Below are 576716 nucleotides of genomic sequence, written 5' to 3'. Positions count from 1 at the left end.
AATTGGAAAGCGTGAGTTATAATGAGGCTGACATATTAGCTGAGGTTCTCATATCAGGCAATGATATATTTTTTTAAAATCACAAGGCCCTCCTTAACCGTGATTTCTATTTGAAATTGGTCTGTACTTTCATCCTCATTTCTGGACTAAATGAAATACAAGGCATGTTAATTGCTTCCCACTGCCTCTGATTCCGAACGTTCTCTTGGATTAGGCCAGAAGTAAAAAAAAGTGCATTGGTTTCCGTGCGCCCTGCGCTGGTGGTATCTTAAGGTTGCCAACACTCCAGGATTGTCCTGGAGTCGCCAGGAATTAAAGATCAATCTCCTGAACACCGCTGCGAGCAGTCAGAGAGAAAAGTCATAGGTGCAGTAAAAAAAAGTGTATGTTTTTTCATTTTCTTTGAACACTTTCATTTTATTAGTTATAAAAATATTGGATATGGGAAAAAGGCTGTTTGACTAACAGTCAAGAATCATCCTATCGGTAACGAAAGGCCTCTTCACTTTCCAGTTGCCGTGGGAAGGCAGCGTGCATCGAGGATGGACGTGTCCGGTGACCAGTGGTGGGAATGTGGGGGCAGGGAGGTCAGGTGATGAAACCTCTTGGAATGCCCTCTAACCAAAGTTGGCAACCCTATGGTATCTCGTGGAGTCATAGAACGATACAGCACAGGAGGAGGCCACTTGGCCCATCGTGCCAGCTCTTTGAAAGAGCTATCCAATTAGTCCCTTTCCTCTGCTCTTTCCCCATAGCCCTGCAAATTTTTCCCCTTCAAGTATTTATCCACTTTTTGAAAGCTACTATTGAATCTGCTTCCACCGCCCTTTCAGGCAGTGCATTCCAGATCATAACAACTTGCTGCGTAAAAAAAGACGTTTCCTCTTGTCACCTCTGGTTCTTTTGCCATGAATTATACCTGCAGTGTAAAGTTGGGTATTTACGCACCATCACAGTACTGTTTTTTTTTGCAGTTTTCACATAACGCCTACGGGCTATCATACCTGCATTGGGATTTTTTTTTTGCATTTACAAAACAGTGCCATTCTTTTCTCTCTTTTTGGCGAGGCCCAACTTCTGCTGCAGAGAGTCTGAGAATAACCAGCTGAGCTCATTAGTGGATTAGGTGCTGTGATGAATCTGTGTGCTTTGTATGAGTTCTCTCTCCACAGCCTGATAGTGTTCCTTCTGGAGAGCAATTACATCTGATTGACATGTTTTGATGAGCCGCCTCCCCCAGACTCCCTTTCACAAACTAGGCCTAGATCAAGGACAGCAGCCTTTCTTCTGCCATTAACCAAACAAAACAAAACGATCTTTTAAAAAAAAAATTAACTACCTTTTAAAACATAACTCGAAACGATTAAATGATAAAATATGGATGAGGAGGAACACAATGGAGACTTCACTTTGATAATAGTTTGTGGAGGCTCGGTGCTACCGGTAAGAATGCAGTTTTTAAATATTCAGGCTGGAAACACTAATAGGACTTTTGTGTCAATCACTGGCATCTTTTTTTTTAAACGAAATTTCAAGGTCAGTATGTGTCCCTGGAAACCCTGTCGAAGATAAGTGGTGAGGTTTGCCTGATCTGTTTAGCTGTTTCAACTACGTGAGTGCAAAAGCAGTCGGTCTATAGAAGTTCATCATCCACTAGGTGTTGCTGCATTTGTTAGCCCCCCCTCCTCCTGCCCCCACCTCTCTTATACAATACTATTAATATGCATTTTAATGCCTAGTGCATCATCTGTCGACGCGTCGACAACGCAAGACACGAGGAACTGAAAAGGGTCCAGATGTTTGGGGGTCTACAACTGTTGTTGACCATAAATGAGCAACAAAATATCCTGGGTTTATTGCTGGCTACGAGAGTTAAGATAAGTTTCTCAAAGTGAATTAAAGGCTGAGGATTGTTTCTTTTTAAACCAAAGTTACAACAGTGGTTTGAATTTTATTTTCAGCCATTGAGAAATTACTGTAATCTCATGTTTATAAACCAAACTGGTTCAACAACCAGAAATACGAGGGCATGGTTCGTCAATACAATTCATGTCCAGAGCTGCATAACCAGCTGAAGAAAAGGCTGCATTTATAGGTTAGATTTAGTTTTTGATTTTATTGATTGAAGATTTATTCACTTTGAGAATGGGATACTGAGAAGAAACATCCATTTATAGAATAAACTATTGCTTCAGGTTTTTGTTTAGTAAATGCAATGTCATATCCAGTCTAGCCCTGATAATTCAAAGTCATTTTCTCACGAAAAATTTTGGATTATCTAATATTTTGAATGTAACAATAAGAATTACATAGCAAAGTGGGAATTTAATGCTAAAAAATTATAATTATCAGATCATTTGAATGAAGTAACTTTGCATTAAGAGGAAAGCAAAATACTGCAGATGCTGGAACATGAAAGGTCTTCAACCTGAAATGTTAACTCTGTTTCTTTCTTCACAGATGCTGCCTCACTTGCTGAGCTTTTCCAGCATTTTCTGTTTTTATTTGAATTAAGAGGAGTCCCAAATCTTGTCGGTGAAATTACTTTCACCTACCTGAGTCAGTACATCCACGCAGTCCTGTTAAGTGCAAAGAAAAGGTTTTACTACTTTGTGCAATGTATTTAATATTATATTCAGAAGTGGTGATACAGACTTTTCAGTCTGTGTTGAGTTAGCTAACCTCAGTCAGGCTGGTACTAAAGATGCTACATATGGTATCAGTGCCTCTGGGTAAGGGAGGGAGAAATCAGCCAGAGTTCCCACTTCTGATACCTATCCAGTGACCCCTGCTGGAAGGTGCATGTGTACGTTAGGCAAGGACAGGATTGGGGGTTCCATACATACGATCTAATGGCCTTGCCAGTAATCACCGTTTAGATTCACATATGAAGAACGGGCACTTGGTGATTGGCACTCGTTTCCTGGCACGAACCAGTGCTATCAGGAGAGAAGGAGGGCAAAATTGCCCTCCAAAAAATCCTAGCCTTATTAGCAATGTAGTGATGCAATGTATTTCAAATCCACCAGGTGGGGCTTATCACCGCTTCTGGTGAAGTGACATGTACTGCAGAGTGCAACCCATTTATTGTCAGATTTTCAATTCCCAGACTAAAGCAATGAAAAAAGCAGAGCTTCACTCTACCATGATGTGGCTATCCTAAGAGAAACATTCGCGACAAGGCACTTTACAATAAACCCACAGCAAAGCAAACTGGTTGACTTTTGGCTCTGAATGGTGTTCTCATTTTCCAGAGATTGTGATCACATTGGCCATTTAGAGGAATCATAGAATCATACAGCACAGAAGGCATTCAGCCCATCGTGCCTGTGCCAGCTCTCTGGAAGAAGCTGGGAATGTTTCTTTCAAATCAAATTAATATTTTTTTTAGATTGAATAATGCTCTACAATAGTAAACATTCAACAATACGGAGCTCAAGGGAGCTACCTGTGTATTCGCACTGGGTGAATGTGGTGAATATGAATGTGGGGAGGCTTACGTTTTATAACGAAATGATGGTGAACTGTGCCATCAAAATTGGGAAGGGGCAACATGGTTAAAAAGTGGATGAATTATGCTGTAATGGAAAAGTAGTTAGGAACTAACCCCTCCCCTTGGGTCAAGGAATGTGAGGGAATGATCAGGATCATGGTCCCTATGATGAGCGATGTTGGTCCCTGTGAGGAGAGATGTTGGTCCCAGAGAGGAGGGATGTTGGTCCCAGAGAGGAGGGATGTTGGTCCCAGAGAGGAGGGATGTTGGTCCCAGAGAGGAGGGATGTTGGTCCCAGAGAGGAGGGATGTTGGTCCCAGAGAGGAGGGATGTTGGTCCCAGAGAGGAGGGATGTTGGTCCCAGAGAGGAGGGATGTTGGTCCCAGAGAGGAGGGATGTTGGTCCCAGTGAGGAGGGATGTTGGCCCCAGTGAGGAGCAATGTTGGTTGTTACACAAGATGTGGTTGGGGGTAATATATTAGCATGGATATGGGATTGGATGGACAGAAAACAGAGTAGGAATAAATGGGTCATTTTCAGATTGGCAGGCTGTAACTAGTGGGGTGCCACAAGAATCAGTGCTTGGGCCTCAGCTATTTACAATCTAAATGACATAGATGAAGGGACCGAGAGTAATGTATCCAAGTTTGCTGACATTGCAAAGCTAGATGGGAAAGTAAACTGTGAGGAGGACACAAAGAGTCTGCAAAGGGATATAGACAGATTGTGAGTGGATGAGAAGATGGCAGATGGAGTATAATGTGGGGAAATGTGAGGTTATTCACTTTGGTAGGAAGAATAGAAAAACAGAATATTTTTAAATGGTGAGAAACTATTAAAGGTTGCTGTTCAGAGAGATTTGGGTGTCCTTGTACATGAAACACAAAGTTACCATGCAGGTACATCAAGCAATTAGGAAGGCAAATGGTATTTTGGCCTTTATTGCAAGGGGGTTGGAGTACAAGAGTAAGAAAGTCTTACTACAATTGTACAGGGTTTTAGTGAGACCTCTCCTGGAGGACTGTGTACAGTTTTGGTCTCCTTATCTAAGGAAGGATATACTTGCTTTAGAGGGGGTGTATTGAAGGTTCACTAGATTGATTCCTGGGATGAGAGGGTTGTCCTATGAGGAGAGGTTGAGTAGAATGGACTATATTCTCTGGAGTTTAGAAGAATGAGAGGTGATCTCATTGAAACGTGTAAGATTCTGAGAGGGCTTGACAGGGTAAATGCTGAGAGGCTGTTTCCCCTGGCTGGAGAGTCTAGAACTAGGGGGCATAGTCTTAGGATAAGGGGTCGGCCGTTTGAGACTGAGATGAGGAGAAATTTCTTCACGCAGAGGGTTGTGACTCTTTGGAATTCTCTACCCTGCAGGGCTGTGAATGCTCAGTTGTTGAACATATTCAAGGCTGAGATCGATAGATTCTTAGACTCTAAGAATCAAGGGATATGGCAGGAAAGTGAAGTTGAGGTCAAAGGTCAGCCATGACCTTATAGAATGGTGGAGCAGGCTTGAGGGGCCATGTGGCCTACTGCTGCTCCTATTTCTTATGTTCTTATGGTCCCTGTGAGGGGGGACGCCGGTCCCTGTGAGGGGGGACGCCGGTCCCTGTGAGGGGGGACGCCGGTCCCTGTGAGGGGGGACGCCGGTCCCTGTGAGGGGGGACGCCGGTCCCTGTGAGGGGGGACGCCGGTCCCTGTGAGGGGGGACGCCGGTCCCTGTGAGGGGGGACGCCGGTCCCTGTGAGGGGGGACGCCGGTCCCATTCTGAGATGCAGCACAGGACTTGCTTTTTTTCCTACCTATGTTCACTCTTTCTTAGTTGTTTTAATTGATTAGTTACAAAAGGAGAGGCAGGGTTATAGTCAGAGACCTTGGGAGTATTGTTGGCAGGCTTTATGATGACGATGTTTTACGAGTCGTACTGGATATCAGCCTGTGAACTGGGGACACTTTCATCTGGCTGGGTCACTTGTAAGAGTTCAGTAAATGTAGACTTGCATATGAGTACATGGCCCATGAAAACTCAATGAATAGTCAGATCTGCCAGCTTACTTGTGTAGTGCTGCTTTTCATTTGTAAATTGTTTCCTCGCACACCTTGGAGGTCTCAAGGTAATCAATAAAATGTGAACACTAAATAATAGCCGGGATTAATTGTTAGAAAGAGCCAGCTTTCAAGGGTCTTTTCCTGTTTCCTTGATGTGTTGCTACATGCAGTGACAGTAGAATGTACACATGCATGAAAATTGTGTATTGATAAAGAGCGAGAGATTGACGATAATCAGCGACATTGTCTGATCAAAAATAAACAAAGATATTTTGGAAAGAATTGGGATTGAGGGAGGTATAATAAAAGGTACATTTGTCCTATTTGTTCTGTTCATTATCAAGCCCCATCCCTGCAAAATCATAGAAGCTAATTAGCTGAGTGCTTTTCATAATTGAACATTGACGTAACTGCTTAATTTTGAAATGTATCTCTCCAATAGGGATTTATATTCTAGAGCCAGCAGAGTAGACCATCGCTAATGCCCTGTACTATGCAGTATCAGGTAGTAAAAAGACAGTGGGTGTGTTATATATTACTTGGCGTCAAGTTATTTCTCTTTTCTTGATGTTAAAATGCATGCTTGTGTCCTTTGCCTGAGTTCTTCTTTGCCCTGGACACCAGTCCCAAAGTCCTCGTCAATACAGAGCAGTTATTTGTGGAATACAACAGCTCATTTTCTGAGTGAATAAAATCATTGATAACCATGATTGATGTAATTATGATACGAGTGGGTTATTGAGATCTTGCTTCTAGTAGGACAGGCTCTATTTCACATTACTAATCATTATGACATCGTCTACTGTCTTAAGAATTTATATTAACTGTTCACAGTAATGCACAATCTCTGATGTAACAGGCATTGTTTAACATTGGATGTTTGTTGTTTCTTTGCCTCTCGGCTGCACTGGGGCTCAGACACCTGGGTATTCATGAAGTAGTTGCTAGAGACCAGCGTTTGAAATCCAAGGTTAGTGCGTGAGGAGCCCCTCCCCCGCCCCAACATCACTAGGAGCTTGTTACATGTTTCCCAGTGGACCATCAGAAATCAGGACTGCCATTAGACCACAAAGTAACACGAATGCGTATGTGACATAGACAGCAGAACTAGCTATTGCCCCACTAACGAACCCCAGCCAACGAACTTTCTTAACCACGAGCAGCTAAATATGTCTTTGACGGCCTGGAGGACCCCTCACCAACGCTATTTAAAGGGATCATGCAGGTGTTGCAGGTTAGTGGCTGGATTACTGCTACAGGCCACTGGGACAATTGTACGTGTTTGTTGAAGCTTCCCACACTTGGATAGAGTTGCTATAATATAAAGAGTGGTTAGGCAGGTCCTGCATTACTGTTGGTGTTATTTACAACAGTGTGCTGAACAAGATTCCTGGCAGCCATGGGTGGCCTGCTAGGGCTCCCGCTGGGCATAGAACACGACTGGGAGCACGCAGAGAGGTCACAGAGAGCAGATCAAGCTACGAAGAGAGGGAGGAGGAGGAGGAGGAGGAGGCCTTATCCCATCAGGGCCTTCAGGGAACAATACTCTTAACTCAACATGAGCGAAGATCAGTGCATCCGATGGCTGCGGTTCACCAAAGAGGTCATGATGGAGATATGTCAACTCCTGCAGCCCCAAATGCAGCCTCAGAGCAGGGCAAGGATAGCATTGCCTGTGGCTGTCAAGGTAACCGTGGCGCTGAACTTTTACGGCTCTGGATCCTTTCAGGCCTCTGCTGGTGATATGTGCAACACCTCACAGCTTGCAGAGCACTGCTGCATAAGGGAGGTCACGAAGGCACTGTACGAGCTATGCAACAGGTTCATCACATTCCCTCTTGACAGAGAGAAGCAGAATGAGCGAGCACGAGGGTTTGCTGGCATTGCAGGCTTCCCCATGGCGCAGGGTGCCATTGACTGCACTCATATAGCCATGCGTGCTCCACATTTCAATCTTTATGAACAGAAAGGGGTTCCACTCCCTCAATGTGCAGCTGGTGTGCGACCACAGGCAGCGCATCATGCAGGTCAATGCCCGCTACCCTGGCAGCAGTCCAATGTCCCAACTATCTTTGCATTGGCTGGCTACTGGGTGACAAGGGCTTTCCCCTCATGAGGTGGCTCATGACTCCGGTCAGGCGCGCAAGCACACGTGCAGAGTAGGCATACAAGGAGAGCCATGCGGCCACACGGAACATCGTCGAGCACACTGTCGGCCTCCTAAAGCAACACTTCCACTGCCTGGACCATTCTGGTGGAGCCCTGCAGTACTCCACTGAGCGGGCATCAAGATTTGTCATTGTATGCTGCACAACCTCGTCACTATGAGGGAACAGCCCTTGCCACCGCCTATCCACCAAGACCCTGAGCCGGAGGCAGAGGAAGAGGAGACAGAGGAGGAAGTGGAGGAAGACACAGGGAGGCAACAAGGTGCACAGGCCCTGTCTGCCAGGGCTCTGCGTGCTCACCTTTTAATGAGCGATATCACTAACCTCAACGACACCTCCCAAGTCAACAACAGTCCTACACTCCCCACCTATCCCCTCCCATATGACTCACATTACACATTGCCTCCTCCCGCAGCGCATCTCATAAATAAAAACCACCACCAACTGCGACTTCAAATCCAAATTTTTAACCTAACACATTAACTGTAGTAGCAAACAGTAGACTATTCACCCTTGTGAATTCCCTCAGTGCCTGTCATTCGTGTGCCTTTGCCTATCCTAGTGCTCCTACGAGGTGCATCCCCAGTGGCTGGAGCATGGGTGGTGGAAAGTTACTGGCCGTCAATTGAGGAGAGTGCAGATGGCCTTGGAGGATGACCCAAAGCAGCTCTGGGCCGGGAGGGCCCAGCTTCAGACTGCACCCATTCGGTGTGGGCTGCAGCAGTCTGGTCTGGCTGGCTGACAGGCAACAGCAAGGGCACTGGAGGAGCGGCAGGGATAGGAGCAGGAACGTTGACATCCTGAAAGAGGACAGTGGGTTCGACTGCCATGGCGCCACTGTAACTCGCACTGGGCGGCGCCTCAGCAATCCTGGTGATCAGCTGGAGAATGGATTGCTGGAGTGCTGTAATGCTCTGGAAGCCCCATTCCACAGTGGTACCCAAAGCCACAATAGCAGCAGTCTGCGCTTCCAAAGCATCAGTCTGAGCTTGAGCTGAAGCATGCAGACCTTTGATGGCATCAGTTTGTGCTGCAATGGAAGCCGTGACATCGGTCATCAGACGCTGTCTCGTGGTGGGTTCCACAGTTGTGCTGATGGAGGTGACCACCCGTTCCATGTGGGTAAGGATGGGCTCCAAGCTCTGCGCAAAGCCCTGTGCCAAGTTTGAGGTGGACTCCTCCATGCCCTTTGACACTGTGCACAGGCTTTCTGGCAGGCTTTCCAGTGCACCAAGCATTTAGTGGTGTACGGCCAGCATCCATCTTCTGTAGCCTAATCCATCGAAGTCATCATCTGACTCCTCGGCAACTGAACCATTGTGCGACCTCGCCCTCTGGTGAGCTGGCACCTGTGGTATCTGTTCCCTCTGCCCCGGCTCCTGCACACTTGTGCCCGGTGTCTCACCACATGCAAATTCCTCCTCTATCCTAGCCTCTAAAGGACGTGCAGTGTCAGTCTCTGAGCTGGTGGATGTGGGTTTCAGATCAAGTGACGGTGCGGCTTTGTTATCAGTGTCCTCCCCCTCCTCCTCCTCCACCTCGGACGGTGCCGGCTCCAGTTCTTGGGTATTTGCAATGACAAAGGGAGATGGGTTGAGTTGTGGAGTGGGGATAGGAGTGAGTAAGACATGCGTGCTGACACCATCTGCAGCAAGTGCGTCAGAAAAGATTGTGGGATGAGCTAAGATGTGGGAAATGAGAAGGAGGATAAGGTATGAGAGACCCCCATCGTCGGGACCTCCAGCGCTGCCAGTGGCCACGGCCGCAGCGACGGCCCCCCAATGATGCGCTGCAGGGTCTCCTCTAGGGGGGTGAGGACGTGTAGGTGTGCCTGTCCTCCCTCGGGTCTTTCGCTCTGCCGGCTGTTACACGCCACCTTCTCCTGCAAGACAAAGGGAAGTGTGTCAGTGAGTGTCCTGCAATGTGTTTGGGTAATGTGCCTGTCATGGTCGAATAGCTGCCAGTGTGTGTGTGAGCTGTGAGGGGTGGGTGTGTGGATTGCAAGTGTGTCACTATGTGAGGGTTAGATGCAGCATCTAAAGTCAGCATTGCACAGGACGGGCAGCGTTTGTTGGTGGGTGGGTGACGGGAGGGTCATGAGTGGAGCAGTGGTGTGTCACTCGACACTTGCTTTCACTCAACTTGACCACTCGTGTCAAATCATTGAACTTTATCCGCCACTGTACCCACGTGCGCGGTGCTACACTCCTGCCATTCACCTCCAAGGCCACTTTCTCCCACTGCCTCTGCAGCTGGTGTCTGGAGCGTCTCCTGCCACCCTGCAGGTACAGGATGGCTCTACGTTCCTGCACTCTCTCCCCTAAGGCCTCCAGTGCGCTGTCGGAGAACCTCGGGGCACGCTTTCTTGCCGCTCCTGTCATTCCACCTGCCGTCCTGCACTGCTTTCATTGATAGTGCACCTTCCCTTTAAGAGGTGCAGGCTGCCTTTACCTAGTGCTGGTCACGCCCCATATCGGGCCTCCTGCTGGTGGGTTCAGCCACTCAATGGCGCGGGTAATGCTGGCTGCACATGGGAATCATGGCAAAGAGGATGCAGCATGAATCTCGCGTGCTATCTGCATGGGTAACACCAGGCGCGGGTTAGTCACACACCGTGACCCTCGCGCTCGGTATTGGGCCTTATCCAATTTAACCCCTCCCCCCCACCCCCGTTTCTGTGCCAATGCTTTTTTTTTTGCCAGCTGTCAGACCAACCTAGAGGCCTCATCTGATTTTTCTTCCCCTATGCACAGGGTGCCTAGCTGTAGTCTGGAACCTACTTGCAGTGCGCAGCTGAAATGAGGAACTCCACAAAGTGCGCCCCTGAATGTCCACTGCATTGCCACATCGAACCCTTTTTAAATAGGACCAGGGGCTGCTGAACCCCAAATAGTCTGATTCGAATAGGATCAAAATAGGCCAATTTAGACTTCTGTTCTAAATTTGATTTTCTGTTTATTTCTAATGTATCCCTCACTAATAAGCAAAGCAGTGAACACCACCATCTGCCTGCTCTGTGCTCCGTGCTATAACTTGCTTTATATGTGCCTTCCAGCAACATTGTTATAAAGAGGGTCTATTCTGCAAGTGTTTTTCAGCAGTACAATGTTGCAGAGTAGGTAAATTATTAATAGCTGCAATGATGTCAGGTAACACACCTTAGGGAATGTGGCCTTAATGCTTTTTAATAGGTGCCTACTTTATGGGTCATATCGTACCAGTTCTGTTCCCTTATTTGGACATAAAGTTACTGTATCAGTACCTCCCACAATTGAGCACATTTATTATTTGAAATAAATCACCTACCAACATGGTAGCTACAACATACTGTGAATATAATCATTACCTACATTTGAGAAAGGTGCTGACTTATGCCCAGTTCACACTATATACAGCAGAACAGTGATATTGCAACAATAACGGACTTAATTCATAACAGTTAAACACCTAAAGCAAGGTTAAGGGTGTACTTACACTACAACTGCAGTATTGGAGTGAAGCAAAACTGTTTTGCACTGATGCTTTAGTTACAGCATAAATGCAGCCTGAATCCAGAATCAGAGCCCCGGAGCAAAGCATAGAGAGAGTCCTCAGATGAGCAGTCAGTTTGAGGTATAATATCCGATTTACGCTACCCAAATTTAGCATTGATGTGAAGTCTAAACTCTTTTCGGACTGATACTAAACTTGTAGTGTAATTGTATCCTAAGTCAACAACAGCAATGGCAAAAGATCATATATAACTCAGACCAGAGATATTATAAAAGAGCTTGGATTTATATAGCACCTTTCATAACCTCAGGACGTCCCAAAGCACTTTACTGCCATTGAAGTATAGTTACTGTTGTAATATGGGAAACATGGCAACACAATTTGTGCACAGCAAGGTCCCACAAACAGCATTGCGATAATGTCCAGATAATCTGTTTTTTGTGATATTCATTGAGGGATAAATATTGGCCAGAACATCAGGGAGAACTTCCCTATTCTTCTTCAGATAGTACCATGGGATCTTTCATGCCCACCTAAGAGGGCAGTCAGGGCCTTCGTTTAAGGTCTCATCTGAAAGAAGGCAGCTCTGACAGCATAGCCTCAGCACTGCATTGGAGTGTCAGCGTAGATTTTGTTATAAGTCTCTGGAGTGGGACTTGAACCCACAGCCTTCTGACTCAGAGGCGAGAATGCTACTGACTGAACCAAGACTAAGACTTATGGAGGAAGTCTCACCAAGGAGCAAGCTGGGGAGAAACACAGAAAATATATTCAGCCTCAATATTGGCACTGGTAGTTGGGACCAGCGCAACAAGACGTGGAATTTACACAAGGTATGATTTTCGGAGCAAGAGAGACTGAGAGCTCGGGGAAGAAAAGAGGACATTGTGCATGTGGGAGGATAAAATTGGCAACCATTAAATGGGGCGTGGACCTATCCCCTCCTTGAGCACGATAATTCGAATATGGAGGCAATATGCAATTAATATTTGTCTGACGGATAAATAGGGAGGGATTTTCAACTGCTAGCTGCCCATTTCTCACCTGAAATTCAGGTGACCAGCAGAAGAAAATCTGGTCGGGACCCGATGAACCTATTTGCCCACCTGAATCACTTATCAGATAGGCCTTTAAATAGGTGCCCAGCACTTCCATCCAAAACAGGTACGAGGCTGTTAAGTATGCAAATCGGGTCCTACGATTTCAATCTTCGTGAAGAAATGGGCAGAGCATGCTTGGCACGTGCTAGTTCCATTTTCTCCATGCATTGAAAGGCCTAACCGACGTTCTTTAATTGGCCCGCTGTAGGCCTCTCCAAAAAGGTACTTCATGGGGTTTTTTAAAAAAGATTTTTGTGAGGCCCAGGAGGAGCAGGAGTGCTCCTCCAGACGCAACAAAAATCTTCCGGCCCATTGATAGCCCGTTCTCTCCCCTCCTCCTCCTGCCATTGGCCCTCCCTCCCAACGGACCATACCTGCCAGCTGGCTGCGGGCTACGGCTGGCCGATTTTCCGCTGCAGGAAAGTGGCGATCTGCAACAGAACGCCCATTTGGTGCTCGCAGCTCACCGGGAAAACGTCAACGAGGCCTGAATCTGAAAACGGTTGGAGCCTCCCGACTGCCGCATTGGGCAGACACGGTAAGTGCATCACCGATATTTTGCTCGTTTGGCACCCAAGTAAAAAATCTCCCCCATAGATAGAAAGAAAGCAGAAAGAGCTTGTGTTTATACAACATCTTACCATGTCTATCAAAAAATGTTTCACATACAATGAATTGTTTTTTCAAGTGTTGGCATTGTTGCTATGCAGGGGAAAATGACATCCATTTTGTACACTACAGGGAGGGCATCTTATTTTCATGGGCACATTGTCAATGCCCACCTGTCCCACTATATAAATGCAAGTCTTTCTTTTCTTTATGAGTTCTTCTTCCGAGAAAAGGGCAACTGTGAAATAGGAACAGGGGATGATGCCTCCTGTTGGATCTTCACCCATGAGTGTGCGTCTACTGGAGAGGTCCAGTCTAAATACATGCACAAATGTACAACCCAAAAATGGTACCAGCAGTTGGGGAGTGCTGCCTTACATCCAAACAATTTTTTTTTTATTCGTTCATGGGATGTGGGTGAAGCTGGTGAGGCCAGCATTTATTGCCCATCCCTAATTGCCCTTGAGAAGGTGGTGGTGAGCCGCCTTCTTGAATCGCTGCAGTCCGTGTGGTGAAGGTTCTCCCACAGTGCTGTTAGGAAGGGAGTGCCAGGATTTTGACCCAGCGACGATGAAGGAACGGCGATATATTTCCAAGTCGGGATGGTGTGTGATTTGGAGGGGAACGTGCATGCGATTTTGTTCCCATGTGCCTGCTGCCCTTGTCCTGCTAGGTGGTAGAGGTCGTGGGTTTGGAAGGTGCTATCGAAGAAGCCTTGGCGAGTTGCTGCAGTGCATCCTGTGGATGGTACACACTGCAGACACTGTGTGCCGGTGGTGAAGGGAGTGAATGTTTAGGGTGGTGGATGGGGTGCCAATCAAGCAGGCTGCTTTGTCCTGGATGGTGTCGAGCTTCTTGAGTGTTGTTGGAGCTGCACTCATCAGGCAAGTGGAGGGTATTCCATCACACTCCTGACTTGTGCCTTGTAGATGGTGGAAAGGCTTTGGGGAGTCAGGAGGTCAGTCACTCACCGCAGAATACCCAGCCTCCGACCTGCTCTTGTAGCCACAGTATTTATATGGCTGGTCCAGTTAAGTTTCTGGTCAATGGTGACCCCCAGGATGTTGATGGTGGGGTTTTCGGCAATGGTAATGCCGTTGAATGTCAAGGGGAGGTGGTTAGACTCTCTCTTGTTGGAGATGGTCATTGCCTGGCACTTATCTGGCGAATTTTACTTGCCGCTTATGAGCCTAACCAAGCCTGGATGTTGTCCATGTCTTGCTGCATGCGGGCTCAGACTGCTTCATTATTTGAGGGGTTGCGAGTGGAACTGAACACTGTGCAATCATCAGCGAACATCCCCATTTCTGGCCTAATGATGGAGGGAAGGTCATTGATGAAGCAGCTGAAGATGGTTGGGCCTAGGCTCATTGCAACAACTTAAGTCTGATCGATGGACCATTATCGCCCCATGTGAAAGTAGCATCTTATGGTCCCATTAGCCTGAAGAGAACACAGTCCACAGGGTGTGTCAGAGGTAGAATACGCAAGTAGTCCCAGATAGCAACCGGAGATAATTGCCTGCTGGTTTACACAGGCCAGAATAAACCAGTTAAATCCCAAAGTCATCCAACAAGACTTGCTTCAGCTAACCATGGACGCTGCATTACTTAACCTGAACACATACAGTACACATGATGCTCATAGAAACACATACACAAGCAAAACAAGATCAATGATTCATCATTTTAAAGTTTTTTTTAATATTGGCTTGACTCATTTAGAAGACAGCTGGTTGTTAAATTATGTGATGTAAACTGAACATTACTGCACGTATGAGAAATTTCTTGTCGGCATCAACGCCATGGACACCCATAGTGTGGGAAGTGTAAAATAAGAATACCATTAACACATTGCACGAAGGTTGGGACTGAAGTCTTGTTTCACCTGTGCCCAATCTGCATTAAACATAATTAAGTGTACTTAAGTGTTGGGTTTCAATACCATTTACAGGATATGTTGGGGTTTAGGGAGACGACGTTTTCAAATCCCTGAGGCATGTAGAAGGCCATTAATGTAATTGATATCTATATAAAATGAGTTAAATTTGACATGATTAAAATAGACAATACATTTTTGTAAGATCAAGCATTAACTGCTGGCTGTGCCCTGATCTCCATTAAGGTAGATGCATCAGCTCCCTTAGATCCTGATATAATAGCTTCTACAGAAAAATAGTTGTTTTTCTTTTCTTTGTTCATTTAGATGTTTATAGTACTCTTGACAATTTTCATTTTTATTACTCTGCCATCTCTAGAATTGTAAACAATTTTACAACACCAAGTTATAGTCCAGCAATTTTATTTTAAATTCACAAGCTTTCGGAGGCTTCCTCCTTCCTCAGGTGAACGAAATGAAATCCTCGAAATGAAATCGCATTTATAATTCACAGAACAATGCTTGGTGAGTACAGACAGTTTTTTCAACTGCCCGTTGCCAAGGCAATCAGTGTGCAGACAGACAGGTGTTACCTGCAAGGTCTCAGAATATACAAATCATCAAAAAAAACAACAAACAAAAAAAAAACAGAGATAGAGAGGTAGAAACATAGAAAAGACAGCAACTGACCCGTTATATTAAAAACAGATAACATTTGTTCGTTGGTGGGGTAACGTGTAGCGTGACATGAACCCAAGATCCCGGTTGAGGCCGTCCTCATGGGTGCGGAACTTGGCTATCAATTTCTGCTCGACGATTTTGCGTTGTCGTGTGTCTCGAAGGCCGCCTTGGAGTACGCTTACCCGAAGGTCGGTGGATGAATGTCCATGACTGCTGAAGTGTTCCCCGACTGGGAGGGAACCCTCCTGTTTGGCGATTGTTGCGCGGTGTCCGTTCATCCGTTGTCGCAGCGTCTGCATGGTCTCGCCAATGTACCTTGCTCTAGGGCATCCTTTCCTGCAACGTATGAGGTAGACAACGTTGGCCGAGTCACAGGAGTATGAACCATGCACCTGGTGGGTGGTGTCCTCTCGTGTGATGGTGGTATCTGTGTCGATGATCTGGCATGTCTTGCAGAGGTTACCGTGGCAGGGTTGTGTGGTGTCGTGGACGCTGTTCTCCTGAAAGCTGGGTAATTTGCTGCGAACGTTGGTCTGTTTGAGGTTGGGTGGCTGTTTAAAGGCGAGTAGTGGAGGTGTGGGGATGGCCATAGCGAGGTGTTCGTCGTCATTGATGACATGTTGAAGGCTGCGGAGAACATGGCGTAGTTTCTCCGCTCCAGGGAAGTACTGGACGACAAAGGGTACTCTGTTGGTTGCGTCCCGTGTTAGTCTCCTGAGGAGGTCTATGCGATTTTTTGCTGTGGCCCGTCGGAACTGTCGATCGATGAGTCGAGCGTCATATCCCGTTCTTACTAGGGCATCTTTCATCTACAGACGCTGAAAGACGCCCTAGTAAGAACAGGATATGACGCTCGACTCATCGATCGACAGTTCCGACGGGCCACAGCAAAAAATCGCATCGACCTCCTCAGGAGACCAACACGGGACGCAACCAACAGAGTACCCTTTGTCGTCCAGTACTTCCCTGGAGCGGAGAAACTACGCCATGTTCTCCGCAGCCTTCAACATGTCATCAATGACGACGAACACCTCGCTATGGCCATCCCCACACCTCCACTACTCGCCTTTAAACAGCCACCCAACCTCAAACAGACCATCGTTCGCAGCAAATTACCTAGCTTTCAAGAGAACAGCGTTCACGACACCACACAACCCTGCCACGGTAACCTCTGCAAGACATGCCAGATCATCGACACAGATACCACCATCACACGAGAGGACACCACCCACCAGGTGCATGGTTCATACTCCTGTGACTCGGCCAACGTTGTCTACCTCATACGTTGCAGGAAAGGATGCCCCAGAGCATGGTACATTGGCGAGACCATGCAGACGCTGCGACAACGGATGAACGGACACCGTGCATCAATCGCCAAACAGGAGGGTTCCCTCCCAGTCGGGGAACACTTCAGCAGTCATGGACATTCATCCACCGACCTTCGGGTAAGCGTACTCCAAGGCGGCCTTCGAGACACACGACAACGCAAAATCGTCGAGCAGAAATTGATAGCCAAGTTCCGCACCCATGAGGACGGCCTCAACCGGGATCTTGGGTTCATGTCACGTTACACGTTACCCCACCAGCGAACAAATGTTATCTGTTTTTAATATAACGGGTCAGTTGCTGTCTTTTCTATGTTTCTACCTCTCTATCTCTTTTTTTTTTGTTTGTTGTTTTTTTTGATGATTTGTATATTCTGAGACCTGGCAGGTAACACCTGTCTGTCTGCACACTGATTGCCTTGGCAATGGGCAGTTGAAAAAACTGTCTGTACTCACCAAGCATTGTTCTGTGAATTATAAATGCGATTTCATTTCGAGGATTTCATTTCGTTCACCTGAGGAAGGAGGAAGCCTCCGAAAGCTTGTGAATTTAAAATAAAATTGCTGGACTATAACTTGGTGTTGTAAAATTGTTTACAATTGTCAACCCCAGTCCATCACCGGCATCTCCACATCATCTCTAGAATAGCTAAGGAGTGCTCTCCTTCTGACCTGCTGCCCTCCCACCAGCAAATGTTCTTACACCATAACTTTCGAAGGGTGACCGAAGCTTTTCAAAAAGTCTGATGCCTGTTGCTAAGGGGCGGTCTCATTTCATTTAAAAGCTAAGCTCTGTATAAATGAAGACACGGGCCATTTCACTTTATCGTTCCTGCGTGCAAGTAGCAAGGAATGGCCCCTGGTGTGTTTATTCGCAACAAAAACACTCGACAAAGGTGGCACAACGAACAAGACGCACTGCCTCAGAAAGGGATGGCATTGGACTAAGAGATTTCACGGGCAAGGGAACAGAAAGCGACCGCCATTTACAAAACCCAAGATAGAAGCTGAAAGCAATGCAGAGAAAAAGAGATTGGAATTGCCAAGTGGTTCACTGTAGCAAACGGATAACTGATGTGATGAGATTGTTTGCCCTCCGATTATATTATTGATTTATAATGCTGCAAGATGGACTATTGAAAGCAAAATGGGAATGCTTTTGTTGCAGCAGCACATCAATTCAAGAGTTACAGGATAGAAAGCGAGTTAAGAAAGAATGAATAAACGCGGACACCTGAGTAAAATTGGACACCTGGGGGAACAAAATGTGAATGGAAGGAAACAAAGAGCAGAATAGCCCAAGAGGCAGAAAAGTCCAGAGCAGAATGCAAGAAGATGTGAAATGGTTTTAAAGAGACAAAAGAGTTTGGATGGATACAAAAGCAAAAAGAATTGCAAGGAAAGAAATAGAAAAGCTCTTTACAAATGTGCGAGTGTTCGCTGGGAGACAAGTGGAAATTTCGGCGAAAGAGAAATCTGAGAAGATGCTTCAGAACCCCTTTTCTTCTTAGTGTTAAGTGACTTGCTAACTTTTGGTAAATTAAAGGCACTATATAAATGCAAGCTGTTATTAGGGAGTGTAAGAGGTGAAGCTTTTTCAAAGGTTGCAAGCTTATGACACAACAAACGACTGATGAGTTGGACATTATCAGAGAATGATGCAGCACAGAAGGGAGCCATTCGGCCCATCGTTATGATTATAAAATTATTATTATTATAGTTATGATGACAAAAGGTAATGGCAGCATTCAAAAATTTAAAAAACAAACAATTTAATCACATTATGGTAGACATATTAATGGCTGGTTGCGCAAATGTGCATTTGATCTTGAAGATAATTTTTTAAAATTCAGAAACACTCCCTCAATGATTTGGTGTTTAATTAAAAAATATATATATTTCTGCTTGGGATGTAGATGATATTGACAAGGCAAAATGTATTGCCCATCTCTAGTTGCTATGCAGAATTTTGAGTTAACCACATAGCATGGGACTGGAGACATGTGTAGGCCAGAGCAGGCAGTAGTGACAGGTTCCCTTCCCTGAAGGGCAGGAGTGAACCAGCATGGGTTCTCTGACAGATCTCAAGAGGCCAGAGATAACCAGACTTTCTTGACTTTAATTTCATAACTTTAATTTCATAACTTGTCATGGGTGGGATTTTGATCTCATGACATCTGGATTACTAGTCTAGTAACAGAACCAATAGGTTGCCATATTGAGCATGCTGTGCACTCCATTTAGATACCAAGATGGATAAAGAGCAATAAGCCCCAGGTTCGAGCTCCAGTCTGTACTGAGCTGGCTGATCTCAGTCAGGGTGGTAATTGTGGCAACTACACAATTGACCTTAGTGCCCGGGCTAGAGAATCGGAAAAAAAACTGCAGCCAGGTTTCCTGCTCCTGATTACTATCCAGTGACCTCCGCTGGAAAATTCTGCCTGTAAGGGCGTTGCATGAGGACAGGATCACGATGCACTCCATGGTCGAATGGCTCGCTGACGAGGCTCGGGCACAACAAGCAGCCACTTGGAAAAGGAAAACCAGGTAGACGCTGGAATCCACGAGCTGTATTTCGGGCTTGAGAAAAGTGTTTCCAGGAAATGAGGAGGGGAAGAGAGAAAATAAAATGACAATTCCAAAAAAAAAAACACGTTTCAAAAGAAACTTCCCAGCAGCTGCAGGCCTCGCTGTTGCTGAATGGGGCCCTCCCATGCCACATTTTGCAAAAAAAAACTGCATAAAACGATAGACAAAATACTTCAGAATCATCTTTCAGGTGCCTTGTTAGGGCACTAACTGTGAAATTCAGAGAAGGCCAGCACAGATGGCTGTGGTAGAAGTTAGGATTTAGACAGCAAAACTGTCGGGCTGGGCCTGTCCGCTCATGCAGACACCAGCCCGCGATCTTCTGCCCGTTCATTTTAACGGACAGCGAGCGTAGGAGCGGACAGGCCTGGTCTAATCGTCCAGGTGTGGAGAAGTAGGAGCAAAGACATCTGCCAAGAAAAGTACTGGAATGAGATCTTGACAGGGAAGAAGAAAGGTCTGAGAAAGACATGAGAGTGATACAAGATGTGAAGGGGGATGAGTGGGGAGGCAGCAGCTGGAGTACTTCATTGGGAAGGAAGTTGGGAGTGCTTGACCATCAGATACAGCAGCTGTAGTCCATTGAACAAACTCCATGTTTTTGTATCTGACATGAGCAAAGTCTGATTCAGGACTCTGGCGATAAGCTGCCGACAGCCGGAAAGGGAGAATTTGTCGAAGGAACTGAGGTTAGAGGTTAGGAGTGAGGGAGACCTGCAGGAATCGTTCGGTACAGACTGCGCTTGAATGACACGTTTTGAACTGGTTCTAACCTTTGCCCTGTGTCTTTATTTATTGCAGCAGCATACGTACCGCCAACAGCTGTCAGTGATTCTGTTAAAGTAGCACGCAGGAACTTGATGGGAGCACGTTATCCAGTGAGCTAAAAATAGCACATGGAGGAATTTTAACTCCACTCACAGTGATCTGCATTCTCGCAAGAATGAACCTGTTAATTAAAAAGCATTAAAATCAGCTACCTAAGGCAAAGAATAACATTTACCCCACAGCTAATAACACCTGGATTAGACCTGTCTGTCAGAGGACTTTAAATACACCTCAGAGCTTAGTTTTGTGAAATTATGAATATCCGTAATATAACAAGCAAAAAAACAAAATGAAAATAATTAGTAGCAGGCATTAGGGCAGGGCATCCAACTTGTTGAAGCAGTGAGCTGGATCTGTGAGTCACAACCAGTGAGTGGGCTGTACCTGATTAAATTGCTTCTGAGTCCAGAAAAACTCATGGCAAAACACCACCTTCAACTCTCAATTGGCATTTCTTGGAATCCTCAAACGATGTCTTTCCCATCACCTTCACTTCTCTCTTCCCCCTTCCTCCTTCCTTCACTCCTGTCCCACTTTCCCTCCCTCCTTCACTTCTGTATCTTGCTTCATGTCTGTCTCTCTCACTCTCTTCCATTTCTGTTTCTCTCTTCCTCCCAAATTGCTCCTGTACTTCTTTTTCCCATTTAGTGGCAGCAGCATCAGGACTCAGATGGGTGGATACGTGCAGTAGTATTGGGACTCAGATGGATGGATACATGCAGTAGTATTGGGAATCAGATGGGTAGATACATGATTGGGACTCAGATGGGTGGATACATGATTGGGACTCGGATGGGTGGATACATGATTGGGATTCAGATGGGTGGATACATAATTGGGATTCAGATGGGTGGATACATGATTGGGACTCAGATGGGTGGATACATGATTGGGACTCGGATGGGTGGATACATGATTGGGACTCAGATGGGTGGATACATAATTGGGATTCAGATGGGTGGATACATGATTGGGATTCAGATGGGTGGATACATGATTGGGATTCAGATGGGTGGATACATAATTGGGATTCAGATGGGTGGATACATGATTGGGACTCAGATGGGTGGATACATAATTGGGATTCAGATGGGTGGATACATGATTGGGATTCAGATGGGTGGATACATGCAGTAATTTTGGGACTCGGGCAACAGTGTGAGATGGAGACAGCAGCATCAAGTTCAGGCGAGGGTTTAGAGGCAGCATCATCAGTGGTCACTTCCTCCACGGCTTGGTGGGCAGCGATACTGGATACATTATGTGGTTGGGGAGGGGTAGTCTGAGAGTCTCCTGGTTGATGGCCTCCAGCGGGGAATAGGGGCATTCAGTCTTTTGGGGTAAGGCAGGGGTGCTGTCGTGCTTAGATGGAGCAGCTCTGTGACAGCCTTTAACTGTTTTACATTTAAAACCAGGGCTGATGGAAAACACTTATTTCTCTCACCGACTTCCCTGGTCTGGGCAGCAGTGGAGACCCAATGGCCTCAATTTTAACCCCACCCTCCACAGGTGGAAAAGGGTCGGGTGGGGGGGTTAAAATATCAGAATCGAGCGACCTGGCCCCAACCCGGCCTCAACCCGGCCCCAAGTCGAGCACAACCTAGTCCAAACCTGGCTCCAACCCTTTCAAAAGGCGTTTGATAAAGTGCCGCATAATAGGCTTGTCATCAAGATTGAAGCCCATGGAATAAAAGGGGCAGTAGCAGCATAGATACAGAATTGGTTAAGTGATAGGAAACAGAGAGTAGTGGTGAACGGTTGTTTTTCGGACTGGAGGGAGGTGTACAGTGGTGTTCCCCAGGGGTTGGTGCTGGGACCACTTCTTTTCTTGATATATATTAATGACTTGGACTTGGTTGTACAGGGCACAATTTCCAAATTTGCAGATGACACAATACTTGGAAGTGTAGTGAACAATGAGGAGGATAGTGATAGACTTCAAGAGGATATAGACAGGCTAGTGGCATGGGCAGACATGTGGCAGATGAAATTTAACACAGCAAAATGCGAGATGATACCTTTCGGTAGGATGAATGAGGAGAGGCAATACAAACTAAAGGGCACAATTCTAAAAGGGATACAGAAACAGAGAGATCTGGGAATATATGTACACAAATCGTTGAAGGTGGCAGGGCAGGTTGAGAAAGCGGTTAAAAAAGCATATGGGATCCTGGGCTTTATAAATCGAGGCATAGAATACAAAAGCTAGGAAGTCATGCTGAATCTTTATCAAACACTGGTTCGGCCACAACTGGGGTATTGTGTCCAGTTCTGGGAACCGCACTTTAGGAAAGATGTGAAGGCCTTAGCAAGAGTGCAGAAGAGATTTACCAGAATGATCCCAGGGATGAGGGACTTTAGTTACGTGGATAGACTGGAAAAGCTGGGGTTGTTCTCCTTGGAACAGAGAAGGTTGAGAGGAGATTTGATAGAGGTATTCAAAATCATGAAGGGTCTAGACAGGGTAGATAGAGAGAAACTGTTCCCATTGGTGGAAGGGTCACGAACCAGAGGACATAGATTTAAGGGGATTGGTAAAAGAACCAAAGGTGACATGAGGAAAAACTTTTTTACACAGCTAGTGGTTAGGATCTGGAATGCACTGCCCGAGGGGGTGGTGGAGGCAGATTCAATCATGGCCTTCAAAAGAGAACTGGATAAACACTTGAAAGGAAAAAATTTGCAGGGCTACAGGGTTAATGCTGGGGATTGGAACTAGCTGGGTTTCTCTTGCATAGAGCCGGCACGGACTCAATGGGTCGAATGGCCTCCTTCCGTGCAGTAACCTTTCTATAATTCTATGATCCTGTGAACCCAACCCCAACCCGGCACCATTCCCACTCCTTTAAACTTTAACATACAGAAATCAAGCCATTGACGAGGCTCACACAAAAGGCAGGCGGGGGCCGAATAGATATTCCAAAGTCATGGCCTGAAACCATCATCGGCGCGTGACTTAAATTTAACTAGAAGTGAGGAGGGAGGAGGAGCTGCTGGCTGCCCGGCAGCTGGTCTGAGGCGGGAGCAGCCGATTCCTGAAGGCAAGTGCTAAAGATCTGTTCTTTTAATACACCTTGTGGGCCACGAGGAGCAGGAGTGCTCCCCCCAGGCCTCACAAGGAAGTCTTCGGCCTCTCCCAGCTCTGATCTCTGTCCAGAACCTTCTGCTCCTCCCTAAACACCACCCACACCCCAACCTCGATCTCCAGCCTCCCCCCCACCTCAACCACAAGCCCCCCCCCCCAATCTCCAGCCTCCCCCCTCTCGATCACAAACATCCCACCCTCCTGATCGTGAATCTCCCCCATCTCGATCACAAACCTCCCCCCTCCCAATCACGAGCCTCCCACCTCCAGATCACAAGCCTCCCCCCCCCCGATCGCGAGCCTCACCCCCAATCACAAACCTCCCCCCCCCCGATCACAAACCTCCCCCACCCCACTCACAAACCTCCCCCACCCCAATCACAAACCTCCCCCACCCCGATCACAAACCTCCCCCCCCCCGATCACAAACCTCCCCCATCCCGATCACAAACCTCCCCCACCCCGATCACAAACCTCCCCCACCCCGATCACAAACCTCCCCCACCCCGATCACAAACCTCCCCCACCCCGATCACAAACCTCCCCCCCCGATCACAAACCTCCCCCACCCCAATCACAAACCTCCCCCACCCCGATCACAAACCTCCCCCCCCCGATCACAAACCTCCCCCACCCCGATCACAAACCTCCCCCCACCCCGATCACAAACCTCCCCCACCCCGATCACAAACCTCCCCCACCCCGATCACAAACCTCCCCCACCCCGATCACAAACCTCCCCCCCCGATCACAAACCTCCCCCACCCCGATCACAAACCTCGCCCCCCCCGATCACAAACCTCCCCCCCCCGATCACAAACCTCCCCCACCCCGATCACAAACCTCCCCCACCCCGATCACAAACCTCCCCCCCCGATCACAAACCTCCCCCACCCCGATCACAAACCTCCCCCCCCCGATCACAAACCTCCCCCCCCCCGATCACAAACCTCCCCCCCAATCACAAACCTCCCCCCCCCCGATCACAAACCTCCCCCCCCCCGATCACAAACCTCCCCCCCGAATCACAAACCTCCCCCCCCCCGATCACAAACCTCCCCCACCCCGATCACAAACCTCCCCCACCCCGATCACAAACCTCCCCCTCCCACTCACAAACATCCCCCCCTCCCGATCGCGAATCTCCCTCCCGATCTCCAGCCTCCCCCCACCATCACGAGCCTCCCCCATCGACAGCGAACCTCCCTCCCTCCCAATCTCCAGCCTTCCTCCTGATCACGAACTTCCCCCCCATCCTGGATCACGAGCCTCTCCCCACTCCGATCTCTAGCCTCCCCCACTGCCGATCGTGAACCTCCCCCCCCCCACCCAATCGCGAGCCTCTCCCCACCCGATCTCTAGCCTCCCCCACTGCCGATTGTGAGTCTCCCCCCCCCCCCCCCTCCCCGATCGTGTCCTGGAGCTGATGTTCCCGTTCCAAGTGCCGGGCGGGAGGTGGCCCAACAATATTCTAATGGGTCTCTGCCATTAAAAGATCGGCATGTCCCTACAGCCAAGCCGGGTTCTTTGCCTGATCACAGCCTCTCCCTGCACTCCCCCCCCAACCCCCCGACTCCCTGTTAACATCAGGGCCGTTGTTTCACGAGCTGCCACTGGATTTACCAGCTCCATTTCTGTCCACCTCTTACTGGAGCACGGTGGCGGGTGGAAATGTAAATGGGCAACTAGCTGGGTGGTTTAATGGAAATGAAAGTCGGCGGATTCTGTAACAGGCAGGCGATCTGTTCCGCCCAAGTGGCGAAGGTGAAAATGACCCTCGTAGTGTGGTACACGTGCTTAAGATCTTACCTTTATTTCAGCACAATTCTTAACACGGTTCTCAGGTCACCCCGAAGCATTTCACGTGTGTTGAAAATTTATGTGTAAATATTTTTTTTATTCGTTCATGGGATGTGGGCGTCGCTGGCAAGGCCGGCATTTATTGCCCATCCCTAATTGCCCTGGAGAAGGTGGTGGTGAGCCGCCTTCTTGAACCGCTGCAGTCCGTGTGGTGAAGGTTCTCCCACAGTGCTGTTAGGAAGGGAGTTCCAGGATTTTGACCCAGCGACGATTAAGGAACGGCAATATATTTCCAAGATATATTAGAGCCTTTGAAGCTCTGCTGTGTGATATTGGGTACAGAAGCTTAATGTACTTATACGAAATTCCCATATCCGCTGTTTTAATTGGGGTGTTAACCCATTTAAAATAAATAGGTTAAGGCAGGCAAAGGAATTTCACACGATTACGTTAAGCATCTGTGCACTAATATTCACACCTGGATTTACAAGGCCTAGATTATTGGTAATTTTGCCACAGAAACAACTCCATTTGCTTGTAGTAATATTTAAATTAATATTTTGTTCCATGTAAAGATAGTTTCACATTCTCTCTTTCTCTACAACCTCTGCTGCTGCTTAATAACGAGACATTTCATTAAAGAAAAACAAAAATGTTTGTTTCAACATTTGTGGTAAAAAAGAACAGTATCGCGTTTGAATCTCACTTTGCATAAGAGCAACAGGAAGAATGTGGCCTCATTGTTAAACTGCACTGAATACAACACAATAAAACAGAGGCATTATTCCGTTTCCATTATTTCCTTCTGAAATTAAGGCCACCAGATAAAGAGAAACTTAACTGGCAGCATCTCAATTATATGCAAATGATCCTTATTACGAGGCATTTAATAGCTTCTAATGTAAAAGCCACTTTTATGTAATCTTTTCTATTCAGTAAGATCTTGCCACATGCTAAACAGTGCTGAGAATGAAACTTATTTCAACAACAACAGATATTGTTAGCAATTACAAGAATTTAAGGGCAAGTTCACATTTCAAGTAAACTGGGGTTGATAGCCACTTACACTGAATGTTATCTATTGAAAAGGATCTTAAAATGTAATACTTCACATTGTTCCAACCATCTAAAGATCCATACGCTGCTAGGATTCATAATTATATGCAAATGAGCTTGGGAAACATTCCAAAATAATTTGAATATTTTTTCTCCCTTCTCATTATCTTTATTTCTCCCACAGTAATTTTCTCTTCTCCCATCCCCTCAACTCACATCAACTTTCATCAGCTCTCCTCCCCTCTCCTCCTCTCTCCCCTCCCCTCCCCTCAACTCTTATCAGCTCTTCTCTCCTCTCCGCTCCTCTTCTCCCCTTCCTTGCCCTCCCCTCCTCCTCAACTCTCCAACTCTCCTCTCCTCCTCTCTCCTCTCTCCACTCCCCTCCCCTCAACTCTCATCAGCTCTTCTTTTCTCTCCGCTCCTCTCCTCTCCTCCCCTGTCCTCCCTCCTCTCTCCTCAACTCTCCTCTCCTCCTCAACTATCCTCTACACCTCTCCTCTCTACTGTCTCCCCTCCTCTCCCCTCTCCTCAACTCTCCTCTCTTCCTCAACTGTCCTCTCCTCCTCAATGCGCCTCTCCTCTTCAACTCTCCTCTCCTCCTCAACTCTTCTCTCCTCTTCAACTCTCCTCTCCTCCGCTCTCCTCTCCTCGCCACTCAACTCTCATCAACTCTCATCACCTCTCTTCCCCTCCCCTCCCCTCTCCTCAACTCTCCTCTCCTCTCCTCTCACCTCTCTCCCCTTCCCTTCCTCTCCTCCTATCCACTCCACTCCTAATGTCATAGACTCTTTGCTAGGATATAGCTCTCTGGACATCAGCTGCCTTTGGTGCCTTGCCCAAGTGGCCATTATTCATATGCGTGAGCCTTGATAGTGGGCTTTTGGACTGTGGGGATTGTCACCGCGAGTCCGATCCTGTCCTGCTGTCCTGTGTTCAATGCAGTAGCTGGCTGAGAATCCAATGAGGTTGCAATTCAAACTTGTAACCCTCTAAGTTAAGAGCAGAGTTGCCACCATGTCAAAAAAGTTGGGGGGAGGGACATCTGGGGCAATTCCAAGATTTGAAACGGGTGGAAGAGGGGGTCCTAACACACGTCAAGAATGTTTGGAGGGGACATGACACCCCTTATCCTCTCCCCATCATGGTTGTATTATGGTTGATAATCCAGTTCTCTACAGTCTACCAACCATTATTAATAGGATTAAAACAAAATGCTAGCAATACCCGGCAAGTCTGTCAACATCTGTAAAGAGCGACGACGGGTTAATGCTTTGGACTGAAGACGGATCAATCGCCCACAATGTTAAACTGCATTCTCCCTTCTTCAGACACTGACAGGCCTCCTGTGCGTTTTACACTTTTCCAGCATCTACACTTTTACTTTTTCTTTATAATTAATGGAACCAAAGTTATAGCAATGAGATCCAGGAGGGGATAAGAAAGGGTGCATTTTCAATTTAATTTTGAGGAGATGAATTTTTATGTAACAGGAAATGGAACATTCTGTATTTGTTTTACCCAGTGCCAGCTTTAAGCACTCCCGGAGAGGCAGAACATGGGCAAGATGTGGGATGAAGCTTCATTAATTCTGCCCCAATCTTGTGCAACTTTAGAAGAGGTGTAAAATCCTGCAAATCAAATGGCTAATTGCAAAAAAAATTGCTTAATAAAACAAATTTGTATCCCTTCGATAAGCCAGTGGGTAAAGGCACTTGCTGATGTAACATTAAGTCATATAGATGACTCGGTTTAATTTTCCATCTGTGCTGAGTTACTTGACCTCAGCTGGAACAGTAGAGGCACATTGGCTTCAGCATCACTTGGACAAGGGGAGGGGAAACATTCAGCCAGAGCTCCCCACTCCTAATCACCATCCAGTAAGCTCTGTTTGAAAGTGCGTGCGTGTGAAAGTTGGAGTGAGAACAGGTTCAGGCACGGACATGAAGCCTTCAACAATCAAACATCACGTCGATATTGTTTAGGCTGACGTATGGAAGAATCAACCCGCTTGAACACAATGCTGTCAATGTCCAGACAGCACTGATCCATAGAATTACATGACATGTACAGCTCAGAAACAGGCCATTCGGCCCAACAGGTCCATGCCGGTGTTTATGCACCACACGAGCCTCCTCCCTCCCTACTTCATCTAACCCTATCAGCATGTCCTTCTATTCCTTTCTTCCTCATGTGTTTAACTAGCTTCCCCTTAAATGCATCTATGCTACTTGCCTCAACTACTCCTTGTGGTAGCGAGTTCCACATTCTAACCACTCCCTGGGTAAAGAAGTTTCTCCTGAATTTCCTATTGGATTTATTGATGACTATCTTATATTTATGGCCCCTAGTTCTGGTCTCCCCCACAAGTAGAAACATCTTTTCTACATCTACCCTGTCAAACGCTTTCATAATCTTTAAGACCTTTATCTGGTCACCCCTCGGTCTTCTCTTTTCTAGTGAAAAAAGCCCCAGACTGTTCAATCTTTCCTGATGGGTATAACCTCTCAACTCTGGTATCATTCGATTAAATCTTTTTTGCACCTTCTCCAGTGCCTCTATATCCTTTTAATAATATGGAGACCAGAACTGTTCACAGTACTCCAAGTGTGGTCTAACCAAGGTTCCATACAAGTTTATCTTAATATCCGGCGAGGGCCTGCAACTTTCAGGAAGCGGAGGGGAGAATATTGGGCCCCATAAAAAAAAAGAAACATGTTTAAAAAGATCAGAGAAAGTTCTGAGAATTAGGAGCCTCTGTCGGAAACAAATTGAGACTTAGTCAACATTTACTTAAATCAGGACTCCTTAAATCAGATTTACATATAAATGGATCGCTGTGCAGTTTTGTTTTGCAACTCTCACTTTCTGAAAATGTTGCTTGAATTTAAATGCACGGTATGTTCCTACAGCAAAGGTAGGTCTGTCATGATTAGTAATTTATTATAAAGTCAACTATTTGACCCCACCTCAGGCTGAATACTTGATTATTCGACTCATTAATAAAATGGACTCACACAAAGTGAGTGTTTTCTGCATGCCATTTCACTTTTACTGCTTGGCTTCCCCGGCTGCTGCTCCAGCTCACTCCTCCCTACTGTTTGCGCGCAACTTTTACTGCACCATTAGGCACACATCCAGGCTGTGCATATGGAATTACTTCATCATGTAAACACATACACACAGCGTGAATAATTGACTCTGGAAAATCAGACTTAACTACCATTGCAGTTCTTGACCGGTTGAGTGTTTGGTGACTGCACTAGTTTAAGTTTGCCAGTAATATTGCTTGACTGACTCAGTGCTTCCCCTTCAGTGGTAGATATGAAGAGGTAGATGGACCAGCTTTTATCCGGGACACGTGCGCTTGGCATGCGGTGCTTGGTCAACATAACCTTTGACCCCCCCCTCACCCCCCGCAGTCAGTGCCAAAAGAGCACTTGGCCAGGTGATATCACTTATAGAACCTATGACCTTGCTAAGCAGCTGGCACCATGCACTTAGAGAGAGGGCAGGTAGACAAATCTGTGGTGGATCAGAGGTGCTTGAGTTGAGCTTCTGACCCCATATCGTCTCCATCGCCAAGACCGCCTACTTCCACCTTCGTAACGTCGCTCGTCTCCACCCCTGCCTCAGCTCATCTGATGCTGAAACCTTTTCCATGCCTTTGTCACCTCCACACTCCACTATTCCAATGATCTCCTGGCCGACCTCCCACCCACCAACCTTAGTGAACTTGAGCTCATTCAAAACTCTGCAGCTCATATAGCAACTCGCACCAAGTCCCGTTCACCCATCACCCCTGTGCTCGCTGATCTACATTGGCTCCCGGTCAGGCAATGCCTCGATTTTAAAATTCTCATCCTTGTGTTCCAATCCCTCCATGGCCTCGCCCCTCCCCATCTCTGTAACCTCCTCCAGCCCTGTAACCCTTTGAGATCTCTATGCTCCTCCAATACTGGCCTTCTGCGCATCCCCGATTTTCATCGCTCCAACATTGGCGGCCGTGCCTTCAGCTGCAGAGACCCTAAATTCTGGAATTCCCTCCCGAAACCTCTCCGCCTCTCTACCTCTCTCTCCTCCTTTAAGTCGCTCCTTAAAACTCACCTCTTTGACCAAGCTTTTGATCACCTGTCCTAACACCTCTTTATGTGGCTCGGTGTCAAATGTTGTTTAATTACGTTTCTGTGAAGTGGCTTGGGCCGTTTTACGAGTTAAGGTGCTATATAAATGCGAGTTGTTGTTGTTGATGTTAATTGACCGAGGATGTTGATGACGACTTTGCCATAGAAGAAATATTCTGGGGAATGAAAGTGTATTTTACGGTTTGAACGGACTTGGACCAATTTCCCAAACAGCAAGAAGACTGAGTGCTATATATGGCTCGCATGTACGGCACGCCACTGGGAAAGTAGGAATTAGCATACAAATATGATGTCCTTACCCACAAAAAGTGAAAATTAGACATAATGGGCTCTATTTTAGCACCCGCGATCGGGTGCGTTCCTGGCGGGGGGGCTATGAAAATCGGGGATTCCCAGGGCGTGTCGGGAGCCCGGCTCCAACCCGCCCACTTCCGGGTTTCCCACAGACGCGCTGACATGCGCGCGTATCCCTCGCATGTGGGACTCCTGCCGGGGTGCCACTTAAGGTATTTATTTTGGTATTTCAGGTCGTTTATAGACCTGATTAACGTGATATTTTAGGAGGGTTGGGATTTTACAAACAACTGGGACTGTTTCCCGTACTGGGGGAAACACTCCCAGTTCAAATGGACGTGTTGCAGCCATCAGCCTGTGGCAGCTGCAAAGGTCCATTTGACAGGTGGGGGGGAGACCCTCACTCATTGCAGGAGGCCACTCTGTCACCTTGGACAAAGTTTGGCCTCCACCACCCTCCTCCTAACAACAAAATTCACCAACTTGCACACTTACCCCGGTGTCCAGACACATGTTCCTACCTTGTGGACCCCCTCAGATTTACATCTTCCGGATGGGGGCCGCCGTAGCTGCAGTCATGACCTCCTCGGAGGGCGAACAGCATCACCAGCCTCACCAGCCACGCCGTCCACCTCTGACACGTGGAGCTCCACAACAGAGTGCTGTGATACATCCATCTGCACAGCAGGAGGGAGGGCAACCGCAGAGAGAGGTGTGTCGCAGAGGGCACTACCCTCGCCACAGGGTCCACAGACTGAGGCTCAGCTTCCTGGACCTCTCTGAGCAGCAGTGCACACGGAGGCTCAGAGTCACTCGACATGTAGTCGTGGACATCTGCAGCCTCCTTCATGCCGAGCTGCTCCCGGCTGGCCCGAGCACCATCTTCTTACCTGTCGCTATCAAAGTCACCACTGCCCTCAACAACTTCTCCTCCGGATCCTTCCAGGGTGCCACCGGGGACATCGCCGACGTCTCTCAGTCGTCTGCACAAAAGAGCCCTGCAAATACACCTCCACCCACTCTGCAGTGACACAATGGGTGGCATCAGGTGTGGGTCTTCATTGTGATCCTCAGGAAAGGGCATTATTGCACAAACCAGACAAGATTCGCAAAGACGTGACAGTAGTGGTGCCAAAATAATATGTAATGTGAGTTGATCAGAAATCAAATATAAGTAAAAACCATGACAAACCCTCAAACACCCTTGTGCATCCCCTTCATGCTCACGACACGTTTGTCTTACGCTGCCTACTGCACATATGTGATGCATGCCCTGTGGCTGCAGCACAGGTGGTGGCAGGTTGAGTGAGGCTGACCGTGAAAGAGATGCACGAAAGGGTGAGTATGAGATAGAGCCATGAGATTGTATGAGGATTGGGTTGAGTGGTAGTGGCGGGATGAGTACTGGCGAGGTGAGTAAGTGCAGGTAAAATGAGGATGCGGTTTGAGTGGGTGTGAGGGGTGATGTGACAGAGTAGTGTTGGCAGTGCAGAAGGAGATGTGGGGTGGGGGCAGTGATGTGGCAGACAGAGTGTAGGGGAATGAGTAAGTGTACTCACTTTGGCTGACCTACTTAGGTCATTGCAGCGCCTCCTGCACTGTATGCAGGTGGGCAATATGTTGGTGGTGCAGGTGACCTCCTCTGCCACCTCGAGCCAGGCCTTCTTGGTGGCAGAGGCAGGCCGCTTCCTCCCGCCCACCAGGGGAAAGATCTCTGTCCTCCGCCTCCTCCTCACCCCATCCAATAATACCTGGAGTGAGGCATCATTAAACCTGGGAGCAGCCTTCCCCCTGGGCTGCTCCATGTTGTAATTTTTCCTATTTGTTGCAGCATGTCAGTGGAGGACTGCCCCTTTAAATAGAGCTCCTCCAGCTGACAGGCCTTACTGCGCATGCGCAGTCCGCCCGCCATGCAGCTTAGCAGCGGGGAACCCGGAACAAGAGGTAAGTGGATCCAATCAGCCTGCGATTGCGCGCGGGGCAGACTGATTTCATCGGGCGCGTTACCCACGCGCCCAATGGCCCCCCCGCTGCGAACCCACCGCCCTGGTAATATCGGGCCCGATGTTTTTGATTGTGCAATATAGAAACATAGAAACATAGAAAATAGGAGCAGGAGTAGACAATTCGGCCCTTCGAGCCTGCTCTGCCTTTCAGTATGATCATGGCTGATCCTCTATCTCAATATCATATTCCCACTCTCTCCCCATACCCCTTAATGCCTTTGTGTCTAGAAATCTATCTAGCACCTTCTTAAATATATTCAGTGTCTTGGCCTCCACAGCCTTCTGTGGTAGAGAATTCCACAGGTTCACCACCCTCTGAGTGAAGAAATTTCTCCTCATCTCAGTCCTAAATGTCCCACCCCGTACCCTGAGACTGTGACAACCTCGTTCTGGACCCCCCCAGCCCAGGGGAAACATCCTCCCTGCATCCAGTCTGCCCATCTCTCCTCATATGACAGTCCTGCCATCCCAGGGATCAGTCTGGTGAACCGTCGCTGCACTCCCTCTATGGCAAGTATATCCTTTCTTAGGTGAGGAGATCAAAACTACACACAATACTCCAGGTGTGGTCTCACCAAGGCCCTGTATAACTGCTGTAAGGCATCCTTGCTCCAATACTCAAATCCTCTTGCAATGAAGGCCAACATACCATTTGCCTTCCTAACTGCTTGCTGCATCTGCATGTTTGCTTTCAGTGACTGATGTACAAGGACACCCAGGTCCCTTTGTACATCAACATTCCCCAATCTATCATCATTTAAATAATACTCTGCCTTTCTGTTTTTCCTTCCGAAGTGGATAACTTCACATTTATCCACATTACACTGCGTCTGCCATGTATTTGCCCACTCACTCAACTTGTCTAAATCACCTTGAAGCCTCTTTGCATCCTCCTCATAACTCACGATCCTACCTAGTTTTGTGTCATCAGCAAACTTGGAGATATTACATTTGGTTCCCTCATCCAAATCATTGATATATATTGTGAATAGCTGGGGCCCAAGCACTGATCCCTGCGGTACCCCACTAGTCACTGCCTGCCACCCCGAAAAAGACCCATTTATTCCTACTCTCTGTTTCCTGTCTGTTAACCAATTTTCAATCCATGCCAGTATATTACCAGCAATCCCATGTTCATTAATTTTGCACACTAACCTCTTATGTGGGGCTTTATCAAAAGCCTTCTGAAAATCCAAATAAACCACATTCACTGGTTCTCCCTTATCAATTCTACCAGTTACATCTTCAAAAAACTCCAGTAGGTTTGTCAAACATGATTTCCCTTTCATAAATCCATGTTGACTTTGTCTAATCCTGTTGATATTTTCTAAGCGTCCTGTTATCACATCCTTTAAAATAGACTCTAGCATTTTCCCTACTATTGATTTTAGGCTAACCGGTTTGTAGTTCCCTGTTTTCGCTCTCCCTCCTTCTTTAAATAGTGGGGTTACATTTGCCACCCTCCGATATGCAGGAACTGTTCCATAATCTACAGAATTTTGGAAGATGACAACTAATGCATCCACTATTTCCATGGCTACCTCTTTTAGTACTCTGAGATGCAAATTATCAGGTCCTGGGGATTTATCGGTTTTCAGTCCCATCAATTTCTCCAGCATTTTTTTTTACTAATACTAATTTCCTTTAATTCCTCCTTCTCACTAGTCCCTTGGTTCCCTAGCATTTCTGGGAAGTTATTGGTGTCCTCTTCCGTGAAGACAGGACCAAAGTATTTGTTTAATTGCTCTGCCATTTCCCTGTTCCCCATTATAAATTCTCTCCTGTAAGTCAGAAACTGAAATATAATTCTTCACAAATACCTTCACAAATGAAAAAGACCAGAAGCAAAACAGCCTAACAAATTTATATTGCAATTGCTGATATAATGGCTTTATGTCCATTTAATCCCTCAGATACTTAGAACTTGGATCTAAGTATCTTGGATTAAAAGAGTGAAGCTCATCACTCTACTCTCACCTTACTATCTAACTGTATTTTGAATATCCCTATTGCTTTAATATCTACTGGCCTGCCAGACAGATCACAAGATCATTTTAGATAAGAAGACCATTTCACCCATCTTAGTTTATCCATCCAGAAAGACCATAAAGTTGCCCCCACCCCCATTATTGTTATTCCAAAGAATTGTCACTCTTTGAGTAAAGAAGTTCTTCCTGACATATCTCTTTTAAATTTACTTTTCATTAATTGTTGGCATCCATTCCTCTTATTTCTCTATAAAGCTCCTTGGGACATCATGTACATTAAAGGTGCCATAGAAATGCTACTTGTTATTGTTTTTGTCGTACTGGTAATAGTAGTAATAATAGTAGTAGTAGTTGTAGTTGTAGTGTTTACACTACAATTTAGAACCAGTACCCCAGTTACTGCTTTTTGCAGGCAGTTCCATTCCGCTTTGCGATGGAATCAGGATCTGGACTTACACTACAACTTTAGCATCAGTGCAAAGTGACCATTGTAGTGTAAGTGCAACCTAAATTAATGTCCTCCGAACTTACTTTCAAACAGTATTCTGGGCTAACCTTATCTACACTATTTAATATTGATATGCTTGAATGAGGGCCCCCCTTAACTGCTTTCCTTCTAGACATTAGAGCTCATAGCTCATTCCTGTTACACTTAGACTCAGTCTCATTGCTCTTCCCTGGAATTCTCTCCAAAGCTTCCATGATTTCTTTGTGATGTCCAGAGCTGCACAGAGTCCACTCGGTGGCCTGATCAGTGCATTGTAAAGCCATAGTTCATAGGACAATGTTTGGCCTCTTCTTCTTTGAACGGCAAGTGTCATGGCAGAAATGGCTGATTATTGATGTGTAATGATGTGCACACAAACATATTAACAATTGTGACCCAATCACTGTAAATTTACCCAGTATTAATTAAGAATTGAAATAATGTGATTGAATATGTGTCCATATATGTATATTTTCTTTTGCGGGTAAGAAATCCTTCACTTTTCTTCCCAGTCCCTTGCTCTCCCCGAGCAAGTCACCAGCTGCAGCTGTGAGAAGGGTCAGGTGGCCTGCTTCCAGACCACTGCAAATGGTTCCTGTGGACTGAGTACAGTCCCCACCACTTAAAACGTCCATGTTTAAAACGGGCAGTTGCTTATATCGGCCAAAAAGCACGAACCAGTACGATTTGCATTAGCGCCAATTTCAAAGTTGCTGGTTATTTTGTAGTGTTCCATTTATTTTGGGCAGGTACAGCTGTGCTCACTAGGTCGCACCTCGTTAAGGTGCACTTAAAGCATGTGCAAAAAAAGGTAAATAAAACCTTGTTAATGTTCAATTTCCTTTAGTGTACTTAAACCCTTCTAATCCCTTCTAAGTGGTGGTGGTGGTGGGGCAGTGGAGTGAGTGAGTGAGTGAGTGATGCAGTTTATACGAAGCACTGCAGTTTAAATGAAGCCACAGGTCAGAGTAGAGCTGGAAATAACTGGGCAAAGGATCACTACTCAGAAGGAGCATTCTTACATAGAATTTACAGCACAGAAACAGGCCATTTGGCCCAACTGGTTTATGCCGGTGTTTGTGCTCCACATGAGCCTCCTCCCACCCTACTTCATCTAACCCTATCAGTATATCCTTCTATTCCTTTCTCCCTTATGTACATATCTAGCTTCCCCTTAAGTGCATCTATGCTATTCACCTCAACTACTCCATGTGGTGGCATGTTCCACATTCTCACCATTCTCCGAGCAAAGAAGTTTCTCCTGAATTTCCTTTTGGATTTATTAGTGACTACCTTATATTTATGACTCCTTGAATTCCCCACAAGTGGAAACATCTTCTCCACCCCAACCTATCAACCCCCTTCATAATTTTAAAAACCTCTATTAGGTTGTTATTCAGTAGAGTAGTGGAATAGCGCTACCACGTTATAGTGGCCGTCACGTTTAGCGGGCAAATCGCATTTGCACATGAGTGCGGTGTGGTGATGATTCTCCTGCTCACATCTCAGATGTACCTAAGGGCAGGACTTTGACCTCTGTTGGGGCCTAACAACAACAACAACAACAACTCACAGTTATAAAGCGTCTGGAAATCAGACCTATGGAAAAGATGGTTATGGAATTATTTGATGGAGATGGGGACCATCTCCTGTGAGTTTTCAAACTCCAGTAAGTATTTTATCTTAAAGGTATATGCACATCTTGAAGTTGTCACCAGTTTTGCTTTGCAAGTTACTCAATTTGTTATATAAACCTATGATGTGAAAAATGTAACTCAATGGGCTCGATTTTAGGGTCGGGTTACCTGCGGGTTTCCAGCGGGGGGGCCCCGAAAATCCCGATCTCCGATCACGTGACCGGATTCAGACGAAATCCCGGCCACTTCCGGGTACCGCGCTGACGTGCGGGGCTGCGCGCGCAAGCCCCGCTGGTGGGAATCCCGCAGGCAATTAAAGCCAGCGGGGTTCCACTTGAGAGCACTTAACTTGCTCGTTGTGGTCAGTTAATGAGCTGAAGCAGCTGTCAAAAGAGGAAGTGTGGGATTTTACGGTCAAAGCAGTCAGTTTCCCACACTGGGGGAAACAGGACCCTTCAAACCAGGCGTGTTGCAGCCAGCAGCCTGTGCCAGGTGCCAAGGTGCGCTCCACGGGGGAGCGCCCTCACCCACGCAGGAGGCCACCGCGTCACATAGGGCAACCCCTGCCCTCCACCAACCCCCGCCAAGCCAGAGGACAGACCGACACGAAACCGCAGCCCCAGTCCGAGGACCCACCCACCTACCCTGCACAACCCCTCACACCAACACCTGCCAGATGGGTGGTGCGTTGACATCGTCGGAGGACGAACAGGATGACCAGCCCCAGCAGCCTCACAGTCCACGCCGTCCGCCTCGGAGAGGTGGGGCCCCCCAACACGGTGCTGCGGCACACCCACCTGCACAGCAGGAGGGAGGGCAACCGCAGAGAGAGATGCGTCGCAGGAGGCACTACCCTCCGCACAGGGTGTACAGAGCGAGGCTCAGCTTCATGGACCTCTCCGAGGAGCAGTGCATACGGAGGCTCAGAGTCAATCGCCAGGTAGTCGCCGACATCTGCAGCCTCCTTAACGACGAGCTGCTCCCTGATGGACCAAGCAGCATCTTCTTACCTGTCGCCGTCAAAGTCACCACTGCCCTCAACTTCTTCGCATCCGGTTCCTTCCAGGGTGCCACCGGGGACATCACCGGGGTCTGTCAGTCCTCTGCACACAAGTGCATAAGGCAGGTCACCGATGGGTTGTTCCGCAGGGCCTCCCACTACATCAACTTCGCCATGGACGAGCGCAGCCAGATGGAGAGGGCGGTTGGATTCCATGCCATGGCCGGCTTCCCACGGGTGCAGGGTGTAATCGACTGCACCCACATCGCAATACGGGCACCTCCGCATGAGCCAGGGCTGTTCATCAACAGGAAGGGGTATCACTCCATGAACGCCCAGCTCATCTGTGACCACCGCCAGAGATTCCTACACGTGTGCGCCAGATACCCCGGCAGCTGCCACGATGCCTTCGTCCTCAGGGAGTCCGCCGTCCCGCCCATCCTGCAGGCACCCAACGCCGGCAACGGCTGGCTCCTCGGCGACAAGGGGTATCCCCTCCACACGTGGCTCATGACACCTCTGAGGAACCCCATCACCGAGCCGGAGCGTCGGTACAATGACAGCCACACTGCTACCAGGTCTACAATTGAGCAGACCATAGGGCTTCTCAAGATGCGCTTCAGGTGCCTTGATCGTTCTGGGGGAGCGCTCCAATACACACCATTCAGAGTGGGACGAATCATAGTTGTCTGCTGTGCCCTGCACAACATGGCCCAACAGAGAGGGGTGCCGCTGGAGGAGGCCCCATCCACACCCGCCACCCACATTGAGGAAGGCGAGGGCGAGGAGGAGGAGGAGGAGGAGGAGGAGGAGGAGGAGGCGGAGGCGGAGGAGGAGGAGGAGGACGCGCCCGAGGATGTTGGACGACCCATGCGACTCACCGGGATGGTCGCCGTGCCAGGGACGCACTCATACGTCAACGGTTCTCCTAGAGTCAGACACTGCGAGGCGCTCGCATCTCCTCACCTGCACATGCGAGCGGCCATACCAGCCCCCTCCACTGAAGAGTGCTGCCAGTAATCCTGCACCCACAGCAGTGTGCCCAATGGGTGGCAGCAGGTGTTCGCCGTCATGATGGCCTCCACGGAACGCAACTACTGCACAAGCCGCGGAAGAATGGACGAGAGGTGGCAGGAGTGGTGAGAATAGACTATTTAATATGTGGAATGTGACATCATTTAAGAAACAAAGTACAAAATAATAAACACCCTGGTGTATTCCCTTTGTGATTATAAGGCCTTTGGAATTCTTCTCCGGGAACCCCTACGTGGTGCTACCCCTGTGGCTCCAGCAGAGGTAGTGGCAGGTTGCTCATCTTCTTGCCTTGACCGGGTAGATGCTTTTGGCGGACGGCCCCTGGGTTTCGGTGCCCGTGAGGGCACCTCCACAGACTGCTCCTCCTGCACCGGGGCAGGGGCAGACTCGGCCACCTGGAGAGGAGGCACCATTGCGGGTGCTGGTTGAGAGGTGGGCGACGGGTGGGACGTGGGGACGCCTTGAGAGGCGTCCCCGCTTCCATGTCCCCGGTCACCATCATCCCTCTCTTGGCCTCGGCCCACATCACCCCTTCCACCCTGCTGGACGGCAGTTTGGATGGCATGTGTGAGGCCTTGCAAGGCCACCCCTAGTGTATCCCTCAGCCTGTTGGTGGCGTCGGAATGTTGCTCACCCTGAATCCGTACAGACGTTGTGAGGGCCTGCAAGGACTCGAAGTGGAGCTGTGCGTGACGCTCGAGGGAGGCCAGCCTGTCCTCCACCGCAGACAGTCCCGCACCTACCTGCGACACTGTGTCGTCGGTACCCTCCTGTGCCTGCGCCACCAATGCCCACATGCAGGAGGTGGACTCCTCCATCGCCTGCGCTATTGTGGACAATGCGCGCGGCACCTCTGCCAGCACCTCAGCAATTAGCTGGTGGCCCTCGACGACTCTCCTTTTCTCTGGTGGCCCCCTGGGTTCAGCATCTGGGTCCGGCTGAGCAGAGCCTGGAGATGAGTGCTCCCTCCGTCGCGGACCCTCCGCGGCTGCCCCTGCCACCAGGGTCTGCTCATGCTCACTCGTGCGCAGTGACTCACCAAGTGCTACCCCAACTAGTTGGCGAGGGGGACCCACCGAGGTGCGTGTCTCTGCGCTGGTGGATGGTTGGCTCTGATGTGACGATGCACCCTCAGAGACCGCCATGTCCTCTGAGGAATCGCCCTCCATGCTCGCTTGATCCAAAGACGCACCTGCAAGAGAACAGAGGGCACTTTGAGGCATGTGGACCAACTTGACAGTGCGCCTGATGGCAGGTGATGATACGGTCACTCGCGATCATGGGTGTTGAGTGTCAGCTTTCCCTTACCGCCCATTTCGGCAGCGACACACTCGCCATCGGCCACCGACAGGCAATGTCGCGTGCGGGCGAGGTCGAGCGCCTCCACCTCTGCGTCGGTGAGCTCCACCACTTGCGGCGGCCCACCTCCGGTGCGTGCCCTTTCGCGGTTGTTCTTGCTCCTCTTCTCCTGTGAAGGCAAAACACAGATGTGTGAGTGGGTGCGTCTTGCATCGTGAGACGCATCGAGCATCGGTGTGGTTGGGTTGAGCGTGGCGCGGAACGGATGGGAGGAAGTGTGGGCCACGTGCCCATCCCATTGCATGGGGATTGGGGTGTGTGGTAGTGTTCGGGTGGGGTCAGGGACGGTGGGTACTTGCGTGCACGGCGAGGATGGTGAATGAGTGGCTGTGAGGATTGCTGATGGAGCGCAGTGGTGGCTGTGCAGGAGGGGGTTGTGATCTGCTTGGCGTGATGGTGGGGACGGGATGTGGGAGGGTGCGTTGGTGTACTCACCTTGCCAGACCTAGTCAGGTCATTGAAGCGCTTGCGGCACTGCTCCCAAGTCCTTGGGGTGTTGCCCCTGCTGCTCACCTCCGCCGCCACCTCTGCCCATGCCTTCCTGGTTGCGGCGGCAGGGAACTTGCGCCCATCCTCAGGGAAGAGTGTTTCCCTCCTCCTCCTCACGCCCTCCAGCATCAGCTGCAGTGCCAGATCTGAAAAACGGGGCGCAGCCTTTCCCCTTGGTTGAGCCATTCTCCCAGACCTCTTGCTTGCAGCAGGAGGGGCTTTGGGAGACTGCCCCTTTAACTGGAGCTCCTACATCGCGTCGACGGTACTGCGCATGCGCAGCCGGCCGGCACGCAGCTGGGGAGCGCAGAACCCGGAAGCAGGCCTTAATGGGTCCAATTATCCCGCGATCGCGTGGGGGACGCGAACAATTACCCGTCCGCGTTTTCGACGCTCCCGGAGGACCACCCGCTGGGAACCCGCAGGCCTGCTAAATTCGAGCCCAATGTTACACCCCTTTGTTCAAGTCATAGTATCACTTTAAAGTTTCACAAATGATAGATGACTGTCTAATAATGCTTTATAGTCCCCGGTACAGCAAGTATCCCCAGAGTTCACAGTCATGCTGATAGTTGTCATTAGTAATCAACACAGTTGATGCAGAGTTCACAGTTATGTGCTGAGAGATCTTATTTCAATTCTAGCCATGATGTGGAGATGCCGGTGATGGACTGGGGTTGACAATTGTAAACAATTTTACAACACCAAGTTATAGTCCAGCAATTTTATTTTAAATTCACAAGCTTTCGGAGGCTTCCTCCTTCGTCAGGTGAACGTTGTTGTTTTTTCCAACAACGTTCACCTGAGGAAGGAGGAAGCCTCCGAAAGCTTGTGAATTTAAAATAAAATTGCTGGACTATAACTTGGTGTTGTAAAATTGTTTACAATTATTTCAATTCCACACAGATGACGCTTGAATGCCTGAGGCACCAAAAGGAGACACCTACCTACAAAGCCACCATGCCAATGTCCCAGGAGCAAGAGTAAGGAGTCTTACAACACCAGGTTATAGTCCAACAGCTTTATTTAAAATCACAAGCTTTCGGAGGCTTGTGATTTTAAATAAAGCTGTTGGACTATAACCTGGTGTTGTAAGACTCCTTACATTTGTCCACCCCGTCCATCACCGGCATCCCCACACCAGGAGCAAGAGGAGGAGAAGACATTTTGATTATCACTGCAAAGAAAGAATTTGCTTTTATATTGCGCCTTTCAAAACCTCAGGACGTCCCAAAACTCTTTACAATCAATGAAGTACTTTTGAAGTGTGGTCATTGTTTCAATTTTGGGAAACGTGGCAGCCAATTTGCACACAGCAAGGCCCCATAAACAGAAATTAGATAATGACCAGATAATCTGTTTTAACAATGTTGGTTGAGGGATAAATATTGGCCAGAATTCCCATCTCTTATTTGAATAGCGCCATGGGATCTTTTATGTCCACCTGAGGGGGCAGACAGAGCCTTAGTTTAATGTCCCTTCCGAAGGACAACACCTCCAACAGTGCAGCACTCCCTCAGTACTGCACTGGAATGTCAGCCTAGATTATGGTCTCAAGAGTGGGGCTTGAACCCACAACCTTCTGACTCAGAGGCAAGAGTGCAAACACTGAGCCAGGGCTCAAACTTCAACACTCAAGGACTGGGTCACAGCAGTAGAAACTGGACACGGCTCAAAAGGAGGACGAATCAGTCACTGATGTAACCCGAAAAGTACCAAATCAGCTGCAGCAGGCAAGGGTGACCTTTCAACACCCCCAGAAGCTCAGTATTATTATGCAGCCAGACTGTTCTCAGCTAGCTGGTAGCACCCTAATATGTATATCATTGTGCAAACGAGCCATTTCACTGCTCTGCCTGCTGACGCAAGTCATCCATCCCCAGGCACCCTCTTACAGCCGCCTCAGGGATGTGGATTTCCTCAGAGACGTTGGAAGGTCAAGAAGCAGGGAATGCTGAGACAACCTTGACTATCACTCCCTGATGTGGCAGTCTGATACTAACTCTGTGGAGGATTCTAGCAACGATCCCTTTAACTGGGATCCAACCCCAAGCAACGTAAAGCGGTTAACTTGTCCTCGGTGAAGCTTCTCACCATTTCATTTCAGTTTTTTTAATATATATAAAAATGGTCCTTTTTCAATTTATTTTGTCTAATACATTGTCATTTTCACCACTCCGTACACCTGTTACATTTTTATTACCATAGGATAATAAGTCCCTTTTTTGAAAGTTCAATAATTCAGTTCTGACACACCAGACTATGAAGCTCGTTGCTCGGCAGTAGTTTTGCTTTCGTTTGAGATGTACCAGGGGCAGACTGACTCCGTTTCTGTGCATTACCTGCTGCCCAGTGAATTAGCAGATCGTGTTCTGATGGGTCCAGTAGCAAACCAGTTACTGGGCATTGTCCCTTTAAGGGCTCCAAGCGACATTGTCAAAAATGACTAACCCCGTGCCAACGCTTCTCATTATTGCAAATTTTCTTTCAGGAGTTGTCTGCTGCGAATAAAAAACATAATTGGAATTTCCTGTCAGTTGAAGCCAAGTTATTCCCAAGGTTTATAAGTGGTATGCTTGCCAAGGTCACACAAAAAAAAACCTTACAAACAGATCACAAATCTATTGAAATGAAAGGAGCTGTACTGATTTTATTTTCATCTGCTACTCCAGTCACACTGGCCACCAATGAGTCTCGCTACAAATTTGTGAGACTAGATGGAGGTGCTTTTGTGTCAGAGGGCACCTGACAGCCAACCTGTGGTTCCCCCAGCATCAACTCTGCTTGTAAATAGAAAGGAGCCCACCTTCATTGTCTCAAGGACAGTGGAGACCAAAGCTTTTGTGGTGCTTGTGAGCCACCCAGCCGTCCTCCATTGCAGCAATGGGGATTGTAGGCCTCTCGTCTGCTAACTAGGAGCGGCAAAGCCAGGTAAAATAAACTGAGCGGTAACAACACATAGAGGCTCTGAGTCTTTGAGCCTCACTCCCCTCCTGGGACCGCTTAGCATATGTAAAAGTGCTTCAAAGAAGGAGTTTCTTCCTCCTGCTGCTCCTCGGTGTAGCTGGTGCTGTCCATTGGACTTCAATATGGTTCTGCTTCTGGTGCAGAGAAGGGTGATGTGGCTGACCCCTGGTGTCAGTGGGCTGAGTTATTAGGGAAGGTTAGAAAAACTTGGACTCCTCAGCTGGAAGGGCGACGAGTGAGAGGGGACCTTATAGAGGTATTTAAGACACTAAGTGGGATAATAAAGATTCATCTTGAGGTCTAGTTCAAAATAAACCACAACTGTAGGACAAAGTACAGATCTGATGTTGTCTGCCCTCTCAGGTGGATGTGAAAGATACCATGGCACTATTTGAAAAAGAGCAGGAGTGTTCACCCTGGTGTCCTGGCCAATATTTATCCCTCAGCCAACATCACTTATCAACAGATTTTCTGGTCATTATCTCATTGCTCTTTGTAGGACCTTGCTGTGTGCAAATTGGCTTCCATGTTTGCTACATTGCATGACTGCACTACAAAAGTACTTCATTGGCTGTGAAGTGCTTTGGGACATCCTGAGTTCGTGAAAGGCGATATATAAATGCAAGTTCTTTCTTTTCACTTCTTCACACAAAGAGTGATTAATATCCAGAATGGTCTTCTGTGTAGGGTGGTGAGAGCAAAAGCTCTGGAGTCATTCAAGATGAAGTTGAATGATGTGATGGGGAGTTCGCAAGTTTTTGTGGAAATATGAACCGGAATGGGCCGAATGGCCTTTCTCTTCTCCACTTATCTTCACAATCTTTGTGGAATGGTGAATGTTAACACCTTACTGAGCAAAAACTACTGAGCAAAAAGATGAACTGTCACATAACATTTTTTTTATTCATTCATGGGATGTGGGCGTCGCTGGTAAGGCCAGCATTTATTGGCCAACCCTAATTGCCCTTGAGAAGGTGGTGGTGAGCCGCCTTCTTGAACCGCTGAAGTCCGTGCAGTGAAGGTTCTCCCACAGTGCTGTTAGGTAGGGAGTTCCAGGATTTTGACCCAGTCGGGTCCAGGTCGGGATGGTGTGTGACTTGGAGGGGAACGTGCAGGTGGTGTTGTTCCCATGTGCCTGCTGCTCTTGTCCTTCTAGGTGGTAGAGGTTGTGGGTTTGGAAAGTGCTGTTGAAGAAGCCGCGTCGAGTTGCTGCAGTGCATCCTGTGGATGGTACACACTGCAGCCACAGTGCGCCGGTGGTGAAGGGAGTGAATGTTTCAGGTGGTGGATGTGGCGCCAATCAAGCGGGCTGCTTTGTCCTGGATGGTGTCGAGCTTCTTGAGTGTTGTTAGAGCTGCACTCATCCAGGCAAGTGGAGACTATTCCATCACACTCCTGACTTACATTTTCCCTAATAGTGCAGGCTTTAATTTAGGTTAGATAGGCCAGAGGCCTTATTTTTAGTTGCCCAATTAGGGTATTCTTCACCATGCCTCTTGTAACAGGCTCTTTAAGAGTTTACTGTGTTTCTGGAACTCATCCTAGTTGATGCTATTAGCTCAGTTAAAACTGTGACAGTGCCCTCACAGGCGCCCAATAATCTTCTCCATTACCTTTATCACCAGTTCTTTGAAACAGATTTCATAAATATTCATGAATCCCGCCACAGGTTGAAGGCTGTTAATAAGATTATTGTTAATGACTTGACAAACTGCCATTCTGCATATCTCATCTGGTTACACTTTAAACCCCATAAGGTAACAGGCAATTTCTGTTTGCAACAGGAACTGTGGCCAGGTTTTAAAGTACACCATATCCCCATCTCTTATGCTATTTTCAAGGCAATCACCATATATGGTGCCCCAAGTCATTAGCTTACATGTGTATTGTTTTTGTAGCCTCTCTGCAAATCCTAACCTACCGTCTTAACCCTTTTGACTCCAGCTTTCAGTGTCTAATAATCTAAACCTATATTGAAACCCTTATCAATGTTAAACACCACTTAAAAGATTATTAATAAGCAATACAACAGATCTCGTGCATTTTCACTTCCCTTAAAATCTTCATTTTTAATATATTATCTCCTTGTATTTTCAACAACAACTTGCATTTATATAGCGCCTTTAACGTAGCAAGGCGCTTCACAGGAGCGTTAACAAACAAAAATTTGACACTGTGCCATATAAGGAGATATTAGGACAGGTGACCAAAAGCTTGGTCAAAGAGGTAGGTTTAGGGAGGGAATTCCAGAGCTTAGAGCCTAGGCAGCTGACAGCACAGCCACTAATGGTGGTGCGCTAAAAATCAGGGATGCACAAGAGGCCAGAATTGGAGGAGTGCAGAGATCTCAAAGGGTTGTAGGGCTCGTTAGAAAGATTCTCATCTTTGTAATGAGCCATTTTCATGCGCAGATACATTTTACTGTAATGCACTTCTGTCACTTCAGGCAAACTACATGTTAGGAACCCCAAACATGCACCTGTATGCAAAATTGTTCACATTTAATTGTCATCGTGTTCATGAATTATTACACATCAATTCTCTTAATATAATACATAAAGTATTGTTAAAATGATACAGACAATTCAAGAGTCCCATTTATATTTGCTGAATTGGCTAACACTTTTTGAGTATTACATATTTCTACATAAGGCTGTAGTTCTTGGTGTTTGGCCCGGGCAGATCATGCCCAGGAGTATTCCACAATTGTCTGATGAGGATCAAAGATGACAATGTGACCAAAATGTTTGCCAAACCTCAGTAACTGGCAATCCAGAAATAAAATGTCATACAGTGTTTTCCACCGCAACTGGAAAAAGTTTCACCCTGAGGAATATTCCTTCCTGCTGGAGTGGCAGCCATTTTAAAATGAAGCCTTATTCTGGTTGCTTCCTATTTGTTGTCACCTTTCGTTGGCTAATGAGGTTGGAAGCAGCTCTGGGAGAGCTTTGTGGTATTGTGTTGTACCCGCTAAGTCTCCAGTTTTAAAACCTAGTCTCTTGTTGTGAACATCAGGTAACTATATCTCCAGGTGGAACAAATAAAAAATGAATAGGGATAGAATGATGAAAGAAACATGATGGAAACAAGCCAAAAAAAAGACTAAAGAAAACCAAAGAAACACCAAAAGGAAAGTAAAATAGATTACATACAGACACCCACTCTCATTACAAGGTTCACGATTATAACACTAAGGGGTCTATTTTATATTCTTTGTGATACACACAGCACGGTTGGCTTTCAAGGAATATATTATGTGCGTGTAAAACTTTCTAAAGCCTCTTTTCTTCTTGTACATGCTTGGTGTCAAGGAAGTATCACAAGACACTACACATCTCCAAAAAATAAACGACCAAGTTACTCATTGTTGAACGGCGACAGGTATTACGATGTGGTCACTCCAGGGTTACAGAAGAACATTTTATACCAGCTTGTGAGCCACATGAGAGTGACCTCTGATACTCCTATTGACTGTTACTGCGGTTTTATTATTCACTGAGCAACACTGCTTCATGTAACTGCTGAGACAGTGAGAGGGATGCAGAACTATCACTGGGAAGTGCTGAGAGATATACCCGAGAGCTAGACTGGTGACAGATTTAAATCCTCGTATCAATATGCTATTGTTTAAAATGTGTACCTCAGATGAAAGATATTGCCTTTTAGAATGGCACTGTGTTTTAACAGTGATGAGGCACGGGTCAGGGGCAACGTAACATCATGTGACATCGGCAAATCCTCCACTCAGCGCATATTATTGAAGCTGATAAATCATAGCACTCAGAGCTGTGTCGGCCGACTGTGTGTTGAAGTAACTGTGAATGATGAAAATCTGAAACTAAAAAAGGGAAAATTCTGGAAATATGCAGCAGGCCTGTTGGCAGCTGAAAGTTCTGATGAAGGATCTTTGTTCAAAATGTTACCCTGTCTTTTCTCTTTTCAGATGCTGATGGGCCTGCTGTGTATTTCCAGCATTTTCTCTTATTTGTTTATGTTGAACACTCGGCTGCCTATTGTATCGGCGATGATGTGGAGATGCCGGTGATGGACTGGGGTTGACAATTGTAAACAATTTTACAACACCAAGTTATAGTCCAACAAATTTATTTAAAATTCCACAAGCTTTCGGAGGCTTCCTCCTTCCTCAGGTGAATGGTGTGGAAATGAAATTTTCGAATCCTTCGCATTTGAAAATCACAGAACAATGCCTGGTGATTACTGCCCGTTGCCAAGGCAATCACAGTGAGCAGACAGAAAGGTGTCACCTAAAAGGCGACCGAATATACAAACCCCCCCAAAAAAAGAGAGAGAGAGAAGGAAGACAGTCAATGACCCGTTATATTAAAAACAGATAACATTTGTTCGCTGGTGGGGTTACGTGTAGTGTGACATGAACCCAAGATCCCGGTTGAGGCCGTCCTCATGGGTGCGGAACTTGGCTATCAATTTCTGCTCGACGATTTTGCGTTGTCGTGTGTCTCGAAGGCCGCCTTGGAGTACGCTTACCCGAAGATCGGTGGCTGAATGTCCTTGACTGCTGAAGTGTTCCCCGACTGGGAGGGAACCCTCCTGTTTGGCGATTGTTGCACGGTATCCGTTCATCAGTTGTCGCAGTGTCTGCATGGTCTCGCCAATGTACCATGCTCCGGGGCATCCTTTCCTGCAACGTATGAGGTAGACAACGTTGGCCGAGTCACAGGAGTATGAACCATGCACCTGGTGGGTGGTGTCCTCTCGTGTGATGGTGGTATCTGTGTCGATGATCTGGCATGTCTTGCAAGACACACGACAACGCAAAATCGTCGAGCAGAAATTGATAGCCAAGTTCCGCACCCATGAGGACGGCCTCAACCGGGATCTTGGGTTCATGTCACGCGACACGTAAGCCCACCAGTGAACAAAAGCTATCTGTTTTTAATATAACGGGTCATTTGCTGGCTTTCTCTGCCTTCCGAATGTTTCTGCCTCTCTCTCTCTGTTTTTTTCTCCTGTTTGTTTTTTTTGTTGTTGAATGTATATTCGGGGGTTCTGTAGGTAACACCTCTCTGTCTGAACACGGTGATTGCCTTGGCAACAGGCAGTTGCAAAGAATGTCTGTAATCACCATGTATTGTTCTGTGATTTATAAATGCGTAGGCTTCGAGGAGTTCCTGACATTTACCTGAGGAAGGAGGAAGCCTCCGAAAGCTTGTAAATCTCAAATAAAATCGTTGGACTATAACTTGGTGTTGTAAAATTGTTTACAATTGTCAACCCCAGTCCATCACCGGCATCTCCACATACATCCTATGTGACTGTGACCATGGTAAACTATCCCTCCTCATCCTTCTTGACCTGCCTGTAGCCTTTGACATGGTTGACCACACCATCCTCCTCCAATGCCTCTCCTCCGTCGTCCAGCTGGGTGGGACTGGGCTCACCTGGTTCCGTTTTTAACTGTCCAGTCGCAGCCAGAGAATCACCTGCAATGGCTTCTCTTCCCACTCCTGCACCGTTATCTCTGGAGTCCCCCAAGAATCTATCCTTGGCCCCCTCCTATTTCTCATCTAAATGCTGCCCCTCGGCGACATCACCCGAAAACACGACGTCAGGTTCCACATTTACCCTGACGACACCCAGCTCCACCTCACCACCACCTCTCTCGAACCCTTCATTGTCTCTGATTTGTCACACTGCTTGTCCAACATCCAGTACTGGATGAGCAAAAATTTCCTCCAACTAAATACTGGGAAGACCGAAGCCATTGTCTTTGGTTCCTGCTGCAAATTCCGTTCCCTAGCCACTGACTCCATCCCTCTCCTTGGCCACTGTCTGAGGCTGAACCAGACTGTTCGCAATGTTGGCGTCCTATTTGACCCTGAGATGTGCTTCTGACCACATATCCGCTCTATCACCAAGTCCGCCTACTACCACCTCCGTAACATCGCACGTCTCTGCCCCTGCCTCAGCTCATCTGCTGCTGAAATCCATGGGCTCGATTTTCAAATGGTGGTGGGATGGCAGCGGGGGTGGGGGGGGGGGGGGGGTGGGGAAATGGGCGTACGGGTAACCCGACTAATAAAATCTTACCATTTCCCACACGATCGCAAGTTAATTGGTGGCCCTGAACGTGGCTTCCGGGTTTACCGTCCGAAAGCTGTGCAGTGGGCGGATTGCACACCCGCATGACAGGCTGTCAGCTGGAGCGGCTCTATTTAAAGGGCCATTGCTCCAAAGGCTTTTGCTGCAGCAAAGACCAAAAAGGCACAATGGAGCAGCACGGGGGCAAGGATGCTCCGAGATTTAATGATGCCTCACTGCAACAGCTACTGGCTGGGGTGAGGAGGAGGAGGGAAGTGTTTTACCCCGCGGACGGAAGGAAGTGCCCTACCTCTGCCACCAAGAAGGCCTGGCTCGAGGTGGCAGAGGAGGTCACCAGCAGTAGAAACATCTCCCGCACCTGGGTTCAGTGCAGGAAGCGTTTCAATGATCTAACTAGGTCAGGAAAAGTGAGTACATTTATTGATTCCCCTGCATTCCGTGTTTCACATCACCGCCCCCACCCCTCCTCACACCCACTTAAGGCTCATCCTCAACTTACCTGCACTTCCTGAGCACTTCCTCACCTCCCCATTAGTCACCCCACCACTACCACTCATCCCAATCCTCATCCAATGTGATGGCTCTGTCTCATACTCACCCTCTAATACACCTCTTTCACAGTCAGCCTCACCCAAAGTAATGCATTCATCGGCTGACCACTTCACCATCACTCACTCACACGTCTGTTCTTTGTCCCCTTCTAGAAGAGAGCGCAAAATGCACGCGAGAGGGCGAGGACTGGAGGGGGGGCCACAACAAATAGTGATCCTCACAGACACGGAGCAGGAGGTGCTGGAGATCAGCCGCACCCTCGAGTGCCTGTCCGTCGGGGACGCTGAGACTGAAACCCCACAAATGTCTGGTGACACAACTTTAACATTCATCACACACAATATGAATTGATCTTAACAATGCTTGCCATGTTGAACACCTCAGTATGCTCATCGCAACATGACGCATCTATGATGATGCTTAATATTGCCTTCTGTTCTCTTACAGGCCCTTCAACGACCGCAGCGACGGCAGAGGGCAATTCCTCAGAGGAGCTCCCGGCATCCGAGGGTGCACCGTCACATCATAGCGAGCCATCCACCAGCACAGATACTCCCACCTCGATGGGTCCTAGTCCTCAGCCAGTTGGGTTGACACCTGGTGAGTCACCACACACAAGTGAGCACGAGAGACACTGGTGGCAGGGGCAGCTGTAGAGAGTCCGTGTCGGTGGGCGCACTCCTCTCCAGGATCTGCTCAGCTGGACACAGATGCTGAACTCCGGGGGCCATCCTTTAAAAGGAGAATGATCGAGGGACAGCAGCACATTTGTGAGGTACTGGAACAGGTGCCACGTTCACTCCACAACAGCGGTGAGGATGGAGGAGTCCATCTCCTGCATTAATGGAATGGCGGCACAGGTATGTGTGGGAATGTCTGCGATGGAGGGAAGACTAGCCTCCATCGAGCTTCAAGCTCACAGATGAGTCCATTCAGTCCCTGACAACAGTCGTTCAGACTCAGGGTGGACAACATTCTGCCGCCTTAAACAGGCAGACAGATACAGTGGCACTGGCCTTACAAGGCTTCACACATGTCCTCCAAACTGTTGTCCAGCAGAGTGGTAGGAGTGATGTGGGCCTGGCCCAGGGGAGGGATGATGGTGAAAGGGGACATGGAAGTGGGGGCGCCACTCAAAGTGCCCCCACGTCTCACCCGTTGCCGCCCTCTCAAACAGTACCCGCAATGCTGCCTCCTCTCCAGGTGGCCGAGTCTGCCCCTGCACAGATGCAGGTGGAGCAACCTTTGGAGGGGCCCTCACAGGCTCCAAAACCCGGAGGGCATAGGCCGAAAGCATCTAAGCAGTAGGTGAATGAACATGAGCAACAGGCCACTACCTCTGCTACAGCCACAGGGGATGCACCACGTAGAAGCTGTAGGAAGAGTAAGGCTAAGGATTTGTGAGCACGAAGGGTATGCACAAGGGTATCTGACAGACTGTCATGTTTTTCATTCATATTTGGTTTTTCTTAAAGTCACATTAAATGTTTTCATTCTCAGCACTACTGCCACGTCTTGCCCATTCTTGACTGGCTTTTGTGATAGGCCCTTTAATGAGCTTCACCGTGAACTGAGCCACTTGATGCCACCCATTGGGTCACTCTACAATGGGTGGACGTGTAGTTACAGGACAGTTTTGTGCAGGGAGGGGGTGGAGGGGGTGCTGGTGTGGGCGCTGCTCTTTCCAGGTGGACTGAGGACTGGTCTGTTCACACTTTCTAATGTTAGGAGAACCGTTCACATATGAGTGACTCTCTGGCCTCACGAGCTGCCAGGTGAGCCGCTGCTCTGCCCATGGGATCGTCCTCCTCCTCCTCTTCCTTCGGCTCCTCCTCCTCCTCATTGTGGATGGCAGATGTGGATGGGGCCTCCTCAAACGGCGTCCCTCTCTGTTGTACCATGTTGTGCAGGACACAACACACGACTATAATGCGTCCCACTCTGTCTGGGGCGTATTGAAGTGCTCCCCAGAATGATCGAGGCTCCGAAATCGCATCTTGAGCAACCCTATGGCATGCTCAATTGTAAACCTGATGTGACTGTCGTTGTTTCGAGGCTGTTGCTCGGTGATGGGATTCCTCAGAGGCGTCACCTGTGCAGGGGGTATCCCTTGTCCCCGAGGAGCCAGCCCTTAAGGGTGTTCGGTACGTGGAAGAGCCCCGGGATGTTGGATTCCCCCAGAATGAAGGAATCGTGGCAGCTGCCAGGGAATCTGGCGCACACGTGAAGGAATCTTTTGCGGATGTCACAAACAAGCTGAGCGTTGATGGAGTGTTACTCCTTTCTGTTGAAGAACTGTCCTGGTTCGTGTGGAGGTGCTCGGATTGCTATATGCATGCAATCAATTGCACCCTGTATCCGTGGGAAGCCAGCCACAGAGTGGAATCCCTCAGCACCTCTCTGACTGGCTGAGGTTGTCCATGGGGAAGTTGACATATTGCGAGGCCCTCCGGTACAAGCCATCGCGAACTGCCTTATGCACTTGTGTGGAGACGACTGAGCGACCCCGGCGATGTCCCCGGCACCCTGGAATGATCCGGAAGAGACGAAGTTGAGGGCAGTGGTGACTTTGACGGTGATGGGTAATGAGAAGCTGCTCAGCCCAGCCGGGAGCAGCTCGGCAGGAAGGAGGCTGCAGATGTCTGGGACTACCTGGCGACTCATTCTCAGCCTCCGTATGCACTGGTCCTCAGAGAGGCCCAGGAAGATGAGCCTTGGTCTGTAGACCCTGTTGCGAGGGTAGTGCCTCCTGCGACGTCTCTTTCTCTGTTGTTTCCTCTGTGCTCTTGTACAGGTCCCTGTGGCGCAGCACTGTGTTGTGGAGCTGCAAGTGGCGGAAGTGCACTCCGTGCCTGGCGAGGATGGTGATGTTGCTCGTCCTCGGATGTAGTGGTGAATGCAGCCATCGCGCCCCCCAGCCTGATGCTGTCAGTTTGAGGGGGTCCAAAAAGTTGGTAAATGTGTCAACAGAAGAATTCTGAGTGGAAACTAAGAATTTTCAGTGTAAACACAAAGACCTCCCAGCCAAAGTTTGTCTGAAAGAACAGAGTGCCCTGCTGCAATAACTCACCTTTTATCCCCATCTGTCAAACAAACATTTCAATGTCCAACTGGGGGCTGGCTGAAACACGTCTCCTAAAACATGGAGTGTTTCCCACAGCACGGGAAACACACTGAGACTGAATGAAAATCGGTCCCCTGCCTCAATCACCATGAAATTAACTACTTCAAATCTTAAACTATCTAAATAACTGTGTTAACTATCATCCCGCCGGCTTTAATTGCCGGTGGGACTTCCGCATTCATGAGGTGGGCGAGCACACAGACACGTCTGTGGAGAACCCAGAAGCCGGCGGGTTGGAGCCGGGTTCCTCAGCCGCTCGGGGTTTCCCCGATTTTCAGAGCCCCCCCGCTCCCAACACACCCGCACTTGAGCTTGAAAATCGAGCCCCATGCCTTTGTTACCTCTAGATTATTCCAACGCTCTCCTGGCCGGCCTCCCATCTTCCACCCTCCATAAACTTGAGCTCATCCAAAACTCTGTTGCCCTTATCCTAACTCGCACCGATCTCGCATCACCCCTGTGCTCGCTGACCTACGTTGGCTCCCGGTCTGGGAACGCCTCAATTTTAAAATTCTCATCCTTGTTTTCAAATCTCTTCATGGCCTTGCCTCTCCCTATCTCTGTAACCTCCTCCAGTCCTACAATCCTCCGAGGTCTCTGCACTCCTCCAATTCTTGCCCCTTGCACATACCCAATTTTAATTGCTCCACCATTAGCGGCTGTGCCTTCAGCTGCCTAGAATCATAGAATCATAGAATCATAGAAGTTACAACATGGAAACAGGCCCTTCGGCCCAACATGTCCATGTCGCCCAGTTTATACCACTAAGCTAGTCCCAATTGCCTGCACTTGGCCCATATCCCTCTATACCCATCTTACCCATGTAACTGTCCAAATGCTTTTTAAAAGACAAAATTGTACCCGCCTCTACTACTGCCTCTGGCAGCTCGTTCCAGACACTCACCACCCTTTCAGTGAAAAAATTGCCCCTCTGGACCCTTTTGTATCTCTCCCCTCTCACCTTAAATCTATGCCCCCTCATTATAGACTCCCCTACCTTTGGGAAAAGATTTTGACTATCTACCTTATCTATGCCCCTCATTATTTTATAGACTTCTATAAGATCACCCCTTAACCTCCTACTCTCCAGGGAAAAAAGTCCCAGTCTGTCTAACCTCTCCCTGTAAGTCAAACCATCAAGTCCCGGTAGCATCCTAGTAAATCTTTTCTGCACTCTTTCTAGTTTAATAATATCCTTTCTATAATAGGGTGACCAGAACTGTACACAGTATTCCAAGTGTGGCCTCACCAATGCCCTGTACAACTTCAACAAGACATCCCAACTCCTGCATTCAATGTTCTGACCAATGAAACCAAGCATGCCGAATGCCTTCTTCACCACCCTATCCACCTGTGACTCCACTTTCAAGGAGCTATGAACCTGTACTCCCAGATCTCTTTGTTCTATAACTCTCCCCAACGCCCTACCATTAACGGAGTAGGTCCTGGCCCGATTCGATCTACCAAAATGCATCACCTCACATTTATCTAAATTAAACTCCATCTGCCATTCATCGGCCCACTGGCTCAATTTATCAAGATCCCGTTGCAATCCCAGATAACCTTCTTCACTGTCCACAATGCCACCAATCTTGGTGTCATCTGCAAACTTACTAACCATGCCTCCTAAATTCTCATCCAAATCATTAATATAAATAACAAATAACAGCGGACCCAGCACCGATCCCTGAGGCACACCGCTGGACACAGGCATCCAGTTTGAAAAACAACCCTCTACAACCACCCTCTGTCTTCTGTCGTCAAGCCAATTTTGTATCCAATTGGCTACCTCACCTTGGATCCCATGAGATTTAACCTTATGTAACAACCTACCATGCGGTACCTTGTCAAAGGCTTTGCTGAAGTCCATGTAGACCACGTCTACTGCACAGCCCTCATCTATCTTCTTGGTTACCCCTTCAAAAAACTCAATCAAATTCGTGAGACATGATTTTCCTCTCACAAAACCATGCTGACTGTTCCTAATCAGTCCCTGCCTCTCCAAATGCCTGTAGATCCTGTCCCTCAGAATACCCTCTAACAACTTACCCACTACAGATGTCAGGCTCACCGGTCTGTAGTTCCTAGGCTTTTCCCTGCCGCCCTTCTTAAACAAAGGCACAACATTTGCTACCCTCCAATCTTCAGGCACCTCACCTGTAGCGGTGGATGATTCAAATATCTCTGCTAGGGGACCCGCAATTTCCTCCCTAACCTCCCATAACGTCCTGGGATACATTTCATCAGGTCCCGGAGATTTATCTACCTTGATGCGTGTTAAGACTTCCAGCACCTCCCTCTCTGTAATATGTACACTCCTCAAGACATCACTATTTATTTCCCCAAGTTCCCTAACATCCATGCCTTTCTCAACCGTAAATACCGATGTGAAATATTCATTCAGGATCTCACCCATCTCTTGTGGTTCCGCACATAGATGACCTTGTTGATCCTTAAGATCCTTCAGCTGCCTAGGCCCTATGCTTTGGAATTCCGTCCCTAAGCCTCTCCACTGCTCTACCTCTCTCTCCTCTTTTATGATGCTCCTTAAAACCTACCTCTTTGACCATCTGTCCTGATATCTCCTTACGTGGCTTGGTGTCAAAATTTTGTTTGATAATCTCTCCTGAGAAGCGCCTTGGGGAGTTTTACTATGTTAAAGGTGCTATATAAATGCAATTAGTAGTAGTAGTAGTAGTAGTAGTAGTAGTAGTAGTTGTTGTTGTTGTTGTTGTTGTTGCCCATACTTAACAAAAATCTATCGATCGCAGTCTTGAAAGCTCCAACTGTCCCAGCATCTACAGCCTTTTGGGGGAGAGAATTCCAGATATCTATTACCCTTTCTGAATGACCTAGCTCTAATTTTAAGATTATGTCCCCTTGTTCTTGACTCCCCCACCAGAGGAAATAGTTTCTCCGGACCTGGTCTATCAAATGCTTTTAACATTTTAAATACCTCAATCAGATCATCCCTCAATCTTCTAAAGCTAAGTTTATGCAACCTGTCCTCATAATTTAACTCTCTAAGCCCCGGTATCATTCTGTGTTCATAAGCATCAGCTTCCCATCTAAATACAAATATTGAAGAATAAGTTTACAAAGCTCACAAACAGTCCAATGGGCATCTCTTAAGTTGTGGCTGCACAGTAGGCAATAACTATATTGCACCCGGTGCAAACATGAAGTGGTGTGCATCGACCTCCTCAAGAGGGTCTCATATCATTTGTCTTAATGTACTTTGGAGTCAGATTGAGACCTGACTCCTGGGTTATACTGACACTTTTGCACTGATGCATACCTAAAACCACTTCTTAGCAAGACAAAAAGGTGGCAGTATGACTTTACAAGGATGATATCAGAATTGAGAGGGTACATATATCAGGAAAGACTGAACAGGCTGGGGATCTTTTCTCAAAAAAGAGAAGGCTGAGGGGTGACCTGATAGAGGTCTTTAAGATTATGAAGGGGTTCGATAGGTTAGATGTAGAGAAGATTTTTCCACTTATGGGGGAGTCCAAAACTCTAGGCCTTAAATATAAGATAGTCACTAATAAATCCAATAAGGAATTCAAGAGAAACAACTTCATCCAGAGATTGGTTAGAATGTGGAACTTGGAGTAGTTGGGGCGAATAGCATAGATACATTTAAGGAGAAACTAGATAAGTAAATATGCGAGGAAGTGCTGATAGGGTGAGATGAAGTAGGGTGGGAGGAGGCCCGTGTGGAGCATAAACACCGGCATAAACCAGTTGGGCCGAATGGCCTGTTTCTGTGCTATAAATTCTATGTAATTCTATGTAAGTACCTGTATATCTAATGTTCAGTCCCTTCCCACTGCAGAATGAAATAGTCGGTGGGCAGTTATCTCCCTTGGAGCAAAGAAAGCTAAGCGGAAAGTATAATATAAATATTTTAAACTGAGTGACGAATTGATAAAATGGAAGTTAATTAGGTCGCCATACTGGACATATAGTCACAATAGCAAGATATGGAAGAAAAGATCAAACAAGAAATTGAGGGAGTCACTCTTCTGCCACCGGGAAACAGAATTAACTGCAGAGAATGTGTGAGGAATAGGCTGATAGAGGGCTCATTTCATTAGGAAGGTTGTGAGGAATAAGAGCATTATAATAGGATTAGGAAAGTTTGAAAGCAAAGAGGTTTGCTTGAAAGCAAACAAATCAAAATTACTAAGATGGAATACAGGTCAAAAATTAAATAGAAATATATGACCATGACCGCAAACCAGGCTGGATCACAGAGGGACAGCTCGATAGAAATAATGCCCTTTTCTTGCTCAAATTCCTATAATTCAAATCTTTGATGAAAAATGTGTAGCCCTTATGACTTGTTTTGTGGGATCCTAAAATATATCCTACGTATACAGTACGGCCATTAAATCTGGTTACAGCATTGCAAGCGGATTTTGCGTCCGTATCAATCACAACAACTTGCATTTATATAGCGCCTTTAATGTAGTAAAACATCCCAAGGCACTTCACAGGAGCATTATCAAACAAAAATTTGACACTGAGCCACATAATAGGACAGGTAAGGTAGGTTTTAAGGAGCTTCTTAAAGGAGGAGAGCGAGGTAGAGAGGCGGAGAGGTTTAGGGAGGGAATTTCAGAGCTTAGACCCTAGGCAGCTGAAGGCACGGCCTCCAATGGTGGAGCGATGAAAATCAGGGATGCTCAAGAGGCAAGAATTGGAGGAGTACAGAGATCTCGGAGGGTTGTAGGGCTGGAGGACGTTACAGAGTTAGGGAGGAGCGAGGCCATGGAGAGATTTGAAAACAAGGATGAGAATTTTAAAATCGAGGCGATGCTGGACCGTGAGCCAATGTAGGTCAGTAAGCACAGGGGTGATGGCTGATCGGGACATGGTGCGAGTCGGGATACAGGCAGCAGAGTTTTGGACGAGCGTAAGTTTACGGAGGGTGCAAGGTGGGAAGTTGGCCTCCTGCCAACATTTAGGGTAGATTCACTGATCCTGTACTCCTGGTGGGCACACTCTAAGGGAATAAGGGGTTTTCATAGGGTTACAACACTGTAGTGCTCATCCTCTGTCACGAGCTCCCTCTGAGCATAGCGCACTGTTGGGACCACGGGATTGGAAATCCTTTGATGAATACTTTGAAGAGGAAAAAAAAACATTCATAGGACAGGGCAACAGCAGGGAAATTGGATTAGAGTGGAATGCTCTGACTTAGAGCTCACACAGGCACGGGCACAGGCACAACAGACTGGCTGGCATCTTCTTGAACTGAAATTTCAGCAATTTATTTCAGAAAAATTTAAGGCTTCTGCTGGAGCCCATTGGCCTCAGCTTCCACTATAACATCTGTGAGAGGAGCTGCTGAGGCCAGCTGATAGTTAAAAGATAGTTAGATATGAAAGTCAGAGCAAATTTAAGAGAATATCACAATTACACATTCCTTATGTGCAAATGTTTCATGCTTATCAAGGTGAGGGATGTTAGTGCTGTGGAATGGAACACTATGCATTTTGGACATCCAATGTCAGCATGAAGCACTCCCAGGTATTGTATTGTGAAATGCACCACTTATATAGAAATATTATTAACTGTATTGGATGAGAACCTACACAATTGTTTTTTTTCTATGTAAAACAAAGCCTATCCAAGAAAGCAAGGAATCTTACAACACCAGGTTATAGTCCAACAATTTTATTTTAAAATCACAAGCTTTCGGAGATTATCCCCTTCGTCAGGTGACGAAGGGGATAATCTCCGAAAGCTTGTGATTTTAAAATAAAATTGTTGGACTATAACCTGGTGTTGTAAGATTCCTTACATTTGTCCATCCCAGTCCATCACCGGCATCTCCACATCATATCCAAGAAAGCGTCACCGTTATATTTAATTTTTAATGTCCTTTTTGTTATCTAGACAGCAGTTTATATATTGGACATGAATGGCTGATTAATGATCCATACACATGGAGCCACAGTTAAGTTGATGTGCTGGCAAAAAATAGAGGCTTTTTATGAAATAGCATTTTAATTTTTTAAACAGATCTTCCATCGTTGGCTCGTTCTAACTGGATTAGCTGTCGGATCTGTTGTGACGAAGCAGCTGTTAAGAGGACTCCACTTACTCAGTCACCTTATTTTCGGACGTATCCCATGTGCAGTGCAATTTCCCAAATTGTCTTGATTTCAATGCCCATTTGAAATCGTGCAATGCTTAATGAACGACAATGACCACCAGCTCTCATCTATTGGATCGTCCCCCTGTAGCTTGGTCCTTGCTCAGCAGATGGAGACATTTTGCAGTCCAGCACGCACGTCTGTCCGATTAACATGCTCAGCTTTTTCTTTAATATCGCTGGTTTTAAAAAGCATTCATTTGCCATCTCTGCACTTTTAACTTTGCAATACATATGCTGTAGCTCGCTGTTCTATTTTATTAGAGCTAATATTTATTTACTGCTTGTCTCACGATGGCTTTCGAATAAAAATTTCACACACAATTGATTTCTAACAGCAGTATCATGCTTCAGTTCCAGTCAAACAGCCTTAATCTGGGAGCTGCTGAAGCTGCAGGCACATTGTATACCGGTATTTTAATGCAATAAAGTTGTACTGGAACAGACATGGACACATAGTTGTATTTTCGTTTACTGCAAGAATGGATATGATGAAGGAAGATTCCTCAAAAGTAAAACCCAACCAGATTGGAAACAGAAAACAATTGCTGCTGTACACAGACATAGGCAAAATCCGACAGTAACCAACAACAATAACTTGGATTCATATAGCGACTTTAACGTGGTAAAACGTCCCAAGGCGTCCCAACCGGGTTGATCAAGGCAAAATCCTAATCTTGACTACATAGCAGCTGTTCCTTGGAGCGAAGAAGCGTTAGGAGATTTTTCCTCATGTAAAAATAATAGTGTAGTACTGTGTAACATTAATAATAAAGTAAAAAAGAAAAGAAAGACTTGCACTCATATAGTGCCTTTCACGACCTCACGACCTCAGGATGTCCTAAAATACTTTATAGCCAATGAAGTACTTTTTGAAGGGTAGTCACTGTTGTAATGTAGGAAAAGCAGCAGCCAAATCGCACACAGCAAGGTCCCTCAAACAGCAATGTGATAATGACCAGATAATCTGTTTTAGTGGTGTTGGTTGAGGGAAAAATATTTGCCAGGACACCGGAGAGAACTTCCCTGCTCTTCTTCAAAATTATGTCCACCTGAGAGGGCAGATGGTGCCTCGGTTTAATATTTCATCCAAAAGACGGCATCTCCGACAGTGCAGCATTCCCTCAGTACTGTACTGGAAGGGTCAGCCTAGATTTTATGCTCAAGCCTCTGGAATGGGACTTCAACCTACAGCCTTCTGACTCACAGGCGATAGTGCTACCAACTGAGCCACAGATGACACTAAGTACTATTGTAACCCCTCACTAAAAAGCAAACAAAGTAACTCGCAAGAAAAGGATTGCAGTGACACATTCTTCCAGGACAGCTTTCCTGCCTGAAACACACTGAATAAGTCACATTCCCTTTTTTAATACATGGGATACTTATCAGTGTTTTGGAAAGCGCACACCACAATTCTGTCTGTTTATAATTAGGGACCCTGGTTAATGGTAATCCAGTGAGTCAACTTGCATTTTTATTACCAGGGTTTTCGGATTCACATTCCACAACTCCATCAACTTCTCAGTGAAAACGTGCAAAGCCAGTGGCCTTACTATGAGACGCTCATTGCCCACTTTGTTCTTGCTGCCAAGCCTTATACCCTTTGTCATTGTTTTTGAGTAGTCATCTTGAAAATAACATCGGGCAGGTGAACGATTGTTTCACGGCCTAAGACAATCGGGTAAAATATTTCCTATTGTATTGGACGAGAAAATAAATTATTGTATGAAACGAGTGCTCAGCTGACAGGGGCACAGAGGATTCAGTTATTGAGGGAAAAGACTGTATCACACTTTCCTCTGGCTTTTTCAACGATTTGAAAATGCTAATTTGGGAGGCTATCTGCATCTATCACCCTTAACATAAAAGCTTTAGCATCACATAAAAAAACCATATTTATTTTGTTATCTGCTCGTACATTTAATACAGATAATTAACTTGCCAATGGCCTTGAAATATAAATGAAACTACAATTATTCTAATTAGCTATGCAGAACCTCTCATTTGTATCTTATTATCCCTACACTGCATAAACATATAAAATTTTTCACGAGCCCCCTTATTTGCTGTGTCCTCGGAAAAGCAGATTATGCTTATTTTTCATCTGGACACCGGGACATCAAGCCAGGTGTTTGGCAGCAACAGAGTGTTCAGGTGTAACTGCAGTGGTGCCGGTACATTACTAACAGCGTGGATGAAGGATGAGCCATGTAGAGTCCTGGGACTGAGGTGCCTCTAGGCCCATCCCTTCGAGATGCCCTGCTGCTGAGACAGGTGTTGCAGGTGACCTGGAATGAAGAATCTCGTTGCAATGTCGAATTCACTGTACAATTTTTTAAAAACTTGAAATTTGAAAACTTTCTCGTGCCTGTTTGAAGGCTTCAGAATGAAAGAGAAACATAATTTCACGGCAAAATCCATTTTTTGCAGTTTATATCCTTTCTCCCTTTTCTTTACATGTTGTGTTGCCCTTCAGAAGAGCGAGTCGTAAGAAATTTACTTAGGGCAGTAGTACTGAAGATAACTCGTTTGGGTCACAGAAGAAATCTTTTTAGTCTCTGATAGTGTGTCAATTTTTGTCTGATTTACACGCCTGTCAAGCGCCTTGGGACGTTCTACTACGTTAAAGACGCTATATAAATGCAAGTTGTTGTTGTTGTTGTTGCAGTGCAAAATTGCCATTATTCCCGATTGACGATGTAGAATTGACATTTTGTGAAGAGTTGGGTCTTTTCACATGCAGCGGATTACTTTGATGTGCAGTTGTTACGTAGACAAGGCTTTACGGAACAGCAGCGAGATGAATGGGTGAGAACATAAGAACATAAGAAATGGGTTCTGTGACAGTTTGGGATTGAGGGAGGAATGCTGGCCAGGACAATGGGAGAACTCCTTGCTCTTCTTGAATAGTACCTTGGGATCCTTAGCATCAGCTTCATCATGGCGGACAGGGCCTTGATTTAATGTGTCATCTGAAGGGTGGAGCTTCTGACAAAGCAGCGCCCTCTCCATCCTGCACCGGACAGTCAGACCTAGAGTGGTGTTTGACTCAGAGACTCCTACCAATTGAGCCAAGCTGACACTTCAAGTTATTATACACTGCTAACACATTTCATTAGAATATTTAAAAAAATAAAATCTGAGTTTGTCAAGGATTCTAAATATTATTGTGAAATAATCCATGCAGGTGTTGCAAGAAGTTAACTGGTCAATATAATGTAAAGATTATGTAAGATATTGGGTCCAATAAAGTTGCCAAAAGTCATTATATACTTGTTTGTTGCCTTTGATAGTCTTATTTTCTAGCCAATTATTTTCTTGGTGTCAGCTATGGTTCAGTTGGTAGCACTCTCGCCTCTGAGTCTGGAAGGTTGTGGGTTCATAGCCCTACTCTAGAGACTTGAGCACAAAATCTAGTCTGACACTTCAGTGCAGTCTTTCTGATGAGATGTTAAACTGAAGTCCTGTCCGCCCTCTCAGGTGGATGTAAAAGATCCCATGGCACTACTTGGAAGAAAAGAGCAGCAGAGTTCTCCCCTGTGTCCTGGCCAATGTTTACCCCTCAACCAACCTCACTAAAAAAAAAACAGATTATCTGGTTATTATCACCTCGTTGTTTGTGGGAGCTTGCTGTGTGGTTCCCACATTACAACAGTGGCTACACTTCAAAAGTACTCCATTAGTTGTGAAGCGTTTGGGAAGTCCTGAGGTTGTGAAAGGCGCGATAAAAATGCAAGTCTTTCTTCAATTCTCTATTTTAAAAACTCCAGTATTGTTGCATCCACCTTCAGACAGTGACAAACAGCTTCTCTGTCGCTCAGTCTTTCTCTGAAGGTGACTGCAGCCTTCAGAATTAGTGAGTCTCTTGGCAGCCTTTGGGGGGTGAAGATGTACTTTCACTCAGTGAAGAAGACAATGACCATTTCTAAGATACGTGGCAAAGATTTGATTATTTTTCTGTTCTTCGATACAGTAAAAGGAATCCTATAACTTTCAGTTAGTAACCTTTTTCTATTACGCTGTCAGGTTTCCTGTGGCATCGCTCAAGCTGAAGTCGGATGAAACACTGTTTTATAACGCCAGGAGCACTGTACCATGTGACAGAATATACTGAGGGTAATTTTGACTTTGTGCGACAGTGCAAAACGGGGATAGTGAATCGACAGCCTGTTTTACATATCTCCCGATTTTTATTTCTACTTCAATGGAAATATAAATCGGGAGAGATGTAAAAGGGGCTGTCGATTCGCAATCACCCATTTTACACTGTCGCACAAAGTCAAAATTACCCCCATTATTTTACTGCTGAGATGGACCTGCGTTTATCCTTCAAAATAATTCAATATATGTGAAGTATTTGGGGATGTTTCTGCCAGGCGTGATAAAGCTCAATATAAATGTGAGGGAAGTTTGCAGTTTGGCAGATGTTTGTCAATCCTCAGTGCCAGGTCAGAAGAAACCAGCATGAAATGACTGCCTTTTTTTCTCCACTTTTGACAATTTGAAGGGTGACGAACGCACGCTAAATGCAAGACTGTTATTAGGCCGGATCTTAGAATCATAGAATCATAGAAAGGTTACAGCACGAAAGGAGGCCATTCGGTCTATCGAGTCCATGCCAGCTCTATGCAAGAGCAATCCAGCTCGTCCCACTCCCCCAACTTATCCCCATAGCCCTGCAAATTTTTTTCCTTTCAAGTACTTATCCAGTTCCCTTTTGAAAGCCACGATTAAATTTGCCTCCATCACCGGGCAGTGCATTCCAGATCCTGACCACTTGCTGCGTAAAAAAGTTTTTCCTCATGACACCTTTGGTTCTTTCGCCAATCACCTTAAATCTATGACCTCTGGTTCTTGACTCTTCCACGAATGGAAACTGTTTCTCTGTAGCTATACACCTTCATTATTTTAAATACCTCCATCAAATCTCCTCTCAACCTTCTCCGTTCAAAGGAGAACAACCCCAGCTTCCCCAGTCTATCCACGAAGTCCCTCATCCCTGGAATCATTCTAGTAAATCATTTCTGCACCCTCTCTAAGGCCTTCACATCTTTCCTAAAGTGCGGCACCCAGAACTGGACACAATACTCCAGTTGTGGTCGAACCAATGTTTTATGAAGGTTCATCATGACGTCCTTGCTTTTGTACTCTATGCCTCTATTTATAAAGCCCAGGATCCCGTTTGCTTTTTTAACCACTTTCTCAACCTGCCCTGCCACTTTCAACGATTTGTGCACATATACACCCAGATCTCTCTGTTCCTGTACCCCTTTTAGAATTGTGCCCTCTAGTTTATATTGCCTTTCCTCATTCTTCCTACCGAAATGTATCACTTCGCATTTCTCTGCTGGAATAATAATGGTGTGTTAAGGACGCACGCCGTTATTAATGCGTAAATTGGCCAGCAAGTTCAGGGGATTACGAGATACGCCGTGAGTTGCGAACCTTCAGAACTTGCTGGTCGACGTACGTCGCTCCACCATCTGCTTCACACAAACGGATCTCGCCCTTAGCCTCCCCATTATTTTGACGAACTTGCTGGATCTGCACATTAATTGCCCATTAAACTTGCCACAGAAAGTTAAGTCTGGTAATTAAGAATGTAAGTGCCCTTTTAACAATGTGATAATTGCTAATGCAATGCCAATCAACCCCTCTGGCCCAGAAAGGGAACAATTTAAATGGTTAATCTCATTCCTACATGTAGTCAATTGTTGTTAAAGATTCTAAAAATGTTAAATTTTTAATTTTTTTTCTTACTTTTCCTTTCTGTCTCTCTTTTTTCTCTCTCCTAATCCAATCTTTCCCTCTCTTTATGTCTCTTCCTGTACCTGATTTGACTCTAATTCACCTTCCTTTTCAGTCGTTCCTCTGTTTCTTTCTCAATCCTTAAACCTCATCGGCTAAGGAGGTACACTGTTGGTCCTGCCATTCACTGAGGTCCTAGATGCCCCATTGCCCTCACCGCACACCAGCTCGCACATCCAGCAAGTTACGCCGCAAAAAAAATTTCGAGCTGAAGGGTGCAGAAAAAATTTAACTAATGGCGTGTGTCATGAGATCCAGCCCATAATATTAAAGCCGCATGTATAGATTTGCAACTCAGCGCAAAGCTGCCTTTCCATCAACCATCAGTAAAGTTTAAGGTGAAATCTATGCATTGACCAAGGTTAATATGCTCAATGGCAGTAGTGCCAGGGCCTGATAATTCTTACCATTAGATGGAGGAAAATTACAAATAGTACAGATGTATCTGGGTGTGCTACATTAGAGCTTTTGGCGTGTTACCCAAAAGAGAGGCTTAGTGCAGTCAGACACCAATTACCTTTTAAAGAATGTAAACTATCACTGATTCTGTTTCTTTACAGAGGTCACTGCAATAGAGCAACATCTCATCTAGCTTAAAGAAAGCAGCACTGAAGAGTAAATCACCTGCCACAAGGATTCCATCAACTCTCAATTATCCGACGCCTTTGATAGTGCATGTGAACAAAATCCACTCAAGTCATTTCTAAAAAGGTACACGGGTCTTCGTTGCACAGAGCAAGCTTACCATTTCTTAAGGATAAATATAAGTAGATTGTATGCTGTGGGAGCTCAAAAAGCTTTATGCTAATCAGCTGGGTTAAGCTCTGGCAGCAAAGTGGAAACATTCAGCATGCCACTGGCAAGAGTGCACTGCTCTGGAGTCTGGAAGATAAAGTACATAGGAACCTTATCTGTTAGTCTAATTTATTCAGTGTCACTGCCATATCATAACCTTGTGTTTGATTTTCTTATTAACTAATAACATCAAGAACAAACTAATACTGCTACATACCCTAGTAGTTTTGCCTTGTAGAAGTCTTTATTGTTATGTATGCAACTAAATTGAAATATCTTTCGCTTGAAATATTGACTTTAATTTCTTATTTGAAAAATTCATGAAGCCTTTTGATGTTAAATCCATACTCAATTTAGCCGAATGCCATTAAAATATGCAATAAGCCTCGGTACAGAAAGCGTTATTGTCTGTGTTTCTGCAGGAGAATTACATTTTATGACTATAGAGTCAGTACCTTTTCTCAATCTGTGCATAAGGAAAGAAAAGGAGAGGGAGCCCATTAGAGACGAAATGAAAAGTGGTATTGATTAGACTCTCATTTCCCCACTCTTTGCTTCATTTCCTAAATGCATGGAAATAAGGACTATGCCAGGAAGAGAGTAACAATAAGCTATAATGAATGGAACAATCTTCAGAAAATTAGTGTAAGCTTACGTGATGATACACAGATGTTGCTCTTGGTAACTGTCATAGCTTTGTTTTTTTCATTTCCATTTAGGAAATGCTCTGCTTATCAAGCAATAGCATTAGAGGCTATAGAAGCTCCAGCAAATGCAATTAATAATGAACTGATAAAAGGAACTGCAAGAATTATACATTTACTCCCTGTGTGTGAATGCTATTTTCATCAATGACAGATATTTTACACAGGCTCAAAATCACTAAATGTAGCAATTTAGATTGGAGAAATAACATTTCACTATTACTTGTGGGACTATTCCTGGATCATAATCAGGCTTTTCCTGTATGCTATGCATTTTTTTCCAGTACTGTACATCTTGGTTAATTTTTTCTCCATGCTTTCCTGTATACACATGAGTGAGAACACGTGGAAAAATTAATAAGAGTGATGAAATTGTTTCCATACTTCTCTTGGTGGTTTCTCATTCATGTATGCTCAAGAATATTTTGATCCCTGATTATAACATTTAAAATTTACCGTGCTATCTTTGTTCACCTCGCTTTGGTTTGCCGTCTTTTCCCTTCTCTGCTTTCACTTCTGTTTCTCTTTCTGCTCTGTGCAACTCTCTTCACTCCATTCTCACATCCCCTCTTCCCAAAGCAATGAACCGACAGATAGACAGTCACCAGCCAGCCAGCTCAGTACAGTGCGAGCCTCAGACCTGGCCCATTTGCGTGTGGGAGGTCAGAAAGAAAGACTAAGTGACACAACAGGAATGGCTGACAAGTTTTCTTGGCAAGCTTATGCAATTCTGACAGAAAACATCCTCTGTGTGCTATGTGTAGTGAAGTCATAAATGCGTTGATGAAGAATGTGCTCACAATTTCACTTCAGATAGCTTGCAGACAAGATCTTCCCCAAAACCCTGTTTCTTATTTTCTCATGGAATCTTATTGGCTATTTTAGAATTTTGGGCAGGAAAATGACATAATGCAAACTTCATTAATTGGCAGGGTGCGATGTTTTGCTGCTATAGAATCATAGAACCATACAGCACAGAAGGAGGCCATTCGGCCAATCATGCCTGTGCTGGCTCTTTGAACGAGCTATCTAATTAGTTCCACTCCTCTGCTCTTTCCCACAGCTCTGAAAATTTTTCCTTTACAAGTATATATCCAATTCCCTTTTGAAAGTTACTATTGGATTTGATTCCACCAGCCTTTCAGGCACTGCATGCCAAATCACAACAACTCTCTGTGTCAAAAAATTCTCCTCATCTCCACTCTCGTTCTTTTGCTAATTATCTTAAATCCGTTTCCTCTGATTTCTGACTCTCCTGCCTGTGGAAACAGTTTCACCTTATTTACTCTATCAAAACCCTTCATGACTTTGAACATCTCTATCAAATCTCCCCTTAACCTTCTCTGCTCTAAGGAGAACAATCCTTATATCATTCTGGTAAATCTCCTCTGCACCCTCTCCAGGCCTTGACATCCTTCCTAAAGTGTGATGCCCAGAATTGGACACAATACTCCAGCTGAGGCCCAACCAATGTGGCACACAATTTCTCATTAAAAACACAAGTTCACACAGATAGGGGATTGCTGTACGTGGCTTTGTGTGTGTAGCTGCCTATTTTTAAATGCACAACGTGCCATATTACAGTTAAACTATTTCTACTCGTGTTCTGCTTCAATATATGAGTGAAATGTAAGCCGATGGAGTATACAGATCAACTTATTTAAGGTCCATGAATGCCCTGGTTATTTCACTCACGCAAAGTGTCTACATAACTTGTTCAAGACTCTATCAAAAAGCAATAGGTGATGTAACTCAGAAACTTCTTGTCTATCTGGAGGCTTCTTTATTCCTGGTTCCCAAAAACTCCCGGTGGCAAAAATCCAACTTGTTTCCGGTATAAAATAGGTGGCGAGATCGGAACGGGAGTCCAAAGAGGTCTGCGAGAGGACCCAGCCTAATTGAGCCTTGGGCCTCATTTGAATTAATCCGGCGAGGGACACCGGATTAGGGCCTTAGGTGTTCCAACTGGTTCCGATGCTGATCCGGCTGGCAGGTAGGTTCTTGGGGGTGGGTGGGTGGTAAAGCAGGGTGGGGACATGGGGGGGGGCCAAGCCCGGGCTGACAGCCACCCGCATTATTTTTGTGGAGTCAGGAGGAGCACACCTGCTCCTCCGGGCTCCACAGAAATTAAACTTTGAAAAAGTTTTCTTACCTTTTTTTGAGCGGCCTCTGGCGGCTCCTTTAAGGTCCTCTGGTTGGGCCCCTCAAGACCTGGAGAAACTGGGAGGAGCATGCAGGCCACAAGCTCCGTCCATTTGCTGACCAATTTCGATCGGAGTCCTACAACATGCATTAGGACTCCGATTTGCATATGCAAGATGCCTAACGCCTGATTTAGGCGGGCACCCTGCACACCTAGAAGTCTCCGGCTTCCAATTTGGAAATTTCCTGGGGAGATCGCCACATGGAATTGGTCCCCCCAACGTTGATTTAACGCCCAAAATACAGGCGCAACGATGTTGAATTTCTCCCCCACAGTCTCAACAATATTAGAAAACTGGCTCAATTAAATCTATGCTATCCAGCAAGGCAAAGAAGTTTGTTTTAACATTCTCTGCGAATCAACGGAAAGGTGAACAGGGGCAACGTTCTGTGCTATCCAATACTGTGTTAGACAGCTCATGACCATGCACCCTACTGTATGTTAAGGCAATGGGCAGGACTCTGCCATAATATTCTGTGCTATCTGGCACAGTGATAAAAAGCTGCATCAAATCCTATTCTGAATAATCACACTGTACGGTAGTAATAGCTAGGAACTGATAGTTTGAGATTAGCTTTTTGGCTTTAGTCACAGATGGAACATTGGTCTCTAATCAGTGCTATTCCAAACCTTTGCCTTCTATACATTTTACTGGTTCAATTATAAATGTGACAGGAACTTTGAAAGATAGTTTACAATATCTAAGAAGTGCTTGAGTGAACATCATTTGATTTAGACGTCTGTAGCATTGCTTCAATCTTCTTTTGCTCCAGTTTTAACCCACCAGTAGTTAAGTGACCTATGTTTTGTACTTCCATAAGCTGCAAATGAGGTTTCTTCTTACTTAACTACAGCCTTCTCTCACATGCTTTCTCAAGCAGGCTACAAATATTCTTGTCATGGTCTACTGTGGCGCTCTATCATCAGCTCCTTCTCCGTAAACAAAAATGCCATCTCCGAAGACTTTTACTCTCAGAAAACACTCAAGAGTTTTTAGGTTCCTTCCTTCAGCCTCTCCACCTCTCCACCTCTCTCCTAAGACGCTCCTTAAAACCTACCTCTTTGACCAAGCATTTGGTCACCTGTTCCAAATATTTTCTTATATGGCTCGGTGTCAACTTTTGTTTGATAACGCTCATGTGAAGTGCCTTGGAATGTTTTACTATGTTAAAGGCGCTATATAAATGCAAGCTGTTGTTGCTGTTGGTGTGTTTATACTGCAACTTCAGCATTGTTGCAAAGCCAGTTCCACTTTGCAGTGATACTAACGTTGTAACACAAATCTGGAGTGGGGACCTGACCTAACTTCGGGAGGAAGTGTTGTGTAAACCCTGTCCCCTTCTTTGTGTCCAGTTTTTCTCCCCTTCTTTCTCCTTCTTGTGTCCATTTTTGTCTGATTGCGCTTCTGTGAAGCACCTTGGGACATTTTCCTATGTTAAAGGTGCTATATAAATGCAAGTTGTTGTTGACATAGTCTAGTGCCAGAACCATTAAACTTATATTTTTTCATTCCTATGTGATACCTTTAGCTAGTTTATAATTCAATCACCTTTGCTTATTACATAGAATGACATAGAATTTACAGCACAGAAACAGGCCATTCGGTTTAACAGGTCGATACTGGTGTTTATGCTCCATACTTCTTCGGTTCCAATGGTGAGTATCTAATTAGGAGTGGCATTATTCAGGTAATGAGAATCCTAACATGTATTTAACTTATTAGCAGTTTGGAGCACTTCTGACACCATGCAATGATGTCTCCTATTTACAACGTTCTTGGCTTTTTTATTTCTGCTTCACAAAACACTAATCCAATTGTGTACTTAATTAAGATATGTAGCGAATTCCTGAAATCCAACAGCCACACAGAATGTGAAGACGTACACAATGTGCGTCTATTCTAATTTGTGCAATATGGAAATATTATTTGAATTAACTGCAGTCAAATCTCATCATCACTGACTCAGGACTTTCAAATTCATTCTTCTTACTGGGAGTTTGAACTCTTTGCGGATTGTAATGGAACTTTTGTAGGAACAATAAAAAGGTTTGTTGTGGGAGCTTTATGATGGCCTTTTTATACAAGAACTGTAACTTTGTGTAAGGTAGTAAACAGTATGGAAAAGATAAATCTGTGACACTGCTTCAAATGAAACCGTGACAGTTGGGCAAAGGGGATACAGGCTTAGATTAGCAAAAAACGAAAGGACTGATGGCAGGATTTTCTTCACACAAGAAGCAGGTAGATTAGTGGAGGTAAAAGGCTTGAAATCTTCTAAGAAACAGTTGGATGTGATGGGGGATCTGGGCGGATGAACTAAAATGGATGGAATGGCTTTCCGCATAGAATCATAAGAATCTTATATCACAGAAAGAAGCCATTCGGCCACTCTTTGAAAGAGCCAGCTCTTTGAAAGAGCTTTCCAATTAGTCCCGCTCCTTTGCTCTTTCCCCATAATCCTGCAAATTTATCCCCTTCAAATATTTATCCAATTCCCTTTTGAAAGTTATTATTGATTCTACTTCCACCACCCTTTCAGGCAGCGCATTCCAGGTCATAACAAGTCACTGCGTAAAAAAATTTCCCCTCATCGCGCCTCTGTGTGTCTTTTACCAATTATCTTATATCTGTGTCCGAGCAAAGGATATTTTCTCATTTTTTTCGTTATTCACCATTTATTTAATTTTTATAATTAGAATAACTATATTTCAGTACATACAGTGTGCTCAGGACCAACAATAAAGAGAGGAGAGGCAAGAGGAACTGCCTTGGATATCAAAGCAGCATTTGAGAGTGGCACCAAAGATTCTTAGCAAAATTGAGATCAATAGAGAGGTCAAAGAGAAATATTGAGTGGAGTCATAAAGACAGATAGTCAAGGTTGGTGGATGCCAAGTCTTGGACTTCATTACTCAAGAAGGTATTCTCTCTTGGCCTAGCCATCTTCAGCTGGTTCATCAAAGGCATTCCCTCCATCATAACGTCCCAAGTGAAGCTGTTCACTGACGATTCCACTGTGTTCAGTTCCAATTACAACTCCTCCGATAATGAAGCAGCCCATGCCAGCCTACACAGGTCTTAGACAACATCCGAGCTTGGGCTGAAAAGTGGCAGGTAACATTCATGCCACCTAAGTGCCAGGCAATGACTATCTCCAATAAGAAAAAGCCCAACTGCTTCCCCCTGACCTTCAGTGACACCAAAATCGACCAAAGCTAACCTGGACCAGCGATATAAATACCACGGCTACAAGAGCAGGGAAGAGACTGGGCATTCTGTGATGAGTGGCTGATTGACTGACCTCTCAAAGCCTCTTAACCATCTACAAGGCTCAAGTCAGGATTGTGATGGAATATTCACCACTGATTGGATGGTGAGGCTGCAACAACACTCAAGAAGCTTGACACCATCCAGGACTGAGCAGTTCACTTGATTGAGTGCCCCTGCCATTGCCCCTCCGTCACCAGAGCTCTGTGGCTGCAGTATGTACAATCTACATATGCACAGGAGCAACACATCAACGTCACTTTGACAGCATCTCCCTTCCCTGTAACCTCTGCTGCTGAGAAGGACAAGAGCAGCAATGGAACACCATCACCTCCAAGTTCCACTCCAAGTCACAGATCATTCTGACCTGGACAAATATCACTGTTCCTTCATCGTCGCTCTGGTTCCATATCCTGGAATTTCCTAACTAACACAATTGTGGGAGTACCAGCACCACAAGGACTGCAGCAGTTCAAGAAGGTCATCACCACCTTTTCTTGGTAACTGAGGTTGAGCAATAATTATGGCCTTGCCAGTATTGCCCACATACTGAGAACAAATAAAAATAAAATCAGCATTCCAACATGTCATAATGCTCAGTCTCAAAGTACTCCCACCTTATACCCTCCATGATCAACCTTTTCCTGAAATGTCATAACTGTGATAAGGCACTCAATATATTGTCAGAACAGCACTTAAGTTCCATGCCAAAATATCTTCTCTGACTTAGACATCTCAGTTTATTAAGTAATATTTCTTCTCACAGACATTACACTTGGCATTTGTTTTTAAAGCTTGTCGGTGTAAGAATTGCACTTGATATTATCTCAAAGACTTTACGCAGAAAATTTACCAAGGAAACAACTATGCTCCTGGCTCCCATCACATTTTTCTACCTACCAGCACCAGAATTCTTCCAGAGTGCTTGAAGCATGAGAACATAGGAACATAGGAATTGCTAGATGAAAAAAGACCAAAGTCCATCTAGTTCAACTTTTACCATCCTGGTAGTTGCATGAGCAAATATGAACATGACAGGTAAGCTCAAATACAAGTAATGGTTCACTATGGTATTTGCCAATGATAATGGTCTGAAAGCAGCTTGAATATGTATTTTCACACTGATGTGAAAGTTTTGTATTTCGTTTTAGGTGGTAGCCGAGGCTCAGTGGTACCACTCTTGCCTCTGAGTCAGAAGGTTGTGGGTTCAAGCCTCACTCTAGAGACTTAAGCACAACATCTAGGCTGACACTCCAGTGCAGTACTGAGTGAATGCACTGTTGAAAGTGGCGTCTTTCAGATGAGAGTTTAAACCGAGGCCCCGCCTGCCCTCTCAGGTGCATGCAAAAGATCCCATGACACTATTTCAAAGAAGAATAGGGGAGTTTTCCCCAGTATCCTGGCCAATATTTATCCCTCAACCAACATCACTAAAAAAAACAGATTATCTGGTCTTTATCACATTGTTATTTATGGGACATTCCTGTGCATAAATTGGCTGTCACGTTTCTTACATTGAAACAGTGACTATACTTCTTTGGCTGTAAAGCTCTTTGGGAAGTCTTGAGGTCATGGAAGGTGCTATATAAATGCAAGTCTTTCATTCTTTTCTTTTTATTTAGCAAGTTAATGATGTAAGATTGTATTAGCAGAGACCATTCTATTTGGACCCAATTCCACTAGCTACACGCTGCGCAGGGAGTTTAGACACAATGGTTTGTCAGTACTGTTGGTGCATTTAATTTCCTTTAAGCAAAAGAATTACAGGGTTGGAATGGATTCAGTTTTTACATAATCAAAAGGATGATTTCTTTTTACAAGTAATGATGAAAAAATCAACACTACTCATTACATTCAGGGGTTCAATGTCATGAACGATCGTTTTATATTACAGTGGTAGTCAATTATTCTTGAATAATTTTTAATCTTGCAATTATGTCATTGCCTAAAATGGTGTAAAATGATAGGAAACTGAAAAAAAAGGAATAAATGAAATCTGTAATCAATGTAGCGTTACATCTTACTGACTGGAGAGGACAATAGAAAAACCTTTTGTTATTTTAGACTGAAAGTTAATTTCAATTTTGCCATTTGGAGAAGTTCACATGCAGGCTTTTATTACTATAGAAGAGGTTTTTATTTCTTGCAGTGACTGCAGAAACAGGAGTTAAAAAGCAGCTCCCACAGGAAGTGCGCATATCTAATGGAGTGGAAATTATTTTACTAATTATTCTACAAGAAAAGGTATGGTTATTAAGCTACGCCACTCCACAATAACCACAAGGAATGGGGAGTCAAAACGATATTCTTAAACAGTTCTAGATTTCCACTTGAAATATTTGTGCCTACTCATTTTCAGTCATATGAAGGAATTCAGAAATGCACAGAAAATATATATGCTAAGATATTATCGTTGAAATTATTGTTTGCAATATTAGTGTGTAAATACTTAATATGTTCATGCGGTATTCCTATGCCTGCTATTTTAATGGAGCATTAACCCGCCTCTGCAAAAATAGTGGGCAAAGGAACATTTTGCAAACATACTAAGAACTCAAGCATCAATGTCGCAAGCATTTATTTTTGGGCGACTGAAACAATGCCACATATATTTTGAAATATGTTTTAGATGCATCTAAAAATATGTATTAGATATATTTTCCAACTATATTCACAATATGGCATATTTCATCTCAAAATATAATTCACATACTTTAAATATACAAATATATATTTTAAGAGTGTAACTTAAGATATCAGCTTAGTGCAGTTGGTAGCATCCAGGCTTGAGTTAGAAGGTAATGGGTTCTAAGCCCCATCCCAGGACTTGATCACATAACCTTGACTGACACTTCACTACAGTACTGAGAGAGTGCTACATTGTCAGAGGCGTAATGTGAGACTAAGGACCTGACTGGTAGTTCAGGTATCTCTAAAAACAAATTCCATGGCACTTTTCGAAGAAGGGCAGGCGTTCTTTTTGTGTCCTGGCCAGCATTCCTCCCCCAACCAATATCAGATTAACCAATACCTATATATCATGTTCTGTATGTGGGACTTTGTTGCAAATTGGCTGCCACATTTGCCGAAAGAGCAACAGTCATTGCTCTTCAAAAGCAATCAACTGATTGTGAATTGCTTTGAGACGTCCTGAGGATGAAATATGTTGCTATATAAATGCAAATTCTTTCTTTGTTTAAGATACAGCAGGTTATTTTGACAGGGTACAAATTGAGCCTGATTTTATAGTACTGGAACGGGGCAGATCCCATTATGCCTAGTTTTAGCATTTGAAATGAGCCACAACATTAACTACAATGAAGTGAAAGAGTCACATATACCGTACAATCTGAGTTACACACACCATTTTGTGCCTCAGGGACAATATGGCAGAGTGCATACATTTCTGCCATATCACTGAGCAACCCATCAACAGCTAAACCGCCAAGATAAAGCTCTGTGAAATTTCTCTCTGATTGCTGAGGATAATCAAGCAGGACTCCAGAATATTAATGCAACCTTAGGACCAGTTGCATTCCATAAGGTGCCCATCATGGTCCCAGCAGCACCATCTTGTTCCATACTGTACTTATCACCTCTCTCTATTTGTTTCGTCTTCAAACCCATTCTTTAACAAATAGTTATCCAGCACTTAATCAACCAGAGTTAATCAACATAATATTAATATCTATCCCACACATCTGCTACTCTATGAGGGAAAAATATTTCTTTTAATCACTAGTCTTGATTGAGGCTTGCTAATTCTCACCCATCTTAGAATAGAGAAAGTTAAGGAGAGATTTAATAGAGGTGTTCAAGATCATGAACGGTTTTGATAGAGTAAATAAGGAGAAACTGTTTCCAGTGGCAGAAGGGTCGGTAACCAGAGGACGCAGATTTAAAGTGATCGGCAAAAGAACCAGAGGCGACATGAGGAAACATTTTTTTACGCAGCGAGTTGTAATGATCTGGAATATGCTTGAAAGGGTGGTGGAAGCAGATTCAATAGTAACTTTCAAAAGGGAATTAGATAATTACTCGAAGGGAAAGAATTTACAGGGTTATGGGAACAAGCAGGGGAATGAGACTAATTGGAAAGCTCTTTCAAAGAGCCGGCATAGGCACGATGGGCCGAATGGCCTCCTCCTGTGCTGTACCTACAATGATCTTATATATCGTCTAGTTCTCCAATTGAAGTCCAAGTTAAATCGCTTTGCTTACATTCCTGAAAACCAAGGAAGGCAATTTTTGTCTTCAAATGTAAAACAGTTCTAATTTGGTTTGCACTGCTTCAAGAGCTGCCTGAGTCCCAAGTACTAATTAGAGTGCTCATACCTCATTAGTATAATTATTCACAACACCAAGTGCAAACTCAGGTGGGTCTAGGGATGACGACACTGGTAGGAGAAGAAAACGGTAGGTAAGTCAAATTTAAAGGGACGGGGACAATTAAAAGGGAACGTCGCAAGGAGTGGGATCAAAGTTCAGAAAGGTTCTGGGGAGCATTAAAAGGCATCTGGACCATGAGCAACCTTTACCAAGGCTGCAGAGGCCTGGGATTAAGAAGTGGCAGGCCAGGGTGAAGGGAAAAGGGACCCTGTAGGCACAGGCATGAGCTACAGACAAATGACGGTGCAGCCCAGCATTTGGCCTCCTCTTTGACAGCTGCTAAGGTTGAACTGGTATTACACGAGATGCTCATGAGGAGGGCTTTCCTTTGTGCCACTTTACAGCATTATGCCGTAGTTCAGCACGGCAGCCTACCTGCAAGAAAGTGCAGCCAAGTTATTGTCTCTTTTCATATGCAAGCTCTGTGCTGCATGGTAGCCACTGGTCTCCTTTCAGCAGATAGCGGAGCCTGGCATCTTTCATAAGAACATAAGAACATATGAAATAGGAGCAGGAGTAGGCCATATGGCCCCTCGAGCCTGCTCTGCCATTCAATCTGATTATGGCTGATCTTCGACCTCAACTCCACTTTCCTGCCCAATCCCCATATCCCTTGATACCCGTAGAGTCTAAAAATCTATCGATCTCAGACTTGAATACATTCAAAGACTCAGCATCCACAGCTCTCTGGGGTAGAGAATTCCAAAGATTCACAACCCTCTGCCTGAAGGAATTCCTCCTCATCTCAGTCTTGAATGGCCGACCCCTTATCCTGCAACTATGACCCCCTAGTTCTAGACTCTCTAGCCAGGGGAAACAATCTCTCAGCATCTAGCCTGTGAAGCCCCCTCATAATCTTATATGTTTCAATGAGATCACCTCTCATTCTTCTAAACTCCAGAGACTAAAGGCCCATTCTACTCAACCTCTCTTCAAAGGACAACCCTCTCATCCCAGGAATTAATCTAGTGAACCTTCGTTGCACCGCCTCCAAGGCAAGTATAGATAAGGAGACCCAAACTGTATGCAGTACTCCAGGTGAGGTCTCACTAAAACCCTGTACAACTGTAGTAAGACTTCCTTACTCTTGTACTCCAACCCCCTTGCAATAAAGGCCAACATGCCATTTGCTTTCCTAATTGCAAGCTGTACCTGCATGCTAACTTTCTGTGTTTCGTGTACAAGGACACCCAAGTCTCTCCGAACACCAACGTTTAATAGTTTCTCATTATTTAAAAAATATTCTGTTTTTCTATTCTTCCTACCAAAGTGAATAACCTCTCATTTCCCCACATTATACTCCATCTATCACCTTCTTGCCCACTCACCTAATCTGTCTATATCCCTTTGCAGACTCTTTGGGCCCGATATTAGGAGGGAGGCAGGTTGCCAGCGGGGGTTCGACTGGGCGCGTGGGTAACGGGCCCAGTGAAATCGATGTGCTCCGCATGCGATTGCAGCCTAATTGAAGGTACTTGAAGGGCACTGCTCACCCGCATCACAGGCTGACAGCAGGAGGAGCCCTATTATAAGGGGCAGTCCTCCACTGCTCCTCCTGCAGCAAAGAACCATATTGGCAGCATGGAGCAGGCCAGAGGCAAGGCTGCTCCAAGGTTTTCGGTCTCCTCACTCCAGGTGCTGCTCGATGGGGTCAGGAGGAGGAGGGAAACGTTTTTCCCATCTGACGGGAGGAAGTGGCCTCCCTCTGCCACTAAGAAGGCCTGGCTTGAGGTGGCAGAGGAGGTCAGCAGCAGCAGCAATGTCGTCCAGTGCAGGAAATGCTTTAATAATCTAACCAGGTCAAGCCAAAGTGAGCATACTTACGCATTCTTTTTTTTTTATTCGTTCGTGGGATGTGGGTGTCACTGGCGAGGCCGGCATTTATTGCCCATCCCTAATTGCCGTTGAGAAGGTGGTGGTGAGCCGCCTTCTTGAACCGCTGCAGTCTGTGTGGTGAAGGTTCTCCCACAGTGCTGTTAGGAAGTGAGTTCCAGGATTTTGATCCAACAACGGCGATATATTTCTAAGTCGGGATGGTGTGTGACTTGGAGGGGAACGTGCAGGTGTTGTTGTTCCCATGTGCCTGCTGCCCTTGTCCTTCTAGGTGGTAGAGGTTGCAGGTTTGGGAGGTGCTGTCGAAGAAGCCTTGGCGAGTTGCTGCAGTGCTTCCTGTGGATGGTACACACTGCAGCCACAGTGCGCTGATGGTGAAGGGAGTGAATGTTTAGGGTGGTGGATGGGGTGCCAATCAATTGGGCTGCTTTGTCCTGGATGGTGTCGAGCTTCTTGAGTGTTGTTGGAGCTGCACTCATCCAGGCAAGTGAAGAGTATTCCATCACACTCCTGAATTGTGCCTTGTAGATGGTGGAAAGACTTTGGGAAGTCAGGAGGTGAGTTACTCGCTGCAGAATACCCAGCCTCCGTCCTGCTCTTGTAGCCACAGTATTTATGTGGCTGGTCCAGTTAAGTTTCTGGTCAATGGTGACCCCCAGGATGTTGGTTGTGGGGGTTTCGGCGATGGTAATGCCGTTGAATGTTAAGGGGAGGTTAGACTCTCTCTTGTTGGAGATGGTCATTGCCTGGCACTTGTCTGGCGCGAATGTTACTTGCCACTTATCAGCCCAAGCCTGGATGTTGTCCAGGTCTTGCTGCATGCGGGCACGGACTGCTTCATTATCTGAGAGGTTGCGAATGGAACTGAACACTGTGCAATCATCAGCGAACATCTCACACTCCCACACTCTCCCACACTCCGTCTTCCACATCACCTCCACCACCACACAACTCCTTCTGCACTGCCACCACAACGCACTCGCATCACTCCTCACATCCACTCAACTATCATCCTCACCGTGCCTGCACTTACTCACCACCCCAGTTCCCATTCGAACACTACCACGCAACCCAATCCTCATACAATCTCATGGCTATGTCTCATACGCATCCTCCCATGCATCTCCCTCACGCTCACCCCCACCCACACCAATGCATGTAGCGGATCACCATGCAACCATCACTCAATCACGCCTCTCTGTGTTTTGCCTTGATGGGAGAAAAGATGCCAGAATGCCCGGGAGAGGGCAAGGACCGGAGGGGGCCCGCCACACCAGGTGGTCCTAACGGACACGGAGCAGCAGGCAATAGAAATAAGCCGCACGCTGGAGTGCCTGTCCGTGGCGGATGCCGAGATTAGGAGCGCACAAACGGCTGGTGACAGAAATCTAACACTCAGCACTCATGATAGCGAATGATCTTAACATCACTTGGCATCTGCAGCACCTCAACATCTGTCCACATGCTTAATATTGCTTTCTGTTCTCTTGCAGGGCCATCTGTGACCGCCGTGACTGCGGAGGGCGATTCCTCAGAGGACCTGCCGGCATTGTCACATCTGAGCCAGCCATCCACCAGCGCAGATACACACACCTTGGTGGGTCCCCGTCCTCACTTAGTTGGACTTGCACATGGTGAGTCACCACACACCTGTGAGCACGAGCAGACCCTGGTGGCAGGGGCAGCCGTGGAGAGTCCGTGTTGGTGGGAGCACTCTTCTCCAGGCTCTGCTCAGCTGGACCCAGATGCTGAACCCTGGGGGCCAGCCATGAAAAGGAGAGTCATCGAGGGGCAGCAGCTCTTTGCCGAGGTACTGGAACAGTTGCCACGTGCACTCTCCACAATCGCGCAGAGGATGGAGGAGTCCAGCTCCTGCATGAGTGGAATACTGTCACTGGGATGTGAAGGCATCTCTGAGATAGTGTTGCGGGTAGGTGCAGGAACGTCTGCGATGGAGGAGCTCCAAACACGGCTCAACAATGAGTCCGTTCAGGCCCTGACAACGGCCGTTCGGATTCAGGGTGAGCAACATTCTGCCGACTTAAACAGGCTGACAGATATGTTACAACTGGCCTTCCAAGGCTTCACACAAGTCCTCCAAACTGTCGTCTAGCAGGGTGGAAGGAGTGACGTGGGCCTGGCCCAGGAGAGGGATGATGGCGAAAGGGGACTTGGAAGTGGGGACGCCACCTGATGCCCCCCTCTCAACCAGTACCCGCAATGCTGCCTCCTCTCCAGGTGGCTGAGTCTGCCCCTGCACAGGTGCAGGTGGAGCAGTCTTTGGAGTGGCCCTCACGGGCACCGAAACCCAGAGGGCGTCCGCGCAAAGCATCTCATCGGTCAGGGCATGGACAAGAACAACCTGCCACTACCTCTGCTGAAGCCACAGGGGTAGCACCACGTAGGGGTTCCCGTAAACGTAAGGCAAAGGTTTTGTGAGCACAAAGGGGATGCACAAGGGTGAACGACGGAATGTCATATTTTTGATTTAGTTTTGTTTATTTTGCCAACCACATTAAATTTTGTTATCACCACTACTGCCATGTCTTTGCAAATCTTGTCTGGTTTGTGCAATAATTCCCTTTCCTGAGGATCACCATAAAGACCCACACCTGATGCCACCCATTGTGTCACTGAAGAGTGGGTGTAGGTGTATTTGCAGGGCTCTTTTGTGCAGGCGACTGAGAGATGTCGGCGATGTCCCCGGTGGCATCCTGGAAGGATCCGGAGGAGAAGTTGTTGAAGGCAGAGGTGACTTTGACAGCGACACGTAAGAAGATGGTGCTTGGGCCAGCCGGGAGCAGCTCGGCATCAAGGAGGCTGCAGATGTCCACAACTACATGTCGAGTGACTCTGAGCCTTCGTGTGCACTGCTGCTTAGAGAGGTCCAGGACGCTGAGCCTCGGTCTGTGGACCCTGTGGCGAGGATAGTGCCCTCTGCGATACATCTCTCTCTGCGGTTGCCCTCCCTCCTGCTGTGCAGGTGGATGTGTCACAGCACTCTGTTGTGGAGCTCCACGTGTCAGAAGTGGACGGCGTGAAAAGCGTGGCCGGTGATGCTGTTTGTCCTCCGATGAGGTCATGACTGCAGCTATGGCGGCCCCCATCTGGAAGATGTACGTTTGAGGGGGTCCGCAAGGTAGGTAAATGTGTCTGGACACCGGAGTTGAGGTTCCAAGTTTGTGCATTTTAGTGTTAGGAGGAGGGTGGTGGAGGTCAAACTTTGTCCAAAGTGACAAAGTGGCCTCCTGCAATGAGTGAGGGTTTTCCCCCCCCCCACCTGTCAAATGGACCTTTGCAGCTCCCACTGGCTGGTGGCTGCAACACGTCTTTTTCAACTGGGAGTGTTTCCCCCGGTACGGGAAACACGCTCTGTTGACGTGAAAATCCCACACCTCCTAAAATATCCTCCCAATCAGGTCTGCAAACGACCTGAACTATCTAATTAATTGGTTTAAGTGGGATCCCGGCGGCTTTAATTGCTGGCGGGAGTCCCACATGCGGGGGCTGCGCGCGCATCTAAGCGCGTCACTGGGGAACCCGGAAGTTGGCGGGTTGGAGCCAAGCTCCGGACCCGCCTCGGGAATCGCCAATTTTAGCAGCCCCCCCGCCACGAACACACCTGCTCGGACATCCGAAAATCGACCCCTTTGTGTCCTCCCAACAGCTTACTTTCCCACCTAGCTTTGTATCATCAGCAAACTTGGATACGTTACACTCAGTCCCCTCATCTAAGTCATTGATATAAATTGTAAATAGCTGAGGCCCAAGCACTGATCATTGTGGCACTCCATTAGTTACAGCCTGCCAACCTGAGAATGACCCGTTTATCCCTACTCTCTGTTTTCTGTCCTTTAACCAATCCTCTATCCATGCTAATATATTACCCCCAACCCCATGAGCCCTTAACTTTTGTAACAACCTTTAATGCAAATTTGTTAAAAGAAGTTGAAAGTGGCCTTCCACACACTGTTGCTTGAACTTTTTTTCTTTTAATCGATGTGCCAATGTAGACAGTCACTGGGCTTTTGGAGCAAGGCATTAACTGGAGATAAGGCACTTCACTGCAGAGAGGGAGGAAACATTGTCAAGCAAATCACCTCAGCTTACTCATCTGGTGGTAAAAAGTAAATGCTGGAAACTGGAAATAAAAACAGAAAATGCTGGAAATTCTTCTTCTTTGGCAGTCCCTCAGGGTCGAGGATGACTTGCTTCCACTCCGGGAGGGTGGGTTCTGCGGTGGCTGAATAGTCCAATCCTGGAGCCTCAGACTCTGCCACAGGTGGGGCAGGTAGTGTTTAATAAGGCGGGTGGGTGAGACGCTCTGGATTCTGCGCGCTCTTACCGCTGCTTATGCTTGGCCTCCACGTGCTTCACACGGTGACGCTCGAGGTGATTGGCGCCTTCGCGGATGCTTCTTCTCCAGTTTGGGCGTTCCAGGGCAAACGATTCCCACGTGTTGGTGGGGATGTTGCATTTTTTTAGGGAGGCTTTGAGAGTGTCCTTATAGCGTTTCCTGTGCCCTCCTAGTGATCGCCTGCCATTGCGGAGCTTGGAGCAGAGCACTTGTTTAGGGAATCTTGTGTCGGGCATGCGGACAATGTGGCCCGCCCATCGCAGCTGGTTGAGCGTGACCAGTGCCTCGATACTGGGGATGTTAGCCTGGGAGACAACGCTCATGTTGGTACGCGTATCCTGCCAGTGGATTTACAGGATTTTGCGGAGGAAACGTTGGTGATATCACTCCAGGGATTTGAGGTGTTTGCTGTACATTGTCCATGTTTCTGATGCGTACAGGAGGGCGGGGACCACAGCTACCCTGTGGACCATGAGCTTGGTACTGGATTTGAGGTCTCGATTTTCGGAAACTCTGTTCCTCAGGTGTCCGAAGGGTACACTGGTGCATTGGAGTCGATGTTGAATTTCATCGTCGATGTCTGCTCGTGCCGAGAGGAGGCTCCCGAGGTATGGAAAATGATCCACGCTATCCAGAGGCTCACCGTGGATTTTGATGGTCGGGGGGCAGTGTTGTGTGGCAGGAGCGGGCTGGGAGAGGACCATTGTTTTCCAGATGTTTAGCCTGAGGCCCATTCTCTCATACGCCTCGGTGAATGCATCAACGATGGTTTGTAGCTCGGCCTCTGAGTGTGCGCACACGTAGGCGTCGTCTGCGTACTGCAGCTCGATGACAGAAGTTGGGGTGGTCTTGGTTCTGGCCTGGAGGCGTCGAAGGTTGAACAGTTTCCCGCTTGTCCTGTCGGTTAGCTCCAATCTGGCGGGGGGCTTCATGGTGATGGGGTGGAGTGTTGCAGCGAGGAAGATGGGGAAGAGCGTTGGTGTGATGACACAGCCCTGCTTGACCCCAGTTTGCACTCGTATTGGGTCTGTGGTGGATCCGTTGGTGAGGATCACGGCTTGCATGTCATCATGGAGCAGGCGGAGAAGGGTGACGAATTTCTGCGGGCAGCTGAATTTGAGGAGGATGCTCCACAATCCCTCACGGTCGAAGGCCTTTGCGAGATCGAAGAAGGCCATGTACAGAGGTTGGTGCTACCCCCTGCACTTTTCCTTCACTTGTCACTAAAGATCATGTCCATTGTGCCTCTTGACGGGCGGAAGCCGCATTGAGACTCAGGGAGGAGCTCTTCGGCCACTGGAAGGAGGTGATTGAGGAGGATTCTCGCGATGACCTTTCCCGTGGTGGACAGTAGGGAAATCCCTTTGTAATTTCCGCAGTCGGACCTATCTCCTTTCTTGAAGATGGTCACAATTACGGCATCTCTGAGATCTCCCGGCATGCTCTCTTCTTTCCAGACAAGGGTGATAAGGTCATGTATTCGTGTCAATAAACTTTTATGTAGCACCTTATCGAAAGACTTTTGAAAATCCAAACATACTACATTCACTGTTGGTGGTTTCCCTCTGCTGATCTGGATTCTGAAAAGGCAGGTTACTACAGTCAGTCACAGGTGGTCTTGTCAGACCCCATAGCAATGATTGCTGGCACCTTGGCAGGTGTGGTCAAACAGGCAATGCTGACTCCTGATCAGCCTGGCATGCCTTTTTTTTTATTCGTTCATGTGATGTGGGCATCGCTGGCAAGGCCAGCATTTATTGCCCATCTCTAATTTTTTTTTATTCGTTCATGGAATGTGGGTGTCGCTGGCGAGGCCAGCATTTATTGCCCATCCCTAATTGCCCTTGAGAAGGTGGTGGTGAGCCGCCTTCTTGAACCGCTGCAGTCCGTATGGTGAAGATTCTCCCACAGTGCTGTTAGGAAGGGAGTTCCAGGATTTTGACCCAGCGACGATGAAGGAACGGCGATATATTTCCAAGTCGGGATGGTGTGTGACTTGGAGGGGAACGTGCAGGTGGTGTTGTTCCCATGTGCCTGCTGCTCTTGTCCTTCTAGGGGATAGAGGTTGTGGGTTTGGGAGGTGCTGTCGAAGAAGCCTTGGCGAGTTGCTGCAGTGCATCCTGTGGATGGTACACACTGCAGCCACGGTGCGCGGTGGTGAAGGAAGTGAATGTTTAGGGTGGTGGATGGGGTGCCAATCAACCGAGCTGCTTTGTCCTGGATGGTGTCGAGCTTCTTGAGTGTTATTGGAGCTGCATTCATCTAGGCAAGTGGAGAAAACTCCATCACACTCCTGATATGTGCCTTGTAGATGGTGGAAAGGCTTTGGGGAGTCAGGAGGTGAGTCACTCGCCACAGAATACCCAGCCTCTGCCTTGCTCTTGCAGCCACAGCATTTATGTGGCTGGTCCAGTTAAGTTTCTGGTCAATGGTGACCCCCAGGATGTTGATGGTGGGGGATTTGGCGACTGTCAAGCCATTGAATGTCAAGGGGAGGTGGTTAGACTTTCTCTTGTTGGAGATGGTCATTGCTTGGCACTTGTCTGGCATGAATGTTACTTGCCACTTATGAGCCCAATCCTGGATGTTGTCCAGGCCTTGCTGCATGCAGGCACGGACTGCTTCATTATCTGAGGGGTTGCGAATGGAACTGAACACCGTGCAATCATCAGCGAACATCCCCATTTCTGACCTTATGATGGAGGGAAGGTCATTGGTGAAGCAGCTGAAGATGGTTGGGCCTAGGACACTGCCCTGAGCAACTCCTGCAGCGATGTCCTGGGGCTGAGATGATTGGCCTCCAACAACCACTGTCGTCTTCCTTTGTGCTAGGTATGACTCCAGCCACTGGAGAGTTTGCCACCTGATTCCCATTGACTTCAATTTTACTAGGGCTCCTTGGTGCCACACTCGGTCAAATGCTGCCTTGATGTCAAGGGCAGTCACTCTCACCTCACCTCTGGAGTCTTTTGTCCATGTTTGGACTAAGGCTGTAATGAGGTCTGGAGCCGAGTGGTTCTGGCGGAACACAAACTGAGCATCGGTGAGAACGTTATTGGTGAGTAAGTGCCGCTTGATAGCACTGTTGACGACACCTTCCATCACTTTGCTGATGATTGAGAGTAATTGGCTGGATTGGATTTGTCCTGCTTTTTGTGGACAGGACATACCTGGGCAATTTTGGGTAGATGCCAATGTTGTAGCTGTACTGGAACAGTTTGGCTAGTAGCGCGGCTAGTTCTGGAGCACAAGTCTTCAGCACTACAGCCGGGAGGTTGTCGGGGCCCATAGCCTTTGCTGTATCCAATGCGCTCAGCCATTTCTTGACTTCACGTGGAGTGAATCAAATTTGCTGAAGACTGGCTTCTGTGATGGTGGGGATATCGGGAGGAGGCTGAGATGGATCATCCACTCGGCACTTCTGGCTGAAGATGGTTGCAAACGCTTCAGCCTTGTCTTTTGCACTCACGTGCTGGACTCCGCCATCATTGAGGATGCGGATGTTTACAGACCCTCCTCCTCCCATTTATTGTTTAATTGTCCACCACCATTCACGACTTGATGTGGCAGGACTGCAGAGTTTTGATCTAATCCGTTGGTTGTGGAATCGCTTAGCTCTGTCTATAGCATGTTGCTTCCGCTGTTTAGCATGCATGTAGTCCTGAGTTGTAGCTTCACCAGGTTGGCACCTCATTTTTAGGTACGCCTGGTGCTGCTCCTGGCATGCTCGTCTCCACTCCTCATTGAACCAGGGTTGATCCCCGGCTTGTTGGTAATGGTAATGTCCTCATTCATGCAATGCCATGTAATGTAGGACATGCTATGATTGGAATGCTTCAGAAGAACTTTCTAGCATAACAACAACAGCTTGCAGTTATATAGCGCCTTTAACGTAGTAAAATGTCCCAAGGTGCTTCATGGGAGTGTTATCAAACAAAAATGGACCACTGAGCCACATGAGACATTAGGACAGGTGGCCAAAAGCTTGGTCAAAGAGGTAGTTTTTAAGGAGCGTCTTAAAGGTGGAGAGAGAGGTAGAGAGGCGGAGAGGTTTAGAGAGGGAATTCTAGAACTTAGGGCCTGGGCAGCTGAAGGCACGGCCTCCAATGGTGGAGCGATTCAAACCGGGGATGCACAAGAGGCCAGAATTGGAGGAATGCAGAGATCTGGGGGGGTTGTAGGGCTGGAGGAGGTTACAGAGATAGGGAGGGGCGAGGCCGTGGAGAGATTTGAAAACAAGGATGAGAATTTTAAAATTGAGGCGTTGCCAAACCGGGAGCCAATGTAGGTCAGTAACCACTGGGGTGATGGGTGAACGGGACTTGGTGCGAGTTAGGATACAGGCAGCAGAGTTTTGGATGAGCTCAAGTTTATGGAGGGTGGAAGACGGGAAGCTGGCCAGGAGAGCATTGGAATAGTCAAGTCTAGAGGTATCAAAGGCGTGGCTGAGGGTTTGAGCAGCTGATGAGTTGAGGCGGGGCGGAGACGGGTGATGTTGCAGAGGTGGAAGTAGGCAGTCCTGGTGTGGAACCTGACGTTATGTTTTTGGATGGTGTCACCAAGGAGCAGCATGTAAATGAGGAATAGGAGGGGGCCAAGGATGGAAAGGTATTCACATCTTATTATGATGCCATCAGGGATGTCTACTGGTGTGGCCATTATGGGAAAGAGGAGCCTCCAACAACAGCTTCTGCTAAAGTGATGTATGCTGCCTTTCTGCTGGTCTTGGGCTCCCTCATTCTTTTCTATTGAATTAGATTTAGTCCTTTGGGTCTCTCTTTGTCCCAAGCGCTGCAGTTACTGGTCTCAGATCTGTATCTGAGAAGTGCAATGTGCAACTGGCAGATTGGAGTCATACTGCCATCTGTGGAACTGACAGGCTGCACTTAGGTCATCCATGGAGGAGCTCTCCACATGCCCACGTGCAGAGTGTGGGTGGGAGCCTCCATCCTCTCTTAACATTAAAGACAAAGTTTTTAATGTTCCCAGATGATCCAGTGGACCACGTGGGCACTTTTAAAATATGGTTTTGTGGTGAGGAGTTATACTGCAGATGGGGCAAGCTCAAACCAATGCATAATGGCCTCCCTGGCAGGAAGTCTCACATCGCTCGGCATTAGTGCACTCAGGAGTCCAATTGGGAACGCATTGGATCAATGCATAACTGCAGTATTACAGCCCTAAGTCCCAAAGTGCCTGTCCTGCTCTTCTCTGAACTCTCTTCAATCCATCAATATCCTTTTAAAGGTCATGTGTACAAAACTGCACACAATCGGCGAAGAATTGTTTTGGCCGCTGAATGTGGCACGTTCACAAAGATTTCCTCCAGTTTGTGGATCTACCAAAACCATAAATGGATTCAAAAAGAATGGGTTTACCATTTCATGGTCATAAGCGAATGGAAGAAATCTTGATGTGTGCATTCATAATGGTGCCACACAACGTAACCAGAGCAATTCTTGGACACATATCCCATATGTGATCTTAATGGTGAGTTGTACAGGGTTAAAGTAACCTGTTTCCTCTTATAATCAAACAGCCCCTAGATATACCCCAGTCGTTGATGAGCCTGCTGTGAACAGTTACCTACCTACTGGACAGTTTCAGTGACTGATTAGTAATCAACCCCCCCAATCCTTTCCTGCCGTGTAATTTTAGCAATGAAATGGAACTTGCCAGAGATAAGCAAAGAAAAGATACTCCCTGGCAGTGTACGAAATGTTTTCTCTAGATGCGGAGATTAATTTAGCAGATATTTCTGAATACATTTATAAATTATTTAGTAAAGGGTCAATCCTGATATATTTAGAAATATATATTATACTTAATTTCCTCTTCATGTGGGACCCATTTCAATACAGACCCTAATATTTTATACTTCAAGAAAATTGCATTTAAAAATATCATTCTTGTACAAAAGCAAAAGCAATTTTAAATCTCATCAAAAGAACATTTTGCTTTTTATTTCATTTTAAATTTTACGAAAATGCATTTTAAGATAACACATTTTCATTTTTCAATATTGCCTTCTTCTCTTTCATTCCCTTACATTTCCCTCAACTCCCAGCAGGCAGCCTCCTAAAGCTGGGAGGATGGGTTGTTACTGCCCATTCCACGACTGCCTTCCATCCTGCTCCATGAATAGCTGACAGGAGGTGGCAAAAGCTGACTCTTCCGGCTTTTTGTAGCCCCTGAGAGGTGCGTCAAGTAACACGGAGGCACTCCATCTCGTGGCTCTACTGAGAACTGAAGGAAGGTGCTGGAGATAGATAGCACTGGGACTCAAAAGTCATGGACCAGTCAGTTGTAAATAGGCACTCAACTATTTATATTTACCAACGCATCCCAGATATTACAGTATCAAACATGCACACTTAGCACATTGGCTTTTCTAACATGAACAGAATTTAGAGATAAATAACTCAGCGGGTAGCACTCTTGCTTTTGAGTCAGAAGGTTGTGGGTTCAAGCCCCACTCCAGAGACTTGAGCACAAAATCTAGGCCCACACTCCAATGCAGGACTGTGAGAGTCCTGCACTGTCGGAGGTGCCATCTTTCGATGAGACGTTAAACTGAGGCTATGCCTGCCCTCTCAGGTGGATGTGAAAGATCCCATGACACTATTGGAAGAAGAGCAGGGGAGTTCTCCTGGTGTCCTGGCCAATATTTATCCCTCAACCAAAGCAAATTATCTGGTCATTATCACGTTGCTGTTTATGGGACCTTGCTGTGCGCAAATCGGCTGCTCCGTTTCCTACATTACAACAGTGACTACACTTCAAAAGTACGTCATTGGCTGTAAAGCGCTTTGGGATGTCGTGAAAGGCGCGATATAAACACAAGTCAGTCTTCCTTTCTTTTTCCTTGCTCTTTCCCCAATTCCTGGTCCTGATAGTGGAAAGGAGACTTACTTCAATGGCCTAGAAATTCAGGTGCATCCATTTTTGACCGTGTTGGGAGCACAGAGTACAATCCCTGTGCCTGAATGATGAAGCCTGAGGCACCACCATTATTGGGCCTCTGGCCTCCTTTCCATGGAGCCGATCGGCTGCATCGAGTAAGGCACACCAATATGGCGCACTTCTGTCTCCTAATGAGCGGGTGCATCCTGCCCGCCATATTGGAGGCCAACGCTGCATGGCCGAATTTCTAAGCTCACGTCTCTCCCTCTGTCGCTTTTAACTGATTGCCAGGAGAGGCACAGTCGTGGATCAGATTTTGCAATACTTTACCATCTCCACCTTTGAGTAATTGTTAATGATCATTAGAGAGCGTCTCCACCCATTGGCTCCCAGCAGCAGCATAGATTTTACTGGACAGTATTGCTGAGCATTCTGGTTTGGTAGCAGGTTCCAGTTTATATCACAAGAAAATACAACTCTTCTTACTGCTCACTGAATTGATTGTTGTATGGGCTAAGGTTGCTCTGAGCTCGTTGTATGTTCTGAGAAGATAAAAAGTTATTTTCGAAAATAATTTAGTGAGAATATATTAATAAACACCCTCGAACATGCACATGCGTACACATACACAACCACTCCCATGCACACATATCAACATATACATCTCATTAGATGTATACATAAATGGACACATTCTTAAGACGAAGCTTGATAAGTACATGAGGGAGAAAGGAATAGAAGGTTATGCTGTTAGGCTGACATTAAAAAGCGTGGGAGGAGGCTCGTGTGGAGCATCAACACTGGCACAGTTGGGCCGAATGGCCTGTTTCTGTGCTGTAAATTCAATGCAATTCTATGTAATTCTTCCACCTTTCATCCCTCACCTCCACGGCTGCTAATTTCCTCCTCCAGCCAGCTGATCAGGTGGTCAGATCTCAGTTTATGCTGTGGATTCCAGTACTGCTCTTCATCCATAAATCAGTCGACACAAGGCACGTGTCCACTTATTATATGCGTATTGTATCATTTACTCCACCATACTGAACTACTCAAGAACTGAGAAAACTTCTTGCACACAATTTAATGAGCTAAAGCCTTGGCTACCTCTGGGATTTGAACTGTAACTGCAGAAGTCTCAAATTAATATGTGAACCACTGTGTTACAAGGCCCACGGATCTGTATAGTCAAATAAAATTCATCATCTGATATACATTTAGAGCTATTGTTCCTCCCCATTTCCAAAGCTGATTAAATGTTGAGGCAAAGAATGTTGTTTCAAAACAATTTTCACAATAGAATTCTGAGTGGCACATTCTAGTCAGATGGGAGATAGATAAGAACAGTGCAATGAGCCCATTTCACAGTCGAATCTGGTTCACTACGATAAATTTCACATCCTCTGAACTTTCACTGTATTATGAACTAGCTAATTGTGCATTACGGACTGAAAACATGATGAGCTTAAGAGAGCAATAGATGGAACGAGCCATAGATTAATTGTTGAAGCCTCGTTTGCGGGAACCCGTGAATGTCCATTTGCCATAGCAACAGGTGGAATGGAGGCAGGCACAGCGATGCCAGCTCTTCGCAGAATGGGGATCAGTGTTGCTGGCCCAGCTGTTGAGTCTGTTCAATTGGTCACCAACAGGATGAGGAACATTGGTTCTTGCTGTCTGCTGTACACTACACATGTTCGTCCACAAAATGGTTATTTACAGCTCTTCACTAAGGAGCTAAACAAAGACAATCAAAAAAGAACTATGATAAAGGAGGAACTTTACAGCTTTCCAATTAACTATTTTTAAAAAATCACCGCCAGCTACTAAATACATTGCTCGTGAGTTATCAGGTCAGTCCACTCATGTAAATATTCTTCATATTTCACCGCCCTATTGTCTAATATTCATAAATCATCATCTTGTCAGCAACAAGGAGAAGGCGGCTTTTCTTTATCCTTGAAATATTTATTGATAGAGAATGAATAAATAAAGGAATAATCAAATTCATTTCTTATTGAGATGACACATGAAATTATTAATGAAAAGTGGAATCCTCCTCCCCAACATTACTAATGGTACATTTAGTCCAGAGGGCCCCTTCGCAGCAATAAATCTTTCACTGCCTTATTGAGAATTAGAAGGTCTTCGAGAATGGCTGCTTGTAGAATACACTTACACCCAGTGCTCGTTCAAGTATGAACCTGAGTTATACTGCCACCTTCGCATTGCTGCGGAGCAGCTTTGACATCGCAGTGTCAGATGCATAACCTGCATTTGGGTGCCGGTCTGACTCAGCAGGGGAGCAACAATATTGCGTGGGTTTTTCCCGTAAGATTTGCGCTAGTTGTACGCCAGAACCTCCGTGATCATGTGCGTTGCTCCTTAGTTACGACTGCTGAAACCCCATTCAGTTCATTAACATAGCTCTGTCCTCATGCAAAAGATCACGCAGTGTGAGTTTCCTGCGTTTATGCCAGTTCTGAGTAGGTGTAAATTTACACCTAAAATTTTGGGTGTAACCCCACTCAAAATCATTTCTCGTGTATTTTTTTAGCAATTTAAACATTTTTTTTAACTGAGACTTGCACTGTAGTTTGTGTAAGGCTGATTTTAATTCTCCCCAATTGGTGGGAAAGGAGCAGGAGAGCAGTTAAAATGTTAATGCTCCATTTCCCATTCTGATCCCGTTGGTCTTAAGGTGAGGGTTCCTGCTGGACTCCGTTGGAAGCCTGATTAATAAATGCAAATCTGGGCCATGCGATGTAGATGGGATCCCGATGGTATTTTAACCCACTCCTGATCAGACGCCCGACAAGGCAGCCCCGCCAGGTACAGCCATCAGGAAGACAGCGAGGCCCTTTGAAGTAACGGCCTCACAAGGAAAGTCCTGGCCTGCTGCTCTGGGCTCCCAGCCCCTACCCCATCTGTGGGAACCTCACAACATGCCCCCTGACCTCGCTGCCAGCAGCCACCTTGGTCCTCCCCGCCAACCAGCTGCCTCTTTTCGCCAGAAGTGGCTGACCAGCGACCTTCAAATGAGGCCTGCCTCTGACTCAAAGCTCCGGTGAGGGATTGTGGCCCACTCTTCATGTTCCTGCTGAGGGTTAAAATCGGCCCTATGTCTTTGAATGCTTTTTTATGGCATCAGAATCATTTACGTTAAACAGAGAAGAGCTTCCACAATTACACTTTCTTAAAACGTGCTGTGCTTAGTGTGAATAATGATGGTTTGATGGCTTTAAACTTTAATTTACATAATATCAATAAGATACAGAGGGTTTTAAGGAAGGAAGATGATGTATGTTCCGCCCTTTCCTCGAGCCCCGATTGTTTACGCCGATTTCTGCTTATTTAATGCCGTTTTTATCCGGCGTACGCTAATGAGATTCTAAGGAAATTTATGAGTAAGTTGCCATCGGCAAAATCGGCATAGAAACCTGCATAGATTTCAGAGCGAATCGGATTGAGGAAATTGTGGCCCACTATTCACGAGTTAATTTGCATATTCTATACGTGGCCTGGTTGCAGCTTTGGCCAGTCACTGGATCTGGGCACACAATGGAGAATGTCCTGAGGCGGTGGGAGAGGGGATTAACAGATCATCCTCTGGTTCTCCATTTTGTGGGGAAAAAGATAGCAAAGCTCCCAATTATTTCTTAAATAATTCCAGAGTTTTCACTTCCACAACCCACCAAGTGTTGATCAGTCTTTATGTAAAAAGGAATTACCTAACATCAGTCCTAAATTTGCCCTTTACTAGTTTGAACCTGTGTCCTGCTGTCATGGTTTTGTTTGAAATAGTGTTCTGAATCTACCTTTTTTTATATACCAGTTTTGACCTTTGAGTGTTAGCCTTGGCTCAGTGGTACCACTCCCGCCTCTGAGTCAGAAGGTTGTGGGTTCAAGCCCCACTCCAGAGACTTAAGTTCATAATCGAAGGCTGACGCTTCATTGACGTACTGTGGGAGTGCTGCACTGTCAGAGGTGGTGTCTTTCAGAAGAGATGTTAAACCAAGGCCCTGTCTGCCAACTTGGGTGGATATGCAAGATCCCAACACACTATTCAAAGAAGAGCAGAGGATTTATCCTGACCAACATTTATCCCTCAGCCACACTGCTATCTGGTCATATGTCTCATTGCTGATTGTAGGACCTTGCTGTGTGCAAATTAGCTGCTGTGTTTTCTCTACATTACAGTACTGACTACATTTCAAAAGTACTTCAATGGCTGTGAAGTGCTTTGGGACATCCTGAGGATGTGAAAGGTGCAATATAAATGCAAGTTTTTTTCACTATTCTTTTACTTTTTATGTGTTTATAAAATCCCTTACTGTTTTCTGTTTTGTTATTTGCATGTCTTTCTTTATACCTTAGGCACAGGTTGGTAAAAGCCATGACTTAGGGACCCCCCAAGTGTGCAGAGCAGTATTGATGGAGTTTAACCAGCTAAAGCCACACAGCATATCAGCACAGAGCTCTAGTAAGCTTTCTGATTCCTGGTCCAGCCAGTACCAACCTATCCAACAGTGCCTACACTTCAAACTGTACTTCATTGGCTGTAAAGCGCTTTGGGACGTCCTGAGGTTGTGAAAGGCGCTATATAAATGCACGTTCTTTCTTTCTTATTTATGACCTCTATAAGGTCCCTCTCAATCACCTCCTTTCAAGCTGAAAGGCAACGTTTCTCCAGACATTCCTTGTGACCAGGTCCTCTGCGTTAGGGATCAGTTTTGTGGCTGTACTCTTAGCTTCCTCCAGAGGTTAAATGTCCCCCTTGTGTATTGGTGAGTGGAACTGGACACAGTTCTGGTCACCAAATCATTCCCTGAAGGAACTTATAAAAGATTGGACACTAGTCACACCATCAAATTCTTATTTCTCATCAAAAATATATATTTTTTTAATTAAAAGTTTTCCACTTACATCATTCCACCTCAGTAAAATCTGGTCATAAGTCAGATATAGCACCTTGGCCACATCATCATATTACATCCATTTATTCATAGCTATAAATATTTGATAATTGCAGCACATTTTCCCCTAATGCTCCAGAAGTAGTACACAGTTACCATCATCAAATAGACAATTAAGCACTCAGCCGCAAAGACCCACCAAGCAGGTACGTCCTTTGGTCTGACTCATATGGTGTCTCCCGATTAGGATTCTCTGGTTACGTCCCATTAGGTCTTGGTCCACTGGCCTGTTTTTGTAACTCAGTAAACTAACTTTGAGTGTCTTTCAGAGAAGGTTCCACATACTGTATACTCATCAGCCTGTCCTGCATCTAAAACGCAGATCATTTTAGCTTTGCTCTGTCTAATATTAGCATCAATTCAATACACTAGGAGGAATTTAATTCTTTCAGCCCTGTAATTTCATCCTCCCACCCAATAATTGCTCAAACAATACACACTTTCTGTGTTTGGTAAATCACACCCCTCCAATGTTTTTCTCAAGGTCCTTAATAGGAAGTGTATTGGTTCGTTTACACTTGCCACCTTTCCTGCTCTTCTAAGACTTTGCTCCAGTAGCTCAGAACAATTGGAAAACAAGGAAATGGCAGAGGAATTGAACAGATATTTTGTATCTGTCTTCACAGTAGAAGACACTAATAATATACCAATAATAGTAGAAAATCAAGGGGCAAAGGGAAAGGAGGAACTGAAAAACAATCACTATCACTAGAGAAAAAGTACCAGGTAAACTAATGGGTCTAAAGGCTGACAAGTCCCCTGGACCTGATGGCTTGCATTCGAGGGTCTTAAAGGAAGTGGCTACAGAGATAGTGGATGCATTGGTTGTAATCTTCCAGAATTCACTAGATTCTGGAAAGGTCCCAGCGGATTGGAAAACCGCAAACATAACACCCCTATTCAAGAAGGGAGTGAGACAGAAAGCAGGTAACTATCGACCAGTTAGCCTAACATCTGTCATTGGGAAAATGCTAGAATCCATTATTAAGGAAGTAGTAGCAGGACATTTGGAGACTCATAATACAATCAAGGAGAGTCAACATGGTTTTATGAAGGGAAATCATGTCTGACAAATTTATTAGAGTTCTCTGAGGAAGTAACGGGCAGGGTGGATAAAGGGGAACCAATGGATGCAGTATATTTGGATTTCCAAAAGGCATTTGATAAGGTCCACATAAAAGATTACTGCACAAGATAAGTGCTCATGGTGTTGGGGGTAATATACTGGCATGGATAGAGGATTGGCTAACTAACAGAAAACAAAGAGTCGGGATAAAAGGGTCATTTTCAAAATGGCAATCTGTAACTAGTGGGGTGCCGCAGGGCTCAGTGCTGGGGCCTCAACTATTTACAATATAAATCAATGACTTGGATGAAGGAACAGAGTGTCTTGTGGCCAAATTTGCTGATGATACAAAGATAGGTGGAAAAGCAAGTTGTGATGAGGACACAAAGTGTCTGCAAAGGGATATTGACAGGTTCAGCGAATGGGCAAAATTTGGCAGATGGAATATAATGTGGGAAAATGTGAAGTCATCCACTTTGGGAGGAAAAATAAAAAAGCGAAATATTACTTGAATGGAGAAATACTACAAACTGCTGCGGTACAGAGGGATCTGGGTGTCCTCATACATGAAACACAAAAAGTCAACATACAGGTGCAGCAGGTAATCCAGAAGGCAAACGGAATATTGGCCTTTATTTCTAGGGGGATGGAGTATTAAAGCAGGGAAGTCATGCTACAACTGTACAGGGTGCTGATGAGACCACACCTGGAGTACTGAGTACAGTCTGGTGCCCTTATTTAAGGAAGGACATACTTGCATTGGAGGCAGTTCAGAGAAGGTTCACTAGGTTGATTCCAGGTATGGAAGGGTTGTCTTATGAGGAAAGATTGAACGGGTTGGGTCTATACTCATTGGAGTTTAGAAGAATGAGAGGAGATCTTAGTGAAACATACAAGATTCTGAGGGGACTCGATAGGGTAGATGTTCTTAGGATGTTACCCCTCATGGGGGAATCTAAAACTAGGGGGCATAGTCTCAGAATAAGTGGTCGCCCGTTTAAGACGGAAATGAGGAGGAATTTCTTCTCCCAGAGGGTCGTGAATCTTTGGAATTCTTTACCCCAAAAAGCTGTGGAGGCTGAGTCATTGAATACATTCAAGGCTGAATTAGACAAATTAGGCAAGGGAGTCAAAGGATATGGGGAAAGGGCGGGAAAGTGGAATTGAGGTAAAAATCAGATCATTAAATGGTGGAGCAGGCTCGAGGAGCCGAATGGCCTACTCTTGCTCCTATCTCTTATGGTCTTATGGTCTTATAACTGGCCCTGAAGCAAAAGTACAGTCTGCCCCTGGTGTATGACCTCTCTAGTAGTTATTGGTAGGTACAATCTACACCCAAAATAGCTGCTCAAGGTTCTAATCAGATCTGTGTTTAATTTTTAGTAGCATAAGGCTGCAATTATACTGTAGCTACCAATCTTAGATCAGAATTCCAGCCGGTAGTATCTTGTTTATACTCCTGGCTATGAATCTGATTCTCCGATGCGTGAGAGAGTTCTTTGGATGCATATATAAAGTTCTCAGAGGGCTTGACAGAGTAGATGCTGAGAGGCTGTTTCCCCTGGCTGGAGAGTCTAGAACCAGGGGTCATAGTCTCAAGATAAGGGGTTGGCCATTTATCATAGAATCATAGAAGTTACAACATGGAAACAGGCCCTTCGGCCCAACATGTCCATGTCGCCCAGTTTATACCACTAAGCTAGTCCCAATTTCCTGCACTTGGCCCATATGCCTCTATACCCATCTTACCCATGTAACTGTCCAAATGCTTTTTAAAAGACAAAATTGTACCCGCCTCTACTACTGCCTCTGGCAGCTCGTTCCAGACACTCACCACCCTTTGAGTGAAAATTCTTCACTCAGGGGGCTGTGAATCTTTGGAATTCTCTACCCCAGAGGGCTGTGGATGCTCAGTCGTTGAGTATATTCAAAACTAAGATCGATAGATTTTTGGACGCTAAGGGAATCAAGGGATACGGGGATAGGGCTGGAAAGTGGAGTTGAGGTAGACGATCAGCCATGATCTTATTGAATGGCGGAGCAGGCTCGAGGGGCCATATGGCCTACTCCTGCTCCTATTTCTCATGTTCTTATGTTTAAACACGTGCGCAGAGCTCTGCTCCCAGATGGTGAACTTCAAATGCTTTAAGAGCATGTGCAAGACATTCTAAACTCTCAATACATTAAAAGAAAGACTTGCATTTATATGGCGCCTTTCACAATCTCAGGATATCCCAAAGCGCTTTACAGCCAATGAAGTACTTTTGAAGTGTAGTCACTGTTGTAATGTAGGAAACGCAGGGGCCAAATTGCACACAGCAAGGTCGCACAAACAGCAATTTGATAATGACCGGATAATCTGTTTTTAGGTGTTGATTGAGGGATAAATATTGGCCAAGACACCGGGGAGAACTCCACTGCTCTTCTTCGAAATAGTGCTGTGGGATCTTTTGCGTCCACCTGAGAGGCCTCATCTAAAAGATGGCACCTCCGACAATGCAGTACTCCCACAGCATGGCACTGGAGTGTCAGCCTAGATTTTATGCCCAAGTCCCTGGAGTGGGTATTGAATCTACAACCTTAAAAGCATTCTGTGTAAGTTCAGAAAGTGTTCAAGGTTCTATTGAGCTTCCCAAGCACTAAAATTGGGTTAAACTTAGTTAAACTAGGTTCAACACCACACTGAAATTATGCTTCATTCTCTGTTGAGTGGAACCTGTGTGAGACAGCTGTGTTCTGTGCAATTACAAGTGCAAATATCAGGGAGGTTGCATGAGCATATTTATGATGCTGACTGTACGGTCCTTCTACATGGATGAAAGAGAATGTCTGAATAGCTTTCTTCTTCTGTATTTTGTGATCTTGTTACTAGAGATTGCAGCATCTTGGATTATAAAGAAACTTCTTTTCCCAAGTGCATCCCATATTGAAGGTCGCAAGATACGAAGCCAACACCAGAGAGGTAACTTTTCGCTGTGTGCTTTCATACACGCGTGCTTTCAGGATCATGAATGTGAACATGGAGCTTGCTTTATATTTGCATTCACGATTGCACAACCCCAACCGCTGATAAGCTAATTTGCCTTTTTTTGTGTGTGGAGTCTGGCTGTAGTTTTGGCTATTGACTAAATCTTGGACTAGTTAAATGGGCAACAATGGTCTTTTCTGCAGCTGCACAACAACAACAACAACAACAACAACAATGACGACGTTCATTTATAGGAATATTCCTATGTTCCTATGTAACGTAAGATGGCCTATTTGAGCAAGTAATGCAGCATGTCCAGTTTGCTGTGTACACAATGCAGGATCTCCTGTCCACGCATACAATGTAGGATCTCCTGTTTGTACACACAATGCAGGATATCCAGAGTGGTTAACCCATCGTTCTCCAGTTCTACATTTTGAAAATAATAACATCAGGAGCGAATCAAGGTTATCAAGGTCTTGATTCAGACAGAAATGTTTTTGACAAAAAAAATGTGGTGGAAGTATTTGGCTTCATCTCCACTGTAGCCCGTTCTGATTTCCACAAAAGCTATAGGGGGGGCGATAGGTGGAATTGTATGCATCAAGCACACCTGACCACTTTAACTGGTATATAATGCATTGTTTTTGTGTGTACAAGAACTTGCATTTATATAGCGACTTTAATGCAGAAAAACATCCCAAAACACTAATGTTCTTTAGGGAAGGAAGCCTGTCGTCCTTACCCAGTCTGGTTTCGATGTGACTCCAGTCCCACACCAAAATGGTTGACTCCCAACTGCCCTCTGGAGTGGCCTAACAAGCCACTCAAGGACAACTAGGGATGGATCTTGCCAGCGATGCCCAAATCCCGAGAATGAATAATTAAAAAAAAACTTTACAGGGTCATGATCACACAAAAGTGGACACCGAGCCAAAGAAGGAGTTATTAGGAGGGGGAGACCAAAAGCTTGGTCAAAGAGGTGGGTTTTATGGAGGATCTTAAAAGAGGAGACAGGGGTGGAGAGTTGAAGAGGTTTAGGGAGCTAATTCCAGAGCAAGTAAGAATGGAAACAAGCAAGGACCACTCAGCTGGATAATGGAGGAGAGGCATTGGAGGATGGCGTGGGCGATTATGTTAAAGGCCACAGATAGGTCGAGGGAGGAATAGTGCAACACCTTCACAGTAACGGAGGATGTCATTTGAAACTTTGCTCAGGAGCATTTCAGTGCTGTGGCAGGGATCGAAACCTGATTAGGAAGATTCAAACATGGAGTTGTGGGAAAGATGGGCACAGATTTGGGAGGTGACAACACATTTAATGACTTTGCCAAGGAAAGGGAGGTTGGAGGTGGGATGGTAGTTTGCAAGGATAGAGGGGTCGTAAGTGGATTTTTGAGGAGGGACTTAGGCTACCGACAATTTTCTGCCACCACTGAAAATGAAAATCTACCCTTGTATGTTTAACGCAGTCACAGAGTGTATAACAAGAGAGCATAGCCTTAAAGTTAGAAGAGGAGGAATGAAAAGACAGTTTATTTTGAATTACTTTACGTAGAGGCTGGTGAATGTATGGAAATGGTTTGCCCTGGGAGATAGTAGGGGCTGATTGTATCAGCAAATTCAAGAGAGAGTTTGATAAGTACCTGGAGTAAAATTTAATAGAGGGACGTGAGAGGTAATGTGGAGATATGATATTTATTCCTGTACATTCCTATATGAAATATATATCTCTACCAATAGTCATAGGGCATGTATTGGTTTAATAATTAGCAGAATGGCCTGTCTTTCTTTACAAGTAATCATAAGGTTTGTTCGATGACATAAGGTATGTATTTGTTTGTGCTATTATGTTTGATCTTTGCATTTGACAAATGCCTTCTTTCTTCCTCAAAAGTCCACGTACGACCCCTCTGTCCTTGCAAACTACAATCCCGTCTCCAACCTCCCTTTCCTTGCCAAAGTCATTAAATGCGTTGTCACCTCACAAATGCCATTTCCCACACTTCTGCCCTTACCCCTTCCCCTTCCTCACCTTCTCCTCACCAGCCTCCACATTTAACGTATCATCCTCTGCCATTTCCGCCACCTCCAGCGCGACACCACCACCAAACACATTTCCCCCTCCCCTCCCCTTTCAACATTCCAAAGGGACCGTTCCCTCCGCGACACCCTGGTCCACTCTGCCATCACCCCCAACACTCACTCTCCTTCCCACGGCACCTTCCCGTATGAGCACAGGAGATAAAACACCTGCCCATTCACCTCCTCCCTTCCAGGGCCCCAAATACTTCTTCCAGGTGAATCAGAGAATTACTTGTACTTCTTTCAATTTCGTATACTGTATTCGCTGCTCACGATGCGGTCTCCTCTACATCGGGCAGACCAAACGCAGATTGGGTGATCGCTTTGCTGAACACCCCCGCTCAGTCCGCAAGCGTGACCCTGAGCTTCCGGTCGCTTGCCATTTTAATTCTCTGTCCTACTCCCACTCTGTCCTCGGCCTCTTACACTGTTCCAATGAAGCTCAAGGAACAGCACCTCATCTTTCGATTGGGCACTTTACAACCTTCTGGACTCAACAATGATTTCAATAACTTCAGATCATAACCACTGCTCCCATTTTTTCGGACAGCAGGGACTGGTAATGGTTCTGCTGTTGCCATTTGCAGCTCCTCTAGACCCATCTTTTGTTTCTTTACTTGTCCCATTACCACCCTCCTTGCCTTGCACCATCATCCCTTTTGTCACTTAATCACTCCTGCCCTCCGCCCTATGACAGACCTTCCCTTTTGTTCTTTCCTCCCCCTTTTCCTGGCTCTGTACTTGCTGAGAAATTGTTCAATCTTTCACTTCTTCCAGTTCTGACAAAGCGTCATCGACCTGAAACGTTAATTCTGTTTGTTTCTCCACAGACTTGCTGAGTATTCCCAGCATTTTCTGTTTTTATTTCAGATTCCCAGCATCCACAGTATTTTGCTTTTCATGCCTTCCTTCTTTTTTTTTTGATTAGCAAACAAGGTATAAAGATAATTGAACAAGGCTCTACTAGCCAGCACAGAAAAATGCATTCTCCCTCAGGTCACATGCCTCTCAGTTTGTCTGTTCACAAAATTCATGCATATGTAATGGCTTAGATAAAAATAAATGTTAGCATTTGTGGAAGAGTGCTTAAACTACTCTTTGAGAAAAGGGAAATAATGGCTTTCTCTGGACTACTAATAATTCTAATGGTCCATTTGCAGGTGATGAAAGGCCAGAGGATAAGGTATTAAATAGTCTATTAAGCAGGTGGCTCAAAGAAAGGAGAAGCCCAGTAGCCTACAATGGGGCTAAGCCAATTAGAGATCTATGGTTGATTGCACTAAGATGTCTGAAAGCTGTGAGGTCTTTTGCTCAAGTTCTTACTCATCATTGCCATGGTGATGGACTTGGGAAAAAAACGTTGCTGGAGTTGATAGAGTTTGAATAGTAACTTAGCAGGATAGGCCGCTTAATATTAGGCTGGAGTTTGAAAAATCTCCCCCTCTATCCCTTAAGACTTAGTCAGAGCTGACTGCTAAATGTTACCAGGTGTTAAGAAAATGATGATACAAAAATAGGAAGCATTAGTGAAACTTCTCTGCATCCTCTCCATGGCCTTGACATCTAACTTTCTTTCTAATCTACTAACGTGTCTATGTCCTCCTGAAGTCACTTACAGTCCTTTTCACAGTAAACCATGCTTCCTGTTTTTGTATCATCTAAAAATTTTGCTTTTGTGTCCCTATATCACCCCCAGTCCAGATCATGTATATTGAGAAGAGCAATGGTCCCAATAGTGACCCCTGGAGGACACCACTGTTTACATCTGCAAACATCCCCATCCTCAATGATGGTGGAGTCCAGCACGTGAGTGCAAAAGATAAGGCTGAAGCGTTTGCAACCATCTTCAGCCAGAAGTGCCAAGTGGATTATCCATCTTGGCCTCCTCCCGATATCCCCACCATCATAGAAGCCAGTCTTCAGTCAATTCGATTCACTCCACCTGATTTCAAGAAATGGCTGAGTGCACTGGATACAGCAAAGGCTATGGGCCCCGACAACCTCCCGGCTGTAGTGTTGAAGACTTGTGCTCCAGAACTAGCTGCACCTCTAGCCATGCTGTTCCAGTACAGCTACAACACTGGCATCTACCCGACAATGTGGAAAATTGCCCAGGTATGTCCTGTCCACAAAAAGCAGGACAAATCCAATCCAGCCAATTACCGCCCCATCAGCCTACTCTCAATCATCAGCAAAGTGATGGAAGGTGTCGTCGACAGTGCTATCAAGCGGCACTTACCAATAACCTGCTCACCGATGCTCAGTTTGGGTTCTGCCAGGACCACTCGGCTCCAGACCTCATTACAGCCTTGGTCCAAACATGGACAAAAGAGCTGAATTCCAGAGGTGAGGTGAGAGTGACTGCCCTTGACATCAAGGTAGCATTTGACTGAGTGTGGCACCAAGGAGCCCTAGTAAAATTGAAGTCAATGGGAATCAGGGGGAAACTCTCCAGTAGCACAAAGGAAGATGGTAGTGGTTGTTGGAGGCCAATCATCTCAGCCCCAGGACATTGCTGCAGGAGTTCCTCAGGGCAGTGTCCTAGGCCCAACCATCTTGAGCTGCTTCATCAATGACCTTCCCTCCATCATAAGGTCAGAAATGGGGATGTTCGCTGATGATTGCACAGTGTTCGGTTCCATTCGCAACCCCTCAAATAATGAAGCAGTCCGAGCCCGCATGCAGCAAGACCTGGACAACATCCAGGCTTGGGCTGATAAGTGGCAAGTAACATTCGCACCAGACAAGTGCCAGGCAATGACCATCTCCAACAAGAGAGCGTCTAACCACCTCCCCTTGACATTCAACGGCATTACCATCGCCGAATCCCCCACCATTAACATCCTGGGAGTCACCATTGACCAGAAATTTTACTGGACCAGCCATATAAATACTGTGGCTACAAGAGCAGGTCAGAGGCTGGGTATTCTGCGGCGAGTGACTCACCTCCTGACTCCCCAAAGTCTTTCCACCATCTACAAGGCACAAGTCAGGAGTGTGATGGAATACTCTCCACTTGCCTGGATGAGTGCAGCTCCAACAACACTCAAGAAGCTCGACACCATCCAGGACAAAGCAGCCCGCTTGATCGGCACCCCATCCACCACCCTAAACATTCACTCCCTTCACCACCGGCGCACTATGGCTGCAGTGTGTACCATCCACAGGATGCACTGCAGCAACTCGCCAAGGCTTCTTCGACAGCACCTCCCAAACCCGCGACCTCTACCACCTAGAAGGACAAGAGCAGCAGGTACATGGGAACAACACCACCTGCACGTTCCCCTCCAAGTCACACACCATCCCGACTTGGAAATATATCGCCGTTCCTTCATCGTCGCTGGGTCAAAATCCTGGAGCTCCCTTCCTAACAGCACTGTGGGAGAATCTTCACCACACCGACTGCAGCGGTTCAAGAAGGCGGCTCACCACCACCTTCTCAAGGGCAATTAGGGATGGGCAATAAATGCCTGCCTCGCCAGCGATGCCCACATCCCATGAACGAATAAAAAAAAACATCATTCCAGTCTGAAAAAAATGCATTAACCACTCCTCTCTGCTTTTGGTCCTTTAACCTTCTACTAATATCATGCATCTTAACTTTATCAACAAGCCTCCCATGCCTTATCGAATGCCTTTTGATAATCTATTTTCACAACATTCATTGTATTTCCTTTATCAATGCACTCTGCTATCTCTGCAAGAAACTCTATTAAATTTATCAGATGTGATTTGCCTTTTATATAAAAATGGTGGCTGTCCTTAACTCATATGTGTTTTCCTGGGGGAATATTAATTGTATTCCATATATTCTTCTAGAAGCTTACCTATTACTGATGTTAGGCTGACTGGTTTATAGTTAGCAGTTTTTATTTTTTTGTTATTGAGATGTGGGCTACATTTATTGCCATCTTTAGTTGCCCTGAGAAGGTAGTGGAAGACCACCTTCTTGTACTTCTAAAGTCCTTGTGGTTTATCCCTTTACATCGAGTTACATCGAAACTCCTGCACTAAAACAAGCCATACCACCCAACTGGTCTATGTTGGCGTTTATGCTCCACACGAGCCTCCTCCCTCCCTACTTCATCTAACCCTATCAGGATACCCTTTTATTCCTTTCTCCCTCATGTGCTTATCTAGCTTCCCATTAAATGCATCTATGCTATTTGCCTCAACTACTCCTTCTGGTAGCGCGTTCCACATTCTTATCACTCTTTAGGTAAAGAAGTTTCTCCTGAATTCCCTATTGGGTTTATTAGTGACTATTTTATATTTATGACTCCCTCACAAATGGAAACATTTTCTCTACGTCTACCCTATCAATGCCTATCATTATCTTAAAGACCTCTATTAAGTCACCCCTCAGCCTTCTCTTTTCTAGAGAAAAGAGCCCCAGCTGGTTCAGCCTTCCCTGATAAGTATATCATCTCAGTTCTGATATCATCCTTGTGAACCTTTTTTGCACCCTCTCCAATGCCTCTATATCCTTTCTATAACATGGAGACCAGAACTGTGCCCAATACATCAAGTGTGGTCTAACCAAGGTTTCTATGTACAATACCTTGCACTTTTCTACATTAAATTTCACCTGTCATTTTTCTGCTGACTCCAATCCACACTGTAATTTCTAAGCTGCCTCCTCTGATTCCACTGATTCTCCTAGTTTGGTCTCAGCTGAAAATTTTTACCAATTTGCATTGAGTTTCTGAGTCCAAGTTATTGATGTAAATTGGAGATAGCGGTGGTCCCAATATCGATCTGTGGAGCAGCCTGCTTAGTACTTCTTAACTATAGATAGGGAAGTCATACTGAAAAACTTGGTGGAGCTCAAAGCATACCTCTCTGGTGGCATGCGTCCTAGAATTTTGAGAGAAGTCAGTGAGGCTCAGACCACAACATTACTCTTCTAACAAGTACCCATTTTTCCTACTGTTCGATCAATTTCTTATCAACTTCTAAGATTCTCCCTGAATCCCCATAGTTTGACTAATAGTCTAATTGCTCCATTCTTTTACAAGAATGTTGCCAGGGCTTGAAAATTGCAGCAACGAGGAGAGATTGGATAGGCTGGGGTTGTTTTCCTTGGAGCAGAAGCGGCTGAGGGGAGACTTGATTGAGGTGTTCAAAATTATGAGGGGCCGAGATAGAGTCAACAGGAAGTACCTGTTTCCCCTAGCGGAGAGTTCAAGAACTCGAGGACATAGATTTAAGCTGATTGGCGGAAGGATTAGAGGGAACATGAGGAAAAACTTTTTTACCCAGAGGATGGTGGGTGTATGGAATTCGCTGCCCAAATTGGTGGGAGAGGCAAGGACCCTCAACTCTTTTAAAAAGTACCTGGACCTGCTGTAAGTACCTGCACCTAAACTGCTGTAAGCTGCAGGGCTACGGACCGGGTGCTGGAAAGTGGGATTAGAATGGGCACCTGGTTGTTCTTTGAGCCGGCACGGACACGATGGGCCGAACGGCCCCCTTCTATGCTGTATCTTTTCTATGGTTCTATCTCCTCCTCTAGTATCCTTTCATTCCCATTATCACACTCTTCTGTGAAAATTGAAGCAAAGTTCCCATTTAGTATCTCCACCATTCCTTCATCCTCCATAAGAAAATTTCCTTTTTTTAAATTTCTAATTGGTCCTATCCTTTCTTCAAGTGTCAACCTTGGCTCAGTGGTAGCACTCTTGCATCTGAGTCAGATGATTGTGAGTTCAAGCCTAAAGAATTGAGTGCATAATCTACGGCTGACACTTCAGTGCAGTACAGAGGGAGTGCTGCACTATCAGAGGTGCCGTCTTTCAGATGAGATGTTAAACGAAGGCCCAATCTGCCCTCTTAGGTGGATGTAACAGATCCCATGATCCCAACAGCGCCCTGGCAAACATTCATCCCCCAATCAATACTGAGAAAGCAGGTTATCTGGCCATTTATCCCATTGTTGTTTGTAGCATCTTGCTGTATATAAATTCACTGCCATGTTTCCCTACATTACAATAGTGACTACATTTCAAAGGTACTTCATTGTTGTGAAGCACTTTGGGACATTCTGAGTATGTGAAAGATGCTATATAAATGCAAGTTCTTTCTTTTAACTATTATTTTACTTTTTATGTGTTTATAAAATCCCATACTATTTTCCTTTATATTATTTGCCAGTCTTTCTTCATACCTTAGGCACAAGTTGGTAACAGCCAAGACTTAGGGCCCCCCAAGTGTGCAGAGGTGTATTGCTGGGGTTTAACCAGCTAAAACCACACAACTTACCAGCACAGAGCACCAGTAAGCTTTCTGTTGCTAGTCCAGCAAGTACCAACCTACCCATTAAGTTTGCAGGGTTAACTGGGATGAGGTGAGTAAAAGTCCCAGCCCAACTACCCCGAGAGATCCCATTAATGAGCCAGACTTGCTGGTCAGCCATTAGCAGTGCCCTGGGTTATTTCAGACCTGGTTTCCAGCTTCAGACCAGTTATCGGATTACCGAGCCTACCATCACAAGGTGCATTGTCTTCTCGACCTGTTACCTTGCCCACGCCCCAGCTGGCCATTAGGCAACCGACAAACACGGGGTTGAGTCCTCGTCTGGTGGATGGAAAGCACCAGAAGCTCCTCACCAGCAGTATGTTCAGCAGCCTCACCCTATAATGTATGAGTGCATGGACACCATGCTACAGATCATAGCATGGGCACACATCACACCCCATTGAAGGGGTTCTGTTAATTGGAGGTGTGGAATTGCAGCAGCAGCTTCCTGCCTCTCTACAACCGAGTAATGGTAGACACCAAACCCTGGATATTTGAGCATTTATTCTCATACCCTGAGGGCTATGCGTGTATATAAACTTCTAATAGATGCTCATATCCCTGCATCAGAGTCCAACATTCCACCTGAATTTGATGGGGTAGATTTTCAATGGAAGTGAATATCAGGCGGTTTCCATAATGTGCGGCAGATCCGCAACATCAGTTTTATGCACAGCGGCAAGTTGAAAATCTACTCTGATATCTTTTTTATTCTGCAACCCAGACAAAAGGCCAATGTCCATGCTGGTCGGTTGAAAAGAAGAGAAGATGAGATCAAATAGTCATTACTAGAGGCCAAACTTCAGTTTCAAGAGACAAAATGTTGGAAACACAGCGCAGGTGTATCTGAACATAGAAAGGGGCAGGTTAATGTTTTAGGTGGAGACCCTTTGTTAGAGATGATATAAGAATTCAAGAGAGCCCCTAAACCCTGCCCTTCCGCTTCTCAGAAGCTCGAGGACCTGCTGTGTATTTCCAAGCATTTTCCGTTTTTATTTCAGACTTCTAGCATTTGTAGTTTTTCTTTTTACCTCAAGGTTTTAAAACCTGGAGGTTGTTGGATGATGCGAAGATTGAGGGAGCGAAGGAGATCTATAAGTTTGAGATCCTAGACAAGGATGAATTAGAGCAGGAGATGGTGCGATAAGTCTTGATTTCAATGAAGTGAGTATGTAGAAGGGAGGAAGTGCTTGATAGAATATTTGCAGCTTTTGAGGAACAAGTGGGGAAAGTTCAGAAGACTAATGCCCATACTGACAGGCAAGAGCATTTGCAATGTGATGAGAGAGAGAGGTTGGAGGATAGATGTGAGAAAAGATCACCTATCAGATCACAAGCTTGTATCTGGGCACCACGCTTTAGAAAGGATATATTGGTCACGGAAGGAGTGCAGCGCAGATTCACTAGAATGTTACCAGGGCTCCAAGAGTTAGATTATGAGGAGAAAGTGCATAATCTAGGCTTGTAGTCCCAGGAATATAGAAGGTTAGGGGGGTGATTTGATTGAGGCTTTTAGAATTTTGAAAGGGATTGATTGGGTAGATAGAGAGAAACTTTTTCCGCTGGTGGGGGAGTTTAGCACAAGGGGACACAACCTTCAGATCAGAGCCAGGCCATCTGGAGAGAAGTTAGAAAACACTTCTTCTCGCAAAGGGTGGTAGAAGCGTGGAACTCTCTCTCACAAAGAGCAGTAAACCCTAGCTCAATTAGTAATTTTATACCTGAGATCGATGGATTTTTGCTAGCCAAGGGTATTAAGGGATTATGGAGCCAAGGTGGGTATATGGAGTTAGGATGCAGATCAGCCATGATCTCATTGAATGGCGGAACACGCTCGAGGGGCTGAATGGCCCACTCCTGCTCCTATATTCCTATCCAGTCCAGGTAGGGTTGCCAACCCTAGTTGAACGTATTCCTGGAGGTTTCATCACATGTCCTCCAACCACCCCGCCCCCACGCTCCCGCCATAGGTCACCCGACACGCCCACCCTCGCGCCGCATGGTCTTCCTGCGCCAATTGGACAATGAACAGACCCTTCATTACCCGATTGGATGATTCTTGACTGTCAGTCAGCCTTTTCCCTATCGCCAGTATTTTTATAAGTAATAATCGAAGGTGTTCAGAGAAAATGAAAAAAAAAAACAATTTTCAATGATTTTTCTCCAGGGTTGCTCGCAGCAGTATCCAAGAGATTAATCTTTAATTCCTGGAGACTCCAGGACAATCATGGAGAGTTGGCAACAGTCCAGGAGTGTGAACTAGTAATGAAAGGGAGTCAGGATTCGCCCTGAGTCATGCTGCAGGCTGTGTAAACCCCTGCTACCTGCAGCCTTTAGTTGTCTGGATGCGGTGTCTCAGTCTTATTCTGTTTTTGACCTTTTACCACTTAACAAATCCTTTCTGATGCATGCTCTTGTAGCCTTCTTGCTCATGTCTCATTTATGCACAAACCCGACACGACATTTCGAAATTATGGGTGAAAATCATTAAGGAAAGTGAACTATCTCTAATTTATAGATAACCCCAAATTTTTCCCTTATCTATTGAAAAGTCCATCTCATTTTGAGCATTCAGAAAAAAGGCCATGAATGATTCAATGATTCATATCTTGTTAGTACATGAGTCAATATATTTTTATCATCCTCTTTTATTTTGTGGCTGAAATTAATGTAATAAATACAGCATATTATATTTCTCAATAAACACTGCAAAGCATATTAATAAAGGGTTGTCATCAAAACGAACTATTAACATTTTCTTCCCATTATCTTAAAAAGATTGTTGATTAGAACGTGCGCCTGGGTGCTATTTGACTCTATTAACGTCCCTCTCTGATTGCACTAATTGCCCGCTTGATTTTCGTCGTTTCTGCTTCGTGCCTGCATCAGCTGTCAGTTCCACAGCTTGATGGCTCAATTATGTTAGCAAGCAACTTATTCGGAACGTGAGCATGACTCCCACACTTGGGCGGCTAAAGAAGCACTTCACCAGAACAAATGCTCTCAGAACTCCGGAGTATTTGCTCCTAGGACATTTAGAATGATGAGTATTTGCAAATTGGGAGTCGTTGTGTACATACACATGAAAATGCATCTTACATACAGTTTTAGATTTAATAAGCATGAGTCCAGATGAATAGGTTCATGACAGTTATGAATGAAGGCCTGGCTACATTAAGGCAATGAGGGAGCAAACAGCAGGTCTGAAGCTAGGTTTGAATAAATCATCGCCAAACACATAGTGGCTTCACAACTGGTTCAGGCATGAACCCTGTAAACATGTGACCCCAGTTGCTGAGCAACCAGATCGTAGCCATTCTAAAGAATATTTAAACAATTTTTGCTGCAGTAAGTTTATTGGAGTTCAATGAACTGAGACTTTACTGAAGTGGCTTTTTCATTAAGGACAGTTTGCTTTGTATGTAACATCTATATCCTGTAAAAAGGAAGGTCTTGGTTAAAATAGCAAAGGAATGGAATTAGTACCAAAAATGGTGTCCAATAACTGCCAGCAGCTACCAGAAGAGTTTTGGCCTATGCATTATTGACTTGAATTCCGTTTCGTACCTCCATTAAAATCAAAGATTTCTTTCTGTTCTGTAAATTCTAATTTTAATGGCAACACAAGTCTGAAGTAACATATATGAAAAGGAAGGGTCTAAGTTGCCACACTTATTCCCTGTAGAAGTGACCCTGCTGAAAACATTGCAAAAACTCAACTCCCCATCCGAGGAGAGCTGCATTCGGCACAAAAGTTCCTTTGTTTCGATCATAAAAAAACTACTGTGGCAGATGAATGGGGCAAATGTTTAGAGGCAAAAAGTCTGAAATTTCTACTGAGCTAATTAGACTTTTAAATCAAATATCCTAGAAATCATTATCAGTTCAGGAAAGTAATATTAGCATTTTCAAAAACTGGCCTTGTGTCACGATGCACAACAAGCTATTTAATAGACAGCTGCAGCTTAATAAAGTTAACGGACCTTTGCTGTAACCCTCCTGCAGAGTGAGCTGACGGTTTGCCATGATTTTTTTTTTTGCCTTATCCTCAGAAACAGATCAGTCTCCTGTCTCTTTATTAACCGTGGCTCTGGCTTCACATATTAAAAAAAAAATCAGCTTAGAATCAGTAATAACTGAGCAGCGGCTCGAAGAGCCTAAGAATTTGTCTGTTCTACGCTGAACGGTGTTTGCTAAGAGGCCAGACACTTAAAAAAGCTTAGCGTGAGTTGAGATAAATGACTCTTCGTCTGACTCTAAAAGGATTGTGAAGAGCAAGATGCTATAAAGAAAGACAAACTTCCATTTATATAGCGGCTCTCATGACCTCAGGATGTCCCAAAGCGCTTTACAGCCAATGAAGCACATTTGAAGTGTAGTCACTGTTGTAATGTAGGGAAATGCGGCAGCCAATTTGTAATTTTAAGGGACATGTAGGTGAAGCGTGTGTCACATATGGACCCCGCCCATGTGTCCAAGCGTCGAGCAGCCTAACCAGCGGTCCTTAAAGGGCCCCTGCCAAAACAGCACCAAAAACTTATTCCAAGTTATGTCTTTGTAAAGCCGAAGTCCTCTTGACTCCACAAAAATATCGTGAGCCAGGCTCACCTCCTCCACTTCGGCTCCCCCACAGGACCTACCAGAGGGTCGGTGCGGATTCTGAGTCGCCCAATATTGCGCCGGCCCAAAACCGGCAAACTGCATTAAGACGCCTGTTTGGGAACTAAGACCCGGGCCTCAAAATGACTCTGGCCTCCTACCAGCAGGATCGGCGGGCAGCGGCCTCCGCAGGTCAGTTGGCCGAAAGTTAAAGTCCACCCCAGTGTTTTCAGTGATGTTGGTCCTCCTGGTTGTCTTCCTGTGGCACGGGATGTATGTCATTCATTCCTTTAGAGGGAGTGAAGACAATGTTACAGGCCTGTGACTGTCATGGAGACTTCCATCTTATAAGGTCAATCATGCCATGATGATTAGAGGTGAAGGGGCCTTTAAATTAATTGTCCTTGAAGCCTTTTGTGGCAGGAAAAGTGAGTAGAGAGAATGGTTTTGAGCGAAAAAGGATTCTTGAGTGTTTGGAGAGGTTGCCCTCTGCAGAAGTGAATTTCCCTAATATCCAGTAAGAGTTTGATAGGTAAGGTGGTGAGTGAAGCTGTATAAATGGTAAAGGATGCGTACGGCACCAGAGCTGTAACTTACCTTGGCCACCCCTATGAGATCATGAACTCTCTTTCTGCATTGTGTGGCAGTTCTTGGGATGGTGGAACTTACACTGACTGTCTCTGCCACCTGCCCTCCAGAAAGCCTGCCTCACTCTCTTATGGGGCTTCCTGCACTCATTGCCCATCAGACGTTCCTCCCTGACACTTACTTCTGCCAGCAGCACATCCAGAAACCCACCAGAAACCAGCCCATTCCTAATGTTGACTAGCCCGAAGCTGGGGCTTCTTCTGCCATCTTGCTGAAAAGTAATGTCGCCCTTTAACTGACAGCACCAGAACTGCATTTTTTCCCCTCCCAGCGGCAGTAAGCCAATCCAGGGTGGTTTTCTAGTCTCCAAATCACCAGGCATGGCTAATGAACGGTTGGAGAGGAAGCTGCAGAGGGTTAGTGGCAATTTTGCATTGGTGGGCATTAGGACCACACGGTTGCAAACTCACCAACAGGAGGCGAAGCCTAAGCCTTAATGTCCCAAAACGCTGTTTTGAAGAAGAGCAGGCAGTTCTCCTGATATCCTCCTGAAGAAAGAATATTCTTCTTTCAATCAACACCACCAAAAAACAGATTAATTGGCCATTCACCACATTGATGTTCTTAAGATCTTCTTGTGCTCAAAATGGTTGTCGCATTAGCCAACGTAACAACAGTCACTGCATGTCAAAGTAATTCATTGTATGTGATCTGGAAAGATGTGTGCAGTTGCAATGACACGTTCCCCGGTCTAGGTTTCTTCCAGGTAGGCAGTATTTAATCAATCTGAAGCTGTGACAGTACAAAAGACAAATGTAAATATGTATGTGATGAAAATTGTACTTTATTACAAACTGCTGACGAATCATAAGAACATAAGAACATTAGAAATAGGAGCAGGAGTAGGCCATACGGCCCCTCGAGCCTGCTCCGCCATTCAATCAGATCATGGCTGATCTTTGACCTCAACTCCATTTTCCCGCCTGATCCCCATATCCCTTGATTCCCCTAGAGTCCAAAAATCTATCCATCTCAGCCTTGAATATATTCAATGACTCAGCATCCACGGCCCTCTGGGGTAGAGAATTCCAAAGATTCACAACCCTCTGCACAAAGAAATTCCTCCTCATCTCAGTCTTGAATGGCTGACCCCGTATCCTGCGATTATGCCTCCTAGTTCCAGACTCTCTAGCCAGGGGAAACAATCTCTCAGCATCTAGCCTGTGAAGCCCCCTCATAATCTTATATGTTTCAATGAGATTACCTCTCATTCTTCTAAACTCCAGAGAGTATAGGCCCATTCTACTCAACCTCTCTTCATAGGATAACCCTCTCATCTCAGAAATTAATCTAGTGAACCTTCATTGCACTGCCTATAAGGCAAGTATATCCTTCCTTAGATAAGGAGGTCAAAACTGTACATAGTACTCCAGGTGAGGTCTCACCATAGCCCTGTACAACTACAGTAAGACTTCCTTACTCTTGTACTCCAACCCCCTTGCAACAAAGGCCAACATGCCATTTGCTTTCCTAATTGTCTGCTGTACCTGCATGCTAACTTTTAGTGTTTCTTGTATGAGGACACCCAAGTCTCTTTGAACATCAACATTTAGTAGTTTCTCACATTATACTCCATCTGCCACCTTCTTGCCCACTCACTTAATCTGTCCATATCCTTTTGCAGACTCTTTGCATCCTCCACACAGCTTACTTTCCCACCTAGCTTTGTATCGTCAGCAAACTTGGATACATTACACTTGGTCCCTTCATCTAAGTCATTAATATAGATTGTAAATAGCTGGAGCGCAAGCACTGTTCCTTGAAGCACCCCATTAGTTACAGCCTGCCGACCTGAGAATGACCCCTTTATCCCTACTTTCTGTTTTCTGTCCTTTAACCAATCCTCTATCCATGCTAATATATTACCCCCAACCCCATGAGCCCTTATCATTTGTAACAACCTTTTACGTGGCACCTTATTGAATGCCTCTTGAAAATCCAAATATATTTCATCCACTGATTCCCCTGCTAGTTACATCCTCAAAAAACTCTAATAAATTTGTCAAACATGATTTCCCTTTCATAAAACCGTGTTGACTCTGCCTAATCATATTACGATTTTCTAAGTGCCCTGTAACCACTTCCTTAATAATGGATTCCAGCATTTTCCCGATGACCGATGTTAGGCTAACTGGCCTGTAGTTCCCTGTTTTCTCTCTCCATCCCTTCTTGAATAGCGGGGTAACATTTGATACCTTCCAATCCACTGGGATCGTTCCTGAATCTAGAGAATTTTGGAAGATCATAACCAATGCATCCACTATTTCTGCAGCCACCTTGTTTAGAACACTCGGATGTAAGCCATCAGGTCCAGGGGATTTGTCGGCTTTTAGTCCTATTAATTTGTCCAGTGCTTTTTCTCTAGTAATAATAATTATTTTAAATTCCTCACTCTCATTAGCCCCTTGGTTCCCCATTATTTCTGTTATCCTTTTTGTGTCTTCTTTTCTGTGAAGACAGATACAAAATATTTGTTTAAAGCATCTGCCATTTCCTTATTCCCCATTATAATTTCTCCTGTCTCAGCCTCTAAGGCACGGACATTTTCATTTGCTACTCTCTTCTTTTTTACATATTTGTAGAAGCTCTTACAATCTGTTTTCATATTTCTTGCTAGTTTACTTTCATATTCTATTTTCTCCCTTTTTATCAATTTTTTGGTCATCCTTTGTTGGTTTCTAAAACTCTCCCACTCCCCAGGCTTATTACTCTTCTTGGCAACATTATAGGCCTCTTCTTTCAATCTAATACTCTCCTTAACTTTTTTAGTTAGCCATGGGTGGATCACTTTTCCCGTGGAGTTTATATTTCTCAATGGAATGTATACTTGTTGAGAATATTGAAATATTTCTTTAAATGTTTGCCATTGCTTTTCAACTGTCAAACCCTTTAATTTAATTTCCCGATTTACCTTTGACAACTCGCCCCTCATACCTATGGATATGGGTCAGCTAAATGCTGCCAAATGCTGACTCCTTGAGGCTGCTGTGTCTTCTGCCACCCTGAAGTTCATTTCCTCATTGATAGAGCTTCTGTTGGACCCAATGTGAAAGCTTGTCACGAAAAGAGGTTTATAAGAGAGTTACATAGAATTTACAGCACAGAAACAGGCCATTCAGCCCAACAGGCCCACACCGGTGTTTATGCTGCACACGAGCCTCCTCCCTCCCCTCTTAATCTAACCCTATCAGGATACCTTTCTATTTCTTTCTCCCTCATGTATTGATCTAGCTTCCCCTTAAATGCATCTATTCTATTCACCTCAACTACCCTTTGTGGTAGCGAGTTCCACATTCTAACCACTCTCTGGGTTTGCAACAATGAGGTTTTAATATGTTTATAAATATAATATATGAGCTGACGTCCCATGGTGTCGCTCAGGGAGAGAATAGTGGAAGCTGGTCCTGACCAGAAGGAGTGGGAAAATCTTGGGCTGAGTGACCCATGGACAATATAGCAATAAGGGACACCAATGACCCACACATACACACATAAAGCTCTCATGGATGGGTACTGAGCTCACACATGTGCAGAACTTGAGAAATATCAGGAGCAAAGATGGAGGTGAAGACTAGATTCTGGGATGGAGCAAAACTCAAGCCCCAGGGAAAAGTTAGGTGTCTGGAAGACAAAACTTATTGGCTGGATTTCCAACAATTATATGGGCAATTTTATGATAACTTTAAATATTTTTGCAAATCATTTAACTTTTTATTGTTTTATCAATTAAACATTTTACTTATTTATAATTGGCTGTCTGAGGAAACAATATAGTGGCTGAAAGAAATCGGAAAAAAAGTGATTTGATTGGTTCATTTTGCTGCAGTCGCTGATTTGGTCGCTTTGAAAAACTTTTGAGCAGGTTAATTGTTTGATCCTGTGTGGTTTGTGATTGGCGGTTTTTCCTACATGCCTATATTTGAGCGAATCAGCATGGTCGACTTAACAGATTGTTTATATTTGAGCCAATCAAAGGCAATGGTGATGATAGTTTAATGGTTCTATTAGTGGTCTAGCAACCCAAAGGCCATGGGTTCAAATCCCACAATGTTAACTTGTTACTTACTATCAAGAAAAAGGACCATAAAAACCCAATTAGTTTATTAATCAGGGAAGGGATTCTGGCCTACATATGACACCAGTCCACACTCCTTGGTTGACTCTTAATGTCTTCAGGGCAATTGGGAATAAGCAATGTTGTTCACATTCTGAGAACTTAGTGTCCTGTGACGTTTCAAATGCTATGTACATTTTCCATGCGTCCCAGTCACTTTTTAATTGTATGGACAACAACAACACATCCTCTGGATAAAATCGTGATGTAATGCTTTATGGAACCTTATCAGCTTTCCCCATCCAACTGCACCAAGCCGCATGGGACGTTTTTAACATTTGTAATGTGAGGTGCTTTGTGATATTGATCAGTCTGATCTCGTCAGACTTCTTTGTATTGCAACAATCCGTGTACCTGACAAAATAATAGAAAGTTTCATTGTCCATTATTCTCCAAATTGCTGCAGCGTATTTTTAATTCCTGTATTTTGTGAAGACGTGATTGATAAGGCTAGGGTTTTCATACCACCCATGTGGCTTTAAAATTGATGGTTTATTTCCAGGGCTTTATTCTTCCATCTCCATTATTATTCACTCACAATCACATCACAATTGCTCAAACAGCTGCTTCAGCAGCAGGTGACCACAGCTAAGAATACTGTACAAGCAGCCCCAACTCCACACCTGTAACTCTGCTCAGAAACACACACTTTCGACCAGAAAAATGCTGACTTGTTAAAAAAGAACGTTTTCTTTGAACAATCTTTGCGAATACAGGCGGCATTATCGAGAAACAGACTACTAATGTTGACAACATTTTGGCTTGTTCTTTGTGAGATTTGGAATTAATTCTTTCCATTACATGGAATTACATCGAGTCAACAGCACAGAAACAGGCCATTTGGCCCAACTGTTCTGTGCCAGCATTTATGCTCTACATAAGCCTCCTTTCACCCCTCTTTGTCTAACCCTATCAGCATACCATAAGTTACCATCTACCATTGTCGAGTGGTTTATTTACACGAGAGGATTTCTTAAGCTGACACTGTGCAAACAAACCTCATACCCTTTGGCAGAAGCTTTTAACCTGCTCTCCCTCCTACCTTTTTTAAATGCTATCTCACCCTGACCATCTCCTGGCCGCATACGCCTCAGAGTAGCTTACTTCTCTCTGCATGTCCTCAGGATCTCCCAAAGCACTTTACAGCCAATGAATTACTTTTTGAAGTGTCATCACTCTTGTTTTGTAGGAAACGCAACAGCCAATTTACTCACAGCAAGATGCCACAAACAGCAATGACATGAATGACCAGTTAATCTAGTTTGTTGAAGGATAAATGTTGGCCAGGACACCAAGAGAAGGCCCTGCTCTTCAAATAGTGCCATGGGATCTTTTACATCCACCAGAGAGAGCAGTGAGAGCCTCGGTTTAACATCTCATCTGAAAGAAAGAAACAAGAAAGATGGGAATTTTAAAGTAAGAGAGAGAGAGGATTGAGCTGGGCAGACCTGGAAGGTAGAGGGAGCAACATCTCCGCAAACTGCATGTAGCCAGTCCAGGGGATAAATACCTAATTGCCGCCTGTAGGGTTGCCAACCCTCACCGGATTTACCCTGGAGTCTCCTAGAACGGGTGATCGATCTCCAGGGCCCTGTTGCTGGCCACCCGGGAGAAAAGTACTTCCGTGTTCTGCTTCCGATGGCCCGAAATGTCAGTTTCCGTTCCGCGCCTACGGGATCGCCGCATCCTACCTTCCTCCGTGGAGCTGGAGATGCCGTTTATCACCAGGTTGACCGATTCCCCGCTGGAATATCTCTTGCGGCTGGTCCCGCCCACCCTCCCCCACTCCCGCCGCTCTTAAATTCCCCGGAGAGTTGGCTAGCAGTCACAGGAGTAGAGTGGGACTAGCCACGGGGAAATTCTTGACGTGAGCCGGCAGGAATAGGGGGACCTGTACCTGGTAAAGGAGCCATGCGATGAGGAGAATGCCGTCTCCAGCTCCGAGGAGTCCAGTGACGCTGAATTTGCAAGATAAATATTAGATTTAGATAGGGTGAGATGAAATAGGGTGGAGGCTCGTGTGGAGCATAAACACCAACACAGACCAGTTGGGCCAAATGGCCTGTTTCTTTGCTGTAAATTCTATGTAATTCTCAGGTTTGCTGACAGAACCACATCTGACTTCATCGCTTGATGGTTATCTGGTCAGGTCACGTGCTAAATATTTATGGCATTTCACATCTTCCGATTGTACATCCCCCGAATACATGTAACATATGAGTTAACTTGCCTGAAAATGATATTCTTGTACGCTGTGCCTCCTGCATCAGAAGGCTGCTTTGGTGTATGTCAGATGTCACACACCCATTGTTCTGCCGTAACTAAGGGCCTCCTCACCTGTGTATTCAGGATGTGGAGATGCCGGTGATGGACTGGGGTTGACAATTGTAAACAATTTTACAACACCAAGTTATAGTCCAGCAATTTTATTTTAAATTCACAAGCTTTCGGAGGCTGCCTCCTTCCTCAGGTGAACGATGTGGAAATCGTTCACCTGAGGAAGGAGGAAGCCTCCGAAAGCTTGTGAATTTAAAATAAAATTGCTGGACTATAACTTGGTGTTGTAAAATTGTTTACAACTGTGTATTCAGCACAGTGTAACGCAACCCCTGGTGCCTTTATTTATGAGAGTCAGAAATTGAAAAAATGTAGCATGTGTACATTGTGTAAACTAGCAGACAGTCGGGGAATAATTGTTCGACCGGTTTGGGGTCCTATATTGGGGTTTGGATAGGTGAAACAAATAGCTTCACATAGATGCATTTAAGGGGAATCTAGGTAAGTACATGAGGGAGAAGGGACTAGAGAATATGCTGATAGGGTGAGGTGAAGTAAGATGGGAGGAGGCTCGTCTGGAGCATAAACACCGGCATGGACCAGTTGGGCCGAATGGCCTGTTTCTGTGCTGTAAATTCTATGTAATAAAGTTAATTGGGGGAACTGCACACACATCTGTAAACTCACACCAGATCATCCGCAATTCTGTAACAATAATGACAGTTTTAGGGCACCATAATCTTTTTTTAAATATAAACTTAGAAATATAACCCCCCCACCCTTAACAGAATAATTCCATTTGAGTGACTGCCATCAGTCTGATATGCTGTTTGACCGTGATGTTTAACGATGGCTGTCCCAGGGATGTATCATACTGTATGAGTACAGGTTGCAGGGCATTAACTGGTGTCCTGCAGCAACTGGAAGCAGGGAGAGGCCTTGTCAGATCGTGTCTCAGTATCATTAAAAGGCCAGGCTCCTGCGTGGTGGCTTTGGGGTATCCACAGTCAGGCCCACAGGACTTGGCTCGAGTCTTCAGCACGGGCTAACAGACGCGTGTACCCACTCACCCGTAGAAGGTTTTTGGATGTAAACATTTTCGAGGAATTTACGATTTATTGCAGATGAAGTTTTTCTTGTCAATGTGGATAAATGTGCTAACTGCAGGAGCTTTACAGCCACTGGGCCACAGCTGTCAGTCCTTGGGAACTTACTGTCACTCCAACTCTACTCTGTCATCCTTCAACCCAGTTTAAATTAACAGGTAATTTGTAAATGTCACTTCAACTTAGGTCAGTGATTTTGTTTTTATCCCACCAATGCAAAGCTATAGACTAATTTTTCTTGTCCAGTTTTAATAAGATTTTCATTATAAATAGAATTATGTTCTGAAAATAAATTAAAGTAAGTGAAGCACTGAGCTGGCAGTAGCATTGCACATTCTTGGAATTTAAAGAACCTACACATCAGAGAAGATTAATAAAAACACTTCAAAGGCCAAATTCTATTTTATTGGAAGACAGCCTACAGTGAATATTTAATTTGAGTGTTCACATTTATTTTGTGAAACTAATAACTGAGCTTTGCATTGAAATTTAATTTTAATATCTGAATTAATTTATAAAACAAAGCTGTTTAATTCGGCAAGAGAGGGGTGTTACTAGCCAAGCAATTTACTCATTTACTCTCAGTTTTTAAAACCAAATGTGTTACTAAATTATTTTTATGTGCGACTGAGCAAAGCTAATGAATCTGACAATTGTGAGCAATATCTCTTTGTGATCTGAACTTCAGCACAGCTTTTATCATCTTCTATAAGGGGCCTTTGTGCTTACTGCCGATAATACGCACAGCTCACTACCTTGATATGTTTATATTTCAGGATGCAGTTAAGAGCAAAAGGAAAATATGCTGGGAAAATGCTAGAGACAATCAGCAGCCCTGCCAGCTCATGAGAAAAAGTCTCAGGCCCAGGACGAGGGCAAACCACGGAGAGGGTGCCGCTCTGGCTGCCTGCCTCTCTTCCGCGGTCGTGTCTGCGGATGGGCGGCCCTGGTGAGGGAGCCCGCGGTGCCCACCGTGTATGCCTGGGGCCTTCCGCGACCGGTGGGCACCCTTCATTGTGGAATCGATAGATATAATAAAATACTGATTTAGTTTAAGTCTCCGTTAGTTTGATCAGATCCAGTGAGATTAGTTTTAGCAGCATCCTCTTAAAGGAGGTACTCGTGGTACTGGTTCTTTGCCCAGTGACACCTTTAGTGGACTGATTAAAAAAGGCATCTGCAAAAAAGGAAAAGATGGGTCAGTGTTTCAGGTGTTTCAGGTGTACATCACTGGCAAGAGTTCTGGTGAAGGGGCAGAACCCAAAAATGGGATGGGCTGGGCCATCGGCTTCTCTAAAGCTTCCGTCACTAAGCTACTTGCAAGACATTGCTAAACACTGTTGTAAATAACGATGTTTTTTAAAGGAAGAAAGAACTTGTAGGCAAACGTGGCCGCCAATTTGCACACAGCAAGTCCTCACAAACAGCAATGAGATAATGACCAGTTAATCTGTTTTTTGGAGATGTTGATTGAGGGATAAATGTTAGCCAGGACACCGGCAGAACTTCGCCGCTATTCTTCGTAATAGTTCCACGGGATGCTTTACATCCACCTGAAGAGGCAGACGGGGCCTCGGTTTAATGTTTAATTCGAAAGAGAGCACCTCCAACAATGCAGCGTTCCCCCATTACTGCACTGAAGTGTCAACCTAGAATATGTGGTCAAGTCCTGGAGTTGGTCTTGAACCCACGACCCTCTGACTCAAAAGCGAGGTATCAGGAATATTGATCTCGTTTCTTTTTAAGGTAGTAAAAGAGCAATTAGTACTTTAAGGAACTTAAAAGCGGTTCCACTTTGAGGCTGAGAATGAGGCTATAGTATTTTTCTTGGGGGCAGGAGGCTGGTGTCCAGCAATGACTTTCTCAGCAATTAGTAGGGAACTGTGTTTTAGTTAAGTAAAACGCTTAGTGTTCTTATAATGTAATTGTTGACGTACAGTTGGCATTTATAACCTAACTGCTTTACACAACAAACACAGTACTGGGAAAGCATTCATGGATAACTTCTCGGGGGAAACATGAACACGTCAAGGCTTACCGTCTTCATTCTCTCTCACCCCTGCCCCTATCAGATCCCAGAACCTTCTGAATGCTACCACATACCAGAACTCCCATTAGGCCCCATTCCCTTCAATCCTCCTAGAAATCAAGACTATTCCTTGTTCATCCCAGATCCTTGCATCCCCTCTTCCCAGGACTTCTGCACTGCATAACCAACTTCCATTCTCCCATATCCTGTGACCCACCCCTCCAGCAATGGTCCCAGACTACAGACGCCCCCATCCAACACTCACGTACCACTTTGTCTGCTGCTCCCTAACCCCATCATCAAACTCCATTGCTCCCACCACTTGGTTCACCACTCCCAGATTCACCAGAATGATACTGGAGCTAAAAGGGTTAAATTATGAGGACAGGTTACATTGATTAAGCTTGTATTCCCTTGAGTATAGAAGATTAAGGGGTGATCTAATTGAGGTGCTTAGGCTGATTAAAGAATTTGATAGGGTAGATAAAGAGAAACTATTTCCTCTGGTGGGTACATTAGAGTGAGGCCATTCAGGGGTGATGTCAGGAAGAACTTCTTCACACACAAAGGGTAGTGGAAATCTGGAACTCTCTTCCCTCAAAAAGCTGTTCAGGCTAGGTCAATTGAAATTTTCAAAACTGAGATTGATAGATTTTTGTTAGGCAAAGGTGTTAAGATTTATGGAACCAAGACGGATAGATGGAATTAAGATACAGATCAGCCATGATCTAATCGAATGGTGGAACAGGCTCGAGTGGTTGAACGGCTTACTCCTGTTCCTATGTTCCCAGCGCTCCTGGCTCTGGCAACTTCCTTCCCATTTTACCAGACCTACTAGACATCCCAGTATTCCCACTTCCAGGAATCCCTCTACTCAGTACTCCCACACTCTGCCACCCTCATTCCAGTGCATCCTCACCCCAAGACCACTTCCCCCACCACTGTCATACCTCAGCACTATCCTCCCACCAGCTCCACACTCCCGACATATCGCTCCCAATACTCCAAACCCTGGAATCCTCCCCCACAGTACTCCAAGACTCTTAGAACCTAACACACCTTCTGCTCCTTCCACACATGACCAGTCCCCTCACACTACTCCTGAACCACCCTCCTGACGCCTTATGATCTCCCTGCACTCTCGCATTGTGACAGCTACGTGCTTCCCACCTATGTGCAACCTGGACCATCTTTCCTACTATCTTCTTATTTATGTTGCACTTCAATAGATGCTAAAATTGAGCACTTAGATAAACAAACATACAACAACAATCAAGGTCACTGATTTACAATTTTGTGTTTTTGCAACTGTAAAAAGGAGAAGGTGAATGCAAGAGGTGGAAGGTGTAAATTATCCTAACTGTAAGAATCATTGTTCGGAAAGTTTCAGCTTTTCCCACATTTACACCTAGCTTACAGCCAGTTCCAACTTGTTTTAATTTTAATTTCATTGTCCATGGCACTGCTGCAGCTTGAGAAAGTGGAGGTTGAGCCCGGGATGTCACATGGGGAGAATGATCCAATCAGATGTGTTAGGATAAATTTGCTGATGATTAGGAGTGACACAGCCGTGTTACACGAAAGTCTTACAGGAAGTTTGTGACAGTCCAGATATATCACATATTCACATGTAGATAAATGCCTGAATTTCTGACGTGGATTTGTGGTAGGTAACGTTCTCTGTCACGTGCATGAAATTAGAACATTATTCTTATACAGTCCTGCACTTAGCTTGCATCCGTCACATTCCAGGTGTCACACTTTCTTGCAGATGCAAAACAATCTTGGAAAAACAGAGAGAAAAAGCCATTCTGTGACCTGGAGCCTGAAATTTGCAAGCCTCTACAACTGTTCTCTGATTGACTTCAGCTGTTTAGAAGTAGCAGCAATTACCTGGCTTTGTCTATTTAAACTAGTGGACTTAAAGGTACAGGTTAGGTTAACTGTTAAACATCACAACCATCCTTCAGACCTGAGACTAATGTAAGCAAAATCACAGGGTATTTACTAGGTACTTTTTTTTAAAAAAAAGCTCTTTGATCATATCTATGAAACGATGAGTTGGGTACCATGATAGCTTAGTGAGTTTATCCAGTCAAAAACTGAATCATACAGACCAGAAATGTCTGTGTTCCATCTCCAGTCTGTGATGTACTAGCTGATTTTAACTGGGTCAGCATTAGGGGGTGCTGCAATTAGCTTCAGCACTGCTAAAATCAGCTAGACTGCACTGCTGATTGCTATCCAGCAATGTCTACTGGAAATGCATTTGTACAAATGTTAAGTGAATACAGGATTAGGCTTTTGTTGCTGAATAGTTTGCTAAAACTCATTGTGGAAGCTCACACGTGTACATTTTGGGGAGCTCAGTTTACTGAGCAGCGAACTTGGGTTCAGATGGCCCTGGATTCACACAGCCTTTCAGCCTTGCAAGTTGGATAAAATGACTATCGTGAATATCTTAAGGAAAATGAGGAGACCCTGCAGTGCTTACTGCTATCTACTAGCTGGTAATGGAAGCTTGATCAGGGCTGCAACTTGTAGGCATTTTGTCTCTAATGGAGACCAACCTCAATACATAATATATCGCTCTCACATGAGTAATGGCCAGTTGGGTAAAGTGCCAATGGTGACTGAAGGAAAGTTACCTGAGTGAGGAGTCAACAGTTTCAGGAGAGGAGAGGAGAGCAGAAAATTTGTGAGAATAGGGAATTTTAAAAAAATGTTCTAGCGAACAATATATTGCCTTAAAATAGTCTAACTTTGAAATAATGGCCCCTCCTGCCAGAGTCCTTAGACTTCAACATCATACCAATATGATATCTTTCTTCTGTCAAACCTTTGCCAAGATATCCAGGAGGTCAAAGTATTGACAATGTTTCAGCAAATAATACGTTCCATTCGACTGCAGCATACGGCACCAAGGACCCCGAGGAAAACTGAAGTCATGCGGGTCAAAGGGAAAACCCTCCAGTGGCTGGAGTCATATGTGATGTAAAGGAGATGGTTGTGGTTGTCGGAGGCCATTCATCACGGCCCCAGGATATCAAAAAGGAGTTCTTCAGGGAAGTGTCTTCGGCCCAGTCATCTTCAGCTGCTTCCTCGATGACATTTCCTCTACCATAAAGTCAGGAGTGAGGCTGTTCGTTCACAATGCCACAGCCCCATTCATAACTCTGATAATGAAGCAGCCTACAACAGGACATGGATAACATCCAGGCTTAGGCTGACGTGGCAGGTAGCATTCGTTCTAGCTACATCTACGTACTAGGTAATGGCCATCTCGAAGGAGAGAAAGCCCTGCCACTTCCCTTCAATCTTCAATGGCGCCAGCATTGCTAAGTCCCCAACTACCATTAACATCTTCAGGTTGACTTTTGTAGAAGCTGAACTGGACAAGGCTTATCAACACTATGGCGACAAGGGCAGGTAGAGACTGGGTACTCTGTGATGAGCAGCTGACCGCCTGACTCCATCAAAGCATTTGCACCACCTACAGAGCTCAAGTCAGGAGTGTGGTAGAATACTAATCACCTCTTGGATGGCTGCAGCTGCAACAACGTTCTAGAAGCTTGACTACATCCAGGACTATGCAGTCCGCTTGATTGGTGTCACTGCCACTGGGCTCAATATTCAGCCCCTCCATCAGCACATTATGACTGCAGTATACATGACGCACTGCATTAACTCATGAAAGTTACTTCAACAGCACCTCTCTACCCTGCGACCTCAACCACCAAGGACAAGAGTAGCAACGTCATGGGAACACCATCACCTCCATGTTCCTCTCCAAGTTATGCACCACCCTGATTTGGACATATATCATAGTTCCTTCATCATCACTGGGCCAATATCCTGGAATTCTCTACCTAATACCATTGTAGGAGCAACACGCCCACCAGGACTGCAGTGGTTCAAGGGGAAGGCCCACCAGTGCCTTCTCAGGGCAACTTCTCAGGGAATCAAGGGATATGGGGATTGGGCAGGATCAGGTTGAGATCAGCCAAGATCTGATTGAATGGCGGAACAGGCTCAAGGGGCCATATGGCCTACTCCTGCTCCTATTTCTTGTGTTCTTTTAACAAAGGATGGGCAGTAAATGTGGCAGTGCCAATGTCACTACATGACGAGAATGAATGAAAGAATATTTTTGTTCTGTACATAGTGTAACCTAATTGCAGTCCATGACAGACTATTACGAAGTGCATGTATGTAGTACAGCACTGTCCTTCCTATTTTCCTTCCCTTTGAAAAGGAAGCACTCTAATGCTCTATAGCAGCTAAAGTGAAATGAAACATTTCACTCTATGTCCATAGCCAGATAAGTCAATGAGGGCTCAAGTCAAGCTTGAGTTAAGTGTCTATGTATTAAAAATATATGAGCAAAAGACAAACTAAGAGGTGGTACAGATGTAGGGCCAAAAGTGACATACTTTTGTCAGTCACTCTGGCATGTGCACCCAAATTCAGTTTTAAATGTTTGCTTTTTAAAAGTCAGCTAAATTTAGCAGAGAACAGATTGAGAAAGCTCTATTCATCTGGTGCGAGCAAACAGCTATTGCCATTATCTCAACGTGGTAGAAATATGAAAATCTCTTCCAATGTTGCAAGCCGTCAACTGTGTCCTTCTTGATCATTTTGTCTTTTAGATTTGCAAAAAGGAGGAAGATTTCCTCTGGTCTAAACCATATGCTTCTAACAGGAAGATTTCCGACTATCACTACTTCTGGCAGAATCCTCCGCATATGATGCTCGTACGATTCAAGCTAGAAATAGCATTTTAAAAAATTTGTTCATGGGATGTGGCGTCACTGGCAAGGCCAGCATTTATTGCCCATCCCTAATTGCCCTTGTGAAGGTGGCGGTGAGCCGCCTTCTTGAACCGCTGCAGTCCGTGTGGTGAAGATTCTCCCACAGTGCTGTTAGGAAGGGAGTTCCAGGATTTTGACCCAGCGACGATGAAGGAACGGCGATATATTTCCAAGTCGGGATGGTGTGTGACTTGGTGGGGAACGTGCAGGTGGTGGTGTTCCCATGTGCCTGCTGCTCTTGTCCTTCTAGGTGAGAGAGGTCGCGGGTTTGGGAGGAGCTGTCGAAGAAGCCTTGGCGAGTTGCTGCATTGCATCCTATAGATGGTACACACTGCAGCCACTGTGCGCCAGTGGTGAAGGGAGTGAATGTTTAGGGTGGATTGGGCGCCTATCAAGCGGGCTGCTTTGTCCTGGATGGTGTCGAGCTTCTTGAATGTATGAAATCTTACTGAAATGTCATAAAAAGCCAACTGGTTCACTAATGTCCATCAGGGTTAGCACCTGCCACTCCTTAACTGGCCAGGCCTACACGTGACTTCAGTCCCACACTTTGTGGTTGACTCTTAAAGCCCTCGGGGCAACTAAGGATGGAGAATAAATACTAGGCCCAACTTTCAACTTCAGGGGGGGGGTATAAAATGGATGGTGGTGGGTTGGCCATCTGCTGTACACCTGGCCTGTTTGACTTCAATGGAAAGGGAATTCTGGCAGGGTGTATAATGGGCACCCGATCTGCTATCGCCCGTTTTCCACCCCCCGCCAAAGTTGAAACTCCACCCACGATATTGCCCACATCCCAAGAAGAAATAACGGAAACACAGGAGCAATAGGAACACGAGTAGGCCATTCAGCCCCTCAAGCCTGCTCCGCCGTTCAATTCGATCATAGCCGATCCGTACCTCGACTCCATTTTCCCACATTCAGGAAGAGCTATGTAAAATCATCAAATAGGATTACCCTGGACCAGGGACATGGGAAAATTGCCGTTGGGTTTTTATGGCAGGATCTGCCGAAACGTACCATATTGTGAAAATTAACGGCCCTGCAAACGTTGTCCTGCTCCAGTTCCCCAAATTCACCCCTCACCACTGCTTCTCCGAGGGATCAAAATCCACCCCCCTCCACAGTATGCAGCAGAATTCAATCCCCCAGGACAGCTGCGGCATCAGGTAGGAGTCAGGAGCAGCAGGAAGGGAAACACGTAAAGATGTCAAAATTTACAAAGTTATAGGCTAATTTCTGTCCTCCGAATAGATTGCAAAATTGTCGCTCTTGCTAATCATTGAGCTTTTTTATCATTCGTTCATGGGATGTGGGCGTCGCTGGCGAGGCCGGCATTTATTGCCCATCCCTAATTGCCCTTGAGAAGGTGGTGGTGAGCCGCCTTCTTGAACCGCTGCAGTCCGTGTGGTGAAGGTTCTCCCACAGTGCTGTTAGGTAGGGAGTTCCAGGATTTTGACCCAGCGACGATGAAGGAACGACGATATATTTCCAAGTCGGGATGGTGTGTGACTTGGAGGGGAACGTGCAGGTGGTGGTGTTCCCATGTACCTGCTGCTCTTTTCCTTCTAGGTGGTAGAGGTTGCGGGTTTGGGAGGTGCTGTCGAAGAAGCCTTGGCGAGTTGCTGCAGTGCATCCTGTGAATGGTACACACTGCAGCCATAGTGCGCTGGTGGTGAAGAGAGTGAATGTTTAGGGTGGTGGATGGGGTGCCAATCAAGCGGGCTGCTTTGTCCTGGATGGTGTCGAGCATCTTGAGTGTTGTTGGAGCTGCACTCATCCGAGCAAGTGGAGAGTATTCCATCACACTCCTGACTTGTGCCTTGTAGATGGTGGAAAGGCTTTGGGGAGTCAGGAGGTGAGTCACTTGCCGCAGAATACCCAGCCTCTGACCTGCTCTTGTAGCCCCAGTATTTATGTGGCTGGTCCAGTTAAGTTTCTGGTCAATGGTGACCCCCAGGATGTTGATGGTGGGGGATTCGGTGATGGTAATGCCGTTGAATGTCAAGGGGAGGTGGTTAGATTCTCTCTTGTTGGAGATGGTCATTGCCTGGCACTTGTCTGGCACGAATGTTACTTGCTACTTATCAGCCCAAGCCTGGATGTTGTCCAGGTCTTGCTGCATGCGGGCACGGACTGCTTCATTATCTGAGGGGTTGCGAATGGAACTGAACACTGTGCAATCATCAGCGAACATCTCCATTTCTGACCTTATGATGGAGGGAAGGTCATTGATGAAGCAGCTGAAGATGGTTTTGCCTAGGACACTGCCCTGAGGAACTCCTGCAGCAATGTCCTGGGGCTGAGATGATTGGCCTCCCACAACCATCTTCCTCTGTGCTAGGTATGACTCCAGCCACTGGAGAGTTTTCCCCCTGATTCCCATTGACTTCAATTTTACTAGGGCTTCTTGGTTCCACACTCGGTCAAATGCTGCCTTGATGTCAAGGGCAGTCACTCTCACCTCACCTCTGGAATTCAGCTCTTTTGTCCATGTTTGGACCAAGGCTGTAATGAGGTCTGGAGCCGAGTGGTCCTGGCGGAACCCAAACTGAGCATCGGTGAGCAGGTTATTGGTGAGTAAGTGCCGCGTGATAGCACTGTCGACGACACCTTCCATCACTTTGCTGATGATTGAGAGTAGACTGCACCAATTGGACCCCGAGTTAGTATGGAAAGCTCATGGGTCTAACATATATCATCTTGGGAATGCCACAGTAGGAGCATCTCTTTATACAGCGAAGGCTTTTGTCTGGATGGAATGAAAATACCTTACATGTACTCTCTAACTCCATCATTGAATTGCTATCAGCCCTTCATGGCCAACTTTTTAACAAGCATTGTTACTTTTTCTTTCTTTGTACAAGTAATCAGCATGAGGTGGCCACTCTCCCCATCAATACTTGTACTGACCTTGGAACTGCAAGCAGAAGCAATTCAAACCGACAGAATATCAAAGAGTTTTCTGTGGGTAATCAGAAAACTAGGATGATGCTTAAACGCTTGCAAAATAAAATCTGTGTTAGTCCTTCAATTTCTAGGCTAATGTAGACTCCATTGCCTAGAAATGAGTTCAGGCCACTTTTGAAGTGCCAAATGGGTGCTGGGAACCAACCCTGGGTCCGAAGTTGTTCGCTTGAGGATTATGACAAATTGATTCTCGGGCCTCATTTCCAATATGTCGGCACCTGTTGTGTCTCCACAGGCAGCTCACCGGACTGAAGAATCCAATTTTACTGGCAGTGGCCCTCAGGTCAGTCCTGGGAGGGCAGGGGTGAGGTGGATGGGTGGGGATGGGTGGGGAGGACAGGACAGGGTGGGGGGGGTGAGGACTGGGGAGGAGGCCTATGACGCTCAATAGCAAATGCAAGGGGCCTACAGCCTGTAAAACTGGCTCAATGAAGTCTAATTTCTAGGCCTTTGTCTAGACTCAGTATATAATATAATCGAACAAAAGCTGAAATTGTAGCACTTTATAATAGGTTGTGGAACTGACAAATGGCCCCCATTACCTCTGTCAGTATGGTGGGATGAGGGAGTGTGCCAAAATGGCAGCCAGGTGCTGAATGAGTTGCATACCAATCATGATCCATCTAATAATCTTATATTTAAAAAGAAAGAAAAAAACAAGCTTATTTTGCTGATGCATGCTATCTATTTAATCTGATTTATACTCAAGGGTAGTGTAGTGGTTATGTTCCTGGACTAGTAATCCAGAGGCCTGCAGTATTAATCCATAGAATGTCAATTCAAATCCCACCATGGCAGTTTGAGAATTTGAAATTAGTTTTAAAAATCTGTAAATAAGTATCATTAAGTGAGTATGAAGCTTCTGGATTGTTGTAAAAATCCAACTGGCTCACTCTTAACTGCCCTCTGAAGTTGCCTAGCAAACCATTCAGTTGTATCAAATTGCTATGTAGGGCAACAAGGGTGGGCAATAAATGTTGGCCTTGCCAGCGACCCCAACATCCTGAGAATAAATTTTAGAAATTGTTTGCCATTCACAACACTCTCCAAGATAGTGGCTTTGAAATAAGTAGTTTAAAAAAGATAGTAAAAACTGTGGGGACAAACATTTGTTTTAAAATATGTTTAGCAGATAGATAGCGTAAATGAGCTGACCTCTGCTTACTGTACGGTGAGAGGGATGGGATAGTTTCTTCATTCAGTGATGTCACTCACAAAATGGCAGCCTCCAGCACGAAGCAATGGATTGTTGGAGGAGGCAGAAAAAAGATTGGTTTTGTGTTAAAAAATTTCTGTGGACTTCAGTCGACACTTAGGATAGCAGAATGTTGCAGGTAAGCTCCAGCGATAATTTGAGTGTTTTTTTCTTTAAGAGTCTCCTTTTAATACCATCAATAATTTGGTCCCTGTGTTTATTTTAGTGAGACAGATGCCCAGAAATAGGTTTATCAGCACTTACAGTGCCTAAGGATAGAGTGGGATTGAACTCCCGGATCTATGAATCATAACGAAACCATATGGCATTCTTGGGACAGCAAATGATGCACTGGCTACTCTCAAACTGCACCACATGTCCATGGATTGCTGATGCAGGAACAAAAAAATGCTTTGGTTGGATATTATAACACTGAACAGCTATTATCGATATATTTGGGAAGAAAATGAAAACCGTGTCGGTTTCAGTGGGCTGGCAAAATTTCTGACAAATGGAAAAATTGATGAATATTAACCTCCATCTGTCAACAAGAGCATTGGCATATGATAATCCTTTCATCAACATTGAGCAAAGAACATTTTGTTTCAAGCCTTGGAAGCCTAAAGTAATTATAATTGTAAAAGATCTCTTGTGTTGGAGGACCTTAAATCATTCCAAACAATTGCGTGCAAGAACGAAATTATTCAATACAGATTCTTTTCAAGTATATCCAGTTATAACAAGCAATAGGGGGCTACTTTGAAGAACAGGAGAGTCTGAAACTATTTTCTAGCAGCTAATCCTAAAGTGTTCTATGAGTTAACAAAAAATTGAGAAAAATACTTTGATGTCCAATTAACTTTGGCAGTAAGTACTCATGGGTAGAATAATTCAGTTTAATACAATCTCCAGGGCCGAATGGATATCAGCTACACTAGATATTATGGAATAGTCAAAGACAATACTACACTCGGAAGTGTAAACTGGAACCAGGCCCACTGATTCATTTATGGTACAATGTTCAAGCCTGAGGAATCTATGGGAATTTTCTGCAGACAGATGTGTACTTAGATACTTTGGGCTTTGACCTCTGAGACCATCAGATTTAATTACTTGCCAGGTTGCAGCCAAAGTTCCAGTTCTGCTTACAGTAAACAGGCTTAGTGGACCATGATCTTTAATGTTGTATTGGTATCTGGATCTGATCCCCACCATTGTAGATGGAGGATATCGAAGCATTGGAGAGGGTGCAAAGGAGATTTACTGGAATGGTACCAGGGATGAGGGGTTTCGGTTACATGGAGAGAATAGAAAAGCTGGGATTGTTCTCCTTAAATTAGAGGCGGTTAAGGGGAAATTTAATTGAGGTGTTCAAAATCATGAATGTAAATATACATCTCACAGAATCATACAGCAGAAGGAGGCTATTTGGCCCATCCTGCCTGTGCCGGCTCTTTGAAAGAGCTATCCAATTAGTCCGACTCCCCTGCTCTTTCCTCAAAGCCCTGTAATTTTTTCCTTTTCAAGTATTTATCCAATTCCCTTTTGATAGTTACTATTGAATTTGCTTCCACCACCCTTTCAGGCAGTGTATTCCAGATCATAACAACTCGCTGCATAAAACAAATTCTCCTCATCTCCCTTCTGTTTCTTTCGCCAACTATCTTCAATCTGTATCCTTTGGTTACAGGCCCTTCTGCCAGTGGAAACAGTTTCTCCTTATTTACTTCAGGATTTTAAACACCTTAATTAAATCTCCCCTTAGCCTTCTCTACTCCAAGGAGAACAATCCCAGCATTTATAGTCTCTCCATGTAACTGAAACCCCTCATCCCTTGCACCATTCTAGTAAATCTCCTTTGCACCCTCTCCCAGGCTTAGATATCCAACATCTACAATGGTGCGGATCAGATCCAGATACAAATGCACCATTAAGGATCAGCAAACTATAAGATATATAGATCATTTGCACAAATTCACATCCGAACAAAAATGCCTCTCTACACATGCACATGACAATGGCAGGACATTTTTATAAGAGACTAGGAAGATCAGAGCTGAAATTGTCCAATTTAGCTCCCTCAGATTAGAAATGGGTACCCATCACCTCTGCTGTCTTCTGTCTTGTCAGTGGTGAGCTGTACCAAGGTTTGGTTTATTCAGAACTTGATGTCCGACAAGTAGTGACATGAAAGGGTAACAGCCTTTGGGATGGAAATTCCCAAACAGGAAGCCCGAGGCTGGCCCTGAAATTGGGCTTTGGGCCTCATTAATATTTTTTTACCAGCTGCCGAAGATACCCGAGAGGAACAAGCCCAGCATCTGCTCTGCTCACCTTCTCCAATTTCAGCAAGGGGGCCTCCTTTACGTTTCTAAGGGGCCTAATGCCAGTTTTAGGTGGTCGCCAATATTGGGTCAGACGTACTTTGGGTGTGGGACATTGGTCCCTGAAATTGGCCTTTGTTGTGCCTGTTTTATGTCAGAACTAGGTCCAATTTCTGCCCCTTCAGTCAAGGTTGGTGGTAGACAGGTAGAATTGAATGTCTACAGTGTACATATGGAAATAACCCCATCTCAACAGATGATGTCACCAGGGGGCAGCATATAGATTAGGAACAGGATAACTCATCCTGTGGTAAGCAAGTCTCTACTTGATGCTAGAAGCTCAGCTCACAAACACAATCAGGTCAATCTTCAGAGTTCCAGGCCGAATGAAAAAGCACTAGATTTCAGCCAATAAAAGGCAAGTATTTTTCAATATGGCTTCCACCTTGAAATGGAGGATTGAACTGGAAAGCACTGGATTGGCAATAAGTTCTATTTAAAACTGATTTCCTTTTAATAGAATATAGATAGACTAGGTTATATTAGATAAAAATGAAGTAAACACAAATTAAAAAGCACCAGGTTCTGTAAGCTGAAAAGGTTGAAAATAAAATGGCCGCTGCAGTTAGCCTGGAATTTTTCTGGACCAGCTGACAATTAAAGGGTTAAGAAGGAGCTTCTAGACATGCAGATTTCTAAAGTAATGCAAACTATTGTAAAATGCTTGAAATATGGAAGGAGATAAGCAGATTCTCATAGTGTCACATCAATAGATCAAGTGACACCATAAAGCAGTGTCCTCTATTTTTTGGGGTGAAATAAAACGACAAAGGACTCTCAAGAGTTCGTTTTTTACAATTGAAAACATTGTAAAAGTTTATAAATAGAACATATCACGGACAGCGGTACAATATGATAAATGTCTCCACTCATGAGGCCAACCATCTCATTATCTGGTCAACCTCACTAGAGATATTTATCAAATCTCACTGTTGGTCATGAAATATTGTCTATTAATCATCACATGATGTGTTTTATTAGTACATATTCTTCTGTAACCTTAAGATGTAAGCATCCAGATTAGGACAGGGTAATTTATTTTGCTGATTTAAAAAAAAATCTGAATGATGAAAACTGTTTTTAAAAAAAAATCTGACACATTAATTACCGATCACTCCAGTTAAAAGCAAATCCCTTCACTCCTTGTTGCAGCCACCATTGTGACGACCTAATTTTTGCAGTCAACATCCAATATGTCCGTGTGATCTCCTGGACTGGTTTTGATCGCCTGAGGCTTTTGGGGCGGGGGGGGTTGGAGAGGAATTTTCCAGTGTATTTTTCCCCTTATTGCTTCTGGGTTTTTTCTCTGTTTTTTGCCTCTCCCACGAGATTACATGGCTGTGAGAAGAGATGGGGGTGTGTGGTGTTGGCAGGGGGGAGGGTTGGGAAAAGAGGAGTGGGGGAAGAGAGGGAGTGTTTAATCATGATGCTCTGTCCATCATGGTGAGGGGAAGCCTTGATGGACCAGCTGGTCTTTTCCTGCCCGTCAATTTTGTATGTTCGAAGGTATAGCCATAATCAATGCTCCCATCCAGCATGGTCTCTGAAATGGTGTATAAGACTATCATTATTAGTTAGCTTTCACAAAACTCATTAACAATGTACGATGCGCATGACTCACAGGTGACAAAAAAAGCACCTTGCATTGAACACAGGAAACCATCCCAAAGTACTTCACTGAGCGGCAATCATAGAAATGGATGTCCAGCCAAAGAAGGAGATATTAGAAGGGCTGGTTGGGCAAAGAGTTGGATTTTTAGGAGGGTTTTAAAGGAAGGGAGGGAGATGGAGAGGTGGAGGGGTTTAGGGGGGAGTTCAAGAACATGGGGCTTAGGCAGCTGAAGGTACAGATGGCAATAATGGGGTGAAGGGACGGGGGGAATACACAAAAGACCGGAATCAGAGGAACAGAGAGTTCTGGGGGTGGGGGAGGAGTAGATCTGAAGGAGGCTACAGAGAGAGGAAGTGGTGAGGCCACAAAGGGATTTAAACATAAGGCTGAGAATTTTAAATTTGAGATGTTGGGGGATTGGGAGTCAATGTAGGTCAGCAAGACAGGGGCCGATGGGACTTGGTGTGGGATAGGATATGGCCAGTAGAGATTTGGATGAGATGAAGTTTAGAGTGTGGAGGCCTGTAAACTTCAGGCCAGCCAAGAGAACAATGAAATAGTTGAGCATTTATTTTATTCGTTCATGGGATGTGGGTGTTGCTGGCAAGGCCAGCATTTATTGCCCATCCCGAATTGCCCTTGAGAAGGTGGTGGTGAGCTGCTTTCTTGAACCGCTGCAGTCCGTGTGGTGAAGGTTCTCCCACAGTGCTGTTAGGTAGGGAGTTCCAGGATTTTGACCCAGCAACGATGAAGGAACGGCGATATATTTCCAAGTCGGGATGGTGTGTGACTTGGAGGGGAACGTGCAGGTAGTGGTGTTCCCATGTACCTGCTGCTTTTGTCCTTCCAGGTGGTAGAGGTCGTGGGTTTGGGAGGTGCTGTCGAAGAAGCCTTGGTGAGTTGCTGCAGTGCATCCTGTGGATGGTACACACTGCAGCCACAGTGCGCCGGTGGTGAAGGGAGTGAATGTTTAGGGTGGTGGATGGGGTGCCAATCAAGCGGACTGCTTTGTCCTGGATGGTGTCGAGCTTCTTGAATGTTGTTGGAGCTGCACTCATCCAGGCAAGTGGAGAGTATTCCATCACACTCCTGACTTGTGCCCTGTAGATGGTGGAAAGGCTTTGGGGAGTCAGGAGGTGAGTCACTTGCCGCAGAATACCCAGCCTCTGACCTGCTCTTGTCGCCACAGTATTTCTATGGCTGGTGCAGTTAAGTTTCTGGTCAATGGTGACCCCCAGGATGTTGATGGTGGGGGATTTGGTGATCGTAATGCCGTTGAATGTCAAGGGGAGGTGGTTAGACTCTCTCTTGTTGGAGATGGTCATTGCCTGACACTTGTCTGGTGCGAATGTTACTTGCCACTTATCAGCCAAGCCTGGATGTTGTCCAGGTCTTGCTGCATGCGGGCTCAGACTGCTTCATCATTTGAAGGGTTGCGAATGGAACTGAACACTGTGCAATCATCAGCGAACATCCCCATTTCTGACCTTATGATGGAGAGAAGGTCATTGATGAAGCAGCTGGAGATGGTTGGGCCTAGGACACTGCCCTTGAGGAATTCCTCCAGCAGCGTCCTGGGGCTGAGATGATTGGCCTCCAACAACCACTACCATCTTCCTTTGTGCTAGGTATGACTCCGGCCACTGGAGAGTTTTCCCCCTGATTCCCATTGACTTCAATTTTACTCGGCTCCTTGGTGCCACACTCGGTCAAATGCTGCCTTGATGTCAAGGGCAGTCACGCTCACCTCACCTCTGGAATTCAGCTCTTTTGTCCATGTTTGGACCAAGGCTGTAATGAGGTCTGGAGCCAAGTGGTCCTGGCGGAACCCAAACTGAGTATCGCTGAGCAGGTTATTGGTGAGTAAGTGCCGCTTGATAGCACTGTTGACGACACCTTCCATCACTTTGCTGATGATTGAGAATAGACTGATGGGGCGGTAATTGGCCGGATTGGATTTGTCCTGCTGTTAGCGTAAAATTTGGGCTGTTGGGTGAAAGGCAACAATGAAGTGACTATTGTGTGCATGGCGGCGGTCATTACCCTAAAACCACACCGAAATGCGCTTTGTGCAGACCAGACTAACCTTAATTAAAAGCTTAAACATAACACTTGACTACTAACAAAATGGACACTACTAAACAAAATGGATTCTGTGACTGTGGGAAAGACAGTTAAAAGTGCTGAGTTTGTATATTCCAAAACTGACTTACAGTCTGGGAATACAAAAGACATTTCACAACGAACTGATGGGATATGTGCATTCCGTCCTTCATTACCCCAATATTCTGTACTTGTTACACCTCTCGTCCCTGGGTTTCGGGTGCCATCACCAGTATTACTAGTACCAACCCTAGGAGCCCTCCTCCGTCAGGTTTACACTCCACTTGAGTGGGGTACACTCGCACCATTGCCCTGAATTGGCAAGGGGTGATGTTCTTGTTTGGTAACAGCCGGTTGGAGGTACCACCTCCATCATGCCCACAGGTCAGGCTCACCCTCAGTTTGTTGATTCGTTATTCATAAGGGTACTTCCCCTGCCTGTATCTGGGCTAGGTTCTCTCGTGTCTGTTCCACAATCCAGTTACCATATGTACTGCAGATGTCATTAGCAGCCGCCTGCTAAGATACGTTATATTCCTCTTTTATTAATTTATTAATGGTTCGGGCATGTGTTTCTAGCACTGTAGCTATCCTGTGCAAGTGTATGATCAGTATTTGATCCTCAGACAATTCCTTATCTGTATTTTCATTTATTTTTAAATATTTCTTTAATGCGAGACCCTAAATCTCTGACCTTTTGATCTAATGTTGCCAAATCAATGTTACTGTCCGATTAACAGTTTTTATCAGTTCGTTGTGAAATGTCTTTTGTATTCCCAGACTGTAAGTCAGTTTTGGAATATACAAACTCAGCACTTTTAACTGTCTTTCCCACAGTCACAGAATCCATTTTGTTTAGTAGTGTCCATTTTGTTAGTAGTCAAGTGTTATGTTTAAGCTTTTAATTAAGGTTAGTCTGGTCTGCACAAAGCGCATTTCAGTGTGGTTTTAGGGTAATGACCGCCGCCATGCACACAATAGTCACTTCATCGTTGCCTTTCACCCAACAGCCCAAATTTTACGCTAACACTGCTTTTTGTGGACAGAACATACCTGGGCAATTTTCCACATTGTCGGGTAGATGCCAGTGTTGTAGCTGTACTGGAACAGTTTGGCTAGAGGCGCAGCTAGTTCTGGAGCACAAGTCTTCAGCACTACAGCCGGGATGTTGTCGGGGCTCATAACCTTTGCTTTATCCAGTGCACTCAGCAGTTTCTTGATATCACGTGGAGTGAATCGAATTGGCTGAAGACTGGCTTCTGTGATGGTGGGGATATCGGGAGGAGGCCGAGATGGATCATGCACTCGGCACTTCTGGCTGAAGATGGTTGCAAACGCTTCAGCCTTGTCTTTTGCACTCACGTGCTGGACTCCTCCATCATTGAGGATGGGGATGTTTACAGAGCCGCCTCCTCCCGTTAGTTGTTTAATTGTCCACCAACATTCACGACTGGATGTGGCAGGACTGCAGAGCTTTGATCTGATCCGTTGGTTGTGGAATCGCTTAGCTCTGTCTATAGCATGTTGCTTCCGCTGTTTAGCATGCATGTAGTCCTGAGTTGTAGCTTCACCAGGTTGGCACCTCATTTTTAGGTACGCCTGGTGCTGCTCCTGGCATGCTCTTCTACACTCCTCATTGAACCAGGGTTGATCCCCTGGCTTGATGGTAATGGTAGAGTGAGGAAAATGCTGGGCCATGAGGTTACAGATTGTGCTGGAATACAATTCTGCTGCTGCTGATGGCCCACAGCGCCTCTTGGATGCCCAGTTTTAAGCTGCTAGATCTGTTCTGAATCTATCCCATTTAGCACGGTGATAGTGCCACACAACATGTTGGATGGTGTCCTTAGTGCGAAGATGGGACTTCGTCTCCACGAGGACTGTGCGGTGGTCATTCCTACCAATACTATCATGGACAGATGCATCTGCGACAGGTAGACTGGTGATGATGAGGTCAAGTAATTTTTTTCCCTCATGTTGGTTCGCTCACCAACTGCCGCAGGCCCAGTCTGGCAGCTATATCCTTCAGGACTCGGCCAGCTCGGTCAGTAGTGGTGCTACCGAGCCACTCTTGGTGATGGACATTGAAGTCCCCCACCCAGAGTACATTCTGTGCCCTTGCTACCCTCAGTGCTTCCTCCAAGTGGTGCTCAATATGGAGGAGGACTGATTCATCAGCTGAGGGAGGACGGTAGGTGGTAATCAGCAGGAGGTTTCCTTGCCCAAGTTTGACCTGATGCCATGAGATTTCATGGGGGCCGGAGTCAATGTTGAGGACTCCCAGGGCCACTCCCTCCTGACTGTATATCACTGTACCGCCACCTCTGGTGGGTCTGTCCTGCCGGTGGGACAGGACATACCCAGGGATGGTGATGGAAGAGTTTGGGACGTTGGCTGAAAGGTATGATTCTGTGAGTATGGTCATGTCAGGCTGTTGCTTGACTAGTCTGTGGGACAGCTCTCCCAATTTTTGCGCAAGTCCCCAGATGTTAGTGAGGAGGACTTTGCAGGGTCGACTGGGCTTGGTTTGCCTTTGTCGTGTCCGGTGCCTTGTGGTCCGTCTGGTTTTATTCTTATTATGACTCCATCCAGGACAAAGCCGCCCGCTTGATTGGCACCCCATCCACCACCCTAAACATTCACTCCCTTCACCACCGGCACACAGTGGCTGCAGTGTGTACCATCCACAGGATGCACTGCAGCAACTCGCCAAGGCTTCTTCGACAGCACCTCCCAAACCCGCGACCTCTACCACCTAGAAGGACAAGAGCAGCAGGTACATGGGAACAACACCACCTGCACGTTCCCCTCCAAGTCACACACCATCCCGACTTCGAAATATATCGTCATTCCTTCGTTGTTGCTGGGTCAAAATCCTGGAACTCCCTTCCTAACAGCACTGTGGGAGAACCTTCACCACACAGACTGCAGGGGTTCAAGAAGGCGGCTCACCACCACCTTCTCAAGGGCAATTAGGGGTGGGCAATAAATGCAAGCCTCGCCAGCGACTCCCACATCCCATGAACGAATATAAAAATGTATCTTTGTGTCTGTGTCTAGCTCTGTCTCTCTGTTTCTGCGCCTATCTGTCTCTATCTCTATCTCTCTCACACACACATATAAGATAATGTAAACATTCTAAGTACTAGAACAAAATATGGGTGGTAATTTTAGCTTTGAAAATTCAATTTGTTTTGTCTTTAGCTGTAAAAGCAAATTAAATGAGATAAGACACTGTGTATGTCTCTCTGTCTGGCATGTTTTAGTATGTTTACATTTTCTGACTGTAAACATAAAAGGTGATAATCAGGTAAGATAATTATAAGCTGTTTGCTTCAAATTTCAACTGTTTGTTTTTTGAAAAATTCATTCAATTATGATGAGGCAAATGCATTAGCTCTCTTTGAGCTTAATGCACTCTCAAAAGTTTGAAGACCACAAAAAATCTACAACAGATATGTAATTAGTAGTTTTTTTTTCTAACTCACAATCACATGCACATGCACACACACCCAGCCTCTTTGTTTTTAATAAAAAGCCCTTCATATAAATTTTACCTAAATAAAAATTTTGAAATTTGTCCTCAAATAATTTTGAAAAAACCTTTTGAGCAGAAACTGTGGTAGAATATTTTAACAGTATAGCTGACTGATTCATCTCGAGAATTTGGGTACATTGCACATGCACAGACTGCACAATCCAAATTTAGCTCAGAGAGTCACCTCTCTGGGCAAAAGGTGTCACATCCAAGACCAGGCTTTGGGGAGAGGCTGAGGTCTTCAAATGAAAACTTTAATGAAGTCATTAAAAGACACACATGACAATTCAACAGATAAATTTAATTATGTTGTTGTAAAATCTGTATTTTTTTATTTTGTTCAAACCTATATTTTGGATGTTAGTAATTTCAGTTATTGAGAAATAATGGTGGATTAATAAAAATCAGAAAGCATTTTGAGCTGTATGTGGCCAGATTTTGCAATTAGACTGATGAGTTTACATAAGCAAAACCCATAATAAATGTGGACATAGAAATTTATAATGAAAAAAGGTTGACACAAAAAGTGTTACAAAACATGACGATGGGAAGTTAAATTGTGAAGACATAAGATTTTTAATATAGTGCAGATAGGACTTTTCATCTGGAAAAGCATTGACTTTGAGGAGATTTGATTTATGTTTTTAAAATAATGAAAGGATTAAATTCGGTCCACGTGGATAGGATACTTGAGGTCAATAGATTCGGGAGAATCCGAGGAGTATAAGTTACGTATGAATCGAACCAGGTTGGATGTTAGCAGGTACTTCTTTCACAGAGAGTATGGAAAAAGTTGCCAGCTGGTGCAGCTAGTGTGGATTTGCTGTGAACATTGATAAGTGAGCCGGACGAGTTCCTGAATGTGGCCGACATGACCACATATGGAAAGCAGGTCTGGCTTTGAGCGATGTCTCTGTGGTCTGCTGGAAATTGTTTGATCACTTTCAGGGGTTGGAGAGTTTTTCTGTCCTAAAGTGGCTGAGGATTTTGTTATTTTTTTCCCCCTCTACCAGGAGACTGGTTGGGGTGGAAGGATGGCAGGGGGGAGGCGGTTGCGGTTAGTGTGGAAGGGGGGTCATGGTTTGCATAAGTTGGTGGGGTATGGGTGAGCAGGCAGATGAGATCATGCACCATGACAGTTTGGGATTGGCTTGATGGACCAGCTGGTCTTTCTCTGTCCGTTGTTTTTGTATGTTAAAGACTTGTACAATAAGAAAAATAGATCACAGACAAAAACTGATTTTGGGTCATGATATTCTGCTCACATGAAAAAAAGAAAATCTGAATGACACTGGCTTTTGCTGCAGAATGATGTGTACCAAAACCACGTGACAGGAAGCAACGGGATATAAATTGCATTGTGAATCAAACACGTGCAATGAAGGGAAATCATCCATAAATGAACACGAGCAAAAAGGTCTCAGTTTTCCTTCCCCTTTAAGAGATAGTATAGGACTTGTACCAGACGTGATTATAGCATTTCCATTAAATATTTTTCACATTCCATTCAGATAATATCATCACAGAATTTACAGCACGGAAACAGAACATTCGACCCAACTGGTCTATGTCGGCATTTATGCTCCACACGAGTCTCCTCCCACCCTACTTCACCTCATCCAATCATCACATCCTTTTATTCCTTTCTTCCTCTTGTACTTATCTAGCTTCTCTTAAATGCATCTATGCAATTTGCCTCAACTACTCCATGTGGTAGCATGTTCCACTCTCAGTGTGAAGAAGTTTCTCCTGAATTCCTTATTGGATTTACTAATGACTATCTTGTATTTATGATCCCTAGTTTTGGACTCCCTCACAAGTGGAAACATCTGCTCTACATCTACCCTTTCAAACCCCTTCACAATTTTAAAGACCTCCTATTAGGTCACCTCTCAGTCTTCTCTTTACTAGAGGAATGAGCCCTAGCTTGTTCAGTCTTTCCTGATAGTTATAACCTCTCTGTTCTGGTATCATATTATAATTATTGGCGCTATTTTTCTTTGAAGAGAATGTCAAATTTATAAACATTCTAAACCACCATGACACTGCCTCCACCTCCACTTCATCGGCATCTCCATTAAACACAGAATTTAAACATCTCTTTACCTAATTAGCTTTTAATGTTTGGTATAAACAGAATACTTTATGAAGTCCTGTGGGATATGCTTTAGATTCCATGAGTGGACTGAACCTAGTATAGCACAAGTAATAACTCCCAAGCAAGTTGTGGTCAGTGCCAAGAGTGAGATACAAATCATATTATATGTATCTTCATAATTTATCTATTAATTATATTCTATTTGCACAGAATGAAACCGAACATGAGTGAAAATTCTGATCCGGTTGCGTATCCTTGGTTACAAGGATATATCATGGACCTATCTGCAAATATCATATTATAAATTAAATATATCTGATTTAAATCATTGCCCATTTCAGTATGTAAGCCCGTGCAGCTGCACCAGAAAATTCTTTGGGCAGTCCCAGTTTAACTGGTGCAGCTGTGCCACATTTAGAACCAGGCCCTTGGGAAAGGAAAAAAACTGACATTGTCTGCCTTGCCCAGCAACAACACATCTGTTGGCTGATTGTAAGGCTGCATTATGGGTAAGTTAGTAGCTCGGGCCATATTGTGCTCTTGACTTTAAAAAAATCTGTACGCGAGAAAGCAAGCTTTTTAAAACATGGTGGAGAATTGGAAGCAATTTAATTAACAAAGTGGATAGAATATAAATGGGGACTGACTGTTGATGAATTGTAAGGTTGTAATTAATTTTAGCTTTCTGATATTATAAGGCACAAAAATGTAGCTCAAGTGGTTTTATGCACATCATCTGAACCATGAGGTAAGTTACTGCCATATAATCACTTTATACCAGAGATGTCCAAACTGCTGCCCATGGACCGGGTCCTAATAATCTGTCCCTCAAAGCCCAGCCAACCCAATCCTATTCCTGCTTATATTTCTGGTTTATGCTGTCTGAATTTTTTGGACCAGGAGGTTTTGAAAGGGCTGTTATCACAATGTTACCTTATTGGTGGATAAATCCTAAGCCAGACAACAGATTTGTTAGCATCACCAACAGATTGGCGGCCGTGCCTTCACCTGCCTAGGCCCTAAGCTCTGGAATTTCCTCCCTAAACCTCTCCGCCTCTCCTCCTTTTAGACGCTCCATAAAACCTACCCCGTCCTAATATTTCTTTATGTGGCTCAGTGTCGAATTTTATTTGATAACGCTCCTGTGAAGCACTTTGGGACGTTTTACTACGTTATAAATGCAAGTTGTTGTTGACATACATTCAAATCAATGGAACTTAAATGCGATATGTGGTCACCGAAGTTCTGTCTTGCACACCTATGTAGTGCAGACACACACCTGCTTTCTATTCGCTATCATTTGTTTCTAAAATACACAATTGTTTAAACAATACAACATCAAAGGCAGGTCATCTGTAGCACTTCACACATGAGATCAATCATCCGGGTGTGCTCTTCTCCTTCTTGGAACAGGTTTATCTATGCCCTTGCTGTTTAAGGTGGAATGACATATGGAAGGTGTGACCTGTGATCCTAGTTCCACCTTGAGTTTTTTGGCATTTGGTTGGTTGAAAAAACTGGCTTTTGGAGCAATTTTTTTCAACATGGCACCAGTTTCCAAAATGGACAAAAGGAGCAGGGAGCAATGAAAGGAAAAGGTAAGTAAACTTCAAGAACATAGAACATAAAACTTAAGTAATGTAGAATAGAGCATACTAGTTAGAAAAAGAGTAAAATCGAAGTAGAACAGACCCAGAAGAGGGAAACAAAAAGGGGGTGAGCACAACTAAACTTAACATTGTATTTTAGTGTTTAAGTTAATATTACAGTAATAAAGTTAATCCTAACATTCGAGTAGCTTTATTACTGAATTATCCATGTTTCAACATCACAGTGAGTGAGCTGAGAAGGTACGAAACCATTTGGTTCAGGGAGTCAGAAGTTTCTATTGACCTGAAAGCAAGGCTACATGAGGCCCATAAATGTAGTACTGGATTAGCACTGGCAGAAGCTACAATGCCATCACTGGAGGGTAATATCCTCACAAGTTCACAGGAAGGTACTTTCAGAGAATTATTTTGTAAAACTGTAAGAGAATTAAGGCATTTCTTTTCTGGGTGGCAATTTTCTACTTGGTTTTTGAGAGGGTTTTATTAATTGGCAATAGGTATCAGTTGGTAGACGTCTTCTGCCACTGGTAATTAACAATGGCAGTAATTTCTTATCATTGAAGTGCAGAACATTCCGGCCTATTGAAACCCAGCTTAATAGTTGCTTTTCTGGCTTATGCACTAGCTGGGATGGTCGTATATGGATATCCTAATCTGGGGATACTATGAATAGCAGAAAACAGTTCTGATAATAACTAGAATCATAGAATCTCACAGCACAGGAGGCCATTCGATCCATCGTGCCCATGTCAGCTCTTTGAAAGAGCTATCCAATTAGTCCTAAACCCCTACTCTTTCCCCATAAGCCCTGCAAATTTTTCCTTTTTGTAAGTTACTATTGAATCTGCTTCCACCACTCTTTCAGGCAGTGCCTTCCAGATCATAACAACTCGCTGCCTAAAATAATTTCTCCTCACCTCCCCTCTGGTTCTTTTGCCAATTATTTTAAATCTGTGTCCTCTGGTTATTGATCTATCTGCCAGTGGAAACATTTTTTCCTTATTTACTCTATTGAAACCCTTCATTATTTTGAACACCTCTATTAAATCTCCCCTTAACCTTCTCTGCTCTAAGGAGAACAAAAAAGAAAGAAAAGACTTGCATTTAAATACGCCTTTCACGACCTCAGGATATCGCAACGCGCTTTGCAGCCAATGAAGTACTTTGAAGTGTTGTAATGTAGGAAACGCAGCAACCAATTTGCGCACAGCAAGATCCCACAAACAGCAATATGATAATGACCAGATAATCTGTTTTAATGATGTTGGTTGAGGGATAAATATAGGCCAGGACACTGGGGAGAACTCCCCTGCTCTTCTTCGAAATAGTGCTATGGGATCTTTTACATCCACCAGAGAGTTCAACACCTCATTCAAAAGACGGCACCTCCGACAGTGCAGCACTCCCTCAGTACTGCGCTGGAGTGCCAGCCTAGATTTTGTGCTCAAGTCCCTGAAGTAGGACTTAAACCCACAGCCTTCTGACTCAGAGGCAAGAGTGCTACCCACTGAGCCACGGCTGACAATCCCAACTATGGTGAATTTATTGGTGTAAAATTCAGGCCCAAGGTTTTAGTGAACAATATCGTGACATAAAACTTCAGAGGAAGAATATGGTGCAGTGCACAGTATGTTAGGGCACAGCTCTTTCATTGTGACATTTGGGTTTGAATTCAGCCTTGACACACAGCATGAAGGACATGAATGACCTCCCTTATGATGGCTTTTATGAGTAAGGTCACAGGGGAATGGCATTGTGATCTGCCTCAATCTACAACACAGAGCTAGCCTGAATCAAACACTAATTGGATAAACCCCACTTCTGTGAGTCTACTGAAGTAGTGGTTGTGAAGAATGGAAATGTTACTGAGACAACAGAGAGTACTCTTTTGGAGCTGGCACTGAAACTCTGTGTTGGACGTGACCTGTACCGTATCAGACTTATACTCCTGGATGCTGTAACTAGGTACAATTTGGAAAAAGAAATAGTTCTAGTTGCTGACAATGTCATCCCACACCTTGATAGGAACACAAAGACAGTTATTAAAATTAATAATAAGAGAGACCTACATGATCCACTTTGTCAAATCAAAGTCTTCCATCCTAGTTAGGGTTTTTTTGGCATTCTCAGTAGGACACTCACAACACCACTGCACTTATTGCCTTTTTTGTTTCCCCAGGTACCATATGTGGATGCAAAATTGATTCTCAGGGGACACCAGGAACTGTAATCCAGCTGCATGTCCTCCTGATTAAGGGTAGGTTCATACTTTGTCAACATGTTGAACTTTTATCTGGTCAGGCCACTTTATTAGTCAAATAAATTAAATCCCCATGGTCGAATTTGATAGTAAAGGTTCCTAAAATGGGCCTCTGACTGAAGATTGCAGTTATTCAGATTTCTGGGACACATTCGTTCTTGATTCTCTTCTTTCTTGGTTTCTTACAAAATATTCTGTTTGGCGAAGTGTCTTAATAGCAGTTTAATCTTGCTTCAGTGAAAGCTGCAAAAATGTCTGGACTTAATGAAAGTACTCTATTATTGCCGTCAAGACTAATGCTGGGTTCAGAAGGTTTTCTCCTTTTCTTTAACCAACATTTATGTTGGTTGTAATGTCGTTACATGTTTTCTACAGGTACAATGTTTGTATCTCTGCATCGTACTTTGGAACTGAGCCCAAAGAAGCACAGTCACAGTTCTTGTAATTTGAAGATTTCAACTATTCCACTGGTGCATCTTTCCATTTTATGATTTTTTGCTAATGTTTCTCTGTAGTGGATTAACCAAATGGAACATCCTTTGACCGACCAGCAATTGAACAACTTTATGTTGCCTTATTCTGACCCAATGAATGAATGATAGGAATTGTCCAGTTATAATATGATAGGGTAGATTAAGAGAAACTATTTCCTTTGGTGGGGGATTCCAGAACAAGTGCGACTAACCGTAAAATTAGAGCTAGGCCAGAAAGGAGTGATGTCAGGAAGCACTTCTTCTCGCAAAGGGTAGTGGAAATCTGGAACTCTCTCCCCAACAAAGCTGTTGAGGCTGGGGGTCAAATGAAAATTTAAAAACTGAGATTGCTAGATTTTTGTTAGGTAAGGGAATTAAGGGATATGGAACCAAGGCGGGTAAATGAAGTTAAGATACAGATCAGCTGTGGTCGAATTGAATGGCAGAGCAGGGTGAAGGGACTGAATGGACTCCTGTTCCTATAATCATACAATTATTTCCACGGCATTTGACCCAAAAAGATCTTGAATATAGTTCCAAAAGGATGGGTTGGGGTTTATGCAGGAGAAGGCACAGGATCTCAAATTCATGCAATTATATGTAAAAGGTTGCGATTTAACCTTCAGTAATTAATATTATCAGGTGAGAATCTCCTTTAATCATTATCAAGAAGAGATATTTCTGACCAGGACACAGCTGCTCTTTGTAAAAGCAGAACTCGCGTATGAAGTACTTCAGCTGCTTTTTAAGCATCGTGTGTGAATTCATAACTTCACGTTGAGGATTTTTTTTGCCATGTGACCGGATCATTTTTGTGACTCAAATTTTTGCCATATATTTTCTGTTTTAGTTTGATTTGGAAATGTTAGCTTTGCAGGGTTGGAAAGGACCTGTATCATTTATGTTCAGGCACGAAATATGATAAAATCATAGGGATGGGCAATAAATGCTGGTCTTTCCAGCGACGCCCACATCCCATGAATGAATTTTTAAAAAATCACTTGTCTCTGATCCCAATCATGAGACAGGCATGACAAATCTATTATGACAATTTATACCCAGTAGAAATACTGCCAGAAAGCCCAATGGGATTATTGCTGTTGAGTTTACTGGGGGGCAGTCTTCCACCACTCTCCCTAGTAGTCAGTGCCTGTGCGAAGTGCTCAGAGACTTGGAAAAAATGTATAATAATGGTGCATTGCCAACACTGATGATATATTGGAGAAAAAGAAGACAAGAAAAGGAGAAATTTGCAGGGCTATGGGGAAAGAGTAGGGGAGTGGGACTAATTGGATAGCTCTTTCAAAGAGCTGACAGATACAATGGGCCAAATGGCTTCCTTCTGTGCTGTATGATTCTATGATATTGATTTTACACTATTGTTTTTAACATGCACGATTCATGGGGGTTAAAAGGGGTCCATGGCGATTGCGTGGGAGAGAGAGAAAACTTGTGTGACTCTCTTCCTTATATTCCAACACCAACAAAAAAAACTTGCATTTATATAGTACCTTTAACGTAGTAAAACGTCACAAGGCGTTTCACAGGAGCGCTATTAAACAAAATATGACACCAAGCCACGTAAGGAGGTATTAGAACAGGTGACCAAAAGCTTAGTTGAAGAGGTAGGTTTTAAGAAACGCCCTAAAGGAGAGGAGAGAGGAGAGAGGTGGAGAGGCAGAGAGGTTTAGGGAGGGAATTCAAGAGCTAAAACAAATATTCGCATGTACTAAAACAATGGCATAAAATCAATAATGGCTAAAATATTGAGAGTGAGCACAGTGCTGATAATATCAAAGGGCCGTTAAGATGCTCCATCTGCAACTTTCTGACGTGCACAACTCAGGTTTTGAATAATTACCATTTATGGGTTCATTTCCTCTGGCCGCAGCTTTCAAAAGTGTATCGCAAGTGTGCCAGAAATAGCGCGCTTGCAATCTTTTGTGAAATAGACTGATTCGCCCACGTGAACTGGACCTGTGATGGAATGTTTAGAAGGATCCTTGAAAGCCAGGCTCAATTTTGCACAATAAATACTGTTTGGGCAGTCGCTTTGTGAAATGTGTTACGTGTTTGACAACGCAATCTTAAAACAAAATTCTGTCACTTGGGGTAAGTCCAAGGTCCTGCTGCAAATTAGTCTTTAGGGATGAGTTGGGTTTTGTGAACTACCCAGTGGTTAAGATGAAATTTGAACTCTACATTACAAGTAGGTTAGAAATCTAGATTAGAAATGTGAAATATATTTGTTAAAAATATAAACAGGACCAATGATTCTGCAAATCAATTTTTAAGAAACAATTCTGAATTGTAAGATTTTTTTTGCCTTTTAAGTTTAAATGCTCCAGGAACCGAAGGTTTGTGTTTGGTGTTTTTAAGGGCTGTGTTTTGAGCTGATCCTGAAGTTGCTGTAGCTGTGATGATCTCATTTGAAAATAAGTTGCTAAGTAAAATGGTCAAAAAACAAATTCTGGTTGCCCACACAGATCCTCAGTAGCAAACAGAAAAGTCTCTCCCACCAAGAATAGCTGTATGCTGCTGACTCAATGGGCCCAATAATAACTCGGAGCCAGGGAGAGAGTGGGTGGGAGCAGAGGATTCGTGGACAGGAGACCCAGAAATAAGGGTTTCCCACAGGCCCTGCCGAATTTAATGGCAAGACCTGTTTTAAATGATCTCAACAGGTTTCCCACCCGACGACCAGCCAGATTCACAGGCAGGCTGTCTGTCGGGCTGGAAAGCAACCGGGGAGGGGAGCAGACGGTAGGTAAGTCCGAAGTGGGGGGGGGGGGGGTGGAAATCGAACATTGCGGGAGGAATGGGGAGATCGGACATCGCGGGGGGAGGGGGGGCGGACATCGCGGGGGGAGGGGGGGCGGACATCGCGGGGGGAGGGGGGGCGGACATCGCGGGGGGAGGGGGGGCGGACATCGCGGGGGGAGGGGGGGCGGACATCGCGGGGGGAGGGGGGCGGACATCGCGGGGGGGGGGGCGGACATTGCGGGGGCAGGGGGGGAGGACATCGCAGGAGGGGAGGGGGTCGGACATCGCGGGAGTGGAGGGGGGTTCGGACATCGCGGGGGGGTGGTTCGGACATCGCGGGAGGGGAGTGGGGTTTGGACATCGCGGGGGGAGGGGAAAGGGGGTTGAACATCGTGGGGGAGGGGAGATCGGACATTGTGGGGAAAAGGGAGATCGGACATTGCCTGGGGGAATCAGACATCGCGGGGGGGGGGGGGGGGGGCAGTGGTGAGGGGGATTGAATATCGCGGTGGGGGGGGGTGTGTGGGGATCAGCCGATCGCGGGGTGTTTAAGAGGTTAGCTTGGTGGGCGGGGCGGAGGAAGCACTCCTGCTCCTCTTGGCCCACAAGCAGTGCTGTAAAGGCACTTACCTGATGGATCCGGCCAAAAGATGTGATTGCACTAGAGAGGGTATGGAGGAGATTTACGAAGATGCTGCCAGGATTGGAGAATTTTAGCTATGAGGAAAGATTGGATAGGCTGGGGTTGTTATCTTTGGAACAGAGGAGGCTGAGGGGTGAATTAATTGAGGTGTACAAAATTATGAGGGGCCTAGATAGAGTGGACAGGAAGGACCTAGTTCCCTTAGCAGAGAGGTCAATAACCAGGGGGCATAGATTTAAATGTCAGGAGTCACACAACACCAGGTTATAGTCCAACAGCTTTATTTGTTATATATATATATATATATAGATGCTGACTATATATGCTGTGCCTTTATGTAACTCTTCACTTCACCTGACGAAGGAGCAAAGCTCCGAAAGCTTGTGATTTCAAATAAAGCTGTTGGACTATAACCTGGTGCTGGGCGACTCCTTACATTTGTCCACCGCAGTCCATCACTGGCATCTCCACCTTATAGATTTAAAGTGATTGATAGAAGGATTAGGGGGGAGCTGAGGAAAATCTTTTTCACCGCGGGTGGTGGGGGTGTGGAACTCACTGCCTGGAAGGGTGATAGAGGCAGAAACCCTCAACTCATTTCAAAAGTACCTGGTTGTGCACCTGAAGTGCTGTAATCTACAGGGCTACAGACCAAGTGTTGGAAAGTGGGATTGGGCTGGATGGCTCATTTTTGGCCAATGCGGACACAATCAGTCGAATGGCCTCCTTCTGAGCCGTATATTTTCTATGATTCTCACCTCCCTTCATCTGTTGGGTTTCCCAAGGCCTGGGAAACCCAGCCTACAGAAGTTGAAAATAAAACTTTACTTAAAATGGAGGCACGCCATATTTTAGTGACTGACCCGCCTCCTCAGAGTGGATTGGTTGCCCGTTCCACCTCCACTAAAACCAGAAGTGGGTGGGTTGGGGTCGGGTTTCCTGTTTTTTTTTCATATATCACCCCCCCAGCTGCCTCCTCCCCCATCTGTCCTTTGGGAGCGGCGGTTAAAATTACCCCATTAGGTGCTATCTTTGGTCTTTGATCTCCACTATGTGCCAGTACATAATTAATGCCTTGTTTCAGAATACCTGGTTTAACTGAGCAGCACCTTTTTAAAGTTGAGGTATTGCTTTGTGCTGGATAGTTACACGAATTGGCATTAAATCTGTATAAATATAAAAGTAAAAGCATATTGTTGGCTGAAATTCTACATTTATTTCATCCATACCATTTTCCATTTAAAAAACCATTTAAAATTTTATTGCAGTAATTTATTTATGAACAGCTCTGCTCCTGACTTATCCAAAGTATACACAGACCATCTGTTACCCATTTTGAATCTATGAATCAACCTAAATTGGTAAAGTGACTGTTGGAAAACAGATATAGTATTGTAGTTCATAAAAAAAATGCATCTTCTTTTCCCAACTTCAGTACGAGCTTCTTTTAATGGTTTCCACATAAATATAGCTTTAGAACAGCTTTAAAACAACACAATACGCAATCCCAAGTGACAGCTTGCATAGAAACACTCGGGTAGATTTTTGACTTTACCTACCAGGCATTAGGCAGCGCCTGGGTGGAGTTTAGAGAGGAGAGTTGGTCAGGGTGGATCGCATTAATTCCAATTAATGGATAGAAAATTCATCAGGTTCCATAAGGGGCAAGCAAACCTTCCCACCACATTTTCCTTTCTGCACTGCACTCAATCGGTAAAGACAAAAATCTACCCCACTTTGTACATACTAAGAACAGGGGTCCACACGAGTTGAAATGATATACTGTAAATGGCCATTTGTTCTCTTCGGTCTTATGTTAAGCAGAATTTTGGACATTCGTGTCAGTGTAAGTAAACACATTGGGGTAAATTTTAACCCCCAAAAATGGAGAGGGTGCGGAGTAAAAATCCTTCGTTTTTCAGAGTGGGACTGCATCCTGGCTCCAACACGCCCACTTCTGGGCTTAACCCAGACAGGTTTGTCTGCTTGTGGAGAGCAGACATCAGAAAGTCCCGCCCCCACTTAAAGCCGGCAGGCCGATACTTAAAAGGGCAATGGACCTCATTGAGATTCTTGAAGTACTTAATATTTGGTGTATTGGGATAATACCTGTTCGGATTTCCCATCGCTTCCCATTCACGCCAGGTGAAAGCAGGTGGGAAGGTGAGGTGAGTGCCTTTATTGCACTGCTTGTGGGCCTGGAGGAGCAGGAGTGCTTCATCCTGGCCCAACAAACTCACCTGGTCGATAGGATCACTGCGATCGGCCGAGCCCCTCCCCCCCCCCCCCCATCCCATCGTGGACCCCCATTTATCTCCGACTCTTCACCCGACCTCCAGCGGCCCTTACTCTTCTTCCCGGCCCCCTCGATCTCTACCCCAGCCGTCCAAACTCCTCCCCGGCCCCCCCCACACGATCTACTCCCAGGCCTATGATCCCTCCCTCTGTCCGGTTCCTGGCAGCGGCCTGCTGCAAGAGGCCTTCCTGCCCAACAGCCAGCCAGCCTGTCAATCAGGCTGGCTGCCGGTCATGAAACCCGGAAGTACAATTGATTGGTGATTGTGACCCGCCCACTTACCTTCCGGGGCTTTCCCCCTCCGCTCCCTTCCCGGCTCGCAGTTAAAATTTACCCTATTGATTTAGCCTTCAGCACTGCGTTATCAGGTCAGGAGTGAATCACTTGTTGCGTTCAGTCCCCAATCACCTTGGTTTTAAAATTCTTATTCCTATCTCTGTAACCTCCTCCAGCCCTACAATCCTTCAAGAACTCTGTGTTCCTCCAATTCTTGCATCTTGTGCATCCCCCACTTCCTTCACCCCACCATTAGTGGCTGTGCCTTCAGCTATCTAGGTTCTGGAATTCCCTCCCTAAACCTCTCCGCCTGTCTACCTCTCTCTGCCCCTTTTAAGATGCTCCTTAAAACCTACCGCTTTGACCAAGCTTTTAGTCACCTGTCCTAATATCTCCTTATGTGGCTCGGTGTCAATTTTTTGTCTGATAACGCTCCTGTGAAACGCCTTGGGATGTTTTATTACGTTAAGAGCACTATAGAAATGCAAGTTGTTGATTATCAGTAGGAGATATTTGGGAGGAGGACACAATTTATTCACTGCCTAGGAACACAAAGCATTTACAGAAATTCATCAGTTATATTTGCAAATGATTTTTGTGGCCTTCAGAACTACACATTGGGGTTTTCATTCCTGCTGAAATAACAGTTGGTGTAACTTCTAACTTTTTCTAGGGCTATAATTAATTCCATTGTTGGATATTGGAAGAACGAGTAGCTAGAGTGTTTCTAAAGAGGTTAGCACAGTGGAGGGCTGATTCCCCGATAGTACCCATGCATTCTGTTCCTGCGCATTGCACAACTGGTCAAGCAAACCCAAGTGCCAGAATCTCTCTGCTCCAAACTGGGAGATCCAAAAGTTTTGAGTTTTTTGGAGGTCATGCGAGGAGCATCTGCGGACCTTAATTTAATTCAATCGTAATTAAGTAGGTTTCTCAATGAGTTCAGCAAGAGTTTCTGGCCCCTTCACTCCTGGAGTGCTGCTTGTCCATATAAAACAGGCACTTCTAGGATTCTAAGTTTATCCTTTGCGAACTTGAATTCATAAAGTGACTTTCAGATTTCTCCTGCGTTTGAACTTAGTTTATTGTTTCCATACTGCAGTTTCAACACTATTATTTCTGCAGTACATTTTTCTATTTTTTTAAAGTAAGTTTTGCATCCCAGGACTTCTTTGGCAGGTGCTTCTAATGGAGCTAGGGTGGGTAAATGGGGTTAAGGTACACATCGGCCATGATCTAATTGAATGGCACAGCATGCTCGAGGGGCTGAATGGCCTACTCCTGTTTCCTATGTTCTAAGCCACCGCAGGTGACATTGGCCAGATTAGACACTGATGCATCACTCAGGTGATAAAAACCACGTTCACCATAGAAAGGGGTCAACAGCAGGAGAGGGTGTGAAACACTCTTACCAGGTGGTAGGTTTCCCTAAAGTGCTCTTTGACAGCACACATATAGCCATCAAGGCCCCCTAATAACAAACCCCACGGCATATATGAATAGGAAGGACTGTCATTCCATCAGCAAATAGATGGTGTTGAATTGCAGGAACAGAATAATGCAGGTGAATGTGCAATTCCCCAGCAGCATCCATGATGCCTTCATTTTACATCAGTTTATCCTACGTTATTTCAAGGGGCAGGCAGACTGGACAGCCGGTATCTAGAGAAGCAGAGCTATCCCTAGAGTCCTGGCTATTAACTCCAGTGAGGTACCCCCCCCCCCACCCACCACCCTGACTCAGCAACAGATGCTGAAAGATAATATAAATGCAGCTCATGTCTTCACCCAAATTCTGGTGGAACATACAATTGACATATTGAGATTCCACGACCTGGATAGACCAGGCGAGGTCCTGCTCTGGAGCCCAGGAAATGTGTCAAAGCGCTCAGTGTCTGCCGCATCCTGCATAAATCTGCAATGCAGAAATGGGTAAACCCTCCAGCCAGAGGACCATGAGGGTCAGCTTGTGGCCTTGGCAGAGGAGGAGGATGAATAAGAGGAGGAGGATGATAAAGGGGAGGAAGCCAAATGGAGTAAGGCTGATCTGCAGCCAGGAAACCATGTGCATTAATCATTGCTTGACCAGATTTTCACCTAAAATCTGTAATTATGGCCCTACATGAACACTTCTACTGTCCTCTTCATAACATACTGGTCCCATGAGCAACTTACTCTGCCTAATTGTCACTGCCTCGACTTATAATGCCGATCTACATTGTTTCACTTTGACAGTCAAGTGGTCTGCATTGGTTTTAACATTGTACTGTAGGTGGAAATTCTCAGGAGATTGGTTTCACCCCTACAGTATTCAGAGGCTGTAATCCTGACCATTAGCACTAGGAGTGCCATTAAGAGGAGAGAGGGACCTGTTCCATTGTATCAGCAACTGGACTAGGAATGGGATTGATCAGGCGGGAGGCAAATGGATGATGGTACAAGAGGTGGGGGATGGAAGGGAGTGAAAGAGGAGGAATGGACGGCAGTGAAAGAGAAGGAATGAATGGCAGTGGAAAAGGGAGGAGGGGATGGCTGTAAAGGAGCAGTGGGGAAAGGGACCGGTGTAGATGGCAGTGAAAGGGGAGAATAGACTACAGTGAAAGTGGGGGAAGTGGATGATAATGAAAGGTGGGGATGGTTGGCAGTGAATGGGAGGGAATGGATGGCAGGGAAAGGGGTGGTTTGAGTGGCAGTACAACTGGGAAATGCATGATAGCAAAGAGGCAGGGAAGGGGGCAAAACCTGAGAGTAGCATGGTGTGAGTCAAGAACTTGACTTTGCTTGGTTTCAGTGCCATCTTATAAAGAGCTAACATAAGATGCGCTTCTATGCAGCAGGACTGTTCTTGCCATGTTTTTTTCCCCCCCTTGAAGATAGAGTAGTCCATCTATAATGGCTCAGCCAAGAACTGGTGAAGCTCGTTAAATGGGAGTATGTCATTTGAAAAATCAGCAGATGCTGGAATTGAAATCACGACCCTAAGGTTAATAAATAACCGTTTCCAGTTCGATGATCATTCCTCTATTTATCTACTGTTTAATTTTTTTTTTAAGAAACAATGTTTTTGATCAATTTCTTTTAGTGTTCATTAAGGCAAAAACGTTTGTGTTCAGGAATGGAATCCTGGCCTATTTCAAACATCCAGTGTCAGCATCAAGCGCTCCCAGGTCAGGAGTAGCATGGTTAGCTGCAGTGTAATCTCACTGTAGTCTTCCCCAACAATGTGCCTTTAGCCCAACCTCAAGAGTAATCCCCTGTGCTCTAATGTCCACACTAAACATGGCTGTCTGAATGAAACTTCCAGTGTCGTGCCATACTGGAGCCACTGGGAAATGGGTTTAGACTGCCCAATATAATTTCATGTAGGACCGCTCTCTCAAAAAGGATAGTGTGCTAAACCACTGCACAGACCAATCCCTCCTACCCTACTTCTCCATACTATTAACTTTCTGCCCCTTGCATTCTTTTATCTCGCTGTGACTTCCCACACCTTCCCTAAAACCTCCCCCATTAATGAGCATGGGTGCGTTAGAAAGGTAAGGTTGACCTATTACGACAGAACACACGTATTGAACTCGACAAGGATGATTTTGTCTCTTGGTTCATTGTTACCTAATTAGTTTTTTTAATTAGCTAAGGCTAAAGTTTGGCCCATTGGTGTTTGTGGCCTTTAGTTAGGTAATACAATATGACACTCAGAGCTCTAGTTAATTTTTGATAGCTTAGGATGTTTGCACATGATAGAAAGCTGGTTTGACATTAGCTTCCGACAGACTTCAGTTATTGCAAGGACTGCTGTTCGTGCCTGTGTCAGAATAAGCTTCGCTCTATAGCTGTCCATGCGCACATGACCTTTTTGCCCTGGTGTGGTGTCTTCAGCCCCTAATTAGTATCTAAACTGCAGCCCGCTATCAGCAGTATCTGCAGCATCTCCTACCTGATTTAGCTGAGTCTGTATATATTCTGTTCATTAGTTTCTGCGCTCGGTTGTGTTCCAATGCGTATACTTGAGTATCAAATAAATTACATAGAATAGAATTTAGAGCACAGAAACAGGCCATTCGGCCCAACAGATGTATGCCGGTATTTATGCTCCACCCGAGCCTCCTCCCACTCACCTCACTCTATCGACATATCCTTCTATTCCTTTCTCCCTCATGTACCTTTCTGGTTTCTCCTTAAATGCATCTATGCTATTTGCCTCAACTACTCCTTGTGGTAGCGAGTCCCACATTCTCACCGCACTCTGAGTAAAAAGTTTCTCCTGAATTCCTTATTGGAATGAACAACTCTGAGGCCAAAGATAGTTTGTGTGGCTACTGCTCGCAGTCTATGTTCACTTTCCCCTTTCAATACACACTTTGATCTTTTGTGGATTGGTCTTGGTTATATAAGAACGTAAGAAATAGGAGCAAGAGTAGGCCATACGGCCCTTCGAGCCTGCTCTGCCATTCAATAAGATCATGGCTAATCTTCGACCTCAACTCCACTGTCCTGCCCGATCCCAGGTTCTGAGATAGAAACTTTTCTCAGCTTTTCTTTGGCTCAGAAATGATGTTGTGTGAAGTGTGCACCACAACAAACAAAGGCTCAATTTTCATCCCTTCTGCCCGAGGGAAAGCTGGCAGGAGCAGGCCGAACGTGGTGGGACAATGGCCTCCTGCCCTGTTGCTGCCATCACTGTGGCTGCTGCTGTATTCACTGGGCTCTACCGCTGGGCGGCTGGAGTGTCCCCACTCCCTGGAGTCAGGTGGTAGTAGGGTTGCCAACCCTCCAGGATTGTCCTGGAGTTTCCAGGAATTAAAGATCAATCTCCTGGACATTGCTGTGGGCAACACAGGACAAAAATCATTGGGACATTAAACAAATTGTGCGCTTTTTAAATATTCTTTGCCTGTGTTTGTTTATTAGTTACAAAAATATTGGAGATTGGGAAAAAAAGATGTTTTACTGACCGTCCAATAGGGTTATGAAGAGTCTGCTTGCTTTCCAATTGGTGTGGGAAGGAGGTGGGCCACAAAGATGGACGTGTCGGGCGTCCAATGGTGGGAGCGTTGGGGTGCGGGGAGGGGCAGTTGGAGGTGGCAGGTAGTGTGATAAAACCTCCAGGAATACGTCCAGCCAGAGTTGGCGACCCTAGGTGGAAGGCCCGTTTAAAATGGAAGTCGGGATGCAATGCCATTAATAGGACTCCAGCTGCCATCTTTGGACAGAGCTGGGCGGAGCGCGAGCCGTGCATGCTCCAATTGGTGGCAGGTGGTGATGCAGCTGAAGAAGATCCCACTGGTGAGATCCTCTTCACTTCTGTGGGGTGGGGAAGAGGGCTCTCCTCCAGGCTCCACAAACGTAGAAACATAGAAAATAGGAGCAAGAGTAGGCCATTCAGCCCTTCGGGCCTGCTCTGCCATTCAAAATGATCATGGCTGATCGTTTAACTCAGTACCCTGTTCCCGCCTTTTTCCCCATATCCCTTGATCCCTTTAGCATTAAGCACAAATCCAGGCTGGGATTCTGTTGCTCCGGCATCCTCCCCCAAGAACCTCCGACCGGGCTGCCTGATATTGTGGCAGCCCAGAGCCGGCTGTTTGCCCCAGAGGTGCTCCGTATCCAGTTGAGACGCATTGCTCCAATGAAAGTGAGGCCTGGTCCTCAAAATGGGCCGGGCCTCCTGACAGCACTGTTGGGCAGCGGCTGGTACATTATGTCAGCCAGACGCCCGGATACTGCTCTGAGGGATAACCCACCTTTATATCTTTCAGATAAACTGAAAAACTTAATACTTAGATATTGCAAACATAAAATGGTCTGGCAGGTCCTCAAGGGGGTTAATTATGGCCTCTTTGCTCAATTCTGTACCTTCGTCTGGTTGAGGAGTATTTTGAACCTCAGTTGATTGCGTTGAAATATTTAATAATGTACAATTATGTTTTCCCCTTGGCATTCCTTTTTTATTGCTTTTACACTGTTCTGCCCAGAAATGTAAAAGGATCAAAAATGGCGGCATCTAATCAGCGGGCCTGAGAATTTAGAAATTCAAAATGGATATTTATGGTGATGATGTCTCTCAATGCCTTTTTAATGAAAGAGCCATGTGCAGTCTTCAACAAACATGAATACACATAGGTATTGGCCTATTTATCAGACAAGTGCACTAATCACCTCATGCAATGCAACATTTGTTCATCTGCTGAATTAAGCTATCCAATGATAACTCAACGGTGGCCAAGCTGACCACTGAACAGCCCACATGAGCACGAATACATTAGAATAGTCTCAAACAAGCAGACTTGTATTAAACTGCCAGTTTCTAATCAGCACAGTTAACTAGCTTTCATCAATCTTTCATTGGGATGCAGTTTGTTAGCAGCTCGCACAGAGTGCTAATGTTAACAAGACCACTTAACAAACATGACCAGTTAATCAATGAGAATTTAACACAACCAAAAGAAAGATTAGTTGTCAGGCATAGCTGTCGTTATTACAATAAATGTAACTTGGTTAAAAATTAAAAGGTATCCATTAGCGCTGTCATTATAGATTATCTTCCTCATTCTGGTTATTGCTTTTAAATAAAGCACAATTTCTAAAAGGCTTTCAAGATTTGTAATAAAAAGTACATTATTGCATTTTTACTAATCCATCTTCCAACCCGAGGTCTGTAGATTCATCAGCATGCTGAAGAGTAAATTCTACATGTCAGAAGAACTTATGCTAAACTTAGTCATACATACACTAAAAATGGACTATTTATAGCTGGAGAAAATACAGCTAATAAGTAAATGCAATGCACAATTTCTACTTTCCAAAATGTCAGTTCATATTGAACCTTCATTCCAGATATCCTACAATTACTTTGTCAACGGAACTAGGAGTAGTGATGGATGATGCATCAGTTCATGAAACCAAACTTTCTGCGAGTTACTTAAGCTGAAACTAAGTGCTTTTACATTCAAGGGCTTATTGATAACAGTGGGTTTATATTTATCACCCTGTCACTTTAGTTGACTGTATCAGCCTCCTCACTCCCAGAATATGGACACTAATGGAGGTGTGTCCCTATTGCTCTAAAGAGGTCATGAATTAATTCAGCTAACACTTCCATGGAGCAACTGCAAGCCTACAAACCATGTTTTCAGCATTTTATCAAAAAAAAAGCTACCAGCAACTGTTATTAGGCTGTAAGAATTCAGTCTCTGATTGGCTTCCACAACTCAGTGGCCCTTTCGACCCCCAGCTCACAGCTCTCGCCTCAAACTAATATACTGCTGCCATCTTGCAGTCTTGCAGTTAGTTAGTGGAGTTGTATTAGACTCAGAAAAGTCTGTGTTGTGATTGCAGGACTTTGGTTATGAGAAATTCTGTCCAAGATCAATAATACTCTTCCTGCTTTAATAATAGTTTGATATGATTTGTCACAGGCTGGTCCGTAGAACCTTTCACTTTTTATTGTCTCGCTTGCAGCAGGCTACCACTTCCTTCAGATACGAGTTCAGTTAGGGGAAGTCTTTTCAAAGCCATCTTTTGTATGGCTTCATTATTGCTCAAACTCTTAGGCCCGGGGTTTCTGCTTCGGGCGCAATCGACGTTTGAGCGCAACTTCTGCCCGAAAATTGTGCTGGCGCATTTTACGCTGAGTTACGCCGAGTTTCTGCTAAAATGCATTAACATAATCACAAATTTTGCAATAAAAATATATCCATTGGTGTATTTAAAAAAATGTATTTAAGAGTGGTAACATGGTGCAGCTTTATTAACATAGCTGAAAATGGGTTCATGACTAAAAATAAGCATTTTTAAAATGGTGTCCAGTCCTCTGCCTCTGAGTAACCTGATTTAAAATCACTGATAATGACTCAAAAAAAACTATACTGAAGCATTTACTACTTTCATTGGTGTACACTAGTCAGTTTCTTGGTAAATTAATATTTTGTGAGAGGAAAATCATGTCTCACGAATTTGATTGAGTTTTTTGAAGGGGTAACCAAGAAGGTCGATTAGGGCTGTGCAGTAGACGTGGTCTACATGGACTTTAGCAAAGCCTTTGACAAGGTACCGCATGGTAGGTTGTTACATAAAGTTAAATCTCACGGGATCCAAGGTGAGGTAGCCAATTGGATACAAAATTGGATTGATGACAGAAGACAGAGGGTGGTTGTAGAGGGTTGTTTTTCAAACTGGAGGCCTGTGACCAGCGGTGTGCCTCAGGGATCGGTGCTGGGTCCGCTGTTATTTGTTATTTATATTAATGATTTGGATGAGAATTTAGGAGGCATGGTTAGTAAGTTTGCAGATGACACCAAGACTGGTGGCATTGTGGACAGTGAAGAAGGTTATCTAGGATTGCAACGGGATCTTGATAAATTGGGCCAGTGGGCCGATGAATGGCAGATGGAGCTTAATTTAGATAAATGTGAGGTGATGCATTTTGGTGGATTGAATTGGGCCAGGACCTACTCCGTTAATGGTAAGGCGTTGGGGAGAGTTATAGAACAAAGAGATCTAGGAGTACAGGTTCATAGCTCCTTGAAAGTGGAGTCACAGGTGGATAGGGTGGTGAAGAAGGCATTCAGCATGCTTGGTTTCATTGGTCAGAACATTGAATACAGGAGTTGGGATGTCTTGTTGAAGTTGTACAAGACATTAGTAAGGCCACACTTGGAATACTGTGTACAGTTCTGGTCACCCTATTATAGAAAGGATATTATTAAACTGGAAAGAGTGCAGAAAAGATTTACTAGGATGCTACCGGGACTTGATAGTTTGACTTATAGGGAGAGGTTGGATAGACTGAGACTTTTTTCCCTGGAGAGTAGGAGGTTTCGGGGTGATCTTATAGAAGTCTATAAAATAATGAGGGACATAGATAAGGTAGACAGTCAAAATCTTTTCCCAAAGGTAGGGGAGTCTATAACGAGGGGACATAGATTTAAGGTGAGAGGGGAGAGATACAAAAGGGTCCAGAGGGGCAATTTTTTCACTCAGAGTGGTGAGTGTCTGGAACGAGCTGCCAGAGGCAGTAGTAGAGGCGGGTACAATTTTGTCTTTTAAAAAGAGGGATATGGGCCAAGTGCAGGCAATTGGGACTAGCTTATTGGTATAAACTGGGCGACATGGACATGTTGGGCCGAAGGGCCTGTTTCCATGTTGTAAACTTCTATGATTCTATTCTATGAAAAACCTTTAAACCGTGCCTGCTAGTGCCTTTGTGCTTAAGCAAACGAGCTTAATTTAAAAACCCTCCGTGAACAGCCGCAGGCTGGCACAATCAACGGAAACTCATCATCCTTGTTGTTTTGAGTGGGGGGAACGTGGTCAGTTGTGGGGGCATGACCAATTGTGGGGGCGTGGCCAATTGTGGGCAGGGCTGACTTCAGTGCGATTTTTTTTTTAAGCCAGCGCAAAACATCGCGGAAATTCGAACAACACTGCAAATTACGGCCAGCGTATTTCGAAATTGCGCGATGTGTTGGGCTGATTCGGCCGGATTGTGCTGAAAAAGCCAGCGTAGTCCAGCGGAAATTCTGGGCCATAGTCTTGATCGTATTTTCCAAAGGGCGCACTGTCATGTTCTTGCATAGATGTTTAACTCTGCTATGTAAATGGGTGGAGGTAAACACTGGATGGCTGGAGGCTACTTTCTACAGCACTAACATCGGTTTATGGATGCTCAGGAGATTTTGACGGGTGCTCGGGCTGTCAGCTGAGATTTCCAAAATCCTTTTGTTATCCCTGTGAAAGGTTTCCAACATTGCCAAGAGCACATTAACCGATCAGTTACCTCATAGTTATTTGTGGGACCTCACTGTATGCAGATGGCTGCCATGTTTCTCTACATCACAAGAGTCACTGCAATTTGTTATAGATGAAGCATTTTGACATTTTTCTGAGGGTCAGGTTATAAACACAAATCTTTGTTTCTTTTAAGATTACAGTTTAAAGACGATAAACTGCCATGTTCCAACTTGATATTATTTCATTTCACTTCAGAGAAAAAGAGCAATATAACATTTATGTCTGTGGTATTACTAAACTATGTGGGTTTCCTTAATCCTTAACTAAAACTAATATCATCATAATCGTTGTCATTATTTTCATAGGGTGCCTTGTAGTTTTGCACCATTATCAAATATCATCTTCAGTGTATTTTGGTTCTGGATTTATGAAATCATTCTCAGAATATAGCAGCCAGATGTTTGTATAGCTCTAATGTGACCCAAGCTGAGGTGTGGGATGAATTTACCACCACCGCTCTCTGCGACGTACAAGCTCGACAGGGTAGATGCTGAGAGGTTGTTTCCCCTGGCTGGAGAGTCTAGAACTCGGGGGCATAGTCTCAGGATAAGAGGCTGGCCATTTAATACTGAGATGAGAAGGACTTCTCCACCCCAGAGAGCTATGGGTGCTGAATCGTTGAATATGTTCAAGGCTGAGATTGATAGATTTTTTGGACTCTAGGGGAATTAAGGGATATGGGGATCGGGTGGGAAAGTGGAGTTGAGGTTGAAGATCAGCCATGATCTTATTGAATGGCAGAGCAGGCTTGAGGGACCATGTGGCCTACTCCTGTTCCTATTTCTTATGTCCTTGTGCTTGAGCCTCAACATGGTGGTTTGTAGTTCTTGCAGTGTAAGTTATTTAAAAGGGATAAGACTTGCTGTAATCTTTCACATAGAGTCATAGAGCACAGGAGGCCATTTGACCCATCGAAAGAGCTATCCAATTAGTCCCACTCCTCTGCTCTTTCCCCATAGCCCTGAAAATGTTTCCTTTTTAAGTATGTATCCACTTCGCTTTTGAAAGTTATTATTGAATCTGCTTCCATCACCCCTTTCAGGCAGTGCATTCCAGATCATAACAACTCGCTAAGTAAAAAAAAAAATTCTCCTCATCTTCCACATGGCCTTTTTGCCAATTATCTTAAATCTGTGTCCTCTGGTTACCGACTTTCTTGCCAGTTGAAACAGTTTCTCCCTATCTACTCCATCAAAACCCCTCATATTTTTCGCAATACTACCATGTTCCAAGTGCCTGAAGTGGGCTTTTATTTGGTGAGCTTTGACATAATGAGGTTTTACAGAGCATTTGAAATGCAAGTTTCGTAAACATAGTCACTAATAAATCCAATAGGGAATTCAGGAGAAACTTCTTTGCCCAGAGAGTGGTTAGAATGTGGAACTCGCTACAACAAGAAGTAGTTGAGGCGACTAACATGGATGCATTTAAGGGGAAGCTATATAAACACAGGAGGGAGAAAGGAATAGAAGGATATGCCGATAGAGTTAGATGAAGTAAGGAGGGAGGAGGCTCGTGTGGAGCATAAACACTGAATGGCCTATTTCTGTGCTGGACATTCTATGTAATACATCTGAGCAAAATAAAATGGTGATATTCTGATAGCACTAGAAATCAGTTCAGCTGGGTGATATGAATTTGAGAAGAGTGAGCCTGCAATCGGATGAAATCAGCATAAAGTGTAGATTATGTAGGAAATCGGAATTGAGTCTTAAGAGAAAGAAAGGGCACTTTGATCCATCAGAAGCTCCGTCATGGATTTTACCGAACCCTATTCCATAGCCTGAGAGAGGTCAACAACCACACTGAACCTCCAACAACAACATATATAACACTCCTCGCATGCAAGAAGATGTCTTGAAGTGCTTTCCATTGAGGAGGAAAACAATGGTGGGCACTAAGCACGATGGAGGACAGTAAACCAGAGATGGTTCAGATGGGCGGACTAAAGACATGGTAGTAGACCAAGGTATTGAGGACATTTTCAAAACCAGTCGAGTAAAAGTGGCAGGGCAAGGAGAACTAGGCAGAGGACTGGAGTGAGGTGACTGAACAAATGGCCATCAATCGTGGAGCTGGAAACAAGGGAGAGCTTGGTGCTGGAGGAGTATCAGCGTGCGGAGAGATAAGGCTGAAAAACATCACTGAAGGCAGGATGGGACCAGGCCATGGAGATATTTAAAAGTGAGTCTGAGAATTTTGAAGATATTGGTGCACTGGGAGAGAGGGGAGCAAGGAAGTGATGGAAGTGCGGGACTTTGTCCGGTTGAGGCCGTAGGCTGTGACATTTTAGGATGAATTTAAAATTCTTAAGGGTTGAGGTCAGCTAGGAGCGCTTTAGCGAAGTCGAGACTTAAGGTGATGAAAGCGTGTCTAGGGTTTCAGTGGTGTGGCGAGAGCTTGGGGCAGAGGTGAGTTTTATTGCAGAGGCGGAAGAAAGTCTTGGTAGTAGGGAGGAAGCGAGGCAGGAAGCGGAGCTTGGGGTGAAGCGGTACACCAAGTTTGTGTACTTTCTAACTCAACCTGTATATTCATCTGAAACTCCAGAATAATAAAACCATATGAACTACACCCACAATGTTGATCAATCGCAATGCATAGATGACTCATCCATGGAACCAGCAAAAAGAAAGTAAAGAAAGACTTGCTTTTATGTTGCGCCTTTCATGACCTCAGGACATCCCAAAATGGCTTTACAGCCAATAAAGTACTTTTTGAAGTGTAGTCACTATTGCAATGTAGCAAATGCAGCAGCCAATTTGCGCACACCAAGGTTCCACAAACAACAATGTGATAATGACCAGATACTTTGATTTTTTTTTTAGTGATGTTGGTTGAGGGATAAATATTGGCCAGGACATTGGGAGAACTCCCCTGCTCTTCTTCGAATAGTGCCATGGAATCTTTTACATCCACCTGAGAGGGCAGACAGAGTCTCAATTTAATGTCTCATCAAAAGATGGTACCTCCGACAGTGCAGCACTCCCCCAGTACTGCACTGAATTGTTGAAGTGCAGATCAGGAATGATTATGTTTCACAGAATGTGAGAGCGCCTGTGCATAGTTGCCATTATAACCAACAAGTCCATTCTCAAACGTATCCCACTCCTTTCAAAGGACATAATCTACATAGAAATAAATACTTTCAGTGTGAATCTATACCACGTATTTTGCGGGGAAAACATTCTTCTGTTCCCCAGTCTTGCTGTAAGTTTGCTAATTTTATACTTGCTGTCCCTGTATCTATGGAACTCCTAAGAACATCAACCACTCCATCGCCTATTTCCTGGCTTGGGGGGGTTCAAGGGTGTATCCCTTAGGAGTAAACTGAACCAGATCCATTTAAAATCAAGTAATAGATGCTGTCCTGCAACGTGTGTTTGGTTTTTTTTTTCAGTTTCTAGAGATTTTCATCTTCTAGAAATTTCTGTCATCTAGACACTGGAAACATGTCGATAAAAATAAGCCTCAATGCCGATATTTATCCATCTCCCAGACATGCACTACTCCTGAAACGGTTTGACCCTTGAACTGACCAGTCCCACACTTCCTGTCAAGTCAGCCTTGTAGAGACTTAGGTTGCTTCATCCTGTTCTACAAATGGGATCAGATTGATCAAATTTGCAATGGTGTAATTCTTCAAATGTGGCTGCCCTGCTGTTGCAAAGGGAGAGGAGATGGACAGTACACGGCTTCAGGTATTAGGGACGTATGGATAGAAATATTTTAACAAAGGGACTGTTTGGAACTGAAAACCCTTGGGGAGTTCCGCCACCTCTAGAAATATAGGAACAAAGGACCAGGAGTAGGCCATTCAGCCCCTCGAGCCTGTTCCACCATTAAATTAGATCTGTATCTTAACTCCATCTACCCACCTTGGTTCCATAACCATTAATACCCTTGCCTAACAAAACTCCATCAATCTATCAATGCCATTTCTGGAAATTCCCGGTTTGCCTGGTAAGGGAGCGGAACATCCGCCCACTCCTTGCGTACCAAATATTGTCGGGCAGGGGCTTCCTCCATTGGGAATTCCCACTAGCCTCACTCAGTCAGGACCTGGCGTATCTCTGGAGCCCGAGACACCAAGTAAGTTGAGGTGTATTGGCCTTCACATGAATGAAAATGGGTCCCAGTGAGGGCGAGGGTGGGGTTCAGGTCAGGGAATTGGTCTGGACCCCCCAACCCTCCACCGCCCACCCCAACGAAAAGTTAGGTTCGTTGCATATTTTTCTTGATTGGCATCCTTTTGATTGGCCAAGTGGGACACGGGCTGGGGGAGGGGGAGGGGCTGGGCTACCCCATCCCCAATGGCAGGTGAGTGCCAGATTTTCCGCCAACTTGAGACACTTGTGCTGGCTGCCCTATAGAAAATTAGCTGGGCTTGCACTGACCTGTAACGGCTAGGATGGGGTCCCAAGGAATTTTGGCCCCCCTTTATGTTATCTAGAGGTTATATTGGTGTAAGTAATAATACAAAAACCTAACAGGAGCATCGTGCAACGTTGTTGCCTTTGTATCCATTTCGGAAATGGCTATGACTGGGCCATATCTGTTACAAGTATTCAAACTGTTTTCTATTATTAGAACTTTCTTGTCAGAGAAGCTAAAGGATTACAACGTAATGGAGCAACGTTGGGAGTGCAATTAGCATTAGCGCTGGCTTGGTGCTAAATGCTCTATCCACTTTGTCCTTGAGTGGAAGTTTGTTATTTTATAGTTGTTTGCCATGATGGCGAGCTGCACCATATTAATATTTAAATAAGCACATATTGCGACTCTCACTGAAGCTAAAAGATCCACTAGCACTTAGGGAAGCAATGGATACGTAGATTGTCGGTGAGTCCAAAGAAAATTCTCTTTTTTTTTCCCTGTTATACCCTTGATTACAAAAAAACACAATTGCCTGTTTGCGTCATGTCTACAGCACTAGAAAGACTGGTCTTATTGTACCATTCACCTGAGAATTTTATTCTGATGACTTAAAAAAAGCTGGTAACAATGACTGACTGCTGGAGAAAGAAAAGTGTCCAAACTTTCATCTCGAGTACCAAAAGGATGGCGGAACCACTCAAACCGCTGATTTCACTAAGTTATTTCTTGACATGAAATATTTATTGTGTCACTGTGTAAAAATATCAACCACCTGTAATGAACAGCAAAAACTTGCATTAAGGTAGCACCTTTAACGTAGTAAATCGTCCCAAGGCACTTCACAGGAGTTTTATCAGATAAAATTTGACACCAAACCACATAAAGAGATACTTGGTCAAAGAGATAGGCTTTAAGGAGCGACTTAAAGGAGGAGAGAGAGGTAGAGAGCCAGAGAGGTTTAGGGAGGGAATTCCAGAGCTTAGGGCCCAGGCTACTGAAGGCAAAGCCACCAATGGTGGAGTGAAGGAAATTGGGGATGCACAAGAGGCAAGAGTTGGAGGAACGCAGAGATCCTGGAGGGTTACAGGGCTGGAGGAGGTTACAGCGATAGGGAGGGGCGAGGCCATGGAGGGATTTGAACACAAGGATGAGAATTTTGAAACCGAAGCCTTGCCGGACCGGGAGCCAATGTAGGTTAGCGAGCACAGGGGTGATGGGTGAACGGGACTCTGTGCAAGTTAGGATACGGGCAGTTTTGGATGAGCTCAAGTTTACAGAGGATGGTAGGTGGGAGGCCGGCCAGATACAAGAACATGTCAAGAACTGCTAAGAATACCAACCTGCTCAGTTAAATTAAACCGTGGCAAGGCCTGCAAGGCAATCATGGTCCACGGGCAGACAGACAGGTCAAATGATTGGTCAACATTCCTGAGGTCAGCAGAGTGATTCCAAAATAACAATCGTGGTTCCCTGGAAGCAGTAACAATAAAAACTTTCAATAAATGCATGAGTAAAAGGAATTAAATGTACATAATAATTCTGTACAAATTGAAATAATAGAAAGCAGCAAACAAAAACCTATGGGATTAGACGGGAGGTGATTTGTGAGGTGGTGAGGGTACTGTGACAGATAAGTGCTGGTGGTGCTCATTCAGTTGCTAGAAGAGCCCACTTAGCACTGAACTGTCAGCCGAGTCTTCTCATCAGCTGCGATATGCTTCTACCTCCAACTATCCTCTCTTTACACACCACGCCTTTGTTACCCCTCATGCTTCTGATGCTAGTGCCTGACGCCCCTCCTCCTGATGGCTTCGTTTCCTGACCTCAGCTTCCCACCCCTCACCCACACCCCCTCCGCAGCTGAGATTGTTTTCTTCCACTTCCGCCGCCTTGCCTGCTACCTCTCTCCCTCTACTGCTCAAACTGGTAAATTGGTCACTTCGAGACTCTATCTTTTTTTTGATGTTTCCCCAGCCTCAGCCCTCCACAAGCTTCAACTCATCTAAAATGCTGCAATCCGTGTCCTCATTCACATTAATCCCTGCACTCCCACCTCCCATCCTCTCTGAATTGACTCAGAAATTCACATCCTCACCTTCATGGCCATACCCCACCTTGTGATCTCTTCCAGTCTTACTTCCCTGCTTCTCACCTTTAACGCTGGACTTCTGCTTGTCCCCCGTTGTCCTTCAGTCCCCCATGGTAGCCCCTCATTCAGCCACTGAAGCTCCTGCCCTCTGAAACCCCCTGATGAGTTCTCTCGGCCTTACCACCACCTTCCCTGGTCTTCCTGCTTGTGAGGAGCATGGCAGAAGTTGTTTCTGTTGTTGTTGTCTTTCCCATGCCTCTATTGTCATTCAAATTTTCTGTCCACACCATGAAGTTTGGAACTCTCTTCTGCAACGGCAGTTCATGCGAGCCCAATTGTTAATTTTAAATCTGAGATTGATAGATTTTTGTTAACCAAAGGTATTAAGGGATATGGGGCTATGGTGGCTATATGGAGTTAGGCCACGGATCAGCCATGATCTCATTGAATGGCGGAACAGGCTCGAGGGGCTGAATGGCCTACTCCTGTTCCAATGGTCCCTGAGGCCCCTGCCTGTCTCTCTCTCTCCAAGTTTGTTTTGGAGTCCTTCTCCCATCCTCTCTTTCCCAATAAACCTTGGAGGCTCCCCTTCTCTCCTCATGTCTTTTGTGGGTTCAGTGCAAGTGTTCTGTATTTTTATTTTTCTGGAGTGTTCCGACAAATTTGTTATGCATTCATTTTTTGGGGCGGGTCCTCATTTCTTTATTGCATGAGTGTAGAAGGTATCTTGCGTTGTGTCTGCTAAATGATTAAACAGTTGGATAGAATGCAATTTGCATTTATGCCGCATTTGTCACTGTGCCTTTAAGTAAATTATGTAATATAATGTAATCATAAAATCAAACATTGCTTAAGTGTTGTAAATCTCCTCTCTGACTGCATTTTAATCAAAGATAATGAATCCCAATGGTTCTATAAATCACAAAGGTTTCATATGCAGCAGAACATATATTACAGATTTTGAGACTAAGCATTTGTCTAACAGAGAGGACATATTGGGGATAATGTGCTGCCCCAATGACTCAGTGGCTAAATGCACCATCCAGTGTGGTACAGACTAGGAAAGTCCCAGGTTAGATACCTAGTCTGTGCTGAGTTAACTAATCTCAATCAGCATGCCAGTCGAGGCACTACAATGAGCCACAGTGTCCCAGTAATTTTCTCCATTACCATTTTTTAAAACTTGTGTTAAATCCACTAAGTTCCTCCCCTTGACTTATTTGGCAGCAGAATAATATTATTTAATAATTACACAGTACAATGCTGCTGTCCTTATAAAACCGCGTGACATCTGACTTAGCGTAAACGATGTCATGGGATATCTTCCAGACATTACATGTTTTAGGTCAAAGGTGCTGCAGGTTGTCAGGATGTAAAGATCTTTTATTTTGAGCTTTCACACGCCCGTACACAATTGGGATATATCTCTTTGGGAACTTCTCTTTAACAGTTGCATTTTCTTCCTCTCCTTTTAGGATGACTAATCTTGCTATGTGTTGTACAGTAGACCTTCTTTGTACGGGTGTCTTTGGGAGCCATAAAGAATGGGTTGTCTATTAATGAGGGATATATGAAAGAGCAGAGGTTGTGTTATATCACAGAGCCTTGTAGGGAACTACATAATTCATTGTATAGCTTCTCAGATTTCTGGGGTAGGATTATTGCTGCAGGAATTAAATTAATTAAAATAAAAAATCTGGAATTAAAATACCAGTATCAGTAATGGTGACCATGAAAACTACTGGATTGTCGTAAAAACCCATCTGGTTCACTAATGTCCTTTAGGGAAGGAAACCTGCCGTCCTGGCCCGGTCTGGCCTATATGTGACTCCAGACCCACAGCAATGTGGTTTATTCTTAATTGCCCTCTGAAATGGCATCAGGTCAAACATGGGCAAGGAAACCTCCTGCTGATTACCACCTACCGTCCTCCCTCAGCTGATGAATCAGTCCTCCTCCATGTTGAGCACCACTTGGAGGAAGCACTGAGGGTAGCAAGGGCACAAAACGCACTCTGGGTGGGGGACTTCAATGTCCATCACCAAGAGTGGCTCGGTAGCACCACTACTGATCGAGCTGGCCGAGTCCTGAAGGACATAGCTGCCAGACTGGGCCTGCGGCAGGTGGTGAGCGAACCAACACGAGGGAAAAACTTACTTGACCTCGTCCTCACCAATCTGCCTGTCGCAAATGCATCTGTCCATGACAGTATTGGTAGGAGTGACCACCGCACAGTCCTCGTGGAGATGAAGTCCTGTCTTGGCACTGAGGACACCATCCAACGTGTTGTGTGGCACTATCACCGTGCTAAATGGGATAGATTCAGAACAGATCTAGCAGCACAAAACTGGGCATCCATGAGGCATTGTGGGCCATCAGCAGCAGCAGAATTGTATTCCAGCACAATCTGTAACCTCATGGCCTGGCATATTCCTCACTCTATCATTACCAACAAGCTAGGAGAACAACCCTGGTTCAATGAGGAGTGTAGAAGAGCATGCCAGGAGCAGCACCAGGTGTACCTAAAAATGAGGTGCTAACCTGGTGAAGCTACAACTCAGGACTACATGCATGCTAAACAGCGGAAGCAACATGTTTTAGACAGAGGTAAGTGATTCCACAACCAACGGATCAGATCAAAGTTCTTCAGTCCTGCCACATATAGTCGTGAATGTTGGTGGACAATTAAACAACTAACGGGAGGAGGAGGCTCTGCAAACATCTCCATCCTCAATGATGGCGGAGTCCAGCACGTGAGTGCAAAAGACAAGGCTGAAGCGTTTGCAACCATCTTCAGCCAGAAGTGACGAGTGGATGATCCATCTCGGCCTCCTCCCGATATCCCCACCATCACAGAAGCCAGTCTTTAGCCAATTCGATTCACTCCACGTGATATCAAGAAACGGCTGAGTGCACTGGATACAGCAAAGGCTATGGGCCCCGACAACATCCCAGCTGTAGTGCTGAAGTCTTGTGCTCCAGAACTAGCTGCGTTTCCAGCCAAGCTGTTCCAGTACAGCTACAACACTGGCATCTACCCGACAATGTGGAAAATTGCCCAGGTATGTCCTGTCCACAAAAAGCAGGACAAATCCAATCCGGCCAATTACCGCCCCATCAGCCTACTCTCAATCATCAGCAAAGTGATGGAAGGTGTCATCGACAGTGCTATCAAGCGGCACTTACTCACCAATAACCTGCTCACCGATGCTCAGTTTGGGTTCCGTCAGGACCACTTGGCTCCAGACCTCATTACAGCCTTGGTCCAAACATGGACAAAAGAGCTGAATTCCAGAGGTGAGGTGAGAGTGACTGCCCTTGACATCAAGGCAGCATTTGACCGAGTGTAGCACCAAGGAGCCCTCGTAAAATTGAAGTCAATGCGAATCAGGGGGAAAACTCTCCAGTGGCTGGAGTCATACCTTGCGCAAAGGAAGATGGTAGTGGCTGTTGGAGGCCAATCATCTCAGCCCCAGGACATTGCTGCAGGAGTTCCTCAAGGCAGTGTCCTCGGCCCAACCATCTTCAGCTGCTTCATCAATGACCTTCCCTCCATCATAAGGTCAGAAATGGGGATGTTCGCTGATGATTGCACAGTTTTCAGTTCCATTCGCAACCCCTCAAATAATGAAACAGTCCGAGCCCGCATGCAGCAAGACCTGGATAACATCCAGGCTTGGGCTGATAAGTGGCAAGTAACATTCGCGCCAGGCAAGTGCCAGGCAATGACCATCTCCAACAAGAGAGAGTCTAACCACCACCCCATGACATTCAACGGCATTACCATTGCCGAATCCCCCGCCATCAACATCCTGGGGGTCACCATTGACCAGAAACTTAACTGGACCAGCCATATAAATACTGTAGCTACGAGAGCAGGTCAGAGGCTGGGTATTCTGCGGCGAGTGACTCACCTCCTGACTCCCCAAAGCCTTTCCACCATCTACAAGGCACAAGTCAGGAGTCTGATGGAATACTCTCCACTTGCCTGGATGAGTGCAGCTCCAACAACACTCAAGAAGCTCGTCACCATCCAAGATAAAGCAGCCCGCTTGATTGGCACCCCATCCACCACCCTAAACATTCACTCCCTTCACCACCGGCGCACCGTGGCTGCAGTGTGTACCATCCACAGGATGCACTGCAGCAACTCGCCAAGGCTTCTTCGACAGCACCTCCCAAACCCGCGACCTCTTCCACCTAGAAGGACAAGAGCAGCAGGTACATGGGAACAACACCACCTGCACGTTCCCCTCCAAGTCACACACCATCCCGACTTGGAAATATATCGCCGTTCCTTCATCGTCGCTGGGTCAAAATCCTGGAACTCCCATCCTAACAGCACTGTGGGAGAACCGTCACCACACGGACTGCAGCGGTTCAAGAAGGCGGCTCACCACCACCTTCTCGAGGGCAATTAGGGATGGGCAATAAATGCCGGCCTTGCCAGCAACGCCCACATCCCATGAACGAATAAAATAAAAGTTCCTCAGGGCAGTGTCCTAGGCCCAACCATCTTCAGCTACTTCATCAATGATCTTCCCTCCATCAGAAGATCAGAAATGACGATTGCGCAGTGTTCAGTTCCATTCGCATGCCCTCAGATAATGAAGCATTCTGTGCCTGCATGCAGCAAGACCTGGACAACATCCAGGCTTGGGCCAATAAGCGGCAAGTAACATTTGCGCCAGACAAGTGCTAGGCAATGACCATCTCCAACAAGAGAGAGAACTAGCTGCGCCTCTAGCCAAGCTGTTCCAGTACAGCTACAACACTGGCATCTACCCGACAATGTGGAAAATTGCCCAGGTATGTCCTGTCCACAAAAAGCAGGACAAATCCAATCCGGCCAATTACTGCCCCATCAGTCTACTCTCAATCATCAGCAAAGTGATGGAAGGTGTCATCGACAGTGCTATCAAGCGGCACTTACTCACCAATAACCTGCTCACCGATGCTCAGTTTGGGTTCCGTCAGGACCACTTGGCTCCAGACCTCATTACAGCCTTGGTCCAAACATGGACAAAAGAGCTGAATTCCAGAGGTGAGGTGAGAGTGACTGCCCTTGACATCAAGGCAGCATTTGACCGAGTGTGGCACCAAGGAGCCCTAGTAAAATTGAAGTCAATGGGAATCAGGGGGAAAACTCTCCAGTGGCTGGAGTCATACCTAGCACAAAGGAAGATGGTAGTGTTTGTTGGAGGCCAATCATCCCAGCCCCAGGACATTGCTGCAGGAGTTCCTCAGGGCAGTGTCCTGGGCCCAACCATCTTCAGCTGCTTCATCAATGACCTTCCCTCCATCATAAGGTCAGAAATGGGGATGTTCACTGATGACTGCACAGTGTTCAGTTCCATTCGCAACCCCTCAAATAATGAAGCAGTCCGAGCCCGCATGCAGCAAGACCTGGACAACATCCAGGCTTGGGCTCATAAGTGGCAAGTAACATTCGTGCCAGATAAGTGCCAGGCAATGACGATCTCCAACAAGAGAGAATCTAACCACCTCCCCCTGACATTCAATGGCATTACCATCACCGAATAACCCACCATCAACATCCTGGGGGTCACCATTGACCAGAAACTTAACTGGACCAGCCATATAAATACTGTGGCTACGAGAGCAGGTCAGAGGCTGGGTATTCTGCGGCGAGTGACTCACCTCCTGACTCCCCAAAGCCTTTCCACCATCTACAAGGCACAAGTCAGGAGTGTGATGGAATACTCTCCACTTGCTTGGATGAGTGCAGCTCCAACAACACTCAAGAAGCTCATCACCATCCAAGATAAAGCAGCCCGCTTGATTGGCACCCCATCCACCACACTAAACATTCACTCCCTTCACCACCGGCGCACTGTTGCTGCAGTGTGTACCATCCACAGGATGCACTGCAGCAACTCGCCAAGGCTTCTTCGACAGCACCTCCCAAACCCGCGACCTCTACCACCTAAAAGGACAAGAGCAGCAGGCACATGGGAACAACACCACCTGCACGTTCCCCTACAAGTCACACACCATCCCGACTTGGAAATATATCGCCGTTCCTTCATCGTCGCTGGGTCAAAATCCTGGAACTCCCTTCCGAACAGCACTGTGGGAGAACCGTCACCACACGGACTGCAGCGGTTCAAGAAGGCGGCTCCCCACCACCTTCTTGAGGGCAATTAGGGATGGGCAATAAATGCTGGCCTCGCCAGCGACGCCCACATCCCGTGAACAAATAAAAAAAAAACGCCTCCCCTTGACATTCAATGGCATTACCATCACTAAATCCCCCACCATCAACATCCTGGGGGTCACCACTGACCAGAAACTTAACTGAACCAGCCACATAAATACTGGGGCTACAAGAGCAGGTCAGAGGCTGGGTATTCTGTGGCGAGTGACTCACCTCCTGACTCCCCAAAACCGTTCCACCATCTACAAGGCACAAGTCAGGAGTGTGATGGAATACTCTCCACTTGCCTGGATGAGTGCATCTCCAACAACACTCAAGAAGCTCGACACCATCCAGGACAAAGCAGCCCGCTTGATTGGCACCCCATCCACCACCCTAAACATTCACTCCCTTCACCACCGGCGCACTATGGCTGCAGTGTGTACCATCTACAGGATGCACTGCAGCAACTCGCCAAGGCTTCTTCGACAGCACCTTTCAAACCACGACCTCTCTCACCCAGAAGGACAAGAGCAGCAGACACATGGGAACAACACCACCTGCACGTTCCCCTCCAAGTGACACACCATCCTGACTTGGAAATATATCGCCATTCTTTCATCGTCGCTGGGTCAAAATCCTGGAACTCCCTACCTAACAGCACTGTGGGAGAACCTTCACCACACGGACTGCAGCGGTTCAAGAAGGTGGCTCATCACCACCTTCTCAAGTGCAATTAGGGATAGGCAAAAATTATATGCTACATATATAAAAATACATTTCTTTAGATATGGAAAGGTTAGTTCCACAATCGCAAGGTTCCACCCGGTGAAGTAGCGTTCAAAAGAAGGGCGGGTTAGAAATAGGAGTTCAACATTGTTGCACCAAATGTGCATCCTGCTTTCTTGTGAATGTGACTCCCTGCTGGGAATGTAAGATCGTAATGGCCTTAGTATGCATTTCAGTATATGTATGAAATACAATCCACGTGATGTTACTGTATGGCATCGTAACATCACATGGATCACAGGTTTCATTATAAAATGCCACTATATCATGCAGGTACCTGAGGGCATCAGGGATTAAATTTGCTAATGATGCTTCATTCTGTTCTGTCAGTTGCCACCTCTTTTTTTTCTCTTTGAGGATGTTTAAATGCAATTAAAGCAATCTGAAGCCATCTTTGTATTTTAGCATTTTTCGTGAATTTTATGCACCTAAGTTATTGCTGGTCAATGTAACTTTCCAGTTTCAGGCACCCATTGTCAGCATCAAGTGCTCATGGACCAGATATAATGGTTAGATGTGGAGTCGAGCCCTCTTTACTCTGTCCCATTAGTGTACCTCAGCTCCAAACACAGAAGAGTATTACACCACTGTGACATTTTCCTACTATCCCATACCTGCCATCTTGTTGCTTATCTGAATGAGATTGTCAATTCCATACCAATGGGAGGACCATCCTCCTGGTTCCACAAAAAACCTTTCAACCAACTGCTCGCCACCCCTCCATCCCACCCCCACCCCCACCCCCCAAGGAAACAATTTCCAGCTCGGCTCTACGGTGGCGACAGAATTCCTGCCCCCTTCCCCCAATCCGCGAGTTGCGCTCTGAAAGCTCGCCGGGATTATGGAAATGAGGCCCGGTGCTCAAAATGGCTCAGGCCTCTCTGCAGGGCCTCTGGGCGGGCAGTGTAAGCACTTCTTCTGCCCCACTCCACCCAAAGTCCTCCCAAGGTGAAAATCTACTAGAGTTTACAATGATGTAGATTGGAGTGGATGCCATTGAAATTGCCAGTTCAGCATATATGGGTAATTTCCTATATTGTCACTCTGACTACACATTAAAAGTAATTAATTGGCTGTAAAGTGCTATGGGACGTCCTGAGGTCATGAACGGCGCTATAGAAATGCAAGTCTATTCTTTTTCATCTCTTACTTATACATCCAGTCATTTTGAGAACTGAAGTAGATGCAGCTGCTATCTCAGTTGTGCATAAAGTTCACCAGATGCTGAGCAGATTATAAGTGATTGATGGTAAATGAAACTTAGATGATCATGCATTTCAAGAACATGCATTATAAACTGCAGCACTTGGAAAAGAAAATGGGTGAAGATCATAACAGAGCTGTAGACAGTGAGAAGAAATGTTTATCGAGTACATGCAAGGAAAGATGGGACACAAATTAAATCAGTACTGTATTTTGTGGTGAATTTCTGCCGAATGTCCCTGGTAGAGAAGATTAGGGGGCCAGTTTTTTTTTGTCCTTACCTCTTCCCTGACTTTGGAACAGCTGCAGCATCACCAAAGTGTGCTGTGGCTGTCGAGACTGAGCTGTGCTCAATATTGGTGGACCACTTGCACTCCTAGCATGGGTCTGCTCCCCAGCGCTGGGAAACTACGGCTGGGAAATAGAGGGGGCCTGCCTACCATCCTCGGAGCCTCCTGGCTGCTGTCGGAGCACAGCAGTCACAAGGTGTCCAGGCCCAAAGGTCACCCTGAAATTAGAAAAAAAAGGACACGTACATTCAGGCCTGTCTTCCCCTTGCTGCTGGGCCTGCTCAGAACCTCTGTCCTGATGAGGCTCCCGCTTCAAACCCCACCACCAACTTTGTGCAGTGCCCCTGGGCCGTACACTTGAGGAAGGAAGGTCAGAAATGCCTCTTCCATCTCATTTACATGAGTCGGTTGGGCCTGTATCTAACGCACCTGCGCCACCCCTAAGGGGAAACCCTGGAAATCCCAGGACAACACACAGGGGGTTGGAGGCCCAGCAAAAATAAGCCCCTTTTCCCTAATTTTTGTGCCCGGAGAATTGGCGTTCCTCAGGTTCAACGGTTAAGAAAATTGGCCCCTAAATTTTCCCACCTGCATTTGGTTTTTCATGTGAATCTCTCACAAATATCATCTAATTTGAACTTCAAGGACAACAAATGATCATAACTTCATGTACACAATTATTTACATCAGCCCAGACATAAGAGGCACAATCCTCTACTAATATCGTTCACTGTTGCCAAATTCTGTTTGTCTTAGGAAAACAATAATATGGATTTTTTTCCCTCAAGGACACTCTTTCTTCATCCTGAGGTAGTTAAGAGGGAAAGTCTGAGTGAATAGGGATCAGCCTTCCCAGCTAACATGGGCCCAAGCGGGCCAACCTTCCTCCTTCCACCATCACCATCAAAAACAGATTAACTGGTCATTCATCTCATTGCCATTTCTGGCAACTTGCTGCATGTAAAATTACATCTACTCTTGACTGCATAATAACGGTCATTGTAATTCAAAACAATTCATTGTATTTGAAGTGCTTCACGAAGATTTCAGAGAGAGATGGGGTGGGAATTTCCACAGAGCTACTCCTGCTCCAAAGCTGTAACTTTTAAAAATTTGTTCATGGGATGTGGGAGTCGCTGGCGAGGCTGGCATTTATTGCCCATCCCTACTTTTCCTTGAGAAGGTGGCGGTGAGCCGCCTTCTTGAACCACTGCAGTCCGTGTGGTGAAGCTTCTCCCACAGTGCTGTTAGGTAGGGAGTTCCAGGATTTTGACCCAGCGACGATGAAGGAGCGGCGATATATTTCCAAGTCGGGATGGTGTGTGACTTGGAGGGGAACGTGCAGGTGCAGGTTTTCCCAAGTGACTGCTGCCCTTGTCTTTCTAGGTGGTAGAGGTCGTGGGTTTGGAGGTGCTGTTGAAGAAGCCTTGGTGAGTTGCTGCATCTTGTAGATGGTACACACTGCAGCCACGGTGCGCTGGTGGTGGAGGGAGTGAATGTTTAAGATGGTGGATGGGGTGCCAATCAAGCAGGCTGCTTTGTCCTGGATGGTGTCGAGCTTCTTGAGTGTTGTTGGAGCTGCACTCATCCGAGCAAGTGGAGAGTATTCCATCACACTCCTGACTTGTGCCTTGTAGATGGTGGAAAGGCTTTAGGGAGTCAGGAGGTGAATCACTCACTGCACAATTCCCAGCCACTGACCTGCTCTTGTAGCCACAGTATTTATGTGGCTGGTCCAGTTAAGTTTCTGGTCAATGGTGACCCCCAGGATGTTGATGGTGGGGGATTCGGCAATGGTAATGCAGTTGAATGTCAAGGGAAGGTGGTTAGACTCTCTCTCTTGTTGGAGATGGTCATTGCCTGGCAATTGCCTGGCGCGAATGTTATTTGCCACTTATCAGCCCAATCCTAGATGTTGTCCAGGTCTTGCTGCATGCGAGCTCGGACTGCTTCATTATCTGAGGAATTGCAAATGGAGCTGAGCAATTATCAGCGATCATCCCTATTTCTGACCTTATGGTGGAGGGAAGGCCATTGATGAAGCAGCTGAAGATGGTTGGACCTAGGACACTGCCTTGAGGAACTCCTGCAGCGATGTCCGGGGACTGAGATGATTGGCCTCCAAAAACCACTACCATGACTCCAGCCACTGGAGAGTTTTCTCCCTAATTCCTATTGACTTCAATTTTACTAGGGCTCCTTGGTGCCACACTTGGTCAAGTTTTGCCTTGATGTCAAGGGCAGTCACTCTCACCTCACCTCTGGAATTCAGCTCTTTTGTTCATGTTTGGACCAAGGCTGTCATGAGGTCTGGAGCCGAGTGGTCTTGGCGGAACCCAAACTGAGCATCGGTGAGCAGGTTATTGGTGAGTAAGTGCCGCTTGATAGCACTGTTGACGACACCTTCCATCACTTTGCTGATGATTGAGAGTAGACTGATGGGGCAGTAATTGACTGGATTGGATTTGTCCTGCTTTTTGTGGACAGGACATACCTGGGCAATTTTCCACATTGTTGAGTAGATGCCAGTGTTGTAGCTGTACTGGAACAGCTGCCGGAAGTGCGATGGAAACCCTGTTTACGTGTAAGCAGGGTTTCCGCTACACTTCTGACGAAGTTACAGCAATGGAGCAGGAGCAGTTCCAAGGAAATTTCCAGCCATGATAAGGCGCTATATATATGCAAGTCTCTTTTGCTCACTTACTTGGTTGCTCGTTATACATCTTACTTCCATAAAGTTGTTATTATTACACAGATCTGCATGTCCTTCCCTTCTCTATCCCGACACTCAGGTCAGTACTACATTTAAACCGCATTTTCTGCATCCTTTACTGATTTAAAAAGAAAGAAAGACTTGCATTTATATAGCGTCTTTCATGACCTCGGGACGTCCCAAAGCACTTTACAACCAATGAAGTATATCCAGAAGGAACCACTTTTAATGGGAAAACTGCCCACTATGGAATTAGTTGACACTGTGGGAAGAAGGAAATTATTTCCAAATCAAAAACTGCAGGGTAACAAGCTGAATTTCTTCATTGCAGAACTGGCACGTGGGAGGAGGCGGGGGGGGGGGGGGGGAACGGGGGGGTATACTGGGGGGATGGGCTGGCATGTGGAGCGACAGTAAAGTAGTGTGTTGGTAAATGAGCTATTTAAATGTATAATTAACAGGATTTGCCTTCTCTGCTAGTAACTCTACTAAATCTTTATTTGAAATTCAGAAACTATTACATGTTTATGTGTAAGCTCAATATTTTATGTTGTTCCATTTTGTAATGTAACAGTGAGCAATTTATAATAATTTGTGTGCAGGCAGCTATTTTGCAGGAGTATTGCTTAAAGGGCTAGACTTGTGTTTTTAAACCAAATAAAACTCCTTTAGGTTGCCTTCACTATAACTGTAGCATTTTTAAAATGAAATTGTTCTCGGGTCATGGGCGACCCTGACCAGGCTGCTTGTATTGTCCACCCCTCGTTACCCTGAGGAGGTAGTGGTGGGCCTTCTCCTTGAACCACTGCGGTCTTTGTGGCGATGGTGCTCCCACAATGGGGTTAGGTAGGCAATTCCAGGATACTGACCCAGTGACAGTGAAGGTACAATAATATATGTCCGGGTCAGAATGGTGTGTGACTTGGAGGGGAACTTGGAGGTGATTGAGTTCCCACCACATTTCTGCTCTTGTCCTTCTCAGTGGCAGAGGTCGCAGGGGAGAGAGGTGCTGTCAAAAGTAACCTTGGTGAGTTGCTGCATCCTGTAGATCGTACTTCCAGTGCGCAAGCGCTGGAGAGGGGTGGATATTGAATCAAGTGACAGCGGCACCGATCAAGTGAACTTCTTTGTCCTGGATGGTGTTGAGCTTTGTTAGCGGATTTCTCCTGTTACTGTCACAACTATGGGTTGTTAATCCATCAACAATAACTTTTGCTTGATTCTAGCCTGAGTGGTTATAAAATAGCAAGTTTAATAGATTGATTTACAACAGAGTTGCACTACAGCTGTCTTCAACATTACATTCAACAGTATTATAGTTATAATACAACTGCCTACAGGTTACATTAATGACAAGCAATAAATACAACCTGATGAACTTCCAACCGAACCCTCTTGAGAGCTCTAATTTTTGGGAGCGAGCGCGCCCTATCTTTATAATATTTGGCTGCGTTGTTCTGTATGTAAGCACCACTGGTTTTATCTCTTGTTTGTAAACCATCCTACTGTGCTGACTCTCCAAAAACCACCAAAGATTGTTTAATGTCATAGTGTTTACGTAGCCTTTCACCGTTATCAGGTCTTGGTATGTTTGTACCAGGTTAGGACACCCTGTCTCGTGAATCTTACTGTTTTTCACTATTCTAATGCCTCAGCACTCTTCCAATGCCCGCTTGGGTTTTCTGTAAGTTATTTTTCTTAGAGATGAGGACCTTTGTCCTCCGATTTTCTAAGCTTGTTTTAAACAAGCTTCTAGAATGTTGTTGCGGATGCACCCATCCAGGAAAGCAGTGAGTATTCCAAAACGCTCCTGCTTTGAAATCTTGTAGATGGTGGAGAGGCTTGGTAGGGGTCAGGATGTGAGCCACAGAGTACCCAGCCTCTGCCCTTGCTCTTGCAGCTATGATGCTGATATGGCTGGTCCAGTTCAGCTGCTTCTGGTCAATGATGATCCGATATGATGTTGATGATGTGGAACTCAACAAAGATGGTGCCATTGAAGGTCAAGGGGAGATGGCTGGGCTCTTTCCTATTCGAGATGGTCATTATCTGGCACTTGTGTGGCACGAATGTTACCTTGTTGCAATTTGGTTTCGCTTCACACTGTAGCTTTAGTGTAAATGCAGCCTAAATCAGTAGTCAGGAGGACGGAGTCTCACTCCACTTCACTTCAGAATCAGTTTGGGTCTTAAATAAAGATTTACAATACACAAGTATAGTGTTGGTAAGAAGTGAAAATTGCTTTGCCCTGATGCTAAACTTGTAGTGTAAATGCACCCTTAATGTAAAGAAAACCTATATAAGGGGTTCTTGGAATTCTGATCTTGCTTTATGCAATAGAAAAGCTCCATAAACAGCAAGCAGCCCGTGTCTCACCTGACGCAGGATGCTGAAACTGGATCCAGAAAACACAAAAGCATTCCCGTTCAATCATACAGCACCTTGACAAACCATCGCCTTTATGAACACAAAAAGGTCAGCAAAAATGTCAATGTAATTAAAAAAATTAATATCAGGATTTTTGATAACGATGCACTGTATAGAATTTAGAAACATCAATGTAATGATTTAAATTACAGCTGTAGCTCTTATGAGAAAATCCACATTTACCTCAAACTCACCTTAAATGCCTGTGGATATATTAGTGAAAAGTGAACCCCGTGTTCCTATTGGAAATGTTCAACTTTAACTTGAGCATCCTCAGTTCTGCAAAGAAAGAGTGGATCATTAAAGTAATCTTCGATTCAACAAAATGACACAAAGAGCAGTAGCCAGTAAATTTGCCACTTCTGGGCTCTCAGGGCAAGCCGCAATAGGTGATTGCATACCCCTGAAGCCATCCTTATGATGAAAAATCACAGACTGGAGATGTGCACTTCCACGATGTACGTCCAGAGTGCATGTCTTGAGAGCTGGAGTATTGTGTTCAATTCTGGGCACCACACTTTAGGAAGGATGTCAAGGCCTTAGGTGCAGAAGAGATTTACTCGAATGGCACCACGGATGAGGGACTTCAGTTATGTGGAGAGACTGGAGAAGCTGGGGTTGTTCTCCTTATAACAGAAAAGGTTAAGGAGAGATTTGATAGAGGTGTTCAAAATCATGAACAGTTTTGATAGAGTAAATAAGGAGAAACTGTTTCCAGTGGCAGAAAGGTCAGTAACCAGAGGACACAGATTTAAGGTGATCGGCAAAAGAGCCAGAGGCGACACGAGGAAAGATTTTTTTAGGCAGCGAATTACTATGATCTGGAATACATTACTTGAAAGGGTGGTGGAAGCAGATTCAATAGTAACTTTCAAAAGGGAATTAGATAAATTCTTAAAGGGAAAAAATTTGTAGGGCTACGGGGAAACAGCAGGGGAATGGGACTAATTGGATAGCTCTTTCAAAGCGGAGGCACGATGGGCCGAATGGCCTCCTCCTGTGCTGTACCTACTTTGATGTGATACTATGATAAGTGGAGCGTTTACCCTAGAAGTTTAAAGTGACATTATTGGGTGGTAGTGGTGCTGTTCTGGGTTTGTGAACGGAGAAATCTTCAATGTTATAACCAGTGATTGTTCTGCTCATTACTTTTTTGAAATATTTTGAGTCTTGCCAGTGTAAAAGGCTCAATGGGTGGCAGGCTGGCCAAAGATCATAGAATCATAGAAAGGTTACAGCACGGAAGGAGGCCATTCAGCCCATCGAGTCCGTGTCGGCTCTATGCAAGAGCAATCCAGCTAGTCCCACTCCCCCGCCCTTTCTCCATGGCCCTGCAAATTTTTTCCTTTCAAGTACTTATCCAGTTCCCTTTTGAAAGCCATGATTGAATCTGCCTCCACCACCCCCTTGGGCAGTGCATTCCAGATTCTGACTGCTCGCTGTATAAAAGTTTTTCCTCATATCACCTTTGGTTCTTTTGCCAATCACCTTAAATCTATGTCCTCTGTCTTTGGGAACCCTTCTGCCAATGGGAACAGTTTCTCTCTATCTACTCTGTCTAGACCCTTCATGATTTTAAATACCTCTATCAAATCTCCTCGCAACCATCTCTGTTCCAAGGATAACAACCCCAGCTTCTCCGGTCTATCCACGTAACTAAAGTCTCTCATCCCCGGAATCATTCTAGTAAATAATTTCTGCACCCTTTCTAAGGCCTTCACATCTTTCCTGAAGTGCAGTGCCCAGAACTGGACACAACAGTCTAGTTGTGGTCGCACCAGTGTTTTATAAAGGTTCATCATGACTTCCATACTTTTGTACTCTATGGCCCCGATTTTAGCTTGGAGGCGGGATGGCAGCTGGGGGGTGATTGGGAGCGTGGGTAACCTGCCCAATAAAAATTGTCCATTTTGTACGTGATTGCGAGTCAATTGGAGCCACTTAACATGGCTTCCGGATTTGCCGTCCGAAAGCTTCCAACCACATATCCGCTCCATCGCAAAGTCCGCCTACTTCCACCTCCGTAACATCGCACGTCTCTGCCCCTGCCTCAGCTCATCTGCTCCTGAAATCCATGGGCTCGATTTTGAAATGGTGGCGGGTTGGCAATGGGGAGGGTCAATGGGCACGCGGGTAACCCGACTAATAAAATCTTACCGTTTCTCACGCGATCGCAAGTTAATTGGTGGCCCTTAACGTGACTTCTGGGTCTACCGTCCGAAAGCTGCGCAGTGGGTGGACTGCGCACCCGCATCACAGGCTGTCAGCTGGAGGAGTCTATTTAAAGGGGCAGTCCTCCAATGGCTGATCCCAGAGTAAACTCCCACAAACCACAATGGAGCAGCACAGGGGCAAGGCTGCTCCAAGATTCAGCGATGCCTCACTCCAGGTGCTACTGGAAGGGGTGAGGAGGAGGTGGGATGTGTTGTACCCAGCAGACGGGAGGAAGTGGCCTGCCTCTGCCACCAAGAAGGCCTGGCTCGAGGTGGCAGAGGAGGTCACCAGCAGCAGCAACATCTCCCACACACGGATCCGGTGCAGGAAGCGCTTCAGTGACCTAACGAGGTCAGTCAAAGTGAGTACACTTACTCATTTTCCTACATTCCATCTTCCACATCACTGCACCCACCCCCCAACTCGTTCTGCGCTGCCAACACTACTCTATCACATCACTCCCCGCACCCACTTAAGGCTCATCCTCAACTTAACTGCACTCCCTCACCACTTCCTCACCTCCCCATTCATCACCCCACCACTACCACTCAACCCAATCCTTATACAATGTCATGGCTCTGTCTCATACTCACCCTCTGATGCATCTCTTTTACGGTCAGCCGCACCCAAACCAATGCATTCAGCGGTTGGCCACGTCACCATCCCTCACTCACGCATTTGTACTTTCTCCCCATATAGGAGAAGAGAGCCCAGAATGCATGGGAGAGGGCGAGGACTGGAGGGGGGCCGCAACAAATCGTCGTTCCCACTGACGCAGAGCAGGAGGAGCTGGAGCTCAGCCGAAACCTTGAGTGCCTGTCCATCGGGGACGCCAAGACTGGCACCCAACAAACGTCGAGGGACATAACTTTAACATTCAGTACGCACAATATGAATTGATGTTAACATGCCTTGCCATCTTCAGCTCATCGCAACACATCTGTGATCATGCTTAATATTGCCTTCTGTTCTCTTACAGGGTCTTCAGCGACCACTGTGACGGCAGAGGACGATTCCTCAGAGGACCTGCCGGCCTCTGAAGGTGCACCATCACAACTGAGCGAACCATCCACCAGCGCAGATACTCAAACCTCGGTGTGTCCTAGTCCTCAGTTAGTTGCGTTGGCACCTGGTGAGATACCACACACATGTGAGTACGAGCAGACACTGGTGGCAGGGGCAGCTGTGGAGAGTCCGCATCGGTGGGAGCACTCCTCTCCAGGCTCTGCTCAGCTGGACGCAGATGCTGAACCCTGGGGGCCATCCTTTAAAAGGAGAATGATCGAGGGACAGTAGCACATTTGCGAGGTGCTGGAACAGGTGCGACGCGCACTCTCCACAATAGCGCAGAGGATGGAGGAGTCCAAATCCTGCATGAGTGGAATGGGGGCACAGGTATGGGAGGGCATCTCTGAGATTGTGTCACAGGGATGTGAGCAAATCTCTGAGATACTGTCATGGGTAAATGCGGGAATGTCTGCGATGGAGAGAAGGCTAGCCTCCATTGAGCTTCAAGCACGGCTCACAAATAAGTCCATTCAGGCCCTGACAACGGCCGTTCGGACTCACAGTGAACAACATTCTGCCATCTTAAACAGGCAGGCATATACACTAGCACTGGCCTTACAAGGCTTCACACATGTCCTCCAAACTGTTGCCAGCAGATTGGTAGGAGTGATGTGAGCCTGGCCCAGGGGAGGGATGATAGCAATAGGGGACATGGAAGTGGGGACATCATTCAAAGTGCTCCCACATCTCACCCGTTGCCACCCTCTCAACTAGCACCCGCAATGCTGCCTTCTCTCCAGGTGGCCGAGTCTGCCCCTGCACAGGTGCAGGTGGAGCAGTCTTTGGAGGGGCCCTCACGGGCACCAAAACCCAGAGGGCATAAACCCAAAGCATCTAATCGGTCAGGGCATGAACAAGAGCAACCTGCCACTACCTCTGCTGCAGCCACAGGGGATGCACCATGTAGGAGTATTCTGAAGAGAAAGGCGAAGGTTTTGTAAGCACGAAGGGGATGCACAAGGGTGTTTGATGGTTGGTCATGTTTTTTATTTATATTTGATTTTTGTTAAACTCACATTAAATATTATTATAGTCCCCACTACTGCCACGTCTTTGCCATGCTTGACTGGCTTCTGTAATAAGGTCCTTTCACGAGGTTCAACATGAACGGCGACACTTGATGCCAACCATTGGGTCACACTACAGTGGGCGTATGTGTAATCGCAGGCCTGATTTGTGCCGGGAGGGGTGGGGGGGTGGGGTTGCTGGTGTGGGCGCTGCTCTATCCAGGTGATGTGAGGACTGGACTCTTCACACTGTCTGATGATAGGAGAACCTTTCACATATGAGTGACTCCCTGGCCTCATGAGAAGCCAGGTGAGCCGTTGCTCCTGCTCCTGCTCCTCCTCCTCCTCCTCCGCCTCCTCTGCTTCCTCCTCCTCTGGCTCCTCCTCCTCAATATGGGTGGCAGATGTGGATGGGGCCTCCTTAAGCGGCACCCCTCTCTGTTGTGCCATGCCCACTACTATAATGCGTCCCACTCTGACTGGTGCGCATTGAAGCACTCTCCCAGAACAATCAAGGCACCTGAATTGCATCTTGAACAGCCCTATAGCATGCTCAATTGTAGACCTGGTAGCGATGTGGCTGTCGTTATATCGACGCTGTTGCTCGGTGATGGGGTTTCTCAGAGGTGTCATGAGCCATGTGTGCAGGGGGTATCCCTTGTCCCCGAGGAGCCAGCCCATAAGGGTGTTTGGTGCGTGTAAGAGGGGTGGGAGGTTGGATTCCCGGAGGATGAAGGAATACGAACATAGGAACAGGAGTAGGCCATTCAGCCCCTCATGCCTGCTCCGCCATTTGATAAGATCATGGCTGATCTGTGATCTAGCTCCATATACCTGCCTTTGGCCCATATCCCTTAATACCTTTGGTTGCCAAAAAGCTATCTATCTCAGATTTAAATTTAGCAATTGAGCTAGTATCAATTGCCGTTTGCGGAAGAGAGTTCCAAACTTCTACCACCCTTTGTGTGTAGAAATGTTTTCTAATCTCACTCCTGAAAGGTCTGACTCTAATTTTTAGACTGTGCCCCCTACTCCTAGAATCCCCAACCAGCGGAAATAGTTTCTCTCTATCCACCCTATCTGTTCCCCTTAATATCTTATAAACTTCAATCAGATCACCCCTTAACCTTCTAAACTCTAGAGAATACAACCCCAATTTGTGTAATCTCTCCTCGTAACTTAACCCTTGAAGTCCGGGTATCATTCTAGTAAACCTACGGTGCACTCCCTCCATGGCCACTATGTCCTTCCGAAGGTGCGGAGCCCAGAACTGCTCACAGTACTCCAGGTGCGGTCTAACCAGGGTTTTGTATAGCTGCAGCATAACTTCTGCTCCCTTGTACTCTAGTCCTCTAGATATAAAGGCCAGCATTCCATTAGCTTTATTGATTATTTTCTGCACCTGTTCATGACACTAAATCATGGCAGCTGCCAGGGAATCTGGCGCATACACGTGAAGGAATCTTTTGCGATGGTCACAAATGAGCTGAGCGTTGATGGAGTGATATCCCTTCCTGTTGATGAACAGTCCTGGCTCGTGTGGAGGTGCTCGTATTGCTATATGGGTGCAATTGATTGCACCCTGCACCCGTGGGAAGTCAGCCACAGAATGGAATCCCACTGCCCTCTCCATCTGGCTGAGGTAATCCATGGGGAAGTTAACGTAGTGCGAGGCCCTGTGAAACAAGCCATCGGTGACCTGTCTTATGCACTTGTGTGCAGACGATTGAGAGACCCCAGCGATGTCCCCGGTGGCACCCTGGAATGATCTAAAGGCAAAGAAGTTAAGGGCAGTGGTGACTTTGACAGCGACAGGTAAGGAGATGCTGCTCAGCCCAGCCGAGAGCAGCTCGGCATGAAGGAGGCTGCAGATGTCTGCGACTACTTGGTGACTGACTCTGAGCCTCCATATGCACTACTCCTCAGAGAGGTCCAGAAGCTGAGCCTCGGTTTGTAGTCCCTGTGGAGAGGGTAGTGCCTCCTGCGACGTCACTCTCTCTGTTATTTCCCTCTGTGCTCTTGTACAGGTGCCTGTGGCGCAGCACTGTGTTGTGTAGCTCCACATGGCGGAGGTGATGTTGCTCGTCCTCGGATGTAGCGGTGAATGCAGCCATGGCGCCCCCCCATCCTGACGGTGTGAGTTTGAGGGGGTCCGCAAAATAGTTAAATATGTTTGAACAGCAGAATTTTGATTGGAAAGTAAGAATTTTCGGTGCAAACACAAAGACCTTGCAGCCTGAAATAACACTGTGCCCTGCTGCAATAAGTGACCTTTTCTCCCCACTTTTCAAATAAGCATTTGAATCTCCCACTCGCTGATGGTCGAAACACGTCTGTTCCAACATTGAGTGTTTCCCACAGCACGGGAAACACACTGAGGATGCTTCAAAATCACACCCCTGCCAAAATGTGGAGAAAATGAAATACTTCAAATACTTAAACTACCTCAACACCTATGTAAATGATTATCCCGCCAGCTTTAATTGCCGGTGGGATTTCCGCATTCGGGAGGCGCGCGCGCACACAGACACGTCAATGGGGAACTCGGAAGTCTGCGGGTTGGAGCCGGGCTCCGAACCCGAAAGAGATTTCCCCGATTTTCACAGCCCCTCCCCCTGCCCCCAACGCACCCGCTGGAAAATCGAGCCCTATGCCTCTATATATAAAGCCCAGGATCCCATATGCTTTTCTAACCACTTTCTCAACCTGCCCTGCCACCTTCAATGATTTGTGCATATAAACCCCCACATCCCTCTGTTCCTGTACCCCTTTAGAGTTGTGCCCTCTAGTTTATATTGCCTCTCCTCGTTCTTCCTACCGAAATGTATCACTTCGCATGTTTCTGCGTTAAATTTCATCTGCCACGTGTCTGCCTATGCCACCAGCCTGTCTATATCCTCTTGAAGTCTATCACTATCTTCCTCACTGTTCACTACACTTCTAAGTTTTGTGTCATCTACATATTTTGAAATTGTGCCCTGTACACCCAAGTCCAAGTCATTAATCAAGAAAAGCAGTGGTCCCAGCACTGACCCCGGGGAACACCACTGTACACCTCCCTCCAGTCCGAAAAACAACCGTTTACCACTACTCTCTGTTTCCGGTCCCTTAGCCAATTCTGTATCCATATTGCTACTGCCCCCTTTATTCCATGCACCACAATCTTGATGATAAGCCTACCATGCAGCATTTTATCAATGCCTTTTGAAAGTCCATATACACCACATCAACTGCATTGCCCTCATCTACCCTCTCTGTTACCTCATCAAAAAACTCTATCAGGTTAGTTAAACACGATTTGCCTTTAACAAATCCGTACTGGCTTTCCCTAATCAATCCACCCTCGTCCAAGTGACTGTTAATTCTGTCCCGGATTATCGTTTCTAAAAGTTTCCCCACCACTGAGGTTAAACTGACTGGCCTGTAGATGCTGGGTTTAACCTTACGCCCATTTTTGAACAAGGGTGTAACATTTGCAATTCTCCAGCCCTCTGGCACCACCCCCGTATCTACGGATGTTTGGAGGATTATGACCAGTACCTCCGCAATTTCTACCTGGATCTCTTGTCCTGGTGCAGAAGTTGCTCTCTGAGTTTTCAAAGTCAAGAAAGCTGCGTGAGAATGTTCAAAATAACGTAAACCTGAACAACCTGTTCAAACAACAAGGTTTGTGCTGCAGAAAACAGGGATTGGGGAATCGGGCCTAGAGTTTCAAACACTATTAGATTGAGTAATGCCTCTAAACTAGCACCATGGTGATGTTATCAGCGGTCACTGGATTATTCCAATCTCCCCTTCCCGAGAGACAGAGATAAACAAGAGAATGCTAAAGCAAATCATAATTCTGTAATGGTTTGAGTATTAAGAGGGTTCCTGATGGTGACAGTAGCTTTGTAATTAAAACACTTGGCTATCATCCATGCCTTGGCAGAGACAGCCAGGACCCACCGAGACAGCTGCACCTCCCTCTAATCTTGACTTCACCATTCCATCTCCCCAAATGCAATGGCATCTGGAATGGATCCAGCCGTGACCTCATCATGGAACTCATTGAATATCACTTTCCCACTACAGCAAATTGTTTCTATGGTTCCGAGCCAAAAAAAATGAAAACATTCGAACTTTAATTTCTTCAAAAAAAAAGTGTTATTAATAGGATAGTTATGGGGTTGTTCAATGTGATTAGATATTATCTGGTTAGCCCCTCTGATGGAAATCAGTAAAAACACATCCAATATAAACATAGGAACAGGAGTAGGACATCGAGCCTGTTCCGCCATTCAGTGAGATCATGGCTGGTCTGTGACCTAACTCCATATACCTGCCGTAGCCCCATATCCCTTAATACCTCTGGTTAAAAATCTATCAGTCTCAGATTTAAAATTAACAATCGAGCTAGCATCAACTGCCGTTTGCGGAAGAGAGTTCCAAACTTCTACCACCCTTCGCGTGTAGAAGTATTTCCTAACTTCACTCCTGAAAGTCCTGGCTCTAATTTTTAGGCTGTGTCCCCTAATCCTAGACTTCCCGACCAGCAGAAGTAGTTTCTCCCTATCTACCCTATCAGTTAGCCTTAATATCGTGAAAATCTTAATAAAGAAGAGTGAACAAATTACAAACACAGAGCTGTAGAGCAGGGCTGCACACCAAAGTGTTCAGAACAAACTTGGTGAGATCATGTTGTCAGGATAGAGTGAACTTGTGACATAATGCAAGAGCCTAAAATTACTGTCGACAAAATTAGCGGAAAAACATTTAATCTATTAGTATAATATGACTTTGCTATTTGCAGGCGGAAACATATTTCCACAGTGAAGTAGGATTATATAGCTCCAGTTGATTGATCGGCTAGACCACACTTAGAATATTGTTTCCAGTTTTGGATGCCTCATTTTAGGAACAATGTCAAGGCTATAGAAAGGGTACAGAAGAGATTTACGGGGACGACAACAGGGAGAGAGGGTTTATTTATGAGGTGAAACGTGAGAAACTGGGATAAGAACAGAAAATGCTAGAAACACTCAGCAGGTGGAGAGATAAATCGAGTTAACGTTCCAGGTCCATGATCTTTCATCATCGAACAGTGGTTAAGATCTAAAGTTGCTGAACTCAATGTTGAGTCCGGAAGGCTGGAAAGTGCCTAGTAGTAAGATGGTGAGGTGCTGTTCCTCAAGCTTGCGTTGAGCTTCATTGGAACAATATAAGAGGCTGAGGACAGAGAGGTCAGAATGGGAGTGGGATGGAGAATTAAAGTGGCTGCACCAGAGCCACTGGGAGGGGAGGAGGTGTGGGCTGGTGCTTGGGGTGGGGATCCCCTATCGGTACACAGCCAGCAGCGTGGTCCACCCCCCTGGGATTTATCCGCCTTTCTTCCACCACGGCAAACCTCTCCTTGCTTCCCTTCCCCCTCTGCTATTCCACCTTAACCATTTACACCTCCTCTTGACCCATCTTTTGTTTCTGCACGTATCCCATTATCACCCGCATTTTGCCTTGCGCCATCATCCCTTTTGTCGTTTAATCCCTCCTCCCCTCCACCCTATCACAGATCTTTCCCTCTTGTTCTTTTCCTGCCCACGTTTTCCCTGGCTCTGTATTTGCTTAAAAACTGTTCATCTCTAACATCCTACAGTTCTGATGAAAGGCCTTCTGCTCCTAAATGAGCCAACAGGCATGTTTGAAAGTAAGAGCCTGTTGGCATTATTTACCTTGGGCAGTCTTAGGGCCTTTACTAGGCCCATAATGGAACCCACACCTGCTTTCAGCCTAGGGAGAGCACAATGGGCAGAACTCCCCCATACACCCCCCGCACCAAATCAGTTCCAGGATGTTGGCGGGGGGGTGGTTTGTGCGAGTACACTAAAGCCTCACCCATGCCACGCCCTCCCCCACCCCACCAGAATTTGGACTTCTTTTTACATGAGGTAGAAACCTAGCGGAAATGGATTTCAATGCTAATTGTGACCACACACGTTCTGCTTGCTCCTCACCCTCTCTGACCCACAGAAATTTGGGCCCTGAGAATAAAATAGTAGATAGAGGAATATCACATAAACAAATAATCATTCTAATTTTGTCAACAGTAATTTCTAGGCTAACATTCTAGTTTACCAGCCTGCCTTAAACTTAAAAGAGGAAGGGAGAAAATAGTTTAGATTTTAGCTACTTTACACAGAGGGTGGTGACTGTAAGGATCAGATTGTTAAGGGAGGGAGTTGGGGCTAACTCTCTATTTATGGAACAGACTGCCAAGGTGGGCAGTGGGGGGCTAATTCTATGAGCAAATTCAAGAGAGAATTGGATAACTACCTGGAGATAGAGTGGTAGGATGGATATTGTGGGCTATGATCTTTTCTGGACACTGGGGCTAGCCAGATTCTTTTCTGATCCTGTAGAGTCCTGTCTTTGGAACATAGGATCAGGAGTAGGCCATTCAGGCCCTCGAGCCTGTTCCGCCATTCAGTGAGATCATGGCTTATCTGTATCTTAACTCCATCCACCCGCCTTGGCTCCACGTCCCTTAATACCCTTGGCTAGCAAAAATCTATCTATCTCAGATTTTAAATTATTAACTGAGCTAGCACCTACTGCTTTTTAGTGGGAGAGAGTTCCACCAACAAGGTGCATTGTTAGCCATTTTGGTTTCGTGTTTCGCAAGCATGAAGCCAAATTGGGGATTAAAGTTTCTACCCACAGATTGGCCCAGATTTGCCGGAGCAGGGCATCTCGCGGCGTGCCCTCTTGGTTAGGCTTTACCCTCACCCCTCAGCTCGAACATTTTTTTGCCCTGTAAGTTGCTGGAAGTGCATCTGTCTATCTCCTTAACCAATGAGATTTAAGGATTGAGAAAGACCCAGAGGAACGATGGAGAAGGGAATAGTGTGAATTAGCGTGAAATCAGGTACAGAGAGGAATAAAGAGAGTGAAAGAAAGATTGGATTAAGAGAGAGAAAAAAAAGAGACAGAAAGGAAAAGTAAGAAAAAAATTTTAAAATGTATAATTTGAAATTTTTAAAAACCTCTAAGAAGAATTTACTACCTGCAGGAATGAGACTCAACAATTGCTCCCTTTCTGGACCGGAGAGGTCGATTGGCATTGCATTAACAATTATCACGTCATTAAAAGGGTACTTACACTGTTAAGTACGAGTCCCAACTTTCTGTGACGAGTTTAATTCGAGGTTAATGTGCAAATGCAGCAAGTTTTCATGAGGCTAATGGTGAAACGGCACAAATCGACCAGCAACCTGTGACAATTCATGGGGCATCTCTTCCTCACCACAAGTTGCTGGTCGATTTACACATTAGTAACGGTGAGCACCATGCAGCGTTATTTTGTCAGCAAATTCATGAAAGCATTAACCTCTGTTAAAATAGTGGACACTGGAACTGCATAAGAATGTGATGATACCACATACTTCAACCTAGAAATTCTTCTTAGACTTTTACAGACGTAACTTAATTGTTCACCAGCCAAAGGAAAAGAAGATGGAAGATGAGGGTTGATCTTTGTTTAGAAGTGAGGGTTATGGTACTTAAGCAGACCCTTATGGTACAAAGATAACAAGCAAATGGTTAAAAGAAACTCAACAATAACATTCAGTGTAATAAGGAGGGCTGAAAGGATGCAGCTGCAGTCCATGTCGTGCACAGCCTGTACTTCTTGTTATTGCATGCACAGCAGGTTTCTGCTTCTGAAAATTATCCATTACAATTGTATCAATATTTTTATATTTTGTGAGACAGGATGTGGAGATGCCATCAGAAAATTAGATTTCACTCTGACATTAGGGGCTCCGGTCAACAATCCAATTCCATGTTTTTCTATTGAGACACAAAGATTTGATATAATTTTGGTCAGAAAACATTTTAAAATTAAACAATTGAATTTATAGCTGGTCTCGCGGAGCACTTAGCTTAAAAGAATACACTCCCAAATCAAAGCTTTTCAATCATCTTAAATATTATTTTGATGTTATGTGCCTTAAGTATAGAACCCTCTTGAATTTTATTGAACATTTGACTGACTCATAGGTGGTGCATAAAGGTATTATATTTATATTTTTACAATATTTGGATTGTGAGTGGCATCTGGCTGACAGGACTTAGAAAGATATACGATATGAAGTGAATCCCACAGCAGTCGTGAACAAGATCGTTCGTATTTATCAAGATGTATTAGGCTGATCTATTTTTCAAAATAATGGATGCTACACAAAGAAGCAAAGAAGAGTACAATGTCCATAATAATAGATGGATAATGGTTTCAGTCCTTAGCTCATGACTCATTGACGGTAAAGAGAATTATCTTCTTGTAAGTCTCCCATCCTGAAAGGCACAGACCAGTTAAAAGTTTTCCATTTTCAAGATTTGGAGATGGTCCGTAGACGCCAATAGGCCGAGAGGGTGAAAAATTGAGGATTTAGCTTCAGGTTCATTTTTCATTCAAAGTCCACTTTAATTATTTTTAATTAACTTTAATCCAACTCTTCCCCAACTGCAAGGTTTGCATCCCTCAACATTTTGTGAGTTGTAAGCAGCTATCTTGTAACACAATGATAATTGTGCATCCAATTGTTTCTTTGCAGTGCTACCACCTTTTTGATAGGCGGGCTAATTAAAGATGCCCTAAGCCAATAAGAGTGTAGCTTTGTTTAAGTATATCTATATTTTTTTAAATCAGCAGGAAACTGAATGGGGATTTTACCCAAATACTTTCCACTTACTCACAGCACTGGAATATTGGATGGAGATTAGCATATGACATGACAGATTACATTAAGTCATGTGATTCTAGTACTTTATGATGGCAGAATAACATGAGCTTCTTACCAATGGCACACCATGACATGCAAATTACAGTCCCTGTTATTTAAAATTACGAACTGACATGGCAGTCTGCTATGATTATTTGTCACGTTACAGGCTTTATAGTCATCAAATAGGATATTCTCATGAAAGGTTAGTAAGAGCTATCTGTCTGCTCTTGCGTGGCCTTTCTAAGGTTTAGGAAATCGTGAAAAGAAGGTTCCCTTGACCCAAGGACGAATGCGTTTTAACATCTCAAAGTGCACACAATGAGGAACATGTATTGAGGGCGAAATTGGGCTGTGTAGCACCTGTTTTGTAGGCGCTACGTGGACACCTAAACCCCGAAAATGGCGTCTGAGATGTGTGCGCACACTTCCGACATGACAAAAAGAAAAGTGGCCCAACCATGGCTAACAAAAGTAATTAAGGATAGTATTAGATCCAAAGAGGAGTTATATAAAGTTGCTAGAAGAAGTAGCAAGCCTGAGGATTAGGAACAGTTTAGAATTCAGCAAAAAAGGACCAAGAGGTTGATTAAGAGGGGAAAAATAGAGTATGAGAGTAAACTTGCAAGGAACGTAAAAGTGGACTGTAAAAGCTTCTACAAGTATGTAAAAAGAAAAAGATTAGTGAAGACAAATATAGGTCCCTTACAGTCAGAAACGGGAGAATTTATAATGGGGAACAAGGAAATGACAGAGCAATTAAACAAATACTTTGGTTCTGTCTTCACGGAAGAAAACACAAATAACTTCCCAGAAATGCTAGGGAACCAAGGGTCTAGTGAGAAGGAGGAATTAAAGGAAATTAGTATTAGTAAAAATATAGTGCTGGAGAAATTAATGGGACTGAAAGCTGATAAATCCTCAGGGCCCGATAATCTGCATCCCAGAGTACTAAAAGAGGTAGCCATGGAAATAGTGGATGCATTAGTTGTCATCTTACAAAATTCTATAGATTATGGAACAGTTCCTGCAGATTGGAGGATGGCAAATGTAACCCCACTATTTAAAAAAGGAGGGAGAGAGAAAACAGGGAACTACAGACTGGTTAACCTAACATCAGTACCAGGGAAAATGCTAGAGTCTATAATAAAGGATGTGATAACAGGACATTTAGAAAATATCAACGGGATTAGACAAAGTCAACATGGATTTATGAAAGGGAAATCATGTTTGACAAACCTACTGGAGTTTTTTGAGGATGTAACTGATAGAATAGATAGGGGAGAACCAGTGGATGTGGTTTATTTGGATTTTCAGAAGGCCTTTGATAAAGTCCCACATAAGAGGTTAGTGTGCACAATTAAAGCACATGGGATTGGGGGTAATATACTGGCATGGATTGAAAATTGGTTAACAGACAGGAAACAGAGAGTAGGAATAAATGAGTCTTTTTCAGGGTGGCTGGCAGTGACTAGTGGGGTACCGCAGGGATCAGTGCTTGGGCCCCAGCTATTCACAATATATATCAATGATTTGGATGAGGGAACCAAATGTAATATTTCCAAGTTTGCTGACGACACAACTAGGTAGCATCGTGAGTTATGAGGAGAATGCAAAGAGGCTTCAAGGCGATTTAGACAAGTTGAGTGAGTGGGCAAATACATGGCAGACGCAGTGTAATGTGGATAAATGTGAAGTTTTCCACTTCGGAAGGAAAAACAGAAAGGCAGAGTATTATTTAAATGATGATAGATTGGGGAATATTGATGTACAAAGGGACCTGGGTGGCCTTGTACACCAGTCACTGAAAGCAAATATGCAGGTGCACCAAGCAGTTAGGAAGGCAAATGGTATGTTGGCCTTCATTGCAAGAGGATTTGAGTACAGGAGCAAGGATGTCTTACTGCAGTTATATAGGGCCTTGATGAGACCACACCGGGAGTATTGTGTGCAGTTTTGGTCTCCTTATCTAAGAAAGCATGTACTTGCCATAGAGGGAGTGCAGCGAAGGTTCACCAGACTGATTCCTGGGATGTGGGACTGTCTTATGAGGAGAGATTGGGTCGACTCTGCTTGTATTCACTCGAGTTTAGAAGAATGAGAGGGGATCTCATTGTAACATATAAAATTCTGACAGGGCTAGACAGACTGGATGCAGGGAAGATGTTTCCCCTAGCTGGGGGGGTCCAGAACGAGGGGTCACAATCTCAGGATATGGGGTAGGACATTTAGGACTGAGATCAGGAGAAATTTCTTCACTCAGAGGGTGGTGAACCTGTGGAATTCTCTACCGCAGAAGGCTGTGGAGGCCAAGTTACTGAATATATTTAAGAAGGAGCTAGATAGATTTCTAGACACAAAAGGCATCAAGGGGTATGGGGAGAGCGCGGGAATATGGTATTGAGATAGAGGATCAGCCATGATCATATTGAATGGCGGAGCAGGCTCGAAGGGCCGAATGGCCTATTCCTGCTCCTATTTTCTATGTAATTGCGCAGGACGCCATCTTGGTAAAGGGGTTTGCACATGCGCACCTAACGAATGCCGGCAGCATTTAGAGTCAGGAGATTATGATGATAATCAACGTGCAATGCTAATTTAAAGGGACCGCTGCTATTTTGGAACACAATGCTACTGCCATCATAACGTCTTAACCTCGCACAGCTGAACAGGTCTTAAATGGCATGAAGAGCCCTGCACCAGCACTGTTTAAAGGGGTCATGCAGGAGTTACAGGTTAGTTGCTGGATTATTTATTCTGGTCGCTGGTGCAATTGTACGTGTTTTTGGAAGTTTCCTTTTGTTGGATCAAGTTTCAATAATCTACAGAGAGTGGGCTGCCTCGATAACAGGCAACACAGCAAGGGCACTGGCGGTGTGACAAGGGTGGGAGCAGGAATGCTGTCATCCTGAAAGAGGACAGCAGGTTCATGTTCCATGGAGCCACTACCACTTCCTCCTGTTTTGTGCCACCTTCTCCTGCAAGAAAGAGAGAAGTGCGTCAGTGAGTGTCCTGCAAGATGTTTGGGTGATGTGGCTCTCATGGTTGAATAGCTGCCAGTGTGTGTGACCTGTGAATTGTGGGTATGCAGCTTGCAACAGTGGCAATGTGTGAGGGTGAGATGAAGCATCTGATTTGAAGAGTGTTTTTTAATTCATTTATGGAATGTGGGTGACGCTGGCGAGGCCGGCATTTATTGCCCGTCCCTAATTGCCCTTGAGAAGGTGGTGATGAGCCGCCTTCTTGAACCGCTGCAGTCCGTGAAGTGAAGGTTCTCCCATAGTGCTGTTAGGTAGGGAGTTCCAGAATTTTGACCCAGCGACGATGAAGGAACGGTGATATATTTCCAAGTAGGATGGTGTGTGACTTGGAGGGGAACGTGCATGTGGTGATGATCCCATGTACCTGCTACCCTTGTCCTTCTAGGTGGTAGAGGTCACGGGTTTGTGAGGTGCTGCCGAAGAAGCCTTGGTGAGTTGCTGCAGTGCATCCTGTGGATGGTACACACTGCAGCCACGGTGTGCCGGTGGTGGAGGGAGTGAATGTTTAAGGTGGTGGATTAAGTTGCATACTGATTGAAAGAGCTTGTTGTAGGTGGGTGATGGGGGGTATAGTGCGTGGAGCAATGGATGAGGCTAATGGTGCAGTTGGTAGGATGTGCCACTTGACAATTGAACTCACTCACCTTGACCACTCGTGTCAAATCATTGAATTTCTTCCTGCGCTGCATCCATGTTCTTTGCCCTATGCACCTGGCATTGACCTCGTCCGCCATTTCCTTCCACTGTCTCTTCAGCATATGCCTGGAGGGCCTCTTGCCCCCCCTGTGGATATAGGATGCTCTCCTTCTGCCCCACCTCTCTTGACCCCTCCACTGCCTCTTTGTTGTCAACTTGCTTGTCTGACATCCAGCCTTGGATGAGCTGAAATTTTCTTCAGTTGAACATTGGGAAGACTGAAGCCATCATCTTCAATCATACAGTCCTGACCCTCGCCACCAATTTTATCCCCTCCCTGGCCACTGTCTCGGGTTGAAGCCGACTGCTCACAACTTCAGTGCCCTATTTGACCCTGAGCTAAACTTCTGACCCCATATCTCCTCCATCGCAAAGACCATCTACTTCCACCTCCATAATATCACCCGTATCCACCATTGCCTCAGCCCATCTGTTGGTGAAACCCTCATCCATGCCCTTATCACCTCTTGACTTGACTATTCCAATGCTCCTCTGGCCAGCCTCCCACCCGCCATACATTTCAGCTCATCTAAAATTCTGCTGCTCGTATCCTAATCTGCACCAAGTCCTGTTCACCCATCACCCCTGTGCTTGCTGATCTACATTGGCTTCCGGTCCTCTAGTGTCTCCAATTTAAAGGTCTCATCCCTGTGTTCAAATCTCTCCATGGATTCACTATCCCTGTAACCTCCTCCTACAACTCTCCGAGAACTCTGCGCTCTTCTGATTCTGTCCTCTTATGCATCCCCCATTCCTTTCACCTCATCATTGGCAGCTGTGTCTTCAACTGTCTGGGTCGTAAGCTCTGTGGTGGTGGTGGTTTATGTTAGTTTGTTGCTAATTTTGTTAATTCAATGTATTATCATTAAATCAATGTGTTTGGTAGCAACATTAGTAGAACAAGCAAATCATAGGTCGTTAAAAAGGAATTTTGCAACTGCTGAGGAGGACTTTCTCAGACCCTCAGTTCAAAACCTATATTGCTGAATACGCAGAAGCATGGAAAACAAGTTCCCCCTTTCTCATACTCCCTCGGTTAGAAGGGGACGCTCAGGGAGACAAGAAAGGGAGAAAAATGGAGGAGAACGGGATAATAAAAAAAAAACTAATGTCATCTCATTGGTGACGTTCATGCTGGATCTATCTTGGAGGCAGCAACTGTTGGCAGTTTACAAGTTTGTATCCCTGGAGGCTCCCTCTTCTCCTGAGCATTCATACTGTTGGATGAATTGATGCAGGCACCATCTGTCTATGTGCTGTGTGAAGACAATATGAGGGCCAGCAGCGGATATGAATGGACTGATTTCACCAAGTCACATTCAGGAAAATTATATCAGTGATTAGACTGGGTTCCAGTCATAAAACAAAAAGATTTGCATTTATATGACGCCTTTCACGAACTCAGAATGCCTCAAAGCCCTTCACAGCCAATGAAGTACTTTTGCAGTGTAGTCAATGTTGTATGATAAAAAACACGGCAGCCATTTTGCGCAGTGCAAGGTCCCACAAACAGCAACGTGATAATGACCAGATCATCTGTTTTAGTGATGTTGACTGAGAGATAAATGTTGGCCAGGGAACCCGGGAGAACTCAACTGCTTTTCTTCCAAATAGTGCCATGGGGCCTTTTATATCCACCTGAGAGGGCAGATGGGGCCTCAGTTTAACGTCTCATCCGAAAGACGGCACCTCCGACAGTGCAGCGTTCCCTCAGTACTGCACTGGAGTTTCAGCCTGGATAAGGTTGATTCAGTGCACATTCTTAATTTGCATTCCAGAATACTAAAAAAGGTAGCCATGGAAATAGTAGATGCATTAATCTTTCAAAGATCTCTAGATTCAGGAACTGTCCCTCTAGATTGGAAAATTGCACATGTCACTTCGCTTTTTAAGAAAGGAGAGAGAGGGATACCAGGGAATTATAGACCAGTTAACCTAACATCTGTTGTGGGGAAATTGCTGGAGTCTATAATTAAGGATAGGGTGACTGAACACCTCAAAAATTTTCAGTTAATCAGAGAGAGTTAGCATGGATTTGTGAAAGGTAGGTCGTGCCTGACAAACCTGATTGAATTTTTTGAAGAGGTGACTGAAGTAGTGGACAGGGGAATGTCAATGGATGTTATTTATATGGACTTCCAGAAGGCATTTGATAAGGTCCCACATAAGAGACTGTTAGCTAAGATAGAAGCCCATGGAATCGAGGGAAAAGTATGGGCTTGGTTAGGAAGTTGGCTGAGCGAAAGGCGACAGAGAGTTGGGATAATGGATAGGTACTCACATTGACAGGATGTGACTAGTGGAGTCCCGCAGGGATCTGTCTTGGGGCCTCAATTATTCACAATATTTATTAACGACTTAGATGAAGGCATAGAAAGTCTCATATCTAAGTTTGCCGATGACACAAAGATTGGTGGCATTGTAAGCAGTGTAGATGAAAAGATAAAATTACAAAGGGATATTGATAGATTAGGTGAATGGGCAAAACTGTGGCAAATGGAATTCAATGTAGACAAATGTGAGGTCATCCACTTTGGATCAAAAAAGGATAGAACAGGGTACTTTCTAAATGATAAAAAGTTAAAAACAGTGGATGTCCAAAGGGACTTAGGGGTTCAGGTTCATAGATCATTGAAGTGTCATGAACAGGTGCAGAAAATAATCAATAAGGCTAATGGAATGCTGGCCTTTATATCTAGAGGACTGGAGTACAAGGGGGCAGAAGTTATGCTGCAGCTATACAAAACCCTGGTTAGACCACACCTGGAGCACTGTGAGCAGTTCTGGGCACCGTACCTTCGGAAGGACATATTGGCCTTGGAGGGAGTGCAGCATAGGTTTACTAGAATGATATCCGGACTTCAAAGGTTAGGTTACGAGGAGAGATTACACAAATTGGGGTTGTATTCTCTGGAGTTTAGAAGGTTAAGGGGTGATCTGAACAAAGTTTATAAGATATTAAGGGGAACGGATAGGGTGGATAGAGAGAAACTATTTCAGCTGGTTGGGGATTCTAGGAGTAGGGGGCACAGTCTAAAAATTAGAGCCAGACCTTTCAGGAGTGAGATTAGAAAACATTTCTACACACAAAGGGTGGTAGAAGTTTGGAACTCTCTTCCGCAAATGGCAATTGATACTAGCTCAATTGCTAAATTTAAATCTGAGATGGATAGTTTTTTGGCAACCAAAGGTATTAAGGGATATGGGCCAAAGGCAGGTATATGGAGTTCGATCACAGATCCGCCATGATCTTATCAAATGGCGGAGCAGGCACGAGGGGCTGAATGGCCTACTCCTGTTTCTATGTTCCTATGTTCCATTGGTTGTCATCTTCCAAAATTCTATAGATTTTGGAACAAGTTCCTGCAGATTGGAGGGTGGCAAATGTATCCCCATTATTTAAAAAAGGAGGGAGAGAAAACAGGGAACTACAGACCAGTTAGCCTAACATCAGTAGTAGGGAAAATGCTCGAGTCTATTATAAAGGATGTGATAACAGGACACTTAGAAAATATCAACAGGATTAGACAAAGTCAACATGGATTTATGAACGGGAAATCGTGTTTGACAAACCTACTGGGGTTTTTTGAGGATGTAACTGGTGGAATAGATAAGGGAGAACCAGTGGATGTGGTGTATTTGGATTTTCAGAAGGCCTTTGATAAAGTCCCACACGAGAGGTTAGTGTGCAAAATTAAAGCACATGGGATTGGGGGTAATATACTGGCATGGATTGAAAATTGGTTAAAAACAGGAAACAGAGAATAGGAATAGATGGGTCTTTTTTGGGGTGGCAGGCAGTGACTAGTGGGGTACCGTAGGGATCATTGCTTGGGCCCCAGCTATTCACAATATTTATCCATGATTTGGATGAGGGAACCAAATGTAATTATTTCCAAGTTTGCTGACGACACAAAATGAATGGGATCGTGAGTTGTGAGGAGGATGCAAAGAGGCTTCAAGGCGATTTAGACAAGTTGAGTGAGTGGGCAAATACATGGCAGATGCTGTATAATGTGGATAAATGTGAAGTTATCCACTTTGGAAGGAAAAACAGAAAGGCAGAGTATTATTTAAATGGTGATAGATTGGGAAATGTTGATGTACAAAGGGACCTGGGTGTCCTTGTACACCAGTCACTGAAGGCAAAAATGCAGGTGCAGCAAGCAGTTAGGAAGGCAAATGCTATGTTGGCCTTCATTGGAAGAGGATTTGAGTACAGGAGCAAGGATGTCTTACTGCAGTTATACAGGGTCTTGATGAGTCCACACCTGGAGTATTGAGAAAGGATATACTTGCCATATAGAGACTGATTCCTGGGATGGCAGGACTGTTGTATAGGGAGAGATTGGGTCGACTAGGCCTGTATTCACTAGAATTTAGAAGAATGAGAGGGGATCTCATTGAAACGTATAAAATTCTGACAGGGCTAGACAGACTGGATGCAGGGAGGATGTTTCCCCTGGCTGGGGGGTCCAGAATGAGGGGTCACAGTCTCAGGATACAGGGTAGGACATTTAGGACTAAGATGAGGAGAAATTTCTTCACTCAGAGGGTGGTGAACCTGTGGAATTCCCAACCACAGAAGGCAGTGGAGGCCAAGTCACTGAATATATTTAAGAAGGAGCCAGATAGCTTTCTGGACACAAAAGCCATCAAGGGGTATGGGGAGAGAGCAGGAATATGATATTGAGATAGAGGATCAGCCATGATCATATTGAATGGCGAAGCAGGCTCGAAGGGCTGAATGGCCTACTCCTGCTCCTATTTTCTATGTTTCTATGTTTGGTAAACTCCGAAGAGGATCTCATCAGGTCAGCCCCTTTAACCAGGTGGAAATGCCATGGCCTGATTCTAGGAAAAGGAAAAATTAGCCAGTGTTAGCGCCCAGGGTTACTATATATCGACCCCCATGCTGGAGGAGTGGGTTGGTGTGAGTGCCCAGTGAGAATACGAGTGGCTTCTACAACCCAAATAACCTGCCACACTCACTCTCAAGGCTCACAGATAAATAATGTCCACTTGGAGATGAACCGAAAGGCAACTGCTTGCTAATGAAAAGTAGACCAGTGAGGGTCTCAACACCTTCAGAAGAGAGGAGAAAAAATAAATTAGAGAGACTCAAAGGAATGATTGTGCCAAACTGACCTGTTAACTGGATGTAGCGATTTGACCATTAACAACTTGTAAAACTAAGCCATATATAAAAAATAAACCTATCATAATCACAAAAAGTCAAGGATTTCTCTTTTGTCCTCTGCCAGGCTTTCCACTTGTGGTCAGCTTTGGCACCGCGAAGTGCAGCTGCACATTGCGATCCAGCTGCAGACTGAGTGCAGCTCGGTGGCGGTGAGGGACAGATATTAAAAGGCTCACAACCAAACCCGGGCCTATGAAACGGGCATTTGTGAAGAGTGGCAGTCCTGGGTGAATTAAAGGCGCACTACCTTAAAATAGAGTCGATTTAAATGGACTAAAGGTTATGCACTGTAAATTTTCAAAGTTTACATTTAGCTCTGTATGCATTTTCGAATTTACCGCAAATATGTGATTGCTATCACGTTAACTACCAGCGTCTGGCAAAATTAATTTTGCCTAAAAATGGAGGCAACATTGACTTGTATAAATTATCATTTGTACTAATATTTCCCAGTGTGCACGATGTATATCTTTGGAGGTTTCCTCAGGAAGTGGGAGGATTTATTAAGTAGTGCAATTTTTCTAGTTAACTGGTGCAAGAAAGAAAGAATTTGCATTTATAAAGCACTTTATTATATCTCCCAGAAACATCCCAAAGTACTTTGCATAAAATGAATCGCATTGACCATTTTACTATTACCGTTTTGTACACAGCAAGATCTCATAATGAGATGACAAGCTCGTCCATTTGTATTTGGCCGCATCGGATGAGAGAGGTAATGTGGCCAAGGACATTGGGAGAACTCCCTGCATTCCTTCAAATCTTGCCAAGGGAATTTTTACCATCCACTGGAATAGAGAGCATGATTTTTAGCTGGCGCTGGGAAGAGAGCGGGGGGAGGGGGTAGATTTTCGCGCAGGAATCCCAAAAGTAAAGTTGATGGGTCGGAATCTGCGATCGCGACCTAATTGAATGATAAAAATTTTACTTCCGGGTTTTGCACCCGGCAGCCAGCCAGATTGACAGGAGATCGAGGAGAGATCAGTGTCCTCGGGGATTGGATGGGGGGTGGGGGTGGGGGTGGGGGGAGGTCAGGGAGAGATGAGTGTCCTCGGGGATTGGATGGGTGGTGGGGGGGGAGGTCAGGGAGAGATAGTGTCCTCGGGGATTGGATGGGGGGGGGGAGGTCAGGGAGAGATCAGTGTCCTCGGGGATTGGATGGGGGGGGGGAGGTCAGGGAGAGATCAGTGTCCTCGGGGATTGGATGGGGTGGGGGAGAGGGTCAGAGAGAGATCAGTGTCCTCGGGGATTGGATGGTGGGGGGGAGAGGGTCAGGGAGAGATCAGTGTCCTCGGGGATTGGATGGGGCGGGGGGGGGTGGTCGGGGAGAGATCAGTGTCCTCGAGGATTGGATGAGGGAGGTCTGGGAGAGATCAGTGTCCTCGGGGATTGGATGGGGTGGGGGGGGGGGTCAGGGAGAGATCAGTGTCCTCGGGGATTGGATGGGGGGGGGAGGTCAGGGAGAGATCAGTGTCCTCGAGGATTGGATGGGGTGGGGGGGGGGGGGTCAGGGAGAGATCAGTGTCCTCGGGGATTGGATGGGGCGGGGGGGGGTCAGGGAGAGATCAGTGTCCTCGGGGATTGGATGGGGCGGGGGGGGGGAGGTCAGGGAGAGATCAGTGTCCTCGAGGATTGGATGAGGGAGGTCTGGGAGTGATCAGTGTCCTCGGGGATTGGATGGAGTGGGGGGGAGGTCAGGGAGAGATCAGTGTCCTCGGGGATTGGATGGGGTGGGGGGGAGGTCAGGGAGAGATCAGTGTCCTCGGGGATTGGATGGGGTGGGGGAGAGGTCAGGGAGAGATCAGTGTCCTCGGGGATTGGATGGGGTGGGGGAGAGGTCAGGGAGAGATCAGTGTCCTCGGGGATTGGATGGGGTGGGGGAGAGGTCAGGGAGAGATCAGTGTCCTCGGGGATTGGATGAGGGAGGTCAGGGAGGGATCAGTGTCCTCGGGGATTGATGGGGTGGGGCTGGGGTCAGGGAGAGAGCAGTGTCCTCGAGGATTGGATGGAGTGGGGGGGGGGTCAGGGAGAGATCAGTGTCCTCGAGGGTTGGATGGGGGGGGTCGGGGAGGGATCAATGTCCTCGAGGGTTGGATGAGGGAGGTCGGAGAGAGATCAGTGTCCTCGAGGGTTGGATGAGGGAGGTCAGGGAGAGATCAGTGTTCTCGAGGGTTGGATGAGGGAGGTCGGGGAGGGATCAATGTCCTCGAGGGTTGGATGAGGGAGGTCGGAGAGAGATCAGTGTCCTCGAGGGTTGGATGAGGGAGGTCAGGGAGAGATCAGTGTCCTCGAGGGTTGGATGAGGGAGGTCAGGGAGTGATCAGTGTCCTCGAGGGTTGGATGAGGGAGGTCGGAGAGATCAGTGTCCTCGAGGATTGGATGAGGGAGGTCAGGGAGAGATCAGTGTCCTCGAGGGTTGGATGAGGGAGGTCGGAGAGATCAGTGTCCTCGAGGATTGGATGAGGGAGGTCAGGGAGAGATCAGTGTCCTCGAGGGTTGGATGAGGGAGGTCGGAGAGATCAGTGTTCTCGAGGATTGGATGAGGGAGGTCGGAGAGAGATCAGTGTTCTCGAGGGTTGGATGAGGGAGGTCGGAGAGATCAGTGTTCTCGAGGATTGGATGAGGGAGGTCGGAGAGATCAGTGTCCTCGAGGGTTGGATGAGGGAGGTCGGAGAGATCAGTGTCCTCGAGGATTGGATGAGGGAGGTCAGGGAGAGATCAGTGTCCTCGAGGGTTGGATGAGGGAGGTCGGAGAGATCAGTGTCCTCGAGGATTGGATGAGGGAGGTCAGGGAGAGATCAGTGTCCTCGAGGGTTGGATGAGGGAGGTCGGAGAGATCAGTGTTCTCGAGGATTGGATGAGGGAGGTCGGAGAGAGATCAGTGTTCTCGAGGGTTGGATGAGGGAGGTCAGGGAGAGATCAGTGTCCTCGAGGGTTGGATGAGGGAGGTCGGAGAGATCAGTGTTCTCGAGGATTGGATGAGGGAGGTCAGGGAGAGATCAGTGTCCTCGAGGGTTGGATGAGGGAGGTCAGGGAGTGATCAGTGTCCTCGAGGGTTGGATGAGGGAGGTCGGAGAGAGATCAGTGTCCTCGAGGGTTGGATGAGGGAGGTCGGAGAGAGATCAGTGTTCTCGAGGATTGGATGGGGGAGGGTGGTCGGGGAGAGATTAATGTCCTCGGGGGTCGGACGGGGGAGAGGGGGGTGCAATCGCGGCAGGTGAGGTGAGAAATCATCAATCGGGGTGGTGGCTTGGACATCGGGGGCGGGGGGGGTGTGTCAGCCAATCATGGGGTGGGGGGAGGTGGGTGGTTGGCCGATGGCGGGGATCCGATCGCGGCAGGTAAGCTCGTTGGGCCGGGGGAAGCACACCTGCTCCTCCTGGCCCACAAGCAGTGCAATAAAGGCACTGACCTGATGAACCAGCTTATCTCACCTTCTTTTACCTGGCCAGATTCACGAGCCCCGGGAAAGCTGTCCTTGAGGCCTTAAATTTAAAATTCAGTTAAAATCAATTAAAGCAACGCTACTTAAGGTCTCTTAACTAGAGACAAGGGCAGCAGGTACATGGGAACAACACCACCTGCACGTTCCCCTCCAAGTCACACACCATCCCGACTTGGAAATATATCGCCGTTCCTTCATCGTCGCTGGGTCAAAATCCTGGAACTCCCTTCCTAACAGCACTGTGGGAGAACCGTCACCACACGGACTGCAGCGGTTCAAGAAGGCGGCTCACCACCACCTTCTCAAGGGCAATTAGGGATGGGCAATAAATGCTGGCCTTGCCAGAGACGCGCTCATCCCATGAATGAATAAAAAAAACGACATTAATTGCCCACTAAATACTGGCCCACTGGCACTAATTGGGGACGCAATCTCGGTGATTCAGTTCCGCGCATGCATCCAAATGCGCCCACGTTAAATCCAGAAGTGGGCGCGTTGGAGCCGGGTTGCGGTGGTGACCCAAAAAGCTATTATTTTTACCTCCCATCTGACTCCATCCCACCCGTCTTTGGGGGTTAAAATTCCCCCCAGAGTCTCAGTATAATATCTCAGTCAAAGGATGGCGCCTCTCACTAAAGTCTCAGTCTCAATCAGGCCCTCAAGACCTGGAGTTGGTTTTTAAGCCACAGTCTACAGCCCTAGTGACTAGAAGTGAACCAAGCTGACACCCGTATATATATATAAAGGTATAGTTCCTTTATGCATATTGGAAAAATGTTATCACTAATGTTAAGTAAAGACCTTAGATACTGAATGCAGTCTATACACGGGGAATAAACAAAGAGGGTTGATATTATCTGTCATAATTTCTGGTCACCAAGCCAGCACTTGTGAGTTTATGGACCATGTCACAATGGTTTATTGGTTAAATCAATCAACTATTATAATCTAGTTACATCACATATTACTGTAGCTTTACAGTTTAAATTATTTTACAGTCTGTACACTTTCAATGTTTGTCTTAGGCTGAATTAAAAGGAAAGTTTTGTCACAGTGATAGACCAAATAATGGAATAATATCATCGCTGTATCTGTTATGCAGCTGTCTGTGACTGAGCACATCTTCTGGCAGTTTACCAGTTGCTACAAGAATTGAATGTTGAGGACCACATATATTGGAGTCTAGTAATTATGATGTTCTGTGATTATCTTGGAGTACTCTGAGTAATGGGCAATTAATATTATCAGAGAAACAGATGTCGATGTGCTTTGTAATACTAACAGCAGGCACAAGCAGACTTTGCTACGTGGCCCCTCCTTCCAATGTAAACACTCTCAAATGGTCCCAAAAGAATAGATTTTCTCAATGTTATTCGCCCTCTCTGTTTGTCATTATTGAGAATTAATTAGCATTTTTGCATTGCCTGCTCCCTCATTGTACCGTTGCAGAACATTATTAATGTGCAGGCTATGTCGCAACATCTTGCAATTGCACAGAACTGTCTGACGAAATGCCTCCAGTTGCTGTAGTTTGATGGCATATGGCTCAGGTCCAACAGTGGTTATGTAGGATTTACCTCATCAAACTGCCATGAATAGAACATTCAAAACTAGGTAGGCATAATGAAGTCTGACTGTATTGAGAATTAAAATTGGGTGTTACACTAAGCTAATCGACCTATGAGAATAGCAAATATGAATGTCTGGCCTGTGTGGCAGTGGACCAAGAAACCCATAGAGATCATCTTGTTCTACTATGTGTTTGGAGATACATTTCCCTCCTTTGGCAGTGGTGCAACGAAATGCAGTGCTATTATAGTGTCTTAATATATACCGAAAAAGTGTTGATTAGATACAGAGTTAAGTGTGGCTTCAATAAATTGTTTTAAAAGCCACATGTACTGTATTACCATCAGGCTCTTATTTAGTGCCTGCCAATGCAGAAGGTGACATTGGATCAGGCCAAGGATTGGTCGAGTAAGTGGTGTTGAGTTTTTGTACAAGGTTAGTTGGCAGTCTCTGTCTCTCTTACGTTACACATTCAACAATCAGAAACCAAAAAAGAGGTTTTTTTAGCTTTTCACTGGTGGGGTGCAATGCTGAAAAGTAGTTCCAGCTCTAGGCTAATGAGGATCATAAAACAACTGGTCATAAACCGCTGCTGGAATGATCCATGCGTGTGGTATGAAGATGGAAAGTCCGGACATTTTTCCAGAAAAAACATTATATTGATTCAGATTTTGGCAGTAAATGTTTGGTCTTGTAAATCTTCCGGAATCACAAAGGCAGAGTATATGTTGTTGCTCGATTAACGCATATTTCCACGGTGATACAATAGTAGTAATTTGTAACATTAGACTCAAAGACTTTTAACAATATCTACATTTACATTGACAGTTCAGAACTTTAGAATCTGTATAAAGTTTAACTACTCTTTAATGTTCTTCATTGACATGTTTGATTTCAGCAGCAAAACCTTCACTACCAAAGTACAGATTGGTACTGACTGAACATTGCCGAAGCTCAGGGGTTCTATGAATCACAAATGATTGCACAAAGGAACCCTCTGTCAATGCCTCTTCCTACCATGCATTTTCCCTTTCCTATGGCTTCTTCGTGTTCAGTATCGATGAAAATCCATAATTAATTGGCTGGAGGTCCATTTGGTCAGTCTTCCTACCCACCCCGCCCCCCAAACACAAAGACATGTGCACACACACGCACACCTCCGCCACCACCAAGTGCTCCGTCTAGTGGTCCAAATGGGAACTGGTATCACTCACCCAAAAGAGGGCAACCGAGTTCAATTGTGCTGGCATTCAGACTCGGGGCTCTCGGTTGGTAATCCAGTGCTCGGATAGCACTAGAACTGTCGGACAGTCTCCAAAACAATAAGCTCCGGAGGAAAAGTATGAAGAGGAACTGAAAGAAAAACCACTGACTCCCTGCACAGGGAGAATTATAATGAAAAAAAAAACAAAGGCTTACAGAGGCAATGTGTATAGACTCAGGAGTTAAACTTCTCTTGTAATATTGACACAAAGTCTACTGAGCTACAATCTTTCATTTAGTTAAACGGCAGTTCAAAGGTTTCTTTAGCCATTTTAATATTAAGAAAAAAATCTATGACCATTTACCCTAGATAAATTATGGCTAAGTGAGTGCCACAGAACCCATTAGATTCTTGCTTTTAAGGTGGATCAGGTCCAAACAGACAATAAAAGGCTTTTATTTGGATCATCTTAGATTACAGAAACTGAGACAGAGTTGAAGTGATGACAAGGTCAAAAAATATATAAGAGAAAAATTAGAAGTTACATACCACAGTGAGCACTTAAAAAACTAACCTGGCACATCAAACATCATAAAGCACATTCCTAGTGTATTAACTTCAGCACTCAAAAAAGAGGGAAGCATGAATAATTCCGTGCATTGGATGAAAAACAATTCAGGCTTAAGGTGTTTAGTTAGCCTGTCTTTTACATTACTTTTCCACTTGATCTAAATAAAAACAAACGACGTTCTTTTTCCAATTGCGTTGAATAATTACTGGTTAGGAAGGCTTATTTGACAAAATGTTCATGAATCACTTCCCACATCCTTCAAACGTAATGTCTTGCGGCAGGTTTCAAATTTCATTCTCGGCTGATATAGCAAACATTTAGACGTTCTAAAAGAGCCTTTTGAAATCAAGAGCACGGGGCTATTTTTTATTATTTTTTAATGCTACAATATTGCTTTGTGTGATGTTTTGCTGCTAATCCTGATTCGCATCCTTGTTTGCATTGTATTGGACCCCTTTTTTTACCTTGCCTCTACACTGTCACTGTATGTGTGTTTGCAATGCTGTTGGCACACAGTGGGTGAGCACTTAAATTAATCTGTGCTGAGGTAAATTGTGCCACAGCGCGAGTCTAGATCCAGTTTTGAGGTGCTTATTAGCTTGATCAGGTGGCTATAATAAGTTCATGTTTTTGTGGTGTTGATGAAGCGCAAAGCTTATAAAATGCAGCTGCACAGGAAACAACAAGCAGGAATGTGGCATGGAACTTAAACTATAATTGATACTACACAAAGGCGACACTAATCCACAGCAACTAAGCTGAGTTCATTGCACAAAAATTCTCATTAATGCAGGGATTTAAAATTAATATCCATTTGTGAGCCTGTGCTCAAATGATTGATTTACAATTTTCATATTTAAAACATCTTGAAAACTTATTTTTCCTTCAGAAATAAAGTACATGCTTTTATTTTGTGAACTTACTGCCCAGTTTCGTGACGCTACTCACAGAGGAGGGGTACTGTGTGGCACGTTGGGATCAATGCCCTGTGTCAAGACATTGATATCAGCTTCTGCGGTTTGGCTGGATCTGAACCTTGTGGGATTTGCATGGGGTCCTTTCTGAAAGTTGTTAGATGGCAGCTCCATTCTGACTTTCTCTTGGGGGGTGTGGGGTGGGGCAAGGGGAGATACAGGTCCCTATGGGAGGAGCCTGTGTGGTGCTGGCTCCTAAAAATGGGCTCTAGGCAGAGTCCATGCATCCTTTACAATGGGCATATGTCCCACAGATGTTTTCACCCAAATGATCAGCCGTCACAGGAGGAGAATACATTATCTTGCAGCTGGCTGTGACAGATGCACTGGCCTGCGTGTTGCAAAAGGGTTTGCTCACTAAACCCAGCAGACACAGGCTGAAGAGATCTATAATGCCTGCCATCTTCTCTGTGACCTTCCAGATTGCTGCCCAGAATAAACGGCCAGGACCAGGACATGTTTAGCAGTGTACCCGTTGCGGCTGCAGGCCATCCAGGATTCATCCCCCATTGATGGCTGGAACTTGTGGGCCAATTGTGAGGTAAGGTACACTCTATGCTTTATCTTGGCCCTCACACATTCTTCTACAGATGGTAGTTTGTGAGAGTCTGCTTCCATACTTCTCTCCATTCCTTCCCTGATATGTAACAGCCTAGGTCTCTTCCCAGGCCTCTTTCAGGCTTTCTGAGTTGTCTTTTAATCTGGAAGCAAACTTGGTACAGAGTAAAGAAGGAAAGATGAAACTTTTGTATAGAATCATAGAATAGAATCATAGAATGATACAGCAAAGAGGGAGGCGACTCGGCCCATTGTGCCTTTGAAAGAGCTATACAATTAGTCCAACTCCCTTGCTCTTTCCCCATTGCCCTGCAAAATTTTCCCCTTCAAGTGTTTATCCAATTTGCTTTTGAAAGTTATTATTGAATCTGCTTCCACCGCCTTTTCAGGCAGCTCAGTGATAGGAAAGATAATGGAATCCTTACCCAAAGATGTAATCAAAAAACAACTAGAAACGGAAAATTTAATAAAGAATAGTCAGTGCGGATTTCAAAAGGGAAGGTCATGCTTGACCAACCTTATTGAATTCTTTGAAGATGTATCAGAAAGGGTAGAAAAGGGTAATGTAGCAGATGTAATATATTTTGATTTTCAAAAGGCCTTCGATAAGGTACTGCATAGCAGACTCATAATTAAGGTCAGAGCATGTGGAGTCAGGGAACAAGTAGCAAAATAGATAGCAAGTTGGCTACAAAACAGAAAACAGAGAGTAGGGGTTAAAGATAGTTACTCAGACTGACAAAAGGTGGGAAGTGGTGTTCCACGAGGATCAGTGCTGGGACCATTGCTGTTCACCACTTACATAAATGATTTGGACTCAGGAATCGGAAGGACAATTTCAAAATTTGCAAATGACTCCAAATTGTGGGGTGTAGTTAATACCGAGGAGGACTGCGACAAAATACAGGAAGACGTTAATAAACTTGCAGAATGGGTGTGTAATTGGCAAATGAATTTCAATATAGACAAGTGTGAGGTATTACATTTTGGTAGGAAGAATAAGGGGGCCACATACTGCCTGGATAATAAGAATCTAAATGGGGTAGAGGAGCAGAGGGATTTGGGGGTACAGATTCACAAATCATTAAAAGTAGAGACGCAGGTTAATAAGGTCATAAAAATAGCAAACCAAGTACTGGGATTCATTTCTAGAGGGATAGAACTGAAAAACAGAAGTTATGTTAAACTTGTACAGAATCTTGGTTAGACCACACGGAGTACTGTGCACAGTTCTGGTCTCCATATGATAAAAAGAATATGGAGGCACTGGAGAAGGTGCAAAAAAGATTCATAGAATCATAGAATCATAGAAGTTACAACATGGAAACAGGCCCTTCAGCCCAACATGTCCATGTCGCCCAGTGTATACCACTAAGCTAGTCCCAATTGCCTGCACTTGGCCCATATCCCTCTATACCCATCTTACCCATGTAACTGTCCAAATGTTTTTTAAAAGATAAAATTGTACCCGCCTCTACTACTGCCTCTGGCAGCTCGTTCCAGACACTCACCACCCTTTGAGTGAAAAAATTGCCCCTCTGGACCCTTTTGTATCTCTCCCCTCTCACCTTAAATCTGTGCCCCCTCGTTATAGACCCCCCTACCTTTGGGAAAAGATTTTGACTATCTACCTTATCTATGCCCCTCATTATTTTATAGACTTCTATAAGATCACCCCTTAACCTCCTACTCTCCAGGGAAAAAAGTCCCAGTCTGTCTAACCTCTCCCTATAAGTCAAACCATCAAGTCCCGGTAGCATCCTAGTAAATCTTTTCTGCACTCTTTCTAGTTTAATAATATCCTTTCTATAATAGGGTGACCAGAACTGTACACAGTATTCCAAGTGTGGCCGTACTAATGTCTTGTACAACTTCAACAAGACATCCCAACTCCTGTATTCAATGTTCTGACCAATGAAACCAAGCATGCCGAATGCCTTCTTCACCACCCTATCCACCTGTGACTCCACTTTCAAGGAGCTATGAACCTGTACTCCTAGATCTCTTTGTTCTATAACTCTCCCCAACGCCCTACCATTAACGGAGTAGGTCCTGGCCCGATTCAATCTACCAAAATGCATCACCTCACATTTATCTAAATTAAACTCCATCTGCCATTCATCGGCCCACTGGCCCAATTTATCAAGATCCCGTTGCAATCCTAGATAACCTTCTTCACTGTCCACAATGCTACCAATCTTGGCGTCATCTGCAAACTTACTAACCATGCCTCCTAAATTCTCATCCAAATCATTAATATAAATAACAAATAACAGCGGACCCAGCACCTATCCCTGAGGCACACCGCTGGACACAGGCCTCCAGTTTGAAAAACAACCCTCTAAAACCACCCTCTGTCTTCTGTCGTCAATCCAATTTTGTATCCAATTGGCTACCTCACCTTGGATCCCGTGAGATTTAACCTTATGTAACAACCTACCATGCGGTACCTTGTCAAAGGCTTTGCTGAAGTCCATGTAGACCACGTCTACTGCACAGCCCTCATCTATCTTCTTGGTTACCCCTTCAAAAAACTCAATCAAATTCGTGAGACATGATTTTCCTCTCACAAAACCATGCTGACTGTTCCTAATCAGTCCCTGCCTCTCCAAATGCCTGTAGATTCTGTCCCTCAGAATACCCTCTAACAACTTACCCACTACAGATGTCAGGCTCACTGGTCTGTAGTTCCCAGGCTTTTCCCTGCCGCCCTTCTTAAACAAAGGCACAACATTTGCTACCCTCCAATCGTCAGGCACCTCACCAGTAGCTGTCGATGATTCAAATATCTCTGCTAGGGGACCCGCAATTTCCTCCCTAACCTCCCATAACGTCCTGGGATACATTTCATCAGGTCCCGGAGATTTATCTACCTTGATGCGCGTTAAAACTTCCAGCACCTCCCTCTCTGTAATATGTACACTCCTCAAGACATCAATATTTATTTCCCCAAGTTCCCTAACATCCATGCCTTTCTCAACCGTAAATACCGATGTGAAATATTCATTCAGGATCTCACCCATCTCTTGTGGTTCCGCACATAGATGACCTTGTTGATCCTTAAGAGGCCCTACTCTCTCCCTAGTTACTCTTTTGCCCTTTATGTATTTGTAGAAGCTCTTTGGATTCTCCTTTGCCTTATCTGCCAAAGCAATCTCATGTCCCCTTTTTGCCCTCCTGATTTCTCTCTTAACTCTACTCCGGCAATCTCTATACTCTTCAAGGGATCCACTTGATCCCAGCTGCCTATGCATGTCATATGCCTCCTTCTTCTTTTTGACTAGGGCCTCAATCTCCCGAGTCATCCAAGGTTCCCTACTTCTACCAGCCTTGCCCTTCACTTTATAAGGAATGTGCTTACCCTGAACCCTGGTTAACACACTTTAGAAAGCCTCCCACTTACCAGACATCCCTTTGCCTGCCAACAGACTCTCCCAATCAACTTCTGAAAGTTCCTGTCTAATACCATCAAAATTGGCCTTTCCCCAATTTAGAATTTTAACTTTTGGGCCAGACCTATCATTCTCCATAGCTATCTTAAAACTAATGGAATTATGATCACTGGTCCCAAAGTGATCCCTCACTAACACTTCTGTCACCTGCCCTTCCTTATTTCCCAAGAGGAGGTCAAGTTTTGCCCCCTCTCTAGTCGGGCCATCCACATACTGAATGAGAAATTCCTCCTGAATACACTCAACAAATTTATCTCCATCCAAGCCCCTAATGCTATGGCTGTCCCAGTCAATGTTGGAAAAGTTAAAGTCCCCTACTATTACCACCCTATTTTTCTTGCAGCTGTCTGTAATCTCCTTACATATTTGCTCCTCAATTTCCCGTTGACTATTTGGGGGTCTGTAGTACAATCCTATCAAAGTGATCTCTCCCTTCTTATTTTTCAGTTCTACCCATATAGACTCAGTGGGCGAACCCTCGGATATATCCCCTCTCACTACTGCCGTGATGTTCTCCCTAATCAAGAACGCAACTCCTCCTCCTCTCTTACCTCCTGCTCTATCTTTCCTATAGCATCTGTACCCTGGAACATTGAGCTGCCAGTCCTGCCCCTCCCTTAGCCATGTTTCAGTAATAGCTATAACATCCCAGTCCCATGTACCCATCCATGCCCTGAGTTCATCTGCCTTGCCCATCAGACTTCTTGCATTGAAATAAATGCAGTTTAATCTAGACTTCCCTTGGTCTTTGCCCTGCTTTCTCAGACCATCTGTCCGGTCATGTTCTGTACACTCTCCCTTGCTGCCTTTTGTTTCTGTCACCACTTTACTTCCCACTGACTTCCTGCATCGGTTCCCATCCCCCTGCCACATTAGTTTAAACCCTCCCCAACAGCACTAGCAAACACTCCCCCTAGGACATTGGTTCCAGTCCTGCCCAGATGCAGACCGTCCAATTTGTACTGGTCCCACCTCCCCCAGAACCGGTTCCAATGGCCCAGGAATTTGAATCCCTCCCTCTTGCACCATCTCTCAAGCCACATATTCATCCTAGCTATCCTGTCATTCCTACTCTGACTAGCCCGTGGCACTGGTAGCAATCCAGAGATTACTACCTTTGAGGTCCTACTCTTTAGTTTGACTCCTAACTCCCTAAATTCAGCTTGTAGGACCTCATCCTGTTTTTTACCTATATCGTTGGTGCCTATATGCACCACGACAACTGGCTGTTCACCCTCCCCCTCCAGAATGTCCTGCAGCCGCTCCGAGACTTCCCTGACCCTTGCACCAGGGAGGCAACATACCATCCTGGAGTCTCGGTTGCGTCCGCAGAAACGCCTGTCTATTCCCCTTACAATCGAGTCCCCTATCACTATAGCTCTGCCACTCTTTTTCCTGCCCTCCTGTGCAGCAGAGCCAGCCACGGTGCCATGAACCTGGCCACTGCCACCTTCCCCTGGAAGCCATCTCCACCAACAGTATCCAAAACGGTATACCTGTTTTGGAGGGAGATGACCGCAGGGGACCCCTGCACTGCCTTCCTACTCTTCCTCTGTCTGTTGGTCACCCATTCACTATCTCCCTCAGTAATTTTTATCTGTGGTGTGACCAACTCACTGAACGTGCTATCCACGACTTTCTCAGCATCGCAGATGCTCCAAAGTGAGTCCATCCGCAGCTCCAGAGCCGTCAAGCGGTCAAACAGTAGCTGCAGCTGGACACACTTCCCGCAGGTGAAGGAATCAGGGACACAGGAAGGATCCCTGAATTCCCACCTCCCACAAGAGGAACATGACACGGCTCTGGGATCTCCTGCCATGACTTAACCCTTAAGTTAGCTTAACAACAACTACAATGTCAAGAGAAAAAAAAAAGGAAAGAAAAACTACTTACCACTCCCTTTAAGGAGTTTACTCCTTTAAATTATTCTTAATTTAGAGAATGTTAACTACACTAGGGACCTTGATTCACTAAAAAAATGCTACTTGCTATAAGACCTGCAGACCTTACCTTTCTTTTTACTTTAGTTACTGTAGATAAGTAGAAATACTCACCTGAACCTACTCACCAATCAGGTGCCTCCCCTGTGTCGCGTCCCTTTCTGATTCCTGACGTCACTTCGAACTCGGTCGCAGCTCCCTCTGAAATCCCGCCTTTTTATGCGATGCTCCCTCTGCTCCGATCCGCTCCCCTCAGCTGTTCTCAGCGCTCTGAAATCCCGCCTTTTTATGCGATGCTCCCTCTGCTCCGATCCACTCCTCTCAGCTGTTCTCAGCGCTCTGAAATCCCGCCTTTTTATGGGATGCTCCCTCTGCTCCGATCCACTCCTCTCAGCTTACGAGGATGATTCCAGAACTGAGAGGTTATACCTATCAGGAACAATTGAACAGGCTGGGGCTCTTTTCTCTAGAAAGGAGAAGACAGAGGGATGACCTGATAGAGGCCTTTAAGATTATGAAAGGGTTTGATCGGGTAGACGCAGAGAAGAAGTTTCCACTTGCAAGGGAGACCAGAACTAGGGGCCATAAATATAAGACAGTCACTAATAAATCCAATAGGGAATTCAGGGGAAACCTCTTTACCCAGAGAGTGGTTAAAATATGGAACTCGCTACCACAAGGAGTAGTTGAGGCGAATAGCATAGATGCATTTAAGGGGAAGCTAGATAAACACGAGGGAGAAAGGAACAGAAGGATATGCTGAAATAGGGAGGGAGGAGGCTCGTGTGGAGCATAAACACATGGATCTGTTAGGCATGGACCTGTTGGGCTGAATGGCCTGTTTCTGTGCTGTACATTCTATGTAGATCATAACATAGAAACATAGAAACATAGAAAATAGGAGCAAGAGTAGGCCATTCGGCCCTTCAGGCCTGCTCCGCCATTCAAAATGATCATGGCTGATCGTCTAACTCAGTACCCTGTTCCCGCTTTTTCCCCATATCCCTTGATCCCTTTAGCATTAAGAAATATATCTATCTCCTTCTTGAATACATCGAATGACTTGTCCTCCACTGCCTTCTGTGGTAGAGAATTCCACAGGTTCACCACCCTCTGAGTGAAGACATTTCTCCTCATCTCGGTTCTAAATGGCATACCCCATATCCTGAGACTGTGACCCCTGGTTCTGGACTCCCCAGCCATCGGGAACATCCTCCCTGCATCTAGTCTGTCTAGTCCTGTTAGAATTTTATATGTTTCAATGAGATCACCTCTCATTCTTCTAAACTCTAGTGAATATAGGCCTAGTCGACCCAATCTCTCCTCACACGTCAGTCCTGCCATCCCAGGAATCAGTCTGGTAAACCTTTGTTGCACTCCCTCCATGGCAAGGACATCCTTCCTCAGATAAGGAGACCAAAACTGCACACAATACTCCAGATGTGGTCTCACCAAGACCCTGTATAACTGCAGTAAGACATCCCTGCTCCTGTACTCAAATCCTCTTGCAATGAACGCCAACATACCATTCGCCTTCCTCACTGCTTGCTGCACCTGAATGCTCGCTTTCAGCGACTGGTGTATGAGGACACCCAAGTCTCGTTGCACCTCCCCTTTTCCCAATCTATCACCATTCAGATAATAATCTGCCTTTCTGTTTTTACAACCAAAGTGGATAACCTCACATTTATCCACGTTATACTGCATCTGCCATGTTCTTGCCCACTCACCCAACTTGTCTAAATCACATTGGAGCCTCTTTGCATCCTCCTCACAGCTCACATTCCACCCCAGCTTTGTGTTGTCTGCAAACTGGGAAATCTTACATTCAGTTCCCTCATCCAAATCATTGATATACATTGTGACTAGCTGGGGCCCAAGCACTGATCCCTGCGGTACCCCACTAGTCACTGCCTGCCACCCGGAAAATGACCCGTTTATTCCTACTCTCTGTTTCCTGTCTGTTAACCAATTCTCAATCCATGCCAGTATATTCCCCCCAATCCCATGTGCTTTAATTTTGCACACTAACCTCTTGTGTGGGACCTTATCAAAAGCCTTCTGAAAATCCAAATACACCACATCCACTGGTTCTCCCCTATCTATTCTACTAGTTACATCCTCAATAAACTCCAGTGGATTTGTTAAGCATGATTTCCCTTTCATAAACCCATGCTAACTTTGTCCAATCCCGTTAATGCCCTCCAAGTGTTCTGTTATCACATCCTTTATAATAGACTCTAGCATTTTCCCCACTTCTGATGTTAGGCTAACTGGCCTGTAATTCCCTGTTTTTTCTCTCCCTCCTTTTTTAAATAGTGGGGTTACATTTGCCACCCTCCAATCTGTAGGAACTGTTCCAGAGTCTATAGAATTTTGGAAGATGATCACCAACGCATCCACTATTTCCAGGGCCACTTCCTTTAGTACTCTGGGATGTAGATTATCAGGCCCTGGGGATTTGTCAGCCTTTAGCCCCATTAATTTCCCTAGCACTATTTTCTTACTAATACTGGTTTCCTTCAGTTCCTCCCTCTCACTAGGCCCTTGGTTCCCTAACATTTCTGGCAGGTTATTTGTGTCCTCCTTTGTGAAGACAGAACCAAAGTATGTGTTTAATTGTTCTGCCATTTCTTTGTTCCCCATTATAATTTCCCCCATTTCTGACTATGAGGGACCTACATTTGTCTTCACTAATTTTTTTCTCTTGACATATTTATAGAAGCTTTTACAGTCAGTTTTTATATTCCCTGCTAGTTTACTCTCATACTCTATTTTTCCCCTCTTAATCAATCTCTTTGTCCTCCTTTGATGAATTCTGAACTGTTCCCAATCCTCAGGCTTGCCGCTTTTTCTGGCAATTTTATATGTCTCCTCTTTGGATTTAATACTATCCCTAATTTCTTTCATAAGCCACGGTTGAGCCAACTTTCCTGTTTTATTTTTGCGCCAGACAGGAATGAATAATTGTTGTAATTCCTGCGCACGTTCTTTAAATATTAGCCATTGTCTATCCACCAATCTATCATAGCCAACTCACACCTCATATTTTCGTAATTTCCTTTATTTAGATTCAGAACCCTAGTTTCAGATTCAACTACTTCACTCTCCATCTTAATGAGGAATTCTATCATGTTATGGTCGCTCTTCCCAAAGGGACCCCGCGCAACAAGATTGTTAATTAATCCTTTCTTATTGCACAATACCCAGTCTAGGATCGCCTGTTCTCTAGTTGGTTCCTCAACGTATTCGCCTGGAAAACCATCACGTACACACTCCAGGAATTCCTCCCCCACAGTATTATTGCTAATTTGGTTCGACCAATCTATATGCATATTGAAATCACCCATGATTATATTTGTACCCTTCTTGCATGCGTCTCTAATTTCCTGTTTAATGCCCTCCCCTACATCTCCACGACTGTTTGGGGGCCTATAGACAACCCCCAACGTTTTCTGCCCCTTGGTGTTTCTTAGCTCCACCCATACAGATTCCACATCGTGATTTTCCAAGCCAATATCCTTCCTCACTATTGCATTGATTTCCCCCTTTACCAACAATGCTACCCCACCTCCTTTCCCTTTTTGCCTGTCCTTCCTAAATATTGAATATCCCTGGATGTTCAGTTCCCATCCTTGGTCCCCCTGCAGCCATGTCTCTGTAATCGCAACTATATCATAACCGTTAATATCTATCTGTGCTGTAAATTCTCTAGCTTATTGCGAATGCTCTGCGCATTAAGACACAATGCCTTTAGGCTTGTCTTTTTAAGATTGCTAGTCATCTTAGTTTTATTTTGCACTATGGCCCTATTTGTTTTTCACCCTTGTTTTCTCTGCCTTCCACTATTGCTTCTTCCCTTTCTGTCTTTTGTTTCTATCTTTGTTTCCTCCTCCTCTCTCTCCCTGCTCAGGTTCCCATCCCCCTGCCATTCTAGTTTAAACCTTCCCCAACAGCACAAGCAAACACCCCCGCGAGGTCATTGGTCCCGGTCCTGCTCGGGTGTAACCCGTCCCGCTTGTACAGGTCCCACTTTCCCCAGAACCGGTCCCAATGTCCCAGGAATCTAAATCCCTCCCTCCTACATCATCCCTACATTCATCTGGTCTATTCTCCTGTTCCTATACTCACTAGCACGTGGCACTGGTAGTAATCCTGAGATCACTACCTTTGAGGCCCTGCTTTTTAATTTATCTCCTAACTCCTTAAATTCACCTTGCAGAACATCATCCCTTTTTTTACCTATGTTGTTGGTACCAATATGGACCACGACTACTGGCTGTTCACCCTCCCCCTCCAGAATGCCCTGCAGCCACTCCGTGACATCCTTGACCCTAGCACCAGGGAGGCAACATACCATCCTGGAGTCACGTTTGCGGCCGCAGAAACGCCTATCTGTTCCCCTTACAATTGAATCCCCTATCACTATAGCCCTGCCACTCTTATTTTCCCTCCTGTGCAGCAGAGCCACCCGTGGTGCCCCGAACTTGGTTCTTGCTGCTTTCCCCTGATAAGCCATCTCCTCCAACAGTATCCAAAGCGGTATATCTGTTTTGAGAGGGAGATGGCCCCAGGGGACTCCTGTTCTACCTGCCTAGTCCTTTTACCCTGCCTGGTGGCCATCCATTTCCTTTCTGCCTGTGTAATCTTTACCTGCGGTGTGACCACCTCACTGAACGTGCTATCCACGATAGTCTCAGCATCACAAATGCTCCACAGTGAATCCACCCGCAGCTCCAGCTCCAAAATGCTGTTAGTCAGTAGCTGCAGCTGGACACACTTCCTGCACACGTAGTCGCCAGGGACACTGGTAGTGTCCATGACTTCCCACGTAGTACAGGAGGAGAATATCACGGGTGCGATCTCTGCTGCCATGACTTGCCTTATGTTAAGCTCGTTAGTTACTCCCTTTAAGGAGATTACGTCTTTAAATTACTCTTAATTTAGAGAATGTTAACTACACCAGGGACCTTGATTCACTAAAAAACACTACTTGCTATAAGAGCTGCAGACCTTACCTTTCTTTTTACTTTAGTTACTGTAGAATAGTAGAAATACTCACCTGAACCTACTTACCAATCAGGTGCCTCCCCTTTCTGATTCCTGACGTCATTTCGAACTCCGTCGCAGCTCCATCTGCTCCGATCCGCTCCTCTCAGCTGTTTTCGGTGCTCCGAAATCCCGCCTTTTTATGGGACGCTCCCTCTGCTCTGATCCGCTCCTCTCAGCTGTTTTCGGTGCTCCGAAATCCCGCCTTTTTATGGGACGCTCCCTCTGCTCTGCTCCGCCCCTCTCAGCTGTTTTCGGTGCTCCTAACAACTCACTATATAAAAAGATTCTCCTCATCTCGCCTTTGGTTCTTCTGCCAATTACCTTAAATCTGTGTCCTTTGGTTACCGACCCTTGTGCCACTGGAAACAGTTTCTCCTTATTTTTCTATCAAAACCCTTCATGATTTTGAACACCTCTATCAAATCTCCCCTTAAGAGAGGCAAAGAGAGAATATGAGAATAGACTGGCAGCAAACATAAAAGGGAATCCAAAAGTCTTCTATCGACATATAAACAGTAAACGGTAGTAAGAGGAGGGGTGGGGACGATTAGGGACTAAAAAGGAGATCTACTCATGGAGGCAGAGGGTATGGCCGAGGTACTAAATGAGTATTTAGTATGAGTATTGCATCTGTCTTTACCAAGGAAGAAGATGCTGCCAGAGTCTTAGTTAAGGAAGATGTAGTTGAGCTACTGGATGGGCTAATAATTGATAAAGAGGAGGTATTAGAAAGGCTAGCTGTACTTAAAGTAGGTAAGTCACCCGGTCTGGATGGGATGCATCCTAGGTTGCTGAGGGAAGTAAGGGTGGAAATTACAGAGGTATTGGCCATAATCTACCAAACATCCTTAGATACAGGGGTGGTGCAAATGTTACACCCTTGTACAAAAAAGGGTGTAAGGATAAACCCAGCAACTACAGACCAGTCAGTTTAACCTCATTGGTGGGGAAACTTCTGGAAATGATAATCCAGGACAGAATTAGCAGTTACTTGGACAAATGTGATCAGGGAAATCCAGCATGGATTTGTTAAAGGCAAATCGTGTTTAACTAATTGATAGAGGTAACAGAGAGGGTCGATGAGGGCAATGCAGTTGATGTGGTGTATATGGACTTTCAAAAGGCATCAAGATTGAAGCCCATGGAATAAAGGGGGGCAGTAGCAGCATGGATACAAAATTGGCAAGTAACAGGAAGCAGAGAGTAGTGGTGAATGGTTGTTTTTCAGATTGGAGGGAGGTGTACAGTAGTGCTCCCCAGGGGTCGGTACTAGGACCACTGCTTTTCTTGATATATATTAATGACTTGGACTTGGGTATACAGGGCACAATTTCCAAATTTGCAGATGACACAAAACTTGGAAGTGTAATTAACAGTGAGGAGGATAGTGATAGATTTCAAGAGAATATAGATAGGCTGTTGGAATGGGCAGATGAAATTTAAAACAGAAAAATGCAAAGTGATACATTTCGGTAGGAAGAACGAGGAGAGGCGATATAAATTAGAGGGCACAATTCTAAAAGGGGTACAGGAACAGAGAGATCTGGGGTTATATGTGCACAAATCACATATACAAATCGTTGAAAGTGGCAGGGCAGGTTGAGAAAGCAGTTAAAAAGCATATGGGATCCTGGGCTTTATAAATAGAGGCATAGAGTACAAAAGCAAGGACGTCATGATGAACCTTTATGAAACACTGGTTCGACCACAACTGGAGTATTGTGTCCAGTTCTGGGCACCGCACTTTAGGAAGGATGTGAAGGCCTCAGAGAGGGTGCAGAAAAGATTTAGAGTCATAGAGTCATAGAGTTATACAGCACGGATAGAGGCCCTTCGGCCCATCGTGTCCGCGCCGGCCATCAAGCCCAGTCTACTCTAATCCCATATTCCAGCATTTGGTCCGTAGCCTTGTATGCTATGGCATTTCAAGTGCTCATCCAAATGCTTCTTGAATGTTGTGAGGGTTCCTGCCTCCACAACCCTTTCAGGCAGTGAGTTCCAGACTCCAACCACCCTCTGGGTGAAAAAGTTCTTTCTCAAATCCCCTCTAAACCTCCCGCCTTGAATCTATGTCCCCTTGTTATAGAACCCTCAACGAAGGGAAAAAGCTCCTTAGTATCCATCCTATCTGTGCCCCTCATAATTTTGTACACCTCAATCATGTCCCCCCTCAGCCTCCTCTGCTCCAAGGAAAACAAACCCAATCTTCCCAGTCTCTCTTCATAGCTGAAGCGCTCCAGCCCTGGTAACATCCTGGTGAATCTCCTCTGCACCCTCTCCAAAGCGATCACATCCTTCCTGTAGTGTGGCGACCAGAACTGCACACAGTACTCCAGCTGTGGCCTAACCAGTGTTTTATACAGCTCCATCATAACCTCCTTGCTCTTATATTCTATGCCTCGGCTAATAAAGGCAAGTATCCCATATGCCTTCTTTACCACCTTATCTACCTGTTCCGCCGCCTTCAGGGATCTGTGAACTTGCACACCAAGATCCCTCTGACCCTCTGTCTTGCCTAGGGTCCTCCCATTCATTGTGTATTCCCTTGCCTTGTTAGTCCCTCCAAAGTGCATCACCTCGGACTTTTCCGGGTTAAATTCCATTTGCCACTGTTCCGCCCATCTGACCAACCCATCTATATCGTCCTGCAGACTGAGGCTATCCTCCTCGCTATAATGATTTACTATAATGATTCCAGGGATGAGGGACTTTAGTTACTTGGATAGACTGGAGAAGCTGGGGTTGTTCTTCTTGTAACAGAGAAGATTGAGAGGAGATTTGATAGAGGTATTCAAAATCATGAAGGGTCCAGACAGAATAGGTGGAGAGAAACTGTTCGCATTGGCGGAAGGATTGAGAACCAGAGGGCATAGATTTAAGGTGATTGACAGAAGAACCAAAGGCGATATGAGGAAAAACTTTTTTACGCAGCAAGTGGTTAGGATCTGGAATACACTGCCTGGGGGGGGGGGGGGTGGGGGGGTGGGGGGGGGTGCGGGTTGGGGGTTGGTGGAGGCAGATTCAATTGTGGCTTTCAAAAGGGAACTGGATAAGTACTTGAAAGGAAAAAATTTGCAGGACTACTGGGAAAGGGCGGGGAGTGGGACTAACTGGATTGCTCTTGCAAAGAGCTGAATGGCCTCCTTCCATGCTGTAACCTTTCTATGATTCTATGGTTCTATTAACCTTCTCTGCTCTAAGGAGAACAACCCCAGTTTCTAAGTCTTTCACCATTCATTTTAAAAAGTTTTATAGGCTGTGAAATCCGTGGGGGTCCTCCTGGACTCCAACATTAACGCTGGTAGACCAGTGGAACCACCAGAAAAGAGTTTTTATTCATTTATGCCATTTTCTTGGGATGGGGGTGGTGGTGTTGCCCCGATCTCCTGCTGGGAGGCTGAGCACGAGCCTAAGTGGTGACTGTGGGTGGTCTGGTGAACTGCAGTGCACTGGTTCTCACTGGAGACCACCGATTCCTTCTCCATCATCTGTAAAGGGAGCAGAAGGTATGACTGCATTCGCACACTTTGGCAATTCTCCACTGTCTTTGAAAGTAATGATGTGGGAAATTGTTGTTCTCCATCTGAGAGCATTGACCTGTTCAGATTACTCGTTCTGTAAATCAGGAAAGGGTAGCGTGCATTTGGAACATACTATATGGCGTGAATCTCCCTGCCACCTCCCAAAAAGGAGCAACTTCCACTGACTTCGTGTGAATGTAGGCCAGCAAAGGTTTTTCAAAGGTTGTCATTACATTACTGTTCGCCTGGTATCACTCCAGACCCTGGTACCCTTGTATACTGCATTAGGGTTTTTTTTATCTCTGAAAGTAACACAGGTTTGACATTATTGGCAAGGTCAGTTCAATAACTTCACACTACTGCAGTTGGCTTTCCTGTACAGCTGTGGCATTCCCATTGCAAATGCTATGAGACACATGTTTAAAAAGTCACCGCCTTCATTCTTACATCTTTGCACAGCTATCTTTGTTTGTATCAGTAAATGGATAAATATTACTTCCAATGACAATACATGCAATACCTTAAGCTAGCACCGTGAAATACATAGATAGTAACCAGTATTGGCGTCAGCCTAGGCTCGGTGGTAGCACGCTCACCTCCGAGTCATGAGGTCGGGATTTAAGCCCCAATCTGCTGGAATTTCAAATTTGTCTTCTTTTGAAGAGTATGACGTTTTGCACAGGGCCATAAATGCACAGTTTAAAGCACAGAGTTTCAAACACGGGTATTGGAATCCTGGGGTATCACAAAGGGACTTTAGAAGGACCACAAAGGGAATCTAAAGCCTTTGCAAGGCAGTCAGATATACACCCATCAGATTTCTGTGTTTGTTGACTTCCTAAGCATTTTATCTCCGTTGCTGCAAACCAATGTAAAAAACACAGTTTCTGCAGTACTCACACTGTTTTTCTTTGAGTAGCTCGCACCTAAAAGATAGAACCGGCCTCTGGGAGTGTGTCAATATTTGTAGGGAGTCCCCAGGAGTGTATCGATATTTGAGGGGATCCCCGGGAGTGTATTGATATTTGTTGGGATCCCCGGGAGTGTATTGATATCTGCAGAGGTCCCCGGGAGAGTATTGATATCTGCAGAGGTCCCCGGGAGAGTATTGATATCTGCAGAGGTCCCCGGGAGTGTATTGATATCTGCAGAGGTCCCCGGGAGAGTATTGTTATTTGCAGAGGTCCCCGGGAGAGTATTGATATTTGCAGAGGTCCCCGGGAGAGTATTGTTATTTGCAGAGGTCCCCGGGAGAGTATTGTTATTTGCAGAGGTCCCCGGGAGAGTATTGATCTTTGCAGAGGTCCCCGGGAGAGTATTGTTATTTGCAGAGGTCCCCGGGAGAGTATTGTTATTTGCAGAGGTCCCCGGGAGAGTATTGATATCTGCAGAGGTCCCCGGGAGAGTATTGATATCTGCAGAGGTCCCCGGGAGAGTATTGTTATTTGCAGAGGTCCCCGGGAGAGTATTGTTATTTGCAGAGGTCCCCGGGAGAGTATTGTTATTTGCAGAGGTCCCCGGGAGAGTATTGTTATTTGCAGAGGTCCCCGGGAGAGTATTGTTATTTGCAGAGGTCCCCGGGAGAGTATTGTTATTTGCAGAGGTCCCCGGGAGAGTACTGATCTTTGCAGAGGTCCCCGGGAGAGTATTGCTACTTGAATTACCCTTTGTGTGAAGAAGTGCTTCCTGACATCACCCCTGAACGGCCTAGCTCCAATTTTAAGGTTATGCCCCCTTGTTCTGGACTCCCCCACCAGAGGGAATAGCTTCTCTCTATCTACCATATCAAATCCTTTAATAATCTTAAATACCTCAATTAGATCACCCCTTAATCTTCTAGACCCTGGCATTGTGTTGATATTCACAACTGGTATCACACCCAGCAAAGTTTGAAAACCACTGGTCTAAAGAAATATGCAGATGACAAAAATGTGAGGAAGAGAAAAAGAATTCAATAAGATTCAGGTAGGAAATTGTTAAACCTGTGGCAGGAATACAATTCCCGAACATTTTCCATCCTCAGCTCTTTATTGATCTGTTCCGTAATTTCCTAAATTATTGTCAGTTCACTTGTTTTTATTTTTGTTGCTTTAAAGTGTATCTTTTCATGCTGTCAAATATACAGCGTCTCCTTGAAAACGATCATTTATTTTTGTAACCCTTTTTATCTGCATCGCGAACGGTTTCCTTTTAAGAAACCTTTAAGACTGGTTAACAAATATTCAGTGACAACCTTTAAAAGCATCATCTACCGGTGCTGAGCTGCAGGTGGGACTCCCTGCCGGAGGAGTTCAGGCCCTTTGCCTGGATCACCACGCACCTCCTATACCTGGGAGTCGACCGTAGCCCTGCCAAGGAAGCCTAGCCAGTGAATTGGCAAGAGCTGGAGGCCAAAGTCACCGCTCACCTAGGGCGCTGGACAGGACTACTCCGAGTGCCGTCCTATAGGGGTTGAGCACTGGTCATAAACCAGCTGGTAGCCACAATGTCATGGTGCCGATTGGTCACTTTGATCCCTCCCCCTTAGTTTGTTGCCAAGATTCGTAGGAAGCTCGTCAGCTTCTTCTGGCAAATCTGCAATTTTCCACATTCAGGCCCTGCAGAGATACCAGTACGTCAAGGATCCTCCTAGATGGTGACGTATTTCTTCGGCCAGCTGGTCTGAATTACGACACGCAGCTCCCGTTGGTGAAGTTGCCGGGCATCCGTGCGTCCTTGCAGGATCTGCCTCTCTTTTACCAGGATCTGATCAGGGTCGGGAATATGGTTGCCTCCAGCCGGAGTTCTCCACCGTCAAGGGCAGCGACTATACAACGGGAGCCGCTGCTCTGGAATCTGCACCTCCGCGTAGTCGGCTTCAGCGACACGTGGCTGGCGGAGAGGAGAGCCCTGGCTGGCAAAGGTAACCAGCGTCAGGGATGTCCTGGATGGAGAAGCGGGCTGGATGTCGCCAGGGATGTCTTGGTGCTATGTCCGGCCCACGTTCAAAGCCGTCCAGGCGCTAAAAGTCGCACTCGTCCCTGACTCCACCAGGTGTGTCGAGGAGGCTCAAGCACGTGGAGCGATCCTGTCCGAGTTGACCTCCGTTCAGACGGAATTTCACATTGGCGCCAGGCCCCGAAACCTCTTTCGGGAGCCTGCATCTCACAACTTGAGGCATCTCTCAGAAATTCCCTGCGTGCCATTTCACTCTGCGCAGAGGGATTTGCTGTATGGGCTCTTCCTGCTCACTCTCCACTTCATCACCCTTGTCTTCCTGTCCGCACACGCCTTGCCATCTTGCCGTCCGGCGGAGGCGGGGATTCCAATGGAGGGCTCTCTACGTGGGAGTCCTCTCCTGCACCATTGGGGATCTGGGGTGGAGAGTGTTGCACGGAGCGGTCCCGTCAAACCACTTTTTAAGCCTCTTCACGGACTCCCAGGCCGCCTGTACCTTTTGTGGTCTGGATGAGACCGTGTTTCATGTGTACGTGGAGTGTGAGAGGTTGCAGCCTCCGTTCCATTATTTGAAGGGGCTGTTCCTCAATTTCTGGCTACACTTCAGTCCCACGCTCCTGATCTTTGGCCAACTGGTGCGGGTGGGGTCAAGTTGGAGGACCTCCTCGTGGGTCTGCTCCTGGGCTTAGCCGAGGTGGCCATCCACAGGTCCAGGTTGGACACGGCCTGTGGGGTAGTCGCTCTGGCTGTCTGCCTCTCTCCCACGGCTTTCTCCGCTCCTGGGTGGCCCTGGAAAAGGAACGCGCCATGTCTGCTAGTACGCTTGAGGCTTTCCACAACGAGTGGGCACTATAGGGACTGGAGTGCGTGGTCGATAGCGAGAATAATATTATTATTTAATTTGATAAGTTTCCTTTTCCTTTTGTATGATTTGGGTGTTAATTGTTTATGCCACCTCTAAAAAGGGGCCACTTTTGTTTATTGAGGTTGATGACACTGGGGCAACAACCCAGTGTCTCCTTATGGGTTAATTCAAAGAGACCTGTGCTGAATACAAGTGCAGCTTGCACTAAGCTTGTGCTGTGCAACTCGAATGAGCAGGTAACAATCTTGAGTGGTGTAGACAGTCCAGTTTCCATGGGATAGAGTGGACAATAAGGGAAAAAAATACACTGGAAAATTCCACTCCGACCACCCCCCCTCCCCAGCGCCCCCGCCCCCCCCCGCCCTTCAGGTGATCGAAACCAGTCCAGGAGATCACATGGACCAAGAGTTATCTATAAAGACACTTAACTTCGATATGAAGCAATCCCTGTCCCATTCAAGAACCGGTCCAGCTCCCTATTGAAGGCATACAGAGACTCAGCACCCACCACACCAGCCAGCAATGTAATGGGGCATTTAACCTCCATTCCAACTCATCCAAGAGGTATTTAATGAATTGAGATCAGGGTGCTTTTGGCACAACTTTTCAGACGCTCATACTTTTCACTGTATTGGCCGGTGATCTGGGATCATTATAATCCACCTATGTAAATGTTGTGAGACACATCTGTCACACTTAATAGACAAACATCTGCATGACATTTGAAAGTAAATGATAAAAGAAGGGACAGAAGGCCAATCATTTGCAATCCACAGAGAAAGGCCTCCAGCAATGGAAAATGGCTTTTAATTGACCTCGGGAGTCAAACGTTAAAAATAAAAGGGGCCAGGCATTTTCCTCAGGCCTCTAACTGACCTCAAAATCTGTCTATAATGAAATTAGCTTTTAATTGACCTCAGGAATGCACAACAATTAAGGCTATGAAACCAGGTTACACACTGGCACACTTAAGCAGTAGAATAATACAATGGGGATGATATTTGCCTTGCGTGTCAGTGCAAGATGTGTGACAATGAATGGGCAGCTGGATTTACACTCTGCCCAATATTATTTTTCATTGAAGTCATGGAAAAGAATATCTGGTGTAGTGTAAAGTGGGCTGCTGATGTGCCGTCGCCCGTTTTTGCATTACCGCTCCATTGTGTGTTAACAATGTTCCTATCCTTACAAAGCAGCAAATCCTCCAACCTACCATGAGCAACACCTCTAGTAGTCAAATATGATACTTGCATCTCTTACATTGAAACATCCCCGCACTTTTTTTTCCACACAATTGGTGATGTTCTGAAGCGCAGTGACTATTATGCAGGCACTAAAATCGTGGGACGATTACTTCACCGTCCCATGTGTCCTCATGGATCAGACGGTGATGGGAGAGTGTACAGATTCCTTCCAATGTATGCTTGGTGTCCATGTGTGGCCTGTTGACGTTTTATAGATTGTTTTTATGGATTTTATGGGACGGTCGCTTTAGTTGGAAGAGTGCTAGACTTTCACACTGGTGACCGAGTTCCCAAAACTCCTGGGGCCTACTCCGCTGGTGTGTAAGTGTGATAGAACTAAGCCCCAGCCCAACCAAGCCCCAAGCCATAGACCCCACCCCAATATCATAGTATCGTAGTAGGTACAGCACAGGAGGAGGCCATTCAGCCCATCGTGCCTGTGCCGGCTCTTTGAAAGAGCTATCCAATTACTCCCATTCCCCTGTGCTTTCCCCACAGCCCTATAAATTTTTTGCCTTCAAGTATTTATCCAATTCCCTTTTCAAAGTTACTATTGAATCTGCTTCCCCCACCCTTTCAGGCAGTGCATTCCAGATCATTACATCTCACTGCGTAAAAAAATTCTTTTCCTCATGTTGCCTCTGACTCTTTTGCCGATCACCTTAAATCTGTGTCCTCTGGTTACCGACTCTTCTGCAACTGGGAACAGTTTCCCCTTATTTACTCTATCAAAACCATTCATGATTTTGAACCTTCTCTATTCTAAGGAGAACCTAGGGATAAGGTCATTTACATGGCCGTATTACGAATGCAAAGGCGCTTCAGTGATGTCTGCCCCAGTCCTTCTGCTAGAAGGCAGAGCTACCCAAAGCAGCTACATTAGGGGGGGATACCCAGACCCACCCTGGGGATGAAGACAAAACCAACTAAAAGTGCCTTCACCTCCAAGGGGAGCCATCCACCTCCCCCGGATTGATTACTTTTCCCTCAGCAGCTTCAGGGCCCTTTATTGTAATTGTAAAATTTATTTGCAGATGTCCAATTCCAGCTGAGCTTTATTGCTGCTGTAAGAGCCATCAGTGCAGTGTTACGGGCTATTTCCACAGCATTTTAACAACAGGTGGGAGGATCTGCAGGATGAATGGGAGCCGTAAATGAAGAAGAGGACATTATTCGTAGAGTACCCTATTCAGACCAAAGTGCGCACAGGCCGAGGATACACTACCTTACCTGAGGAGCAGTGTATGTTTAAAGTCCAGCTAACTAGAGAGGCAATTACTCTGATATGTTGTGCAGCTGAAAATAGCCATTCATTTCTACCTTGCAAGCTCTTTCCAGCTACCTGGAGGAGACGACAGTGACACTGTTCAAGGCACCATGTCCGTCTGTACTCAAGAGGTGACAGATGCATCGTTCTGAAAGGCTGACAGGTTCATCCATTTTTAGTCAGAGTTAGCCACACAGCAACGTTTTATGCCACTGATCTTTCCCAGAGTTCTGGGTGTGGTAGTCCATACCCCTACAGAAACACACCTGCCATCAGTTAATTCAGTGACACATACCAAAAAGAAGAAGAAAGGAAGACTTGCATTTATATAGCGCCTTTCGTGACCTCAGGACGTCTCAAAGCATTTCACAGCCAATTAAGTATTTTTGAAGCGTAATCACTGTTGTAAAGTAGAAAACTACAAGGACTTCCATTCCCTCAACTGGTGGATGACTAGAACATTTTCTGACGTGACTGCCCATGGCTATTTTATCTGCAGGTCCTTGTGTGTCTGATTTATTTGAATTGGATAATCATTGCAGGGCTGGCTTTTGGGGGCAATGTGTGGGTGACCTGAAACCATAAAGCTTGACTTCTTTACACCAGCTGAGTATTTATGCAGCCAAGCACATAATTGCATGATATATGTGCATAACTCCATCGTTTGGTTTGCAGATGCAGTGGCCTAGAAATTCGGTTGCGCAGCACCCGTTTCTTGGGTGACAAATGGCCTTCTAAGCCTCCAACATGGCGGACAGGAAGTGCCCGCTCATTACGAACTGGAAGTGCGCCGCCCGCAATATTGGTAAAGGCCAAAAAATCAAGGTGCATTGCCCACACCTGAAACAGACATTGTGCTCTTTGCATGTGCAGATAAGGGGCCTAATGCCAGTTGAGGCCCCCACTGCAAAATCAGCTTGCCCTAAGACAGGCTGCACTCAGGAAAACCAGGTCCAGATGCGGCCTTACAGATGTTCCTTAAAGGGACCATCTGTTAGGCCACAAACAACAAGGTAAGATTTTAAAATATGCTTACGTGAATCTAGAGCCGGGAGGAGCAAGAATGTATCTGGCACCTACTAACTTTACTTCTGAAATGAATTAATATATTTAGGACTTGCTTTGGGGATACCCAAGTCCCTCCCAGTCAACTTTCTCACACCACACTCTGCAGTATCCTCCGTTGTAAAGTTTCCGGACTTTTCTAAAATGTTTCGTATAAGGATATTTGCTCACCTAACAGTCCTTGAAGTTCATAAGTAATTCATTCTGTGAAGCACTTTAAGATAATACATGAATGCAAGTATTATTTGTTTAAGTACCTTTACTCTGTAGCATTGTTTATATTGAGATACTTCCAACTTCAACTGGTACTGCTTTGTGTCATCATGTCCAATCTGTTTAAAAGAGGGACCTTACTGTATTACAACAAAAGTAAAGATTTATAGGAAGCAGAAATATGATGTACAAATATTACATTTGTTATAGTGAGTGCAGTAACATCGGCCGACCCAAGACCCTTGAGGGCACGAGCTCTGTGTTTAGATGGAACAAACAGTCAATCCCAGAAAAGTCTCTATTAATTTATGACACAATCTGGACATTATGGACCTTGCATAATAAGAATCATTTGAGCCAATCCTGACAAGTTGTTACTAATTATAATAATTTAATGATATACATTGGAGCGGTTAAGTTTATGAGGCAATAAATGGCTCCCACTCATTATATAAATTATGAGGTCGCAGCCCAACCAGTTTTGCCAAGTGAATACGGAAAATCCAATACATATATCTGCATAGCTTCAGAAGAAAGAACTTTTTGGGAGGCTTTTTGTTTTTCCTTATTTTTGTAAACTTGTTCCATTTTTTTTGAATTGCCATTTTGTTTCTAAAGATCTCCCGAGCTCTACCTTATTCCAACTTGTCCAGAATTCTGCAGCTTGTAGATTGTCCTGCACCAAGCCCTATGGTCCTATTTCTCTTGTTGGTGTTGGCCAACACTTATTCCTGAAGCGTATTGACTTTAAGATCCTTGGGGTAGAAATTGGTATGTGTTTTGCCCATTGTTTGGGTTTAAAATGGGCCCAAACGAGTTTCCACCCCCTTGTGTTCATTATCAGATCTCCTCATGAACTCGCTGCACCCTATCTCAGTAATCTTCTCCAAATCTATATTCCTGCAAACACCCTCTTCTCTTCTGACTCTGGTTTACTATCTAGCTCCCCCCACTCTGCTCCATCATTGGTGGTAGACCCTTCAGCTACCCTGTGCCTGCATTCTCAAATTCTGTTCCTAGGCTATTCCACATCGCTATCTTTTTCCGATCTTCACCAGCCTCCTGAAAAACCCATTGAGTAAACCTGTGGTCCTTGGGCAGGTGAAGGAGGAAAATTGGGTCGGGAGCCTTCTGACCACACTTAAAATCATAAAGATCAGTAAGAAATAAGAAAGAACTTGCATTTATATAGCGCCTCTCACGCCCTCAGGATGTCCCAAAGAGTTTCACTGCCAAAGAGGTTTTTTTTTATTATTCATTCATGGGATGTGGGCATCGCTGGCGAGGCCAGCATTTATTGCCCATCCCTCACTGCCCTTGAGAAGGTGGTGGTGAGCTGCCTTCTTGAACCGCTGCAGTCCGTGTGGTGAAGGTTCTCCCACAGTGCTGTTAGGAAGGGAGTTCCAGGATTTTGACCCAGTGACGTTGAACGAACAGCAATATATTTCCAAGTCGGGATGGTGTGTGACTTGGAGGGGAACTTGCAGATGGTGTTGTTCCCATGTGCCTGCTGCTTTTGTCCTTCTAGGTGGTAGAGGTCGCGGGTTTGGGAGGTGCTGTCGAAGAAGCCTTGGCGAGTTGCTGCAGTGCATCCTGTGGATGGTACACACTGCAGCCACAGTGCGCCGGTGGTGAAGGGAGTGAATGTTTAGGGTGGTGGATGGGGTGCCAATCAAGCGTGCTGCTTTGCCCTGGATGGTGTTGAGCTTCTTGAGTGTTGTTGGAGCTGCACTCATCCAGGCAAGTGGAGAGTATTCCATCACACTCCTGACTTGTGCCTTGTAGATGATGGAAAGGCTTTGGGGAGTCAGGAGGTGAGTCACTCGCTGCAGAATACCCAGCCTCTGAACTGCTTTTATAGCCACAGTATTTATATGGCTGGTCCAGTTAAGTTTCTGGTCAATGGTGACCCCCAAGATGTTGATGGTGGGGGATTCAGTGATGATAATGCCGTTGAATGTCAAGGGGAGGGGGTTAGACTCTCTTTTGTTGGAGATGATCATTGCCTGACACTTGTCTGGCACGAATGTTACTTGCCACTTATCAGCCCAAGCCTGGATGTTGTCCAGGTCTTGCTGCATGCGGGCACAGACTGCTTCATTATCTGAGGAGTTGCGATTGGAACTGAACACTGTGCAATCATCAACGAATATCCCCATTTCTGACCTTATGATGGAGGAAAGTTCATTGATGAAGCAGCTGAAGATGGTTGGGCCTAGGACACTGCCCTGAGGAACTCCTGCAGCAATGTCCTGGGGCTGAGATGGCCTCCAACAACCACTGCCATCTTCCTTTGTGCTAGGTATGACTCCAGCCACTGGAGAGTTTTCCCCTCGATTCCCATTGACTTCAATTTTACTAGGGCTCCTTGGTGCCACATTCGTTCAAATGCTGCCTTGATGTCAAGGGCAGTCACTCTCACCTCACCTCTGAAATTCAGCTCTTTTGTCCATGTTTGGACCAAGGCTGTAATGAGGTCTGGAGCCGAGTGGTCCTGGCAGAACCCAAACTGAGCATCGGTGAGCAGGTTATTGGTGAGTAAGTGCTGCTTGATAGCACTGTTGACGACACCTTCCATCACTTAGCTGATGATTGAGTCCTTTTGAAGTGCAGTCATTGTTGTAAATAAGGGAAGCGTGGCAGTCAATATACACACAGCATTGGTCCCACGAACAATAATGAGATAAATGATCCGATAAACTATTGCTGGTAGCTTTGGTTGAGGGATAAATGTTGGCCAGGAGACCAGAGAACTCCCTTACCTTTCTTCAATAGGTGCCATGGGATCTTTTACGTCAACTGCAGGGGCAGACAGGGCCTTGGTTTAATGTCTTATTTGAAAGATGGCACCTCTGACAGCGCACCATTCCCTTAGTATTGCACTGAACTGTCAGCTTAGATTATGTGCCCAAGTCTCCGGACAGTTAAGGGATACCATTCAACCCACTTGTCTTATACTCCACAGTTATCCACTATGGAGGTGGAGGATGATCATAGAATCATAGAAGTTTACAACATGGAAACAGGCCCTTCGGCCCAACATGTCCATGTCGCCCAGTTTATACCACTAAGCTAGTCCCAATTGCCTGCACTTGGCCCATATCCCTCTATACCCATATAGAGGGATGATGGTTCTAGAATACTGCGAATGCTTGATGCTAGACCAGGAGGGATCGGAACTCTACCCCACCAAATGGCTCCGACACTGGACACACACCTCTGCAGCAGACTACCAATAACTGGATAGTTCCCCCGATAGCAACGGCAGGTAATTAAACAGCACACCAGCGCACGCCTTCTGGCCACTGGTGGCAGCCATTTACCTGCGCTGATTGCGGGAAGCTGATGGCAGGGTTCATGTAAAATGGGAGCACACACATGAAGTCCTGTCCAGTATCCACTGCTGGCATAGGTTCAAAACTGATAGCAGGCAGTGACACAAAAATATATTTTGAATTGAACCCAATGAATATAAGGGGAGGTATTGTGCAATGATACCTCCATGGCCACTCAGAGAATTAATTAACCACTGAACTTTTGCTCAGAACATAGAAAAAAAATTATGTAACATAGAAATATGTGGGGCAATTTTAACCTAACCTGCCCGTCCGGAAACTGACAAGATTGGGTGCAATGCTGGTTTTACACTCCGGCCGATTTGAAGACAATGAAGAGTAATATTGGGCGGGCTGTATATCCAGATTTCACCCGATCTCGTGTGTTTCCCACCCAGCAAGTTAGGGTAAAATTGCCCCCATGGCTTTTTTTTATTATCTACTGTGTTTGGAAAGTCAGGAGACGTCACGTTACAGGAAACGTGCATTTTACTTCAGTGTAAAATAATACTTGTTAGCAATGACATACAGACTAAGGAAGGTCACTTGCTTGGTGCTTGTGTGAGTATTAATTAGTGTTCAGCTACCTGTTTCATTGTCAAGTTCTTATTGATGTACTGAAAAGAAAAGAAAGGATGAACGGTTCCTCATGCAGAAGGACTTAGGAACAATAAAATCCATCATGTGGTTTTCTACAACTTATCCCATCTTCCGGCACAGATTAAAGCATCTGCAAAAAAAATTACGGTCATAGATTTCAAACCAAGCAGAATCTTATAGCCCCATGCCACATCTCGCACCCTCTGCTCTACTGAACACAGCCTACTGCTTCTGCCACCCACCACTCCATCATCGCCAGTACAGCTTCAGGCCCATTCTCTTCCAGATTTCACGATGTCAGCTGTGGCTCAGTTGGAAGCACTCTTGCTGTTGAGTCAGAAGATTGTGGATTCAAGTCCCACTCCAGAGACTTGAGCATATAATCTAGGCTGACACTTCAGTGCAGTACTGAGGGAGTGCTACACTGTCGGAGGTGCCATCTTTCAGATGAGACATTAGACCAAGGTCCCATCTACCCTCTCAGGTGGGTGTAAAAGATCCCATTGCACTATTCAAAGAAGAGCACGTAAGTTCTCCCTGGTGTTCTGGCCAATATTTATCCCTCAACCAACACCTAAAACAGATTATCTGGTCATTACCTCATTGCTGTTTATGGGACCTTGCTGTGCACAAATTTGCTGCTACGTTTCCTACATTACAACACTGACTACACTTGGAGAAAGTACTTCATTGGCTGTAAAGCACTTTGGGATGTCCTGAGGTCGTGAAAGGCGCTATATAAATACAAGTCTTTCCTTTTTCCTAAACTCTTACACTTTGGCACATTTCTCTCCACTTTCAAAAGCCTCTTCAAAAGGTACCTATTTGTTGGCACCTTCAATCATCTTCCGTAACTCTTCTCCTAACTCCTGCTCGACGTCTAATCTCCCTTTTGTGAAGTACTTGGGATGTTTCACTCCATTAAAGACACCATGGATGGTAGAAGATATGATTGTGCTGATCTGATATTTCACATACCAAAATAAGGATGGTGCTCTATGAACTCAGTACCTGCCATGCATCATATGGCCTCACCTATAACTATGAAGAGCAGCCAAGTGTTGTGTCACAACTAGAGCAGTTAAACTCTGATGTTCACCACTTTTGATATCTGGCTTACCACAGTAAAACAGGCCAGGTTACTTAGGAAAAGATTGTTGGTTAGTCAAAAGAGTAAAACCCCAGCGAGATCATGTTTACAGTTCAAAGATGATAAATTGAACATTTTAGAGAATTATGGTCATTGCATCTAATGGTATTAACATTACAATGTGGAATGTACACTCAGTGTTGTGCACAAGGATCACAGTGTGACTTTGAGAACAAGTAAAGACAGACCATGATAGTGACTGAGTAACTACTACTTTGTAGGCCCGGAGCTGTTTCCTGGCACATGTCTCTTCACTAAAACAAAAGCAAAATACTGCAGATGCTGGAGATCTGAAATAAAAACAGAAAATGCTAGAAATACTCAGCAAGTCAGGCAGCATCTGTCGAGAAAGAAACAGAGTTAACGTTTCAGGTTGATGATCGTTTATCAGAATAATAAAGATTGGATGTTGGAATCATAGAATCATAGAATGTTGGTTTGAAGATAAAATGGATCACGAAACCCTTACAATCCAGCTTCATTCTGCACTACAAAACAGGTGTCAAAAGGATTTGGGATCAAATTACATTCTTATATAAGCATCCACATCAAATCTACAGTGCCACTTTTCTGGGCCATTTATGTTCTTGTGCTAAAATAAAAGCGCATTATTTGGGTGTGAATCTGCACAATTATTTCATCACAATCCTTTTTTCTCTGTTAAAACATATTTGAATTTTATTGCAGTAATCTATGTGCCGAGAGTCGTGCTTCTAAATGCTCCCGAGTACAGAGGGATCACTGGTTGGCTGACTTTGAATTTATGAAATTGACTCGAAATTGACAAGTAGATAATTGGAAAAAAGGATATTGCAGTTGAAGAGAAAGGAAGATTTACAAACAAGAGTGGGTGGTATACTGCAGAAACATGTCCTCATAGCCTATAAAAGGAGTCCTAATAAATGTAGTACTAATGTAGTAGTAAATGTTATAATACAGAGCACTTTAAAATGGATAAAGTATAACAAAATTATTCATAAAAGGAAATGGGGAGAGATGTCATGCTGAGTGGCTACATGCAGTTATATGGAGCACTAACAAGGTTATCATTGAAAGCTGAGTGCTGCTGCTCACTTATAGCTCTTTTACTTACTACGTTTATACGCAGGCTGAAAAATTGATGTTTAAATTGTTGATTTTTCCCAAGAGCAATATCCCCCTGCGTGTAAACTGAGCAAGTCAGCTTTTCCAACGGTTAATCCATGAAAGGCATTCGTCGGGAAACATCAGCGTTCCTTGTGATGTAAAATATGCAGTTAAACAGGCTGTCAATCAAGGAAGTCTCACTTCTAAACTGTGGAAGTTTTGAGAGATTGCTATTCACAATAAATGGAACCAAAAATCTATAAGGCTATTAACTATCAGTCTCCTTAATCAGAAAATCATTGACTGGAGCCAACTGTGCCCCTGCAGGTAGGTACGATCAGCTTGGTTGCTTCTATTTACTGACTTCCCAATTAATACAATAGAATTGGATTTTTTTCTGTGTTGGATTGAAATTTTAAAAATTAATTTGGCCATATTGCAGTATGTTCAAAATACAGCAAAATAAGCTATTAAAATTATTATTCATCTGGATTCATAATTTGTTTTCTTTCCTGCTCCAGTTAGCTACCTGCCCCAAAGTGATAAGCCTCCGTCATGGATTTCCTGAAGGGTGTCTCATGGGTCTTTTGCTGAGGTTTGAAGTTGGGGGGGGGGGGATGACCCAAAGATGATAAATTAAACATGTTAGGAAGCAACATAAAGGAATGTAGGGTGACACCACGGTGATACGAGCTCTTATGAGCTGCACTGTTGGAGGTGCAGTCTTTCGGCAGAGACATTAAACCGAGGACCTGTCTGCACTCTCAGGTTGACATAAAAGATCCCTTGGCACTATTTCAAAGAAGACCAGGGGGGTTCTGCCCGGTGTCCTGGCCAATATTTCTCCCTCAACCGACATCACTAAAACAGATTATCTGGTCATTTTCACATTGCTGTTTGTGGGATCTTGCGGTGTCCAACTTGGCTGCTGCGTTTCCTTCATTACAACAGTAACTACACTTCAAAAAGTACTTAATTGGCTGTAAAGCACTTTGAGACATCCTGAGGTCATGAATAGTGCTATATAAATGCAAGTCTTTCTTTCTTAGGTTAAACAAAGAGAAGATATTCCTCAGGTGGCTGTAGTTAGGCATCCCCAACAGCAACCAATACAGATGGATCAGCTGAGGTCAGAGCAGCCCAGCACTGTAGTGCCCAGAAAGTCATGGGTCCAACCTCCAAGGTCTCTTGACAGTTGAACTCACTGGGCCAATTTTCTTAGTCCTTGGCCAAGCTACTAGATGTCAAATGCCTCATCTCAGAAACATGAGCATGCGAGGGGAAAGCTGACATTGAGCTTATTTATGAAAGTGAAACCCATCAACTAAAGTTGTAAAGTATCCTCCTTAAATGTGTAGCATGAATAATGTTTTAATCACAAAATGTCAACGAATCTCAAAACATCACCTAATGATAGCAAATGTACACAAAAACCCTTGTGTCTTAATTCAACTGCAAAGCAGCTGAAATCCATAGCATTGACCCCTGAAGCCATCAGGTGCATGTCCACACTTTATCCAAGTCACTTCGTGGGTCTTCATTCTTCATGAAATTCTTTACTACCTGTAAAAAGTAGACTGATTACTCACAGGGTAGATATTAAAAACATCAACAGTATGATAAAGAGAAATGTCATTGCTTGATGTTAGCTATCAATCAGACTACTGTGGTCCATCATTATCAAGTGATTTTTTGAAACAAGAACATTTATCTTCTGGTGATTCTTGCCCTGATTATATTGAGTCCAAATGCAGATGATGCTGGCTCTATCCTGGTTCCACCCAAAGCTACTCCCACACTTTGTGAACAATTATACTGCCTATGTCCTGTGATGTTGCTGGAAATGCTTGGATTGCCATAGCATTGCCATGACATAATAATTCGTCTTAATAATGCAATTGAGACTCTGGGAGAGTTTGAAGTTTAGAGACAGTGAAGATAGAGGAAAACGTGAACTATTCTCTAAACTTCCAGCTGTCCCAGGGTTTCAACTACATTTATTAAAATTGATGTTAACAATCCCACAACGCATTATAGGAACATAGTAACAGGAGTAGGCCATTCAGCCCCTCGAGCCCGCTCCACCATTTGATAAGATCATGGCTGATCTGTGATCTAACTCCATATACCTGCCTTTGGCCCATATCCCTTAATACCTTTGGTTGCCAAAAAGCTATCTATCTCAGATTTAAAATTAGCAATTGAGCTGGTATCAATTGCCGTTTGCGGAAGAGAGTTCCAAACTTCTACCACCCTTTGTGTGCAGAAATGTTTTCTAATCTCACTCCTGAAAGGTCTGGCTCTAATTTTTAGACTGTGCCCCCTACTCCTAGAATCCCCAACCAGCGGAAATAGTTTCTCTCTATCCACCCTATCTGTTCCCCTTAATATCTTATAAACTTTGATCTGATCACCCCTTAACCTTCTAAACTCCAGAGAATACAACCCCAATTTGTGTAATCTCTCCTCGTAACTTAGCCCTTGAAGTCCGGGTATCGTTCTAGTAAACCTACGCTGCACTCCCTCCAAGGCCAATATGTGCTTCCGAAGGTACGGTGCCCAGAACTGCTCATAGTACTCCAGGTACAGTCTAACCAGGGTTTTGTATAGCTGCAGCATAACTTCTGCCCCCTTGTACTCTAGTCCTCTAGATATAAAGGCCAGCATTCCATTAGCCTTATTGATTATTTTATGCACCTGTTCATGACACTTCAATGATCTATGTACCTGAACCCCTAAGTCCCTTTGGACATCCACTGTTTTCAACTTTTTACCATTTAGAAAGTACCCTGTTCTGTCCTTTTTTGGTCCAAAGTGATGACCTCACATTTGTCTACATTGAATTCCATTTGCCACAGTTTTGCCCATTCACCTAATCTATCAATATCCCTTTGTAATTTTATGTTTTCATCTACACTGCTTACAATGCCACCAATCTTTGTGTCATCAGCAAACTTAGATATGAGACTTTCTATGCCTTCATCTAAGTCGTTAATAAATATTGTGAATAATTGAGGCCCCAAGACAGATCCCTGCAGGACTCCACTAGTCACATCCTGCCAATGTGGGTACCTTCCCATTATCCCAACTCTCTGTCGCCTTTCGCTCAGCCAACTTCCTAACCAAGCCCATACTTTTCCCTCGATTCCATGGGCTTCTATCTTAGCTAACAGTCTCTTATGTAGGATTTTATCAAATGCCTTCTGGAAATCCATATAAATAACATCCATTGACATTCCCCTGACCACTACTTTAGTCACCTCTTCAAAAAATTCAATAAGGTTTGTCAGGCATAACCTACCTTTCACAAATCCATGCTGGCTCTCTCCGATTAACTGAAAAATTTCGAGGTGTTTAGTCACCCTATCCTTAATTACAGGCTCCAGCATTTTCCCCACAAAAGATGTTAGGCTAACTGGTCTATAATTCCCTGGTTTCCCTCTCTCTCCTTTCTTAAAAAGCGGAGTGACATGTGCAATTTTCCAATCTAGAGGGACGGTTCCTGAATCTGGAGAACTTTGAAAGATTATAGTTAGGGCATCCGCAATGTGCTCACCTCCTTCCTTTAAAACCCTGGGATGGAAATCATCTGGTCCTGGGGATTTGTCACTCTTTAGTGCTATTATTTTCTTCATTACTGTTGTTTTACTTATGTTAATTTTATTCAGTCCCTGTCCCCGATTCAATATTAGTTTTCTTGGGATTTCCGGCATGCTATTCTCTTTTTCTACTTTAAATACTGACGCAAAGTAATTATTCAACATGTCCGCCATTTCCCCATTGTCAATGACAATATCCCCACTTTCAGTTTTTAAGGGGCCAACACTGCTCCTGTCCACTTATAGAGCACAAACCAGTATGAACAAGTTGGCTAGCAAAACCCCAATTGGTAATAAACCACCAAGGAATCAAGGGTTCCATTTATACTATAATTTTTGGGTTACATTTGCACCAACACTAAATTTGCAATCTAAATGTGGAGTTAGGCCCAAAGTGGACTCTGAAGAAAAATGGAGTGAGTTTCCCAGGTAGGGGGTTATCTCTGCTTGGATTTGACAGTACAAGGAGTATAACTCCAGCACAGAGAGTGTAACTCCAATGCAGGGAGTATGCATCCAGCGCAGGGAGTGTGCATCCAGTGCAGAGAGTGTACATCGAGTGCAGGGAGTTTAATTCCAGCGCAGAGAGCGTACATCAAGTGCAGGGAGTGTAACTCCAGTGCAGAGAGAATAACGACAGTACAGGGTGCGTAACTCAAGTGCATGGAGCGTACATCCAGCGCAGGGAGTGCAACACCAGTGCAGGGAGCATACATCCCGCGCAGGGAGTGCAATACTAATGCAGGGAGCGTACATCCAGCGCAGGGAGTGCAACACCAGTGCAGGGAGCATACATCCAGTGCAGGGAGTGCAATACTAATGCAGGGAGCATACATCCAGTGCAGGGAGTGCAATACTAATGCAGGGAGCGTACATCCAGTGCAGGGAGTGCAATACTAATGCAGGGAGCGTACATCCAGCGCAGGGAGTGCAACACCAGTGCAGGGAGCATACATCCAGTGCAGGGAGTGCAATACCAGTGCAGGGAGCATACATCCAGTGCAGGGAGTGCAATACTAATGCAGGGAGCATACATCCAGTGCAGGGAGTGCAATACTAATGCAGGGAGCGTACATCCAGTGCAGGGAGTGCGATACTAATGCAGGGAGCGTACATCCAGCGCAGAGAGTGCAACACCAGTGCAGGGAGCATACATCCAGCGCAGGGAGTGCAACACCAGTGCAGGGAGCATACATCCAGTGCAGGGAGTGCGATACTAATGCAGGGAGCGTACATCCAGTGCAGGGAGTGCGATACTAATGCAGGGAGCATACATCCAGTGCAGGGAGTGCAACACCAGTGCAGGGAGTGTACATCAAGTGCAGAGAATGTAACTCCATGCAGGGAGTTTAACTCAAGCACAGGGAGCGTACATCCAGAGCTGGGAGTGTAACTCCAGTGCAGTGTTAAACCAGACTCAAAAGGTGCCCAATAGGTCCCTTGTGATTTCTGGATACTTTTAAAAATAATTTAGAGTTCATTTTAAAAGTCTCGAAAGTGTGGGCACTCCCACCCGGGTTACAAATTGGATAGCCAGGTGGTGAAGGATAGAATACTAGAGCCTAGTCATCAGTTGCTTCCAATCCTTTATTCACAGAGCTCCACATTACACCCACACACACCCGAGATCAGCTCTCTTATAAATGAATTCAAGAGAGTTCCCAATTCTTATGCACCACCTGAATACAATTAACACTAATTGATGTAAAACACATGGATACAATTAACAACCCACACTCTCTGAACATTAAAATTTTAACTGCTGAGAGAAGAATTCTTTATACACACATAATCGTGCCTGCACAGAGCTCTCTCATGGGAAGATTTGGGGTTTGCCTACATAACAACAGCGACTGTACTTTGAAAATAATTCATTGTCTGTAAAGTGCTCGAGGACATCCTGAGGATGTGAAAGGCGCTCATGATTACTGCGAATGTAAGTTACAGGCCTGACTCACAAGGCGAGTTCATCGTATAACCCAGTTCTCTCCTATACATACAACATACCAGCCGCTGGGCTGTCTTCCTTGTGCTAAAAGTGATGCTTTACTAATTTATTAACCAAAATCATTTTGAAAAAAGATCACTGTAGCTCTTATTGAAAATCTGAAGCAATAACAGATCACGTTGGAGACACTCAGCAGGTCAGGCGCAATTCTGTTGACGTTTCAGGTATAAACCCTTCCTCAGAACTAAATTTGGCCAAACTTAGGTGGTTTCCACCTACGTACAAACATTAACATTTGGGCTACTCGCATGCATGCAAGTGTCCAATCTCTATTTCTTAGAATAGATAGAAATTCAGTAAAGGTCTGTAACATTCTGTCTTCTCAGATCAGAATTAATAACAAAGTAAATGTTCAGATATCTTTCACGTCAATGGGAACTTAGGAAAATGGTCTTCAAAATAGTGACAGGCACAGTTGTAGTAAACAAACTGTTTAACTTGGATAACAAATATAGGACTAGAGGACATAAAGTTAGAAAAAGCTTCTCCCCCCCCCCCACCCCACCCAACAGGATGCAAGACATATTCACAGAAAGGTAACCATTTTGTGGTCAACTGACAACTTTAGAAAGAAGCTGGATCAATATCTGTTGAGAGGGGGATTGAAGATTGTTGGATTTTAATAGCACTGTTTAGTTTCTTAAGGGATGTATGGCAAGGAACTTAGTGTTCCCAAGGATGGGTGAAACTAGAACTAGGGGGCATAATCTTAGAATAAGGGGCTGCTCTTTCAAAACTGAGATGAGGAGAAACTTCTTCACTCAGAGGGTAGTAGGTCTGTGGAATTTGCTGCCACAGGAAGCTGTGGAAGTTACATCATTAAATAAATTTAAAACAGAAATAGACAGTTTCCTAGAAGTAAAGGGAATTAGGGGTTACAGGGAACGGGCAGGAAATTGGACATGAATTTAGATTTGAGGTTAGGATCAGATCAGCCATGATCTTATTGAATGGCGGAGCAGGCTCGAGGGGCCGATTGGCCTACTCCTGCTCCTATTTCTTATGTTCTTATGTTAAGTTAGGAGATCCATAATAGAATAATCATACATGGACTCTGAATGGAGCAGGCTTGGCGGGCTGACTCCAAGTGTTCTTATGGTCTTTGTTTTTGATGCAGCATTTCTCAGCGGAGGTCCCCAACGCCCTATCTCAGAGAAAGTTCCTTCATATTCACTATTAAAATGAGTAAGTAAACGTTTCTTCTGCACATGGAACTTCTGTCATAGGATCTGGGCACTCGATAAACTTATTCTCTGGGAATTTCCTCAGCTGCTGTATCCTTGTTAGAAGATCAACAGAAACCCCCGACTTACGCATAAATGAGGTTTCCACTGATCTTCAGCTGAAGTTACGAAGGCCGATCAGGAATTCCTGAGGAATTTTTTTATTTACTCCTCCCATTTGTTAAAAAAAGCATACGTGATCCTTGGCTTTATAAACAGAGGCATAGAGTACAAAAACAAGGAAGTTATGATAAACCTTTATAAATCACTGGTTATGCCTCAGCTGGAGTACTCTGTCCAATTCTGGGCACCACACTTCGGGAAGGATGTCAGTGCCTTGGAGAGTGTGCAAAAGAGATTTACTCGAATGGTGCCAGGGATGAGGGACTTCAGTTATGTGGAGAGACTGGAGCAGCTGGGATTGTTCTTCTTAGAGCGGAGAAGGTTAAGGGGGGATTTGATAGAGGTGTTCTAAATTATGAGGGGTTTTGATAAAGTAGATAGGGAGAAACCATTTCCACTGGCAGGAGGGTCGGTAACCAAAGGACGCAGATTTAAAATAATTGGCAAAAAACCCAGCGGGGAAATGTGGAGATTTTTTTTTACGCGGCGTGTGGTTGTGATCTGGAATCCGTTACCTGAAAAGGTAGTAGAAGCAGATTCAATAGTAACTTTCAAAAGGGAATTAGATGTATACTTAAAAAGGAGAAATTTGCAGGGCTACGGGCAAAAGAGCAGGGGAATGGGACTAATTGGATAGCTCTTTCAAAGAGCCGGCACTGACACGATGGGCCGAATGGCCTCATTTTGTGCTGTATGATTCTATGATTTATAATCTGCATTCCCCGATCTTTTTAATTCATCGAGTTATGTGTATTTGCTGCTGTAATCAAGGCCTCCTTGTAGAATCATGTGGTACAGCTAATAACGGCTAATATGCAGTGAAGCTGCTGACCATCATTTGGGAAATGGCAGAAGGGAGTTGGTTGACCATGTATTAACTGGGGTCGGGGGGGTGGAGGCAGGGGTATTAAGAGGAAGGGTTTAAATTGGAGCCTGACTCTGTGCTGGGTCCTATGCTGTTTATTATTTTAATCAATGATCTTGAGGAGTGTATTAAAAGTGTTAATACTAAATTTGCAGACGATAGGAAAATGTATGCAAGAGTTGGCAATAGGGAGAAGATTAGTAGGTTGCAAGCTGATTTAGATAAGTTAAGTGAATAGGCATGAATAGCAGATGTCATTTAAGTGCTGTGTTGTGCACATGGGATCAAGCAACTCAAAGTACATCTATTCCATGCATGGCTGCCCTTTAAAAGTAAACGGAGCAGGAAAGGGTCTTGGGACTAGTCACTGATCAATCACTGAGAGCTCACACCAAATGTGACGGGAATCAGAAGTACAATTTCAAAATTTGCAGACGACACCAAACCGGGGGGTATAGTTAATACCGAGGAGGACTGCGACAAGGTACTAGCAGATATTAATAAACTTGCAGAATGGGCAAATGAATTTCAATATAGATAAGTGTGAGGTATTACATGTTGGTAGGAAGAATAAGGGGGCCATGTAGAGCTTGCATAATAAGAGTCTAAATGGGGTAGAGGAGCAGAGGGATCTGGGGGTACAGATGCACAAATCACTAAAACTAACGATGCAGGTTAACAAGGCCATAAAAAAAGCAAACCAAGCATTGGGGTTAATTTCTATAGGGATTGAATTGAAAAGCAGAGAAGTTATGTTAAACTTGTATAGAACCTTGGTTGGACCATACCTGTGAACAGTTCTGTTCTCCATATTATAAAACGGATATGGAGGCACTGGAGAAAATGCAAAAAAATTTACTAGGATGATACCAACTGAGAGGTTATACCTATTATACCTATCAGGAACGATTGAACAGGATCCGGCTCTTTTCTCTAGAAAAGAGAAGACTGAGGGGCGACCTAAAAGAGGTCTTTAAGATTATGAAAGGGTTTGATAGGGTAGACATAGAGAAGAAGTTTCCACTTGCGGGGGAGACCAGAACTAGGGGCCATAAATATAAGATAGTCACTAATAAATCCAATAGGGAATGCAGGAGAAACCTTTTTACCCAGAGAATGGTTGGAATGTGGAACTCGCTACCACAAGGAGTAGTTGAGGCGAATAGCATAGATGCATTTAAGGGGAAGCTAGATAAACACATAAGGAAGAAAGGAATAGAAGAATCTATTTGGTTAGAATTAAGGAACAATAGAGGAACTATTACACTACTGGGTGTATACTATCGGCCACCAAATAGTGGGAAGGAGATAGAGGAGCAAATTTGCAGGCAAATTACAGAAAGATGCATGAACTGTAGAGAAGTGATAATGGGGGACTTCAATTATCCCAATATCGACTGGGACAGTAATAGTGTAAAGGGCATAGAGGGGGAGGAATTCCTGAAATGTATACAAGAAAACGTTCTTGATCAGAGTGATTCCAGCCCAACGAGGAAGGAAGCAGTGCTGGATCTAGTTCTAGGAAATGAAGTGGGGCAAATGGAGTATGTTTCAGTGGGGGAACCTTTGTGGAACAGTGATCATAATAACATTAGGTTTAAAATAGTTATGGAAAAGATCAAGGAACAATCAAGCGTAAAAATACTTAACTGGAGGAGGGCTGATTTCCATGAGTTAAAAAGGGATCTTGCCCAGGTGGATTGGAACATAAGAATATAAGAAAAACATAAGAAATCGGAGCAGGAGTAGACCATACGGCCCCTCAAGCCCGTTCTGCCATTCAATCAGATCATGGCTGATCTTCGACCTGAACTCCACTTTCCCGCCCGATCCCCATATCCCTTGATTCCCCAGAGCCCAAAAATCTATCAATTTCAGCCTTGAATATACTCACCGACTCAGCATCCACAGCCCTCTGGGGTAGAGAATTCCAAAGATTCACAACCCTCTGAGTGAAGAAATTCCTCCTCATCTCAGTCTTAAATGGCCGACCACTTATCCTGTGACCATGTTCCCTAGTTCTAGAATCTCTAGCCAGGGGAAACAATCTCTCAGCATCTATCCTGTCAAACCCCCTCATAATCTTATATGTTTCATCAAAAATCAGGAATCAAAAATTGGTAGGCAAAACCTTAGCAGAGAGGTCAATAACCAGGGGGCATAGATTTAAAGTAATTGGTAGAAGGATTAGAGGGGAGCTGAGGAAAACTTTTTTCACCCAGAGGGTGGTGGGGGTCTGGAACTCACTGCCTGAAAGGGTTGTAGAGGCAGAAACCCTCATTACATTTAAAAAGTACTTGGATATGCACTTGAAGTGCCATAACCTGCAAGGATACAGACCAAGTGCTGGAAAGCGGGATTAGGCTGGGTAGCTCTACTTCGACCGATGGGCTGAATGGCCTCCTTCTGTGCCGTAAATTTTCTATGTTTCTATATTTCTAAAACAGTAATTGAACAATGGGAGGCCTTCAAGGAGGAGATGGTTCGGGTACAGAGTGGACACATTCTCATGGGGGGGGACAAAAGGGCATCCAAAGCTAGAGCTCCTTGGATGACTAAAGGCATAGAGATTAAAATTAAACAGAAAAAGGAGGCTTATGACAAATGTCAGGTTCATAATACAATAGAGAACCAGGCTGAATACAGAAAGTATAGAGGAGATCTAAAAAAAGGAATAAGAGGGGCAAAAAGAGAGTATGAGAATAGATTAGTGGCTAACATAAAAGGGAACCCGAAAGTCTTTTATAAACATATAAATAGTAAAAGGTAGTCAAAGGAAGGGTGGGACCAATTAGGGACAAAAAAGGAGATCTTCTTGTGGAGGCAGAGGGCTTGGCTGAGGCACTAAATGAATACTTCGCATTGGTCTTCACTAGAGAAGAGGATACTGCCAACGTAGCAATAAAGGAGGAGGTAGTAGTGATATTGGATAGGATAAAAATAAAGTTACTTAAAAAGTTGCCAGTACTCAAAGTAGAAAAGTCACCCGGTCCAGATGGGATGCATCCTAGGTTACTGAGGGAAGTAAGGATGGAAATTGCAGAGGCTCTGGGCACAATCTTCCAATCCTCCTTAGATATGGGGACGGTGCTGGAGGATTGGAGGATTGCAAATATTACACTCCTGTTGAAAAAAGGAGAGAGGGATAAACCCGACAATTACAGGCCAGTCAACATAACATCGGTGGTAGGGAAACTTTTAGAGACAATAATCCGGGTCAAAATTAATTGGTATCGGAAAAGTACGGGCTAATAAATGAAAGTCAGCACGGATTTATTAAAGGAAAACCAAGTTTGACTAAATTGATTGAGTCGTCTGATGATGTAGTGGAGAGGGTTGATGAGGGTAGTGCGTTGATCTTGTGTATGTGGACTTTCAAAATGCATTTGATAAAGTACCACATAATAGACTTGTAAACAAAATTAAAGCCCATGGGATTAAAGGGACAGTGACAGCATGATACAAAATTGGCTGAGGGACAGAAAGCAGAGTAGTGGTGAATGGTTGTTTTTCAGACTTGAGGGAAGTATACAGTGGTGTTCCCCAGGGATCGGTATTAGGACCACTGCTCTCTTTGATATATATTAATGACCTGGATTTGGGTATAGAGGGTATAATTTCAAAGTTTGCAGATGACATGAAACTCAGAAATGTAGCAAACAATGTGGAGGCTGGTAACAGACTTCAGGAGGATATAGACAGACTGGTGAAATGGGCAGATACATGGCAGATGCAATTTAACGCAGTGAAGGGTGAAGTGATATATTTTGGTAGGAAGAATGAGGAGAGGCAATATAAACTAAATTGTACCATTTTAAAGGGTGTGTAGGAACAGAGAGACCGGGGGCGTATGTACATAAATCTTTAAAGGTGCCAGGACAAGTTGAGAAGGCTGTTAAAAAAGCATATGGGATCCTGGGCTTTATTAATAGAGGTATAGAGTACAAAAGCTAGGAGGTTATGCTAAACCTTTATAAAACACTGGTTAGGCCCCACCTGGAGTATTATGTCCAATTCTGGGCACTACACTTTAGGAAGGACGTCAAGGCCTTAGGGAGGGTGCAGAAAAGATTTACTAGAATGGTACCAGGGGTGAGGGACTTCAGTTATGTGGAGAGACTGGAGAAGCTGGGGTTGTTCCTCTTAGAACAGAGAAGGCTAAGGGGAGATTTGATAGAGATGTTCAAAATCATGAAGGGTTTTGATAGAATAAAAAAGGAGAAACTGTTTCCAGCGGCAGAAGAGTTGGTAACCAGAGGACACAGATTTACGGTGATTGGCAAAAAGAGCCAGAGGCGACATGAGGAAACATTTCTTTACGTAGCCAGTTGTTATGATCTGGAATGCACTGCCTGAAAGGGTGGTGGAAGCAGATTTAATAATTATTTTCAAAAGGGAATTTGATAAATACTTGAAGGGAAAAAAATTTCAGGGCTATGAGGTAAAAGCAGGAGAGTGGGTCTAATTGGATGGGTCTACCAAAGAGTTGGCACAGGCACGATGGGCTGAATGTGCTGTATCATACTGTGATACTACTACTATGATACTAGGCTGACAATCCATTTTGATATTCAGTGCTGTTATGTTGGAGGTGCTGTCATTCTGTTGAGATGTTAAACTGAAGTTTTGTCTGTCTATTCAGGTGAACATTCAAGATCCTACAGAGAGTTCTCTTTCCTCGTGTCCTGGCCAACATTCTTCTCCCAACCAACCCCATCAAAAACAGATTAACTGGCTATTCATCTCATTGCTCTTTGTGAGATCTTGCTGTGTTGCAAAATGGCTGCTTTGTTTGCCTACATAACAACAATCACTGAATTTCAAAGTGATTTAATTTTCTGAAGCACTTTGACATGAATCTGAGAGACATGTTAAGGTGTTACGCATATATACACAACTTTCTTTTTTCTTTCTAGTGAAGCATCATGGTCTCTCTGGAGTTAGCTTAAAGACTTATAAAGTCAAGGAGGAATTTTGCAAAGTTTTTCCTGAAATTGGCCAAAGTTTTTTTTCCTCTGTCCCTCGGGAGTTGGCATTGTTAAGAGTGTGGTAGGATTATGAATGAGATTGCACCATCTAAGTGGATAGGACAAGCATTGTGTCCAGACACTGTCAAACAGCTCTATGTATCGAGCATGGTGTTGATTGCACAATCTTATTAAGCCATGTTGTCCTAGCTTACTCCCTCTGAGGGTAATTTTGACTTTGTATGATAGTGCAAAATGGGTGATAGCGTATCTGCAGCCCGTTTTACATCTCTCCCGATTTTTATTTCTGTTGAAATCAATCTAAATTTTACACTATCGCACAAAGTCAAAATTACCCCCCCCCCCACCAACTCCATGTGCTTAGCTGGCCAGTTTCAATCACATAGTTGACTGCGTCTAACACAAAACTTGGAACAGAGTATACTATAATTGATGGAATGGGTGCATCTACTATAAAACATAGAATGGAATGTTTTTCAATTATACAGACAAAGAAACAATATGATAGAATCACACATATGACACAGGTAAGCACACAGGTAGAATTTTTGATTTCCGTCATGAGATTGTATAGTGTGGCTGTCAGGAAAAGACAAATCTTGCATTTATTTGGTGCATTTTACGTCCTCAAGATGTCCCAACATACTTTACAGCCAACTAATTACTTTTGACAGTGAAGTCACTGTTGTTATTTGGCAAATGCAGCAGTCAATTTACGCACAGCAAGGTCCCACAAACAGGAGATGAGCTAAATGCCCATTTAATTTGGTTTGCTGGTGTTGGTTGAGTGATGAATGCTGGCTAGGACTCCCTACGCTTCTTTGAATAATGCCAGGGGATCTTTTACATTGAGGACCTTGGTTCAAAGTCACAACCACTCATCCAAAAGATGTCAGCTCTGACAATGCAGCACTCCCTTAGTTCTGCAATCTAAAGAGGTAATCTAGCTCATGTCCTGGAGTGAGGCTTGAACTCAGGATCTTCTGGGAGTACTGTACTACCAACTGAGTCAAGCTGACAGTTCAAGGTATGAATATAGTAGTCAAAATGAATATGTTACAAAAAATGTGACAAAAAATGATAGAAGTTAAAGTACAGCTGGACAATTAACTATCAAGGGAATTGAAAAGCTTGATCAAATTAATATTCTGTAACTTTTTTCTTCTCATAGTATTTAAATCTATCTTTCAACACAACATAATGACAAGTAAATCTCTGACTATAGGGTTGTACACTGTCTGTACAAGTGTGCAACAATTGATGGATATTTTACTTTATTCAACACAATAAAGTTCTGGCTGGTTCAACCATTTTGTAGAGGCTGTTTGGCTTGGCCCATATGTAGGCCACTGGAGCACTTAGTGCATTAGACCAGATGCATCCTATTTAGTGATTCAAAGCTGAAGGAGCTTTGAACAATGAGTTGTGCTGTGGGTGGGAACTGATGTATTATACAATAACATCTCAAAAATCTGTTTGATCCAGCAGACAATTGGGTGTGAGCATGGGACGTGCATTATTTGCACAGGACGGGGAGAAAAGCTGAAGCTTGCAGATAACCTTCATTGTCATGTCAATTGGTTTGTCAAACTTGAAGCAATAGCTTGATTGAACGCTGCTTTTGATAATACACATTTACAAAGGGGGCGGGGCAGAATTAACATAATTGTTCCATTTATTTCGGATACAATAGGCTAGTTTTATGAAGGAAAATGTTAACCATAGGAATGAGTAGATTCAGCGTAAAGTATCTGCTATTTATGTGATCTATTTCCTTGTTTCACAATGATCTTTCTTTAGTGAGAAATACTTAGCTAAAGGATTTCTCCATAGAGTTTTCCGTTGAGAGACATTTCAATCAAGTGAAAGTAAAAGAGACATGCTCTGCTGATGCCAGACTGGAAGGTCCTCAAGGAGCATGTTCACTGGCTGTCATTGACTTCAGCATAGTCGGGCTCTTTGTAAAACTATTGGGAGCTGCTGTTCAACTCAGTCCATATCAAACATTACCACGGTCACTGCAATATAGTGCATTTCTATATACTATGCCCCATTTGCAAGTCATCTGCTTTATCCCTGTCATTTTATCCCTTTCCTATTAATGTTTTCTCTTCTGAGACAACTTGATATCATCTATAAACACGGACATTTACATTTTTTTCAACGTAATTTATATATATTCTGAGCAGAGGCCCCATGACTGATTCCTGGGCACTCTGTTGGTCACAGCAGCCCAATTAGAACCACTCCCATTGCTCACTGGCCTTTTATTTCCTATTATTTAGCTAGTTATCCAATTTACTGCTTCTTCCTATGTCCCAAGAGTTTTCCCTTTCAGTCACAAGTCTCTTACCAAATATCTTCTGAATGTCAACTTTCTAACACCCACCCCACATCAACAGCATCTACCAATCTTTTACATAATTAAAGGATTCCAGTAAATCTGTTAAGTGTAACTTACCTTTCATGAACTTGTTTTTGTTTGGAGTTAGTACCTTTATGTTTGTTAAAGGCCCTTGTGATAATCCTTTTACTGCCATAGATGTTAAGCTAATAAGAGTATGATTTGCAGAATCATGAATCTGACCTTTAAAACAGACTGCAACCCCACATTAACAGCCCCGGTTCTTGGCTGGGGCAGAGATCACATCACATAGAAGGTAAGTAAATGAACAGTTAGCGTACTCATGGTTAATGTGATCTCCGGGACTGATTTCAATTGCCTGAAGGAGTCGGAGAGGAGGATTTTTCTCCCTATTGGCCCTGTTATTTTTTTTCTGTTTCTTTGGCCATCCTGGGAGATTACATGGCTCTGTGTGTGCAGTTGGGAGTTGGGGGGGAGGGTTGGGGAGGGGGGAGGAAGTGTCTAGCCAGGCCTCATGTGTGTGGGGCAGGCTTGATGGACCAGCTGGTCTTTTCCTGCCCGTCATTTTCATATATTCTTAGCTAAAATCTTTTGGCATCACCATTGTGTTCTTATATACGGGATTGCATACCCAGGTTTAACAACCCCCAAATTAGGGTATTGTTCACTGGAGATAACATGAGGAGCCACCCACATTCTCCTGTCCCCTCCACAAGGCAGAGAATTGCACACCTGCATTTCAATGCGTGGAGGCTGAAACTGCAGATTTATTTAGAGGTTAAATAATAAAAACAATAATATTTAAATCAATTCATATGGAGTTAAAGTAACATTTTTAGAACATATTTCAGTCAGAGTCTGTAAGCGACAAGAACTTTGTATGATATAGTCAAGTTTGTCTCTTGCTAGTCCTTTGAGGTAAGTACATGGATGATACAAACCAATGGGCCCTGATTTTAACTTGGGATGATCGGCAAGCACGGGGCCGGAGGGGCGAATCATCAAGTTCACCCCGGTTTGTTGACGTGAGGCCTGGGCCATTTTAACTCCCAGGCCTCATTTAAATTCACCAGACCTGACTCCCACCCACACCCGGTGCCAATGATGTCAAGCAGCGGGCGGGAGTTGGGTAAGTGTGGCAGAAGGCCAGCGGGGGACCCACGGGAGCAGTCCCCAGCAGTGTAGTATGTTGAAATCGTGGTCGGGGAGGGTGGGGAAGTCCAGGATCCTAGGTTTTCTTGTAGGGCCCGGAGCAGCACTCCTGTTCCTGCTGGCCCACAAGGAAACAGTTCAAAACTAAAATTCAGCGACCTTTTTTGGTCCTCCTCTGTGGCTGCTCTTCCTTCGCGCCCCGAGCACCTGGCGAGGCTGGCACCAGGAGCCAAAAGCGGCTGCTCGCTGTTAAAATGTCATTGGGGTCTCAATTACGTCATCAGAGCCCAACTTTTGAATGTCAACGAGGCTCTCCTTGGCCGCCCAAACCGCGCCACCCAAAATGGTGACAGGTATGAAGAATACCAAATGAGGTGAGTAACTCACTGCTGGGATTTTAACCCCACGCCCTTCCTATTCTCGTTGGGCAGGGGGAGGAGGTTGAAATTGTGGCTATGGAGTTTGGATTTCAAGCCTTCAGGAGAAGCAAAAAGAAGAGTTAAGGGAACAGAAGCAGGAAAGAAAAAGAGACAGAACCAGAGGGGGAGAGCCAGAGAAAGAAACAGTAACACGAGGAGAGCAGAAACAGGTAAAAGCGATACCGTATTCTATGACTTACCTTGTGGAATTCCATTGAGAATGTGTATCGATCAGCCATGGCACTATACATGGGGACTCAAGGCCAAGTGTAGTCTTCTGATGATGTAGAGTTAGAGGACAGGGGATACTTGGACCAGGATGTGAAGATGTAATTCAGTCCCCATTTTAAAGTCATATATTTTGTCTTTATTTTTACATAATACTTTTATTTTCTATTACTATTTATAGTTAAAACAGTGCCACCACTGGCAGGAAGATGTTGTTACAGTGTGACAAGTTTACATAGGCAGTTCCCATTGTAAATGTGGATGTGGGAATTTATAATGGACAATCCTGACAGGAAGTGTGCACAGACGTAAGATTATTATTAAAAAAAATGTCTGCAGACACTTCCTGGTTGCACCACTTGACTTCCTGTCTTCATGTTTACATCATACTTTTTTGTCAGCTTTTTCCATTCTAAAATTCGATGGGTTTTGCCCATGTAAACTTGTCAGGTGGCTGTGGAGCAGATATCTGAGCTTTCTGTGCTAGCTCAGCCACCATCTCCGTCATTCTAGGCTTTATTCTTTTCTCTCCCACACCTCGCTGTTTGAGTCGAGTATCACAGGCTCTGCTGGGGGTCGCACAATGCCTCTTCTGCCCCCTATGGCTACCATTTGCTGTCCATTCTAGCCTGCTGCAGCCGTCCACTGGGGTTACCAATACATCCTTCATTGACTGTTCCTCTCATCCCTGAATCCTGCCCACATCTACGGGCCACACTCCCTCCCCCAAAAAGCTGTTGAAGCTGGGGGCGGGGGGGTCAATTGAAAATTTCAAAACTGAGATTGATAGATTTTTGTTAGGCAAGGGTATTAAGTGTTATGGAGCCAAGGTGGGTAGATGGAGTTAAGATACAGATCACCCATGATCTAATTGAAAGGCGGAAGATGTTTGAGGGGCTGAATGGCCTACTCCTATGTTCCTATGTTCCACGGCCCCTCTTGGTCAATTACTGGCCACACTTGCCATCCCGGTTCCTGTTTCTCGGTCACTTCCACGGCTTCATGGTCCATTGTGACACAAGAGATTTGCATAAGGCCTATCCCATCCAGTCAACCTACTCATCCACCCATTCCCCTCACCTCCACCAGTCATGCAGTCACCTGGAACAATCAAAGACCCAGAGAAAAAAAAAACTGTGGGACAATTTAAGGGAAAAAAAACACTCTGGGAAATTCTTCTCCACCACTGAAGGTGATCAAGCAAGCTCCAGGAGTATTCCAGATATCCCTCACTAGCCTTCTCCAACTGAAGATGGCCATCATTCTCACAAACCCATTCACCTCCCTATTGAAGGTTTGTGGTGAATCCACACTTACCACACATTTTCATGAGGTTCTTGACTCTCTGTGAAAAGAAATATCTCACATTTGAAGCTTATTTAATATGCTGCAGAGTGCTGGGGGAAGATATTTCCAATTTGATTCCCTGCGCAAACACAAGTACATTTGTGTTGCATTTGCACTAGGAATCGCACACGAGCACCAATTAAGAGAAAAATTCTGCCCTGTTCGGTCCCCAAGAAGAATTTAATTAATCAAGCGAACTCCCTTACTGATTTGAACTGTCAGCGGGAAAAAAAATTAATAATTGACTGGTCTTTGGAGCTTAATCAATGTACCTTTTTTTTCTTGAATGTGGATCGTGTGCACAGTGAACTGTGTGGAAAAATTGCTGTAAGTAAAGCCTAATATTGTAGAAGTAATTAAAAAGCAACAGGGTGATGCTGTAATGAGAATGTTATATTTACAGGTTAATTAACCAACAAAATCTGATCAAAAAAAAACATAACATGATTTATAGGAAGTATATGAGCTGGAAATGAAAAGCATTGTCTGTGATTGGTTTGATTTTAATTTACAATGCTTGTAATTATTTATTCAGGTTTCATAATATGAGTGTGTTTCCTTCAAACACTGTATTCATTTTCTCTTTTAGAAACATATTTCATGATCATAGTGATTGTATTAACAATAACTATAATGAATGCAGCGTAGATTGTCAACAACAATTTGTATTTCCATAGAGCTTCTCACGCGTACGAAAACACCTCAAAGCACTTTACATTAAGGGGGACAAAACAATGGATGTCACGAGGTAGAAAGAGACCCAGGTTGTGAAACCAAAGACACATTTGAAGTGAAGGGTTTTGAGGCAGGGGAATGGGGGCAGGAAGTTCCAGAGGGCAAGAGCATGGCGATTGAACAAGCGGCCACCAATGGTGGAGCAGAGGGAGTGGCGGACAAGGAGCAGCTTAATGTTAGACTAGCAGAGGGCGCATGTGGGGCTGTAAGGCAGGAGGAGCTCACTAAGGTAGAGGGAAGCCATGGAGGAATTTGAAATGGAGGATGAGAACTTTGAAGTCAACTGACTGGGCGTGGGGAGCTAGTGAAGGTTGGATTCGACCTTGATTGTTGATAGCATTAATTTCATGGTCCCTAAAATGTTGTACATTGTAGTATAAGAACCTAAGGAATAGGAGCAGGAGTAGGCCTTACGGCCCCTCGAGCCTGCTCCGCCATTTGATCAGATCATGGCTTATCTTCTACCTCAACTCCACTTTCCTGCCCTATCCCCATATCCTTGGATTCCCTTAATGTCCTAATATCCATCGATCTCAGTCTTGAACACACTCAACGACTGAGCATCCACAGCCCTCTGCGGTAGAGAATTCCAAAGATTCATAACCCTCTGAGTATAAACTGCTGTGTTCATTGTCTTTCATTGGTGCTAACTTATTGGTAGTTGACCACACAACAAAAGAAAGTTCCATGCAATTTTGTTCATCACAACTATAATGAGGGTCAGCTGACTTAGTTGGCAGCACTCTTGCCTCTGAGAAGGTGCCACACCCCAAGGTTCAAGCACATAAGCTAGGCTAACACTGCAATGCAGTACTGAAGGAGTGCTGTATTGTTGGAGGTGACATCCTTTCAATGAGACACTAATCCGCGGCCCTGTCTGCCTTTTCCAGTTGCTCAGGTGAATGTTAAAGATCCTGCGGCACTATTTAAAGAAGAGGAAGGAGATCTCCTGGTGTTCTGGTCAACATTCCTCTGTCAACCAGCACCACCAAAAACAGATTAACTGGTCTTTCATGTCATTGCTGGTTGTAGAATCTTGCTGTGCACAAAATAACTGCTGCATTTGCTTACATAACAGTTCACCTTACTTTAAAATAATTAACTGTATGCTTGCAGATGTTTCTGAAAGCTGTGATATGGCGTTGTATAACTGCATCTTTTTTTGTGCTTTACCAAAAACAATCTGGCCCTGAAAACTCACAGCTCGTGATCCCAGCGGTTAAGCTGGGATTGAGCACAGCAGCACAGAGCTTGGAAGTTATCACCTGCAGGCCCCTATAATCAGGAAATTCCAGACAGCAGTCAATCACTTTCCCGGACGTAGCCAGGAATACCAGGTTGTGTCAGGATGACAGGAGCTGATGCTTCCATTAACCCCTTTTTTCTAGTTTCTAAACTTTATGCCTTTTTCTCTTTGGGAGGAGATGTAATAAATGCTATCAGATATAATGGGAACAAAACACAGTCCCATGGAAGATGCTAAGGAAAATTTGCAGACTGCTTTTATTGCAGAGGGAACCAAATACACACAATGGGTGGCATCGTTCAGGGGCATCATAAACCGGATTCTGCTGGGTCCGTGGGCAATGGTACCTCAATGGCATGAGGCCGGCAGGTCCATACGCCACAATGGATGCTTCTCTGGCACCCGTTTGCACATTCTGTCATCTAGCACCTAGACACCATCAGTGAGAGTGCATAACCGTGTACTTGCCTCTTTCTGAGACATTCCACCAGATCCTTGCCTCTTCTCCTTAATATTAACATTTGTAATTTGTTTCGAATCAGTATAATCAGGCGGTGGGCTTCTGACGCATAAAACCTTCCTCTGATAGAGTCACAGTACAAAGAAATTTGTGCTATCACTAACTGCACTTCAGTGACGAATGCTGCAGAAATACGTGATTTCATTTAAAGGCAGCTGAACAAGCTGCTCCAACATGCATTTATTTATGACTTAAACGGTGAGCACAGAACACATTTCGACAAAAGAAAAATGGCTCGGAACTCGTCCTTTATGAGTCTTCTGAAAGAAAACGAAGTTTGTAAAAGTCAAAGGTTTTGACCTTCGAAGATGTGAGCTGGTTCCCAGCTCTGTGCAGTGTCTGAAACCGATCCCTTCAGGCCACAGGCCCACATGCTGCAGCCAGCATTAGTATAATGAAAGCTGTTTAAAATCTCGGGCTTAGAACACTCACAGGTGGGAGTTTATGATAGCCCTAAATTATGCCACCTATTGTGGCTGTTTGGTTCCCCCTGCAAAAAGGACGTCAAAGAATTTCCTTATCATCCTCCGTGCGTCTACGTTTTGTTCCGACAATATCCGACAGCATTTTATCAAATCTCCTTCTGAAAAGAAAAAGAAAGGTGGAAAGTTTAGTAACGAGAAAAGAAAAAAACTTTATTTCCCCAAGGGGTTAAATAAAGGCTTCGGCCTCTGCGTGTTCCTGACACAACCTGCTACTCCTGTCCACCTCTGGGAATGTGGTTGACTGCGGCCTGGAATCTCCTGATTACAGGTGCCCACGGGCGATAGCTTGCTACTTCTGCTGGTAAGGATCATTACCTGATATTATTAGGACATTAAAGGCAATCAATAGTTTTTAATTTTTTTTTGGTGACACAATTCCCTCAGCAGAATTATAGCAACGTATTCACGGGGCTGCAATAATGAGTGTATTGACTTCAGTCTTGCATAAATCACTGAACACAGTATCTTGTTAGAACAAACCATACAGATATGCTGACCTGAATATGCACTCATTTAAAATGTGCTGAACTGGCCCATAATCCTTTCAGTATTAAAACTCCATTATAGCTTCTGGTGCATGCAAGTTTGGCTTTATCACACGTTGTGCAACTGTAAAAGGAATTTCTTTTCTTTCGCGGTGCAATTATACTTTGAATTACAAGTCAAAATTAGAATGAAGTACAAGACACTTTTGGACTTGCGTTCCTTCAGTACCTCAATACAGACGGCTGCGTTATTCAGAATAATGTAGAAATTCTATCAGAGACTTCAAAGGGTAATGCTAGGTCATGCTACAATAATAGTGCCTGTGTAGTGATTTGCTTTACATACTGGTTATAGGGAGAAGGTAATGTGTACATTGCTGTAATACCACAGATTCAGAACACGCATTTCTACAGGTTTACATTCTATTTCCAATCTTTCCGTCGTTTCATCTGTCCCCTATTATTTTAAAAATGAATTTTCTGCAAAATGCCACATCGTTATTTTAAATACAATCAACATAAAAAAGAAATCAATTAAAATACAATCACTTGTGAACTTTTTCATCTCCCTCGGCTGTTTTAATTTAAAAGGTTCTGCTCTTACAAGGTCACTGACTTTAAATTTAATTTCTTTTTTTTTCACAGCTGTGTTATCAAGCACACAGCAGGGAATAATTATCTTACAACATCATTAGAGACTGCAAAGAACCACCCATCCAGAATGATGAAAACCACGGCAAATGCCTTTAAATACACCTAATATATAGCCCCATTTAGACTGGAGCAAGTCTGATAAAGTGTACAGCAAAGATCACGATCTGAGCAGCTCCATTTAAAACAACACTCACTCACCGCCACACAGTTTGGATAAGACGCTGAATACAGTGCAGTGAAATGTACCAAAGTGTATAATGTTTTCATCATGGCAGCTACCTGGTTTCCAAGCACCAGCAGCACAGATGGGATAGGTCTACTGGTACTGAATTGATAGAGGCAACCCCAGCACAGATGGGATAGGTCTACTGGTACTGAATTGGTAGTGGCAACCCCAGCACAGATGGGATAGGTCTACTGGTGCTGAATTGATAGAGGCAACCCCAGCACAGATGGGATAGGTCTACTGGTGCTGAATTGATAGAGGCAACCCCAGCACAGATGGGATAGGTCTACTGGTGCTGAATTGGTAGTGGCAACCCCAGCAGAGATGAGATAGGTCTACTGGTGCTGAATTGGTAGTGGCAACCCCAGCACAGATGGGATAGGTCTACTGGTGCTGAATTGGTAGTGGCAACCCCAGCAGAGATGAGATAGGTCTACTGGTGCTGAATTGGTAGTGGCAACCCCAGCACAGATGGGATAGGTCTACTGGTGCTGAATTGGTAGTGGCAACCCCAGCAGAGATGAGATAGGTCTACTGGTGCTGAATTGGTAGTGGCAACCCCAGCACAGATGGGATAGGTCTACTGGTGCTGAATTGGTAGTGGCAACCCCAGCACAGATGGGATAGGTCTACTGGTGCTGAATTGGTAGTGGCAACCCCAGCACAGATGGGATAGGTCTACTGGTACTGAATGGGTAGAGACAACCCCAGCACAGATGGGATAGGTCTACTGGTGCTGAATTGGTAGTGGCAACCCCAGCAGAGATGAGATAGGTCTACTGGTGCTGAATTGGTAGTGGCAACCCCAGCAGAGATGAGATAGGTCTACTGGTGCTGAATTGGTAGTGGCAACCCCAGCACAGATGGGATAGGTCTACTGGTGTTGAATGGCTAGAGTAATGGCAACACCAGCACTGGTGCAATGTAATTTTTATATTTGCCAGCTTTCTGAATCCTGTGGCCATTGTGTCTGATTGTTATATTGTGGCAGGTCTCTGATTTATTTCAGCACATGCCTACTAATCCCTGGCAATAAAAGATTAACAATTGATTCTTCAATTCAAGGTGGCATGGGTGAAAATGAATGTTTATATGAAAACTGTTGTGGCAAGCATAAAACTTACGTGGTAAAATTGAATATTGAGAACCTGAATAATTAGAGGTCCCGTCTGCCCTGTCAGGTGGGCATAAAAGATCCCATGGCACTATTTGAAGAAGAGCAGGGGTGTTCTCCCCGGTGTCCTGGCCAATATTTATCCCTCAACCAACATCACTAAAAAACAGATTATTTGGTCATTGTCTCATTGCTGTTTGTGGAGCCTTGCTGAGCGCAAATTGGCTGCTGCGTTTCCCTGCATCACGACACTTCAAAAGTACTTTATTGGCTGGAATGCGCTTTGGGATGTCCAGAGGTCGTGAAAGGCTCTATGTAAACGTAAGTTCTTTCTTATCATGGCAGAATGAATACAACTTCAAAAAGCATTGATGACATGGGAGTAAAGTTGTCTTCATTGAAATAAAGGCTGTTAAAATTGAGAGGCTGTCAGGTGGAGGCGGCAAACTGCTTTTTGGAGGAAACACCTTCCATTTGGAAAATTTGCCAGAAGCTGCAGAAAGCTCAGTTCTTTGCACCTTTTGACAATAGGCACTGACGCAACTGTTGGGTGTGTGGAAAATTCCCAAGGATATTAAATTTGATTAGGTTCGCTGAATCACTCCCAAATTTAAATTGAATCTTCCTTGCGTAGCAATAATGAGATTGCTCTGCTTTTAAGGTAGAGAGGCCATGGTGAGGGTAGCAAGGAAAGCAGGGGCCTTGGTTATTTCAAAATGCAAAAAAACTCTGGGCGAATCTGTTTTGAGCTGCAAAAAGCAAAGAGGTGGCTTGACCCAACTCAGGAATCACCTGAGAGTGGAAACAAAAATAAAGGCCTCATTTGACTCTGATTTGCAAACATTACTGAGGCCCCTGCTTATTTCTGGTGTGGACTCTGGTTGCTTGGATCGATATCTGCCTGAAAATCAGAACGGGCAGACAACCAGCGGTAAGTGAGCGGGTCAATCCGTCACATGATCTTGGCCCGCCCACCGCCCCGTTTATAGACATAAATGGAGCAGTAGCAAGACGAAAATCGCCCCTGTTATTTCTCTTTGGTAAAATTTATGAAAACCACCTATTATTCCCAACTATTTCTCCCTGAGCTCTGCACTGCCGAAGCTGGGCTTCCAAATTTTGCCTCTGACAGGTTGAGATTCAGTCAGACAGGTCCCTGTAAATAAACGAAGAAACAGAACAGCCTTTAATGACAAGGCCGACATTAGATTGACGGAAGATCGGACTTCTGAAATGGTGCATACTTTGTGAGAGCTCCTTCTTGAATTATTATATATTCATAGAACCATAGAAAAATTACGGCACAGAAGGAGGCCATTCGGCCCATCGTGTCCGCGCCAGCTGAGAAACGAGTTACCCAACCTAATCCCACTTTCCCGCATTTGGTCCGTAGCCCTGCAGGTCACGGCTCTTCAGGTGCACATCCAGGTATTTTTTTTAATGAGTTGAGGGTTTCTGCCTCAACCACCCTCTCAGGCAGTGAGTTCCAGACCCCCACCACCCCCTGGTTGAAAAATTTTTTTCCTCATTTCCGCTCTAATCCTTCTATCAATCACTTTAAATCTATGCCCCCTGGTTATCGACCGCTCCGCTAAGGGAAATAGGTCCTCACTATCCACTCTATCTAGGCCTCTCATAATTTTGTACACCTCAATCAAATGACCCCTCAGCCTCCCCTGTTCCAAGGAAAACAACCCCAGCCTATCCAATCTGCCATACTGTGGGAGAAAAAATAGTAGGAAGGGGCGCGATAATTTAAAAAAATTGACTGCCTTTATAACGCTGCAGAAATCTTTTCTTCAGTTTGCATGCACTCAAATAGGAGCTTAGTGGAACCAGGTAGAGCTTGACATTTTGCACATAAATGCACATGCCAACCAAAAAAAAAAATGAACAGGTAGGAGCGATAATGAGATTTCCCTGCTTTTAAGGTAGAGGGGCCACGATGAGGGCAGCAAGCAAAGCAGGGCCTCGGTTTTTTAAAAGTTCGGGGTGAATCCAGGTTGCTTGCAAACAGGATTGCGAGATTGCAGCTCATATATTTCAAATTGCTTGCTACTATGCCAACTTGTATCAGCGGGAATTAGCAAGTTAACTGACTGTGGTCGTGTGAGGAGACCATGGGATCGTCCCAGAATACAAGTTCTGGTTACGGGTGGGTGGGCTTTGGCTATGATTTTAAAAAATCGTCATATTCCCTGACCCCAAAGTTAACCTTATTAGGGATCTCGCCAGGACTGAATATGTCTCCAAATAGGATTAGGTTCATTGATTTTCTAGTTTGTTTTGGCGAAACAATTTATCGCTTAAACCTGGAAAAGCCAGCAATAACAGTCATTTCCGGGTGGTGAATGAACATATCAAAAGAGAGTCTGTTAGAGTGCGGATTGTACAGGCACTACCCTGATGGAGAATACTTGGTTGCATCCCAGGGCCTTTCACCTCTTGGAGCAGCTTCAAACGCAATCTTGACTGATAAGATGAAAGTTTCCATCTACATAGGAACAGGAGTAGGCCATTCAGCCCCTCGGACCAGTTCTGCCATTTGATTAGATCATGGCTTATCTGTAACTTAACTCCATTTACCTGCCTTGGTTCCATATCCCTTAATACACTTGCCGAACAAAAATCTATCGATCTCAGTTTTGAAATTTTCAATTGACCTAGCCTCAGCTGCTTTTTGGGAGAGGGATTTCCACTATCCTTTATGTAAAGAAGTGATTCCTCACATCACCCCTAAATGGCCCAGTTCTAATTTTAAGGTTATGCCTCCTTGTTCTGGATGAATTCTTATTTGGGCAACAGGCCATGCCCTGTCCATTTGACCTGATGCTGTTTTTCTCACATTCTTTAACTTATTACACTCTTGTTTTTCATCACTCCTGTTGTATTTTCATCAGTAATTTTCTTATTTTTACCTATTTTTTTTTCTGAACCTGAAGTAATTGTATTGGGCCATAATTTGCCGTGGCAGGGCATCTAACAGTGCCTGCCACTAGTTAGACTTGCCCTTGCAAGTTTAGGTTTTTAATTTTTTTGTGTAGCAAGTTGCTGAAAGTGCGAGCTGATAACGTGCAGCGAGGGAAACAGGGCATCTGGGACTGGAGAGAACAGGGCAAGCAACAGGGTATCTTCATAACCAACCAGATTGATGGATTGTGAAATTAGGAACATAGGAACATAGGAACAGGAGTAGGCCATTCAGCCCCTCGTGCCTGCTCCGCCATTTGATAAGATCATGGCTGATCTGTGATCTAACTCCATATACCTGCCTTTGGCCCATATCCCTTAATACCTTTGGTTGCCAAAAAGCTATCTATCTCGGATTTAAATTTAGCAATTGAGCTAGTATCAATTGCCGTTTGCAGAAGAGAGTTCCAAATTTCTACACCCTTTGTGTGTAGAAATGTTTTCTAATCTCGCTCTTGAAAGGTCTGGCTCTAATTTTTAGACTGTGGCCCCTACTCCTAGAATCCCCAACCAACGGAAATTAACAGCGCAAGGACTGAGAAGGAAGTGTAAGTTAGAATTCAATGTCAAATTGGGTAAAGAATGATAAATAGAGAGGGAAAGAAAGATTGGATTAAGAGAGAGAGAAAAAAGAGACAGAAAGGAAAAGTTAAAAAAAAAATTAATTTTACAATTTTTGAATCTCCAACATTAATTAAATCTGAAGGAATGAAACTCCAGACTTGTAATAGTTAATTTTCAGTGCCAGAGAGGTTGATTGGCAGTCATTAACACTTATCACATCATTAAAAGGATACTTAGGCTGAAATGGACAAGACTTAAATTTCTGTCGCGAGTTAGTTTGTATCTCCCGCACAAATACAGGAACTTCACACTGTTCAATGCGTTTCAATGATGAGTCAGACAGCGAGATGGCGTTTTCGTGAAGCTAACGGCAGAACGGTGCAACTCGGATATTTTTGGATATTTGAGCTTAACCACACATCTGCCCCTCGCCTGAAGTTGCTGTAACATTTGCGCATAAATAACGGTGAGCACATTAACCTCACCGTTATTTTGACAGCAAATTCTGGCCCAATATCTTTAACACTATTTACGATCTGGACTTTGCACTCATCCCAGCAGAAGAGCATCTCTGCTACTCTTCTGGGTGTGAAATGATATTTCAGCAATCTCAACCCAATTCTTGTAGCTATGGCCCCACCACATAAAATTGCTTCTATCCCAGCGTTAATTGGTAATCCCAACTCATGAACCACAGGGATGAAAAATGTAATACTGGGTAATGGTGGTGGGGAAACACTTCTGAGGTTGGGGATCCTTTGAAGAGTCCTTTGAGTTGTATGATTCTTGGAATTACCGAGGAGACCAACTGGTCTAATTGTTCTTAGTTCTTTCAGCTCCAACTCAAAAAGAAGCTTCTTGACATTTTATTTGGTTGCTACGTGCATTTATATAGTATCCCTCTTTCATTGTTGTGCATCCAGGTGTTTCTACAAGAGATATTTATGTTTGTGATAGACCTCTGTATGATATATAGTAGAAAGATACCATTTATATATGTGCAAGTTACATAGATATTTAAAATCTTTGATAGTTTGATATTTAAAATACCGTATGTATTCTGCTGTTGGTTTTCTATGTGTACGCTGAACATGCATTATTACATTATGTAAAATTCAATCATACTTAAATTGCAAACCAACATGAAACAATTACCAATGGACAATGGACAGCACCAAGGCGTAGAGCAGTGGTTGGACAGCACAGACATTCCAGTCTCCATCATCAACACAAGATGGAGCACCGTACTACTAAGAGGTAATCCATCTGGAGACCCAGTTTAGAATAGTGAAATTCAGGCCAGTCTGAATGTCATTTGGGTGCCAGATTTGAACTGGGGCCCTCAGAATATACCAGCCAACCTTCTGCTAGAATCACCGGGGTCGATTTTCAATTTGCAGCCTGGACGTAAAACCGACCTTATGGAACGGTCGTCCATTGTAGAAACCACCGGATTTTCTCTATTGTTTCTAATGGAAAAAAAATCGGGTGGCCAATCCACAACACCAGTTTTATGCCCAATGACTGGGCAGCAAGTTGAAAATCTTCCCCATAGTATCAAAGAAGACAGCCATTCAGCCCATCGTGCCTGTACCAGTCTTAGGTCTACATCGGAGCCACTCATTGGAATCTTATTTTCCTGCTTTTAATATTTTTCTTCTCTCTTAGCTGTTGTGATTGGTTTGACTTCAATATCCAATTGTAATTTTGCATTCCGTATTATAATAATCCTTTCTGTGTCTTCTCCCTTTATGTTTCCAGTGCTAGTCCTCAACTGATACTGGTTCACTGACCAGTAGAAATAATCTTTCACTATTTACCCTCTCAAACCATTTCATAATTTGGTCTATTCTTGTCTCATCATGTTGTTGTGGAAAATCACCACTCGGAGTCAGACTTAAAGATTCAACATGCAGTTCATTGAACAAAGCTTTGGGAGAAGTGCTTGGCACTCCGCAGTGCTCGCAGTCAACTTCTCAATTTTAAAATGGCCGCTGAGCTTCTTTTATACATTCCAAAGAGTCGACAAGTACAGACATGTAGCAGTTATTACATCATCAGCCTTGGTTAGTTACACATTAGCCAATTATTCCCCCTAGCAACAATTGACCTCCAATCACATTCCTTTAAAAACGACCGTTATCAAGACCATCTGGTCTTTGTCTGTTCCTTAGTTTTTATACAATAACAGGATGTTGCTCAAGGTTAGTTCGTTGTGCTATGCCTAAGTCAGCACATTTTAATGTCTTTCCACAGAGTCCATTTTGTTCCACAGAGTCCACTTTGTTCCAGGTAACCATCTTACTTTTACTCCAACAATGTATTTTTCCTAGTGGTACAGTGAGTTGGGGAGATCAATCCATGTCCTTTGGTGATCTACAAAGTGTAGTATGCTTCTCTTTTACATTCAGGGTCATATCATGGTTTTAGTATTACAGTGAAATTGGTCTTGGGCAGTAGTGCAAAGTGGGCAACAGAGAATTGGCAGCCTGCTTTACACCCCTCCTGATTAGGAAAGGAATTGGGCGGAGTGTAAAAACAAGCTGCCGATTCACTATCACCCATTTTGTACTACAGTCCAAGACCAATTTCACCCTCAGTGTGTTAAAAACCTGAACGTTCATTGGTGCTGTTTAGTTTGCACTTTAATTTCCCTTACTGTAGCCTCCGACTGGGCCTTTGATATTGCCCTCCATACCGTGTGGTCTCTCTCTCTTTCAGCAACAAGCGCAGTTGTTGGTTATTAACTTTTCACCTCACTGCCATTCCATAATACTCAATTATTAGCTTGTATACAGCAGCTTTGACCCAATGTGTTGCCAACTAACATGGTGAGTGAAACAGATTTTGGGAAGATCAACTCTGTTGAACTTTCCTGCAAATACAAAGTTCTGCAAACATGTAATCAATTTCTTATCTGTATGAATATTTTTCACTTCACAGCCAATGAATGATTTTTGAATTGTACTATTGTTATGCAGGCAATTTGTGCACAACAAAATCCAGTGAACAGAATTAAATTGAATGATTAGTTCATCTGTTTTTGATGGTGTTGGTTATGGGAGGAATGTTGGCCAGGACACTAGGGGGGAGGAACACTTGCTCTTCTTTGAATAGTGTCATGGATCTTCCTGAACAAGCAGACAGGAACTTGGTTTAATATCTCATCTGAGAGGCAGCACCTCCAACAATGCAGCACTCCCTCAGTGCTCCCCTGAAGTGTAGCCATGTTCTAACATATTCATTCAATTTTACATTCTCAAATGAATCTCACTGTAAGTGTAAAATGGTCAATTATATTTCAGTATTACTTCTCTACACATCCTCCTTCTAAAAACGCATACACCGCTTATCTTGGAGTTCCTAGCTTCCTGTAATAACAGAACTCATTTCCTGGTTTGTCTTTAATGCTATCGGGAGATGCATATGTTTACATTTGTCATGCTAATGAATCAAGTGCGATGGAAGTGTCCGATACTGTAATCAACAGGAAGAAAATAAGCTTGTCAGAGCTGGGGGAAACACTCATTCCCTAACCTGCTCGCACGTCTTCATTGTTACAATCCCCCTGTGTGTCTTTGTCAGCCGCCATCAGGGTTATTTCCCTGTCTTACTGGCATGACTAGCAACAATGAAGAGTTTATCTTGAAACATTGCACCATAGTTTGCTGGTTGATGTTTGTTTTCATTCCCGAGTGCCCGTTGCTGAAATTATCCGGTGAAGTGGCGAACCTGGGCACCCCTGATGACTCAAGGGAGTTCACCCAGTGGGTGGCTGAGCCAGTCTGAGTTAGCTGATGAGTCACCCGGGGAAGAAATGGGAGCGATACGATTCACTTCAGCGCTCCCGAGACAGAGACGAAAAAAAATACAGCCAGCATTCCCGCTCCCGATGGCTGTGCAGTGACCCCCCCGCTGGAAGTGCACGTGAGTGGGTGGTGGTGGAGGACAGGATAGAACTCGGCTTTGATTTCCCCCCCCCCCCACACCCCTTCCTGTGGTTGAATAGCGAGGCTAACACTCACTCTCAAGGTGCACACATGAATAATGATACTTGAACAAGGTAGCATTTATTTTAAATGTTTAATACTTATAGAATCATAGAATCTTACAGCGCAGAAGGGGGCCATTCGACCCGTTGTGCCTGTGCTGGCTCTTTGAAAGAGCTATCCAATTTAGTCCCACTCCACAGCTTTTTCCCCATAACCCTGCAAATGAGTCCTCTTCGAGTACATGTCCATTTGCCTTTTGAAAGTTTCTATGGAATCTGATTCCACCGCCCTTTCAGGTATTGCTTTCCAGATCTTAACAACCCTGTGTGAAAAAAAATTCTCCTCATTTCCCCTCTTGTTCTTTTGCTAATTATTTTAAATCTATGACCTCTGATCACCGACCCAGTTGCCAGAGGAAACTGTTTCTCCCTATTTGCTCTATCAAGACCCTTCATTATTTTGAATACCTCTATCAGGTCTCCCCTCAACCTTCTCTGCTGTAAGGAGAATAATCCCAGATCCTCCAATCTCTCCACATAACTGAAGTCCCTCATCTCTGGTGTAATCCTGGAAACCTCCTCTGTACCCTTTCCAAGACCTTGACATCCTTCCTAAAGTGCAATGCCCAGAATTGAACACAATACTCCAGCTGAGGCTCAACTAGTGATCTGTAAAGGTTTAGCATGACTTCCTTGTTTTTGTATTCAATGCCCCTATTTAAAAAGCCAAGTATCCCATACACTTTCTAAACTGCCTTTTCAACTTGCCCTGCCATCTTCAAAGATTTGTGAATATGTGACTACTTCTATTAAAATAGAGGACAAAATAATGCCATATAAACATGCATACCCTAATATTGCAAACAGTAATTGATAGGCTTAGATCTTTAGGGCAAATCCTTCGTTTTGAGGCCTATAAAGTGTGTAGGTGTAAGGTCTTACTGCCTGTCGAAATGAGCTAGGGCCTCCATCCTGGGTAATTTCCCATTTACCATTGACACAACATTGATGGAGGAACAGAGAGCTCAGCAGCAAAATCTAGGCCAGGGTCATTTAAGATATAAAATAAATTCAGGCAGAACCCTTTGGAAGCCATTGTTTGACACAGTTGGAGTCCCGTTGTGTAGAGGGCATGGATCCTGACATTTATGAGGCACTGTCTGCAATGAAAATTAGAATTAAATCATTTTGGAACTGCTAGATGCAGTTTCAAGCACAGGACCAGTGTCCTATTACCCTCCTGTGGGCACACCTTGGAAAAGGCTATACTTGTTGTCAGACCAGCAGAAGATGGGGCAATGGTCAAAATTTCCACCCCTTGGCTTGACAGAAAGAAAGACTTGCATTTATATAGCACCTTAGTACGTCCCAAAGCACTTTATAGCCAATTAAGTATTTTTTTGAAGTATAGTCACTGTTGTAATGTAGGAAACACGGCAGCCAATTAGCATACAGCAAGGTCCCACAAACTGCAACGTGATAACGTCACAATTGTCTGTTTTTAATTATGTTAGTTGAGGGATAAATATTGACCAGGCCACCGAGGAAAACTCCCCTGCTCTTCGTCGAAATAGTGCAATGGGATCTTTTACGTCCACCTGAGAGGTTTAATGTCTCATCCGAAAGACGGCGCCTCCGACAGTGCAGCACTCCCTCAATAGTGCATTGGAATGCCAGCCTGGATTCTGTGCTCAGATCTCTGGATGGGGACCTGAACCTACAACCTTCTGACTCAGAGGTAAGAGTGCTACCACTGCAGCCAAGGCTGACACCTAAATCTTAAAAAGGATATCCCAAACAATTAGAAAGTCTTCCTTTAATGCCATATCTAAAAGCTTACACATTGTGTTTGTGCTTTGATAGTTGATGTACATTATACATGTCAATGAATGAGAACACCCCTGGGAAATTAACACTTTGAAGGGAATTTTTTTAACAATGCAAATAAATTGCCGTAACATTTTTAAAAATGAAATTTATATCATACCAAAATAAATCACAGCAGATGTGCAACCAGTTAAAACATATGAAGCTGCCCTTTGGCAGCAGAACCAGAGTCCCAAAACTCTACGCATTCATAATTCAAAACAGGATTGCAAGTCAGAACTTAACTATTGATACCTGCCCTACAATGTTGCAAGTGCAGACTTGTATTTTGAGCAATTCGACATCTCTGTGTTACATGCTAGAGCTCTTTTCTCTAGAAAAGAGAAGGCTGAGAGGTGACCTATTTGAGGTCTTAAAGATAATGAAAGGGTTTGATAGGGTAGATGTAGAGAAAATGTTTCCATTTGTGAGGGAGACAAGAACTAGGGGCCATAAACATAAGACAGTCACTAATAAATCCAATCGGGAATTCAGGAGAATCTTCTTTACCCGGAGAGTGATGAGATCATGAAACTCGCTACTACAAGGAGTAATTGAGGCGAATAGAATAGATGCATTTAAGGGAAAGCTCGATAAACACATGAGGGAGAAAGGAATAGAAGGTTATGCCGATAGGGTTTAGATGAAGAGGGGTGGGAGGAAGCCTGTATGCAGTATAAACACAGGCATTGGCCTGTTGGGCAGAACGGCCTGTCTCTGTGCTGTACATTCTATGTAATACTAGTGTCTCACTACAACAGTAAAATGATACCAAGGAAGAGAGGTTGTAATTATGAAAGAAGGTTTGAAAATTTGGACTTTCTTTTTTACTGGAACAGAGAAAATTAAGGTGGGGTGGCTGGACGGAGGGGGGAACGGTGGTGGGGGTGGGGGGGGGCAGGGGATTTAATAGATTTTTCAAAATTATGAAAGGATTTGAGAGGATGAATAGTGAAAGATTGTTTTCGCTGATTGGTGAATTAGTGACAAGGGGAAATAAACTCAGAGTTATCACTAGAAGAACAAAGTGGGAAATTAGAGGATTTTTTTTACACAGAAGGTTATTAGAACATGGAATGCATTATGACTAGTGACTATTGAGGCAGAGAGTATAACGTAATTTAAAATGGAATTGGATAAGTATGTGAAAAAGGAAGAATATAACAGGATACGGTGAAAGAGCAGGGAAATGAGACTGGAATAAATAGCTCCAATTGAAGAGCTAACGTCGACACAGGCACGATGGGCTGAAAGGCCTCCTTCTGCACTGCAAATTCTATAACGATTCTATGGACAGTCTCTGATATAGTCAGACCTGTATCTTCCTATGGGATGGCAATGAATTTGAGGAACAGTGGATCCTAATCAGACCAGACTGCGATACGTCCTGGCACATTCTCTCATATCTAGTCATGTCTCTAAGCTGCTCCTACCTGCCCTGAGGCTGCTGCCACTTCCATCTTCTGGGTCTATGTTTACTTCTCAAAACCACCACCCCACCTCCCCCCATACAAATGCAATCAGTATCAAAAATCATCAACAGCTCCTTCATCAGCAACTCCTCTAGCACTGTTTGATTTTTACACCTCCTGCTCATCCACCAGTGCTGGTCCATTGATACGTGAAATTCTCGTAAACCAACTCAAGATATTTTTAAACTAAAAGTAGCCTCACTACTTTGTTCCAAGTAAGAACCTTACATTTGCATCAAGTAGCCCCGTGCTTTTCGAAACACTTACTCCTTGAACTACATGTATGTGTACTGTTTTATTGAACTAAGAAAAGACCAAATACATCAAGCATCCAGCTTATCCTCAATTAAGCAAGATTCTTCAATGTGTAAGTATGCCCATTATTACTATTCAATTGTATACCTTAAAGATTTTAACTCCATTTTCAACAGGCGATCTACTCTTAATTTGTTTCATTCAGATTATCTGTTATTTGGAAATGAAATTGCCCAAAAATCCTTCCTGTGCTGTTTTATTCAAATTGCTTAATTTTTTTCAAGCAAACAGTGACTTTAAGTTGATAGCATTTGACAAAAACACTGTTGGTTATAAGTCCTTCTTTGCTAACTGTGGTTGCACCCCATGTGACAAAACTTTGGTGGATTCGGTGAAAACACCATTGTCCTTCTCTCCAACTTGAAAGGGTTCCTTAATGCCTCAGTGACCAGAACTGAACAGGTATTCAAGATGTATCCTGACCAAAACATTAGAGAGCTTTAGCACAATGGCCTTATACTCTGCTGATTTGGCAGTATGTAAGGAGTCACACAACACCAGGTTATAGTCCAACAGCTTTATTTGAAATCACAAGCTTTCGGAGCTTTGCTCCTTCGTCAGGTAAAGTCGATTTGGCAATATACAGTGAAACCTGTAAATTAGTCACACCTAAGGGACTTGCATCAGGTGTCCTTTATTTGCAGATGTCCCTGTTTTCAAAATGGTCATTGTATGTACAGTAAATTATTTGGGACTGTCAATGAGCGTACCTTATTTGCAGGTGTCCCATTTTTGGAGGTATCCCTTTGTACAGGTTTCACTGTAGATCATCATTCTGTTTAGTTTATTACTGTTCCTCTGCGATATTGAACATAGTCAATGTTGAGACTGCTATCGTCCCCAAATTTCTTTCAGCTTCTCCCCTATCTAGTTCAACGTTGTCCGCCAAGTATGTTCCCCATTTTTTTCTTCCAATGTGTAAGACCTGCACTTATATCTGTATTAAATTTAATCTGCTATAGGGCTGCCCACTTGCAAATTTTATCTGGGTCCTTCTGTAGTTCCTTGGGTACTATCCATCCTCTGATTTGGTGTCCTCTGTTAATTTGATCAATTAACATTGTGTTTCTGAACCCAGGTTGTTTATGTGGATCCCCAATATATAGGGGCCCAGAACCAATCCCTGGGGTACTCTAGTCAGTGGTTTTGCACAGACTGACATCAGTCCCCTAACTAGTACCCACAACTTCCTCTCTTTCAGTCAATTCCTTATCCAACTCCAACTTTGTGTCGGATAAACAGGTGCAGCATCCTTTCATGCGGTGTCTCTATTTTCCATGTACTGGTATCTATTTTTTTTTGATCACTATGTTTTTATTCTTTTCAGGCTGTCTTATTCTTTTACAAAAATGACAACCAATTGCCCTGAAACAATCCACTTTACACATTCCCACAGATAGGCCCAATTTCCGCTCAACAAACAATCACCCCCATGGCGCTAAGTTTCCGCCTTATAAACAGGACAATTGGATTCCACAGTCCTGTGGTTAGCCCTAAATAGGCCAGCGGACGAACAATCAGCCCCCTGTAGGTCGTCATCAACAGGTAATTAAAGAGCTACAGTTTAACAATCGACACAAGTATATACATTATCCCTGGCCCACTTCAAGCAATCACCCCTAACGTGTTATTTAAAAACAAAGATTACGGAAACCAAGTTTTATTCCTGGTTTAAATCCATTAAGAATGAATTACAGATTGGGCTGAGGAATAAATAGATGGATTTTAATATGAATAAATGTAAAGTAATTAGTATTGAAACAGTAAAAGTATGAAACATACACAATAAAAGGATGTCCATTCGCAAAGGTTGAGAAGGAAAAGGATTTGGCGTGATTTAGCATTCACTCAAAGTAACAAGTCAATAAAGTTGGGGGAGGGGGCGGGGACAGTGAAGACAATGGCTTCAGTCTTTGCCATGCTTAACTGGAGGAAATTGTGGCTCATCCAGGGCTGACTGTTGGACAAGCACGCTGACAACACAGAGGCAATGGAGGGGTCGAGAGAGGCGGCGGAGAGGTAAAGCTGGGTATCGTCAGGCCCCTTGATGTGGAGGTGGTGGGGAGGAAACGACTGGAAGGTCCACACATGCCCCTCCATACTGGAATTTAAAGGGGCACTGCCGTGGTCTCGGCAGAATCCCAGAGGAACTGGCTTCTGCTCCAAACTCCTGCCTCCCCCGTGGGGAAATCTTCTTTTCCACCCTCTCTGAGCAAAAGTAACTATTGCTGATTAACTCCTCTAAAAACAAACTCAAAAATTACCCAGTTAGAAACAGGATTAAAAGTTATAAGGGGCTAACACTGAGCTAACCTGCCTGGAGACAGGCAAGATCGGGTCAGCTGCCCGTCTTACACCCCGCCTGATAGTCCATTGCCAGATAAGGGTAATATTAGATGTACTTGCTCAAATACTCAATGGAATGGAAGACATCATTGAGAGTTGCTTGAAAACATTTAAGAAGAAGGAAAGAAGAAGGACTTGCATTTATATAGCACCTTTCATGATCTTAGGATGACCAAAAGTGCTTTACAGCCAATGAAGTAATTTTGAAGTGCAGTCACTGTTGTCATGTAGGAAACGCGGCAACCAACTTCCCACAGCAAGGTCCCACAAACAGAAATGAGACCATGACCAGATAATCTGTTTCTTTAGTGATGTTGGTTGAAGGATAAATATTGACCAGGACACCGGGGAGAACTCCCCTGCTCTTCTTCAAATAGCGCCGTGGGATCTTTTACGTTCACCTGAGAGGGCAGATGGGGCTTTGGTTTTAACGTCTCACCCGAAAGACCGCACCTCCCACAGTGCAGCACTCTCTCAGTACCGCACTGGGAGTGTTTTCTGAAGTCTCTGGAGTGGGACTAGAACTCACAACCTTCCGACTCCAAGGCGACAGTGCTACCTCTGACATCTTAAGAATCAAGGAAACATTTTACAAAACTTTCCTCTAAAAGATTGAGTAAGCTGGGTGAAATCCCTGATGTTGCATCATGTTTGTGAAAGGATGAACAATTAGGTTTCAGTATTCAAATAAGAGAATTGCCTCATTACAGAAAGGCCCTGTAAGAAAAACTTGATTTTTTAGTCAGTGGAGCTGAGGCAGAAATCTCCTTAATATCAGGACTCACTCCCTAATGTTAATGAAAAAATAAAGAAGGGAAACCCACTTTACATTCACACTCACTCCTTAAGTCAACGGAGGAAAAAATACCCTCTACCCCACTACTCCAGGGAGAGTGATCCAGATGGCAGAACATACCAAAAAATAATCTTCATCACTTTTAATCCTCAATTTGAGCTGGAAGATAGATCTTGGAACTGAATCTGATAAACTAGAAATGGATTAGAATATAGGCACTTAATGGACAATATATCAGAGCTGTGCGGGAGAGGGACAATCTTCCACTTCTATAATAAATATGAAGGTTGACATTTTAAAGCAATTAAACACATGAAAGTACTGATGAACATACATCGCTTCAAATTGGTCTTATCAGATTGCCCTTCTTTAATATTTAGCAAGATAGCAATGTAATACTAGACTGCTAGACTTTATTGGGTGCATTATGCGACTGATGACAGGAAACTGCGTGAGAAACATTTCAAAGCAGCATAGGAATGCCCAGGGGAATATTGTTTTCAGCGACGGGCTGGCCCAGGATCTGAAAACCCTGTTTATCCTCTAAAACTGCTTGTAAGTAGCAGCATGGAAACAAACATTAAGAGTCGAGCCCCCCAGACCTGACATCACAAAGATCTACTCCAGTTGATCTCATGACTGTGTAGCCTGCTGTCCCCAGGAGCCCCTAACCTCATGGGTCTGTGTTGCTGTGGGAATGTGTGACCTAGAAGATTCAGCCTACACCCCTGTTCATCCCCAGAGAGTGGCACTATCACAATCTACTGTACTGATGTCAACACAGGCAAGTGTGTAAAATCTGCAGCATCAGACCAAGACAATGTAAGAAACTAAATCAGTCAAACCGAGAACTGCAATAAAGGATTCCAGCAAACTAACCAGAAAACAAAAAAAGAAGCTGGTGTAGTTGTCCCTTGATTAGTATGGATTTTTTAAAATTCCTTCATGGGATGTGGATGTCGCTGGCAAGGCCGGCATTTATTGCCCATCCCTAATTGCCCTTGAGAAGGTGGTGGTGAGCTGCCTTCTTGAACCGCTGCAGTCCGTGTGGTGAAGGTTCTCCCACAGTGCTGTTAGGTAGGGAGTTCCAGGATTTTGACCCAACGACGATGATTTCCTTGTCCAGATGATGCAGCTACTTTTGAGGTTTAGAGTTGTATAATTCTTACATGATCTCAGTTTTCAGATCATTGAATCTCGAGTTTTGTTCTTCAGGTGCATTTCATGTATTTAGAAATGTGACACTGCCATTCCAAAATCTGCAACTGTGCTCGGCTGAAATGACCACAGATTCTACAGCAGTATTTGAAGAAAAGCAGAGGGGTAGAATGGGGTTCTCCTGATCTCCTTCGGGGAAAGATCAGTGGAAATTCCACCCTGGAGTTTTTCTTGTGTCCTGGCCAACGTTCCTCCTTTAACTAGCACTATGGAAAACAGATAAACTAATCATACTGTTACTACATCAACACCAACAGTTTGCATTTATATACCACACAGACTGCCACAGTTCAAGAAGAAGGCCCACCACCACCTTCTCAAAGGCAACTAGGGATGGGCGATGAACACCAACCTTGCCAGTGATGCCCACATGCCAAAAATAAATGTTTAAAATATAGTGTCTTTAATGTAATAAAATGATCCAAACAACTTACAGAGGCGAAAACAGGTGCAGAGCATTGGGCCAGGAAGATTATGTGTTGGAAAGGGATCACTTAAAGGTACACTATTTCTTTTTCCCTGCCGTGAGGGAAGAAAAATAAAGGACATATGCCAGGGAGATCAGATGGAATCAGAGCTAAACTGCCTGCATCGACCATTATGCCAACAACCACATCTATAGCCCCAGGCATGGCTAACTGGCAATGATGGAAGAGAACTGCCTCCACCAGCTCATGTTGCACAGGAAGCCAGTTGCAGACCTGTGCCATTTGCTGCAAGAAGTCCTGTAGTCAGTTTCAACATAGGGATGGCACTGCCAGCGGCAGTCAAGGTCAGCTCTGCCCTCAACTTTAATGCCTCTGCCTCTTTCCAGGCTAGCTTAGAGAACATCTACAGTGCCAACCAATTTGCTTATACAAGATATATCAAACAGATGTCACATTATTAAGCAGGACTAACACTTTCTCTTTACCCATTGAATAACAATAGCAGCATGATAAAGCTGCCCAAATTCATCACACAGCTGGACTTCCTAAAGTATAGGGGACTAATGGTGGCACAATTTAGATCATCTGGGCAGCAATTCCTTGCTGCTCCCTTGGCAGCCCCATTTGCTTCTCCTCACTTGTACCCATTGACTTACCCAGTGCTTTCTCCTCAAGTTCATGATCTGCATCCTCCAGTATGTTCGTATGAGTGACACAGGATGCTGTGAGGTGCCAGCTTGCTAGGGGCCACTGGCAGTGCTGGATGGCTGCTATTCTGGGACAACGAAAACAGCAGAGGAAAGTTTAAACAGAATAAAGGCTGTATGCCAGGGAGATCACATGGGACCAGAGCTAAACCTTTAACCGAAGGTTACCTTGCAATATACTGCATGGGATGATTTTGTGGTTATGTGCATGTGAATAAGTGAGTAGGGGGACAAGGTGTTGCAAGAGCAGGACAGTAGTAGTCCCGAGCTTGCAGGAGGCCTCCAACTTCACCTTTCCTACTACCTTGATGCTGTCGTGGCCAAGGATGTCTAGGGTGGTCTTCTTAAAGGGAGTCAAGGGTTGGAAATTTTGGAACTTCCAGTTTAGGTGTGTTCTCTTTTATTACGTGCCATCTTGTCTTGCGAGCAGAGAAGTAGTTTTGACATTTGCAAGTTCAAGGAGCACATACTTAAACTTGTATGGGGTGACACATATGTACCCAAGGTGCAGCCCATCCAAAGGGTCAGTAACTGAACATGCACCATGCAACTTGGGTTTGTTGGAATGATTTGCTGTGTGAAGCCCTTTTGAGTTTTCAGTGTGATGATAACAACAACTTGTATTTATATAAGAACATAAGAAATAGAAGCAGGAGTAGCCCAAACAGCTCCCGAGCCTGCTCCACCTTTCAATAAGATCATGGCTGATCTTATCCCTCAACTCCACTTTCTCGTCCTATCCCCATATCCCTTAATGTCCAAAAATCTATTGATCTTAGTTTTGAATATACTCAACAAATAAGTATCCATTGCCCTCTGGGGTAGAGAATTCCAAAGATTCACAACCCCCTGAGACTGAAATGTTTCCTCACCTCAGTTCTAAATGGCGACCTCTTATCCTGAGATTATGACCCCTCGTTCTAGATTCTCCTGCCAAGGGAAGCAGCCTCTCAGCATCTACCCCACCTTTAATGCCTTTAACATAGTAAAACGTCCCAAGGCATTTCACTGGAGCATTATCAGACCTTGGCACCTTTCATTAGATCTGCCATCTCTGCATTGGATAAATACTTGAAAGGAAAAAATTTGCAGGGCTACGGGGAAAGGACGAGGGAGTGAGACTAGCTGGATTGCTCTTGCATAGAGCCGGCACGGACTCGATGGGCTGAATGGCCTCCTTCCGTGCTGTAACCTTTCTACGATTCTACGATTTACAACCAGATTCTCCAAGTGTTGCAGGGAGCAATCACCTTGTCATCTATCTTGTGCCAGACATTTCAGAGGACTCTTCTCTGGGGTGAATGCTCTTGAGTTTCAGTGAGAATAACCTTTCCTTACCTTGCTGCGTACAGCGGCACCTCAAAGGCACTAAGCACAAATGTGCAGTAATAGTGTGCAGCTTCAATCCCCCTTCCCTTCTGTTCATTTCAAACGGAAGTCTTTGAAATAGCTGCAGCAGTGCTTTAAAAGTATCTGTTCAGGGTGTGCGAGCTCCCATAGGCAGTCTGCTGTACAGGAGGGATAAAAAAAAAATCATTCAAGTCATGAGCTTTGCCAGGAAGAGCTGTGCATTCAAAGTCGACAATATCTCCTCCAACACGTTGACCTTGCCATAATCACGCACAACCAGAATATATCTTTTTTCTTTTTTTCTACTCTGAAGTACTAGTCAATCCAAACTGGGTCAACAATGATACTTCTGAGAAGATCAGAACTGATCCACTTTAGATCCATTCAGATTAGAGAATAGCTTTGGGGCTCATCCTTAAGGCTTAGTTTTCCTTTAGGTAATTTTATTATTTGAGAATTCAATGGAAAGTTATTTGATGCTTGAAGGTTCTCTTGTTGATGTAGCTGCTTATTAAAGTCTACTGAACTTAATGAAACCATTCTGGATTGATATCAAAGAATGTGGCTGAACATCATATGGAGATAATAGGCCACAAGACAAATATATTCAGTCAGAAGCAACAAAGAACCAAAGGCAATAGTGTGCAGAGATAAGACATGTGCATGGACATGAGAGAGCAAGACAAAATCTAGCAGAAGTGAAAGAGCACACCAAACTGATACAGAAACGCAGTGGAAAAGAAGGACATTTGTAAACAGATGGCAATCGAGCCCATCCTGACTGGAATGTTTCTTCTTCACAAGGCCTAAAATTTAAAAAATGAGAAATTATAGCACAGAAGGAGGCCATTCGACCTATTGTGCCTGTGCTAGTGCTTCAACTCGATCTATCTACTCTAATCCCATTTCCCTGACCTTTCCCCATATTCTTTCTTGTTCTTCCTTTGAAAACACATATCCAATTCCTTTGCCATCCTTGGTTTTAATTTTTAATGTGCATCCACTTGCTATAGAACACTACCTTTAGCATGGAAATGATTTGTAATATCTCTAGGTGACTTTTAGACACTTATGTGCCACTCAGTTTAGTGCAGACTTTATTAAAGTGTTCAAGAAATGTTGACTCATGAGAGCTGCATCATATTAATAAATACAAGAGAGGAATTTAATCATATAAGTATCTTGCCAACTTTAGACGCCTTTCAAGTTTAGTTCTCGTTCTATCAGCTCCACCTGGGCCTGGGAAGGACCTCAAGGTGCTTGTAATATAGCTTTGGAACAAAACAAATTCAACTGACATAAAAAGGGCTCAAAGGTTATGAATGAATGTTACACATTAAGACAGATGATACTTTCGATTTTGTGACAAGCCAGTCATTTAATCTCAGTGATTCGCTTTGGAATCCTGAATCAAAGTCCTAGAATTCCTAACTTATCTATGTATGAGTTGGTCATAGAAACATAGGAACAAGAGTAGGCCATTCAGCCCCTCGAGGCCCTCTCCTTTTATTAAAATGAAGTTAGTTTGAAAGATATTGGACGTCTTTTCATTTTTGATAATATTATTAAGTATGGATATAGAATATTGGTTCAGTTAAGATATCAAAAGAATATAATTTCAACAACCAAGCCTATATTGCAGTACAGTAGATTTTCTTTAGTAATCAAAGTGATTTATGTTGGTTGGTATTATTTAAAACCATTTAAATGTCCCTGTTATAATCTTGAGTATTTTATCAAACTATTTCTCTCTCAATAGTTTTACATCATTTCCTATATGTGAATGTTGCCTACCTTTCCAGAGATGTGAGACTTGTAAGATTAACACTAACCCTATTGCAGTAACTGCATACTGAACTCCATTTCATGATTGTGCTGTGGTTAGATAACCAAGGAGTTCAAGGATTTCAAGTCAGGATTCTAAACAGAATCAAAATTAAGAGGGGTTTTGATAGAGTAGATAGGGAGAAACTGTTTCCACTGGCAGGAAGGCCAGCAACAAAAGGATAGTGATTTAAGATAATTGGCAAAAAAATCGAGGGGGGAATGAGGAGAAGTTTTTTTAAAAGGTGGTGGGAGCAGATTCAATAGTAACTTTCAAAAGGGAATTGGATAAATACTTGCAAAGGGGAAATTTGCAGGGCTATGGGGAAAGAGCAGGGGAGTGGGACTAATTGGATAGCTCTTTAAAAGAGCTGGCACAGACACGACGGGCTGAATGACCTCCTTCTGTGCTGTATGAGTCTATAAATGCTGAAATGGAATGCGTTGTTTGACACAATGTAAAATATCATGTTATGCTGCTACTCTATTCAATTAGGTGCAATATTAAGCTCAGATCAGCGATTGCACGGCTTTATTTATTTATTTATGATTGCACAGAACAATAACAGTTTGCATTTATATAGCGCCTTTAACATAGAAAAACGTCCCAAGGTGCTTCACAGGAGCGTAATAAGATAAAATTTGACTGAGCCACATAAAGAGATATGAGGACAGGAGACACAAAGCTTGGTCAAAGAGGTAGGTTTTAAGGGGCGACGTAAAGGAGGAGAGAGAGGTAGAAAGGTGAAGAGGTAATTCTAGAGCTTAGAGCCTAGGCAGCTGAAGGCACGGCCGCCAACGGTGGAGCAAAGGAAATCGAGGATACACATAGGCCAGAATTGGAGGAGTGCAGAGATCTCGGAGGGTTGTATGGCTAGAGGAGGTTAGAGATAGGGAGGGGCGAGGCCATGGAGGGATTTGAAAACATGGATAAGATTTTTAAAATCGAGGTGTTGCTGGACCAGAAACTAATGTAGGTCAGCGAGCACAGGGGTGATGGGCGAACGGGACTTGGTGCGAGTTAGGATACGGGTGGCAGAGTTTTAGATAAGCTCAAGTTTAGGAGGGTGGGAGGCCGGCCAGGAGAACATTGGCATAGTCATGTCTGGAGGTAACAAAGGCATGGATGAGGGTTTCAGCAGCAGATGAGCTGAGGCAGGGGCAGAGACGGACCATGTTACGGAGGTGGAATTAGGTGGTCTTGGTGATGGAGAGGATATAGGAAGCTCAGCTCAGGGTCAAATAAGACACCAAATTTGTGAACAGTCTGGTTCAGCCTCAGACAGTTGCCAAAGAGAGGGATGGAGTTGGTGGCTAGTGGACGGAGTTTGTGGCGGGGACCGAGGACAATGGCTTCGGTCTTCGCAATATTTAATTGGAGGAAATTTCTGCTCATCCAATACAGAAATATGAAGCAAAAAACTTTTGGTAAATAGTATCAACAATATTAAATGAAAAGTACAATGAGCAAAGTCGGCAATGGGTTACTTATCTTTTTTGAGAGAAGAATCTTTGGATCAGCAATATCCGCTGACTTTGTTCCTTTGGCGTCTCAGCATCGATTGGAATTAAATCGTGATATACCTAATGTAAGCCTCACATCGCAGAGTCCTTTTACTTGACCGAACCTCAGAACTCATAAATAAATTGAAGAACTGCAGCAAGATACTGTTCTTAAATACTAAATGGGCCAGAAATCGCTCCGAGCAGTGAGGCAACGGTCACCGCTGCTCCTGCGAATGGAATTAACAAAATGACTTACTGCGGGCTCTGTGGTATCGAATTGCTTGGATTTGAACTTTAAAAAAATAGTGCGTTATCAACCCAGCCTCTTGGCAGGGTGAGTTGCTGCACGGCTGGAAAAGTCTGTGAGAGGAGAAGACACGCCCACAAAATCTGTCAGGAAGAGAAGTCATGCCCACACATCCAGCCTGCCTTGCTCAAACAGGCAAGCAGACTTCATTCATTGAAAGTTAGTATTCTGAATGTAATTGTAAATAAAAAATTTAATTTTTTTTATATAAAAAGCCAAAGAAATAATTGAATTAAATTAAAGAGACAGAAGGGGAAAGTAAAAGAAAAAACATTTAAATATTTTAATTTAATTTTTTTTAATGTCCAAAAACTATTAAAATAAGGAGTAATGAGATTTTTAAATGTTAATTTTTAGTTGTTTCCAGCCATTAAGACTAACCACGCTGTTAAAATTTAGTTTAGACCTGTGTTTTTAAGCGTACCTGTTTGGTGGTGTAATTAGTTACTTTCCAGCCAGGCAGATGAGCAAGTTGGCACTTTTTCAATGATTTCTCTGATTGCAGCGTGCGAGGTCCCTTTAATTCGAAGCTGTCATATCACCGGCAAACCAGTAGGAGCAAGTTCCAGATTTCTGTGTTTCACTGCCCATGTGCAAACGCCGGAACTTGCTCCTTCGTCTCGCCCCTAACAACGGAGAGCGCTGTTGAGCTCCTCCGTTATTTCGGGAGCGATTTCTGCCCAATGTTCTTTTGAAGTCCAGCTTCCAGCCAAACTTAATGAGGATAAAATTCATAGAGACAAAAAGATCCATTTGACATTTTGACATATCTTGATCCAAACAGCAGTAAGAGATCAGTATCTGTGAGAGGCAGAACACTACTCCATTAAAACCAATTATGTATCTACCAAGCTTTTGCTTTATATATATATATATATATATATGTTCAGACATAGACAATAGATAAACCATTGTCTTGTTCAGGATATAGGAACAATCTCCTGTTTACATCTGTGCGACCGTTAGCACTTTAAATCGACATGCTAATCTTGTAGGAACAAAAGACCTTATTTTTAAATTCTTGAATGGCAACACGACCTTTATTTTTAACTGACAAAAGCAAATCCACACATTTAAAACAAATCTGTTAAGTGTCATTCATTTTCAATAAGTATGGTTCAAAAAGTATGCTGTCTTGAGCACTATCAGTTCAAGTAGATGAGCTGAATACCACATTACCTAACAACACAGTGAGAGTACCTTCTCCACACAGACTGCAGCGATTCAAGAAGTCCCACTACCACCTTCTCAAGGGCAATAAATGCTGGCCTCACTAGTAAAGCCCATATCTCAAGAATGAATTAAATATATATATATATATATATATAGACACACTTTAAGTTCAGAAATACAATAAATTTAATACCAAATTACCATTTCCTCTGAATTCTTTTTATGTTTATAGACAGGAGTATTCCAGTAAAAATTGCTCACTGGAGCTCTGCCAATGGCTCAGTGTGTAAATACTGCGTGACGGCCAGGCCCTACAATTGGCCTCAGTATTCTCCAATGGGGGAGAGGAACGGTACGCCATGGCTCGTGGTGCTGAATCTCCTGGAAAGTGCGTGTGCGTGGATGTCGAGATCAGCTGTGAAGCACTCCATAATTGAATAGCCTTCTGGCACTTACTGTCCGAGCCACAGATGAGGCATGTTGGATGAGTGTGCTTGAGGGAGGGGGCCCTGGTACCTGCAGGGCTTTATCTGCATGAGTTGTGGCCTTCAGAAGAGGATGGGGAGAAAAACTGGAAGAAGAAAACGCTTCTTATTTTAATGACTGCGTTTCAATATTTTGCAGAGTGTCTATTGACACCACCGTGTCACCCAATGATTTGGAGGCGGAGTGGGACTTACGGCAGGACTCACAGCAAACAATTTATTTTACAGCAAACAGAGCCTATTTAAACAGCACACTACAGCAAACAGTCTACAGAGTTTATTTAAAAAGAATCTCTACGAACTACAGCAAACAGAACTCACGGCCGAAGCTACAGCAACTTCTCCCGATAAAAGCAAAATGCAATGAGTGGAGGTTAGTTATATAAATCAAAATATGTGCGTAAAATCAATCCCAGTCACTTACAGCAGTGCGGTCTCCAGGCGTGATTGACGGGGGAATTACCCAATCATCTCCATTCTGGCCGGGAATAGCGGCGTCATTATATGCAGCCAATATTTTGTGTCAGTAATATTTGCATTCCTTAGCGCAAGAGCAACTTGCAGTTGTATTGCATTGGTCCCTATAACGACATTAATTAATCCCGCAGTCAGAGGATATTGACTATTTTCGCTTTTTCTTTCTCTCAGGAACTGTTGCGAACAATGTCTTGCAACCTCCTCAGTGGCATCTGACTACATTGGGCAGCTCATTACCGTTGCTCAATGTCAGACAGCTGATTGTCCTTTTGAGCTTGAACCTTGTCCGATGATGTTAGTCGCCTTGATGTTATTTAAATGTGGAGCCTGCAGAGAAGGTGGAGCTTCTGTTGCCTATTTTAAATGAACCAATAAGGGTGACGCTGGGTTGCCCCAGTGTCACTGACAGATAGGTAACAGCATGAGTGCCCCCTTCAAACTGAGGAGGCACCACTAATATAATTAAACATAAAATCTGATTGACTATTTTTGTTTAGCACTCACCCATGTCATGTGAAATTCAACACATTTATCCTTAGAGTGTAAAGTGCAATAAGTATATTAGTTTATCCTATTAGGAGTCAGCTGTGGATCAGTGGGTAGCATTCTTGCCACTGAGTTAGAAGGTCGTGGGTTCAGGTCCTACTCCAGAGACCTGAGCTCATGATCCAGGCTGACATTTTAATACAGTACTGAGGGAGTGCTGCACTGGCAGAGGTACCGTCCTTCTGATTAGACGTTAAACCTAGGCCTCATCTGCCCTCTCAGGTGGACATAAAAGATCCCATGACACTATTCGAAGAAGAACAGGGGAGTTCTCCCTGTGTCTTGGCCAACATTTATCCCTTGACTGGCATCACTAAAACAGATTATCTGGTCATTATCACATTGCTCTTTGTGGGACCTTGCTGTGTGCAAATTGGCAGCGCTGTTTCCTACATTACAACAATGACTACACTTCAAAAAGTACTTCATTGGTTGTAAAGTGTTTTGGGACATCCTGAGGTTGTGAAAGGTACTATATAAATGCAAATTTTTCTTTCATTCATTACAAAATAATTCAAACAATCCAATCTGTACAAGGGCTGATTCTGTGATTCCGGGGAAAATGCCCTGAGATAATGTTGCGTAAGTGCACTCATGATGCTAGTGTGGTTAGTTCACCTCCAGTGACCTTCAGTATATTCCCTGATGTATGGGAAATGTTACGGCTGCAAATGTACAGGGAATAGGGGATGCAGCAACTCTTAGAGGGCTGGAACTCTTAAAGGGCAGCTACTGCTTGCTAGCGTAACTCACTGTCCCGCCTGACTCTTGCAAATTAAATTGAGTCTTGGCAAGGGCCGGGTGCCAGAACCGACCCACTGAAGGAGCACTTAGAAAGAGCATGGGATTAGGTACAAGATGACATGCACCCTACACTCTCACCAAGGATAAGGCTGGGGTAGTAAACATTGCGGCACAGACACAGTGTCATATCTTCTTTGTAATGTCTTGTGTAAATATCGAGGCAGATTTTCTGAGACCCAGCACCACCAATGGGGCCTCGCACACAGGAGGCAGCTTATTGTGGTTGTACTGTCTGTGATTTTCCAATAAGGAACATAGGAACAGGAATGGCCCATTCAGCCCCTCGAGCCTGTTCCGCCATTCAATGAGATCATGGCAGACATGTATCCTAACTCCATTGGCTCCATATCCCTTGATACCCTTGGCTAGCAAAAATCTATTGATCTCAGATTTTAAATTATTAATTCAGCTCGCATCTACTGCTTTTTGTGGGAGAGAGTCCCACACTTCTACCACCCTTTGTGTGAAGAAGTGTTTCCTATTTTCTCTCCTGAATGGCCTGGCTCTGATTTTGAGGTTATGTCCCTTTGTTCTAGACTCCCCCAGCAGTGGAAAAACTTTCTCTCTATCTACCCTATCAATTCCTTTCAAAATCCTAAAAACCTCAATCAAATCACCCCTTAACCTTCTATATTCCAGGGTATACAAGCCTAGTTTATAAAATCTCTCGTCATATTTTAATCCTTGGAGCCCCACTCTATGCAAAGTCCCACCAGTGATGCGATGTCTTGGAAAATGTACCTTAGTGCCAGAAGGGATGTATTAATGTTACTGGTGGTGGGAAACGGGCAGTAATGATAGGAGAGGCAGTAGTGATTAAGCAGAGTATGTTTCTCATGGAGCCAGTAAATTAGAATTGCTTGTACAAGGCCACAAGTACAGATTTTAGGTGAAAATTCTGTCAATGAATGATTGATGATCCAATCTGTCAGTTTGCAATCTCACCGTTTTGGCCTCCTCATCTTTGTCCTGCTTCTCCCCTGCCAAGGCAGCAGGCCTGCACTCCATGGTGCTCTAGCTGGAGGGTTTCCTGCCTTTGTATTGAAGAATTACACAGGGTACAACAGACGCTGATGATTTTAGAAACCTGCTCAGCCCTCTGCAGCATTGCCCCATCTGCTCCGTCCCTGCAGTGGAATGTCTGCCTCAACATGCCAATTGTATGTTCCACCAGAATTTGGGTGGAGACATGAGCAGCAATGTATTTCCTTTCAGCCTCTGTACAGGGTCGGGGGGGGGGGGGGGCGGGGGTCCTCTTTGGAGTTAATAGCCAAGGCTCCAGGGGTAGACCTCATTCCCTCTCAGTCAGCTGTCCAGTCTGGCAGGGTAGACTGCTGCAAAATGAAGGCATTGTGGCTGCTGCCGGGGCATTATTCTGTTCCTGTGATCCAACACCATCTATTTATTGATGGAATGAAAGCCCTTCCTATTCATACATGCCATGGGGTTTTTATTAGGGGCCTTGAAGGCTACATATGCACTATCAATGAGCGCCCTGCTCTTTAGGGAAACCTGGTAAAATTGCTTCGCCCTCTCCTGTAGTTGGCTCCTTTCCATGGGGAAATGGACTGAAGTGTTTCCCTGACAAACACGGTTTTTGTCACCTGCTTGATGCATCAGTGGACTGAACTCTGTCTGATCTGGCCCAGGACACCAGTGGTGGCTTAGAAGGAGCTAATTACATAAAGATTCAATGGTGCGGTGACCTGTGCCATAGCTTGTCTTGCAGGTCGAGCTCCATCAGATGGTATAACTTGGTGGCAGCTTGTCTTGTAAAGTGTAGACGGCAAAGGCAGGTCTCCTCAAAAATGGCCAAGGCAGATGTGTTTGGATCTGAATATATGTGCCCTGGGACAAATCCAAGTGAGTGGCAGATACCTGATGTGCCAGCATATCTACCTATCTTCCTTCTATCTGAACCTCTCTTCCTCTTCTTCCAAGTCTGCAATATATCACTGGAAGGCAGAATGGAATGTCCATGCTGAGCAGTGTGGCTTAGCAACAACAGTGCTGTGGCCCAGACCTGTGGCAAAGGAGTCCTCTGATGCAAAAAGGATAGCAGGAAACAACAGAAGAAAGTACTGCTGAAACATTAATGTCCAAACTGCAGAATGAAATGTCAAACAACGCAAAAGAAATCCAGTAGCTTTAAGCAACCAGTTTCTCAAGCACACATCAAGGAAGCACAGAAGTGCCTGGGGTGAAGAAGGCAGAAATATCATAAGGGGGGATTTTAACTTCCGAGCGGTCGACCAGTGGAACGGGCAGTGCGGCCGTCCAATATTTGCGGTGGTTGTAGGCTCGGAACGGGCGTCCTGCCTCAGCTCGCCGACTCTGGGCCGGCGGAATATTGGACGGCTTGGAGCCACACCCGGCGGTAGAGAGGTCGATCCGGTGTGGGGGGGTCGTGATCGTGGAGGGTGGGAGTCCCAGGTCTGGTCTGCCCAGGGCAGCAGAGGACCACATTATTCCTGTGGAGGCTGGAGGAGCAATCCTACTCCTCCTGGCCCCACGGAAATAATTTTAACTCTTACCTTTTCGGGGCCTCTCCCTGTAGCCCACCAGGTTTTACTGAGCGTTAATGGGGCAATATAAATGCAAGTTGTTGTTGTTGTTACTGCTGGTGTTCAAATCCGGCCTGAAATATAAGAAGGATTACTGTGGAACACAGGTGCAAGTGGTTCCATATTATAAATGGTGTCTTGAAAATATGTATCATGGAATTCTGGTAAAACCGGTTAGTTTATTTCAGTCACAGAATACTGTAAGTAATTCTATCCCTGATTACTGTGCTTTTCAGGTGAAAAATCCGATGTGCAATTGTTTGTATATAGGGCGTTATATAAGACTCTCTACACAGGAAATGATTCATGTGCTAGGAGGTAATGCCATGTTACATCACTTGCTTATGTTTGTACTTGGGGCTCAGAAAGGACAGTGGGGTCGACGTTGAGTGCCCTCGCTTGGCAATAACTTGCCCGGTAATGGCCTCAAAATGGGATTGGAAGCCTTACCACCCTCATTAATGCCGGCGATTCAGCCGGCTCCATTTTGAAAGGGGCCTATCGCCGGGTGTCCAAAACGCCCGGCTGATTCAGGCGCTAGGCCCCTTTCAAGTCGTAGCCTGTGCAGCGCACGGGCGATGGAACCAACGAGGTCCACCGAAGGTAATTGTTGAATTTTTTTTGTGGGCCCCCCCCCAAGAATAATCTGGGCCACTGTCACCCCCGGACCCTCACCCTCCACGATCACAACCCTCCCCCACACCAACCCCCGCAACTTACCTTGCTGACAGCAGCAGCGGCCCGATTTCCAGACTTCAATCTGGCGAGCTGCATCGGGATGCCGGATTGGCGCTCTGAAGCTCGCCTGACAAATCTGAACGAGGCCGCAGCGTTAATATGACGGGAGATGGAATGGCCGGCTGGTGCCTCTTCCAGACAACATAAAATCTCATTACAGTTAGCCCAGGGTAAATGTAGACCAGTGGAAAAACAGAGGGATTTGCTGGAAGTCACGAGGTTGAAAACACAGTGGAGCTACACTGGTAAATATGCCATAGAGTCTGTTTAAGATTGGGCTATCTGGTATAGGCCCAGTTCTGTCTTTACAGGCCTCCTCAATCAAATTTGATATAATTTGTTACATTTAACAGGTACACATTTTATACGAAAACTCCTTGTAACCGTCATTTGTTACGTTGAATGAAGAACTACCTGTTCAAAAATGATTGATTCAACTGTAATTTCCAATGATTTCCCAAACTAAATGCTAAACAAAAATCATTTAAATATCTCTCGCTAATGCTTCTAAAAAGCATAGCATGTTGCGCTTCAGTGAGGCACTTTAAATGCCAGCTGGTCTCATTCTGAGCAATATATTGCAGTATAGTGTCACATTGTCTAGTGAACATAAACAGACTCACAATTAATTACAGCAAATGTTAATATTACAAAAACGAGAACAAAGCAGCTCATCCTAATCAGGCCGCACTGTTGCTTCTTCCATCGTATTCTGTTACATTCACTCAGGTCCCACTGCTGACATTCCCATTCCAATTCTTAAAGTGAATACCTCCAATTTTTTTTTAAGAACATAAGAAATAGGAGCAGGAGTAGGCCATACGGCCCCTCGAGCCTGCTCCGCCATTCAATAAGATCATGGCTGATCTTCGATCTCAACTCCACTTTCCCGCCCAATCCCCATATCCCTTGATTCCCTTAGAGTCCAAAAATCTATTGATTTCAGCCTTGAATATACTCAATGACTGAGCATCCACAGCCCTCTGGGGTAGAGAATTCCAAAGATTCACAAACCTCTGAGTGAAAAAATTCTTCCTCATTTCAGTCCTAAATGGCCGACCCCTTATCCTGAGACTATGCCCCATAGTTCTAGACTCTCCAGCCAGGGGAAACAGCCTCTCATCATCGACTCTGTCAAGCCCTCTAAGAATTTTATAAGTTTCAATGAGGTCACCTCTCATTCTTTGAAAATATGTCCATTTTACTCAATCTCTCCTCATAGGAATACCCCCTCATCCCAGGAATCAATCTAGTGAATCTTCGTTGCACCGCCTCTAAGGCAAGTATATCCTTCCTTAGATAATTGTAAACAATTTTACAACACCAAGTTATAGTCCAGCAATTTTATTTTAAATTCACAAGCTTTCGGAGACTTCCTCCTTCCTCAGGTAAACATTTACCTGAGGAAGGAGGAAGTCTCCGAAAGCTTGTGAATTTAAAATAAAATTGCTGGACTATAACTTGGTGTTGTAAAATTGTTTACAATTGTCAACCCCAGTCCATCACCGGCATCTCCACATCATGACTTCCTTAGATAAGGAGACCAAAACTGTACACAGTACTCCAGGTGAGGTCTTACCAAAGCCCTGTACAATTGTAGCAAGACTTCCTTACTCTTGTACTCCAACGCCCTTGCAATAAAGGACAACATACCATTTGCCTTCCTAATTGCCTAACTTTCTGTGTTTCATTTATAAGGACACCCAAAACTGTCTGAACAGCAACATTTGATAGTTATTCACCATTTTAAAAATATTCTGTTTTTCTATTTTTCCTACCAAAGTGAATAACCTCACATTTCCCCACATTATACTCCATCTGCCACCTTCTTGCCCACTCACTTAACCTGTCTATATCCCTTTGCAGACTCTTTGGCCCCAATTTTCAAATGAAATTGTGGGTGTGTTGGGGGTGGGGGGGCTGCGAAAATCGGGAAAATCCCGAGCAGGTGAGGAAGCCGGCCCCAACACGCTGACTTCTGGGTCTCCCAAAGACGTGCCTGTGTGTGCACGTGCTTCCTAAATGTGAAAGTCCTGCTGGCAATTAAAGCCGGTGCGATGATAGTTAAAGAACCAAATGTACCTCATTGAGGTACTTAAGATACTTTATTTCTGACATAGTAGATAATTAAAAATGATTTTAAACTTACCTGGGAGGCTGTCCCATGGCTTCCGAAGGGCCGGATCCGGCAAAAATGAAGTAAATAAATGAAATAAAAAAACATTGCTCAAAGTTAAAAAACAAAATAAACTTAACCTTTCCACCAAAGTCACCTGCACCCCCCTGCTCTGATGTCTGATACCCCCTCTCCGATGTCCCTCTCAACTCCCGATGTCTCACTCTCCGATGTCCCTCTCAGCCCCTGATGTCTCCCTCTCTGATCTCCCCCTCTCCCCCCGATCTCCCTTCTCCCCCCACCCCCGTCCTCCCCCTCTCACCCCCTCTCCCCCACCGATCTTTCCCTCTCACCCCCCAATCTTCAGCACCCTCCACTCTCTGATCCACGCTGCATGACGTCTCTCTCTCTCTCTCTCTCTCTTTTTCTCTCCCCTTCTCTCCCCCTCACCTCGGTGTCACAGTTCCTGTCGGCAGTCAGCCTGTCAATCAGGCCGGCTGCCGGGCACGAAACCTGGAAACAACTTTAATCACCATCAATTACATCGCGATCGCATCGGAAAAGGTAAGTTTTTTTTAATTCGGGTTTGCCACGCTGCTAACCCGCCATCATTTCAAAATTGAGCCCTTTGTGTCCTCCTCACAGTTTACTTTCCCACCTAGCTTTGTATCATCAGCAAACTTGGATACGTTACACTCGGTCCCCTCATCTAAGTCATTGATATTGATTGTAAATAGCTGAGGCCCAAGCACTGATCCTTGCAGCACTCCACTAGTTACGACCTGCCAACCCGAAAATGACCCATTTATTCCTACTCTGTTTTCTATCCATTAACTAACCCTCTATCCATGCTAATATATTACCCCAACCCCATGAGCCCATTCCTTGTGCAACAATCTTTTCTATGGTACCTTATCGAATGCCTTTTGAAAATTCAAATATACGACATCCACTGGTTCCCCTTTATCTACCCTGCTAGTTAAATCCTCAAAAAACTAATAGTTTTGTCAATTACGATTTACCTTTCATAAAACCATGTTGACTCTGCCTAATCATATTATGATTTTCTATGTGCCCTGTTACCAGTTCCTTAATAATGGATCCCAGCATTTTCCTGATGACTAATGTCAGGCTAACTGATATAAGTAATTCCCTATTTCTCTCTCTCTCCTTCCTTTACCGTACCATGGGTACGGTAGCATAGTGGTTATGTTACTGCACTAGTAATCCAGAGTCATGAGTTCAAATCCCGCCACGGCAGCTGGGGAATTTAAATTCAATTAATTAAAATAAAAATCTGGAATTAAAATACCAGGATCAGTAATGGTGCCATCAAACTACCGGATTGTTGTAGGAAACCTGCTGTCTTTACCTGGTCTGGCCTATATGTGACTCCAGACCCACAGCAATGTGGTTGATTCTTAATTGCCCTCTGAAATGGCCTTGCAAGCCACTCAGTTGTAAAATCTCACTTAAAAAAAGTCATAATAAGAATAAAACCGGACGGACCACCGGACACGACAAAGGCAAACCAAGCCCAGTCGACCCTGCAAAGTCCTCCTCACTAACATCTGGGGACTTGTGCCAAAATTGGGAGAGCTGACCCACAGGCTAGTCAAGCAACAGCCTGACATAGCCATACTCACAGAATCATACCTTTCAGCCAACGTCCCAAACTCTTCCATCACCATCCCTGGGTATGTCCTGTCCCACCGGCAGGACAGGCCCACCAGAGGTGGCGGTACAGTGATATACAGTCAGGAGGGAGTGGCCCTGGGAGTCCTCAACATTGACTCTGGACCCCATGAAATCTCATGGCATCAGGTTCAAACTTGGGCAAGGAAACCTCCTGCTGATTACCACCTACCATCCTCCCTCAGGTGATGAATCAGTCCTCCTCCATGTTGAGCAGCACTTGGAGGAACCTCTGAGGGTAGCAAGGGCACAAAATGTACTGTGGGTGGGGGACTTCAATGTCCATCACCAAGAGTGGCTCGGTAGCACCACTACTGACCGAGCTGGCCGAGTCCTGAAGGACATAGCTGCTAGACTGGGCCTGCGGCAGGTGGTGAGCGAACCAACACGAGGGAAAAACTTACTTGACCTCGTCCTCACCAATCTACCTGTCGCAAATGCATCTGTCCATGACAGTATTGTTAGGAGTGACCACTGCACAATCCTTGTGGAGATGAAGTCTCATCTTCGCACTGAGGACACCATCCAACATGTTGTGTGGCACTACCACCGTGCTAAATGGGATAGATTCAGAACAGATCTAGCAGCTCAAAACTGGGCATCCATGAGGCGCTGTGGGCCATCAGCAGCAGCAGAATTGTATTCCAGCACAATCTGTAACCTCATGGCCCAGCATATTCCTCACTCTACCATTACCAACAAGCCAGGGGATCAACCCTGGTTCAATGAGGAGTGTAGGAGAGCATGCCAGGAGCAGCATCAGGCGTATCTAGAAATGAGGTGCCAACCTGGTGAAGCTGCAACTCAGGACTACATGTATGCTAAACAGCGGAAGCAACATGCTATAGACAGAGCTAAGCGATTCCACAACCAACGGATCAGATCAAAGCTCTGCAGTCCTGCCACATCCAGTTGTGAATGGTGGTGGACAATTAAACAACTAACGGGAGGAGGAGGCTCTGTAAACATCCCCATCCTCAATGATGGAGGAGTCCAGCACATGAGTGCAAAAGACAAGGCTGAAGCGTTTGCAACCATCTTCAGCCAGAAGTGACGAGTGGATGATCCATCTCGGCCTCCTCCCGATATCCCCACCATCACAGAAGCCAGTCTTTAGCCAATTCAATTCACTCCACGTGATATCAAGAAATGGCTGAGTGCACTGGATATAGCAAAGGCTATGGGCCCCGACAACATCCCAGCTGTAGCGCTGAAGTCTTGTGCTCCAGAACTAGCTGTGCCTCGAGCCAAGCTGTTCCAGTACGGCTACAACACTGACATCTACCCGACAATGTGGAAAATTGCCCAGGTATGTCCTGTCCACAAAAAGCAGGACAAATCCAATCCGGCCAATTTCCGCCCCATCAGTCTACTCTCAATCATCAGCAAAGTGATGGAAGGTGTCGTCGACAGTGCTATCAAGCGGCACTTACTCACCAATAACCTGCTCACCGATGCTCAGTTTGGGTTCCGCCAGGACCACTCAGCTCCAGACCTCATTACAGCCTTGGTCCAAACATGGACAAAAGAGCTGAATTCCAGAGGTGAGGTGAGAGTGACTGCTCTTGACATCAAGGCAGCATTTGAGTGAGTGTGGCACCAAGGAGCCCTAGTAAAGTTGAAGTCAATGGGAATCAGTGGGCAATCTCTCCAGTGGCTGGAGTCATACCTAGCACAAAGGAAGATGGTCGTGGTTGTTGGAGGCCAATCATCTCAGCCCCAGGGCATTGCTGCAGGAGTTCCTCAAGGCAGTGTCCTAGGCCCAACCATCTTCAGCTGCTTGATCAATGACCTTCCCGCCATCATAAGGTCAGAAATGGGGATGTTCGCTGATGATTGCACAGTGTTCAGTTCCATTCGCAAACCCTCATATAATGAAGCAGTCCGAGCCCGCATGCAGCAAGAACTGGACAACATCCAGGCTTGGGCTGATAAGTGGCAAGTAACATTTGCACCAGACAAGTGCCAGGCAATGACCATCTCCAACAAGAGAGAGACTAACCACCTCCCCTTGACATTCAATGGCATTACCATCGCTGAATCCCCCATCATCAACATCCTGGGGGTCACCATTGACCAGAATTATAATAGACATTTTAAGCACAGTTATTTAAAAAAAGATAAGTTTGGAATTAAGTCACAATGATAAAGCGCTGGTGCTCCCATCCGTTTCTGAAATGTCCTTCATTATGGACCAGCCATATAAATACTGTGGCTACAAGAGCAGGTCAGGGGCTGGGTATTCTTTGACGAGTGACTCATCTGCTGACTCCCCAAAGCCTTTCCACCATCTACAAGGCACAAGTCAGGAGTCTGATGGAATACTCTCCACTTGCTTGGATGAGTGCAGCTCCAACAACACTCAAGAAGCTCGACACCATCCAGGATAAAGCAGCCCGCTTGATTGCCACCCCATCCACCACCCTAAACATTTACTCCCTTCACCACCGGCGCACTGTGGCTGCAGTGTGTACCATCCACAGGATGCACTGCAGCAACTTGCCAAGGCTTCTTCGACAGCACCTCCCAAACCCGCGACCTCTACCACCTAGAAGGACAAGAGCAGCAGGCACATTGGAACAACACCACCTGCACGTTCCCCTCCAAGTCACACACCATCCCGTCTTGGAAATATATCGCCATTCCTTCATCGTTGCTGGGTCAAAATCCTGGAACTCTCTTCCTAACAGCATTGTGGGAGAACCGTCACCACACGGACTGCAGCGGTTCAAGAAGGCGGCTCACCACCGCCTTCTCAAGGGCAATTAGGGATGGGCAATAAATGCCGGCCTCGCCAGCGACGCCCACATCACCATGAACGAATAAAAAAAAAGAATAGCTATGTTACATTTGCTACCTTCCAATCCACTGGGACCGTTCTGGAATCTAGAGAATTTTGGAAGATCACAACCAATGCATCCACTATTTCTGCAGCCACCTCATATAGAACCTTAGGATGTAGGCCATCAGGTCCAGGGGATTTGTTGGCTTTTAGTCCCATTAATTTCTCCAGTACTTTTTCTTTACTAATATTAACAACTTTAAATCCCTCGCTCTCATTAGACCATTGGTTCCCCATTATTTCTGGTATGCTTTTTGTGTCTTCTACTGTGAAGACAGATACAAAATATTTCTCCTGTCTCAGCCTCTAAGGGACCCACATTTACTTTCGCTAATCTCTTCCTTTTTACACATTTGTAGAAGGTCTTACAATCTGTTTTTATATTGCTTGCTAGTTTACTCTCATATTTTATTTTCTCCCTCTTTATCAATTTTTTGGTCATCCTTTACTGGTTTCTAAAACTCTCCCAATCCTCAGGCTCCTGGGCAACATTATAAGCCTGTTCTTTTAGTCTAATACAATCCTTAACTTCTTTAGTTTGCCACGGATGGATCAATTGTTCCGTGGAGTTTTTATTTCTCAATGGAGTGTATATTCGTTGAGAATTATGAAATATTTCTTTAAATGTTTGCCATTGCTTATCTACCGTCATAGCTTTTAAACTAATTTCCCGATCAACCTTAGCTTACTCACCCCTCATACCTATGTAATTGGCTTTATTTAAGTTTAAAACTCTATTTTTGGACGTAAGTACGCCACTCTCAAACTCTCTGTGAAATTCAATCATATTATGATCACTCTTCGTCCTATGGATTCCTTACTATGAGATTACTAATTAACCCTGTCTCATTACATAAGACAAGATCTAAAATAGCCTGTTCCCTTATTGGTTCCATGGTGTATTGTTCCAGGAAACTGTTTCGACTGCATTCCATGAACTCGTCCTCCAAACTACCTTTGCTAATTTGAATTGTCCAGTCTATATGAAGATTAAATTCCCCCACTATTATTGCATTATGTTTGTTACAAGCTCCTATTATTTCTTGATTAATACTCTATCCAACGGTATAACTACTGTTAGGGAGCCTATAAACTATCTCCACCAATGTTTTCTGCCCCTTGTTATTTCTTATCTCCACCCATACTGATTCTACTTCCTGATCTTCTGAGCCAAGATCCCTTCTTACTACTGTCCTTATGTCATCTTTAATGCTTACTGGGCATTCTAATGCAATGCGGCGGTGTTACGATATTGTGACCATTAACAAGAACAGGAACGCTCAAAGGTAGCTTTCTTCAGCAAATACAGATCAGTATAATTAATGTCAATCGTGTCAAAGTCATGAACACCAGAGTGAACGAGACAGTCTCCAACATCTCAATCACAATCACCTGCTGCTAACTTCTCACCAAACGCTGGTGATGACGTGCTGTACAAAGTCCCCATTTGAAAGGCAATTGGCGACTAAATCGCTGCAGGCAGATATCGACAGGACTGGATAAATGGTATGTTATCCTCCGCCCTGGGAAGACCAAGTCAATAAGTGTCGAGAAAGATTGATCGTGACCTCCACCAACTAAGGATTGCCAACACTCTTCAATTACAAACATTCAGCACCTTGGCTTGGTGATCACATCTGAACTACACTAGGGGGGGAAATATGGCAAAGCTGCCTGTAAAGGTCAGTAGAAGGTTTGCCCCTGTGTGCTACTGTCAGTAATGTAAACCTTGCACGAATCTTATAACCACCCAACAATGGAAAGTTGTAGCCCTGTTTAGTCGTGCATAATAGAAGCAGAGCAGGGAGTTCTCCCGTTGTCCTGGCTAATAGTCAATCAGCATCATCATTAATAAAACAATTAGTACGTCATACATCCCATTTGCTGTTTGTGGGGCATTTCTGTGAACAAACAGGCTAAGAAACAAAAGTGACTGTCAATCATTGATGGTGAAGCATTCTTGAGTATCTTAAGGATGTGGTAATGTCCTGTGTAAATGCGAGTTCTTTCTTTCAGTTCCACAATCGTGCAGGTGAGTGGACTTGTTGAGGGTGACAAAGTCCACCCACTACATCACTGGAGAGACCAGGCCAGATTTTCAGTACTCCACTAAATTATGACTGGATTCAGGCCACAAAATTGTTAGGATTTAAGCCAGAATTGGAAAAGCTGGTCATTTCTCAGCACTTTGAATGAACTTAAAAGGTTGGCACCAATGTCAGTGGTGAGGATTCACAAACTGCTTTTCCTGTCATTGGAACTCACCCAGACTCTGCTCTCCAGTGGAACACTGTCCCTTGTGTGCAGAAGTTCAAATGCAGTGTTGAATATCCTCTTCTGACCCAGGGTTGCTGGACCGTGTGTTATGCTATGGGAAATCTGAGTCTCCCCTGTTTGATTTCTCCAAGTCTTCTCTGCTCTCAACAACTACCTAGGGTGGAATTCATGAGACACCTGTCCTTTTTTACAGTTGTCTCCCCTTCCACTTTGTTCTTCTGGCACCTGACATAGGTGCCCTTTTGTATACTGTTGTGTAAAAAAAACCACCATTGATTCCTGATGACTTTCTCGCCTTTCCCTATGACAAAGAAAAAATAGACTTGTGTTTATGTAGCACCTTATCAATTCTCTCAGGAATGCCCCAAAGTGTTTCATAGATAAAGGGGTAGATATGGAATCTTGTTGCGCCCATTTCACGGGTATACAACGGGTGCGATGAGGGCCAATTTTGGGGACCAAAGTCCCACGTTCAAAGGACACTGGAAAAACATCTGACCCAAAATTCCGTCTTGCTGGAGCTGGGAGCCTCCCCAAAGTGGCCATTATTTATGTATGAAACTTTTACAACGAGATTCAAGCAGGCAATTCAACCCCGGGATGGGTGGGTGGGGAGGGGTGGGGTTCAGATCACAGCCGAGCCGGATCCTGTCCCTGTCCAATGATCGCGCTCATGAGCTGCCAGCAGGAATTGTCCAAATTCTTGACATCTAAAGCCAAGTTCAAAGCCAGATGTCAAAGAAAGTCAAATTCCCATTTCTAAGCATCATTTAGATATTTAAGCATATGTGTTAAGAATCCAAGAGAACCAGATGATCACAATGCTTTGTTGTGCATTAGAGTGATGCATTAGTAAAGCCTATGTACAGTACCCCTGTGTGCCTGGTATATAGTACACCTCTCAGTCTGTCCCCACTGAATACAGTGGTATTAGGAAGTGCTGAGTAAGTGCGCATGAAAAATCTCACGTTCTGGTCTGCTCCTAATCATACTTTCTTACTCAGTTGACTACGCTCCTACATAATTGGAGGGACTCTCACAAGACAGACTAGGGGCCAATTTTAACCCCAAACCGGTTTCGGACAAGCTGTGCGGTGAAGGAGGAGGGGGATGTGCGAAACGCACTCTCTGGCCTAACTTTCAGGCCTGGGGTATTTATCTCTTGGGCCTCATCCACATGCCGCCGGTCAGCTGCCCGCCTGAAATGGGTGGAAAGTGGCAGCTGGCTGATGGATAGAATTATAGAATGATACAGCATAGAAGAAGGTCATTCAGCCCATCGTGCCTGTGCCAGCTCTTTGAAAGAGCTAGCCAATTAGTCACGTGAGAGAAAGTTTGGGTGGCCAGAGGCCGTCGACCAGAAGTAAAAAAAGACTCACCAGTAAGTAGGTAAGTCGTGAGGAGGGGTTTTCGGGAGGGTCTCGCAAGAGGGAAGGGGGCGAGTCCGGGGCATAGGAGGCCATGACTTTCCCTGTGGAACCTGGAGGTGAATTCCTGCTCCTCCTGGCCCCGCAAAGGAATGTTTTTGCACTTAAAAACTTAACCTTGGAGAGCCTCTTTTTTTTTATTCGTTCATGGGATGTGGGTGTCGCTGGCGAGACCAGCATTTATTGCCCATCCCTAATTGCCCTTGAGAAGGTGGTGGTGAGCCGCCTTCTTGAACCGCTGCAGTCCGTGTGGTGAAGGTTCTCCCACAGTGCTGTTAGGAAGGGAGTTCCAGGATTTTGACCCAGCGACGATGAAGGAACGACGATATATTTCCAAGTCGGGATGGTGTGTGACTTGGAGGGGAATGTGCAGGTGGTGTTGTTCCCATGTGCCTGCTGCTCTTGTCCTTCTAGGTGGTAGAGGTGGTGGGTTTGGGAGGTGCTGTCGAAGAAGCCTTGGCGAGTTGCTGCAGCGCATCCTGTGGATGGTACACACTGCAGCCACAGTGCACCGGTGGTGAAGGGAGTGAATGTTTAGGGTGGTGGATGGGGTGCCAATCAAGCGGGCTGCTTTATCTTGGATGATGTTGAGCTTCTTGAGTGTTGTTGGAGCTGCACTCATCCAGGCAAGTGGAGAGTATTCCATCACACTCCTGACTCACATGGTGGAAAGGCTTTGGGGAGTCAGGAGGCGAGTTACTCGCCGCAGAATACCCAGCCTCTGACCTGCTCTCGTAGCCACAGTATTTATATGGCTGGTCCAGTTACGTTTCTGATCAATGGTGACCCCCAGGATGTTGATGGTGGGGGATTCGGCGATGGTAATGGCGTTGAATATCAAGGGGAGGTGGTTAGACTCTCTTTTGTTGGAGATGGTCATTGCCTGGCACTTGTCTGGTGCAAATGTTACTTGCCACTTATCAGCCCAAGCCTGGATGTTGTCCAGGTCTTGCTGCATGCGGACATGGACTGCTTCATTATCTGAGGGGTTGCAAATGGAACTGAACACTATGCAATCATCAGTGAACATCCCCATTTCTGACCTTATGATGGAGGGAAGGTCATTGATGAAGCAGCTGAAGATGGTTGGGCCTAGGACACTGCCCTGAGGAACTCCTGCAGCAATGTCCTGGGGCTGAGATGATTGGCCTGCAACAACCAATACCATCTTCCTTTGTGCTAGGTATGACTCCAGCCACTGGAGAGTTTTCCCCCTGATTCCCATTGACTTCAATTTTACTAGAGCTGCTTGGTGCTACACTCAGTCAAATGCTGCCTTGATGTCAAGGGCAGTCACTCTCACCTCACCTCTGGAATTCAGCTCTTCTGTCCATGTTTGGACCAAGGCTGTAATGAGGTTTGGAGCCGAGTGGTCCTGGCGGAACCCAAACTGAGCATCGGTGAGCAGGTTATTGGTGAGTAAGTGCCGCTTGATAGCACTGTCGACGACACCTTCCATCACTTTGCTGATGATTGAGAGTAGGCTGATGGGGCGGTAATTGGCCGGATTGGATTTGTCCTGCTTTTTGTGGACAGGACATACCTGGGCAATTTTCCACATTGTCGGGTAGATGCCAGTGTCGTAGCTGCACTGGAACAGTACACAGTTCTTCTGTGTGCAGACCAGCTCCAGACCTGCTTCAACCTGGCACAGCGACATCCCCACTCAGGCCCCAGTTAAAATGCAATCAGGGTCCGTTTGAGGTAATAAGATCGCAAGGTGCCTGCTGTGGGCGGCCGCCTCGTCCACCTGCAGAGCTCTTCTTGGTTAAAATGGGAAATGGCGCGAATGGGCCGAGTGGGTAAGTAACCTACTAGTTTCTGTCTGCCGTACCCGCCCGGTTTCTGCTGAGAAGGTAGGGTTAAAATCCACCCCTGTGTCTCACACAGCAATGCCTCCAGCCTGGGGGTGGAATGGTCTATGTTTTCATACACCAAAAAAAATTGCCAGTTTCATCATCAAAGGACCAATTTGCTTCAATACTTCACAGGTAACATCAAATAGCAGCAACAACTTTGTGTGCGTATCATACTTGGGGGGAATTCAGCTGATTGAAGGACCCAGCCCACAGTGTGTCCCTCCAGTTTCCCCGGCCTATCCCGAATTTCATAGTACTGTACAGGTATGCATATGCTGTTGCTTAATTACAAACTGACTCCTGTACACTTCGGCCCCTTTGATCTTCCTAATGAAATGCAAGTTGCTGATGGCACGGCGGCTGTTCGAAAACATGTAGAAACTGTAAGAAAATGCCCTCCTCTTTGGAACGAGCCAGAAGTACACTGTTGACACGTACACTGTTTCATGCTCGAGCTTTCCGCTTCTGTGAGTAATCAATGAAAATTCAGATTACAATAACAAAGGTGAACTAATAATAAACATTGTTCAGTGAGACTAAGCTTAAAAAAAAGTGCTATTTCATGATTTTCCTCCTTTCACTCCTCTTCTGAAGGCAGTGAGGTAGATCTTGACGTTGTGGCGATAATGTAAAACGGGCTTGTCGATTCGCTCTCACCCGCTTTTATACTATTGCACTAAGGCACGATCTACCCCAATGATCTTTGCCGGCACTGGCAGCTTTCCTGCGCCTCGTCCGAGTGACCATTCTTCACGTGTGAGCCTTGAAGTTAGACGCCAAAGTTAAATGCGGAGGTTATTTCACTTTGGGATTATCACAGCTGAGCTCAAATCCCTCGTCCGCTGGGTTCCACATGGTCGTTGGTCGTGGGAAAACTGACTGATTTTTTTCCCCCTTGTTGGCCTAGAGACCCAAGGCCAACGGTGGTATCCTGGCTGAAAATGGCTAATTCAGCATAGACCAGGGTTTGGATCTGTGATCTTCAAGGCCACAATGCACTGTGCACTTAGCAACTGAAGCATTCTTCTGTTCTTTTGAAGAGTAAAGGCTAGACGTTACTGTCGGTGATGTTCTTATAGGAACAGGGGTAGGTCATTCAGCCCCTCGAGCCTACTCCGCCATTCCTATTTGCATATTAAAAGGGGGATAACGCCCGAGACAGGCGGGCGCTTTGGGCGCCCAGCGGTAGGCTACTCTCCAAGTCTTGCCAGCCTCTTCATCAGTGTTAACGAGGCAGTAAGGCTACTGAACCCATTTTGAGGCTGTTATTATCCTGTTTACGCCAAGCGATAGAAGTGAAAATTGCCCCCACTTTATCTAAGGGAGAGAAAGGGAGAGAGAGAGAAAGAAAGACAGACTTCTCTGTGCCCTGCCTTAACAACAACAATTTGCATTTATATAGCGCCTTTGATGTAACATAACTTCCCAAGGCGCTTCACAGAAGTGCTAGCAAACAAAAAACGACAACAAGCCAAAGAAGGAGACATTAGGATGGGTGAATAAAAGCTTGGTCAAAGAGGCAGGTTTTAAGGAGCGTTTTAAAGGAGGAGGGAGAGATAGAGAGGTGGAGAGGCAGAGAGGTTTAGGGAGGGAATTCTAGAGTTTAGGGAGAGTTGACTGGAGAGGTTCAAACAGGAAGTTGCGGGAAAGATGGGCATGGATTTTGGAGGAGACAACACGTTCAAGGACTTGGGAGAGGAAAGGGAGGTTGGAGATGGGACGATAGTTTACAAGGACGGAGGGGTCAAGGGTGGGCTTTTTGAGGAGGAAGGTGATGATGACAGGTTTGAAAGTGAGGGAGGCAGTACCCGAGGAGAGGGAACCGTTAACAATATCAGTTCACCGATGCTCAGTTTGGGTTCCGCCAGGACCACTCGGCTCCAGACCTCATTACAGCCTTGGTCCAATCATGGACAAAAGAGCTGAATTCCAGAGGTGAGGTGAGAGTGACTGCCCTTGACATCAAGGCAGCATTTGACCGAGTGTGGCACCAAGGAGCCCGAGTAAAATTGAAGTCAATGGGAATCTGGGAGAAAACTCTCCAGTGGCTGGAGTCATACCTAGCACAAAGGAAGATGGTAGTGGTTGTTGGAGGCCAATCATCTCAGCCCCAGGACATTGCTGCAGGAGTTCCTCAGGGCAGTGTCCTAGGCCCAACCATCTTCAGCTGCTTCATCAATGACCTTCCCTCCATCATAAGGTCAGAAATGGGGATGTTCGCTGATGATTGCACAGTGTTCAGTTCCATTCGCAACCCCTCAAATAATGAAGCAGTCCGAGCCCGCATGCAGCAAGACCTGGACAACATCCAGGCTTGGGCTTATAAGTGGCAAGTAACATTCACGCCAGATAAGTGCCAGGCAGTGACCATCTCCAACAAGAGAGAGTCTAACCCCCGCCCCTTGACATTCAACGGCATTACCATCGCCGAATCCCCCACCATCAATATCCTGGGGGTCACCATTGACCAGAAACTTAACTGGACCAGCCATATAAATACTGTGGCTACGAGAGCAGGTCAGAGGCTGGGTATTCTGCGGCGAGTGACTCACCTCCTGACTCCCCAAAGCCTTTCCAAAATCTACAAGGCACAAGTCAGGAGTGTGATGGAATACTCTCCACTTGCTTGGATGAGTGCAGCTCCAACAACACTCAAGAAGCTCGACACCATCCAAGATAAAGCAGCACCGCTTGATTGGCACCCCATCCACCACCCTAAACATTCACTCCCTTCACCACCGGTGCACTGTGGCTGCAGTGTGTACCATCCACAGGATGCGCTGCAGCAACTCGCCAAGGCTTCTTCGACAGCACCTCCCAAACCCGCGACCTCTACCACCTAGAAGGACAAGAGCAGCAGGTACATGGGAACAACACCACCTGCACGTTCCCCTCCAAGTCACACACCATCCCAACTTGGAAATATATCACTGTTCCTTCATTGTCGCTGGGTCAAAATCCTGGAACTCCCTTCCTAACAGCACTGTGGGAGAACAGTCACCACATGGACTGCAGCGGTTCAAGAAGGCGGCTCACCACCACCTTCTCGAGGGCAATTAGGGATGGGCAATAAATGCTGGCCTCGCCAGCGACGCCCACATCCCGTGAACGAATAAAAAAAAAACATGGGGGCCAGGAAGGGTAGTTGAATAGTCAGCAGTTTCGTGGGAATAGGGTTGAGAGAGCTTGAGGTGGGTCTATTGAATAAGATGAGCTCAGAGAGGGCATGAGGGGAGATAGGAGAGAAAGATGTGAGTTCAGGGTTAGGACATGGGGGAAACCTTGGGGGAAGCTCGGCTTGGTGAGCAAGGGGAGGGGAAGGATGAGGCAAGTGCAGCTGAATGGATGGTATCAATCTTAGTGACAAAGAAGTCTATGAGCTCCTCGTACTTGTTGGAGATGACGATGGAAGGGGCGCGGAGGCCGGTTTAAGGAGATGGCTGGTCGTGGATAAAAGAAGCCGGGGGATTATTTTGCTTTCCGGGACGATCCTGGAGTAGTGAGCAGTTTTGGTAGAGAAGAGCAGGGCCCGATAGTGCTTGATGCGGTCCAGCCAGATCTGGCGATGAATGGCTAAAACAGTTGTTCGCCATATACAGTAAAGTCTGCATCCCGAGGATGGGGGCCGTACCAGGGAGTGATCAGGATGGGGGAGAGTGAGGGTTTTACTGGGAGAAGAGCATCAAAGGCGGAGGTGAAAGAGTGAGTGAGCTGATCAACAGCTGCAGAAGTATCGTGGCTAACAGAGGACCATAGGGGTTTGAAAGTGTCATTATAAGTAACTTGGAGGGGGTGTTTTTTCCAGGGGTAGATGCAGAAGGAAGTGGAGTTTGAAGGGGGAAGGAGGATATGAGTTGTGAGGGATACAAGGAAGTGGTCAGTGATGGCTGTGATTGAGATAATGGGAATAGAGAGTTTAATCTAAGTCTACGAGATCTGGGTTCAGTCCACCTCGTTGTCAATCAACGTTACTACCTTTTGAAGTGGGAGTACGAGGCTCCCAAACATTTATTTTCGGCTCTGCAAATGTAGCGGAACAATGATTGATCTTTCAGGAGCTATTTTTTCAAATATGACGTGAAATACTTCAATTTGAAAATAATCACCTTACCTTTTAACATTGCTTTTAATACTGATGAACATGCCAAAGCAGCCTGTTAACCAGCCTGGTTTCAGACTACTGTACTTGCTTATGCTTGAGATAAAAATAGTGAAATATTGCATTATATTTTAAGAAATTCATTTCAGGCACACTGGGAGAAATCTAATTTGGTACAGGTGCCCGGGTATAACATCACCAAATGGAATATCTAGCCGTAAATCTTTAATGTTGGGGCCCAGAATTAAACAGTTCTACTGTGGAGTGAAGCCTTAGATTGAAAACAGTCTAGATTTGTGGCTGTTTATAGTTGGATCCTGAATTACCTGATGTTAGGGCCTCAAGTGACCATTCGCAGGAGAACTCAGTCTGTTGTTAAGGAACAAATGTTAGTGAGGGTGCCTAGTATCAGCACGGTCAGAGTGTGGGAGAAGTGGACCATAGAATACTAGCTGGATGTATATTTTCTGTGATGGGGTTAATGGTTAATGGGGGCACATGTATGGCAGAGGAGATAATATTTTGGTCAAAAGTTTGGATTGAGTGTGATGATATATTGAATTAGGACTGGTATTCGGGCTTTTAGAATATTATAGCATTTCATGTAACATTAATCTCGAGATAAAGGAAATGTTTGGGTTAAAATCAGAATGAAATCCTTAAGTTATTAGCTCCTACTGACAGATCAATAACCTTTTACATGTCAGTCTGTCTGTTGAGGTGAGGGTTTGCCCTCTTTACACCTATGGATACTGCCAAGCATTTCAAGGTCAACTCTCTCATATTGCACAGGCCTTATTTCCACTATTTTCCACTTTCCCAGTGTTATTGCTACCCTTGGCTCCCATTCCTGCCGTGTTTCACCATGGCTCAGGGATGCTATGTTCATTTTTTAAAAATTCATTCATGGGATGTGGGCGTCGGTGGCGAGGCCAGCATTTATTGCCCATTCCCAATTGCCCTTGAGAAGGTGGTGGTGAGCCGCCTTCTTGAACTGCTACAGTCCAACTGGTGAAGGTTCTCCCACAGTGCTGTTAGGAAGGGAGTTCCAGGATTTTGACCCAGTGACGATGAAGGAACGGCGATATATTTCCAAGTCGGGATGGTGTGTGACTTGGAGGGGAACTTGCAGGTGGTGTTGTTCCCATGTACCTGCTGCCCTTGTCCTTCTAGGTGGTAGAGGTCACGGGTTTCGGAGATGCTGTCGAAGAAGCCTTGGCGAGGTGCTGCAGTACTTCTTGTAGATAGTACACACTACAGCCACGGTGCGCCGGTGGTGAAGGGAGTGAATGTTTAAGGTGGTGGATGGGGTGCCAATCAAGCGGGCTACTTTATCCTGGATGGTGTTGAACTTCTTGAGTGTTGTTGAAGCTGCACTCATTCAGGCAAGTGGAGAGTATTCCATCACCATTCCCCGTTTGCCGCACACCTGGAAATATTTCCTCTGCGAACTGTTGTATCGTGAAATCGTAAGCCTCTTTACAAGCAGAAGCCCCGATTTTAACCTGGAGCGCGAGTGCGTGGGGCAGGACAGGAGGGACGAGCTCACGACAGCCCCAGCGTGAGGCCAGAGCCATTTTAACTCCGGGCCTCATTTAAATGCCAGAAATGGGAGTCACCACCCGAAGACGGAAGGAGTGATACAATGGCCAATGGGGAGGGAGTAGGAAATTCCACGGCTGCAGTCTGGACAAAACAAAATGGTCCTCGCAAAGCTAAGTGACATGAGGGTCCAAGAAGGGAAAGTGAAAGCTCGGGACAGGGGAGGTCCAAGGATTCCTTTTGGAGCCCGGACGAGCACTCGAGCTCCTCCTGGCCCACAAGGAAATCTTACAAAAAATGTTAAAAATAACTTACCTAAACCTCGCATGGCCTTGGATCTTATCTGTCTGCAGCTCTCCCTGGCGTCTCCAGGACTGGTCTTCGCAGTCATCATCCCAAGGTAAAATTGCATCTGAATGACATCATTGGCATTTCAATGTTAATGAGGCCCCTGTGCTCCCGAAAACCCAGGAGTTAAAATGGCAGGGGGCACGAACGCAGCGGAAACACAGTGTGCAGCGCCCGGCCACCATTCGAGCCCCCACTTGCACTGCTCCCGCCAGGCCGGCAGGGGTGAAATCAGGGCTACCATTACGATACACATTGCACGCAGAGGAATCTTTCCCCATGTGTCAGTAGTGTCTTCCTTGCACACTGGATATCTCTCAGTTGTGAACAGCTAAGGCAGTATCAAGAAGGAACTTTTGACATGCCTCCAGGTACCATATTACCACATGGTACGTACAGAGGACAGAGTAGAGAAGGGATAGAGGAGAAGAAACCATAGGATGACAGGAATGGTTTCAAGCAGATGGATACAAAGGGCAGGAGTGAGTGACCAGGACCTGGAAGAACCAGAGCAAAGCAGGGAGAGGGTAAAACTTTTTAAATCAGCTTCTTTAAAGAGCCGCACAAACACAATTTAAATTCAGGAAAGCAAACATTTAGTGTGGACTATCACATTTAGGGCAGTGATACTTCCACAAGTGTTTGCTTTCCTGAATCTAAATTGTACTTGCTTGTGATTTTCAAACAGTCTGATAGCAATGAATTATCTTTTCTTTGGTTCTTAATCTTGCTCCTTCAGGCCATGGTCAGTGGTAAGTGTTGACGGCATATTGCGTTAACAGACTGGAGGGGCTTTCACTTGGCACCTTTTCGTAGAATCATAGAATCACACAACACAGAAGGAGGCCATTCGGCCCATCATGCCTGTGCCAGCTCTTTGAAAGAGCTATCCAATTAGCTCCACTCCCCCTGCTCTTTCCCCGTAGCCCTGCAATTTTTTCCCCTTCAAGTATATATCCAATTCCTTTTTGAAAGTTATTATTGAATCTGCTTCCACCACCCTTTCAGGCAGTGCATTCCAGATCATAATAACTGGCTGCGTAAAAAAAATATTCTCATCTCCCTTCTGGTTCTTTTGCCAGTGACCTTAAATCTGGGTCATGCAGTTACCGGCCCTCCTGCAAGCGGAAACAGTTTCTCCCTATCTACTCTATCAAAACCCCTCATCATTTTGAAGACAATTTGAATATAATTTTGAACTCCACCCTGTTACACTGAGGTCCATTCAACGATCCCTCCCCCCCTCACTTTTACACAGAGAGGGGAGCTAATATCTGTAGGCCTGGTGGGATCTCCTTTTAATTCGGAGACTCAGAGAGTGAACGTACGGGACCAGCTCGCTTTTTTTTGTAGAACTAAAACAGGCTCCTTCATCCCGATGGCAGAATTATAGATTTTCATTTCCATTTAACCCTGACACCATCGGAACTCCTTCATCCCTACGGAGTGCAGCCAACAAACAAAAGCAAACTTATCAAGCCCTTGTACGACGACACCACTGATGGTAATTTCCACCCTTAAGTGACACTAGCCCGAAGGATACACTGCACAACTCAAAACGGTTGAAACAAAGCGGGTGAAATTCCTCTTGTCGGTGATTTTACTGAAAAGTTCAGCTTGAGTACAGCATGGAATTTCCTGCCTTGCACTCAGACTGGCTTGTTTACAAGAATGATTCCACAGAAAGAATTTCTCCCCCAGCGTGTGCACACATGCATTTGGAATAAAACACACATACTTTGAGAATCAACCCCTCGGTGTGTGCTGGCCATGACTAATATCCGGTGTTATACAACAGCCAAACGTCATTTAATGGAATTGGACTTTTTTTCGCCAGCATAATGTATTCATGGAAGTAGCAGCAGTGATTCAGAATCAAGCTATTACTCTTAACAGTAATAGAGATGGTTAAAGCTATTACAGGAGTTGTGTGGAATAAAAATTCCACACTCACCTTATCATCACCTGTTTACCTGGCCTTATCTCACTCCAACTGCCTTCATCAGCTTATTTTAATTGCCCTCCTCGATGACTTCCCATGCTTCAGTTAAATAAACTTCAATTGATCTGGACCTCTGCACCTGCACAAAGTCCTACTTACGTTTCATTCCAATCCTTGCATTGGCTCTTTGTTCCTTAGTGCCAGCCTTGGCTCAGTTCATTCTCGCCTCTAAGTCAGAAGATTGTGGATTCAAGTCCCACTCCAGAGACTTGAGCACAAAATCTAGGCTGACAATCCAGTGCAGTACCGAGGGAGTGCTGCACTGTCGGAGGTGCTATCCTTCAAATGAGATGTTAAACCGAGGCCCTGTCTGCCCTCTCAGCTGGACGTAAAAGATCCCCTAGTACTATTTTGAAGAAGAGAAGGGGAGTTCTCCCTGGTGTCCCAGCCAATATTTATCCCTCAATCAACATCAGTGAAACAGATTATCTGGTCATTATGTCATTGCTGTTTGTGGGAACTTGCTGTGCACAAACTGGCTGCCACGTTTCCTACATTATAACAGTGATTACACTTCAAAAGTACTTCATTGCTTCTAAAGCACTTTAGGATGTCCTGAGGTCATGAAAGATGCTATATAAAGACAAGTCTTTCTTCTTTTTTTCTTGATGTGGAGTTGCCGGTGATGGACTGGGGTGGACAAATGTAAGGAATCTTACAACACCAGGTTATAGTCCAACAGTTTTATTTGAAAATCACAAGCTTTTGGAGGCTTTCTCCTTCGTCAGGTGAGTGTGGAATTCCTTGAAGGTTACCGCATATATAGTCAGAGAACAATGCCTGGTGATTACAGATAATCTTTCCAACTGCTCATTGTCAAGGCAATCAGACAGAGAGACATTACATACAGGACTACTGAATATATAAACGGTCCGAACCCAAAGACAGAGAGAGAGAGAGAGAGAAACATCCGAAAGGAAGAGAAAGAGAGAGAATGACCAGTTGTATTAAAAACAGATAACTCTTTTTTCGCTGGTGGGGTTACGTGTAGCGTTTTTTTCTTCGCACTTCAATTTCACTTTAAATGCATGTCCTTGCCTACGGATCTCACCACAGCCCCTCCTCTCTCTTCTTTTGCACCTTCCTCCAGCCCTACACTGTGCCCACACCCCCTGTTCTTCTAACTCTGGTCCACTGCATATCCCACCCCCTCACCCTTCTGCTCCAGGTACCTCGCCCCCACATCTCCTCAACTTCCTATGCTTTGCTCCATTTCCCTCTGACTCCAAAAGCCTCCACGAAACCTGCTTCTTCAACTGGTTTCGGTGACCTCCACTAACCTGCCCCCAACTCAAGCTTAGGTTTGACCCCCCTTCCCCCACTGCCACCCCCACGACTGTGAAGCGTTTGGGACATTTTGCAATATCAATGCAGGTTAGCGTTGTTGCTGAGGAATCTTTTCTTTCCCAAGGGTCCCGTGATTGCTGATTCCTTCTCCCACCCATAGCAACCATCCTTGCTTCACTTCGACAATCCGGGGTAAAAATCTCCTTGCCGAGTGTCCAGCAGAACCAGTCAGAGAAGGGTCAGGACTCAGGTGCGTCAAGCCTCCACTTTAGTTGAGGAATCTCGGCCTTGTAAGGGGCCCTGGGGCAGCGTATCTCCGCATAAAGTGCCATAATGTGCCCTCTCTCGACCACTACCACTGACCCCATTGAAGTGGGGTCGTGGGGAGGTCTCGTGATCTAAATACTTTCGACAGCTAGGAGTAGATCACCCTTTCCATGCCGAAGAGGATGGAAAGTTCATCCAAAGATTCCCCGCTCTGAAATAAATTGGTAGGTATCCCCGTGGCCTGCTTACAGAGGAGTCTGTTCTAAAAACCTTTAAAAAATTCATGACCAGATCTTCAGGGGTCCAGGCATTAAAGCTAAGGCTGCACCCCCCAGGTGGGCCACACAACAGCCAGTGGATCAGCCAGTATGCCTGGACTGACTGGGCATCCCTGCACCGACCCTAAAACCAGGCCCCAAGGAAGGCCCGGGGTGTGTGAACTCTGGCGTTCTGAGCCCCTGGTCCTGTTCCTGACCCCCGCCCCACCTCCCACTTATACCGATATCATTGTAAGGGGCAGGAGGAAGTTTCACGTCGCAGAACCATCACTAAAATTTGTTCAAGGCGGCGGCTCACCACCACCTTCTCGAGGGCAATTAGGGATGGGCAATAAATGCCGGCCTCGCCAGCGACGCCCACATCCCATGAACGAATTAAAAAAAACCACAAGGCCTGGACCAGGCATATTGCCAAAGATATGATAGGAATCCTCCAGAATGGCCATGGTTTTTCATGCACTGAGCGCATTGTCCTTTGAATAAGATCAGCGAGTTTGACGTTTAAAGGAAGGTTTAAAACCATCCTCCCAATTCTCAGTTAATCTTTAACAACCTTGAAGTCTTGTATAAAATCCCATAGATCACAGTTAAAAATGGATTCTGCAGACTTATTTCAGTGAATATACCTTTAAACCAAACTGACAGTTGGATTTTGTCTTTTGGTTCTTTCTTCAATTCATAGATTCCTGGCAATTTATGATTTGAAGCTTTGGGAAATCACAGTGCAGTTTGTAGGTTAGCCATCACCCATTCATCCACGCAGATATGACAGAATCTGAGTTCTTGTAGACTTGCCAACTAACACAAACTTTCTTCTTGTTTGAGGTGATGGGAACCCTCCTGAATAGTGGCCTGGGCCACTGCTCATTGTCCTAGGCCATTGTGCTCCTTGGGTCCAATAGGAATGATTCAAACTACTACCATTTTTTGTGCCAGTCAATCAGTCTGGGGTGGGGGGAGGGGGGTGGTGAGGGAGGAAGAGGAAGAAGTCAGAAAAAATGGCCGATTTCGTACTTCTAGCTGAGACTCTCGTGTGCAAGTAACAAGAAATCACAGGCACGTGGTGCTGTCTGTGCCTTTCTGTCCATTAGTTTTAATATGAGCTTAATTCATTTTAAAATGGATGGAAAACCAAGGACAGGGTGGTCTGGACAGCCGGTGAGACTCTCGGTCGACATCTCAAACTTGAAAAATCAGCCCAAAGAAATTTTTCACAGAATTATAAAAGTATATGCAATTTCAAAATTTGCAGATGACACAAAACTTGGAAGTGTGGTAAACATTGAGGAGGATAGTGATAGACTTCAAGAGGATATAGACAGGCTGGTGGGATGGGCAGACACATGGCAGATGAAGTTTAACGCAGAGAAGTGCGAAGTGATACGTTTTGGCAGGGAGAATGAGGAGAGGCAATATAAACTAAATGGTACAATTCTAAAGGGAGTGCAGGAACAGAGAGACCAGGGGATATATGTGCACAAATCTTTGAAGGTGACAGGACAGGTTGAGAAAGTGGTTAAAAATGCATATGGGATCCTGGACTTTATAAAGTATATAGAGTACAAAAGCAAGGAAGTTATATTGAACCTTTATAAAACACTGGTTTGGCCACAACTGGAGTATTGTGTCCAATTCTGGGCACTGTACTTTAGGAAGGATGTGAAGGCCTTGGAGAGGGTGCAGAAAAGATTTACTAGAATGGTTCCAGGGATGAGGGACTTCAGTTATGTGGATAGACTGGAAAAGCTGGGTTTGGTCTCCTTAGAACAGGGAAGGTAGAGGGGAGATTTGATTGACGTGTTCAAAATCATGAAGGGTTTAGATAAAGTAAATAAAGAGAAACTGTTCCCATTGGCAGAAGGGCCAAGAATCAGAGGACACAGATTTAAGGTGATTGGCAAAAGAATCAAAGGCAACATGAAGAAAAACTTTTTTACACAGCGAGTAGTTATGATCTGGAATGCGCTGCCTGAAAGGGTGATGGAAGCAGATTCAATCATGGCTTTCAAAAAGGAATTGGATAAATACTTGAAATGAAGAAATTTGCAGGACTATGGGAAAGAGCGAGGGAATGGGACTAACTGGATTGCTCTTACAAAGAGCCGGCACAGGCTCGATGGGCCCAATGGCCTCCTTCTGCGCTTTAACCATTCTATGATTCTATGATTTTGCGTAGTTTTAGTTTCAGGCCCGATTGTGTCAAGGCCATCCTTTCATACAATTGCAAGCGTAGCCCTTGCTCTTGCTTGCTTTAGGCTGCGTAGGTGCACTACGTGATGCGGTACTGAGCAACACAAACCAGGAAGGGCCCAGGCTGACTCCCTGATCCTGTGATGAGTTAACTGACCTCAGCTCGGTTGACAATAGCGGCAGTAACATTGGCTTGGATTTACCTAGACTTGGGAGGAGGAAGAAAGGACTTGCATTCATATGGTGCCTTTCATGACCTCAGAACATCCCAAAGCGTTTTACAGCCAACGAAGCGCACTGCGATGTTGGTTAAGGGATAAATATTGGTCATCATGGAACGTGTCGCTGTCGCTCTGCTCTGCACAAGTACGGGGTTTTTCCAGCCCAACAGACAAGAAGAGGTCACAAAATCCAACCAGTAAGAAGGAGCGTTATAATCAGACAATGTAGTATTCAATGTAGAGTTCCAGTGTTTTTAGCGGTGTGCAAAGTACCATATTTTACTCTCCCATATTAGCAGTGGTGACAGGATTTCTGTTTGCAACACTATGGAGGGACAGGATCAGGCAAATTACCATGAATACAATGCAGCAAATACTGGCAGTGTTACTGGTAATTATGTTTTGTTATTCTATACTACATTGGCCGCAGCCCAGTGGCTGTGAAAAATAACCTTGCAGGTGGTACAGCAGACAGCTGTGCAGTCCATATCTCAAACAAGAAGCTGAAGGTTTTATAAAACAATGTGCCGAGTCCTGTCTCCAGCAGTGCAAGAGTTGTGAAAAGTCTGTGCGTGTACATGTACCAATCGACCAACTCACACACAATGGAGCAACTGATTTGCCCCCTTTTGACCCCCCCCGCCACTTCTTGTGTTCAGTTACTAAAATGGTTTGAAGAGGTTACACGGTAAATACTCCTGTGAACTTTCAAATGAATATTGCATGGATTTTATGTTGGGTTTCAAAGTATCCTAATTGATCATAAAACCTGCGTATTTGTAATTCTTTATTAAAATTGACTGGGGTAGATCTCGACTTTGGCCGATAGTGTAAAACAAGTGGTAGTGAGTTGGCAATCCATTTTATATCTCTCGCGACTGGAAATAAAAATCAGGAGAGATATAAAACGGACTGCCAACTCGTTTTGCACTATCGCACAAAATCAAGGACTACCTCACTTTCTACTACTTACACTAGGTTCAAGACAGGGAAAATGGCTACTTTATCTCCTGGTCCCATGTGTTGTTATTCATCCTGGAAAACTGCCAAAGAATATTTAAAGTTAATGGTGGAGTTCATCTTTCTGTTCTTAAAATCCACTTCGTGCTGTCATGGAGTTTGTCTTCTTTTTCTTTTTGAATTGATAGCACTCGCCCCTCTGAGTCAGATCGTTGTTAGTTTGAACCTCACAGCAGGACTTGAACGCACAATCTGATCTGGCACTCGCATGCAATACTGAGGGAGTGCTGCATTGTCAGAGGTGCCATCCTTGAGAAGAGGTATGGCCCCATATAACAGCACTGCTGCTTCAGGTGGACGTTAAAGATATTTGAAAAGCAGGCAGCTGTCCCAATGTCCTGGCTAACATTCCTCCCTCAAGACCACCAAAAACAGCCTAACTGGTCATTCATCTCATTGCAGTTTATGGGATCTTCTTGTGTACAAATGGCTGCCATGCTTGCTCACATAATAACTATCATTGCGCTTCAAAAGTGAATTCATTCTATTTGAAGCACTTTGAGACACTTCTGAGAGACATGATCAAGCACGGCATAAATGCAAATCGTTCCTTTCCTCCTTTACTCCAGTTTTCTCCCCTCGCCCTTTCCATTTTAAAGGGGCAGTTCCTGCTGGAGCTAAGGTTCCAGAGCTAGCAGTGAGTGGGCGCGGACTTTTCAACAGTAGGTTCTGTCACACCTGAGGTGGATACTTTCCCCTCGGGTGTGCACTATCCAACAGGGGTCACTGCACGACAATCAGGAGGACGGGGCCTGGGGTCACATTTTTTGCTTTCATAGTTCAATTGTACAGATCCCCAAACCATGGCCAACTAAGAATCAGCTGACTCAGTGCAGACCAGTAATCCAACGTAGAACCTTCCTGGCCTGTGGAACATATGAGATATCCCAAACCATTGAGGTAACTGGAATTACAGGCTTAAGAACTATTATCAGTGTTGCTCTTAGCACGAACACACAACAGTATTAAATTCTTGCCAAAAATGCCACTCCTGGGAATGTCTTTTATTTCCACCAGAGAGGCCAGCTGTAACTCCCAAACAATTTATTTCTCTTTCCCTTTTTCTTTCTCTTTTTTCATACTTTTCTTTAATTTTGTTTTATTCCTCCCTTTTGTTTACTTTCATTATGCTGTCAACGTTTTGATTAGAAATGATAGATTGCAATGACTGGTCCAGTGCTTCAGTTAATATTTCCATTTACCTAATTGAATAGCTAACAAAGTAGGACCATTTTTTTAATAAAATCAAATGACAGTTTTTAATCAACGTACAACTCAGCGGTACTCGGCTGTTTAATGACTGCTTGTTTCGGATCGACATCCAGTTGCTGAAAAGGTGTTGATCTCCCCTCTTGAATTAATGGAGGTTCTCACTGACAGAATCAGTGGATGACACGAGAGGACTCCCATTGTCAGCCCACCTTGTGAGTATGGCACACTGCTGCTGAGGTTGATTTCTCCTCAGCAATTTGATTTTAAAGGAACCAGTTACTTCACCCTGGCATAAATTACACATACCATGAAACCTGGAGCCCAGGTCATTCTTCCATTTTTGTGGCTTGCTAATCAGGAGAAGTGAACTTATTTTTTTTTTATTCGTTCATGGGATGTGGGCGTCGCTGGCGAGGCCGGCATTTATTGCCCATCCCTAATTGCCCTCGAGAAGGTGGTGGTGAGCCGCCTTCTTGAACCGCTGCAGTCCGGGTGGTGAAGGTTCTCCCACAGCGTTGTTAGGAAGGGAGTTCCAGGATTTTGACCCAGCGACGATGAAGGAACAGCGATATATTTCCAAGTTGGGATGGTGTGTGACTTGGAGGGGAACGTGCAGGTGGTGTTGTTCCCATGTACCTGCTGCCCTTGTCCTTCTAGGTGGTAGAGGTCGCGGGTTTGGGAGGTGCTGTCGAAGAAGCCTTGGCGAGTTGCTGCAGTGCATCCTGTGGATGGTACACACTGCAGCCACATTGCGCCAGTGGTGAAGGGAGTGAATGTTTAGGGTGGTGGATGGAGTGCCAATCAAGTGGGCTGCTTTGTCCTGGATGGTGTCGAGCTTCTTGAGTGTTGTTATGCACTCGTGTCAGCAGTTGTTCCCACCTGATATTCATCAGGAAGGACCTTGTTTTGGTCTTTCAGCTGCTGTGGTATTTGAAGAACCAATCAGGGATCCCATTCCTATTTGCTTTCAAACAACTTCTGTTGCAAAGCCTGTGTTTGTGTGTGTGTGTGTGTGTGTGTGCGTGTGTTTGTGTGTGTGTTTGTGTGTGTGTGTGTGTATGCGTGTGTTTGTGTGTATGCATGTGTGTGTGTGTTTGCGTGTGTGTGTGTGTGGATATCAGATGAAGCCCAGCTGCGATATTCCCTCATGATCAAATCGCATCCCGGGGGCTCTCAATCAAGGCTCACAGTCTATGATTCACGTCATTGGCAAAACTCCGAACGGCAGCCTGCATCTGTGAAGCTGGACTTGATCACTCCAATGCTTCCCTGGCTGGCCTCCCATCCTCAACTCCCCATAAATCTCGGCTCATGCAAAACTCTGCTGCCTGTACCGTATCCCACAACAAGTTCCGCTCGCCCATTAATCTCTTTCTTGTTGACCTACACTTGCTCCTGGTCCCCCAACACCTCAGATTTAAAATTCGTATTGTTGTGTTTAAATCCCTCCATGACCACATCCCTCCCTATCTCTGTAACCCCTTGTACCTGCCACATTGAACATCCTATTCCTCAGACTCCAGCCTATTGTCTATCACTCCTCTCTTCGTCTCAACTTTGGCAGCTGCCTAGATCTCACTCTCTGGAACTCCCTCCCTAAAGCTTCCCATCTCTTCCCCTCCTTCTCCTAAGACCTTTCTAAAAACCTATTTCTTTGGCCAAGTTTTTGATCACCCTTTCTAATTTATCCTTGTTGACTCAGCACTCATTTTTCCTCACAGCTCTGTGAAGTGCCTTGGGATATTTCTTCACATTAAATGCAAGTTGTAATACCTCAGCATGACTCAACACCTTCAGGAGACTAGGGGTGGGGTGGAATTGGAGAGAGAGGAGAGGAATGTCTGAGAAGGGCCAAATCATTAGCCCTACTTTATTGCCATTACTTACAGAGAGGTAAGTTTTCAAGCCAGTCCTTTACCTGATATGGAAGATACAGGAAAGTAGTACAATGACAACAGCAACAGTGACAGCTTGCATTTATATAGTGACTTTAACATCGAAAAATGTCCCATGGTGCTTCACAGAGGTGTAATCAGACAAAAATGGATGGTCAAAGAGGTGGATTTTAAGTCGAGCCTTAAAGGAGAAGAGGGAGGTGGAGAGGCGGAAAGGTTTAGAGAGGGTATTCCAGATCTTTGGGCATAGATGGCTGAATGTATGGCACAAATAGTGGGGCAAAGGGAGGGGAGATGCACAAGAGGCTAGAGCCAGAGGAACAGAGAGTTCGGTGAGGGTTGTAGGCATGTAGATGAGGAAGAGGAGGGGGACAAGGACAAATCCTTGGAGCACTCCAGAGGTAACAGTGTAGGGGCAAGAAGAGAAGCCATTGCTGGAGAGAATCTGGCTACAATCGGATAGGTAAGATTGGAACTAAGCGAGCTGAACAACAGAGGAAAGATGTTGGAGGAGGAAGGTGTGGTCGACCATTGCAGGGAGGTCGAAGAGGACGAGAAGAGATAAAGCTGCACAGTCCCAGTCACAAAGGATGTCACTTGTGACTTTCATTAGGGTCGTTTCAGTGCTGTGGCAGGAATTCAAACCTGATTGGACAAATTCAATTGCGGAGTTGTGGGAAAGATAGACAGAAATTTGAGAGGCGACAAAACATTCAAGAACTTTGTAGATGAAAGGAAGAGTGGTGGTGGGGTGGTAGTTTACAAGGACAGAGGTGACAAGGGTGGGTTCTACAGGAGTGTGGTGATGATGGTGGTTTTGAAAACAAGTCGAAGAGAGAATCGTTCACAATGTATGGGGGCCAGGAAGAGTAGTTGGGCAGTCAGCAGTTTAGTGGGAATGGGGTTCAAGGGAGCAGGAGGTGGGTATCAGGGACAAGATGAGCTCAGAGAGGACATGAGGGGAGATGTAGAAAACTAGAGAAAGAGGTGGGTTCAGGCTAGGGCACTTGCTGTTGGAGCTGAGGGTGAAGGGGGCGGAGGAGACGGTAGTGGAGAAAAGAAGCCAGGGGCTTGTCTTTGTTCTCCAAACTGTAAAAATAGTACAGATTGTAAGGGAGACACAAGCAGTCAAGAAAGACATAGCTCAGTACTGAGCCCTTTCTGGGTCTCATTAGGGATCACAAATATACAACATTTTAACTGTTATAAAGTAGTCTTGCACAAATGGATTCACGAGAAAGAATAAAGGTTGACAAGGCTCTTGCCAAACAATGCAGAGAAATTTATGCCATCAGCACTCAAAGCGTTAACCAGACCAAACCAATTAGTTGTAATTAGTCAAGTAAAACCGCAGAAGGTCACAGCAACCTTTTGTTTAAATTATGGAAAATTTGCCCTTAATGAAAGATAATGAGCAGAACTTTTTTTAAGTAGTCGCACTACTGTAGCTCTTAGGAGCGTTATGCTCACAGTTTCAAGTGAGTTAAGTAACATTTAATGAGTGTTGATGCCAGAAAATAAGGCTCAATTTGCCCAGATTTTGTGAAGGTTGGAAAGTTCCATTGCTCGCAGTTAATTTAAAATAATAATCGACACCGGAGCTCAGCTGCAGAAAATAGCTGAAAACATTCTCCGTGTCACCATGAGGGGTGTGCGATCCTTTCAACATTGCAGACAAGATTCTCCTCTTTTATCGAAAAATGTCCGTGATTAATGTCCTGCTAATGAAATCATGTTTCAAAATTGTGGCACCACCAAAAAAAAACGGAATTACTGATCATTCATCTCATTGCTGTTCGGGCGATCTTGTTTGCAAAAAATGACAGCCAATTATTAACAGTCACTTGCTCTTCAAAATGATTTACGCAAAGTACTTTTTGAGATTTCTCCCTTTGTAACATTTTCCTCTGGTCAGAAGAAAATGACAATGGTAGGAGAAGTCAAGAGAGATATTACAACAGGTAATATACAAAGAATGGAGATGCTAGACAAACTAGCCAAGCTAAAGGATCCAGATGGATTGTGCCTGCGGATACTCAAAGAAAATAGGGAGGAGATAGCAGAGGCACCACAATCCATATAGAAAAAGTCAATAGAAAAAGGAATAATGCCAGACGACTGGTGGACAGCAAACATAATTCCTATCTTCAAATAAGGAGATAGAACTAATCCAGGGAACTGTAGACCAGTTAGCTTAATGTTAGTGGTAGGAAAGATACTAGAATCTTTGCTAAAAGATGAGATAATAAAACATCTAGAGATGGAGAATATAATTTAAAAAAATAGTTAGCATGGATTTCTAAAAGGAAGATCATGTTTAACCAATCACATTAAGTTCTTTGAAGTAGTAACAGACAGAATGGACAAGGGCAATGCAGTGGATGCAGTATACATGGACACACAGAGACTGGTGAGAATGTGTAACTCTGCAATATGGAGTGGTTGTAGCAGATAGCATTGACACATTTAAGGGGAGGCTTGATGCATACATGAGGGGGAAGTGAATAGAGAGACACGGGGCAGGTTGGAAGAGGCAATTAGAATGGGAAGAGTCTCATGTGGAGTATAAACACTGCCATAGTCCAGTTGTGCTACTTGGCCTGTTTCTGTTCTGTAGATTCTATATAATTCCATGTTTTGGTTGCATATGATGATGTATTTAGGCTGCTTATACAATACAGTACTGAGGGAGTGGTGTCCTTCAGGTGAATCATTCAACCAAGGTTTTGCATGCCTGTTCAAGTGGGCGTGACAAAGATCCCATGACATGATTCAGAGACGAGCAGGAAGTTTCCCGGTGCCCTGGTCAACATTCTGCCCTCAACCAGCAATGGCAAAAATGGATTAACTGGCCATTCATCTGATTGCTCTTTGTGGGATCTTGCTGTGTGCAAAATGGCTGCTGTAATTGTCTGTATAACGAGAGTCACTTCAAAAGTAAATTCATTGTATTGAAGCATTCCAACACATTCCTGAGTGATGTGATCAAGTGCTGTATCAATGCAAGATTGTTCTTTCTTTAGTGGGTCATTAATTATGTAAAAAGAAAATGGCATTCTCCTGTTTTTCATTCAGAAAGAAATTGCCCCCAGCATCTTATTTGTTCCCAAGAATAGAATGTCCTGAGTAGGACGTGTGTGGGTTTTTTTCTCAAAGCTTTCTCTTCTAATTAAGAAATGTAATTAATTAGATCTTCCCACAGATCTTTTCCCAGCTGTTATCCAAGGAGAAACATTACAAAATGTGAGCTCAGATTGCACAAAGTTAATTTAAAGCCTGCCGGGGAGTTTGTCAAAATGTACCTCCTAAATATGGTTTAGGTTGCAAATGGAGGAAAAGCCTATGAAAATGAGTGCTTTTGGTCCAGGATAATCCCACTTAAACTTAAACTAAATAAACTTTCTGCTTTTTAATATCCTCTAAAACTATTAATGTAAACACCGAAATTGATAATCCCAACTCCCAAACTGTTGCAAAAAGAACCAGATGCAAATTGAGATCCATTTGCTGCACGCGTGACGTCACATTTTCATTATTTATTTTTCCCCAAAAGCCACTTGCTTTATAAGCACCGTGCCCTTCCCTTGTTTATAATGTCACAGGCAATGATTTCCAGATGTTCGATTCTACCATGGTTTGACACAGAGTAAAAGCCAAAGGAACGGATAACAATTTAAAACAAAAAAACCCAACAGCAGCAAAACAAGTAAACAAACCAGCATGGGTCTTTCTTCTACAGGACAGCTGTTTGAATTTTCAATCTGTCAGGCACTCCTGTAGACGGCTCAAATGGGCCCTGATTGAGAAGCACATATTTTAAAACTACAGAATATCCTGTTTTCTTCACCCTGATCAGCTGATTGGTCAGGCACATTCAAACTTCCTGTCAAAACAAATGAGCGTCTCAGATGGGGCTTTCATTCTTTTTTTTTCTATTGATAAGTGTCTACAGTCATTTTTCCTTTCAGTTTTCAGTGACGGTGTTAACGTTGTTTATAGCTGAAGCTGCTGGAACTCATCCCCACCCCTCCTTAGTTTAAAAGCACTGAGCTGCTTTCCTGGAGTCGTGCCTAGTGTTCTGCTTCTAGGGTGGGATCTGGCACAGGTCAGTTTACAGCAGGAAAAAAAACAGAACATTCCTCTGCCTTTTGATTCACGTCAAGCACTCAAGAGACTGAGAAGGAAAGTGTCAAGGGTTAAAGAATGGAGAAGAGGAACGGAACACAGAACACCACTGGTAGCAGCACTGAGCCATCAGCCACAATTCCAGGTAATACAGGATTGTTAAAGCTCAGTATACTTACCGCTCTGTTTTACTGTCAACAAGTCGCTTGTTTAAATATTCGAAATGTGAAGTACTGGTTCCTTGACAGCTCAGGAAGTTTAACTAATGAACAGCACAAGCCATACAGACCAGAGAAGATCTTAGGTTTGATTCCTGGTTGGTGCTGAATTGGCGGCTAAAGCGGCAATGGGAACCACTACAACGCCCCTGGGTTAGGGAGGAGAAAGTCAGCTGCTAATTGCTACCCAGCAATCCTGCTTGAAGCTTCTATGTGTAGAAAGCCCCTCAAAGTCAAGACTGCGTTGTCATTGCAGTTGAATAGCCTGCCAGCGCTCACTGCGAATGGCACTTTGGTGAGGTACCTAAGCTCTGGAATTCCCTCCCTAAACCTCTTCACCTCTCGACCTCTCTTTCCTCCTTTTAACAGCTCCTTAAAACCTACCTCTTTGACCAAGCTTTTGGTCGCCTGTCCTAGTGGCTCTTTATGTGGCTCGGTGTCAATTATCTTGTTTGATTATGCTCCTGTGAAGCGCCTTGGGATGTTTTACAACTTTAAAGGTGCTATATAAATGCAATGATGTGGAGATGCCGGTGATGGACTGGGGTTGACAATTGTAAACAATTTTACAACACCAAGTTATAGTCAACAATTTTATTTGAAATTCACAAGCTTTCGGAGGCTTCCTCCTTCCTCAGGTGAATGTTGAACACTTGAGGGAGAAAGGAATAGAAGGTTATGTTGATAGGTTGATGTGAAGTAGGTTGGGAGGAGGCTCGTGTGTAGCATAAACACCGGCATAGACCAGTTGGGCCGAATGGCCTGTTTCTTTGCTGGACACTCTATGTAGTTCTGTGTAATGTGCAGAATATCCCAGTAAACTGAATAATGAGAGAAGTTTTTATAGATTAAAAAATGAAGAGTGGAAAAGAATCTTTTGAAATGAGAGGGGGATGGAAAGTTCTGCAACTAACTCATTGACACATTTCAACGTGATTTACATCATCACATTCTGTACTTGCCAATATGGTAACTTGAGGAACATTCACCTGAGGAAGGAGGAAGCCTCCGAAAGCTTGTGAATTTCAAATAAAATCGTTGGACTATAACTTGGTGTTGTAAAATTGTTTACAAATATAAATGCAAGTTATTGTTGTTGTTGTACCAGAGGTAAATGACACCTGGTGAACTGTACTTCAACAAAGAGTTAACTGGGAGAGGGGAGGGGGTAGTGAAAATTGGCAAGAAAAGGAAATGGAAAAAAAACTTTTGAAGGAAGGTTTTATCTGTAGCTTTTCACTGACTTCTTTAGACATGTTGAGTCATGGCTAGCATAGAATGACGCAGCAGATTTGCACAATAACATGCTAACTCAGTGTGAAAGGCAATTTCAGAAAATCAAGTCTATCTTCTGTGAGAGGTAATTAAAAGCTTAAACTGTTATCAATCGGCAGAGTGAAAATGAATGGGGTTCTTTCACAGCTAATGTACCCACAGAACATTTAAGGAAACAATCTTTGTCAATGATTATTGGCAAGTACAGAATGTGATGATGTAAATCACGTTGAAATGTGTCAATGAGTTAGTTGCAGAACTTTCCATCCCCCTCTCATTTCAAAAGATTCTTTTCCACTCTTCATTTTTTAATCTATAAAAACTTCTCTCATTATTCAGCTTACTGGGATATTCTGTACATTACACAGAACTACATAGAGTGTCCAGCAAAGAAACAGGCCATTCGGCCCAACTGGTCTATGCCGGTGTTTATGCTACACACGAGCCTCCTCCCAACCTACTTCACCTCAACCTATCAACATAACCTTCTATTCCTTTCTCCCTCATGTGTTTATCTAGCTTCCCCTTAAATGCATCTATACGATTCACCTCAACTACTCCTTGTGGTAGCAAGTTCCATATTCTAACCACTCTCCAGGTAAAGAAGTTTCTCCTGAATTCCCTATTGGAATTATTAGTGACTATCTTATATTTATGGTCCCTAGTTCTGGTCTCCCCTGCAAGTGGCAACATCTTCTCTACGTCTATCTTATCAAACCCTTTTGTAATCTTAAAGACCTCCATCTGGTCACCCCTCAGTCTTTTTTATGGAGAAAACACCCCCAGCCTGTTCAGTCTTTCCTGATAGCTATAACATCTCAGTTCTGGTATCATCCTTGTAAATCTTGTAATTAAGCTGAATAATGTAGGGTTTGTAACATGCCATAGCTTCTGGGGACCCAAAGGAATCCCTGAATCCTCAGTGAATCTGGCTACATTCCTGACACTAGGCTGGCTCTTCACCTGCATAAAACTTTCCTCAGGCCTGAAGCTCTCCATTTGCATGTGATGATGTAAGCAGCCTGCTTACACAACACAGTACTGAGGGAGTGCTGCATCATCGGAAGTGCCATTCTTCAAATGACCCAATCAACCAAGGTCTTGCATGCCTGTTCTGGTAGGTGTTATTAAAGATCCCATGACGCTCTTCCGAGAAGAGCAGGGTGCCCTTGAGCAACACCTGCCAAGTTAGATTAACTGGTCATTAAAGGTGTCAGCCGCCGCGGCTCAGTTGGTAGCACTCACGCCTGTTGAGTTCAGTTGGTTGCGGGTTCAAGTCCCACTCCAGAGACGTGAACACTAAATCCAGGCTGACACTCCAGTGCAGTACTGAGGAAATGCTGCACTCTCAGAGGCACTGTCTTTTTGGATGAGACGTTAAACCAAGGTCCCGTCTGCCCTCTCAGGTGGACATAAAAGACCCCACGGCACTACTTCGAAGATGTACAGGGGAGTTCTCCCCGGTGTCCGGGCCAATATTTATCCCTCCATCAACACCTGATCTGGTCATTTATCTCATTATTATTTGTGGGGCCTTGCTGTGCACAAATTGGCTCCGCTTCAAAACTACACTTCAAAAGTAATTCATTGGCTGTAAAGCACTTTGTGATGCCCTGAGGTCGTGAAAGGTGCTATATAAATGCAAATTCTTTCTTTTATTCATCTGATTGCTGTTTGTGGGATCTTGCTGTGTGCAAAATGGCTGCTATGTTTGTTTCTAATAACAAGAGCCACTTCAAAAGTAAATTTATTACATTGAAGTTCTTTGAGATATTCCTGAGGGATGTGATAAGGTGCTATATAAATTCAAGATGGTCTTTTTGCAATGAAGGACTGATAAGAGTTGCCAGAGGTGTAATATTACATCAATAATAACAGCTTGTGCATTTTCTTTTAGCACCTTTTAAGGCAGTGAAACATCCCAAGGCGCTTCAGGGAGGTGTAAGGAAAAACGAATGCCAAGCCAAAAGAGATTACAGAGCTAAGGAGAGGCGAGGCCGTGCCGGGAGTTAAACATAAGGTTGAGAATTTTAAATTTGAGGTGTTGGGGGAATCAGAAGCCAATGTGAAGACTGACATGATGGATGAGCATATCTTAATGTGATACCACCCCTTCCTGTCAGATGGGAGGCCTCAGAATCTCCCCCCCCCCCAGCCCCCCCCAATCATCCCAGGTAACACAAGACTCATTGGGGTCGATTTTGGTATTTTGGGCAACTGACTGGCGGAGAACACTGGTCACCCACCTGTTCCGGTGACAAAGATGCCTCCCCCCACCCCACCCCTGCAATTTTGAGGCCTCGGCCTCAATTAAAATATTGCAGGTGAGCTGTGGGGCGCCAAACAGGCTCGCCGGATTGAGACCGCGAGGTCGCCAGCAAGGTAAGTCATGGGATGGGATCGCGAGTTCGAAGGGTAGGGGGTCCCGGGGGGCGTCAGTGGCCCAGATTATTTTTGCGGGCTTCCTGCTCCTCCGGGGCCCACAAAGACCTTTGGTGGGCCCTTTTGGTTCCGTCGCCTGTGGCACGGATCAGAGTTTGCATGGCGCAGGGTCCGACCACGTCCAATTAAAAATGGCAATCAGGATCCCATTTATGTCATAGGACCCCGATTTCCATATTAAAAGGGGCCTATCACTTGAAACAGGCAGGCACTTTGGACACCTGGCGATAGGCCCCTTTCAAAATGGAGCCGGCCGCATCGCCAGCGTTAACGGGGACGGTGAGGAGGCTTCCGACCCCATTTTGAGGCCGTTATCACACCAGTCATTGCCAGGCGAGGGCACTCAACATCGACCCCACTCTATTTACCCACATGCTTTACTTTCATCAAGAAGTAGCTTGATTACCGATAACATGAAATCATGTCAGAGCAGTGGGAGGCATTCAAGGGGAAGGCTCAAGGGGTGCAGAGTAAACATGTTCCCACTAAGTAAAAGGGTGGGACTGCCAAATCTAGAGCCCCCTGGATGTCAAGGAGCATACAGGGTAAGATAAGGCAGAAAAGGAAAGTTTATGTCAGACATCGAGAACTCAATACTACAGAAAGCCTAGAGGAGTATAAAAAGTGCAGGGATGAAATTAAAAAGCAAAGAGAGGGCATGAAAAAATATTGGCAAGTAAAATCAAGGAAAACCCAAAGATGTTTTATAAATACATTAAGAGCAATACATTAAGAATAAGAAAAGAGTAGAGCCTATTAGAGACCAAAAAGGTAACATATGTGTTGAGGCGGAAGATGTTGGTATGGTTCTTAATGAATACTTTGCGTCTGTCTTCACAAAAGAGGGGGATGATGCAGACATTGTAGGTGAGGAGGAGGAGTGTGAAATATTGGATGAGATAAACTTAGTGAGAGAGGAAGTATTAAGGGGATTAGCATCTTTGAAAGTAGATAAATCACCAGGGCCGGATGAAATGTATCCCAGGCTGTTAAAAGAAGCAAGGGAGGAAATAGCAGAGGCTCTGACCAATATTTTCCAAACCTTACTGGATACAGGCATGGTGCCGAAGGATTGGAGGACTGCTAACATAGTACCATTGTTTAAAAAGGGAGCAAGGAATAGACCGAGTAATTACAGGCCAGTCAGTCAGTGGGCAAATTATTGGAATCAATTCTGAGGGACAGGATAAGCCGTGACTTAAAAAGACACAGCGTAATCAAGGACAGTCAGCATGGATTTGTTAACTTGATTGAATTTTTTGAGGCGGTAACAAGGAGGGTCGATAAGGGTAGTGCATTTGATGTAGTCTACATGGATTTTAGCAAGGCTGTTGACAAGGCCCCACAGGGCAGACTGGTCAAAAAAGTACAAGCCCATGGGATCCAAGGGAGAGTGGCAAGTTGGATCCAAAATTGGCTCAGTGGCAGGAAGCAAAGGGTAATGGTTGACAGGTGTTTTTGTGACTGGAAGGCTCTTTCCAGTGGGGTTCCACAGGGCTCAGTGCTAGGTCCCTTGCTTTTTGTGATATATATTAATGATTAGGAAGGCAAATGGAATCTTGTCACTTATTGCAAGGGGAACGGAATATAAAAGTAGAGATGTTTTGTTTCAGTTGTACAGGGCATTGGTGAGACCTCATCTAGAATACTGTGTGCAGTTTTGGTCCCCTTATTTAAGAAAGGACATAATTGCTTTGGAGGCGGTTCAGAGAAGGTTCACTCGATTGATTCCTGGGATGAGGGGATTATCTTATGAGGAAAGGTTGGACAAGTTGGGCCTGTATACACTAGAGTTTAGAAGACTGAGAGATGATCTTATTGAAACATGCTGAGAGGATGTTTCCCCTTGTGGGAGAGACTAGAACTAGGGGCCACCGTTTAAAAATAAGGGGTCTCCCAATTAAGATGAAGATGAGGAGAACTTTTTTCTCTCAGCAGGTCATGAGTCCGTGGAACTCCCTTCCCCAGAGAGCGGTGGAGGCAGGGTCATTGAATATTTTTAAGGCTGAGTTAGATAGATTCCTAATAAACAAGGGAGTCAAAGGTTATAGTAGGTATACGGGAAAGTAGGGTTGAGGTCACAATCAGATCAGCCATGATCTTGTCAAATGGCAGAGCAGGCTCGAGTGACCTACTCCTGCTCTTAATTCGTATGTTCATATTTGGACTTAAATGTAGAGGGCATGATTAAAAAGTTTGCAGATGATACAAAAATTGGCCGTGTGGTTGATAGTGAGGAGGAAAGCTGTAGACTGCAGGAAGGTATCAATGGACTGGTCAGGTGGGCAGGAAAGTGGCAAATGGAATTCAATCCGGAGTAGTGTGAGGTAATGCATTTGGGGAGGGCAAACAAGGCAAGGGAATACATAATAAATGGGAGGATACTGAAAGGTGTAGAGGAAGGGAGGGACCTTGGAGTGCAAGTCCATAGATCCCTGAAGGTAGCAGGACAGGTAGATAAGGTGGTTAAGAAGGCATATGGAATACTTTCCTTTATTAGCTGAGGCATAGAATATAAAAGCAGGGAGGTTATGCTGGAACTGTATAAAACACTGGTTAGGCCACAGCTTGAGTACTGTGTACAGTTCTGATCACCACATTACAGGTAGGATGTAATTGCACTCGAGAGAGTACAGAGGAGATCTACCAGGACTGGAGAATTTTAGCTATGAGGAAAGAGTGGATAGGCTGGGGTTGTTCTCTTTGGAACAGAGGAGGCTGAGGGGAGATTTAATTGAGGCGTACAAAATTGTGAGGGGCCTAGATAGAGCAGATAGCAAGGACCTATTTCCCTTAGCAGAGAGGTCAATAATCAGGAGGCATAGATTTAAAGTGATTGGTAGAAGGATTAGAGGGGAGCTGAGGAAAGATTTTTTCACCCAGAGGGTGGTGGGGGTCTGGAACTCACTGCCTGAAAGGGTGGTAGAGGCAAAAATGTTCAACTCATTTTAAAAAGTACCTGGATGTGCACCTGAAGTGCCGTGACCTACAAGGCTACAAACCAAGTACTGGAAAGTGGGATTAGGCTGGCCGGCGGGGACACAATGGGCCGAATGGCCTCCTTCTGTGCCGTAAATTTTTTATGATTCCGTGAAATGTTTTGAAGAAGGGCCTTATCTATGGCTGAGCCCTTCCAAATTGCCGAGTCATGTTTACAGGGAGTGACGCAGCAGATTAGCAAAAGCTTATTTTTAACTCTGCATGAAGGACAAGATGATTATTGCCAAAGGTTAAATTGTTATTAATTAACACTTAAACTTAACTGATTTATTCTTGTAGATTATGGGGCTGGTGGGGAATGAAATCAGCTCGGGTTCCTGCTCCTGTGGGCCATCCAACATCCCCGGCTGGTGCTTGCACACGTGGATGTTGTGTGAGAGCTTCACACGGATGTCGCCTGCTGTCAAATAGCCTGCCAATGCTCAAGGCCTATATTTTATGCGAGGAACGGCCACAATTGCTTGAGGTACAGGAGTGCATCAGATGCGTGTAGATCTGTATTAGGGCAAGGATTCAGTGACTTCAGGAGAGGACGAGGGGAATGGGAGACAATTGGCAGAAAAAAGGATAGGAAACAAAATCAAGTATATATTTCACTGCGCCGTATCTGGACAATTGGGCGATGAGTTTTTTTTTTAAAAAGGCATTTACAGGGCACAATAATTAGCAAGCAGAGGATATGATCAATTGAGTTACATTGAAATACATCATTGGTCAACTTGCATGCAATGTTATTATGGCAATATACATCTCTTCTGCTTTTTCTCCCGCCTAAAGCAATATAAAAAGGTGTATCAAAAAGTCTTCATGAAGAAAGCGCCATTTCAGAGAATAACAATCATCTCTTACAAGCCAAAATCATAGACTCATAGAAAGGCTACAGCACGGAAGGAGGCGATTCGGCCCATCGAGTCCGCGCTGGCTCTACGCAAGAACAATCCAGCTAGTCCCACTCCCCCACCCTTTCCCCATAGCCCTGAAAATTATTTCCTTTCAAGTACTTATCCAGTTTCCTTTTGAAGGCCACGATTAAATCTGCCTCCACAACTCTCTTGAGCAGTGCATTCCAGTCCAAATCACTCGCTGCGTAAAAAAGTTTTTCCTCATGTCACCTTTGTTTCTTTTGCCAATCACTTTAAATCTATGCCCTCTGGCTCTTGACCCTTCCGCCAATGGGAAAGTTTCTCTCTATCTACTCTGTTTAGACCCTTCATGATTTTGAATACCTCTATCAAATCTCCCTGCAACCTTCTCTGTTCCAAGGAGAATAACCCCAGCTTCTCCAGTTTATCCACATAAGTAAAGACCCTCATCCCTGGAATCATTCTGGTAAATCTCTTCTGCACCCTCTCTAAGGCCTTCACATCTTTCCTAAAGTGCGGTACCTAGAACTGGACACAATACTCCAGCTGTGGCCAGACCAGTGTTTTATAAAGGTTCATCATGACTCCCTTACTTTTGTACTCTATGCCTCTATTTATAAAGCCCAGGATCCCGTATGCTTTTTTAACCGTTTTCTCAACCTGCCCTGCCACCTTCAACGATTTGTGCACATACATCCCCCGATCTCTCTGTTCCTGTACCCCTTTTAGAATTGTGCCCTTTAGTTTATATTGCCTCTCCTAATTTTTCCTACCGAAATGCATCGCCTCGCATTTTCCTGTGTCAATTTTCATCTGCCACGTGTCCGCCCATGCCACCAGTCTGTCTATATCCTCTTTAAGTCTATCACTATCCTCCTCAATGTTCACTACACATCCAAGTTTTGTGTCATCTGCAAATTTTGAAATTGTGCCCAGAAACCCAGTTTTTGTAAACATTCTGAAAAGCTGATATCAGGGAAGTGCTGCCTTGTCAGAGATTCTGTCATTCTGATGAGACATTAAACGGAAGGCCCATCTGTCCATTCTGGTGGTTCAAGCAGTCCTTGTAAGATCCATAACGCCATTCAAAGAACAGCAAGGAGTTCTCCCGGTGTCCTGGCCAATACTCCTCCTCAATCAACACCATCCAAAAATAACAGATTAAATGGCCATCCATCTCATTGCTGTTTGTGGGACCCTGTGTTCAGAATGACTACCGAGCGTGCCCACATCACAGTCACTGCACTTCAAAGTAATTCATTGGGTGTCAATGCATTGAGATATGTGATGAGGTGCTATACAAGTTCTTTTTTCTTCTTTAGTGAAGATTGGCAATATAACTTCACGCACGTGAAGCTGAGGTACCGGTGGCGTACTCCACTTATCCACATTGCCAGCACTCTCGTAAAGACTTGGATTTTCCAGATTGTTCTACGCATGAGGCTGTGCCAAACTTCCAGGTCAACAATAGGGCATCGGGTGCCATTTAAGCTGGCCAATACATTTTATTTTGTCTCTTGCGCATCCCCAATTTCCTTCGCCCCCACCATCGGCGGCCGTGCCTTCAGCTGTCTAGGCCCTAAACTCTGAAATTCCCTCCCCAAACCTCTCCGCCTCTCCACCTCTCTCTCTTTTTCTGTAAAACGCTCCTTAAAACCTACCTCTTTCACTAATATCTCTTTTATGTGGCTCGGTGTCAAATTATGTCTGATTACAATCCTGTGAAGCGCCTTGGGATGTTTTACTATATGGAAGACGGTATGTAAATACTAGTTGTTGTTGTTGTCTCAGCTGGCTGATACCAGAGTAGCTGAGCCACTAGCTTCTGGTCCAAGTGGTTGTGTAGGCCAGTGCTCAAATCCACTAGGCCACGTGGTTGACATATTTCCACAAGTAATCTTTATCCACAGTCTCCAATTGAAGGCTGGTAGTACGAGAGGGGCCTTTTACTTAACCACTGTAAACAGACAACTGTATTTCCATTTTGCCGCAATGGAAGTGGATTTTTGGCCCACTCCTTATCCCAGCCCATTTCTCGGAGTCAGGGTCATTTCCAAGTTGAGGGCATGTGCCAGGGCCATTGATGGGCACCTGCCTCAGGTGCCGCACCACAGGTTGACTGGCAGTACCAGCTGGAGATTTTTTTAAAAATTAAAAACTTAAGTTTTCAAAATTCCCACTTTGATTAAGGCTATTTGATAAGTTGCTTTAATCAAAGTGGCCGTTTAAACACCTTAACATGTCTCTCAAGATGTCCCAAAGCGTTTCACATACGATGAATTATTTTGAAATGCAGTCACTGTTGTTCAGTGAGAAAACATGGCACCCATTTCGTGCACAGCAGGCTCCCACAAACAGCAATCAGTTAAATGACCATTTTTTCTGTACTTGATGGTGTTCGTTGGATTTGGCCAGAGTCCCCATCAACAGATTAATTAAAAAGAGCATTTGATCAGGATAACAGCAGCTGTGAGAAAAACGGGACAAGGCAGGATGGCCACATCAATGAGAAGGGGACGGGGCAGAATGCCAGTCTGTGAGAGGGGGGATGGGGCAGAATGCCAGTCTGTGAGAGGGGGGACGGGGCAGAACACCAGTTTGTGAAGGGGGGATGGGGCAGAACACCAGTTTGTGAAGGGGGGATGGGGCAGAATGCCAGTCTGTGAGAGGGGGGATGGGGCAGAATGCCAGTCTGTGAGAGGGGGGATGGGGCAGAACGCCAGTCTGTGAGAGGGGGGACAGGGCAGAACACCAGTTTGTGAAGGGGGGACAGGGCAGAATGCCAGTCTGTGAGAGGGGGGACGGGGCAGAATGCCAGTCTGTGAGAGGGGGGATGGGGCAGAACGCCAGTCTGTGAGAGGGGGGATGGGGCAGAACACCAGTTTGTGAAGGGGGGACAGGGCAGAATGCCAGTCTGTGAGAGGGGGGATGGGGCAGAATGCCAGTCTGTGAGAGGGGGGATGGGGCAGAACGCCAGTCTGTGAGAGGGGGGACAGGGCAGAATGCCAGTCTGTGAGAGGGGGGACGGGGTAGATTGCCAGTCTGTGAGAGGGGGGATGGGGTAGAATGCCAATCTGTGAGAGGGGGGACGGGGCAGAATGCCAGTCTGTGAGAGGGGGGATGGGGCAGAACGCCAGTCTGTGAGAGAGGGGATGGGGCAGAACACCAGTTTGTGAAGGGGGGACAGGGCAGAATGCCAGTCTGTGAGAGGGGGGACGGGGCAGAATGCCAGTCTGTGAGAGGGGGGATGGGGCAGAACGCCAGTCTGTGAGAGGGGGGATGGGGCAGAACACCAGTTTGTGAAGGGGGGACAGGGCAGAATGCCAGTCTGTGAGAGGGGGGACAGGGCAGAATGCCAGTCTGTGAGAGGGGGGATGGGGCAGAACGCCAGTCTGTGAGAGGGGGGATGGGGCAGAACACCAGTTTGTGAAGGGGGGACAGGGCAGAATGCCAGTCTGTGAGAGGGGGGATGGGGCAGAATGCCAGTCTGTGAGAGGGGGGACGGGGCAGAACGCCAGTCTGTGAGAGGGGGACAGGGCAGAATGCCAGTCTGTGAGAGGGGGGACAGGGCAGAATGCCAATCTGTGAGAGGGGGGACAGGGCAGAATGCCAGTCTGTGAGAGTGGGGACGGGGCAGAACGCCAGTCTGTGAGAGAGGGGATGGGGCAGAATGCCAGACTGTGAGAGGGGGGATGGAGCAGAATGCCAGTCTGTGAGAGGGGGGACGGGGCAGAATGCCAGTCTGTGAGAGGGGGGATGGGGCAGAATGCCAGTCTGTGAGAGGGGGGATGGGGCAGAATGCCAGTCTGTGAGAGGGGGGACAGGGCAGAATGCCAGTCTGTGAGAGAGGGGATGGGGCAGAATGCCAGTCTGTGAGAGGGGGACGGGCAGAATGCCAGTCTGTGAGAGGGGGGACAGGGCAGAATGCCAGTCTGTGAGAGGGGGGACAGGGCAGAATGCCAGTCTGTGAGAGGGGGGACAGGGCAGAATGCCAGTCTGTGAGAGGGGGGACAGGGCAGAATGCCAGTCTGTGAGAGGGGGGACAGGGCAGAATGCCAGTCTGTGAGAGGGGGGACAGGGCAGAACGCCAGTCTATGAGAGGGGGGATGGGGCAGAACACCAGTTTGTGAAGGGGGGACAGGGCAGAATGCCAGTCTGTGAGAGGGGGGATGGGGCAGAATGCCAGTCTGTGAGAGGGGGGATGGGGCAGAACGCCAGCCTGTGAGAGGGGGGATGGGGCAGAACGCCAGTCTGTGAGAGGGGGACAGGGCAGAATGCCAGTCTGTGAGAGGTGGGACGGGGCAGAATGCCAATCTGTGAGAGGGGGGACGGGGCAGAACGCCAGTCTGTGAGAGGGGGGACGGGGCAGAACGCCAGTCTGTGAGAGGGGGGACGGGGCAGAACGCCAGTCTGTGAGAGGGGGGACGGGGCAGAACGCCAGTCTGTGAGAGGGGGGACGGGGCAGAACGCCAGTCTGTGAGAGGGGGGACGGGGCAGAACGCCAGTCTGTGAGAGGGGGGACGGGGCAGAACGCCAGTCTGTGAGAGGGGGGACGGGGTAGATTGCCAGTCTGTGAGAGAGAGGGCTGAATGAAGGAGTCTGTGGGGCGGGAGTCTGTGGGGAATAGGAGTAGGGCAGGATGAGGGAGTCTGTGGGGAATAGGAGTAGGGCAGGATGAGGGAGTCTGTGGGGAATAGGAGTAGGGCAGGATGAGGGAGTCTGTGGGGAATAGGAGTAGAGCAGGATGAGGGAGTCTGTGGGGAATAGGAGTAGAGCAGGATGAGGGAGTCTGTGGGGAATAGGAGTAGAGCAGGATGAGGGAGTCTGTGGGGAATAGGAGTAGAGCAGGATGAGGGAGTCTGTGGGGAATAGGAGTAGGGCAGCTTTAACTTTTCTGCCACTGGGTCCTTCCAAGTACCGGATATTGTTTAATGTACACATCTGGTCAACAATGCTGAGGCATACTTAAATAGGAAGAGATATGTGCCCAGAAATTATTGTTGGTACAGTCCCCACCATTTACATCGTCCCCGCTTATCCAGGATAGCTGCTTATATCGGGCAAATGGCGCTGACCATTTGCCATCGCTATAGGCGTCAATTACAAAGGCGCCGTTTAAACCGTATTGAGCGCATCTACGTTTCGGGCATTTAAACCACACAAGCGCATAAGTGAAGGCGTGCTTTTAAATGTTATTCCTAATGTGAAAATTGCGAGTACTATTGGCTGCTTAAGGAGAAATAGTTGGTTCTTAAAGAACTAACAATGTTTCACGGTGCAACGTTGTAGAAATGGGTGTTCCTATAGTGCTCACGGTCATCTTTCAGTAAGTTCACATTTGTCGGTCTTTCTTCCAATATGGACTCCAGTGCCCGTTTAACTTATTAATACCGTTGGCTTCCGTGGGGTTCGCATCACTATTTTTGCAAGTCTGTTACAGCACTATTGTTTTGCGGAAAGAGGCTTCACTAAGAACCATACTTGTCTCGGTGTAGTAACTTGGGACTACATTGGCCATGTTATACCATCCACCGAGGATAACAGGCAAATCATGTTCACACGAACGCTCCCGCCATACAGGGTGGGGACTGTAATATTAGTAGACAAACATCTTTACATAGCTCTTCATCATATTTCTTAGAAACATCCTATGGAATGAATTATATCGTGCAGTCACTGCTATTATTTGGATAAATGCAGACGCCATTTGGCAATGAGCAAGGAGATGAATGACGAGTCTATTTTTTCGTTGGTGGGGGAAGAAATGCTGGCCGGAACACCGGAAGAACTTGCTGCTCTTCAAATAATGCCATGGGGATCAGTAACATCCACCTTAACTATCGGAACAGGGACACAGGGCCTCGGTTTAACATCTCATCCAAGGTCTAGCCGTTGGAAAGTGCACAAGACTAGCTCATGTGGCTTATATGCTGATTTTCCCAGCCAGCCTCCATCTTACACTCTCCCTGGTGGCCTGGCTGATATCCAGAGCTTGGCATGTGGTGAACTTCCTTCAAACAGCCCAGCACATTAGAGCACCCATGTGCTGCACCATTGGTCCATTCTTTGTGAATTGTTTAACTTAGCTGTCATTATCCAGTGAACTTTATACCCAGCCAATGCATCCCTGAAAAATCATTAACTTCTGGCACCTTTTTTAAAAAAAATGATAACTTTGGAATGGTTTAATTACTGAGTGGGCTATATCAAGTGCAATGATGTACACCTCTCTAGGATAACCAGGCTGTTCTCTAACTGAACGATGTACTCAACAAATTCATGCCTTGGCACTCTGCCTTGCACTTTCTTCAGCCTACAGACCTTTGTGCATTCGAAGGAGCTTCCAGCAGTCCCACTACACTTCACAGACCTCACACACTGCGCCGAGGTTGACAGATATGCTTTTTTTCAGCCATTTTAAAGATGTACTACATATGACATAATGTTTCGAGGTTAAGGCAGTCATGTAACTCAAGTAATTGCAGGGGATTTTGGCTGCTCTGTGCTGTATTCTAAAGGAATTTCCAGCTGGGCACATGAGTACTATGGAATGGAATGCTTACATCACTGGTGGAGCTTGATCCTGTTTTTAAAGTCAGTCTTTCTCCGCACTCCCGAGTGATACCGTGGACTTTTTAAAAGATTGTTGTACCGTGGAATTTTAAAAAAATTATTGTCTCGTTTTCATATTTTTGTTTGTTAACATAATCTGTAAACCTGCAAATAGTCCATCAAAGTGGAATTAGATCAAAGCATTGCAGTAATTCCCCTGAATTTGTAATAGCGCAAATGGCTTTTTTTTTCATTCCTGCTCACTTTTCTCCCCACTGTCACAGCCTTGCAAACCTGTAGTGCTCTTATCTGGCCCGGGCGATGGATGAGCGCGTTCGCAGAAGGAGTGCTTTGCTCCTGTGAGATTCATTGAGCAGAGGCTGTGTATTCATAGAACTGGGAGAACCCCCACTGAATGGAGTTAGTGTGGAATAATGCAGTCAGGTGGTGAACTTGAGCAGGAAGGCCGAAGTGTTCGTCTTCATCTATTTCTCACTCCCATTGCTGTTCTTTCATAACCAAAGGTAACATCTGCATAAAACCCAGGATTACTACGGCATCAGTATTTTGAAGTGATATCATTCCGTAATCCTGTGCTCACAATGGGGACCCACTTTCACATGGAGCAAGTTCAGAGAACGGGGGCAATAATATTCCAGCCCTATTTCCAATCCAATCCGATCCCTTGAAAAGCAGCTTCCCTGCTGGGAGTGCAAAATCACCATATTAGTCCTATAATCAACCTTAGTAATCGATTAAGAAATAACTTGCATTTATATAGCACCTTTCAAGACCACAGGTCATCCCAAAGTGCTTCACAGCCAATTTTAGAAATTTTAAGTATTTTGTAAATTTCAGCCTCCAAAGTAATGACTGGTTTTCTTTCTCTTTTTTTTAAAGATTGTTTTGCATTTGCAACAAAGTATGACACTCTGAAGTGTGATATCTGGAGTGAGACAGACACACGAGACTTTTTTATCTGTTTACGTGCATTTTTCCTTTGTAAACAAGGTAATAGAAGAGATCATGGAGGTCATTAGAGGGGTTGAATTGGGGGAACTGTGCAACCAATTTGTGCACAGCAAGCTCCCACAAACAGTGAAGAGATAAATGACCAGATAATCGGTTTTTACTAATGTTGTTTGAGGGATAAATATTGGCCAGAACACCAGGAGAACTCTGCTGCCCTTCTTCAATTAGCCCTGGGATCTTTTCCATCCACCTGAGAGGGCAGGCTGTACGTCAGTTTAACATCTCATCCGAAAGATGGCACCTCCGACAGGACAGCACTCCCTCAGTACTGCACTGGAGTGTCAGCCTGAATTACATGTTCGAGTCCTGGAGTGGGACTTGAACCCATGACCTTCTGACTCAGAGACGAGAGTCAGTCACACAGTGTGGGACTAAAGACATGCGTAGGCCAAAATGGGTATGGGTGGCAAGTTTCCTTTCCTAGTAGACCATCCAATAGATTTCATGGTCATTTTTCTGGTGCCTGCCTACAGATTATCAGATTTATTGAATTCATTTTCACAACTTGCCATGGTGGAATTTAAACCCCAATAGTCCAATATCATAAGCACTACACTACCAAATCGATACCAAGCTCACTAAACCCAGCTAACTAAATCTGCTTGTGAAGTCATGAGATCAATCAGAGGTTAATTGTAACTGCTTGTAAATTTCAGCCTCCAAGGTAATGACTGGTTTTCTTTCTCTTTTTTTAAAGATTGTTTTGCATTTACAACAAAGTATGAAACTCTGAAGTGTGATATCTGGAGTGAGACAGACACACACTAGGCACGAGATTTTTAAAATCTGTATACGTGCCTTTTTCCTTTGTAAACAAGATAATAGAAGAGATCGTGGAGGTCATTCGAGGGGTTGAAAATAGAATACAAATTTTGGATATCACAAATTAAATACGGGGTAATGGATAGTATGAGGGAGGGCCTTTTTGCTGATTTTCACTCTTTTTACCCTTCCTTTTCTCTCCTAACGATGTTGACTCCTCCTACAATATGGTTCTTTGGGTCAGAGGCAGCTTCTGGTACCTTGGCCAATTGACCATTCTTTATGTATGAGCCCAGAGCATGAATGTCGGTTAGCTATTTGACTACAGGATGCAACACAGACAAGTTCATTTCACGTGCACTTTCCAGCATGGGTCACTGGATACAATCAGAAATGGGAGCCCTGGTTGATAGCCCAGGGATACTGAAGCCAGTTATAGTACCTCTACCATCACATTGGCTAAGATCAGCTAACTTAAATAGACCAAGAAGATTTGCCCTCCTGCTCTATATGGCTCAGTTACATACTGACTTCACCAATTGAGCCACTGAGGTTGGGGGCTGACTTATGAGGGAAGTTAATAGTGCAGAGGTTAACAATAGTATGTGAGAAGTTAGAGAAAAAATAGTCCTTAGGGACAGGAGTAGGCCATTCGGTCCCTCGAGCCTGTTCCGCCATTTAATTAGATCATGGCTGATCTGTACCTCAACTCCATTTACCCACCTTTGCTCCCTATCCCTTGATGCTAGAGGGACCAAGATGAACAATTGTATGAAGGATATAACTAATGGAATAGGGAGGATCTGGGAAAGGTTTGGGAAAAGTTTGTGGAGGACATGAGAGATAACGACAAAACCTTCAAGACTTTGAGCTGTCTAGTGTCTCTTTAAACTATTTCAAATACCAGCTATAACTTCCAAAACTCCCTCGATTCAGGGATTGTCTCCTTAGGTTGGAAAATTTCCAATATCACTACTATTTAAAAAGGGTAAGAGAGATAAACTCGGAAATTATAGGCTTATTAGTTTAACGTCTGTTGTGGGGAAGTTCTTAGAATCTGTTATTGGAGACAGTGTGGCTGAGCACCTGGACTAACACGAACTGATCAGAGAGAGCCAGCATGGATTTGTAAAGGTTAAGTCATGTCTAACGAACCTAATGTGGTAGATAAGGGAATTCTATGGATGTTATTTATATGGACTTCCAGAAGGCATTCAATAAGGTTCCACACAAAAGACTGTCAACAAAACTGAGAGCACATGGAATTGGAGGCAACCTACTGACATGAGTAGGGAATTGGTTAGGAGATAGGAAACAGAGAGTAGGGATAATGGTTATGTACTCCAATTGGCTGGATATGACTAGTGTGTCCCCCGGAGATTTGTACTGGGGCCTTAACGTTTCACTATATTTATAAATGATTTGCAAGAAGAAATAGTGAATCATTAGTTAAATGCCGGCCTCGCCAGCAACGCCCACATCCCATGAACGAATAAAAAAAAATCCAAGTTTGCTGATGACACCAAGTTAGGTGGCACAGTAAATAGTGCAGATGGGAGCAGAAAGTTGCAAAGGGACATTGGTAGATCAAGTGAGTGGGCAAAACTATGGCAAATGGAGTACAATGTGGGGATGTGTGAGGTCATTCACTTTGGACCTAAGAAAGATAGATCAGAGTATTTTCTAAATGGTGAGAAGCTAGGAACTGTGGAGCAGCAGAGAGATTTAGGGGTCCATGTACATAAATCACTAAAAGCTAGTGGACAGGTACAAAAAATAATTTAAAAGGCTAATGGATTGTTGGGCTTTATCTCAAGGGACCTGGAATACAAAGGGGTGGAAGTTATGCTGCAGTTGAATAACACTGTGGTTAGACCGTATAAGAACATAAAAAATAGGAGCAGGCCCCTCAAGCCTGCTCTGCCATTCAATAAGATCATGGCTGATCGTCTACCTCAACTCCACTTTCCCACCCTTTCCCCATATCCCTTGATTCCCTTAGTGCCCAAAAATCTGTCGATCTCAGTCTTGAATATACTCAACAACTGAGCATCCACAGCCCTCTGGGGTAGAGAATTCCAAAGATTCAAGTATCTAGAGTAATGCATTCAGTTCTGAACACCGCACCGTAGGAAGGATATATTGGCCTCGGAGAGGGTGCAACGCAGATTCACCAGAATGATACCAGGGCTAAAAGGGTTAAATTATGAGGACAGGTTGCATAAACTAAGTTTGTATTCCCTTGAGTATTGAAGATTAAGGGATTATGTAATTGAGGTGTTTAAGATTATTAAAGGAGTTGATAGGGTAGATAGAGAGAAACTATTTCCTCTGGTGGGGGAGTCCAGAACAAGGGGGCATCACCTTTATAATTAGAGCTAGGCCGTTCAGGGGTGCTGTCAGGAAGCACTTCTTCACTCAAAGGGTAGTGGAAATCTGGAACTCTCTCCCCCAAAAAGCTGTTGAGGCTGGGGGTCAATTGAAAATTTCAAAGCTGAGATTGATAGATGTTTGTTAGGCAAGGGTATTAAGGGATATGGAACCAAGGCAGTTAAATGGAATTAATATACAGATCAGGCGTGATCTAATTGAATGGCGGAACAGGCTCGAGGGGCTGAATGGCCTACTCCTGTTGCTATGTTCCTATAATAGGCAAATTCAGTAGTCCAGTATTGAATGTATGTTTAGCCTGTTGGAGGGTGTGTTTGAATGCCTTGATTGCTCTGGTGGTGCCATGTAGTATGAGCCAGTCAAAGCTTATAGGTCCATTGTAGTGTGTAGCATGCTGCATGATCTCACTATTCAAAGGAGTGTTCCACCTTAACACCACAGAGGAAAATATCTCTAATCTGGTTATGGCAAGAAGGAAAGAGTTAGTGAAGATTGGCAAGAAAAATTTGGATTATGTAATCTCTTTGCATATTCACTTCAGTTGACTATTTTTCCATTAACAATGTCACTCTTCAGGCAACCAAACTTTCATCCTAATTCTATAGTTGTAACCTCACAGTACATCGCTGACAACCAGCTTCTAATATAAAATATGTATTTCTGGACTTACATAAAATAACCTCAACCTGTGGCTCAGATGTTGCATTGGGCCCCAGTTTACCTGTTCTGTACTTCAGAGGGGGCCTTTTAAAATCCAATGGCAGTAGTTGAAGAAGAGCAGGGAGTTCTCCCAGCGTTCTAGCCAGCATATGTAATTCATCCCTCAAACAGCAAGACCAAAAAATATAGATTAAATGGTTACTCACTGCTGTTTGAGGGATCTTACTGTGTGCAAAATGGCTGCTGCTTTCACCTACAGAACAACAGCAACTGCACTTAGAAGTAATTCATTGTGCGCAAACTGCTTCGGGAGATTTCGGATAACGTACTATATAATTGCAAGTTCTTTCTTCGATTACAGCTCCCACAAAGGATTAGTATGTAAATACACCACATGCTGTGGTATTGAGCCACACAGGCCATAAGGTCCCAGGTTCATTTCCCACTCTGTGCTGAGGTAGCTGATCTCAGCCAGGGCTACATTAAGGGAGCAGACAAAAATCACTTAGGATTCCTGCCCCCGATTGCTATCAAATGACCTCTGCAGGAATGATGTGTGTGTGGGTGGGTGGGGAGGTGGGGATGGAGATGGTCGGAATGGGATCATAAGAACATAAGAGCATAAGAAATAGGAGCGTGAGTAGGCCATACGGCCCCTCGATCCTGCTCCGCCATTCAATAAGATCATGGCTGATCTTCGATCTCAACTCCACTTTCCTGCCCGATCCTCATATCCCTTGATTCTCCTAGAGTGCAAAAATCTATCGATCTCAGCTTAGAACATATTCAAACATTCAGCACTCTGGGGTAGAGAATTCCAAAGATTCATGACCCTCTGAGTGAAGAAATTCCTCCTCATCTCAGTCCTAAATGGCCAACCCCTTATCCAGAGACTATGCCCCCTAGTTCTAGACTCTCTAGCCAGGGGAAACAGCCTCTCAGCATCTTCCCTGTCAGGCCCCTTCAGAACCTTGTATGTTTCAATGGGATCATGCTGGCTGTGGGCTGTGATCCCCTCTATAGTTGAACACTTAAGCCAAAAAGTTCAGTTTGGTGTCAAGGTTGAATTCTGGTGGATCTCTGGATCGAGCACCAGAAATTGAGGTAAGACCTGGCTTCGACAAGAGTCCAGCCCATGTTTTCCCTCCTGCTATTTTAGGGGGAGGGGTTTATGGACAAATCTTTGTCTGCCACTTCCCTCACACCAAAGAGAGGTGCCCACAGGCCTTTTACGCCATCGATATGCCTCAATCGAACTCACTGCAACGGAGAGTGCTGGTGTGAGTCCCACTGAGGCTTGCAAGACAACCCCAAACCTTTATATGGGATAGGCAATCGATCCCAGGGGAGATAGATTATCTTCCTGAAGAAGCCTGTTTGCTCCATTGGGAGTGAAGAACAGCAGAGAAGACATTTCTTCAGGGCTTCTTTTACACTGGCGCCACTCCGACATTCTGCCAGTGGTTTGGGGGGTGGGCGCCACTGAGTCACGACCCTCGCAGGTGTGATGTGTTCCCAACCCCCCACAAGCCATGCATTTGGGATGGGGTCTCCAGCCTGGGTCTAGGGTGGGTGGAGGTCCGCTGTGGCACCCTGGTGCCAGCAGAGCAAACATCGCCCACCCCCTCCCCCCGTAATTTTGGGGCTTCACTCTCTAGGATCATACCTGAAGGATAGCTACTTGAACAAAGTATCAGAAGGCTGGTAGCCCTCATGGAACGATGCCCCAGCAAGAGTCAGTACCGAAAGGAGAAGATTACACTGGATTTTAATCACATTACCTTGAATGCAGCGTAAAATTAATTATAAAATAAGAGGTGATCAATATACATTTCTTTTCAAACCACATATTGAAGACCAGTCTTTTACTCAATCGATACGTCGTCTGAAATTAAATACACAAAGGTATAGATTCACACGGCTCAGAAGGAGGCCATTCGGACCATTGTGTCTGTGCCGGCTCTTTGAAAGAGCTATCCAATTAGTCCCACGCCCCCCACTCTTTCCCTACAAATTTCTCTTTTTCAAGTACACATCCAATTCCCTTTTGAAAATTTACTATTGAATTTGCTTCCACTACCCTTTCATGCAGTGCATTCCAGATCATAACAACTCGTTGCGTTAAAAAAATTCTCCTCATCTCCCCCCTGGCTTTTTAGCCAATTATCTTAAAAATGTATCCTCTGGTTACCAACCCACCTGCCAGTGGAAACAGTTTCTCTCAACTACTCTCTCAAAATCCCTTTTCAAAGAGTTATGGCAAAAATGTTTATTTACAAACGCATCCATTGCTAAGCACAAACTCCTCTGTGACAGGTAACTTCATGTGTTGATATGCATTTGATTGGTGCCAATGGTGCCACCCCTGTGCTGTTGGCAGTGCTTGTTATTGAAGTGCATTGTGGCATCCCAGATGGTCCTGGCTCATTCTCCGGAGAGAAGAATCATTGTGTTATTGATATCAAGTTACTGTGTCAAGTAATGAATGACATGTGTATCCTGTACTGTATTCACTTTGTGTTAAAAGTTCACAACAGTGTAATTTTGATACGTGTCTTAATTGATATGTTCGTCAACTTGACATAGTCTAAAGCTGTGTTTAATAATACGTGGATGATGTGGAGGAGCAGTGATTATTGTAAGTTTTGGACTGCTGCCAGTGGTTACGTACCACATTCAGTGGTAAATGTGCATTAAAATGGCCCCGCACAGAGCAATCCAATTAATTCGGGGGCGGGGGGCGGTGGGGGGTGTTGTAGAATTGTGGTTCTTTCAGGGTCACTCGTATCACCTTGACCAGTAATTATGGGCCGTTAGATTTTCTGCCACAAATATCGGCCTCAGCCTTTCAAGATACTTGTATTTGCCACATCTGTACATCCGTCCCAAGGGAAAACCAACAATGCCAACAGAACTCCTCTATGACTTACTGAAGCAGCTGAGAAGTCCTAGAGAAATGGAGTAGTCCTTAGTTAAAGCAGTACGAATACTTAAAAAAAGAAAGGTTGTGTTGTGCAAACACTGTGGAAGTCAGACAGTATACAACATTTATATAGCGCCTTTATTGTAGTAAAATGTCCCAAGGCGCCTCAGAGGAGCAATTTTCAAACAAACTCCGACACCGAGCCACATAAAGAGATATTAGGACAGGTGAATGAAAGCCTGGTCAAAGAGGTAGGTTTTAAGAAGTGTCTTGAAGGAGGAGAGTGAGGTAGAGAGGCGGAGAGGTTTAAGGAGGGAATTCCAGAGCTCAGGGTCTTGGCAGCTGAAGGCACAGCCGCCAATGGTGGAGCGAAGGAAATCGGGATGCTCGAGGCCTGAATTGGAGGAGGGTTGTGGGGCTGGAGGAGGTAACAGAGATGGGGAGGGGATGAGGACATGGAGGGATTTGAACGCAAGAACACAACACATTCCAGAGCACGGGGCCTAGATGGGGCTGAAGACATGACCGTCAATGGCGGGGTGAAGGGAGGGGTGGATGCACAAGAGACCAGAGTTGGAGAGCCGGAGAGTTCTGGCAGCGTTGTAGGGCTGGAGGAAGTTACAACATTAGTGATGGGCAAGACCATGGAGGGATTTACCTCCTGCAGCCTGACAACCCCACATTAACTCCACATTCAAGAAATCTGGCCTTTTGAGCATCTTCCCGCCCTTCGACCCACCATTGGTGACCGTGCCTTCAGCCGCCTAGGCGCCATGCTTTGGAATTCCCTCCCTAAACTCCTTCGCATCTCCACTTCCCACTTCTCTGTTAAGACCCTCCTTAAAACCCACCCCTTTTGACCAAGCTTTCGGTCACCCTTCCTAATGTCTACGTTTTTTTTTGGCTCAGCGTCCATTTTTTGATTATGTCTCTGTGAGGTGCCTTAGGACATTTTTCTACATTAAAGCGATTATATAATTGTGAGTTAGTTGTTGTTTGGATGGGATGTTAAATTGAAGTCCTGTCTGCTTGTTCAGCTGGAAGTTTAAAAGCTGAGTGGAAAGGTTTGGCATTCTATACGGCTGAGATCAAATGGCTAAAGGGCATATTTATTTCTCCTTTATCATGTATAATATTCTGAAGTGGAACACCTGCTGAATAAACCACAGTATGAACAAAACGGCAATGTCAGTACTATTTTGGGCTACACCCATTTTATTTGTTCCTGTTAGCTTTCTTTTGAAATTAAAATTCTCTGTTGAGCAAAAACTTTTTGCCCGGTTGATTGAGTTCACAGCCTTAATTACACTCAATCACATTCTGTATCTTTATTCTACTTGACTGCTGTGATATTTTGTTTATATAAATGTGGATTCCTGTAAAGTGTACAATCCTGATAGATTAATCATATTCTGTGGCAATCACATTATTAATAAATGGGAAATGGCTTTGAGTGATGAGGTTTTTTCTCCCCCAAGTAAAACGGGAACTGATATTTCACTGACTGACAGGAAATAAAAGTTCCTTTCTTTCTGATGTCGCAATACCTGATCTAACGTCCACAGCTGCCTCCTGACGTGGCACAACTGACCTTTTTTAAAAAAAAAAAATCATTTTGTTATTTATTTCCCACTTTTCCTCCCTCTGTCCTCATGTGGAATCAGGTTCTGTGGGCACTAAAACTCTCCGATTCCTCACTCAAGTTGCCCTAGCTGAGCCTAGATGGTGAATGTCAGCAGGCTATTTGACTATGGGGTACGGGGCAGGCTCATTCACATCCGAGCCCAATCCTAACTTTACTCCTTGTCCACGCATACGAGCTTTCCAGCAGGGGTGGGCTGGATACTCCAATGGCTGGAATTGTAGCCCCCGTCCAACCCCCCGCCCCCCGCCCCCATCCTTGACGCTGAGGCCAGTTGTAGTTCATGATTGCCAGATGAGATCAGCTAACTCAGCACAAACTGAGGACTTCGCTTGTCTTGTGGATCATTCCAGTGATACTCTCGGGGATAAATCCGATTCATGCCAAAAAGGGCATAGCCGGCGGAGCATGTGCTCCAGGGGCCGACCTTAAATTTGGCTTCCGGCCTCACTTAAACGTCAGCGGCAAGCCAAGGACTCAAACTGGTGCCCCGCTGCAGCTCACCAGTCGGGGAGGGCGAGAGACCGGCCGTATCTGGCCGAAAGTCGGGTCTGGGAGTGTGGGGTTTGGGGGGGGGCGGTGGTGAGGGGAGCGATCCTGGGGAGGGCTTTGAATGAGCCAGCAGTGGGCTGGAGTATTTCTGTGGTGCCAGGAGGAACACTGCTGCTTCTTCTGGGCCACAAAACTCCAAAATTTCCTGGGCTTTTTCTTTCAGCCTCCTCCACTGATCCCTTTTGAGGGCCCGTTGGATAGGCCGCACGGTACCTGGTACAAGTAGGCAGGATGTGCCCGCTCATGTTTCTTGACTTGTTATAATGGGCAATTTCCAACCCTTAGGAATCTCTCCCAAATTAACTAATTTGGTAGCTGGTTAATAGCACCCCTTTGTTTCGAACACATCCGCGCCTCCACATGATAAATTGGGATGGCTCCTTCACATTGCAGTTCCGGGGATGAACAGCTGGGATAAAGATCTCCCGATCTCTGTCCCTTTCCTGCTCTGGAGGATTATCCAGTGCACAGTCATTGAATTGTAGAACAGAACGCAGATTGCAGTACCTATCTTAAACTGCAGGCACATAATGGTAGGGAAAAGAAATGCAGTATTTCATATAACTAGCTTCCAGGGAAAACCAGCCTGTTTTCAATAAATGAAATTTTACGTATGACACGCATCTAAATAGACATGCGATATACATATGTGTCACATATGTGATCATACACGATTATATGTTCCTATGATCATACACAAGATTATACAGACAAATCACATGCAATAGACAAATGATATACATGTGTTTGCAGTTGACAAGTCTCAGACATATTCCTATTTAAACAGCTCCATTTGCTTCGAAGGTATAAATGCCTAGTTACTCAACTAATTTGATTTCAATTATTTGTGATGCTGCTTCGTTATACCTTTTTTTTAATTTAATTTTTTTTTTCAAATTTTAGACTTTGCTCTCGAATGCTTCATCTGTCGAGATGTGGACGTGACAGACCGTGATTTGTTGCTGCAGTATTGCGACTGCAAGAGTTTAGTTGCTCATCACAAGTGTCTGCTGACCTGGATACAAAAGGTAATAAAACTCCATGATAGCGCACAAGAAGCTATCGATTAGGGTGCCAAAACAAAGCCTTGAATTAGATTGAAGATTCTGGCAGTGAAAAATTCCCACTCTCCGAAACACCACTGTTAAAAAAATAAAAAGGCATCATTATCCAGTTGCTTAGGATTTAGCAGCATCCACTGATTTCTATAGAGGAGGCTTTTGACCATTCTGGGTTTTCTAACTGCAATGAATTCTGTGTATTTCAATTGCAAATCTCACTTCCATTCCATTCCCTTTTGGCCCCTTTTAGAGATTTTTATTGAAATAACTAAATAAATAAAAAAAGTACATTGTTCTGTCTTTGAAAGGAGTTATATCCACCCAGGGAGGGTGGGAGGCAAGAACACATTTACAGTGACCCTACACATAGAAGCCAAAACACATCTTTTTAAAAAATTCATCCTGGGGATATGGCCGTTGCTAGCAAGGCTGGCAATTATTGCCTGTTCCTAGTTACCATTGAGAAGGATGCTGATGAGCCGTCTTCTTGAACCACTGCAGCCCATGTGGTGAAGGTGCCCCACAGTGCTGTTAGGCAGGGAGTTCCAGGATTTTGATCCAGCGACCATGAAGGAACGGCGATGTATGTCCAAGTCAGGATGGTGATCTTCTCCCCGTCTCACCCTCGCGCCCCCACCGCCCCACCCTCCTCAGTCTTCTGTAATTATTTCTATAAGGTAGAGGTTAGGATGATCATCATATAAACGGAAAGCAGGGGAAATGCCCATGATCTGAGTACTGAGTATTGAGCAATCTCTACCACTGTCCTCTCCAGCATAATATTTGGATTGTTAACCTGTTTTGTTTAGGTATCTTGCAATCTAGCCCAAAAACGTTCAATCCTGCTCCCAATCTCCTGTCTGTCCTGGTGCCAGGTTCAATCTTCCATTCTCCTCCTTCTGCATCAAAGTCCCTCTCCTGTCCAATCCGAGTCTGCACCTCTCTTTCCCTCCCCTAGATGCAAGGCTGTCATGATAGCTCCCTCACTGTGGCGAGGCGGGATTACTTCAGCATCCTGACCGTCTTTGAAGAGAATATATAATTTTCAATTTTGGTGAGGCCATCGTGTTAGTCCTAATGGCTCAGTGGGTAGCACGTCACGCCTCTGAGTCGAAAGGTTGTGGGTTCAAGCCCCACTGCAGAGCTTGATCACATAATAAATCCAATAGGGAATTCAGGAGAAATTTTTTTACCCAAAGAGTGGTGAGAATGTGGAACTCGCTACCACAAAGAGTAGTTGAGGCGAATAGCATAGATGCATTTAAGGGGAAGCTAGATAAACACATGAGGGAGAAAGGAAAAGAAGGATATGCTGATAGGTTTAGTTGAAGTAGGGATGGGAGGAAGCTTGTGTGGAGATTAAAGGCCGGCATAGACCAATTGGGTCGAATAGCCTGTTTCTGTGCTGTCGACTCTATGTAATATATGTAATGTAATCTGGGCTGGCACTTCAGTGCAGTACTGTGGGAGTACCGCACTGTTGGCGGTGCTGTCTTTTAGATGAGATGTATTGGCCTATTCAGGAGTGTGTAAGAAGTCCTGTGTTATGATTCAAAGAAGAGCAGAGAAGTTTTCCAGCTGTCCTGACCCATATTTATTCCTCAACCAAAACCTCCAAAACAGATTAACAGGTCATTTATTTCACTGCTGTCTGTGGGGCCTTGCTGTGAGAAAAATGGCTGCCACGTTTGCCTAAATAACAAGTGACTACACTTCATAAGTAATTCATTGGCTGTGAAGCGCTTTGGAGTGTGTCCTGAGGAAGTGAAAGCTGCTATATAAATGGAAATTATTTCTTTCTATTGCCACAGAATCTCTCTCCTCGTTGAAGGAGAAAGGAAAGAAAAAGTAGTAGAAACAACCTTGCACTAGGATACAGGGGAGTCAGGCACCTGATCCTGAGACAAACAAATGTTTTGTTTTCTTGGAAGTCTACTTTCTAGCTAACTTTGGCTTAGTTTCTCTCATTAAACATTTTACCACAGGAGTTCAGCTCTTGTTTCATTAATGGCCTTCTTAGTACTCAGCCTACTAAGAGGGACTGACTCTGGGTTTTAATTTTGATTCCTACAGGCATTTTACTTGAAACTAGTGTCTGTGTGGAGGAAACCTTTGGGAAAGCCCACCACAACAGCACACATTCATGTCCAATACTAGACCTGCACGGACTAAGTGGTCACCACCAGACCACCAAGTATTGGATAAGTGCTTGATACTCAAGTGCCTAGCATCAGACACAACACTGCCAGCAGAGCAAAGGAAGCAGATGCCAGTCCACTAATAAACTACTAGACACCCCCATTAACCCAGCAAGCATGGAAATTGAAATCGGACAAATAAAAACCACAATCCAGTGTTTGTTTGTTCCGCTGGCTACCAGCATGATGATAGGAAACGCATGACAGGGTAAGGAAATGGAAAATGGCATTTTGCAAGAGCAGATGCGTTTTCCTCACGTATGCCACTGTTTTAAAGAGAGAGGTCCATCCAAAATTAAAATGGTCCAAATTGGGCCAGATTTTGGATGAGTAGCTCCAAACTGGTCTAATGAAAGTCGTTTCGGGTTTTCAGCTGGGTTGGACTAGTCATACAATTGAGTAATCTTCAACTGTTTTCTTTACACCGCAGCCTAGAAGCACAGGTATTGGTGTCGATATTAGCGGATGAACATTTAATACATTCCTGGGATATTCCTGCATTTGTGACGTTAGTGAAAGTGCTAACTCACTTAAAATAAAATAGGTTAATGCCGGCATTAAAACAGTGGACAGATGAGATGTCATACACGTGGGTTAAGCGATTGGCTGCTAAAATCACCATCAGTAACAGGCGCACTGCAATTTACATTGCAATGTGAAGTCATGCCCAACTTCCCCTAACAATAAAAATAAACTTCTTTTTAAGTATGGAGCTCTACTCTTTTACTTGGTTGTCCATATCCTAACTCACACCAAGTCCCGTTCACCCATTATCCCTGTGCTCGTTGACCTACACTGGCTCCCGGTCCAGGAACATCTCAATTTTAAAATTCTCATCCTTGTTTTCAAATCCTTCCATGGCCTCACCCCTCCCTATCTCTGCAACTTCCTCCAGCCCTACAACCCTCCGAGATCTCTGTGCTTCTCCAATTTTTGCCTCTTGCACATCCCCGATTTTAATCGCTCCACCATTGGTGGCCATGCCTTCAGCTTCCTATGCCCTTAGCTCTGGAATTCCCTCCCTAAACCTCTCTGGCTCTCTACCTCTCTCCCCTCCTTCAAGATGCTTCTTAAACCTATCTCCTTGACCAAGCTTTTGGTCACTTGTCCTGTTATCTCCATATGTGGCTCGGTGTCAAATTTTATTTGATAATCGCTCGTGTAAAGTGCCTTGGGACGTTTTACTATGTTAAAGACGCTATATAAATGCAAGTTGTTGTTGTTGGTTGATGCTGGACCTCAGCGCCAGGCAGCTTGACATCATGGCATGCCATAACAAAGGTCTGCGACTATGTATTGCAGACACCAGTGATGTTAGTTGTAGTATAACTGCCATTAAAGAGAAAGCTGGCTACTGTGCTGAGAGTACTGTAAGTTTTTCTGGATCAATGAGCAAGGAAGGGCCAAAAAACATCCCTCATTCACATATGTCTTTTGACCTTATTGCTGGAGGAGGCAATTCCAAAGCTTCCTTTACTAAGATTTATCTGTGATTCAATAAAACAATTCTCACCACTTTTCTTTTTTGAAAACATTTGTTTTTGAATACATAATTCCAGTGAGAGGGCCAATGGTTAATGAGTAAGTTTTGGAAAGACTACCTTTTGCTGGACTTGAACATATAAACTAGGCTGACAGTAAGGGATGGGACTGAGAGAGTGCAGCATTGTCAGAAGTGTTGTCCTTCAGGTGCGATGTCAAACTAAGGCCCTGTTTGTCCATTCTAATAGCTCATTTTGCCGGTTAAGATCCCATGGCACTGTTTAAAGAATAGCAGTGAGTTCTCCTGGTGTCCTGGCCAACATTCTTCCCTCAACCAACACCACCGTATATAAAAAAAAAATTAACTTGGCATTCATCGCATTGATATTTGTGGGATCTTGCTGTGCTCAGAGCGGCTGTTATATTTGCCCATGTAACAATCATTGTCCATCCATGTAATTCAGTTTACGCGAATCCCTTGCCGATATTTCTTGAGAAATGTGATCAGGTAGAAAGACTTGCATTTACATAGTGCATTTCATGACCCCAGGACGTCGCAAAGCACTTTACAGCCAATTAAGTACTTTTGAAGTGTAGTCACTATTGTAATCTAAGAAACGTGGCAGTCAATTTGCGCACAGCAAGGTCCCATAAACAGCAATGTGAAAATGACCAGTTCATCTGTTTTTAGGTGTTAGTTGAAGGATAAATATTGTCCAGGACACGGGGGAGAACTCCCCTGCTCTTCTTCGAAATAGTGCCATGGGATTCTTTTACATCCACCTGAGAGGGCAGAAGGGGCTTTGGTTGCACGTCTCATCCGAGGCTGGTGTGATGTAAATGCAAGATATTCTCACTCCATCAATTTCCTGAGCACAATGATTCCTGTGTATTGTTAAATTGTTAAACACGATTATTGTGTATTCTCAGAAAATCTTTCCAAACTGCTTCCTTCTGTGTCTGCTTTTCAGTGACTTTGGGTGACAAGCTGCATCCAATTTGTATGATGTGATTTGCCTTATTTCGGTTCATGCTTTTAAAAACAAAGCAAAGTGACATTGTGATGAATATATGCAGTATTTAGGTGAGTTCTTGGCAATACAGTGACATTTAAAACCCTGGGATTGCACCTCAGGCTTCACCCCTCTGCTGCAGTATATTCAAAATCAGCTGCCGAGAATTGTTTCAGCAAATTTATTTTAAAAAGCTATAATGATTAAAGTACAATGTGTGATTACTAATATCAGCTACCTACATCGTTTCCAGTTTTTAATTCAGTCTTATGCGCATCTGTTTAATGTGGTGTAGTGGCTGGACTCCGAATTGTTAGTTTACTGCAGGAGCAATGTATTAATATTATGATAAGTAAATAAGACCTTGAAATTACACTATGGGATGTTATCAAACCAGCACTTAACGGCAGAGAAGTGGAAGTTTCTTCGGGAACCTCTTCCTTGGCTCCTCCCCACCACTCGTGGGCACGTTGTCATGATATGCAAATAAAGGAGATATATCATCCAATGAACTTTCTGCCAATTGCGCCATAGCAACGCTGGCTGCAAGGGATGCCTGTTTGTTCCTGGTGTCCATTGTTGCTATAGGTGGCAAAGGGGCCCTTTAAACTTTAAGAACATATTTGTATGAAATTTCTTTGTCTGCTATTTTAACAGAGTCATTTTTCTTTAATTAATCATTCTCGGAATGTGGGCGTCTCTGGCATGGCCGGCATTTATTGCCCATCTCTAGTTGCCCTTGAGAAGGCGCTGATGAGCCACCTTCTTGAACCGCTGCAGTCCGTGTGGTGAACGTGCTCCCACAGTGCTGTTAGGTAGTGAATTCCAGGAATTTGACCCAGCGACAATGAAGGAATGGCATGATATATTTCCAAGTTGGGGTGGTGTGTGACTTGGAGGGGAACTTGGAGGTGATAGTGTTCCCATGCATCACCTTGTCCTTCTAGGTGCTGGAGGTCACAGGTTTGGGAGGTGCTGCTGAAAAAGCCTTGGCGAGTTGCTGCAGTACATCCTGTAGATGGTACACACTGTAGCCATGGTGCGCCAGTGGTGGAGGGAGCAGACGTTGAAGTCAGTGGTTGGGGTGCTGATCAAGCGGACTGCTTTGTCCTGGATAGTGTCGAACATCTTGAGTGTTGGAGCTGCACCCATCCAAGCAAGTGGAGAGTATTCCATCACACTCCTGACTTGTGCCTAGTAGCTGGTATAGAGGCTTTGGGGAGTCCGGGATTGAGTCACTTACCGCAGAGTGAGCCTCTGACCTGCTCTGGTAGCCACGGCATTTATGTGACTGTTCTAGTTGAGTTTCTGGTCAATGGTGACCCCAGGATGTTGATGGTGGGGGACTCGGTAAATGGTAATGCCATTGAATGTCAAGGTGAGGTGATTTAAAATAAGCATATTGACTGGACAAAGGATCTTCATATGAACAATTAAGTCTTTGTACACTAATATCCCACAGTGTAATTTCAAGGCCCTAAGAGTGTGGTTTCTGGATTATCAAGATAAGAAATTCCCCATGAGATTCCAGAAGTTAGTCACTACTAATTGTCATACATTCTCTTGCACCTTAAGAAGACAATGGGCTCAATTTTCAAACAGAGCCGGGAAGGGGGCGGGGGGTCAATTTGAGGTCGGGAAATCCATTAGTACGGGTTTCCCGGACGTCCTTATGATTTTGACGTAAGGACATCTTTTATTTATTTTTTGTCAGTTTCCCGTCCGACTGACCGGCTGATTGACAGGCTGGTCTCAGTTGGACGGGAATCCAGCCAGGGAGAGGACGCCTGCAGATAAGTCTGCAGGTAAGTCTTTGTTTGTATGGTTGGGGGGGCATGGGAGAGCAAGGGCACGGGTGGGCACAGGTGGACATGAGGTCACGAGTCATGGGGGATGGGATCGGGGGTCAGTAACGGGGGGATGGGATCGGGGGGTCATCACGGGGGTCCGCGCTCATCGAGGGGCTGGGTCAGGGGGTTGGAGGATCAGAGTCGGAGGGACAGGGTTGGGGTCGGAGGGAGAGGACCGGGTTGGGGGATCGGGGTCGGAGGATTGGGGGTCGGAGGGGGAAGATCGGGGTCAGGGTCCCCGATCGGGGGAGGGGGTTCTGTGGTCGGGCCGGGGGAGGGGTCAGTGCAGGTAGGCTTGTTTGGCCTGGGGGAAGCACTCCTGCTCCTCCCGACCCACAAGCTGTGCCTTTCTAGGCACATACCTGCAGTCTCGGGCCTTCTCGCCTCCTTTCACGAGGCGTAAAACAGAAGGCCCGGGAATCCCAGCCCCCCGGGGTTGAAATGGGGAATTAGTTAAAAATGGAGGCCTGAAGCCTCCTTGAAAGGTTTTAAGGCCCGACCCACCTCCTGGGCGTGGGTTGGCTGCCCGTGAAAACCGGAAATGAGCGGGTTGGGGGCGGATCTGAAATGGTGGCAATTTTCAATGCCCACCCGTTTTTTACTTTGAAAATCGAGCCCAATGTTCCTCATGCTGTCTTTACACCGGGTGAATTAGTACAGTGCTCACACTGTTTAAGCCATGTTATGTGCAGAGTTATGGTTAGATTCCCCATTCACATAGCTATGGAGTGGGGAAACCAGAGCTCTGTGTATGTAAACTCAACCAGAGCCACAAAATGCTGCTTCCTGGACTCTGACTCAGGCCAGTTTTTTCTGTCAGAATGGCTAACGGGATAGTCAGATCTTTACAAACAATTGAAATTCTCCTGTCCTGCCTGCGTCTCTAATAGGTTGTCAAATAAAGATAAATTATGAAGTAGGCTATACACCAGCCGCAGTTATACTGTTGGCGGTGTGAAGTGAGGGCACATTTTGAAAAGCTCTTGCTTCCTCGAGTCTCAGCCCATGCTGGCAGCTTTGCAGTGCCCTTATGGCGTTGGTGGGCCAAAAAAATATCGGTATGGCCTGGACAGAAAGATGCAGTATGAAGACAGCGTTAAATTACTCAAAATAAAATCCTGATTCGCTGAGGAGATAAAGTTAGGAACCAGCTGTCCAACTGTGATGATGATAATTAGTCATTGGTCTTTTATTAATGACTAGCCTGCATTTGTTGTACCCACAATGGTCAATGCAAAAGATTTTAAGCAACATTAACGCGGTGATTTGATCATTCGTTCATTATTACTCTAACTAATCTCTCGTACACGCATGAGATGATATTGCCTTAACTGTGAAAGTGATGGACAGTACAACCTCCATAATAAGCTCCCCCAAGACACCCTTTCCTTTCCCCTCACCCAGTGAATAATACAAATTGACCAATAATCAGGTGCGCTATATGTTGGTTACAGCAATATCCTAAATATAGCAATGAAGACAAGTGTAATACAGATATCATCAATTGAATTCAATCTGTGGTGGGATGTGAGGTTGGTTTACGTCAAACTGGAGGACACTAATGTGACTGGGCTGTGCATTGAAGTGATATTTTGCACCAGACTGATAATTCTAGTGGTCAATCATCTAATTGGAGTGCAGGTAATGAAGGTTCTGTTGGACCATAGGAACAGGAGTAGACCATTTAGCCCCTTGAGCCTGTTCCGCCATTTAATGAGATCATCGCTGATCTGTGACCTAACTCCATATACCCGCCTTAGCCCCACATCCCTTAACAACTTTGGTTAACAAAAATCTATCAATCTCAGATTTAAAATTAACAATTGAGCTAGCATGTACTGCCATTTGCAGAAGAGAGTACCAAACCTCTACCACCCTTTGCGTGTAGAAATATTTCCTAACTTCACTCGTGAAGGTCCTGGCTCTTATTTTTAGGCTATGTCCCCTAGTCCTAGACTCCCCAACCAGTGGAAATAATTTCTCTCTGTCTACTCTATCAGTTCCCCTTAATATCTTGAAAATGTCGACCAAATCACCCCTTAATATTCTAAATTCCAGGGAATACAAACCTAGTTTGTATAATCTCTCTTCATAATTTAACCCTTGGAGTATCTTCACTGCCTACCAGAACCTGTTTATGAAGGGGTTTGATTCTGAATTGATAAAACATAGATACAGGTTTACGTCAGTGACAAGGTGCATCCTAATTCCACTGGAATCAAACAGCACTGGATCGAATTTGCTAACTGTCCTGAGTTAGCCAATCTCAACTCGGGCAGTGGTGAGGGTGCTACAATTGGCCTCTGCTTCTGGGCCAGGGAGAGGAAAGAATCAGGGATACCACTCCTGGTTGCTATCCCGTGACCCCTGCTTGAAAATGTGTGTGAATATTGGTTGAGGAATGGATTGAGCTTCCACAGTTGAATAGCTTACCATCACTCTCTGTTTGAACATGAAGAATGGCCACCTGGGAAAATGTATTGGAGTGCCTGTAGAACTATGCCCCAAGTCAGTGCCTTCAGGAGAGGGAGAAAAAAACTAAGGACACTTTTTTTTAAAAATTGGATCTAGACCAAATCTGGATGACCCACTTTATCATTTACAGGACAACTTGAATCCAGATCAAATTATTGTTTGTCAAAAGCAAATTTAATATAACTACATTCCTCACAATTTTTTTTTCAAACATTTTATTAAACCATTTTGATATTAAAATAAATAGGAGAATGATTCCCTAGTCCAAACAATTCTGCCTCCCTATACCCTATCACTGGAATGTCAGATGTGACTGTGAGGCTTTCACTGTAGAATATGCTGCCTGGGGAATGAGGTGAGACTTTAAATTTCATATTTTCATTTACTAGATTATGCAGAATTACATAGAATTTACGGCACAGAAGCAGGCCATTCGGCCCAACAGATCTATGCTGATCTACCCGAGCCCCCTTCCACCTTACTTCATCTCACCATATTGCCATATCCTTCTATTCCTTTCTCCCTCATGTGCTTATCTAGCTTCTCCTTAAATGCGTCTATGCTATTCGCCTCAACCACTCCATTGGGTAGCGCGTTCAGGGGTGTTGTCAGGAAGCACGTCTTCACACAAAGGGTAGTGGAAATCTGGAACTCTTCCCCCCCCCCCCCCCCAAAAAAAAACCTGTTGAGGATGGGGGTCAATTAAAAATTTCAAAACTGAGATTGATAGGTTTTCGTTAGATAAGGCTATTAAGGGTTATGGAACCAAGGCCTGGTGGGGGATAGATGCAGTTCCGAATCAGATCAGTCATGATTTATTTGAATGGCGGAACTGGCTAAAGGTGGCTGCATGGCCTACTCCTGTCCCTATATTCCTTTGAGTTCCACATTCCCACCACTTTGAGATGGGTGGGATAATTACAATGTGAGTGAGCGTCCCACCAGCGATACCAAAATAAAGTAAATCAAAATAACTGCTGCTTACAGGTGATAAAACAGGTAAATTGAACTGACCCTGAATGACACCAAGTAAACTATAGTAAAGGACAAGTGATAACTGATGTCAGAGCACTGAGAATTCAGAGCCTCAATGAATCCCATTTCTAACAAAAGCTACCTTTTCATGTGTGCACTCTGTGACATAGAGGTTATGCGCCTGAATAACGCACACTATCCACAATATTATGTCTGAAAAGGAAAGCTGACAGATATTTTATTTTAAATAATGAAATGTTTAGAATGTTTTGTAAATCGATATTTATAACTTCAGCCAAGATGATTAATTTGCTAACAGTGAAAACTGTAAACCCTTAAAATAAAGAATGAACTTTTTCAGTCTTCAATGACCTCTGTGGTTAAATATGTGCTTTCTATTGCATAATGTCTGCCAAAATTCCTTTTCTCTAAAATCTGATGCCGTGTATTGTGAAGTAATGTTAGAGAAATGCAAAACATCAGGCCATTTCACAGTAATCTCTGAACAAATGCTGGAGTTGGGTGGTCAAGTGTAGTGGAAAGCTGGCCCTTTTACCAGTGGGACCTGCTTTCAAATCTAGCCCAGAATGTCACCTTTCTCCAATGGCTGGTGCACTTCTTCCGTGAAATCAGTTTGAACAGTCTCAACCCAACTCCCAGTGGGCACGAGTCTACAACGCAGAACGGCCCTCCCATTCAGCACAATTGCTACTTAAGTGACAAGCTCACTTCCAGAGCTCATAAGGTTAGTCAGGATGAGAAATGGCCATGCCATAGAATCACTGAATCGCCATTCGGCCCGTCATGCCTGTGCTAGCTCTCTGAAAGAGTTATCCAATTAGTCCCACTCCCCTGCTCTTTCCCCATAGCCCTGCAAAATTTTCCTTTTCAAGTATTTATCCAATTCCCTTTTGAAAGTTTCTATTGGATCTGTTTCCACCTCCCTTACAGGCAGTCTATTCCAGATCACAACAACTCGCTGCGTAAAAGAAAATTCTCCTCATCTCCCTTCTGGTTCTTTTGCCAATTATCTTAAATCTGTATCCTCTAGTTACCGACCCTCCTGCTAGTGGAAAAAGATTCACCTTAATTACTCTATTAAAATACTTCATAATTTTAAACACCTCTATTAAATGTCCCCTTAACCTTCTCTGCTCTAGTGCAGCAGGATTCCTTTTCTGAAGTTGGTGTTGAGATTCATTGTCAGTTTAACATATGGGAAGCTTTGCTCTCTGTCTGTCTGACCAGTGTCATAAATGCTTGGTATTGTCAAGACAGGAGGGGATTTGTCAATTAATTGTTTAAACTATTTTTAAAAAGCAAAATCAAAATCTGTGAAAACTAAATGATGAGTAGTGCTATAGGTTTAACCACAACTTAATCACATAAAGTAACAACAACAACTTGCATTTAAACATCATCTCTCGCAGAAGAATCTCTCAGAAAACTTTAGAAGGGGGTGACATCAAGCAGGAGTTGGGAAAGATTGGAGGGGAAGGCCAAACCAAAGACAGGGGTCAAAGAGAGAGGTCTTGAAGAGACTTGTGAAGAAGGATAGAGGTCACAACTCCAAGTGGCTTTGGGAGATTTTCAAAGAGCAGGGACTTGGTGACTGAAAGAATGGGTGGATGAGATGGAGGTAAACTAGATTTAACAACAACAACTTGCATTTATATAGCTCCTTTAATGTAGTAAAACACCCCAAGGTGCTTCACAGGAGCGATTATCAAACAAAATTTGACACCAAGCCACATAAACAGATATTAGGACAGGTGACCAAAAGCTTGGTCAAAGAGGTACGTTTTAAGGAGCGTCTTAAAGAAAGAGAGAGTGGGAGAGAGGGGAGGTTTAGGGAGGAAATTCCATAGCCTAGGGCCTAGGCAGCTGAAGGCACAGCCACCAATGGTGGAGCAATTAAAATCGGGGATGCACAAGAGGCCAGAATTGGAATTGGGGGAGCGCAGAGATCTTGGAGGGTCATAGGGCCAGAAGAAGTTACAGAGATAGGGAGGGGTGAGGCCATGGAGGGATTTGAACACCAGGCTGAGAATTTTAATATCGAGGCATTGCCGGGCCAGGAGCCAATGTAGGGGTGATGGGTGAATTGGTGCGAGTTAGGATACGGGCAGCAGTGATCTTGAAGAAAATAAAATAATTCATCTAGCATTATTATGATGTTAATTTACTCGTGACAAACAAAAATAATCATTTGGAATAAAACAATTAGATTAGACAAAGTTTTTAAACGGTATGTACAGAGGACCAAATAAGAGGTCTTCAAAGGTGTGCTTTTCTAGTTTACCATATTTACAATGACTGCATGTGAATACAGTCAGCTTTTAAAACAGCTGGTTGGAAGTGTCTCAAGTTACATCCTCGGTTAGTTTGAGGTGCTAATACAATGTTGCCTGTTTGGGCAGGTCTTCAGCATTGAGGTGACTATTTTCTATAAACTTACCTAAAAGGTAACTGACTAATGTACAGTTATCTATGGTGTGAGCCCATTTCCTAGTTAGGTCATATCATTCAAAAAATAAAGTTTGTTGATTGTTTTTGTTTTGGGGGCTTTATGCAGAGACTTGGCTCTGGACCAATCTCCACTATAATGTCAAAATTATTTATTGCCAAAATAAATAAAAAGAATTCGCACCGATGTGACAATCAGATATGATGTAAAAATGGCCATGTGGATTGCACACTTCTTACAAAGCAATGTCATCAGTTGAATGTACTTCAAGCATTTCTTGCATGAGAATTGCTGCCAACCCTGCCATTAATTGAGTTTACCCAGCTGGGCGATGAGATGAAGGAAGGTTCACCTACCCCATACCTTGCTATTTGTGATAACAATAAAAGAAACAAATGCTTCATTCAGGCTGGTATCTCAATGAGGTTACTTTAACTTGGCTATTACTCTTAAACCACTTAGGCTGGATCCAAAGTGCCAAGAAAGATACCCACCTAATGAAGTAGGTTTACTATTACGAGAAAGCCCAGGTTATTATTACTTTTAGAAAGTTGGCTGACCCAGGAAATGATATCATAGCATCCTTGTGGATGGGTGTGATGTCGTTGTTGTTACTTGAAGCTCTGTGACCTCACAAGTTGTTTATTACTCATCTCCCAGAGCCCTTAATGCTACCATTCCAATTGATTTAATCCAACTGAGCACCATTCCTGAGCATTCTGGGTGTGCTATTCAAAAGGCAAAAGGAAATCTTTCGCTGCAAACTAGGGACTTACTTCAGTACTTCTGAATGCTTCACATCACAAGCGAGTCTTATAGATAGATGCTTCATTTTACTTCAGTGTGCTGAAAGCTTTCATTTTTACCGAATTTTTTTTCAGCCTTGGAGCATTTGGAGAAAATGACTACCCACGAGTACGTTTAAGCAATGGTTTGAATAGATAGTTGAGAACACTCGAGTCTGTTAGATTTTCAATGTAAATTAATCAGCTCTTGACTTTATCCATAACTTGGGTCATTTGTCTTTGATGACGGTCTTCAAAGTGGGTCATGCATGCAAATTCATAATGGTTTGTAACCATGATTTTATAGAGTGCTCCAATAAAAAATGTTAAATGGTTTGGAACTGGCACCAAGGGACAGTCCAGATGCAGTACTTCAAATTAGTTTAATATAAAACAACATGAGTTCCACAACTGATATCAGTATAATAGTGTTCAAAATAAACAGAATCTCTTGGATGTGACTGTTGTTTGAAAAGTGGCATTGCTGCGGAGCTTTGCAAGTTTAACCCTTCGATTACCCTGTGTCTTCTGCAGCTTTCAAAGTCTAAGTCCGTTTTTATGTTGTCTGCAGCAGTGACTTTTCATGGGCGTCAGTCATCTAGCAGTACCTCAGCCTTCACTTGTCAACCTGGCCAGTGAACACCAGCAGGCTATTCAACCTTCAGCTGCATTGCAGCCAATCCCAACCCCTGACATCACCTGATAACCACATGCATGCACTCCCAGTTAGGCTGCCCTCATGGGAAGAAACTCTCAGCAATTTTCCCGTCCCTAATTTTTGGCACTGAGGACCATGTGAGATCAGCTATCCGAGTGACGAATCTGACAAAAGGAGTCAGTAGGGTAGATACAGGTGGGGGAATCCAGAACTAGGGGGCACAATCTTAAAATTAGACCAATGCCGTTCAGGAGCGAAATCAGGAAGCACTTTTTCACTCAAAGGGTAGTGGAAATCTGGACCTCTCGTCCCCCATAAAGCTCCGGATTCTGGGGGTCAATTATAGCATTCAAGACTGTGATCGATAGATTTTTGTTAGGTAAGGGTATCAAGGGATATGGATCAAAAGCAGAAAAATGGAGCTGAGATACAAATCAGCTATGATCTGATTGAGCGGCAGAGCAGGCTCGAGGGGCTGAATGGCCTGCTCCTGTACCAATGTAAGTAGAGGTCGTAGCTGGATTCGGCCTACCATTCACCGCCTTAACCAGGGAAATAACGTCAGGAGTGCAAGAGCGATTTTCTCCGATGTTAAATATGTTGATAGAATTAAAGAAAACATAGAAAACCACAGAACATGTCTAAATTGAGGGCCCCTCACACAAATTTAAAAGAAATGTAAACTTGTCAGAATTTAAGTCTTGGTGCAGAAATACCACTGCTATTCTCGAGGGTTAAATCAGATCTTTAGAATGTTGTTCCAATAATCACAATGTCGATTAATATTATCACAACCGCACACAGATTTCCTTTTCCGTTTTCCCATGAATAGATCCAACTGAGGTTTTTTTTCCCACAGGGCCCCAGGAATGAAGACAGGCCGAGATGTAAAGTATGCAGAGCTGAGGTAAGCTGGAAATGGTGGGGTGGGGGAGCTGAGGGAGGGATTAAATACCGATAATGTATTTATTTTTCCTATAAAAGTTTTTTTTTAGTAAAAACAAATAATTGTATTAAAAGCTATAAAAAATAAATATTGCCAATGATACTTAAGAAGCAGTACTAAAAAGTGTCTAAATCTCATTATCCTATGGGACCACTTGCAATTAAAGTGATGTAATGGGCTTTTGAGTCATATCAGCATTTGCGAGATGTGAGTGCTGTCTGCCATTGCATTAAAATTGACATTGTGTCTAACATTTAAATAATGTGCACTCTGGTGTGAGCTTTACTGTGCCATATCTACATATGAATGCATCTAAGTGCTGGCGTGAATCCTTTTCAACAATATAAGATACGTACTATTTAGCTGTAGTGAAACATCAATATTCCTCATTATCTGTAGTCAGTATAATGAGTGATAGTCTCTAAAATTTCATTCAATATAATGTTGAAATTTTAATTGCCTTTAAAATGCAGCACTTTTTTGTGATCTAAGGATGGAGCTTGAACACGTGAACTTACAAATGCGTTGATGAACAGTTTAACCTATTAGTTTCAGTTTGGCTTGTAGCATAAATATAGAAAGGTAGCTCATTTCAAATTGGTCTATGAACATAACGCAATGTTATATTATTCATTAAGTTGACTCGATTGTTATACCGCAACAAGTTACCTTTGTAAGTACAGGAGCTATATATAAATTAATAAAATATTGATAATGATGGTAATAACATCTAACATTCAAGGTTATTTTCAATCGAATACTTGGTTACAGAAGTGATTGGATGTGTTTTTATTCTGCTTGGTTTCACCCAGTACATGCTATTTTAAGTATTTGCCGGCAAGCTCCAATACCAGTAATGTGGACTCCATTTATTGCTATCTCCTTCCTTGTTCCAGTTCTTTTCAATCGATCACTATTCATTTTATCTAATAAAATCACTTCTGATTGTCAGTTCTTATCTAGTGTCACTCTATTTCCACAAAATGTTCTACATATATTCACCTTATTGAACCTTCATTCTGCTGCCATAACGGCTCAATGGGGCAATACACTACAGGATGTGGTCATGAGCCGTACAGGTACAAAGGGTTCCAGATTTGTTCTTTTTTTTTCTGTGCTGAATTAGTGACTTCATCAGCAGTGATAGTGCTGGGAGCACTACAGTTACCCCTTATATTCCTCGGGGCTGGGGGGTGGAAGGGGAAAAAATAACCAGGATTACCCATCCTGACCAGTATCCAATGATCCTTGCTAGAAAGACATTAGATAAGAACATAATCAGGCACGGTTATGATGACCTCCCCTCCTCCCCTCCCAAAGTCAGATAACCCATAGAATCAAAATGGAGATGGCCACATTGGGGGGTAAGTACAGATTGTTTGATAATGCTCTGTGAAGCGCCTTGGGATGTTTTACTACGTTAAAGGCGCTATAGAAATGCAAGTTGTTGTTGTATATTGTGGGTGCCAATGAAACCAAACTCCAGCATAAGCATCCACTGTGAGGAAAGGAGGGGAGAAAATTGGGTGTGGGGACAGTAGATCGATCCAACACTATTCGGGCAATGTTCTCAACTGCCCCTAAGTGGGCATTCTAATCAGAAGCCCCATCAAGTTGCAGTATCGCAATGTAAAAAGTGACTTAATGATTTGATGTTTCTTTTATTACTATAGTGCACCTCAAGTGTTTCTCTGAGGAGAACTGTCTTATAATTGGAGTGAACCCCAGTTAGTTGTCACTTCATATTCAGTCACTTTGGAGGCTGTCAATCTGAAAGCAGTCACGGCAGGAATCCATTGGACTTCCATCAGCTATTGTGAAACTAGGACAAGTAACTAGGAACACCAATGACCTTACAATCGGCTTGTAAAACATTAACGGTTTATAACTAGTATCCACAAATCTTCAAATTGTCCATCATAAACACCGTTCTGAACATGAATTGCTTATAATATATCCTAAAAAAGAGTCTTAATGCTCTCGCTTCCTGATGCATAACATTCAGAGGTTATGGCTGTCATCCCAATGTTTGTACACAAACATGAATGAAAAGCGAACAATGATATAAAGAACCATACAGCAAAATGATATCCGTTGAGGAGGGGGACTGAAAATTAAATCGCTTTTGATTTTCTTTTCCAGGGGAGATAAGGAAAAAAAAATAGTATTCCTCAGAGTAGATATCACCAGGTGGTGGGAAAAGATAGTTCATGATAGAATAATCATACATGGGGTGGGGGAGGGGGGGCAATTTTGACTTTGGGGAATGAAAATTGGCAGAGATGTGAAGTGGGCTGCCAATTTGCTATCGTCCATTTTACACTATCGCGAAAAGTGACAATTACTGCCATGAGCTCTGAATGATTAGTGCTTGATAGGCTGAATGGACTTTCCTTGCTCCAGGCTGTAATATGTTCTTATGGCTTATCTTCCGATAACTGTGAAGGATAGTAACTTAAAGTGGCAAAACCCAAGGGTAGTGGCAAAAAAAACTACTCAACTCAGATAATTGAAGACAAAAATACATGAGGGAAAACGTCAATAGGAGAGTGAGTATACAATGACAACAACTTGCATTTATGTATCGCCTTTAACTTAGTTAAATGTCTCAAGGCGCTTCACAGGAGCAGTTATCAAACAAAATTTAACACTGAGCCACATAAGGAGATATTAGGACAAGTGACCAATAGCTTGGTCAAAGAGGTAGGTTTTAAGGAGCGTCTTAAAGGAGGAGAGAGAGGTAGAGAGGCGGAGAGGTTTGGGGGGGGGGAATTCTAGAGCTTAAAGCCTAGGCAGCTGAAGGCACGGCTGCCAATGGTGGAGCAATGAAAATCGAGGACGCGCAAGAGGCAAGAATTGGAGGAGCGCAGAGATCTCGGAGGGTTGTAGGGCTGGAGCAGGTTACAGAGATAGGGAGGGGTGAGGCCATGAAGGGATTTGAACACAAGGATGAGAATTTTAAAATTGAAACATTGCCAGACCGGGAGCCAGTGTAGACCAGCGAGCACAGCGGGGATGGGTGAACAGGTTAGGATACCACTCAAAATAACAGCTAGCTAATGTTAGTTATAAAGCTCCATCACAGTTTTAGATATCCCTATACAGTTAGCTGGGAGTGTATTACAAAGCTGGATCCCAATCTTGGGGTTTTCTTGACCCCCCCATGGTTGAATTGCCTGCCAACACTCCCTGACTAGGCTTTCATCTGAAGAATCAGCGCTTGGTTGAGATATAGGATGGCTGCAGCATGAGCAACCAATTTCAGGAAAGGAGTGGGGTGGGGGTTAACAGCTGAACAGATATACACTATTAGAATCTCCTACTCACGCGTTGGAAATGCAGCCCAGTGTGAGCCAACAAATTTAAGTGATGAAGGGCAAAGATTGGAAAGAATAAAGAAATGTCTCAAAAAAACATTTCTTCTTAAATATGCATGGTCGATGGAAAAATGGTTTGTCCTTTATGCATAGATGCATTAGTTCTCTTTGGGTTCAGGATTTGGCACATTTCTAATCCCTAGCAGATGCAGCAACAGTGCTGTAATGAATGCCGTGTATAATAGTCTGATCGAGGAGAGCTGGAATACAGTAGTATCCTTTATCAGTTTCCTTCCCAAGAGACACATTATTGCAAAACAAACTCTCACACCTTGTAAAAATAAATGCCTGATGTTCTAAGACTATATGAAACCTGTGAAAATACAATTTGCAATAAGATTTAGACATTTCACTTAGCTTTTTAGCTGAACTCTCCCCAACATAGATTGTTCTCCAGAAACACACTTTTTTTTTTACTTGTTATTGGAAAAAGGCAATAACCAAAACGCTCACGCAGAAAGAATTACTTTGTGAACAAGGGACCTGCTTAGAGTTCCATTATTTGGAATACCTGGAGTATGAAATTCCAACGGCGGCATCAGCAATGAGGCAGAGCGGGACTTCTGCCCACCTCTGGGCAGCTGCGCTGACCCTGCCCTGAATTGCAAGGTCGGCCAATTTACATAGACAAAGGTATGCAGGCTGTGTAAGTATAGCCTGCGACGCCTCAGATGCACCTGAGAGCGTTTTGGAGCTAACGTCTTTCAGGGTCTGCAGAATCTAACTGATCCTGTCAGTTCTGCCCTCCTGTTGATCAGTGGGCACGCGGACCCAGCACAAGTGGCATGGCTAGAGTCTGCCTTTGTGATGCCCTCCTCTCTCCCGATGCCAGCTCATGTGACCTCTCCAGGCAACTCCCTGGGATGCCTATTCATGTAGGTGTCAGGATACTGGACCAGGCTGCCCATGCGTCTGCAGTGGTGGTTCAGCCTGTCTTCCCATGGCTCAGAAGCCCTGATGCGATGACCACCTTGGTCCTATGAGGCTGATTATACCACAGCACAGCCAAGCACCACTGGCGTCCTGGTATCTTGGCTAACACCTTGGCGCAGTATCAGGATAGGTTTAAGAGCAGCACAGAGAGGCACCAAGGTTGGTAATAAGATGCAATCACTGTAAATATATATGTGCATGGTAAAATCACTTTGTGATATGTAGTCTGAAGAATGTCCGTTCTTTGTTTTTTGTGGTTGAGAGGATGTTTGCAGTTTACTTTACCATGCCTTCTTACTGAGCCTCTATCTCAGACTTCTTCTGAGACAACATCAAGGAAGTGGTGCGGTCTGTCTGCTCTGGTGGAAGGGTACCTCCTTTTGGTGTAATCTTATGCTGCTTGCTTTTCTAATTTACTTTCCCTTCTGCTCCTGTGCCGCCTCCACTATAAGTACATACCTGGGAATGTCCACAGTGAACCTCATATTAAGGGCTCTGTGACAGAAGAGTGCGAAGAAAAAGATTTTCCTGCCTGCAACTGCTGAAAGGCAGCCTGCAGAACCCTTCCTTAGTTGCACAGCTGAGAACAGATTTTTCTAATCGCTTCAGTCAAAACCGATGTTTCAGACCAAGTCTGTGGACATTCAAACTCGTGAACTGAACCACTCCGTGGTTTGACAAGTCACGCAGGTAATTTATCCCTCTTTTCTACAAGCTTAACTTAAGTCAGGTGTGGTTCTGGTGTAAATGCTGGAACTTGTGGGACAGCAGCTTTTGCCCTCGTTATCCTGCCATTTCCAAACATGCATCACTTGATGGAACGAGCACATCTCCAGCCAGCAGCCAATTCTACCAGAATTTAGCATGTATTTTAGAACAGCTGTGACACTGACATATCTGACTTACGACCCAGCGTCCTGTCCTCTGTGCAAGAACTACATCACTTTTGTACCAACATTTTTTTTCAGAATTTCAGGCCACAGGAATACACAATCCACATTTGTTTATTTAACTCAATTCTGAATTAATTAGCGTCACAAAGAAACGCCAATATTTGAGCTACTTAACAATTATTTTTATCCATTTCCTTTGAAAGAATGAAATGAAGGATAGCTTAATGGCTCATCTGGTTAAAGGAGTCACTCATACGGACCAGGAAAATCCCATGTTCAGGGTTTCACTTCTGCTGAGTTAGCTGATCTCAGCTGGGCAGCACTTTGCTTTGTTCTCCGAATGTGGGCGACGCTGGCCAGGCTGCCTTTATTGCCCACCCCTAATTGCCCTGAGAAGGTGGTGGTGGGTCTCCTTGGACCACTGCATTCCTTGGGATGATGGTGTTCCCCACAATGGTTTTAGGTACGAAGTTCCTGGATATTGGCACAGCGTTGATGAAGGAACGGCGATATATGTCCAAGTCAGGATGGTGTGTGACTTGAAGGGAACTTGGAGTTGATGGCGTCCCCATGATCTGGCTACACTTGTCCTTTCCTCACTACAGGTGGCTTCATTGCCTCTGGGTTAGGAAGGGGAGATCCAGCCAGAGGGGGTGAAATTGGACTTGGGCAGTAGCACCACTCCCTGGTTTGACATATCACGCAGGTAATTTATCCCTCTTTTCTACAAGCTTACCTTAAGTCAGGTGTGGTTCTGGTGTAAATGGCATCACTTGATGGAACGAACACATCAAGTACGATAGTGAATTGGCAGCTTGATTTACAACCAGCCCGATTTTCTTTTCCTGCCGATTCACGATCGCCCGTCTTGCCCGAGATCCTTATCCTGATTGCTATCCAATGACTCCTGCTGGAAGTGCATGTCTGGTCGTTGAATGAGGGTGGGATTGGGCTACCTTGTGTTACCAGTCATGGTTGAATAGTCTGTCTACACTCACTATCTACAGTCACACATGAATAATAGTCACTTGAGTGAGGTACCAGGGAGTGCCTGGAATCAGTGAAATCATATCACAGTGAGGACTACATGCCTTCAGGAGAGAGGAAAACTGACAGAAAATAGAGGAAGAGAAAGGAACTATGTTTTAGCTATTTTCATTGAAAGGACAAAATGATGTAAATATAACATCGTTGTTGCATTAAGCACATTGGTACATAAGGGATAAAAGGAAACAAAATATATTAATTAACCTTGTGAATACTGTGTAAATATTGATTTGTGTACATGCACAATCAAATTCTGTACCGATTTTAATTTGTGAGATTCTGTTAATATCCTTTGTTTTTCACATTGGACACCAAACATATCCCAGATTAATGCCAACCCATAATGCATGCGCTGTAATTGACTAAAAGGGCAAAGTTCTTTTTTCCATAAAATCAATTTCCATAATATTAGTTACGTTAATTGTCAACACAGATGGATAACTAACAATGTATTTGCTGCAAAACAATATCATTAGTCCACAAAACCGAGCTTTTATTAATTAGGGTTTCACTTATACTGTCATCAGATGTATTCTGCATTTTAAAAGAGAATATCCTTTGTGGTTAGATGCATACAGCACTCCAGTGAATACAGCCTCCGTTTAATGCTCTTGCCATTTAATTCTGGTGGTATTTTGGGAACCTCTTACTGCGAGGTCGCAAATGCAGGGCATTATGTACGAGTTATACTAATTTGTTAGGGCAATGAATACATTAATTTCATTAGCAAATGGCCTTAAAGCAATAATTACCAGTGTGGGTGTGTCAGAAGAGATCATGTTAAATTGTGGCTGTTAATTATTAAGATTTTGTACGGAGATACCCAGCTTTGACATCCTACCTGAATGTCAGCATTCAAACTCTGTTGTGCACTTCTTTTTAAACCGAGCTCCATTTCCTTGCTTTTTTTGCACAGCAGTCTGACATCACTGTGTATCAAATGAAGATGGTTGGCATCAAGAATTTAAAGAGAAACCAAAATAAACCTCTTAACAGAACTATTTATTTTAGTGGATGATTAACTCTTTAGCTGCTCCGAGTCAGATTTTCAGTTGCCATTGCAGCTGTATAATTCTTGCTGCATTACACTTCAGATGAAGACGAACGTGTTTGTGTAAACAAGCAGTACATGTGAGTGCTTACAATTGACCTTTATTGGCTTTTGAAACAGATGCATCCATGTCTATCTGCAGGAAAAGCAATCCACATATCGGCCAGTTCTTGGCAATGTCCTTGTATGTGCAAATTGCTGCCAAGTGCCAAAATTTTTTCCTTATCGAGTACAAACGTACAACAATGACAGACAGGAAAAGACTCACTGATCCATCCGGCCAGTCCCACATAACTACAATGCCTTGAGCATCACAATATATGCACTCCCCACCTCATCCGAAAGCCATGTAGATAACAGTTTAGCTGTACTGATCTACACAAGTCTGGTTTTAAGTAATCATTGCACAGGACAGGTTTCCAATCCACTGACCAGTGCAGCACTCACTTCAGTGTAAAATTCTGGTTCGAAGTAATCATGTTGTGAGGCTTATTATTGAATATCACAGAATCTTTGGGAGTGTTAGAATGTGCTATTGTAATAATATAGACAAAGGATGCAGTCATGGTCTATATACCAGAAATAAAGGTTCTGGAAGCAGGAGTCAAACACTTGCAGCTTTATTAAGGGTTAGATGAATGTGCATACTCACTACCAACACTGAGATTGCAAGTAATGCTTGTCTTAAATAAAGGAGTGGCATATGCAATTTTCCAATCCAAAGGCACAATTCTGAAATCCAGAAAGCTTTGGAAAATGATGACTAATACATCTGCAATTTACTCACCTATTCTTTGAATACTCTAGGGAGCAAACCATCAAGCCCCAGAAATTTTCTATCTTAAGTCCCATTATTTTCTCCATTATCATATTTCTGCTTCTATTAAATCAAATAAATTCCTTCCTGTGAATTATCTTTGTTTTCTTGTACCACTGGTATTTTGTCCTCTTCCTCTAATATGAAAACAGGTACAAAGTATTCATGTAACAGGTTTGCTATGTCCTTATTATCCATTATATAATCACCTACGTTCATCTTTAATGAGTCCACGTTTCCCTTTATCGCTCTCTTTCTCTTAACATATTTATAAAATCTTTTACTATTCGCTTTGCTATCTCTTGCAAGTTTCTGTACATAGTCCCTTTTTGCATCACTTATTACTTTCTTTGTATCCCTTTGTTGTTTTTATAGCTCTCCCAGTCTGCTGGATTTCTACTTTTCCTTGCATTTGTGCAAGCCTTTTCTTTTAGCTGAATAATGTCTCTTACCTCAATTGTTGACCATGGTTGCTTAACTGTACAAGTGGAGCCTTTGCCTTTTAGGGGTATTTACTAGATTTGTTTCGTACCAAATACTCCTTTGAATACTTCCCACTGTTTTCTGTAGGTTTACTCATTAACAGCTCATCCCTTACTTAAATTTAAAACCTTGGTTTGTGACTCTCACTTCTCCCTCTCAAACCTAATATCAAATTCAATCATGTTATGGTCATTATTTGCAAGACGTTCCCTTACGTCAAATTGTTAATTAATTCTGGTTCATTACTCATCAGTGAATTGAGAGTGGTCTTATCCCTTGTCGGTTCTAAAACATATTGTTCCAGAAAACTCTCCCAAGTACATTCTAGAAATGAATTGTCTTTACTACTTGATCTATTCTGCTTCTCCCAGTCTGTGTGAAAATTAAAATCTCCCATTATAACCGCATTGTTTCTGCTACATGCTTCTCGGATCCCCCTACTTATACATCCCTCCCACTACATCACTACTATCAGCAGACAACTCCTACCAGAATCTTACATCCTGCACTGTTCCTTAGATCTACTCATAGTGATTCCACTGCCTGTTCACCCTTACTTAAATCTCTTCTTTCGACTGCTGTATTTACACCTTTAATCAATATTGCTAATCCCTCTCCTTTCCCAATTTCCCTGCCCTTTCCAAAGATCCTATATCCTGGAATATTTAGCTCCCAATCATGCCCAGCTTGTGGCCAGATCTCTGTAATGGCTACTACATCATACTCTTTAAGCTGAATTTGTGCTCCTAATTCATTTGTTTTATTTCTCATGCATTTGTGTACATATCTGTTATTTGGATAACAGTCCCACCCTGCCCATGTGCCCTGATGATATATTTCTCATACTTTTTGACCGACCACACTTTTGGTTGCTGATGCTCTGTACACTGCTGTACAGGCAATTTAATATGTTTTTATTTTTCTTCACTCCTGCTTTATTTTTAACAGGTATTTTATTATTACTTTCTATAACCTTTTCTGTTGCCAGAGTATTTATATTATCTTTATTTCCTTTTGTGCTCTGACCTTTGCTCTTATCCCCTCTTTCTTTTTACCTCCAGGTGATTATTTTTTCCACTCAGACCCTCTTTCACCCCCCCCTCCCCCATCCCCTTTATTGGTTCAAAGTCCTTTCTACGATCCTATTTATCCTTTCTACACTCCTATTTATCCTTCCCAATAGGAATTTTATCCCAGGCCAGTTCAGGTGGAGCCCGTCCCAACGGTACAGCTCCTTCCTGTCCCAATACTGGTGCCAGTGTCCCATGAAATGGAACCCCCTCCTTCCCACACCAGTCTTTCAGCCACACATTTACTTTCCTGATCTGTTTATCCCTATGCCAATTAGCACATGCCTCAGGTAGTAATCCCAAAATTATCACCCTCGAGGTCCTGCTTTATAACTTAACACTGAGTTCCTGACACTCTGTTAGCAGGGAGAATTCTTAATTCTCAAACTGCCATGGTGGGATTTGAACTCAGGTTCTCTGGATTATAAACCCAGGCCTCTGGATTATTGGGCCATTAACATAAACACTACACTGCTGTACAAAGTTAGCTAGCATAGGGGCCAGGAAAGAAAATTGGCCAGTATTTCAGCAGTGAATGGGATAAAAGAAGCAGGAGGTAGGTCTCATGAACAAGATGATCCCAAAAAGAGCGTGAGGAAGATAGGAGAGAAACTAGAGAACTACGTGGGTTCAGACCTAGGGCAGGTGGAAGCCTGGTTTGCGGGGGGTGGCGTGGTGATGGGAGGGAGTTTTGGCTTGGTGGACAAGGAGGGGAAGCAACTGAGGCAGCTGAATGGATGGTTCTCAATTTTAGTGACATAGAAGTCCATGAGCTCCTCACACTAGTTGTTGGAGGTAAGGGTGGAGGGGGCAGGGGAGGAGGTATTAAGGTGACGGTTGGGAGTGGAGAAAAGAAGCCGGGGGTTATCTTTGCTCTCCAAGATGATCCTGGTGTAGTGGGCCATTTGGGCAGAGGAGAGGGAGGCCCTGATGTGGTCCATCCTGGTCTGGTGATGGATGTCTCAACTAGTTGTGCACCAGATACGTCAAGGCTGCACCCTTGAACTCAAGGGAGCAAAATTGGGGACCATACCAGGGAGAACTACCAGGGTGAGAGAGAGTAAGGGTTTTACAGGGGAAAAGGGCATCAAAAGGTGGAGGTGAGAGAGTGATCGAGCAGATCAACAGCGGCAGAAATATTATGGCGAATGGAGGGCCAAAGGCTAAAGTTAGAAGCTTGAAGTGCAGTTGTAAGTGACTGGGGGAGAGTTTCTTTTCCAGGGGCAGACACAAAAGGAAACCATATTATAGTATTGTATGGCAAAGGTATTTATTTTCTCTGTTAATGAGGCAGTCAAAACCATCCAATGTTATGATTTATGTTTATATATCATGAATAAGTTATAGCATCGCAGCGGTAATAAAAATACATCAAATGTTAGATGTTCAGTATCTTCTATATATCAGAGTGTTATTATAAGAGGGACTGCTGTATCATACACTGTATGAGGACCATATGGGGAATTTTCTACTATACCTTATTTCCACAGTTCTGTTACTGATTATATGATATGGTGAAATATTAGGACGGCTGGTTATTGGTTTAAACCACCAATAAAACAACTTCAGGACAATTTTTTTTTAAATGAAATAAGCACTGGGTAAATGGAAAATACTTATGCTGTCTACAAAAATAACCTTTTCAAATAATATTTCCGCTTCTCCGAGAGAATTACAGCTCTTTTGTTAGTTTGAGTACTTTCTTTTAGTGAGGAAATAAGCAAAATGATTTGTAAAATGTAAAAATTCTGAATGGCTGAGTATAATCAGAATAATAAGGGTTGATTAGAACTCCAGCCGGCCGGAGCATGCAGGCCAATAGACCTGATCCTTCCGGGGAGAGGCCGGGCCAATTTTGAGGACCGGGGCCTCGTTACCATGGTGACGGGGAGTTCGTGCTCCGAGCAAGCGCCCTGCTGCAGCTCGCCAGCTTGGGACTTTCGCAATATCAGGTGGCCCGCAGGCCAACTGGCCAGCAGAGAGGTAGGTCTGTACGGCGGGGGGAGAGCCCAGGTTGGCAGTGGGCCCACATTATTCTTGTGGAGCCCATAGCAGTACTTGTGCTCCTCCCGGCCCCATGAAAATAATTTTTCACTTACCTTTCTGCGGCCTTTCTTCTTCACCATCCAGTTCAGCTGAGCGGGTCATGCACGACACGTGCTCCGCCAAGTTGGCCTTCCAAATTGCATTGGGGTCCCATGTATGTCATAGGATCCCAATCGTTGTCGAGTGCTCGCTGACCAACATTGGCTCCTGGTCCAGGAAGGCCTCGATTTTTTAAATTCTCACTTTTGTTTTCAAATCCCTCCATAGTCTCACCCCTTCCTATCTCTGTTACTTCCTCCATCCCCACAACCCTCCGGAGATCTCTGCGCTCCTCCAATTCTTGCCTCTTGCGAATCCCTGATTTTAATCGCTCCACCGTTGGCGGCCGTGCCATCAGCTGCCTAGGCCCTAAGCCCTGGAATTCCCTCCCTAAACCTCTCCGCCTCTCTACCTCTCTATTCTCCTTTAAGACGCTCCTTAAAACCTACCTCTTTGACCAAGCTTTTGGTCACCTGTCCTAATATCTCCTTATGTGGCTCAGTGTCAAATCTTATTTGATAATTGCTCCTGTGAAGGGCCTTGGAATGTTTTACTACATTAAAGACGCTATATAAATGCGAGTTATTGTTACTGCTGAAAAATGAGACTCCCCCCTGGACCAGGTGGGCACCTGAGCTGCCCAGCAGAAGGCCTCAGTTAATATGACGGCAAGCGGGAATGGGCCTGCAAGTCCACCACTTCGATTTTAACATCGATGGAGGGGACATCATGGCCAAGCCCGGCCCTTTCTTCACCCACTGCCCGTTCACGCCTGCATTTCCAGCAGCGGTCACTGGATAGCTGTCAGGAGTAGAAACCATGCCAGATTTTCCCCTTTCCTCATCCAAGGATGCTGAGGCAAATTGAGCATTGCTATCCACCACTTCACCTGAGCTCGGCTAACTCACCGCAGACTGGGGATGGAAACCGGAACCTTCCCAGTCCACATTACTCAACTGCTCACTGCCGTAACCCAGCTGAGCCATCAGGGGAGCCACTATAAGCTGCTCCTGTTCAGGTTAGAATTATATATAATTAATGAATGGGTCATGCATATACTCCTGCTGTTTAGGCCCTAAGCCCTGGAATTCCCTCCCTAAACCTCTCCGCCTCTCTACATCTCTCTCCTCCTTTAAGACGCTCCTTAAAACCTACCTCTTTGACCAAGCTTTTGGTCACCTGCCCTAATATCTCCTTATGTGGCTCGGTGTCAAATTATATTTGATAATCGCTCCCGTGAAGCGCCTTGGGACGTTTTACTTTGTTAAAGGCGCTATATAAATGCAAGTTGTTGTTGTTGTTGCTGACTGAAGGTTAAACTTCTGGCAATCAATGTACCAGGTGGCAATCCTCTAGAATGCATGGAGAAACAGATTTATTCCATTCTCATTTTTTAAAAAAAAATCGTACTCCAAAAATGCGATTAAGCCATTGATTTAATTTTAATGTTATTTTGTTCTCGGCAGTGTGCTTAAAATGTCAGTGGTGTTGCATGCTTAATTGTTGTTACGTGCGCTGTAAGACTTTGACCTATGACCTGTTGAGGATATCAGGCTGCATCCTCCGTGCTTTGAAATGGTTGCTTATCGAGCATTCATATATAAAGCAGATATAGAATAACGCCTGATGATAGAAAATACATTCTCGCTCTTTGAAGTACAAAAAGGAATCGAGCGCTGGAAAAGGCCCAGTGTGGCATATGTGCATTACATTGTTTCTAATGAATAGGGCTTAGTTGCACTGGAATAGTTTACATTGATTGCATTAATGAATGCCTCCAGTAATTAGCTAGAGGGACATACTTCACTGCAGCTTGCTGCTACTTACATGCACCACAGTAGATTAGAACTAAAAGAAATATATTAAAGGGTCTGCTGAAATGTAATAGTTACTGGGGTTTAATTATTGATCTTTTCTGAGAAGGAAACCGTGTGTATCGGTAATCATTGACCTCAGTGACTGTGATCACAATAAATTCATATTGTGGCACTGCTAGCGTAGTTTCCAGATTGATCAGACACTTTAGTCTTGGAATGGTGTTGATCAATGGCTTTTCAGCAATATTACAGTCTGTTCCCTACATGAAGCCCCCAAATACTGGCTGCTATATCCTTCTGTTCCTTTTCCCGTTTCTTGGCATTTTTTTTGTGCCATCCAACATGTATAGAGGAGTTGATGGCATTCCATTCATTTTGGTAAATTTATGTGACTCCTATCAGGTATCCACTATTTCAAGGTCCTTTCTATGTGCGTCTCAAGGACTTGCCTCTAGAGGCAGCCAGTTTGAGTGCTTGACTGATTTAAGCTGCTCTCATCCTTCGATAGCAACATGGCCTGAGCACATCTTCACCCCCCCCCTTCCCCCCCACCACCCCCGGTGCCTTTTTATGAGATGCTGCCAGATGAAGCCTGGGGAATGCTCTCCTGTTCTCTTCCTCTCACTTTCAAAATGTTGCTAGTCCCCCATACAAACAGAGAGTGCTTGAGAAATAGGCTGATGCTGTTCAGATTCCTGCCCGCCTCAGTAAAAGGTCAGATTGTAGGGCAAGCCTTTAACAGAATTAGCCGTTTACTGTATAAACAATTGCATTTGCACAATACATGAGACTCTGCTTATCAAACCACAAAATAGCTTTGGGTTTTGTTTCATCTGTAATCCCTCCTTTGCCCTTCCTATGCTGCTGAACCAATTGGTGCTGGCTGTCTGTCTCTCTCTCTAAAGCCATCCATCCACCCATCCATAAACCTTCCATTTGTCACCTCAGTAACTCTAACAGCTTTATTCGATTTGCACCAAATTTGGTAAGTGACTTCCTCTCTTCATGCTGCATGTTGTAACGCAGGCATTGCTTTGAAACCATTTCCTGCTTTTAGAATGGTTTGAACAAGAAAAAAAATTTTGAATGTTGGTGAAGAACCAAAGTGACAGTCAGTTTGTAATGTTAGAGGCTTAAAGGTGGCCCTTCAGACTTCCTGAACTTTAATCTTAAAGTTCAAGGGCGTAATTATACTGCAGCCAACAGTCTAAGATGGCCTCCACCAGGATGCCTTACACAACAACTTACATTTATATAGCACCTTTAAAATAGTGAAACGTCATAAGATGCTTCACAGGAGCATAATCAAACACAATTTGACTCCAAGCCACATAAGGCGATATTAAGACATGTGACCAAAAGCTTGGTCAAAGAGGTAGGTTTTAAGGAGCGTCTTAAAGGATGAGAGAGAGGTAGAGAGGCAGAGAGGTTTCGGGAGGGAATTCCTGAGCTTAGGGAATTACACTGGCCCAGTCCAGATCCAGCTTCAGAGTTATACTGCAAGAAGAAAATACTTTGTTGGCATTCTACCAATTGCAGTTCTACATCAACAAAGCTGGAACAGGGCTGGAGTGCCCCCTCCACGCGGTCCCACGCCCCCTCCACGCGGTCCCGCGCCCCCTCCACGCGGTCCCGCGCCCCCTCCACGCGGTCCCGCGCCCCCTCCACGCGGTCCCGCGCCCCCTCCACGCGGTCCCGCGCCCCCTCCACGCGGTCCCGCGCCCCCTCCACGCGGTCCCACACTCATCGCCAAATGCCGAACTACTGTCGATCCATCTGGAATTCTCTCTGATTCCTGCATGGTTGTGGAGCAGAAACCATTTCACCAAGATGGAAAATGTGCCACACAATGAACTGTCAGCCAGTGGTATAATTACAACAATGGTCTCATTGGAAACAGTGTATCCACAATCAAAGCTTTGTAGCCACATTAACTTAAGATTCCTTTGTCAAATTTTTGCCTGTTTGTGTAGTGCTATAGTTACTGTTCTGACTCAAGAATTAAATTGTTAAGATATTCTCAGTTTAATAGCTCTGAGGTTTACACATTCCTCTTCTAATTCTATAAAAATCTTAAATAGAATCTTCCAAATAAAGATTTCCTATCTGCTATTGCATTTCGGTCATCTAATCTTGTCATCACCTGCTGTGAGATTTCAAAACCTCCTTCAATCCCATTCATTTTGCAGGAGTTTTGTGAATTTTTAAAAAAATTAATTCTCGGAATGTGGGTATCACTGTAAAGGTCGGCATTTATTGCCCATCCCTAATTGCCCTTGAGAAGGTGGTGGTGAGCCAACCTTCTTGAACTGCTGCAGTCCGTGTGGTGAAGGTTCTCCCACAGTGCTGTTAGGAAGGGAGTTTCAGGATTTTGACCCAGCGACAATGAAGGAATGGCGACAAATGTCCAAATCAGGATGGTGCGTGACTTGGAGGGGAACTTGGAGGAGATGGTCTTCCCATGCACCCGTTGTCCTTGTCCTTCAAGGTGGTGGATGTTGCAGGTTTGGGAGGTGCTGTCAAAGAAGCCTTGGCGAGTTTCAGTAGTGCATCCTGTGGATGGTACACACTGCAGCCACAGTGCACCAGTGATGGAGGGAATGGATGTTTAGGCAGTGGTTGGGGACCAAAAGTGGACTACTTTTTCCTGGAAGGTGTCAAGATTCTTAAGCGCTGTTGGAGCTGCACCCATCCAGGCAAGTGGAGAATAATCGATCACACTCCTGACTTATGCCTCGTAGGTGGCAGAGATGGTTTGGGGAGTCAGGACGTGAGCCACTCACTACAGAATACCCAGCCTTTGACCTGCACTAGTAGCCACAACATTTATGTGGCTGGCCTGATTTGGTTTCTGGTCAATGGTGACCCCCAGGATGTTGATGGTGGAGGATTCGGCGATGGTAATGCCGTTGAATGTCAAGGGGAGGTGGTTAGACTCTCTTGTTGAGATGGACATTGCCTGGCACTTGCATGACGCAAATGTTACTTGCCACTTATCAGCCCAAATCTGAATGTTGTCCAGGTCTTTCTGCATGCGGCCACGGGCTGCATTATTATTTGAGAAATTACAAATGGAGCTGAACATTGTACAATCATCTCTTTGCAAAATGTTCCTTACTTTTCCACTAAAACTCAAATGCTTCATGAGCAGGAGCATCAGCTGCTTGTAAAAATTACTGCCAAGTTTGAAGTTCAAAAGCATCTATGGGGGCCCCTCTGGGGTTTATTATAATGAGGATAATGATGAATATTATATTGCTGTATGCAAACTACCTAATATAAATACTTACACTGTTTGCACAAGAGATCTGCCAATTTTTATTTTACTCCACGCTGAATAAACTGACAGGGATCTGGTAAACTAATGGTGACTGACAGGAAAGCATTGTTTTGCAGAAAGTTATTTGAATAAAAAGCTTGGGGGTCCCCCTGCTATAATGTCACTTTGTGCTGTAACTGCAATCGAGAAACATTTTTAGTGACAGCATGTGTGTGTGCATTTACTTGTAGAAGTACAAGCAAAATCAGAGGAACATTAAGAAGTAAGCTGTGGGGTGTTGAGCTACGAATGCAGAATTGCTGGGTATATAAATAAAGCTAGAGATTCTATGATTTTACTGTGGTTTTGAAGAGTTTTCCCATTTTCAATCAGAAGCTTAGCATGGGCAGTCCTTGCGGTCTATTGCATTGGTGTTCTAACATGCTGTGCCATGGAGTGGTGAGACAAGGGTTACGCATCCCAACGTGATCTCCCAATCTCGGCCCTACAACCAGTGGGAGGTGCCAAATGAAAGTCTGGTACTTACCCTTGGGAACAGAAGGAACTTTGGAGGTTTGGTCACCATGGTTAGGTCTCCTATACCCCTGATAAGTGGCTACAAAATTGATTTCAAAATCGTCATCCTTAATCTACAAATCCTTACACGACCTCATTCCGCCTTATCTCAGCAATCTCCTCCAGTCTTCCATTCCAGTCCGTACCATCCACTCTGGTCCACTGCATCTCCCTCCTCTCTCCTATCAGTGACGGAACCTTCAGCTGACACATTTCTGTATTCTGAAATTCTCTCCCTAAACCCCTTTGCCTTGCTATATCTCTCCTCATCGTTAAAAGACTCCTCAGAACCTATCTCTTAGGAACTTAAAAACATAGGAACAGGAGTAGGCCATTCAGCCCCCCGAGCCCATTCCGCCATTCAATTAGATCATAGCTGCTCTGTATCTTAACTCCATCTAGCCGCGTTGGTTCTGTATTCCTTAATACCCTTACCTAACAAAAACCTATAAATGTCAGATTTGAAATTTTCAATTGACCTAGCCTCAACAGATTTTTGAGAGAGTTCCAGATTTCCACTACCTTTTTGTGTGAAGAAGTGCTTCCTGACATCACCCCTGAAAGGCTATGCCCCGTTGTTCTGGACTCCCCCACCAGAGGAAATAGTTTCTCTCTATCTAACTTATCAAATCTTTTAATCATCTTAAACACCTCAATTAGATCACCCCTTAATCTTCTATACTCAAGGGAATAGAAGTCTAGACTCAGCAAACTCTCCTCATAATTTAACCCTTTTAGTCCTTCAGTTTCCTCCCATAATTATATCCTAACTCTTCTTTAGTATGTGTTTCCCCCACCTTAGGAAGTTTTGCTATATTAAAAACATTATATAAGTGCAAATCATTGTTGTTATAGAGAGGCAATGGCAGAGGTCTAGAAACAGATCATCTGCTTTCCCTCTCAGTCTCATAAGTTCTTCCTGCCTTAAGGCAGCCATGTCGCAAACCATCCACAGGGAGAATTCCCATCTCTCTTTCATGGCCAGGAGTGCGCTATCCTCCAAAAGAGGCCTGTCATTCATACTGGACTCCTGCTGATGTCCTAGGTATTGGTGGTACCCAGTTAGCAGCTGGATAAACTGGAGCCCACTTAAGGGGATTTCTTATGTCGGAACTTTTTGCCAGTGAGGAGTTTCAAACTAGTGGACCTCAGCTGAAAACCTGGCACCTAACTACTGAAACAGATTAGGTCGGTAGCAAACAAATACTGTCTGTGGGTGGAGGCAAGTTCAGATTAATTGGGACTTTAGACTTGGTATGTGCTCATCCGTATTCCATATACTCAGCACAATAAATATTGATGCTTTACATTATAAATCAGTTCTTAACATCTAATCTTTTTTTGCATCTACACTGAAATGTTGCATGTCTGATCACTGCTTATCAACCTTGACCAATTATCCATCTGAGGCTTAACTTTATTGTGCCCATCAGACCTCTTCTGCACAGGACACTATTGTTTCAATTAAATAAAGTTGATTTTCTTAGACATTGTAAAATTTAATTTTGTGCCATACTTTTTTATTGGGCACTGTCCACGTCCACTTATCCAATTTTCTTGCTTACCGAGCAGGAGGGTCAGTAACCAGAGGACACAGATATAAAATAATTGGCAAAAGAACCAGGGGGAAGATGAGGAGAAATTTTTTTAGGCAGCGAGTTGTTGTGATCTGGAATGCACTGCCTGAAAGGGTGGCAGAAGAACATTCAGCAGTAACTTTCAAAAGGGAATTGGATACATACTTGAAAAGGAAAAAATTGCAGGGCCAAGGGGAAAGAGTAGGGGAATGGCACTAATTGGATAGCTCTTTCAAAGAGCCGGCACAGGCACGATGGGCCGAATGGTCTCCTTCTGTGCATATAATAGTTCTGTTGGGCTGGATAATTGATCATAGAATCATTCGGCCCATTGTGTTGTGCTGGTGCTAATTTCTCAACTGGAGCTATCTACACTATTCCCATTTCCATCCTGTTCCCCAGTGTTCCTTGATGTTTCACTGTATGCTGTGATCCAAGAGCAATTTGTCTCTTTCTGAAGTGGGAGCATCCATTTTGTATTCTGTACCTTACCTGAAGTCTCAGACTTGAAGAAGAGTCCCATTTGCATTACAAGCCCCACATGAAACCAAGACGAGAACCTTGAACATTTGAAGAAACCATTTTAAATTCTGCACGTTATCTGTATTTTGTGACCCTCAAAAGCTTGAATAAATGATGCTCACTTCACAAAGTGATCACGTTTTGCTCCTGAGTTGTAAAATATACATTATAAACCAACTGCCTGACATATCGTAATTAGTGTGTGCAATCCTTTAGATGTTTGGTTCCCTGATCAGGTTCAGCAGCCTCTGCCAAATGAGCTTTATTCTATGCATGCTCTCAATTAGAAAAAAGACTTTGTAACCAAAATCTGACTCACTTTAAGTGCTATAGGAACATTTCTATTATTTAACTGAATTGGATTACTAATGTAAATACACATCAATTACTAATTGTCTGGGCCTGTTCATTAACTGAATATTGAATTACCAATTGATTGGCACAGTAAATGGAGAGCCAGGAAAACAAGTGCAATTTTAGGGTGCAAGTGCCTCACATTATCAATGCTGGAAATCCTCTGCTAGTTTGCAGTTTGCTCTATAAACACGACTTCAGTCACACAGATTTTAAAGTTGTGCAGATTCCATCTGTTATCCTTATAAAATAAAAAAAAAATGACCAGATGAACGGCTAAAAATGAACAATTCTTTCAGCAATCTTATAATAATAATGACCTATGGTTAATTAATTGTGAAACACTGCAATCGTTACATTGATATAAAAAAAATGCGACATGGGTTGTTTGGAGAGCTGCCTGCAACAACAACTGGAGACTTATCAGGAATATTAAAGTGGATTGGCACATGGAACTGCAAAAGAAAAAAAATGCCTGAATCAGATGAACAATGCCAGGAAGCATTCTTCCTGTGTTTATTTAAATAAATAACGGTCAGCCTGTCATTACCTGATTAGCCTCCGTTGTCCAATAACATGGTTGCTGCTGGGAAAATTGTTCAAACAGCATGTGGAGCTTGTGACTCGTGACCCCTAAAGCAGAATTGACACATGAAGCCTTCAAAACAAAACTTCCTACAAGTACCAGGGAGCCACGAAAGGTCATTTGCTAAAGTTAACGAGCCCTTATGGCTAGACGTATTTAGAGCAGGTCAGGGCATGACACAGTGTTACTTGTGTCACATACGCTGCTGCCGTCGACCAGTATTCTAGAGGGAGTCAGGAGAGGGCAGGCCTCATGTAAATTGAGCTTTAACGGAATTATGGAATTGGTAAAAGATGAGGGCCTTGCTTCCTCCTTGTTTTTCAGATCAGCCTTTCGTCCTCTCCTTGACTTAAATTTACTCTCCATTAATTTAACAAAAGTTTTCAAGGTTAATTCATTTGGGATTATGAAGACTGTAGGATATTTATATTTAAAGGCATGTGCGTATTGGAGGCAAAAAAACTGCTTAATTCATTTTCACAGTGTTCCAAACGAACTTGTATTGCTCCTGAAATCACTAACTTACAATTTGAGAAAAAAATTTGCACGCAAATTGAACTGTTCTAATGACCTGATGTTTGTTATTTATTTTTGGCAGACACTATTTAGCAGTTGTGACGTCAGTGATTATAATTTTACAGTAGGGATATAAGGAAGACTGCAAATCTGAAATGAAAACACTGGTTGTGCACTTTCCAGCAATCAGTCAGAATCTAAGAAGAGAAAAGCTGGTTTACTGTTCTGGTTGTACAGCCTTTGTTAAAACATTGAGGCGTCTACACCCATAACATTTAACCATTTTCTTTCGCTTTACAGATGCTGATAGATTTGCTGCATATTTACACTATTCTGTATTTTCATTTCAATACAATTTAGAATCATAGAATCATACAGCACAGAAGGAGGCCATTTGGTTCATCGTACCTTTGAAGGAGCTGTCCAATTAGTCCCACTCCACTGCTCTTTCCCCATAGCCCTGCAATTTTTTTCCGTTTCAAGTATTTATCCAATTCCCTTTTGAAAGTTACTATTGGATCTGCTTCCACCACCCTTCCAGGCAATGTATCTCAGATCATAACAACTTGTTGCGTTAAAAAAATTCTTCTCATCTCCCCTTTGGTCCCTTTGCCAACTATCTTAAAATTATGTCCTCTGGTTACTGACCCTCCTGCCAGTGGGAACAGTTTCTCCTTATTTAATCTATCAAAACCCTTCATAATTTTGAACACCTCTATTAAACCTCCCCTTAACCTTCTCTGCTCTAAGGAGAACAACCCCAGTTCCTCTAGTCTCTCCACATAACTGAAGTCCCTCATCCCTGGTATCGTTCTCAAAATGTATCAGTTTTAATTATTAATTGTGAACAAGATATATTTTTCCAGTGCACCATAAACCATTCCTGTTTTTCGTTATCCTCACGAAATGTCCCATCTTGACAGCTTCTAAAGTAAAAAGAACAATTGGAATTACTCCAGGCCTACTCAAATGGTCATACTGAAAATGTCCAAAAATGCCTATTCATGAGATGTAGAGCAGATTAATAAAGTTACTTTATCCACTGTATTAAAAAAAATTCCAGTGTAGAATAGAATTTGCCTCATCTGTATTTGTTTGTCACTTTGGCTACCTGTCCCTGAATGTAAATTCTATCTAAATTCTTTGTTTTTTCTTTTGTGGGCATATAATTTAGTAGTACAGGTCGTTGGACTCTGCATAAAAGTAAATTGTTGCAGATTTCCTTTTTGGTTCCTGTTAAGAGGCACCATTGTGCTGTTTATGGTACATGTGCAAAGCAGGATCTGATTAGAACTGTTGAAAAACCTTTTTACTTTCCTGAGGGCTTGGATAAGATTAGGACAGTTGGAAAGTAATCTCGGCTTAAAGCTGGGCTAATAATTGCTTGCAATCAAAACAAAAGAAAATCATTTTACTTTACATCTGATTCCAGCTGCAGGTACTGTAGCAGAGGTTCTCTGGGCTTCACTAAAGCCTGTTATTATCATTGTATTGGGGGGATTTTCTGGAGTACGTTTGGAAAGGAATAGAATACGTCATACTGTCATATACTTTGCATTGCAATGGCTACATAAGAACATAAGAAATAGGAGCAGGAGTAGGCCATATGACCCCTCAAGCCTGCTCCGTCACATAATAAGATTATGGCTGATCTTCGACCTCAACTCCACTTTCCCACCCAATCCCCATATCCCTTGAATCCCTTAGAGTCCAAAAATCTATCGATCTCAGCCTTGAATATTCTCAACAACTGAGGATCCACAGCCCACTGGGGTAGAGAAATCCAAAGATTCACAACCCTCTGAGCGAAGAAATTTCCCCTCATCTTTGTGGGGTATGGGACTAAATTGGACAGCTCTTTCAAAGAGCCGGCACAGGCATGATGGGCCGAATGGCCTCCTTCTGTGCTGTAATATTCTATGATTCTAGTCCTAAATGGCCGACCCCTTATCCTGAGACTATGCCCCCTAGTTCTAGACTCTCCAGCCAGGGGAAACAACCTCTCAGCATCTACCCTGTCAAGCCCTCTCAGAATCTTATACGTTTCAATGCGATCACCTCTCATTCTTCTAAACTCCTGAGAGTGTAGGCCCATTCTACTCAATCTCTCCTCATAGGACAACCTTTTCATCTCAGGAATATATCTGGTGAACCTAGGCATTGCATATCTATCACAGTTTCTATGCTATACTTTTAGATATAGACTGTGCATCTGCCCTACCATTTCAGTTTAGTTTCTGGCTCTTATTGGAACAGTGCGCTATCAGTGCCAGTGTTCTGACTGGTACCTTGAAACTTCATGGAGGAAATACCAGCTTAGTGCTAGCACTATATAAAAAAATTACACACGAGTAGCATTTAAGGGGAAGCTAGATAAGCACATGAGGGCATGAGGGAGAAAGGAATAGAAGGATATGCTGATAGGGTTAGATGAAGAGGGATGGGAGGAGGCTCATGTGGAGCACAAACGCCAGCACAGACCAGTTGGGGCGAATGGCCTGTTTCTGCGCTGTAAATTCTATGAAATTCCTGAAGAGGATCTCTCATGATTTTATTTCTCTCTTATTAACGTTAGCTTGGAACCTCCAAGTTCTTTTTATTTCATTTTACATCACAATTTGTGTAATAAATTGAATAGCCAGGTGGCAAAGGATAGAAAACTAGAGCCTGAGCTTCAGTTGCTTCCAAGCCTTTATTCACAGAGCTCCACATTACCCTCGATAAACTCCCTCCTATAAATGGAGACAAGAGAGTCCCCAATTGATACCCACCACCTGAATACAATTAACACTAATTGATATAAATCATATGGATACAATTAACAATTTGTATTATTTACATTCCTATTTCTTTCCTTTTAAAATTTAAATCACTTCAAGACGTGTAACCAGTTCTCGAAGAGAACCTGCCCTTTGCCATTGAAGCTCTGCTGCACTAATTATACCCTTTTTAGTGGTTGATTAATAGTTTCACAATTACTAATTGATTGTACTGTGAACAAATGAACACTGGAAGTTGAAGAGTAACCATGTCATTGCGGATCACTGCTTCCTCTCTCTTAGATTGACTCTCCAGGCTAAGTGACTAAAAGGAAACTTATTTTAAAATTCTGGCCGAAAATTCCATGGGATAATAGGTATAAACATTAGAATGACTGCCTGAAATTCCTCTCTTCCCATTAAGTGTTTACCCTTGAGAGGTAAAGGACACCTTATACAAATGATATTCAGACCCTTGGCAGTCTAGCAGCTTAAATGTTAGAAGCATTTGATTCTCAACCAAAATATTTCCAGTTCCAGTCTCCGGGGTTGCCAGCTCCCTTTCTCAGTTGGATGGGATTTGCCCATTTTTGAGTGGGCTTTTGAATAGTGTGTTACACAGAGTCGAGTTATTCCATTTGTCCAAGACGAACAACTGATATCGACCCACTGGAATTGCGGTAAAAGAGAAAGAAAAGGAAAACTTTAATTTTGGTTTCAGTTCTACTTACAATATCCCAGTGCCTGTTGTTGGTGAATTTATGATGCTTTCCTTGCTCTCTACACTTTTCCGGTAATATTGTCATACTCACTATTGCTACATAGAATTTTACAGCACAGGAACAGCCTATGCTGGTGTTTATGCTCCACATGAGCCTCCTCCCACCCTACTTCATCTAACCCTATCAGGATACCCTTCTATTCCTTTCTCCCTCATGTACTTATCTAGCTTCCCCTTAAATACAACTATGCTTTATGCCTCAACAACTCCATGGAATAGCGAGTTCCACATTCTCACCACTATTGTATTTATTACCACTACCTAGAAACAGTCCAACCGATCCCTGACATTCTTGGCCCGGTCAGAGGCGGCCTCATTAGGGATCTGTTGATTCAAATAAATATTTGCTTATTGGAGCCGTTCTTCCAAATAGAATATGACTCTGTCCTGGTAATACCGGTGTGGTGTAATACCGGTGAGACCATATACCAGAAATAGGCAATAAATCTTCTTTGAGGTACATTGAACGTACAAACACAATGGACAGAAAAAGACAAGCTGATTCATCAAGCCTGTTTCATATTGTGATGGTGCAACTTATGCACACAATGACCTTCTTCCACCCACCCACCAACCAGCCACACAATCTCTTGGGAGAGGCAAAAAAAACCCGGAGAAAAGAAAGTCTCCAAACCGCAAAGGCGATCAAACAATCTACAGGAGACCACAGTAACTGGGAGATGCATCCCCCAATTCCCGAGTTACCTTTTATACCTACAGATATCAGCTATAGTGTCAACTGTGGCTCAGTGGTAGCCCTTTTGCTTCTGATTCAGAAGGTTGTGGGTTCAAGTCGAACACCAGATACTTCAGTACATAATCTAGGCTGACACTCCAGTGCAGCACTGTGGGAGTGCTGCACTGTCAGTGGTGTCATCTTTTGGATGAGACATTGAACCAAGGCCCTGCCTGCCCTCTCAGGTGGGCATAAAAGGTCCCATGGCACTATTTCAAAGAAGAACAGAGGAATTCTCCCCAGTGTCCTGGCCCATAGTTATCCCTCATCCAACATCTCTAAAAACGGATGATCTGATCATTATCACATTGCTGTTTGTGGGACCTTGCTGTGTGCAAATTGGCTGCTGCGTTTCCTACTTTACAACAATGACTACACGTCAAAAGTACTTCATTGGTTGTAAAGCACTTTGGGACGTCCTGAGGTTGTAAAAGGGGTGATATAAATGCAAGTCTTTTTCTTTCCTTCTTTGTTTTCTTTCTTCTTCAAAATTGCCCTTTGAGTAAGTGAAGTATTCACCAATTAAACATTTGCTGGCATAAAACCTCTGATTCAAACTCCAGTTGATGACAGTCAAACCGGTTCACAAAATTAATTGTCCTCAACTAGCTCTTAGTGGTCCTCAAACGAAATCTTCAGAAAGGTGGATGTATCTGACTTGCATGGGGTTCCATGAGTCTACCAGTAGAATCTTCAATTGAGTCTACCACCTATGTCTCCTGTAAAAAAAAATGTAATGATTACACAATGTGCCAAGGACAAGTAGGGTGGATATAGGCATAACCCACAATATCTGCACCATTGGTTAGCAAAGTTGCAAATTAAGATAGTTTTTCCTTGGACCAGCAGTCGAAGCTAAGGTAACACGCGTCTTTATTTGGGTTCCTTAATGTACTGACAGTGGAAGACTCTGTCTGTATATCAGTCAGGGTATTAAACCTCTGCTTTTAGACTTCAGCTGATAACTGAGTTCTCCTTGTCAAACATTCTATGATCCTTGGAATAAACACTAGTTGGAGAGTTAGAGAATGGTACAGTCTTCTTTTCCTAATGACAGCACACCAATGAAGACACACGTACAGTGAATTGCTATCAGGATATTAACAAGGCCAGTGTACAAGCCTTTCCTTTGCGCAACTTTTCAACTGAAAATGAGATACCGTAGCATTTTTATTGTAAAATGGGAGGTGCAACAAATTTGCAGGTAACAAATGGGATCAGGCATTTCACATGCTTTGCAAATTAGACCCTTATGCATGGTCTACATTCGTGATCTCAGAATGCATGCAAAATATGCAACTGATGTTCTTACCATTATAAATGTTGGATTCCTAGTCCTTTTTAATAGCTGTTCATTATTCACTACATATTTTATGTTTACCTTATTTGCCAGAAAGTCCATCAATCACAAGAATAAATAAAAGGACTGTTGTAAAATGTTAACTATGGGTTTTGAATGTGCATGACAAAAGACTGTTCTGTGCTGTAGCAGCTACTAAGGCCCTTACTGTTATCAAATGCTGTCGGCAGTAATCTGTAAAATTATAATCAACTGTGATGTGTGAATTTTGAATATATTCACGTTCTATATGTACATCAACCTGGATGTATAATGTCAAATGTAATAACTAGAGATGAATTATGGAAGAGTGGGTCATAAAGGATAGCACACTGGTCCCAGTGTGATAGCATATTTATACAACAAATGGACCTAATCACATAACACATGAGTGATGAAGTCTGGTTGGATTGATGAATTGTATGATTAATATATTATACTGGGACTTGTGCTAATACCATGTTTTTTTAATAAAAAGTGTTAATTTTTAAACATTCTTTGCAGAATATTTCTGAGGAGCACTCATTTATCTGCAGGTTTGGAGAACAGGTTGGCTGTGTCGTGTAAAACATTGAAATACTGTCAGTTGATTTAAATGTTAAGCAGTAAGGACATGGGCTGGTCTGGCGACAGAAATGATGGGCATGGAGGGAGCCCTGTGGCAGACTGGAAAATGAAGCAGTGATCTCGGGAAGTGGTTGGACAGCTGTGTTGAGGGCTACACCTCCAGCTGCTTGAGTTCCTGGAAAAAGAATTGGTGGCCCTGAGAGAACATGGGCAGCCTCGAGAAAGTCACAGTTACAAAGTATCAGGGCACGCTGTAGCATCACGATGGAAAATCAGTGGAAAGCAAGACTAATGAGGTCCATCTTTAACCTTGGTGCAGTCTTCCTTTTCCTACAGTACAGGTTTATAGGGATCTATGGGAATATGATGGTCTTTGAAGGATTGCAGTGGTTCTGAGGACAGAAAGAGAAAGAAAGTTACTTACTTACTTGCATTTATATTGCGCCTTTCACAACCTCAGGACTTCCCAAAGCACTTCACAGCCAATTAAGTACTTTTGCGGTGTTGTCACTGCTGTAATGTAGGAAACGCAGCAGCCAATTTGAACAGAGCAAGATCCCACAAACAGCAATGAGATAATGAGCAGATCATCTGTTTTAGTGATGTTGGTTGAGGGATAAATATTGGCCAGGACACCGGGGAGAATTCCCCTGCTCTTCTTTGAAATAGTGCCATGGGATCTTTTAGGTCCACCCGAGAAGTTTAACGTCTCATCCGAAAGACAGCATCTCCGACAGTTCAGCGCTCCCTCAGTACTGCCTAGATTTTGTGCTCAAGTCTTAGTTCTTGTTGCACCTGTGTGAAGGACAGCACCTTTGGAAATTACCACCCAGTTTTTCTGTTTGTCAAGGTCCCTTCTGATTGGTGCACTGGTTCACTATATCACAAGATAGTCAAATACAGTTGCGGTCTTGGAGATAAATGGGGCCCAATTTTCCTCCTCTTGTGTACAAAGGCAGATTCGGGGAAGAAAGGCCATGTGTAATTGCCCATGCAGTAATTAAGTTTGCAGTGCTAGATCGTAACAAAGTCAGACCACTGAATTCTGTGCCCAATGCTGTCATTCCATGTGAGAGGATAGTTGGCAGGGCACATCGAAATCAGAAAAGGCACTTTCCTCTCAAAAGCTGAGTTTGTAAAAATTAACCTAGTTTATAAAATTAAAACGACTGGGTGATTTGAACACCCCTCCAGATGGTAATAAAAAGAGAAAGATTTTGCATTTATATAACGCTTTTCATGTCCTCAAGAGAAACCAAAGTATTTTGCAGCCAATAAATTACTTTGAAGTGTAGTCACTGCTGTTATATAGGCAAATGCGGCAGCCAATTTGCACACGGCAAAATGAATTTAGGGACAACTGCCTGATCTTTTTCTAATCTTTTGCATGACCAAGTGCATGGGGCATCAGCTTAACGTCTTATCTGAAAAGACCTTACCTCTGATAATGTAGCACTTCCTCAATACTGCACTGAACGGTCAGCTTAGATGACATGCTCAAGCCTACAGTGGAGCTCGGACCACAATCTTCTGACTGAGCCAAGCTGACACTCAACAACAGGAGTCAAATTCACAGAAGCATGTGTACCTAAATATAGTCCAACTGTATAAATTCTCCTTTTCACTGGTAACGTCACCTCCAGACTGGGTTTGTTTACACTGGCCTATTCAATTTCTTCATTCATGACTAAAAGAAAGAAATAGCACAGTGGAGATGCTGACCTGCCCTGAAGATGTTTGTTCTGCCCCTCCCTGTTATCTGAACACTGGTTCCCTAGTGCCAGCATGGGTTTGGTGCAACAACGCAAAGAAATATCATTGTCACTGCGAGCTCTTACAGTAAAGGAACTTGGTATCAGTTCAGATAGCATGAGTCCAGGGCAAAATGAATCCCATTGTATCATTTATCAGCTTGTTCTCCATTGAGTAGAAACCATTAGCACACTAATTTAACCACACTGTGAGTCAACTGAAACCACAGAAGCTGCCTCTTTAAATAGACGCCCCTATTAAAACTTCTTTTCTTTTCTCCCCTCCTGCCCTGAAGGTGGTGACTCTTAGCAACAACAAGATGCATTGATATAGTGTCTTTAATGTAGTAAAAAGATCCCAAGGCACTTCACAGGAGTTTTATCAGACACAAAAAAATTGACACCGAGCCACATAAGGAGATATTAGAACAGGCGACCAAAAGCTTGGTCAAAGAGGTAGATTTGTAAGTCTTAAAGAGGAGAGAGAGGTGGCGAGGCTTATGGAGGGAATGCCATAGCTCGGGGGCAAAGGAAATCAGGGATGCACAAGAGGCCAGAATTAGAGGAATGCAGAGATCTCGGAGGGCTGTACTGGGGTGAGATTCCACAGGTGCCCGCGGCCTTCCAGTACCTCATCCAACTGGCATTCTTCATGCAGGAGCCTCGACGGTGAGTGTGGTGGGGGTTTCACAGCTGACCCTCGCTTCGTGCTCACCCGATGCACCCACACACATACACACACAACGGGGCAGAAATCGCTCCCGAAATAACGGTGAGCTCAACAGCGCTCTCCGTTGTTAGTGGCGAAATGGAGGAGCAAGTTCTGACGTTCGCAGATGGGCAGTGAAACGCAGAAATCCGGAACTTGCTCCTACTGATTCGCCGGCGATATGACAACTTTGAGTTAAAGGTATATCGCACGCTGCAATCAGAGAAATCATTGAAAAAATGCAAACTTGCTTATCTGCCCGGCTGGAAAGGAACTAATTACGCCACCAAACAGGTACACTTAAAAAACAGGTCTAAACTAAGTTTTAACAGCACGGTAAATCTTAATGACTGCCAAACAACTAAAAATTAACTTTTAAAAATGTGGAGTCTCATTACTCATTATTTTAATAGTTTTCGGTCATTAAAAAAAATTTAAAAATTAAAAAATTAAATTTTTTTTTTGCTTTCCCTTCTGTCTCTTTTATTTAATTCAATTATTTCTTCCCCTCTTTTTTTCGCTGTCTATAACTATTTTTACATTGATTTTAATGTTGTACCTTTCACTTCCTGGTTTAACGCTCCAAGCCTGCAGAGTCAGTGAACGCAGCTTGTCAAAAATGCTGCGATCTGATTGGTCAAGGGGAGAGACCGATCCTCTCGCTTCTCCCAGGGTCCTAGTTTTGCTTGAACTGACACTTGGCTTTTCTCCGCTTCCTATTCCAGGGAGCGGCTGATGAAAAGACTAGCGTTAGTGGGTTAGTATAAATCTATGGTTCGCCACTCCGAGCGATTTCTCCCCCAATACCCAGCACAGGTCCCCGTAGTGCTCAGGAGCAGCAACTCTACTCAGTTTTCCTCACTTCCCCTGCCCCCACCCCCTCCCCAACGACCTCATGGTATCATGTGACCTATTGTAGTGACCTTACTGTTGGCCAAGGTGAAATCTGCTAGCTCGACATGGACTGGGAAGGGGGAAGGGGGGTCAAACCTGGGACTTCCTGATGTGCATAGCCTACTTCCACACTAAATGGTACATTTACCCACCTGACCATTGGGAAGAAATGCCAACTGTATTTCTAGGTGTGACTTTTTGTCTTCATTCCGGGATCTGAGCATCACTGGCAAGGCCGGCATTTATTGCCCATCCCTAATTGCCCTGGAGAAGGTGGTGGTGATCCGCCTTCTTGAACCGCTGCAGTCCGTGTGGTGAAGGTTCTCCCACAATACTCTTTTTAGGGAGTTCCAGGATCTTGACCCAGCGACGATGAAGGAACGGCAAGATATGTCCAAGTCAGGATGGCATGTGACTTAGAGGTGATGGTGACTGTTCTACTTACGTCACATTTCTGAAATTGCGTTTAAGTCCTGCTAAAGGTCATCGTACCAATATATATTAGATAATAAATTTAGGCAATTCTCTCCATGACCACTAGGTGGGGTTACCTACAAGGTGCACGGTGACACTTAATGAATTATGCTCGGTGTGAAATCCCCTCCTGCCTCTTGAACCATGGAGCAGCGTTGGTGTGTCAGACTGTGGCTTGATTGCCCATTCTCCCAGCTGGAGGACGATGCAGTGGGGCGAGTGCCTTGAAAAGGAAAAATGAGAAACCTGATGATAATAAATAAAAGTGATAAATGGTAACAGTGAACAAAGATTTTGTTCAAATTGCCCAACTGGCAAAGCAAGTACTTTGTGGCAACTGTTAAAATTTAAGATTATTGGCACCGTTAACCCTTTCATTACAAAATTTCAAGGCTTTCTTCCTCTCATGCGAGGGTCTAGTGCCATGGGCACAGGCAGCTTTTTGCTACCTTGAATCCAAGTTGCTATTCTTCCTGTGCAAGCCCAAGCAATGTCAGCCATGGCTCAGTTGGTAGCATTCTCACCCCAGAGTCTGACGTTGTGGGTTCAAGTCCTATTCCAGAGATTTCAGCACATAATCCAGGCTGACACTCCAGTGCAGTACTGTGGGAGTGCTGTACTGTCAGGTGCTGCTTTTTGGATGAGAAGTTAAACCAAGGCCCTGTCTGCCCTCTCAGGTGGATATAAAAGATCCCATGGCACTATTTCAAAGAAGAGCAGGGGAGTTCTCCCTGGTGTCCTGGCCAATATTTATCCTTTAACCAACATCACTAAAACAGATTATCTGGTCATTATCTCATTGCTGTTTGTGGGACCTTGCTGTGCACAAATTGGCTGCCGCTTTTCCTACATTACAACAGTGGACTACACTTCAAAAAGTACTTAATTGTTGGTAAAGTGCTTTGGGACATCCTGAGGTCATGAAAGGTGCTATATAAATGCAAGTTCTTTCTTTCTGACAGCATTGACTGTCAATACATCACAGCCGAGCCTGACCCTCTCCTTATCCAATGTTCCCGCGTACACAAGTCCAGCAAAGGTCAATAGATACTAATCAAGAACAGGAGCCTCAGTCGATTTCTTGTTCTCCCCTCCTTAGCTTCAGGACACAGTGTTCAATTGTAGTGCCCCATCACTGCCCCAGCTAACAGCAGTTAACTCAGCACATATCAAGAATCAAACCCGACACAACCCTGGTCTTTATGGCTCAGTGCTGCACACGCAGCACCTTCACCCACAGAACCAGCGGGGAAACCATGATTTTTCTTTGCACCCACCCAGCGTCTACAAGAATATATATTTGTTAAAAATATAAAGCTGAGTTAGGGTTGCCAATCCTCCAGGATTGGCCTGGAGCCTCCAAAAATTGAAAATTAATCTCCTAGACACTGTTGCGAGCACTGGAGGATAAAATTCAGAGGGGCGTTAAAAAAAAGTGTTTTTTTTTCATTTTCTTTGAACACTTTTGTTTATTAGTTATAAAAATATTGGAAATGGGAGGGAAAGAGCTGTTTGACTGGGTGAGGCCATTGGAGGTGGGAGGTCATGTGATGAAACCTCCAGAAATACGCCCAGCCAGAGTTGGCAACCCTGGACTGAATGTTAGCAAGAGGTATTAGATCAGGCCTCGTGCAAAGCTCGTGATGTTTCGCTTCGAAGCTGTGGTAATGTGGGACGACAAAGTTTTCGATTAAAATGGCGAATGGCAAAGGAATGAAATCATGTCTGTGGGAATGGGGGGGGGGGGGTGGGGTTGGGGGTGGTGGCAGAATACATGATCACGAGGAAATGCTATCAAGGTTTGAGGAAGTTTTATTGTGGCCAAGGGGGAAATAAGATCAGTGCCAGGGGAAGGACGAGAACAGAAGCTTTGAAACCATATTTTCAGCATCAAAACCCCAGCTGAACGAATGAAGCCTCAAGGCTGTAAGACTTCATTACTGTCCCTAGCTCTGGTGTAACAATTCTGGTTCACACTGGGGGATGGGGGGAATCCAACAGCTTTAACATTCCAGTCTATAATAGCACAGAAATACAACTCTCCCAAGCCCGTAACACTATTTATGTGTAATTCCCACATTCTACTCACTCTATTGTTTGAATCTATACGTCAGTGCAGTAAAATTATATTGTTCCAATCACATGCACAACAATACTGCTGCCTCAATGATTATTAGCTGGTGCTTTCCCAGTACAGAAACGGAACAATCACATGTCTAAATAGAGAAACTCAATCGAGAAGCTAATATAAAACTTCAACATCGTAGCAGTCAGGTTTAAGAGTTTATTTAACGTGCCCAAGAATGTTTAAACTGGCAGCCTGATTGCATGAATTTCCTTGTCCTAGTAGCCCCATTTTCGCTGCTACCAGAGCATGGAACAACTGCTGTCAATTTATCAATGTATTGTGCACTACTGGGCACAGTTTGGGTTTGCCATTAGGACAGGTACCTCAATCCATCACAGCGACTCAGTCATTCCACATTGTCAGAAGACTAAATGGAGCTTACAGATAAATGTAAACAAATCTCATCAGAAATTTAAAACAGTTTTAAGAAACGGGGAGGCACTGCATCATTTGGAACTTATTTTTATGCAGCCTTAATTAATAAATGTTTTGATTTCTACCGCAGTTTATTTGGCTTTTATATAAAAAAAAACAAATTATTGTATTAACGTTTTGTGGCATTTGCACAGGGGAAATGGACATGGCAGTCACTCGAGCAACGGAAAACGACCTTTTACATAGGACATTTTCTCAGCCAGATTGCCTTCCGTCCCACACCAGCCCACTTGCAGTAGTCCAAAGGCTGCTGGTACAGCACTAGATTATGACTCTTGTTTCGCTCTCTTTGGATGTCGAGTGCATCTGTTAATTACTGATAATTATTTTACGATTTTGTTACAATTCCTGTCGAACTGCATCTGCTCTCACGTGCATTTCATTTGCAGCATGTCATGCAGGTGTGAAGTGGTATTGATTGAACAAAGCGGCAGAGATCAGCACAAACAGCGATGTAGGTTAATGCTGATGGGGGCTGTATTTTGTTCAAAGCCAAGTGTATCTCTGTTGGGGGCAGGGATGTAGAAGGAGGGTATGCTTACTTTTCATTTTTAGAGATAAGAGTATGCACTCTTTTTGGCAGCATGTCATCAGGGTTATACTGAATATACTCAAATTTAAAATTCTCATCCTCATGTTCAAATCCCTCCACGGCCTCGCCCCTCCCTATCTCTGTAACCTCCTCCAGCCCTACAACCCTCCAAGATCTCTGCGCTCATCCAACTCTGGCCTCTTGTGCATCCCCCACTTCCTTCGCCCCATCACTGGCGGTCGTGCCTTCAGCTGTCTAGGCGCTAAGTTCTGGAATTCCCTCCCTAAACCTTCTTGCATCGTCACCTCTCTCTCCTCCTTTAAGACACTGCTTCAAACCTACCTCTTTGACCAAGCTTTTGGTCACCTGTCATAATGTCTCCCTCTTTGGCTCCATATCAGTTTTTGTCTGATTACGCTCCTGTGAAGAGCCTTGGGACATTTTACTGCGTTAAAGGCACTATAGAAATGCAAGTTATTATTACTGTTGTTGAATATGCCTATTTGTTATTTTTGGAGACTAAAGTTGCAATAAGGATAAAATGTTGTGGGGATGCACTCGCCTCCTCTCGGTAGTGTTCTATTCAGACGGGACTTCCACCGCGACCCCAATCCAGGGGCCATTTGATATGCACAACGATTCCTAATGTCAATAGGGAGGCAATTCTGGCAGGATTCCTAATGTCAATAAGGAGGCCTCCAGTGCAGCAGAGGACGACGCAACACCTCAAGAAATGGTGACGGACCTTAAAGGTGCAAAAACGCTCCGAAGATAAAATGGCAAATTTCTTTTGGCCTCGACAAGGCCTAAGCAGGTAATGGAGGCTGAGGAGGCGTAAACTGAGCCATGTTTCTCCAGTTAAGGCCTTCCTGCTGCTATCCCGGGCCTATCGTCACCTTCCATGAGGCAGTCCCAGGGAGCGGGCAGGGCGGGGTGGGGTGTTGGCGACAGTGGGAAAGGGACAGCCAGCTTTGCTTCTGGCAAAGGTGGGGGATGGGAAATTGAAATCGGTGCAGTGAGGTGGCAGTAGGCCTCTCCGCACCATCGTCCAACCATGTCCGCCACGATCCAACCACCCCTCTCGATTTTGGACAGGAGGAAAACCCAGCCCTGTGTGTTACGTTTAGATCCCATCGACATATCTTCTACGTACATGTATACGTCGAGGGGGGGGGCGGGGGGGGGGGGGGGAGATCCTGATGTCTCCACTCCACCAGTGGAAGTGTGGTGGAACTGGGCCTAAGGCGACTGAAGGCATGATGAAAGCCGAAGGTGTTGAGGCAGCTTTTGAAATTGGGGAGAAAAGTAACAAGGCAAGAGGGGATGTTAGAGAGAGAATTCTAGCGTGTAGAGCTAAGATGCTGAAAGCTCTGCTACTGAAGGAGGAGAAGAGGGAAGGGATGGTGCACAGGAGGCCAGAATCAGATGAGGGAAGGGCACGAGTTGGGCTGGACTAAGGTTGCAATGGCAGAGAAGAGTGAGGCTGTGGAGAGATTTTCAAAACGTTGAGGGTTATGGTACTGGACCAGCAACCCGAGGTCAGGGGTTGAATTTCCGCCTGGGTTCTCCCGATTGTCTGTCGTAACTTTGGAGGAAGATCTGCAGAAATCCCGGAGAAATGGCGTGAACACCGATTACACGGTTTCTCTGGGGTTTCTGTGGATCTTTCACCAATGTTATGGTGAACCATCGAGAGAATCCCACAGTCCCCTGCTCCCCGGTAATAACTGAAGCATGAATTATATCTCACTATTCTGATAATTTGTGGATTAGCACCAGAGAAAAAATGGCCATTAACGCTGCCGGATTGTCATAAAAGCCCAAATGCTCGCTAATGTCCTTCAGGGAAGTGAAATTGCCGATGCAGTGTGGCCTACATGTGACTCCAGTGCCACACACATGGTCAACTCGAAATGCCCTCTGAACAGGCCTAGCAATCCACTAATAACACATTACCACAATAACTTTCATGATTCACGATTAAATAAATTACTTTTGAAATGTAGTTACTGTTATAACATAGGTAAACACAGCAGGCAATTTTGCATAAAATTAGTTCTCGCAAACAGCAATGAGATGAATGACCAGATAAACTGTTTTTATTTTTTGTTTGCGCTGGTTGAGAGATAGATATTGGCCAGTACACAGGCAAAACTGCCTGTTTCTCTTCAAATAGTGCCATGGGATCTTTTCCATCTGCTTGAAATGACAGAGTCAGCAGTTTAGTGTCTCCTCTGAAAGACGGCGCCTCTGAAAGTGCAGTGCTCCCTCAGTACTGTGCTGAAGCCTTAGCCTAGGTTATATGCTCGAGAAATGGAGGGTCTGACTCAGAGGCGAGAGTGCTACCATTGACTTGAACCGAGGCTGACACCTTGAGTTTAGCTGGATATTGTCTGCTAATTTGATAAGCTGATTAGTAACCGTTAGTAACCATCAACAAAACTGATTTCTATAGATGATTTGAAATATAGCAACTCTCTGTCTGTGAACCGAACGACAAAAGGAACCCTTATGTTCGCAAAAGGATAGCAGTTAGATTACATTAAAGATTTCTCAAGAGTGCTTTTGCAGCTGATGGAAGCCTTTTTACCTAACAAGTTGAATCGAATTAGAAATTCAGCATATACGAAAATCATGTTGAGAGCACCTCTTTGATGTTTACTCTGGTTTGATTTCATGATTTTTAAGTGTCCGAGTATGCTTTTACAGTAAATGAAGCTTAGATGTTCTACATGTTATGAATCCCATTGATCAAAAAAACTATATACAGCTCCATTAGTGCTTAAAAGGGTGATATAACACAAATGTAACCTGGTAAAATGCTTATTAAAGGTTCAGCTGACTAGATGTTTCTACTTTAGTGGAAAACATACATTATTCTCCTGGTAACTTATCCAGGGGAACGCTATCTAATAATCTATCCAGCTATCTTTTTTGTATGTAAGAGGTTTGAGACGTGCCTATCACATTTCAAGTGTGACACTGCCACACTTGCGAAATCCTGGGTAACCCATAAAAAGTATTAAAATAAGGAAAGGAAACCAACCATCTCCAACGTACAGAGAAACTTCAGAACAGAATGTACAGAAAATAGCTTCTAATTGAGTTCAGGAGTCACACTTAAAAATAGTCTATGAAAAGAGAAAGAAAGATAGTTCGACTTCTATATGACCCGATGCGTTACTCTGAAGTATTACTTTTCAATTGACCCAGGAAGGCACAAAATTACACTTTGCGGCCTTAAGGGGACACAGCACTTAAACACACAGCCACACTTAAGCAGCACAATGTTTGTTCCATGGTATAATGCTCCTGTGCTAATAAAACAGCACACCCTCCATGGGAGAATGTCTAGGTTGTATAAAAGCCTTGTGTCCACTTGTATCCATCACACTCCAGACATCACACAGCAGATATCACATGCCAGATATGACCTTGCTGCAAAACAAACATTAATAAAAGAGAAAGAAAGCCACCGGAGCCTGAAATTTACAAGCAATGGTAATTGCTCTCTGAATGACTTCAACTGTTTACAACCAGCTACAATTGCTCCAATTTGCCCATTTAGTGCAGTGGCCTTAAAAGGACAGGCAAATTTAGCAGCTAACCATTGGAACACTGCTCCAGGCCTTGTGCTATCTGTGAGCAGCACCACGGGAGATCCGCTAGTTATATATAAAAAATCTTGAATCTTATTCAGAGCTGTCACATTTCAGATGTCAAAAGTATATTTAAAAAAAGGACAAGGTGGTTATTTCATGCTGATTTCTTCTGAGTCACAAAGTTAGAATCACCTCCCCACCCTCTGTGAATCTCCCTCGCCAAGAGCAATTAACCTCTGATTGACCTCAACATTTACAGCAATTAGACTTTGTGGCTTTAAGGAGACCTTAAACACAGCTTCCTCCTTAACAAGAGAAATAATATGTTGTGCGTTACATGATGCAATACTCCCTTCATTATAAAACAGTCTATCACTCAACTTACCATGAGCAATGTCGGTGGAGATCTGCTAGATATTAAATATAATTTCTACACTTACTTTCATGAAACTAACCTGTTATTTCTCACTCGCAGCTTCATTCATATATGTTTGCCAATCCACCATATAAATGGTTTATTCTTGTCTTTTTTGGTGGACATGGTTTTATTCTTTTGCCTCTTCCTATCATTTCTAGTGATATTTGGATCTTTGTATGATGGGATTAATTCGATGATATCAATAACTTCTTCTCAGTATTGGGGTCACTGTTCAAAGCCCTTCAAAAACATTAACAACATACAATGTAAATGCTGCTCGATGTTAAGACAATTACTGTCCCAGCATCAACAACAAACTCAGAACTTGCATTTATAAAGCACCTTTAACGTGGTAAAAACATCCCACGGTGCTTCACAGGAGCATTATCAGACAAAATGTCACCTAAATGTAGAGTTTACAAGATGAGAGAATCTCGGCACCGATAAGCTTCCGGGGAGATGTAAGTTTTCAAATTGAAGATTAGGACAGATATTAGGACAGGTGACCAAAAGCTTGGTCAAAGAGGTAGGTTTTAAGGAGCGACTTAAAGGAGGAGAGAGAGGTAGAGAGGCGGAGAGGTTTAGGGAGGGAATTCCAGAGCTTAGCAATATTTCACAGTTCACATAATCCATATCAAGGCCTAGAGAATAAGAAAAAAAAGAAGGGAGTTCAATTTAAAAACAGTGCGCAAAAGGAAAGAGAAAATGCTGGTTCAACAAAGCAATGCCTCTCTTGTCTAGGAGGGCCTTCTGGCACGTTCCAATGGCTCTAAGGCAAAGGTATTAATCAGATCTTCAGCAAAAAGCTCTGTAATCCTCATTCACATAAAGCGCCCTTCAATTTGAAAACTTACATCTCCCCAGAAGCTTATCGGTGCCGAGATTCTCTCATCTTATAAACTCTACATGTAAGCAATAGGTGTTAGCCATAGCTTAGTGGTAGCACTCTTGCCTTTGACTCCGAGGCTGTGGGTTTAGGTCCCACTCTCGAGACTTTGAGCACATAATCCAGGCTGACACTCCAGTGCAGTACTGAGGGAGTGCTGCAATGTTAGAGGTGTCGTCTTTTAAATGAGTCGTTAAACCGAGGCCCCACCTGCCCTCTCAGGTGGGCGTAAAAGATCCCAAGGCATTATTTGATGAAGAGCAGGGGAGATTTCCCTGGTGTCCTGGCCAATATTTATCCTGCAACCAACAGCAATTCAAAAGACGATCTGGTCTTTATCACATTGCTGTTTGTGGGATCTTGCTGTGTGCAAATTGGCTGCCACGTTTTCTACATTACAACTGTGACTACATTTCAAAAGTACTTCATTGGCTGTAAAGTGCCTTGGGACGTCCTAAGGTCATGACAAACGCTAGAGAAATGTAAGTCTTTTCTTTCATTCTTTCGTGTCTCAAAAATCACTTAATTTATTGAAGCTGGGCCTGTATGGAGGCCACGCCTGGGAGAAGGATTGTTGCGACAGCCTTGTCATGTGCCCTGTAATATTCAATTTTATGTGAGGTAAATGTTAACCATTAGCTTTTTATTGACTACACTCTTGATTTCATTTAACTTCTTTAGCCCAGGTGCCATTATATTTATCACACATTCTGGATTTTGTTCATCTGCCACAAAAATCTCAGCACCACCTCATTCAGATGAATGGATCTTTGTGGGATATTGACTTAAAACAAAGCTGGAATAGTGGAAAAATTCTGAATTGTGCCAAAGGAAAAGGAACAAGAGTAGGGCCAATCATTGGGATAGAGTGATCTCAATCAGAAGGATGGACAAGGTAATCTTGTTGAAGAGAAAACTATCTCTTACTGACTATTAATGCTGAAGGTAAAGAAAAGTGACCTACCCAGGAACAGGACAACCACCAGCTTTAGAAGTACATCAGGGCCTAATGGGGGCTCACATCTAGTAGTTATGGGAAGGGTCTTATCACCATCATGGTCATGCATGAACTGAAACTCAGTCTGTATTTATTTTTTTAAAAGCTTCATAGTAAATCAAAACCACCTGTATTGCAACCAAAACTACTTTCAGTGCACTCCTAGGAAAATAGGAACATAGGAACAGGAGTAGGCCATTTAGCCCCTGGAGACTGTTCTACCATTCAGTGAGATCATGGCTGATCTGTGACCTAACTCCATATACCCACCTTAGCACCATATCTCTTAATACCTTTAGTTAACAAAATTTATCAATCTCAGATTTAAAATTAACAATTGAGCTAACATTAACTGCCGTTCCAAACTTCTATGTAGAAATGTTTCCTAACTTCACTCCTGAAAGTCCTGGCTCTAATTTTTAGGCTATGTCCCCTGGTCGTAGACTCCCCAACCAGTGGAAATAATTTCTCTCTATCCTGCTGTTAAACTTCGTCAACCCAACTGGAATATCTGACAGTTTCAATGGAGTATGGGGAATGTGGTTTTAGAATCCAATACATGAGGATTTTGGAAGTTCTAACAATCTGAGGCCTGAGAGGATAGGTGATCCATGCATCAACAGATTAAGAACAATTTTACTTTAAGTGAACGTGCCTTCAGTGTTAGTCACGCCCCATACCGTGGCTCAGCAAGTATCAGGCAACTAACTGCAACATTTCAGGGACTCAGACACCTCAGTTCAGTCAGAAGGAAGACTGTTGGAAACTAATAGTTTCTGATTGTTCAGGGAGTCTGTTGGTTGGAGCGGGTTCGATTGTCAGAGGACGCACAGGGAGCTAGGCGGGGTACAGAAGTACATTTTCAAAAAGTTAAAAGGTGGAAGACTGACCTAGCTAAGCAGCTGGGATCAATGGTGAGGCATGAAGGAATGTAGCATGTGGTGAGATACAGACAATAGGGGACATTTTCTTTCCACTACGCCAAGGCAATTGGTGAAGAGATCGGTTAAGGCAGGTCTCCACAGTGTCCCCATCACCCCCCCCCCCCCCCCCCCCGCCCCGAGCGCTGCCTCCGAGATTTCCTGGGCTTTCTTTGGTGACACACGTGGGCCTGCACCTGTACTGGGAGGAGCAGGCCCTGCGTTCTGATTTAGCTGAGGTCCCAACCCCTTGCCTAAGCTTCCTCTCTTTCTTTTTACGGTCATGGGGTACCCCAGTATAGAGACACCTGAAGGAAGTTGATGCAGAGGGTACAGGCCAAGTAGAGGCAGGCAAGTAACAAATTGATTACAAAGGTATTAAAGACTCTGATGGCTGCGGCTAAGAGCACAGCTGCAGTCCTCTCGGATGCATGGCAACGTCAGGGGGAGGCCTGCACCCGCGGTTGGGAGAGGAAACTCATAGCCAGCTGTTTACTGCCCCTTAACGCCTGATAATACCATTTAATTTAAGGGAAAGAATGTACAGACCTGAAATGAATACAACAAAATGCTATTTAAAGAGTTACCTTGTGGTTCAATAAATTGTGGTACAGAGCCATATAGACCAGGAAGATCTCAGCTTGGTCTTGCTGAGTTAGCTGGGGCAAGAACTTTTAAAAAGAGATGGTCAGTAAAAAAAAGTGTTCGATAAAAGGAAAGGAAAAATTGCAGGAAAATTAACACAGGGAAACAAATTGTAAAAACATATAGAACAGGATGAAAATTATCCTGGGAGAGTTCCAATAATTCATTTTGAAGGGGAAATGTAATAAAACAATCATTGTTTTGCATTAACATGGCAAGAAGCTTGTTAGAAAGGAAAGACCTGACTTGTGCTGGGTGGGACATCGTGGCCAGTATATCTTTCGTAATTCCAGGATATTCCCAACACTGATATCCACCCATCCCAACTGCCTGTCCAGATTTTTCTTCCATTATACTAACATAACATTGTGAGTTGGCTTGATCTGTAGTCTATTATTCTATTAGTGCATTAATCAAATAGTACTGTAGCTGAGTGGAATCAGTACAATATACTGTACTCCCGCACTCCTACCCTCATCTCTGATATTAAATATGAGGAGCTTTTGTTTCTAAAATTAAGGCATTTTGCTCAGCGTCCATTATTTCTTTCCCCTTCCCTGCCCTTCAATCCACCTAATCCCCTTCCCGATCCAACACTCATCCAACCTACACTTTGGAATTTCTTCTCTTTCCAATTCCCTTTCAGATTCATCTCCAGCAGGAAGTCTACCTCTTGCCTTTTTAAGCCGCTTCCACCCCCTGAACAACCCCACTTTCCCTTCTCAGTCCAAAGTCACCAACACCATTAACTTCTCCCTTTCTTCAGGTATTCAGAGAATCACAGAATCACACAGCACAGAAGGAGGCCATTCAGCCCATCGTGCCTGTGCCGGCTCTTTGAAAGAGCTTTCTGATTAGTCCCACTCCCCTGTTCTTTCCCCATAGCCCGGCACACTTTTCCCCTTCAAGTATTTGTTCAATTCCCTTTTGAAAGTTATTATTGAATCTGCTTCCACCACCCTTTCAGGCAGTGCATTCCAGATCATAACAACTCGCTGCCTAAAAAAATTTCTCCTCACCTCTCTCTGATCCTTTTGCCAATCACCTTAAATCTGGGTCATCTGGTTACTGACCCTTCTGCCACTGGAAACAGTTTGTCCTTATTTACTCTATCAAAACCCTTCATGATTTTGAACATCTCTATCAAATCCCCCCTTAACTGTCTCTGTTCTAAGGAGAACAACCCCAGCTTCTCCAATCTCTCCTCATAATTGAAGCCTTGAGTCCCTGGCACCATTCTAGTAAATCTCTTCTGCACACTCTCTAAGGCCTTCACATCCTTCCTAAAGTGTGGTGCCCAGAACTGGACACAATAGCCCAGCTGGGGCCTAACCAGTGTTTTATAAATGTTTAGCATAACTTCCATGCTTTTATACTCTGCGCCTCTATTTATAAAGCCAAGGATCCCATATGTTTTTTTAACTGCTTTCTCAACTTGTCCTGCCACCTTCAAAAAATTGTGTACATACACGCCCAGATCTCTCTGTTCCTGCACTGCCTTTAAAATTGTTCCATTTAGTTTATATTGCCTCTCCTCATTCTTCCTACCAAAATGTATCACTTCACACTTCTCTGCATTAAATGTCATCTGCCACGTGCCTGCCCATTTCACCAGTCTATCTATGTCCTCCTGAAGGATATTACTATCATTCTCATTGTTTACTACATTTCTGAGTTTTGTGTCATCTACATACATTGAAATTATACCCTCTATACCGAAGTCCAGGTCATTAATATATATCAAAAAAAGCAATGGTCCTAATACTGACCTCTGGGGAACACCACTGTATACTTCCCTCCAGTCTGAAAAACAACCATTCACCACTACTCTCTGCTTTCTGTCCCCAAGCCAATTTTGTATCCACGCTGCCACTGTACCTTTAATCTCATGGGCTTCAATTTTGCTAACAAGTCTATTATGTGATACTTTATCAAATGCCTTTTGTAAGTCCATTTACACAACATCAACTGCACTACCTTCATCATTGTATTGTTCTCATCTCTTTTAAAACTGTTGTCATCCCTCCTTAAAAAGTCTACACTTGATCCCTTTCCATGCAAAGTACGATCTTATCTTTATGTAGAATTATATAGAAATTACAATATAGAAACAGGCCATTTGGCCCAACCAGTCCATGCAGGTTTTTGTTCTCCACACAAGCAGTATCCTCATCCCCCGTGAGCTCAGTTTCCACAACCCCTCTCCTTCAACCACCTATCTAACCTATTCTTAAATGCTGACATGGTCTCTACTTCAATCACTAACTCCAGTAATGCATTCCACAGCCTCACAATTCTCTGTGTAAAAAATGTTTCACCTGTTTCCTGTCCTAAACCTCTCTTAAATTTAATCTTATATCTATGTTCCGTTGTTCTAGATCCCCCAAATACTGGAAACAGTCTGTTTCTATCTAGTCCCTCCCTAACTCTGTAACCTCCTTGAGCTTCCCCCCCTTCGGAATGTTGCGTTCCTCCAACTCTTGCCTCTCATGAATTCTGCCTCCTTTTGCCCCACCACTGGTGGCCGTGCCTTCAGCTTCTAGCCCTACAACCTGGAACTCCCTCCCTAAGCCGCTCCGCCTCTCTACCTTCCTCTCCTCCTTTAAGACCCTCTTTAAAACCCACCTCTTTGACCAAGCTTTTGGTCACCCCTCCTAATATCTGCTTTTTTTCGCTAGCCATTCATTTTTGTCTGGTTATGCTTCTGTGAAGTGCCTTGGGATGTTTTTCTATGTTAAAATTGCTATATAAATGTAAGTTGTTTTTGTACTCTGTCCCACCCGTTCGCAACCTTAAACACCTCTATCAATCATTATAATCTATTCTGTGTTAATGAAAACAATTTGCAAGCCTTTCATATTTGTACCATACCAGGCAGATTCCTAGTGAATCTATGCTGTAGTCTCTTTATTGTCTCAACATCCTACTTATAGTGTGGAGCCAAAAGCTGCACAGTATTCCAACTGTGGTCTTACTTAGGTTTTATATAGATTCACCATTACTTTCATATTCTTTACCTCTTGCCATAAAGCCCAGTATTCAATTAGCATTTTTATGGCCTTATCCACTTGAGTGCTGCTTTTAATATCTTGTGAACCTGAACTCTGAAATCCCTCCGCTCTACATCACCCAGCGTTTTCCCATTCAAAGTATAATTATTACTTTTTTTTAATCCAAAATGTACCACCTCATACTTACTGACATTGAATTCCTTCTGTCACTTGTTTTGCCCATTCCACTATCTTATCAATATTCTCTTGCATCTTCCTTTGGTCCTCAGAATTATTTACTGTGCCTCCTATTTTAGTATCACTAGCAAATCTGGACATGACTCCCTCTTGCCCTATATCTCTAACTTGCCTTTCTCGCCAAGGTTCTTGAATGCATCATTGCCATCCAATTACGTGTTCACCTCTGCTGTGAATAGGTTCACCTACCTGAGAAGCACCATGTCACATGATGTGATCCTAGATGATGAAGTGAACCACACATTGTTTAAATTTATGTCCTATAGTTACCGACACAATGATCAGTTGAAATAGTTTCTCCTTTATTTACTTTAACAAAACCCTTCATAATTTTGAACATGTCTATCAGATCTCCTCTCTACCTTCTCTGTTCTATTAAAAAGAGCTTCAGTTTTCCTAGTCTCTCCTCATAACTAAAGTCTCTCACCTCTTAGTGAATTCCTTCAGCGCCCAAAGCGGAAGATTTGCACCGCAGGATCCAATATGGTGTGCAGTGTGCATGCTCTTATTCTGTGCAGGTAGTGCACAGCATGCTATATTGGTTCGGGTGGCCCGTAGTTGTCCAGGGCACCCGCCTGAAACTGCCGTTGGGCCCATTGCTTATGCAAATCGGGGGCTTAATGCCCATTTCAGGCCCCATTGTGAAATTCATTTGAGACTGACCTCAGTATGTATGCAGCAGTCAGTTTTTTCAGGTGCACAGCCAGCAGTCCTTAAAGGGACCGCTGGAGGCTGCCACTCAATAGGTAAGTTTCAAGTTTTTTTACTTACCTTAATGTGAAGCCAGGAGTAACAGGAGTGCTCCTCCAGGCTCAATGTTAAAACCGTGAGCCGCTGCCTGCCACCGCTCGCCCCCTCTCCCGATTGCCTTCCCCCCGCACCCACCCACCCCCACCGCCTTTCCAGACTCACCTAAGGCCCTCAGCCAGCATCCATGCCGGACGAATTTGCTAACCCTCCGCAGTTGGCGAACTGCCTCTGGGGCCATGACTAGTGCCCTCAGCTCGTCAGTACGATTCTAATGAGGTCGGTGGACCAATTTGCCGTGGTCCTGCTGTCGGCCTCATTAGGTGTATACACTGCACCAAGATCGGGATCAGGCCACGACTGGAATATGATCCAATGACCAATGATTTGTGTAGGTTTAACATTACCTCTTTGATTTTGTACCCTATGCCGCCTATTTATAAAAGTTAGGATTCCAGATGCTTTCTTTTACAGCTTTGTCAGCTTGTCCTCCCACTTTTAAAGATTTGTGTATCTATACTCCTAAGTCTCTCTACTACTTTAGTCCTTTTAAAGTTATACCATTTAGTGTATATTTCCTCTCCTTGTTTACCTTCCCAAAATGTATTACCTCAGACTTCTCTGCATTAAATGTCATCTGATATCCCAATTTACTAACCTTTCTATGTCCTCCTGAATCACTCACAGTTAACCACACCCCATATTTTTGTCATCTGTAAATCTTGATATTGTGCTCCCTTATACCCAAGTCAATTTTTATAAATAGATAGATAGATAGATAGAGAAGCAGTGGTTCTAACATTGACCCCTGAGGAACATCGCTGTTTACATCCTCCCTGTCTGACAAACATCCATTAACCACTGCTCTCTTTCATAGAATCATAGAAAGGTTACAGCTCAGAAGGAGGACATTCGGCCCATCGAGTCCGCGCCAGCTCTATGCAAGAGCAATCCAGCTAGTCCCACTCCCCCGCCCTATTCCTGTAGCTGTGCAAATTTTTTCCTTTCAAGTACTTATCCAGTTCTCTTTTAAAGGTCATGATTGAATCTGCCTCCACTACCCCCTCCGGCAGTGCATTCCAGGTCCTAACCACTCGCTGTGTAAAAAAGTTTTTCCTCATGTCACCTTTGGTTCTTTTGCCAATCACTTTAAATCTATGCCCTCTGGTTCTCTTTTCTGAGCTTTAAGTAATATCCTATTCATGTCACCACTGGCATCCTGTGTGGATAACTTTGTTTTCTTCACTCTCTCTGCTGCCTTCAATGGTGTTGACTATTCCCTTATCCTCCACAACCTCTCCTCCATGGCCCACCTTCATAGCACCATACTCTAGTGGCTCTACTCCTAACCGACCCAACATAATCACTGCATTTCCTCAAATAGATTCCCCTCCCACACCTGCAAAGTCAGCTCTTATGTACTCCTGAACTCCATCCCTTGACCCTTCCTAGTCATCATCAACATACTACTCCTCACCACTATCATTCACAGGCATAGGGTTATCTTTCAGATATGGACTGATGACTCTGCAGCACCATTGACTCCAGGGCTATCTCTGTAATTTCCAACTGCCCATCCAATGTCAAATTCTGGATGACCCTTAACTACCTACAGCTCAACTTAATCAGGACTGAAGCCATTCTTGTCAGCATCTAAACATGTCTGGTGCTGACGTCATCGACCTCCCCGACTGCTGGTTCATGTTGAGCCTGATGGTTTCACAATCTCAGTGTGTGTTTGACCCTGAGCTGAACATTCTTCCTCGACTCTGATCCATCACCCGGACCAGCGCTTTCCACCTCCCTTAGATTATCCACTTATGCCTGTACCTCTTCCCCCTGCTGAAATTCTCATCCATACCTTCCTCACCTCTAATTTCTGTATTGAGCCTTCGTCATGCCATACAAAATTCTTACAGGGCTCGACAGGGTAGATGCAGGGAGGATGTTTCCCCTGGCTGGGGAATCTAGAACCAGGGGTCACAGTCTCAGAATAAGGGGTAGGCCATTTAGGACTGAGAGGAGGAGAAATTTCTTCACTCAGAGGGTGGTGAATCTTTGGAATTCTCTACCCCGGAGGGCTGTGGAGGCTCAGTCATTGAGTACATTCAAAACAGCGATCGATAGAATTCTAGATATTAAAGGCATCAAGGGATATGGGGATAGTGCAGGAAAATGGTGTTGAGGTAGAAGATCAGCCATGATCTTGTTGAATGGCGCAGCAGGCTAGAGGGGCCAGATGGCCTACTCTGGCTCCTATTTCTTATGTTTTTATGTCAGACTCCCTTCACAAACTCCAGATTCACAACTCTGTGGCCTGAGTCCTATTCCACACAGAGACCTCCGCACACCCATTCTTTCTGTGCTCCATCAAATCCACTTCAAATTCCTCATCCTCGCTTTCTAATCCTTCCACCTTATCTGGGCAATCTTGTTCACCCGAGTCTGCACTCTCTGTTCCTCTCTCTCTGGACGACTGTTTGTCCCTGAGCCACTACTTCAGTGAGGCATCCTGCCCTCTGGAGCTCTCTTTTCAAAACCACTTTATCGTGCCACCCTTTACCCTTTCTTCAAAAGTCTCATGAAAACCTATATTTTTCACCATGTCTTTGGTCTCCTATCCCCCCTCCCCCTCCTAAATTCCTTTACTGCCCGCTTGTAAAATGCTGTGAAATGTTCTTTTATGTGAAGAGTGCAATACAATTGTAGGTTGTTGTCGCAATAAATTCAGAAGGGTTAATGGCAGCTTGCTAGAAGCGAGTGAAGCTGGAAGGTATGCTTTTAGTGATGAGATACTGCAAGGGGTCAGAGTTACCTTAATGTGCTGGCGCTCCAACTCAACTAAATAGCTGTTAAATTCCTTACCTGGCTAGGGATTTGTTGTTCCATTACTGGAGGGCAAAAATGGGAGGAATTGTCTGGACTAAGTTGCAATTAGCTAGCACTGACTGAAGCTGGCACCAGTTAACTTGGGATATTGGAGTGAAAGGCCCATAATCAGCCATCGGTCATGTAGAACAATGCATAAAATTAAATTGACATTAATGAATAATTGTGTAATGAAAATGGAAGAGGAGAGTTAATTGCATGTTACAGCGAGTGTAATGCCCAGATAACCTTCCATTTAATGCTATTCTTAGTCCTGCTGCCAAGACTTTTACAGAGTCGTACTCAGCAGGAAGTCATTAAAGCTGTGAGTAGATAATGTAAGGGTTGGTGAAACCTAGCTGGCAACACTAAAACAAGAGTCCCTTTCATACCTTCTTTGTACACTGAGTATGTTGGTCTAATTTCTACACAGTTAAGTGGAAAAAAAAGAGGGCAGAGCATATTGCTGGTAATTCATTTGGTTTTGCTGCTTTCAAACTAGAATTGATGACAATTAGTTTTTTGTGACCTAGGCATTAAAAGTTGCAGTGCCTTTAATTCTTGGGCCTTTTACAAGGTTATGTTCAAAGCTTATTAAAATATAAATGCGCTGTCCCTGTTTTCATTCCTCTAATTATTTCAGCTTATACATTAATCTGTTAAAAGTTGTTTTGATTGTAGTGGAGTACAGTAAGCTGCTTAGTGACGGCGCTGCCTCGAAACCAGCAGTGTACACAAAGATCACTTGTTGGTAGGTTTTCAAATGTATGAATCTAGACAAGATCATTGGAAAAGGGATACTGTGGCTTTAACCCTTCACGCTCCTTTGCAGCTCCAATATCTGCCCAGTTTAGGCTTGCCAACCCTCCAGGATTGCCCTTCAGCCTCCAGGAATTAAAGACTAATCTCAAGGACACTGCTGCAAGCAACCCAGCAGAAAAATCATAGGCGCAATTAAAAATTGTGTTTTAAAAACATTTTCTTTGAATGCTTTTCTTTACTAGTTATACAAATATTAAACATGGGGGAGAAAAGGCTGTTTGACTGACAACGGTCAAGGATCATCCAATTGGGTAATGAAGAGTCTATTCACTTTCCGATTGACGTAGGAAGGCGGTGCATCACGAGGATCGACATGTCGGACGACCAATGATGAGAGTGTGGGGGTGGGGCGGTTGGAGAAAGGAGGTTGTGTGATGAAACCTCCAGGAATATGTCCTATCAGAGTTGGCAACCCTAATACAACTGCATGACATATAGAAATACTTTCCTGTAGAATTCCAATTAATGAATGGCATGTAAGTTGTCAGAGAATATTTATTTATCTGCACAACATTGAAAACAAATCGTAATTTTGACATATTATCCATTTTTGCATATGAGTGGCACTTGTAACATTCAGACAGTTACCCACGTGAACAACACTGTTTTCTGCCGGAAGAAGCTAGCCCATTTTGACTGTGATCTCACTGCTGAATGGACTTCTGGTTGAGTATTGCCACTCCCCCTCTCTCTCCTCTTTTAAGATGCAGATTAACACCTACCTCTTTGACCAAATGTTTAGTCACCTTTCCTAATATCTCCTTGTTTCTGATCCTTGTTTTCAAATCCCTCCATGGCCTCGGCCCTTCCTATCTCTGTAACCTCCTCCAGCCCTACAACCCTCCGAGATCGCTGCGCTCCTCCAATCCTGGCTTCTTGCGCGTCCCCGATTTTAATCGCTCCACCATTGGCAGCCGTGCCTTCAGTTATCTAGGCCCTAAGCTCTGGAATTCCCTCCCTAACCCATTCATCTCTCTACCTCTCTCTTCTCCTTTAAGACGCTTCTTAAAACCCACCTCTTTGACCAAACGCGTCCTAATATGTGACTCGGTGTCAAATTTTGTTTGATAATCGCTCCTGTGAAGCGCTTTGGGACGTTTTACTACATTAAGGGAGCTATATAAATGCAAGTTGTTATTGTTGATATTATATGGGGTGTGCTATTCAATTTGCATCTTCCCCTCTGCTTTCTGTCTCATGGTGGTAGATTTAGAGGCGAGGTGCTTTCAGCTAAGTGCAATAATTAAAGCTCTAACAGGATGTTCAGAATGCATTTGATTGTCAGTGGCCAAATAATCAGTTTTATAGCAGCTGTAATCACAGGAGGAAGGAATGCTTGACTTGCTGTTGATTGTTTTTACTCTGGGTGCTGGTAGTGGCCATGCGGAGGGGGTGCTTTTTTCTCCTCTGTGCCTGTGTAATTCTGGCTGTAAACAGAAATTTCTATATCAGCCTGATTGAAGCAAAAATCACTTATTCTTTCAGTGCTGACACTTTCTCCCAGCTTTGCACAAAAGAGGCTGTTTGGAGTCAGGAAATTGCTGCTTATTCTGACAGTGAGCACTAGACTGTAATGTCCATTAGGGAGGGTATGACCGGCAATTACTGCCACAAATGAATAGACAGAGTCTGGCTGTGTCTAAACAGTAGCAGTGACATTAGTGCTTTATTCTAGCTAAATTAAAAGAATAGCTTTGCAAAGGACATTACAAGAATTAATTAGTTCAGAGCTGAAATGGACTCGTTAATGACTTTATAGGTGAACTAAGGAGATGGTCTTCAGTGCAATTAGATATAGAGATGAGTTACGCAAGTGACTGAAAGCATGTTCCCATTTGCTTCCGGAGCCAGTCTGGAAATTCCAGCTCTGAATTCGAAAAGGGAACTGAAAACTTGCCACTCCAGATCTAGGTCATGTTTAAGTTGCAGCTTTAGTAGAGGCAAAGCAGTTTCACAGCAATGCTAAAGTGACAGTATGACTTTGGAACTCGAGATCCGACTTACTTTTGTGTAGCTGCAAAGTGGAAACCTTTGCGACGTAAACATGCCCCTTGTCTTTGTCGGGGACTCTGCTTTTGCACAAAGCTGTTTAGGTGCGTGTAATGGGGGAACGGCAGTGTGGTGACTTACTGCTGCTGAATATCTGTCGCTAGTACCCAATTAATAGGGCACTCCAGTGTGGCGAGGCAATGCCACTGTGCTGTTGGTCGTATCCATTTCATAGGATGCCAACATTGTGAGGAGATGCAATGAAATATGCTGCCCATAGCCAGGTAATGGAGATGCCAGTGCAGTGAGTTGCCATTGCTTGGACTCCCTGGACATTCTGCATATTTGATGCAGTTTGGTTTTTCAGGCTCATGCTGTGTTGCTGTAGATCTTGAATCTGAAAGATAACGCAGCGCAGAGTTGTGTGGATCAAATCTACTTTTTGTACAAAACATCCCAGATGCCAAACTCCATACGTTACAATGAGTGAAATGTCAGAGGCAGGTTGCAAACTCATTGTGATATCAAAGAGTGGAAGGAGGGAAGCTTGAAATATAAGGGCATATTTAATGAAAATCCAGAATTAAATTATGGCTCGGCCGTACCTCTTGCAGGAAATCAGGAGCACTCCGAATCAGGCCTTGCTGACCTACCCGGCTCTCAGATCCATGCTCCCCATCAAGTGAAGCTCCGGGCTGAGACCCTCACCTTGCAATATTTATCCTGCGTCACTCTTTCCACCTGGTTGGTACTGCAGGACTGATTTAAAGGCCCAGGTTTTGAGACAACGATGCCCAACCTACCTCTGCACGTCACTCTCCTGCAATTATACTTTGATCTGCTGTCGGACTGGGGGAGTCTGACTCGGGTGTACAGAAAACTGAGCTACTGTGTTTCAAAACAGCATCCTTCAATCGCCTACAGAAAAGTGGAGGCACCATATAGTAGACCCCTATGCTACCCTATCAAAAGTAAAATCTTCATCTTAAAACAAAAATGGTGCGTGGGCCAGAAATAGGCTCTGAGCTATCCTAGTACAGCATACATACTTGCATCATGATGTAAGCTCAATGATGCACTGAACCGGCTCGGTGAGTTTACAAAACGAGGTAGTGAGCTCCTTGTAGTGGGAGAAGAATTAAACCCCAAGAAAAATCTGGGCTTTCATCAGGTCAACGCAGACTGGTAGGTTGGTATTTGATAGTGCCATTGACAGAATGATACCGGGGCTTAGAGAATTATATTATGAGGACAGGTTGTATAAACCTGGCTTGTATTCCCGAGAGTATAGAAGATTGAAGTGTTTAAAATATTAAAAGGATTTGATAGGGTATATAGGGAGAAACTATTTCCTCTAGTGGGGGAATCCAGAACAAGGGGACATGATCTTATTAGAGCTAAGCCATCTGGAGCGAAATCCAGAGGCACTTTTTCATGCAAAGGTTGGTATAAATTTGGAACACTCTCCCTCAAAAGGCTGTGAATGCTACGACAATTGGAGCTTTGATGACTAAGGTAGATAGATTTTTCTTAGGGATATGGAGCAAAGGTGGTAAAATGGAGTTGAGGTGCAGATCAGCCATAATCTAATTGAATGACAGAGCAGGCTCAAGGGGCAGAATAGTTTACGCCTGTTCCTGTGGGTCCCACACAGTAGCAGTCAACTGCATTACTGTCATGTAAACAGACCTTCTATCTTTTTTGGGGTCAAGGTTTTGCATTTCCCTGTTGTAACTAGTCCTCTTGACTATATAAGAAAGAATAAAAGTCCCAGGTTCGATCTCTGGTCTGCGCTGAGTTAGCCAATCTCAATCAAGGTGGCAGTGGGGCATCCACAATTACTCTCTGTGCCCCAGAGCTGGGAAGAAGAAAAATTGACCAGGGTTCCCAACTCCTGACCATCACCGGAGGTTCACCCGAGCGTACACCAGATAAGGGTGGAGTTCGGCTCGGCCATGATAGACCAATGATTGAGTACCACCACAGGCACTTTCTGTCCGGCCTAGCGCAGGGTAACTTGGAGCTGAGGTGCTGGCCAACCAAAGCCGCTGCTGGTGGAACTGGACCCCAGCTGTGAAGAACTGCCTACAACAAGGTGGGGAGAGGTTGAACACAAAGTGGAGGAAATTGAAACAAAAGCTTTTCCTTTTTGGCTGTCAGAACCATTGCTAACTCTAAGGGGCAATTTTAACCTAACCTCATCCCCACCCCCCCAATCGGGAAACTGACAGGCATCGGCTGCAACGCTGGCTTTACACACCACCCGATTTTAATCTCCATTTAAGTCAATGGAGATTAATATTGGGCGGGGTATAAAACTAGCATTCCACCCGATCCTGTGGGCTTCCCAACCGCGAGTTAGGTCAAAATGACCTTGTTAAATGTTAATTGATGGTAAACCAAAAAAAACCCAGCAGTACGATATAAAATGATTCCGTGTGATTAAATTTATACTAGGATACTGAATATGGACAATGCAACTGAGAGAAACTGATTCCCCATTTAATGCAGGAGTTACTATCCCACTATTAAGACATCTTGAATGGGTGGACTCAATAATTGATCTTACTTTCAGAGCAGACAAGCAATTATATCATAAACACTGCTAATCCAAAAAGAGATTTGCAAAAGCAAAATGCTTCTTATCAGGCTACCTGATTTTTATGAGCAGAGAAATATCACAATGAAGATATCATCTGTATTATAGCTCCTGAATTAACACTGTACCCGTTCCCCTGCATTGGTTTAAATATTTATACAAATGTTTGACCATATTTTGAAACCACATCACGGTAATGAAAGTATTGTTCGGTATTATAATGCTTCATTGTGTAAAAGCTTACCTAAGCTTCCAGAAGCACGACTGTATAATCTGATCACATTTTTCATTTCCACACTGTGCTGAATAAACAGGAATGCTGGATTAACAATTTAAATTAAAATACTTTATGTACTGTGACAGATTATTTCGGACCCTGGATGAATAAATGAACCGTGACTGTTATATGTGGGAAACAAAATACTGCAAATCAGATCTAAGTAGTGGGTTGGCACTACTTATAGCAAAAGACACGATCAGACGATTATAGTATAATTCCCCCTACCAGTAATAGTACGGTTATGTTGTGCATAAACCATGCAGAAAAATTAAACTTTCCTCTATGCAAAAGTTTATTTAACTGCACCAGTATCTTCAGACTGATCTGTGTGTGATTCCTGCCTGTATTTCACTGTTTAAGTGTTGAATTTATGTTCGTCAATGCAAATCTGTTTGAGTTGGCTCTTGTGCCAGCCAAATAGCACTCACCTGAGCATGTCCAACAGCTGACAAGCATGTCTCAGGCCTCAGCAAGCAAATTGAGGCTGGGCTCAGGGCTTTATCCACTTCTTTTTGAACAGAATTTTTTTTAAGGAACAAGAACAATTTTACAGTCCCTTATTGTAAATATGATAAATTTTCCTGACGATGGCACCCCCTGGCATTAAAATGTCTGCTTCATCAGCCATTAACACCCGCTCCGACACACATTGTTTCATTACTAAAATATCCCTCAGGTAACGGCAGCTCATTTTTACCTTTATCAACTTATTCTTAAATGGTGTTTGTACAGGGTCATGCATTCCCTTTGGGAACACTCATGGTAAATCTAAGGTTCCATGTTATTGATGAGTATAATTAGACTTATTTTTAAGGTCATACTTGCAAGTGCTGGGATATAGGGTACAACATAATGGCATTAAATGTTAATTTATTTTGAATCTTTTAAAAAATCTTCCTCTTTTAATATCTTCTCATGTAGTCGAGGGGAATTGATACTGTTCTGGTATAAAGTAATCGAGGCTTTGTAAACACTAAGACGAAAGCCACTGTTAGAAAAATTATAACACCATGGGCCAGATTCTGCTGTGAGCGCCCACCGTCCATTAAATTTGCACTTGCCCATAGACTATCCCTGGGGTTTTGCACGGCAAGTTGCTGTCAGCGGGAGATCCAAACGGAGTGGCTCCCTCTACAGGGCATCTGGGACCTGTGTGAACAGGGCAAGCAACTGTGTATCTCCTTAACCGATCAGATTGAACATCTGTTAATGAGCAACACAGAGTCTGAACCAGGAAGTGTCAGTTAGAATAGCGAATTCAATGTCAAATCAGGTACATAAAGCGAAATAAAGAGAGGGAAAGGAAGAATGGATTAGGAGAGAGAGATAAAGAGACAGAAAGAAAAAGTTTAAAAAATTTATTTAAATTTTTTTTTAAATCTCTGTTAACAATTAAAAGCTGAAGGAATGAGACGCCACACTTGTAAAAGTTAATTTTCAGTGCCATAGAGGTTGTTTGGCAGTAAATAAGACTTACCACGCCATTAATAGGGTACTTAGACTGGAATGGACAAGCCCTAACTTTTTGTGGCGAGTTTAGTTTGTATCTACGATGTCACTACAGGAACTTCACACCGCTCAATACATTTGAATGGGGAGCCAGACAGCGAGATGCCATTTTCGCCCCTCCTTAGGGAGGGCAAGCGCATTTCGGGCAGCATTCCTCTGGATTTTCGCCTTTAACTGCGCATGTGTGCTCGCTGGAAGTTGCTGTCCGATTTGCAAATAAATAACAGTGAGTGCTGCTAGCCTCACCGGTATTTTCACAGCATTCTTACCATGAAGTTTGATGGATATAGAGGAAGCCAAAGGATGTCATTAGTAACTTTGACCGAGTCAAGCTAGATACTACGGGCAGGGCAGAAACCAGAATGAAAGGATTCACAGAGGGAATTTTGAAAAAATTGAGGTGACTGGGTGGCAATAACATTGTGCAAGTACTGTAGAGATGAAAGGGAGGTTAGATATTGGAAGGTAGTTAGAAAGGGCAGAGGAAACAAGAATGAGTCGAAAAGGAGACTGATGACAGTGGTCTCGAATAGAAGTGAAGTGGTGCAGGAGCAAAAGGAACCATTTATGATATCACCTAAAACTGGGGCAAGGAGAGGTTGTTGAATATTCAGGAGTTGGGTGGGGAGGGGTTTGAGAGAACCGGAGATGGGTCTCATCAAGGAGATGCACCTGGTAAGGGCTGGATAGAAAGAAATTGCAGAGTGATACAGGGTGAGAACTAAGATAGAAGAGAGAATGAGAGGGGATGGTGGAACGGTGGAGGAGATGGTTGCTGAGGTAGTAAGTGTAAAAGTTTTAATCTTTTGAGATGAAAAAGTCCATAAGCTCTTCGCATTTGGTGCTGTTGATAAGGACGGAGGAGGCGGGAGCTGGAGAATGTGATAAGTTATTGAGATGAGGAGTCTGGGATGGTTCTTACCCTCAAGGATAATCCAGGAGTAGGAATATTTAGTTGTGGAGAGGGAGGCAACATAGTCTTGAGGTGGTCAAGCCTGAAGATCTAGTGGTGGAGACCAGGCTGGTGCATCCTGTGAATGTTTAGGGTGGTGGATGGGGTGCCAATCAAGCCAATCAAGTTGGCGAGGAATCATTTGATGGCAAGATCAAAGGAGTGGGGAAGTTTATGTATGGGATGAGTTTGAATGGGGATGAAAGGGCGGAGATGTTATGGAAAGGGGGTTGAGGATGGGCACTGTATGTATCCTAATAGAAGCATGGAAACTGCTGAAGAATTGTATCTCTACAAATCTGTTGCTAGATTTTCCTGCAAACAAAGACAGGTTTAAAAATCTATGTGAACAGTGGCCCTTTGCTGATGAAACCTAGCATTTTACTCCATATAGGATATGTATACCAGCTAAGCATTAAACTCTCACACTGCTGCATACAGGCTCATATTCTGTAAAGGTCAAAGGGCAGTAGGCAAACTATATGACTCTGCTCTGGTGGCCATTCTTGTACTTGCTGTTAAAAGATATCCATTTGTCCAGCATTTGTTTTTATTAGTAAAGCCTGGAGACTATAAAAATGCTTCATTCATCACTAAGAGAAAGTGGATGGAATGAGCAGGTTATAACAACAAGCAGCACTTACTTTTGACTCTGTGCCGATTTTCTTCCTTTCGTGAAAGTGCTGTGTCATACCATAGATGTCGGACAGTCTCCAGGACCTCATCCAGATGGTCATTCTTTATCGATTGACCTAAACAGTGAGAGCTGGCAGGCTGTTCGACTGTGGGGACCGTCAGATCTGAGCCCGATCCTATCCTCACCTGATACCCGCACATACGCATTTCCAGCTGAAACCATTGGATAATGATGAGAAGCGGGAACGCCAACTGATTCTTCCTCCCACCGCGTCCCCACACCACCCCCACGCCCCCGCCCCCCCCAGCCGCCCATTCCTAATCCAGGAACTCTAAGGCCAACTGTAAAACCCCTACCACTGCTCCAGCTGAGATCAACAAACTCTGCACAGATCGGCAATCAAACCTGGGACTGTTCTCATCTATATGACTCTGCTATTCACCGTCTCTGCCCCTGCCTCAGCCCATCTGCTGCTGAAGCCCTCATCCATGCTTTTGTTACCTCCAGACTATTCCATTGCTCTCCTGGCCGTCCTCCCATATTCTGCCCTCTGTTAACAAGCTCATCCCAAACTCTGCTGCCCGTATCCTAACTCGCAACAAGTCCCATTCACCCATCACCCCAGTGCTCGCTGATCTACATTGGCTCTCGGTACGGCAAGGCCTCAATTTCAAAGCCCTCCACGGTCTTACACACCTCTATCTCTGTAACCTCCTCCAGCCCTGCAACCCTCTGAGAACTCTGTGCTCCTCCAATTCTGGCACTTGTGCATCCCCGATTTTCTTTGCCCTCTGTGCCTTCAGCTGTCTAGGCTCTAAGCTCTGGAATTCCCACCCTACACCTCTCCGTCTCTCGACCTGTCTCTCCTCCTTTAAGATGCTCCTACAAAACTTCCTCTTTGACCAAGCATCTGGTCACCTGTCCTAATTTCTCCTTATGAGGCTCGGTGTCAAATTTTGTCTGATAACACTCCTGTGAAGCGCCTTGGGACGTTTATGTTAAAGGCACTATATAAATGCAAGTTGTTGTTGTTGTCATGACAAGGTGAGCCATCGACGGAGTCTTCAAAAAAGGATTTTGAAAAGCGTTCCTTTGTCTGTTAAGCTGTGTGTTAATTTGGCTTCTAATGAGATCAACTTTTAGGAAAATCCAAGATTATAGCAAAAGAATAGACTAATCATATAAGCCCAATAATATTACATGTACCAGATGTCGTAATTTTAATCAATCAATAATTTTCAAACTCCAACTTTCAATATTAAATTCGTACCGAGGAAATGCTTTTCCTGACTTTATAAGCACAACTATTACTGTTATAACCTTTTCACACCTCTCTGCTCTCTGGCAGTAAGTTCCGATCCATCTGTTCACGTCTCTTTGACTGAATTTTTGTGGTTGTGATTCTTTCTGCTCTAAAAATCCTACCTACATTCAGTGCACAGTGTGGGGACTTTAGTACTGCAATATTGAACTCATCACTTTTAAAATCATTTGACTTATACTAATAAAACTCGATTTAAACCCGTGAGCTAGATATTTCTCCCATCCGCAGCCAACGGGTGGATATTCTCCACCTGAGTGTCATTTCTTTATCATTGTAAAGACAGTAACGTTTGTCTTTGGTCCAAAGATTTTCAGTGCCCCTGCTGCGAGGCCTCAGAAAAGATCCAACTTTTTATATTTTCAATGCTGTTTGTGCTGTCCCTTCGCTCCTCCTTCCCTTTGAAAATTTTCAGTTATAATGAGGAGGAAAAGCCCACAAGTGACTATTAAAAAAAAATGTTGGCCTCTCCAAGCTGTGAGGTTTCAAATTCAGTCTGAGAGAGTGAAAAACTCCAGAAGGCTGATTGTGTGGACAAAAATCACATTCTCCAAGTGTCCTTGTGGAGTCATAAGTCTAGACACCAATATCTCTGAATAATTTAATCTAACAACAAAACCTTGTTCTAAGAACGCCCTGTTTTGTTGAGATTATTTTGGATATTTGTTTAACAATGCTTCAGTGTATGTAGAAAGATATTAACGTAAATTACATGCAAAATAGGTTTATAATGAGGATGGTATATAGTAGTGCTAAACTCAAGCAAGGAAGCCAGATCAACCAAACCTGGGCCCTTTCCAGCTTATTTGCAAGTATCTGAACTTAACCCAATTTGGACCGTCTCAGGGTGCAGATGCATCCTTCGCTTGTTTAAAGAAAAATGCCTGGAAATAAAACATTGCTTTGTGTTTGAACGTTTGATGTCCCACCAAGTGCTAGCATTTCCATCATGTTGCTCGATGTCTATGGCTCAGGATGAAACATGAGAGCTTAGGTTTATTTTCAATGTGTTTCATTCTTTTCAACTTTTCTCCTCCTATAACTGGTGATCCAGTGAAGCAGAGGAAGATACAATTTGTGGAGCTCTGGGGGCAGAGACTGAGTCAGCACATCTCGCCCCTTTCAACCACAAAAAATATTTTAAAATTCTTCACTTATCATTGGTCCACTGGGAGACGGCCTAATAACTGCCAGCCAATGATGTGCCACTTCACAATCCCACCCACCCACCTGAGCTGCCAAGGTGCCAGGATCTTTTTTAATTCATTCTCGGGATGTGGGCAACGCTGGCAAAGTCGGCATTTATTGCCCATCCTTAGTTGCCCTTGAGAAGGTGGTGGTGAGCCGCCTTCTTGAACCGCTGCAGTCCGTGTAGTGAAGGTTCTCCCACAGTGCAGTTAGGTAGGGAGTTCCAGGATTTTGACCCAGCGACCATGAAGGAATGGCCGATTTATTTCCAAGTCAGGATGGTGTGTGACTTGGAGGGGAACCTGGAGGTGGTGTTGTTCCCATGCACCTGCTGCCCTTGTCCTCCTAGGTAGTGGAGGTCACGGGTTTGGGAGGTGCTGTCGAAGAATCCTTGGCGACTTTCAGTAATGCATCCTGTGGATGGTACACACTGCAGCCACGGTGCGCCAGTGGTGGAGGGAATGGATGTTTAAGGCGGTGGTTGGGCTGCCGATCAAGCGGGCTGCGTTGTCCTGGATGGTTTTGAGTTTCTTGAGCATTGTTGGAGCTGGCAAGTGGGGAGTATTCCATCACACTCCTGACTTGTGCCTTGTAGGTGGTGGAAAGGCTTTAGGGAGTCAGGACTCAATTCTGAAAAGGAGTGGAAAGGGAAGAGTTTGTTGGTTGAACTGGTGCTATTTCTTAATCTCTTATCCTTTGACTTTTATCTATGCCCAATCACCTTTAACATGTTTATAATCCGTTCTCCCCTCCAAAAAAAAAAGATTTGTTTTATTCTACCAACGGGGAGGAGAGGTGAAATACAATTCATAAATAGGGTGATTCCTACACTCGCATTCGGGAGCCTTGCTCGCAGTCAGATAATCGGGGCTACAATAATGTCACTCTATCTACGCCCCACATTCCTTGCAGGCAAATGTACCCACTGGGATCACAGAATCACCTGAGATGTTGCAAAAACTAGGGCAAGTGAGCACTTTTCTGTCCATTGCTCCCGTGCACTGGTTTGAAAATGGTTACTGATCCTAAGTATATGTATTCTCTTGGTGTGCTGCACTTTACACGATCATAAGATAAAGATGGATGAGGAAGGAACTAAAATGTATTGAAGGCCACATGGATTCAGAACAGGAAGATCAATACATTTTAGTTCCTCCATCCAGAAAGACCCTAAAGTCCCTTCATGGCCAGGTCCAACTAAATGATTCCAGGATTTGCATCTCCACCATGTTCCCAGAGTCCACTGACCACACTTTGTGTGAAGAAGAATTTCTTGGCATTTGACCAAATTTGCCTTTTACTAGATTGATCCTTTACAGTTTAGTTTGACATTATTTGCTAGATTTACTTTTACATACTGTTTACTATAGGGTCACTTTTCAGTTGCTTCCTTTCATGGCTGATAGGCCGTAGCTTGTCCAATCTTTCATCATAACTCCGACCTCTGACAGTAGAGATTAGCCTTGAAGTTCTTTTCTTGACTGAATCCAGTACCCGAATGTTTCCCTTGTGCCTCGGATGCAGTACTCCAGGTCAGGTCTGGTCAAAGCATTATACAATAAGAAGTTGCATTTATATTGCACACTTAACATAAAGGAACATCCCAAGTCAATTCTCAACTCTGTGTAAGGAAACCCAGTGCCGAGCCAGGAAGGGAGAGGGGTTGCTGAAAGCTTGGTTGTAGACATGAGTTTTGAGAAGGTTTTTTTTAAAGGTGTCACTTCTTCAAAAAGGTCAAGGAGGCTGGTCAGGCAGGATCTTCCCGTTCTGAATCCATGTGACCTGCTGTAAGTTACATTGTTATTGGACATCTACTCTTCAAGTTTCACCCTGGTATTGAGTAAGGCCATATTTTCAACCTTTATAGTTCTTACTGGAAGCATAATTTGGCAAGCAACATGTTGTTTATAATATTTTTGCCACATATCCACGATTGCACATTCCCTACATGCTCGTGCTTGGGCAAAATGGAAATGAGGCCCTAGATACTTGTAAGCAAGAGTTGCATTTATAAAGCAATTTATCGCTTCTTAGAGAAATGTACCAAAGAGCAGAAATTAGCAGAAGATTTCCTAAGCAGGTCAAAATATAAAATATCTAGCGTTTTACATTGCTAACAATGAATAATGAAATAGAATGTTCTCCTTACAGCAGAGAAGGTTAAGAGGAGATTTGATCGAGGTGTTCAAAATCATGAACGGTTTTGATAGAGTAAATAAGGACAAACTGTTTCCTGTTGGTAACCAGAGGACACAGATTTAAGGTAATTGGCAAAAGAACCCGAGGCAACATGAGGAAAAAAAAATTACACAGCGAGTTGTGATCTGCAATGCATGACCTGAAAGGATGGCAGAAGCAGATTCAGTAGTAACTTTCAAAAGGGAATTGGATAAATTCTTGAAGGGCAAAACATTTGCAGGGCAATGGGGAAAGAGCAGGGGAGCGGGACTAATTGGATAGCTCTTCCAAAGAGAAGGCACAAGCACGATGGGCCGAATAGCCTCCTTCAGTGCTGTATCATTCTATGATTCTATGAATGAGAAAGTAGATGATGACCCCTGTAGTCAAATAGCCTGCTGACACGTGCTGTTTCGACTTGTACACAATTCCTGGTCACTTAGACAAGAACTGTGGAGAGAGCCCGCTGCTTGTGGAACAATGCCCCAGCACGTAAACAATGCTTTCAGGAGAGGGATGCAAGGAATCTTACAACACCAGGTTATAGTCCAACAATTTTATTTTAAAACAAAATTGTTGGACTATAACCTGGTGTTGTGAGATTCCTTACATTTGTCCACCCCAGTCCATCACCGGCATCTCCACATTCAGGAGAGGGAGGGATAGGAGAAAAATTTGAGGGAGAAAATCAGTGAATAAAAAGAGTTGACATTTTTCCCAGGAGCATCGGTTTCACAAAATAACAATCAAAGGGGAAACTAGGACACCCATAATCCTTTGCAACAGCTAGCAGATGGCAAGGAGGATCACTTTGGGTTTCATTCAAAGTTAAACTGTGCCCTCTGTGTTGTGTATTGATCTAGAACTCTCCTTTTTTTATTATTAAAAGGAATGTTTTCTGTAATGTGATTTAACAATGGCACTGGAGTGAAGCTGTCACAATTGACACTTTTGTTTTAAAGCAATTGTCAAAGCAACATCTATTTTCTGAGTTTAGTAGTTTGTCTGAGATGCAGCTCTGGAGACTTGTGCCTACTGTACACAATGCATTCCTCTATGCAGGGCTAATGGCAAGCTAAGAATTGGGAAACCTCCTGTGGATTCATTTCTGAAAGACAATCCCATCCCTTTTTATTCAGTCCCTATAACTGTCGACATCCACCGCATTGCTGTTAACACTCCTACTTTGATCTCGCTGGCTTTTTAACCATCTTTAATTCATAGAGCTGCTTCCAGATTCCCTGCTGAAAAGCCTCCACCGAAATGATCACTTTGCTGCCTGTCCTCTTGCCTTGGCTGCAGTATCCCATTTCCAATTACAGTGTCTGTTTGTCAATTTCAGCTTCGTTTGTAAATTTCAAATGCTGGAAAGCGCTGCCTAGCTCCCCACTCTGCTGGATATGCAAGATACGGTTGTGACAGTCCGCAAGCTGGGTGAGAAGAACCCGCTGCTCCCCAGATCCTGGGCCCTGATACAGAGTCGCGGAAAGTTAGAGGCTGGGGTAATCTTAACCGCCCGAGATGTTAAGCGTCACCTGGGTGGAGCGCAGAGAGGAAAATCAGGCGATAACGACCGCATACCCGCTAAGTGACCCGGCACGATTTATTTTTTTTCCATCCATCCATTTAAATGGAAGGAAAACCAGGTGGCTCCATCACTGGCATGCGATACTCCCGGCCAGATCTCCCCACTCTGCGCTCTGCCTGGGGGTGTTTAAGGCCCAGACAACACAGATCGAAATATACCCAGCCCTGCCCACTAACCAGGGAAGATTGCCAAGATAAGTGCCAAGTCCACAGTGACCTGAATTAATATTGTTTGGGTTACTTAACCTATTACCAGATTTTGGATACTTTGGGTTTCAGCAACGTCCGCCTCTTCTTAGGAACAATGACTCTCCATGCACATACCATGCCAATTTCCCATTCCCCTCGCTGGTTCAAAAACAACAACAACTTGCATTTATATAGCACCTTTAATGTCGAAAAAATTGTCCCCACGATGCTTTCCAGAGGTGCAATTAGATATAAATGGACGCCAAGTCAAAGAAGGAGATATTAGGAGGGGTGACCAAAAGCTAGGTCAAAGAGGTGGGATTTAAAGAGAGCCATAGAGGAAGAGGGAGAAGTGGAGAGGTGGAGGGGCTCAGGCAGGCATCTCCAAAATGTAGGGCCTAGCTGGCTGAAGGCATGGCGACTAATCGTGGAGCACAGTGAGGAAGAGGATGCACAAAAAGTCAGAATCAGAGGAATGGATAGTTTGGGGCGGATTGTGGGGCTGAAAGAGCTTACATAATGGGGAGGGGTGAGGCTATGAAGGGAATTAAACACGAGGATAAGAATTGTAAATTAGAGGTGTTGGGGGACCTGGAGCCAATGTAGGTCAGCAATGACAGGGGTGATTGGTGAGTGGAATTTGGTGCGAGATAGGATATGGACAGCAGAGTTTTCGATGAGCTGAAGTTTATTGAGGGTGGAAGATGAGAGGCCGGTCAGGAGAGATTTGGAACATTCGAGTATGGAGGTGACAAAGGCATAAATGAGGGTTTCAGCAGCAGATGGACTGTTCCACATGAGCCTCCTCCCTCCCGACTTCATCTCACCCTCTCAGCATATATTCCTTTCTCCCTCATGTACTTATCTAGCTTCCCCTTAAGTGTATCAATGCTATTTGCCTCAGCCACTCCATGTGGTAGCAAGTTCCACATTCTCACCACTCTCTGAGTAAAGAAGTTTCTCCTGAATTCCTTGTTGGATTTATCAGTGACTATCTTATATTTATATCCCTGTAATTTGCGGATCACAAAGATAATTACAGCTGAAGTAGGGCACTTGGCCCAGCCAGCTCATCCTTCCCTACAAACCTACAGTTACATCATAGCATCCAGCTACCCTTTGAATGATTTCAGTGCAACGATTCCTTCCGTCTCTGATAAACCCCAGCAGTACAATGTCTGTAGTGAACTTATAGCAGACACTGAAACAGCGGCATTTATTCTGTGATCCAGTTTCCACGTTGACCCACAAGAAACTCAACTGAGGTTACAATGTTAAATCATCACCTTGCCCGTTTGCAACACTCAGCCCTTGTGATCAAAGCACAGTGCTGCACTTCACTGCTCTCTTTCTCAAATAGCCACCTTCTTTGTTCAGCTGATTTGCTGAGAATGATTATATCACTGCTGAAAGTGCTCACTTCTCTGTCAAAGGAACGAGAATGAAAACAATCCCAGCAATGGAAATTAAAGCTCGCAAAGACTATTTTTTTTCTGTGACATAAAACAGGAGGCTTTCTCTTTTTTTTGCGTGTGTGCTGAGTTCAGGATCCATTGTCGGTGACAGCCATCCTCCTCATCACCTTGATTAAACAGTAAACGTTTTCAAGTGTGTGCTCCTGCAGTGGCCTTATGGGTAAAAGCTAAGAAGTAGAGGCCAAATGGTCCCAGATTTGATTTCTGGCTTGGCTGATCTCAGCTGGGGAAGCTTTTGGGAGTACTGTTGGGGAGCTGGAAGCGGAGATATTCAGGCAAGCTCTTCTTCAGGAACACCATGCTTCAAGGAGGCATTCGACAAGGTGCCACATAAAAGATTATTGCTCAAGATAAAGAATCACTGGATTGGGGGTAATATTCTGGCATGGATGGAGGATTGGTTATCTAACAGGAAGCAGAGAGTTGGGATAAATGGTTCATTCTCGGACTGGCAACCAGTAGCCAGTGGTGTTCCGCAGGGGTCGGTGCTGGGTCCCCAACTCTTTACAATCTATATTAACGATTTGGAGGAGGGGACCGAGTGTAACATATCAAAGTTTGCAGATGATACAAAGATGGGAGGGAAAGTAGAGAGTGAGGAGGACATAAAAAACCTACAAGGGGATATAGACAGGCTGGGTGAGTGGGCGGAGATTTGGCAGATGCAATACAATATTGGAAAATGTGAGGTTATGCACTTCGGCAGGAAAAATCAGAGAGCAAGTTATTATCTTAATGGCGAGAAACTGGAAAGTACTACAGTACAAAGGGATCTGGGGGTCCTAGAGCAAGAAAATCAAAAAGTTAGTATGCAGGTGCATCAGGTGATCAAGAAGGCCAACGGAATGTTGGCTTTTATTGCTAGGGGGATAGAATATAAAAACAGGGAAGTATTGCTGCAGTTATATAAGGTATTGGTGAGACCGCACCTGGAATACTGCATACAGTTTTGGTGTCCATACTTAAGAAAAGACATACTTGCTCTCGAGGCAGTACAAAGAAGGTTCACTCAGTTAATCCCGGGGATGAGGGGGCAGACATATGAGGAGAGGTTGAGTAGATTGGGACTCTACTCATTGGAGTTCAGAAGAATGAGAGGCGATCTTATTGAAACATATAAGATTGTGAAGGGGCTTGATCGGGTGGATGCGGTAAAGATGTTCCCAAGGATGGGTGAAACTAGAACTAGGGGGCATAATCTAAGAATAAGGGGCTGCTCTTTCAAAACTGAGATGAGGAGAAACTTCTTCACTCAGAGGGTTGTAGGTCTGTGGAATTTGCTGCCCCAGGAAGCTGTGGAAGCTACATCATTAAATAAATTTGAAACAGAAATAGACAGTTTCCTAGAAGTAAAGGGAATTAGGGGTTACTGGGAGCGGGCAGGAAATTGGACATGAATTTAGATTTGAGGTTAGGATCAGATCAGCCATGATCTTATTGAATGGCGGAGCAGGCTCGAGGGGCCGATTGGCCTACTCCTGCTCCTATTTCTTATGTTCTTATGTTCTTATAAGGGCAACTCCCTCCTTTGCGACTTTTACCACTGAGAAGGACAAAAGCAGCAATGTCATGGAAACACCATTAGCTCACATTTGCCCTCCAAATCACACACACCATCCTGACTTGGACATATATCATCGCTCCTTCATTGTCACTGGGTCAAAATCCTGGCTTTTCCTCCCTAACACTATCATGGGAGCATTTCTGCCCGAAGAACTGCAGCGGCTCCAGAAGAAGGCCCATAACCACCTTCTCAGAGCAACTAGGGATGAGTAATAAATGCCAGCCTTGCCAGTGTTGCCCACATGCCAAGAGCAAATATTTTTTTTTAAATCTCTTCTGCAGTGCTGTCATTTTTTTTATTCGTTCATGGGATGTGGGCGTGGCTGGCGAGGCCGGCATTTATTGCCCATCCCTAATTGCCCTCGAGAAGGTGGCGGTGAGCCGCCTTCTTGAACCGCTGCAGTCCGTGTGGTGACGGTTCTCCCACAGTACTGTTAGGTAGGGAGTTCCAGGATTTTGACCCAGCGACGATGAAGGAACGGCGATATATTTCCAAGTCGGGATGGTGTGTGACTTGGAGGGGAACGTGCAGATGGTGTTGTTCCCATGTGCCTGCTGCTCTTGTCCTTCCAGGTGGTAGAGGTCGCGGGTTTGGGAGGTGCTGTCGAAGAAGCCTTGGCGAGTTGCTGCAGTGCATCCTGTGGATGTCATATTGCCTATGGCAACAAATTAGCTGTTTTGCGATGCAGTTGTTATGTTTTAGAATCAGAAATGTATAGATCCAGGTGTGATTAATTTAATGATTGCATCAACATCATCATCATCATCCTGCACACATCTGTACACAGCCAGGGTACAGTCCACTGCAAAGTACGTTACCATGGTAACATCACGCTTTCAAGTAGCTAATATTTTTCTGAGCCAGTTAATGAAAATTAAATAGGGCCTACACCTGGATTAAACACCCACCTGCTAATGTTGCCATAATAACCACCAGGAAAATGACAGATTATCAGTGTAAGAGGTGTAAATGTAGCCTTGCCTGAGCAACACTCTTATTCTGCTTTAGTTCAGAACCTAACATGTTTAACTTTTCAACACAACAGCCAGCTGCCTTAAGCAACTAGTATGGTACCGTTCCAAAAAGCGGCCGCGTCCTAAGGCTTCAGTGTAAATTATGTATTAGACTTGAAATATTCTGCATTTATACCACAATGACTACAGTATATAAAGCGATTGGATAACATTGTAATTTGGGCTTTCCGTGTTAGAAAGCCATAGACGCACCATGGTTATCATGTGCTGAGCACATGGTTCTACACCTGCATAAACATTTGATCCAGTCCCCATCCTACACTCCATAGTATCAAATGTAAGGAGTCGCACTATACCAGGTTATAGTCCAACAGCTTTATTTGAAATCACAAGCTTTCGGAGCTTTGCTCCTTCGTCAGGTGAAGTGAAGAGATGCATATAGGCACAGCATATATAGTCAGAGAACAATGCCTGGTGATTACAGATAATCTTTCTGATTGCCCTTTATCACACCTCGGCAGAGAGATAATCACAGCAATCAAAGGAGTGAATGTGTTCAAACAGGTTAGTCAGGGAAACATTACATCCAAGAATACTGAGGTGGGGTCACAAGGGGTCAAATGTAGCAGATGCTGGGGTTTGTGTTAAAAACAGAGAACTTTTTTTGCTGGAAATCGCAGCAGGTCCGGCCGCATCTGTGTATGGAGAACAAGCCAACTACGACTTGAGTCTGGATGACTCTACGTCATGTGGGGTTACATGTAGTGTGACATGAACCCAAGATCCCGGTTGAGGCCGTCCTCATGGGTGCGGAACATGGCTATCAATTTCTGCTCGACGATTTTGCATTGTCGTGTGTCTCGAAGGCCACCTTGGAGAACGCTTACCCGAAGATCGGAGGCGGAATGTCCTTGACTGCTGAAGTGTTCCCCGATTTGGAGGGAACCCTCCTGCCTGGTGATTGTTGCGCGGTGTCCGTTCATCCGTTGTCGCAGTGTCTGCATGGTCTCGCCAATGTACCATGCTCCGGGGCATCCTTTCCTGCAACGTATGAGGTAGACAACGTTGGCCGAGTCGCAGGAGTATGAACCATGTACCTGGTGGGTGGTGCCCTCTCGTGTGATGGTGGTATCTGTGTCGATGATCTGGCATGTCTTGCAGAGGTTGCTGTGGCAGGGTTGTGTGGTGTCGTGGACGCTGTTCTCCTGAAAGCTGGGTAATTTGCTGCGAACGATGGTCTGTTTGAGGTTAGGTGGCTGTTTGAAGGCGAGTAGTGGAGGCGTGGGGATGGCCTTAGCGAGGTGTTCGTCGTCATCGATGACATGTTGAAGGCTGCGAAGAACATGGCATAGTTTCTCCGCTCCGGGGAAGTACTGGACGACGAAGGGTACTCTGTTGGTTGTGTCCCGTGTGTTTGTCTTCTGAGGAGGTCTATGCGATTTTTCGCTGTGGCCCGTTGGAACTGTCGATCGACGAGTCGAGTGTCATATCCCGTTCTTACGAGCATCTGTAGGTGTCCATCGCGTTCCTCCTCGTCTGAGCAGATCCTGTGTATTAGCAGGGCCTGTCCATAGGGGATGGCCTCTTTGACGTGGTTAGGGTAGAAGCTGGAGAAGTGGAGCATCGTGAGGTTGTCCGTGGGCTTGCGGTAGAGTGAAGTGCTGAGGTGCCCGTCTTTGATGGAGATTCGTGTGTCCAAGAATGAAACCGATTCTGAGGAGTAGTCCATGGTGAGTTTGATGGTGGGATGGAACTGGTTGATGTTATCGTGTAGTCTCTTCAGTGATTCTTCGCCGTGGGTCCATAGGAAGAAAATGTGGTCGATATATCTGGTGTATAGCGTTGGTTGGAGGTCTTGTGCAGTGAAGAAGTCGTGCTCGAACTTGTGCATGAAAATGTTGGCGTATTGGGGTGCGAATTTGAAAGCTATTATTGAATCTGCTTCCACATCCCTTTCAGTAAGTGCATTCCAGATCAATACAAACTCGCTGCGTAAAAGAATGTTTCCTCATTCCGCCTCTGGCTCTTTTGCCGATTACCTTAAATCGGTGTCCTCTGGTTACCAATCTTTCTGCCACATGAAACAGTTTGTCTATCAAACTGCACAGATACCCCGATTCACCACAACTCCCTTGTCTCATTCTACCACTTTTCAGATTTACTTAATTTTCTCATTCAGTTTCCTCACCTCTCCTCCTTTCCTGGAGTGGTTGACTCCCTCACTGGGACACAATGGCACTACCCTTGCCCAGGTGCCTATTATTGATGCATGAGCCTTGGCAGTCAATGTCGGCAGACTATCCGACTATGGAGGGCGTTACAGCCAAGGCCAATGCTGCCCTTGGCTGGTGTTCTCTCACACACGTTTCCAGTTAAGGGTTTGCTGTATAGCGAGCAGGAATGGGAACCTTGACTAGTTTTCCCTTCCTTCCCTAACTGCAGCCCCTTGTCATTACTGAAGTCGAGATTGGATAACACTAATGTGTTCTGAGCTCTCTCACATCAGGATCGACAGGACAAGATGCAACTGTGGGCTTTAATGACACCAAATTATGAGCTGGTCGAGATGGCTCAATGACTAATTGCACCACATGGTGTGGTACTGAGCCGTTCGAATGTTCAGACCCTGACTTGTGCCAAAACACTACACCAGGCCTTAGGGTTCCTGAGCTTCAGGAGGAAAATAAAAGTCGGAATGTTTCTCCTGATCCAGAAAAATGGGTCACAGTAGATGTCCAGGACAGTCCCAGATTCGATCCCTGATCTGTGCTGAGTTAGCTGCTCTTTGTTGGAATGGCAGTGGGGATGCTACGATGAGTGTTAGTGCCCACCAACCCTTGCTGGGAAAGGTGGATGTTGGGTGAGACCAGGACGGGGCTCAGCTGTAATGCTTATTTCATGGGCAAATATCTGGCCCATGCTCACTCTTGAATATACCAGAGAGTGGCAGGTGCCTGTGGAACTGTACCTCAGAAAGGACTGAGCACCTACAGAAGAAGAAGAAAATAAGGGAGAAAACAATTGAAATCTTGCAGGTAGTCGGAGACCAGTACATTTATGTGAGGTGGTTGCTGTCAGTACTGTCAATTGTTGGTGCAATTTTTTTTTAATCCATTCTCGGGATTTGGGCAGTCGCTGGCAAAGCCAGCATTCATTGCCCATCTCTAGTTGCCCTTGTACAACTGAGCAGCTTCCTAGCCCACTTCAGAGGGCAGTTAAGAGGCAACCACAATGGCATGGGACTGCAGTAGGCCAGACCGGGTAAGGACGGCAGGTTTCCTTCCCTAAAGGACAATAGTGAACCAGTAGGGTTTTTACAACAATCCAACAGCTTCATGGTCACTTTTACTGATACCAGCTTTTTATTTCCAGATATTTTAAACTGAACTCAAATTCTCAAACTGCTATGGCGGGATTTAAACTCAGATTCCCTGCATTATAGGTCCAGGCCTCTAGATTACTAGGTCAGTGACATAACCACCATGCTACCGTACCCCAATAATTGTATTTACATTTTTAAGGTACGCCCAGCAGGGGAAAACCAAGGGAACAAACTGGAGCGATGTGATATGTGCTAATGTAACACCGTTATTTAAAAAGGGTAGTAGGCAGAAGGCTGGAAATTATAGGCCAGTTAGCTTAACATCTGTGGTGGGTAAAATTTTGGAGTCTATTATTAAGGAGACAGTAACGGAACATTTAGATAAGCATAATTTAATAGGACAAAGTCAGCATGGCTTTATGAAGGGGAAGTCATGTCTGACAAATTTGCTTGAGTTCTTTGAGGATATAACGTATAGGGTGGATAAAGGGGAACCAGTGGACATAGTGTATTTAGACTTCCAGAAGGCATTCGACAAGGTGCCACATAAAAGATTATTACTTAAGATAAAAAATCACGGGATTGGGGGTAATATTCTGGCATGGGTGGAGGATTGGTTATCGAACAGGAAGCAGAGAGTTGGGATAAATGGTTCATTTTCGGACTGGCAACCAGTAACCAGTGGTGTTCCACAGGGGTCGGTGCTGGGTCCCCAACTCTTTACAATCTATATTAACGATTTGGAGGAGGGGACCGAGTGCAACATATCAAAATTTGCAGATGATACAAAGATGGGAGGGAAAGTAGAGAGTGAGGAGGACATAAAAAACCTGCAAGGGGATATAGACAGGCTGGGTGAGTGGGCGGAGATTTGGCAGATGCAATATAATATTGGAAAATGTGAGGTTATGCACTTTGGCAGGAAAAATCAGAGAGCAAGTTATTTTCTTAATGGCGAGAGACTGGAAAGTACTGCAGTACAAAGGGATCTGGGGGTCCTAGTGCAAGAAAATCAAAAAGTTGGTATGCAGGTGCAGCAGGTGATCAAGAAAGCCAACGGAATGTTGGCTTTTATTGCTAGGGGGATAGAATATAAAAACAAGGAGGTATTGCTGCAGTTATATAAGGTATTGGTGAGACCGCACCTGGAATACTGCATACAGTTTTGGTCTCCATACTTAAGAAAAGACATACTTGCTCTCGAGGCAGTACAAAGAAGGTTCACTCGGTTAATCCCGGGGATGAGGGGGCGGACATATGAGGAGAGGTTGAGTAGATTGGGACTCTACTCATTGGAGTTCAGAAGAATGAGAGGCGATCTTATTGAAACATATAAGATTGTGAAGGGTCTTGATCGGGTGGATGCAGTAAGGATGTTCCCAAAGATGGGTGAAACTAGAACTAGGGGGCATAATCTTAGAATAAGGGGCTGCTCTTTCAAAACTGAGATGAGGAGAAACTTCTTCACTCAGAGGGTGGTCGGTCTGTGGAATTTGCTGCCCCAGGAAGCTGTGGAAGCTACATCATTAGATAAATTTAAAACAGAAATAGACAGTTTCCTAGAAGTAAAGGGAATTAGGGGTTATGGGGAGCGGGCAGGAAATTGGACATGAAGCTGAGTTCGGATCGGTCAATGCCCTGTGGGTGGCGGAGAGGGCCCAGGGGCTATGTGGCCGGGTCCTGCTCCGACTTCTTGTGTTCTTTAGATTTGTGGTTGGGATCAGATCAGCCATGATCTTATTGAATGGCGGAGCAGGCTCGAGGGGCCGATTGGCCTACTCCTGCTCCAATTTCTTATGTTCTTATGTTCTTATGATATGCCACAGCTACTGCTTATAAAACATGTTACTGTCCACTGAAAAATCCAGCCTATGATAAACAGTCCTCTCCGAGTAATCAAATAACCTTTATACATTGAAATGACACCCCATGAGGACCACTGTTTGCATGCTAATGTTTCCAGGATATTATTAACACATATATCCTGCACACAATTGTTGGAGGAGAGAAAAGAATAAAAATCAAAGATGAACCAAACATTAGTATTCTGAGTTGTAAACAGAACAAGCAACAGGTTCATTTCGAGCATTGATTTCTCCAACGCTCTCCTCTCTGGCCTCCACTTCCCCCTCCCTTCACAAGCAGAAAGTTCACACAAAGATATGGACAAATGAGGGAGGCCATTCGGCCCAAGTAGCTCACCCATAGAAGTCTATCCCCCTCCCACCACAGCATCCAGCTGCTTCTTGAATTGTTGCAGTTTTTGTCTCCACTACCCTTCCTGGTGTTACTCGCTCTTTAGGTTCATGGGCCTTGATTTACCTTTTTGCCACAAGAGTGACAGGACTTAGTTGGGGGCGGGATATCTGCCTACCATTTCCTTGTGCTCCTGACTCCGAACCCATTTCCTGAGGTCACATTAATTGAAATATTATAGGGCGGGCTCCAGGGCCATTTTCGGCACTCCTAGGACAGTTGCCTCAGGTGGAGGGGAAGGAAGATTGCCGCAGTATAGCCTGTGCAGCAGTGGCAGCTGAAGAATAAAAAGCAAAATTCACAAAAGTTGAAGTATTTAAAATTGTCTCTTTGACGAGTGCAATCGACTGTTCTGTGACTGGTTGCCTTAGACAGAGCAGACCATTCAAATTTAAAACTCCCTGTTGCAGCTCCCAGCAACAATGGATGCAAGAAACGTGTCGACATTCCATGTGCCCAACGTTGCTGAGATGGTAAATTATAAGAAATGCGTCAGGTGAAGTCATATCTTCATTTACATCCAATTGTAATACGTCATCCCACATCTGGACAGGTGTAGTTGACATCACATCCAGTGGAAACTCCTGAGACTGGCATCAGGCGGCAAGGAGCCAGTGGGATGGCTTATTTGGTAAGTCATCTCCAGCCATGAATCCCAGCTGGCACCTTCCACTCCTACAGGTCCAGATTACTGCTTGTCTCCCGCTCCCTCTGCTGTAAGGTCAAGAGGCCAATTCTTCAGCTGTTAACGCCCCTGTTCTTTGGCGCTCTCTCCCAAAACCAATTTGCCTTGCCAATGTCACAATTACTTCTTTTCTTCTCTTCTAAAGCCCCTTTAAAAAAAACTATCTCTTTAACTAAGCCTTTCAGTCCCATCCCCCTGCCTGGTGTCCTTCTCTCCAACTCTAAAGTGCTCTGAGACATTCTCCTACCTGAGGGATGCTGCACAAATGTAAGTTGTGGTTGATTTTGGATGGTAACAAGACACCACATTTGTCCAGTTCTTGAACAAGACCTTATTAATGCAATGACACTGCTGATAAGTGTTCAGGTCTTGCTGATTTGTTCAATAATGGCACGTTATCAGCATTTTGTCTGTGCTGCATGGACTGAAATTCCAATGTTGCCCTTTGCCAATGGAACACTTTTGATAATATTACACATTTTTGCACACTTTTGCCAAGTCCAGCACAGTATATCAGTGTTGGATCACTGAGCCTGGTTATAGGTAATTAGCAACCATGATCATATTTTTAGCTGGCAGACAGTGAGATATGACGTTCTCCTATTTTATAGAATATATGTGATGAGTCATTCTGATCTAATAATCTTTTGTGAAAGTTATTGTTGTTTGAAGCTCACTGTTTATGATATTTGATATATCACCTTTTTTTTTTTGCCAATTTTCTCTCCTCCTCTCCTGAAGTCTTTGACTCTTTGCTGGACTATGGTTCACCCTCCAGCTCCTCATACATGTAACCATTCTTTGATCTGTGAGCCTAGATGGCGAGTGTTAGTGAGTTATTCATCATTGCTGAGCCCAATCCTACACTCATCCAATGTCCATGTATGTGAGCTATGCAGAAAGAATCATTGGATGGTGATCAGGAGCAAAGGTTATTGTTCACTTGCCTTCTGCCTTCCCACTCATCACAACAGCACTGAGGCCAGTTGTAGCAGCTCTACTGTCACCCAACTGAGAGGAGGTTATGTAGAACAGCCCTGAAATTTCACCTTGGACCTTTTGGTCTGTCTTGGCCAACTGGGGAACTCTTGGGCGAGGATCCTAATCTCCCAGTCTCAATGGGAAACACCATGTTATCTGACACCAAAATCACTCCTTAATTAAACCTCCCTATGGATGAAACATTAGGCAAATGCTCAAAACTTTGTCTGTCTGGATGATTAAAAGTTCTGTGCCTGAAGAAAAATTGTAGTGTACGAGTTGTTTGATGGCAGAGTTGTGTGATTCATTGTACATTATATAATTGCAGAGTGCATGACTGTAGAGAGTGCATTCCTGATTGTAGAGAGTTTGTTTGATTGTAGAGAGTGTAGAGTACCTTAGCGCATTTCTGATTCATCACATGGTCACCACAGCCCTCCCCTGCCTACCTGTGCCATGTTAACTCCGCCTGTGCTCTGCTCCCATGCCCGTCTCCCAACTGCTCTGCTCACTCTCCTGGCCTACCTCTGTTTCCAGGCCCTCTCCCACCTGCCCCCATGCTTGCTCCACAGGCCATGCATAGTCTGACAAGACTCGGCCTTTGCTGCCCCTTGCTTCCCATGCTGCCCTCCCAAGGTCTTGCAGGTCTCTGCTCCCCTACTGCCAGCCAACATTGCGGGAAATAAACTACTATTAAATGTGCATTAAGATGATTCATGTCTTAAGTAGAGACATTTCTTGAATTTTTTTTAGATATTAATTTCCAGACATATCTTAAAGTACAACCTCTCCTTGTCCAAATGTATCTGATTTGCTAACTAGTAATTCCACTAACTAGAGGAGGTGAGCTAGAGTTCCCAACACAAGATGTATTACAAATGCTTAGATGGACTGACAGATACTTTATATTTTAATAATGGCTTTCAGATGTCCCTTGTTTCTGTTTCTTTCCCATGTACATTCTGTATTTTTCCACTAATGTACACCCCTTTTGCAAACCCTCACGGTAAAGAGAAATGTTAAACCCTTTTGTTTCTTCCAGTTCCTGTCAGAACCTTTTCCATAGCTGAACAGATGAGCAAAACAGATTCTTCAGAGACGATATTGCAGAGAGTTACATCCATCTGATTCAATTATAAATTAAACTGATTAACGAACCATGGCTCATTATGGGAATAAATTACTCAGAACTGTCTTTTGACCGAAAAGTGTGTAAAACAAAAAATAATGGGCATCCTTCACTATGTCAGATTACCATAAAGCCAAGCTGAATCATTGTGTGTGTGTGTGTGTGTGTGTGTGTGTGTTCCCTCCACTGTCCAGTGCTGTATTTTGGGTGAAAGTGATCGTTTGTAAATGATGGTGTTTAGGTTGCACGGTTTTAATTAGAGGTTGTCTTGCCGTAATTAGCTGCTTACATTTGGAGACACAAGGATGGTGACTGCTCAGCTCCTCTTAGGCACGAAGCTCTTGCTTCTCCAGATGACTCATCGCAGTTGGAGTAAATGTCAGCTCATTGAACCCTCGGATAAGTCCATGGAAATATGGTGATTCGACGCTCACTATTTACCATTTGGCACAATCTAAGCAACATTCCTGGGAAAGGTTACAAAACCTCGCTCGTTGATTTTGTCTCCAATGTATTAAAACAAGCTTTTGGAATTATTTGACAGTACGAGCCAAAAATGTCGAATACGCACACAGCAAAAGGCCTCACTATATACTGGAGAGGAACAGTTTTCTGCATTTCATGAAAACGGAATAGCAAAACTGCAGCTATCTGTTTTTACTAAGATCAGACTGGGGCTTCCTGATAGCTCCATGGGTAAGCTCACCACATGGTGTGAAACTGAGTCATGTAATAAAAAATTACCTGGTCTGATTCCTAACCTGCTCTAAAGTTAAGTGATCTCAGCCACAGATTGGTGGCATCACTACATTTGGTATCTTGGGCTAGGGAGGGGGTAGGGGAAATGAGCCAGGGCTTTTGTTCCTGATCAGTGCACAGTGAACCCTACTCTACGCGCGCGCACGTGTGTGTGTGTGTGTGTGTGTGTGTGTGTGTGTATAAGTGTGTAAAGAGAGTTGGGTTCATGGTTGAACTGCCCGTGAACACTGAATGTCTAGACTCACAGATGAAATGGGGAAAGGGTGGGAAAGTGGACTTGAGGTAAAAAAAAATCAGATCAGCCATGATCTCATTAAATGGAGGAGCAGGCTCGAGGGGCCGAGTGGCCTACTACTGCTCCTATCTCTTATGGTCTTATGTAGAATGACCACTTGGTTGAAGGACCAGCGGATGGCTGATGCTTGTGGCACCAAACCCCAACATGAGAGGAAGGAAAGAAAATGAAAAGATTCAAACTCAAAGGAGTGACTGAAGCCAGTTGATAGGGAACCAAATTAAAATGAGTAGAAATACCGGAGGACAATCTCCATTGGTTGCCATCTCTAAAGATAAACTAATTTACGATTTCACTACCAGAAGTTTTCCTGCTACAGTTAAGATGTCACTTGACACATAGAGCTCAGAGGAAGTTGCTACCCCTTAGTTATAAACCCAGGGATGATTCACCGGTAACTCCGCATTAATATAGCTCCCTCAACCTGTCGGGTTTAGTATCTGCTGATCAGCACCCAGTGTTCAAACAAACAGCAGAAAGCAGCACACAAAGCCAAGGATTGCTAATATCAATCTTATTTCTTTCGATTATTAAAAGTGGTTGTTGGTATTCAGAGTCTCTTTAACATCACCCTTTTGAATCTGATTGAATTATTGGATTGTACTGTTTTGTTGAAGCACGGCTAGTTCATCTGAATTTGCTGTATGGTTGTTTAATTTAGCCAGCTCGCATTGTAAGTTTTGGTTGGTTATGTGAACTCACTCATGTTGCTTTGACAGAAAGTAATTTATAATTGAATCTATTATACCTCAACGTGAAGTACGATACATAAGTTGTGAATGTGAAATTCAAGGCTATTTAACAATAGTTCTAAATGAGGAGCTACACCTGGTGTAAAGCAAATTCATTGGGAGTCTTTTTTGACTTTGGGCAATAGTGTAAAATGCGCAATATAGGCTCAGCCAAACAGCTCTCCCGATTTCCATTTCCATTGGCTTCATGGACGTTAGGTTATCTTTCCCTTTCTCTTTCTCTACTCAACAGGATCACTGTCTATTCACCCCTCCCGAATATTGATTCTCTCTCTCTACCCACTCAACTGGGTCAACAAGAAGGCCTTTCTCCGTCACCCATCAAGAAAAGTATCTCTCCCTTTCCCTTACTCCCTTGCACCCCTCAGGAGAGTGTCTCTCCATCTCTCTTCTCTCCCATTTCCATCAGCTATCTTGTCTCTCTTCTATTCGGGCCAACACCACTAAAACAGATTATCTGGTCATTTTCACATTGCTGTTTGTGGGATCTTGCTGTGCGAAATTGGCTGCCGCATTTCCTACATTGCAACAGTGGCTACACTTCAAAGGTACTTCATTGGCTGTAAAGCACTTTGGGACATCCTGAGGTTGCGAAAGGCACTGTTTAAAAGCAAGCCTTTCTTTTTCTTTCTATCCCCATTCCCCGGACCACGCTGATGAAATAAATAAATAAAGCCAGGAGTTAGTTCATCAGCGATGTACTCCTGTACATGCGCATATTGGGGGTATGTCTGGATGTATAAAGCGCATTCCTCTGCCATGCAGCCCTGGCAGGATGATGGCTCGTGGGAACTATGTCATTTGCATCAAAGATGGACTCTTGTGCCTGAAGAAAGAAGTACGTTCGAAAGCAAAATACTGCAGATGCTGGAAATCTGAAGTAAAAACAGAAAATACTGCAAATACTCAACAAGTCAGGCAGCATCTGTGGAGAGGGAGACAGAATTAACGTTTCAGGTCGATGACCCTTTGTCATAACTAGAAGAAGTTGAAGATTAAACAGTTTTTAAGCAAGTACAGAGCCAGGGAAAGGGGCGGGGAGAGGAAGGGAAGGTCTGTGACAGAGTGGAGGGCAGGAGTGATTAAATGACAAAAGGGATGATGGTTCAAGGCAAGGGGAGTGGTAATGGGACAAGTAAAGAAACAAAAGATGGGTCTAGAGGAGCTGTAAATAGCAACAGCAGAACCATTACCAGCACCTGCTGTCCGAAAAAATGGGAGCAGTGGTTATGATCTGAAGTTATTGAAATCAATGTTGAGTCTGGAAGGTTGTAAAGTGCCCAATCGAAAGATGAGGTGCTGTTTCTCGAGCTTCATTGGAACAGTGTAAAGAGGCCGAGGATGGAGGTCAGAGTGGGAGTGGGTCGGGAAATTAAAATGGCAAGCGGCCGGCAGGTCAGGGTCGCGCTTGCGGACTGAGCGGAGATGTTCAGCAAAGCGATCACCCAATCTGCAATTGGTCTCCCCAGTGTAGAGGAGACCGCATCGTGAGCAGCGAATTCAGTATGCTAAGATTTTTCTTGCTGGAAAATAATGGCTTAAATCCAATTGGGGAGAAAGTTAAAATTTTGGAGAGAGGTTTTGCACAATATGATTAGTTATTTTTTATTTTGCTATTCATCAAGTAGAAAAAAGAACAACACAGAGAGTTGACAAATGTTGTAGAAGAAAATTGGCAGATTAATCTGACAGTCCAAGCCTAAATAATGACCATGGCATCGATGGCAATCACAAAGGACACAAGAAGTTTGATCATATAAATTTACCTGAAGCGGTAAGTCTTCTTCTGCTTGAGTTCCATAGTCAGTGAATTAAAGAACGCTTGGTTCAATTAGCATCAATTGCTTTTTCTAGTTGCGCTGTAATTAAGGTTCTCTGTTCCTCTTAGCCTGATTCTATCAGGACAGATCTAACAGTTTTAGCTAACTTCACATGGAGTGCTGGGTATCTTTGGATAAATCAAAGAAGAAAGAAGGTGCATTTAGAGATTGGCTTTCACATCCTTTGGACATCCCAAAGAACGTCACAGCCAATGAATTACTTTTTGAGGTGCAGTCACTGTTATAAAGTAGGGAAAGGTGGCAGTCAATTTACATACAGTTTGGTCCCATAAACGGCAATTGGATAACTGACCAGATAATCTGTCTTGGTGATGTTGGTTGAGAGATAAATGATGGCCAGGACACCAGGAGAACTCATAGAATCATAGAAGGTTACAGCACGGAAGGAGGCTATTCGGCCCATTGAGTCCGTGCTGGCTCTATGCATGAGCAATCCAGCTGGTCCCACTACCCCACCCTATCCCCATAGCCCTGCGCATTTTTTCCTTTCAAGTACTTATCCAGTTCCCTTTTGAAGGTCATGATTGAATCTGCCTCCACCACCCCCTCGGGCAGTGCATTCCAGATCCTAACCACTCGCTGTGTAAAAAAGTTTTTCCTCATGTCACCTTTGGTTATTTTGCCAATCACCTTAAATCTATGCCCTCTGGTTCTGGAGCCTTCTGCCAATGGGAACAGTTTCTCTCTATCCACTCTGTCCAGACCCGTGATGATTTTGAACACCTCTATCAAATCTCCTCTCAACGTTCTCTGTTCCAAGGAGAACAATCCCAGCTTCTCCAGTCTATCCACATAACTAAAGTCCTTCATCCCTGGAATCATTCTAGTAAATCTTTCCTGCACCCTCTCTAAGGCCTTCACATCCTTCCTAAAGTGCGGTGCTCAGAACAGGCCACAATACTCTAGTTGTGGCCGAACCTGTGTTTTATAAAGGTTCACCATGACTTCCTTGCTTTTGTACTCTATGCCTCTATTTATAAAGCCCAGGACCCCGTAAGCTTTTTTAACTGCTTTCTCAATCTGCCCTGCCACCTTCAATGATTTATGCACATATACCCCCAGGTCCCTCTATTCCTCCACCCTTTTCGAATTGTGCCCTCTAGTTTATATTGCCTCTCCTCATTTTTCCTACCGAAATGCATCACCTCGCATTTTTCCGCGTTAAACTTCATCTGCCACATGTCCGCCCATGCCACCGGAGTGTCTATATCCTCTTGAACTCTATCGCTATCCTCCTCACTGTTCACCACTCTTCCAAGTTTTGTGTCATCCGCAAATTTGAAATTGTGCCCTGTACTCCCAAGTCCATGTCATTAATATGTATCAAGAAAAGCAGTGGTCCCAACACCAACCCCTGGGGAACATCACTGTACACCTCCCTCCAGTCCGAAAAACAACCGCTCACCACTACTCTCTGTTTCCTGTCATTTACCCAATTCTGTATCCATGTTGCTATTGCCCCCTTTATTCCATGGGCCGCAGTCTTAATAGCAAGCCCACCATTTGGCACTTTATCAAACGCTTTTTGAAAATCCATATACACATCAACTGCATTGCCCTCATCTACCCTCTCTGTTACCTCATCAAGAAATTGTATCAAGTTGGTTAAACACGACTTGCCTTTAACAAATCCGTGCTGGCTTTCCCTAATCAATCCACACTCGTCCAAGTGACTGTTAATTCTGTCCCGGATTATCGTTTCCAAAAGTTTCCCCACCACCGAGGTTAAACTGACCGGCCTGTAGTTGCTGGGTTTATCTTTACACCCTTTTTTGAACAAGGGTGTAACATTTCCAATTCTCCAGTCCTTTGGCACCATCCCCGTATCTAAGGATGGCTGGAAGATTATGGCCAGTACCTCCGCAATTTCCCTCCTTACTTCCCTCAGCAACCTAGGGTGCACCCCACCCGAACCAGGTGACTTATCTACTTTAAGTACAGCTAGCCTTTCTAGTGCCTCTTCTTTCTCAATTTTTAGCCCATCCAGTGTCTTAACTATATCTTCCTTTACCGAGACTCTGGCAGCATCTTCTTCCTTGGTAAAGACCGATGCAAAGTACTCATTTAATACCTCAGCCATGCCCACTGCCTCCATGAGCACATCTCCTTTATGGTCCCTAATCGGCCCCACCCCTCCTCTTACTATCCGTTTACTGTTAGCTCCCCTGCTCGTCTGTGAATTGCTGCCATGGGATCTTTTCCATCCACCTGAACAGTCGAAAAAAGGACACCACCAACAGTACAGCACTCTCTCAGTAATGCACTGAAGTGTCAGCCTAGATCATGTGCTCAAGTCTTGGAGTGGGACATGAACCCACAACCTTCTGATTCAGAGATAGCAGTGCTACTACTGAACCAGCTGGTCAGAAGTATATTCAGAGAGAGAAGAGGTTACAGACAACAGGCTACATGCCATGCTGGAATCAAACCCAACAATATACATAATTAGGTTTCTTTCAGCGAGCTCCACTCTACATATAACTACTAAGGCAAGTTAAATCAACTACATCATGCACAATAATCTTGTTATTGGTAGGCAAGCTACTTGTTAAAAACTATACATCAATACACCTAATAACAATGCACGGACTCTTTGTACCTGGCAACAGTTAGAGAATCAGAGGCAGGAAGAGATAAAAGGCAAGGGTGATATCATCTGATGCCTAGAGTGAGATAACAGCCTCCGATTCCAGGACAATTGCACAATAGGGGGGAGTTTTACAAAAATGTAACCTTCCCTGCCAGGAGTATATATTATGAATTCAGGCTCACACGATTATGTAGGGAACACCATGGGGCTCAATTGCACGAGTTTCCAATATGCACTCCCAACAGGTTCCTCCATATAGCCCCTTCTCTCAAGGACCATAACAGTGCAGGGCATATCTCATGATGTGGAGATGCCAGTGATGGACTGGGGTATCTCAGATATCTCAGAGTGGGTATATCTCAGATATCAGTGTCAGTCACAGACAATAGATCTCACTAGGGACTGAAGAACCTCTTGCTTTGTCCGTGTGCCCTGCTAATGGGCTATATAATACCTTATTTTCTGGCAATTGGGGTATTAGAAGGGCTGTAATCTCCATGGGAATGCTGTTCATTCTTGTTTCCCTGAGATTAGTTTGAACATTTTGTTTTGTCATTTTTAAGACCTCTATTTCTTATAGCATTAAGATTTCTTTTTCTCCCAAGCCACAAATGTTCATATTGGAGTCCCTGGACACTGAAGAGTCCCTGAAGGAATTTCTAGGGGTCTCTGAGGTCATCCAAAGTTTGGTATTTTGCTATATTGTTTTTCTAACACATTATTTTTATACTATGTACGAATAAAAGTAGCACTGATATCTTTTCAATGTCTAACACTATCTTTTGGAAGTTATAACAGGGACTCCCTGGGAATTTATAGGCAGCCCCACCCACACATGGGAAAGTTTGAAAACCATTGCCCTAATCCATTTCATCACTCCCTCCTTTAATATTTTGCATCCTGAAAAATGAACATAAAGTAATATGCTCCAGACACCTTCTCATCAATTCAAACAGAAAGAACATCAAATGATACCAGCCTTCCCTCATCTATCTCACTGACTGTGAACACTTTACCACACTGCCATTTTATTTTTACCAGTTCTCGAAACTTTAAACATTTGTCTTTTCTCCCTATGATATTATTAAGAAATGACCAACTTCAATTGAGAGACGAACATTCCATTGAACAGACTTACAATTGAAAGGAATGGGCCTATCCAGCCAGGAGTCTGACTGGAAAATACCATACCAATAATGGTTAGAGCTCCATCCACATAACGGAAAATCGGAGTTAATGGCCTCAATTTTAAAATGGAAGTGCGAGTACATTAAAGGCGGAGGGGGCAACGAAAATTGGGAAAATCCAGAGCAGGAAATGAACCCGTCTCCAACCCGCCGACTTCCGCGTCTCACAAAGATGCATCTGTTTGCGTGCGCCGTTCCTGAACCCGCAAGTCCCCCCGGCAATTAAAGCCGGCGGGACAATATATAAACAAGCAAATATACCTCATTGAGGCACTTAAAGTAGTTTATTTATTAGCTGGGTGGCTTTCCCACGGCTTCCGATTCACACCTGGTGAAACTCTCGATCGCGTAGGAAATGGTACGTTTTTATTATTCGGGTTTGCCGTGCGTCCATTGACCCCCCCCCCCCACTTCCTCAATACCATCCCGCCACCCTTTGAAAATTGAGCCCAATATTAAGCTGTTTGATCTGCTGGTAAGACTTCTGGTCTGTGTGAACTGTAGCCAGTTAAGATACCTGTCTCTAGACTTCCCTGCTTATAACACAAGGGACACTCTGTATCTTACTGCACATCATTTCTCTTTAAAAACAAGTTGGATATTGAAATTAGGAGCTCAAAATACAATTTAGTGAACAAATTAATCAGGATTATTATTCAAAGATTAATCAATTTGATGTCTTGGAGCACATTACAAATAAAGTAGATACTGGTGCTCACAATCATATAACACCAAGTTATAGTCCAGCAATTTTATTTTAAATTCACAAGCTTTCGGAGATTTTCTCCTTCCTCAGGCAAATGTTTCAAGATCTCCTTGAAGCCTACGCATTTATACATATTGAACAATACATGGTGTTTACAGACTGCCCCTGCAACTGCCCGTTGCCAAGGCAATCACCGTGTTCAGACAGAGAGGTGTTACCTGCAGAACCTCCGAATACACATTCAACAAAAAAACAAACAGGGAAAAAAAACAGAGAAAAAAAAAAACACAGAGAGAGGCAGAAACATCCGGAAGGCAGAGAGAGCCAGCAAATGACCCATTATATTAAAAACAGATAACATTTGTTCGCTGGTGGGGTAACGTGTAGCGTGACATGAACCCAAGATCCCGGTTGAGGCCGTCCTCATGGGTGCGGAACTTGGCTATCAATTTCTGCTCGACGATTTTGCGTTGTCGTGTGTCTCGAAGGCCGCCTTGGAGTACGCTTACCCGAAGGTCGGTGGATGAATGTCCATGACTGCTGAAGTGTTCCCCGACTGGGAGGGAACCCTCCTGTTTGGCGATTGTTGCGCGGTGTCCGTTCATCCGTTGTCGCAGCGTCTGCATGGTCTCGCCAATGTACCATGCTCTGGGGCATCCTTTCCTGCAACGTATGAGGTAGACAACGTTGGCTGAGTCACAGGAGTATGAACCATGCACCTGGTGGGTGGTGTCATCTCGTGTGATGGTGGTATCTGTGTCGATGATCTGGCATGTCTTGCAGAGGTTACCGTGGCAGGGTTGTGTGGCGTCGTGGACGCTGTTCTCTTGAAAGCTAGGTAGTTTGCTGCGAACGATGGTCTGTTTGAGGTTGGGTGGCTGTTTAAAGGCAAGCTTTCGGAGATTTTCACAAGCTTTCGGAGATTTTCTCCTTCCTCAGGCAAATGTTTCAAGATCTCCTTGAAGCCTATGCATTTATACATATTGAACAATACATGGTGTTTACAGACTGCCCCTGCAACTGCCCGTTGCCAAGGCAATCACCGTGTTCAGACAGAGAGGTGTTACCTGCAGAACCTCCGAATACACATTCAACAAAAAAACAAACAGGGAAAAAAAACAGAGAAAAAAAAAACACAGAGAGAGGCAGAAACATCCGGAAGGCAGAGAGAGCCAGCAAATGACCCATTATATTAAAAACAGATAACATTTGTTCGCTGGTGGGGCGCCTTTAAACAGCCACCCAACCTCAAACAGACCATCGTTCGCAGCAAACTACCTAGCTTTCAAGAGAACAGCGTCCACGACGCCACACAACCCTGCCACGGTAACCTCTGCAAGACATGCCAGATCATCGACACAGATACCACCATCACACGAGATGACACCACCCACCAGGTGCATGGTTCATACTCCTGTGACTCAGCCAACGTTGTCTACCTCATACGTTGCAGGAAAGGATGCCCCAGAGCATGGTACATTGGCGAGACCATGCAGACGCTGCGACAACGGATGAACGGACACCGCGCAACAATCGCCAAACAGGAGGGTTCCCTCCCAGTCGGGGAACACTTCAGCAGTCATGGACATTCATCCACCGACCTTCGGGTAAGCGTACTCCAAGGCGGCCTTCGAGACACACGACAACGCAAAATCGTCGAGCAGAAATTGATAGCCAAGTTCCGCACCCATGAGGACGGCCTCAACCGGGATCTTGGGTTCATGTCACGCTACACGTTACCCCACCAGCGAACAAATGTTATCTGTTTTTAATATAATGGGTCATTTGCTGGCTCTCTCTGCCTTCCGGATGTTTCTGCCTCTCTCTGTTTTTTTTTTCTCTGTTTTTTTTCCCTGTTTGTTTTTTTGTTGAATGTGTATTCGGAGGTTCTGCAGGTAACACCTCTCTGTCTGAACACGGTGATTGCCTTGGCAACGGGCAGTTGCAGGGGCAGTCTGTAAACACCATGTATTGTTCAATATGTATAAATGCGTAGGCTTCAAGGAGATCTTGAAACATTTGCCTGAGGAAGGAGAAAATCTCCGAAAGCTTGTGAATTTAAAATAAAATTGCTGGACTATAACTTGGTGTTGTAAAATTGTTTACAATTGTCAACCCCAGTCCATCACCGGCATCTCCACATCATCACAATCATATAGTTTACTTGGACTTTCAGAAAGCTTTTGATAAAAATCTCACATCAACAACAACTCACATATATATAGCATCTTTAGCTTTGTAAAACATCCGAAAGTGCTTCACAGGAGCGTTATCAAACAAGTTTTGATACCGAGCCACATAAAGAGACATTAGGACTGGTGACCAAAAGCTTGGTCCAAGAGTTAGGTTTTAAAGAGCGTCTTAAAGGAGGAGAGAGAGGTATCAATGACTTAGATGAAGGGACCGAGTGTAATGTATCCAAGTTTGCTGATGATACAAAGCTAAATGGGAAAGTAAGCTGTGAGGAGGACGCAAAGAGGCTGCAAAGAGATATAGACAGGTTAAGTGAGTGGGCAAGAAGGTGACAGATGGAGTATAATGTGGGGAAATGTGAGGTTATCTACTTTGGTAGGAAGAATAGAAAAGCAGAATATTTTTTAAAAGATGAGAGACTAAGAAATGTTGGTAGTCAGAGGGATTTGGGTGTCCTTGTGCACGAATCACAGAAAGTTATCATGCAGGTACAACAAGCAATTAGGAAGGCAAATAGTATGTTGGCTTTTATTGTAAGGGGATTGGAGTATAAGAGTAAGGAGGTCTTGCTGCAATTATATAGGGCTCTGGTAAGACCACACCTGGAGTACAGTTTTGGTCTCCTTACCTTTTTTTTTTATTCGTTCATGGGATGTGGGCATCGCTGGCGAGGCCAGCATTTTATTGCCCATCCCTAATTGCCCTTGAGAAGGTGGTGGTGAGCCACCACTGCAGTCCGTGTGGTGAAGGTTCCCCCACAGTGCTGTTAGGAAGGGAGTTCCAAGATTTTGTCCCAGTGACGATGAAGGAACAGCGATATATTTCCAAGTTGGGATGGTGTGTGACTTGGAGGGGAACGTGCAGGTGGTGTTGTTCCCACGTGCCTGCTGCCCTTGTCCTTCTAGGTGGTAGAGGTCGCAGGTTTGGGAGATGCTGTCAAAGAAGCCTTGGCGAGTTGCTGCAGCGCATCCTGTGGATGGTACACACTGCAGCCACAGTGCACCGGTGGTGAAGGGAGTGAATATTTAGTGTGGTGGATTGGGTGCCAATCAAGCGAGCTGCTTTGTCCTGGATGGTGTCGAGCTTCTTGAGTGTTGTTGGAGCTGCACTCATCCAGGCAAATGGAGAGTATTCCATCGCACTCCTGTCTTGTAGATGGTGGAAAGGCTTTGGGGAGTCAGGAGGTGAGTCACTCGCCGCAGAACTGCTCTTGTAGCCACAGCATTTATATGGCTGGTCCAGTTAAGTTTCTGGTCAATGGTGACCCCCAGGATGTTGATGGTAGGGGATTCAGCAATGGTAATGCTGTTGAATGTGAAGAGGAGGTGGTTAGACTCTCTCTTGTTGGAAATGGTCATTGCCTGGCACTTGTCTGGCGCAAATGTTACTTGCCACTTATCAGCCCAAGCCTGGATGTTGTCCAGGTCTTGCTGCATGCGGGCATGGACTGCCTCATTATCTAAGGGGTTGCAAATGGAACTGAACACTGTGCAATCATCAGTGAACATCCCCATTTCTGACTTTATGATGGAGGGAAGGTCATTGATGAAGCAGCTGAAGATGGTTGGGCCTAGGACACTGCCCTGAGGAACTCCTGCAGCAGGATATACTTGCCTTAAAGGGGGTGCAATGAAAGTTCACTCAATTGATTCCTGGGACGAGAGGGTTATCCAATGAGGAGAGATTGAGTAGAATGGATCTATACTCTCTGGAGTTTAGAAGAATGAGAGGTGATCTCATTGAAATGTATAAAATCCTTAGAGGGCTTGATAGGGTAGATACTGAGAGGCTGTTTCCCCTGGCTGGAGAGTCTAGAACTAGGGGTCATAGACTCAACATAAGGGGTCAGCCATTTAGGAGCGATGGAAATCGGGGATGCACAAGAGGCCAGTGTTGGAAGAGTGCAGAGATCTCGTGGGGTTGTAGGGCTGGAGGAGGTTACAGAGGTGGGGACTCCTATTAAAATAGAAGCCGTAACAATCCAGGGTAGGACATGGGACTGGTTAAAAAATATGAAATGGAAGGAAAGATTTTTCTTCTTTGGCATTCTTGCACATGCCTGGAGCACATTTTGGGAAATAGCACGTTGCCAGCCTGTGATTTTCCATCTATTCATTTTAGTGGATGGGAAAATTGCACCCTGGGGTGGACCAGGAATGCCAAAGTGGAAAATCTCCACTAGAGACTGAGGGGAAAGGATGACTGGAGTCCCACATGGGTCTGTTCATGGCTCTAATCTACATTAATGACTGGAAATGCAAGTTTGTCAAATTTGCTGATGACACTAAAATAGAGATAGCAGCAGAGTCAGATTACAGCAAAATATTTGCAGGAAGATTCAGCTGGATGATGCAATTGAGCAGAAATTGCAAATGAGATTCAATGCTAAAAAAATGTAAAGTTTTCCAAATCAATCAAAAAAATCTGCATCTTAAATATACAACGAATGGGATTGTATAGGCTGAGGGAGGATTAGAAAGTGACATGGGAGTGATGGAAAAATAGAATATTGAGATATACAGCCAGTACTATGGAATACTGCACTGCAACAATTCACCAAGGCTTCATCGACAGCACCTCCCAAACCCACAACCTCCACCACCTAAAAGGACGAGCAGCAGGTGCGTGGGAACACCATCACTTTCAAGTTCCCTGTCGAGTCACACCTTCATGACTTGCACATTTTTCGCCACTCCTTCATCGGAGCTGGGCCAAAATCCTGGAACTCCCTACCTAACAGCACTGTGGGAGTACCTTCACCACACGGACTGCAGCGGTTCAAGAAGAAGGCCCACCACCACCTTCTCAAGGCAACTGGGAATGTGCAATTGCCTTGCCAGCGACGCCCACATCCCGAAAACGAATAAGCAAATTTACAAGTCTCCAGAGGTTATGCTTAGACTGTACAATGCAATGGACAGACCAGGCTTGAATACTGTGTTCAATTCTTGTCACCATGCCACAAAAAACATATTCAAACTTGGAGAGGATGCAGAGAAGAACAACAAGACCGATGGTAAGTGTGAAGGGAATGAGCTGTGGGGAGATCAGAGAAGCTCAAGCTGTATGTCTAAAAAGATCTGAAAGAAGAAAATTAAGGAGGTACTTCATCAAGGCATATAAAATATTAAATGGCATAGAATATTACTTCAAATGAAGTCAAGATTGCAGGACAAGAGAACATAAATTCAAATTAGTGAAAAGTGCATTTATGTCTTTACTCAAAGTGATAAATGTAATAATCTGCTGGGTGGGATAGAAAAGGCAAAAATATTAGGGACATTCAAAATACAGCTGGATGCCATCATGGGAGTGGTATGCTAGCAGAAAGACAAGCTTTGATGAGCTGAATGGTCTTTTTCTCATCCTTAAATTTTCTGATATTCTTAATTCATCATACTATAGTCCTAATTTTCACAACTTCTTGCTCCATCTTCCACTAAAGAGGAGCACACATCTAGGTCACAAATCCAAGCCAGTCTGATTCTAATTCGCTAAGACTAAGGCAAAGCTTTTGCACAGTGTCTGATTTAATTCAAAATGGCCACTAGAGATGTATTTACATTTTGCTGCCAGTGGGGAATTTACTAATAGTTCTGTTTGAGACTGGATGATATGGTGGCACATCATGTAAAAACAGACTCTGGTGGAAGTCCCATTCCCTGTTCTGTTTGCCACTTGTAATGCCTCTTATTTATATAATAACAACTTGCATTTATATAGCGCCTTTAACCTAGTAAAACATCCCAAGGATCTTCACAGGAACGTAATCAGTCAAAAAGCCAAAGAAGGAGATATTAGGACAAGTGACCAAAAGCTTGATCGAAGAGGTAGGTTTTAGTGAGCATCTTAAAGGAGGAGAGAAAGGTGGAGAGACAGAGGTTTAGGGAGAGAATTCCAGAGCTTAGGGCCTAGATGGCTGAAGGCAAGGCTGCCAATTTGGGTTGAAGGAAGTGGGGGATGCACAAGAGGCCAGAGTTGGAGGAACGCAGTGTTCTCGGAGGGTTGTAGAGCTGGAGGAGGTTACAGAAGTAGAGAGGACCGAGGCCATGAAGGGATTTGAAGATGAGGATGAGAATTTTAAAATCGAGGCTTTACTGGACCAGGAGCCAATGTAGGTCAGCAAGCACAGGGTTAATGGGGAAATGGGATTTGGTATGAGTTAGGATATAAATGAAAATGATAATCAGGCCATTTCTATAATGGGTGGATGATCCCCAACACAAGTTTTATGCCTGGACAGCAAGTTGAAAATCTACCCCGCCCTGTTCACCAATGTCAAAATATTTTAATAAATTGCTTCAGCAAATGTGACCTAGATGGTTGTGTCCAGATTATATTGCAAACTTTGTCACAATTGCAAAATGAAAGAAAGACTTGCATTTATATAGCACCTTTCATGACCTCAGGATGCCCCAAAGTGTTCACAACCATTGAAGCATTTTTTTGAAATGTAGTCACTGTTGTAATGTAGGAAACGCGGCAAGCAATTTGCTCACAGCGAGGCCCCACTAACAGCAATGTGATAATGAGCAGATAATCTGTTTTAGTGATGTTGGTTGAGGAATAAATGCCGGAACACCAGGGAGAACTCCCCTGCTCTTTATCAAAATAATGCCATGGGATTTTTACGTCTAACTCAGAGGGCAGACGGGGCCCCGGTTTAACGTCTCATCCAAAAGACGGCACCTCCGACGGTGCAGCACTCCCTCGGTACTGTCCTGGTGTCAGCCTGGATTTCATGCTCAAGTCTTTGGAGCAGGACATGAACCCACGATCTTCTGACTCAGAGGCGAGAGTGCTGCCTACAAAGCCATGGCTGACACATTAAAGCATTCATTCTAGTCACTTTCTATTGACTTCAATATAGAAATCAGCAGTTTTAGGAATTTGCTTTGACTCTGTGTTTGATTTGTTTTGGCTTTTTCCGTCTATAGATTCAGACTGAGGCCAGTTCACCCTTTCCCAAGTTCCATGAGTTTATTTTTTGTTTCTATCTGCAGTTTGGCCGAATGCCACCACTTTGCAAAAGATGTTTTGAGAGACCAGGGGTATCATCAGCAAGTCATAGATTTAATGCGGCACAGGAGATTTTATATAAAGTTACATAAAACCCGCGCTGGAGAAGGGACCTCTTGAGATTTGAAAGTTGTCCATTCCTGCAAAAAAAAAAACAAATCTGTCCAAAAAAGGATCCTCTTTCTATCTGGCAGAAGAAAAACAACCCAAATGTATCAGAAAAATAAAAGGAAAAACAGAAGTGTGTGTGAAGTGACAAACCAACAAACTTTGCGATATAATTAGTGTAAATTACTTTACTATTCACTGTTATCACAGTCAAATGATGGTTGGAACTCTACTTGAAATGTTATGATAAACTGCCTGTATTTTGGTGCCAATAAAACATTAAACAGAAAAGATGGTGTTCGCTGCCTAACTTGAATTTAGTGCTGAATTACCAAAGCTGCCTCTAATTTACCCATGATCTCATGTTCCTCTTAGCCTAAGAGCTTTTACAGGTCAAAAGAGGTTTGTCTGACTTTCCTTCCCTGTCAGGAATTTTAAAAAACATAATTACATTCCTTCTGCAGATACTGTAGCTTCTTGGCACAGTTTTTGACCTTTCAATAGTTGCCTTGACCCACAAGGCCATAAAGCCAGTAATATATTGAAAGAGAATTATGGCTGAAGAATATTCATGTAAAGAGGTACATACCAGTCTCCTGAAATCTCTTCACTTATTTAATACTATCTGACACACTGAATTTTGGTATTCATAAAATTGCCCTCTTAACTTCTGACACATTTTGGCAGGTTGTCAGCCTAGTTTGCAAAATAACTTTTTTTTTCATCCATATAATATTCTCAAATTACATATTTGAGAATGAGTTTATCTCGGGGCTATACTTTAAATGAGCTTTGAAGAGCTTTATCCTGCACTTTCGGCTCAGTGCATTAACAAACTCTTGTGAAGGACACGTCATTTTCAAAAGTTAGTTCCTAACTACAGCCTGGGTAAATAAGAAAGAAAGAACGAACTTGCATTTATATAGCACCTTTCACATCCTCAGGATGTCTCAAAGCGCTTTATCGCCACTTTTGAAGTGCACTCACTATTGTAATGTAGGAAACACAGCAGCCAGGTTGTGCACAGCAAGGTCCCACAAACAGCAATGAGATAAATGAGCAGATAATCTGTTTTAGTGATGTTGGTTGAGGGATAAATATTGGCTAGGACACTGCGGAGAACCCCACTGCTCTTCTTTGAAATAGTGCCATGGGATCAGTGGGCAGATGGGGCCTCAGTTTAACATCTCATCCGAAAGATGGCATCTTCGACAGTGCAGCACTCTCTCAGTGCTGCACTGGTATGTCAGCCTAGACTTCGTGCTCAGGTCCCTGGGATGGGACTTGAATTCATAACTTTCTGACTCAGAGACAAAAGTGCTACCACTGAGCTGCGGCTAACACCTATGGCCATGCGGCGCTGGGCTCCTTAGGAATTACAGAAAAGTAGCATGGTAGTAAGGCTTGCCTGCTGGACAGATGTCTCAACACCAGCTTGATTTTGCTTCAGTTGTTAATTTCCAATCATTTTGAATTTGGAATTGTGTGTAAAAATCACTTTTGAAAGTGCGACTCAGTGAAAGGATTATGTATTGAAAGGGGTAGCGTTACTCAAGTTATGGTGAAACTTCTAATTGCACATGGTTTTAGGTTTTTGAAAAAATACTGTCCGATCTCATATTTAATGTGTGTTATCGGCAGTGCTGGGCTTTCTATCCATTGGCCATTCTACAGCAGCATGATGAGCTGTGATAATTATTAATACAGTCTCACGTCATTGTATTCAGAAGAACTATTGGGTACTCAATGTGAAAATGGCCACAATGCATAATATTTCTGACGCAGAACTTTTATAGTATGTGCACGGGTCTGTATCAGCATTAATGAAACCTGACTGAGTTTTTTTTTTAAATGCTGTCCTGGTGTGTGTATATACATATATATATATATATATATATATGTATATACACACATACACGATGAATCAGGAGCTGGTCACATGACCCAGTATCCCACCAGTCTGACAATATGGTACAGGTAATAACACTAAGGAAAAAGCTATATTATCTGAAGCATAGCAATAAAATTAATAGGGGGGTTATCATATATATAGATATATGTATATGTGTGTGATTATTCAATAAGGGAGGGTAAACATAACAAAATTCTGATTTGACTTGCTCTATTTCATGCTGATATTGGTTGCACAGATAGCCCAGAAATGAAGTGACTCTCCCTGTGAGCAACAACCCTCTTCACGGGAATGTGTCATCATGAACGATTGCATTTTTAATAAAAATGTAATTAAGAGAAGTCAAGAATAAATGAGCAAAAGTTCTGAATTTGCTTTGGATGAAGGCTTGATTGTATGGTTCACACAGGCACATATCCTTTACGAGCAGTAGAGCAAACCCAAACAGAAATGACCAGGTAATGAAGATAGATGCATTCAGTTATCAGTGAGCCATTACTGGGGCTCGCTGTTACATTAAAAAATCACAGATAGCTTGATGGCACTTGCCACATAGAAACTAATTCATGGACAACAGCCTACAATGTGCAGTGTGCATTGCAAATGAATTTAGGGCACTAATTAAATGATGTTGAAACATCAGGCAAACACTCCAGTTTTAATCCCTGTTGGAAGAAACGCACGGTGGTTTTGCTTAAGAGAGTTCACATGAAGCTCTGCATACAGACCCAAGGAGACTATGAGGAGCCCAGGTTCAAGACAAAACTGTGCTCTATGGTCATTTTCAGAGGTGAAAGTAGCCTTTAACAGGCAGGGTAGCTGCAGGCTCAATGTTCTGCCAGCTATAGAGTGATAAGAATGAGATCTGAATCCTACAAATGGACCATGCATGAGCCTTAATGACAGCTGCCCTTTAATTCCAGTTTTAACTATTTCATTTCCAAATGCTGCTAAAGGTATGGCACTGAGCAGTATAAATGAAAGACTTGCATTTATATAACACCTTTCACGACCTCAGGGCGTCCCAAAGCACTTCAGAGCGAATTAAGTAGTTTTTGAAGTGTAGTCACTACTGTAATGTAGGAAAGGCAGCAGCCAATTTGCAATATTCAACATCCCTCAAACAGCAATGTGATAATGACCAGATAATCTGTTTCGATGAGTTTGATTGAGGGATAAATATTGGCCAGGAGGACTCCTCTGCACTTCTTCGAAATAGTGCCATGGGATCTTTTACGTCCACCTGAGAATTGTATAGGCCAGGAAGGTGCCGTGTTTGATTCCCAGTTTGTGCTGTTAACCGATCACTGGCACTGCACTTGATGTGCTGCAATTGGCCCCAACACACTGGGCGAGGGAGGGGAAAATTTATTCAGCTTAACCTCCCTTGATTACTGTCCAGTGACAACCCTGCTGGAAAGTACACGTGTGTCAGCATTGGAGAGGACAGTACCGAGCTCAGTCACGATACCTTCTGTAGTCAAATAGCCTGCCAGTGCTATCTAGGCTAACACATGAATGATCGTCCCTTTGGTGAGGTACTGGAAGGTTGCTGGGATTCTTGGTACTCTACCCCCGAGTCTGTGCCTTCAACAACAACTTGCATTATGTAGCATCTTTAACGTAGTAAAACACCCCAAGGTACTTCACAGGAGCGTTATCAGACAAAATTTGAAACCAAGCCACATAAGGAGATGTTAGGGCAGGAAAGAGGTAGGTTTTAAGGAGCGTCTTAAAGGAGGAGAGAGAGGTAGAGAGGCAGAGAGGTTTATGGAGGGAGTTCTAGAGCTTAGGGCCTAGGTAGCTGAAGGCACGTCCGCCAATGGAGGGGCGAAAGAAATTGGGGATGCGCAAGAGGCCTGAGTTGGAAGAACGCACAGTTCTTCAGGAGAAGAAAGGCAAAAATTGGACAAAAAAGGAAAATTCCTTCACATATCTAGTCTTAATTCTGAAATTATTTTAAAGGGTAACTTTTAGACAGTAATGAGAAAATAAATACCCATGAGACTTTAACTTAAACCATGTGATGCATTCCTGCTAGCTTAAAAAAAATTAGCTAGATTTTCTACAGGGCAATTTAGTAAAAGCTGGCAAGTGTTTATTGTTCCATATTTTGAATCATCCTTACCTTATGCAGTGGAAGAAACCAACAAACATAATTTCATTTTAAAATATGGATTAATATACAACACTGTCTGCAGTAACAGATTTAAAGTTTTGCTGGAGGCTTGTGAGCTGCAGAATATAAATACCATATATAATAAAGATTATCCTCAATGGTTTAATAATATATAACGATGCATGCAGAGTTGCATGTTTAATACTTTACTCTATTTTATCATAAGATAGTATTAGGATAGATTTACAACCGGCAGAGTTGTTGAGTAAACCAATATGTACTTGCAGCTATAATTTCATTTGAACTTTGTAAAATGAATTGCAGTAATAATTAGAAGTCATCAGACATGAATTATTACTGTGCTGTTTTGCCGTCTTGTTTTTTCTGGCTATAGGCTATTTATGTTCAAAGCACCAAACACATTAAGATATTTGTTTTCATAGAATCATAGAATGATACAGAGCAGAGGAGGCCATTCGGCCCATCGTGTCTGTGCCGGCTCTTTGAAAGCTCTAACCAATTAGTCCCATTCTCCCTTGCTCTTACCCCATGGTCCTGCAAATTTTGCCCCTTCAAATATTTATTCAATTCCCTTTTGAAAGTTATTGTTGAATCTGCTTCCCCTACCCTTTCATTCCAGATCATAACAGCTATTTCTGTTTCCACAGTACCACCTACAAAATGGCTCAGCATGGAAGATTGTTGCCGTCCGATGGCAGAATTGGATGATTCTCACGGTAATCTTGGGCCTAATGGCCGTTGTGCCATTCACCGTGTACAGGATGATGACGGCCTTCGATGACCCTCCACCACATACTCTGTTCAAAGCAGCATCGATTTGTTTCGGACTGCTGTCAGAAACCTTCCTGATCAAGTGAGTAGATGCAGGTGTTGGCTTTTTTTTTTGTTGCAAATTAACTCTTTCTAACTGCTGAGCACCTGCACTCTAGTAAAAGCTTCTCCCCACAAAGGCTTCAGGAAAACATGCCGTATTGTTGATAAAAAACAAGCTGCTAAGAGCTACCGCCTTGCTTCAGCGTATGTCGAGCATTACGCGTCCACACATGCTTAATTTTCTACCTTCAGCAAGCGCGTAATGCGATGTGCAATGATTAATCACGTTGGACAACGCACTGAAACGAAAACCGCATGCTCACCATTGGTGCACAATGTCATTGTGTCAGTGCAAAGCAGGTCACACGATTGTGCGCAGCACAATTGTCCTACTCCCTACTTGTAAATCAGCTGGCAATGGTATTAGCTGCTGAAGAGTTATTATGTTTTTTTTAATTAAGGTGGGATGGCTTCTATTATAGCAATAGCACAATTACTGTCAACAGAGTTGATGCTTAATGAAATTGTCACATGTGGAACAACTTTTGATATCAAAATGATATAATGAATGTAATTCTCTAACAGTAATTTTTACTAACTCTTACCACCTCAGCGTTTTGGTTATTTAATATTATTTTTTTGATTAAGTGTTACACATTAGGACGATGCCTCAGAGGCACACAGAAGCTTTGTGCAAGGATAAAACTTCCTACACACACAGAACACAGTGCATGACACAAGGTTGTCTGCTGCATTACCCAAGTCCAGTGTGGATATTTAATACGTAGATGTCACTAGACATTAAAATAAATGGATTTCCTTGAATATTTGTCCTGGGATTATGAGCAGAGCTTATTTATTATCAACTTCAACCCCAAAAAAGATGACAGTAACAGGGATGCACTCCAATATGATATCCTGCCGTTTTGCCACAAAGAAATATTCGAGATGAACCACTTTGCAATAAAATGACAATGACATAAGTGAGTCACTTTCTGCAGTGACTGCTGCTACAATTTTGTGGAGATTGTGAATACATTGCCCATTTAGAGGGAGCTGTGAAACTTCCATCTGACTGGTTACACTGCAGGAGAGCTGAGCAGCAAAAGGCATATGGGCTTGTATAGGAATACATTACGTACAGAAAAGAAGGTGGGGAACTAACTGAGAAAGTAAAAACCATCTTCTGCCAGATTGGCATTTCTTTTAACTGCGATTAGGACACTGCTGCTCTTCAACTACCGTCCGCCCCACCCCAAAATGTTCCAGACACAGAATAATCCCGTGGTATTATTTCAGGAAGAACAAGGCGTTCTCCTGGTGTTCTGGCCAACATTCCACCCTCAACCAACACAATCACTAAAATGATTACATGGGACATTGCTGTGTGCAAAAGTGGTTATCACATTTGCCAACATAATAACAGTCACTGCACTTCAAAGTAATTAGTTGTGTCTAATGTACCTTGTCATGTTTCACTGAGATGTGATAAAAAGTGTTAGATAAATGCACCACGGTGTGTCTTTTTTCATTCAGTCAAAACAAATGCAGTAATTCTGTCAGCCTTGGCTAAGTGGTAGCACACTTGCCTCTGAGTCAGAAGGTTGTGGGTTCAAGTCTCACTCCAGAGACTTGAGCAGATAATCTAGGCTGACACTCCAGTGCAGTACTGCATTGTCAAAGATGCCGTTTTTCGGATGAAACATTAAACCGAGGCCCCATCTGTTCCATCAGGTGGGCGTAAAAGATCTCATGGCACTATTCAAAGAAGAGCAGGGAAGTTCTCCCGGTGTCCTGGCCAACATCCATCCCTCATCCAACACCTAAAAAAACAGATTATCTGGACATTCATTTTATTGCTGATTGTGAGATCTTGCTGTGTGCAAATTGGCTGCCGTGTTTCCTACATTACAACAGTGACACTTCAAAAGTACTTCATTGTTTGTAATGCGCTTTGGGGTGTCCTGGGGTTGTGAAAGGCGTGATATGAATACAAATCTTTTGTTCTTTCAAATTATAACAGAATAAATGAATAAAGTCTCCCAATCTGTTGTCTTTAAATGTCCTGGACATAGGTCTAGAGGGAGTGGTGTCTGAATTTGTAGATGATACTAAAAATGGATATCCTTTCCACTGTGAGCCGGCAGTTTGTGGTGTCGATGGTAGTCATGATGTGGAGATGCCGGTGATGGACTGGGGTTGACAATTGTAAACAATTGTCAACCCCAAGGATTCAAGGAGCTCCTGAACATTTACCTGACGAAGGAGGAAGCCTCCGAAAGCTTGTGAATTTAAAATAAAATTGCTGGACTATAACTTGGTGTTGTAAAATTGTTTACAATTGTCAACCCCAGTCCATCACCGGCATCTCCACATCATCACTAAAAATGGAGGCATAGTAAATAATTCTGAGGATCACGGCAAGTGGATATTCATAAATTGGGGGAATGGGCAAAAAAGTGGCAGATGGAATTTAATGTCAGTAAGTGCAAGGTGGTACATTTTGATTGAAAAAATAATATTTTGAATGGTGGGTGACATTGAAGAGCAGAGGGATTTGGGGGTTCAGGTTCACAAAACATTAATAGCATTATCTCAATTGGATAAGACCATAAAAAATGCTAATGGAATATTGGATTTTATGGCCAAGAGGTACATAATATAAATGTCGAGATGTAATGGTGAATCTATATAAAACCTTCGTAAGACCACAGTTGGAGCACTGTGTGTAGCTTTGGGCTCCACACTATAAGCGAGATATTGAGGCAATAGAGACGATACAATGTAGATTTATTAGGATGCTGCCTGGTGTGAAGAAATGCAACTACAAAGAAAGAGTTGAAATTTTAGTGCTGTTTTCATTGGTACAGAGTACGTAACAGGGTAATTTGATGGACATGTTTAAAATTATGAAGGGATGGGACTGGATAGCTAGAAACAGATTGATTCCTGTGGTTGAGGGTTCTAGAATGAGGGAACATGAAATATAACATTAAAAGCAAGAGATTTAGTTCAAAGAGCAGGAGCAACTTTTTTACCCAGAGAATTGTGAGGCTTTGGAATGCTCTACTGGTGATAGTGGTTAAAGCAGAGACTATAGGTGGAACTTTCAATTTTGGCAGGGGAGTAGAATGGGCAATAGTGAATTGGCCAGCCGCTCTATAGCCCACCCAATTTTCCTTTTGTTTTGACTTCAACGGAAAGGAAATTTTGTGGGGTATATAATGGGCGGCCAATCCGCTACCAACTGCTCCAAGCCCCCCCCCCCTCCCCGAAGTTGAAAGTTCTGCACTATGTCAACATTTAACAATAGGTTATATAAGTGGTTGAAGGAAGTGAGGGGGATAAAGGGATATGGGAAAGAAAAGGCACATGAGATTGGGACTACCGCTCATGTGGAGGATAAATACCAACATGGACTGGTTGGATCGAACAGTCTGTTTCTGTCTGGTAATTTCTATGTGATTGTATGTCAACCTTTTTGTTAACCTAAAGTGGCAAGAAAACAAGAATGATTATTAGAGGCCTAAAATGTTTATGTAGGAAAAAACAGCCAGGAAATGGCAATAATCTGGGCCAACTATCTGTCAGTTATATACAGAACACTAGGTGGTTGTGGCTACATTAACAGACTTGATCACAATCGTGAGGCACAGAGCACTCAACAACACTCACATAGTTTGTTATAAGTGGCAGGGCAGGTTGAGAAAGCGGTTTAAAAAAGCATACGGAATCCTAGGCTTTATAAATAGAGCCATAGATTGATGAACCTTTATAAAACACTGGTTCGACCACAGCTGGAGTATTGTGTCCAGTTCTGGGCACCGCACTTTAGGAAAGATGTGAAGGCCTTAGAGAGGGTGCAGAAAAGATTTACTAGAATGATTCCAGGGATGAGGGACTTTAGTTACGTGGATAGACTGGAGAAGCTGGGGCTGTTCTCCTTGGAACAGAGAAGGTTGAAAGGAGATTTGATAGAGGAATTAAAATCATGAAGGGTCTAGACAGGATAAGAACATAAGAACATAAGAAATAGGAGCAGAAGAAGGCCATACGGCCCCTCGAGCCTGTTCCGCCATTCAATAAGATCATGGCTGATCTTCAACCTCAACTCCACTTTCCCACCCGATCCCCATATCCCTTGATTCCCCAGAGTCCAAAAATCTATCCATCTCAGCTTGAATATATTCAATGACTCAGCATCCACAGCCCTCTGGGGTAGAGAATTCCAAAGATTCACAACCCTCTGCGTGAAGAAATTCCTCCTCATCTCAGTCTTGAATGGCTGACCCCTTATCCTTCGACTGTGCCCCCTGGTTCTAGACTCTTTAGCCAGGGGAAACAATCTCTCAGCATCTACCCTGTCAAGCCCCCTCATAATCTTATATGTTTTCAATGAGATCACTTCTCATTCTTCCAAACTCCAGAGAGAATAGGCCCATTCTACTTAACCTCTCCTCAAAGGACAATCCTCTCATGCCAAGAATTAATCTGGTGAACTTTCGTTGCCTCCAAGGCAAGTATATCCTTCCTTAGATAAGGAGACCAAAACTGAACACAGTACTCAGGTAAGGTCTCACTAAAACCCTGTACAACTGTACCCTGTAGTAAGACTTCCTTACTCTTGTACTCCAACCCCCTTGCAATAAAGGCCAACATGCCATTTGCTTTCCTAATTGCCTGCTGTACCTGCATACTAACTTTTTGTGTTTCTTGCACGAGGACACCCAAGTCTCTCTCAACACCAACATTTAGTAGTTTCTCACCATTTAAAAAATATTCTGTTCTTCTACTCTTCCTACCAAAGTGAATAACCTCACATTTCCCCACATTATACTCCATCTGCTACCTTCTTGCGCATTCAATTAATCTTCTATATCCCTTTGCAAACTCTGTGTCCTCCTCACAGCTTACTTTCCCACCTAGCTTTGTATCATCAGCAAACTTGCAAAAATTACACTTGGTCCCTTCATCTAAGTCATTAATATAGATTGTAAATAGCTGAGGCCCAAGCACCGATCCTTGCGGCACTCCACCAGTTACAGCCTGCCAACCTGAGAATGACCCTTTTATCCCTACTTTCTGTTTTCTGTCCTTTAACCAATCCTCTATCCATGCTAATATATTACCCCAACCCCATGAGCCCTTACCTTGTGTAACAATCCTTTTGTGTGGCACCTTATCAAATGCCTTTTGAAAATCCAAAAAGACTACATCCACTGGTTCCCCTTTATCTACCCTGCTAGTTACATCCTCAAAAAACTAATAAATTTGTCAAACATGATTTCCCTTTCATAAAACCATGTTGACTCTGCTTAATCATATTATGATTTTCTAAGTGCCGTGTTACCACTTCCTTAACGATGGATTCCAACATTTTCCCGGTGACCGATGTCAGGCTAACTGGCCTGTAGTTCCCTGTTTTCTCTCTCCCTCCCTTCTTAAATAGCAGGGTAACATTTGCTACCTTCCAGTCCACTGGAACCATTCCAGAATCTAGAGAATTTTGGAAGATCATAACCAATGCGTCCGCTATCTCTGCAGCCACCTGTAGGCCATCAGGTCCAGGGGATTTGTCGGCTTTTGGTCCCATTAGTTTGTCCAGTATTTTTTCTCTAGTGATAGTAATTGTTTTAAGTTCCTCACTCTCATTTACCACTTGGTTCCCCACTATTTTTGGTATGCTTTTCGTGTCTTCTACTGTGAAGACAGATGCAAAATATTTGTTTAACACATTTCCTGATTCCCTATTATAATTTCTGTTTATAATAGAGAGAAGCTTTTCCCATTGGCGGAAGGGTCAAAAACCAGAGGACTTAGATTTAAGGTGATTGGCAAAAGAACTAAAGGTGACATGAGGAAAAACTTCTTTACGCAGCGAGTGGTTAGGATCTGGAATGCACTGCCTGAGGGGGTGGTGGAGGTAGATTCAATCGTGGCCTTCAAAAGGGAAGTGGATAAGTACTTAAAAGGAAAACATTTGCAGGGCTACGGGGATAGGGCGGCGGAGTGGGACTGGCTGGATTGCCCTTGAATAGAGCCGGCACGGATTTGATGGGCTGAATGGCCTCCTTCCGTGCTGTCACCTTTCTATGATTCTATGTTACCATCATGGCACATGGCAAAGTAGCGTCCAATTTTTTTTTTATTCGTTCATGGGATGTGGGCGTCGCTGGCGAGGCCGGCATTTATTGCCCATCCCTAATTGCCCTTGAGAAGGCGGTGGTGAGCCGCCTTCTTGAACCGCTGCAGTCCGTGTGGTGACGGTTCTCTCACAGTGCTGTTAGGAAGGGAGTAACTAAAATTTCCAAATCCACATTATAGTTAGCATGATTTGCTCAACAATGCCTTGTGTGAGTAATGCAAAATAATGTACTGCACTATCATCATTTTATTTACATTTGTGCACAAGAAGTCATTTTCTTTTTCCTGGTATTTTTGTTATATTATCAAAACTGAATATTGCTAACTTGCTGAATTGGATGGTATATGACATAGCACACTTGATGATAATTTTGGTGTCAAAGATTCAGTGCGGAGGCTTGCACAATGGAAACGCATAATGGAAATTCAGGCAGCATGCAGGACTTTCCATCCATTTATTTTTAATATTGGGGGCCACGGGTCAGTCACGCTCAATTCTGGCCCGAATTTCCGATCTGCGCTTCCATCATATGAAAAGCTGCACTGGCACCAATAACTCACAGAACTTACCCTTAGATTGATAGAGATGGAGAAGGAAGGGAGAGGGTAGGAATGTTCTGATCCTGCAGTGCAGACTCTATAAAATTTGCCACTCTTCAGTTTGGAATGTAATGCTTCCATTCACTTATGCATTGCCAGTTCTGGCAAGGATGTATGCTTTGGGGGTGGGGGGAAAGGGGATGGGGATGAAAATGGAAATTTGTCCCAGGCCTAACATCGTAAGGGAGCTCTTAAAACCATAACTTACAGCAAAAAAAAATGGTCCAGGCCAGATCCGCCGATGGCTGAGTTGGTTACAATTATGCAAAAGTCCTGTACTCCAAACTCAAGTCCATACCAGGATTTGAGTACATATGTGAGCTGACACTTCAGTGCAATAATGAGGGAGTGTTGCTTTGTCATAAGACATTAAACCAAGCATTCAGGTGGACACTAAAGACCTATGGCAGTCACTCTCCCACACCCCGCCCCCACCCCACAAAAGGCTATGGATGCTGCTTGAAATCTTCAAGACTGAGATCGATCGATGGAGTTGATATACAGATCAACCATGATCTAATTGAATGGCTGAACAGGTTTGAGGGGCTGAATAGCCTCCTCCTGTTCCTATTTGAAGAAGAGTAGGGATTTCCCCTGGTGCCTACATCGACATTCATCCCTCAACCAACAACAGATTAGCTGATCATTCATCTCATTGTCTATAGGATATTTGCACAAATTGTCTGCCGTGTTTGCCTACATAATAACAGTGACTGCACTTCAAAAGTAATTCATGTGAAATGCTTTGAGGCTTTTCTCAAAGACGTAATAAGGCATTCTATGAATGCAATTCTTTCTTTTAAATAAAGAAATATTGTAATTTCACAATTTTTTGCAGGTAACATTTTTCGAAAAAGATGCGAAACATCTTGCATGTTGAAATCACGCTGCATGACATTAGTAACAAACATAATATCACACAGCACTACTTCAACCCCTTGGTATTTGGGCAACTGTAAACACTTTGCTGGCTTTGTACCTTGATGTGGTTGTAAGCAGCAATGCACGCAGGACAGAAATCCATGTCTGTAGGAAAAAGTTCATTGAGAATCCTTGCTGTATCTGGAGATTATTTGATTTGCCTTACATTTTACGGGCGGGGAGATACTTCCTTGCCTTTACTTAAATGTTCTTCATCCCTTTCTCCTTGCATCACGCTGGAATAGCCACGGCCAGATAAGCCAACTGAATGGGGTTGATAAGACGTCCGTGAAAGACGATTAAGTTTCTAACAGGGTAGGTGGCTGTTCTTCGATACATTAAAGTTTTCAGAGTGTAAAGTGCTCTGATTTATCGGGATTTAACACAAACGTTGGTCGGCTGCTTTGCTGCTTCAGTAGTAACGGATACCCAGGGGAAGCTGTGCTGGCAATTCCAAACTCTTCAGTTTCAGCTCTAATTTCTTGCCAATAAGGTATTTTTATACCACATAATAGCGTCGAGATTAGTGCCAAGCGAAAATGTCAAACCGACCTGTACTTGATCAATTCAATCAGGCTGGCTTTGGATTCCTTACAAAATGCCAGATTTCTCTGTTTACAAAGAAATCGTAACCTGAACTGACAAAATAAAAACATGGACCGAAGCCAAACTATTGACATTGGAGCTATAATGGTGCAGTGTTGTCTTTGAGTTCAATGAGCTAGGGTCAATTCAGATTAAAACTGATCTCAAGATCCAAATGAATGCTGTTTTGTTGATCCCTACTATAAGTGTGAGAAGAGCAAACATACGAAAAGGACCCTGTTGTAGCACAGTGCATTAGGAAACTATCCTTTCTCTTTGGGGATCTAAGTATGAATCCAGCCAGGGATAATGGGGATGAAAATGCCTTCCTAACTGTGACAGTCTTCAGTGAAAGGGCAATCTCAATCCAGTCCCTACTGAGTATAAGTTCACACCACAGAGTCCCCATGAATCAGGGCTTATGGGCACGACGTTAGCTGTGTTACTCAGCGATGTCATAAGGATGGCTGATGTTTAGTGTTGCCAACTCTGGTTGGATATATTCCTGGAGGTTTGATCATGTGACGTTTGATCATGTGATGTTTGCCCATAGTTTTGCAAATGTTAATGTATTTACCTTATAAAGGTTTAGTTCCCTGTAGTTCAGTGTCTTTGCTCACCATGATTCGAAAAACAAGGCTTCTCCCTCACTGGCTGGGTATCGGGAAATCACATATAAATATTGAACGACTAGCAGACAACCCAGAGCCCCTTGAACAAGAGAAGAGAGGAAGGAAGAAAATTGATTAAAGACATTAGTATGAAAATAAGGCACACTGCAGTGACCTCACTTTACTATTTGCTGCACAAATCTTGCACAACCAAACCAAACATTAATTACAAATTTACATTTAGATAAGTCATTATCTTACTGTAGTTGTTAGTTCTTGAAACTCTAAAGTAGGCCTCATAAACCAGTGAATTGCACATGACATATTGTTGCCTTTAACTTGTTCTTTTATTTGTTGAGATGGCTAATCTAAAGATTTACAAGAATTAAGTCTGTTGCCTGTCAGTGCCTATATTTTGTATTTCATATTTTAAAGTCAGTGGAAAAGAAAATCAGGCAGGGTATAAAACAAGGTGTCGATTAGCTATGGCTCATCTTGCGCTACCACTGGACCAATGTCACCCCCAATATTTTTGTGATGAATAACAGTTTACGGGTTAAATACAGTCGTCATGGGAAGGTCTGCTAAGAATATAGGCATTTGTTGTACCCTTTATAAGCATTATCGACCTGGTCTCGCACCATTTTCTTCCCTTCTACTTGACCTCACTTGGCATTTTTCCACAAGGGGCATTCCCATCAGTGCAAATAGGCAATAGATTCCAAACAGGAAAACCTTCACTAAGGAACACCCATTGTGCAGGTTCACATATTGTCAGATCTTACCGTAAAATGGCGACTGTTGCAGCCAAAACACAAACAGCTATTATATGGGAATTTTACTGCCTATAGTGCTCACACAGGCTCCAGCACAACGTAACCTGCTTACAGAAACCCACCCCTACCCCATGTTCATTGGCCTCAGCACCCGCCCATCAAAGCTCCACCTCTTCTCATTGGTGCACTGGCACTGCCCATGGACTTTACTTCCCTATTTTCTCCAGGGTTGCTCCCAGCAGTGCCCGGGAGATTAATCTTTTATTCCTGGAGACCCTAGGAATATCTGGAAGATCTGGCAAACCTACTGATGCTTTAAGCGTAAATATTATGTTGGTACCTTAGAAATTTTCCAAGATTGATGCAACCACAGCAACGCTGAAGAAGCTCAACATCATTCAGGACAGAGAAGTTTGCTTGTCCGGTCCTCCTGCTACTAAAGTTAACATCCAACCCCTCCATCGCTAGTATGCTGTGACAGCTGTGGCAAACACTCACTAAAGTTATTTAACAGCAGCACCCTCTTCTGCGATCTCTACCGCCAAGAAAGACAAGACCAGCAATGTTGTGGGATCAACATCATCTGCGAGTTCCCCTCCAACTCGTACACCATCCTGCCATGGACATCTACTGCTGTTCCTTTATCATCACCGGGTCAAAATTCTGGAATTCCCTACAAACGCCATTGTGGGAGCACCATCACGACAAGGACTGCAGCGATTCAAGGAGAATGCCCATCTGCATCTTTTGAGGGCAACTAGGGACCAGCAATAAATGCAGCCTTGCCAGCATTGCCTATATCTTGAGAACAAATAATGATACAAAAAAATAATTTATATTCATTCAGATTTTAGATGTGAATTTTGAGAATCTGAAGTCAAATTTTTAAATGTTATTTTTGTCAAGTGTGTGAGGTATTGGTAAGTAAAGGCTTTATAAAACATCTGTGGCTGAGATGTTCACACTATGACTCATGGGCCACATATGGCCTACAAGCTTTGGCCATCTGGTGCACCAGGCCCAGACAACTCAGTTCAATTTGCGTTTATTTTTCTTAATCATTGGTTCATCCTGTTTGCATTTTGTGGGCCTGGAGGTACTACACCAGGGATGTTGTCAGGGTCCGTAGCCTTTGCTGTATCCAGAGCATTCAGCTGCTTCTTAATGTCATGTGGAATGAACTGAATTGGCTGGACACTGGCATCACTGATGGCAAAGACAATGGAGAAAGGCACTCTTGATTGAAGATGCTTGCAAACACTTTAGCCATGTCTCTTGAACTCCACTATTGAGGATGTTAGTTGCTTGGTTGCACACTGCCACTCCCGGCTGTGTGTTATAGGGATATAGATCTTTGCTCTGATTCATTTGTTTTGGGACCACTTAGCTCTGTCTATAGCTTGCTGTTTTTGGTGTTTAGCATGCAGGTAGCCCTGTGTAGTAACTTCCCTAGGTTGATACTTCATTTTAAGGCAAGCTTGGCACTGCTCCTTGCATGCCCTTTGGGCACTGTGCATTGAACAACGGTTGGTCTCAGTTTGAAGGTGATCGAGGAATGAGGAATGTGTCAGGCCATGAGACAACAGATTGTGGTGATATAGAATTCTGCTGTTGCTGATGGCTCACAGCGCCTCGTGGATGGCCAGTTTGCGGCGCTAGATCTGTCCTTAGTCTATCCTACTTAGCACGACAGTAATACCACATATTGGAGGGTGGAGATGAAGCATCGGACCAACGCTAGCATGGACAGATGTGTCTGCAACAGGTACGTTGGTGAGGGCGAGGTCAAATAAGTTACTTTGTCATATTGGTTCCCTCACCAACTGGTGCAGGCCAGCTCCCACATTCTGTGTCCTAGCTTCCCTCAGAGCTTCCTCCAAATGATGTTCAGCGTGAAGGAGTACTAAACCATCAGTTGGGGAGGGCTGGTGACCAGCAGGAATTTTCCTTGATATTGTCTGACCTGAAACCATGAGGCTTCATATGCTCTGGAGACAATGAATTGAATTGAGTCAGTCTCACAAGTTGCCAGGGTGGGATTTGAATTCACAACATCTAGGTTGCTAGTCCAACACCAACTAGGCTACTGGATCTGTTCATTCCATAATCTAACATGGGCCAGATTATTGACTATCTGGGACTGGAAAAGCATTGGGGCCTACTCCTCTGTGTGAAGCTATATTTGTCACCATGAGAATAATCAATGCGTCATGTCAAAATATCTCTTCCAAGGAAGAACAGAATTAGAAATTGAAATATACTCATCAAATGGAGAGCAACTGCTGCATCCTGCATTAAATCCAATAAAATATCTGAGAGTTTGTACAATTTCACTGCTTTTGTTTAATGCTGTTTAACAAGCATGTGGCTTATCTTCCACTCCTCTGGGTAAGATAGTTGGGCAATTTTAAAATACAGCAATTTGTGAAATTGCAGTTTTTTCCACCATTAATTTGTACATTTTTAGATTTCCCCCCCCCCCCCCACCCCACCTTGGAATATGTTATTTTAAAGATGCATAAACAAATAAAATATTCAGAGTATGGGTATTTTTCACTGCATATACATACTTACTGCATAGCAAATGCAGCAATGCTAACGTAGCTACATGTGTGATAGCTGACAAACTAAAATATTGGTCTCCAATTTTACTAGTTATATTGTCATAATTTGTACATTGGAATTTATTAACCTAGAAATTCAACAAATAGTTTTGATTACATCTAGCACTCAGCATATTATATCATATTTTGTTGCACATTTAATGGGTAAGTAGCAAATCAGGATAATATGAAGGCCTGCTTCGTCACAGCAGCCAAGGGTTAATGTTGCAACTCAGCGGAGGGACCTTTTCCCAAATCAACACTTTTGAACCTTGTTGCCCAATACGCAAACAATTTCTAAAGTCGTTTGAAAGTAATGTGATTTTGCCCGGTGGCACTGATGACGGTTTTATTATCAGCCAGACTCCTGCTGTCCACTGTCACTGTGTGTCACAGTCACTAACTGGCCTGAGGTAGAGCTGGTGCTTATAGGGCTCCTCTTACTTCCTTACTCTGAAACTACATGACATCGTAACCTTTAAAGAAATGCTCTGAGACAGCATTTAAAGTACACCCAAATCCTTTCTGACTGTTGTTTTTTATTTAAGGAAGGGAATTCTTTTTTCTCTTCCCCCCCCCCCCCCCTCCACCATCCCGCAACGAGCTGTAATAAATTATTTTCCTCTCCCTGTATTTTTGCAGCAAGTTCGTGGTGAATGCTCCCTTTGGCCTACCTCATCCCTTCCCATACTGAGCCTAAACAACACAGCCCCATTCAACCTTGTTTTATCTCGTGTCACAGACCAAATCAAATGAACAACAGGCCTTCGATACGTTCTGCTGCATTAGGCTTTTAAGGAAAGGAAGTGAGAAAAACTCCTATGCATCAAATCCCGAAGGGTCAAGCATTTTTCTTTAATTTCAGGAGATTTAATAGAGGTGTTCAAAATTATGAAGGGTTTTGATAGAGTAAGTAAGGAGAAATTGTTTCCACTGGCCAGTCGGTTGGTAACCAGGGGACACAGATTTAAGATAATTGGCAAAAGAACCAGAGGTGAGATGAGGAGAATTTTTTTTATGCAGCAAGTTGTTGTGATCTGAAATGCACTGCCTGAAAGAGTGATGGAAGCAGATTCAGTAGTAACTTTCAAAAAAGAATTGATATATACATGAAAAGGTAACATTTGCAGGGCTATGGTGAAAGAGCAGGGGAGTGGGACTAATTTGATAGTTCTTTTAGAGAGCCGGAACAGGCACGATGGGCTTCCTTCTGTGCTGTAGGATTCTATTCTATTCAAGCACTTCCACTGCCTATTTGTCATCGGGGAACAAATGACCGAAATACTTTGTGCTGTATAGCACAAGTAGATGAATTAATGGCACAAATAGAGATAAATGGGTTTGATCTAGTAGCCATTACTGAGACGTGGTTGCAAGGTGACCAAGGTTGGGAACTAAATATTCCAGGGTACTTGACTTTTTGAAAAGACAGACAAAATGGAAAAGGGAGGGGGTATCCCTGATAATAAAGGACGATATAAGGACAGTGGTGAGAAAGGGTCTTGGCTCGGAAGATCAGGAAGTACAATCAGTATGGGTGGAGATAAGAAATAAAAAGGGGCAGAAAACACTGGTAGAGTAGCTTGTAGGCCCCCTAACAGTTATACTGTTGTACAGAGTATTAATCAATAAATAAGAGGAGCTTGTAAGAAAGGTAATGCAATAATCGTGGGGGACTTTAATCATAGAATCACAGAAAGTTATGGCACAGAAGGAGGCCATTTGGCCCATCGTGTCCTTGCCGGCCAAAAAAGATTTACCAGCTTAATCCCACTTTCCAGCACTTGGTCCGTAGCCCTGTAGGTTATGGCACTTCAAGTGCTCATCAAAGTACTTTTTAAATGAGTTAAGGGTTTCTGCCTCTACCACCATTTCAGACAGTGAGTTCCAGACCCCCACCCACCTTCTGGTTGAAAAAATGTCTCCTCAGCTCCCCTCTGATCCTTCTACCAATTACTTTAAATCTATGCCCCCTGGTCACTGACTCCTCTGCTATGGGAAATAGGTCCTCCCTATCCATATGAAGATATTAATCTTCAAATAGACTGGGCAAGTCAAATTGGCAAAAGTAGTTTGGATGACGAGTTCATGGTATGCATTCGAGACAGTTTCCTAGAACAATATAAAGTGGTACAAACCAGGGAACAGGCCATTTTAGATCTCATTGTGTAATGAGACAGGGTTAATTAGTAATCTTATGGTAAGGGATCCTCAGGGGAACAGTGATCATAATATGATAGAATTTCACATTGAGTTCGAGAGTGATGTATTTAAGTCTGAAGCTAGAGTCTTAAACTTAAAAAAGCCAATTACATTGGTATGAGGGGCGAGTAGGCTAAGGTAGATTGGGAAATTAAATTAAAATATATGTCGGTAGATAAGCAATGGTGAACATTTAAAGAAATATTTCATAATTCTCAATGAATATACATTCCATTGAGAAATAAAAACTTCACATGAAAAGTGATTCTTCTGTGGCTAACTAAAGAAGTTAAGGATAGTATTAGATTAAAAGAAGAGGCTTATAATGTTGCCAAGAAGAGTAGTAAGCCTAAGGATTGGGAGAGTTTTGGGAACCAGAGAAAGATGACTAAAAAATTGGTAAAGAGCGAGAAAATAGAATGAGAGTAAACTAGCAAGAAATATAAAAGCAGATTGTAAGAGCTTCTACAAGTACATAAAATGGAAGAGATTAGCGAAAGTAAATGTGGGTCCCTTAGAGGCTGAGACAGAAGAAATTATAATGGGGAATAAGGAAATGGCAGAGATGTTAAACAAATATTTTGTATCTGTCTTCACAGTAGAAGACACAAAAAACATACCAGAAATAATGGGGAACCAATGGTCTAATGAGAGCGAGGAACTTAAAGTAATTAATATTACTAAAGAAAAAGTACAGGAGAAATGAATGGGACTAAAAGCCGATAAATCCCCTGGACCTGATGGTGTACATCCTAGGGTTCTAAAAGAGGTGGCTGCAGAGGTAATGGATGCATTGGTTGTGATCTTCCAAAATTCCCCAGATTCTAGAATGGTCCCAGTGGATTGGAAGGTAGCAAATGTAACATCGCTATTCAAGAAAGGAGGGAGAGAGAAAACAGGGAACATCAGGCCAGTTATCCTGACATCAGTCATCGGGAAAATGCTGGAATCCATTATTAAGGATATGGTAATAGGGCAAAATATAGAAAATCATAATATGATTAGGCAGAGTCAACATGGTTTTATGAAAGGGGAATTGTAATTTGACAAATCTATTAGCGCTTTTTGAGGGTGTAACTAGCAGGGTAGATAAAGGAGAACCAGTGGATGTCATATATTTGGATTTTCAAAAGGCATTCGATAAGGTACCACACGAAATGTTGTTACACAAGATAACGGCTCATGGGGTTGGGGGTAATATATTAACATGGATAGAAGATTAATTAATGGACAGAAAACAGAGAGTAGGGATAACCGGGTCATTTTCAGGTTGGCAGGCTGTAACTGGTGGAGTGCCGCAAGGATCGGTGCTGGGGCCTCAGCTATTTACAATCTATATTAATGACTTAGATGAAGGGACCGAGTGTAATGTATCCAAGTTTGTTGATGATACAAAACTAGGTAGGAAAGTAAGCTGTGAGGAGGACACAAAGAGTCTGCAAAGGGATATAGACAGGTTAAGTGAATGGGCAAGAAGGTGGCAGAAGAAGCATAATGTGGGGAAATATGAGGTTATTCACTTTGGTAGGAAGAATAGAAAAACAGAATATTTTTATAAGGGGACAAACTATTAAATGTTGGTGTTCAGAGAGATTTGGGTGTCCTTGTACACAAAACATAAAATTAACATACAGGTACAGCAAGCAATTAGGAAGGCAAATGGTATGTTGGCCTTTATTGCAAGCGGTTTGGAGTACAAGAGTAAGAAAGTCTTGCTGCAATTGTACAGGGCTTTGATGAGACCACACCTGGAGTACTGGGTATAATTTTGGTCTCCTTACCTAAGAGGCGGTGCAAAGAAGGTTCACTGGATTAATTCCTGAGTTGAGAGGGTTGTCCTATGAAGAGAGGTTGAGTAGAATGGGCCGATACTCTCTGGAGTTTAGAAAAATACGAGGTGATCTCATTGAAACATAAAAGATTCTGACAGGGCTTGACAGGGTAAATGCTGTGAGGCTAGAGAGTCTAGAACTAGGGGGTGTTGTCTCAGGATAAGAGGTCAGCCATTTAGGACCGAGATGAGAAATTTCTTCACTCAGAGGGTTGTGAATTTTTGGAATTCCCTACCCCAGAGGTCTGTGGATGCTCAATCATTAAATATATTCAAGTCTGAGATCAATAGATTTTTGGACTCTTAGGGGAATCAAGGGATATGGAGATCGGGCAGGAAAGTAGAATTGAGTTCAAAAGATCAGCCATGATCTTATTGAATGTTGGAACAAGCTCGTGGGGCCGTATGGCCTACTCCTGCTCCTATTTCTTATGTATTGTCCAAGGTTACTTCCTTCCAAATGGGTAATTAGGAACTTGAACATACTGAGGTACATGCAGGTTGGAGTTACTTTAAAATAGCCCAGTGGATAGTCATTTACCATCACCAAGCTTCATCTTCCGTCTTCACTGTTCGCCTGCACCACTGGCTCATTCTTTTAAGGTACCATTCTCCCAAGAACTCGGATCGCCTTGTATCTTTATATTGACTTGTGGATGGATATGTTTCCATTACAGTTTGCTGAGCTACAAAATGAAAAATTATGCCAATAGTATGTTACTGTTTGCGGGAATTTGCTGTGCACAAAATGGCGGCCATGTTCACCTACATAACAACCATGACTGCACTCCATAGTAGTTTATTGTCAGGTAAGCACTTGGGGGATGGAATGTTATAAGGTGCTGTATAAATGCAAAGCTGGTATTTGTTTCTTAATGCCACATTAAATGGCATCTTTAAATCTGAGTCCTCTGAATAAATATACGACTAGAAAATAACTGAATGACATGTTTTCTTAAATTTCTCTTGCCAATTTCTCCTCTCCATTCCCGAGGGCATTGAGTCCTTGCTGGGGCACGGTTCCACGGACGCTGAGTTCTGTCTGGTATCTTACCCAAGTGTCCATGATTCAACAACAACAACTTGCATTTATACAGCACCTTTAACATTGTAAAACGTCCCAAGGCACTTCACAGGAGTGATTATCAAACAAAATTTGACACCAAGTCACATAAGCAGATATTAGGACAGGTGAGGTAGATTTTAAGGTGCATCTTAAAGGAGGATAGAGAGACAGAGAGGCTTTAGGAAGGGAATTCCAGAGCTTAGGGCCTAGGCAGCTGAAGGCACGTCCGCCAGTGGGTGGAGCGATGAAAGTCAGGGATGCGCAAGAGGCCAGAATTGGGGGAGCACAGAGATCTTGGAGGGTTGTAGGGCTGGAGGAGGTTACAGAGATAGGGAGGGGCAAGGCCATGGAGGGATTCGAAAACAAGGATGAGAATTTTAAAATCGAGGCATTGCCGGATCGGGAGCGAGCGTAGGTCAGCAAGCACAGGGGTGATGGGACTTGAGGGGTGATGGGACTTGGTGCAAGTCAGGATATGACCTTAACTGTGCATGTTGGCAAGCGAATTGACTGAGTGGCATCAAAACCGGGCCTGATCGTGTCCTAACCTAATATTCACAAATATAGATAGTGGTGAGGGGGGCAGGAACCCTGGCAGATTTTCCTTTCCTAAAACTGAGGCCAAAAGTGACACCTCAATGGAGCCTGTCTAAGATCAGCTAACTCATCACAGACTGGGGATCAAACCTGGTACCTTCCTACTCTGTATGACTGAGGCACTCACTGAGGTGGTGGGTGAATCCTTTACATATTCACACCTTGTGATAGAAAATGCATACTTTCAATGCAAAACTCTTGCAAGAGGGGGAAAATCCACCTGGGTTCCTGCTCCCAGCTGCTATCCAGCAATACCTGCTTAAGTTAGGGCATGATTGAGGTGCAAACCAGTGTGGAGATACCAGCTCAGCAACCTACCTCCCCGCCAACTAGTAATGTATCCCACATCTTATCCATCACACTTCCACCTTCGCAACATTTACCGTCTCTGTCACTATCTCACACTTTTGCGTCCTCCTCAGCCTTCCATCCTCCACAAATTCAAAGTTCAGTAGTTGCCACTATCCTGTCCTGCACTAAGTTCTACTCGCACATCACTGCAACCTAGCCTGCTAGGATCGAAATTAAAATAAAAAATAATGCTGACAAGTTTACTTTCGGGGAGCAGCCAGCTGCTCAAGATCCACGCAGCAGGAAATGGTGCCACTAACACTGATCTCGCGCAATATAAACGCAGTTGTAGTCTCACCTTTTGGCAGTATGCTTGGCCTAGCTCCTTAGTTAATACTTTGCCTTCAGTCTTAGAGCTGTGGGAATTACACCTCTTAATTAGTAGATAGTGACTGTAGGCTGGTAGCGGTTGAGCATGTTAAACAAGTCAAGTTAAATTTAATCAAATCTTTCCCCAAATTGCAAAAGTTGTGTTTACTCTTTAATGGTGTTTGAAATATCTTGAACACTTTCCTTCTATTTCCATTGAAAAGGACCTTGTGCTGAACCTCTGTCAGCTTGGAATGTTTCAGAAGCCTGACCGCAGCCCCAGTCATCCAGGTGGCTTCAGATACAGTGGTTGCTTCTCTGACATCCAAGCTGTTGGCATGGCACATTAAGTCAAATAGAGAGCTCCCACTGTATCTCAGAAAGCACGCTTTCCATCTCAGTTCCCCCAACCCCCACCTTAAAATTAGAATCTGCTTAAAAAAAAAATTGCGTTAAATGTTACAGTTCTGAGGAAAACAGGAAGTTCAAATCTGGTATTATTTTTGGACCTGGTTCAAAAAGGCTGCAGCAGTTCTCAGCAAATCATTATACCTCTAATTGCTGCCTGCATCCCATTAATGCCAGTGCCTCAGTAACTCCACTGCAGTTTATTCTGGTTAATGGGAAGGTAAGCGTCTTGAGCTGCTCCATTTATACCCGGTTACTGGAGGGTCACAGGACTCAGCTTCATTCGTGTATTTGCATCAAGATGACTTATTATGTGATGGGCCGGTGGGTGGGTGAGTTAAGACTGTGTTACCCTGGCTGGCTATTTATATTGGTAAGATTCCAGAGGAAAACTGGCCCAGAACACGCAGTTAAATGAGTTAGTTTTTTTTTTAACGCTGGTTTTATATTGGCTGCCTCCGTCAGCAAGGTTTACACTGCAAACTTTAGTGCAGGGATGAAAATACACAGCATTTACTCAGCAATGAGTCCAGAGTTTAAACAAGGCTTGTATTTCAGTTAAAAAGTTCACAGTTGAGGTCAAAAGGTTATTCAGTCATCTCCTGCCTCATGTTCACTTGCATTGTGCTTGCTTCAGTTCTGTATAAATATAATTAAATGCTTAAAAGTAATATTTTGAGCTTATGGTTTCCTTCCTCTTCCTTTTATGCGACAATGTTTCAGGGAAATTATCACTCGTTACTTACCTTGAAGCTGCAATATATCTTACTCTTAATTTCTTAATGGGTGGGAAGGTTCAGAGGAGTATCTGTCGTTCAAAATAATGCCCCAATTTCTCTATTAAAAAATCTATAATATACGTTAAAAATCTTACATTTACGAGAACTTCCTGAATACAAAACCTTAACTTCCTCTTGCCATGTTTTAGTCACACTTTTGTGCCAATTTTGGCCGTTATAAATTCGTACGTCCACATTTGTGATGGGAACTGTCTAACTTGTCATGCAGTAATGACACCATCCCACCAGTGGTGGCACTGTAGCACCGCAGCCTGTTCTGGAGAGAAACTTTTACATTCAACTCAACTTCTCAGCTTCCCATATTGCCCTAAATTTGCTATTTGTTTATAAATAATAATATCAAGTCAAATATTGTATAAAAAATCAGGATAGAATGTATGACTTTAAAATGAGGACTGAATTACATCTGCATGGCCTGGTCCAATGCTAATTGCTGCCGTCTAACTCTGCTTCACCTGATGACTACACCTTCACTTGACTCCCTGTCTGCAATGCCACAGGAGAGTGACTGGTATTATTATAGAAATATTCCTAGAATTTTTTCAAAGTCAAATTTCCATGCTCTGGAATTCCCTCCTTAAACCCCTCTACCTCTCCACCTCCATCTTCTCCTTTAAGACCCGTCTTGAAGCCCCTCTTATGCCAAGCTTTTGGTCACTTGATTTGGCTCAGCGTCTATTTTTAATTAAACCTCTGCGAAATAGTTTGGGATGTTTTTTCTACATTAAAGATGCTATATAAATGCAAGTTGCTGTTTGGTAAAGCTCAGAAATTTTTTTTAATAAAAGTATCTTTTTGCATAGACATTAGAGGAGTACCTTGATTAGAAAGTACTGTTGCTGGGCTGATTGATTTTGAATTTGTTTCATGTGACCCCTGTAAATATTGACACACTCCCAGAGATCCTCTTAGCTTGCATTTACACTGTAGCATCAGTGCAACCCAGTTTGTGGAAAACCAACACTGAGCAGCTATAGTGTAAATACAGAGTCAGAATCTGACTCCCAACTTGCTGAAGACTTAAGTTGCCCAAAGGCAAACATTGCTACCATTGTAGAAAATCACTTTTATTTATAACAGAAATAACATGTTCATTTCGAGTATCTCGTGAATTTAGAGTTTGGTGAATGTCTTAATGCAGTCTGTGGAAAAGGCCACATGTTAAACTACCTTTTATTAAAGGAATGTGAGTGACTTCATAACTCATGAACGTCAAGTGCTCTCTCGTGATTTAACTCATAGAGTTTGCGTTGTTCAAGTGTGTTGAAGTCAGCTCTTCCATTTTATTCTGTAAAACGTTACATTGTGAATAAGCTTTACTTTTAAAAGTCAGCATCAAAGAACAACACGGGCTGTGTGTCTGCACAAGGCCACAGACAATGGGGGTTGAGTGGAGGTAGGTTGGTGGGGGGGGGGTATATTCCTGGTTTAAAACCCTGGCTGCCTATAGTGACACCACAAGCCCTGGCCAGAATGGAGACGATTGGGTGATTTCCCCCGTCAATCATGCCTGGAGACCCGCTGACACGGCGGTGTCAATATTCACTCCGTAGAAGCCCAGCCTCTACTGTGGTTTGTAGCCATTCCCTGCAAGGCGAGTTGTTGATCTTTGATCAAGTCCTCAGAGACTGAGCTGAAAGGAAAGGATATCCTGGGCCAAAGAGAAAATTGCCCACAGCTTCTCCAACAAGGCAAGCTAGAAGGAGGCATTGTTGCTGCCTGGAGAGGCACGACACACTATCCAGCTCCCTCAACCAGGGTGAAAGGCCTAAGGGTAGGAAGCACGAAAGAAGGGAGAATAACTCAGGAAGTGCTTCAGCAGCAAGGCACCCGTTACATTAGAACGCTTAGCTTGCATTTACACTGTAGCATCAGTGCAACCCAGTTTTGTTGAAAACCAACTCCGAGCAGCTATAGTGTAAATACAGAGTCAGAATCTGACTCCCAAATAGGGTTGCCAGCCCTCCATGATTGCCCTGGAGTCTCCAGGAATTGAAGGTTAATCTCCAAGGCACTGCTACGAGCAAACGCGGGAGAAAAAAACTATAGGGGCAATAACAAAAAGGAGTGTGTTTTTCATTTTCTTTTAACACTTTTTAATTTATTAGTTATAAAAATATTAGGGATGGCGAAGAAAGGCTGTTTGGGCGGGGCGGTTGAAGGCAAAAGGTCATGTGATGAAACCTCCAGGAATAGGTCCAACCAGGGTTGGTATCCCTACTCCCAAAGTGGAATGAGACTCCCTCAGCCAGGAACAAAATTACTTTGCACTGACATAACAGGTTGTAGTGTGAATACAGGCTTAGACTGATAACCTTCCAAACTGTGAAATAAAACAAAAGAAACCACTTGTTATATCATATGTAATGAGGCTCATCATTGTTATGTAAATTTCCCCCCCCCCCTGGCCCCTTCCTCTCCTGAAGATGTTGAATCTTTGCTGGGATACAGTCTCACACATGCCCAGTGCCCTCCACTTCCTCATCAAGTGTCCATTCTTCACGTGTGAGCCTAGAATTACATAAAATTTACAACACAGAAACAGGCCATTTGGCCCAACTGGTCCATGCTGGTGTTTATGCTTCCTCCCACCCTACTTCATCTAACCCTATCAGCATATCCTTCTATTCCTTTCTCTCTCATGTACTTATCTAGCTTCCCCTATTTGGGCAAATCAAATTGGCAAAAGTAATTGGCGGACAAGTTCATGGAATGCATTCGAGACAGTTTCCTAGAACAATTCGTTGTGGAACCAACCAGGGAACAGGCCATTTTAGATCCTGTCTTGTGTAATGAGATAGGGTTAATTAGTAATCTCATAGTAAGGGATTCTCTAGGGAAGAGTGATCATAATATGATAGAATTTCACGTTGAGTTCGAGAGTGACATACTTAAGTCTGAAACTAGAGTGTTAAACTTAAACAAACCCAATTACATAGATATGCGGGGCGAGTTGACTAAGGTTGATCGGGAAATTAGATTAAAAGATATGACGGTAGATAAGCAATGGCGAACATTTAAAGAAATATTTCATAATTCTCAACGAACATACATCCCATTGAGAAATAAAAACTCCACAGGAAAAGTGATCTATCTGTGGCTAACTAAAGAAGTTAAGGATAGTATTAGATTAAAAGAAGAGGCTTATAATGTTGCCAAGAAGAGTAGTAAGCCTGAGGATTGGGAGAGTGATAGAAACCAGCAAAGGATGACCAAAAATTGGTAGAGGGAGAAAATATAATGAGAGTAAACCAGAAAGAAATATAAAAACAGATTGTAAGAGCTTCTACAAGTATGTAAAAAGGAAGAGCTTGGCGAAAGTAAATGTGGGTCCCTTAGAGGCAGAGACAGGAGAAATTATAATGGGGAATAAGGAAATGGCAGAGACGTTAAACAAATATTTGTATCTGTCTTTGCAGTTGAAGACACAAGAAACATACCAGAAATATGGGAAACCAAGAAATTAAAGTAACTAATGAGAGTGAGGAACTTAATGTAATTAATATTAGTAAAGAAAAAGTACTGGAGAAATTAATGGGACTAAAAGCCAACAAATCCCCTGGACCTGAGGGCCTACATCCTAGGGTTCTAAAATAGGTGGCTGCGGAGATAGTGGATGCATTGGTTATGATCTTCCAAAATTCCCTAGATTCTAGAGCAGTCCCAGTGGATTGGAAGGTAGCAAATGTATCCCTGCTATTCAAGAAAGGAGAGAGAAAGAAAACAGTTAACGTGACGTCAGTCGTTGGGAAAATTCTGGAATCCATTGTTAAAGACATGCTAGCAGGGCACTTAGAAAATCATAATATGATTAGGCAGAGTCAACAATGGTTTTATGAAAGGCAAATGGTGTTTGACAAATCTATTAAGAGTTTTTTGAGGATGTAACTTGCAGGGTAGATAAAGGGGAAGCAGTAGATGTAGTATATTTGGACTTTCAAAAGTCATTCGATAAGTGCCAGATGAAAGGTTGTTACACAAAATAAGGGCTCATGGGGTTGGGGGTAATACATTAGCATGGATAGAGGATTGGTTAACGGACAGAAAACAGAGAGTAGGAATAAACTCTCTTAGGTTGGCAGGTTGTAACTAGTGGGGTACTGCAAGCATCAGTGCTGGGGCCTCCGCTGTTTACAATCTATATTAATGAGTTAGATGAAGGGACTGAATGTAATGTCCCCCTCACCCCAACGATGTCTCCCCCATTCCCCGATGTCTCCCTCTCCGACATCTCTCTGAGGTCTTTCCCCCCCCCCCCCATGCTCCAATGTCCGATGTTCCACCCCCACCCCGATCTTTGAAACCCACCCCCCCCCCGATCTTTGAAACCCCCCTGCCCCCAGGTCTTTGACCACCCCCTCCCCACTCTCTCTTGCAGTACTGGATGATGTCTCTCTCTCTCTCTCTTTCTCCGCCTTCCCCCCCCCCACCCCACCTCGGCGTTGCAGCTCCTGTCGGCAGCCAACCTGTCAATCAGGCTGGCTGCCAGGCATGAAACCCAGAAACAAGATTAATGAGCATCAGTTACCTTGCGATCGCGTGTGGAAAGGTAAGTTTTTATTTTTCGGTTTTGCCGCGTGCCCATTGACCCTCCCCCGCCACCCACTGCCATCCCGCCACCTTTTAAAATTGAGCCCAAAGAGTCTGCAAAGGGATATAGACAGGTTAAGTGAGTGGGCAAGAAGACGGCAGATGGAGTATAATGTGGGGAAATGTGAGATTATTCACTTTGGTAGGAAAAATAGAAAATCAGAATAATTTTTAAATTGTGAGAAACTATTAAATGTTGGTGTTCAGAGTGATTTGGATATCCTTGTACACGAAACACAAAAAGTTAACTTGCAGGTACAGCAAGCAATTAGGAAGGCAAATAGTATGTTGGCCTTTATTACAAGGGGGTTGGAGTACAAGAGTAAGGAAGTCTTGCTGCAATTGTACAGGGTTTTGGTGAGACCACACCTGGAGTACTGTGTGCAGTTTTGGTCTCCTTACCTAAGGAAGGATATACTTGCCTTAGAGGCGGTGCAACAAAGATTCACTAGATTGATTCCTGGACTGAGAGGGTTGTCCTATGAGGAGTGATTGAGTAGAATGGGCCTATACTGTCTGGAGTTTAGAAGAATGAGAGGTGAACTCATTGGAATATATATGATTCTGAGAGGGCTTGATAGGGTAGATGCTGAGAGGCTGTTTCCCTGTCTGGAGAATCTAGAACGGGGGGGGGCATAGTCGCAGGATAAGGCATCAGTCATTTAGGACTGAGATGAGGAGAAATTTCTTCACTCAGAGGGTTGTGAATCTTTGGAATTCTCTACCCCAGTGGGCTGTGGATGCTCAGTCATTGAGTATGTTCAAGGCTGAGATAGATTTTTGGACTCTAGGGGAATCAAGGGATATGGGGATCGGGCAGGAAAATGGAGTTGAGGTAGAAGATCAGCCATGATCTTATTGAATGGCGGAGCGGGCTCGAAGGGCTGTATGGCCTACTTCTGCTCCTATTATGTTCTTAAAGACACCCATGTTAGTCGCCTCAACTACTCCACGTGGCAGTGTGTTCCACATTCTCACCACTCTCTGAGTAAAGAAGTTTCTCCTGAATTCCCTATTGGATTTATTAGTGACTATCTTTTATTTATGACCCCCTAGTTTTGATCTCCCCCACAAGTGGAAACATCTTTATGTCTACCCTATCGAACCCCTTCATAATTTTAAAGGCCTCTATTAGGTCACCCCTCAGCCTTCTCTTTTCTAGAGAAAAGAGCTGTGACTGTTGACACGCTATTCACTGAAGGAGGCATCAAAGCCAAACTCAATCCTGTCCTTACTTGTCATCCTCACAAGGGCACTTCCCAGCATGGGTCACTGAATATCCCTGGCTGATATTCCACTCCCTAGCCCAGAGGTGCTGAGGTCAATTTTAGCCCCTCTGCTGCCAACCTGACTGAGATCAGCCAATTGAGGACAGGCCCAGAAGTCGAACCATGATACCTTCTGGTTTGTAGGGCTGAGTTTTACCAACTGAGCCATCAGGAGCAGGGATTTCATAGAGGTCATTGAATGTTTAGGAGGTCACTCCTTCACTCAGTTCAAAATCATTTCACTCTGAGTGCCTGCTAATTTTGGTAACAGAACAGCTGAATAAAGATTTTTTTTTTAAGAGCTGAACATGCAATTATTGTGAAAAATAAAAAGCTTTTCCACAATAACATTCAATAAACACGGTGTATTCGACCAGTGGTTAACAACAGTGAATTGTGGTACTCATTTCCTGCTCATTTTCTTAATGTTATTTGCATGGACTCATTTAATTTAGATTGAATTTGAATTAAATAACACCACGTAAATTATGCAGATGGGTTTTATTCAAATTCAAGCCAAATTTAGAAACCTGCTGCTGTGCCAACATGTCATATTCCAGGATGAGTCCCACTTTATTCTGGCTACCCTGATGGAAACTGGATTTGGAATCTTCAGCCACATTTACATTGCTGGGACTTTGATCAAGTGAGGCTCATGTCAAGACCCGTGACCTCTGAACTTGGTGCTCCCCTTTTTTTTTTACTGCCCCCGTTCGAGGGGAGACAGAATGAGCAATTTGTTTCTCCGTGCCTCCGATTTCCACTCCGGGGATTCGAGAAAAGCTATGTTCCAGGCACTGTCAGAACTGCAGGGTTTGCCTGCTTGATGTTAAATAGCAGTGTCGACAGCGAGAGTATCGAGCGCCTGCCATCAACGACACTCTGTAGATGTAAAAGCGCCTTCTGTACCTTTACACTCAACCCCTGCACTGTAATCCGGGCTCAGCAAGCAAATCCTCCTGAGCGAATTGAGTAAAACTGCACTACTTACGTTGCTGGCTGGCTCCATAATTGTAGTATTAATTTGGGACTTAAAAAAAATTCCACGTACATACACTAATTACATGCACATGTCAAATAAGTACAAATTTTCACTGAACAGCGATCTGGTAGAACACAGGATGCGGTTGGTGGTATAAGAGAATGCAGACAGTTACAGGGAGGATTCGATTGTGAGTCTTTTACACTGGCATGTGCCCGCATTCATCTGAATTGGCACCCTGATGGCACCATGAGGTCTAATCTGCACCAGTGCCATTTCAGAAGGATTCCTGGGTACGGCACTGGACTAGCAACTCAAGAGGTTGTGAGTTTGGATTCTTCCATGGCAGGTTGTGAAACTGACTTCAATAAGTCTGTAATTTGTGGGCGAGCACCAGAAAGAATGATCACGGAAGATGCCAGATTGTTGTACAAATCCAACCATATCACTAATGTCTCCAGGGAAGGGAACCTGCCACCCCCACCTGGTCCAGCCTATACTTGACTCCAGTCCGCACCACATGGCTGAATCTCCTCGTAAACCGTTCATTTGCACAAATAAGAACTTTGAAGACCCACCACCACCTTCTCAGAGCAACAAGGAATGAGTAAAAATGCAGTCTTAAATTTGCCTTGCCCACATCCCGAGAACAAATTAAGAAAAAAGCTTCAACATTTTTTTTATTTTCAGGATGTGGGTGATGCTAGCGTGGCTGAATTCATTGGCCATCCCTAGTTTCCCTGAGAAGGCCTTCCTTTGAGAAGGTGTTGGTGGACCTTCTGTTTCGCAGTGATTGATTGTGCAAGTGAGTGTCTTGCTAGACCACTTAAGCAGGTGTTAAGAGTCAATTACATAGTATGGGACTGAACACTACCATAACCATGCTATCTAAAGTGGCATATACGTCTTTTTAAAAATTGCTCCTTCGTGTTGGTGTCCTGTCTGGCAATTTGACTTGCTTGCATTAATGTATAGCAGGGTTTGGACTCAAATGATCTCCGCTAAAACAATAAATCGTTGCGTGTAAATGGGGGGGGAAAAGGAAGAGTGGAGTTGGGACATTTGGATCAACCTGCTTTAATGGGTGTTTTGCTCGCCGTGTAAATGAGTCTGCAGAGCTTTGACCACTTCCTACTTGAATATCTTTGCTCTGAAGCCCATGACCTACAGGTCCATTTCTCTTCCCCCCCCCACCCCGCCCCCGCCCCCCACCACCCTCCAGACTTCTTGGAAATTTATGCAAGGCATTGGACCAAATTTGTATTTTGATGGCCTCATTGAATTTCATCTCCTTATACCTTTTGTACTGCCTTTCCCTCAAACGAATGGATGTGTCAGACAGTTGAAAAGTAATCACAGTCAGCACATGCCCTAAGGTGCACCCAGAGGTAGGAAATTACTATGTTTTGAATCAGACTGTTCACACCATCTTGTGTCTTGTCCGGTTACTTCACAGGCAGGTTTAACCCGTTGGAGATTGCAAGAATGTGTTTTTCCCTAATTGTCTTCCCCCTTTTCTCCCCAACTCTCTTATCTGAAAGCCGTGATGTTGCTGGGTATGGTTTATTAGCACAGGCAACTGCTACAATTCCTCGTGTGAGCTTGGGCAGTGTGTTGGCAGTTGTAGAGGGCATCACAGCTCAACCTGATCCTCTCCTTTCTCACACACACACACACGCACACACATACACACACATCATTGGAAGGCAATCATAAGCAGGAACATGGCTGAATTTTATCTCCTCCCTCCCCCAAGGGAACTGAGGCCAATTGTAGCATCCCAGTTACTGCCTAGCTGAGATCAGAAAACATCAATCAGACCAGGAGTTAAGCCTGGGCCCTTCAGGGCAGCAAGTTTTAGTGCTACAAGGAGGGGTGCCTTTATTCACAAGGCCATTAGGGGAGCTGGTGCAATGACGTCTTTGGGCACAAATTCAAATCTATCAAGACTAAAGCAAAGCGGGGGCATTATGTGTGGACTACCATGGAGAGGGCCAGTGATTCCCCACATGATGAATTACATCGAGTTACATCCAGTTATATCGAGTCTGCAGCACAGAAACAGGCCATTTGGCACAACTGGATCTATGTCAGCGCTTATGTTCCACATGGGCCTTCTCCCTCCCTATTCTTCTATTCCTTTCTCCTTCGTGTGCTTATCTAGCTTCCCCTTAAATGCATCTATACTATTTGCCTCAACTACTCCTTGTGGTAGCATGTTCCACATTCTTATTACTCTTCAGGTAAAGGCATTTTTCCTGAATTCCCTATTGGATTTATTAGTGACTATCCTATGTTGATATCTTGTCTAGTTTTGGACTCCCCCACAAGTGGAAACATCTTCTCCACGTCTACCCTTTCATAATCTTAAAGACCTCTATCAGGTCACCACTCAGCCTTCTCTTTTCTAGAGAAAAGAGCCCCAGCCTGTTTGGTCTTTCCTGATAAGTCTATCCTCTCAGTTTTGGTATCATCCTTGTGAATCTTTTTTGCACCCTCTCCAATGCTTCTATATCCTTTTATAATATGGAGACCAGAACTGTTCACAGTACTCCAAGTGTGGCCTAACCAAGGTTCTATACAAGTTTAACATAACTTCTCCGCTTTTCAATTCTATCCCTCTATGAATTGAACCCCAGTGCTTGGTTTGTCTTTTTTCAGGCCTTATTAAGCTTCATCATTACTTTTAGTGATTTGTGTATCTTACTCTGAGATCCCTTTGCTCCTCTATCCCATTTAGACTCTTATTATCTGAGCAATATGTGGCCTCCTTATTCTTCCTAACAAAATGCACTACCTCACACTTATCTATATTGAAATTAATTTGCCAATTACACACCCATTCTGCAAATTTATTACTATTTTCTTGCATTTTAACGCATTCTTCCTTTGTATTAACTATAGCCCCCAATTTCGGTCATCCGCAAATTTTGAAATTGTACTTCCAATTCCCAAGTCCAAGTCGTTAATGTAAATTGTGAACAACAGTGGTCCCAGCACCGATCCCTGTGGAACACCACTTCCCACCTTTTGCCAGTCTGAGTAGCTACCCTTAACCCCCACTCTCTGTTTTCTGTTTTGTAGCCATTCTGCTCCCTGACTCCACATGCTCTGACCTTAGCCATGAGTCTACAGTGTGGTACCTTATTGAAGGCCTTTTGAAAATCCAAATATATTACGTCTTCTGATGTCAAGCATGGCATCAGGAGGAGGCATTGAGCAGAGGCTTAGTGTTGGATGATTGAATTATGAGGGACGGTTGGAAAAATTTGGGGAGTAATTTTCACCTTCACCTTGGGATCATATATTGTTTTTGAAGTTGTTGGTTGAGGGAGGAATGTTGGCCTAAACACCAGGCAAACTCCCTACCCTTCTTTGAATAATGCCATGGGATCTTTAACATCCACCTGAACTGACAGACGGGGACCTCGGTTTAACAGCTCATTAGAGATGAGGGTTTGTTTCAGCATGGTGTATAAATGACAGGCAAGCCCAGGATTTCTGGAATTTCCTAAAGCTACCACTACTCTAAGGGTTAATACCAATGAATATCTGTTCAATGTCAGCAAAACCATTTTATAATAATCATCATCAAAAATATGCAGAGATGTAAAAAGACAATGTACAGACGCAAGAAAGCTTCAGACAACATTCAGTACTCAGGGCCATTTGAGAGGGAAGTTCTCACACTAATCTAAGCCTTATACTTTGGAAATCCCCCCCAAACCTCTCCCTCTCTCCAACACCATCTCCTTCTTTAGGACCCTCCTTAAAACCCCCATTTGGTCAACTATCCTAATAGCTCCTTCTTTAGCTCGGTGTCGATTTTTGTCTGATTTAAGCTTCTGTGAAGTGCTTTGGGACGTTTTTCTGCATTAAAAGCACTACATAAATGCAAGTTGTTGTTGTAAGCGAACTTGCAAGTAAGTGGAGCACTTTTAAATAAGAGAAGCTGAGAATTCTGAGTTGTCATGTGAATGGGATGGAGAGTACAGGACCAAGCATAGATGAGGCTGTGGGCAATGTCATAATATGCTTATGATTTGTATTAGCGATTAACCTCCACAACAGCAGATGCTCTTTACAAATTTACTTCCCACTATGCTTTGCTGAATGACATTTGGGTAGAACATTTGGAGAAGCATTTGGAAAGAGTCCCCAAAGCAAGCACCCAAGCTGTTTGTAATAGATTGCAGAAACCATGACCAGACAGAACTCAGAAGAGCATTATTCCAGGAAATGCAAGCACTTGTTCAATTGTTACAACCAGTGTGAGTGAGGTCCTGTTCCACACAAGGCGATCGTCATAAAGGGGGTGGAGCCAGCACTCCCTGCATCACGTGTTCTTGAGCCCCAGGGTCTCTGAGAGACCCAGCACATGGTCGTCGAAGGTATGGCTGGTCAGACCAGGCATACTCCCCTGGCCAGTGGTGAATGTGGGCACCCCTTGAGAATCCACGGTGAAATCAAAGTCTTGTTTTTAAAGCAACCTCACTTGTGAGGGAGCCACAGCGGCCAACTACAAGTTCCTTAGTCCTGGACACTTGCACTTTACTTTCTATCTTCTTTTTATATGGCGGGTGCCTCGTGGTGTGGGCACCCGCTATTTGGAGGCGAATTAGGGAACCTCGCCACGATCCCAGAAAGTTTGTCGGGGTCAGCGGTGGAGGTTCCCAGCAGGCACAATCCCAGCGTAAATGCCAGGATCATCAGTCCACAGATTTTCAGGGCAAATGTTCCTCAGAACTGGTCATACTCAACAAAGCAGCCCCGATTTTAGAATGAAGGAACGGGTGCGTTGGGGGCGGGGGAGCTCTGAAAATCGGGGAAATCCCGAGCGGGTTCGGAACTCGGCTCCAACCTGCAGAATTCCGGGATCCCCACTGACGCGTCTGGGTGAGCGCGCGCCTTACAAATATGGAAGTCCCACCGGCAATTAAAGCAGGCGGGATGATAGGGGAGAATTTATAACGGGGAATAAGGAAATGGCAGAGAAATTAAATAAATACTTTGTGTCTGTCTTCACGGTAGAAGGCACAAAAAACCTCCCAGAAATACTAGAGAACCAAGGGTCTGGCGAGAATGAGGAACTGAAAGAAATTAGTATTCGTAAAAATATAGTACTAGAGAAATTAATGGGACTGAAAGTCGATAAATCCCAAGGGCCTGATGATCTACATCCCAGGGTTTTGAAAGAGGCGGCTGTAGAGATAGTGGTTGTCATCTTCCAAAATTCTATAGATTCTGGAATGGTTCCCACAGATTGGAGGGTAGCAAATGTAACCCCATTATTTAAGAAAGGAGGGAGAGAGAAAAACAGGGAACTACAGACCTGTTAGCCTGATATCAGTAGTAGGGAAAATGCTAGAATCTATTATAAAGGATGTGATAACAGGACACTTAGAAAATAATAATAGGATTTGGCAGAGTCAACATGGATTTATGAAAGGGAAATCATGTTTGACAGACCTATGGGAGTTCTTTTAAGGATGTAACTAGTAGAATAGATAATGGGGAACCAGTGGATGTGGTGTATTTGGATTTTCAGAAGGGTTTCGATAAGGTCCCACACAGGAGCTGGGGGAACAAAGTTAAAGCACATGGAATTGGGGGTAATATACTGGCAAGGATTGAGAATTGATTAACAGACAGGAAACAGAGAGTAGGAATAAATGGGTCTTTTTCAGGTTGGCAGACTGTGACTAGTGGGGTACCGCAGGGATCGGTGCTTGCGCCCCAGCTATTCACAATCTATATCAATGATTTGGATGAGGAGACCAAATGTAATATTTCCAAGTTTGCTGATGACACAAAACTAGGTGGGAATGTAAGTTGTGAGGAGGATGCAAAGAGGCTTCAAGGGGATATAGACAGGCTAAGTGAGTGGGCAAGAACATGGCCGATTGGAATATAATGTGGAAAAATGTGAAGTTATCCACTTTGGTAGGAAAAACAGAAATGCAGAGTATTTTTTAAATGGTGAGAGATTGGGAAATGTTGATGTTCAAATGGACCTGGGTGTCCTTGTACATGAGTCACTGAAAGCTAACATGCAGGTGCAGCAAGCAATTAGGGAGGCCTTTATTTCAAGAGGATTTGAGTACAGAAGTAAAGATGTCTTACTGCAATTATATAGGGCCTTGGTGAGACCATACCTGGAGTATTGTGTACAATTTTGGTCTCTTTACCTAAGAAAAGATATACTTGCCACAGCGTTACTGCAATGAAGGTTCACCAGACTGATTCCTGGGATGGCGGGATTGTTGCATGAGGAGAGATTGAGTAGACTAGGCCTGTATTCTCTCGAGTTTAGAAGAATGAAAGGTGGTCTCATTGAAACATATAAAATTCTTACAGGGCTCGACAGGGTAGAAGCAGGGAGGATGTTTCCCCTGGCTGGGGAGTCTAGAACCAGGAGGCACAGTCTCAGAGTAAGGGGTAGGCCATTTAGGACTGAAATGAGGAGAAATTTCTTCACTCAGAGGGTGGTGAATCTTTGGAATTCTCTACCCCAGAGGGCTGTGGAGGCTCAGTCATTGAGTACATTCAAAACAGAGATCGATAGATTTCTAGATATTAAAGGCATCAAGGGATATGGGGATGGTGCAGGAAAATGGCGTTGAGGTAGAAGATCAGCCATGATCTTGTTGAATAGCAGAGCAGGCTCGAGGGGCCGAATGGCCTATTCCTGCTCCTATTTCTTATGTTCTCATGTTCTTATGATATTCAAGAAAGTTATTTAGAGAGTTGAAGTACTTGAAGTACTTAATTTTGTGCACATTGAGGCAAGGGTCTGATTTTCAAACATCCTTAGCGTGTTTCCCGTGCTGTGGGAAACACTCCATGTAGCAAGAGATGTGTTTCAGCCAGCAGCCAGTGGGAGATTCAAATGCTTTTTTGACAGATGGGGATAAAAGGTGAGTTATTGAAGCAGGGCACTCAGTTCTTTCAGACAAACTTTTGGCTGAGAGACCTTTGTGTTTTCACTAAAAATTCTTAGTTTCCACTCAGAATTCTTCTGTTCACACATATTTGCCAACTTTTCGGACCCCCTCAAACTGACACCATCAGGCTGGGGGGCACGATGGCTGCATTCACCACTAGAACCGAGGACGAGCAACATCACCATCCTCGCCAGGCACGGAGTGCACTTCTGCCACTTGCAGCTCCACAACACAGTGCTGCGCTACAGGGACCTGCACAAGAGCACAGAGGGAAACAACAGAGAGAGCGACGTCGCAGGAGACTCTACCCTCGCAACAGGGTCTACAGACCAAGGCTCAGCTTCCTGGACCTCTCTGAGGAGCAGTGCACACGGAACCAGAGAATGAGTCACCAGGGGATTGCAGACATCTGCAGCCTCCTTCATGCCGAGCTGTTCCCGGCTGGGTCGAGCGGCATCTCATTACCCGTCGCAGTTTTAGTCACCACTGCCCTCAACTTCTTCGCCTCCGCGTTATTCCAGGGTGCCACCGGGGACGTCGCTGGGGTCTCTCAGTCATCTGCACACAATTGCATAAGGCAGGTCAGCGACGGCTTGTTTTGCAGACCCTCGAACTACATCAACTTCCCCATGGACAACCTCAGCCAGACGGAGAGGGCTGTGGGATTCCACTCTGTGGCTGCACACATATAGCAATCCGAGCACCTCCTCACGAACCAGGACTGTTCATCAACAGAAAGGGGTATCACTCCATCAACGCTCAGCTCGTTTGTGACCACCGCAAAAGATTCCTTAATATGTGCGCCAGATTCCCTGGCAGCTGCCACGATTCCTTCATTCTGAGGGAATCCAACATCCCGCTCCTCTTTCACGCACCGAACACCCGTAAGGGCGGGCTCCTCGGGGACAAGGGGTACCCCCTACACACGTGGGTCATGACACCTCTGCAACAGCGTCGATATAACGACAGCTACATCACCACCAGGTCTACAATTGAGCGTGCTATTGGGCTGCTCAAGATGCGATTTAGGTGCCTTAATGGTTCTGCGGGAGTGCTTCAATACGCACCAGGCAGAGTGGGACGCATTATAGTCGTGTGTTGTATCCTTCACAACATGGTACAACAGAGAGGGGTGCCACTTGAGGAGGCCCCATCCACATCTGCCATCCACATTGAGCAGCAGGAGGAGGAGGTGAAAGAGGAGGAGTAAACCATGGGCAGATTAGCGGCTCACCTGGCTGCTCATGAAGCCAGGGAGTCACTGATATGTGAATGGTTCTCCTAACATCAGAAAGTGTGAAGAGTCCAGTCCTCGCACCACCTGGATAGAGCAGCGCCAACACCAGCCCCCCCCCAGCCCTCCCTGCACAAAATAGTCCTGCAACTACACATACGCCCACTGTAAAGTGATCCATTGGGTGGCATCAAGTGTCGCTGTTCATGGTGAAGCTCATTAATGGGCGCTATCACAAAAGCCAGTCAAGAATGGGCAAGACGTGGCAGTAGTGGTGAGAATGATAACATTTCATGTGAGTTTAACAAAAACCAAATATAAATGAAAAACATGACCATCTGTCAGACACCCTTGTGCACATCTTTTGTGCTCACAAATTGTTAGCCTTTCTCTTCCTACTGCTTCTACGTGGTGCATCCCCTGTGGCTGCAGCAGAGATAGTGGCAGGTTGCTCATGTTCATGCCCTGACCGATTAGACGCTTTGGGCCGACGCCATCTGGGTTTGGAGCCCATAAGAGCCCCTCCAAAGACTGCTCCACCTGCACCTGTGCAGGGGCAGACTTGGCCACATGGAGAGGAGGCGGCATTGCGGGTGCTGGTTGAGAGGGAGGCAACGGGGTGAGAGGTGGGAGCGCTTTGAGTGGAGTCCCCACTTTCATATCCCCTTTCGCCATCATCCCTCTCCCGGACTAGGCCCACATCACTCTTACCACCCTGCTGCACAACAGTTTGGAGGACATGTATGATGCCCTGGAAGCCCAGTTGTAAAGTATCTGCCTGTCTGTTTAAGGCGGCAGAATGTTGTTCGCCCTGAGTCTGAACGACCGTTGTCAGGGCCTGAATGGACTCATTTGTGAGCCGTGCTTGAAGCTCAATGGAGGATAGCCTTCTCCCCATCGCAGACATTCCAACATTTACCTGCAACACTATCTCAGACAGTTGCTCACGTCCCTGCGACACTATCTCAGGGATTCCCTCACGTTACTGTGCCATCATTCCACTCATGCAGAGTTGGACTACTCCATCCTCTGTGCTATTGTGGAGATTGTGCGTGGCACCTGTTCCAGTACCTCATAAATGTACCTCGCTCATTCTCCTTTTAAAGGATGGTCCCCGGGGTTCAGCATCTGCGTCCAGCTGAGCAGAGCCTGGAGAGGAGTGCACCCACCAACACGGACTCTCGGCAGCTGCCCCTGCCACCAGTGTCTGCTCATGCTCACGTGTGTGGTAACTCACCAGGTGCCAACCCAACTAACTGACTACTAGGACCCATCGAGGTTTGAGTATCTGTGCTGGTGGATGGCTCGCTAGGATGTGACGGTGCACCCTCAGAGGCCAGCAGGTCCTCTGAAGAATCGCCCTTTGCCATCGTTGCGGCCGTTGAAGGGCCTGTAAGAGAACAGAGGGCAATATTAAGCATGATCACTGATGTGTCATGTTGCAATGAGCATACTGAGGTGTTCAACATGGTAAGGCATGTTAACATCAATTCATATTGTGTGTGATGAATGTTAAAGTTGTGTCACCGGATGTTTGTGGGGTGCCAGTCTCAGTGTCCCCGACGGACAGGCACTCGAGGGTGGGGCTGAGTTTGCTGATCTCTACTCAAACAGTACCGGGTCACGGTAAAGGAAAATTGACAAGATTTCCGCTCTGGATCCTTCCTGGTAAAACTATATATGTAGACAACCACTAATTTTATATACAGCTTTTAACATAGAAAACATCCCCAAGTGTTTCACAGAGGCATGAGATAAACAGACACTGAGCCAAGGGAGGAGATATTGGAAAGGCTAACCAAATGCATGATCAAGAGGTAGTTTTAAGAAGAGTCTTAAAGATGGAAAGGGACGTGAGAGGCTTAGGGTGCAGAGTGGGAAATTCCAGAGAGTGGGACCTCAGCACCTCCTTCTCCGTGTCTATGAGGATCACTATTTGTTGTGGCCCCCCCTCCAGTCCTCACCCTCTCGCGTGCATTCTGAGCTCTCTTCTCCTAGAAGGGGAGAAAGTACAGACGTGTAAGTGAGTGATGGTGAAGTGGTCAGCCGATGAATGCATTGCTTTGGGTGAGGCTGACCGTGAAAGAGGTGCTTCAGAGGGTGAGTATGAGACAGAGCCATCACATTGGATGAGGATTGGGATGAGTGATAGTGGTGGGGTGACTAATAGGGAGGTGAGGAAGTGCAGATAAGTTGAGGATGAGCCTTAAGTGGGTGTGAGGAGTGATGTGATGGAGTAGTCTTGGCAGTGCAGAATGAGTTGGGTGCGGTGGGGGCGGTGATGTGAAACACGGAATGCAGGGGAATCAATAAAATGTACTCACTTTTGCTGACCTAGTTAGATCATTGAAACGCTTCCTGCACTGAACCCAGGTGCGGGAGATGTTTCTGCTGCTGGTGACCTCCTCTGCCACCTCAAGTCAGGCCTTCTTGATGGCAGAGGCAGGGCACTTCTTCCCGTCCGCGGGGTGAAACACTTCCCTCCTCCTCCTCCTCACCCCGGCCAGTAGCTGCTGCAGTGAGGCATCGCTAAATCTTGGAGCAGCCTTGCCCCTGTGCTGCTCCATATTGTGTGTTTTCTGGTCTTTGCTGCAGCAAAAGCCTTTGGAGCAATGGCCTTTTAAATAGAGCCGCTCCAGCTGACAGCCTGTCATGTGGGTGCGCAGAGACCCCACTACACAGCTTTCGGACGGCAAAACCGGAAGCCACGTTAAGTGGCAATAATTCACTTGCGATCGCATGTGAAACAGATATATTTTATTAGTCAGGTTACCCACACGCCCATTCACCACCCCCCACCCCCTCCGATCCCCGCTGCCGTCCCGCCTCCATTCGAAAATCGGGGCCAGCATGTGGATAACCGATTTTAGCAGCTAGCCAATATGTAATGAACCCAGAACACAGTGCTCTCTATTACAATCATTATGCAGTTATACCATTACTACATTATTATGTCACAGTCCTAAGCTGATGCTAAGTGCTTTTCACGGGCATGTAGGAACGATCAGAGGGAGAGGTACCTTCTGACCATCTTGTATGCTGCCTAGCAACTGACTGTAGAACTGAATCAGTAGACGGCTGGGATCAGGACTCCTGCCTATTTTCCTTCCCAGCCATGACATGCACCATGGAGAGCAAGGGAAGAAAAGTAATCTAAGAAGAGTTTTCTAAAAGGGCAAGCCTTTAGCATAGGCAGCAGTTCACTAATGGGCTGCGCCAAGGAGTGGTATAAAGAGCACAGGTTCTCCCCAAGAATTCACAACGTGGGAAGTCCTGTTCTCAGCTACCACGGTCTCAGGAGGTGCCCACCGCATGCAGGGCACTTCTCTCTGAGAGACGAGGAGTGTAAATTAATGAGTATGTTAATCTACAGGTGGTGACACTGGCAGAGTCCTGGTGCCCAGTCTACTGACTGAGAAATGGCCCATAGTGTTGGCGGAGAAATAAACCTATAAAAATGGGGCAGACGAGCAATGTATTTTCTTAAATTAGCTTCTTAGAGACACTTAATCGCGAGCCCTGAGAAACAAGGGATTGTTTTCTGGAATATTTTGCTCATAAACATGAAGGAACTGAGCATTAGGTGTGGATTGGCTTCACTTCAATGGAAAATAACTAGTCTAACATTCTAATTGTACCATAAAATCGTAATAGTGATTAGAATTGTTAAATGCCTCGTATAAAGCCATGGATTTACATGTCAATAAAGGGTTTTTTTCAAATCCTTTCAGCCCTTGCTTAAAGATTCCTTTTGTTTGCTTTATTTATCTCAATTAGTTTTTCTCTATTTTCTCCCGATTACACCTCTCCTTGTGCCAGCTTGCCTCAACTATTAGCACTCTCACCTTTTAATCAAAAGGTTGTGATATCAAATACCAATCCAGTACTTGAGCGCAATCAAGGCGGACACTCGATGGCAGTACTGCATGGCTCAGTGCTGCACTGGGCAATACCTTTTAACCATTTGAAAATCCCTTTCAATTTTCTAAACGCATGCGGCATTTAGTTCCTGTAGCAGTTCCAAACATTTTCTGCACGTTTCTAACAAGAAAGCTTACAAAGTAGATATGGAAAAATGAACAGGACTAATTCATTTGGTTTGTGTAATAGACTACATGATTGTTACAATCTGGTTGCATTTTGCTACTGGTGCCAGGTCATTGCCACAAATGTGACTATCACCAAGATCATTTCCCTATCTAAACGGCCATTGTTACTGCGTTCCTCTAATTCTGGCCTTTTGCGCATCACCGATTTCCTTTGCCCCACCATTGGCGGCCGTGCCGTCAGCTGCTTAGACCCTAAGCTCTGGAATTCCTTCCCTAGACCTCTCCACCTTTCTCTCCTCCTTTAAGACGCTCCTTAAAACCTCCTTTGAGCAAGCTTTTGGTCACCTATCCTAATACCTCCTTATGTGGCTCGGTGTTGAATTTTTGACTGATTGCGCTCCTGTGAAACACCTTGGGACGTTTCACAATGTTATGTTAAAGGCACTATATAAATGCAAGTTGTTGTTGTTAGCTGTAACCAGTGCAGAACCGTGCAGCGACACAATAGAACAAACACTTACCCTAAGAACTGCGATGAGGAAGATAGTTGTCTCCGGCGGCCCACAAATAGTTAATGTCTGCCTGCATGTGCATCCCTGCAGCGAGCAGCAAACAAAGTTATATCGGCAGATTTCTTTCAGTAGCCCAGCACTTACTAAAATATGATAAATGCATGTTAGTTAATTTTTACGGTGGGTCGTAATTTTGCAGAACACATGTTTTATAACCATTGTGCAATACGTACGCTGGCATCTGCAGCACACTCACCAAAGTTTATTTTGAGTTACCCGATTCTGTTAAATAAATGTGTGTGTGTGTGTGTGTGTTTTATTCCAGGTCTCTCGTGTATTGCTGCTCCAGCAAATACAACAGGGCCAAAATGTCCTCATTCTCCGTCAGGGGAAGAAGTTTGGAGAGATGCGACAGAGGCGTGAACCTTCTGTGGCTGGCTGGTCAAAGCCCAACAGCAGCTGCAGTGAGCAGAATGGAAGCAGGCAAGCAGGAGGCAGCCAAGCCGAGCAAGGGCCTGAGCCTGGAGCTCTGTGTGTGAGCAGAACAGCACAAGGCGAGGCCAAGACCGAAGGAAACCCCCCCGGCAGCAAAGGAAAACAGATTGACTCTTGGTGACTCATTTAGCTTCTGGAATGGGCAGACTTCTCTCCTGCTGGCATTCTGGCTGCACGTTGGGGGGTGGGTGGGAGGGGAGGGTCTGATGGTCAGTAGTCTGCGGGAACTGCACAGGGTAGAGGAAGCGTCAGCTAGGCAGTGCCACAGAACCTGACAGACGCGTTTTCCGAGAGAATTCAAGTATTAAAAAAAGCACAGGAAGCAAAGAAATATCAAAAAACAACCGAGTAACCATTGTGGGACGGCTCGGGCAAGAACGTTTATGAGAAGTAGGGAACCTGCCCAAGCTTGCTTGCCTTCTATATTTGTAGGCTAATTGTCATTGAAAAGACCTGGATGGATGCTGAAGGGCAAGAAAGCAATAAAACAAAAGGGAGAAAGAAAGAGACTCTTAAACTCAATTTCAATTGTCCTGTCATTTAAGGCGTGGTCATGTTTTGCAGAAAACCTCCCCACAGTTAATTATTTCTTTGCTTCCAAAATGTATTATTAGCATGTTTGCACTCTGGAAGTCAGTGGGCTCTGTGGGCTGCCTCAAGGCAGCGTTCTGAGTCTGAATCTTTTGATAGCACTTTTTGTGAAAATAGATGCACATTACTTTGTAAAGAAAAAAAATTAATTTAAAAAAAATCTAGAAAACACTTATTAGCAGACAAAGGAACATCGAGCAAACATGTGAAGTGTTCACGAATGTTGCCGACTGTCAGTTCTATGCTAACACTGCACATAAACGGGAAAAAGAAAATACATGCAGCTCTCGTACTGTTTGCTTTTATGAAATGCAAGGACAAAAGTGAGACTGTGCTTTCGAAGCTAGATAGCCCTGCGTGCCAGATGGGCACTTTCATGTCTGTACGAGTGTTGGATTATTTCATTTCCTGCATCTGGGCCTTCAAATGCTTGCACAGAAAGCCACTGGAGGAACTCAGACTAGCAACCGGGGAACCTTGCCCAGGCAAGGAATCAAGCTTATCAGGTTGAAGACTGCAGGAAGGGAGCAGAGGAGTCACAAGTGTCTTCTTAATGAATCTCGCTGCAGTTGTTGGATATATTACACCATCTCATATATTTCAGTAATTGGTATACACTTCAGTTAACCTTTGCTGCTACTTTAAATCCAATACTTGTACATAATAAGGACTTTGTACCAAATGCTTGCATGATTCTTAACTAGAGCGCTGATGAATTCATTTTTCCTCAAAGTAAAAGGAGTCTGCTGTAAGGATTTTAACTGGATCTATTAAATTAATAGGGTTCTTGTGGATCCTATGGGACCCGAATGAAATTTGTGTGCCATTTACAGGGGGCCTGCAAAATCTTACAGACGTGCTTCCAAAATCTGCAAGACTCCTGTAGAATCCCTTAGGTTTTCTTTTGGGCCAGGACATCTATGTAATTCTATGTAAAATCCAATGTGATACTTTGGTAAGGAGTAGAATCTAACAAACTCTCATTATACAAATCCCTGTGTAAAAATGCACAATGGCTCCCCGCTATGGATTCAGTGGGTTCACTATACAGACGAGGCAGTCCCAGGGTTAAACTTTAGGCCTGTGCTGAGTTCCCTCCGTGCTCGAAACCTGGGAGTTAGACCCGAAAATGCGCCCAATGTCACACCCATTTTGCCGATGTCAAGTTACGCCCAAGTACCCTCCCAATCTTATTAGAATACGCCCAAACTTAAAATAGGCATTAATCAGCATAGAGAATCGGAACCCAAGGAAAGCACCAAACCCACACCAGAAAATTCTCTTCTGAAAATTAAAGTTTCAACTCATTCAACCATCATTCATGCACATTGGGCACAGCAAGTTTAGGAACCAGCAATTAGGGAGGATTTTCAATTTTGAACGTGACTTATACTGATTCCATAAAAATCCATCCAAAGAAACAGAAAATACAGAGCAGGCCTCAGTGAGGATAATTTCTTTTTTAAAAAAAAGCTCAAAAATTTGCAATTTAACACCAGACGAATGACTTTCATTCCTGCTGTTCCTAAAAATCTGGTTACGATTTTATAGGGCCTCCCCATTACCCCCAAATAGGTGCAATTGGAGGATACTCGCTTTTGAGAGTTGGGGGCGTGGCCAGTTTTGTGGGCGGCGATTCTTTCGGATGAAGGATTTGATGGACGGGCGTAAAACTTGGGCGTATTGAAGTTACGCGCGTAACTCACTCGCGCCCAAAATTCTGCGATCTTTTAAGACGCGTAATTGGTTTGCGCCCAGATTACACCTCTCTCTGGGCAGCAAATTTGGAGGAAACACCAGGCCCTGATCTCAGTGTCAGGGGGCCAGTTGGAACATAGGAACAGGAGTGGGCCATTCAGCCTCTCAAACCTGTTCCGCCATTCAATCAGATCTTGGCTGATCTGTATCTTAACTCCACCTACCCGCCTTGGTGCCGTTTCCCTTAATAACCTTGCCTAACAAAAATCTATCAATCAGGGATGCTAATAATTGGCTTTGGCATCCTCGGCTGGTGAAGTTGAAAATCAGCTGCTGCTGCTTGCTATCTGGTGACGATTGCTAGAACGTTTTGCACGTGTGGATGTCAACTGAGGAAAGGACAAGGCGCAGCTGCGATGCCCTCTATCCTTCCCCCCCTCCCCCCACCACGGTTGAATAACTGCCAACACTCTCTGCCTAGGCTCGCCCGCTTTTGGAGAGATCCTTACGAGGGCTGCTGGGTCACTCTCAAACTGCACCCCAGCAAGCGTTAGGAGAGGAGGGTGGAAAGCTGAACGGGGCGGGGCAGCAAGGCAGAGAAGAGGGGGGGAGACTCCTAACTCTGAATAGTTTAAGCTGATTTTAGATGGTGCCTTTTTTTTTATTCGTTCATGGGATGTGGGCATCGCTGGCAAGGCAAGCATTTATTGCCCATCCCTAATTGCCCTTGAGAAGGTGGTGGTGAGCTGCCTTCTTGAACCGCTGCAGTCCATGTGGTGAAGGTTCTCCCACAGTGCTGTTAGGTAGGGAGTTCCAGGATTTTGACCCAGCGACGACGAAGGAACGGTGATATATTTCCAAGTCGGGATGGTGTGTGACTTGGAGGGGAACGTGCAGGTGGTGGTGTTCCCATGCTGGTGCTTCTCGCAGGCCTCAGGCAGCCAGCAGCAACCCCAAAGCAAACTTCCCAAATTTGCTAAAGCCGGCCACCAGGAAGACCCAGTTTAAAAAGTAATGGCGGCACTGAACCACAAGAGCTTGCATTTATATAGTGCATTAACATAGTAAAACATCCCAAGGCACTTCATAGCACCGTTATCAAACAAAATTTGACACCGAGCCACATAAGGAGATATTAGGATGGGCTTGGTCAAAGAGGTAGGTTTTAAGGAGTGTCTTAAAGGAGGAGACAGAGGTAGAGAGATGGAGAGGCTTAGGGCGGGAACTCCAGAGCTTAGGGCCTAGGCAGCTGAAGGCATGGCTGCCAATGATGCAGTGATGAAAAATAATCAGGGATGTGCAAGAGACCAGAATTGGAGGAGTGCAGAAGTCTCAGAGGGTTCTAGGGCTGGAGGAGGTTACAGAGATAGGGAGGGGCGAGGCCATGGAGAGATTTGAAAACAAGGATGAGAATTTTAAAATTGAGGACCTGGGACCAATGTAGGTCAGCGAGCACAGGGGTGATGGGTGAACGGGACTCGAGTTGGGATGCGGGCAGCAGAGCCAATGTAATAGCGGCGATGCAGTGGATTCAGAGAAATGCATGTATCCATGTAGAATTTGTGATTTCATTGCGGAGGTAAAGTTGAGAATCTTAGCAAAACAAAGTTGCCATGGGTACAGAACAGGAAGCCTGCTGTCGCTTATTTACATAACAACAATGACTGCACTTCAAACAAGTAATTCATTGGCTGTGAAACGCTTTGGGACGTCCCAACGGCGTGACAGGCGCCTCACAAGTGCGAGTTCTTTCTTCCTTTTCCACTAAAACTATCGACCAGGAGGAATTTCACCCTTGCGTTCCCGGAAAAAAACCCTGAAATTGCAACATCGTTCCATTTATTTGAATATGGTTCACATTTGAATGAGTATTTTTGATTTTAATGTGAAGGCCATGCTGCCCCCTCCCCCACTCCCCCACTCCGGCTCAAAGGATCTGAGGGAAATATTGAAAATGCAGCAAGAAACTAAACACCTGCATCTCAGTAATAAGGGACGGATGGCTGAGAGAATTCAACCTGTGCCGTCTTGGAGGCGGAAAAAAAAAAGTTGCTTTCTGACAAAACTGTGAGCTTCTGCTCCTCTGAGGTCAGTGTTTTTATAGAGCGCTTAATAGGATTTGCGTAGTTGACTTTTCAATCACTGGGTTAAACAGCAACAGGTAAGCTCAGTGATTTAATCATAATAAGGTCATCTTGTCTGAAAAGCGTGAAGAGTTACATACGGAACAGCTTTTGGATCTTACACTGTATAACCTTTGTTCTCTCCCGAAAGCTCCTTCTTCCTCAGAATGCCGTCGCTGCCAGCCAATCTTATCATTAACACTAACAAGTAGCATTAAGCAAAAGAATGTTTAACTAGCTGCATTGATAAACCGGCAGCGTTAAATAAAAGAGAGAGAGAGAGAGAGAGAGAGAGCGCTGCTGGCAAACACAGTGCTACATGTTCATTTGGTTATTAAGGGAGGCACATAGCTGAAGACTGTTCATTGCTGTTGTAAATTCCTGCCCCAGGGCTTGTAGCCTGGCTCTCGATTACATGAGGTCTATGTTCATGGACAGTGTTTGGCATCTGATTGAAGGCCCACTGCAGCTAATTAATTTCATTAGGAAGTGAAGTCATCTTCGAGCAGGAATTAATATTTGGAGCTTCATGTTGCTAATTCATTTCCAGATTTAATTAGCTCAGAGAAGAAATGTTGCTTGGGCAAGAGAACTTTTTAATTATCAGCTTGGATAAATTTGAAAATGTTGATGCCTAGGGGTTGAGTTAATTAAAACCTGCATTATTTTAAGTTTAATTAGCTCCCATCTTTGTTTTGCTTCACCATATGGCCATGTCCTGTAGTCAAATTTAGTTAATTAAGCTAATTAAGCTAATCATTTTAATTACTCAAGACAATGTGATTGGATACAGGATGACTACAAGTTTATGGCCAAGTACTTATTTTTCATTAAGCTGAAGGGACAGAGCGTTTACTGATTGCGACTGGCAAGCGATGCCATAGAGTTCAGAAATGTGACAGCCTCAGAGATATTAAGGCTGAAGTCTAATTGCGTACTTTGATAAAACAAAATGTCAGTAACACAACTCTTTTAAACACGAGAATAATTTAGTCCAGTGGCTATTAACATTCTTGAAATAGCAGCAATGTCAGGAGACATTCGCGCACCCTTTTACCGACTGAAAAACTAGAGATGGCTTATTCAGCTTGGGAAATTTTAGTTCATTAAGGGAGCGTATCTATCAACAGCCATTTTTTAAAAAATATATATAGTTCCTTTTTCCACATGTTCAGTTGATCTTTCATGAACATATTATTTCCTCGGTCGAGAAAAGTTTTTAAATGAGCTAATCATCAATTTCAGTGAAATGAAACTTGGGGCTGTTTTTTTTTGCTTTGGGGTATGAATCCCTCTTGGGCAACAGCGCAAAACAGGTGATAGAGAATCAGAAGTCCCTTTTATACTCGGCCTGATTTGCTTTTCCACTGAAGCCAATGCAAAAGAAAATCGGGCAGAGGGTCAAGGGGGCCGTCGATTCGCCGTGGTCCGTTGTTGAATTACCGCCCAAGACACATTCATACCCCTTTGTGTCTTTTTTATCAGCCAAGCATTATTTTCATGTGTGGTAAATGGGCATTCATATTATACTGAGGCAAATTTAGTGTAAAAGCCATTCTTTGAGTTAAGCTATGGTTCGGATTCTAATGAGGAAAGAAGCAAAACATTTTTTTCAGCCCTCTGCTTAAATTTGATTTGGTTAATTAACCTCGCCATTGTTCTGGTGAAACAATATCCACGCTGACGGTGCGTGCTGCGGTCTTCAAGGATACAGCAAAGCCTGAGAGGAGCATGTTGTCTAATAATACAAATTTAAAGATGTTTCTGATGTTAGAAAGGTACAGCCCATGGCACACACATGTGTTCTTCTACAACGTCGCATTCAGTAGGAAAGATAAAAGCACCGACTTGTCCCTTAGGAACACAGGAACAGGAGTAGGCCATTCAGTCCCTCGAGCCTGTTCCGCCATTCAATTAGATCATGGTTGATCTATGTCTTGATTCCATTTACCCATCTTGGTTCTGTAACCGTTAATACCCTTACCTGACAAAAAATCTATCAATCTCAGTTTTAAAATTTTTTGGGGTCTGTGGGTGGGGGAGATGTCTCATGAACTGCTGCCAAATTCGCCACTGCCCGGTTTCTGAGCGAGAATGGCACTGAGGGTGAAAGGGGAGGGGTGCGTAAACAAGGAAGAGCGGTGCCGGGGCGGTGGAGGGGTTGTGGGGGGCAGTGTAATGCTGCTCTCCCCAAACCAAAGTAAAAGCATTGTAAAAAGCCCCCTTCTCATTTTAGCACAAGAGGTGGACAGAACAGTATAGGCTTACATACCGCATTAAGTCACAATTTAAGTCCTATTCATGCAAGATATCTTATCGGATTCTTACTTTATTGCTCTGTAGGGCAAACAATTTGTTCCTGCAATCTGTTCCCATTGCAAAGCATTTCCAGTGCAAGCAGTTAAGCACTTTAATGACCCTTTAGCGATATTGTGCTGTTATAAGCCCTCTATATTGTTTTATTTTGTTTGCAGATGATTCCGGTTATGTTTTACAAAACAAATAAAATGATGATCTTCTAATCAAAGTCTGAATTGTTTCCAGATTACACAGATTGTTATTGTAAGCCTGCGTGGTGCAACTTTCCTTTTTCTCTACAAAGTGTGCATTGAAGTAAAATTTTAAAAAAATATTTGAAACTGTGGCCCCGATTGTCCTTTCTTTAGTCACTAATGCATGTTAAAGGACATAAGTGCAGCAGTGATCTCCCATTTGTACATTCCAAACTTGTTCTCATGTAAACCACCCTCTACTTTGAGGACATTTTCTAAATGCTTTTTAAAAAAAATATCTTTCTCCCTTTCTCCGCTGTGGTTTCATCAATGCCACCTGTCCTCAGGTACAGCGCCCAAGCGCCCGATCCTATTTATGATACTTCCACGGTTGAATCAACTGGTAACGCACGCTGCTGAGGCTCGCACGTGAACAATGGTCACCTGCGTAAGGTATACGAGGGTGATTGGCGCCTGAGAAATCTTATCCCAGGAGTAACTCTACGCCTTCAGGAGAGGAGGGAAAGGAAGAAAGTTAACCATAGAATCATACAGCACAGAAGGAGGCCATTGGACCCATCGTGCCTGTGCTGGCTCTTTGAAAGAGCTATCCAATTAGTCCCACTCCCCTGCTCTTTCCCCATAGCCCTGCAAATTTTTCCTTTTCAAGTATATATCCCATTCCCTTTTGAAAGTTACTATTGAATCTACTTCCACCACCCCTTTCATGCAGTGAATTCCAGATCATAACAACTCGCTGCATTAAAAGAAAAATCTCCCCATTTCCCCTCTGGTTCTTTTGCCAATTACCTTAAATCTGTGTCCTCTGGTTACTGACCCACTGGCCAGTGGAAAGAGTTTCTCCTTATTTATTCTATCAAAACCCATCATAATTTTAAAGATAAATCTCCCCTTAACTTTCTCTGCTCTAATGAGAACAATCCCAAAGAGAATTAGGGAGATTTTCTTTTTTTAAATACATTTTTGTATCATAATTCCGACTGGGTCAGTGGTCTGTCCTGCTATAAACAGAAGGCCATTTGCTTCCTCCCATCTCCGGTGCACAGTGTAGATCTGGATTTCTCCAAGATTTTAACAGTGTATGTTCCAATGCACGCGGTCTCCAAGAACAGATGGGAGTAGCCAGTAAGTATATTCATTTTCATATTTTAGTTTGATGAAGCCTGGATCTCGTTTGCATCTATATATAATAAGCAAATTAAAGGCAAAACTGCAGGTGCACAGAGGTAAATTGTTGTTACAATGGAGACTATGGCACCTACTGTCAGTTGACAGCTAACTCCCCATTCTTTTTTCATTTTGAGCTTCCTCTCCAAAGCTATATTCCTATTTTTCTGAAGGATGTCCCTGCTGGGGACTGGAGGGGGGAAATCATTCAAACCTCCTCTACATTCTCTGCCCTGGTCCACCACCTGCTTTTTCGACTCCATTCCCACTAAACTGCTGACTACCCAACTTCCTTTCCTGGCCCCCATATTAGCTGACACTGTAAATGATTCCCTCTCCTCAGATAGGGTCCACCTCCCTTTCAAAACTGCTGTCATCACCCGCTCCCTCCTCAAAAATACCCACTCTCAGTCCCTTTGTCCTTGCAAACTACCATCCCATCTCCAACCTCCCTTTCCTCTACAAAGTCCTTGAACGCATTGCCACTTTCCAAATCTGTGCCCATCTTTCTTGCAGCTCCATGTTTGTACCACTCCAATCAGGTTTCCGCCCCTGCCGTAGCCCTGAAACGTCCCTAATCAAAGTCACAAATGACATCCTCTGTGACTATAACCATGGTGCACTATCCCTCCTCATCTTTCTCGACCTCTCTGCAGCCTTTGACATGGGTGACCACACTACCCTGTTCCATCGCCACACTACGTTGTCCGTCTGAGTGGGACTACCCTTGCTTGTTCGACTCTTACCTATCCGATTGTAGCCAGTGCATCTCCAGCAATGGCTTCTCTTCCCGCCCCCACGCCCTTACTTCTGGAGTCCCCCAAGGATCTATCCTTGGCCCCTTCCTCTTCCACATCTACATACTGCTCCTCAATTATTTCATCTGAAAACACAGTATAAGGTTCCACATGTGCGCTAATGACACCCAATTTCTCTGCAACCTTTCTCGACCTCTTCACTGCCTCTGTGCTGTCAGCCTGCTTGTCCAGTTCTAGTTGAGCTGCAGTTTCCTCCAGTTAAACATTGGGAAGACCAAAGTCATCATCTTTGGCCCCCGCCACAAACTACGTACCCTCGCCTCTGATTCCATCCCCCCCCCACCCGGCCATTGTCTCAGTTGAAGCCAAATGTTCACAACCTCGGCGTCTCATTCAACCCTGAGCTGAGCTTCCAACCCAACATCTTCTCCATCACAAAGACCGCCTACTTCTACCGCCATAACATCATCCGTCTCTGCCCCTGGCTCAGCCCATCTGCTGCCAAAATCCTCATATATGCCTTTGTCACCTCCAAACTTGGCTATTCCAATGCTATCCTGGCTGGCCTCCTATGCTCCACCATAAATAAACTTTAGCTCATCCAAAACTCTACTGCCTATACCTTAATCTGCACCAAGTCCCACTCACCCATCACGCCTGTGCTTGCTGACCTACGATGGCTACAGGTCTTCCCAACACCTCCAATTTAAAATTCTAGATGGACCTTGGTCTTTTTTCATCTAGCGGTTCCTATGTTCTACCTTGCCCCAGTCCCAACATCTAAGGAGCACCATTACTGTACCAGTGTGACATTTGATCTATTCCCACCAGCCGCTTAATTATATGTAGGACCTTTGCTACCAGAGGCAGGAGAGCTTTTCATCCCATTAGTTTGGAGTGTATTTGAACCCAGGTCTTGGAGGTGAAAAGTCGGTGTCTAACCCCCAACGGCATTCAGTCCCTAGTTCTTTCTACTGGTACTACTGGCAACCATTTCATTTCTCTCCTCAAAGAATTGTTACAATTTTGGGCTTTTACAGAACCATTTCTATCTTAACAGTGTCACACAGCAGGTCCTATAAGTAAATCTTGCCAGTACAATTCAGAAGTTGTGACGTCCATTGGAAAAACATACGTTTGGATGTTGAGGGAGGACGGGGCAGTCATAACCTGCCGACACTCACTATCTAAGCTCTGCATGAAGAATGGCCACCTAGCTAAGGTATTGGAAGGTTTCAGGCACTGCTGGAAACATACCCCAGAAAGGGCTCAGTGCTTTCACGAGAGCAGAGGAGGAGGACAAGGTAGCTAGAAAACTGGCAGAGAAAGGAAGAAAAACAAAGAAAAACCATTCCCCAGCCTTTCAAATTGGTTTCAACCATTTACTAGTGCTACTCAACCACACTTCCCACAATGGACTTCCTCAAATCACCTCTATAAACATCAGAGAGAGGGTAAAAAGAATCATGTAAAAATACCACAACATGGTATCTTTACTGTCAAAAAATGTGCCAAAGCAGTTCACAAGGTAGAGGTTGGAACTGAGCAGGGGTAGGAGAAAAAAATTAGAGGAGGTGACTGGAAGTACAGTCGAAGAGTTAGGATTTAAAGAGATTTATGAAGGTGGGAGAAATGTAACAAGGTGAGCATCCCCTCTCCCTTTGCCCCACCTCTAATGGCCATGCTCTTAGCCAGATAAGTTCCACGCTCTGGCATTCCTTTCCTAAACTCTCTGTCTCTCTATGCCCCTCTCCTCTTTTAAGACTTTGCTTAAAACCTACCTCTTTGTCCAAGCTTTTGGTCGCCCCTCCTAATGCCTTCTTCTGTGGCTCAGTCTCCATTTTCTGATGGTACCTCTGTGAAGCGATTTGGGACATTTTTCTATGTTAAAGGCGCTATATGAATGCAAGTTGTTGTTGATGATGATGTTAATGATTATGACATTAAAGATGATGATGGTGGTAGTGGTAGAGGAAGAGGGGAGGTGGGTGATTCACAAAAAGTGGCCTCCGTCAGAGGAGTGGTGTCTTGAGGGGAGACTACAGGGCGGAGGAATCAGAGGTCAAAAGAACGGAGGCTGCAAACAGAGGCGTAGTGCTGGATGAAGTTGCAAAGACAAGAATGGAGCGAAACCAGGGAGGGGCCGATAAACAAGAAGGGATCTATAAATCAATGTGCTGAGGGACAGAAAATCATGGGAGATCATTGAGTACGAGGATAGTTGAACGGGTTAGGCTGTGGCTGGCGGAGTTCTGGGATCAATGGGAGTGTCTGTTTCAGAACAGGATTCATTAGAAACAGTGGCACCTCCTACATCAAAAGCAGGAGGAAACAATAATCTTTTCAAAAGGTGACAGTGTAAGCACGTTACAGTTAAGCATTCGAAAGAGATTAGATGACAGGAAATATGGCACATTCCCACTTTGCATATAAATGTGTGCTTTTTATATAATAGGCCCATGGATAGTGTATTCTTACGCACCTGTTGTTAATCCTGTTTGGCCAGGAAATGTTGTAACATCTGCAAAAATTATTTGCTGTCAATTTTTAGTGTTGAATGTGATAAAGAAAGAAACAGAGAACTTGCATTTATTGGGACCTCAGGACATCCCAAAGCGCTTTACAACCAATGAAGTACCTTTGAAGTGTAATCACTGTTAATGGCAGAAATAGTATTATGCTACACTGATGGTTCAGTGGTTCAAAGTGCAGCCTAGTGTGGTACTGAACCATACAGACCAAAATCATAGTTTTGAGCTAGTCAGTCTTGGCTAGGGTGGTGGTGACATCTTACAATTAGCTTCAGCACTCTTGGGTTAGGGAAGGAAAAAGAATAATCAGCCAAGGGTTCCTGCTCCTGATTGCTGTGCAGTGACTCCTGTTGGAAAGTATATGTGTGTGCAACAGCAACAAAAGCTTGCATTTATATAGCGCCTTGAACACAGTGAGATTTCCCAGGAGCGTAATCCGACAAAAAAAAAATTGACGCCGAGCCAAAGACGGAGTGTGCAGGTGTTAGGGTCGGTCAGGGTTGGGTTTGGCTGTGAAACCTCCCAAGGTCAAAAAACCTGCTGATACTTTAGCCGCTGTTATATTGCATGAGATCCGTGCATGGGCCCTAAGCAGCCAACTGAAAATCTGCCGCCACTAACTAAGACTGACTGCCGAGGAGATCCACTGCACGGGACACAGCTGGTTTTGGGGAACTCGATGGCACTGGCTCAATAAAAGTATATTGTGTATACCCCTACATGAAGAAAAGGTCCCTAGGATGAGATAAGAGGACGCTGCTGTGTACCTGTACCCCAGCACTGAGTCAGTGCTTCCAGACGAGAAGAAGAGGAAATGGGAAAAAAGGAAATGAGAGCAGTTTGCAGCGCTCTAGAGTTTTTGTTTTATTTCACCAGATCTATCCAGTAAATAAATTGCCATTGTCTCATTCTTGGTATTCTATGTTTTGTTCCTGTAGTGCTCCTGGGAGAGCTAATAACTAGATAAGTACTTTTTGACTTCAGACACATTAAAGTCCATAATATGCCCTTTGTCATAATATGTCAGAGATTCCTAGAAAGTGCAGTTATCTCCACTCCAGAGGATGTACTGCAGAGCAACCCTGACAACTAATTAGATTTCCATTCTCAGTATTTATTACCCCTCGCAGGATGGACTCACTGTGGACAATCTGGGGAGGGGAGTGGGCCTTTTAATAGATCAAATTATTTGTTACCACCAACTAGCAAGAATATTATTCTGAAGGGTATAATTATTATCTCTTTAAAAAAAAATACACTGAATAACCCAACTCCACTGATGATTTGGCCGGTTGAACCAATGAATTGCTGAGCCATACAGATCAGGAATGTGCCAGGTTTAATCCCTGGTTTGAGCTGAGTGAGCTGATCTCAGCTAAGTTATCAGTAGGGGGCACTTCCAAAGGCGTCAGTGCCCCTTGATTTGGGAGCGGAAAAAACAGGCCAGGGTTCTCGCTCCAGTTTGACTGGAGAGTGTGTATGGGTAGACATCAGGCAAGGACAGGGTAGGGCCTGTGGTTGAGTAGCCTGCTACCCCTCTTTGGGTTCACACATAACAAGTGGCCACTTGGGTGAAGTACTGGAGGGTTATGTGTACCTTGGAAACTACCCCAGCAATGAGTCAGAAGAGGGGGGGAGAGGAATCTGAGCCCTCAGCCTTTGGAGTGGTTTTCCATAGTTGGACATCATCAGAATGGCCTAACAGAGAGGGAGACCAAACTCAAGGATCTCCATACTGGTAGGAAGCTTAATGTTTTCATTAAAACATTAAAAAATATTGTGCAGTCATTTTATTATTTTCTTCTATAAAATGTGAGAGCAGTTGTAAAATGAATACATTTTTAGGTACCAGAATTTGAAGGCTTGAGTTGTAGGCTTGAAACCACATGGAGTGGTTGAGGTGAATTTGCCTTTAAGGGGAAGCTAGATAAGTACATGAGGAAGAAAGGAATAGAAGGATATGCAGATACGGGGAGATGAAGTAGGTTGGGAGGGAACTCGTGTGGAGCATAAACACTGGGATGGACCAGTTGGGCTGAATGGTTTGTTTCTGTACTGTAAATTCTATGTAATTCTATGAAACCTGGCCATACCAGGAACCACTGAAACAGCGGAATCAAGAGATTGAGTGCTGCGGAAGAAGTCATTCAGGAGCTGATGGATCGAATTAATGTGTCACTGGCCAATTTGTGTGTTTTGCTGCCTGTCTAGAAGCATCTTAAAAATGAATTTAATTGAAATGGTGTGAGGTTGTATAACAGTGCAGATTAACTCGTTGGAATCACTGTGAAGTTGGAGGGCAACAGCTCAGAATGGCTCGTGAGAAAATTGCCGTGCCCTCCAAAGAGCTGGAAAATGAACCAAGTTAAATATCACTAGTTTCTGGGGAAGCCTGTCTCAGATCACCTCCCAGAAAATTAGAATATCTATCAGTTTGCTAACTAGCTTCATCAACACTTTAGAATCATAGAATCATAGAAGTTTACAACATGGAAACAGGCCCTTCGGCCCAACATGTCCATGTCGCCCAGTTTATACCACTAAGCTAGTCCCAATTGCCTGCACTTGGCCCATATCCCTCTATACCCATCTTACCCATGTAACTGTCCAAATGCTTTTTAAAAGACAAAATTGTACCCGCCTCTACTACTGCCTCTGGCAGCTCGTTCCAGACACTCACCACCCTTTGAGTGAAAAAATTGCCCCTCTGGACCCTTTTGTATCTCTCCCCTCTCACCTTAAATCTATGCTCCCTCGTTATAGACTCCCCTACCTTTGGGAAAAGATTTTGACTATCTACCTTATCTATGCCCCTCATTATTTTATAGTGCCCCTCATTATTATTTTGTTTTTCTTTTTTATTTTGTTTTTTGTTTTTCTCCACTTCCCCTACAGTATGCACCATGTCTCATTTCAGGCCAACAGAGTGGCCCTGTGAGTTCCTGGGCCTGAGCAGTCGCCTTAGCCTGGGCCTGGACCTAGGCTGATACTTCCCCACTGGTAAGCTCACTAGTGCCAGGTTTGACACAACATAAGATATTCACTCTTGTTTGACTGAAGTTGCAGAATGTTGAACAGTCACTAGCCCTCATTAATGACCTTAAGCAAGAATTGGTCCCAGGGTTGCCAACTCTGGTTGGGTGTATTCATGGAGGTTTCATCACATGACCACCCGCCTCGAACCACCCTGCCATTGGTCCATCCACCAGGTGCACTGCCTTCCCATGCCAATTGGAAAGGGAACAGACCCTTTTTTACCCAATCAAATTCATCCTTATTGTTAGTGAAACAGTCTTTTTTTTCCCATCGCCAATATTTTTGTAACTAATAAACGAAAATATTCAAAGCAAATGAAAAAAACACAATTTTGTCTAATGACCCTATGATTTTTCTCCCTGGTTGCTTGTAGCAGTGTTCTGGAGATTAGCCTTCAATTCCTGGAGACTCCAGGACAATCCTGGAGGGTTGGCAACCCTAATTGTCCCTTTTTCACCAACGTTTCACAAATATACATTAATCTATTTTTGGACTTGAGCAGAACAGCATTAAACACAGATGAGCAGTCCTTTAGAATTATTACCTCCATTCCATCACTCTTTACTCACAACTACTTTTTCACTACAATCATCGAAAGCATGAACCTAAAGCCCTTTGTTCCTAAGTAGTGCTGCTAAGAAAACCAAACACATTTCATTATATAAAGTTTTCTCCATCCTGCCAGCAGTTCCATTAAAGTCATTTTAGGAGCCGAACCCTTGATAAGATGGAGACCTGATAACACCTGCTTTGCTTGTCTCTGAGTTTAGAATAATGAGACTCGATTGGTCTGGAATAATACTGGAATCACCAATGAATAACTGGATATTAACTTGAACAACAGATGTTATTCATGCAAAGTTATAATAATATTTTCACACAATCGGGACAGTCACCTATATATCATCTAAAGATTACAGCATACTTGGACTGTGCCTATTACGTTCTGCTGGCTGATATTATTCCTATTGCTGCACTACGTTGGCTGAATTTAACATTTTCAAAACTGAAGTGGACTGTTTTTATCCACTTACTTGAAGTGGCACCTGAAAAGAAACCACTGTGCTTGACGTCAGCTTTCCCATTCCCCATTTCATTGGATTGAAGCTTCAGAATAAAGTGTAGGAACAGCGCCTCAGTATTTACAAACAAATGCAACTTCTGTGAATGCTGGAAATCTGAAATAAAAACAGAAAATGCTAGAAATACTCAGCAGGTCAGGCAGCATCCTTTTCACCATGGATGTCCAGACCTTCTACACCTCCAACCCCCACCAGGACGGTCTGCGGGCAGTAGGTCTGTTTCGACGATGCTATCATCCAAACTGTGTTTCCAATATGTCTTCCTTTTTCCTCATCCGAGAATTCCCCTCCACTGCGGTTGACAGGGCCCTCGACCCTGTCCCATTTCCCACACTTCTGCCCTTACCCCTTCCCCTCTCTCCCAGAACCACGATAGGGTTCCCCTTGTCCTCACCTTCTCTTCACCAGCATCCACATTCAACGTGTCATCCTCCACCTCCTCCATCCTCCTCCCATTTCTGCCACTCCCAGAGCGATGCCACTACCAAACACATTTTATCCTCCCCTCCCCTTTCAGCATTCCGAAGGGACGGCTCCCTCCGCGACACCCTGGTCCACTCTTCTATCACCCACACTCCTTCACGGCACCTTCCCATGCGAGCGCAGAGATGCTACACCCACCCTTTCACCTCCTCCCTTCCCACCGTCCAGGACCCCAAACACTCCTTCCAGGTGAAACAGCGATTTACTTGTACTTCTTTCAATTTAGTATACTGTATTCGCTGCTCGGGATGCCACTCCCTTTACATCAGGGAGACCAAATGCAGATTGGGTGAACTGCTTTGCTGAACACCTCTGTTCAATCCGCAAGCCTGAACTTCTGGTTGATTGCCATTTTAATTCTCTGACCCACTCCCATTCTGACCTCTCTGTCCTCGGCCTCTTACACTGTTCCAATGAAGCTCAACGGAAGCTCGAAGAACATCACCTCATCTTTTGTTTAGGCACTTTACAACCTTCTGGACTCAATATTGATTTCAGTAACTTTAGATCATTACCACTGCTCCCATTTTCTCAGACAGCAAGTGCTGGTAATGGTTCTGCTGTTGCCATTTGCAGCTCCTCTAGACTCATCCTCTGTTTCTTTACTTGTCCCATTACCACCCTCCTTGCCTTGCACCATCATCCCTTTTGTCATTTAATCACTCATGGCCTCCACTCGATCAGAGACCTTCCCTTTTGTTCTTTCCTCCCCTCCCCTTCCTCCCCACTTTCCCTGGCTCAGTACTTGCTTAAAAACTGTTAAATCTTTAACATAGAAACATAGAAACATAGAAAATAGGAGCAAGAGTAGGCCATTCAGCCCTTCGGGCCTGCTCCGCCATTCAAAATGATCATGGCTGATCATCTAACTCAGTACCCTGTTCCCACTTTTTCCCCATATCCCTTGATCCCTTTAGCATTAAGAAATATATCTGCCTCCTTCTTGAATATATTTAATGACTTGGCCTCCACTGCCTTCTGTGGTAGAGAATTCCACAGGTTCACCACCCTCTGAGTGAAGAAATTTCTCCTCATCTTGGTTCTAAATGGCATACCCCGTATCCTGAGACTGTGATCCCTGGTTCTGGACTCCCCAGCCATCGGGAACATCCTCCCTGCATCTAGTCTGTCTAGTCCTGTTAGAATTTTATATGTTTCGATGAGATCACCTCTCATTCTTCTAAACTCTAGTGAATATAGGCCTAGTCGACCCAATCTCTCCTCGTACGTCAGTCCTGCCATCCCAGGACTGACATACTTTTTCCAGTTCTGATGAAAGGTCATTGACCCGAAAAGTTAACTCTGTTTCTCTCTCCACAGATGCTGCCTGACCTACTATATTTCCAGCATTTTCTGTTTTTATTTCAACTTCTCACCTTCCAATTTCTCGGCAAACTTCTGCCCCCCATCTGACTAATTATGTTTTTCACCATCAGCAATCTTTGATTTCGTCACACCCTTATCTTCCTGGTTGTCTTAAATTATAAGCTCAAAATCTCTCTATCCATAAACGCATTTGTTAAAAGTAAGTTAAAATGGTCTTTGCATCTGAACTGATTTTAAGAAAGGCATGCTATATATACTGAGTCTGATGTTTGCAGACACCCAGAGTAAACTAATTATTCTCTTAGGGTTAGTTTTCTTAATTCATTCTCGGGTTGTGGGCATCTCTGACAAAGCCAGCATTTATTGCCCATCCCTAGTTACCCTGGAGAAGGTGGTGATGAGCCTTCTTCTTGAACCGCTGCAGTCCGTGTGGTGATGGTGCTCCCACAATGCTGTTAGGAAGGGAGTTCCAGGATTTTGACCCAGCGACGATGAAGGAACGGCGATATATTTCCAAGTCGAAATGGTGTTTGACTCGGAGCAATTGTTCTTCAGCCCCACATTCTGGATTGAACTGGATCTCTAATCATCTTTCCAATCTTGTACGGTGTAAAATTATGGCTCTGAAAGTGTTGTGAGAAGTGAAACCCCTGGGTAACATCAGTATACTGGAGATAATAAAACAAATCTTAACATCATCTGGAACGTGGAAAGGTAAGCTTCCTTACAAACAAGCAAGCAAGCTAGAATTCTGACTGTAGACTTGTCAGATTATACTGTCTGTGGTGTTGAGACTGTGCTATATATGGTGTTGAGACTGTGCTGTCTGTGGTGTTGAGACTGTGCTGTCTGTGGTGTTGAGACTGTGCTGTCTGTAGTGTTGAGACTGTGCTGTCTGTAGTGTTGAGACTATGCTGTCTGTGGTGTTGAGACTGTGCTGTCTGTAGTGTTGAGACTGTGCTGTCTGTGGTGTTGAGACTGTGCTGTCTGTAGTATTGAGACTGTGCTATATGTATTGTTGAGACTGTGCTGTCTGTAGTGTTGAGACTGTGCTGTCTGTAGTGTTGAGACTGTGCTGTCTGTAGTGTTGAGACTGTGCTGTCTGTGGTGTTGAGACTGTGCTGTCTGTAGTGTTGAGACTGTGCTGTCTGTGGTGTTGAGACTGTGCTGTCTGTGGTGTTGAGACTGTGCTGTCTGTAGTGTTGAGACTGTGCTGTCTGTAGTGTTGAGACTGTGCTGTCTGTAGTGTTGAGACTGTACTGTCTGTGGTGTTGAGACTGTGCTGTCTGTGGTGTTGAGACTGTGCTGTCTGTGGTGTTGAGACTGTGCTGTCTGTGGTGTTGAGACTGTGCTGTCTGTGGTGTTGAGACTGTGCTGTCTGTGGTGTTGAGACTGTGCTGTCTGTGGTGTTGAGACTGTGCTGTCTGTGGTGTTGAGACTGTGCTGTCTGTGGTGTTGAGACTGTGCTGTCTGTAGTGTTGAGACTGTGCTGTCTGTAGTGTTGAGACTGTGCTGTCTGTGGTGTTGAGACTGTGCTGTCTGTGGTGTTGAGACTGTGCTGTCTGTAGTGTTGAGACTGTGCTGTCTATGGTTTTCCTCTGTTTCTGATCAATAGCGCTTTTGGCTGCTTGAAGCATTTTGCACCCCATTTGATTTATATGTTCAATAGTTTTTTTTTAATCATGACCTTGAAGAGTTTAGCTATCCTTGTCTCTATCTGATGATGATTAAAAGGCTCTTCACTTCCAGGCACCTGGATAGAGTCTGAACTTCCTGTTTTCATCTTGAACCTAATGGGCGTTTTCCTATATTTACTTCATACATGGAAAAGCAGCATTTTTCAATTTTTTAAATTTGTATCTTACATTTTATTCCTAAAGAAGCCATTTGATGAAACCACGCAGATCGGAGGTCTGGAGCATGTGGGCTACGTCCCACTCGGAGACTGATATCAAACTGTGACAGGTCGATACCCAGCAGAACCAAACTACAACAGTTTATAGCGCTGAAAGTCACAACACTTCTCAACAGATCACTGCATCAAGTCTCTCTACCCTGCCTTTTCCATAAGCTTATTTATTTGCCCTGGCTAATATCACTGCTTTCAATTTTAACAAGATTCACATGGCATCTGCCGTGGAATATTCAATCACCTCTAAACCATAACTACAACAACAACTTGCATTCATATAGCGCCTTTAACATAATAAAATGTTCCAAGGCACTAGATAAAGATGTTGGTATTGGGGTTATTTGGTTGTTCCATATCATTGCCTCTCTTGAGACCATGGTGTTGCATCTAGCAGCACCCCCCAACCCCAAGAACTGGTAAAACTTGCATCCAAACAGTGGCAAGAAAACCTAAATAAGAAACAGCCAGGAATTTCAAATTCACAACCATCTCCTTGGGAGGTTACTGCTTTACAACCTGTGCTTCTGGGCTTTCCCTTTTAACAGGAAGCTTAACCTACAGCAATTTATTTCCTAATCATGGCCCAATACTGCCTATTTTCTCTGACGATCCTTATTTTAATTCTAATTGTTGATTTACAGACTGGCTTGTCTCACCTGATTGCTAGGTCTGTTGTTGTCTTACCTTTGAAGCTGTTGGTTGAAAGCCATGTGGTTGACAGGGCTGAGGTGCTGGATGAGATTAAGCTGGCGATGAGTGCGGCTGCAAGTCAAGTAGGAGTTGCTGCTTTCCCAGTTGAGCAAATTGGTTCGAGTGCCTCTGAATAAGGAGCGGGCTGGGGAATAGCCTCTTCCCACTGTGCTTGGACAATCTGACAACCAGTTAAACTTTCTAAGCCTTCCTTAGACGAATCCATGCTATTTTTTTATTCCCCACCCCTTGCAAAAATGTTCCTCATGCCCCTATTTGGTCGTTTTCAGTAGTATAGTACTGTGCTGTAGTATAGCGTGTTCAGGTCACTAACTTTGATTTTTAACCTCTGCGACACAATTGACAAGAACAACTTGAATTTATATAACGCTTTGAATGTAGTCAAATGTCCCAAGGTGCTTCACAGGAGCATTATCAGACAAAATTTGATACCGAGCCACATAAGGAGATATTAGGACAGGTGACCAAAGGCTTGGGCAAAGAGGTAGGTTTTAAGGAGGTAGGGAGGCGCAGAGATTTAGAGAGGGAATTCCAGAAGGAAAAGAGTCCTGATTGCAGTTCCAACAATCACAGCTCTGCTGAAAACGTCGCTCCACTGAATCTCGGAGATCGTTTTCTGCCTTGTCCACAAGTCCTGTTCACTTGCCCTGCCTAACGTCACTGCTTCCAATTTAAAATTTGCAGGCTTCACGTGGCGTTCTTCATGGAAAGTTCAACAGTCTCTTAACTGTACACTTAACTCTTTCTTTATCTCTCCTGATTGGAGGGTGCTTGATGTCTTTGTCATTTTAATCTGAATAAATGCAGCATACAGTTGCACGCTGCAAAATGATCTGATTAAAATTCAGTCCATGTTGGAAGACTTCACAGTGAAGTGCGAGCAGCTTGCAACTCATCGACGGCCTCAGCTTAAATTACAGTCGTTTTCTTATTGCAAGTATTTATCATTGGTATCAAGCATAACAAATAGTTGCCTTTTTTTCTTAATGACACGCTGAGTTAGCCAATCTCAACTGCGTAAGTTAGCAACAGTTGGTCTGAGCACTCCAGAATTAGGGATGGATAAATCTCGGCTATGGTGCATGCTCCTAATTGCCTTCCAGCAATCTCCACCAGAAGTGCAATTGTTTGGATGTGAAGTGAGGAAAGGTCCAGGTTCAGCCATAACACCCCATGCTTCCAAACCCTCTCCCCCACCCCCATGATAGAATAGCTAATTAAGGCTCACACATGAATAATGGCTACTTGAATGGGGTATGGCAGTATTAGAACCATGCATCATTACATGGTCAATGTCTTCAGGAGAGGTGGGGAGTGGACCATAGAAATTAAAGAAAAGAAAAAAATATAAAGAACTTGCATTTATATAGCGCCTTTCACAATCTTAGGACGTCCCAAAGTGCTTTTTCAGCCAATGAAGTGTGATCACTGTTATAATGTAGGAAGCACAGCAGCCAATTTGCAAACAGTGAGTGTGATAATGACCAGATAGTCTGTTTTTTAATGAAGTTGGTTGAGGGATAAATATCACCAGGACACCAAGGAGAACTCCCCTGCTCTTCTTCAAAATAATACCACAGGATCTTTTACATCCACCTGAGATGGCAGACGGGGCCTCGGTTTAATGTCTCATCCGAAAGACAGCACCTCCGGCAGTGCAGCACTCCCTCAGTACTGCGTAGATTATGTGCTCAAATCTCTAGAATGGGGCTTGAGCCTTCTAACTCAGAGGAGAGAGTGCTACCACGAAGCTACAGCTGACACCTTTTGCTACTGACTCCACCTCCCCACTCCCACCCACTCAGATTGAACCAAACTGTTTGAAACCTTAGTGTCCTATTCCACCAGAGCTGAGCTTCAAACATCGCACCTTGGTCAACTGCTGTTAATGCAGGAAGTTTGCAGATTGTCAGGTGTTTGCAAATTTGCCTCACTAAAACCAATTTACCTGCAATTGACCTCAGCATGCAATGACTATATATATATATATATAAAAAATTGAAATCTGATGTGTTCTTTCAAAACTTCCTCATAGATAGATATAGATTTGATAATACAGGTCATGCTATCCATGTGTTTTATAAGACAATATAAAATATGACGTGCAAGGCATTGAGCTAAAGTTCAGCCACCTTCTAATGGAGAATGAAATAATTTTTTCCCCTCCTCTTCTCTCCTTTCTTCTCCTGAAGGTTCTGGGGCAGAGCAAGGTTTCATGGGCACCCGCTGTCATTGGGAGTTCTTGATGTCTGAGCCCTGTACATTGAATATTGCTGGGCAATTCGACAAGTCTGGCACTGTCCTTGCCCAACATGCACACTCTCTAGGAGGGATGCACCAAGTAGTGATCAGGACCAGGTATCCTGGCTGATTATCACCTCCCACCCCGCTCCCTGGCTTCGAAGCACTGGGGCTAATTGTGACAATGCTTCTCCTGTCCCAGCTGAGCTAACAGATTGGTGATTAAACCTGGGATCTTTCTGGTCATTATGATCCAGTTGTATTCACTTGGGAAACTGAGACTGGAGGAGCCTGCCAGAACAGTGTTATGAGGAACACCCTTACAACTGAAGTTTGGTGCATTGATAAATAAACTGGTTCTGAAAGGGAAAAAAAAAATCATATGAATCGAATAATTTCCATATGGATTTTTTGTCATATACTAAATATATAACTGATTTCCCACACTATATTATACCTTTTATGTGATATAATATACACATAAAAGGAACATTGTAATCAAGAATATCTGATTTGCAAGGCAGAAATTCCAGCGTGTAAATTGAGGCCAATTCGGGGGAATCAAAAATAGAAACAGGCACAGCATAGTTTCAGAAATGCAAGTTCTTGTAAGAATTAATCCCAGTTAACAGCAGGAATTTCTTACATGCAATGCAACACCACTTTCAGAATGCATATAGTCAATTACAAATTCATGGAAACCTGGTATCAGAGGATCATCTTTCCCAGTTTTGAACTCCTCAACTGAATGCGACGGGAGATTCTACTGGGAACAGGGAACGGGATTGCTATAACAGAAGGTCTGTTTAAAAAAAAAGCTTTATAACAAGATTCCAATATTGAAAGTAGTCTGGAGGATCATTTCTTTCTACATATTTTTGAAAAGTTTTTTTAAAATTAAAATAGCCAGAACTGTTTAAAGAGTTCACAGTAGTTTACAAGGGATGAAGTCCATTACCAAGGAGCTCCCGTTGAGTCCTTGGACAGATTTTACCATCAAAGACCTCTCACCTGTTTTTAGTGCACTTAGAAACCTCATAAGGAATTTCCTAGGCCCTAAGCTCTGGAATTCCCTCCCTAAACCTCTCTGCCTCTTCTTTTAAAAACCTCCTTAAAACCTACCTCTTTGACCAATCCCATCCTAATATCTGCTCATGTGGCTCGGTGTCAAATTTTGTTTGATAATTCTCCTATGCAGCGCCATTTTACTATGTCAAGGGTGCTATATAAATGCAAGTTGTTCTTGAATGTTCCCTCCTGGTGCTTGTAGCCTTGCTTTGAAGTACTGCTTTCTGGCCTTGTAGCTCCATTCAATTGATGGTGTATTTGTGCGCTCTCTGTACTCCACAACAGCTCCAGGCTGTTTTCTGCACTCTCTTGATATGCAATAATAGTTTGCAGCAGTTAATTATTTTTGCTGTCTGTTCTTCAATTTCTTTCACATGACAAGAGCTCTGAACTCTTTCTCCAGGCCTCCAGCTGCTGACCTTTTTCTCCCCTCCACCCCTCCCCCATCACCCTAGACCTCCAGCTCTATTCTGATGGCTAGGTGCAGACTGACTGGCTGCTGGTGGTACTGCGTTCAGTTCTGGGCACTGCACCTCAGGAAGGATATATTAGCCTTGGAGGGGTTGCAACGTAGATTCACTAGAATGATACTGGGGCTAACAGGGTTAAATTATGAGGCCAGGTTGCATAGGCTAGGCTAGGATTCCCTTGAGTATAGAAGATTAAGGGGTGATCTAATTGAGGTGTTTAAGATGATTAAAGGATTTGACACGGTTGATAGAGAGAAACTATTCCCTCTGGTGGGAGAGTCCAGAACAAGGGGGCATAACCTTAAAATTAGAGCTAGGGCGTTCAGGGGTGATGTCAGAAACCAGAAAGGGCAGTGGAAATCTGGAACTCTTGCCCCCAAAAAGCTGGGGGTCAAATGAAAATGTTAAAGCTGAGATTGGTAGATTTTTGTTAGGGTATTAAGGGTACGGAACCATAATCTAATTGAATGGAGGAGCAGGCTCGAGGAGCTGAATGGCCTACTCCTGTTCCTATATTCCAATGCTGGTGGTTTGACTGGCCGCCAATATGATGGTGCTGGATTGACCATGGCCTGGTGAGTCGGTTAGCCTTCCTGGCCTTTATGACTCAGCTAATCGATCAATAAACTCCCTGAGCCATAAGAGGAGTCTGTTTTGTGTGTTTTGATTGTATGATTTATTTTTATACATTGTAAAGTATTTATGTATCCATTGTTTTTAAAAATGTACTCCCAAAAGCACCTAATAAAAAAAAACCTACATTTTCTGAGAGGATCACGATCCCAGACTTCTCTCTGCCAAAAAAAAATTCTTGTGCGTGATGTACTGTACCCACCGCAAAAATGGTCACTAGGCCACTGCTATGGCACTATGGGGTCACTCGGGCCACCATTTTATTTTTAGTCAGTAGCTGAAAAATGAAAGTCAGAACTGTAGCTTTAATTATCCACTTGTGCGGTGCTGCTGCTGCCGTGGAGTCTGGAGTCTGCCCAGCAATACAAACGGGACCTATCCCAGCGCACGGGAAACCAAAAACAGAATCGCTTTCCGAGCAGCTCTCACCGTGTAATGTATGGTGCTTTTACACTAGAGGAGTGCAGGTGACTTAAGGGTCACAGTTCCTCCTCCAACGGCTGCACTTCTAACTAACAACACAGCCTGCTGAGAGCTGCCATTGATCTTCTTACTGCGCAAGCTACAGGTAGGAGCCAGTCCCAGGTATCCGTGCTCCTTTGTAATTGGATCTTCCGATTACACAGCGAAGCCCAGCTACAGAGACCGGTGCCCAAAACTAAATAGTGGGGAGCAGAGCACAGAGGTGGGTGCAGAAGATCCCATGGCCTGAAACATGCCACTAGTAATACTCTGTGAATGTAATTCTGCCCGTAAGCAGTGCTGGTCACTATGTCATAAGGCGGCCATCCACGTCTTGGAGGCAGTGCAGAAGAATGGCAGTGAGCTACGAGGAACAACTTAACAACCAGGCGTCTTTAGCCTCAGAAACACCTCAAAGGGGAACTTACAGAGGTATATATGGGTGCCAGCTGTGGCTGCACTATCGGAGGTGCCGTCTTTCGGATGAGACGTCTGCCCTCTCAGGTGGACATAAAAGATCCCATGGCATATTTCGAAGAAGAGCAGGGGAGTTCTCCCTGGTGTCCTGACCAATATTTATCGCCTTCCTTCTACTGTTTTGCTGCACTGTGCGTTCACGGACACAAGGTGCACTCTGTTACCTTCACCCAAATAGCTAAACTCCAGGTGGGAGCCTAGACAGTGTAAGCAGGTCTGACCCTGTCTTCACCCAATGTCTGCACGTATACACTTCCAGCAGGGGTCACTGGACAGTTATTGGGAGCATGAAACCTGTCTGATTCTCCCCATCCGAGCCCAGGGGTCTTTAGACCAATTGTACCGCCTTACAGGCGCACTCGGCTGGGATCAACTAACTTAGCACAGGCTGGCAATGAAGCCCGGGGCCTTCTTGAACTCATTGTGTGTCAGCCAAGGCTCAGTTTGTAGCACTCTTGCCTCTGAGTCAGAAGGTTGCGGATTTAAGTCCCACTCCAGAGCCTTGAACACAAAATCTAGGCTGACACTCCAGTGCAGTGCTAACAGAGTGCTGCACTATCAGAGGAGTCGTTTTTTGGATGAGGCCACGTCTGCCCTCATAGGTGGATGTAAAAGATCCCATGGCATTATTTCGAAGAGGGAGTTCTCCCCAGTGTCCTGGCCAACATTTATCCTTCAACCTCCATCACTAAAACAGAATATCTGATCATTATCTCATTGCTGTTTGTGGGACCTTGCTGTGTGCAAGTTGACTGCTGCGTTTCCCTACATCACAACAGTGACTATACTTCAAAAGTACTTCATTGACTGTAAAGCGCTGAGGTCATGAAAGGCGCTATATAAATGCAAGATGTTTCTTTTCTATATAAGGTATCTTAATTGGATAGAGAAAGTACACCCAAAACAACACTTAAATATACCAGAGCAAAAGCACAAGCGGCTGTATGTTCAAGGTTGTGAAGAACAAATTTAGGACAGATGTCAGGAAGTATTTCTTTACACGGAGGGTGATCAACAGCTGGAAAGTATTGACAGGAAGAGTGGTTGAGGCCAGGGTACTGGATTTGCACAGGAAACAGCTAGATGGTGTAATAGGAAGACGCTAATGTTGGTATTCTGGAGGAATGCGATCATACTGCTCTTCTATTGTATACCATGTTAGTGCCACCAGCTCCCAGTGAGCGAGTCTCCCGCAGCCAGTGGAAACACCAGAGTGAACTTGTTGTGTTCACCAGGGCCAACGCTTGTATCACCCCAAGACCTAGTGAAAAAAATGAGCCAGAATTTGCTGGCAAAGTAACTGCCAGTTTAACGCGGACGCCGTTATCAGTGTATAATTTACCCATCAATTTGTGAACAAGGAAGAGATGCTCTGTGAGTTGTGAATCACCACAGGTCATGGGCGATTTGCACCGCTCCGCCGACAGCTTGTGAAAATGGCAGCTCGCCATCAACCTCCCCGTGAGTTTCAAGAAATTGCTGCATTTGCGCATTAATTACCAATTAAACACACTGCAGAAAGTTAGGGCTGGTATGTAACAGTGTAAGGACCCTTTTAATGACGAGCCTTAAGTTCCTGCAATGCCAGTCAACCTCTCCGGCCCAGAAAGAACATAAGAACATAAGAAATAGGAGCAGGAGTAGGCCAATCGGCCCTTCGAGCCTGCTCCACCATTTAATAAGATCATGGCTGATCTGATCCTAACCTCAAATCTAAATTCATGTCCAATTTCCTGCCCGCTCCCCGTAACCCCTAATTCCCTTCACTCTAGGAAACTGTCTATTTCTGCTTTGAATTTATTCAATGATGTAGCTTCCACAGCTTAATGGGGCAGCAAATTCCACAGACCGACCACCCTCTGAGTGAAGAAGTTTCCCCTCATCTCAGTTTTGAAGGAGCAGCCCCTTATTCTAAGATTATGCCCCCTAGTTCTAGTTTCACCCATCCTTGGGAACATCCTTACCGCATCCACCCGATCAAGCCCCTTCACAATCTTATATGTTTCAATAAGATCGCCTCTCATTCTTCTGAACTCCAATGAGTAGAGTCCCAATCTACTCAACCTCTCCTCATATGTCCACCCCCTCATCCCCGGGATTAACCGAGAGAACCATCTTTGTACTGCCTCGAGAGCAAGTATGTCTTTTCTTAAGTATGGAGACCAAAACTGTATGCAGTATTCCAGGTGCGGTCTCACCAATACCTTATATAACTGCAGCAATACCTCCCTGTTTTTATATTCTATCCCCCTAGCGATAAACACCATCATTCCGTTGGCCTTCTTGATCACCTGCTGCACCTGCATACCAACTTTTTGAATTTCTTGCACTAGGACCCCCAGATCCCTTTGTACTGCAGTACTTTCCAGTCTCTTGCCATCAAGAAAATAACTTGCTCTCTGGTTTTTCCTGCCAAAGTGCATAACCTCACATTTTCCAATATTGTATTTCATCTGCCAAATCTCCGCCCACTCACCCAGCCTGTCTATATCTCCCTGCAGGGAACAATTGAAACTGTGGAGTCTCATTCCTGCAGGTAGCAAATTGTTCCTAGAGGTTTTTAAAATTTAAAATTTTACATTTATTAATTTTTTTCATACTTTTCCTTTTTGTCTCTTTTTTCTCTCTCTTAATCCAATCTTTCTTTTCCTCTCTTTATTCCTCTTTCTGTACCTGATTTGACTCTAATTCACCCTTCTTCTTCGTCATTCCGCTGTTTCTTTCTCAATCCTTAAATCTCATTGGTTAAGGAGATACACAGTTGGTCCCACCACTCACCAAGGCCCCAGATACCCCATTGCTCGCGCCACACCGTTATCATTTCTCACTTCCAGCAATTTGCAGCGCAAAAGATTTTCGAGCTGAAGGGTGAGGGGAAATGTCTAACTAACGGGGCATGCCGTGAGATGCCCCACTCCAGCAAATTCTAGGCCTATGTACCTTCCTGGCCGCCGGCCCTAGCAAATCCAGCAAGTTGCTGGCGACTGCACAAGATCTGGGCTTTAGGAGCCAGTGGCACTAACAGCAGTAAAGCAATAAAAAAAAAGCAACTTCAAAGGGGTCTTCTTTAAATTGATCTTGTGAAAAGTGACCAGATTAGCATTTTTAGTGGTGACAATGAAGGTATCAACTGCAACGCCATACACTACAAAGGGACTTAGCCTTATTACAATACAATAGGACGGACTTTCCACAACAATGAATGGAGGAATAGTTTGGGCTTTTAAGTAAAGGAAGTATGTGTGTCAGAGCAGCAGGGCAGCAGTTCCATTGCTTTGGTCTCTATTCATGCTGATTACACACGATCACCTTTGAAGCACAGGATTTTTGTGTGCGCTGTTTCAAGGAGGTCAGGGGCGATATTAGTGAAGTTGAAGAATCAGACATCATCACCAAGACCACCGACCTCACTGGCATTGCCAATAATAACACGTCGGAGTAGTTGCAGTAGTGATACCATGCCATCAAACGCAGGGGAACAGAGTAAATAAGTTAAATTCATCCTACAGTAACTGACTCCGGAATGGGTCAGGGATTGCTGGTGGGTTTTGTGCTGGTCTTAATTTAAAAAAACTCTCACGGCTCACTGGTGGTAGCACTAAGCCATACAGAGCAGAAGGCGCTTGGTTCAACACCCACTCTGTGCTGAGTTAGAGTTGTGAGGCTTTTTGGCAAGTGGAGCCCATACCTCAACAAGAGCATGTGCCTTTAGAAGAAGATGGGAGAAAAAGGTAGACAATTGGCAAATGAAATTGCTGAGGAAGTAAATGGCCCCTTAAATTTTCCAGGCTTATCTCAGCAGGGCTAGCTATCGGGCACTACCATCTGCCTGGGCTAGGGAAGGGAAAGATCATTCAGGGTTCGCTCCCTTTATCGCTGTCCAGTGACTTCCTGCTGTAAATTCCACGAGGATGAATCAGGCTTGGCTGTGATGTCCTACATGGTGCAAAAAGCCTTCCCCATTTACTGTCCAAGCTCTAGCTTTAAGACTGGCCACATGGGTAAGGTACCAAAGGGCAACTGGGGTCTTTCCCTCATCAGGAGATGAAGAAGAAGAAGGACATGCATTTATATAGCGCCTTTCACAACCTAAGGCCATCCCAAAGCGCTTTACAGCCAATGAAGTATTTTTGAAGTGTAGTCACCGTTGTAATGTAGGAAACGCGGCAGCCAATTTGCGCACAGCAAGGTCCCATAAACAGCAATGTGATAATGACAAAATAATCTGCTTTTTAGTGATGTTGATTGAGGAATAAATGTTGGTCCGAACACTGCAGGAGAACTCCCCTGCTTTTCTTCGAAATAGTGCTATGGGATTTTTTTTACATCCACCTGAGCGGGCAGACTTGGTTTAACGTCTCATCCGAAAGACGGCACCTCCGATAGTGCAGCCTTCCCTCAGTACTGCAGTGGAATGTCAGCCAGGATTAAGTGCACCTTTAGGAGAAGATAGGAGAAAACAGAAGACAATTGGCAAATAAAATTGCTGGGGGAGTAAATGGCCTTTTAAACTTTCCAGACTACAGGAGTTTATTTTCTCCCTGCTGCCACATCATAATTCCATCACATTGACATGAAAGCATGCTGAAAATAGATGTTAATTTAGAATTAGTTCAGTGGTACCAGCCCATCTTAGTGTCCCCAATGTTTTGTGCCATGATGCTTAGAGTTACACCTTGAGGGTTGATATTGACGCAAATAGAATTTAGCTCAGGACCTGATATTTTAACAAGACTGATCCCCTCAGTTTTGCACCTCCTTGCCAATTGTCAAAGAAGAGAAGGGCTTACATTTATACAGCTTCTTATCACATCGCGTCACTTCAACAACACCAACAACAACAACAATATAGCACCTTTAAAGTAGTAAAACGTCGTAAGGCACTTCACAGGAGTGTTATCAAAAACCGAGCCACATAAGGAGGTATTAGGACAGGTGACCAAAAACTTGGTCAAAGAGGTAGGTTTTAAAGAGAGTCATACAGAGGAGAGAGAGGTAGAGAGGTGGAGAGGTTTAGGGAGGAAATTCCAGAGCTTAGGGCCTAGGCAGCTGAAGACACGGCCGCCAATGGTGGAGCGATGAAAATCGGGGATGCGCAAGAGACAAGAATTGGAGGATCACAGAGATCTCGGAGGGATTTAGGGCTGGAGGAGGTTCCAGAGATAGGGAGGGGTGAGACCATGGAGGGGTTTGAAAGCAAGGATGAGGATTTTAAAATTGAGGCGCTCCCGGACCGGGAGGCAATGTAGGTCAGCGAGCACAGGGGTGATGGGTGATCGGGACTTGGTATGAGGTAGGAAAAGAGCAGCAGAGGTTTGGTTGAGCTCAAGTTTATGGAGGGTGGAAAATGGGAGGCCGGCCAGGGGTGCATTGAAATAGTCAAGTCTAGAGGCGTGGATGAGGGTTTCAGCAGCAGATGAGCTGAGGAGATGGGCAATGCTACGGAGGTGGAAGTGGGCGGTCTGGGTGATGCAGCGGATATGTGGTCGGAAGCTCAAATAGGAACGCCAAGGTTGCTAATGTTCTGGTTCAGCCTCAGACGGTGGCCAGGGAGAGGGATGGAGTCGGTGGCTAGGGAAAGGAGTTTGCGGTGGGAACCAAAAGGCTTCGGCCTTCCCAATATTTAGTTGGAGGAAATTTTTGCTCAGCCAGTACTGGATATCGGACAATCAGTGTGACAAATGAGAGACAGTGAAGGGGTCGAAGGAGGTGGTGGTGAGGTAGAGCTGAGTGTCGTCAGCGTACATGTGGAATCTGACATGTTTTCAGATGATGTCACCGAGGGGCAGCATGTAGATGAGAAATAGGAGGGGGCCAAGGATAGAGCTAATGGTGTGGTTGTAGTGCAGTACTGAGGGAGTGCTGCATTGTCAGAGATGCCATCTATTGAATGAAATGTAAAACCGAGGCCCTTTCTGTCTACTCAATTGGATATTAAAGATCCCATGGCACTACTGGAAGAGTAAGGGAGTTCTCCTGGTATAATAAAAACAGAAAATGCTGGAAAAGCTCAGCAAGTCAGGCAGCATCTGTGGAGAAAGAAACAGAGTTAACATTTCAGGTCAAAGACCTCTCGTCAGAACTGGAAGTTGTTAAAAGAGTTAAAGTTTTTGAGCAAATACAGAGCCAGGGAAAGGGGAGGGAGGGAGGGGCAGGGAGGAAAGAACAAAAAGGAAGGCATGTGATAGGGTAGAGGGCACAAGTGATTAAATGACAAAAGGGATTATGGTGCAAGGCAAGGAAGGTGGTAATGGGACAGGTTAAGAAACAAAAGATTGATCAGGAGTAGCTGTAAATGGCAGCAGCAGAACCATTACCAGCACCTGCTGACCGAAAAAATGGGGGCAGTGTTTATGATCTGAAGTTATTGGAATCAATGTTGAGTCCAGAAGGTTGTGAAGTGCCTAAACGAAAGATGAGGTGCTGTTCCTCGAGCTGACGTGAGCTTCATTGGAACAGTGTAGGAGGCCAAGGACAGAGAGGTCAGAGTGGGAGTGGGACGGAGAATTAAAATGGCAAGTGACCGGCAGATCAGGCTCACGCTTGCGGACAGACCGGAGGTGTTCAGCAAAGCGATCACCCAGTCTTTGTTTGGTCTCCCCAATGTAGAGGAGACCGCATTGTGAGCAGCGAATACAGTATACTAAATTGAAAGAAGTACAAGTAAATCGCTGCTTCACCTGGAAGGAGTGTTTGAGGCCCTAGATGGTGGGAAGGGAGGAGGTGAATGGGCAGGTGTTGCATCTCCTGCGCTCACAAGGAAAGGTGCTGTGGGGAGGAGAGTGGGTGTTGGGGGTGATGGAAGAGTGGACCAGGGTGTCGCGGAGGGAACGGTCCCTTCGGAATGCTGAAAGGGGTGGGGAGGGGAAAATGTGTTTGGTGGTGGGATCGTGCTGGAGGTGGTGGAAATGGCGGAGGATAATATGTTGTGGAGGCTGGTGGGTGGAAGGTGAGGACACAGGGGACCCTATCATGATTCTGGGAGGGAAGGGAAGGGTTGAGCGGAGAGAGCGAGAGTCCAGTCGGTGAGCAGCGGGAGAGAGCGAGACCAGAGCGGGGATAAAAACAGCGCGGAGAGAGCGAGAGTCCAGTCGGTGAGAGGCGGTAAAGAGCGAGACCAGAGCGGAGATATAAACAGCGCGGAGAGAGCGAGAGTCCAGTCGGTGAGCGGCGGGAGAGAGCGAGACCAGAGCGGGGATATAAACAGCGCGGAGAGAGCGAGAGTTCAGTCGGTGAGCGGCGGGAGAGAGCGAGACCAGAGCGGGGATAAAAACAGCGCGGAGAGAGCGAGAGTCCAGTCGGTGAGAGGCGGTAAAGAGCGAGACCAGAGCGGAGATATAAACAGCGCGGAGAGAGCGAGAGTCCAGTCGGTGAGCGGCGGGAGAGAGCGAGACCAGAGCGGGGATATAAACAGCGCGGAGAGAGCGAGAGTTCAGTCGGTGAGCGGCGGGAGAGAGCGAGACCAGAGCTTACTCTGAGAGCGAGACTCTGAGACCAGCGGCAGAGTTCAGGGTGACGTCACCAGTCAGAAAGTGACGCGGCACAGGGGAGGCAGCTGATTGGTGAGTAGGTTCAGGTGAGTATTTCTACCATTTTACTGTAAGTAAAGTAATAAGAAAGGGAAGATCTGCAGGTTTTATAGCAGATAGTGTTTTTTTTTAGTGAACCTAGGTCCCTAGTATAGTTAACATTTTCTAATTTCAACGTAATTTAAAAGGGGTAACTAAGCTAAGGCAAGTCATGGCAGCAGACCTCGCACCCGTGATATGCTCCTCCTGCAAGATGTGGGAAGTCATGGACACTACCAGTGTCCCTGCCGACCATGTGTGCGGGAAGTGTGTCCACCTGCAGCTACTGACCGATCGTATCTCGGAGCTGGAGCTGCGGGTGGACTCACTGTGGAGCATCCGCGATGCAGAGAAACTCGTGGATAGCACGTTTAGCGAGTTGGTCACACCGCAGGTAAAGGGTATACAGGCAGGAAGTGAATGGGTGACCACCAGGAAGAGTAAGAGATGCAGGCAGGTAGTGCAGGGGTCCCCTGTGGCCATCCCCCTCTCAAACAGATATGCCACTTTGGATGCTGTTGGGGGGGATGACTTATCAGGGGAAGGCAGCAGCAGCCAACTTCCTGGCACCACGGGTAGCTCTGCTGCACAGGCTGGGAGGAAAAAGAGTGGCAGAGCTATAGTGATAGGGGACTCAATTGTAAGGGGAATAGATAGGCGTTTCTGCGGCCGCAACCGAGACTCCAGGATGGTGTGTTGCCTCCCTGGTGCAAGGATCAAGGATGTCTCGGAGCGGCTACAGAACATTTTGGAGGGGGAGGGCGAACAGCCAGCTGTCGTGGTGCACATAGGCACCAACGATATAGGTAAAAAAGGGGATGAGGTCCTAAAAGCAGAATATAGGGAGTTAGGAGGTAAATTAAAAAATAGGACCTCAAAGGTAGTAATCTCAGGATTGCTGCCAGTGCCACGTGCTAGTCAGAGTAGAAATAGGAGGATATTTCAAATGAATACGTGGCTAGAGGAATGGTGCAAGGGGGAGGGATTCAAATTCCTGGGACACTGGAAACGGTTCTGGGGGAGGTGGGACCAGTACAAACCGGATGGTCTGCACCTGGGCAGGGCCGGGACCGCTGTCCTAGGAGGAGTGTTTGCTAGTGCTGTTGGGGAGGGTTTAAACTAAAGTGGCAGGGGGTTGGGAACCTGAGCAGGGAGAGAGAGGAAAGCGTAACAGGAAGGGACAGAAGGTATGGAGTAATAGGTAAAGTGTTAAAAAAGGAAAAAGCAGGAACTAAGCGTCACAAAACAGATTTGAAAGTTCTTTATCTGAATGCACGTAGCATTCGTAATAAAATGGACGAGTTAACGGCACAAATAACTACGTATGGGTATGATCTTGTGGCCATTACAGAAACATGGCTGCAGGGTGACAACGACTGGGAATTAAATATGCCAGGGTATTTAACAATCAGGAAGGACAGGCAGGAAGGAAGGGGAGGTGGGGTGGCTATGTTAATAAAGGAAGGAATCACTGTAATACAGAGAAATGATATTGGGACAAAGCATCAAGATAATGAAACAGTTTGGGTGGAGATAAGGAATAATAAGGGAAAAAAAACATTAGTGGGCGTAGTATATAGGCCTCCTAATAGTTGCAACTCTGCTGGAAGAAGTATTAATCAGGAGATAGTCGGGGCATGTAATAAGGGAACAGCCATAATTATGGGGGATTTTAATTATCATATTAACTGGACAAATCAAATTGGGCAGAGCAGCCTTGAGGACGAGTTCATTGAGTGCATCAGGGATGGATTTCTTGAGCAGTATGTAACTGATCCTACAAGGGGGCAGGCAACCTTGGACCTGGTCCTGTGTAATGAGTCAGGATTAATTAATAATGTCCTAGTTAAGGATCCCCTTGGAACGAGCGACCACAACATGGTTGAATTCCATATCCAATTAGAGGGTGAGAAGGTTGATTCTCAAACAAGCGTACTGAGCTTGAATAAAGGAGACTATGATGGTATGAGAGCGGAATTGATTAAAGTGGACTGGGAAAATAGATTAAAGGGTAAGACGGTACATGAGCAGTGGTGTTCATTTAGGGAGTTATTTTACAACTTTCAAAATAAATATATTCCACTGAGGAAAAAAGGGTGTAAAAGAAATGACAGCCATCCGTGGCTAAGTAAAGAAATCAAGGATAGTATCCGACTAAAAACAAGGACATATAAGGTAGCCAAACTTAGTGGGAGGATAGAAGATTGGGAATTCTTCAAAAGACAGCAAAAAGTAACTAAAGGATTGATTAAGAAAGGGAAGTTAGATTATGAAAAGAAATTAGCAAAAAATATAAAAACAGATAGCAAGAGTTTCTATAGTTATATAAAAAGAAAAAGGGTGGCTAAGGCAAACATAGGTCCCTTAGAGGATGAGACCGGGAAATTAATGGTGGGAAACATGGAGATGGCAAAAATGCTGAACAAATATTTTGTTTCAGTCTTTACAGTAGAGCACACTAAGAATATCCCAACACTGGACAAACAGGGGACTCTCGGGGGGGAGGAGCTAAATACGATTAAAATCACTCAGGAGATGGTACTCAGTAAAATAATGGGACTCAAGGCGGATAAATCCCCTGGACCTGATGGCTTCCATCCTAGGGTCTTGAGGGAAGTGGCAGTAGGGATTGTGGATGCTTTGGTGATAGTTTTCCAAAATTCCCTGGACTCAGGAGAGGTCCCGGCAGATTGGAAAACTGCTAATGTAACACCGTTATTTAAAAAGGGTAGTAGGCAGAAGGCTGGAAATTATAGGCCAGTTAGCTTAACATCTGTGGTGGGTAAAATTTTGGAGTCTAATATTAAGGAGACAGTAACGGAACATTTAGATAAGCATAATTTAATAGGACAAAGTCAGCATGGCTTTATGAAGGGGAAGTCATGTCTGACAAATTTGCTTGAGTTCTTCGAGGATATAACGTATAGGGTGGATAAAGGGGAACCAGTGGACATAGTGTATTTAGACTTCCAGAAGGCATTCGACAAGGTGCCACATAAAAGATTATTACTTAAGATAAAAAATCACGGGATTGGGGGTAATATTCTGGCATGGGTGGAGGATTGGTTATCGAACAGGAAGCAGAGAGTTGGGATAAATGGTTCATTTTCGGACTGGCAACCAGTAACCAGTGGTGTTCCACAGGGGTCGGTGCTGGGTCCCCAACTCTTTACAATCTATATTAACGATTTGGAGGAGGGGACCGAGTGCAACATATCAAAATTTGCAGATGATACAAAGATGGGAGGGAAAGTAGAGAGTGAGGAGGACATAAAAAACCTGCAAGGGGATATAGACAGGCTGGGTGAGTGGGCGGAGATTTGGCAGATGCAATATAATATTGGAAAATGTGAGGTTATGCACTTTGGCAGGAAAAATCAGAGAGCAAGTTATTTTCTTAATGGCGAGAGACTGGAAAGTACTGCAGTACAAAGGGATCTGGGGGTCCTAGTGCAAGAAAATCAAAAAGTTGGTATGCAGGTGCAGCAGGTGATCAAGAAAGCCAACGGAATGTTGGCTTTTATTGCTAGGGGGATAGAATATAAAAACAAGGAGGTATTGCTGCAGTTATATAAGGTATTGGTGAGACCGCACCTGGAATACTGCATACAGTTTTGGTCTCCATACTTAAGAAAAGACATACTTGCTCTCGAGGCAGTACAAAGAAGGTTCACTCGGTTAATCCCGGGGATGAGGGGGCGGACATATGAGGAGAGGTTGAGTAGATTGGGACTCTACTCATTGGAGTTCAGAAGAATGAGAGGCGATCTTATTGAAACATATAAGATTGTGAAGGGTCTTGATCGGGTGGATGCAGTAAGGATGTTCCCAAAGATGGGTGAAACTAGAACTAGGGGGCATAATCTTAGAATAAGGGGCTGCTCTTTCAAAACTGAGATGAGGAGAAACTTCTTCACTCAGAGGGTGGTAGGTCTGTGGAATTTGCTGCCCCAGGAAGCTGTGGAAGCTACATCATTAGATAAATTTAAAACAGAAATAGACAGTTTTCTAGAAGTAAAGGGAATTAGGGGTTATGGGGAGCGGGCAGGAAATTGGACATGAAGCTGAGTTCGGATCGGTCAATGCCCTGTGGGTGGCGGAGAGGGCCCAGGGGCTATGTGGCCGGGTCCTGCTCCGACTTCTTGTGTTCTTTAGATTTGTGGTTGGGATCAGATCAGCCATGATCTTATTGAATGGCGGAGCAGGCTCGAGGGGCCGATTGGCCTACTCCTGCTCCAATTTCTTATGTTCTAAGAGCGGGAAATAGGACGGACATGGTCGAGGGCCCTGTCAACTACAGTGCTCCTGGTGTCCTGGCCGGCATTTATTCACTAACCAACACCAAAAAAAAACAGTAACTTATTATCTCATTGCTGTTTGTGGGACCTTGCTGTGCACAAATTGGCTGCCCAGATAACAACAGTGACTACACCTTAGAAGTAATTCATTGGCTGTGAAGCATCTTGGGATGTCCTGAGGATGTCAAAGGTGCTATAAAAATGCAAGTTTTTCTTTTATTGCTCAAAAATGTTCGAAAAGTGCTTCATACGCAATGAATTATTTTGCAGTGTAGTCGCTGTTGTTATGTTAGAGAATATTTAAATTGTAAACTTCCTTTTACCTCCTCTCCTGCCAATTTCCCCCCTCTTTTCTCCTGAAGGTGCTGAGACATGCTGGGGTACAGCTCCGCAGGGCCCGGCTACCCACTGGTACCTTACCTAAGTCAGCATTCTTCACGTGTGAATCTAAACAGTAAATGTCGACAGACTACTGGACCCTGGTGGCCAAGCACAGCCATGGAAAGAAAGAAAGACTTGCATTTATATCGCACCTTTCACAACCTCAGGACATCCCAAAGCACTTTACAACCAATGAAGAACTTTTTGAAGTGTAGTCACTGTTGTAATGTAGGAAACGTGGCAGCCAATTTGTGCACAGCAAGGTCCCACAAACAGCAATGAAATAACGAGCAGATAAACTGTTTTTGATGTTAGTTGAGAGATAAATATTGGCCAGGACACTGGGAGAACTCCCCTACTCTTCTTCAAAACAGTGTCATGGGATCTTTTACATCCACCTGAGAGGGCAGACAAGGCCTTGGTTTAACATCTCATCCAAAAGATGGCACCTCCAACACTGCAGCACCCCCTCAGTACTGCACTGGAATGTTAGCCTAGATTTTGTACTCAAGTCTCTAGATTGGGACTGTGAATCCCCCACCTTCTGATTTAGAGACAAGAGTGCTACCTACTGAGCCATAGCTAACACCACCTCACCTAACATCCCCTTCACACGTCCACTTGTCAGATGTGATCACTGATTCGTGAATTAGGCAAATGAATCCTGGCTGACTTTCCTCACTCCCTAGCCTGGGGGCACTGTGGCCAATTATAATGGCCCGAACTGCACCTTGATCGAGATCAGCTAACAGCACAGGGAGGACTGAACCTGGGTTGGCTGAGACAGCTTTCACACTGGCCGGTCCACTTAGCAATTGAGGGATCGGGGGAGGGGGGGAGCTACTAACAGTGAGCTACTGACAGTGAGCTTTCAGAAGAAAGTGAAGCTGGCTGCTCTGGTACATCGTTGTGTGCTGCACTATGTTGGCTGAACTGTCCAGTTTCTCTTTTTTGTAGTTTGTTTTCAACACAAGATTTTCCGAATAAGGCAAACATTTCTAAAAGAAATGCATTAATTCAGCAAATTTCACATCTTTCAGAAACATCTCACTGTGCTGTAGTTTAATGAATTCCTCTGAAGTGCAGTGACTGTTGTTATGCGGCCACCTTGCATGCAGCACGATCCCACATAAAGCAATGTGACGAATAACCAATCAGTCTGCTTTTGTTGGGTGTTGGTCGAGGGAAGGACATTGGCCTGGGGCATTGAGGGAACTCTCTGTTCCTCTTTGAATAGCAGCCTGCGATCCACCTGAGCTCATTTCTTTTCAAAGAAATTAAGTTGATATTTTTTAAATCACAACAGCCAGAAGAGTATAGACTATCAGTATCTATCCAGGGAGAGCTACGATTTACAGTATTGTGTGCTTAATAAATATTTATTTCCTTCAACACTATTTTTAATTAGACAGCTAGATGAAATGAGCGAGTCGAGATCCAACCTCATTTCACATAGAACAATCTTTATTCCTATCCTGGTCAACACCAATGGCACTTAAAGCCAGTTGATAACTGAAATAAACCCGTCCTTTTCTTCTTTTAGATGCTGATTGACCTGCTGTTTTGTTATCTGTTTTCCTATCAGATTTGGAGCACTCGTAATTTCCTTCTTACTGGTCAATTTTCTGAAGGGCTCCAACGCCCATTCCCTTTAAGGGCTTACTGCAATATCAAACGGTCTGCTGCAATTCACCAAGATCACTAACATTTCAGGGAGACCATCCAGCTCATCCTCCTCCAGATGTTTCCATTATTGCACCTAACTGCCCCCGGAACGATTCCAGAATGTTTGCCTCCACTACCCTACCCAGAAACCATTCCGAGTATCAGTCCCTCCGAGTTGTTAATTAAAGCGGTGCTGTAAACCTCTGGTGTGCTTTACAATCCCTTACTGTCTGTCGAGCGGTATATCACACTGGCATTCCTCTCCACTGCTACTGACTCTAGCCCTCTCTTGCAGTTTAAAAATCCTGCATCGATGTGAGTCCCCTTACAGAAGAAATATTTGCTACCTGGATGTAAACCCATGTAAGTTAATGGCAGTAAATGAAAAGGCAGCTGTTCATCTACACCGCGTTAGTACCTGTTTTACTTCTGAGCTTGTTGTGACAAAGCCTCCTGTACATACGTGCCTTCTTGCTCAGCGTTGCCAGAGTAAACTTGATACATCAATCTCCAACCCATTTTTTTTAAACTTCAGCTGTTGTTATTGTTTTATGGACCTCCTCTCTCCCCACCCCTCCAGTTTGGTTTTCGTGAGAAGGTAAGTAATTCCCAATCACAGATTTAGTTTTATTCTTTAATGACTTACACAGTTGCAGGTCCAACCAAGCCACTTTGAGTCAGATGAACTACAGCTGTGGAAATTAGATGCCGGTGGGAAAAGTAGATGCGGCACCGGGGGCATTGTGCTCGTTATATTTTTTTTTACTGAACCACTCGTAGTACAAGAAGACCCTCAGTAGAACCCTCTTTGCCCTCGTACAGCTCCCTTGAAAATAGCAATCTCTTCGGCCACTTGCTTTCAAGTCTATCGCACATTTAATTGGGGGCCATTTTGATCCAGTCATGAGCTTTTAGGGGAAGAATAGTGGAGCAGACATTTCAATGGGGGGCTGTATTTTTCGAATACCCTTGTGCACCAGAAGATTTGCTATATTGTTGCATCTTTACGCTCCTAGTTCCTCGCGCAGTGAGTTCACGAGTTCTATTGGTCATGGGGGATGAGGCATTTAATCTGGATCATGCAGCTTTTTAACAACAACAACTTGCATTTATATAGCGCCTTTAACATAGTAAAATTTCCCAAGGTGCTTCACAGGAGCGTTATCAAAGAAAATTGACACCGAGCCACATAAGGAGATATTAGAACAGGTGACCAAAAGCTTGGTCAAAGTGGTAGGTTTAAAGGAGCGTTTTATAGGAGGAGAGAGAGGTGGAGAGGTTTAGGGAGGAAATTCCAGAGCTAATGGCCTAGGCAGCTGAAGGCACGGCCACCAATGGTGGAGCGATTAAAATCGGGGCTGTGCAAGAGGCCAGAATTGGAGGAGTGCAGAGATCTGTAGGGCTGGAGGAGGTTACAGAGATAGGGAGGGGCGAGACCATGGAGGGATTTGAAAACAAGGATGAGAATTTTAAAATCGAGACATTCCCGGACCAGGAGCCAATATGGGGCAGCGAAGGGTGAACGGGACTCGGTGCAAGTTAGGATACGGACAGCAGAGTTTTGGATGAGCTCAAGTTTATGGAGGGTGGAAGATATGAAGCCAGCCAGGAGAGCATTGAAATAATCAAGTCTAGAGGTAACAAAGGCATTGATAAGGGTTTCAGCAGCAGATGAGCTGAGACAGAGGCGGAGATACACGATGTTACAGAGGTGGAAGTAGGCGGTCTGGGTGATGGAGAGGATATGTGGTCAGAAGCTCATCTTAGGGTCATGGTTGCAAATGGTTCAGCCTCAGACAGTGGCCAGGGAGAGGGATGGAGTTGGTGGCTAGGGAACGGTGTTTTTGGCAAGGACCGAAAACAATGGCTTCAGTCTTCCCAATATTTAGTTGGAGGAAATTTTTGCTCACGGACAAGCAACGTGACAAATGAGGGACAGTGGAGGGGTCGAGAGAGGTGGTGGTGAGGTAGATCTGGGCATCTTCAGCATACATGTGGAACTGGATATTATGATTTTGGATTATGTTGCCGAGAGGCAGCATATAGTCGAGAAATAGGAGGGGCCAAGAAACAGGAGGAGGAACATCAGCATGTTCTGATGCTGCACAGCTTTTCTCAATCACTTTGAGGGCGCACCGACTCAATCTAGTCTGGCCGTCCAGTGCAGCACTGAGGGAGTGCTACAATGCTTGGGCTGGGAGCCAGGGCACTGCAATCAAGGAGAAAACTACTAAAACTTATGCAATAAGAGGGAAGGAGTCAGTTCTTAAACAAAAAAACAATCTGCCATTTTTCTCTCCCTCCCTGAAGTAGCTGACTTGTTACTCGTCAAAATGGCCGTTTTTGATGTGTGAGTCTTCACAGTCAGTGTTGGTAGTCTATTCGACCCATAGGCCATCACAGCCAACCAAAAAAATGTCCTTACCCTACATTATATAGAATTACATAGAATGTACAGCACAGAAACAGGCCATTCGGCCCAACAGGTCCATACCAGTGTTTATACTCCACTCGAGCCTCCTCCCTCCTTACTTCATCTAACCTCATCAGCATATTCTTTTATTCCTTTCTCCCTCGTGTTTATTTAGCTTCTGCTTTAAATGCATCTATGCTATTCGTCTCAACTACTACATGTGATAGCGAGTTCCACATTCTCACCACTCTCTGGGTAAAGAAGTTTCTCCTGAATTACAACAGCGTCTACACCTCAAAAAGAAAATAACTTCATTGAATGTAAAGCATTTTGGGACATCCTAAGGTTGTGAAAGGTGCTATATAAATGCAAGTCTTTCTTTCTTTCTTCTTACTCACCGATACCTCCAGCAGGGGCTGCTGGATGGTGATCAGATGCAGTTACGTTGACCAATTTTCCCCTCCCTAATCCAGAATACTGAGATCAATTGTAGCACCCCTAATGTGGCTGAGATAGATGAACTCAGCACATACCAAGGGTCAAATCTATGACATTCCTCGTCTATCGTAGCTCCACTGCTCAAAATCAAAACCCACTGAGCCAACGGCAGAGTCTGAGAAGCCCATTCTTAACAAGAGAACAGCAAAGTGAAAATACATAGTGCAATCTGACTTCAACACGAGTCAAATTTGAAAACAGTCTAACAAAGTCTTGTCTCGTTTTAGGAGAAAAGTACATTCTAACCTTTTAAACAAAGAGCAGTAATATCCACTCAACAGAGACACATTTCCCAGCCTACCAGAAACAATACGGTTTTCAAACACTTCATTTTCAAATAGTAACAGGGCAGGGATTTGCATTATCTAGCTCGTCTGAGAGAAAAGGCTCTTATTTACAACAGCCCTCCTGATAATGCACTGTCTTTCTAGTGCTTACTAAAATAAGTACATAATAATGAGGTTCTCCTGTATTTATAAAGATCAGTCATGTATTTTAATCCAGAAAATGCAGCCTTTATTCTGCTAATATAAATGTGGAGCACTTACTTTATCTTTAATGTTGGCATTTTTAAGTGGACCGATTTACAGTGGCAGGCTCAGTGGAACTTTTCAAGTGTTGCTCGGGGCTACCCTGGATAGTTCAGCAGAGAAATGCTCTGCCATATGTGGTACAGAGACCTACACATCAAGAAGGTCCAGCATTTGATTCCTCGGCTTCTGCTGAGATGGGCTGAATGACTGCCTTCATCTCTGTCTATCTTGTGATCTAAGTTAGGGCAGCAGATGAAAGCACTATTACTGGCTTCTCATAAGGGGTTAGGGAGGGGGCAAAAAAAAAAGCCAGGATTTCTGCTCCTGATTCCAATCCAGAAAGAGTGTGTGTGTGTGGACATCAGATGAGAAAAGGACTGGCCTCAGCTCTGATCATGCCCCCCGTGACTGAATAGCCTTTCCAATATCCACATGAAGAATGGCCACTTGCCTAATTGGTGCCCATAGGACCGCACTTCCATCATGACTCAACACCTTGAGAAGAGGACTGGAGAAGTTGTATTGTTCAAAATATTTTCTCTAAATCGTGAACTGTAAAAGGACTCTATCTTCTCCAAGTGTTTCGAGAAACACCAACAGTGCCTGTGCAGCGACTAGAGGTTTTCGGTACCAAACTTTGCAACAGCAGAGAACTGCTGCAGTAGCTATGGGAGCAGAGTTACTGAACCTTTAATATGGACTCTGCAAATCCTAATGACAGCACTTAGAATCTTACAGCACAGAAGGAGGCCATTTGGCCCATCGTGCCTGTGCCGGCTCTTTGAAAGAGCTATTCAATTAGTCTCACTCCCCCCCCCCCCCCTCTGTTCCTATTCCCTATAGATATGCAAATTTTTCCTTTTCAAGTATATGTCCAATTCCCTTTTGAAAGTTATTACTGAATCTGCTTCCAACACCTTTTCAGGCAGTGCATTCCAACTCTCTACATAAAACCATTTCACCTCATCTCCCCCCCTGGATCTTTTGCCAGCTATCTTAAATCTGTGTCCTCTGGTTACCAACCCACCTGCCAGTGGAAACAGTTTCTCCTTATGTTACTTTATCAAAATTCCTCACAATTTTAAACACCTCTATCAAATCTCCCCTTAACCTTCTCTGCTCTAAGGAGAACAACCCCAGCTTCTCCACATGTCTAAAGTCCCTTATCCCTGGCATTATTCTAGTAAATCTCCTCTGCACCCGCTCCAAGGCCTTAACATCCTTCCTAAAGTCTGGTGCCCAGAGCTGAGGCCTAACCCATGTACATTTAGTGAGGGCAGAATTTGACTTCGGGCACAATGCAAGGGTAGTGCTTAGGTCAATTGCTAATCTCCACATCCCAGTTACAATTGAAATGTCTACTGATAGACTGCAGTTGGTTTTAACAATGCTTCACTGTACTACATCTGACAAAGTTTAAATTATTTTTAACAAATTTATTTAAGCTGTTTGGCTGCAGTTCTTAGATTTTTTTTTATTAGGAGTGAAGCTCGAAAGGAATCACTAGCATGCTACTCCTGTCTGTGTATTGCTGTTTGTAATCATTTCAAATAACTCGAGTATGAGGTAAAGAACTGGCGTTGAAATTTCTGAGTGTACAGAATGCAAAATAAACTGGTGGAATCGATTTTCTGTCAGCTCTCAGTCATTGCCAACACAACTAAAATAAATAAAGTTTTAAATCTGTGTAAATACCATAGTCGCACTGGGAGCAGCACTAGTTGTTATGACAGCAAAAGGCACATGACTGAGTGAAATAACCCAAGGCCTATGGGCGGGGAGAAAGCAGAGAAGAGCAAGAACTAATCCAGATGTTTCTTCACCAGTACTTATATTTGATCTTTGTTGGACAGATGTAAAAAATTAAAGCGTCAATTAGCTAGTCATTTTAGGTTTTCTTGGAATAACTTGATGCAAAAGCCATTTCAGTTACACTTCCCATGGCAAGGCCCTATCCTTGTTTCACCTGACATCTGCACACTTTTCAGAAGGGGGGGTCGCTGGACAGAGATCAGAAGCAGGGACCTAGGTGCAGTGTGGCCAATTGCAGCCCTCCTATTACCACCTCAAACTGAGTGACCTTTGATCAGTTTTTAAAAAAGAAATTGCACTTATATATAGTGCCTATAACAGAAAACATCCCACGGCACATTACATGCACGCAGATGAAAATAAGGAGCAGATACTGAGGCATGGTGCAAGAGTTAGAAAAGGTAATTGGAAACTGAGGTTGGGTTTTGAGAAGGTTTCTAGAAAGTAGAAAGGTTTAGGCAGGGTGTTCCAGAAAGTAGGGCCAAGGTAGCATGCACAAAAAGCGAGAATCAGGACTGAAGGAGGCAGGAGGTAATTCAAGGCTGAGGGGGCGGTGAGGATAGGGCTGGGTAAGGCCATGAAGGGATTTAAAAATGAGGACAAGATTCTTAAACTTAACACATTAAGAGGCAAGAAGCCAATGTAAATCAGCAAGGATGGGAGTGATGGATGAACGGGATTTAGCGCAGTAAAGGATGCAGGCTGCTGACCATTAAACAAATTGGAGTTGGTGAGGGTAAAGGATGGAAGGCCAAGAAAAACATTAGAGAAATTGAGTCTAGAGACGGTAAAGACACGGATAAGGATTTCAGCAGCAATGGGAGTGAGGTGGAAATGGTTTTTATGATGTATATTGTGAGAATTGAAACTTAGCTCTGGGTCAAATAAAATTCCAAGGTTTTACATCACCTGGTTCAGCCTGAGCAGTTTGCAGAGGAGGAGATGGAGTCAATAGAAAAACAGAAGAAAGAACCTGCATTTATATAGCATCTTGCACATCCCAAAGTGCTTCATTGCCAATTAAGTACTTTTGAAATGTAGCTACTTGTAATGTAAGGGAACGTGACAGCCTATTTGAACATAGCAAAGTCCCAAAAATAGCAATGATATAAGTGACCAGATATCTGTTTTAATGACGTTGGTTGAGGGATAATGCTGGTCAGGACACAAAGTCCCCTTGCTGTTCTTCAAAATGGTGCCATGGGATCCTTTATGCCTACCTGAGGGCGCCTTGATTTAAAGTCTCATCTGAAAGATGGCACCTCCGGCATTCCCTCAATACTGCACTGAAGTGTCAGTCTAGATGATGTGCTCAAGTCTCGCCACAGCCTTCTGAATCAGAGGCAAGAATGACACCACTAACCCAAGGTGGACACCTATGGCAAGGGAATTAAATTTATGGCAGGCTCAGATTCCCCTCAATAATTCTAGTATTTCAGTGGATATAAGGGATTATTTAATCTTTATCCCCCCTCGAACATTAGCTTTTTGTGGTAAAGACACTGACTATAACTCGCAAGCTGCTACTCATCACTTTGTAGTCATAGCTGGTTGTGTTACAATTCTCCTAAATGGAAATAAATAAATTCAAAATAGTGATTTCAGCCCAAAGTACAATGCGATGTTAGTGAATCATAAAACCAGCATTTTATTTCTTTTAACAATGCTTCTTTGTTTACATTAAGTGACAAATAAATGTTTAAGTCTGCCATAAGCCACTGTACATAAATAAAAATGCATGATGACTGCTTCAATACCCTGCAGCAGACCAGAATCACGCACGATGCCTGCAGGCTAGTGATTGAATAAACAAAATTAACTGCAGATTTATGAAAAATAATTCATAGAATGCACTTGAGTACTAAAAATGACAATACTGCTATGAACAGGTTGAGAAATTAAAGCTTTTTAAATGATAATAGATGCCTTTTAATGAACTAGTATAGGATTCACCCATCACTAGATGTGAACCATTGAAATCCCTTTCAAAGGGTCTATGCTTTATTCAAAAGGTGATACATATTTGGAATAATATACCAGGTGAGGTAGTGGATGCCAAAGACATTTGGAGGATTCAAAATGCAATAGATGCTAGGCCTGGAGTACTGAAAGCTTCAATGGGCCAATTGGCTTCTTTTCATCCTTGACTTTTCACATACCTGAATGCCTTCTTGACTGACTTCCATGGACGAGTATCTTTAGCTCTCAAGACAAATCACTCCCTGGGCTGTCGTCCAAAGACAGGAGATCTCTTTGGGAGAATGAAGGTGGAAAATATAGAACTTCTACTTCAAAACCTCCAGGGAGATCTGTCCATCCTTCGTATAACACTAGTTCAGAATACGAACTCAAATTCAAAATCAGGCTTAACGCCTTCTCATTCAGAGAAATTCAAATATTGCCCCAGTTTGAAGCTTGAAGGAAGAGCGGTGCATGTGCACAGTGAACCACACTCTTGGTCTGATTCTATACATACATCAGACTATTGTGGCAGTCATCTTACTCTCTGGAAGGGAATACAAGGGAGGTCTTTATGATTTATCTAATTCCATGCCATTTGATTAATCTCCTTTCAATAATGATCTAGCAGCTATACATCAGTAGGAGTCATTCCAATGATGTAGCTCCTCCTTTGCTGCTCTAATCTTCAGGCTGTTTAATGGATAAAAAGGTACGGGTGAGAATTATGAAGATAAGGCAGAGTGAGACATATAGACCACAGGAGGACTGCACAGAGCTCATGGAGTTGTTTGGGTTCAATGTGAAAAAATTACGTAGCAAATATCTGGTTAAAATTCTAGCCAGCTTTCATTATTGTGGGTACCAGACAGCTCATCTAAAGAAGTTTTAGCTCTTAAGAATTAACAAAGCTCTAGAAAGACAAGATTGGTTTCTCATAACAAGACATCTACATTATAACAAGATGTTTATATTAGGATTTTACATGCTGCCTTCTAACAGATCTACATTTCAGACAGTCTGGATTAGCCACTTTCTAGTGCGTCATTTCAGGAGTAGGTGAACAAATGTTTACCTGCAGGTTATAGGTGGTCAGCTCCTCCATAAAAAAGCATGCAACACGTCAGAGAAGGACCTGAAATACTGTCACCTTAACATAAGAAATAGGAACAATAGGCCATACGGCTTCTCGAGCATGCTCAGCTATTTAATGAGATCATGACTGATCTTCTACCTCAACTCCACTTTCCTGCCCTAGCCCCATATCCCTTGATTCCCTTCGTGTCCAAAAATCTATCAATCTGTCTTGAATATACTCAATGACTGAGCATCCACTGCCCTCTGGGGTAGAGAATTCCAAAGATTCACAACCCTCTGAGTGAAGAAATTTCTCCTCATCTCGGTCTTAAATGTCCAATCCCTTATCTTGAAACTATGACCCCGAGTTTTAGACTCTCCAGCCAGGGGAAACATCCTCTCAGCATCTACCTTGTCAAGCCATCTAAGAATTTTATATGTTTCAACGAGATCACCTCTTATTCTTCTAAACACCAGAGAATATAGGTCCATTCTACACAATCTTTCTTCACAGGACAACCCTCTCATCCCAGGAATCAATCTAGTGAAACCTTTGTTGCACCCCTTTTAAGGCAAGTATACCAACTGCGCAACATGGCTGCAGTGTGCATCTACAGGATGCACTGCAGCAACTCGCCATGTCTTCTTCGACAGCACCTCCCAAACCCGCGACCTCTACACCTAGAAGGACAAGGGCAGCAGGCACATGGGAACACCACCACCTGCACGTGCCCCTCCAAGTCACACACCATCCCGACTTGGAAATATATCGCCGTTCCTTCATCGTCGCTGGGTCAAAATCCTGGAACTCCCTTCCTAACAGCACTGTGGGAGAACCTTCACCACACGGACTGCAGTGGTGGCTCACCACCACCTTCTCAAGGGCAATTAGGGATGGGCAATAAATGCTGGCCTCACCAGCAACGCCCACATCCCACGAACAAATTAAAAAAAAATTCCTTAGGTAAGGAGGCCAAAAAACTGTACACAGTACTCCAGATGTGGTCTCACCAGAGCCTTATATAATTGCAGCAAGACCTCCTGACTCTCATACTCCAAACACCTTGCAATAAAGGCTAACATAGCATTTGCCGACCTAATTGCTTGCTGTACATGCATGTTAACTTATTGCAATTCATGTACAAGGACACCCAAATCCCTCTGACTACCAACATTTCTTAGTCTCTCACCTTTTAAAAAAAATTCTGCTTTTCTATTCTTCCTACCAAAGTGGATAATTTCACATTTCCCCACATTATACTCCATCTGCCGCCTTCTCGCCCACTCACTTAACCTGTCTATATCCCTTTGCAGTCTCTATGTGTCCTCTTCACAGCTTACATTCCCACCTAGCTTTGGATCATCAGCAAACTTAGATGAGGGAACTGAGTCCAATGTATCTAAGTCATTGATATACATTTTAACAGCTGATGCCCAAGCACTGATCCTTGTGGCACCCTGCTAGTTACAACCTGCCAACCCAAAGATGACCTGTTTATTCCTACTCTCTGTTCTCTATTGGTTAACCAATCCCCAATCCATGCTAATATATTACCCCCAATCTCCTTTAACATACAATCAGTTCCTCTTAAGACAGAGTATCCCTCTGCTCCAAAGAGATTTTCAATTGCTCTTATTAGGAATTTCCCAGCATTACTAATTTTTCCCCATGGGAGGAAATTGCTTTGAAGAGAGGTTGGAGTATAAGAGTTAATTGGTAATGCTTTATTTCAAATTAAGTTTTTTTTTAAAAACACCTCATTAGCTATGACGTTTATCTCCAGTCTGACAGAGACGCACCAACATAGGTCTCCACAGCGACCCAGCTGAGTTCAGCTCGATCATCACTTCCTCCCCCTCCAATCCTAATCTCTAATAAGAAATAAAGGTAAAGTGCCATCCTGGCCAGTGTCTTACACCTCAGTGGGCTGGTCATAGTGACATTTGCAAAAACCAAACGGCAATTCACTTAGTTATTCTCCAAGTCAGGGAGAAAATAAGCCATTTTGTTTTATAAAATAAAACACTATATAAAGTTCAGGGGGGCAGGGGTTGTCTGAATAACAACTTGCATTTATATAGCGTCTTTAACGTAATAAAAGATCTCAAGGCGCTTCACAGGAGCGATTATCAAACAAAATTTCTGACACCAAGCCACATAAGGAGGTATTAGGACAGGTGACCAAAAACTTGGTCAAAGAGGTAAGTTTTAAGGAGCGTCTTAAAAGGAGATGGAGAAATGTAACAACTCACATTTAGATAGCAACTTTAATGTAATAAATGCCCCAAGACACTTACTAGGAGAAATAGAATCAAGCGGTCGAAGGGTTTGAAGAAGTAATCAAAAGCATTAAAAAGACAGGTTTGTAAACCAAATCAACTGACTGGTTTACACAGATCAAAATTCTTTACGCTATAAGCCTTCGAACCACTCAAAATATAGAGCCACTTTTTGGTCAAAGCTATTAACGTGTTAAAATTTGTATTCTATTTTTTCCCATCATCTCTAGATTATGACTTTGCTTTGAAACACATACTTTTAAAATTGTGAAAGGTATTGTACCATACATTGATTTAGTGCCATTCATGCAAGATAGCTGAAAAACCTTAGTCACATTGGAACCAACTTTTGAGAGTTGCTGTTACATCAACAATATCCTGCCCCTCAACACTAGTTGGGTTACTTTCAGAAGTTCTAGATAAACAAACAAGAGTACATAACAGAAATTTTAAGATCAGCATGAACCAGTTGCATAATTCCAAAAAAAGGTACCGGGTGCTTTTAGACAGACTGTGGTAGGCACATATAAAAGGTCCCAGCAGCGACAGGCAGATGCTGCCTTTTTAAACTGGGTCCCATGGTAAATGGCAAGAGCTTTCCCATGTTGATGTAGTGCAACTATCACTCAAGGTGAAATACAGAGAGAGCGAGAGAGAGAGCGAGAGCGAGAGAATATATTTCTGTCAATTCCATTCCTCATTTAATGGCTTTTTAAACTGAGATGCAGAGCTCCCCGATTTATAGAATGTTGGGCTCCTTGTTTGTTCTGGGTGCAAACCTTACATTAACATATCAGGACATGCATTTAAATGACAGATTGCAGGTATGTGCAGCTCCTTTGTGCACAGCACAAAAAGAGGCAGGGTCTTCCCAACTTTCAGCTCCTTTTAACGAAAGTTCATTAACCCCTTTTTAGCAATATCTTTTAGTGCTAAATACTTACAAACATATCTGAAATCACGGTGATTTACGATGTTCTAGTTTAGATTTAAGGTTCTCAGATCCATTACCACTTACCCACACACCTCCCCCCTCCCACCCCCAATATAAGCAGATCAAAGACGCTTCTTTACTGCATGCATGTGGATTATCTGAACATGAATGACATTTGTAACGTAATAGGTTTGTAATCTAAAGTACATAAGGCGCTTTTTTTTGTTGTTGTAGCCAATACTAAATAGACAACGCATTAAAAATTGGCATTAAAACAAACCCATTTCTACCAAACAGTTTTACTGGGAATGGAACTGGAGTTTATGGTGCTTATTTAAAATCTATTTAAGAACACACAAAACTCATCTTTCCCCATTTCAAGCTTTTTATTATTTAAATACACCATACTAGAGCAAATGTTTTTTTTTGAAAATATCACAAATAAAATTTCCATTCTTAAAGTCCTACATTAGATACTAGAAAGCTGGGATGTTTCTGCTGGGGGAGAAGCAACATTTGACAAATCACATACATGCATACATACATGTTATTGTACAGAGAACCACTAAAAGTGTTTATGATAGAGAACTACCACAAAATCACCGGATTTTTCTCCCATTGCCTCCTCTTTATTAATAATAGCAATAAACACATTTTCCTTACAACACTTAGAAATACAAAGAGCCAACACATTTTTTGCAAGGATGTTGTAAAGAAAAATAGAATACAGGGGGAAAACCCGAGGCCAGTGCCCTGCTAATTATTAATGTAGGTACAAAGCACGTTTCAAAACCTCCAATAATTAATTTGTCATTATTCCAGATGTCCTCCAATGGGCCAGTTTGGTTTTTTTTTTCCCCCCATTCTGAACAGTCTCATTAGCCCGGGTTCACGGAGTCCTTAATCTGGTGTCCTCAAGTCACTTTTAATGCAAGAACAGCTTGGTGAGAGCAAACTAGCGAGGGTATATAAGTGTGCAATGTCATCGTGTACCTGGCATTGAAACCAGCCAAAAAACATGACTGTCTACTGGAACAAAGTGGGGTCCACCTGCGATGAGCCAGATCGAAAAGATGAAGGCACGCTTTCTGCACTGCTCTAATCCATCTCAGCAAACCTGCAAGAGAAACGGCGACAGGTCAGACCTCGGACAGAAGAGGACTGGATCATAATCAAAATCCCCCCCACCCCCTGCCCCTGTTCTACTCAAGAAGAGTTTGGATGAAAGGTCACACTGTAAATATAACCCTGTCTTGCCTATGTCCTTTCAGATGTTGTGTGCTTCTAGTATTTTCTGCTTCCAGTGTTTTAAAAAAATTTTTTTTTTTTTTAAACTTTCATCTCTTACATGAACTAGGTGGCACGAAGATGACCAATTCACTCGGCCAAAAGAGTACTGCAGAGATGAGCTGCATATTGAAGTAAACATCTCCATTACATTAATCCAGCCAGAACATAACATGCAGGCTCATAACATTTATTCAGGGCAGCTGTCAGCTTCTGACTAAAATGTACTTAGATTTTACATTACTTAAATCGTTCCATTTGAAATCATCCGAAGAGGCTGATGTATGCCAAATAAAAATGACTGGGTTTGATTCTTTTTTTAAATGGTGGATAAAGATACCTACAAAATGGATAAGAATAACTACAAAATGGAAGCCTTGTTTTGATTTCCCAAGTAAACAGGAGAGGGACTACATATAGACTGGATTTAAACACTGCGCCATCATTGAAACCACCGCCTGCAATCATTTACATTGGAGAGGAGATAAAAGACGCAAATATTGTAACCATATTGCACCATTCAGCAAAAAAAAGGTTTCTCCCCACAAACTTTCTTTTGAGGAGTGACGTGCTGTTAGACAAATACTCTGCTGTAATGATTAGACAAATACTTGCTTTCCATACAATACAGCAACCAACACCCAGTGGTTTAACTAAATACCCAATTCAATTAATTAAAAAAAACAAGTTCTACTTTCTTGACTTCTCACCAGTTAAAAACTTTTAACAGTTTAGTGCATTTCCCTTTTTTACCCTTTCATCAAGCCACTAAAAGCCTGAGGTGCATTAGTAATTTGCAACCCCCCACTCGCAGGCTAATTAAACTAGCTGAGGCATTGAGCTTTAATTCCCCTGAGTTTGACCACAGTGTGAGAAAGGTAATTTGTCTGTCTTGAACAAAGAGATTAGGGAGCAGCCTAGCGCCTATTTAATAAATGAACATCAAATGTCGGCCACTATCGACAGAGACAACACCAATTATGCCATTTTAATGGAAATGTTTCGCATTTCTTTTTTAAAAAAACGAAAACTTATCAGGCGCCTTTTCTGTCCTTGGCAGTACTTTGTCTACCAGAACAAGCAGTGTCCTGTTCATTAGCAAAGTAGTGGGGTGGGGGGGGGAGTGGTGGTGTTGGTGGTGGTGGTGAAGGGAAGAGAAGCCGCTTAACAATCCACTGGGAGAAACTGCTACTTTCCTTAAACTCCCCATTGCATAAAAGGTTAAAACTGGGCATTGGGGGGGGGTAAAATGCCTTTAAAAGGCAAGGCTGAGTTTGGCACAGAATTGTTGACATTATGCTGCTGTTCAGAAGAAAAAGCCCATCTGTTTAACACAGTGTTAAAGTTACATAGTTAACCCCTCCAGCGCTGTGCTGAATCCAATTGGCTGCTTTCACAATGTGTGCACACTTCCAAACATCTGCAGAAGAGACCAGGTCATTTGAAAGACTGGTGGCAGCGCAGAAACAAAGACAGCACCGGATCCCAAACAGGTCCCAATACCTCAATCTGCTACAATAGTGCTACTTCTATCCTGAGCCACAGTCCTTGATCAAGCAATAAATTCATGGCTAGACCCTGTCCCTCTCCGATTCCCACAGCATATATTTATGTAGAATGTAGTGTCAAAGAGCACATTCTCCAGGGGGTGAAACAGTTTGACCGTCTCCATTGGGTGCTTTACAATGGAGGGAACGAACCTCACCACACATAGCCTTCAGCTATTTAATTTCCTTGCTGAGCACGTAACAGAACACAATCTTAAAACTCAACCCATGCTCTTTTCATTAGGCCAAGATTTAGAGATCAGGGTTTTCCATATATACCAAAGTGTCCCAATATAACTCGTGTTTAAGTATGCACATACCCAGATATCTACTCTAGCCCAGGGGTAGATTTGGGAACGTGCCTAAATCTGGAAATGGAGTAACTACTGGAGCCGCAATAACTAATGTGCTGCCCTATTGTTTATATGGACACAGTGCCAAAGTGATCAGCACTCCCCTATCAAAAGGTGTACGTCACCCACAATCGGAGTGAGATTGAGTTCGAACCATTATACTGCCTTCTTAACCTGCCTGGAACAGATGGTTAGACCAAAAACTTTGCCCAACATCTCCGCAGACATGTCTAGGTTGATGAAAGTCGATGCGATGGGCATGCTGGGAAAACATAATCTTGTCTGACGGGAGATTTTTTTTTGGTTAATATGGCATCTGAGCCAAGTTGCAAATAAAAATCATAAAAGCCTTGATTTATTGCACAGTCTTTCTCCGCTCAATCCCCTTTATACAATAGCTACATAGACTGGAATGACAGAGCAAGTGCAAGAGACTAAATTAGGGGCCGGATCAAGGGGCAGTGCTGGTGACTGGTTAGAAAGGACACTGGGTGAAGGGTCAGTACCAAAGACTGGTACATGGGGCACTGGATGAATGGTCAGTACTACGGGATTGGTATAAGGGTCACTTGGTGAATGGTCAATACTACAGAGTAGTATGAGGAACGATTTAATAAGGAACAATTGCTTTTAGTCTGTCTAGTGAAATATTCGGATCATAAAAGAAATGCAAATCAATAAGGAACCACTAGTAACATAAAGCAGCACTTAAGTTTGTTGAGTCTGTAACGTGCTCTTCCAACTGCAGCCTAGTGTTGGAATCAGATTATGGGATGGTTTAGGACCCCCTACCTCCCACCAGTTGCTTGCACCATCATCAATCGCTTCCAACAATTCTCATTTCTTGTAAAACCGTTCAAGGGGGAATCTTCCTTCTCAAGGTCAATGGGGCTCTTAGAACATAATAGTTGTGTTTTTCTTAAAATATAGTCAAGTAGGGAACAATGAAGGGTTAAATACTTGGAAGCACTTACACTAAACATTTACTGTGTCAGGTTCAAACACATGTCGATTGGATCCACCCACAAGTAGGGCAAAACTGTTTAGGTTTCTTAGTTTTCCCAATAACACTGATTCTTCTTTTATTGCTTGGGGAAGGAGAGCACATACAAGAGGCCAATGCCAACCCAGGTCTAGTCCTTTTATCAAAACCCCAGCTACAAAAAAAAAACCAAGATCGCCTGGCACACACGGGATGACCTTGCTGAAGTATGCCAGGACATCATTATCAATGCTACAGAAAACTCGGATCAGTCAGCACAATATAAAACAACTCTGATGCCTCCGCTTGCGCCACTTCTACAGTCTGGCTGTTTTTAAATCAAAGTAGTAACCTGCATTTTATTTAGCGCTGGGTTTTACATGTTATGTACGACTATCTTAATCTTTAACATTCACCGGTGAAATATGTTTGACTAAATTTAAGATGTATAATGAATTGTTCTACACAATACCGATAAAGGAAAGTCAAAGCAGTGTGACAGAGGACCTCCCCCACCCCACCTTGAGTACAGGGTAGAAAGGGGGAGGGACATCCCCTGTGAGGGGAGAGACACCTGGCTCCGAGAGGCTGGAAAGGACCCATGCTTACCTTCTGGTCAGATAGTAGAGGATTGCTCTGAAGTGGATTCAAATGTCCGTTGATAAGGGACGTGGGTCTGTCATGTTCACAGAATAAACTGCCGTTGATGTAATGAAACCTGTCTCCAGGGACAAGACGATTCCGGCAAGTGGCGCAGGTAAAGCACTGTCGGGGCGGGGGGAGGAAAAAAATGTATCATTTTCAGTTACTTGTAAACTTATCCATTTTAAGCACTGTACCCACATTGCATCACTTATTTCAGTGAAGACGCTTCTAACTACCAACATACTATTGAAAATTTCTGCATGTGTTTGGGGGGGGGAATTACTCCCACCATTTTCTAATCAGTAAAGATTACAGCGGTGGTGTTATGCACTGACACAGGAATAAGAGAGCTGTCCTCATAATCATGGTTAAGAAATTCCTCTGATGACTGACGGAAACCGTTACCTTGAGATGATAGACGTTGCCTTGTGCCCTCATGACCAACTCACTGGCAGGGATAGATTGTCCACACGCACTGCACGCCCCACTGTTCCCAAACAATCTAAAGACAAAAGTATTAGAAGAGTCACACTTCTCACCCAGTGATTGTTGACAAAATGCCAACAGTTACATTGGCCTACTCCTGTTCCTTTCAGTCTCTCGAGCCTGTTCCGCCATTCAATTAGATCATGGATGATCTGTATTTTAACTCCATCTACCCGCCTTGGTTTCGTTACCCTTGCCTAACAAAAGCCTATCGATCTCACTTTTGAAATTTTCAATTGACCCCCAGCCAACAGTTTTTTTTTTTTGGGGGGGGGGGGGGGGGGGGGGGGAAGTTCCAGATTTCCACTCCCCTTTGTGTGAAGAAGTGCTTCCTGACATCACCCCTGAACAGCCTAGCTCTAATTTTAAGGTTATGCTCCCTTGTTCTGGACTCCCCCACCAGAGGGAATATAGTTTCTCTATCTACCCTATCATATCCTTTTAATCATCTTAAACACCTCATTTAGATCACCCCCTTAATCTGCTATAAGCAACAGTTACTGATTTACAGAGGAAAGTAGAGAGTTCACCTGGGAGGAGAGAAGAAAAAAGGAGATAAATGTTCCAGTGAAAGAAGTCGGGTGTTTTGGTAACATCTATTCATCCCAATTACTTGCATAAATTATCTGTGTAAATGACATTAGGTATAGAATTGTACATTTGATAAAAAACATTCTATTATTTGTTGAAATCCTTTCCACCACCTCCCACCCAAAAAAAAAGCTTGCCCAAAATCTGGTTGGGCTCACATTCCACTCTCAGAGCAGTTAACACTAAGTGGCACATCCCTTCAAGCCGACTACATTGGAACATAGAAGGGGAGCGGCGGGGGAGTGTAAGTAGGGAGCAGTGAAGTCTCCTATGGAAGGGGCGACGCTAGTAAAAAAAGTATTACCACCACTAAAATCACTGGAGTGGAAAGTGTAGTAACGCTGCTATCCATGAGATCCAACCTTAGAAAAAAAAATCCCGCAAAAAGATACAGGGGTATAATCCAACCCCCTGCCTGGGGCAACATTGGGACATATAGGAGATATCTGCTCTCGACCCAAGTACAGTCCATCAATCTTGCTAGTCAATCTAAAAATTAACATTTCTGTAACAGGCTTGCTACAGGAGATACCCGATACGTCTGGTTTGTTCTGAAATTGCTTCTATGGGTCACCATCTCAACCGAAACTATTTATTTTCTCTTCCACGTCCAGGAGACAACCATATTCTGCTAAATTATCTCCCGACTCCCAAACACCAACAGTTGCCCATTATAAACGGATCTGCTCATGTCGATAGATAATGAACGAGGGTTAACTTTCTCAGGCAAAATGTCAACAGTCTAGATTACGCTGCGATCATCTCTCTCTCTCTCTCTCTCTTTTATCCCAGATGCTTCTGCTTGATAATGAAATATTTGTTCGGACTTCCTTATCTGCTGAAGAATCTCGCCCAATTCAGATGACTTCATCTGGGTCTTTTCGACGTTTGTAACAACCTGAATGAAATTTCGATTTGACCAGAAAAGTAATTTACTGGGATCTGCTGCCATTTGTCATCGCCCTTGCTCTGTGCAACATTCTAGGTGGGTTTTTTTTTTGGTTGGGATGTAATGAAACGAGTCCAAAGCATCTGGTGGGTGAGCCAAGGGAGCGGTTAGAGCAACAAAATAAATAAATAAAATAATAATTCTCCAATTACACTTCCTTTTTTTTTTGCCAGATGTATCTGTTTGAATGCGCCATTCATTCTTCTGTGGGAAGGGAAACATAATTGGTGTGCTCTTAGCTTCGGAGCTCGCAAGAGGCGCCTGGTCATGTCGAACGTACTAATTCGCTGTCGCCACTATTGAAAATAGCCTCTAAGTTGTTATTAAAAGTATCGACAGACGACGCACAGAGCAGTAAAGCTGCCCGCTTAAGACAGCTTTTAATAGGGAGCCCGAGAAACAAATTTTGCACCGGCATCGATTGCAAGAGTTCAATCAAAACTCCATTTCAAAACTAATTAGTTTAGATACACGACACATCGACACGTTAGTTGCTGAATTATAATGGCTTGTGTACACCGAGGCTTCAAAGAAAAGCTAACCTAGTAACACTATTAAACTCCTCAAATTACCGGGTGCTGGACGTTTTGGGTTTTTTCAAAAAAAAAAGGCTTAGTGGCAATTTTTTTTTTAAAAAGGCATGTATGGAGAGAATTGTTACTAAGAAAACCTCGCAGGAATAAACGACAAGGTCACCGGGTACATTTTGAATGGTGAACCAGCAAACCTTTAATTTATTGGAATCCACCCATGGGAATGAATGGAAGGGGAAAACAAAGTAACAGTTGCATGCCAGGGTATTAAAAAACGCTGGGGCTGGGTGTTTGTTTTCTTTCCGTGTTATCTGCCCGAAGCTTTATATACATCAGAGACACGTTGAAATTGGTGTCGGAGGCTATAGTGTTAAACACCTCCAAAAAGGAGCACCTCAAAGTCTCCAAACCCCACTAAGGCAACCAACAGTACGATTATGTTACGGAGAGAGTGGAATGAAGAGACTATCCTTGAATATGATTTTACAAAAGAGATTACATTTTAAATTCCATTAAAAGGCCCAAGCATTTAAAATGGGACCATCTTAAAGAGAACTGACCGAGGGAGAGATTATCTGGAATTAGCTTCAGCTAACTAATCAAGGTTTATATTAAAAAAAACAGAAGTATCACATAAATTCATTATATTTCCAAAATCCAGAGAACATTTTCGGTCCAAAATTGCTCTGTGGATTTGGGAGGAATGTTGCCATTTTAAGTTAATTACGAGTAACGCTGCAGATCTCGACAGATGGGAAGCGGGTTAGCTAGTGAAGACTGTTCATGGCCAGATATGTAACACTATCCTAAACTTTTCACTTTGGGCGCTGCGTGACTCGAATGTAAATAGCCCGAAACAGGGGATTCCTCAAGTTCATTTACTGCTCTTTGATGGAGCTTCAAGGACCTGAGGTGCTCAATTAAGTCTCTATCAGTCTGACTTGGGACTTTAATGATCCCACTTCTGTTTAAAACTATTGGCAAGGAGGTGCATGGGGAGAGCTACCCCCAGCGCCGACTAATTAAAGCAGAGGGGGTTTAATTTTTTTTCCCTCAGACTGTGACGACAGAAAATTGGTTTCAATTTTCTTTAGGACTCCGAGTCGAAGAGGTCGTTAATATTTCAACAATTCGGCAACTCGATCAATCACAACATCAAGCCGGAGCCCCAAATGAGATGGAACTCTTCAAGCGTTTTAATAGCAGCGGAATATATTGATACATAAAGTGGTGCTTTTGCATAATTGCAAAAAGGGTACCGGAGAAAGAAAGGGGGGCGGGGGTAAAGGATGAGAGAAGGAAAATAAAGACAGAAAATATAGGCGGGGGGGAGGGGGACAGCCAAATTACGGTTGGTTAATTCAGAGTAACAGATATGCCCCCAAGTGAATTAAAGGCCTTGAATTAATTCTGTTATGACAAATCAAGATAAACGTCCCCCTAAATTGCATGCGATTTAATTAATTTTTGAAATACTAGGGGTTTTTTTTTCCTCTGCTCGCTAATAGTTCTTGTGCTCGTCTGCTGTCATTGTGCTCGATTGAGCAGACTTCAAAGTGATATTAAGTAACGAACTATTAGGTTTACCTAGCACGTCCAGAATGAAGAGAGGGGAGCCAGACAGAGAGAGAGAGAGAGAGAGAGCGAGCTTTCATTTAATTTCCGTGCCTGGGAATTAAAGTAGAGAGAGGACGAGCGCCACCCGAGCTGGTAATAATCCCACTCTCAAAAGCCAATTTTCTTAATTAAATGTTTTGTTTGTTGGCTCTTAGCTGGCGGCTCTATTCATTTTGGACACGACAGTCTCTTCTGCTGACCAGCTCTCAAACCGAGCCTCTGTAATATCTCATTAGATTTTTGGGAAAAATAATAAAAAGGGAGGGGAGGGGAGGGGGGAGCTAGCACTAATTAAAGCTTTTAATTGTGCCGATTCACATCAAGCTCGCTTATCTGGGAGATCTGAAGCTCCAGGGTCGAGCTGGCTGCTTCTCTCCCACGGACCGGGTGCTCATTAGATGCCCCCCTGCCCAAAATACAAGGTGTAAATCCTGACTTGACTCCTCTTAATTAGTCCGGGATCCATGAAAAGAACCGCCGAGGAGATGCCATTATCTGAGCGAGCAACCTACATTGGCAAAGAGCAGGGGTATATACAAATATATATGTTTTAAAAAAAAACAACCCATTGAAACGCACTTCTTCAATTATTCCCCTATCGAGCTTTTTCTTGGCGCTGCTTTGGGCTCTTTGATTAGGTGTCTTGACAAGCTTATTGCTACTAAACATTTACAGCGGCGAAGTAAACTGACAAGAAGTTTAATGCAATCTGTCTTGGGTTTTCAAGGGCTTCTAATTCAGCTCAGTGAAAAAAACTTATTAAAAAAACCTAACCTCACCCCCCCCCCCACACAAAAAAAACAAACACTTACAGAAATGAAATGTTTAATCCCTTGAAAAGTTTTGACATGTGATCCCTCTGTACACCCTTCCATTTAGATGATTGGAAGGAGAGTCACGTGGCAGGGTTACAACTACTGTATAATACCCAAACTCTTCCATTCCCATCATTTTCTATTTAATGAGGTTTTTTTTGAGGTGAGGCAAACGTTCATGGAAAGTCATTACCTTATCTAGAATCACTCCCTCCCCTCCCCTCTCCTCCTCCACATCTGACGGTTGCATATTTTAAATTAAAAATGCAGCAGCTTCCTTATGGGATTCTTAACCTCATTTAATTTCCTTGACCTTCCAGGTCGAGTTACACTAAAGAGAAGAATGTATTGAGTGTTGAGACACGGGACTTGTAGTTTACACTTCCAAAAGACACACCTCAAAACAAATTAATTCCTTTGCACTATTGTAAATCTCACAATAGCAGTCAAATCATTTACTAGAATAAAATGTTAAGATTCAAATTCAACATCACAATTTAAATGATGAGACAATTTGGAACCCCGACAGCGTTACTGTTTACCTTCTGATGTGTCAGTGTCGAATCAATTACTATTCCAGTGAGGGAGGGGGCAGCAAAGAGATTGATTGACTCGTTTTAATAAGATTCCACATAGGTCTTGATGGAATGAATTTTAAATTGCAACTTTGATATCAAATAAGTATAAAATTTAGGAAACTAGGACTGTCAGCTGCACCGAACAGTGCTGGAGGAGAGGACAACCGTCCCATCTCATGTTTAGAAAGGACATCTTCGGTCGGTCGGTCGGGGGGGGGGAAATTACAATGTTGAGAGTTTTTCCCTTTAGCCGGAAAAGAGGGATTGTCAGTACACTTGTGAAAATTGTTAAATGCCGCCCCCACGGATGCTGCTTAAAGTTGGCTGAGGAGGGGGGAACAGAAAAAGGAAAGAGATGGTTTATTTACCTGATGTAGTCGTTCCTGCACAGGATCATGCCGCTCTTGGTGTAGCAGGAGGTACCGATCTCCCCGAGCTGCGCCTGGCAGCAGGAACACTTGAGGCAGCGGCTGTGCCAGTAGCTGTCCATGGCATAAAGGAGGAAGCGGTCGGCGATCTTGCCCCCGCAGCCTGCGCACGTTTTCCAAGCCAAGCCCGCGCGGTTCACGCCGGCCGTGGGCGTCTGCGAGTTCCCGTTGTTCACCATTTTTAAAAAAAAAATATTTACACCCCCTCGATTCTACATACAGGGGGAAAAGAAGGAAAAAAAACACAAAACAGGCGAGGAAAATAAAAGGGATATTATATATATATTTTTTTTTTTAAAAAGGCACAAGATACACAATGTGTTTGGTGATTAGTATTATTATTATTATTATTTGCTAACGGGGTTTGGTGGTGGGAAGGAGAAAGAAATCACAGAGCAGGCCCCAGCCCGGGCAGCAGCTTCCCAGGCAAAAAGCCCAATTAAGAGCCTCGTTAACCTGTTACGCAAAGCCCGTGTTTAGTCTGGTGTAATCTGTCCTTGATCAGTAATCTGAATGCTGCTGTGGCTTCTTCGGTGTCATTTCAAGATGAATGCGCCTCTCCATGAAGCCAGAGGGGAGGAGGAAAGGAGGAGAGGGAGAGGCGGGGGGGGGGGGGGGGGGCGGTTAGCTGCCCTGCACATGTGCCTGATGTTCAATCGTTTCAGGTTTCCCTATTTTTTTTTTAAAAAACACGCTAACGCCAGACTTCATGCAGAGCTGCACAGATACCAGGGAGGAGGGTAAATTGGAACAGCCAAACGATACACAGCCAAGACATCTCAGGACCCCCCCCCTCCTCCAAATTAATGCTGCTCTTCAAATGCCCAGACTGATTAAACATTTTCTATATATATATATATAAAAAAAGAGGAATCAAAACGAAATCCCCCCCAAAAAACCAAAAAGTGAGTCCCCCTGATAACCGAGGACGGGGCCCTCATCAAGTTTCAGTCAGAAGTGAAGAGAGGGAGGGGGCTGGTTTTTTTAAAAAAGGGGGGGGGGGGAAAAAAGCTTTTAACTTAACTGCGTTTAGGCGAATTAATTACAAGGAGCTGCAATTGCAGGGCTCGGCCGGACTCGGTGAGACAGAAAGCCAGGGCCAAGCAGGGAAACCAGCCGTACAAGGGAAAGGGGATCGGGCTCCTCCAGGAAATCCAGCCGGGACAAGACAGTGTGCATTTTCCCAATCTGCAGCAAAATAAATCTTTAAAAGCCTCCCCCCCCCCCGAGTAGAACTGGGATTTTATTTATATATAAAAAAACACGACTGTAATCTTACCTCCTCCTCTCCGCTTGGTCGGTATTGTGTGTGTGTGTAGTGTTTTTAAAACGACTGCTTATCAGATATTTTGCGATGATCTTGAAAGACGCGTCTGGAATTCGATTGCAATTGAAAGAATCCAATCACAGGCTCCTTAATAGCTTTACTCAGCGCCGAGCTCTCCGTGGATCGGCCTTCTTTTTAAAAGGTTATTTTAATCGGTCGCTGGCTGTAAATAGCACTAAAGCTCTTGATGTGCTTTTTCTCGCTCTCTCTCTCTCGCTTTCTCTTCCCCCCGTTCACTGACGACGCGAAAGGTAAATGTCGAAGTTCCTCCTTTGATATGTCCGGCTGCTAACTTCTGTACATGCGGATCGGCTGCTTCTACGAGGCGCCTCTCTCGGGTTAAGTCTCCGTGAATCGCCAGGGAAGGGGTTGAGGAGGAAGGGGGGGGGGGAAAGAAACGGGAGCCAAGTTGAAGCTGGAATATGCGGGGGCGGGGGGGATTTGGAGAGGGAGGGAGCCGACGGCTTTGAGTCTCTCTCTCTCTCTCTCTCTCGCACACACAGAGCACTTCAGCGCGGCCGATTTCCTTCCCTGCTGCACCTACATGTGTTGGTGACAGCGGCGAATCCACCAACACACCTACCGGGAGCCGCACGTCAGTCTGCAAGCCAGCCAACCACTCGCGTCCAATTCAGGCGGAATAACAGAACCATCCAATCCCCACAACTCATGAAAACCAGAGCAGCAAACACGATCACAGCAGTTGTGTGTGACTGTAAACCGGGGAACTGCCAATTGCCCCTTTTGGGAAAAGCAAAGTTCATTTATACACGTACATACGCATACAAGTAAAAATATCGGTGCGTGTATTTTGTTTTATATGTGAGTTTCATATATATAAATACACACATATATATGAAACTAATATATAAAATATACACCATAATATCGATTTATTTTCTTACTACATCTTCATTTTAAGTGTGATGGGTTTTATTCATCTGACACTTAATGAAATTTATCACAAGCTTTCCGGATCAAATATGTTCTTTAATTTGGCGAGAATTGTATGTTAAAAGATTGTTGAATATACAGAGAGAGCAAACACACACACACACGTGTCCGGTTTGAGGACGAACGAACGAGGTCTGAGTACATTAAGCAAACGAAAGCAGGACATTAAACGAGTAAAGGAATGGGCTGTATTAGAACTGTATCGGGCACTCGCTGCAGTGACCGACGTTTAGTTTCTGGGTTAACTTGGAAAAGTGATTAAGCTAATAAGAAAATTAAATTGAATTATTTATGAAAACTGACTGACGCCACTTGACGAATCATTTACATTTGACTAGTTAATTGTTGCAGATGCTTTGTTAACCTGGAGTGGGACACAAAATACAGCAAACAATCAGATTATTGTGTGTGCAACCGGCTTCTGAATAAACTGGAGAAACCCCACTATATAGATAATCTTTAGAATCCCTGCTTTCTGTCTCATCTTTGCCAAAGTCACACTTTGTTGGAAGATGGGTTGTCCAAATTACACACCACGTTTCATTTTTCTTCCTCGCTCATTGTATCTGCTTCTTTCCCCGGGTGTTGCTTGGATCAGAGCTGAAACTGTCTGGAACTTCCCCAACTGATTAAGGTACTGAGGAGCTGACTAAGATGGTCACAGGTTCCATCCCCATTCTGTGATGAATTAGCTCTGCTCAGCCAGGATGGTAAAAGGGTCAGCGTCATTCCATTGGGTTAGGGAGGTGGAAAGCAGCCAGGGTTTTCACTCCTGATCGCTAATCAGTGAGCTGCAAAAAGTGGGCATAATATGGATGTTGGGTAAAGTTAGGACTGGGTTCAACTCTAATAAATCCTTGTGCCCAAACAGCCCACTGCACTCAAGATCTGGACTTTCACATAACAAATGACCTTTTGGACAAGGTACGGAAAGGGCACTCAGTCTCTGTGTAACTGTACACCAGCCTTCTGAAAGGGAAAGTAGAAGAACTAGCAGACAAAAGGGGGTTCTGATCTCTCAATTACCATATATTTGGTTTGTTTCGTTTGTTCCAAGTTCATGTTGGTGTAAACAGGACTGATCCTTTACCCTGCTTATTGCTGAGAGTCACATTCGGGATATGGATTTAATCATTTGGGGATTCTACATCATGATGCAGACCAGTATCAACAGCAAAAGGGGGAAACATATCAGTGGTGGCAAAGATGACTGCCTGCCTGCTTGCTTTTCAGCTTCCCAGTTCTGTCCTCTCCCCTTCAAACAATTCCAACAGGACTACTTTATATATGTCATCATGGAGTTCAAATAAGGAGCAGAATAAAATTCAGAAAAACAACATGTCGAACACCCACACTAGGTATTTGCACAAGTACATTTTATTCAGTTTTGCCTTCATGATTCTCCTCATTTGAAACATGCTAACATGGCTTTCCCCATGGCTTCATGGTTTAAAGCACCACCTGGTGGATGACTAAGCGATACAGATCAGTAGGTCCTATGTTTGATTCTCAGTCTGTGCTGTGTTAGCTGACCTCAGCCAAGGCTGCAGTTGGGGGTGCTAGAATTAGACCAAGTGCCCAGGTCTAGGAAGTAGCAAGATCACAGAGAGTTATGTTCTTGGTTGTTAACCTGGACAATGTGCTGGTGAGGATGTTGGGTGAGAACAGAATCTGACTGCGCTGTGACACTGTCCACAGTTGAGTAGTCTACTAACACTCACTGTCTAGACTTGCATGTGAAGAATGGCCAATTGCACAAGGTGCTAGAGATCTGCTAGGACAAATGGAAACATAATGCAGAAACGTTACTGCTCTTAGTAGAGGAGAGGAGAAAACTGACCTAAAACATTGCCAACACAAGGTAGGTCCCATTGAAACTGTCTGAAAGTTGAACAGGGCACAAGTAATCTGTGACAGCTATGTTAATTCATTGATGCAGACCAGTGAATGGAGCCCAGGAGTGTTAATTATGAAATTCCATTCTTAATGTCTTGAAGGTCTTGCGTATAGTGCACACTTCCTGCAATGTCACACTTTCTGTCACACTTCAGATGTCATATTTAGTGAATCCTCTGATATACCATGAGCAATGCCACAGGAGCAATGTCACAGGAGTTACTTCATTCCACCTGTGGCCTTCTATTTCCAGTTTGGATGTTTTTATTTAAATGTTTTAATTGATTGCAGTCCTGTGTGCAGTATACACTTCTTATCTGTTGTTTTATATAAAGTTCTTGCATGTAGTGTGCATTTGTCACTCCACTGATATGTACAAAATTAACTTTTTTAAAAAAAAGAGGAAACTGGGATTGGCTTTCCACCTTTGGGGCCCGAGTGAAGGGATGAAAATCTCCTTCTCCTGCTGGCTGTAAGTGTCCTAGTGTACATGACCGTACAAAGCTGCCCCTAATTCGACACTAATTGGCAATTGAACTTAAACAGGCCCAATGATGATTGGTGTGGGAAATGGGGGAACAACGCCACACCGGTGCAGTAGGGGATGCTCGCCTGTGGTTGGGCCTGAGGAACATTGTTAGGGCAGAGTAATAGAAGCTTTAGTTTGCATCTAGTCGTGCTTTACCAGCCTGGGAGTGCTTGTCGCTGACAGGAGGTGCATGAAATGGGAAGTGTTCCATTCCTCAGCATCCCTCACCTCGATGAGCACAATTAAAAAAAGAAAGGCAGCCTGTCAGGAAGCCAAAGCTGGTTCTTCTGGCCTGCAGCCAGAAATTTACAAGCAGGTGCAATAAACCTCCAAGCAGCCTCAGGAATTTTATTTATTTTGACCCCCAGGTGAGTATTTAAAGGGACAGGCGGGGTGAACCACAGCTCCATCTCAGCAGCTGAACGTCTCAACCATGATCCGGACTACTCATAAATAACTTCACGGGACATCCACTAATTCTTCTTTAGAATTGTACCCTGCAAGCACGCAGTGTAACCCGGTTAGTCCCAAACAAATTACCCTTGTACATTCAGGATACTGAGTCACCAGGTTTTGGTGTAGCTAAGCATTGCTCTCAACATATTTCTTTCCATATTATATGTGGACCTAAATATGCAATCTTTCTCAACCTGTAAAGCGAACCGTTCTTAATGCAAGTAAGATTATACAGTAACTCAACTGGATTGTTTAATATTTTCCTACTTCCTTTAATGATCTGGCAGCTAACAAAACAATCTTACATCAACACGCGGAAGAAAAACAATGCAGGACATTACAACGGACGACAGCTCCTATTGCGGATAATCATTTGTCAACACCCATCCCTTATTTCACTGGGGGAAAAAAAAGTAGTGGCTATAGTCCAGCAATCAGAATGCTGCAAAAACATAGGTGCAGCTCAGAACATCACCAGCCTTGTTCCATAGCAAAGTCACGTGACTACGTTTCACCTGCGAGGTGGTGTTTGAGCTGTAGGTTGGCTGAATGAGATCACAACAGCTGCCCTCAAACGACGCTGAAATGACATCTGCAAGTTGTATTCAGTGAGGCGCTGACTTTATCCCATGCAGTGAAATTATAAAGTGTACTGTAGAAGAAGTTGCTGTACAGGACATGTCAAAAATATTTTTTTTTGATATTGAAAATGTTGAGGTCTGCATTTGAGGAACCCACTGAAACAATTACTTTAACCTTGGGGTAAATCTTGAAAACATGAACTCTTTTGTAATCTTGTATGAATGATTGTTATCCTCGTTCATTCAAAAACATCCACCGTTGCATTTGGCTAAATATTGCATTTGGTCAAATATTGCATTGATTTCTAACAGCTCAATGTTTAGCAGTATGTGACGGTAATTCGTGAATGAAATATGGCAAGCATAATTTTTTTAAGATTGCAAAAGAGCTAAATAATTCATAATTAATAAATCACAAACGATATAAAATATGGTGGGTGTTTTCGATCAGAGTGCATCATTTAATAGTGTAAAAATATACATATATTTTTGTAAATAAGCAATAAATACCAGCAATAGCAACTCGCAATCAGCCTCGCTGTTTACAACGACTGCTGACAATGGTAAGTTTTGCTCTGCACGGAGTTGCATGTCGAACATGGAAAGACACGATTCTGTACAAATCTGATGGATGTGAATCTGATGTGAATTTTAAATGGGTTTATGTCTTCAGGTAAAATCAAAGGGGTTAGCGTGTTCCCAAGGGAGTGGGCAATGTGCTCCCACCCCAGCGGCATCTGTACCTGCCATTGTTTTAATCTAATTAATCATTTCTTCAGACATACACTTTGAAATACGCCTCGATGTTCATTAGATTATGGGGTAAGGATAAAGGAGGGTTCTGACTGAGAGCTGACTGAAAAACGTCGGATGTACAGACAGTTTAATTTAGTCTTCGAACTGCTGCTGGGAAGTCAAGAGAATCACAGTGGCAAACCATTTTTTAAAAACCTTGTTAAAACACAGATAACTATGGAACCGATACATAATGTTATTTGCAAAGATAAAGGTATGTTGGTAGTTATTAAAACAACAAAGTCCAGTTTATTACATTACAACATAGTATATACTGATGTAATACTTGCGATTGTGCACGATAGATTGTCAAGTATCCTTAAAGTATCTCAATTTAATTTCAAAGTATTGCAAAACTCCTATGATACCCTAACACTCGCCATATGATGCTACTTGATTTCATTTGCTTTTGTCTCACTATATTTGCTTTCATCACACTGAAGATCCTCTGAACATTATTAATGCTTGACTCATAAGTTCCCACCCCAAGCATTTCATTCTGGCAGTGAGTGTTTGTGGCTTTTTTGTGATCAAGAGTGGGGTTTTTTTGCAGTGAAGATGACGTCTGTCCCCTATTAGAAAATGACCCACGGGAGGGTTTTCTGTGCAGAATCGTGTGACAAGATGCAGAGAGAAAAAAAAGAAACATCTTGGGACATGCAAAATAACATTCTAGCACATTAAATAGAATAAACGCGCTCATTTTTGCACAGACCCCTTCCTCTATATTTGACATAGCCGCTTGTAATGTACACAAGAGTAGCTCCAACCCTTGAATTCAGAGGTGGCGCCTGGTCAAGACCATTAATTAACTACACTTTGGAGTAGGAGTAAGAACTTTTGAGATAATTCCCTAATGAAAGGAACACTTAATCACCTATAGGTTCTCCGACAGCACCGAGGGCCACAGTAATGAACTCGCCCAGCACCGTCACACTGAAAAATGCCTCACGAATTTGGAAGCGTCCCAAAAAGATATAATTTATATAAAACAGATGCTCCGAGAGTGCGTTAATAGGCTATAACACAATCTGGGGGTGGGGAATTGATATCTTTCTTGTGGTTTACGGCATCATCTGAACCCCCTCAATCGTGTTATATTACACACAGCAACACCCTTTAAGGCATCTGTTTTAGTGCAGCTGGGAGCAGTACTCCCAGGTTTCAGTATGTAATCTGCACTGCCTCCATCCTGTAGAATTGACAGACACTGCTTTAAAGGACAAGTTAAGCTGTAGTCACCAAATCCTGCCTTGTGTTTCACCCCCTCTCATCTTATTAATGTCTACTTTTTATTTCAACTTCCACCCATTGTTATTTTTGTTTTAAAAATGTGCACGTAAGTCAGATGAGCCGTCGGTCGTTCTTTTTCAACGGACGACAAAAATAAACAAATCCCCACTGCAAATTGGTTGTGTTCAGCGAAATGATGTTATTTGTTAAGGTTTTACCCTGGTCCGTTTACACAGAGGGAGTGAAAGACCCGCCTGTCACTCGCTGTACGACCAGAGCGCCTCCTGCTGGTTACTCGCCACTATTCCCGCCGATTCTTTGATTTGACATTAACTGTTCACTGTATATTGCTCTGTTCCTTTTAAACCTAATTAAATGTTTGAGCACCAACTACAGAAGGAAGAGAAATAACATATTTACCCTATCCCAAAAATAAATAAATATAAACGGATAATAAATGTGCGCAATAAAAGCCATAACTAAACGAGGCCTAAGCCTCCCCCTCACCTCCCCTCATTACCTTTTGATTCGGGGGGGGGGGGGGGGGGGGGAGAAGGGGAGATCTGTAGTTAGATTTTGTGAAAGAGAAAGAAACATTTATATAGCATCTTTCATGACCTCAAGAGTCCCAAAGCGCTTTACAGCCAATGAAATACTTTTGGAGTGTAGTCACTTTGTAATGTAGGGAACGTTCAATTGTATAGTTATATAGAGAGTTCAATTGTATAGTTATATAGAGAGTTCAATTGTATAGTTATCTCGAGAGTTCAATTGTATAGTTATCTCGAGAGTTCAATTGTATAGTTATCTAGAGAGTTCAATTGTATAGTTATATATAGAGAGTTCAATTGTATAGTTATATAGAGAGTTCAATTGTATAGTTATCTAGAGAGTTCAATTGTATAGTTATCTAGAGAGTTCAATTGTATAGTTATATATAGAGAGTTCAATTGTATAGTTATCTAGAGAGTTCAATTGTATAGTTATCTAGAGAGTTCAATTGTATAGTTATATATAGAGAGTTCAATTGTATAGTTATATAGAGAGTTCAATTGTATAGTTATATAGAGAGTTCAATTGTATAGTTATATAGAGAGTTCAATTGTATAGTTATATATAGAGAGTTCAATTGTATAGTTATCTAGAGAGTTCAATTGTATAGTTATCTAGAGAGTTCAATTGTATAGTTATATATAGAGTTCAATTGTATAGTTATATAGAGAGTTCAATTGTATAGTTATATAGAGAGTTCAATTATATAGTTATATAGAGTGTTCAATTGCTCTCATTTTCTCCCATTCCTTGAGGTGTGCGTTTGGAAAGGCCGAGGGTCCCCAACCTGTTTCCTAATCTGATTCCCACCGCAGCCTGGGGTGGCTGTGGATATTCCTTGTGTCACACAGAGAACCGCCGAATTCGAAATTTATCTCACATTTTTAATAAAAATCCAAGTATGGATTCTGGCAATCAAACCAACACACTGTAGATCATTTTTTTTCTCCACCAGCCTCTTGTTTTGTATCTGTGAACTGAGACAAATAAAGATAGATCGCTTTGAGGGGTATGTTTGCTTGGTGGTCTCACCTCTGAGTCAGATGGTTGTGGGTTGGAGCCCCACTCCAGAATTGGAGCACATAACCTGGGCTCACAGTCCCTGTGCAGTACTGAGGGAGTGCTGCACAGTCTGAGGTGCGGTCTTTCGGATGAGATGTTAAATCGAGACCATCTGCCCTTTCAGGTGGACATAAAAGATCCCATGGTGCTATTTCAAAGAAGGACAGGAAAAGTCTGCCAATGTCCTGGTCAACACCACTCAGTTTAACTGGTCATTTATCTCATTGCTGTTTGCTGTGTATAAACTGATGTTTCACTAAATTACAACAGAGTCTACACTTCAAAAGTAATTCATTGGCTGTGAAGCGATTTGGGGCTTGAGGTCGTGAAAGGCGCTATATAAATGCAGGTATTTTCTCTCTATGGGATTTTGTTTTATATTACTTGTCTAGGAAAGTATCAGCAACTTGTGTTTTAACGTGCCATCCCTAGTATTGTCAACATGTTTGTATTTTCCTTTTCAGCAATGATTTGATTGGGCTCTGGCGTGTTGTCCGGGATCTCACCCCAGTGTTTGGTGATTCTTTTCGAAACTGACCACATGATAGTTCCATGTTTGTTTTTTCCTGTATTTGCATAAGAGTATGGAGGGGTATAGACCCTAACAAGTGGGCACTCATCTCTTTGGATACATAAACCACTCCAAAAACCTGACACCCTTCTAGAAATGAGAATAAACCTCTCACGGATCTTGTGATTGTGGGGGCGGGCCATTGTTTTTAGACTCCGTTTGTTTTTTTAAAAAACAAATTCCCGGGCACGTGTATGTTCATCGAAAAAAAAGTGGACCAAAACAGAATATGCAGAGGATTGAAAGAGACGGCTGTGAGGACAGGTGGTTTATTTGCGTGCATTGTAGTCTTGTTCAAATACACAGGATCCCGCACTCACTACTACCACCACCCGAAGTCTATCTGTATAAATCCAACCCGGGTCACTATTTGTACCATTCTCAAGCTTTTCAAACCGGGACATTCGGCTCGTTTTTTTTTTCTTAAATTAAAACCCTCACAGCAATGCTCGTAAAAATCTCCTAAATAGTTGTACTGCAGCGAGATCCCTGATCACTTTAAGGGCGCCCCGCACGAAGCAACTGGACTCATTGCAACTTGAAAACTTTCTCTGCATGAAAGTAAAACTCACCACCACCCCCCACCCCCCCTAAAAAAAATAGGTATTTATTTTTCCCAACTATTTCTGCACTGTGCAAAAGAGTTAAAGACTGCTCGTGCTTGTCAACGAGTGACTCGTTTCGCTCCTTCGGACTACGTTGAGGGCGCTATATAATTGCAAATTGTTATTGTAGATGGCACCGATTAGGAAAATTGCAGTTCAAATGTAGTACTTGTTTTTCTCCCTTTACAATATTAAATGCGGCGGCTCATGCGCGGATGTTTTATGTGTCAAAATACCGAAGAGAAAACCGAGCTCTCGCAGTGGGACCGATGAAGAATTTCTTAATAGTCTTCAAAATAATTTTGACCCGGGCTGGATTTATACAGATAGACTTCGGGTGGTGGTAGTAGTGAGTGCGGGATCCTGTGTATTTGGACAAGACTACAATGCACGCAAATAAACCACCTGTCCTCACAGCCGTCTCTTTCAACCACTGCATTTCCCGCGGGCGGTCACATTGGAATACGGGTTAAAAACACACGAGGTATTCCCAAAAGTAGAGTGATAAGGGAATGCACTCTGATACCCTGTACCCGGTCACTGTGTAGGCGAGGTTCGGTACCTTACGCTGCGGTGTTTGTGAAGAGGAAAGAGAGACTTTGTAGTGACACGTGTGGTATGAGGGGGAGATGGAATGGGATCTTCGTACTAAGTGCCTGTGTGAGGGAGGGTGTAAAGACTTTAGTCACCCCCTACCACATAGACCCACACACACATACGATATTGCTCGTGTGTTAATGTGGGGGATCCTTTGAGAACCTGTGTAGAAAACAGCTAAGGTGAAAGTCACTCTTGGCTCACACGCACGGTAGACACATCAATTTTATTCAGAGTAAACCATTCGTTGGGGTTTTAGTATTCGTGGGTGTATTGTGAGAAGGTTATGAAATACTTGCATTTTCCTGTAAAGTTTCCTGCAGTAAAACCCCAGGGGAACGTTTCTTTAAATCTCCCAAGCACGATTATCATTTAACACGAACCCTTACGGGAATGCAGCTGTGTATCAAATTTAGCAACGTAGCGCACCTTGGACAGGTACCTGGCCGGTTCTTAAATCATACTCCTCGTGATTTATTGCTGCATATCAAATAGATTTTTCCAAAGGTCGTGTAGCTATGTCTCTCATTCCCTTGCTTTACTGATCCCTGCTCTTCATAAATAACATTGCGGTTAGACATGCCCGAACGACTCCAGAGGTAGTTCCCTCTGCGAGTCTTTTGTATAGATCACATCCCTACTGATATTGCAAAAGAATCAAAATAAGCACAGCCCCAGTGTACTCGTTGCTTTTACATAGAATTTTCAGCACAGAAACAGGCCATTCGGCCCAACAGATCTATACTAGTGTATATGCTCCACAGGAGCCTCCCTCCGCCTTACTTCATCTGACCCTATCAACATATTCTCCTATTCCTTTCTCTCTCATGTATTTATCTCAACCATGGCTCAGTTGGTAGCACGCTATGATCTGAGTCAGAAAGTTCTGAGTTCATAGTCCCACTCCAGAGACTTATAGTACAAAATTCAGGCTGCCACTCCAGTGCAATACTGAGGGAGTCTTTCGAATTGATGTGTTACACTGAGGCCCGCTTCTGCCCTTCCAGGTAGACCTAATAGCACTATTTCAAAGAAGAGCGGGGGAATTCTCCCCCCTTCCTGACCAATATTTATCACTAAAACAGATTATCAGATCATTATCACATTGTTGTTCGTGGAACATTGCTGGGTGTATTATACTTCACTGACTGTTAATGCTTTGGGACATCTTAAGGTCGTTGTAGGCATCCTAAAGGCTCTTTCTTTTTTCCCCCTTTGCTTCAATATCACTGCCAGGTATTAGTGCTTAATGATAGTGACGCTGTCGATTTTTTGTAAGAAAACCCATTTGTTTCTAGAAAATGAAAGTTGAGTAGAGGCAGATTTTTTAAAAACAGTTTGTAAAGTAAATCTATAGCAGTCGCTCCCTCCGCGTGCATTTGCTGTTATCTGCGAGGCTGGTGTATGTGACCGGATGATCTAAACAGCTCCCTCGGTGCCCCATTTACCGCCACTCTTTGGGCTGCTGTAAGTCTTTTACCTACGATGATGCTGTGTGATACCATTATTAGTTCCGTAGCTCGTTTGTCAATCAAAAGTGTTTTGAGGTAAAACATTTAATAATGTCTATTCAGCATGAACACATTTCTGCTAAATCAATGCCAATCATCTTGTTTTAAATCACACTACTTTTGGTATAATTTTAGTGCAAAACTATATACCAAAATGTTTATATATATATGAGAAAGAAATTAGAACAGAAAATATTCTATTTAATATCTTTGTAACTCTACCACCAAGTACACAATCAGTACTGTGGCAAGTTTCAAAAGGACATGTGAACCAGATTATAAGTTCCTGTACATTTTCAATGTTTTAAAAGTCAGCTGTTAATTGTAGAACTGCTTTGTATTTTAGTTGT

General features: G+C 44.3%; 2 protein-coding genes and 1 long non-coding RNA gene across 6 annotated transcripts; 2 read left to right on the top strand and 1 right to left on the bottom strand.

Annotated features, from left to right (window-relative positions):
* The first annotated feature begins 325468 nt into the window (after positions 1-325468).
* LOC137325135 (uncharacterized) lies at positions 325469-559863 on the top strand. 4 transcript variants are annotated; one of them, XM_067989883.1, is made up of 5 exons: positions 325469-325880; positions 350951-351075; positions 365871-365918; positions 462143-462348; positions 559570-559863. In XM_067989883.1, the coding sequence occupies exons 1-5, from the start codon at positions 325814-325816 to the stop codon at positions 559640-559642; spliced, it is 519 nt and encodes a 172-aa protein (XP_067845984.1). In that variant the 5' UTR covers positions 325469-325813; the 3' UTR covers positions 559643-559863. The 4 variants fall into 4 exon arrangements, with proteins under 4 accessions (XP_067845984.1, XP_067845985.1, XP_067845982.1 ...); XM_067989884.1 differs by lacking the exon at positions 559570-559863 and adding an exon at positions 464043-464268 and having other exon boundaries at positions 325470-325880; XM_067989880.1 differs by lacking the exon at positions 559570-559863 and adding an exon at positions 502017-509125 and having other exon boundaries at positions 325471-325880.
* Positions 455048-457734, top strand: LOC137325137 (uncharacterized). Its single transcript, XR_010963823.1, has 2 exons — positions 455048-455332; positions 457320-457734. It is a non-coding gene; the product is annotated as an uncharacterized lncRNA (long non-coding RNA).
* On the bottom strand, positions 553254-565191 carry LOC137325136 (LIM domain transcription factor LMO4.2). The gene is made up of 5 exons (XM_067989885.1): positions 564977-565191; positions 563638-563909; positions 558106-558202; positions 557665-557820; positions 553254-554003 (listed from the first exon to the last, which is right to left on the bottom strand). Exons 2-5 carry the CDS (start codon positions 563874-563876, stop codon positions 553995-553997), a joined length of 501 nt encoding a protein of 166 aa, XP_067845986.1. The 5' UTR covers positions 563877-563909; positions 564977-565191; the 3' UTR covers positions 553254-553994.
* Between the last annotated feature and the right edge of the window lie 11525 nt (positions 565192-576716).

This window comes from Heptranchias perlo, chromosome 9 (assembly GCF_035084215.1).
Source record: "Heptranchias perlo isolate sHepPer1 chromosome 9, sHepPer1.hap1, whole genome shotgun sequence".
Classification (NCBI taxonomy): Eukaryota; Metazoa; Chordata; class Chondrichthyes; order Hexanchiformes; family Hexanchidae; genus Heptranchias; species Heptranchias perlo.
Note: the sequence above shows the minus strand (reverse complement) of the source record. Positions and strands in the feature narration are given on the sequence as shown.

Excerpts from the sequence above, each read along its gene's own strand:
- LOC137325136 (XM_067989885.1), bottom strand. The coding sequence starts at position 563,876 with ATGGTGAACAACGGGAACTCGCAGACGCCCACGGCCGGCGTGAACCGC. Across the intron at positions 558,203-563,637 it reads TGCAGGAACGACTACATCAG|ATTGTTTGGGAACAGTGGGG; the intron begins GTAAATAAACCA and ends TTTTGTCTTTAG. Across the intron at positions 557,821-558,105 it reads GCAACGTCTATCATCTCAAG|TGCTTTACCTGCGCCACTTG; the intron begins GTAACGGTTTCC and ends CCGCCCCGACAG.
- LOC137325135 (XM_067989880.1), top strand. The coding sequence starts at position 325,814 with ATGGAGAAGAGGAACGGAACACAGAACACCACTGGTAGCAGCACTGAG. Across the intron at positions 365,919-462,142 it reads GTAAAGTATGCAGAGCTGAG|TACCACCTACAAAATGGCTC; the intron begins GTAAGCTGGAAA and ends CTGTTTCCACAG. Across the intron at positions 462,349-502,016 it reads TCAGAAACCTTCCTGATCAA|GTCTCTCGTGTATTGCTGCT; the intron begins GTGAGTAGATGC and ends GTTTTATTCCAG.